At 39.3% G+C, this 508,059-nt stretch overlaps 8 protein-coding genes across 12 annotated transcripts; 1 reads left to right on the top strand and 7 right to left on the bottom strand.

Moving 5' to 3' along the window:
- Positions 1 to 34,086: 34,086 nt before the first annotated feature.
- Positions 34,087 to 38,303, bottom strand: myf5 (myogenic factor 5). Its single transcript, XM_052030221.1, has 3 exons — positions 37,800 to 38,303; positions 35,799 to 35,874; positions 34,087 to 34,271 (listed from the first exon to the last, which is right to left on the bottom strand). Exons 1-3 carry the CDS (start codon positions 38,301 to 38,303, stop codon positions 34,087 to 34,089), a joined length of 765 nt encoding a protein of 254 aa, XP_051886181.1.
- A 14,241-nt stretch (positions 38,304 to 52,544) lies between these two features.
- Positions 52,545 to 53,732, bottom strand: myf6 (myogenic factor 6). The gene is made up of 3 exons (XM_052030709.1): positions 53,208 to 53,732; positions 53,016 to 53,112; positions 52,545 to 52,660 (listed from the first exon to the last, which is right to left on the bottom strand). The coding sequence occupies exons 1-3, from the start codon at positions 53,730 to 53,732 to the stop codon at positions 52,545 to 52,547; spliced, it is 738 nt and encodes a 245-aa protein (XP_051886669.1).
- Positions 53,733 to 71,002: 17,270 nt separating this feature from the next.
- On the bottom strand, positions 71,003 to 195,967 carry ptprq (protein tyrosine phosphatase receptor type Q). Its single transcript, XM_052030707.1, has 61 exons — positions 195,832 to 195,967; positions 194,108 to 194,241; positions 191,141 to 191,287; positions 190,574 to 190,691; positions 190,010 to 190,267; positions 187,468 to 187,685; positions 185,353 to 185,533; positions 183,571 to 183,861; positions 182,540 to 182,824; positions 181,984 to 182,256; positions 179,001 to 179,261; positions 175,838 to 175,968; positions 175,443 to 175,572; positions 174,041 to 174,194; positions 171,685 to 171,791; positions 169,712 to 169,809; positions 168,626 to 168,791; positions 167,102 to 167,262; positions 166,325 to 166,433; positions 163,149 to 163,375; positions 156,141 to 156,210; positions 153,867 to 154,117; positions 151,167 to 151,401; positions 149,265 to 149,393; positions 147,184 to 147,330; positions 143,519 to 143,694; positions 140,461 to 141,025; positions 139,819 to 139,980; positions 139,543 to 139,722; positions 138,663 to 138,770; positions 137,107 to 137,388; positions 134,610 to 134,792; positions 132,423 to 132,524; positions 132,121 to 132,241; positions 129,614 to 129,771; positions 128,911 to 129,050; positions 125,527 to 125,695; positions 125,224 to 125,375; positions 124,604 to 124,745; positions 121,928 to 122,197; positions 119,361 to 119,693; positions 116,090 to 116,202; positions 112,597 to 112,783; positions 110,546 to 110,787; positions 109,667 to 109,736; positions 106,234 to 106,392; positions 104,278 to 104,497; positions 100,645 to 100,718; positions 98,449 to 98,548; positions 97,924 to 98,052; positions 95,958 to 96,002; positions 89,010 to 89,036; positions 88,398 to 88,479; positions 84,328 to 84,418; positions 80,793 to 80,869; positions 79,372 to 79,506; positions 78,009 to 78,134; positions 75,332 to 75,480; positions 74,643 to 74,778; positions 72,933 to 73,056; positions 71,003 to 71,224 (listed from the first exon to the last, which is right to left on the bottom strand). Exons 2-61 carry the CDS (start codon positions 194,189 to 194,191, stop codon positions 71,187 to 71,189), a joined length of 9,798 nt encoding a protein of 3,265 aa, XP_051886667.1. The 5' UTR covers positions 194,192 to 194,241; positions 195,832 to 195,967; the 3' UTR covers positions 71,003 to 71,186.
- Positions 195,968 to 202,953: 6,986 nt separating this feature from the next.
- Positions 202,954 to 320,019, bottom strand: otogl (otogelin-like). The gene is made up of 57 exons (XM_052030706.1): positions 319,944 to 320,019; positions 317,859 to 317,926; positions 313,546 to 313,606; positions 307,243 to 307,341; positions 306,742 to 306,896; positions 306,535 to 306,656; positions 304,300 to 304,505; positions 302,290 to 302,417; positions 301,307 to 301,413; positions 301,084 to 301,190; positions 299,649 to 299,774; positions 298,057 to 298,165; positions 297,747 to 297,793; positions 296,994 to 297,139; positions 292,168 to 292,300; positions 290,492 to 290,669; positions 289,032 to 289,156; positions 288,693 to 288,905; positions 285,993 to 286,158; positions 284,585 to 284,659; positions 284,250 to 284,293; positions 282,720 to 282,891; positions 279,769 to 279,876; positions 278,630 to 278,768; positions 269,281 to 269,415; positions 267,397 to 267,543; positions 262,283 to 262,402; positions 259,842 to 259,958; positions 258,070 to 258,226; positions 257,216 to 257,242; positions 255,999 to 256,166; positions 252,323 to 252,601; positions 246,350 to 246,467; positions 242,142 to 242,221; positions 240,178 to 241,013; positions 236,587 to 236,688; positions 235,930 to 236,023; positions 234,405 to 234,547; positions 233,164 to 233,187; positions 232,955 to 233,044; positions 231,198 to 231,387; positions 228,696 to 228,916; positions 227,768 to 227,906; positions 226,486 to 226,677; positions 225,879 to 226,091; positions 225,152 to 225,256; positions 224,551 to 224,658; positions 223,420 to 223,521; positions 217,338 to 217,442; positions 217,219 to 217,259; positions 215,915 to 215,957; positions 214,241 to 214,419; positions 212,884 to 212,985; positions 211,941 to 212,060; positions 209,126 to 209,168; positions 203,602 to 203,681; positions 202,954 to 203,232 (listed from the first exon to the last, which is right to left on the bottom strand). The coding sequence occupies exons 1-57, from the start codon at positions 320,017 to 320,019 to the stop codon at positions 203,032 to 203,034; spliced, it is 7,731 nt and encodes a 2,576-aa protein (XP_051886666.1). The 3' UTR covers positions 202,954 to 203,031.
- A 9,522-nt stretch (positions 320,020 to 329,541) lies between these two features.
- On the bottom strand, positions 329,542 to 336,547 carry rps16 (ribosomal protein S16). The gene is made up of 5 exons (XM_052030637.1): positions 336,395 to 336,547; positions 334,447 to 334,548; positions 330,739 to 330,835; positions 329,819 to 329,866; positions 329,542 to 329,728 (listed from the first exon to the last, which is right to left on the bottom strand). The coding sequence occupies exons 1-5, from the start codon at positions 336,440 to 336,442 to the stop codon at positions 329,583 to 329,585; spliced, it is 441 nt and encodes a 146-aa protein (XP_051886597.1). The 5' UTR covers positions 336,443 to 336,547; the 3' UTR covers positions 329,542 to 329,582.
- An 18,997-nt stretch (positions 336,548 to 355,544) lies between these two features.
- gnsa (glucosamine (N-acetyl)-6-sulfatase a) lies at positions 355,545 to 371,318 on the bottom strand. The gene is made up of 14 exons (XM_052029945.1): positions 371,110 to 371,318; positions 370,513 to 370,572; positions 369,975 to 370,181; positions 368,884 to 368,949; positions 368,420 to 368,518; positions 367,321 to 367,488; positions 366,824 to 366,906; positions 366,605 to 366,723; positions 365,684 to 365,787; positions 362,950 to 363,051; positions 362,525 to 362,635; positions 360,379 to 360,489; positions 358,824 to 358,984; positions 355,545 to 357,788 (listed from the first exon to the last, which is right to left on the bottom strand). The coding sequence occupies exons 1-14, from the start codon at positions 371,239 to 371,241 to the stop codon at positions 357,716 to 357,718; spliced, it is 1,596 nt and encodes a 531-aa protein (XP_051885905.1). The 5' UTR covers positions 371,242 to 371,318; the 3' UTR covers positions 355,545 to 357,715.
- A 61-nt stretch (positions 371,319 to 371,379) lies between these two features.
- On the top strand, positions 371,380 to 454,798 carry tbc1d30 (TBC1 domain family, member 30). 4 transcript variants are annotated; one of them, XM_052029940.1, is made up of 15 exons: positions 371,380 to 371,694; positions 385,264 to 386,168; positions 388,069 to 388,233; positions 403,542 to 403,603; positions 408,623 to 408,688; positions 411,561 to 411,686; positions 416,681 to 416,866; positions 419,300 to 419,468; positions 423,410 to 423,578; positions 429,030 to 429,135; positions 444,296 to 444,408; positions 444,961 to 445,097; positions 446,713 to 446,922; positions 450,113 to 450,184; positions 453,471 to 454,798. In XM_052029940.1, exons 2-15 carry the CDS (start codon positions 385,631 to 385,633, stop codon positions 454,232 to 454,234), a joined length of 2,883 nt encoding a protein of 960 aa, XP_051885900.1. In that variant the 5' UTR covers positions 371,380 to 371,694; positions 385,264 to 385,630; the 3' UTR covers positions 454,235 to 454,798. The 4 variants fall into 4 exon arrangements, with proteins under 4 accessions (XP_051885900.1, XP_051885904.1, XP_051885901.1 ...); XM_052029944.1 differs by lacking the exons at positions 371,380 to 371,694; positions 385,264 to 386,168 and adding an exon at positions 372,338 to 372,392; XM_052029941.1 differs by lacking the exons at positions 371,380 to 371,694; positions 385,264 to 386,168; positions 388,069 to 388,233 and adding an exon at positions 401,619 to 402,366.
- Positions 454,799 to 459,874: 5,076 nt separating this feature from the next.
- On the bottom strand, positions 459,875 to 467,996 carry vhll (von Hippel-Lindau tumor suppressor like). Of its 2 annotated transcripts, XM_052029947.1 has the most exons (4): positions 467,845 to 467,996; positions 467,449 to 467,699; positions 463,377 to 463,511; positions 459,875 to 461,931 (listed from the first exon to the last, which is right to left on the bottom strand). In XM_052029947.1, exons 2-4 carry the CDS (start codon positions 467,633 to 467,635, stop codon positions 461,768 to 461,770), a joined length of 486 nt encoding a protein of 161 aa, XP_051885907.1. In that variant the 5' UTR covers positions 467,636 to 467,699; positions 467,845 to 467,996; the 3' UTR covers positions 459,875 to 461,767. The 2 variants fall into 2 exon arrangements, with proteins under 2 accessions (XP_051885907.1, XP_051885906.1); XM_052029946.1 differs by having other exon boundaries at positions 467,449 to 467,996.
- Positions 467,997 to 508,059: the final 40,063 nt, after the last annotated feature.

Below are 508,059 nucleotides of genomic sequence, written 5' to 3'. Positions count from 1 at the left end.
TGGAGTAACTTTAGATTGCGTTCTGCAGCGTTGGAGTACAATTTCTGAAGCAATTCTCACCAGTGTGCAGATACTATGGCTTTAACATTTTAAGAATATTGTGTGAAACAGTGTGCAGCCAATCATACTCAAATTGAAAAATAATGTGCTTTAAAAGTATTAAATAGCTTACACTTCTAAGCTGCTTGATTCTCAGAATAGCTACCACTTACACCGAACTGACACCTGTAGCAAGACTTTTGAGCTGAAAAATTCCACAGTGTGCAACTTTTTAAAGTTGGCAGAATTGATGTCCAAAGGAGCACTTTAAATATTCTAGATTCCTCATAGAAAATAATAATTGACTGCTAATGATCAAAATCATTTACAACTTCTAGAATCAAGGGATATATGCAGTCCAACTTAAATGAAGGAAGGTGTCCAATGTGTAGAACAGAAGCAAAATATCACACATGCTAGAAATGTGAAATAAAGCACAAAATGCTAGAAACACTTACAAGGTAGGCAGCATCTGTGGAAAGGGAAGCAAAGTTAATGATTCAGGTCAATGACATTTCATCAGAACTTAATTCGATGTTAAAAACTTGTATTCTGATGAACGGTTACCTGAAAGTTTAACTCTGTTTCTTTCTCCACAGGCATTGCTTGACTTGCTGAGTATTTCCGGGTTTTATTTTTTGCATAGCAAATAGAAAATGTGTGGCACTAACTGTTCAGGGAGGCATTGCTAAATTAAGGGAGATTCAGAAAGGTATTTGTGGGTACAGTTGATTGGGAATGATTTTTATTTTAAGCTTAGCTAAATGGACTGCAATCTTTTTTTGTGTACATGATATGTACTTTCTGATGTCTTTAGTGAATAGAATACTAGGTGTTAAGTTAAAGATAACTGAAAGCAGGCTTCTGTTCAGAGTTGTAATAGTATAGGTTGACACCAAATTCTGATTGTATATTTTTGATCTTTGTACATATTCCTATTAAATTGTATTTGGAGATTCTTTGCAGTTGATTTTGGGTCTGATGCAAATGAAATTATATAGTCATGCATTTCATACCATGAAAAATTATCTGAATATGTAGAGATTAAGGAACACAAGCGAATGAGGAATGCAAATCTGATGTTATGTCACATGATTTGAAGGAGGACACTCCTGGAGGTATGCCTATGTGATGTTTGATCATGTGGCATTGCCTGCATTACCTTTTAAACATTGGGTCCCTATGCCTTTGTGTAGAGCCACACCCTGCCAGAGTTAAGGGTACTCAAGAAGGGAGGGAATAGGGAAATCGTCCTATCGTCATGAACAGAATCAAATGCCTGTATCTGTGACATCATCATACACAGTTCTTGAGCTATATTTGTCCAATAAAAGGATTTCTTTTATACCAATTGTTTCTTTGTTAGATACTCCCATTGCTTGTGGCATAATCTGCAGAGTGACAAAAAGTTTATAACCCTGTTATATCTTGTTCCTGATCCTTTTAGGGATTTGTTTTGAGATACTTAAGACATTTTAGACCCCAATAAGCTTTGAGGTGTACGAAGGTTATGGGATCCTACTTGAAGCCTTGACTGCATTATCGTGTCCTTGCTCCAGTTCAGGTTTGGCAAAATTGTATTGGAAGGGTTGTTCTGAATGGCCATGTTCCCATCCTGATGCAGCATATGATCTGTTGCTTCTTATCACCAGGAGACAGAACTCATTGCCAACCAAGCTGAACCAAAGCATATGACAGCCATTTCTCTGCATCCTGCTGCTACTTCTGTCGAATTGCCCACAGGGTGACTTTCAACACAGGACTTTCATAATGACTTTCATAGCCTTGGCATCCCAAAGCACTTTACAGCTATTCGTGTGAGGACTTTGTGAAGGATAGTCACACTTGTAATGTGGGAGGAATTGAATTTGGTCCTAGGATTTAAGAGAGCCTTTAAATATTTCTTCACTATTACCACCCTCACCCAAAACAATTCTGGTCCCAACAAATCTATCAACTCAGATCACATATGGAGAAAAAAAAAGAAAAGTTGGCAAATTAGGCAATTCTATTTTATACGCTGTAGCTTTAGCCAGTGGTGTACTTAGACAATGGAGTAATGGAACATGGGGTTAAACTGCAGTGTCTTCAAGAATAAAGTTTTGATCAGCATGCATCCTGAAACTCAATGAATTAATCTGAAGAGACATTACATTTCCTAGAATGTAACAAAGATTCTGAACTCTGACTCCACTGTGACAGTGAGCATATGACAGATGCTTCGTTGTTGACAAAAGTGAGAACTAGGATAATTACAGAAAGTTCAGAGGGTAAGAAAAAAGGAATGAGAGCATGAGCAGAGATTGGCATCAAATATAAAGAGAATCTAAAAATATTCTACAGACTTTGAGTAGGAAAATGTTAATGAGAGGAGAGGTCAGACTGAGATCAAAAAGGAAATGTACCCATGGAGCTAGAGCATGGCTGAAGAACTAAATGAACACCTTGCATCAGTCTCCATCAAGGAGGAAGGTGCTGTTAGAGGCTTGTCAAAGAGAGATGTAATTGAGATTCTGGATGGGCCAAAAATTGATAAAGAGAAAGTAGATGTACTTAAAATGGATGTTATCTCTTACACATAGGATGCATCCTAAATTATTGAAGGATACAGGCGAGTCAATTTGCACCATAATTAGCCTTAAGCTTCAAAACATCGACAGATTCAAGGGTGACGACTGAGGACAGAAAAAATATGCAAGTTACACATTTATTCAAAGAATATGTAGAGATAAACCAAGTAACTACAGATCAACCTCACTGCTGGGCATAGTTCTAGAAACTATAATCAGGGACTGAATTATAAGTCATTTGGATTCATTAGAGAAAACCAGCAGAGATGTAGTAAAGGCAGATTGCATCTAATTAATGTCTTTTGATGACGGAAACAAAGAAAGTTGGTGAGGGAAATTCAATGCTGTAGTAAATATGGACTTTAAAAAGACAGTTGATAAGGTGACACATAAAAGAGTTGTCATCCAGATTAAAGCCATTGAATAAATGAGGCAGAAACAAAGTAACAGTTAAAGATTTTCTTTCTGGATTAGAGCGAAGTGTACAGTGGAGTTCCCAGTGATGGTTACTAGGAACAGGATTTTCCTAATATAGATTGATAGTTGGACTTGGATGTAGTTTCCAAATTTTCAGATGCCACAAAACTAGGAGGTTTAATGAAGTCTCAGGAGTTCAGTAGGCTTAAAGGTCATATATGTATAGCCTTATGGAGAGATGAGTGAAGTTTATTGCTGAGAAATATGAAGTGTTACGTTCTGGTAGGAAGAATAGGAAGAGACAGTATAAAGTAGAAGGCACAAATCTAAAAGGTGTTCAAGAGCAAAGAGGTCTAGAGTATATTTGCACAGTTCATTGAAAGTGGCAGTGCAGGTTGACAATGTGGATAAAAAAGCACATGGGATGCCAAGCTTTATAAGCAGATATCAAACATAAGATTAAGAAAGTCACACAACCCTTCATGAGACACTGGTTTGGCCATGATTGGAGTTTTGTACTCCGTTCTGCCTGCCAGACTTTAGGAAAGAGGTAAAGACTTTGGATAATGTATAGAAGAGCTTTTCCAATGTGATTCCAAGGAAGAGAGACTTTAGGTATGCAGATAGACTGGAGAAGGTGGAATAAAGGAGGTTGTGAGATCTCAGAGATATTTGAAATCATGAAGGTTATAGCCAGATTAGATAGAGAGAAATTCTTCTCAGTGGTGGAGGGATTAAGAACTAGGGAAAATAGAATGAAACTGACAAAGAACAGAAAGTGAAATGAAGAATTTTCTTTTAAACAATGAACGTCTAAAGTCCAGAATACACTTCCAGGGTAGATTCAATTATAGCATTCAGGAGGGAGCAGGTTCAGTATCTGACAGGAAAGAATTTGCAGGGCAGTTGGGAGAGGGTGGGGGAGTTGGCCTCACTAGACTGTTCTTGTATAGAGCTGGTATGGATTTGATGGGCCTAATGTTTGTGACCATTCTGTAATTCTGTCTCTTTAACTTGAAATAAACCAGACAAAACTTTTTTTTGTTTAATTCACTCATGGGTTGTGGGCATCACCAGACTTTATTGCCCATCTGTAATTGCTTCCAAAACTGAGGAATTTGCTTGTCCACTTCAGAGAGCAGTTAAGAGTCAATCATATAATGTGGGCTTGGAGTTGCAAACAGGGCAGACTGTACATCAATGCCAGATTTCCTTTACTGAAGAACTTTGGTGAACAGATGGAATTTTAAAATAATCTTGTCTATTAGCTTTTTGTTGTAGATTTACATAACTATTTATATTTAAATTCCAAGCCATGTTGGAATTTGACCTTGTGTCTCCAGATCAGAATTCCAGGCCTCTGGATATTGGTCCATTAACTTAATCCCAACAATGTATTCACAAAGCTACTGGTAAGTTCATATTTGTATTCCATATCCTCTGTGCTATATTGACTAATAAATCAAAGGAAAATAATTGTATCAGAGGACTAACTATACAACCATTAATTATATTTACTGTTTCAGTAATACAAACAAGGAATTCTGGAAGTACTCACTGATAGGCAGCCCTTGTACAGTGAGAAATAGATTTAACATTTCATCAGAATTCAACACAAATGCTGCCTGACCTGAGTATTTCCAACATACTCCATTTCAAGCACCTACGTTGTTATTTGCTTGGTATTTACTGATCCAGTTTTGCTCCAGCTTTAATCTTTCCAAACATTAAATGTTGTATTTCACTTCTTATGTACCTTAAGACATATTGGCTCTTGAACAGGTTATAAAGGCAAAGGTAGGTGATTTGGAGTGTAACTCCACTTCACTTAAAATTCCCTGCACTGATTGTTAATTTAATAGGGACCTGGGAGTAAAACAAGCAGAAACTCTGCCCTATGTGGAAATTCAAAAGATTAGAGAAAAAAGGAGTGTGAAGCAGTGTAACACTGTCTGTACTCAGGGCAAACAAAGCTAGATCCCCATTTATAAATTGAGAGTGACCCTCTTCTACGTTTTACATGGAGGGCAGAGCAGTACCTCATGGAATGGGCAAAGCAAGGCAGTCTGAGTGGGAAAGTTCACATGCACAACAGTGAAAGGTAAAATATAAATTTCCAGTGTATAATTTCCCATGGGTGGTATCAGAATGTTGCAACCAATGTTTCCCCATTTTTGACCTTATTTTTCAATTATTTACACCCACATTTCCTGCCAACCTTGTCAGTGTAGATTGCAAAATAAAAATCTCTGCAAATGATCAGGACCCTGAGAAAAGAACCAAATTCATACCATATATTTCAAGTGTGAAAATTAAAATTTCATCCATTGTTCATTCCCACACATTAGGCACAGCATGTTTAATAATGTGCAATTATTTAAGCTTTTCAATATTTACAGAGCATAATATAGCATTAAAAATACATTCAATGAAACAAAATACCATGTCGGTCTCTGGAGTTCCTTAATCAGAAACACTGAGTGTGGCTGACATTCCAACGGCGAATGGACCCCTTGGTGAAACCGTAATCCATTGTTCGTGTTATCAACATTCCTACTGCAAGGTTCCAGAAAATCTAACATTAAAATAGTTGCACAGCTCATCATTTTCTTCAATTATCAATGATTAAAAATATCCTCAATTTCAACGTTTTTCTTTTCATTATTTTCTTTCTAGAACCTTGCCTCAACATCCCATCTATTTAAATTTATTTTTGATGTCTAAGTTTTTACTTCATATCATATGCAATCCATCAATTTCGAAACAAGAGACGCCAACTGTTTTCACTCAATGTTCGTCTTCTTCCATTATTTATATCAAACTCTCTAACTAAGCACTCCACCCATTTAGACTAATGTGATACAATAAATCTGGGTGGAGGTCCCTGTTTATAATCCCAAGCATCCTAAGAATGAACAACTTTTAACCCCTTCATTAAATAAAAAGAAAACAAAAATAGTCATAATAAATGCAACCTTATCCGTGTATATGCATACTGTATATGATACCACCATTGTATTTTACATCTCAAGGATAAATTAGAAAATAGCAACTGAATTATTTTGTTTCCTGCTGTGTTTAACATTCTAGATTTAATTTTACACCTTTTCGGAACTAATATAATTACAAGGATAAAAACTGACCCATGTGGCATTCTGATACAGAGAGTGAGAGGTGGTAATTAAACGAAACAAAAATTCAGATCTATATTTCTCTTCCCTTTCACAGAAGATATTTAATTCACTCCCTGAATGTTACAGCATAAGTATACAGAAAATTCTTCCCTCCCATGATTTTCTGACCCAGCAATTTGCTCACAAATATGTCGAGGAGATGAATCTTTCACTTCAGTAAACTCACAAGACAACTGAGAATTGGCTGGATCATGAACCAATCAGAACTTTATTTTGAATGTTTGGACAATCATACTTGGTGGACTGTGATCAGCTGAGGAGCAGCAGTAACAAATGGATTTATACAGCTACTTTACTTAAATACTCTCAAAAGCTATGCTGGAGTATTACCGAACAAAATTTGACACCAAGGCACATCGAGATTTAAGGGCAGATGATCTAAAAAGTTAAATTTTTAAGGAGCAGTTTAAAGGAAGAAAGTAAAGCAAAGAGATTTGCCAAGGGAATTAAAAGGCCAGAATATATTGTTCATCACTGGTTAGCATCAATTCTCTCTAAGTAATCATTCTTCTCATCTCCTTTCAGCTCCTGACTTATACAGTTCTTTGGAATCTTTTCTCACCAATACACAAATGCTTAGAAATTGGTCCCAATAGTGCCCATTTTACATGTGTCCTTTGCAAATTGGACCAGGCACTTCCAAGCAATATTAACCCATGTACAGAAAAGAATTTCTGGTTGTTATTCTTTACAAATAACTCAAAGAGCAGCAATCAAATATGCTCGGCAACAGAAACCAATTTTGTTTTATTTATTTATGATTTTCTAGATGTGGACATTGCCGGCAAGACCAGCATTTATTGTCCATCCCTAATTGACCTTGAGAAGGTAGAACCACTGGAATCCCAGCAGTCCTTCTGGTATAGGTGCTCCCAAAATACTAAAGGGTAGGGAGTTCTCGGATTTAGACCCAACAGGGATGAAGGAGAAACAACCTATTTCCAGGTTGGTCAGGATGGTGCACAACTTGGAGGGGAACGTGGGGCTGTTGGTGATCCCATGCACTTGAAGCCCATGTCCTTCATGATGGAGGAAGTTGTGGGTTTGGGAGGTGCTGTCAGACTGGCCTACGCAAGTAAATAGTACACATCAACGCCGTTGTGTCGAAGTGGTAGAGGGAATGAATGCTTTGGATGGTAGACGGGTTCCAATAAGCGAGCCATTTTGTCCTGCATGGTGTTGAGCTTCTTGAGTATAGAAGCTGCCCTCTTCCAGACAAGTGAACATATTCCATCACACTTCTTGTAGATAGAGGAAAGGCTTTGGGTATCAGCACATGAGGCACTTACTGCAAGGTACCCAGTCTCTGACCTGTCCTTGTAGCCAAATATTGGTCCACTTGACTTTCTGTTCAATGGTAATGGTAATACCATTGAAAACCAAGGGATGTGGCTATATTCAGTCTTGATGGAGAAGATCATCCTCTGGCACAAATGTTACCTGCCAATTATCAGCCCATACTGGAATATTACTAAGGCCTATCTGCATGCAGCAAACATCCCTACTTCTGACATGAGGGAATGAAGGTCACTGATGAAACAGCTGAAGATGGTTGGGTCTGGGACATTGCCCTGAGGAACCCCTGCAATGATATCCCAAGGCAGGGATTGCTGACTTCAAATGTAAACGCTATTTCTGTCTGTGCTAAACATGACTTCAACAATTGGGGCAGGCATGGTAGTATAACGGTTAGCACAATGCTATTACAGCGCCAGTGACCCGGGTTCAATTCCGGCCGCTGTCTGTAAGGAGTTTGTGCATTCTCTCCATGTTTGCATGGGTTTCCTCTGGGTGCTCTGGTTTCCTCCCACATTCCAAAGACATACTGGTTAGGAAGTTGTGGGCATGCTATGTTGGCACCAGACGTGTGGCAACACTTGCGGGCTGCCCCCAGAACACTCAACACAAAAGATGCATTTCAATGTGTGTTTTGATGTACATGTGACTAACAAAGGTATCTTCCACTGAAGCCCACAGATTTTATTAGGTCTCCTCAAATCCACACTCAGATAAATGCCGCCTTGACCTCAAGGGCAGTCATTCTCACCTCAGCTCTGGAATTCATCTCTGTGGTCCATGTGATAAGATGTGGAGCCAAGTGGTCATGCTGAAACCCAAACTGAGCATCAGTGGGCAGCTTATCGATAAGTTAGTGCCGACAACACTGACAGCACTTTCAACAATACCTTCCATTACTTAGTTGATGATTGAAAGAAGACTAATTGGAGAGTAGCTGGTCAGACTGGATTTGTCCAGACATCGATCGATGATGGGTGCAAAACCATCAAGAAATTAACACCAAATGAAAATATCCCACAAAAACAAGAAGGGGGCATTGCAAATAAAAGTAAATATCCACAGCATCGAGTAATTTAAGGTATGATATTCTGGCCTAGAAATTGTAGTGCACTCATGATAATGACTCATGCACCAACCGGCATTGCACCTTTTCCTTCACACTCTGCAGAACATCCCAAACCAAGGCCAGGTCTGGAGGGTCAAGCGTAAAGCACCATAAGCTGTGGAGGCCTCATTAGAGGAGGGTCAATTCAGCCATTCAAACATTCAGATCAATTTGAGCATGATTTTCCTCCATGTAACTAATATGAAGTCTAAAGCCTTGTTTTCTATCCCTGCTCTGGACTTTATTCCCCAGTTGAACCCCACATTGCTCCATTAAAAAATTCTGAAACCAAACCAGATGATTTGGAAATGTTGTCATCATATTGTCACCAAGTTGACTCCAAATAACAAATCCATGTCATTAATAAGATTGCTTGCCCCTACTTTTATAACAGTATTTAACTTGCCCAAAGCTTTGCCTTCTCTACTTCTGAATTCTCTCCCATGCTTCCAGGTAATCTCGATGATTATTCCAATGGTCTTGGTCAGCCTACCTCATTCTATTGTTGGTAAGTATGAGATTGTTCAAAATCCTGTTGTCTATGTCCTAATTGCACCACCCATTCATTCTGTGCTTGCTGTCCTACAGTGGTCCTTGGCCATACATTAGCTTAAATTCAAAATTCTCATATTTTATTCAAACCCCTCATTCCTCATTCTTTGTAATGTCCATTATGTCCTCCATCCTCACAAGTCTGCAAGGTATCTGTACCCCTCCAAATCTCCAAATTTTTCCACCACAGGAGTCGAAGCTGTGAAATTCTCTCCCTTAATCCCTCTGTCTTTCTGCCTCTCTTTCATCTTTTGAGACATTTCTTAAAACTTTTCTTTTTGACCTTTTGGTCATCTGGCCAAGTGAATTGTTAAACATAGGCCCCCGTTATTTTTACAGATGGATGAAAAAGAACCCATGACATTATTTCAAAGAAGCATGCTGGCCAATCTTCTTCTCTGACTCAGTCACAAATAAATCTTGAGTTTATCACATTGCTATTGTGGGAAATTGCTTTGCCAAAAACTGCTGGCATACTTCCGATATTACAAGGTGACCACTCTCCAAACCAGTCTATCGGTTTAAAGTGCTTTGGCATGCCTGGAGACCATGAAAAATGCTAGACTAATGCACATCTTTCCTTAATATCTCCTTTGTGGTACAGTACCCAATTTTGTTTTATAATTTCTCTTAAGATATTTTACTACATTTAAATGGTGCTACATGCTAGTTTTGTTACAATTGGAAACAAATGAATTGGCTGAGCTTTACATTTAATTCAGATGTTTTAAGGTTATTGTGACATACTTGATTGAAAAGCTGTTAATATCTTGTAAAATATGAGCTTATGTGTTTGAATAAGTGCTTGAATTTTGTAGGAATGTATTTATTGCAGGCATAAACAATAATTTTGTTTGTGTCAATGCATTTTACTTCCCACTTGTTTTATGGGAAAATGAGTAGACCAATGAAGATATTGTTATACGTGATACAACACTGAATTAAGTGAAATCTCTGCAAAAGTAGGACAGCCATTTAGTATTTAGTGTTGTGCACCAGATTGCTATGGAAACATTTGTTTGGAATTACTCAACAGTAAGATAAATATCCCAGTGAATTCATATTTTATTCTGAGGCTCATTTAAAAATACATATTGATAATTTTCAATCACACACCAAGCAGGGGCTTATTTTTTTCTGTTTACTTAAGACCCTGGAAAATTCTGAGCATACTTTATATAATACAAGAAGTTAATTATGGGCAGCAGCACATGTAAACCAAAATACTGGAGCAGATTTTATAGTTAAAATGACAAGACTTGTTAGAATTTGCCTTCATTACTCTGAAACTTCCAACATCCAAGCATGTGCAGTTAAATGTCAAAATGGAGAAGCTGCTGTCAATATATCCTAGTCCTCCAGAGGAGTTTCTATTGTAATCCTTGCAAAAGAAATAATTTGGAAGTTTTCACACACTTCAACTTTTTAGGCACTATTCTTTCCATAAATTCTACTGTCTTGAGTTGGTTGCAATCTTTTAACAATATAGCAAGCCATAATTACTAGTTAACCTCTTTTCCAGACCTGTAAAGCTAATTTTATTTATGTAGTATCTAATAACCTCAGAATAATTATTCTAAAATTATATGTTTTAAAATAATAAGAAAATGCTTTTGAACTTTATGATCTTTCAGCTCCTACCTTAGTATGTCCCAAACTTTACTTCATGCCCAGTAAAATGGTTAATCTAAAATTTAGAATTTCCCACTACCTGGTTTGCTTTATGTCAGATTACTTCAATCTAATTGGCTAGTCGATGTGACATGGCCTGTGGCTAGACCCCACAAATCTTCTGTGGAAGGTGATTAACAATAACTCATGTCAGGTTAGAGGAAATCCATGATGCAGAGCCCACTGAAGATTGGTAGTTAATCTTTTTCAAGGTCAAGAGCAAGCAACATTCCAAAAATCTGGGCTATTGAAGTCAGAATGGGTGTTAAGTGGAATGTTTGAGCAATATACACTGCTAAACATGCTATGGTGAAACAGGAGTGCATTTTATGAGACCAATTAGGATTAAGAGGAGATCTGATAAAACTGTTCAAAATTTAGAAGAGATTTAATAGGATAAATGGGATAAAAACAAATTCGAGCACTGATGGTTAGACACTAGTGGATATATATTTGAAAGGAATGAATTAAGGAAATCTATTTAATGAGAGGATGTAAGAAAGCGACATGTCCTTCTAGAGATAATGGTGGACACAAGATTAATAATATCTCTTAAAAGGTTATTTGATAAATAGCAGGTTTTGAGACCAAGTGAAAAGTTCTTTTGGAGTCAGTCAACCAAACATAATAAGCCCAACAAACTCCTGTGCTGTAACTAAATGTAGCTCTAATCTGGCCTCCAAAAGGTGTATTACAGTGACTATAAATGACTATCTTACTGAATTTATCTGTTGAAGAATTGTTTGCCACATCCAGTATTTCTTAAAATGGAGTTATTGAATCTACTTTCTTCCATATGTGTTGCTATATATTGGTGCTCTATTGTGAGGCAACAATTTCACATCATTATTAAGAGTTTTCATTGAATATTTTTAAGGTTATACTCTCAATAACAGATTCTAATTTTAGCTTGACTTAGTGATGGAATTTTTGGGTTAATGATTTGACAGAAGATTCTGGGTTCAAGCCTCATTCCCAGTACTTCAGTATGTTATATGGAGCTTTAGAGCATGGAAACAGGCCCTGCCACCCAGCTTATCCATGCCAACCAAAGTTAGCCTACCTAAGCTGGTCCTATTTGCCTGCATTTGGCCCATATCCCCCTAAACCTTTCCTACCCATTACATGTCCAAGTGTCTTTTAAATGTTGTAAATGTACTTGACTCTACCACTGCCTCTGGCAGCTTATCTCTTAAAGAGTAATAGAATCATATAGCATGGAAACAGGCCATTCAGCCCACTACATCCATGCTGACCAGTCAGCACCCATCTGTATTAGTCCCATCTTCACACACTTGGCCCCTAGCCTCCTATGCCCAGGCAATTCAAGTGCTCATCTTGAATGCTCTTTGCAACTCTGCTTCCATCACCCTCTGGCAGTGCATTCCAGGTACTCACCAGGCTCTGGGTGAAAAATGAAGATCTCCGAACCTCTCTAAATCTCCTTGAGTCCTCCAACACCACATGCTTCACCTTTCAGATGAGGCTTAGGCAACTACATTTTCAGGTGAAAGTAAAAGTTCTAAAGGTATTATTCAAAGAAGAATAGTGATGGTCAACTTTTGGCCAAGATTTTGTCATATGTTTGTCTTCCTTCTTCTTACCTTCAGTTTTTGTCTGATTGGTCCTGTAAAACTCTTTGAGATATTTTGAGATAAATACAAATTGTTCTGGTTGTTATCCTGGTCAATATTCATCCTTCAGTCAAGCTCATCAAAAGTAGATTGGCCAGAAGTTTATGGATTATGGTAACCGCAAATTACATGGTCAAATTTCCCATGTAACAGCACCTCAAAAGTACTTAATTGAAGGTGGAAAACTTGGAATGCCTTAAGGATCTAATATATATGAACTTATATATTTCAGTTTTTAGATTAACTTTCTTATTACATTTCAGATTTCAGACCGTCCTGTTTGAAAATAAATATGATGATCAGGCATAGGAGGCCATGTTGCACATTCACATCTTTTATTTCTTTTGACTGGATTATGTTTCAGTCTTGAACTTTCATCATAATGCTTTAATGCCAGACCAAATAGACAATTAAATGAGTAAATGAAAGTCAATGCATGGATGAAAGTAATCTCACATGAAGGACAATACCCAACCAATGGAACCCAAGTAAACAGCCTTTCACGCAAAACACACATTTACCTGCACCTCATTGAATGTGGGTAGATTCAGTGATTATTTTGTGTTATTTCCTTTGTTTCAAAGTGGAACCGCAAATAGGAGGAGTAACAATGATGATGCTATACACTCCCCAGAAACACTGGCATCTCTTTGAGTTTGACCCAGATTTCCATCAGTCACCCTCTCCATTACCATAAGACACTTCCTCCATCACCATCAGGGACTCCCTTCAACCTCATCAGGGACCTCCCCCATCACCATCAGACACCTCCCCCCATCACCATCAGACACCCCTCCATCACCATCAGACACCTCCCCCATCACCATCAGACACCCCTCCATCACCATCCGACACTTCCCCATCACCAACAGACACCTTTCCATCACCATCGGACACCTCCATCCATCACCATCAGACACCCCTTCATCACCAACAGACACCTCTTACCTCATACCTCCCCATCACCAACAGACACCTCCCCACCACCATCAGACACCTCCGCATCAACATCAGACACGTCCCCATCACCAACAGACACCTCCCCATCACCATCAGGCACTTCTTCCATCATTAGAGTCCCCCTCCTCCGCCATCAGATTTTCCTTCCATCAGCCACAGACAACATCACCATCAGGGACCTTTCCATCACCATCAGACACTCCTTCCATTAGCATCAGACAATCCCTCTATCACCATCAGTCAGCACCTTCATCATCATGAGGAAGCCCTTCCCTCACTATCAGGTAGTCTTTCCATCACCATCAGACATCCCATCACCATCAGGCCCCTACTCCATCACCTTCTGGTCCCCTTCCATTATTATTGGTCACCCCCTCTATCAGAGGCCCCCTCCCTCAGCATTGGACATGCCCTCCCTCACCATCAGTCGCTCTCTGTATCAACATCAGGCACCCGTTACCACAAGGCATTCCACTCTCAAGGGAAAGTGGAATGAAGTAAGCCAGCAATACTGACTTGTATTGCTAAATCTGGACAGCGAAACAGTGCATTTTGTAAAGAAAATTGCATGCTTATGTAGTGTCCAAACAATGGTGGGTGTCTTCATTATGACAAATTGTTGGAAAGAAAAGAGGTTCTCTTACTGATCAAAAAACATTTAACACGAAGTATAAATAATCTTCCTATGAATTGCACCTCTGCTGAGGTAGGGAGAGGTTGAAGCTAATGCCTCAGGATATTGTCAATTGCTTCCATTCTACAAAATAACATTTCTTCTGATATCATGGGCATTCCATATCCACCAAATAGTTTTTAGGCTGAATTGCCAAAAAGAATGTTTTTAAAATTTATATTATGCAAATCACTGCCACGGAAAAGTGGGAAGGGCAGAGGGCTGTGAGGTTTACTTAAATGTGACATTGGAAATATCTCTAATGGCCTTCTGCCCCCACTGGAGTGTGAAGGAGCAGAAATGTCAATGTAAAGAAGGATTATGCCCCATAGCTTTTACCTAAGGGGAAGTACAGCACCTCCTCACTTCAAACATAATAAATCACAAAAAATCGTGTGAAAGACATTGAGGAAGGGTCAAGTAATTTCCAGTCACAAGAATTTGGAGATGAGTGATATGTTGTTGGGGCAGTTGCTTGCTTCATTTGCTTGTGAAATATTTCACTTCATATTTCACTTGTGTGAAGCTCTATTTGCATATATGGACACCCACGTATATAGAAAACTGCAGGTCAGATGCTGGGGATGCAATCATTCTTTGCAGTGACATATGCTGTTTATGTTGTTTCACACTCCTGTTGGAACAGATGGTGATCGTGGGTGGCTGGGGGCTTATTTTAGTGAACACAATGTGGAACTAGAGCTGTATCATTCTTTTCTACATTTATTCTATTTTCATGGTGTGAACATTCTCAACTAAAGATTTATCAGCTTTTCCTGAGATTTTTCCCCATAACTTATTTTCTGCTTGAGTTCACACACTAATTTTTCTATCTCTTCAAATGTGATGAGAAATTCTATTTGAAGGCAATTTATCAGAGGACAGCTTATCATTGTGTAAAAATTATCCTTTCATTTTCCTTCCATTGTTGCTCCATGATTACCTTGTTCCAACTATATACTTCTCTTTATCCCGTATCCACTTTGTATGTGCAGTATGTGTAGCTTCAGCTCAGTGCTTATACTCTGGGTTGATTAACATTGAAGTGTCACAGATTTTGTGTCTGTGCTCATGAATCACGAGCCTTAACTTTGTACTCTCAAGAGAATTAGGTCATTGCAGGCCAACAATAAAACTATGTCCCTAGTACATGTCATTATCACCAGGATGAGTGGTACTAATAATAATTAACGATAATGAGCTATATTTTAATCCTTTCCCCTGCCATTAACACTGCAGGATTTCCATGGTGGAGAGGTGATGGGAATAGGAAATTTATCATTAACATCTCAGAGCAGACATGGGGCTGTACCTTAACCTTCAAAATCTGTTGTCATGTTATAGGTTAAAGTTCAAGTAATTGGAAATTGGAACCCATCCTATCTTAAATCCACCTAATCCTGGTTTTGATTCATGCAGGTGACCAATCTCCTTGTGGGAGTTGGGTTGTTAACTTAAATGTGTTACACCGAGGCTGTTTTAATTTTTAACAGTTTTAACTCATGTTAGCCTGTTTTCTCAAGCCTCAGGAAAGCATAATAGGCTCTGCTTAGAGGTCAGGAAGAACAGGAGTATTTCATCCCTGTCCAACAAATAATTCGTCGAGGGACCCCCAACCACCATTACCACCTTCTCCAGCATCTTTATTCCACCTCCTTCCCCACCCCCACCAGATCAGACACCTCTTCCATCACCATTTGGCAAACCAGCACAAAAGAAATTGTAGGTATTGGAGTGAACTCATTCCAGTCAAATTGGCCTGCCCATCCCCTCCTCAGCCTCAGCCCCAATGTCTCAAGAACATGATCAGAGTTGGTGGCTTTCAGCCTACAAGGTCTCAGAGTCAGCCAAGCATCTGGGTATGCCATCCATTATCAAGATTTTTAACAGTATTGGATACCTCAATCACCATTGAACACGATTCACTTACTGCTCTCATATCTCTCCACCTCTCCTCAGTTGGTACCCAACTGCTAGGCTGCTTTGCTTGGCTGTGGCCTTGTGCTCCAGACACCTACATTCAACAAGCCTTCAGCCAGTCAATCAGGCTGCCTGTGAGTGTGTGAAACTGATAAAAAAAACAAGCTTAAAGAAGCCCTGCAGTTCAAAATTGCTGGTCATTCAATAAACACATTCTTCTAGATTTTCTGATCTTACAACATAAGTCCCTATGTAGAACTCTCAACTGGGTTAATACTCTGGCCTGAGTTTCAGTGAAATGGATAATAATGTTTGGCTCTAATTCGTCATTGAAATAATTTAGTGATCTCTGATAATCTTACCCACCATAACACTGAAGGAGGCCATTCAGCTCAATGGGCCTATGCCAGCTTCTAACAAAGCAACTTCTTCAATCCCATTCACTTTCTCCTTATTTCCTTGCAGCCCTACAATTTATTCCCTCTCATATACCCATCAACTCCCTTTGCCACTTACCTACACTATCAAGTAATTTACAGGAGGCAATTAACCTACCTCTACTAGCACATCTCTGGGACGTGGGAAGAAGCTGGAGCACCCGTGGTCATGAGGAGGACACACAAACTCCACACAGCCAGCACCCAAGACCAGAATTAAACCCGGGTCCCTGGTGCTATAAGGCAGCAGCATTAACTGCTGTGCTACTATGCTGCACTACCATACTGCTTATTATCATTTTTCTGTAAGATTCAACTGATTTAATGAAGCTGTAATAAATTAGTAGCAATCAATAATAAGTTGAAAAGTATTTTAAAAATTTAGTGATAATTGCATTGGTATAGTCTAAGCATTTGTTAGCATGGATAACACAGTCACTTTGTGACTATATATGCTGCTATTTGACTTTGAAAGATTTTGGTTCACTCTATTGAAAATAAATGATATCTTATGAAGGTTCCAGTAGTGTATTATTGAGAATCTAGTGCCACCTGCAGGTGAAAACTTTGCATGGTTTTGAAGACTTCTCACCTCAGTCAAGCCAAGAATTGAGCACACAATTCAGGTTACCACTTCAGTGCCTGAGGGAATGCTGCATTGATGAAGTGGAAATATTAATATTCCATCTTTTGGGTAGGATTTTAAACTGAGACCTGGTGGACAAAAGCGACCCATGGACAGGAGAGAAATGCTCTGTTCTACATTAATGGCTCATTGTTTTTGGGACCAGCCTGACAATCTAACTCACACTGAGGGCCATTCATATGTAACATCTCTTATAACCAGATACTGATAGCTTAAGTCATGGAAATGAAAACGTTAATAGTAAAGTTTATCTGCAGCCTAGATTCTCTTGAGATTACTAACAACTGTCAAGAGTTGATTACATTTTCCTTATTTAAAATGAAGGGAATCACAACCCATGGTTTTCTGTGTTTGACAGCACAATTTGCCTGAAATCCCCTTTAGCATTTTCAGTCCTGGAAACTTAATATCAGTGCGAGACCAAATCCAAAAAGCAACTCATTCTTGATTTTAAAATATTTACTGTTATAAATGAAATAAAATATTAGTTAACACAGCAAAAATTTCTCCCTCCCTCCTCCTTCAAACTCCAAACTTGATGTTTTTTTTCTTTTTGGTCACTTGATTCTGACCATTAAAAAACATCTTCAGTTGCTTCCAAACCAAAGTATGGATAAGTCTGAAATTTCATTTGCTCTGACATGGTGCAGATATCTCCTCTCCTTACTCCCCATTCCCACTTCAATTACAGTTGGCATTTTCAGCATGTAATTCAGCGAATTTACAAATACGTTGACAGTAGAGTTATGGTCCACCTAAGTTATAAAGATTACATGGGCTGCTACCAGAGGAACTATCTTACATCTTATCTCGGCAGTGCACTATGAAACTTGCAGGCTGAAATGGCATTTACTTTAGAAGCTGGTGGATATCTGTTTCTTAGAAACAGACCACGAATTTCTCCTGGGGACTTTCTGGGCACTGCATAATTGTATTTCTTCAGACACTGCAGAAGGCAAAAGAAAGAACTCTACCAGCTCCTCACAGTTCCCCTCGCTTTGATGGAAATTGCCAGCATCAACAGCACAGAATAACAGAGAGGGTCCTCTCAAGCTACCCAGTGCCCAAATCTAATTGGCGAAGTTTAATATTGCGGGAAGTGAGTTTAAAGTGAATTTTTAATCTATCTTAATGTTGCTTTCTGTAACTCTCCTTACATTTGCAAATGTACAATGCCCTGTTCATCTGCTGAGACTCCAGCCAATGTCACTGACTTAGAAACAGCACTCATTTATCTTCTACATACTGGCAAATGGGTGAGAAATCTTCTGCTAACCTTCACCTGTCCCACTCTGGAAACAGCTCTGAAGGGCCCTAACTTGTCTTATTCTTTGCTGGGATAACATGCTGGACATCTGCTGGACAGAAAATAATGATTAGTGTACTGCTACTGATTTCAGATGCTATTTTTGGAAAATCAAAAAAGCTACAGACTTTATGTGATCACTGAATCATTGAAAGATGCAAAGGTGAATGGTCTGGAATGTCTTTATTGCTTCCGACCAGTAATGTCACAACGATGATTGCAAGCTGTCATCGATGTGTTTACTTAATTATAAGATGTCCCATGCATCTACAGTGTAGATGGCTGTAAAATTTCATAGAACAGTTGCAACTGAGGGAGTTAGCTTCAAGTTCTAAAAAATTAGCAGCCACATGGAAGGAGGTGACCAGTGGGACCACTTGGGCTATTGGCCTCTTCACATGCATCTCCCCCATTTCCCACAGTTCTGTTCTCACCTTGCCTCCCCCCAGACAGAACAGAGTTCCTTTGGTCCTTACCTTTTATCCCACCAGCTTCTGCAGCCAGCACGTCATTCTTTGCCAGCTGCAGTGCAATCCCACCACCAGTCACATCTTCCCCTCTCCACCCCATTCTGCTTTCAGCAGGGACTGCTCTCCCCATGAGTCTCTAGTTCACTCATCCTTCCCCATCTATAGCTCCCTGTTCCCGGGCACATCCCTCTGCAACTGTAGGAGGTGTAACACCTCCTTCCTTACCACCATCCAGGGTCCTAAAGAGCCCTTCCAGGTGAGGCAGAGATTCACGTGCACCTCCTCCAGCCTGGTCTATTGCATTCAGTGCTCTCGATGAGGCTCCTTTCAGGCAAGACCAAGTGCTGGCTACACAACAGCTTTTCTGAGCACTTGCGCTCTGTCCACAGTGGCCATCTCGTGCTTCCGGTTGCATGTTATTTTAACTCCCCTCCCCACTCCCACACCGACCTGTTTGTCCTCCGCCTTCTCCGCTGCTGGAGTGAGGCCAAACACAAACTGGAGAAACAGCACCTCATTTTCTGCTGGGGTAGTCTACAACCCAAAGGCATGAACATTGAATTCTCTGACTTCAGGTAACCTGCTCCCCCTCTGTTCCTTTCTCTCTCCTTCCGATCCACCAAGGTCCTCTCACACACACCATTTTTCCAACCCCAGACCCCCAGTTACCCAGTTTCCTTCCCCTCTCCCACTTCATTCCATCTCCCTATCACCCATATCCCCAACTTACACTGTCCCCTATCCCCTCCCCCTACTGTTCCCATCTGCCCACTGTACCTCCCTTATCTGGTTCCAGCCATCACCTTGCTTTCTTATCGCAGCCCATAATCTGCAGCCCTTTGTTGACTCCACTTATCACCTCCCAGCCTCTGTCTCTATCTCCACCCCTCCCTCCCCCACCTGGCTTCATCTGCCCATCAACCCCTCCTCACTTAGATCCATCTATCGCCAGCTCCTGCCTCACCCCTCCCCCTCACCTCCTCATGCTGACTATCTCCCCTTTACAATCTTAGTCCTGATGCGTGGTCTCAACCCGAAACATCAACTATCCATTTGCCCCCACAGATGCTGCCTGACCACTGAGTTGCTCCAGAAACTTGTCTTTTTGCTCCAGATTGCAGCATCTGCAGTCTCTTGTGTCTCCAACTGGCCTTTGCTGCTGTGTCAGAGGCTCCTGGGCAGAAAGATCTCACTGGTCAGATGTTATAGACCAAACCGAAAGTACCAAAAATGTACCCTTCATCTTATTGTTTGCAAGACTTTACTGTGTCTAGAATTGGCTGCTATGTTTGCCTCTTTTGCAGCACTGATTAAACTTCCTCATTAGCCACAAAATGCTTTGAATTATTGAGGACATGATAAGTGTTTGAATACTTTCTTCCCTGTGTCGTTCAGCCCACAAGAAACTAAATTAATTTAGGCATCGTCACACTACATCATACCACTGTTCATAAACTAGGTGCTGTCCTGTGCTGTATTTTTAACATGATTCCTGAGGATTAGTGGGTGAGAGTTCAAACAGGAAAAGAGAGAATGAGAGGGAAAGGTAAAAGGTTCTGACCAACACAAGCAAATAGTGAAGAAAAGATTTTCATACAGTCATCAACATGGAAATAATAGATAGGTGGACAAAAATAACAACTAGATAAAGAGAACAAAACCATAAATACACACTAGAATTAAAAGGGAATAAATCAGTGACACACAATGAAATTTACACATATAAACAATCAAAGGATGTAAATAGTAAAACATACATTGTGCGATGAGGGATATATCATATACACGATAGCAATGATTGAATGCTAAATACTAAAGTGTTCTCTCATGCAGGCAATAAGCAGTCATATTCTAAAAATGAGCATTTTACTCTATAACTTCAAATACACGTTAATTATTGTCTTCACTTTTTGTTTTTATGTCACCTTATCCTTGCTATATTTCTATGCTTTGTAACTCTATGACTATTTAATTTCTTCTTCATTTTTAGCACACTGCGGGTCCAGTTTCTGCATTCTGGGCCCTGATTTCCATGCTCCTTTTAACACATTGGGACCCTAGTTCCCACCCTCCTTTTAGTATACTGGGGTCCCGGTCCCTGCACTCCATTTAACCTCAGAGCCCTGGTTCCCACTCTCCCTTGAAGCACATCTGGTTCTATAACCCATGCTCCCTTGAAACTTACAGGTTTCTGTTTCCTGTGTTCCCTTTAAATTCACTACGACCTCTTTTTCCTGAACTTTCATTAAAGTTACTGGGTTTGGTGGAATATTTATTATGCTACTGTGTAAAGTGAAAAGTGAATTGAAAGTGTTTTGGAATATTAATTGGAATAGCATCAATAGTCCAGAAAATCTGTCAGTCCAGGCATTTACTGGATTAAAGGAGTTTTATCATATTAGGAAGTTAAGAGTGAAATGTGAAGCTCATGAAACATTTTCACTTAAAAGTTAGCAAGTTGTCATGCAAGGTATTGTGAAAGTTGACTTTTATAAATTACTTAAGTATCAGCTTATACATTTGATCAAAATGTTTATTTTGCTTCCTCAAGATTTGGTCCAGTGATTGAAACAATCCAACTTATTTGATAGTGAAGATCTGCATGCTTTTGCAGTCACACTGCTGCAGGTATCTGTCTTATCCTCCACTGTCACTGTGAGTCATGATAGAACCTGCTTTAATTTAATTTCAGCTTGTAACTTTCTGTTCAATGTGACAATATTCATAATTCCAAAGGAAATATTACCATGATGCAAGAATTAAACCTATTAATAGATTACTATGAACAAAAAATAAATTGAAAAACTGCAGATGCTGGAAATCTGAGTAAAGACAGAAAATGCTTGAAACATTCAGCAGGTTAGGCAGTATCTGTGGGAAGAGAAATAGAGTTTATGTGTCATGTTGAAGGGTTTTTGACCTGAATGCTGCTATTTACTATAAACAAAAAAAAATGGTGGTCTCTGTGAAGACAAATGCAGTAAAGTAGGTTTTAGATCCACAATATACATTTAATTGCCAAGGGTAATAGAGGGGACTGCCAATATGAATAATACCAAAACATAATAAAATACAAAGGAACCCAGTAAGGCCCATCCATGGTTACCATGGGGTACACTTCTGTGTCCAGTATCACCAACACCTGGCACCAAGCAAGTTTTCAGCAGCCTGGTCGCATTGTAAATCCACTTTCAGACCACGCACCTGGACAAACTTAAACAATGCAGACTGGCAGCTCTGCCTCAAGGTCTTGCCATCTCTTTACAACTGTAGTGAGGTGCTGGGTCAGGTGGGTGAGTGGGCTCAGCAGCTGATGATGAAGCTCTCTCCAACCTCTGTTCTGAGGTAGCCTGATCTCAGTGGCCTTCAGGCACATATCCAATGTTACCCACAGCAACAGAAAAAAAATCATCGGATTTTTAGTGCTAAATGTGCTATAGAGCCATGACAGCACATTATACTCTGCCTTAGAAATTCATTTGGTTGTTCCCTACCTGAAGAGACTTTGGAGGTAGAAACACTCACCACATGAACAACAACTTGCAAAGTTATGTGCCATGAGCTGGGAAATTGGATTTACACAAAATCCATTATTGGCTGGAATTGCCATCATGAGTTTAATGTACTGTGAATTTCCATCATTCTATAAAGTCAGAACAATGCGTGGATCTGCACAGAGTAATATTTTCCGTGGTAAAAAGAATAAACAGCCAATAATTCATTTTGCTTATCTGATGAGGTCTTTGAACATGTTCTGGTGTTTCACTCATTTGTTTCATTTAACTGACAATGTAGTCAAAAATTAGATATGAAGAAAGTTAATATCATTCCATTAGAATGTTGTTCTGTGCTTGTATATTCTTCTTGGCAAGTTTGCATAGGTTATAATATTTCTTATCCTGCTCCCCGGATTGTGCTGTGTGCTAGACTATACTAACAGACTCTATGGGCCACTATTCAGTGTTGACCTCCGACAGTAAAACAATCCCTGAGTCTTATATGTGGTTATTTTTCTCATATCCATTTTATTACACAGAGTGACGGTATTGGTCAACTTTAACAGCTGCAGAATATTTCCAACAATTTGTGTCAAACCTTGGGTGCATTCTCAAAATATTTAAATAATTTGCCTTTGGAGTGATTCCAGTGCATTATTTTATCTAAATCCTCAGTCAATCTCAACTTCAAGGAATACTAAAATGCTTCAGTGCCACTACAACTGCCACTATAACTTTTTCTTGTGGAACCTGTGTGGTTTTACGTATCCTTATACTATTCTGTTCAAAATTGAAATTTGAACTGTGATCCTTGTGACATGGATGATATTGTCCAGATGATGTCTCTGTTAGCCAGTTCACAAATCTTTTCACACTGTGGAACAAATCCACTTATTTAGCACAATGCAACCTCATTTTGCATTATTAGGCTAAATGCCACCAGTGCATCAGTAGAAGCAATGATTGTCTAATGTACATGGTGAAAATATTAATTGTGACACTCAAGTGGATTCTACTTTCAGTGATATCTATGCTATAATGTGTGTAAATGATGATCCATGTCTTTATTTTTATAATATGATATATCAACCTCTGCCATTGGTCCAATCATATTGTACTTTTTCAGTTTGTGTTAGCAATGTTGAGTAATTATTGCTTAGATATAATAGCCATCTAACCACGAAACAATTAAAGATGAAATTATTGATGCCTTGACTTCTCTTTAACAAAGTCAGAACAATCAGATTTATAACCCTTTATCTCTAAGTTGCATTGTATTGTTAAAAATAATAATATGTTAGGAATAACTTGCTGTTCCAACACATAGATAGGATTGCAATTTTGATTACTACTTGCAATTCAAAACAGACTGATCGTTCTACTTTATGATTTCTTTCATCCTAGGGGTAACATATATGTTTCCAAGTCCATTGAGATATGCCCTTATTATGATATCCACCTTTTAACTGGCAATTGCCTGGTTCCTTTAAGTTAAAATCTAAAATATGAGGCCTAAAAACATGACCTGTGAGTTGGCTCCTTATCTGGTTTTAGTCTTCAGTTGATGCCATTGCTATAGGATAATGGCAATGGAGAACTACTTTTAACATCACCAACTACCACTAACATCACCAATCCAAATATTTCTATTTTCTGACATATGCAAGACAATAAATGTTGATAAACTTAGTTAAGTTTTCCTTTCAAATTAAAAAAAACATTTTAATGAATAAAAATTAGAAAAAAAACAGCTTACCTGACAATTATATGATGGAAAATATCTGAATAGTTGGGCCACATTGGATTTGCCACCAGCCCACACTTATCTGGGCCTATCTAGCTGGCATGCACTCTCAGGTCCAGCAGTATAATCTGGAAGCTGGCAAAATGATGAGAACATGGCCCTGAATATGCCTCCAGCCATTGTCAAACAACAGAGCTGACATTTAGAGCTTTGTTTTCTGTCAAAACCATCAATTATTTTATTAGAGACATCCAAAGACTATTAGAATTGAAGTAATTAAACAAATATATTGACATAGTTTTGAAATACTTAATCAAAATATAGGGAAAAAAACTTAGAAAAATCAATAACATTAAACAAAATTAAAGATAAGGTAATACGTCTTTCCCTTTGCCTCCTCTGCCACAGGCCCAGAATCTCCATTAGTATCAATGGAGTTTCAGGTCATAGTGGGATTTCTCCAGTGTAATACGGGAAATCCCAACAGGACTGGTCCTCACCATCAGAGGCCGCGTGCAGTTTAGTGATGGGGAGAGCTGACAGATTCACCCCCAGTAGTTGTTGGTAAATCCTGGACTCATACAGTGTCACTGTACATCTGGGACTTTGGTTTTAAAGGGTGAATGTCTGTGGTTCCATTCATTAGGATTCAAAATTATTTCTTGCAGTGATCAAGCAGTAAGTATTCTTGTAGAAAATGCTGATTCAGGACAACTGAGAGGCTGTGAACCTCAAAAAAGCAAAAGATTTTATTTGCTATAGTCTTCAAAGGGATAATGAAAATTAATTTACTATTTCATCTTAGGAAAGTTTTGGCAGCGTTTCTGCTCAGAATTACTTGTAGTTCATTTTTATTAGTGAACCTTTGCCTATACAAGCTCCTGTAAGTACTGTACTATGTACATTTATTAGAGTTTCATTTGTTCTCAGCAACTTTAATAGCAGTAATTTCCATGATCTGTTAAAGCATCAGGTGATTAAATTGAAATGTAGATTTATAAATGATGTTACAGTACAGTAGGTAGACAGTGGCCTTAAGGTTTCTTACAAGGTTGGAAGCATTCGTTGGTACTGACTTGCAGAAATACAGAGAAAATGCTATATATTTATCCATATATGGATGAAGAGAATTTGGAAAAACCAGCCTTCCTTATAGTTAAACTAATTTTAAAGTTAGTTTAACTTAGTCCACCTTCTTACAAATAATCTCTGCCATTGGTTTAACTGACACATCAGAGGACAAAGTGCTGCCTGTTTCACTACAGATGATTTATATGTTGGAAGTGCCAGATTTATTTTTCTGTCTCCTGTAGAGTAACATTCCAGCCATGCAATCTCATAGATTCCAATCCAAACACTAGCTTTGGAGCTGTACTCTCAGCGCAAAATCTTTGCCTTCTCATTTGTAAACAAATGTGTGACTTAAAAACAAAGGCCACATTTCAACAAGAAACTTTATTTTCTTGAGTGCCTTGCGTGCCATCACTCTTGTTTTAAATGCTAAGGAGGTTGATGATTGCTTTTGCGTAGTTGAGCATATTGTGCTGCTATTTTTGCTTTATAGCTGTGCAGTGTCAGATGATACCTAATGCTGATGATAATCTGACAGTTATAATGAGGACTCTGGTGAATCATATTCTCCTTCCACAACAATTTACACTGCTAAGCAGCACTAAATCTCAAAATAACTCACTGGAACAAATTATAGATATAAAAAGACCTTTGCATAGAATGTTTTAAAGAAACGATGGCAACCATAATAGGACAATTCCCACTTAAACTATGAACAGTTATATCTTAAAATTTCTGGTTGGTAGAATCGTTCACTAAAAACTCAATTTAAAAAGCAATTTAAAACATACTTTTACAGTTAATTTCCTGTGCTTTCTCATTTTGTAAGATACATCTACTGATAAGCTAACAGGTTGAATCATAACTATGTTTTTTCATGAATTATCTGAACAGTTCAGGTCAGAAGTAAAATTGAACAATTTGTACAGACTGATGACAAGATATTTATTTTGGTTTTTAGTTTGTCCATTTTAGCACTTTTTTTCTCTGTTAAATACATTCAGGTAAACTACAGTTTTAATTGGTCAATTAGGAAGTTAAATTATTCATTCAGGCTCATTTATATCTCCCCTGCTACTGGGATTCCTGCAGAAACTTCAAGATTCTCCTGGAATGTTCTTGAAGTTTCTTAAGTTGCCGAGGATGGTTTCCTTGGGTTTCATCACCCATGTTCTGCAGCTGAACTTGAACTCAGCCGTCAGGTCAGCTGAATGCTTCCCACCGTTTCAGCTGGAGAAGCTGACTGGTAACACACAGACGAATCAGGAATTTATATCTACGCGCCACATACGGCCAAGGTTAAGTCCCGCCTCAATCTAAACCCTGCTTGCCACCTCAATCTAAACCCACACAATATCATCTTGGAAGTAGAACATAGAACACAGCACAGTACAGGTCCTTCGGCCCACAATGTTGTGCCGACATCTTATCCTGCTCTAAGATCTACCTAACTCTTCCCTCCCACGTAGCCACCTATTTGAATGGTGTTCGATCAAAATAGCCCACCATCAAATACAAAGACAAGAAAAGATTGTGCAAACTATAAGCCTGTTTTATTTTCTGTGATGTTGATTGATTTAGTGTATACATTCTGTTTTTAGTCTAGCAATGATTTTTTGCAATATCTCTGATATATTAAAGCCATTCCAAAGCACTGGATGAAGGTTAATGTGCATATTGAGGAAGAGAAGGAGTCGTTAGAGGATGTGACCATTGACATATTTCAAGCTTCTGATTTTGAAAAGCCTTTTGACGAAGGATAAAGAAGTAATGGAGCTTCGGTGGTAGATGGGACTTGGACAATTTTCTGCTGAGGATGAAAGACTGACAATTCTCACGGGATCAGAATCAAATGAAAAGGGGAATATTGCTGGCCCACAGGGTGGTAAGGTGTGCAAAAGTAGAGACGTGTTGCTCCTCCAGAAATTGTGTGATAGCTGTTCCCCAATTAAATGTACTGAATAATTGCCTTTAGAAGATGTCTCATGCCAATTTAAATTTATATACCTTGTTATTCACTTATGGTGTAAGTGCATCACTGGCAAAGCCACAATATATTGCTTTAGGTGAGCTGCCTTCTTGAACTACTGCACTTCTTCCAGTGAAAGTAATAAGTGATGCTGTTGGTCAGGGTGTTCCAGCATTTGGATACAATGATGTTGAAGGAACAAAATATTTCCAAATCCGAATGGTCCATGAGTTGGAGGGAAACAGGTGCCCCCATTTGCCCACTGCTCCTGTCTTTTTTTATAGTGGAGGTTTAGGCTTTAAGAGGTGCTTTTGAAATTGCATTGGTTAGTTACTCAAATACATTGTGTAAGATGTACACGTTGCAGCCATCTTGCACTAGTAATGTAAAGAGACAATTTTTTGAGATGCTAGAAAATGTGCCAATCAAGTGGAGTGTCATTTCTGTGTGGTGTTGAACTTGTTGAGTGTTGTTGGATGGCATTCATCCAGAAGGGTAGACGTTATTTCATTAAACACATAACTTATGTCTTGTAGATGGAGAGGCTTTGAGAAGTCAGCAGGTAATAAGTCACTCCATGACACCCAGCCACTAATTGACTCTTGTAGCCACAATGTTTATGCTGTTGGGCCGATTATGGTCAATGTAACCCCCAGGATGTTGATGGTGGGGCATTCATTAGAACATAAGAGATAGTAGCAGGAGTAAACCCCTGGAGGCTGCTCTGCCATTCAGTAAAATCATGGGTGATCTAATCTTAGTCTCGTGCCTGTTCCCCAAAGCCCTGCATCCCCATAAGCACCAAACATCTGTTGACCTCAGTTATATATTCAATGACTCAGCCATAGTTTCACAATATCTGATAGAAGAAATTCCTTCACATCATCATTGTAAATTTAAGCTCTCTATATTCCTTCAATGATTCATGTCCTCCTCAGAATTTACTTTCCTGCATGTTTATATCATCAGCAAACATGGCTACAATACGCTTAATCCTTTCACCACAATCGTTAATATAAATCATAAATCATTGTGATCCCAGCAATTATCCCTATAACACTCTCTGTTTACAATTTGCCAACCTGCAAATGACCTGTTTATTCAGATTCTTCATCTTCTTTTGGTTAGCTCATTCACTGCACCTTCTGACATTTAAATATGAATGTCATGAGCTCCTGGAATTGATTTACTGTTGTCACGTGTACCGTGAAAAACTTGTCTTGCATACTGTTCATACAGAGCAATTCATTACACAGTGCATTGAGGTAGCACAAGGAAAAACAATACAGAATGCAGAGTAAAGTGTTACAACTACACAGAAAGTGTCATGCAGGTAGACAATAAGGTGCAAGGTCATAACCAGGTAGATTCTGAGGTCAAGAGTCCAGTTTATCATACTAGGGAACCATTCAATAGTCTTATAACAGCGGGATAGAAGCTGTCCTTGAGCCTGGTGGTCCATGCTTTCAGGCTTTTGTATCTTCTGCCCGATGGGAGAGGGGAGGAGAGAGAATGTCCTGGGTGGGTGGGGTCTTTGATTATGCTGGCTGCTTTACTGAGGCAGCGAGAAGTATAGATAGTAAGAGAACATTATTAGTAATTCTTAAAGAGATAGAATTTAGGTTTAAAAGAGTGGAATGGTAATAGTAGAAGTAATGAGTAGATCTGCAGAGAGCAGCTTGAAACGAGTTGCCACACTCTGGCACCATCTTGCATGGCAGCACCAGCAGGAAGGGGGGTGAAAGAGATGATTGGTTCTGAAGTCTGATGGCTTGTTCTTCCTGTGGGATCTTTATCCCCCCTGCACGTAATATTTACTGCAACACACAAAGTGCTGGAGGAACTCAACAGGTCAGGCAGCATCTATATCTGGAAATGGACAGTCAACGTTTGGGATCGAATCCCTTTATCAGGACTCAGTAATCTTTTCTGTGGTAATTTATTGAACATTCTTTGGGAATCCAAATAAATTGTGTCTACTTTCCCCATGCTCAAAGAACATTAATACATTTTCAGATATATTTACCCTCTGATAAACCCTGCTGATTCTGATTGATTGTATTGAAAAGTGTAATGAATTCTGGAGCCAAGTCATCCCAGCAAAATGCAAATGGAGCATCAGCGAGCAGATTACTGTGAGTAGGTGCAACACACAAAAAGTGGGAGGAACTCGGCAGGTCAGGCAGCACCTGCAGAGGAAAATAGACAGTCAACATTTTGGGACAAAACCCTTTATCTGGACCAAAAATGTAGAGGGGAGATAGCCAGTTTAAGGAGGTGAGGGGGAGAATGGAGCAAGAGGTGGATCCAGGTGTGGAAGTGCTGTTTGGCAGATAGTTTTAGGTGGGGGAGGGAAAGGTGGAACTAGTGACAGGGGCTGGGAGGTGATAGGTAGAGGTAACAAAGGACTGCAGGTGATGGAAAGGAAGGCGGAGAATGGAACCAAATAAGGAAGGTAGGGTGGGCAGATGGGAACAGTGGGGGAGGGGATCCAATGGGAGGAGTGTGGGGGTGATGGGTGGATGGAATAGGTGAGGGAGGGGAAAGAAACTGGGTGATAGGGGCTGGGTCATGGGGTGGTGTTGGAGAGAAGTGTGTGTTAACCTGCAATGCAAGAATTCAATGTCTACGCTGTCAGGTGGTAGACTATGTAGGTGGAATATGAGGTGCTGATCCTCTAGTTTTATGCTCCAAATTCCAGTATCTGCAGTCTCTTGTGTCTTCAGCTGAGAGCAGGCTGATGGAGTGTTAATTGCCAGATTAGATTTGTCCTAATTTTTGTAAACAAGGCATACTTGAGAAATCTTATACATTGTTGGGTAGGTTGCACAGTTATAATTGTAATGTAACAGTTTAGCAAGAGATGTAGATAATTCTGGAACACAAGTCTTCAGCATCACAACTAAGATGTTGCCTGGTCCCAGTGCTCTCAGCCATCTCTTAGTATCACTCAGAATTGAACTGACTGAAGATTAAGAAATGGCAGGAACCTTGGGAGAAAATTATAACAGATCATCCGCTCAGCACTTCTGGTTGAAAATGTTTCAGGTTTGTCTTTGGCACTCGTATACGGGACTGTGTCATCTTTAAGGATGGGGATGTTTTTGAAGTATCCATCTCTTTGTTATCTGATCAATTGAATGCTACTTTTCCCAACTGGGTGTTTTATTATTGCTTAATTCTGCCCATTAATTCCTGCCTTTGCTGTTCAGCTTCTAGAGGACAGAATATACCCAGGGAGTACCCAGAGGAGACTAGCACCTTGAGACTGTAAGGTGACATTGTGTGAGTATGAATATGTCTTGCTGGACAGTTCTCCCAATTTAGCATCAGTTACTAAACGTTAATGAGAGGACTTTGGCAAGTTGACTGGGTTGGCAATTGCCATGTCCAAATCTGGTGCCAAAGTCAATGCCAGCTTGCCAGTCCAGTTTTAATGCAGCCATTTGGTACAACTGATTAATTTGCTGGACCATTTCGGGAAGCAGTTAACCATACTGCAGTGGGTTTGAGGAAACTTATTGGCCAAACCAATTAAAAATGTCCATCTTCCTTATCTGATTGATATTAGAACCAGGTGGATTTTTTTTTTGCAAATTTCATGAACATCACTACTGAGACACAATTTATTGTTTAATTAACAATTTATCATCCTGATGTTCCATGATTTGAACATATCTCTAAGTTCTTAGTCCAGGCCATCCTTTCTTCTACCACAACTGCATCCATTATCTTTCAGTTCCATTTAGTCAGGAAAAAATGTTGGCAATTGACTGTAAAGTATCATTGATAATTAATATTCTTGATCAGTAAAACTACTGCCACTTCAGGAGAGAACTTCTGTTTGCCCACAAGCTTCACTGTGCATGCAGTACCTTAAAACAATCTCCATCACATGAAAAAAAGTACCAGGCAAACCAATGGGTTCAAAGATGACACGTTCCCTGGGCCTGCTGACCTGCATCCTAGGGTCATAATGGAAATGCCTGCAGAGAAAGTGAATGCATTGCCTGTAATCTTCCAAAATTCCCTGGATCCTGGGGAGATCCCAAAGGATTGGGAAACCACAAATGTAACACCAGCCTTCAAGAAATCAGGGAACTATACAACATTCAGTCCAACATCTGTCATTGGGAAAGTGCAGGAATCCATGATTAAAGAGGTATTAGCAGGACATTTAGAAGATCATAAGACAATCAAGCAGAATCAACATGATTTTATTAAACAGAAATCTTGTTTGAAAAATTTGTTCTTTATCAACCTGGATGTAGTATATTTGGATTTTCAGAAACACTTGATGTAGTGCCACATACAATGTTACAAGGTAAGAGCACATGGGAATCCTGTAATATATTAACATGGATAGGGCAGTGGCTAGCTAACATAAAACAGAAGGATGGGATAAATTGGCTAATTTCAGATTAGCAATCAGTGACTGGTGAGGTGCCACAGGGATCAGCGTTGGAACCTCAATTAGTTATGATATATAATAATGACTTGGATGAAGGAGCTGAGTGTACTGCAGCCAAATTTTCTGATGTTACAAGAATAGGTAGGTTCCAAAGTTGTGAGGAAGACACAAAGAGCCAGCCAAGAGGTATAGAAAGGTTAAATAAGTGGACAAGAAGATTGCAAATGAAGAATAATGTGGGAAAATGTGAGGTTATCCAAATTGGAAAATGAAAAACACATTATTTAAACAGAATGAAAAAACAAATTATTATTTAAACAGAATGACAAAACAAATCTTTATTTAAACAGAGTGAAACTATAAAAATGTTGCAGTATAAGGGAATCTGGGGTTCCAGTACACAAAAATGTTAACTTGCAATTATGGTGTGTAATTAGGAGGACAAGTTGATGTTGACCATTATTGCAAATGATATGGACTACAAAAGTAAGGAAATTTTGACACAACTTTACAGGAAGCTGATGAGACCACACCTGGAGCACTGCATTTAGTTTTGGACTCCATGTTTAAGGAATGATTGACCTGCATTGAAGGCAGTCCAGAGAAGGTTCACTGGGCTGATTTCTGGAAAGAAGAGTTGATGAACAATGAAAGGTTAAGTAGAATGGGCCTACACTCATTGAGAGGTGATTGTATTGAAACCTATATGTTTCTGAGGGTGATTGATAAGGTAGCTGCTGACAAGATGTTTCCCCAAATGGGGTCTCTAGAACTAGGGGGCATAGTTTCAGGATAAAGGGTGACCCAGTTCAGATGGGTTAAGGAACTATTTATTCTCTCAGAGGGTGGTGAATCTTTGGAATTCTATATCAAAGGCGGACACTATCACACAATTAAACTACAAGGCATATGGGGAGAGAGCTGGAAAGTGGTGTTGAGGCCAAGATTAGATCAGCTGAGATCTTGCTGAATCATAGAACTAGCTTGAAGGACCAATTCACCTTCTCCAATAGTTGTGACCAAGGGTCCCCAGTAAAATCACCGTTAACTTGATGATGGTGATGTTTTGGGACCATGAGTATAGGATGTGCAGGTATATTTGTTCAATTGTTGTCAGTAGTATTTCAAAACAGTTTGGGGTCAACAAGTTGCACAGCCCCACTTGTATCGTCACGGGACTAAACACAATTAAACAGTTGCTCGGCAGCATTCAAACGTGGGTGAGCACTTTAATGTAAATAAATTCCGAAATTTAAAAATGTGAAGGCGATTCAGCTCACCACCTGCATTCTTTTAATTGAAGCCTGAAACGGTTGGTTTACACCAGTTGCACTTCTATGACCCGTGAAAAGACAGAACAATGTGTGGTTACCTCCTCCGGGAGGTCTTGCACTTAGTATAAAGATGCCAAACTGCCAAGCTGGTTATGTCCCTATGGCTCAGAAACTGCTTCATTGGGATACCATGTGCGGTAATGTATTACCGTCAGCTGCTTCTGAATCATTTTTATTTTACCATTCTGATTTCGCGAGCGACCCTTTCCTTCATTTCCTCTACCATCTGCTACTGTTCTTCAAACACTGCGTAAAAGGGCAGCTGATGAATATTATTCCTGTTCCCAAGGCGCACAAAAATGGATATGAACCGCAGCTGGATTAGGGCAAACTGACATTTCGTGTTTACATTTCTAAGTGCAAAGCATAATGTTTGAATGAGGTATTTCAGTTTTATAGAGGAAGCATAAGTGCAGAACAAGTGTGTGGGCCAAATCCTTGATGTGAGATGCGCTCTGATAAATGTTGATCAACATTAACCTCAGTCCTGAATCAATATGGAAACCACAATAAACTCTTCTAGGGCAAAATACGATGCAACGCACGTCCTGATGAATTCGAATTAATTTTATAAGTGTCATGAGCTGTATTGTTGAAAGATACTTCCTTAAAATGCACTCAAGAAACTGAAATTCAAAAAGTTCAGACATCGACCTCTGGCAAGAAGCTGCGCACTCGACAATTGTTTATTCCACAGTCCAAGGGAAAGCTCCAGAAATTCAATCGTTCTGCGAAATCGTGTTTGGAATGAAAACTCTCATGGGACCAGGCAGCTTCTGAAGAGAAGGGGGAAAGAATTGACGTTTGGGGGACGGAGATCTTTCATGAGAAAATTTGCGGTCGTTTTCTGTGATAAAGTAAATGTTCGCCAACTCGGAAATCATTTGTGTTTTCCCCTTCAAGGTACAAGGGATACACTTCTCGGAATGGTTTCACAGCTAGAAAGCAACGCGCTCAAATAAACCAAAAATCCAAAGAATGGGATTTATAAAAAATCTTTCGTGATTTTATTTAATTCTTAAATACAATTATTTTAATGATGACTAATGAATATAACGTTATTTACAAATATACAGTAGAACGTGTTTCTGTTTATGGCACAGGGTATGTTTGATTGAACTTTATATCTTATATGAGTTGTACTTTGCGGTGGAATTGATTGAGGATCTAAAGCACATGATAGACTGGTTGGCTGGGAGTGGTAGGCTGCGAGGAATCGCTGACAAGCGGGGATGTGGTCCTTCCGTCCGGTCCTGAAATGAGACAACGCTCGGGGGACGGTGAAATCCGCTCCACTATATTGGACAGATAGTCCAAGCTGGAAACAGCAAGGCCTCGGCTGCTGGAACAAACTTGGGGGAAAGAAAAGAAATAGTCAAATATACCACGTGTAAAGGGCGGATATAAGCAATCCTCAAGTTAGTATTCGAGTAGATGCTTTTATTTCTCTAACATTTTAAAACCATTCTGGAGGAAGAGAAGTTCATCTGTCTGAAGGCTTTTCATAGACCTGAACTGCTCCACAGACCCTATTGTCCTATATGATACTCTCCTATAAACACGTCTGCAACATTTCCATTGGATACAGTGATCTTTGTTCCAAGTCTTCCCAATGATAAAACGCCCCATATTGTATGCAAAGACATAATTTCTGATCTTTGTTCATTCTGTCATGTTAAATTGATGCTTGTTCAACCATATATTTCATCAAAGTACATTTAAAAATGCTTCATTAAACCTTCTCCTGATGTTCCATACTGCAAAGACAATAGTCGGTATCTTACATGGATATGATACAGAACCTTTAATTCTCTTCAATGTTAGGTTTCCATCCTGGGGACAATGTTGGGGACTGCATTTTGTCGGCATTTGTGGTTTTTATTTTCTTTAATGCATCAATTGTGGTTCTGCATTGGAGCCCCGGTTCAGAAGGACCATTCCAAAGTGATGTATAAAACTTAAACTGATACGCCATTACAGCACTTAGAGCATGCACTATTGGAGAGGATATCTCTGTGAGGTACTGAAGCAAGGCTCCATCTGCGTTTACGCGACGTTAAAAGCTCTATAAATTCATTTTGAAGAGAAGTAGGAGAGTTCTCCCTGGTCTCCTGACCAATACTGATTATTCAACTAACAAATTTAACTTGTCATTATATTATTAACAGTGGAAGATTGGGTGTGCGTAAATTAACTTTTCCTCCTTTTGGGACAAAGCAACTTGAAATGTATTTTGTTCACTATAAGGTATTTGGGAATATTTTTTGGACACTGAAATACACCAGAATTTCAAAATCGTCTGATTTCTTCAATGGTTTATAAAAAGGATACGTTATCTATCCAACCTTCGTCTAATCAGTATATCCATAATTTGCCTTTATTGATTTATTCCTGCTCTGTCCCTATTGTTACCATTAAAACGAGTACATCGTGTTTAGAGTTAATAAGGTATTTCTAAAGGATTTCAACTGAAATGTATCCGATACCTTAGCCGCTTCTGAAAAATAGATTTGTTTTAACTGAACAACGTGTTCCTCAACTTTATCTTAAACTCAGGATTCAAGGGTTCATGGCACTGGTTGAATTTTGTTTGGCAATGTTCCACTAATTCACTAATCACCGAGAATGGTTTATTACTTTAAAAGGTGGTGGATGGGGTGGTGGTGGGGGCAGATGGGCGGGAGGTCAAACAAAACGACACTTCCCCATCGCTTAGGAAGCTGTTTGCAGTTAGTCTGTTTACCCCTCTTCTTAACCGTAGGGTCTCTGATTTGTCGTTTTCACAAGCTTCGACTCACAAGCTTCGGTATAATTTCGTCACTTTCAAGGCAGATTTATGAAGAGGTGTAAACTGAATTCATGAGAACTATAGGACGTACCATTCTGTAATTCCGAACAGTAAATGCGGTCAAAGTTGATGTTCCTTCTCGACCAAACGGGACTGTTACATCCCATCTGCAAAAAAAGAGAAACACACAAGGAAATCAAAATAAAGCAACCCCCAGGTTTCACTTAAGCCTTTATAAAGTTCGACGTTAGAACCTCACTTTAAACTTTAAATGTCAAGAGTTTTGATTACTCTTGGACGGAAGCAAGCCTATCTGTTAATTAGACATAGTAAGTTCCTTCGCAACACCATGGTTTTCTCACAGAGCATTAGGTATGTCAATACCCCTGTACAGAAATGTGCATTGCGTTATCCATGGAAAATGGATTGCATGTCTATGCAGTTAACCGAGTAACTTTAATTACACCGGGTCAGATTTTCCCATATTAACTTCATATTGAAGCCTTGGCTCCAATTGTAAAAACTTAGTGCTGTAAGCATGCTTCACTGGTTGTTGTCTAAGATAACACTGCTGTTTCTGACTCCCGTGGATAACAATAGGCGCAGAGGTGGGAATGTCATCATCCCTGCATCCAAAGAGATCAATGTGTGTGGCAGCAACTGTTAGTGAAGTGGAAAGAAGAAACACTCGGTCACACATAATGAGACCCAGACATCATTGACATTAAGCCCTGAACTACAGCGAACATTTCGCCTAATTTCCAATGTGCCAGTGAAGATGTTTAACTAGAGCGTCTCTCTCTCTCTCTCTCTCTCTCTCTCTCTCTCTCGAGTTAGTTAAGGAAATATTTCGTTGGAAAGAATGTCCGACAGCTGTGAATGCAACGTTTGACGATTCTCACAGCTGTCCTCTTGATTTTCAACACTCCTCCTTTGAATAGTGTCAAAGGGAAAGCTCGGTGGTTACTGTAGTTAAAACACGGAAAAGGATCAATGATTTTCGGGAGTGGTTTACAGCGGAATTATGTTCAATTTACTTGCGAAAGCTACGAAAAATCAGAATACTCATAAATGAACTGAAATATTGGAAGCATTGCGACTGAATACACAGCGATATGGCTAATTGATTGAAGCTTGATTAAATTCTCTTTTGGGAAAACATAAGAAACAAGCCTGTTTTTTTCGAAAGACTGCATATTTACAGGTATTTTAATAATGAATCTTTAAGCTTACTAAATATGCAGTTGTTTAAGATTGATAACTGTTTGATCAGACCAATCCTCTTGGTTTTAATCCGTGGATGTTGTTACATCGAGATCAGTTTTATGACTTCTATGATCCATTATTGACACAATTCCATTTGGGAAGGTGGTGTATCAGGTTGGATAGTACTCAGTTCTCTAAGGAGGGAAATGGCATGGTGTAAAAACGAGGCAGTCTTACAGATCAAAACTGAGAAGTCTTTCTTTTCACGCGCGAATGTGTATTTCCCACTGTTTATAATCCACTAATTTTTCTATAGGAACAGAAAATGCAACTGGTTGTAAATTTCAGGCTTCGTTAGAAGAACAGATGAAACAGCTTTGCAATTAAGCTTGTAATCGATATTTACGAACTCATGAATATCAGGTTTTCTTTCAAGGCACGAAGAAGAAAGTCTTATGGACAAATGTTTTAAGTAAGGATTGATTACCAGAAGTTTTCGTTTTGCATTAGGTGTACAAAGAACACACGGACCCAACTAATAGATGGGCACGCTGCTTGTTAACCGACAGAATGATGCCTGTATTCCTAATAGGAAGGAGTGCGTTCCAAATAGAGTGGATCATAGAATAGAAACGTTACGACGCAGGAGGCTATTCGGCCCATCCTCTCTGTACTGATATGCACAAAGCGTTCCTATTGAGATTTCCACATGCCACTGCTATAGACAGCTTATATTTGTCGATTTGCATTTTTCCAACAATATTATAGTACTGTGTGTGTGTGTGTGTGTGTGTGTGTGTGTGTGTGTGTGTGTGTGTGTGTGTGTGTGTGTAGAATTGTAGAGGAGAGTTGGCGGGGGGGGGGGGGTCAGTAAATTGGTGCTTACCATTCCGTCTGAACAATTGGATATGGGGCTTCCCGGCTCCGAATTGCCATTGCCCGGGAGGCTATAATAGTTCGCCACCTGTTCCCTGAGAAGCTCCTGCAGGCTCTCGATGTAGCTGATGGCGTTTCTCAGAATCTCCACTTTAGGCAGTCGCTGGTTCGGGTTGGCGCTTGTGCATCTCTTCAGAGTCTCGAAAGCCTGGTTAACTTTCTTAAGTCTCCTCCTCTCCCTCATGGTAGCTGCCTTCCTCCTGTCGGTGTTGGAGCTTTTGCGTTTGCAAGCTTTGCAAGCCCACACCAGGCAGTGGCCAGCTTGATGATGGCCATTTGGTGCTTTGATATGTTCCTCTTCATCAGTTCCACGGGACTGCAGCTTGTGGTCCCCAAACACTACCGCGCCTTGCTCGGAATCATCTGCAAAATCTGCTTCCTCGGGCGATGACAGACAAGAATGATCGTAGAACAGATCGGATGGAGAAAAGTGGCAGTCGACCATGATATCCATTTAATAATAGCAAGACAAAAGGTTGAAGTGAAACTCGAGACTTGCACAACGTTTTCGTTGAACTACACTCGCCGATGGAGTTCAGACAAACATCGGTTCGAGTCAGAGTAAAGTGCCTCCGGCTCGACACTGAAGAGCTCTTTATATACACACGATGAGGTCGGTCATACCGGCGAACATGCAGTCCTTCCCATATGTCATTAACCCTGGATCCGTCCCATGGGTTTCTCATTAACTTTTGCTGGGTCGGGAAGGTCTCCTCCCACAATTCAAACAGAACATTGTGCAAGGAAAAGGGAAGTTCTCCAGAACTATTCCAATGAGAGGAGAGATTCCAACTAGTGGGAACTAATAGTTTGCATGAATCAGAAAAATTATGGTATTCCCTTATATTATTTTTTAAAAAGAACTTTACACAGAAAATGTAAATAATCTCCGTCCAGTTTCCAGAATATCTCTTTGTGAGGTTCTGTAAATGCCAATACTGTTGGCGATCCCTGATCATCTCTGTCCTCTGCTGTAGTGCGCCACCTTAGTTACAAAGTAATTTGTTACGTGAATTACCTGATGTTTTATTCACGTTGGTTTCCTCCTGGTTCCTGTTAACTTTTACTGCACACTGGTTATTATGTTTTCAAACAAAAATAACGGGAAAGTGACTGGGTTAGTAAATAATGTGCAATGTGTGGCGTGTTTAGTACGAAATGACAGTTCGTAACTAGTGAAAGGACGGAATAGTAAGCGGATAGGTTGGAGACGATGGTTTTAGCAACCTTGCTGGCAGATGTAATTCCCTGTTTTCATTTCTCTTTGTCAGACTATTATAAATACACTGGGAGGGAAACTTCCTCACAGAAACCTTTGAAACTGTATGTAATTGAATCAAATAATTTTGCGAGTTAATTTCAAATGTTAGGAAGACCAAATTTTAGGCAGTGTCTTTCTATGTCAGAATGTGTTTCACCAGCAGTGTAGCAATCTTCAAAACCGTGGGTCAGATCAAACTTGTCGAAAGTCCTGACATGTTGCTTCTCAGGCCGCAGACTGTAAAACGGCATTTTTACTGCTCTTTCGGGTTTGCTGATTTTATGGTTGAAACGAATTCGCACCGTTACAGATGCGTCCCAGCTGCGACTTCGCCAGATCTTTAAAAGGTGCAAGATTCTTCTGCAAAAATGTGTCGGGAAAATTCACACACCGAGGCGACACGTCTTTCCCAAAAGTTTGAATAGATGGGTCAGAGAATCTCTCAAATGGTCATCAAATCGGTAATATAGCGTATTAGTGAGTATTTGTTGGATGAGCAGCAGGTGAAGGGACATTGAACAGCTATTGGTCCCAAAAGGGATAGATCTCCCTTTGCGTGTAATATAGTTTTATTTGTATAACCTTTTGGGGGGTTTACTGCTTTTCTTTATATTTTCCCTTACTAATTTTAAACACTTATGAAAACGAACTCGTTCTCGACACCACAATTTTGAAAGAGACATTGGAAACTCAAAAGGAATCAAATGAACAAAGTACAAATCAATAAATATCACAGAAGAAAAATAATATTAAAATACAACGGAGGTTGTTTACTGGAACTGACATTATTCTGTCGAGAACAAATTAGCTTATTTTACGAAATAAATATACACTGAATGCCTAAAACACACTTTAAACTCCATTGGGACACGTTGCTTTCGTTTTGAAGGAAGCACCTCTTGACTGCAGCTACTTGGTATGTTGTTCGAAAGTGCTTATCAAAACAACTGCCAAAAAAAGCAGGCAACTGCGATAGAAGTGCGAGGGTGAAGCTGGAGGGTGGAAGGCGAAGAAGGCATTGAGGAATCCGACTCCTGTTCTCTGCTGGGCTAGGGACTGAGGTGTTAAAACTCCAGCTAAGGCAACAAACACATTTCTTTGCTTTTATCGGGTAACAACAAACTTTCCCAAGGACAATCCGCTTTATTATTAAAATTAACAAGCTACTCTTTCTAGCTGATATATTTTTGTAATCATATGTTACTCTATATATTTGGCGTGCATTAAAGAACCACAATTCTAAAATTGATATTTTCTTCACACGTTTAATGTTCAAATTCTAATTTGACCAACCGATATTAAATTAATAACAATCCTTTGTATTATAAAATAGATTCTGCACAGAACCCATAAAACTTCGAGTCTCACGTAGTACATTCACTCCGGGTCTAAATCGGCACCCACTTGAAACCTTCTCTTCTAGTTCGCTAACTATGTAAACGTGTGGTAGCTGTTGCAGTGTTAGTTCCAACGTGCGCGGGGAACATACAGCGAAGTCGTATTACATCTGTCAAAACATTTGAATGCTTGTCTTTGCGACCCTTTTTCATGTTTTTTCCGAGGTATACACTTGCCTGCCACTTCCCGATCAGTGTGGACTATACCAGTAGAAAGACAGCTGAAGAAGACATTGAGCTTTGCTATTCTAATCGTCTTCCAAGAGAGATCAAAGTGAGCTAATTTTCTATGACCCCCATAAGGGTAAGTTTTGCTGTATTTTCCATTTGAAGTGCTAGCAGGGACATGCAGCTGGTCTCTGTACAAGTAAGACATTTAGCCAAAGTTACATGACTACTGAAAAGTTCGCAGAAAGTGGTGTGTATGTTTTTAAGTGCGAGCAAACCAGTAAAAGTATATTGCACCTAAACCATGCAATCAATATATTTAATCCGAGCTGTCTTCTCAATATACAAGTAGAATTGTACAGTGCTCTATCTTGACTTTGGCGCTACCCATATTCGGATCCAATGTGCAATCTCTGAATGTTATCCGACTTGTGTAGACACTGTTGGTATGGCCGGAGAACTCCTGGATCTGGCAAAGTGCATCAGCCAATTAAAATGTAACCAACTCAGGTCGACTTTTACCTGACTTGAGGAAATATTACTAGATTAAACATTATTGCTCATTGATAAGATGTGAAGTCTAACTTCTGCTTCCAGTTAAACGCTTCCACATGCCACAAAATAGTGCCCTTGTCCCTCTTGGAGTGGACTCAAACAAATCACTGTCTGAAAATCTAGCACATGGGTTTTGTGGTAGTAATGGCGTTGATTCATACCATGGACTTGCAAATTTATGCAGTAAACGCTAACAAAATATCCGACCAATCGGTGCCTGTCCGCCACAATTGAAAATACCGTTGAAAAACTTAAAATCCGCGAGTTGTTATATTTTGTGTTACTGTTACTGCTCAAGTACTTTTTTGAATCATTAAGGCTTGAGGTTTGCAATAGATTGCCTTTGATTATTTAACATGAAATAATTATAACTAAGCCGTGTTTCAAAAGACAAATAAATACTCATTTTTGAGTTAAGCATTAAAGGTTGGACCGTGTAAACGAAACCACCATTTCTTTAAACACTATGTACATATCAGATAAGATCTCCAATTCCCTTTCATTAGTTCTTAAACTGATAGTTTTGCAACAAATCCCTCTGGAAATAGCATTGGTTAAATCCCAACCTCTGATCTCCAGAACGTTATTGGTAATCTTAGCATACCTGATATATATTTATTTCCATATAAAGTAAGGTTCTAATTGTCATAATTATTTTCAGACGCAAACAATGCTATTGCTCTCACGTTAGAGAAAAGTAGCCTTAAAATAGTGCTCTCAAGAGATTATGTTATATAAACGTGTATACAGAATCAATTAGTGGTGGTATTCATTCGTTTTTTAGTGATATGCCCCTTATCCAATATTACTGCATTCGAGACTAACTTCAGTCAGATGATACTATTTTATTGTGTTATTATTTTAAGGCAACATACGAAGGAGAATAGCCATTATTAGCTTTAAACATAATTAAGAAATATCAGCTTGAGTTTTCTATTAAGGGTAAACAGCGTTATTGTGACAAACGATCAGTTTAGCAGAGTTAATAATAATTTATTGCACTCAACTAAATTTCGATAAATCTACGTTGCTAATAACGGTAACCTGAAGTTCCAATGTATTGTTAAATAAAGTAATGGGAACAGGTTTTGATGATTTCGGCAGACAACCTCTTTCTTACCCCGTCATCTTCTGACCTTTTATTGAAAGGATGGATAACAGTTAAGGCACTTTCACTTTGCAATGTAAGTATTTATAGAGGAATCTCTGAACCAATAGTTAAAAACCGACTTCGCAATTATGGTTATGTTAATGTCGTGAACTTCTTCAAAATATTCTGATACACAACGACAAGTATGCATGCCCCATGCCAAAACATATGTAATTATCGCGAACGTCTGCAGACAAAGTGAAACGCTTTGCAAATACCTGACTGCGCTGCTGCCAGCTTAACACGGCATTTAGCTCCCAATCGGAAGCATGACTAGGAGATAAGTATGCGTTACAATGATATTTATATCCATTCCGCAACAAGTTTTATAAAACTAGGGTGAATATTCCATTACCGATTGCATTGCTCCTATTCCAAGCGCGAGCTCTGTCAGTAACTCTAATTAAATTCTGACACACTGAATAGTGCTTCTACAATGAATTCATCTTGTCATAGAGAGAAAAAGAAGAATCTTACAATACCGAAGGAGACCGTTCGGCCCATCATGCCCGTGCAAGCACTCCGATAGGGACAATCAGTCGTACTCACCAACCTTTTCCACGTTGCCGTGGAAAAGTTTTCATTTCAAACGTTTGTCCAAATAGTTCCCCTTTAAAGCTCCCTATTAAACCTGCCTCTATCATTGTTTCAACCAATGCATTTCAGATCACAACAACTAGCCAACTAAATATAACCTCAGCTCTCTTCTGTTGTCGATCTTGACCCTCTGGTTACTGACCTTCTGACAATATCAGTAAGCTTAGTTAATTAATCGAAACCTTCAGAATTTTGAACACACGTATTAAATACTTACTTAATCTTCTCTCCTCTGGGGATATCAATTCCAGCATCCAGGGAGCTTTTCTGTAATCGAAGGATTTTGTCTGTGGTACGGTTCTAATGCATTTTATCTGTTCCTTTGACATCACTTCTAATGTGCGTTGTGCACAATTGGCCACCGGACTCCAACTGAGATTTAATCAGTTTCTGAAGGTTTATAAAGGTTTAGCTTAACTTCTTTGTACCCTACCCACCTGTTTTAACACCGAAGTTCGAGACATTTTTTTAAGCAATCTTATGTTTCCAGCTCCATCTTCTGTCCCTTCCTACCTGTTTCACCAGTTCGTGTTCTCCTGATGTCCTATGCCATCTTGCTGATTGCTCACCCCAATTCTAAGTTAAACATTATTGATAATGTTGAAGTAATGTCCTAACACCGATCCCTACCGACAGCACCACATACGAACGACCCGTTTGAAAAACAATTGTTCACCATTATTGTCTGCCTTCCCTCCCACAACCAATTTCGATTACTTACATCAATTGTTCCTTTTAATTTCATGGCTTCGTTGTTGCCAATAAGCCTATTATGTGATGCATTATACCACTTAGTCAAGTGGTTTAACATTTTATGTACGCCATTGTGTTGTTATAATTCCAGAACGATTTCTTTATACCTTTGTATTTGTAAACTGCCCAGGCATATAAAGAACGTTACTGCTATTACTACGTTCCTGGGTTCTAATACTTATTAATCCAGTGTTATGACATTCTAAATCCAAATTAAATGCGGTGGCTACCCATCATATATATATCTATATATATAGAGAGAGATATATAGATATATATATACATTGCCAAAGGACTGTTGGATCAGATCTACAGAAAGGAAAGGTATATGACTGTCTGAATTTAGTAACACTACGTATAATTACCAACAGCGTCCTTGATTAAATGTCAAGGTTTCTAATTTGACTCTACTGAGCCAGCAGCACAAAATAGAATGGACACATTCAATTCAAGATGATGAAACATAAACCGACTGTTTTCAGCTGGAATCTAGGGAAGCGTTTTGTTCCTAATCAGTAAAAGAAATAGCAAAATGTAACTTGGGGGAATGCGTTAAATTTTGCTGAAACTTGCGGCTGAGAACAAACATCTGGATTTAATAATACTCTTATTCTTCATTTTCACCAGTATACAACTATATTGCCACCTATTTGAAATGGTATAATTTAAAATCCTGTATCTGTAGGTTCAACAGCAACAGTTTCACCCAATCCCCATCTGTACTGAAATCTCTGATTGGTAAAGGTTTCTTTCAGATGAATTAGTGAAATTGGCCTGTGAAGGCCGGAAGTTTGGTGTAACTGGGGCTAATTGAAAGGTTCAGAGGTTAGCAGCTCCTCTCGAACGGCAGGAAAGTTAGGACCGCTGCTTTGCGACGCAAACTTGAACCAAAGGCGGACTCCGAAGACAGCGTCGACAGCTAATCCTGCTCTGATTCAATTAATACAAGAATCGGGAGCTGTGGTGTATAAATCCTGTGATGTTAGATCATTCTGTACTTGGTTTTGACGCACGGTTGAGACAAAATATCTTGCGACACAGACGCAAATTTCGCATATTTGCAATTTGAACAGCATAATTTGGATACAAAAATTGAAAGTGGAAATTGTTTACTTAACGATTTAAACTCAAAATGCAAACTCGGTATCTTACTGTAACTCTTTAACTGATTAACATTTTTTAAAAAGTTATAATTTTTACCTCAAATATTACTTTACTGTTGGTCACGGACATGTTCTCTAGGTTTCACTAGGTTCAGGATTATTTTCACGTGAATCTTTGGCGCGTTTTATCCCTGTTTCGGTAGATTCATTTAGGCAGTGCATTCTCGCAGTTATTGTGAGATGAGTTGCTTAGCATTCCATTTAGGAAAATATTTGTTCCTGAATTAAAGCTACAATCTTTCAGTGGTTCAATATTCAAAAGTTGATTATCCTTGTCGTAGAGGGAGACGAGGTTGAAGAGAATTATGATTTGCCGGATCGTGTTTCAGTATTTTGACCATGTGTATTTAGGACACTTCAGAATGATGCTGACGATTGTCCTGCTATTCAGATCAATCAAGATGGATCTGTCATTGTGAGTTAGAATTCTTCCCTTTTGTATCAGGTAAGCCAAAATAAAATCAATGACAATATGTAAACCTGCCTGGAGAAGTTCCAGCCTGCCAGAAAATTTGTGAAATTAGAGTCAATCAAACCTTTCAAAAGGAAACTTGAAAAATCTTATGAAAGGAGGAACTTGCACGGCTGTGGGCAAAAGGGCAGGGAAGTGGGAATAATAATAGTTCTTTTGAAAGGCTGGTATTTACATTGTCGGCAAATGGTCTCCTTCTGACGAACTTTATGGTTGTACTGGGTAAACTCTGGTGTTTCCTCTGTGCAATCATAAAACCATAATCTCATAGAAAATTATGTGATCAATGGCAGCCATTCAGCCCATTGTATCGATGCCAGCAGAAAGGAGCTATGCTGTGCAGTCCCACTTTCCCATCTTGCTTTATAGTCTTGCAAAAAAAATCATTGGGCAGCATAAGAAGAACACTAGAGTGTAACACATACAGACAAAAAAAGCAGCAATCATTCAGCAGGTCAGGCAGCATCTGTGGAAAGAGAGACTGAGTTAGCATTAGCTCTTGTTTCTCGTTCTACACATGCTGCCTGACCTGCTGAGTGTTTTCAGCATTTTCTGTTTCAGATTCAGAGCACTTGGAGTGTTTTTTTCCTATTCTTTTTTTTTCTTAGCACTGCAGTGGTTGCCTTTATATTCCCTGCTGCAGAATACTGCTCTGCACCATGACCCTGTGTCTACCACACATTCATAGGTGTGTAGCTGACTGTCACCAAGCTGATGATGAAAAAGACCTAGAAGTCTACTTCAATGCTGACTTACAATGACCTGTCTGCATTACACTAACACTTTAATGCCCTCTGCAAGATCGTGGGGCTTCAACTACATTCACAAAACTACCCTGCATACATTTAAAATCATTCTGATCATTCTGGAATAATAGTCAACATGTGTGCCCTGGACACAGATCCATTATCCTGATGAAAGGAGTTCTGGGAGAGACTTACTACTGGCCCTGGCCCTAGAACATAGGTCCCTGACACCAACCTTGGACTGATTTGAAAAGAATATTCTCTGACCATGGACAATGTGGTTATCAGGTCCACATATAGAAGGTATCTGATCACCTCAAATCCAATCACGGACATAAGTTCCAAACCTGCCCCTTCAGAGCTGTTGTGGAAGACATCTCATTTCTCCACTTGGGATCTCACGATGCCAGTGAGTAGATTGACTAGCTGGACATTAGAACGTGAGGAGTTTCAAGTCATCAGGAAGGAAAATAGTCAGGTTAATAATGAATCAATTCTGCTTCCATCATCTTATTAGGAAGTGAGTCCCATACCTACATCTCTTTCTGGGTGATAAAAATTCTTCGCAAACTCCTCTTTAAATCTTTTATTGATTAGATTAGGTATTTCTAATTCACTTTATCTAGTTCTCTAATAATTTTTTACACCTTATTGCGTCTCTCCTCAGCTTTCTTTGTTCTAAAGAAAACAACCCCGTTTTAGCTGACCTTTCCTCATTAAAATTCTCAAGTTCTGGCTATGCAAGTCTCCTGTGTATTCCCTCCAAGTGTATCACATCTCTGCAGTATGGTGGCAACAACTGTGCACAGGATTGTAGTCTTCTAGATCCCATAATCCTGTTTCCAGCCTATCCAGTCTGTGTCAGAACTGAGTAGATGAGATGAAAGGTCAACAGCCAAAATATTAACAGTTTATCGCTCTCCACAGATGCTGCCTGACCTGTTAAATATTTGAAGCATTCTCTTTCACTTCAGATTTTCAGCAACCGCACTATTTTGTGTCCCATGCTTTCAGAATTGCTGCTTTTATCGTCTCTTTTTATCCTTATTCATCTCCTTCTACTTACATCTCCTCCAGACAGGTAAATTGCAATACAAAAGAAACACTCAGCACTCTCTCTTATCTGGCACTCCATCTCTCTTGGTCTCCCTATGCTCTCTTTATGCTTCTCCAATCCCTGGAATTAAAACATGTTTGATATTTAGCTTTTCTTTCTTCTGATGAAAGGTTATTGAACTGGAACATTAACTCTCTTTCTGTCTTCACAGACTCTGTCCAACCTGCTGAGTATCACATGAGAGCATGAGAAATTGAGAAACAGAAGCAGGAGTAAGCCATTCAGCACCTTGTGCATGCTCTACTATTCAATGAGATCATGGCTGAGCTTTTATCTCAGTGTCAACCACCTGCACTAACCTCATATCCTTTGATTCCCCTCAACATTTATCAGTCTCTGTCTTCAATATGCTCAGCAACATCCTCTACAGTCTCTTTGAGGAGTGAATTCCTTCTCTGTCCTGAATGGTAAACCCCTGTGACCCCTGGTTCTAGACACCCCAGCCATGGGATAGATCATTCCTCTATCTACCCTGTCAAACCCTGTAAGAATTTAACACATTTCAATGAGACCAAGTTCCTCTAAATTCAGAGAATATATGCTCAGTCTACTTAGCATTTCCTCATACAATAAACCTTTCATTCCAGGATCTGCTGCAATCCCTCCATCATAAGTACATCCTTCCCTAGATATGGAGACCAGAACTATACACAATATTTCAACTCAAATGCAGTCTTGCCAGAGTTATATATAATTTTAGCAAGAAGTCTCCACCCATGTACTCAAATTCTCTTGGCCAACAATTTTTGCCTTCCTAATTCTTTGCTGTACCTGCATGTCAGTTTTCAGTGATTCATATACAAACATACCCAGGTTGCTCTGAATACCAACATCTTTCAAAATCACGATTAAAAAATGCTTATTGTTTACTACCAGAGTGAATGACTTTACAGTTTTCCACATCATATCTCATCTGCCATCTTCTCGCTCAATCACCTAGCCCCTCTATTTCCCTGCTTGAAGCCTCTAGGCATCCTCTCCACAGCCCACACTGCCACCCAATTTGGTATTATCAACAAACTTAGATATATTGTGCTTGATTCCCAGCACCATTCTCTGCACTCCACTTGTTATAGCCTCCGACCCCCAAAATAACATTTATTCCCTCTCTCTGTTTTCTGCTCAGTACCAAATCATCAATCCATGCCAATATATAACCCCAATACCATTAATTTTGTTCAATAATATCACCTTAATGGAGGCCTTTTTCGACCAAATACACCAGATCATCTGGTTCTCCTTTATCTGTTCTCCTCATTATAACCTTAACAATTTCCAATAGATTTCTCAAAAGTGATTTCCCTTTCAAAAATCCAAGCTAATTCTGTTCAGTCTTACTATTATTTTCCAAGTGCTCTGTTACCTCCTGAATTATAGTTTCCAGCAATTTCCCTATTACTGATATCAGACTAACAAGCCTAATGTTTTGTCCTTTCTTAAATAATAGGATTACATTCACTCCCCTCCAATCTGTGGGAACTCTTCAAGAATCCATGGAAGTTGATAACAACTTTTGCTACTTTTGTCAATACCCTAGGATCCAGTCCAAAGGATTTATCGCCTTTCATTCCTATCAATTTGTTCAATACTAATTTTTCACTAATGCTAATTTTTTGAGCTCCTCATTCACACCAGACTGTAATTCTTCACTATTTCCAGCACTTTCCAATTATATTTCAGTGCTCTATTGTTCACCACTAACCTTTCCTTCATGTAAATTATTAAACAAGTTTGGAACCAAGTTGCTACTTTTCTTAAATCTTATTTGGCTGAAAAGTTGGATCTTTTCAGACATCTATGTAATATCTATGAAGGTTAGGTCACATTAGTTCTCCTTGTTGGCACTTCAAAAAATTACTATCAACTTTCCCTTAACAAATCCATGGTGGCTGCTTGATAAATTCTTGCTTAACTGACAAATAATACTATCCCTCAGAATTTTCCCCAATAATTTGTGTACCATTGCAGTTAAGCTGACTGGCCATTAATTTTGTTCAATAATATCACCTTAATGGAGGCCTTTTTCCTCTTTTCCTGGCTTTACCTCTTTTTAAACAACAATATACTTTGATGACCCACCTCCCCATAAACATATTGGACAATGGTTGGAAAAAGATGGCCAGAGCCTCTGCTATTTCACCTCTTGTTTCTCTTAATAGCCCAGGATGCATTTCATAAAAGACTGAGGATTTATGTACTTTCAAATGTACTAAATCCCTTATTATTTCCCCTGCCCCTGTTTATGACACCAGGATTGACACTCCTCCTCAAATGGAAAGTTTACTTCACTTTTCTGTCTTATAAAGACATCCATGAATATTCATTAAGAACAATGAACAATGCTTATGACATGTAGGTCATACTTTTGATATCTAATTGACCCTACTCGTCCCAGGGTTATCCTTTTGCTCTTTATCTATTTGAAAATCAGTAAGCACCAGATCTAGGCAACTGGCACCAAGTTGTAACTCTTGTTGTATCTAAAGGGCTGTGACTTTATGGGAAAACTATTTATGCTCCACATCAAACCAAAAAAATATTTAATTTATGTGTAACTTCAGCAACAGTTATGTGGTTAGCAGAATTAATGACCATGGCTTTAAAAGGGCAGTGACTGCATGGATACAAAACATACAAGGGAGATTCCTGGCTTTATATCTGGTTGCTAAGGGAACAAAAGCAAAAAAAAGTTAAGTTAAAATTTTATAAGACGGTGGTTTGTCCATCAGGAAGTATTATGCTAGTTCATTGTACCACACTTTAGGAAGAAAAACAAGACCATATGATAGGCACAGATGACTTTTCATAAACTGTTAAAAAAACAGGTTAAGAAAGAATTGATAGAAATGTAGAAAATTATAAAGGGTTTGTATGAATAAAGAAGGAGAAGATGTTTCAATGGCAGAAATGTTGCTAACCAGAGGGCCTAGCTTCAAAAGAGTGGTTACACTGAGAGGAAATGGGATATTTTTTATATAGTGAGTTGTTTAGATTTTTAATATATTGCCTCAACAGATGGAAGGTTCAATTAAAACTTACAATGCACAGTATGGCGTCACTCTGTTCTGTAAGTTTCTGTGATTCAAGGAAATATGTGGACTCTATGTGTTTCAGCTGTCCACATTATCAAACAAATGAGAGCATTTATTCTGTTAACCACATGAGAAAATTACAGAAGTTTTGCTCATGTTTTCCCATGTACCAATGAGAATGGACCAAAAATTGCAGGAAATGCAGTCCAGGTTTTCTCTTACTTGCTGCCAAGTTTTGGCAGTAGTGGGGCCATTAGAATTTTTTCAGCACAAACCCAAGCCTGGCACTTCTAGTTTCCAATAGTTGACAATCTGCATTGCTAATGTAAACTTGGTGCTAAATGAAACTGGTAACAATGCTGTGCTAAACTGATGATGTGAACCAAGAAACTGTACACAGTTTTGGTCCCCTTATTTAAGGATATTCTTTCATTGGAGGCTGTCCCAAAAAGGCTCACTGGGCTAATTCCTGGGGTGAAAAGATTGTTCTATCACTAAAGAAATTAGAACTATATATTTTGGAATTTAGAAAAATGAGGGGCAATCTTATTGATCCCGAGGGGACACGGAAGGGTGGTTGTAGTAATGTTTCCACTAGTGGGAGAAACTCAAACTGGGGACACGGTTACAAGATTACAGGGTGGTCATTTAATACTGAGGTATACAGGATCTTCCTTTCATAGATGTTGATGAATCTCTGGAATTCTCTATCCCAGAGGGTTGTGGAGGCTGGATCATTGGGGATATTTAAAGAAGTAGATACACTTTTGAAAGTTCAGGGAATGAAGTACTACGGTGGACTAGCACAGAAGAGGAGAGGAGACCTGGAGGTGATCAGCCATGGTTCTATTGAATGGTGGGGTAGACTTGAGGGACAGATTAGTCTACTCCTGGTCCTATTTTCTTATGTTCTTGTGTAAACAGGACCTCACCTGGTTCCCGAGCAAAGGGGAGTAAACCTTCTTGGCGGGTACCATCACCTGCCTTACTTCACAGTGCATAAAATATACGTCCATTGAGGTGTCAAATCGGAACTACAAAAGTATCTCTCACCCCTTATATCAAATGCATCTCCCTCTTAATTGTTTAGTGTTTGGAGATCCTTCCAAATGGTGGCCGGCTTTGCCCGTGCGTAAATCTCTGTTTCTCGACGATTGTTGGCGTGATTCAAACCAGAAGGGTGGCAGACAAGCCAAATGTAATCCTACCCTGCTGGGATCGGAACTGCTGCACTGGAATAGTTACTGAAATGGACACGCCATGGAGCTGCAGAAAAGTAGTGCAATTCTAATGCAAAGCTGCGGGGATATTGCTGAGTGGACGAATTTAATTTGTGGACGAAATGGACGAATTTAATTTGACTCCAGTCATGTTTTAAACGAGAAATATCAATATAATTTAGAAGTATGGATACAATATAACAAAACAAATTACCCATTATAAAATAAGGTAAGCCATCAATGGCATTGGGATAAACTTCTTCAAGTGAATTCGCCCGTTTAGATGTGTAACCCTTTCTGGATTTACCTTTTCGTTTTCAGCTTCCTCAAGCTACTAATGCATCGGAAATGCATAGCAACCAGCGTCTGCTGACGGTGAACGGAAATTCAGTAAACTAAGTAACAGCAGCAGTTTTGGGAAAGTGCACAGTCTACTTCCTACAGTAGTGAATTCGGTGATTTGGTAGCTAAAATGTTAAATATTTGAATCTATGCAGGTACATTAACTGTGAATAGATTAACTATATGAGAACTATTGTCCATTAAGCTTTGGAACTCTGTCCTGGGGCCTTCAAGGAGACGGTTCCAGACCTCGTCGACTGGAGCGCATTTCACATGGAATTTGCATTTGCAAAGCTGAATCGTTCTGCACTCCCCGTGACACAACTTCACCAAACACGGCACCCAGATATTTTGAAAACATCAAATAAAGGATTTTATTCCATTTTTACAATAAAAGATCAATACATATCGCTTAAAACAAACATATCTTATAAAATTATGAAACGTCACTGGATATATGCACGCGGATTTTTTTTACAAACATATTTACAACGTATTATGTCACTTAAACCGTTGCTTTAGAATTAGTCTTGGTCGAATAAATCGTTTTTGGCCTTTTCCTTTTACTAAAGGGAATGATTGTTTTTCTAAAGATCGACATTTTCAAACAGTGTTACAGTATTTTGTCCTGGTACAACACAGCAAAACGTTATCGGGCAAGCAAGTACAGTATAACAAACCATCACTATTTAATTCTAGTTCGAATTTATCATTTGTAATGATTACTTTGCAGTTGAGTCTTGGTTGTATAGTGTAGTCGATTCGTCCGTTGAAATACTGTCTACTATTGAGGTTAGGTAACGAAGACTGCTGCTTCCGGATGATTCCAAGTTATTTCCTGATGAAAAGAAAACAGTCATCATCACAGAAGAAATTAGTGCCGGTTGTCAGAACATACTTTTTCCCGATACTACGGGGTTCTCCCACGTACAAAGTTCCCGATCGCTGGCAGCCCCAACCTCCTGGAAAACTCAAACCGTGACTGCAGCTCAAGACTAAAGCATCGTTGAAACTTTTTTTTCCCTCAAGAACTTGATTCGGTTTTTGTTAACGTTTTATGGTAAATGTTTTTTTTATAATTCATTAATACTGCGCTTCCTGGCAAATTTTCTAGCAGGTATCATTAATGAGTAACTGCAGCCCCATTGAATATATAATCTCTACAGATGGATTACTTGGCGACTGATATTTACCTTCTTTGTGCAGTTTATTTGAGGTGTTGGAATGATCAGACAAGTTTCCCCATCCAGAAGGACAGGTGTTTGTTCCCCAGCGATCCGCAGTGTCTACCTGTGAATGGAAACGCAGCATGTCAGACAATGAAGCCCCGAACGAGCCGGTGTGTCAGAATGCGGCCGGTGACCGGCATGGCTCTGTCCGCTTACCATTGAATGCGAGCCGTTGCAAGCGTTGATCGACTCCACGTTCTCGGGCAGCTTCTCCTGCTGGTCAAGGCTTTGCAACAGATCTTGTAGTTTTTCGATGTAGTGAATGGCGCTGCGGAGAATCTCCACTTTGGGAAGCCTCTGGTTAGGGTTTGGCACCGTCCTGCGCTTTAACGCCTCGAAAGCCTCGTTGATTTTCTTGAGCCTCCTCCTCTCCCTGAGAGTCGCCGCCTTCCTTCTGTCGGTAGTGGCCGATTTCCTCTTGCACGCTTTGCACGCCCAGATCAGACACTGTCCGGGACAGTGGGACTTCAGGCCCGGCGGTGCATACACGTGTTCCTCGCCGCCGCTGTCACAGCTGGGCTCAGCTTGGCCAGCCTCTCCGACGGGAGACAGACCGTCCTCGCTTCCCGGGTACAGAGGGGATACGGCAGTCCCATCCAAATGTGTAAAGACCATACTCTCACCAACCAGATATCGCTGATCGTGACAGTAAAAGGGATTGGTTTCAAACATCTCCATCATTATCGATCCTGCGTCTTTATGAATGTATTGGCCTATGAATGTGTTTGAGAAATAGAGAGAGAGAGAGTGGATCAAAAGCTGTTGAGGGGTTTGGATGGCATTTAAACAGTTGGATGACAAGTCCCTGTGCTATATATACATACATACATATATATATAGAAGCAGGTGTAATTCTATCCAACTATTAGCTGTCGCAGTGCATCAAACTCCCAAGACCTGTCTTGCCGAGCTGTCTGAGTACTGTCATTATTACGGCGATTCTATTTTAGAAGCCCAACGTGTCCAGGGCTGGAGAAACTCACTTAGTTACTTTTGCGATAACTATGTTCTCAGTCCTCCTTCCGGAGAACTCTTCTCTGTTGAACATTTCCTTTGAATGCTCCGTTGACTTGGTTCTGTTTACTTTTTCTTGTTGATTTGTTACTCTTTGAAAGACAACAAACTTAGCTTAAAAGGTGTTTTTTTAAAATTCTTGTTCATATTTAGTTTTTTTGCTCTGGAAATATACAGCCTACCAATACTTTTTAACGTTGAGCATGTGTTAAACATTGAGTAACTTCCTACCCCGTGGAAGACTGCAGGACGAAGCCAGAATCAGGTACTCAAGTCATAACTTAGTGAAATCACACAAACAAGCAGGCAGTTTCATCCATCTCCTGTCAATAATAGTCGGATTCTTATCATAAATATACTTCATGACGCGCATTTCAATAACAAATTATTTATTCCTTATTTATGTATTAAAATCAAATTGTTAAAAGCTTTTGTGATTTGAACAAAACTACCCTAAAAAGTATGACTACATTCCAGTTTGTTATCTTCACATTTTCTTTTTAATGATGCAGTCTTACATGTTGTGTGATATATGTTCATCCTGTTTTTTTTTTGAATAGCATGCCATGGCGAATGAATAAAACTAAGTTAATTTACAGTTTACAAATCGAGGTGTCCCAGGGCACTTAAGCAGTTTATTGGTCCTACTTAACAAAGAAACTCCAAATTGTTTGGCTGAGGCAAAAAGTAGAGAATTAGATTTGGATGAACTTCAATATTTAGGGTGGCTTAGGGACACACTTCTGACTGGCAGGTGTTCTAAACCTACTGTCAAGTTTTCACTGATAAACAGTTATGACTGGAAAAAAACACCCAAGGGTTCCTGAGAGATTTCATTGGGCATTACTGGGGGCAGCTCATCACTGATTGGGCAGACAACACTCTGTTGCTGAGTGCCAAGTGTTCTGTCCTGACATTGCACTGAGTATTAATTGGGTAACAACCAGTCGTAAATTGTATATATAAACCTCGCGGTCCTCTGCTAATGGTCTTTCCATCTCTTTTCAATGAAACAAATTGGAACTGCACAGTTAAAGAAAAATAGTCCAAACAAAATCCTACAAATGCAGTAATTCTGAAGTTTTAAACTATGAATTGTTACATGATTTGATTCATTTTTGGTAGGGCATTTATTTGGGATGCAAGTAATATTCAGTTTCTTCACTGTGATATAGTTGCAGAGAATAGATACTGCCGTGTGTATAATTTTATGTCTATTTTTGTTTAACATGATTCAGGTGCCTGTTGGGAACAAGGCAAAACCTTCAGTGGACCATGGAGAAGGGCTATCACTTCCTGTGCAGGCTGATTAAAGACAAGCTACCAGCCTCGCCAGAATCGTCGTCATCAGGGATCTCATAAAAAACATGTAAATATTAAGGGAAGACTGCAGAAATGATTGAAAAGGATTCCAGGGACAAAGGGCTTTAGCTTTGTGAATAGACGGAAGAAACTAGGGTTGGTTTCTTTGGAACAGAGGAGATTGAGTGCGGATCTGATAAAGGTATGAAGGGTGTAGACACAGTTGATGAATTTAAACTATCCCTCTTGATGGAAAGGTCAAGAATCATGGGAAATCAAATGAAGAAAAAGTGTAAGAACCAAAAGTGAGTTGAGGAAAAAACTATTTGATGCAGCAAGTGGTTAGGGTTTGGAATAGTCTGCCAGGATAGCGGTGGAGGTAGATTCAATTGTAGCATTTAAAGGGGAGCTTGATGAGTATCTTAAAGGGAACAAATTGCAGGCTTTGGAGAGAGGATGAGGGAGTGGAATGAGCTTGATTGTTTTTGTATACTGCCAGTATGGAGACAATGGGCCAAATGGCCTTCTTTTGTGCTATTACTATTCTGTAATTCAGAGAGGAGCAGAAATTGAGTGAGGTAGGGAAGAAGAAACGTTTTTTCAATATGATTTTGGTGGACTATCTTTATATAAAATTAATTTCAGGAAAAAAATGCAGAAAAATACAATAAAACAGAAAAGCTACCTTGATATCTGTTTTGAATCACAGACAACATTGATTGATATGCATGCAAATGCCTTGATGACTTTTATTAATATGAATGTATTGTGAAGGAATTATCTTTTTACTATTTTTGAATTAAATTTAGTTCAATTCTTCATTAATGTGAATCCAATTGTTATTAGAGGTTTTTGACATGATATTTCATTTTATTTTTGGAGACAGTTTAATCATTCTAAAAGAATGATGAAAGTTTTTTGCTACCAGTGAAAATATAATAAAGAATCAGTTGAAGCATTCTGATGGCACGAAGCATGTTGATGCCATCTCCCTGGCCCTACACTCAGCTCTGGAGCATCTGGACAGTAAAGACACAATCGTTAGACTATTGTTTATTGACAACAGCTCTGCCTTCAATACAATAATTCCAAGCAAGCTTGTCACCAAACTCCGAGACCTAGGACTCAACACCTCCCTCTGTAACTGGATCCTTGACTTTCTAACCAACAGACCACAATCAGTGGGGATAGGCAGCAATACCTCCCACACGATTATTCTCAACACTGGTGCCCCACAAGGCTGCGTCCTCAGCCCTCTACTCTACTCCCTATACACTCACGACTGTGTGGCCAGATTCTGCTCTAACTCCATCTACAAGTTTGTAGATGATACCACCGTTGTAGGTTGTATCTCAAACAGCGATGATTCGGAGTACAGGAAGGAGATAGAGAGCTTAGTGGAATGGTGTCATGACAACAACCTTTCCCTCAATGTCAACAAAACAAAAGAGCTGGTCATTGACTTCAGGAAAGGGGGCAGTGTACATGCACCTGTTTACATCAATGGTGCTGAGGTCGAGAGGGTTGAGAGCTTCAAGTTCCTGGGTGTGAACATCACCAACAGCCTGTCCTGGTCAAATCACGTAGGTGCCATGGCCAAGAAAGCTCACCAGCGCCTCTACTTCCTCAGGAGGCTAAAGAAATTTGGTTTGTTCCCTTTGACTCTCACCAACTTTTACCGATGCACCATAGAAAGCATCCTATCTGGATGTATCACGGCTTGGTACGGCAACTGCTCTGCCCTGGACCGCAAGAAGCTGCAGAGAGTTGTGGACACAGCCCAGCGCATCACGGACACCAGCCTCCCCTCCTTGGACTCTGTCTTTACCTCTCGTTGTCTTGGTGTAGCAGCCAGCATAATCAAAGACCCCACCCACCCAGGACATTTTCTCTTCTCCCTTCTTCCATCGGGTAGAAGATACAGGTGCCTGAGGGCACCTACCACCAGACTTGAGGACAGCTTCTACCCCACTGTGATAAGACTATTGAATGGTTCCCTTATACAATGAGATGGACTATGACCTCACGATCTACCTTGTTGTGACCTTGCACCTTATTGCACTGCACTTTCTCTGTAGCTGTGACACTTTACTTTGTACTGTTACTGTTTTTACCTGTACTACATCAATGCACTCTGTACTAATTCAATGTAACTGCACTGTGTAATGAATTGACCAGTACGATCGGTTTGTAAGACAAGCTTTTCACTGTACCTCGGTACAAGTGACAATAATAAACCAATACCAATACCAATATTAGTCTTGGGATATCTGGCTGTAGATAGATAACAATTTATCCATAGTGTGGGTAATCACATTGCAGAAAATGATATGTTTCTGAAATATGAAAGCAATGTGACAGATAGAGCTAGTTCTTCAGGAACATAAGAACATTAGAAATAGGACCAGAAGGCTATTTAGCTCCTTGAGTCTGTTTCTCCATTCCATAAGATCTTGGCTGATCTGATCTTGGCCTCATCCCTACTTTCCTGATGGTTCCCCGGAAACTCTGAATTCCCTTTTGACTAAAGATCTCAGCATGCATATATTTGGTGATTCAGAATCCACAGCCCTCTGGGGTCGAGAATTCCAACAGCTTGTAGTTATCTGACAGAACATCGGAGAAAAGAGATTCTTCTTCTCCTCCTCACATGAGGATCTACTTACGCAAAAAACTATGCCCCCAGTTCTTGATGAAAAACAAAACCATATGTGGTACTTCAGTTGTGCTCTCACCAGCACCTAGGACAGTTGTAGCGAGGAATAGGATATTAAAAAGAAAAAAAGGACTGAATACTACTGGTGTATGATATAGAAGTTCCTAAGTTATACAAAGTCTATGGTCACCATTAATACATTGACCAATGTCACCAACAACGGAATAGCTAGATAGTTTGCTCATTGTTAAAGAATGCATTATGACATCTTACAGCACTGAAGAAGACAAGAGTTGTCTTCTATTGTCCCACGTTCCAGCTTTTAACCACAAACTTACCAATTACCTTTAAGCAAATGTGGAATCACCATTTGAAGGATACAATTAAATCTGAAGCATTCTATCCTACAATGAAAACAGTTCAATTTCTTCTAATTTCTTGATATAACTCAATTCACTCATCCCTACTACCATTCTGCAAGCTTCCACTCTACCCTATCCAAGCATATCACTTTGTGCAGTATTTAGAATGGTGCAGCCTATTCCAGCTTGAAGCACACACAGTGTTTTATAAAGGTTGACAATTCTTCTTGAGCAACACACACAAAATATTGGAAAAACTCAGCAGGTCAGGCAGCATCTATGGAGGGAAATAAACAGTTGACATTTTGGGCCAAGACCCTTCATCAGGACTGGAAAGAAAGAGGGCAGGTCAGAATAAAAGGGTGGGGAGAGGGAGAAACAGACCCCCTTATCGATTTCTCTAATCCAACCTGACAGCATCAGCATCGATTTCTCTAACTTCCAGTAACCACTATGCTCTGTCCCCACCCCACCCCCCTTTGCTTTCCCTTATCCTTCTGGCCCCACTACCCCTTCTCTTTCCCCTCCCCCATCCTCATGACCTGCCCATCATCCACACATTCCTCCCTCTGGTTCCCCACCTCCTTCCCTTTATTCCATGGTCTACAGTCCTCTCCTATCAGATTCCATCCTCTTCAGCCCTTCGCCTCTTCCACCTCCCAGCTTCTCACATCATTCCCACTTCCCCCCTCCACCACCTACCTACCTACCCCCCTCACCTGCACTCACCTTTCACCTGTCAGCTTGTGCTCCTCCCGCACTCCACACCCTTTTATTCTGGCTTCTGCCCTCTTTCTTTCTAGTTTTGATGAAGGGTCTCGGCCCAAAACATCGACTGTTCATTTCCCTCCATAGATGCTGCCTGACCCGCTGAGTCCCAGCAATTTGTGTGTGTTGCTCCAGGTTTCCAGCATCTGCAGAATCTCTTGTGTGACAATTCTTCTTTGCATTTATATTCAATGTGTCTATTAACAAAGTTAAGTATCCTTTACACATGTTGCTCAATTTGCCCTGCACTTTAAAGGATCGGTATGTATGCCAGGCCCCTCTGGTTTGCAGCCCCACAAAGTAACTCCATTCTGATCCACAAACATTAACTTACACCTTTTGCCTCTACAGATGCTGCTTGCCCCACTGAGTTCTTCCAGTGTTCCTAGTTCCAGATTCCAGCATCTGCTGTCTCTTTTGTCTCCATTTATATTACAATGCTTTTCCTGGTTGTATCTCCTGAAGTCTGTCACCTCACACCTAGTCATATTAAGTTGCACCTGATGTTTGTCTACCCCTTTCACTAGCCTGCCTATGTCCTCCCGAAATCTGCAACTATCTTGTTCACTTTTTATTATGTTGATGTTTTATATCATTCACAAACTTCATACTGTAACTGCATGCATACCAAGGTTAGTAATATATAATAAGGAAAGCAATAGACCTAATACTGATAACTTAGTCCATAATTTTAATAATATAGTCTAAAATAATATAGTCCATAATTCTCCATCACTTATCCTGTGTTCAATTCTATTTGTTGTGCATTAATACCATTGCTTTTATTTCTTAAATGTGTTTGCAATGTGGTACTACAACAAATTCCATTCAAAGATCCATATATACATTCCTGTTACACCATCATCAACCTATTCTGTTACTTCCCCAGATAACTCACATAGATTAGTTTGGCAGTGACTTACTTTTTTCCCCAGTAATAATATTAATCTAATTGGCTTGTAGCTGCCAGTTTTACCTTTCTCCCCTTTTTGAATAGGGATGTGAAGTTTTGGAAGTGGACAGAGATAGAGTTCCCCTGTTCTTCACCACTAGCCTCCACATCAGGCATATCATCCTCTGCCACTCCCACTAACTCCAACAGGATTCGACCACCAGCCACGACTTCCCCTCTCAATAATCTATCCTTTCCACAGGACCACTCTCTATGTGACTCCCTGGTCCGCTCATCCCTTCTCTCTCATCCCTCCCCATCTCTGGGCATTTTCCCCCTGCAACCGTAGGAGGTGCAACACTTATCCCTTCACCTCCTTCCTCACCACCTCCAGGGACCTAAACAGCCCTTACAGGTGAGGCAGAGATTCATGTCCACCTCCACCTACTTGGTCTATTGCAATTGGTACTCGCACGCAAAACAGAAGAACAGAACCTCGTATTCTGCTTGGGTAGCCTACAACTCAATGGTATGAACATTGAATTTTTCAATTTAAGGTAACCCACTTCCACTGTGTTTCTTTTCCACTCCCACCAGTCCAACCAGGGTCTCTCTTCCTTTGTTTACCTTTTCCATCCCTTTCCCTCCTTGTTACAAAGGCATTACCCTCCCCCTCTGGTTCCATGTGTCCTTCACCCACATACTTATCTACCTCTGGGTTTCTTCTCTCTTGGTTCACCTTCCCTCTCCCCTTCTCCACCTGGTTGCATCTGCCCATCATCCCTCCCTTATCTGGTTCCACCTATCACCTGTCATCCTCTGTCTCACCCCTCCCTCTCACTTCTACATACAGGTCCTCTCCAGGCTCTGACAGGATTATGAACAGTTCGCAAGTCGCAAATGTGGCTGCAAACCATGTTCCCAGACGGCAGACGATGCCTGCAGACCCACAGCAGCTGGCAAATCAGCCCCACTGGTCTCCCAGACACTCATTCATATATGCTGGCTGTACATAGGTCAGGTGCGCACAAGCGGGAAAGACTTCTACTGACTATCTTCCCTCTACACTCCGTATGGATGCAAGGTCTCAACCTGAAATGTTGACCATCCCTTTGTATCCACAGATGCTGCTTGACCTGGTGTTTTTTGCTCCATGTTCCAACATCTGCAGTCACTTGCATCTCCATTTTATACATTGTTGTTTGTAGCATCTCATTTTGCCCAAATTGGCTCCCATGGTTGCTATGCAAAACATAGGAGTGTTCTTCAAAAGTAATTTATTAGCTATGAAATGTTTCAGTCATGTTGGATCCTTTCTTATGCTGTCATTGTTTTATAGATTTAAAGTGTGGTTATCAAAATGGGGAGAAAATATTGCCAACTGAATACACATTCCGGTTTAAATTGATCTTGGTTGGTAATGCACGATGGGTGAAAGTAAATCAGCTGTTTTTTTTACAGACTACCACATTTTCATTTCTGTTGTCATAGCCATAGAGTCAGGCAGTTATACAGTATGGAAACAGGCCTTTGGCTCAACTCGTCCATGCTGACTAAGGTGCCTACTTGAGCTAGTCCCATTTGACTGCATTTGGCTCATATCCCTCTAAACCTTTCCAATCCTGTCCAAGTGTCTTTATAAACATTGTAATTGTACCTGCCTCTACCATTTCCTCAGGGCAGCTCATTCTATATACCCACCACCATCTATGCGAAAAAGTTGCCCCTCACCTCTCACCTTAAATCTATGCCCTCTAGTTTTAGACTTCCCTACTTGGGAAAACAACTGTGACCATCTTATCGATGTCCCTCCTGATTTTATAAACCTCCATAAGGTCACCCCTCAGTCTCTTCCGCTCCAGGGAAAACACTGCCAGCCTATCCAGTCTCTCCTTATAACTCAAGCCTCCTGTCCCAGCAACATCCTTGTGACTCTTCCCTGCACCCTCTCCAGCTTAATCACATCCTTCCTGTAGTATGGTGACCAGAACTGCACATCAATGAAGGTAAGCATGCCATAGGCCTTCTTCACCACCCTGTCCACTGTGTCACCACTTTCAGGGAACTATGTACTTGTACCCTTAGGTCTCTCTTTTCTACAACACTCCTCAGGGCCCTGCCATTCACTGTGTATGCCCTGCCCTGGTTTAACTTCCCAAAATGCACCACTTTGCACTTGTCTGTGTTAAATTCCGTCTGCTATTCCTTTGCCCATACTCAGTTGATTTTAAATTAAATTATATTTTATTTACAGCGTGGTAACAGGCCCTTCTGGCCCAACGGGTCCCCGCTGCCCATTTTCTAAACCCAAATTAACCTACCAGTACGTCTTTGGAATGTGGGAAGAAACCGGAGCACCCGGAGGAAACCCACGCAGACACGGGAGAACGTACAAACTCCTTACAGGCGGTGATGGGAATCGAACCCTGATCGCTGGTGCTGTAATAGCGTCGCGCTAACCGTTACGCTACGCTATCCTGTTGTAACCTTAGACAACCTTCTTCACTGACCACCAATTTTGCTGCCACCCGCAAACTTAGTAATCATGCCACCTACATTCTCATCCAAATCATTAATATTTATGACAAACAATAGGGACCCAGCACTGATCCCTGCAGCACACCACTGGTCACAGGCCTCCAATCTGAAAAAAACAACCCTCCATTCCCACCCTCTGACCCTTACCACCAAGCCAATATTGTAGCCGCTTGGCTAGCTAACCCTGGATCTAACCTTCCGGAACAGCAGGACCTTGTCAAAGACTTTGCTGAAGTCCATGTAGACAATGCCTACCACCCTGACTTTGAATTTCCTTTGGTTCTGGATATGCAGTTGTACATCAAACTAAGAAACGAATTCCAAATTAATTTTATCAAAGCTACGTTAAGCTGTCGAAGTCCATTACTGAAACCTGAGGCAATTCCTCAAATGGGAGCCTCCTTCATATCTCTTTTCCCCTTCACTTCTTGTTTTTCCAGGTCCCGTTTATTGCTTGCAGTTAATTGCATTTACACAGCCTTTTAAGCATAGCCTTAGTTTCACCACTGGTATCAAAGAGTAATCAGATCCATTTGTGTGACAGGATATGGGTAAAGGAGAGGGCACTCAAGTTTCAAATCATTGAAATTTAGAAAAAAGAAATACACTTCCTGCATGGAGAAAAGATGCTGATGAATATTCTTTAAAAATATAAGATTAAAAATGTGTAGGGGAATTCTAAACACGTGAAGAATAACAGGTGAGCACAAAGACAAGGTGAAGTAATTTGGAGTAAAATAAGTAAGATGGTGATCACTTGCACTACTTTATCTTTTGCAACAAACAATCTGCTGGAAGAACTCAGTGGGTCACGCAGTATCTATGGCATGAAAGGAATTGTCAACGTATCTGGTCGTAACCCTGCATCAGGATACTTCATCTTTTGGTTTTTTAGACTCACAATGGATAATAGACTAGTAAAATGATTTTCGTGTTATCAAGCAATGTGGGATGCCCTTCCTTTTTCTGCTGATGCCGACAGTACTTCACTTTTTCATCGTTGGAGGTTGAACCGGAGAAGTGTAATTCACGCAGATGCAAGATTTAACACGAGATTGTCCTCGGTAGAAGTTGCTCCAACTGTGTATAAGATGTAGCAGAAACACACCTGATAATATTATTTTGTTCTTTGGGATTTCATTTAGCCATAAATAATCTTATTTCAGGAAAACTCCTCACACGCATTTGCAAGGTCTCAACTGAACGTTGCTTTCTGGAAAGTATTTTGTTAAGTGTTACTCCGAGGAAGGAAGTTGCTTTCCTCCAAAATGACGCCCTCTCAGTAGTTGGGAGTGGAGGTTCAAACTGTAGTCTGTGTGCAACATGGACCACATGCATCAGGAAACCTCTTCTCAATTTGTTCTGATATACCTTGATTCCCATTTAGGTTTCTTGGGCGCTTCAGATAGCATCCAGGACTTATTCCACTCCATTGTTTCAGCAGGGAAAGAACAGTTATATTTCTTATACGACGAGTACTATAAATAAAATCAAAGAAAATCAGCCTGGGAGTTCTGGGGATGTGTAGTTATCTAATGTAGTTAAAAATACACGTGGAACTGTGCAAGTGTTCGCGATCAATCTTTGTCCAAAACTCTGCGTTATTACGCACATTGCACGTGATGATATAAAAGCTGTAGTTTCAAACCAAACTTGGTTTTGTTTGTAAATGATCTAAGTATGAGTTCAGTTACTCCTCCTCTCCAGAGATTCTCGTCAAAATCTTAAGTGATTCTCTATTCGCACTTCCATGTGTATCTATTTATTGGAGACCTCACGATTCGACCGTTGTTCTCGTCAATTTTAGTGACAGAGAATTCTCCATGGATATTATGTTCACCTAAATTTGAGTCGTTGTAAAATATTGGTTTGGTAAACATTGTTTTTAGACTTTTTTTTCTAACACTTCCTGGTGATAGCACGTATTCTTAACAACATTGCTGACCAAGTTTTAACATCAATTATTTGTGCAAACTAGTTGTCCCCAAAAGTCGATTCTAATCTTACCACATGGTCAAAGTTTAGGAAAGTTGTCCAGGATGCTACTCCCACGCACTCAAGTGAATCACTTTTTGTTTCAGTGAAAGTCGCCACATATTGAACGCGATTTACGATAAAAATATAATGCAAGATGGCAAGACTGAATAGACGCAATTCCCGCTGCTGCAATGTTTAATATGGACCGTTTTATTTGTTAGCTGCCCTCGATAGGCTTTGATTTTAACAAGGTGCTTGTCTCTTCTATCGATAATCTATCCTTATCCTGTGCGGTGCCTTGAGCGCTGTAATCGCTGTCCGGGTATATGTGGAGATGGCAGTGCCGGGAACTAGCTACGGGAATTTGGATTTACGGTTATGAACCGTTCCAGTTAGCAGGAAGGGCCAGATTCATCAAAATATTTAGCAGAGCTACTGTGCTTTTTAAATCTCTGGGGGTCGACACCAACTGTGCAGCCGCTTAGACGCAGCGATTGTTCTTCAGTCAATAGTGCCATTGTGCTAAAAGATCAGCTGTTCGAGTGAGATGATTTGCAGAGGCATGTTCTGCTAAATTCAAAATGAGAACTATAAAGGAATCCAAAAGGTTATTAACACATATATGTTGATGAAGCCTTATGTAATACTCGAGTCCATTGTGAAAGTAACAGTAAGAAAACACATTTTCGTGATTTAATACCTTTCAATACATGTTGCAAGTCAAATATTTTGGTTTATGTCTGGTGCAAAATATAAAATGGATAGCAAAGGATTTAAGCGACAACCAAGATGCTGGAGGGACGGTGGGTCAGGCTGCCTCTATGGAGGGAAATGGCAGTACAGATGAAGGGTCTCGACCCGAAACGTTGAATGTCCATTTCCCTCCATAGATGCTGTTCGACCTGCTGAGTTCCTCCAGCCTCTTATGTGTTGCTCCAGATTCCAGCATCTGCAGTGTCTTGTGTCTCCAGCAAGGGATTTAGTGCTGCGCACTCAAATGAAGGCTTGTGCATCAGGTACACAGGGAGGGAACGACAGAAGCAATTCCTACCGGATACCATGGCCGCAAGGCAGAACTTTACTCGGATTTTCAGTGCAATAAAATTACTCACATCCGACGTCATTTACTTGTGCATCGCTAGCTGACGTGTCATTGTAATGATGGGTTTAAGCACTGTATTCTATTGTAATTTTCAATGTTTGAGATACAAAAGAAACATTATTAGTGGGTAGATGGGTGGAAGGGCATAGAGGGGTTCTTGATGGTCAGCATGGACATGGTGGGACAAAGGGCCTGTTTCTGTTCCTGTATGACTCTAGAAGTGTACGAATTGATACACATCTTACTTTACTGTATTCTTTTCTAATTTGTACAATTTGTTATTCAAGAGTTCCAGTAGTTATTAGTTTAAAATACCCTTTAAAATATTTCCAAGAAACATTTACTAAAATTTCTTGATTAAAGTATTTAAATGTGTTCGAAGGTGTGTTTGTAACTATTTTATTCAGATTTAGTTCTTTTGCATTTTAAAAGTTCCCGTTCTTAGGATTTCTGAAGTTTAAATTCATGGCATCAATTTCTTCATATATTGTGACACATCAGCATTTCTTTCCTGCTAATGCTTGGACTATTTTCTTGATATCAGGATAAATATTCCCTGGAAATGTGCTAATAATGGTAGTAAAAATGCTCACAGCTAGATCTCTGCACTGAAATGCTTCTAAAGCACTAAACTAAATTCAGCCAATACAATTAATATTGAACTGAACAAATTAGAATAAAGCCCAAATGAACATCAAAGCAATTTCCTCAGTATAACAGCCTCAGGTGTTAATTATAACAAGGAGAACTTAAGTAGTAAGCATATTCAAAGAAAAAATACAGAAATGGTTTGGAACTGAAAACAAAAATGCTCTGACGTGCATTGTAACAGAGTTCATTCAATATAAGTGCATAATTGTATGAGTAACTCTGATCTAAACTGAGCCAAATAGCAAAGCATGTACCCTGACATTTTACTGAGGGATCATTTCAATTGTGACAACAAATTATATTCAATTCTGATGTAGTAAAACTTATGATTTCTCCCACCTAATTATATTCCCATTACATAGATTAAAAATAGGCAATGTATGGTTTGACTAGAGCTTAAGACTGCAGCTCATACTACATGTAAATTTCAGGAGTCCTGAAGAAGGGTCCTGACCCAAAATGTTGACCGCCTGCTTTTCTCCACAGATGCTGCCTGGCTTGCTGAGTTCCTCCAGCATCATAGTGTTTTTCATCTAGATTTCGCATCTGCAGTCCTTTGTTTCTCTTGAGTATCCTGCTTTCTCCCTTCCAATTTGGCTCATACAAGGGTCTCCACAGATCATGAGATGTAAATAAGAGCACCTTTTTCTGATCTTTGACTATATAAACTTAGTCAACACAAACTACTTGTGAATAGCTTTGGATGTCTCCATTCTTTACAGCATTGCCTGCGTAATCTTCCAGGGTCTCATTGCCACAATTAATCTCCTGCAGTTAGAAATTGTAAGCAAATTTTGTTACAGGTGAGCACAAGTTATTTAATCTGCTAACTTTTGAGAACTCTAATCACATATTATAGAGATAGGAGAATGAGACTTAACCTGGCCACCTGATGACATGTTGAATTGAACTTAAATTTTCCATGTGTTGGTGTCACTAAGGTACATTTACTGGTCAGGGTAATATTCAGATTCAAGAAACCATCCTTAGGGTAAGTATTGACAACAATCTACGACAGTAATTCCAGTCTTCAGCATCACACACTTTGTGAGCTCATTAAACATCATCAAGTGATATGGCAAGGTTAAGCAAGTACTCTTCACTACTTATGTTACTTCCTTTAATACGATTTTGTCTGCTGCATGTTTTATGCCATCCTATTCCATATGGGATCCTATCCACTAATTCTAATAGCTAAAGTTTTATTTCAGACACTGAAAATGCTGCTGCTGCTTTTTCCTCTTAGTCAGGTCTCCACCTTCCTGAATACAGATTATCCTTCAACAGCATTTCACCTTTTACTGGTACAGAACCATCTTCTAAAGTAATTCTTCCATCTTCCATGCTTTATACTTTTCAAGTTTTCAGGGCTTGGTGATCTGATTCCTGTGAGAGCTTACACATTCACTGTTTTATTGAAGTGGTCACACAGTTTCTGGCAGGGGCAGCAGTGGATGAATAGGCTGGTGTAAGTCCAGCTCTCCTGTGTTCTGCTAACAGACCATAACACCTAGAGTTATGGGATCCAAATGTCAAATTTTTGTGTTAATGCAAAAAAAAAATTCCCTGTAGAACAGTTTTCCACTGATATATTTCTGGTTTTATATGATGAACAACAAATATGAAGCAGCATCTAGTTCTTAAAACCCTTGTGTTATTGTATAATAGATTACTTAGAATAATGCTTATGCAGCTGTTAAAGAAGGATTATTAAGAAATAATGAAAAATGCAATTTGATTAGAGAGACTAAAGTTTAGGGATTAACTATTAAATCTTTTCCTGGCTGATATGTTTTCATTTGCTCTAACTTTGCCTGCATTTGACCTTGGCACAAGTTTCGCCTTTGTTGGATATGTTGTAGGAAACTTTTGCCTCCTATGGAGCTTTAGAGACTATTGTACTTACACAGTTTACAGCACATGTCACCTGTTGAAGTTACTAGACATCACTTGACTTAAAGCTGCAAAGGCATTGTTGCTTGGACAATAAATACAGCCATGGCTTGTAAAACAGCAGTTTATACTTCACTACTGACTTCTGTAGTTTAATATCTTGCATCTTTTATTTTGTGTGGTGCTTATCTACTACTTGACTGCAGAACAATCTCAAGATGAATGGAATACTATTGAAGTATTTTAAAATATTGAAGTACTTTAATTGTCATTTGAAAGAGCTCCAAATTAGGCAAGTGTAGTATATTTTGAGAATTTTATTTGCATTTTAATTTCAATCCAGGACAATGCAAAATTAATTTACTTATCTAGCAGAATTATAATGTACAACCCACCTATAGGCTTTCTGTTTATTTACAGAGACAATGCAACGCACCTGATTAAAACACATTTCATATCCTGTTTAAATTAAATTTTACATTTTTAATATTTCTGTTGAAGTTTTGCTTATGTTTTAAGACCAAAAAATATTGCTTGTGAAATAACAAATTTAGTTCTCATGCATTAACTATTATTCATGGGATAGCAGTCTCATTATCATGGCAGCACTAATAGCCAAGTCAGTTGTGAGATGTTGGGCTGTTATGGTTTACGACAATTGTTAACCTGACAATCACATTATGATTTTTAGTCTTGTATGCAAAGTTAAAAAAAAACTCCACAAGATGCAATATGAGAACAAAAGAATGAAATAAATGCAATATTTTATTGAACAGCAGATACAAAGTAGGACAGAGTGAGATTTTGCCGTAGGACTAAGAGACATAATATACTTTTTGGTTCATGAGATAAACCATGAGAGCACAAGTATAGTAGGCCTTTAAATTACACAATAGGTTGCTCATGTGGCAATGCTTGCTGTGGTCATCTAAAATTCATTAATGATTCTAAATCCATTTCAGAACAGTGTACATTAGCACACCATTAAGTAATCTCTGAACTGTTGTATAAATTCTAAATTAAAAAATGGCCTAGATATTGTATAATGCAATGCAACATTCTAATACACTATTCCATTGAATCATTCATAATGATGTATTTTATGCATGCACAACACACTTCTGTAAATCGTAGTTCAGTTCTCTGTCAAGTGCAATCAGCATTTAATCAATTACAGCTATCAATTGTGCTTCTCAACTAACACTTCTACTCTGTGCATGCAGTTGAAGAATGGTGTAAATCCCAGCCACAAATGCAAGTCTCATTTTGGGTTGGATAAAGACCTGCTCCTACAATATTTAAAGGGCCTGTCCCTACCTGGACTGCTACTGGTGAGCCCAGTTGTGAAGATTCTTCTGGAATTGACATTCTTCCTTCAGGTAAGTTCCCGTTTCATGTGATATCCTCAGTTCCACATCCATGACTGGGCTTCACTCTTTTCTACTGTCATTTTAATGTTTTCCATGGCTCCTTGGATCTCTTTCCTCATCCTCTTTCCCTTGTCATCCACAAACAATCTTCCATCTGACACCATCCCATCCATCATCTCCTTGCCACAATCTCCTTGAGGTCCTGTTACCTTCTCCAACGTCCTCTCCAAAGTCCTTCTCGGGTTTCTCTGATCTCCACCCTCATCATCCCCTACCCCATATGCAATCTTATCTGTCTGTACAATAATCTTGTCTCACTGCCTAATCTTCTCATTTCTCCTATCACATTATCTTTTTTTACAATCACATGCACATTCTGCCTGTTCCTATTACGATCTTCTCTCTCTGGATCAATGCCCCTTGCCAGGCAATCTTCTCATCACTGGTATCCACAGCTCCCTATTGCTCCCGGTCCCCCAATCCTACCCTGCCTTTGCATATCCAACCATGCCTAAAAACCCAGCATTGTTGGTTCTAGCATGCACAAAGCATTGGATATAGGACCTTGGCAGCCTCAATCCAAAGTGGCACAGGTCTTCTTCACTGTGTTGCTTCAAAGCTTGAAAACACTTGTTGAGGAATTTCTAGCCCATTTTGTTTCGTTCAGATGCAATGCAGTTACAGGCACTTTCCAGCTGAAAGTATTATATAAAGGTATACCATTGTTCAGCTAGTACGCTTTTTTGGTCAGTCTTGAAGTTTATAATTTATTTATGCTGCGATAAATTTGTTTGACAATGCAGAAGAATTGTGAAATGGATTGGTTTCCTCAATACATGAGTCTTTTCAATGTTTAGTAATAAGAGTCCTTGGAACTAAAGAATGGAACTTCATCAAGATAAAAACAAGGCCCAATCTGATAACTTTGTTTGAGCTGGTGCAGAGCAGTGAGTATAAACAGCAGAGTGTCCCTGAAGAGCTACTGTCTGAACTGCAGTAAGAGATTAATCTCTGTGGTGTCAGAGGGGTGAGTGTTCAGCTGTTCAGGATCATAGATTGTTCTGCCAGTGAAGACTGAGTTCAACGACTGACTCCAAAAGCCAACATTATAGTGCAGAGCATTGGATCAGAAGCAGAGATAATACAGAAGGAATAATAAAACTTCGCAAATTGCAATAATGTGCACACTTTAAATATATATTTACTTCAAAACCAGAACATTATTTGCAAGACAAAAGCACACTACAATCTAACATATGTGCACTTAAGCAAATAGTGCCATGAAAAACTAAAATTTACATCCTATTTGGCTCACTTTACATTAAATATTGCAAAGCTACAAAGTATGCAGTACAATAAAATAAAATCTAGCAATGTGATATACTAAGTGAGGAAAATAAATACATAGAACTTATTATCCATCCAAGCCAAACACAGAAGTGTAAAGAAGTATTTGATAATGACAGTGGTGATTAAGGATTCTGTCATGCTTGTAATTTAACATTGCCTATTTACAGATTAATTTTGGCCTTTACTTGTAGAAGCTCTCATGCTAATTTTTCAAAGCAAGTTTAATGAAATCTCTAATTTTCTTCAGCAGTGTCTGAGAATTACATGGTTGTTTCCTCCCATTCCAATTCCACATCACCTAAAAGAAATTAACAGGATTAACAATGTAGTAATTTTAACCCGATACTAGAGCTACTTATTCTTAAATAGCCAACAATGTGTTTTGTGGTCAATGACAAAGGGGTTTTGCACATAAAACTCTAGGGGAACAGTTTCAACCTGGGCTTGCAAAGGTCAAAGCAAGCAAGGACTATGTATAGTTATTCAGAGTAAGAGGGCTGGGACATTTTAACCCACTGGGCTCATATGTGGCCTCAACTGATTTGTGCTTGAAGACAGTGGGAATGAATGTGATATTGAGTTGGAATCGGAACTGGTGTGTGTCAGGCCATTGTTGATTAGGACTGAAAGGTCATCACAGAGTCTACAACTGAGGGCGTGGGGGCAAGCCCAGCCAAATGGATGGCTAAAATACCTTTGCACTAGTGATATGTCTAACTTACATAGAATTTTTTAACATTTTGATAAAAACTTACCTGGACCTGGATCCTTGTTTTTTGTTAACCTTTGCATGTGGACATTGTCAGGTCCAATGTTAAATTTGTGCATGGATTTTAATAATGTAATCAAGTCACAACACTATCATTTGAGGTAGGCTGGCTCTTTTGGGGGTGAGAGTCCTTCCCATGACTTAAGTTAGTTAAGTAGAACTGGTTGGGGGCATGTCTGCAGTGCAACTCACTCACACCCTCACTCCTTAACAAAACCATTTTTGCCATGCAAAAACAACTCAGTAATAACTGCATGAACCTGCATCGCTTGTGACTTTTGAGTCTGACAGACTCGTTTATTAATTGACAATTAAAACTGAGATGACGGATGGATAAATTCAGATTATGACACGTTAACCACAGTATACTTTCATGTGGCTCCTTTGCAAAAAAATCCTCAACTGAGAAGGTTGTTATTTGTTTTTCCCAGTTGCCATCAGAATCTTCACTTGCTATTTTCCATTCAGCAAAGATGCTAGGAAAAATGAGGAGCATGTTGATTTTAGTAAACCATTGTGATTTTTGGTCCAAGAATCCATACGAAATAAAGCACATTTCTTGATATTTTCTTTTTTTCGTGTTTTCTTCCTTCACCTGGGAAGGAGGAATGGTCTTAGTTTTAAACAATTCATGGCTGCTGCCAGTTTCATTATGAATGGGCAAGAGTAGGTGTTCTGCAGTTGAAAAGACTTGTACTATTCGATTTTCTGCCCATTTGATTGATGGTGAAGACTGTGATTTTAACTCTGTCTCGATGATTAGGAGTCCGGCAGTCATCCTCGAGTTCTTAACCACAAGAAACCTATTATTAAGCTCAAGAAGGCACCATGCTATGTTAGCTCTGCAAAGACTATACTATAGTTAGCATTTTATATATAGAAATTATTTGTATAGAGTGAGAAGCAAGAAACTGAGTATCATGGGGTCATTATAAGTGTGTACATCTTGATGTTTCATGTTTACAGCATAAGGAAAAATGCACTTAATGCATGAGTGCCTGGTTTCCCTTTCTGCTTTTAAAATGGCAGCTTAAAACTGTATTAAATGCTTAATGTCTGTTTAAAATAATGGAGAGTGGTATGAATGTGGTTTAAATATAGTTATTTTCATTATATGTTTCAATATATTAGATCCCAACAGTTTTTTTAGCTCTAGAAATTTACAAAAAGGGTCCATTTCCATAGCAAATTCACATTTACAGATAATGAAATATATCGCAAAAATTTGTCCTATTACCTTCCATTGTATCTAGAGAGTCCATCTTTTGTAAAGCAGCGTAATTTACAAACCACAGCGAACGACTGTTTCCTTTGTTATTCAATAGATCCAAAGCACACTGATGTAAGAACATATATTGAGCCTGTATCCAATTAAATGTTGACACATTAATATTGAAAAATTCAAACAAAATACAACTGATATTAGAAACTCAAAAGAAATACTTTATTAATAGAAATCATTTGGCACCATATAAATTCTTAAATAAATTCAGTATGTATAGATCATCTTAATTTCAACAGAAATAATCAAACAGTGGATTGTTTGATCTCTTTATAACATGTCGTGCAATGGTAACAATAACAAAAGAATGTTAATCACCAATGTCTTCTTACTGTGGCAGTACAATAACACTGTCACAATTAAGGCTGAATGTTTGAGATGCAGTTGATGAGGGATTTAAAAATGGTCACCTGCTGGCTAACATTATTTTCATTCTTCAAACAGTACTGAGGAATTATGCAGCATACAGGCTAGTACAACTGAAGCAATGTTTCAAATTTCTTTTAGACTCTTAAAAGTCTGAAAAGATCCATGGGACTTACCAACACCTATTGGAAGGAGCTGAAATAAAAAAACTGGCATTTGATAAAATTCGCAAAAACAAGTCCACAACATTTGACTGCAGTGATGGTGGATTTATATTATGTAGATTTCCTTGGTGTGTATTTACCTACATGGTACCACAATGAATATAACACACAGTAAAACAAAACATTTAGAATGAGATGCATAAAGGGGAAATATTTTCTGTGTTTCTAAAGCAACTTAATGGATTGCTGCTGGAATTTAAAGGGAAATGTTTCTTTAAGTTGCTACTGAGGAAGGAAAACATTTATTATACATAAAAACAAGATTTAAGCAGTTGATGAATTGATGCAAAAATATAAACTGTATCTGCATGACCACCCCATTTTGCACTACTAATAGAACAGTGGTAGGAAAAACCATCTACCTAATCCATTGGATTTAGCAACAAGTGTTTAAGAAAACTGTGAACCCTTCAAAAGTTGTCAAATTAAGGCCTTGTATCACTTTGAGATATAGTAAATAGATTAGTTAAGCATGTTTGTCATCCTGTTATGCATATACATGTGCTGTTTCATAAAAGTATTTACAAAACTATGCATCTATTATTTATTAAAGTGCATTCTGCAATGCAGCAGGAACTGTATCCAAGCTGCAACTAACAATTGGACCACAGCCCAGACTGACATTTTTAAGTGCTTCATTTTAAAAGTTGTTAAGTCACAACTTCATTGATTGATGCTCATTCATGTAATTGCACATGTGCTGGATTGTAGAATAGGTCCTTCAATTTCATTTTACAGGTACTTTTAGTTGGCATATTTCCACCCTATCTTTTTGCAGACAAGACAAATTGGCTCATTACAGCTATCTGCAACTTCTTCATTGGGTCCAAATCCAACATCAACATTACAGAATCTATTCTGATGCATAACAGAATGCAGCACAGAAGGACACCCAACGCAGCGGCAGTACTGCTGAGTTACATGAAGAGTCTGCAGACAATGTCAATAAAATTAACATGTTGCGATGCCTTGAATTTCAAACAAGATTAAGATGAAACAGAAACAAATTTTTCTCTCAATTATCAACAGGAACCCAGAATCCAAACGCCTTCATATTAATTTTCCACACTCTTACCAAGTTCTGAACCATGCACATTCGTTCACTTCGTAAATCTGCCACAAATCCAAAGATATCCACAAAGTCATGGTGGTTCACATGTTGTATCAGGTGATCAAGCGCAATAAAGACACCTGTCCTCCCTACACCGGCACTGAGGGGTAGAAATAGAGAAAAACAAGTCTTGTTCAGCTCTGTACAATATTCTTCCACTGGCTCATTTAGTTTCACATGTTCATCCAATGATACATTGATATTTCAGTCTGTAATTCTGAATGCAAGTTGCAATGTGAATCTTTCTATCGAGAATAGAGATAATTTTCTTATTGTCTAACCTCTTTAAAAAACCTCTAAAATACCTAAATTTGATTCGAATTTTTATTACTTTCAGTACTTATGTATATGTGTTTCTTTCCTTATTATCCAAGGAAAATACATAAAATAGGACAGGGACTGCAAATTTTATAAAATGTTTCTTAAACTATGAGCTAGACTTTGCAATATTCTAACAGCATTGGATTCTAATTTCACAGTTTATAGATATTACTGGAACAAAATATTCAAGCATTGCTCTGTAATTTTCAAAGCGATACACACAATGGCAATAAACCTGAAGCACAGTTGGCCAAGGAAACATTCCTTTTATTTATAGATCCTACAGCAGCACTTTTATGGATTATAAATAAATCTATTGAACAACTACTTACCTGCAATGGACAACAATAGGAGTGTTATCATTGGCTCTGTTTGCTCGAATTAGCTTCACAAAATGAATCAAAGCTGCACTGGTCTCTGGGACACCATGCTCAGGCCAAGAAGTAAAGTTGAAATGTGTCACCATCATAAAATCACCATACTGCTCAAATAGTTATTGAATTAAAAGAATGTTAAGATCATAAGAACATTCAAGGACAAAATATCATGTAATGTTAAGGATATCTAAATGGATTTTTAAAGTAGGTTAGAAAAAAAATATAGTACCTAAATTTTGGAAGCAGACTAGAGAGCAGAGACACCAAGATACAGTGTGTTTAGCACCAGACTGGAGATGAGTTTCTAGCCAAAGGTTTGTAGCTGAGATTGAGTAGATTAAAATATATTTTGTTTCAATGGAATGAGAAAGGATCATTTCCTAGCTCGGACATCCATTATCTTGATAAGTACAAATTCAAGCTATAAAAGGCTATCTATATCTATTAGGTGGACAGTGAAATTCTAGAGCATGTTGTAATTAAAAAGAAGCTATTAGATGTTTCAATTGGCTTAAAGACAGATAAATCCCCAGGGTCTGATGAGATGTATTTCAGGCTGTGATGGGAGGCAAGGGAGGAGATGACTGAGGCCCTACAAAGATTTTTAAATCTTCACTGGCCACTGCTGAGGTGCAAGATGACTGGAGGACAGCAGGGATAAGCAGGTATGTACAGGCCTGTGAATCTAACGTTAGTGGAAGGGAAGTTATTGGAAAACTTCTGAGGGTCACGATTAACGAAGAGGTAGGGGTTACTCAAAGATAGTCAGTGTGGTTTTGTTTGCGTGAAATCCTGTCTGACCAATTTGATTGAGTTATTTGAAGAGGTAACAAAATATATTGGCAAGTGCAGTGTGGTTTATGTAGACTGCTTGGAATTCAGTAAGGTTTTGTCAAGGTCCCACATGGGAGACTAGTCCAAAATGTTAGAGCCCATGGATACAGGCCAAGTTGGTAAATTGGATCCAAAACTGGTTTGATAATAGGAGGCAGAGAGTGATGGTGAAGGGTGTGTTTGAGGTTGGAAGCCTGTGATCAGTGGTGTACCACAGGGTCAGGATCAGTGCTGGGACCCTCACTGTTCGCTATATATACATTAATGATTTGGATATGAATCTAGGATAATTAGTAAGTTTCTAGATGACATGAAAATTGGTGGTGGTGTTGAGTTTTATAGGATAGCGTAGGCTACATGATATTGATCAATTGGTAAGATATGTAGAGTACTTGCAGATGGATTTTAAACCAAGCTGATATACTTTGGGAGACTAATAAGAGTAGGATAGTCACAGGGAATGTTCGGGCTCTATGAAGTACTGAGGAACAGAGGGACCTTGGTGTATAAGTTCAAGGATCCCTGAAGGTAGCAGCATAGGTAAATAAGATGGTGAAGAAGGTACATGGGATACTTGCCTTCATTAGCAGGGAGGTCATGGTACAACTTTATAAAACATTGGACAGGCCACATCTGGAGTGTTGTGTATAGTTCTTGTAGTCCACTATAGGAAGGATGGATTGGCACTGGAGATGGTGTAGAGGGGATTCGCTAGGATGTTGTTTGGAATGGAGCATTTCAGTTATGAGGAGAGATGGGATAGGTTGGGTTTGTTTTCCTTGGAGCTAAGGAGATTGAGGAAGATCCTGATAGAGGTATGCAAAATTATGAGGGACATAGATACGGTAGAGTAGGAAACTCTTCCCCATTGCAGAGGTATCTAAAACTAGAGGGCAAAGGTTTAGGATAAGGGGTAAGAGGTTTGGAAAGGATGAAGAGGAATCTTTTTCATCCCAGTGGGTAGGTGCAATTTGGAGCACGCTGCCCAAGTGAGTGGTAGAGGCAGAAACTCCCATATTTAAGAAGCATGTAGTTAAGCAGTTGAATTTCCAAGGCACAGAAAGTCTTTGGACCGTGTTGGGAAATGGGTTTGGTATAGAGTTACTTGATGATTGGCATGGAAATGGTTGGCCAAAAAGCATGTTTCTCTGTCTCTATAATTCTAAATTAGCTCAACTTTGGAGCTGTTCAATGTGCAGCAATTGGCTCTAAACATTCCTTTGATAGGGAAGGGAAAGTTGATTAACATTTGCATTTCTAATCACTGCCAACAACCAAAGATGGATATACACATGTTAAAATCCATTGATGTGAAGACTATGCATAGCTGTAATGCCTGATGGTCATGTATTGCTGACATCAGTGCTGCCTACACAGAATCTATCTGGGGAGGGAGCTGTAATTAATGATATAATGCTGAACTTGTCAGTTTATACTTTGGGGTTGACAGTTTCTATTCTTAATCCAACAGTGCAATGAAAAGACAGAGTAAAGGAAAATGAAGAGTTGTTTGCAATATTAGTGAAAGCTTGATCATTTGTGATCCTCTTAGGTTGTTTTTGGTTTTGTTAATGTCTATTTGAATTTCGTGGGCAGATTCTACTGAAAGCCACTGACAGTGAGCTTGGATAATTTAATGAAAAATGTTATGGTTTTTCCATTCATTTACTATATGGCTAAGTGGAATAATGATCTGAAATCCATTTTGGTAATGTCTGTTTTATAAGGTTATTTCACTATCAAAAATTAACCTACTAAAACTTTTGTCATCTGCTTTCATATAAAACCAGTGAAGTACCTTTTCAATTTTCAGTTCTCGGATGGTCCAATCTGCCTGAATGTTTTCCGCTAGTTTAGTGATCACAATATCTCCAAATACTGTAACTGGCTTGTTGTCCTCTGGCCAATACTGGTGGCACCTTATCTGAATAAAAATAAATATTGTGATTACACATTGTTGTGAAGTGTTCAGTAGGTCTAGTTACCATTATGAAATATTGTATACAATGCAATCTGAACCATTTGGGCAGGACTGGCTATTAAATTGCTCAAAATTCCTTGTCTTCTTGTAGCTGTGGGCCTACACTGTAAATTCTTGCTTGGCCTTCTGAGAACCAGAGCTGGGGTCCACCTCCGACCAAAACTCCAAAGGAAGAATGGGGAGATTCCATTTCCCTTGGCTCTGCAAGACCAAGTGTATGCTTAGAAACTACTGTGTCTCATAAGGTGAAACATATCGGCTTCACCTTATTGGGCAAATTTGTAACATTTTTAAAATTGCAAATATTTTTAGAAGTTTATAGAGTTTATATATAAAATTATGTATGAAGGACTCATTTCCTTTAGCAGGGAGGTCAATCACATGGATGCAGTGATATAAGCTCATTGGTAGAAGAATTAAAAGATAGTTGAGGAAACATTTTTTCCACCCAAAGGATGGCAAGTCTCTGAACTTACTGTCTGGCATGATGCTGGAGTGAGAAATCCTCATTATATTTTAAATATATTTGGATGTGCATCAATGTGACATAACATAACAAAAGCTCCATTGAGAGCTGAGAATTGCAAGTAGTCAGGATAGCTCTTTTTGGGCTAACCTGGACAAAATGGACGGAATGGTCCTCAGTGCTATAATTTCTATAAGTCCATGAAATAGGAAGCCAGGAGGTGGGGTAGGCAGGCCAGGAGAACAGCCGACAAAAAAGATTTTAAAACATATTTTTAGTATTGACCTTGTCAGACAGCAGGCTCAGGAATGGTGTTTGGGAGGTAGGGAAGAGACAAGACTCGAAAAAGATGCCAGTTTCCAGCAACAGACTGATACGCCTGTGACGCAGCCACAGTGTTACATGTGTTTGCTGGCCCACTGGAAGTGATCCAGCAGTCTGTGATGGGGTAGTGTTAGAAGGCATGGGTAAATGCAACCTTGACATCATTGTTGGGATTACACTTGAATAAATTCAAATATATGATTATTCTATGCAATCATCATTCGTTAACTACACTAAATAACTAATAATTTAGCACACAATATTATATACATTTTCATTAAACAATTATACACGTGATAAATCTTGCCAGTCAAGGTTAACCAATCTGCTCAGATAAATAATGTTTAGATAATGTATGACACAGTATGACATCTTCCAACAGTGACTTACTCTGCCCTTTTCAAAACAGTGTGTTAACATAACAATGGATTGGGATCTTGTCTCCCAAATCATTCTCCAAAAGTCTGCCACTGTTCCTGGTAAAGGACCTTGAGTAGCAATGAATTCATTTGGACAGAGGTAACCCTACAAAAACAATTTTAAAAATTAATTAAATACATTAAAATATAATGACTAGTTTTAAAATCTTTCAGATATTCTAAATCTTATGTTCTATTGCATGGTTCTGTTGGATTTTGGCAGCAGAATGATTACAGGATCAGGAAAGGTCCTTGTCTAAAGGGAATCACCATGCCATTTTATTGCTTTGTAGTGAGAGACTTGGATACAAAAGTCATAAAATGAAACCTCACTGCCGTGGGTGAAGTATGTAAAACTATGTTGACTTTCCAGTACTGCACTGCACTGTCACGACCGCCATGTCAGATGGACATGAAAGAACCAAGGGTATTACCTGAAGAAAAGCAGGGACTTCTCCCAAAGTCCTGGCAAACGACATGGAAAAGCATTACCTACTCATTTACCTCAATGCTGTTTATGGGACATTTCTAAGAGCAAATTGGATGCCTTACTTACCTACTTGATACAGAATACAGAGCACAAAAACAGCTCTACTGGTTCACGGTTTATATGGATGACTCTATTTCATTGACTGTAAAGTAGCTTGCGACATGTTGAGGAGATGTTTGGTGCTATATAAATGCAAGCTCTTTCTATTCTTTAAAGGAAACTAAATCAAAAGTGCATTAAGGGTGTTTACAGTTTTGTTAGAAATAATTGGCAGGGGGACATTTCCTTCTCAGTGTAAATCATTTGTCTCACAATGTGGCTACCTTTCCTATCATTATGAAGTAACCTTTACTTTTGCACCAGGAGAACAGATATTGAGAGACATTCAGTGAAAAATTAAGGTAGAATTTAATTGATATGACCATCATTCCCTACAAATTCATACTGATGAGTATTTGATAAGTGGGATAATATGCAAAGAGAGAATTTCTCATAATTTTTAAGTGTTAAGGCTACTAAGATGATACCCAGATGCAAATGAGTATTTGATGCAAGTAAATAATACCTGAGTAAAATAGTTAATCAATTACTCAATCAACCTGAATGAAATAGGTAATTCATTAATTAATCAATCAAATTACTTAGACTGGGAAGTGTAACTGATGACATTCAAATAGCGAAGCTGACCTATATTTAAAATTGAGAATCTTATATAAAGGCCAACCTTTGGGCAGTTGTTCTGAGAAAGGAAACACATGTACATTTTTCTAAGAGGGCAACAATGGGAAAGAATAGGAAGTCCAGAACACTTTCTGCAGTGTGTTTGAGCATGCTTCTCTGTGGGCACCAGTTCCCAATAGAATGGACCTTGGTTGATGAGAATGCTGTAGAATTGAACTTACCGACACATAGCTAGCATTGATGAAATCAGACCCTGGGACACCAGCCTCAAGCATAAGTTTCACTCGGTTGTTATTGTCTACAGAAAAGTCAAATAATAATGTTCATATTTGTTGCACAATTTTTCTAATAATCTTTCACAAATCATGAAGTTAGTCTCGATATAGGGAGCACACCAACTTAGAACACCTGTTTCAAATATTTTAGTTTGCAATACAAAGTTACATTAGACAAGGAACGTTATGCTGTCTATCTTGCATGCAGTTAATGCTTAAAATAATAAGAGCATTTCTTCTTTATTAAGTTAAAAATGAAGTAGCGACGACGATGGAGACACAGGTCCAGTCTCTGCTCTGATAAGATCTTAGTCTTAGTTCGTAGGTCATGACAAACACCATTCTGATCTTTGATCTACCGCAGCACACTCACAATTACCCCTTAAAACGCTTTGTAATTCTTCAAGGGAGCACTAGTATGCAAGCAACCAGATTCTGCATATCTTGCTTTTCACTTGGGGGGAAGGAACATTAGTAAAGAATGTTAAATTTGGATGAACAGTTGGATTAGATTACAAATCTTAAAAGCTATTAAGTATTATGTTTCATGCACCTGTAGGTTAATGTTTGTGTAAGTGACATTAAAGTCAGATTTTACAGTACTAAATATTTTGCAGCAACAGATCTGGAAAAATCAAAATTGGTAACTATTGTTTCCTGATGCTTTACCAGCCAAATAAAATGTAATTATTTAAAACACAGATCATGCAGTAGCAATATTGGAAGGACTATATTAATAAGATTGAGTAATACTCACAAGACTTATAACAATGCAATGAATAAGACATAAATATTCTAGGAATATTGACAGGATAGATGCAGGTGGGCTGCTTTCTAGCAAAGTCCATGATAAGGATTTGACCATTTTGGACATAGATGAGGAGAAATTTCTTTACCTAGGGTGTTGCAAATCTGAAATTCTTTACCATAGATGGCTGTGATGTTAATGAGATTAATAGGTTCTTGGACATAAAGGGAAAGACACAGGCAGGAAAGTGGATGAGGTATGGCATCAGCTATGGTCTTGTTGGATGGTGCAGCAGGTTCAAGGGAGTGTTTAGCTTTTTCTTATTTCTATTCCTTTTCTGAAGGAAGTCATCAACCTGAAATTTTACCTATTTTTCTCTCTTCACAGATGCTGCCTAATCTTCTGAGTATCTCCAGCATTTTTTATCATTATTTCTATTCCTTATGTTTTTACCACATCAAATTCAGCTTAACAAGTTCTTCTGGTAGTTCCTGAAACGTTCCATGCATTTTCTATTCAATAAAAATGCACCAATAGTATGCTAATTTGTTGTACTTCACACTGAGGTATCCAGAAAATGTTTGGGTAACACTGCTGATTTTCCATGGTTTACTTTTGCTGTCACAAGAAATGTTGTTTTGTTGCTTTTTACTCATCCAGCACAGAACAATTGTGAAAAAACTTGTGAAACATCATGTACATGATTATTAATATTAGCTATTAACATCAATATTCCTAGAATACTTATTTCTTATTCCTTGCATTATTATAAGTCTTGTGAGTATTGCTCAAACTTATTAATATAGTTCTTACAATATTGCTAATGCATGATCTGTGTTTAATTACATTTTATTTGGCTGGTAAAACATCAGGAAACATATTAATCTTGAATTTGAAATAATCTGGAGTAACTATAGAACATTATATATGGTAACAGGGTAATTTATCTAATACGATTTACCAGAGATGAAATTGTCATCAAGTCTAGATAACAAATGTGCTAACTTCTCTCCTTTTCAACCCTAAAGGATGAGGCTAATTCTAACCTTGAACACAGACCTAAAATCAGAATAGTCAAATTGTTATGCACCATGTAACAACTACTGCTTAGAAATTGGATTTCATCCTTATCTGGTGGGCTAATGTGTATGCATAAAGATCTAATGATAACCTAGGGATCATTCAAAAAAAAGGTGCACTCTTACTTTAAGAAATCATTACAGTAGAATGTGACCTTTACATTAACAGATAGCAGATGCTTCATCAATTGCATGCTGCCCAGTGGAAACAGGTCACCTCAGTTAAAGCATTTATGGCAGTTCATGGCAGTTACTGCACTGTGTCAGATATGATCTTATTGAATGAAGAGCAGGTTCAATGCAATGGGTGGAAAGTAGTGACATGGTGTTATGATGATGGCAGTAAATGGGAGAAGTAGTGTTCCAGTCCCTTCATGGAGATCTCCATACTATAGGGTGGCATAATCACTCTGAGTGGCATATACAGCCCCTGGTCACCGTGACGAACAGGATTATCAGGGTCACGGCATCTTATGTTGAGGCACAGAGACGCTGTGATCTGTATCTGTGCCGAAATAGTCAGCAAATAAAAATTAATTTGTGAGAGTCAGTGCCCAGGATGGACCCTTTAGTTCAAGTAAAGTTCTGTTGTGTGGCTTACTCCTTACTTTACTTTAAGTGAAGAACAATGACGTTAGTCATGATCTGTTGATCCAATTTCTGTCTGAGTAAAGGAAGTAATGAGCCTGATACATATTGGTTAATGTCATTGTGTGAACAAATAATGAGGGGAAATAACACCCACACTCAATTGAATCATACCTGGAACTGCACGGTCCAATTTCCCGATGGACAGGACTTCATTAGGAAACAATTCAAAACTTGGGTAAATGATTTTTATGCATGATTAAGTATAAAAAATAGGGAGAATGGGTCCAGTTTCTCAGCATACATTTTACCAGCTGTTTATTTGTAACCAACAAATTTTGATTTAATACATTTGTAACTGGTGATTCCCTACATGGTGAGTTACTAAGTAATGAGTAAAAATCAGGTGCTTCATATAAGGAGGTGGAAAACCAGAGTGAATTATTTCCTGTGGCTCCTGTGCACCTCCTAGTGGTTATTTTAACAGCAGCACTGGCAAAAAAAAGTGTGTAACTTTCCCACTAGACCTCTCAACTGGGGAATAGCATGTGGTCCATGTGTAGGAAAGAAATTAAAAACAACTTGCAAAAATAGAGGGAATGGATAAAATAACTGCAAGCTAATTCATGAGCATTTCCAGATGTGGAAACTTTTGATTTGGAAAATGGCATGTGAAAGTGGAGATGTAACTGATTTTTGGCATAACTCTGCTGGACGGGCTGTGACAATTATGGTTATTCTGGCTTCAACTCCAACTAAACAAATGTTATGCAAGAATTTACTCCAGTGAAACTTCCAAATATTTTTGTGAATATTGGCCCATGTTCTTAGCATAACAGAATTCTCCAAATCAACATTACTTGACATTATTTAGCATTAAGGTATAGTGATCTATAACATGACTGAATAAAAAGTATTGTTAGCTGATCTTATAAGTGCATTATTTAAAACAAACACATTATAATTTTTGTTCAGTCAGTTCAAAATGAAACTCTGAACATTTTCTTGAAAATATATGTAAATAGTTCTACAAAATCCTCTAACTATATAATTTTACATAACTTACATGGTTTTATATTTGCAAAGCGATTCTTGGTTCGGTTCCAAGGCAAGTCAGCATCAGATGATGTGAGTTCTTGGCCTAACTTGGGGAGTTCCTGTAAAGCACAGACTTATAAATAAGACACATAAGAAATGGGAGCAGGATTAGGCCATCCTGCCCTTTGAGCTTGCTGATGCTTCATAAACTTCCACCACATCTGGAATAATTAAACTCCTGCATGGGAGATCTATTTTCAAAATAAATTATTTATGCCCCTTTAAGCTTTGTAACATATTAGACTATGTTTTAAAGCATATTCTGTTTTGGCATATTATTTTAGCATTCATAAGGTATTGTCAAAATGCAAAGAGCTTGAAGGTCATTCTGTAGGATAGTAAATGGATATGAGTCAAGAGTGTGGGGCATGGTTTCCCAATTATCAGTAAGGTATGGAAGGGGTCATCAACAATACAATTAGGTTACACTCATCAACAAGCTACTCATTCTGAGAATCATAATGCAGCCTTATCCAAATATGGATAAGATGAAGCCCAGGGGTGAGCTGAGGGTGACTGCCTCCAATATCAGGGAAGCTTTTGACTGAGCATGGTACTAAGGAGCCCCCATGAAACTGAATTCACAGGGAATCAGGGTGACACATTTCTCTGGCTGCAGTCATACCTAACATTTCCCAGTAAGTTCTAGCCCAGCAGAATCTAATCCAAAGTTTAAGAAAAATGAAAGGTTAATGTAAGTTCAATTTAATGTAATTAAATTTAATGTATTTTGTTTGTAATCAATTATTACAATGAACTGATCATGTAAAGGTGCCAATGGAGTAGTCAGCCATTTTGGAGATTGGAGAGCAATTATTTTTCCAAAAGAAAAGTGCACACACAAAAAGAAAACAAGTTGACAAATTGAATTTATTTTTAACAATGAAACAGCCCAAACTAATTGGTACATGCATGGAATGCTGAGGATGCTTCCCATTTTAATGAGCTGGATCATGGGCTCAGCCCAACGTGGAAGTCCAAGATAAGCTGGAGTTCATATTCCAGTGCACCTTACCTCCTGCTGTCACTCGTCTTACCATTGAGCCTAGAAGCAGAGCACTGACATGCTGAGGTCAGGGGTTGAATGCTATTTACATATGACCCCACACCTTTCTGCCAGGGACTGCTGGTGACCTCAATTAAATCGGATAATCAATCCAATAGAAAAAGGTAAATGTGGATAAGTGTTTGAAATACTTTATTTTAATGTATTTAATTATTTTTTTAATGTTTTAAGGTGTTTTTGAGTTTGCTTTTTGTGAAATCTCTATTAAGCATTTAAAACCAGTGCAAAAGCCTTTTGCAGGAGCAAGCTGTCAAAGGGTGCCAGGATATTCCATAGGCATGGCCTCAGCACTAAGTTGCTTGGGGTCTGGCTTGATAGCAATAATCTATGATTTAATTATGAAAATACGTCCAGAATCATTGGACAAAATTAAGAATGAATGTGAAAGCGAACTCCAGACATCTATACCTCCAGAGACTTGGAAGAAAATTCTTCATTTAGTTAGTACATCTTCAATGTGCGCCAGACACTCGTTGATACAGTTTAAGGTAGTTCACAGGACCCATATGTCCAAAGATAAGCTAGCTTGTTTTTATAACCATATAAATCCTATATGTGATAGATGTTAATCGAATGTGGCTTCTTTGACACATATGTTTTGGTCCCATCCTCTTTTGGGAAAATATTGGAAAGACATTTTGAACATTATTTCAAATGTACTGAAGATTGATTTACAACCTCACCCTATCACTGCAATTTTTGGATTACCAAGGATAGAGTCTGGCCATTTATCTGCTTCCACTAACCGTATGATTGCTTTTGTTACATTAATGGCCAAACGGTCCATTTTGCTTAAATGGAAGGATCCAATACCCCCTACTACTTTTCAATGGTTTTCTCAAACTATATCATGTTTAAACTTGGAAAAAAATTAGGAGTGGTACTGTTGATCCTTCGCTTAAATTTGAAGGTATTTGGAGTCCATTTATTCAATATTTTCACATGATGTAGATTCCCTTTCAATAACTTTCCAACTTAGAGGAACGGAGTTGACGACATAATATTGCTCTGTTTCTACTGAGAAATTTTAGCCCATTTTTTTTCTTTTTTTTTGTTGTTCGTTTTTTTTGAAAGTTTTCTGTTTAGTTTAGTTTATATTGTTTATAATTTTTCTTATTGATTTGGGTTTTTTTCTTTCTTTTCTTTAATTTATATAATAAATCTTTTTCTTTCTTTTCTTTTATATTATATTCATTTACTAAGAGATCATTGGATCTACAGATTTTTTATATTTTATTGTTCTTTATGATTATCTATGCCATGATTGTTATCCTGATCTCTTTGTATTACATGTATAAACATTGATGCTATATATCAATCTGTACTAATTCAAAAACTAATAAAAAGATTGAAAAAGAAAGTTGCTTGGGGTCTACTTGCCGATTGGAGCTCACTGCATTTTGCAGGACCCCTCGATCCCTTGCAGTGGGCTGTCTCGCTCCACTCTCCACATATGGGGAAAATAAGTCTGGATGGTGGGGGAGGTCCAGTGTGACTCAAGTAAAGAGTTAATTAAGCTATCTCATTCAGAACTCTCCTCGGGGAGTGCTAGCAGCAACATAACTCTTTTCTCCATCAGGGATGTTGACAAAGAAACATATATGAGTTTGAGAAGGATACACTTTTACATTCTATGAAAGTTAGAAAGAAAATGAACCAGAGGGCATGGATTCAAAGGACTATTTTCTCTGGACAAAGTTCCTATGATTTAAACCAAATCTAATTCTCTACATAGAATGAATCCAATGTGCCACTGATGTTTTTAGTCCTGATACTTCCCCCAGATAAAAATAAACATTATGTTTTTTTAATTTCTCTTCAATGTCTTGTTTAGTGAAACAGGTAAGTGAGATGGCTCACTTTTAATCTCTCCCTCTTGAAATGTAAATATGCCTTCTTGTGAGAGGTCACAATCAAACACTTCACCATGTCCGATGCTGTGGTGATTGGCTGGCCCTGTCTGCTTTGTTGCAAACCGACTGACATTTCAGTGAGAGGATGGTGAGCTGAAAGTTGCATTTTTCTTATGAAATCACAACCTCATGCACTGCATTCCAGTTGTCCCTCTGCTACTGGGCACACACACAGCATGTACTCTGATCTTCATGGGAAAAGAACTGAGGGCAGCAGTAAGTTCAAAGATGTCTTGGTTAACAGTTTTTTACATTTGAAACCCCATTATGTTACAGCTGAACAAGGAAGCCCTATGCAGCTAAAACCCAAAGCATCTGAAACAGTACTCTGAACATACATAGGAGCCACTCCAATTAGGATGCCTTTTTTCTGGGGGATTCCAATGCAGACAGCCCTGGAAGTACCCTAGAGATAGAAAATGACATAAAGCCCTAAAAATAAAACAGGGAATGCATTTTTACCCACTACTCTTTTTAAATAATATGAAACAAAAATTAACTGTACTATCTTAGACTAAGTACATTTCTTTCATCTAATTCCTTTTATCCATTATCTATCCTTCGTTGGCTGCACTATCCCTTTTTGATTAAGGTCATGAGGGACCTGAATTTATCCATTGCCAAAATTGCTTACTGCTCCAGGAACTGAATTTCTAATATTGTATAATTTAAAGCTAGATTACAAACACAGACTGCACTGAACAGCAGTCTGGTGTGTTGAAATGATCTTGATGCTTTGCAGAAGAACAGAATGTTTAAAAACTATCTACAACCTCTCTCTAATAATGACACCACAGCAAGAAAAATGTCATTATGGGGTGGTCTGCAAGGGATAAGCCTACACTGACACGGTTGGTAAATGACTCTGATCAGGTTGCCACATATAGTGAAGAATCTAAATCAGTGTAACATTACTAAATAAACATCAGACCTGGTAACTAGGTATTGATTATCAAGGCCAGTGTTCTTACCAGTCTCACATGCACTAAACTAGACATGAATTGTGACATGCAAAGCTGCTAAATTCTTTGTGTGTTGTGACAACTGTTAGAGACATACCGCAAATTCTTCTTGAAATTTTAGGTTGTTGTTAACACAAAGGTCTTCCACATGTTGCAGGAACAATTTCTTGTTAATGGGCCTGGGGGGCAGATTGAAGTAAAAAATGACAAATTTAGGTCAGTTTTGTTTGAAATTTGCCACCTATATGTAGGTCATTCTGCTGTAGATTATACTCCAAGAATTCCTTGTACAATTAAAGTCTTTCTGATAAAGCATTTTCAAATAATAGTTGACCTATTTGGAAAGATGTTCATCAATACAGCAAAAGGATCCAACATTCTTTGAAGATAATTTGTAAAACCATACATTATTTCCTGTAATTTGGAATAAATGTATGTAATCAAAGTGTTCTGATTCTAATAGTTACATGTTTCTTGCACTCCAAAGGATTTAAAAAAGCCAGAATTGCTTCCAAAGCTGAAATACAGACATGTGAGTTCACTCCAGAGGGAAACAAAAAGCCCTTCTCCAGTTACCATGCAATTGGTCATGCTTTTATGATTTACACTCTGTTGGGAAGTTTGGCTTTTAATCTGACAGAAAATGGAAAAGAAATCACAGATCAGATTTTATCAGACCATGAACAAAAAACAAGTTGGAACTACTTACTTGAGAGATTTCCTATAACTGAGTAGCCTGCAATGCAAAGATTTTGTGAAGTATTATAAGTACATTTTGTAATTGTTTTCAACTCTTTAGGATATAGAAGGAAGTAACATTAAGGGTAGTATTTGCAATAAATATGCATCATGAAAATAGAAGATAGATCATATTCACTTTTAGATAATTAATTTCAAAGTCAGTATGATATAACCAGAGCATATCTTAAATAATGTAGTTTTTATAAGTAAGATGCAGATTTTTTAGCTGATTATTGGTGTCTAACATCCATTTTGTCACTGAGTTTTATAACATAGCAATTAATATATTTGCAATACAGTTTGATGTTGCCATTTTGTTTACACTGTGGTCTGAATTGCAGTTTATAGTTTACTTAAATTATTTAATCTGTAGATAAAAGCACATCAGTGAATTCAGATTAAATTTCACTATTTTCTTCCAGTGATATACACATTGCACTGAAATGGATTAGACAACTAAGTGAATTTACCTTGCAAAGAGCTGAATAAATTTTATTTATTCATTCATTGGATCTGGATGTCACTGAAAATACCAACACTTACTTTTGCCCCTCATTGCCTGTACTGAGGAGGCAGTTAAGAATCTACCACATTGGGTCTGAAGTCAAATATAGGCTAGATAAAGTAAGATAGCAGATTTCATCCCCTGAAGAACATTGGCAAATCTGATGGGCATTTATATCACTCCAGAAATTTCAGGGTTACACTTACCAAGATTAGCTTTAATTCCAGATTCATTTAGTTTCTCGAACTTAAATTGTTGACCTGCCATAATTGGATTCAAACACGTATCTTTGAATCAATTTAAAATTCTGACTGCTGTTCTGGTAAATTAACTGCGAGACTACCATAGGCCAGTGAAGGTCCCGGGCTGTCTATGGACTGTGCTCAATCAGGTCATCTTGTCTAAGCGGTCGAAGTTTAGAGAAGGGGTAAGTCATCTTTGCATCTCACCACTGAGTGAATCAGAATAATTAGTAGTTAAGGACAGACTTAAGCTTCACAGTAATGTCAAAAAGTTTAAACTTAGTCGGGACGGTACCAAAAATTAAAGGCACAATGTCAAGCCTGTGTAATTATATTCCAGTGTGAATCACTGCTAGAATCTAGTGAAATGCCTATAAATGGATATTCACATACCCAAATGACATTTCTATGTTGCTGAATAACAAAGCCTGATCCTGAAATTCCTTGAGTGTTTTGCTGGTCTCCACCATGACCCTGACTAGATTGCAGCAGAATCCACAGGTAAACAGTGATCTAGTAAAGGTGCTTATTTGCTTTCTTCTCAGATGTCTTTTTGTAAAATATAAATGGTCTAACCTTTGCCTACCCTTATATGGTACACAATAAGCAGTGGGTAATTTGTGAGGAGGCATATTAGCCTCTGGAATGTTATAAGTGAACTCTAGTGTCCTGGGCCCCTAAACACCTCCCAGACTCAAAGACACATTCTAAAGATTATCTGTCCAGCTCAAGTGGACCAAATATATAATGGTTGGATGTGAGTGGGTTTTCCTTGGAAACAACCTGCAAGTGAATGAATACTGAAGCTTGTGGCAAGCATGGGCAACTGGATTGAGCAGTTGCAACCTAAGTGGTACTTGCACCCATTTGCCCTAACAAATGAGGTGTTCTCCCATTGAACTGAAAAGCTCCTACAGAGTGAATGCTGAATGGCACTACAGGAAATGTAAACCGTGGGAACTTTGGGACCACTATATTTACGCCGTACTTACAAAAAAAAGAAATTGTATTGCATTCTTGTAACTGGAACACTAACTTCAATTACTATAGAATTTTATGCACTTTTTTACTTGAGAATTTTTGTATAGTTCTACCCTTTAAAACCCATATAAATTACTGTACTATCCATTTTCACAGATGTTCTCATGATATATTTTAAAGTTTTTTCTAAATATGCATTTCACATTTAGAGTATTAATTTTACTTCAAGGAAATTTATGGCTGAATCTTGCAGCTGGGCACATAATGACTTTTTATTAAATTTATTATGGCCATAAACATTATCCATGTTTCCCATAACTACAATACTGATGGGTTTGTCAATAGAAACTGCACATCCACCAGATTTGTTTCATTGGCAGCAATAAGAAAATCTGAAATATAGAAGTTTAATAATACAGATAAATTGCATCATAACATCTATATGCTAGCATCACTGGATGTCATCATTATTAGAAATGAAAGAAACCCGCATATTGAACTCTGCAATGTCCATCTAGTCATAAAATAACTCCATACGGTTAAAAATTACTCAGACCACTATGTAAAGCAGCACGGTACATAGAATCAAAGAGATTATATTTATGATTTTACTTCATACACTTACCAGAGTGATTCTTCACTTAAAAAATCTTATACTTCATGAAATGTAATTGTTCACGTCCTATTTACTTTATTCAAATCCTGTGCAGTACAGCAATTCATAGTCATAGAATCATACAGCACAGAAATGGGCCCTTTGGCCCACCACATCCATGCCAATTGTTTTGCCCATCTACACTAATCCCATTTGCCTCCATTAGGGCTCTATTTTTCTATGCCTGGCCTATTTGAGTATCTGTCTAAATGCCTCTTAAATGCAGTAATTGTATCTGATTCCACCCCCTCCTCTGGCAGTGCATTCCATAAGTCAACCACTCTCTGTGTAAAAGATGCATCCTTCAGATCCCCTTTAAAACTCCTTCTCAACTGAAACCTATGCCCTCTTGTCTTTGATACCCCCACCTTGGGAAAAAGATTTTGACTATCTACCCTAACTATGCCTTCCATAATCTTATATACCTCTATCAGGTCATCTCTCAGCCTCCTTCACTCCAGGGAAAACAAGCCTAGCCTAACCAAACTCTCCTCAATAACTAACGTCCTCCAATCCAGACAATTTTCTGGTGAATCTCCTCTGCACTCTCTCCAGCGCAATCACTTCCTTCTTCTTGTGTGCTGACTAGAAGTGCACACAATACTCCAAGTCCTTAAGCTTAAAAAATTTATGACCTTATAATTTTATTTCATCAAGGTACAGAACTTGCAGATTAGTGCATACACCTAGTATCCAATATCCATTCTTGTAATCTATAACGCTCTACCTAAATAGCAGGATGAAATTTTTTTTTAAAAGCTGCTGGGTTAACAGATAAGACTGCAGAAAATTATTGCTTTTATAAATTGCACTTATTTGCAAAAGTCAGTGGGCGTATTTGTTTCTGAGGAGAAAGCAGCTTATAAGAAAAAATGCCTTTTATACTTTTTTGAAACATTCAAATGATACCTTTAAATCATGTCTGAGGAATCATTTACCCATCCTTTTATCAGTACCCATTTTTGGTGCATTGCAGGTCAATGCTGCAATCTAGGGATGTGACTGGTTTGGTTTGAGGGTCTGCTGCAGAAACTAGTGAGTCTGGGGTCTGGACTGGGTGAATCAACAACAAGCCATGGGCATTAACGAAAAGGAGCCCAGAGACCCTGGGAGCAGCCAAGATCAAGGCCAAAGACCTCAGGAGCAGTTGAAACAAGAGGCCTGAGCCTGGAAGTGGGAGCGAGTCAGATCCACCCAAATGCTGTAGAGAACCTGCAATTCCCACAATATTGAAATTTAGGTACAGCCTTGGTCACGTGTATATTATGCCATATAGTTAAACAAATATGATTGTCTTATCTTTGTGCACTCAGCATACTCTTAAGAGATATTACACAGTATGATTCAACAGTAAAAAAAATCATGTATGTTTCAATTCATTTAAGCCTTGTACACATAGGACTGATTTCATCTATCAAGATTAACCACCTGGAGTAAATTCTGGGTATCTGTACTTCTTTAGAGAACAACCAGTGTTTTCACTTAAATACTTAGTTAAATTTTATTTCTAACATTAAATAGCTGGTTGCATTTCATTAACCAGGTATTTGAAAAATTATTAAAACCTATTAAGAATTTAATCATTAATCACTTTTTATTCTTCATTTAATTAAAATGTTCTTTTCCATTCTTTTTAAATTCTCATTCTATTGGAATATGAGGTACTGCTTTCAAAATACGTTTCAAATATTTCATATTTGGATCTATTCTGAACTTTCAAATATTATGGGGACCTTTTCTGAACTACTTTCAAAACCATTGATTTGGTGCTTAAAGTACAGATATTGGCCAATACTATTATGTCTTTAGGGTGTTTTTTTTTTGCCTTTTTTTTAACCAAACAGCTTCGGTTTTGGTAGTGGGGTTAGATTTTTTTAATAATAAAATTATTCCAATTTATTAAAATTAATTAGTTATCATTTTTGTTTATTAATATGAAGTATTGTGATTTCAAGTGTGATTCAATACAATCTATTTTGTAATGTGTTTTTCCCTTTGTTTCATATACTTTGTATTTTTTATTTATTTGGAATTAATAAAAATATTGAAATAAAAAATCATATTTGACAATATGACAATGAATATCAAGAAGACATGGCAGGAAGATATCACCAGAAGCAACTCTCTAGATCCAAGAACCTGTAGGTCAGGGGCTGCAACCTAATAATGATCATAAGGATCTTGCCATAGCAAAAAATAAACTGCTGGAAGAACTGAGTGGGTCAAGCAGCATCTGTGGAGGCAAAGGGATGGTTGATGTTTCAGGTCAAGACCCTGCATCAGTTCTTCCAGCAGTTTATTTTTTTGCTTCAGATTCCAACATCTACAGTCTCTGTGTCTCTGGATCTTCCCACAGTCTTGGTTCTGCTGCAAGATTGTTGCAAACTGCTGAAAGTGGACTTGTTACCTACCTCTATTAATTCACCTCCACCCTCAGCTTTTGCCCACTTCCTTCCAGATTGGTAAATTTGTAATTAATTTACCACAATCAAATATAATTAGCATCCACCTGTTGCATTGTTGAGCAAAGGCAGTACTTCTAATGTCATTTGAATAGTACCAGAAGCATTACAATTATTGAATGATTTTACGATCTGATATATTTCCTATAGGCTTCTATAAATTCTTACAGTAATAAGATGGTGCTATAAAAGAGCCAAAATATATTGTATGTTTGTTTAAAACATAGTATTCAAGGTAATTTTCAAGACACAAAATAATATTGGAAATTAAGTGATTACATACGACTTTAAATAAAAGAACAAAATTTCTAGAAAAAGTTTCCAAAGTATAGAAAGGGTCATTCCTTAAATTCATACAAGATGCTAGAGGAACTCAGAAGGTCATGCAGCATCTATGGGGGGAAATAAACAGTTGACACTTCAGGCCGAGACCCTTCATCAGGACTTGGCCTGAAAGGGTCTCAGCCTGAAACATTGACTGTTCATTTCCCTCCACAGATGCTGCCTGACCTGCTGAGCTCCTCCAGCACCTTGTGTGTGTTGCTCCAGATTTCCAGCATCTGCAGTCTCTTTTGTGTCTTGTGTTTCCTTAAATCCATATCCAAAGAAGGTCCCTGTTCCTCCTTCTGCACATAGTCCCTACCCAAGAGCTAAAACCCCTTTAGTATTACCTTTTCAAATGCACTGCCTGGATCCTTCTGAATGTGTGGTGCTTAGAACCATGGGTGGGAATTACTTTAGTATGTTGGCTTTTGCTAATGGTTGCTTGAGTAGAACATTGTCAATTCATACAAATTTCATTTTATGTTCAAGACTTCATAGCTTTGAGTCAAGGGCAAAATGCCCCATTGTAATCAATTACCATCAACAGGGAAACTTCTCATTCAATGCATCCAGCAGACAGTTGTATTCCTGAGGCTCAGGTAACAAATGGGAGGCATTTTAATCAGTTATGTAGAACTCCACACTTTTCAGCTCTCAGCAAAACACACTTCACAAACTTAAAAATAAGTGAACAATTAGAATTGACCAGTGATACTTGTAAACAAAGATAAAGAACCACGTGGCTTGGGGTTAGCTTGCTGAATAATGTATCAACACTCCATCAACACGCTGGTAGCTTGGTCTTATTTGATTCTCAATGAAACATGGGATGATAAGGAACTAATGGGGCTCATTGCAAAAGTATTATGCACTTTTTCAATTCACGTACATCACGTAAAACAAGCCTGTTTTTTAGTTTGCAATTGTATTTCATGGTGTCAGACTGTTTTTCTTTTCCCTAAGGCAGTATAGGTGCAATTACAATATTTAGAATATGCATAAGATGCGTTATATGTGTTATACCCCAAGATCTTGCTATTGTTGGGAAAAATGTAGGGCAGTAAAGATAACTGTAGATGGTGAGTGATGCAAAATCTGCTGAAGGAATGATTAGTGATCCTGAACTTGGACAACCCGAAGAGCAATGACCAAAAATATGTTGCAGCAATGCAGCATTCTATCCTGCTCCAGCCAACCGACAAAGTGACCAGCTAATGTTCCAAGTCTGCTGCAATCCATGAGATTACTCACTCCAAAGGTCACTTTTAAGAAACATTTGAGCTAGAAACCACTGAAGTTTATGCCTGAATGCATGTGGAAAGTGAAACAATATATAACAAGAAAATGGTGACACTACCCCTGAGTGTGGAAAAGGGACTTCTAGGACAAAACTTCCCACTTCCCTTTTGATCCAGTAGAGATTTTCCACATCCTTATAGGGATCAGTGACAAGATAGAATCTGGTAAAATTCAACATTGGCAGGGGCACAAAATGGGCGGTAGATGACTCTCTGCCTGCCTTACACCTCACCTGATTATCCTCCCCACTTTCTCCTTATTCTGAAATTTCATCCAACAAGCTGTATTGATAGTGTTTAGGTTTAGAGATTAACAAAATATCTCAAAACTTAGGTTCAGTGGTGTATTTTGCTAATTCCACAGTTTGTGTTCACATTAACTTTTGCATGAAATTGAACCATAATATGTCAGGATAACAACACTTTGACAGACTGAATACTTCACTTACTGGATGACATAAATTTCCTTGCGTCTAAAGAATAACGAGGAATAACTGGAAGAAAGGAGCCATTAGAATGTTAGTTTGGATGTAACCAGAGCTTTGAACCTGAAAGCATGCTTGAATATTTTGACAAGGACAGTTAGAACATTTGTTGGTAACATGCAGATGCTGTTGCCAGCAAGCCAACCAATTAAATGCTGCTTCCACACAAGCAAATCTTCAACACTGCACCAGCACTGACATACACATTACCACACCAGATATTTGACACTTACTAAGTAATTCATGCTGCAAAACAGGGTCACTCTTATAGTGATATGGTAATAAGCGACTTGCAGAGTATATGTAGATGCAAATATTCACATAAACATTTAAAGGAAATGGAAGTTAGTATTTAAAGTTTAAACTATTCAAAGTTGTAGGTAACAGGACTCTTTTATCCTGGGAAAACTCTAGGTACATAACCTTAATAATATTGAATAACTCATTTATTTTAATTCTGCTGCTTCAGCTTTTCTCCTGCATTATCCTGAACTAAATTGTAGAACCATACAGTACATGATATCATTAATTCTAAAATATGCATTTTAAAACTGATATTTACAACTTCTGTTCACTGGAAGATGAATGGCACTTGCATACACGGATAGTTTGTGTTTGATGCATAAAATGCAGTAATGCACAGGGAAACTCTACTTGTGCCTCATTTACAAATAGACCTCCACCTAGGTGAAGCAGGCTCCTTCACTTCCTCACTGGTGATTGGACTCATCATTGATGGGGACTCAGTGGGGCATGAGAGTTCAATCCACCATGGAGATGAATCAGTGACTCAAGTTGACCAACTGTTACCTGGGTTATCTAAAAGCATGAGAGATCCCAGGCTATATAGGGGAGTCTAATTAAAACAGGGATAGAATTTTAATAATGGCAAACTTTCAATGCATCTAAGGGGCTGAAAAGATTATTTGAACTGATAATTCCATGTTCTAGTTTTCGAAGGGCATGTAGCCATGCACTTTCAGTGCTATGGGTGCAGATGTCAACAAAAATGACCATCAGGAGACCAATAGACCTCCTGGGCTTAATCAGATGTTCCATGTGTAAAACAATCAGAGGACATAAATCACTAGAAAAAAAAATTAGGGAACATATGCTGCAGTCTGGGCACCAGGTATTTGGCAAGGTGCCAAGTACACTTCCACCCCAACTGGGTCTTGGTCTTCCAAAAAAAATATTCGGTTTGGAAGCAGTGGTTAAATGCTTAGGCCAATGTATTTAATGATTGCCATTCAGTGTAAACATAGATTACCCTCCCCATCAAGAATGCCAATATTTTTTTAAATGTAACATTCTCAAACATAATCCCTTTAGTATTGCAATTCTAATTGTTTCACAATAATTTTGATCACTGTTTTCAATGAAAAAATATATTTTCTTAAACATTACAAACTGTATGTTTAATTTTAATTTTGTTTGATTTATCTGAATACTTCATTGCAGAATTTATAAAGAAAATCACATTTAAGGAACCAAATTATAAACTCAATGTTAGGCCAGATGCACAGGCAGGAAGCTGATTACACAAGTTGTGACACACTGAAGTACAACCAGCTGTTATTCCTGTACACAGACTAAGCTTAAGTACATTTAATTTTTCCACCAACTAAGGCTCAGATCAATTCAAGAACGAAGCTTAAACATCGTGTTAAATTAATATTTAAAACAATTGCTATTCATTCAAATATATTGACATCCTATTTTAAAGCAGAAACAATATTTTGCTGTATTTCTTCATGCTCAAGAAAGCTGTTTTAATCTGTTTTGGTGTGAAGTGGCTGAAAGATGAGATTTAGCCTTTTGAAAAGGAGTTGAGTGACCTCAGTAAATAACAGCACTGCAAACACTTCCAAACAAGTACTGGTCAGAGTAGGGTCAGGACCCTTTGGTTACTTGGATATCTGAAGCTCACCGTGTCAGCTTCTCCTCCTTTAGTTCCAGGTCTGTCACTGCAATCATCTGGTCCAGTTTGAACTTAGTGTCAATAATTTCAGCATCCCTTGGAGAGTACGTGCCACCTTCCTTCTGCTTTTGTCTTATTCTATATATGGATTACCAACACCAGCAATATTCAGTATAAGAACACAGATACTGGAGATTATTAAATACAGCAAACAATTCTTTTGACTTCAAGGAGATACAAACTGTAAGAAATGTGTATTGTGATACAATTTAAATTCTGACAAAACAATATAAAAATACTTACTTGCGTGAAAGAAATTTGTAGCAGAATTGAAGTATTTTCAAGCTTCTTACATACTTTGATGCAATGATACAAATACACAGAGAAATTTTGCGACCAATTAAATATTATTATTCCTAATTAAATAGCAGTATTTTGATTACCTATACATTGAAATTGTCAGAATATTTGCTGGGTAAGTTAATTTTATTAAATTAAGTAAGTTTTAGCATCTATAAGATTTATCCTTCCTACCTTGCAATCACATAGCCAACAATCACAAGGAGAACGATAGAAAGCACACACAAAGTCACTGCAAGGATTATTTCAATAGTTCTTCCTGACAAACCTTCAGCTGCAAAATCAAGAACATAAACACATTAGAAAAGAACACCTTGATGTTTCTAATTACAATTATCCATTCTGAGAATAGATGGATTAGCAATAGTATTGCTTCTTTATACAACAATGGCACTAACAGTCGTATTCATGAATAAAGAGCTATACTTTTAAGTCCAGTATCATGTACAAAATTTTAGAAACTGCAAATGTATTTAGTCTTTAAAAGACAATAAACTGCCAAAGTATGTTTCAGTCATGTTCCTGAAGCAGATGAGCAACATTCCAAATTAGAAACTTACTTGCTTGTCTCAAAATAAGGCTTGGATTTTATAAATCCCACTGAATTCATAGGAACATTGTTGGGTTGGTATCCTTGCCATGCAGCTGGTAGGATGGAGACCATCAGCTCTCAGGTTCTCCAAGGAAGAGCAGTAAGCTGAAGGGCCTGAAGTGCTCACTTGCCAGGCATCTGCCCAGCAGGCAAAGTGTAAATTACAGTACATACTTTCACAGATCTCAGTATCTGCTTAAAGTACATGGTAGATATAAGTACAGTGAATTCCGCATTAATGAAGTGATAAAGATTGCATTTGCTTAGATAGGAATCATTATCTTGTAAATTTAAACCATAGTTTAAAAAGTGAAATGTAATCCTAATTCAGGAGAAAGTCCCGGTGAAAGACTTATGGAAAGTGTACACTATTATAGCATGAAGATATATAATGTGACTTAGCTGCTAAAATCAGCTGTCTTTTTCCAAATCATTAAAGTCTTTGAACAGCAAAACCAATGAACACACAAAATCAAAGAACTGCAGAAAATAATTTGAAGTATAATTGGGAAAACACAGAACTCTTGTTTCACCATGGTTAGTTGCTTTGAACTGCATGAAGCAACAAAGCCTTGTTTATACAGGTTCATTAAACTCAGTGAAATCAGTGCCCTGTATAAACAATTTAACCATTTCATATCCTGATTCCTGTGACACAACATATCTTTCTAGTGAATAAAATTAAAAACTCATAATAAATGCTTGGTTAACACTCTCGGACAAAATTCAGTAGCCATAATTAATAGCTTTATACATTAAAATTTACACTGAAGAAGAATACTGAAACCAATATAGAATTAATTCTGTAATAGATATTACATTACAAGCTAAGCAAATAGGACAATGACATTTTACTCTAGCAATTATGCTGACTTATTAATATGTTTTACAGTACTAATGAAATATTTGTTGTGTTATAAGTTCTCCAATGTATGCAGAATTAAAATTAAAGTGCTTTCTTTGGGGTGCTGCAGGATTTTGGCTCTCGGAACCCAGAATATCACGTAGATTGGTATGTACTAACAAAACCAGTGGATTTCCATTTAATTTTATAATCTCTGATAAAATATATAATTTTGTCCTAATGCAGGGGTTCGACCCGAAACGTCAACAATTCCTTTTGTCCCACAGATGCTGCTCAACCTGCTGAGTTCCTCCACCAGATTGTTTGTTCATGCAATTTTTAGTTCCTGGGTCTAGCGCTGAATCTTAATTTTACCATTTTCACATAGCTTATAAGTTCCAACGTTGATCTCATAAACAGAATAGTGGATATTCCCCTTGGCGTCAACAAATTTATAGATAGATTATAAACAGTTTGTAAATCTCCCTGGCCAACACTGAAAGTTCGACCAATATTATTATCAGTACCATAAATGAAGGTTAATAGCAGTTTTCAGTAGTGCATGGCCAATAGTAGATTTTACTTGGTAGCAGATTTTCATTAACTCTTTAAAGGGGAGGGATACCTTACACAAGGCATCCCTCCCCTTGCACAAAAACCTTGCACAAGTATCTCACAAAGGATACCTTGCACAAACATCTCTCACTCTAGTAGTGATGGAGAGAACAGGCACAAATCTTTGATGCAGCACCATTTTAGCACAAGCGTTTATCCACTATAATTTTTGTTCTGTCAGCTGAATTTGAGAGTAACATCTTTCATCATCTCCATGTACCAATACAAAATACTTGCACCATCATAAATGAAGAATTCAAATATACAAGACAATATAATATTACTGCCAGAAAAGAGAAAACTATTTTGCATGAATTACCTAGGGTTTTGACTGGATCGGAGTAATCAGAATCAGTAAACTGCTTTTGAAAGTTTGTTGCTCGAAATTTGAACCTAAGAAAAATGACAAATTTATTACAGAGTGTAAAATAACAATACTTTACTCATTTCCTCACACATCTGTAAAAAACCTGAATACCTTAGATACTCTCAGAGATTCAGTGATGTCAGTCTGCCCCATAAGCAAAGTTGAATGTCTTTTTTTAAGGGTGGTGACTCACATTGCCCTGTATTTGTTTGTATAATAACAGAATCCTGCTGTAAGAACATAAGACTCTTGTGATCTGAACCAACTAGTCATGTCAGTTTTGGCTCAATAGCACCATCCAACCCTAAGACTCTAGATTCAACCATCACTCTTGAGACAAGATCATGTAATCAAGATTATCTTCATTGCAGCTGCTAAGAGAGGGCTGCATTGTCAAAAATTCTGTCCATTAGATAAGATGTTAAATGAAGGCCCTTTCTGCTTTTTTAAATTAACCCTAACCCATGACATGATTGGTACATGAGCAGGAAGTTCTGACTAATATTTATTGTTCACATAATATCACCAAAACAGACTATCTGATCATTCTTATAGCTTCTGCTACCTTAGTTTCTGCAAAAGTGACACTACTTCAAAATACCAGAGTGTTTGGGATGTGCTTTGGTATGAAAGTACTATATAAATGCAAGTTTTTCCTTTCACATGCATACTTTCTTCAATCCCTCTGAAATGAGACTGAACAAATTTTTGTCAGATGAGATTGGTTAAAAATTACGAAGCTGCTTTATTTATTGGTTTGGCAGAATTTGATTTTATTTTTGAATTATTTCAACAGATAATAGCTATGTTTATTTTTAGATATTTATTTGATTTTTATTGATTTTAGTTTTCAGGATGGCAACAAGAACAATATTAGTATTAGTGCAGTTGTAAACAGTCGTTGCAGCAAATATTAATGAATAGGACAAACTTGCCCAACTTTAACCCCAGAACACTAAAACACTATAACCTTGAATGATGCAGAGAACAAATTATTCAGTTTCACCTCAGATTAGGTAGGTCCAGCTAGCAATGTGTGCTTTACACACATTAATGAACTCTGATGATTAGCAATTAATTTTTTTTTCTTGTTGATCTGTGGGTGAAATGAACTCGATATTTATCAAAATGTACTGATATAAAAACTGTCAAGCCTATTTAATAAAAACAGTTGTGATCAGATTTACTTGATTTGAACAATCTTCAAATAATAGTAACAAATTAAAGTCAATGCTGTATTTCCCCCTCAGTGGGTACTATGAATTAGCCTAAACTAGACTGCTACTTTCAACTAGCAGTTCTAACTTCCTTGCAACTTCCTTTGGCAAACTTAACTGCCCTCACAGCCATTGATTCAAAGTTTTTTTCTTGGTAACACTGCCCTCTTTTAAACTTCCTCTTATCAAAAATATTTCCAAGACACTGCTGTAAAGCATTCTTTGATCAACCAGACAAATTCTTGTTTAATCTCTGAAGATAACACTTTTCATAAAGTGTAACTTGAACTTGCAATCCTCTGACTTGGAGATAAGGATACTGCCACCTAAGTCATAACTGACATGAAAGCAAGTGATTCATCAGCGGCTAGTCTTCTACAGTCTATTCCCAGACTATAAAGTTTTATTGGGAACTAAACTGGGTATTTTTTTATAATCACTCATATCTGCCTTGTTATGAAAGGTGATTTTCACTTCATGAAATGGAGTTTGTTGTGCTGTGATCAGAGTCACCGGAGAGACACTGAAGCTGGTGATATAGAAGTCTTTATTCATCACGACAAGCAGGCATTCTCTTGGAGACCCTCTCAGTAGAGTCTCCTAAACTCAAAGTACATCACATTTTTATACCCTTTAGATCAAAGGTAACCACAGGTGATTCAATACAATTTCAATAGTTACAATGACATTGTTTACTTCAATATTTTGAGTCTGACAATGCTTCCTTTGAGTTACATATCTACAATGGGAGACACCCTGAATGTTCAAACACATTTGGTGGGACAGAGTAATTCACACGGATGGTCTGAAACCTTCTGAGGACAGAGAACCCAGACACCCAACATTAATGTTGTGAAGGCTGACTACACAAATATCTCAACTATTGATAGACCAAATAGGCCTGTGACCATGTTTGATGTGCTAAGTGACAATATCAGTCTGATCTGGAAGCTTCCTTGAACTTGGTCACAATGGTGCAAAATAACTTAGTTACCTGGTTTGATGTAGGCCAATTAACATAACCCCATTGTTTTATGTTTGGCTGATGCAGACGAGAATGTCTCATGGTCACTTCACTTTGCAAACCAAATCTCTTGAGCAGCCAGCCACCTGCTGTAGGCCAGCAGCCTGTGCTCTGTGGACAGTGCTGTTTGTTTGCAAAGCTGCCATTTTAACTTCAAACTGATTACTGCTTGCAATTTACATTAAGAACTGAAGACTGGTTCTTGTCTGAATTAGTATCTTGCTATATTCACATAATTCCATAACTCCTGAATCTCTAACAGAGTTGTTGGTATCAAAATATTAAGTTTATTATCTTTGATGCATCATGCTATAGATTTCATTCATTCACTTTCTCATGGTTTGCAGAAGGTTAGTACTTAGGTAAACTTATGGAATGTGGTCCACCTTGCCTTCGTACACTATTGCTTGAGACTAGATGTTACAGCTGTAATGTCCATCAGAGATACTGAAAGAATTTCCAACAATGTTATTTCCAATATGTCTTCCTTTATGCTCAGCCATGGAATCCCCTGGTACATAGGTGACAATGTTGGAGGGGATTCCATGGTTGAGAATAAAGGAAGACGTACCTTGACCATGTCCATTCTATTTCCTGTCTTCTGCTCGCTCCACTTCTCTGCCTTCGCAGAACCCGAGTAGGATTCTCTTTGTCCTTATTTTATTCACCATTGACTTTTCTGTTCCCTCAGTTATGCTCTCTGATTTCTGACACTTCCAAATTGATGCCACTGCCAGATGTCTCCACACTCTCTCACATCTTTCAGCAGCCCAAAGGGTCCATTCACTCCAGATTTCATTTCACTCTTCCATTTCCACCAACTCCTTCCCACGAAACCTTCCAATGCAACTGCTGGACATGCAATACTTGCCTTTTTACACTTTCCTCCCGAATGTCCAGGGCCCAAATACTCTTTCTGATATGAAGCAGTGATTTAACTGTACTTCCTTTCAGCTTAGTATTTTGTATTCACTGCTCACAATGTGATCTTCAATACAATAAGGAGTTCTATTGCAGATTGGGTGACCACTTTCTTAAACATCTCTATTCAGTCCACAAGAGTGTGCAAGGTCAGTTTTATTATTCATGGCACCTTGCTTCTTGGATAGTGGTGCTGGGGTACTTTGCAGAAAAGTGGAATGCCTGCTGCCCCCATACCCACACATACATTTCCTCCCTCCCTCACCACACGCACCCTCCCTATCCCCCAAAATGACACATATTTTCCCCCAATGAATGGACATACTTTCATGTGGTAATTCCTAAATTCTACTAGTTTCTAAATGAATAATGCTTTTATTCTGTTGAATAGTATGTTGCAATATAAATCAAAATTTTACTTACAAGTATTCTTTATCATTCTTTAGAGGGCCATTGCAAATTTGCTCTGCATTGTGTTGACATGAATTTTCAGCTCCAATGGTGTATGTTTCTTCATTAGCATTTTCTCTGACTGTGTTTGTTCTGCTGCATGGAGGGTTTGTAAAGCCTTCATTTGCAAAGTATGGCTTTGGCTTCCTTACATAAGCATCATACCAAGTAGAAATATTTTTATCATTCATAGCTGTTAAGAAATTAACCAACATTAACGTAAAATAAAAACACCATGAAAAGAGAAAAAGATTCAAAAACTATACACCAAAAATTCGACCTCTGGTTATAGTGTGATTTTGGTTATTGTGACAATGATTTAACTCTTTAAATGGTGTTGAAAGTTTGATATTCTTCTGCCTGCTCCCAAGTTTAAACTAATGGTTCACATATTCCTTGTGAATGACTCAGTAGCCTAGATTACTGCTCCTTTTCTTTCTTGATTTTTCCCTCCTTTCTCAGGTTGCACAGTGGAGACAGATTGATAGAGGACCTTTGTCTTTCAGATGTTTAGTGGAAGGCCCAACCTCTTGAATGTTTCATTGAAGCATCAACAGTGACTCAGAGCTTGGCTTTCAGTGTACATACATATATGCAAGTGTTAGCTGAGGATTGTAAGTCAATGACTATGTCTGGTGGTGATCCATTACACTTTACTACAGCAGAGGGCCTATTGGAGGGGAGATGCAACATTGCACACAGGAAGATTGAGAAGAGATTGGGCTGATGAAAAAAGCCTTCCTTGACGCCTGTCTGCAATGGGATTGGATCTGTAGTGGACCTGATTTTTCTCTAGTCTTTTACAGGGGGAAGCCATGCTCCTAATCAAGAATTCCATGCAACAGGATTCTGATACCTTCATGATTTTTATATCATTAAGCCTCACATTTGCATTCCATCTCAAAAACACGGGGAAATTGAGAAGAGGATTCAGGTGATGAAAACGCCTTGCTTGACACCAGTCTGCACTGGGATTGGATCTATTGTGGATCCACTAGTTAGGGTCATAGATTGTATGTCATGATGCTGCAGATGTAGAAAGGTAATGAATTTCTGAGAAAGCCAAATTTGAGAAGGCTACTCCATGACCCTTCTTGTTTGACAAAGTTGAAGGCTTTAGTTGAACGACTATGTACAGTGTTCCTTACAGATGTCTTGAATTTTTTGCACAGTGAAGATCATATTCATTGTACTTCCTGATGGATGGAATGTGCATTCAGATTCCGGAAAGATTTCTTTGGCCATTGGTAGGAGACAATTGAGGAAGATCATTATAATGATTTTCCCTGTGGCAGACAGGAGAGAGACCGACTGTAATTATTACATTTGATTTATATCCTCCTTGAAGATGGTCACAATTATCAGCTATGTAGATTAATGTGGCCTATCAGGTTCCCTGGTATGCTTTCCTCTTCTCAGAAGAGGGAGGTGAGGTCAGAAGGTCTTAGTATCACATCGACTATCACATTCATGTACAAATGCAGAAAGGAATAAAGATTTAGTTCTTATATGAATGCATGTGTCTGAGAAGAGTATTGCTGCCAAATCCATCTTGGAAGAAGAGAGCAGTGTCAATTGTACAGGTTTGCTAACATTCTGCAGATATTGGCTTTTCCAACAAATTATTTAAGCTGTTAATTCTAAATACAATCAGAATGCAACTTTACCTTGCATTGGTTCTCTTTCCTGTAGCTTATTAAGCTGAAGGAATGACAGGAAAAGGGAATGTTTTGAGTATTCAATTTCAATGCTCCATTGTGCATAATTTTTCACTGGGAGTTTTTGATCAGGGAATCAACTATTTATACTGGTTATGAAAATATTACTATTGAGGCACTTTCATAGATTTGATCAAACAACATCATGGCAATCTAATACATTTCATCAATGTACTTATATTTAATTTCTTGGGCAAAAATAATAAATTACCTCTTATTTCAGTCACTATTATTTGAATTTTCTTGATAGACCCATGTTCGTCTGTGAAGTAACACACAGGCATTCTGATTGTAATAGTTGTGGAAGTGACTTGCAATAATCCATTTTTATCTAAAGCTGGAATTGGCTTGAGCTTAGGTTTAGGTGGTGCTGTGGAGGGAAAAAGGCATAATTAAATGGAGGCAATGAACATTATTCCTCTGTACTAAATTCGAAGACTATTAATATCACATTAAGTTCAGTAATACAGCCCAATAAGTGCATAAAAATATCATCTGTACCATATATATGTAATGTATTGTATGTGTACTGAGTACAACTGCTGCATAAGACTTTTTACTTCCTAACACCACTCGAGTAACATCGTAGCAAAATCCCCCATTTCCATGGACCACATCGTGAGATGTTTTCCCTGGAGCAAGGCCTGAAATGAATACTTCCATCTGTATCCACCAAGGGGAAGAACGTTGCAGATGGTGAGTACATGGAGGGGTATGTTAATTGTTTGGAACAGGTTAGTATTAAGAAGGTGGATGTGTTGATATCATGGGACACATAAGGGTTGATATCGCAGGGTATTATGGGAAACAAGGGAGGAAATAGTTGTCGCTCTGATGGAGATTTTTGCATCTTCGTTAGCCACAGGTGAAGTACCATAGGACTGGATGATAGCTAATGTTGTTCCTTTATTTAAGAAGGGCATCAGGGTAAGCCAAGTAACTATAGGCTAGTGAGCCTTATATCAGTGCTAGGGAAATTCTTGGAGAAAATTTTAAGGCGCAGGATCTACGTACATTTGGAAAGGCAAAGGGTAGATAGTCAGCATAGCTTTGTGTGGATGAAATCATGTCTCAATAATTCGATTTTTGAGGTGATAACTAAGAAGATTGGTAAAGGCAGGGTGGTAAAAGTTGTTAGTAAGGCACTTGACAAGGTCCGGCATGGTAGGCTGGTAAAGAAAGTTAAGGCACATGGGATCCAAAGTGAATTCACTAAGTGGATCAAAAATTGGTTTGGTGATAGGAGGCAGAGGTTGGTGGTGGAAGGCTGGTTTTATGGTTGGAAGTTTGGAATCATTTATGTACTGCAGGGATCAGTGCTGGGACCATTATTGTTTCTGATATATATTAACAACTTGGATGTGAATGTAGGCAGTATGATTGTCTAAGGCTACAGCAGGATATAGATCAGAGGGAAAGCTGGGTGGAGAAATAAATGCATCACCTCACCCTTCTCAGGAAGGGTGCGGTGATGCATTTGGGAAGTCCAATACGGGTAGGACATTTTTAGTAACTTTTAGGGTGCTATGGAATGTTGATGAACAGAGGAACCAAGGGGCTTAAGGCCATAGTTCCCTGAAAGCGGCAACACAGGTGAATAGGGTGGTGAAGGAAGTATGTGGCAAGCTTGCTTTCATAGGTCAGAGCATAGAATATAGAAGTTGGGAAGTTATGTTGCAACTTTATAAAACACTGGTTAGACCCGTACTTGAAGTATTCTGTGCAATTTTTGTTGCCATGCCATGTGAGCTGACGGCCCAATTCTGTGCTGATCTCACAACCAACAAATCAGATCAAAGCTATGAAGCCTGCCACTTCTAATCACGAAGAGAGATGGACAGCCAAACAATTAAAGGGAGGATATGGCTCCAGGAACATTCCTATCTTCAACAATGGCAAAGCTCACTATATGAGTGACGAAGGAAAGCTTTAAGCATTTTCAAATATGTGCTGAGTGGATGATCCAATTTAGCTTGCTGCTGAGACTCCCAGCAACAAAGATTTTCAGTCAATTTGATTCACTTCACATGGGATCAACAAACAACTGACAGCACTGGATAAAGCAAAGGCAAAGGGAGCATTTAAAACTCAGCTGTAGTAAGACCTATGCTCCACAACTAGCTATGCCTCCAGCCCAACTATTCCAGTACAATTATAGACTGGTATCTACCTGATGATGTGGAAAGTTGACCAGGTACATATTGTTCACAAAAAAAGGTTGATTCAATCTGGCTATCTCCCAATCAGACTCAATTAGAAGCAAAGTGATGGAAGGTATCATTGATCGTGCCATTAAATGTCACTTACCCACGAATAACCCATTCACTAATGCCCAGTTTAGGTTTTGCCAGGACCACTTGCTTCTAGGCCTTATCAAGGCCATCAAGGTAGCTTTTACCAAGGATGGCATCAAGGAACTTTGGTAAAACTGATGTCAATGGGCAGCAAGGGAAGAACACTCCAGTGGCTGGAGTCATACACTGCACAAAGGTAGATGTTTGTGACTGTCGGATGTTCGTGATTCTAGTACCAGAATATCACTGCAGGAGTTCCTCAGTTGGCTCATCAATGACCTCTCCTGCATCAGAAATGGGGGTGTTTCCTAATGATTATACAATGTTCAATTCTATTCTCAACTCCTCCGTGAATTAAGTAATCCAAGTCTGCATGCAGCAAGAGTTAGACAACATTCAAGCAAGGGCTGATAACTTACAAGCACTATTTATACCACCATAGTAGCAGACAACGACCTTCTCTAAGGAGAGAGAGTTGAACCATGTACCCTTGGCATTCAATGACATTACCACAACTCAGTCCCCCAGCATCAACATTCTGGGTGGGAGTCACCACTGGTCAAAACCTCAACCACATAAATACTCTAGCTTCAAAGGTAGGTCAGTGGGAGCAGCAAGAACTCAACTTCTTATACACACAAAATTGTTTCATCATCTGCAAGGGAACAGTCAGGAAGGTAATAATAATACTACCCATCTGTCTGGATGAATGAAGCTCCAATGACACTCAAGAAGCATGACACTATCCAAGACCAAGCTGCATAGCATTACAGCACCACAGTGGCTGTGATGGGTACCACCAATGAAATGTGCCACGCTTACTTGCTTAGGCTAACTCAGAAGTACCTTCCAAACCCGAGACCTCTGCTGCCAAGGAGGACGAGGACTTCAGGCATTGAGTACACAACACCTGCATGTTCCCCTCTAAATCACACACCTTGACTTGGAAATATATTACCATTCCCTTAAAAGGTGTTCAGCTATGTTAAGAACTAATACCAACTTCCAAATGACAACACAGGGTTAAATTAGTGTTGCATGACGATTCTTATCATGATTCGCCTTGTCTTCCTATTTCACTTGACATTCATGCATGCAGATAAATGCCCTCATGTGAATGGCACATAAAAATACAGCCAACACCTTTTTGGTCTGAGAACACCTATAGTGTCCAAAAATTCCACTGATGATCCCAATTTCTCTCCTCATGTGTTTGGATATGTTTTGATGAAGCAAGTAGCTTCTCATCGTTCTCACTTCTGTTCTCTTACTACTTTCTGAGTCATTTATATAGCTGTTATAATTAAGTTCTCTGCAAAGTAAACCCATCAAAAATATTAGAAAGGCTACCTTTTACATCCATAGTTACTGTCTGTTCTGATGTCTGGGGCCCAATACCAGCTCCATTAACAGCACGAACCTTGGAAAATAAGGATTGGCATTTAAATAAACAGAAAAAGGAAGTTCACTTAAGGCAGATAAACCTTAACTAATATCAAACACATTCTACTTCTGGAATATGATCTCATTCAATGTCATAGTCCTCTTCTAAGGATTACTTCACAATACTGTATGGGAGCTTACCAATGCTCACTAAAACAATGTGATATCGTAAAATACACTGTTCAAGTAATCATATCCATCATTCCCAAAAATGAATCAGAGATTTCAAAAGTATCAAATGACTGAAGCATTTCAAAATTGTTGTCAATTACATTTTATCTTCATAAAACAATATTAAAAAGAACCTTTTTTTGAAATACTAAATATCTCTCCTGTTATAAGAAGGAGAAAAATCATCAACCTTTAAAAACTTATTTTACTCAAATGTTGGTTCATAATGAGTGTAGCTTTATACACAGAGAAATATATCTCTATGTTTTTCTGCAGAGACCGGTTCTCTGTTGGAAGACATGTTCACAACTCTCCAAGAGTGGTCTAACTAAAGTTCTAACCAAGTTTAACAAAATTTCTCTCCTGCTCTTTTCTATCCCTTTAGAAATAAATTTCAATGGGTTGTTATCTTTTTATGACCTTATTAATGATCAATACATTTATTGATTTCCTCATATCCTTCCATGCCTCTATAAGACAATTGAGACAATTTTCTAATGAGAATGTGGCCTCTTAATTACCCCTTCAAAAATTAATAATAATATATATGCTTCTTATAATATTCTGGGTGCCTTTAACATTTTATTCAAACTGAAATGATAAACTGATTCTTACCCATATGGTGTATGTGTTTCCACCTTTTAACCCTTCTATGACAGCAATGAGTGATCGGTTGTTGTCCACAACTTTCAGATTGTTGACTCTGAGTTCAGAAGTTTCTCCTTCTTTGTGAATGATAGCCTGGTATCCGTGAATATTACCATTTGGCATAGAAGGTGGCAGGAAAGATGCATAGACTTTTGTCACCTCATCTGGTATTTTCTGAAGGGTAAAATTCTTTGGTGCATCTTTAGGCACTAAAAAGAAAAGGATTTGGTGAGTTATTTTGACATATCAAGAATAACCTTTGAAAAGATCTGGGCAAAGGGCATAATTTCCTGACTTTATAGTTCTGGTGGGAAGCATGGCCCACATAATGGGAACGTGAGCATATGCAGTGCATGATCTTATGGCAAGTATTTTAAATGACTGGAAAACCATGCGCAGATAGCACCTGTACTTCACGTATCCATATAGGTTACATAAGGCTCCTTGATGGGAAGCACACGGAATTTACCCTTTATGGTAAATTCACTGATACTGCAGTACCACTGTGAAGGTACGTTCAAAGCCATGACCACAGTGTAGTGGTACTGATACTCCAATCCACACTTCCATTGCATGTGATTGGTAAATATATCTTGCGCAGAATTAGTAAATAGATAAAAATGTAAAGAAGGTTAAAGACAACTCTAGCAGCTTAAAAGAGAGATGTACCTTTTGTTGAGAACAGTAAGGAATAATGCCACAGATGGGCAAACAGCAAGAAAACGACACCTACATATGTCTTCTCCATTATAATAGAAATTCCAGAAGCAAGTGTCACCAAAGTGTCTCCAAAAGCTCCAGCTACCTTGCCTGTCAGAAGTGCAGATTCTTTCAAGTAAGATTGGAAATGGCCAACTTCTGGCCTGTACTGCCCAAAATTGGTGATCAAGCATGGAGTAAAGGCAAAATTAGGGTTGGGGTCTGAATGATGCCATTTGAACCTTCTTTGCACATATACATAAAGCTGCTGCCTGCTTCAGGTTAAACTTCCATCCAACCAGGATTTAATACCACCCAAAAATCATAATATTCATCAAAACAGTATTACATTAACAGGACTAGGATCTGTTCTATTTAGACTTATTACTGGCCTATAATGGACTGGCATCTGGACAAAGTTAACCCACTCCAAAAATCTGAAATAAAAAAAGAACTTGTAAAAGCCAGTGACCAGCAAAAGCTTTGCATGCAGAGGTGTTATTTACTGGCCTCTACTGCTCTCTACTAAATAGTTCCACCACCATCTTGTCATCCATTGCCTCCTGGCCTCTGCCTGTTACAGACATTCCTTTTTGTCATCTCCATTCTATCCCATTTTCTCTTTTTATTTTATTTTTAACTTTTTACCACTCCTGATGAATGTTCATTGCTCTGAAACATCAATTCTCTTTCTCTGTCCAAAGATATCACCTGACCTGTTTTCAACATGTTCTGCTTTTATTTCAGATTTCCAGCATCTGCAATATTCTGATTATGGCCACACTTTAAAATGTACATCACTTTCAACCATGTAAATAAGAACTAAAAATAAACTGTACATGGTAGAAATCTGAAGAAAATAAAATTCTAGAATCAGACAGCCTTTTCAGGTGTACACCTTCACCACAACCCAAAATATAATGATGAATAATATCATAACAATGGAAATTGAAACAATGAAAAGAAAGAAGAAAAAAATACAAAATAATTACAAACATCAATGATAAACTAGCATGACACCTAATGGAAAATTAAATAACTAAAATAATATTTGCATGAAATGCTGGAGAAAAGGTAAAAAGATACAGATTTTTGATTACTCAAAAACCCCATGTTTCTCATTTATTTCTACTGACCAAAATACACTCTCATCAGAACCACTCCAGATTTTAACTCAGCTATGCCCATCCAATGTTCTAGATATGTAACAAGACTTACAACAAAACCAAAACTGTACATGGAAATACAATAAAAATCCTCATTCACAAATCGTGAAAATACCTTAAAGTACAACTTATGTTTTATGTAGGAAAACGTACGAGTTTCAAGGGTCCGAACAATGATTGGCTCACTGGCTTTGCCATGAATTCGGGCTTCTTCTTCTCTGCCTGTAAATGCTATGACGATTATAGTGTATCTTGTAAATGGCTGTAAACCAGCGATCTCACAGGTTTTGTTCTGTTTCCCTGTTCTAACAATGGTCATATTGGTATCCCCACTATCTGTCTGCAAGGAATTAAAAATATATTTTTGAGATATGATATTAACTTAAAGATGCTGTACAGATCTCAAAACTGACATACATCCAAGATTAAATATGTATATACATGTGCTACATTTTGTTTCTGTGTTTTATCCATTTTCACTATAATGGTGGACTTACAAACATTGTGACTCTCCTGTCACTTGGTTGGTGGAGAAGGAGGAGGAGGGACTGTTAACCAAAATATGCACCACCTTTAAAAGTGATGGAAGAATAGCCTATAAAAATGGCAGCCCACTGTCAAAGTTGTGAAAACACATTCAAAAATACTTAAAACCATTCCAAAGAAATAATCAAACTGTTAAAAATATTAAACAAATTAACAGCATTTAAAACATACAAAAATGCTCAAACAAAAATTAAGCAAAATTCAAAAATACTATTACTTATGTTGATACCTTGGAATTTCCTTCTTCCATTGAAATCAAATAAGAATTCCCTGTTCCAGATCTAACCTGGTGCAGTAATAAAAGCAGAAAATGCAGAAACACTCAGCAGGTCAGGCAGCATCTGTGAAAAGAGAAAGAGAGTTAATTTTTCGGGTCGAAGACCCATGATCAGAACTGGAAAATTGAGAAAACAAATGAGTTTTACATTGCAAAGTAGATGAGGAGGGATGGATAAAAGAATGGGAATTTTCCTGATAGACTGAGGCCAGGTTTGCCAAGATGATCCCATTTGGTTGCAAGATTATTGAGAGTAGTTAGAGTGGAAAAACAATGGGATGTATTAAAGCTATGAAACGCCGGTCAGAGCTTTTGCTGAGTCCTGAAACCAAAAGCAGAAAGTTAGAAATGCTCATCAGATCAGGCAGTGACTGCGGAGAGAGAAAAACTGTTATTATTGCAGGTGGATAACCTTACTGCAGTTCTGGTACAGACTGAGAAAGAAAGTTATCTGAAATTGTTGAATTAGATATTGAGTACAAAGGCTACAAATATGTTCAGATGGATGATGAGTTGCTGTTCCTCAAGGTTACAAATGGCCTCATCGGAACAGTACAGGAGGCCACAGACAGATAGGTCAGATTAGGCGTGGGATGGAGAATTAAAATGATAGGCAAGTGGAAGCTCAGGTCACGCCTATGGACTGAATGGTAGTGTTCCACAAAGAGGCATCCAATCTGCTTTTGTTTCTCTCATGCAGAGAAGACCACATAGTGAGGCTTTAAGTAGTTCAATTGAATCATAACCTCGCCTCTGTTCAGATCGCAGGGCCAACCCTGAGCTTCCACTTGCCTGCTTACTTTAGTTCTCCATCCCACTTCTACTCTGACCTATCTGGCTGTGACATCTCGCACTGTTCTGATGAGGCCCAGCATAAGCTTGAGGAACAGGACTTCATCTTCCTTCTGGGCACATTGCAGCCTTCAGGGCTTGATGTAAAATACAACCATTTTAAATAACTTGCTTCTTCTGTTTGTATCAGAACTGTCCATTCTTTCTGTAAGATTATTCATCTGAAATATTAACTTAGTTTTTCTCTCTCCACGGACACTCATTGATCTGATGGGCTGTTCCAGCATTCACCTTTCAGTTTCAGATCTCAGCATAGCTCTGACCTGGATTTCACAGCTTTATCAAGTACCTCTCATTGTTTTCTCTCTCTCCAACTACCCTTATTAATCTATCAACCAGATAGTTCTGTAATCAGCAGGATCACCTGGGCAACCCTGGTCTTACTCTAACAGAAATATTTCCTTTGCACTATCCATCCTACCGCTACCCTCTCTGCAATTTGAAACCAACTTGTTTTGTCACTTTCCCAGTTTTGATGAAGGGTCTTCAATCTGAATCAATTACTCTTTCCCTTTCCACAGATGCTGCCTGACCTGCTGAGTGTTTCCAAAGTTTTCCATTTCTATTTCAGATTTACAATTTCTACAGTATTTATTTTATTTTCTGATGCAGTGGAGGTTGTTCCAGTGGATTCATAAATGCAATGCTGGAAATGTGCCATACTGCTTACTCCATTGTCTGAGTGCTATCAGGACATTACACAAGAGCAGCTGTCAGAAAGAGGTGGACTTCTACATTCCCAAGTTTGTTGGCACTTGCACAGTAAAATGCTGGCAGTTACGTGTGGAACTGTCAGCTATTTCTGCCGAAATCTGGCCTATGCTTCTCTCTCAATCTTCTTCATTGACTAAAGTTATGCTTAAAACTACTTACTTTTTTATTAGTAATCTTGCTAATCTAATATGGTGCATCTCTTTGCTACAAATTATTAAAGAATTTGAGCTGATAAACATTTTGAATTGCAAGTGATTTTCTATCTCAGCACTACAAGTTATTCTTCAATATTTACTTTATTTAGATCCTTGTTTGATCAGATTAGCTATTTACTAGATTCTGCTTGAGCTCAAATGCAGCTGCTGAAATGTTTGGGCAGCTAAAGCCATTTAATGGTGTTAAATGGTACACTTTGGCGGATATACAACTAACCCCACAGAGATCTAACCATGACTGAAATTAATGATACACTAATCAGTCTCTTGTTTCTTCCATTGATAATCACAATATTTTTCTGAAAAAGTTGTTAAAACCGATCATAGCAGTGTAACAACTGCTGCATAAAGTTTAAATAACAACATTTAGGCTAAAATTTGCAAATGTTGCACTAATTTAAAATAAATTATTTGTCAGTTTGATTCTTTAAATGAATAATTCAATACAGGTATTAGGAATGATTTTCCAAATTTTTTGCAGCTGGTTGGAGAGGCTCCCAGCCAGTGATACAAATTCAGATAATTATCACCTTTAGCTTCCACAAAATAGATGAAAAAATCTGTTTAAAAATTAGTTTTCTATTACTTGTTTGCAATTTACTGGGACTGCAGGTAAAGGATATATCAATTAGTTCCTTTAAACACTTTCCAAAACTTGACAATTAGTGGAGAGGAAATGAAAATTAAAGCCCAGATGCCTCTCCTTCTGAAAGGCTGGATAGTGGTGGGGAGAAGGTTCCTGGACTACATGCCCTGATGACTACCTCAAAACCGAGATGAACGGAAGTCCCATAACGGGCATCCTTAGCCTAAGTGCTAAAAAAAAGGGAAGAAAGTAACCTACAAATTAAAGGGTGTGTTCATTTGAAGTTAAAAGTATAGTTTCCAGGACAAAACAAGGTACTTACCATATAACAATAGGAATATTGTCAATTACATATGGCAGTTTATTTGAAAAAGTTCCCAACTTTTTTGTAACCCATCATAGCACAGAACTCAAATGGATTTCATTTTTTTTTGCTAGCCAAAGCAAATCCCTTACCAGAATTACATCAATAAGATAGGAAGGTGGATCTGTAGGTATTTCCCAGGCAACCTCAATAACATCATGGGATTTTACTGTAACGGTTACATTTTCTGGAGGGTCAGCCGGATCTGCAGAATAAAATTATTTCTTCTCAAATAGTTCGATATACAATGTTGTGCAGTGCAATGACAATACATTATCCACATATACCAATCATGATTTGATTTAAAATTGCACTCTTGATTGGATTTGAACACATATTAGATGTTTAAAATTGGGATTAGAGCAATGTATAAGCTAGAGTATTTCAAACCAATGATGTAGTACTAAACAGAATTTTAATTCATTAGAATATTATTTAGAAGTATAAAGAAAGGATTTGATTTGTTAACATTTCACCAGACACATTGCTCACTAAACACGCCTGACTTTCTCACTTGATTCCCCTCCCCCTAACAGCAGCTCTGGGAGTTTCACCCAATGACTATGATTGTCTTAGTGAGGAATTGGCATTAGGTAAACAGAATTGATCTAGCTGAATGGATAAAAGGAGATGACTCCTAGCGAACAGAGGTTTGGGATAAGGCTGCTTATGGGAGCCAGAATGCACTTCCACCAGCCTAAAAGGGATAGGTTGAGGGAAATTGTACCTACTGACAGGCCCTGAGGATGTGCACCAAATGTGGGCTGTGTCAATTGAGCCTGCAGCTTTCATTTGCAGCAACATCATGGAAAATTAGTCTTCCTTGCAGACAACAATGTATTCAGAGATTTGTGTTTAAAGGAGATGCATTTGGTTCTTTGCCATTCAAATGGAGCACCAGTCTATGGCTCTACAGATTAGTGTGGTACCTTTTCTAATGATAGCTGTTAATTCAGCATGCTCAGAACTTTGGTGGTGCTGGACTATCAGGTTATCTGGACCATCAGATGTTATTCTATCAATGCTCCAGATCACTTATAGTTCACTTTTTTTTAGATGTTGCACAGTTGAATAATACATTTTCCAGTGAACCTGGTACATTTAATGGGAGCATGGGAAACTGAATCAGATAAGTTTAAAAGAGATCCAGTCAACGGAACCCAGTGAGTTTAAAGAGAGTTGGGAATCAGAGCCCCAGTGATCAAAAGGAGAGTGTGGGAACCAGGGACCCAGTGAGTGAATGGGGAACAAGGGAACCAAGGATCCAGTAGGTGGAGAGGGAGTGCTGCAAACATCACCTGATGAGCCAGATGCCAAACCATCAGGACTTCGAATAGCTGGATAGCGGCTAGTTGGAGTCTTACTTTGGCTAACAGTGTTGAAAACTATAGCACAGTTCCAACTAACAAACAGTCAGTAATCACTTGTTAGCATTACCTCCTTAAAGCAAATAGGGGTCTGACCAGAACACAACGTGAATGATGACTTCTAACTGCTACCACTAGCCAAGATATCACATTGATCTGGAGAAACAAAGATCGGTAGTCCAGTTGAATGGCAAAGAAGCAAATGCAATTCCTTTAAACACATACCTCAGGTCAACACTACATGTCACAACCCACTGCCCTGGAGCTCCTTCCAGAAATAAAGCCAACTCTGGCATTAAACCAGCAGCCAGCTGCCACGGGATGAGGCAGATTCAGTGGAATGAGCTTATTGTACAGCAGGCGGAATCAACCATCTCCTGCATTTTGACCCCTCAGTTAGCTATATGAAATATGCCAGAACATGTGAATGGAATGGCAAGTGCAAGAGTCAAGGATCAACATGGTGTAAGGAAATGAAATTACTCCACTTTAATTCACTTTCTAATGACTGTATGAAAATAGTCTTATGGATTTAAATTATGCTTTGTTATAACAAAGAGGAACAGCAATGTTAGGAAGAGAACTTCCATGAAGATGGCTTTCAAATTGTGATGACTTGCAACTAAACCATTACAGGGTAAAAGGGACTGCTCCATTGTCCTGTGATAAAATGGGTATTTGTTTGAGAGAGCATCTCTTTACTTGCTGGTTGAGGGAAAGGAAGCAGGGTAACTCTCCTTTAAAGAATTTTAGTGAACTGGCACATGCATGCCCATACTGCACAGATGTTTCACTGATTCCTGAAAATTTCTAAAATGTGTGCAAGTTTTCAGAAAATTCCAGTTGAGGATATGTTAATCAGTGACAACGGTTTAAGTAGAGATCTCAGAAACACTGCAAGAGATCAAGGAAATTCGAGCATGATATTAATTTCATATTTTGGTACCAGAAGGAAGTTTTTTTTATTGTTACATCAATTTTCAGGAAATTCCAGGCATCTACAACAGGGGTGTCAGTTAATAAAATGTATATGCACCAAAAATGCCTCATTATTTCAGAAAAAACATCTTAAATGAATAACTGAAAATTTGTCTAGTATGACACCTTTTATAATAATTTTGATGAACTTTGGTTGGGACCCCAGGGGCTGTCACTGTCTTATTTAAAGTAGTTTTAAATCAAGCTCCGTAAGTACTGCTGGATATGGACACTTCTATGTCTCCTCCTTATAAATCATAGTAATTTGCTGTGTAGGAATTATCTGTTCTCATTCTCTCATTCCTAGATAAACTGTCCACTTCCTGTTCTGAACACTGTTTCTCCGCTTTCCACAATAATGCATTTTCTGTAACTAATACCCATAATTTCCTGATTATCACGCTTCTATTGCTGCATTGGAATTTGGGTTGTAACAGAGGTCACAGGCTGACTTTATTGCTAGGCTGCAGAAGCTGGAGCTAGAACAGATTTTTTGGAAGGTAAATCTGGATATTATATCATTTGTGACTCATCCTCAGCATAGCTTAAGCAGTCCCTTTAAAGGACAGGCTATGATCACTTAATGGAAATATTTGAACTTGTGTCAATAAGTGCATTGTATATTTCTTATATCAGCATTACATACTTTTCTATGTATGTAGCATTTATAATAAATCTGATTCAAATATTTTCAAATAAAAAGGTTTTTTTATACAGGAGTACAGTATTCATAAAAACAAGTATGGAGTGCCACTTTATATATAGCATTATTCTATATATAGTATTTGTGTTCTGGCTGTGTAATTCACATTCATTTCTGTGTACATCAAACATTTTACAAAGTCATCACAAAAATTTTCACAAGAAATGGATATTCAATGTAATGATTTTGTAAGCAGTGATCAAGGGAGAGATTATATATTCGAAGAGAAACATTCAATCTTATTGCAAAACAAATAAACTATCATCAATGTACACTTATTTACATATTTTGACAATCAATTCAATCTATACTTACAGCCAACAGTTGTCTTTGCTGAAATCCAATCTGAATAGTTGCTAAAACCAGCATTTGTACCAGCAGAAACCCTAAATCTGTACCATCGAAATTTCTTTAATCTAGATACAATTATCTCCATGGTATTATTATCATTATCAATCTCATGATCTTCAATTTTCTCAGCTTCAATGCATTCTCGATTTTCCCAGTCCATGCAAGATGCAGAACGTAGTTGTAGATTGATCTTGAAAAACCGTAAATGACCAGGTATAATATCCGGCCATATCCACCTCAAAATAACAAAGGTTGATTGAATACCAACTACTTCGAGATTCTCAGGAGCACTTGGGACTGAAAGATATAATTACATTAATCATTGCTCCTGCTTTACAAGCGTGTAAAAAAAAATCAATATCAGTCAAACTGAAATAAAGGTAATTTTACAGTGTATCTGCATAGTTTAGTTGATGGTACATTCATCTGATTCAGATCATAGCTTTAAGGCATATGAAACTTGGTTGACATTATCACTCAACACAGCCTGCTTGTTTATCCTGACATCAACCAAATTAAGATTATGTTGAATAAATATAAAGATCATTTGGATATTACACTCAAGTGTTCTTCAATAAATCAAGAATCAAGAAACAACTTTTGTTTACAACTTCTACAATTTTCAACTTCAAAGGCCACAAAACCTATATCCTGCACAGTAAATCTTCTTGTATCATGTTATTTTTATTCATTTATAGGCTGGGGGCATCACTGTCAAGGCTAGCTTGTAATTCTCATTCCTAATTGCCTTTGAGAAGGTCGGCCTTTTTGACCCACCGCAGTCCATCTGGTAAAGGTACTCTAATAGTCCTGTTGGATAGGGAATTCCAGGATTTTGGCTTAGCAATGATGAAGCAATGGGGATAAATTTCCAAGTCATGATGGTGTGCAACTTTAAGGGGAAATTGCAGCTGGTGATGTTCTCATGTGCTTCATGCCCTTATCTTTCAATGAGGCTGAGGTCACTAGTTTGTGAGGTGCTGTCAAAGAAACTTCAGTGAGTTACTGCAGTGTATTTTTTGGATGGTACACACTGTAGCCACTGTATACTGGTGGTGGAGGGAATTAATGTTTATAGTAGTGGTTGGATGCTAATTATGTAGGTTGAAGAACACTACACAGTATAGTTGACTAAATGCAGATGGGACTACATTATAACTTGTATGACCATGTGGTATATAAGCTATTACAATCTCCTTTGTAAGATTCAAATTTTATTTTCAGGTACCAATGGGTACATGAACATGCGTTGCAGAAATGTGCACCATCCAACCTGTAGTCCAATTTCTTTAAAGAGATTACTTAAGGCTACTCCTGAAACTGGGAAGACAGCCATTTACATTTTTGTAGTATCAGGAAGACTAGTTTCTCGATCTTTTGCCACAGCATTTACTCATATGATTGTCCCTCCCATTTTAATACTGAATGTGAGGCCAGACTGTTTTATTTTCTGCAGTGCATCTCCCACTGTGTCCATTGGTTTGCTACTAACAGTCAGCAGTCAATATGCATGTAAAACCTAAGGATGGATATAACTTGGGCCTCCTAAAACAGGAATTGAGGATATGGAGAAATCACTCTGCCCATTATGTGCATAGTCTGTGCTTGTATACATGTAAAGTAATAATCTGGATATAGTAAGGAACAAGCAGCACAGTCAAAACTTACTTCCACATCAGTCACGGAGTACTGCATTTTTACTAGGCAATCAGCTTCATTACCATGGACTAGAACATTACGGTTACAAGACTGCTTCTGCATCCTTTAATTACAGTTGTACACAATATTACCATATGTATAATATAAGCTGACATCCTTGTATCCCTTCTCTTTTAAGCTGACCATGCCATCTCGAATTTCTCCAAGTATGAATCATAATGTAAGACCAATCCTAACCCCCTCATATACTGTTGCTCTCTATTCAATTTTTAGCAAGAATGAACTGGGCAGCGTTTGATGCTTCTGCTAACCGCTTTCACAATGCAACTTCTTTCCTGCCTAATTCCATGTCCCCATCTATCACGCAGGGGAATTTTTTCCTTTATTTTTTCAAAATCACAGGTCAAGTAATGAATTGTAACAGTTCATTTTTGGAAAATCATCTTGGATTTTATCTCATGTCAGTCAGAATTGGAAATGATGAAGAAGTTAGAACTAACCCAGAAATTAGACTAATAATCTGAGATGTGAGTTTGAATCCCAACAGAACTGTGAGGGAGTTTAAATTCAGTTAATTAACTGAGGTCCCCTCATGCCTTTAAGGGAAGGAAATCTGTTGCCCTTAATGCGTCTGTCAATATGCCAGACCAAATGTGAATGATTCCTAACTCCCTCCTCAGCTCAGGACTAATTAAAGATGGACAATAAATGGCAGCTTTGCTGATAACATCCACATGCTTTCAACAAATAAAACAAACACACTAACTTTAACAAAATTAAATCAAAATAATAAATGTAAACACAAATTTGTTATGCATCCTGGAGGTCTTCATGGTGTGAATACTGTAGATTAAATATGTTGAAATGCATACCTGCTTCTGCTAATGTAGTGATGGTACAGTTTTTGCTTTCTCCTTGGCCCAGAGAGTTAGCTGCTGTTATACTGAAGTGATAGGAAGTATTTGATTGCAGTTCCGTAAAAGTGTATGTTCGATTTCTGGACAAAATTTTTTGAACATTATTTCCAAATATAAGTATATAATAAGTGATAATTCCACCTGATTTTATGGGTGGATCCCACTCGACAATGATCGATTGCCAACTCGTTACATTGCATTGAAGATTTTGGATGGCATCTGGAACTGCAGAAGAAAATAAATCATTGCAGTCTCAATAAAGACAGGAATGTATTAACAAATTTTATCCAAACAATATTTTCCCTTTCTTTGCAAGTTGATCACTTCATTACATTCATTTACAAGAAAAGATATTGAAAGGATTTACCAGCAGTGTGATTGCAATGTGGGATTAGCAACATTCCCTTTTCATTATGAGTTACAGGTGACAGACAAGGAAAGTGCATAAACTGTGATCTTATTGACTGGGTAGGAGACTTGAGGGGCCAAATGGCCTATTCCTGTTTCTATTTCTTAAATCCTTATTCAAAGTGAAGACATGAAACTGGACTGGAGACAGAGGGTAATGAACTATCAGCTTAATATGTAGTTGGTGAATGAACTTTCCTGAACCACTGAGTTCCTCCATTTGTTTTTTGCTCCAGATTCTAGCATCTACAAACTCTTGTGTCTCTACTTAAATCCTATCACTGGGTTAAATAATGCAAGATGGCCCAACAAGGTTCCCATAGGAGATCAAGGTCCGCAAGGGAGTATGGCAGGATTGGTCTCAACTTTATTAAAGTGCTTAAAGTTAGGAAGGGTTATTATAAGTAAAACCTCTACACTCAGTTTATTTTGAACTATGTCTTCTAAGAGCAGCTTGTTGACCACTGTAACATTCAAGTTTTATACACAGAAAATAGAAGCATGCTATATTGGGCAGAAGAAGCCCCAGCAATAAAGGTAAAAGATAAGCCCCTGAGGAAGGAAATGCTAGTTGGCATCAGGGATAACACTAACAGTGGGGTCATGCTTGTAGAAGCTCCTATCCATCTAATCCATTGTACAAAACAGTCTCTTTTTTGACTCCTCTGAGTAGGTATACTTTTAGAGCTTGCTCAGAAAGTCCCTAATGCCAACTGGTCCCAGTGATTATGCCATGTCATGCCACTGGCTGCGAAAGACTAAATTTTTATTTCTGTTTTTCTAGGCAGGGACAGGAAAATGGTAACATGGTAATTGTTATTGGCCATATACATGTATCAGAAAACAAATTGATTAATTGTCCAGATGAGCAGTTCGGTAACCACATTCAGTGACGACAGAGCAACCACTCAGGTTGCACGTCCAGTGGGATTCCCACATCTTCAGGACACTGTTGTCTGAACACACGATCAGAGTGCACTCTAACCTCTCAATAGCATTTGTGAACTGCAAGGGATTCCACTCTTTCAATGATCACACAGCTTGTCAGTAGTCACAAGAAAGGTCAATGAGGGACTGCATAATTTCCAAGAAGCTGCCATGATGCATTTACATCTTATCAGTCAAACCTTCAAACAGGTTTTGACCAAGGAGCAACAATAAATGATGTAGGATAAGGGATAACCCCTTGCACCCCAGCTCATGACAAGCTCTCAGTGCCCTCACCAATATACAACTGGAAAGGTATAACACTAGTCACACAAAAACAAGCTGTGGTACTGAATAAATCACTGGAATATTTAATTTGTGTTATGGATGATTTGGAGGGTTAAGACACTCTCCACAGTACTTATCAGCAAGGGTCCCAAGGATTACTGTGACACATTGCTCAGCAGATAAAGCAATCTGCTGAGAGGGACAGGAGTGGGAAGAAGAATGATATAATCAATACAAAGCTAATAGATGAGTTTGTTGCTCAAGATACAAAACATGGTCTTACAGTATATGTCATGGATTCAGATGGGCAGATATCAACTGGGCCACTCAAATTCATCATCTGCACCTTACAAGTAAACAATTCATTAAACTATGAATGCTTTGCTTCTACATCCTCCAAGCTGTGACCATCAAGATATATCCTTACTTTCCAAGGTGATGAAATAAAAACTAGGCTTCCATGGCAATATTCAATCGTGTGTCCTATGGGAATGGTTTGAATGCCAAATGTTTTACTGTGTTCCAAAATCAAATCAAATAATCGAAACCAAAATAATAAAACTCCCATTTACAATGTGAAATATTTCGCCTTGCTATTGCTACCTTTATTGCTCCTAACCACCTGGCTCAGCAGAGGTGGCAGCAGTTCCTGTGTACTTTTCTCATTCTCACTTTGACAGAACACTACATTCCTCCAAGTAAGTAATTCTTACATGGGTAACTTGAGATCTAAACCTTACATATCTAAATTGCACTTCTAGTGGAAATGTTGCTATAGGAACAGCCAGAACAGCAGAAAAGTTTGTTGAAATAATGCAAATATTCTGATTGTTTTTGTTAAAATCATATAAATTAAAAGGCAAAATGTGACTATTAGTTGCTTATGATTGACAACCTGGGAATAAAAATCCAATAACTACCAAGCTCTAAAATACCAGCATTATTTTATAATGAAGTAAATTTATATACTTAAAACAGCCTTTATTAAACATCAAGAGTGCAACAAACCTGATTCGTTTATTGAGAAAATTACAGTATTACTAAATTGATCTCCATTTCCCACTCTGGTAAAAGCTGATACACTGATGTAATATTTACGCAATGATTCAAAGTCAGAGAGACGTGCTTCATGAAATGACCCCGATACATTCTTAAAACATAAAAGAAAAGTGTGAGTTTTTTTTACATCAATAGTTATTGCTAGTTTTTCAGTATTTTCAGCTATAATGTATCCTTAAGTAGATTCTGGTTCACGATGTGGGCATTAATTATATTTTTGGTGGACTGAGCAAATCATTTGAGTAGAATATAAAAATAACAACTTATATTAGTTGTTAATTAATTACCCTCATGGAATTGCATAACTTAGCATGTATTATGGTATTTCTTTTAGTCAAATCAAGAAGTCCTCACATTTTGTTAATCTAGAACTGTAAATGTTGTTATGTAAAACAGAGTACATGCTAACATTCAAACTTCTTTTGATATCATCATAGAAATGCTCATCATTTTCTTTGAGAATGGAGTAAACATTTTACATATCTTAATCTATATATATCAATTAAAGCTTTTAGTGCCTTAACCGGTATCGAGGAATAAAATGCTCAAATCAAAATTTCAAGTAGTACCTTAAAATATATATTTTCATTTGTGTTGTCAATTATTTTTAAACTGTAGAACATCACAATACCATTTGGCATAGGGCTAGGTTTCCAGCGAACCAAAACAGAATCTGCTGTATGATTTATAATCATCAAGTCTTGTGGAGGAGCTGATGGCACTGAAAAAAAAGAGTTCAAATCAGTCATAAAACTATACAAAACAAACTGATCACCTTTTAGTTGTTAGATTGATTGGCCAGATACAATTTAAATTAATATTTCAGTCACCATACACTACTGACTCCCAGAACTCCTGCAGTACAAACTTACCATCTTCATCAGTATATATATCAATCAGTTCACTTGTCTGAATTTCATCCGTAAGGGTAGAGCAGGCTATCATCCACAGTTTATAGTGACTGAATTTGGTCAAATTGACCAAAATTACTGACACATTAACATTGTCATCATTAATGTCTTGTTCAAAGTCTGTGATATTCTGAAAAACAATACCAAGTAGCTTATTGTTTGTTCATTTTCAAGCATTTAACACAACTGATGTATTGAAATAAATTTAAAATATATGTGGATATTTGTATTATAACATCTAATAATATTATATTCTATCAGCATTTTCATTTTCCTGATGTTATACATTTAAGATTAGCATTTAAATCATAGTTTTGAACTTTGGTTGTGAACTCTAGCAGATCAATATAATCATCAGATTTTTCTATTTCTCTTATTTATTGTCTTGCCAGTTGTATGCACTCTCCTCTCTCAATTCTCCTCTGTATTCTGCCCAGATGATACGCTACACATAGGAAGGGGAAATGAAAATCCATACCTTTTTAGTAAAACTCAAACATGCAAAATTCAAGGAAAGTCCCGGAAGATGGATAAGAAAGTTGACTGAACAGAGTATACTAGATAACGACTGAAGGAATAATGTCAAGCTGAAGTAGAGAGTGATGGTGTGTGGGTGCACAAGATACCAAATGAGTTACTCTAGAGACTGACGTGAAGATTGCTACTCTTTCTATTATATCAGTGATGTAGATTCAGAAACTCACTCCCAGCTGGTTACATTTGGAAGGTGTCAGTGGAATTGGAGAAAGCAACTTACAAATTACAAAATGAATTGGAGACAAGAGAAAATAAAGATCATACACTCCTTAAATTGTTCTGAAATAACTGAAGATTAATTTGAAATAGGCCTAGAAACCCTACTATATTTAGTGTTCAATTGATGCTGAGGAGCACTCAATAAAATTACGGTCCAGAAGTTCCATTCTCTAGCTTGATATTCTTGCACACTTTGCAGTAGAATTTTTATCAAAAAACTACTTGTAATCTTGAGCATTAGTATGCAATTTCTGATATTATATATGCAGACAGGCAGCTGGGCATGTACAGTATTCTCAACTGACATAAAGCACTCACCAAAATTCCACCATGTAGCTAAGATTTGCAAATTGCACAGGCATCATACACTGAAACAGGTCTGAATTGGAAGTTTAAGGCCTACTTTGGAGTCATTTAAAGACCCTGTACCTGCCTGCGAATTTCCTGCTTTAATTGTTTGTCATTTAATGATCGTACCAACTCACTTCTTGCCAAAGTCCTCAATTCCCCACCTATCATTTCCATAGCCCTTCCAATGGTCATCTCCCTCACCACAGAAATCACTAGCACCATGAGACCTAGGACTCAACACCTCCCTCTGTAACTGGATCCTTGACTTTCTAACCAACAGACCGCAATCAGTGAGGATAGGCAGCAATACCTCCGGCACGATTATTCTCAACACTGGTGCCCCACAAGGCTGCGTCCTCAGCCCTCTACTCTACTCCCTATACACTCATGACTGTGTGGCCAGATTCTGCTCTAACTCCATCTACAAGTTTGCAGATGATACCACCGTTGTAGACCATATCTCAAACAGCGATGAGTCGGAGTACAGCAAGGAGATACAGAGCTTAGTGGAATGGTGTCATGACAACAACCTTTCCTTCAATGTCAACAAAAGAGTTGGTCATTGACTTCAGGAAAGGGGGTGGTGTACATGCACCCGTCTACATCAATGGTGCTGAGGTCGAGAGGGTTGAGAGCTTCAAGTTCCTGGGAGTGAACATCACCAACAGCCTGTCCTGGTCAAATCACGCAGATGCCATGGCCAAGAAAGCTCACCAGCGCCTCTACTTCCTCAGGAGGCTAAAGAAATTTGGTTTGTCCCCTTTGACTCTCATCAACTTTTACCGATTCACCATAGAAAGCATCCCATCTGGATGTATCACGGCTTGGTATGGCAACTGCTCTGCCCAGGACTGCAAGAAACTGCAGAGAGTTGTGGACACAACCCAGTGAATCACGGACACCAGCCTCCCCTCCTTGGACTCTGTCTTTACCTCTCACTGTCTTGGTGAAGCAGCCAGCATAATCAAAGACCCCACCCGGGTCATTCTCTCTTCTCCCCTCTTCCATCAGGTAGAAGATACAAGAGCCTGAGGGCACGTACCACCAGACTTAAGGACAGCTTCTACCCTACTGTGATAAGACTATTGAATGGTTCCCTTATACGATGAGATCGACTATGACTTCACGATCTACCTTGTTGTGACCTTGCACCTTATTGCACTGCACTTTCTCTGTAGCTGTGACACTTTACTCTGTACTGTTATTGTTTTTACCTGTACTACATCAATGCACTCTGTACTAACCCAATGTAACTGCACTGTGTAATGAATTGACTTGTACGATCGGTATGCAAGACAGGTTTTTCACTGTACTTCAGTACAAGTGACAATAATAAACTAATACCAATACCAATCTGATCCACTATTCCCCAATAACCATCCCTGCCAAACTCTGTCTATCTGAATTAGTGTGTGGTCTACATGAACTCTGTGATGATGTATCTCCTGCAAGATGATTAAGGCCCTGTACAAGATCATAACCATGAACCGTTAAGGTACTTTTAGCAATCATGTTTATAATCTTACTTCAACTGTTGTTGACATTATCAAAATGAGTAATTATTTTGTGTCATATGGCTGGCTTATACTTAATTCTTTATTAGGTAGTTGGGTGGTCCCCTTCACCAAAGCCAAGCATAGCATGACTGTCATTTCGTCCACTGCCTCTTCCTCTGCCCCTGTTAAATGGCTGGAGGCTGCCTCCAGTTCCTTGTCCTACTCTCATGTTTTATGCGTTCTTCTCATGTAGGGAGGGAAATAAGAGACCCATGAGTGGAAGTATTTTGAATGAGTGGATGAAGAGCTTCTTAAGCTACCTTTAGCTGGAATCATTATGCTTGGCACTATCATCCTTCTGTTGATCTCATGCAAGCATTCAGTCATGCCTTCTTTGCTTCACCAGGGAGATTTTCCCTTCCATCCAGAGTGTTATCATTTTAACAGGTCTCCATGTCATTACCCTAATGTTCTCCATGCCATCCCCAACTTGCAATACCCCTATAAATACTAGAGATGAAGTCAACTTACTCAGGTCATCATCCCAATAGCTGACTTAAAAAGCACTGACAAGCATCTTGCATTTACTTCTGCTTTTCCTGCATGCTACTGGCCTCCCTGTACCTCTACCCTGCTCCCATTACACTGGGGTATATAAATCCAGACTGTTGTTATCGGTTTATTTCTTACTCGTTCAAAAATAATAAAACACTGTTACAGCTAAAGCCAGAAAACACCATACCTGTGTAAAATCACCTGAAATATTTCGGTAGTGAACTATGTAGAACTGAACGTTTCCAGCTGGTTTAAATGGATGATTCCAAAAGACCTGAATGGATGTAGAACTTCTGTTGACATAGGAGATAGTGCCTTCAGGGTTTACTGCAGGAAAATGTGTGCATTAGATTCATAGTTTCTTTTGAAAAAAGATACTATACTTAGTCTTCACCAAACCAGGCAAGATCCCATCTGGAGTATTGAGGCCAATTGTCCATATTCAGATGCAGGATCAATCTGATAGATCTTTCATAGACAGACACAAGGGACAATGGTCTCTTGTGCTAAATCATTCCATAATTTAACGAACAAGGAGAATATATTATTTTATGTCTGCATCAATTACTCACTAATAATGTAAATTTTAAAAGATAATAGTGTAAGAAATAGGATCAGCTTAGGTTGCATGGGCCTCAAGTATGTTCTGCATTTAGAGAAAATCATGCCTGATCTTCTACTCAACTCCACTACCTGCCTGATCTCCATTTTTCAATTCACCTGGATGACAAGAATCCATTGATCTCAGCCTTAAATGTACTCACCAACTGAGTATCTGCAGCCCTCTGGAACAAATAATCTACTTGATTCACAAACCTATGAGTGAAGAAATTCCTTCTGACTCAGTCACCTATTACTCAAAAGTTTTAAGAGTCAGTAAGAATACTTACAACTTTCGGAAGTTCGAAATGTGATGTTGTTACTTTTCATTCCACCATTACCAAACTTAGTACTTGCAGTTACAAAAGCATGGTATTCAACATTAACCAAGTCCTTCAGCAATACAGATGTTCCTGTCTCATTTAAAATGAGTTGTGTCATTGCACTCCTTTAACAAGAAAATTCAAGAAAGGAAATTACATTATTCCAGTTCATAAGATCACAGGATAATTAAGGGCAATGAGTTCACCTGAACCTGTCCATGCACTAATAATCCCTCCACTATAGGATCCAATTATTTCTGATAGAATTCTATTTTTTCACTCTGCTCTCAGAAGTCTAATCAAAGAACAATTTATCTGGCAGTATTTGAAAGAGGCAGCTGGTACAGACATTAAGAAGGTGGAATGTGAAATGTTGGAAATGGCACAAAATAAAATTGAAGAGAACATATTAAGAGGTCTGACATCTTTACAAGTTATTGAACCACTTGGCCCACATAAAATATACCTTAAAAGGAACAAGGTGAGGGGTGGGGAGAAACAGGTGATATGGGGCTGGTGGATGGAAGGGTTGGGGGGGGGTAAGTGAAGTGGCAATAACTTTATTATTTTCTAATCCTTTACTCTGCAAGCAATTTCATTACATCCTTGTGTATATGACAATACACTAATCTGAGATCTGAAATCCAAATGGTGCTGGAGGAATTGAGTGTGTAATGTGGCATCCTTGTTTACAAAGAGAAGGAGGGATAGGTAATTACAGGCCAGTCAACCTAATATTGGTGGTGGGAAATTTATTGGGGGGAAAAACACTGAGGAAATAGCTCCATGGAACCTACAAGTATGTGAAGAGGCATTTACTTTCTCATTTCAGTGGTATTCAGCTCCATTTAGGTGCTGGGTTTCCAGAAACATGGAAAATTTGGTCAACAAGGGTTAAAATCAAAAATTATCATTATATAAATGACATGCAGATTCATTGTCCTGAATTCTGCACAGAATCGCTGGCAATTCAGCATGGGATGGCTGCCATTTCTCCGTAAGGGTTGCAAAGTTTAGTTTCCCATATATGTGTGCATGAACACAGAAATTGTGACCCTGTTGGCCATTCTTTGCTGATATTTTCCTTAATGTTCTCCAGTGGCAAAGTGCAATGTTGGGGCAATCATCCAGAACTTGTGATGGATAATCCTCCCAAAACACCAACATCAGGTTTGAGCAGGCACAGGAAAAGGTCCTGCATTCATTTGAATGAAGTGGAATGGCTGCAAGGTAAGATTCATACATACAGCACAGAAACAAGCCCTTTAAAATTATTAGATGATTTATATTTCTATGAAGTATTTGAGTTTATTAGATGTTTATACTTATGATGCAAAATCACTTATACTAATATATATACTAACACTTATACTGAGTGATTTTGCATTATAGCTTTTGTTAATTTTTAACATTTTCACTAACGTATGCATTTTTAACTGAAAGATTTTTAGCAGGTGGAGAATATGCAAACTCCACATGGACGGCATTACATCAGGATCGATTTCAAACAAGTACATAGTTTGTGCAAATCTGATCAACAGCTAAGGCAAGGGTATGTTTAATCTGGTGGTTAAAGCTATTTTCAGCTGCTTGTGGGAGGAACTTGGTTAAGATGCCCTATCCCATGTTTTATTTAGCTCTCTGTGTCTTTTCCCACTCAGGTCCATATTGCTAAACATCTGGACTTCTCTATCCAGTAAGTTGAAGCTGCTGGATCCAAGCTATATAAATGTGATCTTAATTCATAGATCAGCAGTGAGCATGCACGACCAACCCAAAAGTTCAGGCTACTATAGGTATTAAATTACCAACATATTTCCTGTGAACAGAGTGGTTGCTTGCGCCCTCCCACCCCCCACCACCACCCCAATGCCAGTCCCCACCCCAATCCCCGACCCATTAGGGTCAGAAAGGCATATTAATGCCACTATGTGTGGAGTGCCCATGCAAGTTTCCCAGATTGTGAAATTACATTGCATTCAAGTCTTAAGGAATTGCACATATCAGACAGGCCCTGCACACTTTGAGCCATTAGGTTGCAGACTGCCTTGTGGAGGTGGTAGAGAGAGGATCAGGTTGTAGAGGAGGAGTGGTATTTGGAAATTGGATCTGAGGAAATTGGAGCTGGGGAGGTCAATACTGCAGGGAGTCAAGGCAGGGGGTGTCAGTAGCATCAGGAGCCTGTGGAATTACATTGCATGATGAGAACAGGATTTTGGTGGAGAGGGTGATCTAACAGGGTAGTGTTGAACAACAGTAATATTAGTCAAGTATAAATTATTCTACAGTCTTGTCTGTCTGTTAGTGGATGTTTAGGGCTGCATAGTACATAGGAAAAAAATAGGCTAAAAAATCCACTTCAATCAAGTACATTTTTGATAGAATTATTTTGTAATAAATGTTTTAAAATTTACGGTTAAAGTTAACAAGTTTAACTTTTAAATCTTACCATATATAGATGTTTTAAATCTTACCATATATGGACTGTGTAGTACAGAATCACTCCATTTGGTTCCAAAGGAGGCTTCCATGACAAACGTACAGTGGTAGAAGACAATTGCTTTGATGTTAATGATCGAGGGGGGGAGCCAGGAACTATGGATTGTGGATAAAAAGATAAGAGTTCTCTATGTGAATCATCATGTGAGTGGAATATGAACAATATGCATTTTTGATGTAATTCTCTCCTTTGTAAGTTAAAAGTTGAGTACTGTCAAATCATAAACCTTGGAGTAGCTGCTGAGCAATAACATTTAAGTTTTTCCATAATGCTTACCACCTTCCCCTGTCAAAATATACACTGGTTGACTTTTAATTCCTTCACCCTTGCTTGTACTTGCTGATATTGTTAAGGTGTAATTTTCATTAGCACTTAAGCCTGCAAAACGGGAATGCAGAAAATATATTTATTAGAAACTTATGTGCATAGAATAATTATTCCAAAACAATCTTTTGTGTCATGAAATACACTTAGTTTCCAATAAAAGTTAGTTACATATGTTCTTGTAATTTATCAGTGGATTAAGATCAGTGTCAAAGAAATGCAGTAACACTTATACCATTGTGGAAAATAATTGAACAGTTATTGTAAACAGTATCACATAGGCTAGATTTGAAGTGAGGATTTCTTTGATTGCTTATATTCAATCACATTACAAATTAAGTTTGCAAAGATTTCTTATATTCAGTATTTATAAAGAAATTGTTAACAAACTCCGACAGAGAAGATTTAGAATTTCACTGGAAAGATCAAATATTGAAAGTTTCAGAAATATATTGATAATATCACAACTGGTAGTTCTGCTACCCCACAGCTTCAGGACCTTGGTTTGATCCTGACCTAATGCTGTGCATGTAGAGTTTGTGTATTCTCCATGTCACCGGGTGGATTTTTCCTGGGTGCTTTGGTTTCCCACCATGTCTTAAAAACATTCTAGTAGGCTGTGTAAATTACCCTTGATGTTGGTGAGTGACAAGAGAATTGGGGGGTGTTAATGCTTGTGTGAGGAAAGCTGAGAAATGGAACTGATGGGACTGCCCTGAGAGAAAGTACGAATCTCAGAGCTGTGTGGACTCCTGTGTAATAAGGGAATGTAATGTAACTGTGATCGGAGGAGTTCTTGTTCCATGGTGTTTCTGAGCTTTTACAAAGTCAGAGGTTAATTGTGTTAATGCAGAACTTTATGTTACCTATAAGCCACTTGCGCTCAAAATGGTTGGCCCACACCTAAGTCAAGTATTAACAGTGAAAAAGTAAAACCTGTGATAGAAAAGACATCTCTTTTTGTGTGTATACTCTGTGGTACATCATACCTCCATTAAAATTTACCAAGATGCTTTTAAGGTTTAACATGTTAGGCATGCAGTCCCATAAATAATTCTATAAATATAAGTTAAGAACATTTAATATTAATATCAGTTCTGAGGAAGGATCCCAGATCTGAAACATTAACCAGTTCCTCTTTCCACAGATGCTGCTTCACTGACTGAGTTCTTCCAACATTTCTGTTTTTACTTAATATTACTACCTGGCATTAAAAGTTATAAAGTCTGCCAGACAGCAATCTATGTTGTATTTTAAAACAACATCTCATACTGATTTATTATGTTACGATAATAAGGAAACAAGTTTTCAAAATTCACTTGGAAATTCATTCCCTCAACAATGCATTGCACTCTTCCTCTGAAATTCATTCCAAATTCAATCACAAACATTCAAAGGCCCCAATTACATTGACAGGTGAATGTATGGTGGGGTCTGCGAGTCCAGATGGATGCCAGTGACAAGATAGCCCCTATGCCATGCTGGGCCATGCCAAAGTACAGGGAGCCAAGGCTGTGCTGAAGCTGTGCTGGAAGAAACAATATGACTAGGTGGTGGACAGACACAGGAGATCCATCCTAATTTGATGACTCTAATCATAATAAAACCTCAAGATGCATTGCATTAAAATACTTGCATCAGAAAGGGTTTCCACACAAATGAGAAAGTCATGCGATTTACTAATTCTGTAAAATTGTATATCATGGATGCTCCTTTCAACATATGTCCTCATTAAACAAGGACTGAAAGAGACAGCTGAGGTACACAATTCAAATCAAAATCTCACATACACAATATTACCATTACAAAAAGGACCTATGGATTTTCTAGCAATGTGCATTTTTAAAGAACATCAGCAAAAGAAATCCTGCACATTTTTCATGAGATGTGATGTCCCTTTAAAAGATCACTTATTCCCTTAAATAGAATTACGTGAACTTCACCCCAAGTGCACTATTACTTCCCATTTAATATAAGTTCACTAGTATATAATTCTGAAATCTTAGTTCTTTGTAAACAATGAAGTTTGAAAAATAAATCATCTGTATCTGTTCATCCAAGATCATTTTAAACATTTAAGCTTAAACCTATAATCAATCAGAGGTAGCAATAAATCTCAATGATTTTCTTTTAACTTACCTGTTATAGTGATGGACAGATTTGTACTGTGTGCAGTGAACTGTTCACTGTTATTTTTGGCTGCAAGGTACAGTGTATAATACTGTATAATTCCATTGGGTGTTGATGGTGGAAGAAAGGATACTATAATATCCAGTGGAGCAATAAATATATATGTGATATTTTCTGGTGCACTGTCAGGAACTGTAAATAAATAATCAATAAAAAAAACAGATTTATAACATTATTCAGCCATGCAAGGCTAAGATACATGAGTTTTATATTAAAGCATAAAATGCTGGAAATAGTCAATAGAGAAAGTGTTGAAGTTTCAACTCTAAAGAATACAAAGTTGCAACTTCACCTTCAGGATCTAAAGCTTTAATTGTCTCTGTCTCTTGCCTGACCCGCTGAATATTTCCAGCATTTTCTGTTTTATTCTAGTTTCTTGGTTTGATTATCAGCCCCTGGGGTATTTTATATTCACAGCATAATATTATACTTGCTGTATACACATCCATAAGTGCAAAATAGCATTGTAAAGATAGTAGAATATACATTTATTGATACTGCAGGAATTCCACTGGATTGATAGCAGGGTACGCTTTGTATCTACTGTCACCCGTGAGTGCTTGCCATACTGAGATTCTGGGGTTGGCTTCTTTCAGTTTTTTTTAATCCAAATTAGGGAAGATAAACCTGCAGGATTTCCTCTTCCTAATGGTTACTATGGCTTCTGCCTGGAAATGCCTGCAGCAGTCAATCAACCTAGAAAATGATCAATCCAAGTTGTTACGAAAATTTAGTTGCTGTTTTCCTTCCGCCCACCAGAAGACCCATTTGGGTCTGTTAACTGTCTCTGTTACATGTGAAGCACCTCAGAAAAAGAACTGCATCTTCACCTTCAGGGGTTAAGGCCTGATTCTGGACAGGATCCTCGGGTGATGCCTCTACTCACCATGTTTGGCTGATTTCTTTCCAAATCCTGACCAGGAGCTTAGAAGTGACCACTTCTGACTCCATTCTCCTTACATCAATGGCTTTATGGGAAGAAGAAGTTGCTTCCTCTTAATGTCATAAAACAAATTTTAGAAATTGTGATTATGTTAATCATGATGTGGTATTCCTCTGACAATACTGAAAATTATAATTGAAAGTCATTGTCACAAGAAAAAAGACCTGTAAGCAGTATTACTGCTACAAGTAAAGGGAAAACAAGAAATCCGAAGGCTAATTAGGGGCTGAATTCTAACAACTAAAGAGTCTTTATTGCAGATTTAGATAAATTCTATTTGAACACAAAGTTAAAATCCCTTCCCCATTGAAGTCAGGTCAATTCCACTGAACAATGGTAACCCAATTAAATAATACTCATGAGCAGGCAACTCCTGTTGACACTGGCCAATATCTGAAAAACCCAGAAGTAAACAGTAATCCTATTGCATTAATTCTTCAGTGGGTCAATGTTAATACCACACAAAAAAAAACAATTGGAAAAGATATTTCACTTTGCTGTTGTTATTACTAACCAGAAATCAATCCAAAATATATTAGCACTGTTATGTCCATCAGTGATATCCACTACCAAGACTTAAGATGAAAGACTGAATGCAGAGTTGAATGAACCATCAAGGCCAGTGAATAAGCACAGAATGAGTCGATTGTATGTGATGAATGCAGTTTCAGAATGAATGAAACAGAGAATTATGCAAGGCATTTTTTTCTTATATCAAATAAGAGCTCTCACATCCTGCAATAAGATTCTTTGAAGTGAACATTTTAAACCCTAGAATGCAACAAATTTAATTAACAGAACATATGTAAATTTACTCATCCTTTGTGAAATATACAGAAAGCTGTATATTATTTTATCTTATGCACATCAATGAGCCACCTTCTGAAGTCTGCTCAGACTATTAGTTGCTGCATTTCCATTTTAATATACTGTACTGTGCAATCAGCAACAGTAACCAAGTACTGGAAAAATTTATGAAGATTTCATTTATGTTTGGACATCTTATTGCTGATGATTTGAATGGAGTGGGAGACATTCCAGAAGTTTACTGTGTAGAATAATATAATGCCATTGGTATTCAGTGGTGGGTTCCATGAAACTGCTACTTCAGTGGAACTAATGCACTTGCAGATCACATTAAAGCACAGACTACTAGAAGCTGTAAGGAAATTGAGAAAAGAGTCGGAACATTTTCAACCGGAAAGATTATGGAAGGAGTATTTTGCTAGTTTATTGTTAACCCTTTGCCCTCACTGTAAATGAAAAGGCAGGCCCCATTAAAATGAATAACTCTTGAGTGAAAGTTTCCTGGTTGAGCAAACAGTTAAAGGCATATCAACTTCCACCACAGATGGCTTTTTACTGGATCAAAATTGTAACCCAGCTGCAAAAAACATGTTTGATGTATTTTCCTGATAACAGCAGTGGGCTTCCACTTTTTTTGGCAAAAATCTAAACTCTTAAAAGCCTAGTGCCATCTTAGTAGTACAGAACAGTACTTACTGCCTTGTTCCGTCAACAAAAGCGCAGTTAATGATGTTTGATTCCCATGGCCATACTTGGTATATGCTTTCACAGAGATGTTATAAGGGGAAAATGACTTTAAATTTTCTAGATAAATGTTAGTTGCTGTACTGTTCAGTACAAAGGAATCAGTATAATTGGCATACATAATTTCGTAGTATATAATAATTCCATTAGGTCTCTCTGGAGTTGACCAGCTCAAGTGAACAGATGTTGCTGTTATATTATTGAAGGTTAAGTTTTCAGGAGGTGTCTCTGGTTCTGCGTGGCACAACAACAAACATAAATGTGCTTTTTAAAGATCGTTTTGGAAGTATTTATAATACTTAATCACTGGACTGAATATTTAAATTGAATTAACATAAAAAAGAGAAATCCACAGATTAGACTAAAAGTGAATCCATAACTTAAATTTTAAATAGCCGCACAGTAAGTTTGGAATATTTGTCATGAACTTTCAATCTGAACCTCTCAAAATAGTAGCAATATCACATAGTGTGCTGGAAGAGGATAATCTCCATTGGTAGATTGTGTTCCTTTTTTATTATTTTTCTTTATTGTCGCATTGGTTTATTAGAATGAAAGATGTCATTGTTAAATGGATTTTACCATTTTTGACAAAAAAGATGTATTGAAATCCCCCTTTTTGAGTTTGGGTCAAAACATTTCACAGGCATAGCTAACTTACTTCAATCCACTTGTTCTACCTTTAAGGGAGGAAGGATTGGGGGAGAGTCCAGAAATTACAGCAAAATGTCCAGAAAAATGTCTGCAATACCATATGGAGCCGCCATAATTCTCAGGAAATTCCAATCTATAACTCTTACTAGGGAAAATATCCTATGGCAAGCAGATAAACATAAATGTAAAGGATTACCCAGATTTATGCCACTGAATGTAAGTTATCTAACAATGGAAATTTTTTTGCAAGCAAGAATTTCATTAACTTCAAAACTTTTCATAGTATCATAGACTTTTTATCCCACAAAAGGCCATTTAGCCCATGTCCATACCAGCTTGTTATAGAGCAATTGCATTCTCATACTCTCTCCCCATAGCCCTAAAAGTCAGTCACCTCAAGTGCTCATCCAATTCTCTTTTAAAAACCTTGAATAATCCTTTACTATCATTACTGATCACTACTATTCTGCCTGACAAAGTTTTACATCACATCTCCATTTTACCCTTAGCCCAAATTTTAAACCTGTGCCCTCTGATCCTTAAACCATCTGTTAATGAGAACAGCTTCCCTTTGTTTCCTCTATTTAAACATGACCTTGTTCAGTTCTATCAAATCTCGTCTCAGCCTTCTCTACTCCAAGAAGAACAACCCCAAGCTCTTCAGTCTAACCTTACAGCTGAAATCCTTCATCTCTGAAATCATACTCATAAATCTTTTCTGCATCATCTTGTACTGAATTAAGAGAATCGGATGCAGTATTCTGGTGTTTTATACAGATCCTTTGCTTTTCTGCTCTACATTTCTATTTACAGATCCTAGGATCCCATATACTTTATCAACCATCCTTTCTTACCATCTTCGAGAGTCTGCACAAAAACATCATCTTCTCCAGAAACGGCACTTTCCCCTACAGAGGTAGATGCTGTCACTCTCATTTTATATTTTGTGAATTTTTTCAAACCTACAAATTTATAAGGAAAAAAAACTTAGACTTCATTGCAACAATCTGTATAAATTCTGAGATGAATACAGTGAAATTATCCCTATACAGTGTACATGTGAGATTGGTTGTAAAGGGTCAGGTACAGCAGTCAAGGCTAGAATCATACAGTGAACTAAGCTGCATACTCTCATATGTGAACTCTCACACATTACGTAGAGATTTACAACACTAATAGCTGTCTTTAAAATGCCTGGAGACAGCAAGCAGCAGCATTTCCTTTCTATTAAAAATACCCTTATTTTCCATGCTAATTGCAGGATCTTGGAAACTCCCATTGATAACCACAAACTGACTATCAGTATCAGTTATATGATGCTCTCAAATGCAATGAAAATCACTCCATCAGCAAGGAATCACCTAGCAACTTTATTTAAATGAGAGCTGAATGAAACAATGCCACTGAGTTGTGCTACCACCATCCAATGATCTGCATCTAGTTTATGAATGTCAATTTATGAAGTGGCTCTAGGCACAGACCTCCATTCCTGTAGCTGTCTATTATTGAAAGGTGAATTGCAGCTCAAGCTCAAGGCCATTTTTCTGTGATAAACTTCAAATTTTGTTTTTCCAACATTTAGATCTTACACTTTTAACGACAGTATTTTATGATGTGCATTGCAACTCGATAATTTGTCTTTGTAATCATCCTGATTAATAACTTCCCGAAGATTTAGTTAGTCCCCAAAAAATGTCACCTTTACGTTTAAACTTATTTACTTTTTTGAAATACCTGTTAGAGTAATGTTGTTGCTCATCACAATTCTTTGGAATGCCTCAGTTGTGCCTTCCTCCACAGCATAGAGTGTGTAATGAGTTATTATGCCATTAGGTATAGCAGGCGGATCCCATAATATTAGTATCGATGTGGAAGTGAGATTTTTATAAGTTATATTCCGCACTGAACTTGGTACTATAATACCAAAAAGAAAGGCTTAGTCAACTTTAAAGAATCCAAAACATTATTTTAACTTCCAGAACAAACATCATGGTTTCCTTAGTAACATACCATATTGTTGTGTCTTTAAAGAAATACTGCTTGGTGGTCCTTCTCCAACAATAGTGAATGCTGACACTCTGATAATGTAATCAGTATAGGGTACAAGTTCTCTTACAACATATGACAGCTGCTCAGATGAAGGGTCAATGACCTGCAGGCTGATTTCACTCTCTGCATTATGTAGAAAAAGAACAACTTCACCACCTCAATTTCTCATATTTAGCAAAATTCAGAAAAGTTAGTTCTTGAAAACAAAATAAACAGGGAAGAACATGGAAAGAATAATGAGCCAAGAGAAAGAAATGCAGTAATAAATGTCATTCACAGAAACAAACACAGTTTAAGTAACTTTTAAGATCCCCTCACAGATATTTAACAATAGCAATTGGTTTGAAATGAAATACAATTTAGGGATTATTACAGAAAATAAAATTAGTTAAATGCTTTTTTTTAAAATCCAGAAACCTACAATTATTTCTTAAATCTCTTTTACTTTAGAAAAGATAAAATTTTACTTATGCTGTTAAATAAAAATTCAATAGAAAATATTTTGTTGACTTTGAAGAGCAAGTGTATAGAGTAATTACATCACCATGTCACTGCGTTATCCCCACCTGTTATAGCCACATACTGGAGCTGTGACCTATTTACCTTTGGTGATATTTTGAAGGCCATTAGGCAGAAGCCTCCACAGAGGAAGAAATGGTGAAGAACTTGGAGGCAGGGAAATTCCACCTGCCTTGACAACTGGAATAACTGATCTTCTATGCAACATTGATCTCAGCTTGAAATTCATGCTGACTGTAGAAAGAGAGTCAAGGGGCCCCATGGGGCTGACTGTTGTTTGTTTAGTAAAGGATGTAGTGGAGCCAGCAGCAGGCATTGAGTTCATTGTACTAGAGAGTGCTGTTTTAGTATAAGTTAGTGGGGAAGAAAATATCTGCTTGTGTGATGTTAGTTGATCAGGCAGAGATGCAGCCAAGCTTTTCTCATGGATAGTGGATGTCCCAGATAGATCTGAACTAACAGTGATTAATTTCTCAATTGGTGAAGTAGATGAAGTCACTGCAGGTTCTAAAGATGGGGATTCAGAAAGCAGTTCAGCGGAGCCTTCATCAACGTCTGTAATAATGATTGCATCATTTTCTGATGTCAACGTATAGGGATCTGTTACCAACGTACCAGGATATATTGATTCGGTCGAGTTTTTAATTTCCTAGATCAAAAAAAAACTCCATTAATTTACCTTGTAAATGATTTATATATTTAATTAGAATTAAATTAAATAGTGTGAAGTACACACAGTAATCAAAATAATATTAATTGTACTGCTGTCAGAATTAAGTTTAGCTCATTCAACTTCTAGTCTTCATTTGATTACCAAAGTGTCACCTTCAACTATGATTTGATTTCTGCTGAGAATCAATTTTAAAAACAGAGGAAGCAGTACCCTGCAAAGTTAATGGTAGGAGGAGTTGAATCCAGAACATTCACAAAGTGGTGAGGACTGCCTCCCAATTATAATCAATCACAGCCTTTGTCTTGATTAGGCACAGTATTGTTAGAATTTGGGATTCTTTTTCTGTTGTCATAGCTGATTTTCTTTCCTTGGTCATTATCTTGCATTTGTTAACACTCATTGCTAATTGCTACATCTCAATCTAAGTTCTCAATCTACCCAACATCACTACTACCCTTATTTGTTATGTTGCCTACAATGTACAAAAAATAAGTCTCAAAAAGGATGCCAAGCCAAGGAATGAGAAATTGAATGAGGTAATGTTGAACCTGCTTTATAAGATGGGTTTTTAAGAAAGGAGAACTTAAAAGTGGAGGGGTGAGGGGGAAGCAGAGAGCTTTGTCACAGAGTTTCATAAATAGTTGAAGACGTGGTTGACAGTGGCTAGGCAGAGAGCAATGGGGGTGCAAGGGAGACAGGAGCTTGTGATGCATACTTTCATCAGTGGGGAAGAGAGCATCCTGCATTGTAGAGGTAAAGCAATGAGAGTTAGACTTGTCCATTTCATTGCTCTCCTGGCTGCTTCTCCACTGTAAAGGCTCGATTTGACTTAAACATGAGTACTGGGGCACTGAGAGACAAAGCAGTTTAGGAGAGCATGGTAATGGAAAACAGGGCTTGATAGGAACAAAATAGAGGAGAGGTTGGAATTTCAATGTTCAGAAGATTACACTGAAGAATGAAGGAATTAATGAGATTGAGGCAGTGATGGAGGTGGTCAATGTTATGGATGTGGAAGTAGGGACTCATTGTAGTTCATCTAAAACTGAATTTTGGATAAGCAGTGTGCACCTGTACAATCAGTATGCAAGACAAGTTTTTCACTGTACCTCGGTAAAAGTGACAATAATAAACCAATATCAATACCAAAAGACAGGAAATGGTGGCTTAAGTGAAGTGGACTAATATGTAGAAGTCTAGACTATTGATGTTGAAACATGTATTTGAATCCTACGATGGCAGATGAGTGGCAATTAAAGAAATTCAAGCAATTAAAGAAATGTGGAATCAAAGGTAAATATCAGTAATTGTGATCATGAAACTACCAGATTGCCATTAAAATAAAATCTAATTCATTTATGTCCTTCATGTAAGGAAATCTGCCAATCTTACCAGTCTGGTCTATATGTAGTTCCAGACTTTGTTGTTGACCCTTAACTGAATTCTGAAATATCACACAGTTCAGAAAGCAAAACAAAATTGTATGGATTAAATTCTTTTATTGAACAATGGCATACTGTATTATATGCACATGCCTGGAAATAAAACAGCTTAATGTTGATATCTGCTCTCATTTCAGGAAATGTTTGCTTTACCTTCTTTTAGAGATCTTGAAGGCATACACACATGCAAAGGACATAAATGTCCAATACAGATGACAAGAGGTTATTGTTTTTACACCACCCCCTACCCCAGGTCAGGCTGTCACGTATGCAGAGCATAAGTCAAGTCACACAGAAATCAGACATTCGAGCAGCTAGATATATTAATGGATTAACTGAAGAAGATAGCTACAGGTGACTAAATTTCTATAACATTCATCTGTTTTTCCTTCAGTTATTTCTGTTCACAATTTTTATCCTATGTATTATGTTTCAAAATAAGACATTTCTGTGTTGCTTCCCCTGCAAACAGTGCAATCAAAACCAGCTTCCTCAGCTTACCACTGGTAATTTTCTTTCTAAATATGGTTTTCCTACTACTGTCATTATTTTTCCTTTCACAAGTCTAATCTTAAATTCTGATTATAGATCATTGTTGCCAAAATATTTTCTGACTGTGCTCCTTTCCATCATCTTTTCACTTTTATTTATTACCTGGCCTAATAACAAGAGTCTCTGAGCTGAAATATTATCTTGTTTCTCTTTCCACAGATGCTGCCTAATCTGCTGAGTGTTTCCAGCAGTTTTCTGTTTTAACTTCAGTTTTCTAGCCTTTGAAGCTTTTGTGATTTTCGATAACGACCCTGCCCACGTAGGTCCTACAACTAATGTGACAATTAATTCTCTACATGCAAATGTAAATAATAGGATACATGACAAAATATCAATAACTTTTGTAGAGATTTGGAAGTTTTGCAACCTCTGCTTTCAGAAGTGTTTGGTTTATAAAATCAGAACATTAACTGGGATATTACTAAAAGAGAATGAAAGTTTGTAATATCTAACTGAAATAAAATGAAATAAATACCTGGAGATTTTCTGGGGTCAAGGTTATATTTTGTACAGATAGTTGAGACTCCAATAGAAGGACAATGATTTGATACTGGATGATTTTTCCATTTGGTTGACGAGGCTTTCCCCATTCTATTTTTGCTGATTTGCTTTCAACTTCTGTTGCCTTTAAATCAAACACTTCTCCTGGAACTAAAAAGCAGGGTGATTATTGCTGAGAAAACATAGGGTGAAACTTGAGCCATAATACCTATTGCAAAGGTAATTTTAAAAGTATACACAATATGTTATCAGACTCCCGGTCCATGCTATGGCAGTTCATTTTGATTTTGTAAACCACATTTGATTAAAGGATGGGGCATGGTGCTTTGATAGGGTGGAAGAATATGGTTCCAAAGCCCAGATTCCCAATTCTTAGATCTTGTAAGAATTGTAGGAAGATCGAATACATAAATATCACATGTGTCTCCATCGAGAAGAAGGTAAAACAAATGTCAATCACCCATGAACCCTCACAAGTGGATCAAAGCCTCAAGGGCACAATAGAAACAGCTCAGATCTCCCACTCTTTGAAGGACACAAGACGCATCATGTAGAGATATTTAAAATTGAGAAGTAAGCAAATAAAATGGTATAATTCCTCAATGATAAAATGGATAAAAGCACTTGTTTCATTCAGATAAATAAACCAAGCTGCTTGAGGATTAATAACCATCCTGGAATCTATCAACTGATTTCCAGGAGACACCAGATGCTGCAGATGCTGGGATCTGAAGCAAAAAATGAGCAGCATCTATGGAGGCAAAGGAATAGGCGACATTTCAGATCAAGACGCTACATTGGGACTGATTTCCAGGATTCTGTAGTTCAGTCCAGCATGATTAGGCTAGGAAGAGGATAGAATGTTTACAAAGGTTCTGGTTCTCTGTTGGTAATTTGGGTTAAAAAAATCTGCTATGCTGTAATTTTCATTTGAATATCTCCTGACAATCACTGTACCAGGTCAGCCTCTAAGAAGTACGACTGTGGTGAAGCAACAACAGCTGCCAGTAACTATGAAACTGCATCCAGTAACAATCAGCCCCTTTAGGAGCTGGACATGATACAGGAGAACATTTAGAACATAAAAAGATTACTATTGTGGTTTTAGCTGATTTTGCATACTTCTGCTGAAATAGCAGCTGACACATTGGAAATGTGCCACTGACTCCATGGAAATTTCGTGTTTCAGTTCCCCAGCTTCACAGATGCCTGAAATTAATGATTCCCATCAGCTAATCAACCATCTTCTGATAAAATATTTAAAGCCGGTTTCCTGTAATAATTAGAAAACAGTGTATACTTTTGTTTTATTAATTAGTACTCAGATATTCTTTTACATGAGAACAGGATTTTTGTGTTACCCTTTCTCTTTAAATTTTATCAATTACTGCCATCTAATGGTGGCAGATTAGTCTTCTTGTATTTTTACTCCCAGGAAAATTTCAAAAACAATTTCACAACAGAAAATTGGGCAATATTTTCTGCTTTATAATTTTACAAATTACATGAAAGAGCATGAAACAAAAAAAGCAGAGGAAAATTATTGCTGCCATCATCATCTACTTACAACATATCAGGATTTTGTGCTGTTTCCAAGCAAGAATTCTTAGACATGGAAGGCAGTCTGGATGAACAGCACATTAGGTGGATCAGAACACAGGAAAGGAAGAGTGAAAACCTCCACAGGCCAATAATAGAGTGACCTGTCAAGTGGTTGCACACTTTATGCTCAAGAAATAGTACGTTATCCAGAATCTGTAAAGCCCTATAAATTTTAACTTTGATTATAACATTTTGTCTGTTATAACTTCCATCTTAGCTCTTTTTTCAGGAGGCTGCGGGTAAGAAATGAATTTATGCTTGGCACAAGGACTTCCCATTAATACACTGTGATGACAGGGTGGTGTATATTCCTTGTGTCAAACTGCTTTCGTCTTCTACCTGGCTCCTGGGCCATAGGAACCTTCTGCATTTTATCTGTTCCCCTCCACGGCACTATTCAAACACAGCATCATTTGTTCAAACATTCCATGCTTCATATATGTCTTCCATCTCATTGACCCAGTCAGCATGCCTAAGGTTGTGGTGTTATTTAATCTACTTACAGATTTTCATTCAATTTAATGTTCTGCAGTATGTGCTTTATTTTCAACATTTTCTTCTTTATAAGTATAATTAATCTGTAACATCTTCTGACTTCAAGGAGACCACACCTGAAACCTTAACTCGTCTCTTCATTCCACAAATAATGCCTGACTTGATGATTGCTTCAACAGTTCCCAAGATCTGCCATGTTTTTACTTTCTGTTACCTTTTTAGCTTTAACAATACAGTGATTTATCCAACAAACTCTGTAAATTTCAGAATCACATAAATATCATCCCCACATCTACCCTGTTAAGTCATGTAAGAATTTTGTACATTTCAGTGAAACACCTCTCACTCTTCTAAGCTCAATAGAGTGTATGTCCAATATCTTTCAAGTCGCTTTGGGTAACAAATCCACCATCCCAGGAAACAATCTGGTTGACTTTTGTTGTACTCCTTCTATTGCAAGTATATCCTTCATTGGGTAGGGAAAACCAGATATGTATACAATATTTCAAACCAGAGTCACCAGGGCCCTAAATATTCGGAGCAAGATGCCTCTCCTTTTGTGCTCAAATCTTCTTGTAATAAAGACGAACATACCAGTTGCCTTTCTAATTGCTTGCTGAACAAACATTTTAACACCAGTGATTCATGTACAAAGTCACTTAGGTCACTCTGAATTCCAATACTTTTCAATCCCTCATCATTTAAGAATGCTCTCTTTGTATTTTTTCTGCCAAAATGGATGACCTAAGATTTTTTTCACATAATTTCCCATTTGCCATGTCCTGCTCATTCAGTTAACCTACTTACATCTTCCTGAAGCCTCTGTAAATTCTCCTTACAGCACACATCATTAGCAGAAATTATAGCATGTAAAAAGTTTGAATTTTTTCAGGTTTAAGTAGTAATAATAATAAAAACAGACCTTAAGGCCTATTTAAACATTCACTTTGATATTATTACACACAGCTCAGCACATCACGAAAACTAGTCTCCCCTCCATAGACTCCAGCTACACTTCTCGTGCCTCGCTAAAGCAGCCAACATAAAGACCCCTCCTACCCTAGACATTCTATTCTTCCCCCTCCCATCGGGCAGAAAATACAAAAGCCTGAAAGCATGTACCACCAGGCTCAAGGACAGCTTCCATCCCACTGTTAAAAGACTATCGAACAGACCTCGTGTATAAGATAGACTCTTTACCTCACAATTTACCTTGCCATGGCCTTGCACCTTATTGTCTGCCTGCACTGCACTTGCTCTGTAACTGTGGCACTTTATTCTGTTATTGCTTTTCCCTTGTACTACCGCGAGGTACTGATGTGATGAAATGATCTGTATGGATGGCATGCAAAACAAAGTTTTTCACCATACCTTAGTACGTGTGACAATAATAAACCAATTTGCCAATACTCAGTTTGACAAGAGAAAAGCTTATGTTTGCTTCAACACTTGACTTGAGCTCCAACACCTAATCTAAAAAAAATATACCAGCTGCAAGATGAATATTGTTTTTGTGATTTGAAGTAATTTTCCACCAGTTACCTTCAGATGAGGTTGTAACTTTCACACTGGCCTTTGGTCCAGGTCCCACCACTGTCTCAGCAATTGCAAACACTTCATATTTTGTAAATGGCAGCAGATTAGTAAAAATGTATGTCATTTCTCTGGTGCTGTTCTGAGATATTTGCCCTAAATGCAAAAAAAATCATTTACGTTTAGTAGAGCAACTTCTTTCTAACCAATTATGCCAAAAATAAAGCTTCCTGTTCATGTTACTTTCAATATATTTAGAGTATACAAATAATATCTTTCATCTTTAATCAAATACAATTCAATACATTCAATGTGTCTTTTCTCCTTAAATAGGATCAATGCTCTTAACAACCACTTTATTGTGACATAAGTGATTGATCGAGTACCTATTTTTTGCCCACTAAAGATGTTAAGTTATAGCAGGGCAACAATTTCCATTTCATTGAAGATAGTTTGCAAAAGCATTTTGGATTTTTTTGGATGCAGGATTCATGAAAAGAGAAAAAAAACTGATTCTAGAAACTGAATGGTGCCTATAAAGGTGTGTTAATAGAAATGGCCCATTGAACATTTAGCTTGAGCGCCTGCCACCACAAAATCCAATACTGTACAAGGCTCAAACAATCATGCACTTGAGAATAAGCCTAACACATTAAAAAGATCTTCCTTCCTGACAGAGCACACTAATGAGATCAGTTAGCTGGGTCCAGATTGCACCGATCGTTGCAGGCAAGAGAATCATTCCTTACCATGAATTGTGTGGGAGGAGGAGAGGAACATCAGTTGGAGAGGGCAGGGAAGAAGAAGGAATTGGGAGGTGTTGCTGGGGTGTGTAAGTATGTTACTTAAGGATCTACCTGAGGTTGGATGCCGGCCCCTGCCTCCACAAGATTTATGTAATGACAAGTGGTGTTGTGGCAGCCAACCATGCTCAGCATGCTCTTGGATGCCAGTGTACATGTCCAGGGTCCTCTATGTGTAAGTGCATCAGATGTATGAATGACCCAGAAGTAACAGACATCGTGGAACAAGCAATAAATCCCCTAATTTATTTGCAATTGATTTTTTCAGAAATTGTAATTGAACAAAAGTGTTGCAATACATAATCCAATTTCTAGGCTCTAATTCCTCATTTCTTGCACCATTATTAGTCTCTTAGTTAATAATAAAGTTGTGATGATTCCAATTGATATTCTCAAACCTCACAATTCATGGTTAGGAGGCTGCTAATCTTAACAAAATAGAAGATAAGATGCTGCAAATTATGGAAATCAGAAATAAAGCTGTAAACTGCTAGAAGCAGAGATGTTGTCAATTAGTACTAGCAAAGAGAGCAGACATATCTAGAAAAGGGAATGTTGCTCTTCATGAGGACCACAGACCTTAATTAACTAAGAAGCACCTGAATGAGGCTGAAAAAAAATTGAGGGGGCAAGAATTCCTGATACATTAATCATAGGTGGGAAATAATAAATAGGATTCAAACTTCTTAACAGAAAGTCATTAAATGCTGAAAGCATGAAATGAAGCAAAATAAATTAAACTAAATCATGCACTTATCTACATTTAGCTTTTTTTTATAGGATCAGTGATTCTATTCAAAGAAATGGGGACACCATTCATAAACCAACCATCCCTGATATATAGCTGAGGGTCCAACCCAAAGTACATGCTCACTGCACCATCTCTGGGCTCAATGATGAGCCTAGCAGTGGAATGAATGGCCAGAAGAACCAGCACCTGATCTCCAGCTTATCTTGGACATCTGCCTTTGACCATGCATGTGCTGAGCTGTGAAGGGCTGATAGCTAGCAGTCCTGAAGCACACATCAGCCCAATGAAACAACAAAAGAGCTTAGAAACAGATAATGGGGGTGGTCCAGAGGAAAAATGGGAAATATTTTTAAAAAATAGAAAAAAGGGGGAGATTGGTTGGTTGCAGAGCAACAGAGTTGAAATGTATTTTAAAAAAAGCTCTGTAGCCTAGATGTAACATTCCAAAGAGAAAAAATTGTTTCCACAGAAAATGTTATGTGCATCCATTCAGATTTTGTAAGCTGAACACTTCCAGTAAAATTCACACCACTTACCTAATGGGTTGATTAGTCCAACTCTATAAAAGAGTCTTCCAGTTATTGTTGGTGGTGGATCCCAGCTAATCACAAATGACCTTGAGGTAATCTTACTGACAATTAGGTTTTGAGGTGGTTCTTCTGGAACTGTAAGTACACATGCAACACCTTTACCTCCAGCTTTTTTGTATTGATTATTCAATGCAGAATTAGACTAAAAGATATGGCCTAGAAATTCCTTGGTGTCTGCAAAGGCACATTAAATGTGTTTTATTGAGGCCTGCAGCAGTAAAATTCTATTGGACATGAAGTCCGAGGCATTTGAGCCCAGCAGAACAGGCCTTGCACAATTTACATGGTCAAAGGCCTCTTCTCAGCAAGCAAATGCCTGGAAGCTCGAGAGAGAACTTCATGGTAAGACTTTTACTTAAATTTTGGTCTGCTGAGCACTGAAAAACATAACTTGCAAATAAAAAAATGGTGAATAAAAAAACATGTATTTTCTGATTTACATGAATTTAATATATTTAATTGTTTTTTTTAAATGATAGAGACATCAAGAAATATTCATAGTATTTTTGACAGAGCCAGATAACCTAGGGCCATCATTTAAATGCCTGTTAATATTTTTGTTTGGAGTATTGTCAGAGATATTAATCACTCCCAGGATGATTAGGTCTTGTACTCGTAGCATAGTCCTGAACTAGGGCTCACAAGGTAAGACCCATACTTATGTTTTAGCCTTTAGACTCCCATCTGTAGCAATCATAACCCTGCACCCCCAATCTTCTCGCCAACCCATGGATCAGCCCAGGCACATCCCCATTCCCACACCAATCCAGCAATCCCCTAAAGGCCCTGGTTACCCAATGGCTGATTACACCCCCACCCTACCAGCCCTTACCAATTGCTTACTTGATCCAGCCAATCCAAATAAGCCCAAGCCTTGGCTGGACCCACAACCTTGGCCTCTCCAATTTTTGGAATGTAGCCACCGACCCAGGAAGCATATTTCTGTAGGTGAGAAGTCTAATGTCTGTTCAAGGTGCGACTGATGTTTGAAGCTACGGACTTGTGACTGTAACAGTCATTGCCAAGCCACTGCACAACCATATAGCACACCCATTTGAATACACCGGAATTTCTAGGCATAATGCAATCCAGTGAGCACAGCTTTGTGCAACAATCTCCAAAGCACAGCTGACATTGAAACTTTCATCTTCCCTCAACCAAGCAAACTTTATAACAGTATATTTCCAGTCTGTTATTTTATCTTTCTCCTCAGTCCTCTTTCATCTTGTTCCAATTGCATCTTGTTTGGACAAATCAAGATTTGATTAACAAGACTCCACAACCCCCTCTCAGCTGGTGCCACCACCACTTGTCTCCACCCTTTCACAGACATTTTCATTGTTCTCACCACCCCTCACCCTCCTCAGCATCTTAAAAGATGTTTGATTTCTAACGTTTCCTAGTTCTGGTCATCAACCGAGACCATCTCTTCCTCCACAGATGCAGCCTGACCTCTTGGGCATTTTCTGTTTTCATTTCATAATTAGAGAATCATGCACGTAAATGGCGCATTAAATTATATACATTACTCCAGACAGAGGCAAACAAATGGCTTGTCCAAGTTATATGTTGTGTCCTTATTTTTGTGTCTATGATTACATATATTAAATATTAATGTTTTTATGGTCTTACCTATCACTGCCTGCTGACTTACATTCCCAGAAATATTTTTGGTCCCCCTTCTCTTTTCTACATCTACAATTTAACAGTAATATAACTGGCTTAAAATAGTTCATTGGATATATAAAGTGTTCAGACTTTACCAACTGGTTCTAAAAAAAGCTGTCGTGAATATACAAAGAAATGCACATTGAAAATATGAACACGAATTATTCATTAAAGACTTACTCCACTCAGGGGTTCTAAATAGAGCACTTGCTGCCTGGCCTTCTCCTTCTTTTGTGAATGCAGATACCTCACATAGGTAAGTGGTGTAGGGTTTCAGCTGATCCACCACAATGCTGGCAAACTCAGGTGATGGATCATCATGTATTAGATATCCTGATGTGGCTGCTAAAAATACATTACTAGGAGGAGAAGATGAAATCAAAGCTCCAGGGGTAGTACTTGTTGGACTGTCATCCTACATAACGGAAAGTAGTAATTAATTATATTGAAATACACCTTAGTATTTAGAGTAATTGAAAAATAAAAAAAAACCTGCAGATGCTGGGAAGTGAAAACAGAAAATGCTAGAAATACATTAAGAAAGTCCTGGTGAAAGATCATCAACCAGAAATGTTAATTCTGTTTTATTCTCCACAGATGCTACCTGACCTGCTGAGTGTTCCAAGCTTTTTCTGTTTTTTATCTTAATATTTAGAACAGTGATGTTATGGGTTGTTTAATAAAAGAGTAGGACAGGAACTATGTGGTACAGTTGGGTTATTGTCATCAGATCAAAAGTGGCAGATGCCCATCTACATGTAAATTCTTATCCACCCAAAAAAGGACCTTGTTTATTTTACTTACCAACAGGATGAACCAAGAACATTTACTTTTTTAAGCCTGTTGGTTCAAAATCCTGATATTAATGGCTTGAGGTAGAAATTCATCATCCATGTCCACACTAAACACACAATGTATTCTCTGCACCTTGTACTCTGCTTCTGCAAACTATACTAATATGACTAATTCCTTTGACTTAAATCATGCATCAAACAAGCCTCAAGGTGGATAAGCTTGCATTCAATCCCTGGCACCATTTGTCCAACAGCCCACTCAGAATAAAATGAGAATGCAAACTTCAGAGTAAGATTAAATGTATACACATTCAAGTATGTTAGCTTGGAAAAATAAACAATCCTTTTAGAATACAGGCTAATAAAATTTATTCATTACACATTAACCCAGGAGGATTTTGATGGTAATCTGTTCTGTAAACTGGTATATAAGGGAAAATTCAGCAATATTCCATATTTCCTTAAGATATAGAGAGGCCATTTTGATCCATTGAGTCTATGTCAGCTCACAGAACAATCTCATTCCCATGCTGGTTGTCCCTGCTAACTGTTCTCCCTACATTCCCATCAACTCACTCCTAGATTCTATCTCTCACCTACGCATCAGGGATAATTTACAGTGGCCAATTAAGCTTCCAACCTGCATGTTTTTTTGGGATATGAGAAGAAACCAGAGCACCCAGGTTAAACCCATGTGGTCACAGGTAAAGCATGTAAACTCAATGCACACAGCATTGGAAGCTAGGATTCAACCTGGGTCGCCGGAACTGCGAGGCAGCAGCTTAATAAGTTGTGCCACTGTGCCAACAATGCAAGCACCGAATCATGGTATAGATGGATGAATAATTAGAGTAAAAGGCTGGTAAAGTTATAACCTCTGACCTGGGCCCATCAAAAATCATCAGGAAAATTGTGATTAAATCCATTGAAAACATAACTTCGAAGGAACAGGTGGGGCTCAGAGCCATGAACTACATCTTAGAAGCATCCCCTGTCACTGCCATCCTTTAGTGGCAGTTAAGGAAGATTGTAATCTGGAACAAAGTGAACTTATGTTCACTGTAAGTTTATGATTAAAGTGCCTCAATAAAAAAAGATACTGGGTAAAGACAGAAACATGCAACCATGTGCACCATGGAGAAAAATGGAACTGATGCACTTGAAAGACTCAGTAGAAAGCAGAGATTAGGCAGAGAGGGTAAAATACTAAATACATAGAGTTCATTCAAAACAGTGATCAATGGATATCAAATTAATAAGTGAATAAAGGGATATGGGAATACTGCAGGAAAATGGCATTGAGGAAAAAGATCAGCCAAGGTCTTGAAAAGCTGAGCAAACTCTGAAGGCCAAATAGCTTACTCCTGCTCTTATTTCTTATATTCTTACAAAGCAAAGGATGGAGTCATTTGAAGTTATTTCTTCCACATTATTAACCTGCAGTGTAAGTGGTTATGACATACAGACGTTAGCAACTGATGACAGATTGTCAGGCTACATCATCTATATTATCAAATTCCTGAAACAAGCAGTCCGCTCCAAGCTGTCTCAGGAACAGATTTCTAGGAAAACAGAAATTACTTCAAGATCATTCTCAAAGACTCCTTGAAAATCCTTACTGATATGGAAATTCTTGGTCCTCTGTCACTCAAAATGGAGAAACATAATTGGGAGGGCACTGAATTTCTCAAATCTCTATGACAGTAGCATGGAAGGCCATGTTCATACAGTGGTAGCAGCACACCACAACTCAATGACCCCACCCACCTGCCCCACTCTTCACCAATCGCCCCACCAACGGATTCCAAAGAAGACTCTTCAGTCACTTCAGAACTCACAGAATTGGAGGGAAAGCAAGTCATCTTTGTTCCCAAGACTAAGTGGACCTAGGTACAATGTCAAAGTCAAAGTCGAGTTTACTCCTACTTACAATCATTATTTTAAGACAAAAGATGTTTCAAAATATAAATTGGTACTCAAAGTAATTATTTCAAAATGTTGTGTAAAATACAAAATATATTTTAATAATAATTTAATTGACAGTGATATTCATATACAATGACATACATTATTGAAGTAAGCACACAACTTTCGCCCTAAGGATATGAAAAAATCTCTTCAGACTCTTTTCACTTACCTCACATTGTAATAATGTGCTTGGGAAAAGTGCTTCTGCATTCACTGATATATTTTTTGATAAGTGTCCACTTCTTACAGACTTTATAATTATGCTGAAATGTGTAATTTTCCCATTTGGCCGTTTAGGTAGAAACCACGTCACATTGGCAGCTGTGTGGTTGACTGCTGTTGCAGTAAGAGATAAAACTGGGCCAGGAGCTAGAAAACACGAGTTTGAAAGTAAAAAGTGAATGGTCTGCAAATAGTTATCTCCAACCTGTAGATTTATGAAAAATGTTTTAATTTATACATCCAGATGAAACATAGAAAATATTATACCAAACATTCATACATCATAGTTAAAACATTACATTTTAAAACATATGTAATGTGAAATTATAACATAATGGTGCTTCTATTTTAAATTTGAACACCACCCTACATATTCCCGGCAAGTAAAGAACAGGCTGCCTCCTTGAGCTACTGAGTGGCTTTTAGCAAGGCTCACAATCATCGACCAATAATGAGTAAGTGGTTTTGGCTGCAGGCAGCTAATCTGGCAATTAACAAATGAGGCTGGCAATGGGGAACCACCTTAGCTACTCTTCCCTCCTCAGCAAGGGCTCAAAAATTTCACTTAAGACTCATTATATGAGATAACATGAACGAAAATTGTTCTCCAAAAAGATACATTCCATTTTACATTGTTCCTTAAGTCACGAAAAATATAAAGACCATTATTCCACATGTAAATGGACTGAACTCATTAGCAATCCTTGAACCTTTTATAGATGTTACTTCGCCATTACTCCATCTAGCTGTTCTTACACTCTTCCTATGGCTAGGGAGAAGTAAAGACATCTACCTTGCAAATTCTTACATAAACTCTATCAGTATTGGCAGTTTCTCAAATAGCATTAAATAATAAACAAGTATCCTCTCCAACTCCACTCTGGCTTTCTGACAAGAAGTAGGTCATCAAATTGCAATCAAATCAAATTCCTCCTCCTACTCCCTACACCTTGCTCAGCATAAATGCCATATGTCTTTAATTGTCTGCATTGCCCTGCCTCAGGAAATGAAATCAATCCAGCAGCACATGATGGAAAAATGTGAAATGCGCAAGCAACTTTTCCCTTTGCCTGAGACGGAATGTCCAGAGTTCTGTTAAATATCTCATCAGGTATTTCAGCAAATGAACTGAATCTACATCACAAATATCCTTGTACATTGCCAAAAGGTATTCCCAACCATATTTATTCATAGCAACATAACATAAATGAATCTAATATAATTTCAATGGAAACAGAGAGCTCCAGGGGTCCACAAACAGGAATCTTTGAAGGTAAATGTTCAAAAAAGTTGTCAAAATGTATATATGATCTTTGTAAGTATGCAGGAAGGAGCAACTCAGAGATCTCCTCAATTGAGATTCCATATTTGAGGGAAATGTTCTTGACTCCATTCTACAGCACACTATCCTCCTCAATCACCACACTGTGATAGCCAAGTGGGAGGATGAAAAGGCAATCTTACAGCTGAAAAACAATGTATTTGAGGCAGACAATATCCCTGCTGCACTATTAAGACAAGATAGAAAAGTAGTTTTGATCTCACCTTCAAATGAAGGATGAACAGTTGGGAAGGCACTGAGCATCTCAGGAGCACCTGGAAGCCAGCAACACATACCAGTCCCACCTGTGGCAGAATTTGTGGATCCCCATTGTATGCTTCAGTCACCTTAGAACCTCAGAACTAGGCAGGAAACCAATTATGCTGTAGTCTGAGGGACAGAAGAAGAAGGAAGAGAAGAATAGAAGAGCAAGAGAACTACAGTGAAGTTTTATAGATCACAGTTGGCATATTTTATCTTTTTCTGGGAACCACACTTTAGAAGGATAAAGATAAAATAAACCTTGAAGATAAAATAGAGAAGACTTACTGGAATTATATAAGAGAAGAATGTTAGTTACTTAGAGAGACCAGAGAAGCTTCCCTTTAAAGTAGAAAAGGTGAAGAGATGTGTTCAAGATTAGTGAAAGGTTTTGAAAAAGTAAATACGATCCATTGGCAGCAGGATCAGAAGTTCAAGGGCATAAATCTAAGATGTACAATGTTTTGATTTATTTCTTCTGTTACTGACTTCATTGTCCAGTAATCAGTAGCATTTTATACTGACAACTTGAAGCAGTGGTGAACTGAGGGTGGACTTACAACATTAACTTTATTTGAATGAACTTACCGCTTTCTGCAGTTACCACCTGGCGAAAAGTACTAAAAGCTCCAATGCCTGCACTGTTCTCAGCTGCCACCTAATGGGTGAAAAATGTGCGTTTTATATATTTAATTCAATTCAAATCTCTAAATTGGCAGCATTCATTATAACAGAATCAGCTTCCAGAAAAGTACTACTATAAATACGTTCAGAATCTAAATCAGAGCTTGAAGAAAATTTTAAAAAACACAATACAATTATAGCACAGTCCAAAGGGTAATATAAGTAATTTTTACATTGTTTATAGTTGGACAGTTTGGCAGCTATGGACTTTGCTACAAAACTGTGTGAGGAAAAGTCAGGTTTATTACTGGACTTTATTTGTAAGTAAACGTTATATAACAAGCAAACAGCATACAGAAATAGATGATGTCCGTACAGATAATAATATTTTTTTGACAAGGCATTTTTATTGAGGTGGACCATGCAGTTCAGTGACGTAGAACATGATGGAGTGGTAGGCTTTATGCACACACAAACAGAACACAGCCACTGCACAAATTGTAAACATTCTATATCACTGGGCTTCATTATAAAGCAAAGCAATTAAATAAATGGAACATAAAAACGATCTTAGGACAAAATAATGTAACTGGATTAGATAAAGTATTTCCCTGGGGCAAGATTAGTGGACCTGGTGATGCAGAAACAACAGAACCTGCAGCCAAAAATATTTCAATGTATGTTCTTTTAAAAAGACAATTTTTCAAGCGCAAAGCATTTTTGATTCTTTACATTCATTATGAATGGAGAGGCACTGTGGTTTTGTTCAAATGAATGGGATTTCACATCAATACATTATATTTAACTAGTTAAAATTAACTAATACATTGTTAATAAATATTGTGTGGTATAGATGCAATATGCACTAATCAAAAGCTCAACTCTAAGTTCATACAATGGAAAATGGAGTCAGGGAATTTGATCCATGCTAGAATTCCTGTTTCTATATTTATTTGGCTTGTTTTGACCAAGTGGTTTACCTTATTGTTCTAAATATTGATTAGAATTTTGAGACTCGATGCACGATATGTACTGTTGTTCTTACTGCTTGTGATGTGTGCTAAATTCTTGCAAGCCATGAAGAAGGACTAGCGAACTTGTAAGTAAAAAGAAGTGATGCTATTCTACTGGAACACTCAAGATACTACAAGATAAGCATAGTACAAACTTGGATCTGTTGGCAGGACATTAAGGAAAAGCAGCTCTGCTGAACATCCATAAAGTTATCTCCATACTTAAAAGGAGAATAGCCGCAAGGTAAAAGGACACACTTCTATTTTTAGATACTGCATACTGTTAAAATCCCAGCGAAGAGCACCACTAGAACAGCCTGAATAACAACCACTGAAATAGTCACAAGGTAAAAAGACATACTTCTATTTTTCGATATTGGTAAAATCCAGTGAAGAGCACCACTGCAGCAGCCAGAATAATAACCACTGAAACAGATACTGTGATTCATTGATCCCTATATGTTCATGAATTGGCATTCAGCTGGTCACAAACATGGTAATTTACTATTGCTATGTAAAGTTATTGATCCATTCAACCTAGTTCTGATGAAAGATCATTGTCCTGAAATGTTAACGCTCTTCCTCTCTCTATTTATGCTGCCAGACCTGATGACTATTTCCAGCATTTTCTGTTTCTATATACAAGATACATCATTGGATTCTCAATTATGCATATCTTGTATGGACTTCAACAAGAGAAAGCAAGCTTTCTCCTTCTAGATTATTTAATGGGCCTTTTACTACATGGGTCATTGTAAGTGATCAAGTAGTGAAGAATCTTTCAGTATAGGTCATTCCTTCTGAAGATATGTTCCTATTTTCTCTTTATACCTTTATTGATTATCATCTACTCCGTAACTGGATTCTACTCCCTTCCATCATGGAACCTCAGCTCTTCTCTTCCCACTGATCTTTCACCTGCCCTCTCCCTGAATTTTATTCCTTGTACATTCAACCCTCAATTTGTCTTTTACACCACTTTCCAACCTTTCCTTCGTACTCTCTTCCAATCCAGTCCCAGTCCATTATAACCTTCTAATCAGAATTTTCCACCCCCAATCCTCTTAATGTCCCATGTAATCTTCTCCAGCAGACACTTCTGTTCCAGTTACCTCAGCCATCCTGTAATCTACCCCCATTCTTCTCATCTTCTCCTTGCCCCTCCAAATCATCTGGTCATTCCCACAATCTTTACACTGCTATTTTCCTTACCAATTTTTCCCATTCTCCATTACGGAATTCAGGGAGGAAATCCTTACTCCATTGTTTGTGTGATTATACACTTGCAGGACCATGAATTGTTGCTTATAATACAAGATCACAAGACAAGGGAGCAGAAGCAGGCCATTCGGCCCATCGAGTCTGCTCCAAGGAAAGGGAAATAGAAATGAGAAATGGGGAATGGGGGAAGAAGAAGAAGAAAAATAAAACTATTCTAATTCCAATTACCGGCCTTATCCCCATATCCCTTGATATCCTGACTATTTAGATATCTATCTATCTCCTCCTTGAACGCCCCCACTGATCTGGCTTCCACTGCTGTACGTGGCAAGGAGTTCCACAAATTCACCACCCTCTGGCTAAAGAAATTTTTCCTCATCTCTGTTTTGAAACTATACCCTCTAATTCTAAGATTGTGCCCTCTGGTCCTGGACTCACCCACCAAGGGAAACAGCCTAGCCACATTTACTCTGTCCTTTCCTATCAATATTTTAAATGTTGCTATGAGGTCCCCTCTCATTCTTCTGTACTCCAGCGAGTACAGTCCAAGAGCCGACAAACGCTCCTCATACTTAAGCCCTTTCATTCCTGGAATCATCCTCGTAAATCTCCTCTGAACCCTCTCCAACGTCGACACATCCCTCCTAAGATGTGGGGCCCAAAACGGCGCACAATATTCCAAATGAGGCCTCACTAGTGCCCCGTAGAGCCTCATCAACACTTCCTTACTTTTATACGCTATATCTCTCGAAATGAATGCCAACATAGCATTCGCTTTCTTTACCACCGATCCGACCTGGTGGTTAACCTTTAAGGTATCCTGCACGAGTACCCCCAAGTCCCTTTGTACTTCCGTGCTTTGGATTTTCTCTCCTCCTAGATAATAATCTGCCCACTTATTTCTGCTTCCAAAGTGTACAACTGCACATTTCCCTACATTGAATCTCATCTGCCATTTCCTTGCCCATTCTCCTAAACTGTCTAGGTCCCTCTGCAACCTTCCTATCTCTTCAATACTCCCTACTCCTCCCCTTATCTTGGTGTCATCCGCAAACTTAGCCACAAAACCATTTATTCCATCATCCAAATCGTTAATGTACAAGGTAAAAAGGAGCGGTCCCAACACCAACCCCTGCGGCACACCACTAGTAACCGGTAACCAGCCAGAACGAGATCCTTTTATTTCCACTCTTTGCTTCCTGTCAACCAGCCAATGCTCCACCCATTCTGTTATCCTACCCGTAATTCCATGACCTCTCATCTTATTAATCAGTCTCTTGTGAGGCACCTTATCAAAGGCCTTTTGAAAGTCTAAATACACAACATCTACCGCCTCTCCCTTATCCACCTTGCCTGTGATTTCTTCAAAAAACTCCAATAGGTTGGTCAGGCAGGATCTTCCCTTCACAAAACCATGTTGGCTAGGACCTATCCTGCCCTGCGCCTCTAGGTATTCCGTAACCCCGTCTTTGAGGATAGATTCCAATAACTTTCCCACCACTGACGTCAGACTAATAGGTCTGTAATTTCCTTTATGCTGCCTCCCTCCTTTCTTATACAACGGAACTACATTTGCGACCCTCCAGTCCTCTGGAACCACGCCTGAATCTATCGATTTCTGGAAAATAATCGCCAATGCCTCCGCTATCTCTAAAGCCACCTCCTTCAGAACCCGGGGATGCACCTCATCCGGTCCAGGAGACTTATCAGTCTTTAGTCCATTTAGTTTTCCTAGCACCTTCTCCCTAGTAATCTTAACTGAATTCAATTCCATTTCGTGAGACTCCTGACTAACCGGCACATTGCTGATGTCCTCCACGGTGAAGACCGATGCAAAATATTCATTCAATTCTTCTGCCATCTCTCTATCGTCCATTATAATAGCTCCTGCACCGTTATCAATTGGTCCTATATCAACCCATGTCTCTCTTTTACACCTTATGTATTTAAAAAAACTCTTAGTATCCTTTCGAATGTTATCCGCCAACTTCCTTTCATAATTCCTCTTTTCTTTCCTAATGACCTTCTTAGTTTCTCTCTGCAGGTTTTTAAAAGCTTCCCAGTCCTCTGTTTTGCCACTAATTTTTGCTTCTTTGTACGCCGCCCCTTTTGCTTTTATTTTAGCCTTCACCTCTCTCGTTATCCACATTTGTGCCTTTTTTCCATTAAAAACCTTCTTTTTTCTTGGAATATATCTATCCTGCAATTTCCTTATTTCCTGTAGAAATTCCTTCCATTTCTCCCCTGCCATCCCTCCAGCCAGCTTACTCTTCCAATCAATTAGGGCCAACTCCTCTCTCATACCATTGTAATTTCCTTTGTTCCACTGAAATATCGATACACCAATTACCAGTTTCTCCTTCTCAAACTTGAAACTGAACTCAATCATATTGTGATCACTGGTTCCCAGTGGTTCCTTTACCTTTAGTTCCCTAATCACCTCCGGTTCATTACACAGCACCCAATCCAAAACAGCCGATCCCCTGGTGGGCTCTTCAACAAGTTGCTCTAGAAAAACATCCCTTAGACATTCCACAAACTCCCTCTCCTGAGTACTACCGCCATTCTGGATTTCCCAGTCCACCTTCATGTTAAAATCCCCCATAATTACCTTCACATTGTCACTCTGGCATGCTTTTTCTATCTCAAACTGCAACTTATCGTCCACTTGCTGACTGCTATTAGGGGGCCTATATATGACTGCTACCATTGTCCTTTTACCCTTGCTATTCCTTAGCTCCACCCACAAGGATTCCACCTCCTCTGACCCAATATCCTTCCTTTCTATCGATTTTATATCACTACTAACCATCATGGCCACACCTCCCCCTCTGCCTACCCGCCTATCCTTCCTATACACTGTGTACCCCTGGACATTCAGTTCCCAATCACATCCGTCATAAAGCCATGACTCGGTGATTGCCACAATGTCGTATTTATTAACCTGTAGTTGTGCCACTAGGTCATCTACCTTATTCCTAATGCTACGTGCATTTAAATACAGTACGTTTAGTCCGGTATCTGCTATTAATTTTGTTGTACTTCTATTGTTCAGCAGATTATCCTGGCTTTCCACCTGTCTATCCTTCTTACCATCTTCACTACATACTACTTTAGACATGTTCCTACATACCTCATCCCCTATCCTAACATTCTGTATCCTAACATCCTGACTTGTTGTACTTCTATTATTCAGCAAATTATCCTGACTTCTCACCTGCCTGTCCTTCTTGCCATCCTCATTGGACTTGTTTCTATAAACTCCCTCCTTTACCTTAGCATCTTGTAACCTAACATCCTGGTTTCCATCCCCCTGCCGGATCAGTTTAAACCCTCCCCTACAACTAAATCAAACATTCCCGCCAAGATATTGGAACCTCTGGAGTTTAGGTGCAACCCATCCTTAGCGAATAGGTCATGCCTCCCCCAAAAGAGGTCCCAATTATCCAAAAATCTGAAGCCCTGCCCCCTGCACCAGTCACTCAGCCACGCATTCATCTGCCAGAGCTTTCTATTCTTCCTATCATTGACACGTGGCACAGGTAGTAATCCTGAGATTACTACCCTTGAGGTCCTACTTCTCAACCTTCTCCCCAATGCCTTGTATTCCTCTTTCAGGACCTCTTCTCTTTTTCTACCTATGTCATTGGTACCTACATGTACCAAGACTTCTGGCTGCTCACCCTCTCCCCTCAGAATATTCTGGACCCGGTCCGTGATATCCCGTACCCTGGCACCAGGGAGGCAACACACCATCCGAGACTCATTGTCGCTATCACAGAATCTGCTATCCGTACCCCTTACTATACAATCCCCAATAACCACTGCATTTTGCTTCCTCCGCTGGACCACAGTACCAGGCACGGTGCCAAGGTCCCGGTTGCTGAGGTCTTCCTCTATCAGGTCATCCTCTCCAACCGAATCTAAAATGAGATATCGGTTTTTGAGGGGGACCGCCACAGAGGTGCTGTCTACAAACTCTTTATAACTCCTATCTATTTCCTGCTCGCTCTCCCTAACCAACCGAAGGTCATCGAGCTGCAGCTCCAGACTCTCAATCCGTTCCTTGAGGAGCCGCATCTCGGTGCACTTTGCGCAGATGTAGTTATCGAGGAGTCTGGTAGTCTCCCAGGGTCCCCACATCTGACACTCCAAACATATGACCAACCCCAGATGCATCTTGCTGAATACTGAGTTCAACAAATAAACTAATAACTTACCCCCTCTCTATTAGTCTCGCCTCTTTCCCGCTCTCGCCGAAGCCCGTTGAGCCAAAGCCTAACCCACTCTGCTCCCTCTCACTCAGCTGCCCGCTCCGACGCTGCCCACTAGATATGTTGGTCTGCTATTTAAATCGCCCGCGCGCTGCCGAGTGACGTCATGCGCCTGCGCAGTCACTCGCCGCTATCACAATGCTCTGGCATTGAAAAAATTCCAGCTCATTATATTTTTTGGTGAATCTGGCCAGAATGAAAAGTTGCAGTGCTGGTGGACAAGAATGGGCAAGGAATTCAGCTGACCTACTCCAGGAAGTAATACCTCTTTCACTTAAGGATGCAACAGTGTACAAGTTAGTGTCCTCTGTTACCCCTACAGGCTGCTTCTAGATTAAGAACATTGTGGTGACCTTCACTGCCACTGGTAATGCAGACTTTGCGGTAAAGATAGATTGCAGGTAAGATTTGCAATAACTCACGAGTGACTCCCTTTACAAATGCAGCAAAAGAAATGGCCTTACCCGAATTTTATAAGCTGCGCCTGGTTTTAGATTGTTGAGAAGAAACTCAGTAGTTTCTGCATGTGTTGAAACTTGAATGAAGTCGGCTTGCTGAACAGGACAAACCTCTTTGTACTCTACCATATAGGATAAAATTCTTCCATTTGGATGTGAAGGGACATTCCATGCCAACATTATAGCAGTTGCACCAATGAGGCCTACTGCAAGACCATCAGGAGAGACTGCATCTGTTAAAAAGAACATGTTTCTTATCAAATAAAGATATTGCAGTGCTATATATTCCTGAATGATGAAGCATTACAATCCACAAGCTTACTACATACATTGTAAAGAAGAACAGAATAACATTAAGGTTAAGTATGGCATTATATATAATGCTTCCACATTATTGGGGCATTCTGTCTACCACAGCATCCCAGTGGCAAGACAACCCACAAAATAAAAAAAACAGCAGTCAGAAATTCTTGTGTTTTTGTATAATAACAGGTCCACTTCGATGGAATGTTTTATAAAGCAGTAACAAATTATCACATTGGAAGAACATTAATAAAGCTTTGATCTTACAGTTCATGATCCTTTTATGTCTCCTCGGTATTTTACTGCTATAAGGCGAGCCAAAACAGCTCTGCTGTAAGCTACTAATAGTATCCTATGTGATGTGAAGGAAGGAAATCTTTTCTTCCTTGTCCTTCTCAACCTGCCTGCAGCCTTTGACACAGTCGACCACACTATTTTCTCCAATTTTTCTCCGTTGTCATCAACTGGTTCCATTCCGATTTATCCAGTCATCATTGGCAATTACTTCTCCTACTGCATATGCAGTGTTTGGGGCTGTTCCTCAAAAGTCCATACTTGACCTCTTCCAACAACATACAGTATTTGTGTGCTGCTCATCTGGAAATTCAGTTAAAGACTTTGACATCAACTTCTACAAGTAAGGACAGAAGAAATAATTGGCCCCTCATGCCTCTTCCGTCAATCAGTAAGATCTTTTACCTCAGCATCACTTCCCTGCACTAACCCCACATCTCTTGATTCCCTTAATATCTGAAAATCTATCAATCTCTGTCTTGAGCATACACAGTGACTGAGTCTCCATTGCTCTCTTGGACAGAGAATACCAAAGATGCATTACCTTCCGGGTGAAACACTTCTCTCTCGTGAATGACTGGTCCCTTACTTGAGACTGCAATAATGATTCTGGACAGCAAGCCAGGACAAAGATCAATTCCTTATCTACCTTGTCAAGCTTCATAAACATTTTGAATATTTCAAGGGAACATCTTTCATTCCTCTCAACTCAATGTTTGGTAACTAAATTCTCTTTGACCTCAGTAACTCCTCTCTTAACTCCTGCATTGTCTCTAAATTGTGAGGCTATTTGTCCAAAACCTAATATTGGAGAGGTAGGCATTTTCAGAAATAAACATTTTGACAAAATATTGACAAAGTATGCTTCCTATTTACTGTCTCCATTCTCCTTTTAGTGACTGTGTGTAACTGATTCAGAACTGGTGTCATTTCTGAACTTGAACTGAGTTTTGGTGTACATGTCCACACCATTACTATGACAGTCGAATACCCAGCCAGGAGGTTCTCTGAGAAGCAATGCAATGTTCATGATGTACAATAGCCAAGAAACCACTGGTCTATAGTCCTGACTTTCTGCTTATTTACAATAAAGAAGTCAGGAAATATGGGTCATGATAACTTGGCCATCATGTCGTAGTGATAGTGTGGACAGGTGCACCAAAACAAGATCAAAAATGACACCAGTTCTAAATCAGTTGGACACAATCGCTGAAAGAAGGATGGAGGCAGCAAATAGGAAGTGCAAATTAAAAACCGCAAGTACGTATTAAAAAAACAATCGTATGTTCCCCTCTTCAGTCGAGTTTATCTTCCCTTCTCTCTTCTTCTTTCATACATTATCACTAACTTTCTGTTTTTGTCCTCCTGTGGCAGCCTGCACAGAGGGATGGTTGCCAGGAGCACATTAGTGTACTGGCGGTGGAGAACAGCATATCTGTAGTGTAATCTGAGTAATTCTCCACCCTTTTAAGATATTGGACAGAAAATGGTAATCTCTTGTCCTAATGGAGCTTGGAATAGACTGTCTGGTTTAGGAGATTGGTGTCAGGTATGTAAAAAGTATGGCCTATCAGAGGTAACTGAATATAATTAGGATCCCAATGCAGGGGCTGTGACATGGGAGAGGACACTGGCACTGGTTTGCTTATCCTGCCAGTGGATTTGGAGGATTTTGAAGAAATAACATTGATTTTATTTCTCCATTGTTCTGAGGTGTCTTCCGCAGGCAGTCCATGTCTCAAAATCATGAAGGTGGGCAGGATCACCGTTGCCCAGTGACTGTGAGCTTTGTGTTGGGTTTAAGATCTTGACCTTCAAACACTCTTTTCCTCAGATGGCTATAGGCTGCGTTGGCACAACAAAGCGATGGTGAATTTCATCATTTATGTCTGCCTTTTGTCGAGAGGTAGCTTCTGAAAAAATGGGAAGTGGTTCATGTTTTTCAGGTCTCACCATGTTGGGGGTGGTGCGGTACAGCAGGGATAGGCTGGTATGTGACCTTTGTTTTGTGTATGCTTCAGTGAACAAGTCAGCAATGGTTTGGAGTTCGACCCTCAAATGCATGCATACCTAAGCAGACCTTTACCCTCCAGCTGAGGTCTACTTTATTGTGCGATGCCTGTGACCTACTCAGACTTCAGCTGCACAGAGCAACTTTGCAAAAGTGATGGTAAAACAAGCCCTGCATGGTGTTTGACGTCAGCACACGTGCCCAGTGGCCTCCATGCACATGTTCATCACATTATGGGAGGACCAGAATCTAATTTAAAGAAATAAGTTACTGGCAACCAGGTACCTGGTTGTACTTCACGATTAGGTTTATGATAAATTTCTATCATGTGGCAAACAAGAAGTTCCGTGCTATGTAACAAAATATCTGGCTCACTAACTTTCACAAACGGAACATACTAAGACTGCTTGAAAACCAATTGTTCTGCAGAAATTATAACCACCTCTACAATACTTAAAACCTTTACACAGCTGTTGCTTCTCAAATCTTTGCAAAAGTACTTTTAGTTTCACTTAAAGTCAGCTGAAGCATGTAGCAGTTGGCTTGAGTTATTGAACATCACAAGTTCACTTACAAGTTTCATTTGTTGTAAATGATCTGCTGACAGACTTGCTAAATGATGAAGAGACTGAGGAGACGGTGATGGTGTACTTTATACCTGGGGTAGCATCGAAAACATCAGCCTAGAATAGTACAAATACAAAAAAGGAGATTCAATTGATATGAAATTCCATTAAATAAAAATCTCATTAAGCTTACATTCTTAACCATTTCCATCCAATTTCATAAGATCAATTTTAATTCACTCAGTTGCGACTGCTTTCTCCTTAGGGTAGCTCTCAGTTTCGATAGACACTTAACAACTTGTGAAAAGCACAAAAAATTACAGACTATGAAACAGAATTTTTTTATAACAAAAGGAGTACCTTTGTCCTTGCAGATCCAAATATGAATGCAGTGAAAGATAAAATAAACAGTATCATCATTATTGAATTTTACATATCACCTCAGTCAGACAAATTCGGCTGTGCTCTGTCGATCGGATTGTGATATGAGTCATGTCATTAAATATTTAAGGTATTTGCTAGCCAGGTACGTAATTAATCTCATTGCGCTGAATATCACCACACTACTGTGTTGCACTATTCATGAATGGCTAGGTGTTTAGAACAAAGTAAATCTTAGGCATTATCCTGCTCACTTTGCCAAAATCAATAAAACTAAGTAAAGCAAAAATATTCTTATTTTCAGTGGAGCTGGTGCAATTCTACCTCAGTACATGGATAACACTTCTGCTTTATAGAAGAAATTTAAGATGCACCAATTGTGAAAGGCATCATGAAAGTCATACCTTGAAGCTGCCATCCCCCAGGTTTGTGATATTAACAAAGCCTTGGTCAGGAATGAGATCCACTTTGTAATTACCATCATTTCCAACAGGTGCCCTCCAGTGTAAAGTAAATCCTGTGGCTAAAATGTTTGAAACTTCCAACATTTGGGGATTTTCAGGTTCTTGAAATAAATGGAGATTTTTATTAGAAACTTTAATCAATATGAAGCAATAGTATTGTAGCAGAAAAATTATTAGTCAATTTCTTGTGCTGTTACTCAGAGAGTCAAGATTAATTGGACTGATCAGATGTAGCAGCGTTAGATGGCAGATGAAAATCAGACCACAGTATGGAAATGTATTTTAACTCCCATTTTAAAGTCATAGAATGTCATAGAGCTATCAACACAGAAAACGGGCCCTTTGGTCCAACTTGTACATACTGACCAAGATGTCTGTCCTAGTTAGTCCCATTTGTCTGTAACTGGCCCATGACCCTCTGAACATTTTCTAACGATATACCTGTCTAAGTGTCTTTTAAACATTATAATTGCACCCGCCTCTACAGCTTCCTCTGGCAGCTTGTTCCACATACCTACCACCCTGTGTGAAAAAGTTTCCCCTCAGGTCCCTTTTAAATCTTTCCCCTCTCACCTTAAATCCATGTCCTTACCCTACCTTGGAAAAAAGACTGATCATCCATCTTATCTATGCCCCTCATGATTTTATATACCTTTACAAGGTCACCCCTCAGCCTCCTATGCTTCAAGGAAAAAAGTCCCAGCCGATCTAGCCTCTCCTTATAACTCAAGTTCCAGTCCCAGTAACATCCTTATGAATCTTTTCTGCACCCTTTCCAGCTTAATGACGTTCTTCCTATAGGTGAGCAACCAGAACTGTGCACAATACTCCAAGTGTGGTCTCACTAATGACTTGCACAGTTGTAACATGACATCCCAACTCCTGTATTCAATGTCCTGACCAAGGAAGGCAAGCATGCTAAACACCTTCTTCACCAAGCACAAGTCAAGCACATTGATATTTTTAATAAGGTTTTGATTTCAAATTACTTATAGTTAATTGAAAAACATTGCAATTGGGAAGCAATTGGAAAGCCCTTTATAAAATGAAATATATTTAGGATTTTTCTTCAAGGAGCAAAGCCTCAATATGGCCTCTGAAGAAAGGATAAAAAGAATAACATTGAGGAATGGATATAAAATATATGGTAAAAAAAATGATATGAAGAAGGACCTGGCAGAAGTTGTGGGGACAGATACATTAGGGACACTTAAGAGACTCTTAGATGGACACATGAATGATAGAGAAATGGGGAGCTACGTGGGAGGGAAGGGTTAGCTAGATCTTCGAGCAGGATAAAATGTTGGCACAACATTGTGGGCCGAAGGGCCTGTACTGTGCTGTAGTGTTCAATGTTCTATGTTATGAGAGACAGGTATGAACAATTTAATAGAAACACCATAGAAATATTCTTTGATAACTGCTTTGAAAATAGAATAGAAAAATAATATTCAAAACTCTTACTTGTTTTTAGCCTCTTCTCGATCACTTCACTCACATCCACGCCTTTAACTGTTTTTATTTGGAAAACATATTCTACTCCTGGAATTAGATCTTTGACCCTGAAATTATTGCCACATAAAGTTGTTCTATATGTTGTTTCATTGATCCCTGGTAAATTATACCTTAACTGTGAATAAAAACAGAAGCACAATTTTGATCGACAATACTTTGTTTTACCTGCTGTACTGCAGTTGATAAGTTTGCCTCATTTCTGAAAATTCTGGGAAGTTGATTTGTCAATTGAAAGTAGATGGTATTTCCAAAAAATGTAAATATATTAATTTTTCTGCATTGTTACTTGAGAAACTACCACATAATACATTTAGCATACAGCCTGAAAGCAAGTCTACAAATAATGTTTATAGTGTAGTCCTTACAAATTTATTTACCACATAAGCAAGAGATTAAAATTAGAGATACTGGAGACTCAAGATTCTCTTTCTTTCTTACTGTGAGGTCAACTGAACTACCCTACAGCTGATGGTACATAAATATCCCACTCACATCAGGTTATCATGATAATCAACTGTTATGATAAGTTACTAGATTAAAAGAGATTCAACTATGAAACAAAGTCTGATTACTGCAAGATTAAAGCAAAATGAAAACAATTTGTGAATATTTTATAAATATAATGATAAGTTAAATATTGTATTTGAAATATAAGCCACAATTATTCATTTTAGTTTTTATTCTACAAATACATCTGCAGAACACCTATTCAATTATTACAACATTCCAATATGACTATAGAAACATATTGTTCGATAATTAATTTTGAATGATAAGGAACTCAATCTAGCTGGTGTAAGCCCACATTGTTAGATGAGCCACATAATGACGCTTGTTCATTAAATATTAAAATATGGCTTCATTTCCACTGAAAGACCATCATTTGTTTCTCAGAGTCAAGCAACATTAAGTTTCCAGAGTCAAACATAAAAATGAAGACCCTACTTAGTAATCAGCTTTCCTTATAAATAGTTGAACTCCAAATATAAAAATGTAGCTGAAGTTAACAGAAATTAAAATAGAAGCTTCATTTACCTCAAAAATATCAAAATCACCCCTTGGAGCCTTCCAAAACAAGTATACAGAGTTCTCATCCTGTTCAACAAACTGCAGGTCCACTGGAGGTTCAGGAACTATGAAATACATACAATGGTTTATTTTAAAAATTTTCTATCCTTATAGGATATTACACAATACTTGCCTGTATGAATATTTGTCCATAAGAAAGTTCAAATAAGCACGAGGTACACAAATCAAATATTTGACTGTACAGCACCCATTTCTTGACACTGATCCAGGGTCCTCATTGAAACAGGCAGTGGGCCAGATCGCGCTTAATCTGGCCCACTGCTTGCACCCTGCTCATGGCTGCACCACCATTTGCTGCCATGCAGCTCCCAATGACCAGAGTCCCAATGCAAGCAAAGTGGGCAGTGCATGACCACCCTGATGGCCTGTGACAATTTCTGCTAACAGAGGCCTGCTTCACCATTTTTTAATGTATCTGAAGGGCACCGTTGAAATTGATTCAAACAATTAAAAAAACAAAACTTACTTAAAACATAAAAAGAATTATTTCAAAATATTAAGCTACTGTTAATTAACTAAAACATAGTGAAATAAAAAAAATCAAAAACCTAGCTAAACTTATCTTATTAATGAAGGCATGTGACCCCATTCAGATGAAGGGGGCTGTTCAAGATGTGCCAGCTATGGCTAGGGTAAACTTGAGTGGCTAGGTATGAAGTGTATCAAGCCGTTGGCTCAGTAAGTTATGAAATGCTCCAACCCCATATTTTTCTTCACATCTTTTGGGTGTTTTGTTTCTCCTTTCATTCTTTGCTGGTGGAAATGCTTTAAAAATGTATCCAGTAGTGAATTCACTTCACTGACCACCACAATTTTCCTGCTTCTCTTTTCTGTTGTTACCAGGTACCTGTGGTCACTAGCTCAAATGTATGACCACAGGATTAGTGGTGAAAGCTCACTCAATCGATGATAATTAACAATGAGCACCCAAACTGATCGGTGACCCGCACCACAGACCACAACTGTCTACATTATTGTGGAATTATAGAAATTTATTGCACAAATGGTGCACAAATTGCACAAATTAATGCCTACAAGCTATTTACCACTCTGCTACGAAAAATAGGTGCTTCCTCTCCCCTGTATCTTCTATTATCATCCCTGTTTGTAAGCTCTTTAAAAAAATAACCAAGTTATTAAGACTCTCCCCCCATAATTTCATTCTGACAAAACCTAATTAATCTGTGTCTTTCTGAATAACAATTCATATTGTCTCTCAGAATTAATCCACCATCAATGTTCGGTGGACTGGCCTGTAATTACCCATCTATCCCTTCCTCTCCTTTAAAACAATGATCAAACACTGGCAGACCTCCAGGTCTCCTGCACTAGTGCTTCAGCCTGAGAGATGGAGGAAGAACAAAAAAAAAGTTTCTGCAATGATTAAAATGATGCAGGGACATAAATTCTGAGTTACACCTCATCCTGCACATCGTTCTAACTTTGGAAATTGGAAGATTAACCAGATTATAATCTTAGTTGATTGCCTTGGCTCTCTAGAAAATTAAAGGCAGCAAAATTATAGTTTAAGGAGTTCAGATGGTTCACTTGGGATTTCACATTTAGCGGTTAATCATGTTACTGGCATAGTGTTTATGTGCATAACAGCTCAATGTATAAGTTCCAACAGGCATGGTATTGTAGTGGTTAGCGTAATGCTATTACAGCACCAGCGACCCGGGTTCAATTCCGGCCAGTGTCTGTAAGGAGTTTATATGTTCTCCCCGTGTCTGCCTGGGTTTCCTCTGGGTGCTCTGGTTTCCTCCCACATTCCAAAGATGTACAGGTTAGGAAGTTGTGGGCATGCTATGTTGGCGCCAGAAACGTGGCGACACTTGTGGGCTGCCCCCTGCACACTCTAAGCAAAAGATGCATTTCACTTTGTGTTTCGATGTACATATGACTAATAAAAAACTCACATGTTGTTATAATAATTGTCGTGGGATGGCTCTTCTTTGTTGCACTTGTTGTTTCAATAGTTATAGAGTACGTGGTACCTGGCATTAGCTTGTCATAGTGATATGTTCTGTACAATATGCAAACATACAAAACAAAATTATTACATTCTTTTAGTTATAACCTTACAGAATCTTTTTTGTAACTCGTTATCTTACTCATCTTGCTGCAAGCACTGTATTGCAACGTAAAGCAAAATGTTCCACAAGCAGATCAGTATTAGTAAAGGTAATTGAACAAAGCAATTTTGTAAGACTGATTTGCTCTTGTACTATATTCATATGCCTAGTGAAGATGGAGACAGTTTAAGTGCTAATTATTCTTCTGATGCATATATCAAATCCCCAGAATAATCCATTTCAAGACCAAGGAATTACTTTTGAATGCAAACACAGGTATATGTTATGGCTTTATTGCCAAGTTTTCTGATGATGTCAAGTTAGGTTGCACAGTAAATACTTTGCATGAAGCAAATGGCTACAAAGTTAATAGATGGACAACATTGATAAATTCAAAGAGTGGCCAGAACTGTGAAAAAAGGACAGTTAATACGTCTATATCTGAGGTCATTTGCTTCTCATCTGAAGAAAAATGAAGTATTTTCTAACATGAGAAATAGAAAGTTGTGTTTTGTCTCAAGGGGTTGGAATACAATGGGGTGGAAGTCATGGCACAGTTATCTCAACTTTGTCTGAAGCCTGTTTAGACAACAACAATTAGTTCTGTGCACTGCATGTCAGAAGGGATGTACCAGCTTTGGAGGAGGGGCACCACAGATTCAAAGTCAAAGTCGAGTTTATTGTCACGTGCACAAGTACATGTATGCACAGGTGCAATGAAAAACTTATTTGCCGCAGCATCACAGGTACATAGCATCATATAAGCAGCATTCACAAGAAAATCATAAATTAAACATAAACTATGCACAATTTTTACAATAAAACACAATTAGAACAATAAAAAGTCTATTTTAGTGCGAAGTGGTCATTGTGTTGCTAAACTGTAGTGATTAGGGTTTTGCCGGTTGGTTCAAGGACTAAATGGTTGAAGGGAAATAGCTGTTCTTGAAGCTGGTGGTGTGGGACTTCAGGCTTCTGTACCTCCTGCCTGGTGGTAGCTGTGAAAGGATGGCATGGCCTAGATGGTGGGAATCTTTGATGATGGATGTCGCCTTCTTGAGGCAGATACTATTAATGGTGTATCCCTCCTGTAGATACTACCAGAGGTGGGGAGGGATGTGCCCATGATATATTGAGCAGAGTCCACTACTCACCGCAGCTTCTTAAATTCATGCGCATTCGAATTGCTGTACCAGACGATGATGCAACTAGTCAGCGTACTTTCAACAGTACATCTGTAGAAGTTTGTTAGAGTGTTCGGTGACAAACCGAACCTCCTTAATCCCCTAAGGAGGTAAAGATGCTGGCGTGCTTTTGATATGGTTGCAGCTATGTGCAGGGCCCATCAGAATGATACTGGTTCAGAAGAGTTATTAGATTTGGTTGCACAGACTAGGTTTGTCTTACACTTGACTGCAGGAGATTACCAAGTGATCTATTAAGTTTCAAATATTTAAAATAGCTTATGGGATAAATGGGGAGAAATTGTTTCCTCTGGAGTCCAGAACAAGAGGCTGTAGTCTTAAAATCAGCACTGAGTCATTGAGGGATGATGTCAGGAAGTATATCTTCACACAGGCAGAAGTGGAAGTCAACTTCCACCCTCAGACGTATTGAGAAAGCTTCAAAGCTAAGATTGATGGATTTTTGTTAGCAAGATTATTATATGTTATGGAGTCATGACAGACAGACAAGTGTTAAGGTAGGAATCAGCCATGATGGAAGTGAATGGCAAATTAAACTCAAAAGATCTAGACAATCCTGCTCTTATATTGTGGACAAATACAGCAGCTAATTTCTGCAAACAGCAAATGTTAAATGGCATTGATCAAGTTTGGTGGTGTTGATAGGAAGATGAACTTTGATATTCACTCCAACAGACCATGTTACTTATCATGTCTTGGGATCTTTAGTGCCCACCTGGGTAGGCAGAGTGACCCTCAGCTTTAACTTCTCATCACAAATACACCAGTTTGTTGATGCAGTGCCATGGTTAGGCACAGAGTTCCTGCATCAATTTACAAAGAAGTGTAATTTCATTAATCACATTGTAGTACTATGTTATAATTTCCATAAAATATTTAAAAAAGGAAATGGCTCTATATTTTTTATCTGATCAATTTAATTTCAATCTTAGAAAGCAACTCACTTACATTATGTATCTTAGGAAATCATAGCTTTCAAAATTGCTCTATCTTACCGTGACTGAGTAAAAGGAACTTCAACAACCTGATGCATAACTTTGCTAGAGAGTGTTAGATTATAGCCATCAAATATACAAGCAGGTTCTGGCCAGCTGAGTGTTATTGAATCAGAAGTCTTGTTATAATCCAGATACTCCACAGGACTTGGCACTAAAACAGCAAAGATGAACAATGACTGTTGGCTAATGAGAATTCACCGAAATTGAAAATAAAATTTCTATCAATTTTCAAAATTATTATCCAATTGTTAAGGAAGATAATTCCTTTTCTAATGATAGGACTGTAGGTGATATATCTGTTCAGAAACAGCCAAGACAAATCCAGATTTAATAGGCAGAATGGATCTACTAGCACGTTTCTGAAAAAGGAATTATTTTGTATAAGTTCTGAAAATGCTTATTAGGATGGGTTTGCTTGTTAAGCTAAATCATATCTTCTCACTCCAGCTTTGTTACACAGGCTGCCTGAATGATATCCCAAATGACATTTATGTAGTGATATGTGAATACAGCTATTTTATTCAAAAGGAACCAGGCTGCTGATTGCCTTTGAGTTACTGGTGTAATAAACCAACATCACCACAATGTATTGGATACGATTAATATGAAGTGGGTGGCCATTAAAAAAATGCTTTTATTGACATTAATACAAAAATAAGAACAGTTCTCACTTCTTCTTTATATGGTTAACTGTGGCAGATTCTTTTTAGCTTTGTTTTTATACATCGAGTATCTCAGAGGCTGTAGTCAAACTAAAACAAATTGTTGGATCAGAATTGCTATCCACCACACTCCAAACCTACCCCAAGGTAAATTTCTATTCTGAACATTATGTTTCAACTGAAATTTCATTCATTAATGTCATTTTCTGCAGCCAATCGGGGTGAACATGATTATCCACAACATTGATGCCTTGTTTAATCCTCAGATCTGCTTTAAGCCCCAAATTCTGTCCAAATGTACTAAATTTAAAATCCTCATCCTTAGGTTCTACCATATTGTTACCTTGTTTAATTTTCAAATTCTCGCAGCCTAAGAGCTATGCACAATCTTTATACCTCAGGCATTGAGCTTTTTATTCCTCGTCCCCAAATGAATCCATCTGCCTTCGTTATTACTAAAGCTTTTAGCTGCCTATATTTCACTATCGCAAAGTCCATCCTTAAACACCTTACTCCACACACTTCTTCTTAAATCTTCAAGATCCATAAAGTAACACTTACCTCAATACATTTTAAGTTTGGAAAGAAAACCATAGACGTCAAGTAAGAATGAAGGAAAGGTCTATCAGCTAGGGGCTCCTCGGCAGTTAACATTTTCATCTACTTTATTGAAGTTAACTCAGAGGCAAAACATAGAATGCAATGTATTTAAAATAAAGCTTAAAATGAAACATTACATGTACGTATTAATTGTTTAACTGGAACACTATCTTGATAGTTTTCCTTTTCTGTTCGTAGTGAAATATTATACAGTTTTCCTGGAGTCAGCTTTGTAAATACTGCATACTCTTGTTTGACCTTTTGAACCTGAAATTAATCACAAATAACACAATAAATTTGCTGGATTTTAAAGATTTGGAATTCAGTATATTTGGCATTAACAAACAAAGCTGGAAGATCTATTAATAAAATCATGTTTGTCAAAAAGGCACTATTAGTTTAACTGCACAATGTTATGTTAGTCATTTCCAAACTGAAATTGACAATCTGCAGAGTTAAGTGTTAAATTTATGCTATATTACATGCAATATATGCTGTTTGCATTAATGCACCAAGATCAAAGTGAAGTTACCACAAGTTGGTTGTCGCAATTTAGACATAGCACTTCATATTGGTTGAAATGCCCTTCCGCTTTATCCCACAGTAACTCCAGTGATGTTTCTGTGACTTTCCCTTCACGTAGATTAGTGGGTGGTACCAAATCTCGAATAAGAAGAGAATCAGTAACACCAAAAGGAATTGTTTCAGCTTATTGAAGAAAACTTTTTTAACATTATAGGTGCAATACAAATGCAAGATTTCATGGCGGATAAGATTTAGAAAAAAATCTTCTTTCCCATTCTAATTAATTTTAGTCACATTTATTTTGAAAGAGTTATCAATAGAAATTAATGAACAGCAAGTTCCGGAATGACTACATAAAGTTCTCACTGTGGACAGTCCTCGGCTGATGAAATTTAGTGCTAACATACTAGACCTGTTAATGTCTCTTTTTGCCAACACAGAAGGCATCAACTACTGCAACAGATCAGAAGCACCCACTAAGTGTTCTTTTATTAAGTTCCCTTTCATTTTTAACCACAGCACACACAGGTCCAATTCCAACCCTCGTCTCCAGACTTTTTTTTCTTTTCTCCTATTTGAAAATTATATTTAAACACAGAGTAGCACCTACTATTACTGCAAAATTACGGGGCAGGAAGTTTAAAATTCTGGAAGTCTGAAACCATCAATTATAAGTGAATCTATTTGTCATCAAATATGAAGATATCTGAACATAAATTATTTCTCTGCATGCTGTAACTGCAGGCTGCATGTCATCGTATTAAGTGATTATTTAGAATCAAGAACGACAGAGCTGCAAATGTCTGTCATTGTCATAATAATGAAATTGAGTGGTGACCCCTTTAAGAAGTGAAGCTTTTACAAAATATTAATAAATTATAATGAACTATTTTCAATTGCAGAAACTTGAGAACACAGACTTAAGGTTCTCAGTAAAAGAACTAACAACCATAATTTTCAAAGAACAGATGCTGAAGGAAGTATAAAGAAGCCAAAGAAGCCTCTGTAACACTTGAAAGTCCAGAGATCAAAATTGTAATTACAAAAAATGTTACATGGGTAAATATTTGGTATAGGTAGACTCTGGCCTGTGTGTTTCTCATTTTTGCTTCTGGTGGACCTAGTGGAAATGAAGAGAATTTCCGTCCTTCTTTTGATTTGAAATTAGGAGGACCATATAATTCCACAAAGGAAAGAAAATTAACAAACTATCATGTTCTAGGGGATAACTGTAAAGCACCAATCTGAGTAATGTTTCCTATGTGTGACCTTGTAACAGACAAACCAATATATCATATTAGTCATCTTGGTATGACGCAGCATCAGATTTGCTCAAACATTTTGTTTCTTTTCATTGATGGTTTGTGGCTGCCAGAGAACATATTTCTATATTACAGAGCTGTTTCTGAGTGTGATACGACTTTAATTTGCTTGGCAACATTGGTGAGCTGAATTTAAACTGCCAGTAAACAATCTGTAATCTAAGCTGATTGACTGGATCCATTTTGTCATTTAACACACTTATGTGAAGTTATCACGACAGCTTCAACAACCCAACTCCACTACTGAAACTGACACCTTAACCTTGTAACTTCTGGCCTCTACACACAAACATATCATTTTGCAGATTAAAGTCTGTCATCAGAAGAATTTTGGATGCAGTATTTCATAGCTTAAAAAGTGAAATAATGTTTTCATTAAGAGCAGCACAGTAATTTATCCAAACTTGAGGACTGGTATTAGCCCATAAAAATTCTGTTCCTGGTATAAGCAGCAGGAAAAAAGATTAAAAATATTTTGAGGAAGATATCCTTACATTGTTGTTGGAATTACTAAAAGCAAAATCTGTAGTAATATTGGCATAGACTTTACAGTGAGAAAGAAAGATGAGGTTATGAAAGCACACAGGGCTAATGGACAATGTACGTGCAGCTGAACACAGTTATCCTGAAGCTGCTGTCAGTGATTCCCTGCTCCCAACTACAGGGAGCACTGTTTTGCATCCTTCTTTAATGAAATCTATAGAAAACAATGACTTGCTGACAACTCAGGAAAAATGTAAACCATTTTCTTTGTAAGTAATCTGAAAATGTTGTGGTTCGTTACATGAAGTGCAACTGAGCTTTTAATAGTTCAAGAAATCATAATTAGTACCTAACCTCACCAGCTTAAAAAAAAATTTTCTGTGGATATTCATTCACCTGGAAAAGTAAATCAAAACTCCATTCTATAATAATATTTGGGTCAATGATCCTTTGCCTTGCACAGGAGCATTTCAAGCAGCTATTTAATGGAAGTGACATTTTTTTTTTAACAAGAAAGACAATGGCAAGAGAGGCATGAAAAGTAAGACACGAGTATTCATATTTAACTAAATACTTGTAAACTAATTGGAGGGCAATTATAACTACATTCTCATGGTATCACCTATCAGTATCTATAAAGTGAAATTAAAGGTCACAACCAAGGCAATCTGCATTCTTGTACAGATACACTAACTACAAGGTGAGCCAAATCAATCTCCCTTTTCAGTGAGGGGAAAGTTTGACCATTCTCCACCTTAATGCTGAGCAACCATTACTGGAACACAGCATCAGGGAAATAAATTGATTTTATAATTAGATGTCTCTCCAATATTTGACAATAACAAATTTCTGTGCTATTAAATGTGTTTGATTCATTTACAAGATTACTAAATTTCTAAGTCAAAGCTAAAGAAGTCCCAGTAGATAAGGCCAAGTAATAATCGCTAAGATTTTTAATTAATGGTAGAGATTTCTATTTTAAGTGTCAACTATACCTCTGACTTTACTTTTATCATCTTCTGTTCATAGCAAGATGAAAAGGCCTGTTCAACTTTTTATTCCTTATTCCTATTGTCTGAGGTTTTCCAAGACAATGGATGTGAGATGTTTGTAGATTACCAAAACAGCTAATAAGCTGTTAAAGCTACACATTTTAAGGAGGCAGCATCAAAGTCATTTTGTTAGTGTTTTACCAGTTTTCAATTTAGTCAAATAAAACTGTGTGAATATTCTTCTCATTAAACACAACTCTTTCAAATACTGAAAATTGATCAAAAACTGGTTAATAAAAATTACAATTTGGTGCAAGATATTTAACTTCATGCTTGTTATGAATGTGTGCAAATTGTAATCTTCAATACTTACATGTTTTCACAATGGGAACTCTATATACTTTGCTCTTCATGTTGCCACTGTTCGAATATACTGCAAAGCTATATTCTTCACCGGGTACCAAATTTTCTATAGTTATATTAAAATCTCTCTTAGATGTAGATATTATTTTATTTCCATCTCCATAGGTAACAATGACTCCATCAAATAAGCCGATTTTTGGCATTCCAACATACAGCACTGTTGAGTGGGTCTGAACATCAATGGGAAAGACAATCTCAACTGGTTGTGGCTCTGAAAAAAATGACAATTTTGTTATTTTAAAAAATGAATTAGCTGAAGGAGGAAGGGATTAAACAGTTGAGACTGCACTTAAGATATTTATTTATTAGTCACATGTACATCGAAACACACAGTGAAATGCATCTTTTTGCATTACTGAGAATGTTCTGGGGCAGCCCGCAAGTGTCGCCACTCTTCCGGTGCAAACATAGCATGCCCACAGCTCCTAATCTGTATGTCTTTTTTGGAATGTGGGAGGAAACCGGAGCACCCGGAGGAAACCCATGCAGGCACACGGGGAGAACGTACAAACTCCTTACAGACAGTGGCGGGAATTGAACTCAGGTCACTAGCGCTGTAAAAGCGTTACGCTAATCACCACACTACCGTGCCGTGGTAGTACTGTACCATAACATGAATGGGATAAGCCAAGGGAGGAGATGTGCAATATTACAGAAGTAAAAAGAGCCATCTTTGTATTGGAGAGGATATGGGGCTAGGAGGTCGGTAAAGATCAAATAGAAGTGTACAGCAACGGGCATTCGGGGTCAGCCTGAGAGAAAAGTGGAATCAACGACCAACGAGCAGAGTTTATGAGCAGAACCAAATGCAGTGTTATATATGGCAAACCAATGTGCATTCTCAAGGGCAAAAATCAAACTGCTGGAAGAACTCAGAGCGTCAGGCAGCATCTGTGGAGGCAGAGGGGTGATTGACTTTTCGGGTTGAGACCCTGCACCAGGACTGGGAGTGTAGAGGGAAGGTAGCCAGTATAAAGAGGTCAGAGGGAGGGGTGAGGCAGGGGCTGGCAGGCCATTGGTGGAACCAGGTGAGGAGAGAGCATGATGGGCAGAAGGAACCAGTTAGGGGAGGGAGAGGTGTGGAGTTGGTAGACAGTGGCTGGTGGGTAATAGACCAAAACAGATGAGGAGAGAGAAAAAAAGGAGCAGATGGAGCCAGATGGGGGGAATGGACGGCGAGGTAGAGACAGAGGCTGGAATCTGATAAGTACAGAAGGTGACAAGTGGAAGTAGCTAAGGGAGGGATGATGAGCATATGGAACCAGTTGGCGGAGGGGATAGGAGATCCAGCAGGTAAAAGTGTGTGCGTAATGAACAGATGGAACCAGGTGGGGGAGGGGAATGAGTTGGTGACAAGGTGGGGAGCAGAGAAAAAGGGGGTGAGAGAACCTGGGTGGATCCGAAGGAGACAGAAAGGAGCACAGGGGGTGAGGATTACTTGAAATTGGAAAATTCAATGTTCATACCATTGGGTTGTAGACTACCCAGGCAGAATATTGAGGTGATGTTCCTCTAGTTTGTGTTTGGCCTCACCCTGCCAGTGCAGAAGGCCGGGCAGGTCAGTGTTGGATTAGCAAGGGGAGTTGAAATGGCTTGCTCAGGTTTCCCTTAATTTTTAACAAGTTACTTCTGCTCTGTTATACCCTGCCAATTAATTCCAACTGCTTTGATCCGATAGAATATTTTTAAATTTTCTTCTTTCTACATTTGCAAGTAGTGCAATGCCATACAATGTTCTTAAGTACACACTGAACATTTATATTGCTAAATCATCCAATTTCAGGCTTATAATCTTCGATAGTCGATGTCTGACATGTATGGAATGCTAAAAACACAATAGCAAGAAGAATTTGGATGCCCTCGTCATGCCCATCTTATTCACTAGATCCATGTCCTGCTCTCCCAATCTTATTCCCCTAAACTACTGATTGTCTATCCTCCTTTTTTGGCTCCCATGTCAGCTGATATTGACAATGCTTCTATCTCTTCAGTACTGTACCTTTTTCCTTCATCATGCTTCTCCTCAAAAATATGCTCCCTTGTCACAGACTATCTCCAGCGTCTTTACCTCTCTAAAATCTTCTAATATGCTGTTGTTTCCAAAATGTTTCCCAGAACTCCTGGTATGAATTCCTACAGTTTACTTCTCCTGCCACAACACCAAAGCAACACTTATCCGTCATTAATAACATCCAATGTGCTTGTGGCAAAAGGAATCTACCCACATCATTCTTCTCAATCTTCCTGCAACTTTGGACAAGACTGAACAAATTATCATCCTCCAATGCTTTTCACCATTACCTTGCATTATTATTAAGTGGGACCATTTTTACCTGTTTGTGAGCTTGTTCTAAATAAAAGCAGCTGTTCTTTTATAAAATAAAAAATATGGATCCCAGTTCTCCATGATGATCTCAGTGGCTGTTCCGACCAGAGCTCTCCTAATTGATCCCAACAAAGGCTTGCTGGGTGAGTGAACATCCACATTTTCATGAATATGTGGTAACATGGCACTTGGCACTACTTCCTTGGAAATTTGAACAATCAGGCAAGTCTAACCCTGAAGCTGTTCCAGATGTTCTGCAAGCAATGGATCAATCCAGGATAAATAATTTATTTTTCTTCCTATGTCACCAGGCCATCTGTTCTACCCAGGTTCCACCTTCAGAGCCACAGTGTATCCTTGTTTAAATCAGCATACTCATCTTTCACAGTACGCAGTGACCCTCAGCAGTTAGAACTCTGAAAGCCTCACCACCAGGAAATTCACAGAAACAGGACCTGAGTTCTCCCATTTTCTTGAGAATTCTGTCAGTTTCTTACCACAGTGGCAGCAGGAGACAAGGAGTTTACATGAGTAACTTCAGAACATACAGAATTAATAATGTCAGAAAATCCTCCCAAATAAACTATAGCTAGATTCTCTTACTTACTTGTAGTTTGTGTGATAAATTTTGGCTTGCTTCTCTTCCCACTCTTTACTGCCATCACCTCAATGTCATATGTGGCTCCAGGTATCATGAAATCAAATTGAAATAGTGTTGTATTTATTACTGAATACTCTTTTACTTCACTACTTTTATTGCTCATCTGTATTCGAAGGTGGTATTCATTACATCCTTCCAATGGAGGCTCCCAATGTACAATGATTGTGTTCTCCCAAACATCTGCATTATCAATGTAAATACTGACCGGAGGGCTGGGATCTAAAGTCACAATGTACAGTAAATAGTTAGTGGAATATAAATGCCAGAATAGCTCCAATGTTCAGATTTTAAAGACTTCATTTTATTCAGTTTGATTTATTTGATCTCAATACTAGTGTCAAACACAATCATTTCAATTCTTTTGTTACATTATTTTAAATTACAAAGAGAAGTAAATTACATGCCGCATGTGAAAAAGATTTAGATGCATAACTGAATATATCACAGAATGAAACTATTTTAACCTAAGTTAAGATCATTTTGAAAATAGTTCTCTTTCTACCTGTACTTGCAAACAATGGTCCTTCAGCACAACTCAGTGATCCTCCCTCCGTCACTGCTTGGACATAGATTTCATATGATTGGAATGGCTTAAGGTTCCTAAGTACCACAGATGTTTTATCTCTTTCAACATCTTCAGTTACTAGACCTCTTGATTTAACTGGCATAAAGCTGACAAGATAGTGATGAAAGGATCGAGGCAGTGATTTCTCTGGAGGAACCCAAAGCAACTGTAGTGAAGAGGATGTTACTTCTCCTGCTGTAATATTTCGTGGTGGATTTGGCCCTAATTAAGACCAAATGTATACATTTGGAAATTAATTAAATTTGCAAGTATAGATGTAACATCAAGAGTAAAAACTGAGCATGTTTTTGCACCAGAAAGCATTTTAAAAAATCTCAAACCTATACAATATCATTTACAACTTAAATACAAGGAACATAAAAGCTTTATTCTACTTCTACTCTATAAAGCACATTTTGCTTTAATATCTTTGCTTATTGTTATTCCAAAAGAATAACTAGTTAAAATAAACTCTGGGCTAGACTACACTTATCCTGACCCATGCCTCACAGTCACCACCAGCACCAGCTGCAGTGCAGGACTAAATATTTGCAGCTATATAGCTTCTAAGGCATTATTGGTACCACCTCCAAGACCCTTCTATAAGGCACCACAGGTGATGAGTGCCAACTAGGCTGCAAGTTGTGGGAACTAAGGCCCTGTACAGAGACCACCCTAATGGAGCTCTGTCAGAAGAACTTTTCACTTCTTTCACACTTCTCTGATTTCCAAAGCCGAAATATTAAATTACAATAATGTTAAAAAAGGCATTATTTAAGATTTGTGTTGAAAGGTATTTCACTTGTCATCACTTGAAAGTAACAGCATACTTGTAGTGTTGAGAATCAGAGCTGTTTTAATATTATAATGTGTTGTAATTAATACTAAGCATTATCTGCTATTGTCACTGTAACAAATGATACTACTGATGATATTACATTATGCAGTGTAACGCCAAAAAAACTTACTTGTTTTCACATTCAAAACAGGACTAACTGTTCTCTGGATACCCATGTTATCTCTCATCATTAATGCAAAGTAGTAGTGGTGACCAGGTTTCAGACCAGATATGACTACCTGAGTCTCATTTAGTAATATTTTATTGGAATGTTGATTTTCTTCATCAGAATTTGGTTGGTACCAAATAAATAACTCGGACATTGAAGAGAACAAATCCTGTAAATCATCCCAGAGAATAGTAGCCTCATTTTCTTTAACATCTTCTGACTTTAGTTTAATTGTCTTGGGAAGAACTAAGACTGAAAAACAACACATTTAAAAGTAGTTACCTTCTTTTTTTATAATCAGTGTAATCTAACATAAATTCATAATTACAGAACACCTGTGATTGACCTGATGTAGATTTTCATTTTTGCCTCAATATTCGGCATCAGCTAAGGAAAGTGCAAAAAATCTGGCAATGGGTGGAATTATGAAAGATGATTGGGGTATGGTGCAGGATTCCAGACTACTTAGAAGACCCACTGATTTAGCAAGTTCTGTGAGGGAGTAACAATAACATGTACCCCAATACAAATCAGCTAATTTTGGACAAAATAATGCAATCCAGACCACACATCTGAATGATACAATGAACTGCAGCATTACATCACCTTATCTGCAGTAAAGCAGATTACTTCCACATTATAGTCTAATGTTTGCAAAGAAATCACCAAATACAAATACAGCAGGTTGGTGCAACAGCAATGAAGCGCTTTTAAAATCAATGTTAAAAAGAATTTAATTAGCAATTCAAGTTACCCAGACAAACTTCAAAATACACTGTTAATCTTTGTATATGGTTTCCCAAGTGATATATTTGGAAGGAGTTCAGCAAGAGCCAGAAGTAAAAGGTAAGGTTGGTTAGAACAATACTTTCAACCACTACTTATGGCTCTAAGCTCAACAAATTTTGCAGAAATTTCAAAATCGTGAATTAATAGAGAAACCATTGCTGAGCCAATTCAAGTATCAATGACTTTTAATCCCTCCAACACCATTGCAAAAGAAAGTACTGAAGTGTCACTTTGATTTTTTTTTCATTTACTAAGTACAAACTTGAGTCTTCACTCTACAAAGGATAAAATACAAAAAGCTTTGCTCCATGTAAAATTAACAAACTTGGAATTTGAAAGGACAAACAGCTGGTCTATAGTAAAGATGAAAAAGCCTGGCAAAAAGGTAAGAGGTGGTTTGTGGGTTTGCTGGACTTGAACAAGATTAGGGTAAGGATTTGCAGTTATACTTCTAATGATTAAATTTATTTGAAAATATAATTTAACCACGTTTTCTAGGTTACAGTTATTTGCTATATTATTCCTATCCTGAAAATCCCTGATTATGGAGAAAATGGTAGTGAAAAGTTTGATTGATATTTTCTACTGTATATAATCTACATGAGCCATCTCTGTATCAAAAAATTCAGTATCATGACGCCTTCTGCCCTCCAGAATAATCCATGATGTCATTTTAGACCAAAGCAACAAATTAGATAATTTTGTAAAGTCAATGATGATCATGAAAAAATATCATACACTAGTTTGAAATAATCTTTGAAAAAGTAGAACTTCGAATTTGCTGAATCTGCATAATTGCTTCAATTTGACAATGTTTTTTTTGCATGACCACTAAATCACATGAGGTGGTCTCTATAATAGTCCAAGCAAACGAAATACTAGATTTGCTTTAGTCATTCAACATACATAGTGCAGATGCTCTGGTATTGAAGCAGACATCCAAAGGTAAATTACCTTCATATTCACAAACATATGGCAGAGCCAGGAAGCAGAAAAGCTCAGTAAGTACATAGTCTGGACCCAATGGGTTCAGTTGTAATGCATAGCAATCACTCTCATTTGATGGCAGAGTTTGCAGCAAGATAGTGCTTAAATTAAAGGCTGTCCTGTCGGTCCACTGAAGCTCATTTTCTGTCTGAGAAAAGGAAACTATTTATTATACTATAAATGTCCATATCTGAAGGCTTTCCAATGTCAACATTTTAAAGGAAAAAACACTATGTAGGAGTACTTCCATAAAATCTTGTCAATCTCTCATTTTGAAAAATTATCTAAGGAGACATTCAGTTGTTGAAAAGTATTGAAGATACTTAGAAAATGGCACTGTATCAATAAGCCACCCATCACCAATATCCTGGGGTCACCATGGTTCTGAAGTTGAATTACACTAACCATACTGAACATTTGCCTGGATGGGAACACTCATAAGGGCAGACCAGTTGATTGAATCAGTGTTTCTGCTGCTGAAGGCAACATTCTTTCCTCCAACATCAGCTCAACATGGATTATGTTCAATATGCAGGATGCACTCGTGCAATTCACCAGGGTTACTTAACAACACCTATCTCCAATGCAATCCCCACCATCAAGAAAGGCTAGAATAGTCCTTCTGTAGGAATACTCATCAACTATCCCTTTAAATGACACACCATTCCTTTATTGGAGACATATTGATGATTCTTCATTATTACTGGGTTGATATCTATAAAATGCCTCATTTACATTATCATGGGGGTACCATAAGCAGAAGGAATGAATATTTCATGGAGACCTACCATTAATTTGTTAGGGTAACTATAGGTAAATAATAAATATATCATCCACATCTCAAAGATTTTCAAAATAAAGCATTGTCAACATTTATTCATAATGGTGCAGCAGTTTTATAAAGCTAACATTCAAACTGGCATTCATTCTGTAAATGACTTAAATTTTTCCTTCTAGCAATAACTGAAAATAATTAAAGAGTTTGAGTTTATATTCAATTAAAATTACAAGTATCTGAACAATTTTCAGGTAGTCCCATGGATTATTAATAAAGCAATGATTTACACAAAAAAGGGTAGCACCAGATTACATTTTTGATGGATTATTTAAACTTGAAAATTAAGAAATGATGAAGCAGTGTAGATCAAAACAAATGTTTACTAGTGGTTGGGGAGCACAAAATAAAATGAAGCTTAAAAAATTTGAAGACAAGAATAGGAGAGGGCTGAAATGCCAAGAAATGTACTACTGGAACTGGACAGTAATAAAAACAATAATAATTTACAGCATTTAGAAATAATGTTCTATGTGGTAAAGCAGATAAAGGCATATTGTACACATGGCATTACACTGCATCTCATGGGAAGGATAAATGCATACTAGTTGGACAAACTCTCTATTTTCACTTTATCATTTTTATGTTTAGTTATTGCCATTGTAATAATTTATAAAAATAATATTTATTTTTCCAAATCAAATGTTTATGTACTTGGAATATTGATGGTAAAGGTTAAAAATGTGATGATCTGGTCAGAAAGTATGTTTATCATAATTAGCACCCATTAATTCTTCATGATGATCTCAAAATAGGCAGGAAGCACTCCCTTGGCTAATTAACTTTGTCTATCTCCCACAGAAAGGGAGGGACATAAAACAGCTGCCTAGAATAGTCATTAGCTTCATGTCAGGAAAACAAACATAGATTCATGGAACATTACAGCGTGAAATAAAACATACAACAATAAAATCTACAATAGTGCTTTTCACATATGAACTACCTAATTTAGTGCAAAATCTACTTATTCCTCTTACTGTTTCAAAATCATTTTTTCAATGAACTAGCTACCACACTTTCTAAGAAAAATGTGAAAACTGCTGGAATATTTGTTTGTGACAGGGAATCCTACATTCAAATTAATAACCACATAAGGAAATTGTTCTCTCCTTTCATGAAGGCAGACCATAGCTGGCTCCACAATTTTCAACAAACCTCTGGTGCTTTACTCCAACGGACATTCTTTATGCATAATCCATACACTGACAGCTTCAAAATATCTATGAAACAGAAGACTTCCTACTTACATCAATGTCATTTAGACCAGTCCACAACATGCTGAAGTCATTCAGTGACCTCAGGTGAGAAGATATAAACTTATATTCTTCTTCGGTATTGATGTCAATAAGGTGGACAGTATTAGCGGCTAACTCACAGAGATGTGATGCATCTTTCCATTTCTTGTAGTCTTTTCTGATCCAGTAACAGCTATAAAATGATCCTATCCAACCAGGAGGACATGGTGCTACAAGTATAATAACTGTATTATTCATTAGTTAATCTCTAAGAGCTCCATAAATAGAATTATAGATATTTGATCGATGTAATACAATCACTGCTGGATGACAGAAAAAAATTGTTTTTATATTTTTATTGTTCACTATTGAGCTTTTGAGCAATCCTCCAGAATTCCTGCCCACCTAGCAAGGGCTCCAGAATTATCTACTGTACAATGGCTAATTACTGATCATTCTCATGAGGCCAAAGGAGCAGAAAAGCAAATGTAAAATGAATATATCTTGGCTCCAAAACCAACATAATTGGCATCAATCCTTTGTGGCAGATTCAGCAATCTGATATCTGAACTAGGCAAGTCCACAAGTACTCCACAATGATGACCAACCAGCATACCTCCTTCAACATCCAACATTACTGGGAATATTTCCATCGAACTGCAGGTAATTCTGTAAGCCAGAGCCTTAACTTGTCGAATGGTCCTTGAATCTTATCTCTGCATTGGTATAGCAAGCTGAATAGTTTTAGCTGAATTAGGTACTTCAGATGGAAAGCTGTATGGAGCATTGACAAATCGGATTTAATCCTGACAAGTGCAAGGTGATGCTTTTAGGAACTCAAATAGGGACAGGACATATAAGGGAAATTGACAGGGCATTAAGGAATGTTGCTGAATGGAAAGACCCAGGGATCTAAGTCCATAGTTCCTTAAAAATGGCAACACAGGTCAATAGGGTGGTTAAAAAGGCATATGGCATGCTTGCCTTCACTTGTCGGGTCACAGAAAATAAAAGGTTGGACATTATGTTGCAAATATACAAAACACTGGGTAGGCTGTACTTGGAATACTGTGTGCAGTTCTGGTCACCACACAATAGGAAGGATATGATAGCACTGGAGAGAGTGCACAGGAGAATCACCTGAATGTTTTGTGGATTGGAGTTTAGACTGGGCTTATTTTCTCTAGAGCTTAGGAGACTTGAGGGGTGACCTGTTAAAAGTATATAAGAGGCATATGTAGGGTATATTGTCAAAATCTTTTTCTTATGTAGGGGTATTAAAACTAAGAGGGCATTGGCTTAAAGTGAGAGGAAGGAGTTTTAAAGGGTATCCAAAGGGTAAGTATTTTACACAGAGTGTGGTTGATATCTGGAACATGCTGCCAGAGGAGGTGGTGAAATCAAATACAACGACTACGTTTAAGAGGCCTTTAGATGGACATTTAAATAAGCAAGGATACGATCCTAATGCAGGCAAATGGAATTATTATAGATGGGCAAAAAGGTCGGCATAGACATGGTGGGCCAAATGGCCCATTTCTGTGCTGTAAGGCTCTGTGACTCTAAGACTCTAAAAGCTGCAGACACTTGTAAATTTGTAAATTCTACAGTTGGAAATTATAAACATGTTGTTGGATATGTGCATGTCAGAAGATTGTTTGAGCAAAAAAAATTGTAATGTGCAATACTAGCTTATACATTCAAACCAAACAAGTCCAATGAAAATGCGTCACTGACATGCCTAATCATTTAGATTAAACCATAGAACCATAGAACCATACAGCACAAAACAGGCCCTTCGGCCCACCATGTTGTGCCGTCCATCAAACCACCCTCACACTATCTAAACCTTTCCTCCCGCATATCCCTCTATCTCACATTCCTCCATATGCCTATCCAACAAACTCTTGAACCTGTCCAATGTATCGACCTCCACCACCACCCCAGGTAGTGCATTCCATGCACCAACCACTCTCTAGGTGAAAAACCTCCCCCTGACATCTCCTCTGAACCTCCCACCCATAACCTTATATTTTGATTTTTGTCAAAAGGGCATTCATTATGCAAGCCTTCTTATTAACACAGCACAACTAAACTTACCAATACTTATTCTAAATAATGCTCTGAGGGCACAACAGTAAAATTATTAACCTATTTCCTTTTACTATTAAAGGATAAAAGAATACCTTTTTTAGTTTAATTTTCCATCAACACCAGATTTTTGTATAATCATTTATTGATTGGGATGACTCTTATGCACCTTCTCTTATAAACAAGTATATCAACAATCATTAATATGAACATCCACATAAAAATTCTCTTTAATATATCATTTTGAGAAGCAAAGCACGCTTTATCTTTTCTTGTGTAAAGAGGCATGCTTGCTTTCAAAATCCTCTCATTTGAAACTCATCTGTTAATTGACTGAATTCTAATAATTCAACTTTAGTTTGTATAGCAAAAACATTTCCCACAAACCAATCTGTTTTCAAAATACTCAGAAAGATTATCTCTTTATTAATTCAAAATGACCGACCATTTTTGATTTTCATACCTGTTTCAATAATCATATAAAATACTTGTGTCAAAGTGAGTCCTGCATGATGTGATTGCTTGAATTCCAAAGAGAAATTATACAATGTTCCAGGCTTTAAATGATTCCAAATGTAATTATTTGTAGTTGGTGGTACAATGTATGAAGTGGAATTTAGGCTTATTGTAGTTAAAAACCTTCCAATCCCAAAGTCACTCCAATCGAATGTTACAGTAGTTGTTGAAACATTTGTTTTTATGCCAACTTCTCCCAGCAAACCTGAAAAGACAGAAAATATTCCTCCCACCAGGTTAATGACTATCATTTTTTGGAAAAGTCTAATTTGAAATGCTTTTCTTCTAACTTATTCAACACGTTGACATCACACTATCAAATAATGTTGAATCTATTGCCATAAATTGGATTGTATAAAACCTAACAAATAGCTTCATTAAAAATGCAAATGTTCCATTACTACTTCAGGAAAAATTGGTTAAAGGCAAAAAATGCCACGTTAAGTATTTTTTTCTTATTTCACACAATGGTAAATCAAAAGCATGCAGTACACAGTAAACAAGTACTTACAAGTAGTAAATGATTTGCTGTCTGAGATTTTCCCATTGGTTACCGATTTTATAGTAAAATAATAGCTCAAATTTTCCAGAAGGTCATCCAAGATGATATTTAATCCATGAACAGATCTCTGAACAACAGAAGGAAAATTAACTGTTAACTAAGGGAAATAATTAAACAGTTGGGACACTATCCTTAATGAAAAGATTTTGTTTGAATATTTGATGTGCATGAAATCATAAATTCACTCATTATAGTTACAATGTATCCACAGTTGTGCAACATTATTTGATGTTACTTGTCATTCTGATCTATACAAATTCTTCACTTAACATAAATTATGGTAAATTAGTGCACCTTTTAAATATGCATTTATGTTTTAGTGACTGAATTTACTAGATGTGCCGTAATCACTACTTTTGTTCTAATTTGATCTTCATAAACTCAGCTTAATCCAGTATAACATTACTCTCCAAATCTATAGTGACCTTCTTCATTGAATATACTGTAAATGCACCCTTCCATAAACATCTCATAATCTCAAAACAAAGTAAGATTTAGTTATGCTACTGAACTCACCACAGTACTGGAAAAACGTGGAGATAATGTTCCATATGTGATCAAGTAACTATCTGCATGTATTCTGTCAGAAAAATGATTCCATTCAACCAAAGCACTCAGTGTTGATTTATTCGTAGCAAACTGGCAAGCTGAGCAATCTGTCAGCTGGAAAATATATGCTGCTTAGATTTCTATCAAAAGTTACACAGTAGTACACTGAAATATGATTTACTTTTTTTAACTGTCTCTGATTTTATAGGAAACTTTCGTATCACAACAGTTAAGTAATTGAACACCATCACAAAAAGAAATAGTAACGTAAGCTCAAGTTGTCCCCAAGTACTTACAGCCACTCTGGCACCTTTGCAGTTCAGTCGCTATTATAATATAGGGAAACGTACAACCAAATTTACATCAGGGAAGATCCAACAAATATAAATAAATTAAACGGTAGATTGTAATGTGTATTCTCCTGAGGGATTTCAGTGTGCAGTGAAGAACATGCAGAACAAAGTACAAGAAACAGAAAGCTCTTGAAGGTAGGTCTGGTTTGTTCAAGCTTCTTCTGAGACTATGTACACGTGCACAAGACACACCTTATTCAATACACCATAACTGATATTACATTCATTTAAATGATCTACATTGATTTCCCCTTTAAAAGAAACAAAAGAATTATGTATTTTAACCAATTAACTGGGTGTCAGCTTATACCGCCATTACTTCCTGCAGACTTAACATAGTGTTGATGTAACATCCATCTCTGAACTCTTCAGTCATATTCTAAGTCAACTCTTCTTTAATAACTATAGTAATGTACTTACATTGGGAGTATGTTCTAACTAATATTCTTCCTCACTACTTCCTTGGGTATATTGTACTGAGACCAAGTGATCTACATGAACATTTATTAAATCCTCAATGACTCCAACAAGATAATTCCTGAAACCATGTATCTCCACAATTTCTCCAATATCACACTTCCTCATCTTTGACTTACCTGGAAGTGTCAGCACACAAACCTCATCATTTACTCTGATCCTTGATGCTTGTTTTGCTTCAACTGCCTTTCCCTTAACTTTCTTTCTCTATTTCAGTGAACCACACTCAGATCGACTGAGTATCAGCACTTGGGAAGGAATGTGGTGTCAAACTATAGCTCAGGAAGAAATATGTCAGCCAATGGTTCATAGTAAGACCTGATCTACTCCTTTAGTGCCCCCTACAATGTATATACTGATCTCTCAGCTTCTCCCTTTGAAGCTGGGTGATAAGAAGACATAAAATGGTGCTTGATCCCATTTCATTCCTTAAGCCGTTCAAATTGAAATGAATAAAATTGCGGAATATTATCCAACACAATCTGCTTAGGAAGACCATAGCTCTCAAAAATAGATTTAAGTTCTAAGTGGTGGCAGTTTAGCTCAAACTATTTTGAATGGCTCTTCACCAGCACCAGGAAGCTGTCCACACCTTTCTTGCAGTAGTTTACATGTACACACTTGAATGGCCTCAAGAACCATTTCCACATTAGGAGTAGTGCTCCTGGTGTCTGTGATCTTCCAGATCCTTGTCTATGCAAGGCCAACAGACAAAGCTGCACGCTTCTGGTTCTATGTCAACAATGCCCTAATGGTCTAAAAGAAGTTCCTCCATTAGTCCATTTCACAGCTCCTTAGGTAGTTATTTGGGAATACCTATGCTGCAGTGTCCTTTTGTACAGCCCTAATTTGAGGACAGGTCATAAAATCTGTCACTGAAAGACTTTATATTCAAATATGTATTCAAATCAGTCCAGATACTCAAGGTACAGTCATACACATGATTGAAAACTGTATCTTCTTCATCAATTTTAATAAGAAAATGGTTCTTAAAGTTCAGTTCCACAAGCCATAAGGTGAAACATGAGCAAAGGTTTCTTCAACAACCACCGTTGTCTGAAGATAAGACGTAGATGTAGGGAGAACATAGAGAGTAATTACGAAATCCAAATGTTCCACGATGGAACCCAAACGAAATCTCAGTGTTTACTCGGTAGTGACTTCCTCACCCCAAAAAGCATCCGTATCGTGGCTGTCCACACAAATACCTGTTTCCTTCTACAGGTCAGCAACAAAGTGAACTCTACTGGATTACTTCCAATTTCCATACATGGATTTCAATGTTTCACCTTATAGCATCATCCTCAATGCTATTCTCAGCGCCTTTGTAGAGCAATCCTATTAATTCATCTGCTGTAGCATTGCATTTAATGTTTAATATTCAATTTTGTAATGATATTGGGACCAGCCCAGCAATGCTTTTCTGAAACCTCCATCATGGGAAATGCAAACTTGGATCAATGAAGATGTGTCAGGTATTATTAAGAAGCTTTTCATGGCTGTAATTTTTCAATCTTTTTCCTATTATTTTTGATAAATCTCAACTAATCTGCTGTCCCATTCTTTGGAAATCCTAACGGTTCATCTGGCCCACTAGGTGCTGACTCCCATACTCCCTTTGACACACCAGTGCCTGGTTTCCATTTTCCCTTTCCATGCTCCGGAGCCCTGGTTCTCGCACTGGCTTTGACATACTGGGGCCCCATTTTCTGAGTTCACTTGAAACTCACCAAGTTCCTGGTTCCCACTCTCCCTTGAAAGTCCCTAGGGCTCTGGTTCCTGCACTCCTTTGAAACACACTGGGGCTCTGATTCCCACACTCCCAAAAACAGGTTCACTGTAAAGTTTATTATATATCAATGTATGTGTTAAAAATGTGTTGGAGTAGTAAAAGAAATAACATCCAATAGTCTGGAAGATCTGCCAGTCTGGCACTACTGAAGTCCTGAGCTGGATTAACAGAGTTTTGCTTATCTTAAGCATTGTTCACAAGCAATAAAGATCTTAATTTATAGAAACAATTCAGTCTACATTGCATATTACAATCGTTTTAATATTCAGTAAAAACAATTATAATTAAAAAGTGCATACTGTATGATCTTACCTGAAATGCACACTTTAGAATATTTAAGAATATATAAAAATAAATAGCTCTATCCAATTTGGTACTTCTTTCATTCTGCTCCATGTCATATTTAACTTCACTGCTGAATGTGCACTTTGTACTCCAGAGGCATGCTGTAAAAAATTAAGCATTGCTAAACAATAAGAGGATAACCTATTGTAAAGGCCATTATCTGCCTGTCTGAAATTCAGAGCAAAGGCAGAATCTGCGTAGGCTAAAATGCTTTGGGATGTACAAACCTAAATATGTATTTAATTAACACCTAATGAACATACATCAAGCAAACCTTTGAACTCTCACCTTGATATGCATTTTATAGTATGATGTGGACTAGCCTCAGAAAGTCATGTCCATATCAATCTGATATTATATCTGTTACTTGCACTGTACTGCTGCCGCAAATCAACAAATTTCACTAGATGTGTCAGTGATAATAAACCTGATTCTGACACTGAGAATGAACAACATATTTGTGATAGTCTCATTCCCACAGTTTGTATTGTTGTTGGAGCTTATAAAATATTTCTCAAAAATATGCATATTCTCTTTTATTTTATGTATCTTTTTGCACTCTATTAGCCTGCTTGTCTCCTCCCACTGTCCAATCCCCAAGCCTCTCACCCTGCCAATTCTTTTATTTTGTATCTGATTTGGCATTGAATTTTTATTATAGCTTTTTTGATGATTGCTTAAATGTTGGGTGTATTACCTTATACTTTATACTACATTTAAGGCTTGCATGATAATTGTTGCATATCCTCAGTGGAAGGATAGTTATGTAAGATTACATGAATTATGAGGGATGACAGCCATCAAAAATCATGTCGTATTTCTGAAATATGCAATTTTATATTCTTACCCAATTCTATAACTATCCGTTCAAACATATAATATAAATCTATTCCTTTTACTGGAATTTTTTTAAAAAACTGCTAGAGGTATTCAGCGACTCAATCCTGATGCAGGGTCTCGACCCAAAACTTTGACTATCCTTTCGCCTCCACAGATGCTGCCTGACCCACTGAGTTCTTCCAGCAGTTAGTGTTCTCCTCCAGATTATAGCATCTGCAATCTCCTGTCTCTTCCCTTTACTGGGATGTTTGGACAAATCTTTGGCATGATAAATAATAAAATTAACAGTCAGGTTCAAATTAACACCAGGTCATGCTCAAGTACAGCAATATTTACATTTTCGTAATTTCCAAATTACTTAAGGCAATGTGAAGCAATGTAACTGCAGGTTTGACGCCGCACTTTGGAATTGCGCCCGGGAAGAGCGCACATGTTGCAAAGTCCATATTCTCCCAACAAATACATTAACTTGACGAAGATTTAAAATGTATCCAGGTGGTAAACGAGGCATCGCGAACACTCTAAAACCAAGTTTAATGCCACACTTAAGTCATACAATGAGGAGTGAAACTGCACTGCCTGTGAATTTAAAGACAATGCCAACTGCATTTAATAATAAACGCACACTGGAGAGTAACTAAACATGCGGACCTTGATACCTAAATCTATCAATTAAGACAGAAGACTGGAGAATACAGTTTAGTGCAAGGCCATGTTATTACAGAGTATAGGAAAAGATGCATGTTGCACAGTTGTTAGCAAGTTGCATCCGTAAGTATTTTGTTTCTTATTAATCCCGAGGCGTTTGAGCGCGAAAATTCCAACGGGCGGAATAAATGAAAATGAATTACCTGCAAGTGGGAGAAGAGTTTGCTATCTTGAATAGACCGCGCTTTACCACACACTGCTTCAGCGCTCCGGGTTCTCTTTATCAACCTGGGCTGTCTCCTTCTGCTCTCTGACCCACCAAACACGTCGACAGCACAGCCTCTCTCGCTCGCTCTGGATGACTTCTGGTCATTGCTGCCCCTCCGTTTCCTTTGTTCCGCAAGGATGATGTTGCCATGGGGACAGCGGCCTGCCGCTCGAGTGGGGCTTGATTGACACGTCCCGGGCGTCGTGAAGCTGCTGCGCCCGCGATATTGGCTGGAGCCACTCGCTGTGCAGCTGTGCAAAATCTTGCAACGACTCCACGTCTTTGTTACCCAGTACTGAATGAAAACGGTGCTGCCAAAACTGTGCTTGTGCAGTGTTGCCACATTCCGATCAATGCTTCTCATTCTCTGCATGTCAACTATCACAGTGACTAGCTTTCAAGTTAGGAATAAAATAGAAAATAGTGGAAAGTCTCTGAAGGTCAGGGCCAGCCTTGGCCACGACTGTACTCAAGGTTGGATCCAAAATGTGAAAGGTGGAATTTCAATTGGAATCTACTTGGCACCTGTACTACCTCAGTGCACTCTGTACTAACTCAATGTTACTGCACTGTGTAATGAATTGACCTGTACGATCGGTTTGCAAGACAAGTTTTTCACTGTACCTCGGTACCAGTGACAATAATAAACCAATACAAATAAGTTGGAGTCAGAGATATTCCCAGATGAAAGAGATGTGGCTGTGAAAACAAGTTTTGGTCTACAGCTTACCAAAATAAAGAAGGGAAACAAAGTCCACTGAAGATGAACAAGGTAAAAAAGACAATTAGGACTTGCACGGGAGAGAGGAGAAGAATTCCATTAAGCCGAGTTAAGGAACAGGCACTAAATTCAACGGTTACGTAAAAAGAAAACAAAAACTCTGGGTACTGGAAATCTAACATAAGAACAGAAAAGGCTGGAAATAATCAGCAGGTCATACCTGACCTTGTGAAAAATTCCAGCATATTCTGCATTTTATTTCAGTTTTCAGCATCTGCAGCTTTTTGTCTTTCCAATTAGGAATTTCAGCTCAGTGATGTACAGCAATTAAACAGGTCCAAAACTGCAGGTCACCAGCTTGCTGAAATGGGATGTGCCAAGTTTGCTACAACTTTTTCCACAAGCTTCATATGGGACAACTTTCTACTATAAATTGTTAGAAATGTATGTTGATAATAACATGGGAGATCACCAGTGTAAAGTAAGTGCACTCAGGTCTCTTATGTACTGCAGAATGCACAGGCTAATATACCAGACACATTAAGAGCTCAAAGCATGAGTTGTTTGTTCAAGGGCTCGGCAGAATGCTTCTGGAACTTTTTATAAACATTGTTGCAGTTCAGAGGGCAGTCAGTTGCATGTTGTAAACCATAAAGTGGTGACAACCACATTGTTCACAACCACGATTACTTACAGTCATAGAGAGTCATGGAGTCATACTGCATGGAAATGGGCCCTTGAGCCCACTAAGTCCTCATCAACCATTAAGCAGCCAGGATTGAACCTGGGTCACTGGAGCTGTAAGACTGCCATTTATATTTCCACTGGGGTACTGGCAGCCTTGGTCTAGGACAGGATTAAAAGGCTGCCACAGAGTTAATGAACACAGGGGGAGGTCATATGGGCCACCAAAGCTGGCTCAGCTCTAGAATTGGCCTCTCTCATCTGCTTCTTCCCAAAGCCCAGCAAATGTTGCCATTTCAAGCATTTATCTAACTTCCTTGTGAAGATTACAAATGAATCAGCATCCATCAGTGCATTCAAAAGATATTAAGAAAATTATTAAAAAGATTTGCAGAATCCTTGGCTTCATAGATAGAGGAATAGAATGCATTACGAAGGAAACAATACTAAACCTTTATAATAACAGGTCAAGCCTCAATTGTGTTCAGTCAAGAAATATGTTAATACCCTGGGGGGAAAAATGCCAGAGAGATTCACTAAAATCCTCAATTTATGAAAGTCTTTTAGAAAATGTTTCATTAAACAAAATTTTGATAATCAAAAATGCTGGGTGAAATACATTCTAGGTATTAAGGTACAGTCTTTCCCCATGAGCTCCAAGGACACATTATTTACTTTGGTGAAAAATATACTTCTAAATGGAAGATGCCTACTGCTCTCACTTTGATTCTTTTGTCAATTACCTTTAATCTTTGTTCTCTGATTTCACAATAGCTAGAAGATGAGCAAAAAAGTAGGTTGCGACAGAAGGGAAGGTCTCTGAACCTTTGTGAGGCAAGTTCAACATTGGATCCAGCAATAATGTTAAATGGAACACTCCTACAAAGTCTGCATCAGAACAATTCTGCAGGAACACCACAGATATTAATAACATTGAGGTCCATGGGCTATGAATTGACACCCATGAAGTTTGAGATACAGTTGGACAGAAGCTAGAAAAATCTTTGCCAGAAGGTTTCCTCAGGTGGTTACGGTATTGCAAAGATGCCAAAAGCTTTGACTTATGCCCATGTAACTTGGCAGCATCACCATTTGCAGCAATAAGCATGTTGGGAACATCTGTGTCCATTCAAGAGTCTATTTTGCTGGACCTCTGTATCACAAACCCTACTTGATTATTCTGCTGGGGATGAGTGCCCATCATTACAGTCAGTCTTTCAAACAAAACTAGCTTAGTGCTGTGAAAGAATTGTTCACTTTAAATCCAGCAAGCAGCTCTTGCTTGGAAAAATTATGAGATGACAGTCCTTAATAAGAGAAAGGTGTAGGAGGGTAATCCTTGGTTACTTACAACATTTATAACTATCCCTCCATACACAAGCCCGAGTCTGCCTCTGTCATATCAGCAAGATCTCCCTGAATATTCTCCCAGTCAATGATGGCACTTCAAAGGACATTTCATGTTGCAATATTACAGCTGTGTTTAGTATACCTGAGCAAGGATATTTTACGTTTTAAAATTTCCTTGAAATTTGTTTTAAATGAATTTACATTTATCACAAAGTGACTTTAGCTGAAGTAACTACATTATTTTAGAAAAGTGACAAGGCAGTTCAGTGAACTTGGGATTCACACTTTTGTCAAAAGTTCTCATTTGATGAAAAATATTGACAAGTCAGAATGTTTTGTGTGGTCTGCATGGCATGCTGTAAAAAATTAAGCATTGCTAAACAATAAGAGGATAACCTATTGTAAAGGCCATTATTTGCCTGTCTGAAATTCAGAGCAAAGGCAGAATCTGCGTAGGCTAAAATGCTTTGGGATGTACAAACCTAAATATGTATTTAATTAACATCTAATGAACATACATCAAGCAAACCTTTGAACTCTCACCTTGATATGCATTTTATAATATGATTTACCGCCAGGAAACTCAGAAGGCATTCATCCAAAAGGTCAACTTCTGTTGATATTTATGTTATATTTTGGTTATATTTAATAATTTTAGGTTGATATAAAATGTATAACTTCCCTCCCAATGCATTAAATTGTCAAATTGGTAAATTATTTTGTTTGACATTGTCACAAATTTGCACTTAAGTATAATTCAGTAACAGTGTGGTTACATCAGTAATTGCATTTAAATGTATATTCTAAATATAGCACCCCAGATTGAAACAATCCGTTAGTCTTTTTGTTCATATTATTTTTGCCTAGAACGTTAATTGCATAGAGCTTTTTTAAAAGCAACATCATGTTCTGGGCAACTCCCTCTGAAACTGGATCTTTGACTTCCTTATCAGGAGACCACAGTCAGTGCGGATTGGTAGTAACATCTCCTCCTCGCCGACAATCACTCTCCTCGCCGACAATCAACACAGGCGCACCTCAACATTAAGTGCTTAGCCCATCGCTGTACTCTGTCTGCACTCACGACTGTGTGGCTAGGCACAGCTCAAACGGCATCTATAACTTTGCCAATGACACCATTGTTGTTGGTAGAATCTCAGATGGCAATGAGGAGGCGTACAGGAGTGAGATAGATTGACTGGTTGAGTAGTGTTGCAACATCAACCTCACACTCAATGTCAGCAAGACCAAGGAATTGATTGTGGACTTAAGTAAGGGGAAGTCAGGAGAACACACACCAGTCTTCATTGAGGGGTCAGTGTTGGAAAGAGTGAGCAGCTTCAAGTTCCTGGGCATCAACATCTCAAAGGATCTATCCTGGACCCAACACATTGATGCAATCATGAAGAAGGCATGCCAGCGGCTCTACTTCATTAGGAGTTTGAGGAGATTTGGTATGTCACCAAAGACTCTTGCAAATTTCTACAGATGTATGATGGAGAGCATTCTGACTGGTTGTATCACCGCCTGGTATGGAGGCTCCAATGTATAGGATGGAGAGAGGCTGTAGAGGGTTGTAAACTTAGCCAGCTCCATCACAGGCACAACCCTCCCCGCCATCAAGGACATCTTCAAAAGGCAGTGCCTCAGGAAGGCGGCATCCATCATTAAGGACCCTCACCACCCAGGACATGCCCTCTTCACATTACTACTATTGGGGAGGAGGTAGAGGAGCCTGGAGACCCACTTCAATATTTCAAGAACAGCTTATTCCCCTCCGCCATCAGATTTCTGAATGGTCCATGAACACTACCTCGTTATTCCTCTTTTACACTATTTATTTTTAACATAGCAATTTTTATGTCTTTATGTCTTGCACTGTACTGCTGCCACAAAACAACAAAGTTCACAACATATGTCAGTGATATCAAACCTGATTTTGATTCTGTATGGAAGTTGCTTTATTTCTGATTGGAATGCCAATAAAATGTTTTCTGGATTGAACTGCAACACTTGGGAAATTCAATCGGGCACTCTAAAAATTTGACTAAACACTTCTTGCCACATACTATAATACTAAATACTATATTTGCTGCATTGGATGCAAACAAAATGATATAATTCCCTGTGTGATGCTTGCTTAGGGCATTGCCATGAGAAGTTAGTCCATGTGGATATGAAGCTTGTCTCCTGTGGGGCAATCAGTAAGTACTTCCAAAAGTAATGATATTTATAAAAATATGAATTTCAGTACAATTTGTGATGTATCAATAACCCCACGGAACTGACAGTCGAGATATATTTCATGTGACTTTTCGTGGAGAATTTAAATGCAGGAATGACTTCTTTCCCTTGTATGATCATTCAATAAGCTTGTTTTTCCAATTAGTATGCACCTTGTACCTGCTGACAGTGCTTTCCTTTAATGTTCATGTTATATGAAATCGTGCATTTAGTAATTGTAATGAGAGGGTTAAAAGCAGATCTTTTTACTCAAAAGGGAGTTGTCAGCCCACTGTCTCCACAATGAGTAGGTATGTTAATCAGGAAGATAAGTAAAACAAAAGGTCTTAATTCATAGGGTCCTTAAGGCCTTGTAGCATGCAGACATGAGACATTAAGGAATGTGAAACGACAAGATAACTTGTTTTTTCTTGGAGATGAGCGAGACTGGTTCAGTTGACAATGTAAAATTCATTCAGAAATAATTAGTTTTAGAATTAAAGCTGACTGAAATGCACAGATTAGAAAAGAAGCACAGGCTTTCTTGATTATATAATTGTGAGTAGTGAACAAGCTAATTGGACTTCTCCTTGGACTGGAATCATAATCAGGGCCAAGGACCTCTGAGATTCTCCAGACCAGTCATCGTCACTCAGAGTCCCCGACAAGCAGAAGGGCGTGAGACTTGTTCTTTCATCAATTATTATACACTGTTCTAGACTTAGTGTTTTGTACACCGTATATACAGTATATATCTTTCGTATCTCTTGATATACTTGGGACCTGCCAATTCAGTACTGACAAAAATTTTGCCAAGAATAAATGGTTGTTAGAACCAATTCATTCTAGTTTATCCCTTTAAATACAGTGCTTATCCGCAGTCTTCCTTGTTTCATTTTTCAAATGCTTGTTGATACAAGATGCCATGACCTCATAATCTACCTCGTTATGACATTGAAACTTATTGTCTACCTGCACTGCACATCCTCTGTAGCTGTGACACTTTACTTTGTATTCTATTATTGTTTTTTTACCCCTTATTACCTCAATGCACTGTGTAATGAATTGATTTGTAAAAATGGTATGCAAGACAAATTTTTCACTTTATCTCAGTACAATTGACAATAATAAACCAATACCAAGTTTGATTTTTTCTCTTTCATACTCATATGATAAACCAATTTCAACATTGGAATGCAATATACAGTATATTAATTCAACTAAGCCTTCTGATGATGTTGATGTCTGTGTGATGTCATTTTTCAAAAATTATTGTTAATTCTTTTACATCTTGGTTTCAATCCAAGAAATGCTGAAAATAAATTCAGTTAATAATGGATGCTTTGAAGCCACAATCATTTATTGCCATTTTCCATTTTATTATTTGTTGCTTAAATATGAGCTTACCAAGCAAGTTATACTGCACTATAATTTACAATTTGTAATGCCAGCAATTCACAAACATACAATTTTGTAGACAGTCTATAAAAAGTAAACTACCTGGCATGAACAATCAGAAGGTAAAGCATCTATTTATGAAATCAATGTCATATACTCAAAGCAAAGAAAGAAATACATGTGTAACTATTTTTTTAACCTCCATTTGTAGTACAAAACAATTTTATCACAGACTCAAAGCATTATTAGGTATAAAGTATCATTCATGAAATATCTAAAATAGGTGAATACAAAGTTTATTTGATTATCCTTACATCACTGTCACTGCTGAAAAATTACCATAAAATAATTACTTCATGCTATCGTTAATTTACAAAAGTTAATTGTAAAGCATTTAACAAAACAATTGTAAATTTGTACTTAATGTTTTGAAATGTGGATTTGAATGTTGATTGGCCTAGGAATTGATTAGCTTTGGAATACTCCTTCCAGCAGAACTAGTAGCCCCAATGCACCCCAACAGTGGGCATTGGGCCTTGTTTAGAAAATGAGAGCTGCACATATCTGCTGCTGGGGCCCTGGCAGGTCATTGGTGAAAGCATCTTTTGGTTGCAGGTGCTATGATGCCTCTTTTTCTGCTTTCACTAATATGATAGGTAGTGCAGTTCTGGTACATCATGTTGAGCATATTTCTAGTAAGACAACAACCAATTCCTAGGCCATTCTCCAATCATATGTTTGACGCATACTATAAGCAGTTTAATTCCATCGACAGGAACAATCTGTTGGCTCTTGAAATGTAAAGTTAATCCAAGTGGCATTTCCCACACAATAAAGTGGCACAGTCTGATCTGTGAGGTCAACTTCTCGGCAGCATTTGCAGAATTTTGCATAGCTGTTGATATTAGTGTTGAATATCATGGCTGATGGACACTTACCATCACAAGAAGCCACAATGACCTGGAAAGAATTAAGAACCATCAAGAATTATGATATCTAATTCTCAGGAGAGATTCTTCATGCAATAAGCTAAATGGTGTACTGCTTTCTTCCATTATTCTACATTATATCCCTGACAACAAGATAATGTTTATTATGCTTAAATGCTTATCAGTTGCATTCTCTGATGCATGAATGAGTTAAACAATCAATCTTATCTTAGTCAGAGTTAGGTTAGTTGGCATCTATCAAACAAAACACTGCTTCAGAACCTTTGGCAAGGAAGCTCGTATGCTAAGCCTCTGCATTATGATTTTTTTATTGAAAGCAGTAATTGGCAAAATGTGGGTTTATGGTATAGAATAAAAATAAAACTAGGATTTTACGTACAGCGCCAGTGGTACGGCAGTCATCTTTTCTTATGATCATTTTGACATCTAATTTCCGGCAAGGCCTTACATCTTCTTTGCCTAGTAGCAAATGGGCACATTAAACCATTTGAAATATCAGCACAAATTATTTATACAAACATTTATTCCTATTTGCTTTATGAATATTCATGGTATTGACCAATTAAAATATATAGAATTAAAATAGTTAAGTCAGATTTCAGTTGACTGCTTTAAAATATTTGTGTAAGAGGTGTGTATATTCCCCAGAAGTATAACTGCTCCAATATTATATTACATTATTAATTTATGATACTTTTATTAATTTACTGTACTTTAATTCTTAGAGTATTTAAATTATTAAAAAACATAACTCCCCAGTCAGCCCAATTAGCAAATGGAATGAAAGCTGCATATTCAAAAATCATTATGTAACATTATAAGATTTTGAAAACATCTGACTGTACAACAAGTCACAGACTTTATAAGTAATCAATTGCATACAAATGTATTTGACAGCAAAAGATGCAGCAAGGTGCTCTGTAAATACAAATATTTGTTGACATGCTTTGGAAGGGGATTACAAAATCCAACAGATAAAAACAAAATGCTGGGGATAATCAGCAGGCCAGGCAGCATCTGTGAAGAGAGCAGCAGATTTAACATTTTAGACCATTGACCCACCATCAGTTCTGACGCAGGGTTATTGACCCGAAATTTTAACTTGGGTTTTCTCTCTGCAGATGTGGTCTGACCTGCACTGCATCCCAACCATTCTATTTTATTTCAGATTTCTAATATCTGTAGCATATTAATTTACAATTCATAAAATCTAAGCAAGCATTCAATACAATTCACAGCTTATTTCATTCTTTAATTCTGATTCACATGTTTTAGAACGGGAGTAAACCATACAACTCCTCATGCTGATACAGCATTCAATTAGATTATGGCTGATCTGCCTCTTAACACCATGTACCTTACAGTGGTTCCATAACAGTTACTGCCTTTACTTAATAAAAATCAATCAATTTTAGTTTTGAATTTCTCTATTGATTATCATCAGCTTTTTGGAGAAGTAAGTTCCAGATTTACTATTTCATTTGTAAGATGTGTTTCCAAACATAACTCCTCTTAACATCCCACTCTGACTTTATGCCCAAGCCCCATTTATCTGGTCTCCTTCAAATGAGTAAATAGTTTCCTTCTACTCTAAATGTTTCTTTTTTATCTTCTACCCTGACAATTTCCTTAAGATCTCAATCAGTTTACCCTTAATGCTCTCTGCTAAAGCAAACATAATACTGGTCTATGCAGTCAGCTCTGATAATTAAGCCCTTTCAGCCACAATATTTTTCTATTGAATCTATACTGTCCTCCTCTGAAAACTATATCTTTCCTGAGGTATGATTCCTTGGGGTCAATACAATGCTTTAAATAGCATCCAGTCAGTTTAATTTCACTGCAGCTCAACTTCTATCTATTTGTATTTCAGTCCCTTTGGGAAAACGACCAACATTACAGTAAACTTACTGATCATCTGTACCTGTGTGCCGGAGTTCAGTAGTCTGCACGCAAGTGCAGCCAAATCATTTTGCTCCTTCAGTGTTCCTAAACTCTTGCTGTTCAGAAAATATTTTAATTTGCCCATCTGGGATCCACATTTGTTAAACTTATGGTAAACACCCTCAGACACAGTCCTAGCATCACACAAAATATATCTATATGGCTACGAATGTTTCCCCATCCATCTTCTGACATACTGGTAGTCACATGGTACAACATTAACAGAGTTGTTGACTAATCATGTCAATCAAATCCTGTCAGTCATTTCACACAACAGACCAGTTCAGGAGGTTAATAAAATGCCTGTGATGGAAAACTTTAGAAACCATGGGTTAAATATCACCTGTTTCTTCCATGCATCCAAAGCTCATCACTTGCCTTGTCTCTGGTTACTCATGTACTGCCTTGTATTTTCTGAAAATTCATCAGCACTTGCATCTCTGGTTAGCCTGTTATACAGACTCACCTAATTAGTGGCCTAGAAATTTGGGGCTGCCATATTGTCTTAAATTTCCTTAAAAAATATAATGCTGACAAAGATAAGAAGATGGGGGGAGGGGGGATTCAAAACTTTTGCAGTTGTTTTATTTGTGTGATGGAGTGATGATGTAAAGATTCACTTCAGTGTTTCCCCAGCTACAGCTAGCAGCACATGCACACATGGGCCATGGAAGAAGAAACGAGGGAGCATTGTTCTTATTTGGAAAAGGGAGGATTAAAGAATAAGGAATGATAAGTTCGACAATGAAAATGATGATAGTACAGATTTTATTCTTAATGTGCTCAGCTGTAAACATTTCAGGGACAGAAAAAAAAATTGGGAGGAGTGCATGCCTATAATAATGTTTGCCTCATTTTCCACCCATCAATTTAAATGCATTGAAAGTCATTAAGCGGCATTACAGGAATGCATTGGCCTCCATCCACTTCTGTGTTCTGTCTATGTAGAAAAGTATTGGTTGCAAATATTGTGAGAACAATTCTGTTTTAATAGCAATCCATAAAACTCCCACACACAAACACAGTTATGATAAAATGCCACACAACTGATTCATGACAAAGGCATGTGGAACCAGGCTTCAGGAAACAGAGAACAGGAGGAGTTAACTTTCTCAGACCGAAGGGATTTGGTAACAAGGTAAAAGGAGATCATGAGAGTTGGAGGAGCCTTAAGCAGATTGTAAAAGCTGGTCTGTTATTTGGGATGAATAGTTTAGTCTGCATTGTTCACAGTATATGCATATGGATCAGTACTGGATGAATTTTTGTTCACCAAATACTTAAAAGATTTGGTCTCAGAATTGAGAAACATGCTCTTGAAATTTTGGCATGGTACCAAACTGTACCAAGGTACAGGTGCACAATGTGAGTTGATTAACAGTCAATATGATTTGATATATCGAGGTGTGAAATGGTTTATTCTGGTAAGCTGTATAAAATACAAAAGAAGTGGAGGTAATGTTAAGTTAATTTCTATAAGTCTACACTATGTGCAGGAGAGGTAGGTTCTATTTTGGCCTTCAAGAGGGAATTAGATAAAGATGCAGTAAGATCAATTTGTAAGACGACAGAGAAAGGGATGGTGGGTGGAATTAGAGAATTGTCCTTGTAGAGAGCCAGCGTGGATATAATGAGCTGAATGGTCCTCTTCTGTGGTACAACCATTCCCTGATTCTATGAAATAGAATCCTGTTAGACATTACTTGGGATGCAGTCAGCATTTCCTGTCTAATTTACAAAACATTAGTTGAAATACTAGAGAATGTATGAATATAATCTACAAGAGATAATTAGAGAAATCTATCGGGATTGTAAACACTAGTAGAGGCAAGTTGGGATGTATGATTTCTTCTGTAAAGTAGCTTCCATGTAGTTCCATACAACACAAAACTCATTCTGTGATTATTGAAAAAGCACCCAAACCATGCATCTCACATGTAATAAATTTATAGAACATTTTGTTATTGATAAAATACTGAAACTATAAAGAAAGTACATAATGGGAATAGTACCTGTGTCACAGTTAGTACTACCAGTTGGGACTACTGGACTAATGGTAAAAGGTAATAAACCCAATCCAGAACCTGGCAGAATTATCAATATCAGTTTAATATAAAATGACAGCATAAATTACAATTAAATCTTATATATCTGGCATGCATTAACTCAAGCTGGTATAAAAAAATTGTTGCTGCCAAAAAGGAATGCATATGAACAGAAGCTGGTGATGAACTTGAAAGGCCATTCAACTGCACATGCTTTTAGTCTGTGATGGCATGTTTATAAATCAAAATACCACTAAAGAATCACATGTAAGCAGGTGATTTGGATTTAGGTGCATTCCCTGCAGCCACATCAGTTTAAACAATATATATAATTCTGAAGTATAACAGTTTTTGTATTCTCACGAACTAGATCCTTTGCAAAGGATTTCAGTTAGGATGTATATTTTACGAAGTATATTGAAGTTTCAAAATAAATTGGTGAGTACACTGCAACCCTTTGCTAGCATGGTCAGTTTACCCTAAATTTCCCAAAAGCCTACGAGGAAATGTTCAGCTCTCATAGGTTTATGACTTTCTTTGAGCAATATAGCACTAACTAATATTACCACTAGCAATTGTTTAATGTAGTTTAATGTAATGTGGCACAATAACAACAGGATCAACAGGATATACAAACTGACCACTTAAATTTTAGTACCCCACGCCTACCCCCGAGGTCACTAACAGTACCTAATGCGAAGGAACTCATGGATTATGGATCAGTTCCACTAAAACTTGTCAAGATCCTGATAGAACAAAAAGCCTCAGGAAAACTGGGTATCTATTCAAATTCCACCTCTTCCTTCCCAGAGCTCTAGGATACTGATTCCAAAATAATTTGACAGGTTATTTAACATGTTCACAGCATATCTACCAACTTGTAATCATTCCAGCTATTAGAATTCAGACAAATATTTAATTGTAGAACTGATAAATGTGCTAATATCACTAGTTTGCAAGGCCTTCCTTTTATCATTAGTTCTTTTAACGTTGGATTTCACAATTAAAATGGTGTAGCAGAGAGGTAGGTGTATTACCACATGGAAATGAAAGTGATACTACCCACTATATTAAAAGATAAAGCCATTAAGAAAAGTTGAAAGAAAAGAGTTAAACAAAAATTGTACCAAGCAAAGGATCAACTAAAAAATTAAAACAAACAGAGAATACAATAACAAAATTAAAGACGGACACATGTAAAATAAGGAACCAAATATTAGGAGGAGAAAGATTCAAGAATATCATCATTCTACTTCCCATCTATCAAAGTTACAGATAATTGAAATCCAAAAACTCTATACTACATTTATTATCCAGTACATCATCAAAACCTTTAAGTCTATAGGTAAAATACAAATACTTGAAAGTTTAACATTATCTTTCAGAATTCTGCCAAGAGTTTGGGGGAGACATTTATCTTTGATCACTAGCAATAAACACAGAGTCTTAACTGCTACATACTCGATGAAGGTGAGGGTTGAAACACAAGTAGAACTGGCTATAAGTATCCTTGCAAGCATTTGGTGCTGGCATCCAAAGATGAATTTCTCTTCCTCCTTTTCAAATGGAATTAATTCAAAGTTACTCCCTTCCTTATCAACAATGAATAGTATTCCCAAACTGCCCTTTGAAAGATTAGAATAAATAATTCCATTTTTCTTTATATAACAGTTATACTCCAGAATAAATTTGAGATTAACCATATCAGCAGCCTGCATTTATGAAACAGCAGCCCCAATAAGCAGTGCAACAAGTAGTTCACGACTGTTGTTTACAATTTTAACAAACTGGCATTCAAACTGATTTAAATTACCACATGCTTTTTTCACTCCATTTTCCCAGCAATTCAGGATTGAACCACAGCTATCCAAAATCAAAGCCAAACAAGCATAATATGCAGCCTTATTCACTTACAAGTCCTGCAGCAACCGTCCATGTACTTTACAACTCCCCCTTTCTGTATAAAAGGAAAGAAATGCAAATAATCAGAAGAAACAGATCTCAGTACCAGAGGATATTGTATTAAATTTTCGTCATAGGACAATGGATCATGAGAACACTGGTCTAAACTTCTCATGTGTGTTCCTTTGACATGTATTCAGTGCCCAAACCCCGATTCTGTAAATAAAATAATGTCATAAACTAAGTGTTACTTAATTTAGCAGAGAATTTAGAAATTCTTCAAAAAACAACTTTAATTGACAAGTCTTTATTATAGTATTAGGTTATATACATTCTTGGAATGGGACTAAATGGCTTTTCAAAAAACTATAAATAATAATCAGGAGAGATGCAAAATGAGCTGCTGATTCAGACAATCTAGTTACACATTTGGTTTGAGTGTAAATATCCTCCTCCATGGGAAGGATGTGGTGGAGGAAAGAGTGTGCTGATTAAAGATGGACACAAGGAATACTATAATCAGTGATAAAGACACAGAAAAATTGTTAAATAGTGAAATAATTCTGAAAAATTAATGTCAGCCTGAAGCATTAACTCTTTTTCTCTCTACACAGATCCTGCCTGACTGTTGAGTGTGTTCTATGTCTATCAGCTGCTTGAGAGAGTGACACATTAAGATTAATGGGTTGCTACTAACATAATAGATTGTGTCACATTGTTATATCTTGAAATACTGTCTGGACCATGCTTGCTGCTCAGTTAAAGACTGACTGCCACATATAAGGTCTGTGTTTACTTGAAGCTCCGTGTCCAAGTTAGTGATCGTCATGATAGACGAAGGTCAAACATACCACTGCTACAAGGCAAACTAAAATATTATGCCCAAATGAGGAACTGATTGGATTTAAGAAGAGTATGAAAGAGAAATCATGCAACTGCAAATCTGTCAGTCTCACGTCAATTAAGGTTAATGCAAGTTGATCATGTAATCTAAATTCTGCCATCCAGAGGCAGGGTGACTGAGCACTTGGACAACTTTAAGCTGATCAGAAATGTGAAACATTAGTCATGTCTAAATAACTTAATTCAATTTATTAAGGCAATTTAAATGGTGGATAAGAGAAAGTTTCTACATGGAATTCCAGAGGCAATTGACAAGCTTCCACACAAGAAATGATTAGGAAAAGTAAAACTATGGGGAATTGGAGGCAACCTTGTAATGCGAGATGGTTGGATGGAAACAATCAGTCAGAATAAGTAGTATGTATTCTGACTGGTCAGATCCACAGGGAAGTCTACTGAGGTCTCAGCTTCTTAATAATGACTCAGATGAATGAAAAATAAAGTGTATGTCCAAGTTTGCAGATAGTAGATTTGGAGACATGGTCAGCAATGCTGATGAAAGCCACAGCTTAAGAAACATGGGCAGATGAAATGAGTGGAGAAAATTTTGATGGATGAAGTTCTATGTGAGTGGATTTGAGATTATCACTTTAAAGAAAGTCAAATCAGAGTATTTTCAAAATGACTAATAACCAGGGACAATGAAGGACCAATCACAATGTCTATCTATATAAATCAATAAAAGCCAGTGAATAGATTTAAAAATAATCAACAAGACTAATGTATACAGAGCCTTTATTTTGGGGGCCTGGGATACAAGGGAAAATGATGGGCTGCAGATGTTTTTTTGGCAAGACCCACCTGCAGTGCTGTGTTTCATCTTGAAAACACCTTTCAGGATAGTTATGTCAGTCTTGGAGAATATCCAGAATTATGTGGACTGGTTGCACAAAACTTGCCCTGTATTTGTTGAGTAGAGATGATTGAGGGATGATCTAGTCAAAGGTTTTAAGACTGTTTGCTCTGGTGTGAAAATCCAGAATAAGAGGGCATAGTTCTAAAATGAAAGCCAGGCATGTTCAAGGTTGAAATCAAGAAGCAGGAAAAAGCAGATAAGAGATATTTGTCTCCATACACATGGTTTGTACTTCAGGTCACTTGATAATAAACCATACTTTGCTGTAAAATCCTCCAAAGCCTTTCAAAACAGTAACTAAAATTTAGAAATCTCAAAATCACAAAATAGTCACAGAATGGAAGGAACCCTTTCAGTCCAACTTGCATCAGTAAGCAAGAAATAAGAGATCTGCATTAATTTTATAAACAATTTTCATATATTGATTTTATATTTATTAAGCAAAGTAAGTAACAACTTTTTAAATTATTTGTACATTGCTGATCAACCAGAGTACAAGTCCCCTAACATTGCCAAATAGGTTAAGCGATCGAATGCCAATTTTAGCTCTCCAAATTCTGAGCCTGGAGATAAAAAAGTGTGCCTTTAACAGTTTTAGATGGTTCAGGGACAGTAGTTTTGTACTGCTAGTGGTTACTAAACATCTAATGTTTAAAGAACTGAGGATCTCTCTTCAAGATTGGGAGCAGAGGCACAGGAAGAAGAATACACACAACTACAAAAGACCATGAAACACAACACTTTGTTGTAAACAAGAGCTGACACCAAAAGGTGAAAAGCAATAATAATTTGTGTGCAGCAGCCAGCGAGCTTTTGCAGGGGATGTTTAAATGTGTGTGCATATGTGAGTGTATACATGTAGGCATTCATGAGTGTTGGTATCTATGGCAGGCTTTGCTTTTTCAACTGGAAGTCTATAATTTTTTGTTTTATGATTGTCTGTATATGGAACTCTTTCTCTGTTGGGCAATGATATGAGGCTTCCATTCCAAAAGTTGGATAGCTCTCTCAAGGTTATCTAACTCTGCAGAATGGACATGGTATTATTATGATGACAAATGTACAGACCTGTATGCATTCAGTCTCATTAAATGGTGGGCAGACAATTCCAGAGCCAAGCATAATGACTCCAACAGTTGTCTCCAGACATTCATATCTGATACAGTCAGCAATCCAGGAGGTTCCTGCCTGAAGTGAAAAAAAATTAATATAAATCAATTTAAACATTTTCAAAAGTCAACACATAATTTTCCCAATTCATTTTAACTTATTATTAATTAAGCATTTCAAGAAATAATGCAGTGCACTGAATATTTATAAAATAAATGTCTAAACCAATAGGGAACAAAATATATCCAAACAAATTTCCCTTCTGAAGCCTGCCTGAGGAAATAAATTTTATGTAGAATGTTACAAAATTGTGTATTTTAATTGCTTAATAGCATTTTACAAGTATTGATTTGCATACTTTTAATCTATAATCTAAAAGTAATTAATCCAGAACACAATTTCATCCCACTCCTTGTGATATAACTCAATATTACTTTCTCTGCAAACAAGTCTTGGAAACTTAAGTTGCCTTTTGTGTTCAAAAACAGAAAATGTCAGGAATACTCAACAGGTTAGGCTTTCTACATTTTGTATTACTAACCAAGATCTTTTTTGATTAATCAACTATCTTCAAGCCCCCACAGTTAGGTCTAGCAGATGGCCGCTTGTGAGATATGTGCAATGGACAACGTGTGATGTTTTAGAGGGTGGAAGGTATAATGCTAATTTAACCCTTTTGCATTCTAATAGAATACCCAATCTTCTTTGGGTAAAGACCACAGTGCAAATTCAGGCCCTAAAAATAGCTTCACATTTTCACCTGATATTAGTGATTTCAAACTCACAATTTCATAGATTTACAAATGTTCCCACATATATCTGAACATATCAATTTCAGGGCAAAATGACTTGCACATTATTGGTATTAAATGAATAGGAACATGCTGATCAGATAACTTACCTTATGCAAAACTATGCTCCCTTCTTCCTCAAAAGGGCATGACATATTCTTACAGGTTCCACAGCAAACATGGGGATCATTTGAAGGAATATAGACTTGGTGCTGTTGATTAATACAATCATTATCTTAATGGCAAGAAAACTCAGAGTTGGTTTATCAAGAAAGCTACCAAGAAAATTGCTATCACCTCAATGTCAAAGTTTTAATAAATAACAATGTACTTGTAGACCTGTACATACCAGCTCAACAAAACTCATCACAGGTGATGATACTTGCATAAAAATATCATTTGATGTACACACAACAGTAAAGTCTTCAAAGTGGTGCTTTCTGTAACAGCTTTTTAAAATATTGCTGACATATTTGGAGGAAATGTTGTTAAGAGTCACAGCTTTACATTTGTTTAGTACTAAGTATCACAAGTTGGCACAATTTACTGTGATAACGTTATAAATACAGTTGCACACAAGCAAATTTGTAACCAAAGCAAAGAGGTAATTTTGCAAGTTAGTAAATTCATCTCTGCCTGTAAGTGTATTAACAATGTACAGGGACATGAAATAGTTATCAGTGGAGGGAACGGATATAGGTTGGAAATTCAGTTCAGGGTTAAACAGAACATTAAAGCTGCAAACATCCTGGTTCTGCCCAAGTCTGAATGTAAGGGACCAGGCAAAATCAATGGCATGAGAAAAGGGTTTGTAGTTGTGAATGAAAACAATTACTTCTGTCTTCTGAGTAGAGATTAGGAGTCATCTCATGCTGAATGTTGGATACCTGTACAGAGGCAGTGGAAGTTGGGTTGGAGTGGGCAGTAGTGAAGGGATTTGGTGGAGACATTGAGTGGTGCATCATTGGCAGCCATATGGAAGCTCACAGGACTCAGCATACAGATGAGAGGTCCAAGAATGAAAACACAGGGATTCCAGAGGATGGTGTAGGGTTGGGAAGGGAAGTGAAGTGATCACTGAAGGTGCTTTTGCCATAGATTGGTAACAATTGAACTAAGAGAAAGCCACTCCATACACAATTGAACAACTAAAAAGCTGTGGAGAACAGAGGTATTTGGCCAATACAAAGGCTGTAAAGTGTTCAGATGAAAGGGGCGGGGGGTGGGGTGGGGGGGAGTGAGGGATGACCCAGTGTGTTCACAGTTGCGGGGAATGTAATTTTAATATCTGTGTTAAGGCCACTTTGGCACTCAGAGAGTCAGTAAGCTAAACTGAAGTGATTCTGGTATACAAGAATTCTTTTTAACAGAAAAATTTAGCTACTGACAGAAAACCTTATGTGACCCCTTTTCTAATGGCATATTTTGAAACTTTCAAAAACCAAATGATTATATTTATAAACTCACGGGTTCGCATTTTGCTGAACAGTTAACTATTGACACTTCCATTGAAGGAGATTCTGTGGCTGGATCTGCCTGCTGGAAACAACTTGCTATGTAACATTGATCACCTTCAAGGTGCTGAAATAGTGACTGGCCAGGTTTTAGTGCAGTGACGCCTTGGAAGAGACAGACATCAGCTTTTCCTGAAACAATTAAATGCATAATCTAATTAATAATTACAGATGCATTATTGTTAGAATTATTCAGTGAAAATAATGTGAATTATTGGTACTTTTTTCCAAAATTAAGGTTTTAAGCAAAGTACTGTTTAATTTAATAAAGAACTGTGAATGAAGATAAATATAAATGAAATGCCAATGAAATATAAACTTTGTAAAGAGGGAGATGTTTGTCTTTGTTCAGTAGTGCTAAATAGACACTAATGGTGCTCAGCCCTTGATATTCAGTCCAGTGTCACTGGAACCACCTGTCTAGAGGTGTATAATAAGTACCAGTGCAAATGACCCAGGGCAAATTTCTCCCCTACATGTTCCTTGTTCGTACACAATATAATTGAAACTGCTTCAAAGCAGTATATTTTATCTACTTGTGTGCAAAATGATTTAATTTATACCATGAACCTATTCAATAATGGTGTATTGGCTATAATATAATTCATTTTTATGGGGATGGTATCTCATAACAATTTCATGGAAATAGTTCCAAAAGTTCAGTTAAAGGAAAACAGGAATCTTTAGTGGCACTCCATTCTCCTCTGGAATCTGGGTTCAAATCTGGACTAAGCAGATGGAATGAAATATATTTTCTAAATATGCAGCAAGAGTCATAAAAAAATGAGTTTGTGACATTTCAGAGTCATCCACAAGTCAACAACACAAGAAAACCCAGAATATAAAATACAACATAAGCACCAGTTTAAAATCTATATTGAAAGGTAGTGAAAGAAAATAGGTCTGCTCTTAGATGAAATATTGAGACTAGAATCTTTTGGGCTTTCCAGCAGACTACCATGGTAACTTTAATGAGAGTTGGCCAGAGTGGTCACAAGCTATATCTCAGGTACCAGTCTTGCACTGCAGTGCTGGAGTGACCTTGCAGGGCAAGGGCCTCCACCTGCATTTACATGGCATCCATCTGTCCCTACAAAGCTAAAAGAAAAAGGAATACAGGCCCTCCCCAAATTACAAATGCCTGACTTATGGACTCCCACAAATACGAACGAGCTCCCATAAATATTATTAAATTCAAACAAGAAGTAGCCTTGAAAAAAATGTTTACATTCATCTTTCCTGCAGTAATTGGACACTATTGTCTCTTAAGAGCACAGGCTGCCAGTTTCACTACAGGAGGTCATTTAAGAGCGTTCCTTTGGAAACTGACAAGCAATTGCCTCTTTTGACGCTTGTGCAACGATACTCTATTAAACATTGTAACATCCACTGATACTTCAAGCCCATTGAAACCATCCACTGAGCATGGGACATCCTATTTCTGTACTATTGTAATTGGGGAGCGCAAAAAAAGAATTAAATGTTCATGAGAATTGGCAACACATATTTGCCAGGATATTGTAAGTTCAGTGCAGCAACCAAGGATATATTTCTCCTCGATCATATGTAAAATCAACCAAAGAGAACACAGGTAACATATTTAGGAAGTTATGACTGGATGCCGTACCTTGATGAACAGAAAACTGCTTCAATTTTGATGAACCAACAAACTTCAAAAATAAGAGCAAATTATGATAAAAACCAAAAGCAGGTTTGCAATTCATGTTACAATGAATATAGAATAGGTTGGCCCATTCAATAAATATTCACAAACAGATGTACAGGCTTGCTGTATGAATACTTGTTATCCAGCAAGAGCTCACAATGCTTGAAAGTTATCTACAGGGAAAGTTCAGGTAATCTACAGGGGACTTACTGCAGATGGAACGAGTACAGCCACAGACATCTTGAAAGCCTAGGTCCTCTGTTAGAACTTCCCCCTGATATTTCAACAAGACAGTAAGTTACTCAAGAGTCACAAGCAAGGGGACATAGCACCAAAATAAGGAGCCAGTCATTTAAAACTGAGGTGCGTTAAAATTTCCTTTCTCATAAGGGCAGTGAATCTCTGCAATTTTCTGTCCCCGAGGGTGGTGGAGGCCAGAGCATTGGAAATAGATAAATATTTGAAAGATCAAGGTGATGAACATCATGAGGAACTAGTACAAAAGAGGAGCTAAGGCCAACATAGATCAGCTATGATCGTATTGAATGGAAAGGCAGGCTTGAGGGACCTGGTGGTCGACTCCTGCTCTTATTTTCTTGTGTTCACATATTCATTAAAAGGAAAAACAACTTTTCTCTTTTGCAAGAGGAGAAATAGTGAAAACAAACACAGATAGATTACAGAACTCTCATGATATTTTTGGTTGCATAAATTATCATAAAAATAAAGTCAAACATACACCCCGAGCCCGTTACAATACTAATGTTGCTTTCAAGCATTTAATGGTCATGCTAAATATTTACTGCCCAAAAGTAGTTGAAGCACAATAGCTTTTAATAGCTAATGAAAATTTTAAAAAAATTTAAGGTGCTGGAAATCTAAAATAAAAACAGTAAATGCTGGGAACACTCAGCAGGTCAGGTAGCATCTGTAGAAAGAGACACAGAGCTAATGTTCCAGGTCAAATGAAGGGTCTATGACACCAGACATTAACTCTTGCTTCTCCTTCCAGAGTCATTATCTCCTGTGCTATAAATATCTGTGATTCTATGAACTAAACTTGCATTGACAACAAAAGCAAGTGTATTAATTTATTCTGGGAGCTAATCAGGGATTCAGTATTTCTGCATATGTCATCCTTTTAAAATCTAAATATAGTCATATTAAAAGGATACTTTGGAGTCAATCTTTTACATTCTTAACTGGTTTGTTCTAATGACAGACTAGATTGCAATACGCTAATTCACCTTGCATAATTAACTTACCACTTTACATGTCTTAATAGTTGTGTTTTCACAGCTGCAATCTGCAAGACAAGAGAATAATTAACAGAGAGATTTGACCTAAAAATAATTAAGTTATAAATAATTCATCTCATAGTTACCACACTGCCAATCAGGACAGCAGGCCCCTGAAACATGTCTCTTCACTAGTTTCATTCCAACTGCACAGGTCTTGTCAGGAGGGGGACACATATTTTCATCGCAGACTGCAGTTAAGAAGAAAATAAGAAATACAAAAATTATTAAATTATTTGAATTGAATAGGGTAGATATACCAGATTGTTGCTCAATTCAAGTGGTGTGTACTATTTTCTCTTAAAACTGCAGGATAAAATAAATTAAGACAAAAAAAACAGGAGCCAAAACTGTTATAGTATTTATCTACATGCCATTAAAACTCTAATTTCTTTTGTTGACAATCCTATAGATGGAGTACCTAGTAATTTCATTTTACTCTTTCAATGGGCATTGCTGTCAAGGTGAATATTTAATGTCTATCCCTTGTGACTCTTGAGGAAATGATGGTGAACCATCAGCCTAAAACATACTGCTCCATGTGCTGCAGCCAGGTCCAGAATTGTGAGGTTTAGAGAGATCCAGGATGTTGACCCAGGGACAATGAAGCAACAGCAATATTCTTCCAAGTCAGAATGCTGTGCGTCTTGAGGAGGATTTGAAGGTTGTGGAGTATCCATTTCAGAGACTGTGAAGTGCCATTATGACTTGGATGGGTGCATATTGAAGCCATGAGCAGAGGCAAAAGGATCGGTAGCAGAAATGAAGAAGCATCAGGAAAGAATCTCACAATGGGGAAAGATCATTCATAAACACGGCTGAAGAAAGGGAATTTCAGAAATACAGTCACAGATACCAGATGTTAGCTGTCAATCACACCCCTCCATTGATTCCTAATACTTACCATCATCCTTGTCTTTTTTCCCTTTATTTTGCATATAATTAACAAAGTACATACATTAACTCACTCCACTGAGTATCTCTAGAACTGAAAGGTCATGCATTTCAGGAAAGATTGAGCACAGGTTACAGCTCATTTCTCTGGAAATGTTCTGAGAGAGGTCAAAAAGCTTGTGAAAGGACAGAGAAGAGGTAGAGATAGAGAAAAGGTAGAAAAGATGTTTCCATTGAACAGTACAGCACAGTATGGGCCCTTTGGCCCATGATGTTATGCCAACCTATATAAACATTATCCACATTCAATCTATCCCCCTCTCTACTTCACCTCCCATAACCCATTTTTCTTTCATCCATGTGCCTATCTAATAGTCTCTTAAATGACCCTATCGTATCAGCCCCTACCACCCCCCCCCCAAACCCCGGCAGTGCATTCCAGGCACCCACCACTCTGTGTAAAAAACCTACCTCTGACATCTCCCCTGAACTCTCCTCCATGTACCTTAAATGGGTATTGGCCATGGCCACCCTGAAGAAAAGATGCTGGCTGTCCACTCTGTCTATGCCTCTCATAATCTTAGATACCTCTACCAAGTCTCTTCTCATCCTCCGTCACTCCAAAGAGAAAAGCCCTAACTTGCTCAACCTCTCATCATAAAACTAGCCTTCCAACCACCCTCTCCAAAGCTTCTGGTCACCACGTTATAGGATCTGTCCTATAACGTGGTGACCAGAACTGAACACAGTATTCCAAGTGTGGTCTAACCAGAGTCTTAGAGCTGCAACATTACCTCTCGGCTCTTGAACTCAATCCCCCAGCTAATGAAGGCCAGCATATGCCTTCTTAACTGCCCTACCCACTTGTGAGGCAACATTGAGGGATGTACTTGGACCCCAAGATCTCTCTGTTCCTCCACACTACTAAGAATCCTGCCATTAACCATGTACCCTGCCTTCAAGTTAGATCTTCCAAAGTGTATCACTTCTCACTTCTCCGGGATTGAACTCCATCTGCCACTTCTCTGCATCCTGTCTAGATCCCACCTCAACCTGCAACAACCTTCCTTACTATCTACTACACCACCAACCTCTGTGTCATCTGCAAGCTCACCAACCCATCCTTCCACTTCCTCATCCAAATCATTTATAAAAATCACAAAGAGCAGGGGTCCCAGAACAGATCGCTGCAGAACACCACTGGTCACCAACCCCCAGGTCGGATACTCCCCTTCTACAACCACCCTCTGCCTTCTGTGGGCAAGCCAATTCCGAATCCACACAGCCAATTTTCCATGGATCCCATACCTCATGACTCTCTGGATGAGTCAACCGGGGGAACCTAGTCAAACGCCTTGCTAAGATCCATATATACCACATCCACTGCACTACCTTCATCAATTTGTCTTGTCACTTCCTCAAAAAACTCTATTAGGCTCGTGAGGCATGACCTGCCTTTCACAAAGCCATGTTGACTATCCCTAATAAGACTATACTTCTCCAAATGCTCATAAATCCTGTCCCGAAGAATCCTCTCCAATAGTTTGCCCACCACTGATGCAAGACTCACTGGTCTATAATTCCCGGGATTATCCCTTTTACCCTTCTTGAACAATGGAACAACGTTTGCCATCCTCCAATCCTCCGGTACCACTCCTGTGGCCAGTGAGGACTCAATGATCATCGTTAACACTCCAGCAATCACTTCCCTCACTTCCTATTGTAACCTGGGGTATATCCTGTCTGACCCCGGGGACTTATCTATCCTAATGCTTTTTAGTAGCTCCAGCACTGCTTTTTTCTTAACCTTGATGTGCTCCAACACATTTGCCTGTTCTATGCTAACCTCACATTCATCTAAGTCCATCTCCCTGGTGAACACTGAAGCAAAATATTCATTTAGGGCCTCCCCTACTTCCTTCGCCTCCAGACACATTTTCCCCCCTAGACACATTCCACCCCCCCCCCCCATCCCTGAGCGTTCTACCCTCACCCTCGTCATCCTCTTGTTCCTCACCAATGTGTAGAATGCCTTGTGGTTTTCCTTAATCTTACTTGCCAAGGCCTTCTCATGTCTCCTTCTAGCTCTCTTAAGTCCCTTCTTAAGCTTCTTCCTGGCTACTCTACAACTCTCAAGAGCCCTACATGATTTTTGCTTCCTAAACCTTAAATATGCTTCCTTCTTCCTCTTGACTAAACCTTCGACCTCTCTTGTTAACCATGGTTCCTTCACCCTACCATCCTTTCCTTGTCCCAGAGGGACAAACCTATCTATAGCCCCATGTAAATAGTCCCTGAACAACCTCCACATTTTGCAGTCCATTTACCAGGGAACATATGTTCCCAGTTTACACTCTCAGGTTCCTGCCTAATACCATCATAAATTGACCTACCCCAATAAAGTACTTTCCCATAATGTCTGCTCCTATATTTGTCCATGGCTATACTAAAGGTCAGGGAGTTGTGGTCACTATCCCTGAAATGCTCACCCACCAAGAGGTCTTTCACCTAATACCATTGCCTAATACCAGATTCAGCATGACCTCTCCTCTAGTTCACCTGTCTACATACTGTGTATCCTTCCTGTACACACCTAACAAATTCTGCCCCATCCAAACCTTTTGCGCTAAGGAGGTGCCAATCAATATGAGGGAAGTTGAAGTCACCCATGACAACAACCGTGTTATTTTTGCACCTTTCCAAAATCTACCTACTTATCTGCTCCTCGGTGTCCCGATGGCTATTTGGGGGCCTATAGAATACTCCCAATAGAGTGATCACTTCCTTCCTATTTCTGACTTCCACCCACACCGACTCAGTAGACAATCCTTCTATGATGTCCTCCCTTCCTACAGCTGTGATATTATCTCTGATGAGCAATGCCACCCCTCTACACCTTCTACCTCCTCCCCTATCCCTTTTGAAACATCTAGACCCCAGAACCTCAAGCAGCCACTCCTGCCCTTGCAACGGCCAAGTCTCTGTAATGGCCGCAACATCATAATTCCATGTACTGATCCACACTCTAAGTTCATCACCCTTATTCTAACATTTTTTGCATGAAGGTAAACACATTTCAAGCCATTTAACTGATTGCATTTATTCCCTGTCCCTTGCCTATCCTCCTCACCATCTCTGTACGCATGACATCTACTTCTATACCAACTGATCCATCTTCTAATCTAACACTCTGGCTCCCATCCCCTGTCAAGCTGGTTTAAACCCTTCCCAACAGCTCTAGCAAACCTGCCCGCAAGGATATTGGTCCCTCTCCAGTTCAGGTGTAACCCGTCCCTTTTGTACAGGTCATACCTACCCCAGAAGCGATCCCAATGATCCACAAATCTGAACACCTTGCCCCAACTCTTCAGCCACTCATTAGTCTGCAGTATCTTCCTATTCTTTCCCTCCCTGGTACATGGCACAGGCAGCAATCCAGAGATTACTACCCTTGAGGTCCTGCATTTTAGCTTCCTTCCTAACTCCCAATACTCGCTCTTCAGGACCCCATCCCTCATCTTACCTTTGTTGTTGGTGCCAATGTACACCACGACTTCTGGCTCCTCCCCCCCCCTTAAGAATACTGTGCACTGGATTTGAGACGTCCCTGACCCTGGCACCTGGGAGGCAGCATACTGTACCATCCAGGAGTCTTGTTCTTGTCCACAGAATCTCCTGTCTGTCCCCCTAACTAATGAATCTCCTATCACCATTGCACTCCTCTTCTTCCCCCCACCCCCCCACCACTTTCCCTTCTGAGCAACAGAGCCAGACTCTGTGCCAGAGACCCGGCTGCTGTGGCTCTCCATCGGTGACTCATCCCCCCCAACAGTATCCAAAATGATATAGTTGCTATCCAGAGAAACGGTCACTGTACCGACTGCCTATTCCTTTTCCCTCCTCTAACGGTCACCCAACTACCTACATCCCACACCGTAGATGTAACTGCCTCCTGCTAACTCCTATCTGTCATCTCCTCAGCTTCTCGAAATGATCCGGAGTTCATCCAGCTGCAGCTCCAGCTCCCTAACATAGTCTGTGAGAAGCTGTAGTTGGCTGCACTTCCTGCAGGTGTAGTCATCGGTGACACTGGAAGTCTCCCTGATTTCCCACATCCTACAGGAGGATCAGACTTCTGCCCTGACTGCCATTCCCACTGTTCTATACAAGGAAAATTACAAATAACAGTGAAAGAAAGAGAACCTACCAGAAGCCTCCACTCACCTGCTCCGTCTTTTCACGCTGAAGCCTCCTTAGCCGAAGCATCAGCGCCCCACTCCAACACCGTCCACTCCAACACCGTCCACTCCAACAATGGCCGCTCTGCTTGACCTCAACTTCTTTTTATTGGCTAATTAGCTAATCAACAGGCCTATCGACTCACCTCAGTAACAAGAACAACAATAATGGACCTACCTTTTCAAACTGCTTCCTGCTCTCGTTCCCTCTCTTGTCTTTGCTCTCGTTCTTACGGTACTTACCACAGCAACGAGACTTCTGCTCCCGTACGCTTACTACTCACCACAGCAACCCACTCACAGAAGAGAGTAGAACTGGGGCCTTAAATACAAGTAGTACTAATAAATCTATCAGGGTATTCAGGAGAAACTTCATTTTCAGATAGTACCTTAATGAAGGTTCATTATCCATGGAGTGGCTGAGACAGAAGGTATAGACTCATTAAAGGCTAATTAGAGAAGCTCATGGAGGAGGAGGAAATAAAAGAATATGTTGATAGAGTTCAGTGAAGGAGGATGGAAGGAGATTCACACAGAGCACAAACACCTCGTGGACATGATGGGCTGAAATTTTATAATCCTTTGTAATCATTCAGTCTCTGGCATCAACACACTTCATTCCTTCTCAATATACACATTATAAAAAACATCCCACAGCTTCAGATAAAATAATTGCTTCCCCCATGTACGTTTGGAAACTTTTGTGAATGGATTACCTTTACAATCTGACCTTCTTCCACCAATGCTTGGTATTGAAACATAGAAAATCAGAAACCAAGAGAAGACTTCATTCTATTAATAATTATTCTATCTTGTAAAGGCAAAAGCTGATAGCTTAATTCAATTCCAAATAATGGTAATGTTAAGAAAGAAATGTGGCAGAAAAAGTCTTTAAAATTTTTAGTACATATCAAGGAAGATTCTTCCCAAAGATGGCAAGTTATTTTATTTATCATCCTGTGTGTCCAAAAATACCCATAGAACGTTACATGAATTGCTCAGCAAACAGAAATAGCAAAGTTGATATTTCACTCACCGCAATGGTAGAGTGGACAGCAACGATCAACAGTGTTGAGATCTACTGCAAGAACATCTCCTTCATTGCATGTAGGAATTGGGTCAATGCATGACTCGCACACTACAAAATCGGAAAGATAATTTTGAAATTTACAGTAAATACCTCACTAACCGCCTTAAAATAAAGCAGGGTATTGTGCTAACCACTATAGCCAACCATAACCATACAGAAGACGTGATTTTAAAAACTATCTGATGAAAGAAATCATTTCTTATCAAAGCTATAATATATAAATCTGTAGCTATAATATGTAACTACTTGTGTCATGTCCCCCCCAATATGAATTAACATTTTCTATGAAGTTCAGAATAATTCCCACAGAAAACTGTTAATTGCACTGATCAATTAAGGCACTTTAAAAAATTATGTCATTAGACTGCCTTTCCAGTCTGATCTCCTTCACATCATGCTTGGTAATATGAAAATCAATTCCTATAGAAGTGCTTCTTATGAAGGATCCTGGGCCTGAAATATTAACTGTTTCCCTTTCCACAGATGCTGTCTGACCTGCTGAGTTTTTCCAGCACTTTGTTTTTATTTATGCTTGCTATTGTGAAAGGCAAAATCATAACTGGTGGAGGATTTTACTCTGATTTGCAAATGGAAAGATTTTCAATATGCAAGCCACATAATTCTATAGTTGGAAGAGAACTGCATCGAGCCTATAATAAAAACATATTTTGTGGTATATCAGCTTAGTCAGATAGAATAATGTGAAATTAAAAATTCTTCTCTTGGTTGGAATCACAAGAGAAAAGAATTTTTCTACAACTATCTACAATTCCAGCAGACATAGCTCAAGGAGGGATAAAATACTAGATGTAACACTCCCCCTGCACCTTGCCAGTAGCAGCAATATAAGAGAGGTTCAAAGTATTTTTTGACTTTCAAAGTGGACAATAAAATATGATAGGTTTCTAATACACAATCCATCATGCTATACAGTATAAATGGGTAATAGTCCCATGACAAGCTATCTGATTCACATAATGTGGCATACCTTAATTCTCAACATACATGGAGACTATCTTTCTGTTATAAAACATGCTTCCAGTGCAAAAACAACAAACTGGGATAACATTAACTCACCGCACTGAAATGAGAAACAGCAAGAATCGCCTATTCGCACTTCAACAAGAAACTGGTCCTCCCTGCATACTGGTGGTGAACTGGTTGGACATGCCAGAGGATCACATTCTGTGTTTTAACATCAAAATTAACAACACTATAGTACATTTAAAAACATGGCAAAAAATACTTATTTAAATATATTATAGCAACGTAAAGTATATTCAATTAAGAAAATGAAGAAAACAATGGCAGATTTGCAAAGTTAAATTTGATGCAAGTGGCTATATCATTCTTGTTTAACCCATTACTTTATGCAATAATAGGTATACACTCTGGAAATGTGTCTAGAAAAAATACTGCTCGTATTTATTCAATATTTTTAAACATATGAAACCTTCATCAGGGAATGCTTCCTGTCAAATGTTGCTTATGATTATGCATTGATCAACAAATGTTTAGCTGACTTTTGTTTTATTTCATTGGATTGAAAAGAAAAATCAGGCAAGGCATTCAAAAAGCACTGATTCACAACTGTTAGACGTCTGTCAACTTACAAAGTGGAAATGATTTCCTATATTTCTTAAACATCAATCTGTGTTGTAAGTTTCTGTAAACTTACCACATCGGTACTCAGGACAACAGGAGATGGCACTATAGCCTATCATCAATTTATCTCCATTTTCACATGTCAGCACATCACTTCCACATATAGTCAAATTGCATTCTGAAGAAAATGCAAGTAGTTAAAAATCTTTCAATCTTTCATATTCAATATTTTTTCAAAAATATTTACAAGTAATAAATATAGTACACAATCAGATATTTACTAAAAGCCAAATTACAAAATCATTTATTAACATTTAATTTATTTAATTCTGAGATATGGCATAGTAGAAATTTTAGGAAGTTATTGAAGGGAGCAGAAGGGGGATTTATTCCCCAAGAGAAAAATTAAAACACAGATGCTATCAATTCTTTCTCGGAGCTGGGCCTCAGGGAAGGCCCAGCCAATGTTTTGACTCAATTGACAGGATTATCAGAATAATAAGGGGAATTGCCTTCAGTTTGTAGTAGTATAAGAGACATTCCTCTCTTTATATTTTCTCCCAACCTGTAAGTTCTAGCACCTAGGACAAGGAAAACATGGAAGCAATGGTACCTGTATGTTCTCCTGCAAGTCATACAACATCCTATCTTGGAAATATGTTGCTGATGCTGTGGCTGCAAGTTTCTATTTAACTACACGATACCTTCAATATATGGACTGCAGTGGTTCATGAAAAACAGACAATTTAACACTTATTTCTAAAAACAGAACTATGCTATTTGATACTAATTACACATACCACAAATCTTCTTTGGACAGCATGCTCCCTCTTCAATTACATCAATAATTAACTCTCCTTCTCTTTCACAGATTGGTGATGGTACTTCACTACATTCAGGTTCTATGGCGATGATGGTTCCATTATCCAAGCACTTGTACATACAGCACCCTTTATGAGATCCATTCCAGGTCTCACCTGCTGAACGTGGTCGGCCTTCATTGTCTGTGCAAGCTGGAAAAAAATAGGGACTTAAATAGTTAAAGTCAACACTCAAGCTCAGATCACATGATCTTCCATGCTTTAAACTAATGTCAAATTTAATTCATGCATTCATTTATGAGTTTAATTTTCTCTTTGGTACATTTATGTGCACTGGTTTGTTCAAAATATATCAGTCATCTTAACAGAAACTAAGGCATTCACTTTCCTGTAATTTACCTTTATTACAGATAAAGGATCTGTGAAATATGTCATGATGCACACTAAATTCACTTTTGTATTAAAATTAAACTAAGTCAGATACAATTGCCAGTTTGGTGATTAGCCCAAGTCCTGAATAATAATCTTAGGTTACAGATGGATCATTTTTATTTTTTAATGAATGTAAACTGCTACGATCACTAACCACATTTTTCTTCTGTAACACAGTAGTTGGAATCTGGTTGGTGAAGTACAGTCCCTCGTGGACAGACACAACTCTCACTGATGAATGAACAAGTGGGGTCATGTTCCAAATAGAAGTCCTTATTCTGACACATTTTGCTTTCACAAGCTGGCACACAAGGTTGGTATTCCATGCCAACAGGGCAGCTAAGTGCTGTCGGTACAACAATGGAATAAATTAATGCAAAAATATAAGTTTAAAAATGTAGATGAAGCAATCACATTAAAATCTGACATTTTACCTAAGAATATATCATAAAGCAAAATTCTATTCATTGCTGCTCATCAAATCCAATTGCAAATGTATACCATTAAGATGATTCCTGTTAAAAATATCTCTAAAAATTGTATGCATTTCAAATTCATTCACAATTGTACTTAAGTTTAATTAAGTACTTAATTAAGTACTTAATTGACAAAAGTTTTAGCTAAATGTCCTGTGCTATAATGATGGATTTAATGATGTACTTACTAATGCCCTTGTGTCATATTTCTGCTTACACCACCACAACAAGAGCCATGGCTTCACTTACAGTGACAATGAGTTCAAGTAACTCTTGAATGGTTCAATCCAATGGAACAGTAAGGCAGGGAAGAGTATTTTGATACTCAAAAGTCTGAACAGGAATAATTTATACAATGAAAGCTTGCTTGGAAATTGCAATAAACATTCATGCTTAATCTGAGTGCAGTTATCTGCAGAGAACATATTCTTAGGAGATATGGTAGTGGGTTTGGTTGAAAGGCTTGGCAGCATTTCTTTCAATGGAGAAATCAATCTTCCACTTCCAGAGTATAGAAAAATGTAAATACATTTCTAATCAGTTTGGAGAGAAAGCCTACCCTAGATTTGGGGTAAAAGTGCTACCAGGCAAACAGAATCAGGTTAGAAAAGGTAAAGCAAGGCTGCTGATTGGAGTAATTTGGTATCACTTAATTACTTTTCTTAAGATTATTGGATCAAGAGGAGGCTTAATTTCAACCTTCATTAAATACATTTACTTGGTTTCAGTAAAACTACATAAAATCCTTACTATTATAAGAACATTGATAAAATAATATGAAATAGCTGGAATTAACTCTGCTCTAACATTTTCTTCATTTCATTTTGTATGCAAATCTAGGAAAGTTTGTTAAAAACTAATTCTTTCCAAACAGAACAAAAGGATTAGGCACTGTAGTTTCATGACGATTATTTTATAATAATTAATGATAATAGTAAGTCAGTAGATATAAATACTTACGACAAAATTCTGGAGTTCTCCATGGAATACAAACATTGTATTTATTACAAGCAGCTGCATATAAAGCCAAAGCATCACACTGATGTGTCACATAGTGAAAATCTCTAATCCAGAGCTCACAAAATATTTCTGGAGTGACCTTAATATGAACAAAACAGTTATGAACAAGAACGTGAGCAAATAATGGAACCTTTATATCCATCACCTAATGAATGCTCCTCCAAATAATTATTTTATCACAATTTAGTTTATAGATCTAAAATAAATCACAAAATCAATTTTCATGGAAATCAAAATAAAATTCCAGATGTTGGAAATCTGCAATAAAAGCAGAATACACTGGAAGCACTCAGCAGGTCAAGTAGAATTTGTGGAAAAAGAGTTAACGTTTCAGGATGTTGATGAAGAGTGAATGGTCTTCAACCTGAAATGTTAACACTATTTCCCTTTCTGACAGATGCTGCCTGACCTGCTGAGTGTTTCTAGCATTTTCTGTTTTTATTTCAATTGCTTTGCCATTGTTTAGTAACATCTGAAGGTAGAATTGCTTGAAAATAAATCATTTTAGAAAGTAAATACCTACCCAAGCAATTTCAGACTGAAAATTTATATTGTAAAGTGTTCATGAATGCAAAGATGACTGATAGCTACTTAATCCCCTGGGGGTTTATATAACTGGTTTCCTGGTGCATTTTCCATGATTATTGCATAAGTCTTTTAATTTGCTCTCCTACATTAAAACATGTTGTACTATTGAATCTTACCACTTGAATGCACTTCACAAAATTAAATAAGGTCAAACTACAAAAGGGGCAGTGAAAAAACAATTATCATTTCATCGGTACATGACTACAGTTCCATATATTTCTATTATACAAGTTTTAACAATACATAATTCAAAAATGGGATGGGGATTTTCTCTACTTACATGCTGATGACATAGGATCCAAGGATTCTGATTCAACATTTCAAAACAAGCAGTACAGTTACCAGTGGTGCAATTCTGTTTTCGGCATCGAAAACAATCTCTCTCTAGTCCAGATGTTTCAACCATCCAGCTTTCAAGAAAAAGTCCGATGTTTTCCACTTCTGTAACAATGGTCCCATTCGGCAGCTTGAGGTCGTCAGCAGGGCTACCATTGCAGCATCCTGGAGCAAACAGACATTGATCGGCTCAGAGTATTTGCAATAGCATTATTCATTTTACAGCTACTTTCTTATAGCCAGTTAATTGAAGATGGTATCCCGCCTGTGTGCATTGCCCAGGACTTAATTTGAACAAACCAATATCTTCCAATGAATGTTAAAAAAAATATGGTTTCAGTGTTGGAATTATAAACTACTGAATAGAATTGAATTATTATTTATAACATTATATATTTGTGTAATTTTGTGTGTGGCAATTCATTAACCAACCAAGTTAGAATACCAATATTGTGTGTATTCTATATATTAAGACCAGAAGGTCACAGGTTATAATTTTTAACCTGTGCTGAGTTAACCAAATGCAGCCAGTGTGTCAACTGTGAATGCTTCATTTGACTTTGCAAAGCTCAGCTCAGACAAAATCTACCAAAGGTTGCTCTTTGTCAAAACTTAGGGAATTTCACTGGATGTCACATGCATCAAAAAATTATTATTGGACGGCAACACTCTGACTGAGATTCACTCTGAGAGAAAATATTCTCATCACATGTGAAGTATGAACCTTTCCATAAAGTATTAGAGAGTTGTCAGTTTGTATACAATCATAACTCCCAAATTGTCAAAGACTTCAAGAGAAAGGGAAGAGACAATGGTGTATGAGGGTGGGGTGAGTAGAAATAGACATGCTCCTCTGTCATAATCAGGACTTGCGCATATGCTGATATATTTATGTTCCACACACCCTTCCAAAAGCAGTTAGAATTAAATTATTATGTCCTCTACATGGGAGAATATATCACTATTTTAAATTTGTAATTGTTCCTCGATAATTTCTAGCTGTACCCTGCATCAAAGCAGAAGAATTGCTTTTATTACTGCGGGGTACTGTGCACAATTTTGGTCCCCTTATTTAAGAATGAATATCCTAGCACCGGAGTTAATCCAGAAGAGATTCTCTGGGATAATTCCTAGAATGAGAGGGTTGTCCTATCATGAGTGGCTAAAGAAATTGGCTATATCATTTGGGAAAATGAGATGTGATCATATTGAAACGTCCAAGATCCTGAGAGGGCAGAGTAGATGTTGAGATGTTTCCACTAATGGGAGAATCTCGAACGCGAGGACATAGTTACAAGATTAGGAAGTGACCATCTAAAACTGAGGTGCGTAGGAACTTCTCACAGATGGTGGTGAATCTCTGGAAATCTCTACCCTAGCAGGTTGTGGAGGCTGGATCATTGGGGATATTTAAAGACGAAGTAGGTAATGTTCTGAAAGATCAGGGAAGTGGAGTATATGGGAACTTGTACAAAAGAGATGAGGCCTGGGGCAAATTATCCATGATCATATTGAATGGCAAGTCAGGCTTGAGGGGTCAAGTGTCCTGCTCCTATTTTCTTGTGTTCTTCTATTTAATTTGTTAACTTGAACATTGTACAATGAACACAGCAATAATAATTTCAATATCAACAGTTAAATTCATCCAAACACAGGTTATTTTCTTCAGTACAAGAACAAATTACGGCTTTGCTTACTCTGCTATTTTATTCCAAACTGCCACCCATTTTACTAAATGTGACATTATTACTGTAACGTGTTTTTTTTTCTGGAAAATGCAGCAAGCCCTTAATCCCTTCTTCACAATTGTGCTAAAAGTGCAAATTTAAAAGCACTAATTTAAATCAAAAGCTTTTACATTCATTTAAATTGGCTAGAATACTATTGCATAGTGCAATGCTTTTAGTTCACTATGTGGTAGACTTCTATCTGAAACTAATTCATATGTGCTCAAAACATGTTTCTGAAAGTTTGCATGATGTATGCTGTGTGGATAATGCACTTATATATACACTGACAAAACTGAAAATACGAAATACAAACACGCTAAACTGGGAGTCGAATTTAGTATTTTCTAACCCAAATATCATGGCACAGGTTTTGACTGCAACAGCTACCAAGGACATTGCCAGGGAGACCTGCAGGACATGTTCATTCCTTTGGGATGCTCCCAAAGGCATCTTTCTTCCAGGCAAGTTCTTTGTTTATCATGAGGTAAGCCCCAACCAGGTCTCTTTGTGCCCACCTACTATGGCATAATGTCCCATGAGATAGCCAACCCCTAACCTCCTGCCACACAAGAACAAGTCTAGTTTCACCCCCCACCCCTATCTCCCACCTCCCCAAGGTCTCCCTTAAAATCAGTGCTGGTCTCCTGCATTGTACCACTTCAATGACTTTTCATCTCTTGAAGAATCTTTAGGCCTTGTATTCATGGTATGCTCACCGCATAAGCCTTTAGTTCCTATGGTTCTGTTGGAAGGCAAACCAAATTCCAACACAATGATGCCCGTGCTACGATACCACTGAATAGTAACACCAGCTGGGGTTCCAATCAGGTACATTGCTCCAGTGTCCTGTATGTGGAAGCCTAATTTTGTGAAGGGGAGTCGAGCAGGTCGAGAGTTTACAGTTGTCTGTAAATAAAATAAATACAACTATAAACTTTTCAAACAATGTACAACCCATTGAATAATTATACATTTTTATTAACCAATATAAATATGTATTTACAGTATTTAAGCTGCAATGCCATCTAGACCTTGCCTTTTAGTCTGTGTTCAGACAAGCTAACTGGAGTCAAAATACTTAATTTTCAAAATTAAGTAGCAAATTATGAACACACTTCTTGCCGAGGCTCACCAGGAATCAGTATGAGGCTCTTCAAACCTAATTCACATAGTACTCAAAAACAGGCAGAGACTGCAGACTTTCATACCTTTGATTGGGTTATAGTTAAATTCAAATCTTAAAGGTGTTTAATTCGCTGTGTCAAACTTTTCCCAGCTCAAGCGCAGTCCTGCAGACCCTGTCCACCCCTAGTTGTCCCCTCTGCTCACCTTCCTTCCAGATTCACTTTCAACTTGATCACCCTTCTCCTAATTCCTTTGGTTCTTGCTCTCGGTCACCTTCCATGTCACAACCTCCAAATTGTCTAATTACTCTGCTCCTTGTTACCTTCTTTTCCAGTCAGCCCCTGTCCTGATCAGTTTCTATTCCATTCCAATCTCCTGAACACCACCTTTTCCCAGACATTCCCCTCCCAATTACTTCCTCTCCCATTTGCTAACCTCCCACTTGACATCTCCAGTCACCACCCTTCACCATTGCCATCTTTTGCAGTTATCCCTGTCCTATTTAACCTCTTTTCCCAGCTAAGCTGTACTTCAAACACCTCCTTTCTCAGTACCTCCCATCAATTGCCTTCCTTCTCTCCAGTTGTTTGCTTTCTTAGTTGCATACTACCCCACGTGTCTTTCTCAGTCAACCATGACTAATTACATTCTCTCCTGTTTGCTCCTTTTTAATCATCTTCCTTCCTCAGTTCCAAGGAGAATAACTCCAATTTCTCCAGTTGATCCATATAAATAAAGTTCTCCATGTCCAGATTCCTTTTCGTAAATTTCTTCTATACTCTTTGCAAACCCTTTACATCTTTCCTAAAGTGCAGCACCCAGAACTGTCCATAATACTTCAGTATCAACCCAACCAATGTTTTGTAAAGATTCACTATGATTTCCCTCAATCTTCTTCCTTCCCAGCCACCTTCCTCAAGAATTTCAAAGCCACTGCTCTAGAAAACAGTCCGGGACTGCCCAATGAATCCACCCATTCAGGACTGGGAATTGTTCCCTCTACCCAATTGTTCTGGAATGCCAATATTGGCCCAGCTTTTGAGGCAAAAGGAACATACAAGTGCTTCTGTTTTATCAAGAGCATCGTAATTTATGATTGCTTAACTCTAAGAATCATATTCCTGAGAGCTGGGAGAGTAAATGTTGTGAAATAAATAAAAAGAAAATCATGAAATGATCAAACATCACAAGAAAGGCAAAGACAATTTATTATTTATATGGGTGATTTTGTCTAGATAATATATTCATTTTGCGTCTGTAACTTATTAGTAATAGCAGTAGTAAATTAATAAAATGAATGCAAAAGTGATTAGCAATTGTACTTAAATTTTGTCAGTCTCACACTCACCAGTCTTTCAAGTCGATCGATGAGAACTCTGTGGTTATGTGAGGTTATGTTCAGCTTTTTAAAGCATAATCCAGAGTTTCCTCCAGGCACCTTAATGGCAAAAGCAATGAGACTGGGTGAACAAAATTACAAAAACAAATACCCTACGTTGATAATAACTTGAAATGAGCAATATCAAAATTTGGTTAAAATAATTGTCATTTACTTACAGGACGCCTTATAGAATTGGCACTCTGCAATTAATAAAAGTATTTTTCAGAAACACTTCAATGAATACGTTCCACCAATCAGTGAATAGCTTTCATTAGATAATAAAACATAGTTTAAAATACTATTTCTTAATAATTAATTTAAAACAAGAATATATAAATTACAAGCAGCAGTAGACCATATGGCATCATAAGCCTGTTCTAACATTGAATAGGACCATGGCTGATCCAATCTTTGCCTCAGCTCTACTTTCTTGCCTGCCCAACCCAATAGGTTAACTGGTTTCTCTTTCCACAGATGCTGCTTTGCTGCTTGACTGGTTGAGTTCTTCTAGCATTTTCTGCTTTGTTAACCCACAACTCCCCTGTTGATCAGAACTCTGTGTCTTATTGCATATACTCAATGATTCAGCCTCCACAGCTCTCTGGGGTTAAGAACTGCAAAGATTCATGACATTTAGTGAGAAGAAATTCCTCCTCACCATCTTTAATGACTGACTTCTTATTTTGAAACAAGGGCCTCTAATTCTGGATTCCCCCACGAGGAAAAACATCCTCTCAGCATCTATACTATCTACCACCTTGATTGTTCAGTAAGGAACCTCTCCTTGTTCTGAACTCCAATGAGTATAGGTCTTTCTAAACTCTAATGAGTAAAGGCCCAACTTGGTCAATTTTTCTTCATACGACAATGTCTTTATCTCGGGAATCAATCTAGTGAACTTTCCATGATCTGCCGCCAATGTAAGTGTATCCCTTCTTAAATAAGGAAACCAAAATTATTTGCAGTACTCCAGCTGCGGTTATACCAACACCTTGACCAGTTGTAGCAAGACTTCCCTGAGGGGTTTTAAACTCCATCCCCATCCAATAATGGCCAATTTTCCATTTGCCTCGTACATGATTTGTTGTGTCTGCAAATATTCTGTATTTCAAGTACAAGGACAGGCAGATTCCTTTGTACAGCAGCATTCTGTAGTCTCTTTCCATTTAAACAACATTCTGTTTTTCTATTTCTTGGTGAAAACCTCATATTTCCTCACTTTATACTCCAACTGCCAAATTTTTGCCCACTCACTTAACAGCTACAAAGATACTCTTAATAACACTAATGATGAATAACATATCATTTTGGAAACACTGGTGGCAGTTGCTAAAATAACTTAATGCACTGTTTTTTAATGAAAGTTCTAAATTTTCTTTCAGTGTTAGATTCTAGCTTTAGAAAAGTGATTAGTTACCTCACGGGTTGGACACTGTTCAATGTGAGCAACAATAGTTTCCTGTGGTAACAGAGTCAGTACATAGGCTGCAGCATCATAAACTCCTACATCATTGCCATCGAATGTAATGATGTGTAGGTCAGAGAACATTGAGCAGCGACCTGACAAAGTAAATTTTTTAAAAATAATTATTTTAGTTAAAAAATTGTAAAATATAGAATTTTATTTTTATTGGACTATTGTAAACTTAATGGGGGACCTGTGGTGCAGTTTCCAAGCTAGGAAAAGAGTAAATAGGAGCAAAGATTTATTACATTAGGTCTCTAGCCACACTGAGTTACCCCAGACTGAGTTTTCCTGTGGCTTGCCAAAATGGCATAGTACAGAGGCTCCACCTCACCTCACCTCACCTATGAAGTGGCACAGCAGTTACTACCTCACAGCTCCAGTGACCTGGGTTCAATCCTAACTTTGCTGTCTGTGTGGAGTTTGCATGCTCTGTGACTGTATAGGTTTCTGCTGGGTGCTCCCACATCTCAAATGAGGGGCTGAAAGGTTAATTGGCTATGTAAATTATCACTTAGTGTGAGCAAGTGGCAAAGAATCAAAAGTGAGTTGATGGGAATGTGAGAGAGAAAATGTTAGAGATGAAAAGGGAAATGAGGAAAGTGGAGTGGCCCTGCTTCTGTAGGAGCCAGCATGGAATTGATGGGCTAAATATACTCCTTTATTTGTAATACCCAAGGGAAAAAGAAAGGGTCTGACCGAGGGCAAGGCTGGAGATAAAGTTTTGGGTTCTATCAAAGGTATCATTGATTTTAATGTCGTTAAATGTCTCTGAAATTCAGGCATTAAAATACTATTAAAATCCAAGGAAATAATTTATAATTAAAAGTTACTATTCCTTATAAAACTAAGAGTTAACTAAAAAAACAACTCATTGATTAAACACATTAAACCAGAGTTAAATAACTGTTTTTATCTCCTGATAACCAGGGCTATAATCCCCAATGAAAAGCAATATTGTATTGGATCCCTGTGCCGGCTCTGACCTGGTGTAGGATTCAAAAGGCAACCCCATAATGTAATGCTGGGAATCTCAGCAAGACTGGCCTCCGCTGATGGACCCCATGTACTGTGCAGTGGCAAACCAAGTGACAGATTTCGTGCTCAGTGACTCCTACACCTTTACATTTAGAATCAGTGACGCTACAATCAAATAAACTGAAATATTTAAAATTGGAACAGATGAGCAAACAAACACACAATAACAGGGAAAAAATGTTGTAATGATCTGATGAAAGGTCATTGACCTGAAACATCAATTCCATTTCTCTCTCCACAGATGCTGCTCCAGCATTTTGTCTTTTTTTATTTCAGATTTCCAGCATCTGTGGATTTTTGGCTTTTCAATTTCAGGAATGAATGTACTTGTTCTATGTTATATTTGTGCATTTTCTGTTGCATCTTGTTATCTGTGATAAGGTTTTCTGTAAGTATATTGCCTAATATGGTGCAGCACAAATCCAAAACCAGCACTCACATGGACACTCCCATTGTGGACAGCACCTGTCACTGTTGATTTGGACAGGCATTCCCAGAAAACCACAACTTGGCTGTGTCACATTAAAAGGGCACTGGAAGAAATAACACAGAATTGAAAAGAATATCAGAAGATATATATAGGGCATTCACTAAGCAAAATTAAGTAATGCTTGGTAAGACAGTTACTGAGTTGTGACAAATCTGTTGCAATGTTTTGTTTCAAATACAAATCAGCATTTGACGAATAATCATGGCACTTTGGTTCAAAAGATGGAATTATCGTAAATATTAGAGAGCTATGCCCCTATAATTAATGGCATCTTTTGCTCACTGCATTTGTTTCATCAAACCTAAACTCACAGTTAAAGACCAAATCACTTTAGGGTGGAGAGAAGAGTATAAAGCAAAAACTCCAGGTCCTATATATTCTAATGTGTACCTCAACTATTTTATGCACTACACAATAGAATTATGTTGAAAACCAAATTCTGTGCATGGATTGCCCCATCTGGAAACTGTGGCCAACTCCTGCAAACATATGATGATTGGAAGTGCTAAGAGCCCTCGACCAATACACAATGCATGATTGACATCACTCATATGATTTTCTACTGCAAAAATGCAACCTGTGAGTGACTGCAGGAGCAGGACTTACCCGGAGTGTGGTAGCTTGTTCCTGCATTGATTGAAAGGGTTTGGCTAGAGTTGGGACACCACTGATAAATTTGCCAGTGAAGGCCATTCCTCCATGATGCCTCTGTGGTCACAAGATCACAAGATAAAGGAGCAGAAGTAGGCCATTTGGCCCATCGAGTCTGCTCCGCCACTTCACCTTCTTCAAGGTTAGTGGAACAATGTCCTATTGGGCATAGGAGATGTGTGGTGAATGCTCCCGCCCTCACCCAACCCATGGCCATCGCCATCACACACTCCACCATTTGAGGACAAACCTGCATGAAAAGAGACTTCACTATTTAAAGTGTGGGTTCTGCCTTAAGAGCAGATATTTGCAGAGGCAAGGCGACACTTGAGCTTATTGTGTGACTTGAATGTAACCTCACATGCATGACCCAGGAATTACAATTCTAACATCTACATGGCACTACATGTAGTATGTATTAGAAAATTGCTCCCCCACTCAATCAAAACTAAGGCTATTGCCTTGTATATTATTTTTACATGTTGAACAATTTCTATTCACAGGAGTTTAGTCTTGGAATAGCCATAGAAAATGGTGAATGAGGTTGAATCTAGAAATGCAAGACCATGCCTGCCATCACAGAGTTAAAAACTGCAATAATTAAAACAATACAAGACTGTGGGGAATATTATTAACCTCAGCTTAAATCATACATCTATATTCATGTCACTGCATATGAAGTTGGTGAAAGACCAAGGTTGGATCTTCAATTTATCATCCCAGAATAAAACTTGCATTACCTGTTTTTAAACTATCCAATTTTCAGGTCAATTGACTACAAGGCAAATAAAATTCAGATGCTTTCTCTATTAGGCAGCTGATTCTTATGCCAGTTATTTTAATTGGACTTTAATTGAGAATCAACTCTTTGGCAGACTTTAAATCCAAGCAACCCAAAGACAAACTGAATCCATCAGAGGCTTATAGATGGTAAAGACTGAGAGGCCAAGAATGTTCATAAACAAAGGAAGGAGTATAATAAGTGGTAGTGGAAACTGGACAGACTTAAAGAAGATGAAGTATCTATACTCTTTAATGTATTAGCAACGTCACAAAGGTTTTGCATGTTAGTATGCACTAAGGTATACAATGGAATTATTGACTAAAGATTGGGTAAGTGATCAGGCATACACGTTCTGATGCTAAATGGCCTCCTTCTATGTTGTGAGAAAAATATGAAAAATGTTATGAAATATGAGGCATTCAAATAGCAAAGTCTATCCTGTTTAACTCTCAAATCATTATTTTTTCTAATATCATGGTGAGAGATCTGTAGATATTCAAGTTTTTCCCTTTAGGACATTAATTGAATCTCTATGCATTGAATAAATGCTTTCTCTTCCGGACTGGGTAGAAAAAACTGTTTTATGATGAACTTAATGATATATTTTGAGCCAAATCCTAAATAAATGAATAAGGACCTTACAAAAACAAAGCTCCCCTTCTTGAAGAAATGTATGGTCAGGGTTAATATGTAGCAATTTCTTGGATTATTCAAACTATTCAAGCATTATGCAATCACTTACTTCACTTAGTACATCTATCTCATTGAAAAGAAAGTGTGACTTTTAGTCTTCCCACTAAAGGCCTTGGACATTGGTTTCCAGCCAAGATAACTCTGCAAAATCCTTCTCACTAACATTTGGGAATGTGCCAAAACCTTCTATCGATTAGTCGTGCAAAACCCTTGCAAATTCATGCTTGCAGAATCAGCAACATCCCACATTACTCCCTCACCATCTCTGGGTATGTCCTGCTCCACTGAGAGCACAATCCACCAGTGGGAGTAACACAGTCATGAGGATGAGAACCAGAAAGTCCACATGATCAACTCTCCATCCACTGAAAGACTCAAGACATCTGGTCAAAGTGGGGTAAAGGAATCTGCTCTTGAAACTATCCACTAGTTCCTCCCATTGATGAGTCAGTGCTCCTCCATGTTGACCACTATTTCAAGAGAGACCCAAGGTCGTGAGGACATAGGATATAGTCTGTGTTGGAGACTTCAATGACCATCACTTAGATCATCTCAGTAGCGTCTCTAGTAACCAAGATGACTGACCTAAAGGACATGGCTGTCAGAGCGGGGCTGTGATAGCTGGTTAAAATTCTGGAGCACCCTACCTCACCAGACTACTTTCACCACACAGACTGCAGCTCACCACCACCTTCTCATGGGATGGGCAAAACATGCTGATCTTGTGTGTGATGCCCACAGCTCAGTAATTAACAAAAAAATCAGAGTTTTCTAATGTAAATTTGCCTGCCTAAGTATACGACTTGCATCTGTCCAAGTTACTCTATACATTGGTTGGGCACTTCTTTTAAGGAAGCATAAAACTGGCAGGAAAATATCCTCCTGAGAAGAAGCTTCAGTGATGTTGAATGATAGTAATATATCCTGGCATGATGATACTCATGTGAAAAAAGACTAAAGGCTAAATACCAGATAACTGGTTGGGGGGAGCAATTATCATTGGGAGGGATAATGAGGGGAGCAATGTCAAGTACCTAGGTGCACAAGTTCAAAGATCTATGACTCTATGTTTGAAAGTAGCAGCACAGGTAAATAACATGCAAAGGCGGCATATGGGATACCGGCCTTCATCAGTCAGGTGTTGAATACAAGAGCAGGGAGGGGATGCTCCAACTTTATAAAACATTGGTCAGGCCTCGGCTGGAGTATTGTGCACTTCTGGTCACCGCACTACAGGAAAGATAGCCTGAAGAGGGTGCAGAGGGGGTAGACTGCAGGAAACTTTGCTCCATATCAGAGGTAGATAAAACTAAAGAACATAGATTCAAAGTAAGGATAAGAGATTTAGAGGGAATCTAAGGGGACCTCTTTCATCCAAAGAGTGAAATGGAATGCACTGCCTGAGAGAGTGGTGGAGGAAGAGTCACTAATAGTATTTGAGTGTCTAGATGAGCTCTTGAATCACCTAGGCATAGAGGTAATGGGCCTAGTGCTGGAAGAGGAGATTAATTATGGATGGCTGCCCACTGGTGGGTGAGGATGTGGTGGGCAGAACATCCTGTTTGCATGCTGTATGACTCTATGATGGAGAAAGAAATATCTATTTTTCTTCTGAAGGGAACATATCAAACGATAAATGCCTACTAATACAGGTCTTCCCCAGGTTAAGAACCTTTGACTTATGCATAGCCCCTACATACAAAGGAGCATTTCGGAGACTGGCTTGATGGATTTGTTGGCAGCTGCAGACATCTTCTGCCGTGTGGGAACACAGCTTGTGGCAATATCTGAATGGCTGAGTTAACTGCCCTGGTTTAACTACACCCCGCCTATTTTTTTATTTCAATATATTGCCAGGTGGCAGATCTTCCAATTTACAAACTCTCGGGTTATGAACAGTTCTCAGGAACGGAACCCTGATGTAACCTGGGGAGGACCTGTATGAGCTAATATTAAAAAATTACAAGTTTATTCAAATTTCCAACAAGCACTTAAAGAATCCTAGCAATTTTTTAGTTTTTAATTTTATAGGTTTTGTTCAAGGAAAAGAAAGTTAAATATGCTCCTACTGTGCACAGTGTTGGAGTCACTGATGGTGGTTCGGTTTGAGAATAAGAGGGTATCGTTGAGATACCAAATGTAACTGTTGCTTCTGGCTGAGGACTAGTTGAAGCTGCAGAAATAGATGCTGTCAGAGTAGAAGGAGGAGTCAGTGATGCAGTGGACAGTTCTGATGTGGCTTTCTCCTGAACACTCGTAGATGAAGCTGAAACTGGGGAAGCTGGTGTTGTTTCAAGGGTGACGTGCATTTCTGGAGTGAGGGTGGTTGTCCTGCTCATGGTGACTGGTGCTACAGACTGGCTGGTAATCTCCTCTGTTGTGATTTCAGACTTCTCTGCTGTTGACTGTTGACTCAATGTAGCTGTTGTGCTTTCAATGGATGTACTATACTGAGTCTTCATAACTTCTGGCAGAACAGTAGTTTCTGCAACATGTGTTGAGGAAGTAATCACTTCAGATCTGTTGCTAGCAGATATGGTTCGAAAAGCTGTACTTGTGGAAGGTGGCATCTTTTCAGTAGTGTAAATGGAAGTTCTAAGCTGGGCTGGAACCGCTGTTATCCCATTTGTTGTTCTGGTACTCCTGACAGAAGTTAGCGTGGTCTTTGTAGAACTTAAAATTGAAAGCTCCGTGGATGTAAAAGATGTTGTGTGAGCTGATGTAGGGGTAGTTACCAGGGGTTTTGAGGTAACTGTTCTCATTGTTGAAAGAGCTGGCAATGGGCCAGTAATGGAAGTTGTTAACTCTCTTACTATTGGAGTCATTGGTGTGGTGGGTGATCTGTATGCTGCTTCTGTTGTTGTAGGTGTTAGATAAGGTAAATCTGTTGCGGTTACATTGATACCTGTTAGAAAATAAACAATGAATATATCATTAATTGTTACAAGTACTACAGTCAAACCCATAATCTTTATTGCTTTCACTGAAGTTGCCATTATTTCCCTACTTTCATTGTTAGAAAAGGAATCTTATATTCTTGTGGTTTTTTTCCCCTTTATGCATTATGGATCTAGTGACATCTTTAGATCTAAACTATTTTAACATGTTAGGCATTAATTTAAATATAAGTATTATTAGTTATAAGAACTGTATAGTTTGAATTAGTTTTAGTTTTGCTTCATCATGGTTAATATTTCTATGACAATATCAAGCCAATGACCTGAATCACTAAGACTTAATAAATTAAAAATAAGGAAGACTTGCATTTATATAGCAATTTTCACATTCTGTTCAGACATCCTAAAGCAGTTCACAGCCAGTAAAGTACTTTGGTGCTGTAGTTGTAAAATGGGAAATGTGATAGCCTATTTACATATAGTGTTCACACAAACAGCAATGCAATGATGCTCAGATTATCTATTCCAGTAATGCAGATTGAGTGATAAACATTGGCAAGGACACAAGGATACATCTCTTCTGCTTTTCATTGAAGTAGCGACATCTTACAGACCAGACAATGTTTCATCAGAAAGGTGACACTTCTGATGACAAAGCATTACCTAAGTACTGTATGGATGAAGGGTCTTGACCCAAAACGTCGACTATCCATTCCCCTCTAGAGATGCTGCTTGACCCATTGGGTTCCTTCTGCATCTTGTGTGTTGCATCCAGATTCCCGCATCTGCATCTCTTGTGCCTCCCTAACTACTGTACATAATCTCAGTCCCCAGGAGTGGAACTTGAAGCCACAAACTTCTAACTCAGAGGCAAGAGTACTACCAATCAAACCACAGCTGAAGAAAAATAAGTTTCTTGCTTTGTATCTACGTTCTGAGTGAATTGACATTGAGAAAGTGGAGCATTCAGTGGAAATAGGAGGAACAATTCAAAGCATTAACATTAAGGGATAATATAAATGGCCTAGAAATATTAAATACTTATTAGTGAAGATTTTCATTGTGTCTTTCATCCCTCACCTTAATAAATAATAACCAAGGAAATGGAAATGATTTCAATAAACCGAGACACTCACAGTCCTCTGGATGAACACATCGGAGTGTGACTTCATCAAATAGCATGTCCTTTGGGCAATGTGCCATACATCCCTCTACCCTGCGTGATAAAAAAATATAATGGTTTATTTCTTCTTTGAGAACAAGAACAGAAGAAAGTAGAAGCCGGAGTAGCCCAGTCAGCCCCATGAGCCTGCTCTGCCATTCAATATGATCACAATGATCAGCACCAGGCTTCAGACCCTCTTCTGTGACAGTCCCTATAACCTTAAATTCCCTGATCTTTCAAAAACCATTCTACTTCCTCTTTAAATACCTCCATTGATCTAGCCTCCACAGCCCTCCGGGGTCTAAAAAAAAATTCCCACACCCTTCAGTTTTAAATGACCATCTCCTTATCCTGTAACCATGCCCCCTCATTCAAGACTTTCCTACTAGTAGAACCACTCAACATCTACCCTGTCCTGCCCCTTTAGTATCTCATATTTCAAAAAATCTCCTCTCATTCATCTAAACCTTGACCAATGGGTCCACTATCTCTGCGGCCACTTCCTTTAAAACCCTTGGGTGTAAGGGATTGGACAAGATCCTTGTACTTTCTCTGCTTTTCTCCTTGATCTCTCCAGACCTTCCAACTGCAGAGGAGAGAGAGCAGGTGGTTAAGCTGCTTATATGCCTCAATCATTTGGCAACTACTGCGAGGGGAAAAAGTCTCATGGACATTTTCTTCTTCCACTTTTCTTCAGGGGAAGTTTGGCTCTGCTCAACTTTTCCCTGCAACAACAACATTGACATTCAGAACTCCCAAAGACTGCAATAACCCACACATCACCGAACCATGCATTCCAGGGTGCTCCGATAAGCCAACCAATCTACCACCTTCAGAATCAAGATCGGTTAATGATTACTCCTCCATAATGTGAAACAGCAAGGTTTATGTAAATAGATGTAAGAAAATACAGTTATTAATCAAAAATAAAAGCAGACTATAAACAAGATACTTGGCGGCATTTGTGGACAGAGAAACCGAGTTAACAGATTGCATTGACCTGAATTTTGCATCTCTTTCCACAATTCTTCCCCAGAGTTGCTGATTATTTCTGGCATTATCTGTTATAATTTGTGATTTTATTACATTACAATATTTTCCCCATAGATATATAATTTGTTCTTTTACCCTTCCCATAGGCAGTTATAACTAGGAATGTATTTCAATGTATTACATTAAATCTTAGCTATTTCTTGAATATAAAACTTCATCTGACATCTGAGAAATAGCAATATGAATCACAGCACAGCAGCAAAATGTGCCATCTGGTGGTGAGGTAACAAATTGCATGACTTATTTGATAGTCCCTCAGGATTGAAGATAGCTTGTTTCTATTCCAATTCTGTTGGTTCTGAGGAGGGTGCAGAGTCTTATGTGGGATCCATAGGCTCTACTCCAGGTTGGGCAAGTGATATTTGATGAAGAGGATGGGTGGTTTTTTTTGGGATATCATGCACTCCTCCTGCTGTGTGCAGATGCCCTCTAAGTGCTTCCACCCTAGACACTCGAGGTTCTCAGCACCTTCCTGGATTCTCCCCCATTTTGAGCGGTCACAGACTAGGGATTCCAAAGAAATGGAAAGGATGTTATATTTTTTCAAGCAGACTTTGAGGATATCTTTTATCCTCTGTCTTCCTGAAAATCTCTCTCCATAATGGAGCTCAAGTAGAGTGTTGGGAGTCTGGTGTCAGGTATAGGGGTGATATGGTTGAGCATGGTCAAAGCCTCAGTGTTGAGTACAATAACTTGGGGGAGGACACTGAAATCAATTTGCCTATCCTGATAATTATTTTGGAGGACTTTGTGGAGACAGGGATATAATACTACTTCAGTGGTTCGAGGTGCTTACTGTAGGTTGTCGATGTGTCTGAAGCATATAGGATGGCAGGGATCACTGCTACCCACTAACCATGAGCTTGCTGCTAGGTTTGACGTCTTGGTCTTTGAATATCCTTTTCCTCACTCAACTGAGCACTGTCCTGGCACACTGGAGGCAGTGGAGCATTTTCCCATCAGCGTCTGCCTACTAAGGGTAGATTAGTAGAGGATCTATATCCATTGGATGCTGAGTCTCAGGGGTCACTGCTGATCATAGCCCATGAGTTTTCTGCCAAGTCTGAGGTCTTGATCTTCAAATATCCTTTTTTCCAATTGACCAGAGGCCGTGCTGGTACATTGATGATTATATTCGCCAATACCTTTAATGTCTGCCCTGGCCAAGAGTGGTTACCAAAATATACAAGTAAATAGTTCCCTGAAAGTGATGGAGGCAGACAGGGTGGTGAAGAAGGTGTTTGGTGTGCTTGCCCTCATTAGTCAGGGCACTGAGTAGAAGAGTTGGGGTGTCATGTTACAGCTGTACAGGACATTAGTGAGACTGCACCTAGAATATTGAGTACAGTTCTGGTCACCTAGTATAGAAAGGCTATCCTTAAGTTGGAAAGGGTGCTGAAAAGAATCACATGGATGTTGCCGGGACTGGACAGCTTGAGCTGCAAGGAGAGACTGGATATGCTGGGGCTGTTTACCCTAGAGCATAGGAGGCTGAGGGGTGAAATTTGAGGTTTATAAAATCATGGGGGGCATAGACAAGGTGAATGATCACAGTCCTTTATCCCTTGGTAGGGGAGTCTAAAACTACAGGGCATAGGCTTAAGGTGAGAGGGGAAAGATTTATAGGGGAACCGAGGGGAAACTTTATCACACAATGGATGGTAGGTATTTGGAACATGCTGCCAGAGGAAGTGGTAGAGGTGGGTACAATTACAATGTTTAATAGACATTTGGACAAGTACATGGATAGGAAAGGCTTAGAGGTATATGGACCAAATGCATGCAAATGGGACTAACTCAGGAAGGCACCTTGACTGGTATGGACAAGTTGGGCTGAAGGGCTCATTTCCATGCTGTATAACTCCATGGCTCTTCACAATTTGCAGACTCTTGCCATGAACCTTTACTGTTGGTGGGCGATGTGATGAGGGGCAAACTGTTCGAGGACCTCTATCTTGCACACATTGAGGGCAAGGCCTATCCTCTTGACAACAAGTCAATGACGGCTTGGAATTCTGTCTCTAAGCATACACAAACCCAGGCACCACTGCATTGTTCAGCTTCAACTGGAATGACTCATCGAAAACGCTTGTGCAAGTTTCAGGATGGGCATTCAAAAGGAAAAGCCAATTTTACACAACTTCAGGACAGAGCACAGGAGGACAGTTAATTAGTTCTCTCTGTCAAAGAGCTGCAGAAGTCCTAATAGCTTGAATGGTCTCGTCCTGCTAAAATCCTATTATTATTTAATTTTCAGATATATCCTCTGCACTGCAAAACAAGGAAATTGCAGGAAAGATAAAGACAGGTTGAGGAATTCAAGGACTCAAGGAGATGAAGAGATGGTTTTCAAGATTGTAACAACTGTGGCCAGGAGGTCTGAGGACTGCCAATGGTTAGAACAGATTATCAAGGAAGCCAGGCAGTATAAGATATGATGCAGTTATTTAAAATGTCAGCGAGGATGGGGTGCAAGCTTAAGCTGTCAGCAGATTTAGTTAGAATACTGTCTAGGGACCAGGAGACAGATCTCAGTGATTAAATGGACTCAACAAGAACTGGTGGGAGATAGCTAAAAAGCGCATGGTATGAGTCCCAGATAACACTGAGTTGTAGCGAAGGAAAGCGGATGTGACGGTGGAAATACAGACACGAAAACAGGAACAGAGCGATGTAAAGTTGGGAGGAGGGATGGAAGGGGACAGGGTAGATGTGGTTGTGGAGAGAAACAAGTGCTGGCATATCTATTGAGTTGGATCCAGAAAATGATGAATGTGAGAGGGGCTTGAAGGGACATATGGTGGGTCAGGGTTTTCTGAATTGGGCAAATGGGAAGTGTTTGATTTCAGGAATGTCTCTGTACCCTAATAATGAGATAAGTGAGGTTTAGGATTTTGAGGTGGTTTTGTACATCAACATCATGAATAATAATTATAGATGAATTAAATATGTCAGTAAGTAGGAGAATATGGGTTAAACTTTCAACCTGTTACAGAAATTTGTATTTTTACCAAGCATGCAGTAACCATGAAAATGTGATAAATATTCTATATTACATACAATATAGTAAATGTAGAAAAACAGTAAATCCTGTGCTCTCCAAGTTAACAAAATACATACACTTACGGTGATAAAAACTTGCAGGCTATTGCATGAGGGTCACTACATGTTTTGATGCAAGGATTGATGCAGGCTTCATATCGATATTCACACATTGTTCTGTATGGTATAACCTTGCTGCTTTCTGAAAGAAAATTCTTTGTATTAATAGAGGCTTCTTTCTGATGTTTAAAACCCACAAGAAACAGCAAAATAACCCACTAATTCCTATACAAAGTAAATCAATTGTTGTGCCCTGGGAGAAAAGGTCCTTTCCTCCCATGTTGTTTTGCTAGCTGCCACTTTGCAAAGCCGTCATTAGAAAGAATCACTAAGAATTTCCCAGGAACCGAAGCAGGAATCTGCCTAAAGCTAACAAGGTAATAGATGGAGTGAAAAAAATTGCTCAGTACACAGTATTAACAATTCTGTGCTGAAAAAGCATCAAACAGTATCTGCAGGGAAAGCTGGCCTGGCTTAAATGCAAAGGAGCCAGTATAATTACGTCATTCATTACATTTCTCATAACTCAGTCTTGATGCAACCACCAACCCAGAGTCCAGGTAGATAAAAATGCCCACATTAATGGCAGGGCAAAAGTGGAGTCCACAAAGGTGATCTGTCCCTAGATGAAGCCTCAAACACTTTAGCGGATTCAATGCAAAAGACACATTATAAAGAGGACTAATTATTACAAATTCTTAATTTTACAGCCAACATACCAACTTCTGCCCTAACCCTGCATAACACCTTGAGCTCCTCCCCTAGCAGATACCCCAAATGTCCCTGTTCTAATGTTAGTTTCCATCAAATTTATATCATTTTTACAACCTGTTCTAATTGTCACTACTTTAACAATGGAAGTAAGCTGGACAATTTCAGCCAATAGAGAGTTTAATTAAAGCCAAGGCATGCAGTTGATTTATCCCAGTGTAACTTCCTAAAGATTGCCACTGTAGATATTCTGGGAATAGACTAGAAAGTTCAATGTATATTTTTTAAATATGTACAAACATGAAACATTTGTGAACTGACTGAATGTGCACTCAAAATCCAGAATCAAAGTAAGAAAATAATGAGTTGAGACATTAAAAAGGCAGATACTAAAAAATTTTCTAAGGAAATAAGAGGCTGTCTGGAAGTCTCAGCACAGAAAAAAATTATATTTTCATAACAAATTAAAATATATAAAAAGTTCTTCATAAGAGGTTAGATTACATCTTGTACGTGTTTCATTCATTCTGACTCTTTAAGGAATTATATTAAGGGATGTTTGTTGTAATTATGAAGTCATTTAGATAAGTTGTTCTTTTATAAGTTATGCAATATATTACTTTTGATTAGAAACTAACCAAACCATTTTTGGTGCATTAAAACATGGCTGCTTATAGAGCTATAGGCAAATCAAGTCCTCCAAAAAGAAATTGATGCAAACAATTTGTGTAAGAGCTTGTGTGGTTTCCCAAAAAGATGTGTTAAATCCTGACCTGTGTGGGTTCAGGCAGGAGTTCTCTGAACTTATCACAGATGCTGCCACTTTCCTATACAACAATTAGAGGTGGCTTTCCCACCACTGCACACTGAGGGGTGGAACCCATATAAAAATCACTTGGACTGTCTGGTCATGAAATGTATGTAGAGGAATATTGATGTCATGCTGATATAATGTTGATCTTGTAAATAAATAGAATGATATTTTGTATTGAGAATTTTAATATTATTATATTCAAATTTTATGATTAAAATTGACTGTTAGGGAAAGAATATTGGAAAGGAATGTAGAAAAAGTTTCTATGTCAGTTCCTAGGTGAAAGGTGTCATGCAAGGACCAAGGAATAAAGAGGAAGAGAAAAATCAAACGTCCAGAATATTTCTTGGTATGATAATCTCTTTCATGTTATGCCGTCTGGCCTCTCAATGATGAAGCATTGCATATGTGCACAGAAGAGGATGTTTACAGAGAACAAGAACACAGGCTTCCCCCAGCACATTCTACGCAAAGGTGCATTTCACTGTGTGTTTCGATGTACATGTGACGAATAAAGAAATCTTATCTTATAACTTAGTGTCATTAAATGAATATGTTACTGTGTCCAGAGAATATATTCTCTGGCTGTAAGATACTTTTAATTCATTTTTCAGGATCTGAGCATCACTGGCAAGCAGGCTTTTATTGTCCATCCCTAATTGCCTTCAAGAAGATGGTGAGCCACCTTCTTGAAATGCTGCAGTCCTTCTGGTGAAGGTCCTCCCACAGTGCTGCTGGGGAGAGAGTTTGAGTGCATTTACAGCCAGTGACAATGAAGGGCCAGCTATAATCAGGATAGTTTATGACTTGGAGGCAAATATGCAGGCAGTGGTGTACCCCTGTACCTGCTGACCTTCACATTTTTAGTGGTGGAGATTGCGGGTTATGGTGATGCAGACAAGTAGTTGAGATGAGTAACTACAGCACATTATGTGGATGATGCATGTTGCAGCCACTGGTAGGACCCTGGTAGTGTTGGGAATGAATATCTATGGTGCTGGATGGGGGGTGGGAGGGGGAGCATTCAAATAGGCTTGATGTTGTCAACCTTCTTCAGAGTTGTTGGATCTGCACTCTTACTGGCAAGTGGAAAATATTCCATCAGACTCCTGCTGTGTGCCTTGTAAATGGAAGGGAAGCTTTGGGGCGTCAGGAGGTGAGAGTCACTCACTGCAGGACACCCAGCCTCTAACCTGCTCATGTAGCCCTGGGTTTTCACTTACAATCTTAACCCATTTTCAACTTACAGTTGGCGAGAGTGGATTCAAAGAGCATTTGGCACATTTTTGCTACTTTTGCAAACTTTCTCTACTTTGGCAAGCGTGTGGGTTTAGACTCTGCTGTTGCTAATACTTATTTCCAATACCACATGTGCTTGGATAGTAGCAGGTCCCAACAATATGTCAGTAATATGTTAATGTTGCCCAGATAATTCACTGAATCTTTAAAACACTTTCAAAATGCAGCTCTCCACCATGCTGGAGTTGTAGGGCAGGAAGTCATACTTAAACAAATTTAACACTTGACTGCAGAGCACTCAATATCATTTTGGAAGGTGATACCCATGTTATTTTGCCATCCTGAGGATCGATGTGCTCTTAAGCTCTTACATAAAATCTTTCGCTTTAATCTTATTTTCATTACATTCTTTCATTTTTAATTTTCATATACATGATTAGGAATAGAAAAAAAATGTATTTCTGTATAAATGTATAATTTTTTTATTTTATATTTGTATCTCTGTTTTTATTTATCTTTTTTGGTGTGACTACAACCTTATTCTCTCATTTTTCTTGTTTGACTTGAAAATAGTGGTCAACAGAGGCTGTAGATTTCTCCACTGTCCTCAGCAGAGTTGCTCTATGCCCAGCTCATATGTGTATTCCTGCTCCTACCTGTGCCTTAGCCCTCTCATTTGTAATATTATCACCATACAATGTGGTGACTTCTATAAGATTCAGAATCTATAAGAATGAAAACAAAAAGGAAAATTTCCACTTACAGTGTTTGATAATGTGTTGCAACACATGTGTTTCTAAAAAGATTAGTGAGGCACAAACAAAAGAAGGCTGATGAATCTAAATGTGTTCATGTTCATGTCCTGGACTTGAAACTGACTGCAAATGGCCTCAGGAACGTTTTTTTGTCATTAATACAAAGACAAGTGAAAGGGCAAGAGCAGAGGTAACATGATAACATGGAACCTGTCATTAGGTTTCCTATCACCATATACTGTAGTTGTTATAACACACAAGAATTCATGTGGAATCTATGAAACTAGCAAATGATTTGTATTAACTAAAAGCTAAAGTTTGTAAACAATATATTATTTTAGGATAACCGTGCAAGCCAAAACCATACAAGATCACATTCAAAAAATATTCTTCCTTTTAAAAATGCTTTTTAAAAGTTTAAATATTGAAACCTAATGAAATTGTACATCACCAACTTACTGGATAGTTACAATTCTGTTTGGATAATGCATTTTATAAAAGTGTACTTATCACTTAAATAGGAAACATAACATTGTACAGCCGAAGTAAAAACCATTGCACAAAGCATCCACAAAATATGATTGCTCAGCAATTTTACAGTAATTTTATCACTATAAAAATATGAACTTTCAGAAACAGACGCACTGAAATATTTTCCTTATCCTACTATGTAGACAGCTGTGCCAGTTAGAAGATATGGTTACAGGCTACTTCCGTGAACAGAACAACCTTTTCCCCTTTAGAGTATTAACTGACTCTTTATATGCAGAGGGTCATGGGTAAAAATCAAGGGCTAAATCTATGCTGCAAAACAGCCTTGAAGAGAGCATTGTTCTGATAGCTTTTGGTTGGCTCTCTTTGAGTAGTTTTAGTTTCAGCACAATATCCCTGACTTGCAAGGCATCTCCTTTTACATTCCAGTGCGTCAGGATTATTTAGTTGCTTTTGTACCATAGAAAATACATGGTCTAATGAAAGCTCCACAGTAAGAAAGCAAAGGGGCCCAGTCTTGTACTTTATGTGGCAATATCTATTTGCCATATGTGAATCCAGTAGTTATTTTATAACCTCTATTATGCAGTGTGGAACTAAATGTTATTTATAAAAGGTTGGAAAAGAAGAATGTTGGTAACAATGTCTGCACCTACTTGTTTCCCACAGAGATGGAATGTAAAAATAATTTGAAGAGATCAAAACTGACAAGAACACTCAAAATACATATTGACTGAAATGTCTTGTGTACTATTTTGTGTTTCTTGTGATAAATGGCAATTAAAATAGATATATTGTTTCTACTCACCCATCAGAGGCTATTTCCATTGACCAGAATGTTAGGTATGTCTAAGGCATCCAACGCCAAGGGAGATATCATGATCTGGAATTCTAACCTTAGCTAGAAGTTAAAGTCTAACAAAGACTAGATCATATATATTTCTGTTTCTCACCTCACTCTTCAATTTTGTGAAGATTGGTTTCCATGTAACATGGCTACTTACAAACAAGCAAAAAATATTTATATAAGGAAATTAAATTGAAGATCACTTGGGCATTGATACAAGCCAAAATTTGATAAAAACATTTAAAATGGGAATTTTGCTGGTTGCTCTGAAAGTGCAGGTCAAAATAATAAGTTGCTAACATTCCAACCTTAACGATACTAAGCTCCAACCCACATGCAGATTTGGAATGAAGTAATCTGTACGTTATATCTTCAAGTAAAAATTTAGGTGAATTGCATTAAAGAGGGATGTTAGTACAATATAGGTTTGTGATTCACTCCAGGTTGTATGGTTTTGTATTTCCACTTCATAAAGCACCATAGATACAGTATATGATTTTCTTTTTCATAAGTGGTTTCCCAGATGCAATTCACGCTTTTTATTTGTAAAATGAGAAACCACTAAAGATAAATTTGATGTGATTGCTTCATTACATTATTGTTCAGTGCACTGAATGCAATTATTAGCTGCATGCACCAAAATTAACTGTAGCATGTGATATGATAAACATTGATTCAATATATAGTATATTATCTTTTAGAAGCTTCAATGGTTGATTCATGTATTAAAGTTGAGGTTTTGTAACATACAAGAGTTGACCTGGTAGCTCAAAGTACTGTGTGATATGACACCTGGTTGAATAGATTAGCGTAGCCTATAAATTAACATAAATGTAATGAGTGAAATATTACTGGGAATTATGATACTGGCAAGGAGGACAAATATTAGACATACTTTCAGGGCATTCACGGAGGAAACTCCAAAGACCAATTTTATTTATGGCAAAGAGACAAAACAACAGTGTCCTAGTGTTCCCTGAAAACATTTAACACAAGATATGATAACTCTATTCCAAAAAAAAAGATATCTTTAAACGTTAGAACATTTTCTACAGACAAGGTTATCCCATCAGACTAGTGAGGCCTGTCAAGCACATTCATTTAGTTTTAGGAAGCTGTATGGGCCTTTGGTCACTTACCTTCAATTCTAAAGCTGCTTGAGAGTTTAAATGATTCGGAGTACTCATATTGAACTACTTTAACAGCTGATGGTGTGAGTGAAATGAAATATCCCTTCCTGCTGTATAATTCAAAGGTACTATAGCCTGAGATCCAGTTGTTCTGGTGATGAATGAATGAAGCAGCTTTATGGAAATGTTGGTTGTCTTCCCACTGCTTTAAGCGTAGATCATCACTTTCACCAATGTGTAGGAAGTAATTTGGTCTTTCAGCAGACTCAAGGGAAACAACAGGCAATGCTGTAAGATTACAACAATATCTAAATCAATTTTTGGCTTCTCAACCATAAAATTAGGTTAAAGGTGTTCAAAATACCGTGCAAAAATAGTTTATGTTCTGAATAGAAATGTAAATATCCTACAGCTAAGATACCATTATATATTTAACATTAATATAAAAATTGACAATAGCCTTTGTTTTCCCTGGAGCTCCATGCAAGTACAGTCATACAAAATATGTATGATAACCAAGTGCATACATATCACTTACATAGAAGGAAACCTTTCAAAACTGTTTTATCAATTTAGTTCAGTGATGCAACAAAGCATTCAAAAACCTTTCTTCGATCCAATCTTCTTTCCTGTTTCTCATTCTGTGTACACCATCTGATATAGATAAATTACCAACAGCTGCCAAATGAGCATTTACGAACGGTCCTGGGATCATCATTACATTAGAGAAATTAAGTTCACAACTCTGAGCCACAAATGATGAGAAGCAAAACTTCTCTATTTGGACAATCTTACTTGATCTTATTAATGCTTACTCCAGTCAAGCGCTGAGCCATTCAAATTTTAGAATTTAATTCTTTTTAACAAAACTGTTTATCTTCATTTTGCTGTTGATTGACAATGTAAAAGCTAACCTATTTAAGACTGACCTTTACAGTTTCCCACAGAAATGTTTCTCATTAACAAAATAAATATAAAATTATATCAATATTACAGTTGATACAATATTTTTACATTTGACTCCCCAGTATGATGGGAATTATTTTTTTTAGATGGGACATAATAATAAAGTCCTGTAAAAAATGTGAAAAAGAAAAGTTTATTTCAATACTATGTTCTCAGGCTGTCATTTTCCTGACATCATAAGCCAACTAAAAGCCTGTCAGCCACAAAATTTAACTAAATTAAAAATGTAAAGCAAGTGGATATATGGCCTTTTTTTTAAGTATGTTCTTAGCTCCACTTAATCCTATGAATTTTCTCCCATCTGTTGATAATGATATTATAGAAATAATGTAACAAAACTGCTTTGGAATCAATGGTTTGTCCTATCTGCGCAACACAAGAATACCCAGATTTCATTCTTTATGGTAGAAACCATTCCTGTTGTTTCTCTCGCCTTAGGAGGATCTTCCATCCCTTTGTCTGCATCTATGGTGCATCACTTCGGGTTTCTTCAATTGATGCAGAAAGAGTTAACTTCACCTGGTCAACATCCAATGACTCAACTGCAAAGTGCACACACTTATACGAGGATCAAGTTCAACAGTAAAAAGCCTGTCAACATAAGGCTAATATACAAGGTATATCCTTTGGATAAACTTTCACATCAGGTGTGAAACAATAGCAAAACCCATTCTTTTCAAGTCAGAAGGTAAGGAAATCACCTCTGATTGAAAGTTGCCATTACATCAATTCTGAGTAAAGATGAGTTCTTGGAGGAGAGAAATTTTGAGGTGAAAGGGGTGCTACGACACTTGACCATTTGAATCGTTTCTCTCAGGTTCTAAACAATTTCAATTGCAATCCAGAAAATTCTAGAACATCCAAAGTTCCTATTTTCAGGGTCACAGTAAGTTTAGAGAAATGAACCTCACCATTTTGTTTGGATTTTTAATCTCTATATTTGTGTTCTCCACTTTGCTTTTTCAAGCTGAGGGCAAAGCTATGAGGAGATTGGCAACTTTACTCTGAATGGGATAGAGGAATCTTGTTCATGGAGAGCACTCCTCTGAACTCTTGCAACGCAGACACAAAGAGGGAGGATGCCTGATGGGAGTGAGTTGTACTACCTTCTGATTACATCTGGCCAGACAAGCAGAGGTCTGCATACAAGTGCTTTCATTAATGAGCTGCACTTTATTTTATGATATCCAACTACCAGTTAAATCTTTACCAAGAGCTGAGGAGCAGTCAGCTCTGAAGTCATGCAAGAAGATTGAATTTAAATCATTTTCAGTCTACCGTTTTTAGTCTTTTATAAGGCCTCTAGAAGGATAAGGTTAGAAGGGATTCAAGGTGGAAGATATCAGTTTCCATGACCTGTATGGATTTAACGGGGAAATCATTTTCTATGTCATGATTCCTGAAAAGAAACCTTCGCATTCCCCTACTACCACATAAATTGGATTCCATAGTAAATAGTGTCCTTCATTGGTCTGGGCAAAGTATGTAACTGAGGTGAGAGTATGTAACTGAGGCTAAGTAACACTCAGCAAGATCTAGAAAGTGCTAATGAGAATTCTACAGCACACTTCAGAGACTGTGGATGCCACAAAGCACCTGACATACAATTAATTACTTTTGTTTTTTAAGTTGCCAAGTTGCACGTGAGGAAATGGTTAGTGGTTAATCTGCTTTTGGTGGTGTGAATTGATGGATAAACATTGACAGGCCTCTGTGAGAACTTACTGCTGTTTTTCAGCATGCACGTTGGGACATTTTACATCTTGCTCAACATTCAGATCAGTTCTTGGTTCAATATCTATTGAAAAGATGGTACTTCTGAAAAAGTACCACTCCTTAGAATGAGACAAGAGGCTGCTTCACAAAAGAGGTGCATCTAAAAATGCTTTCATTACATGGAAGATTATTGTAATCAATAATACAACAACTGCCAAGTTATCAACTCTCTTTTTAACCATCACCTTTAAAAATAAAAACTGTAGAGTAATTCTTTGCTAAGAGGATATACTAGAGTCTGCATGATTCACTTATAGCGTGATACAAGTCCGAAAGAATTAGTTTAAGGTGACACAACATGCCCAGAACAGACCAAGATGCATTTGTCTTTTCTGTGTTGTCCAAACCAGCAGTGATGGACTGTTTATATTTGAATTAAAGAATTATAATTCTTAAATATTGGCAGTTGATTGTGAATACAACAAACTCTTATGGGAAGGAAATCCTTTGAGGCTGATAGCCCACATACTGTATCTTAAGCTATTGCTGAAAATCAAAAGAACTGCAGATGCTGGACATTGGAAATAAAAACAGAAAATACTGGAAACACTGAACAAAGTTGGGCTGTGAATATGGAAGTGAGCATGACTGAGCAAAAATGCCTGACTTACTGAGATTTTCCAGTATTTTATTTTTTATTTATTAAAGCTATTGCTGACAGGACAAAAACAGGAAATGGACAACACCATCTAGAACAAACTGAAGAAGAACATGGATGAATTGTGGCCATTGATGCCTAGTGATCCAATATAATGAACCACAAATGGACTTCCCAAACACTTTTATTCATAGGGACTGAAAATAAAGACTATTCTGCCTTGTAGAATACCTATACAGAAACAAAGGCAATATATTTCATTGTCATGCGTTATTACAGGAAGTGTGCAAAATCCCACGACCATCCATTGTACTTTTACAGATTGAATTCAAAAAAATTTCTCACTTGAGTGTTTTGCCTTGTACAGTCCAGGTGTAATCATGAAATTCATTAAATTGTTCTCTCCAGCATTGTTTATTTGCAAGGGTATAATGTCCCCATTTATCCTGTTGCTTGCAATAACTGTATCATTCCACAAGTAGTTGATAAGCAAATATGGTCCTTCTCCAAGATCTGAAATGATTTCAAGAATAACTTGAAATATTACACCACAATATTTTTGGTGAAACTAAGTGCAAGAAAATAGTGAATTCAGAATATTATTTTCCTCTGCTCTCCCACCCAAGGTAACAAGACTAGCTTCTTTCTATGCTCCCTCTTTAAGCTGTTCCATTCTTGGACAGAGTAATTCATAAAGGCATGACAGGATCGCCCCAAAATCTCTCGGGACAGAAAAGGCCTATGCTCAGTGCCCCCAGCTTTCATCTCACCCTAGTCTGTCACCTGTTCAGTAAAAGCAGAGGAATTAAACACGTTGACAGGGATTGTAATGGTCCTTGGTTTGGGAAAATGGGTCACCATTAGCAAGAGATGACAGTGAAAAGAAAAAGAAGAATTCATTTTCCAAGTGTCCGTGACAAGTACACCACATAAAATACCACTGATATAAAGTAAAAATGGTGTTTAATGTTTAAAAGGGAGAATTACTGTATCCACTTACAAAACTGGCATATATCAGAATGTTACTACTTATCAAAAAGGACACAATGAGATGATTTTCCCTCCTCAATGTCTGTCTGTAAAACATTGCGTGGATGGAGTAGAAAATTAAAACAAAACAGAACCAGCCTGATTTTCTTTCCACCAGTTTAAAATTTACTTTAAGAGCTCTCCACATTTAAGCACAGGGATCACTGAGTTATTCAACTCTGAAAACCCACACTTTGATATCTGGCATGTTCTGAATTTTACACAGGTATCGGACTAGATGCTGAAAGACCCATGTGTTTCTACATGTAGAGGTGTTTTTCATTTACAGCAAGATATCACAACCTGTGTTACACTGAGGAGAAATGCCTTATGCACTAAGGAGGAGCAAAAGCAAAAGTGGAGAGGATTGGAAGAGCCAAGAGACAGGCAGAGTTGGGCTTTAAGGTGGATGCTGAAAACAAGCAATGTGGAATCAACAAAGGAAATTCAGTAAGTCATTAAAAAAAACTTACTTTTCATTGAAATTTGAAAGATTCCTAAATGTATTTACATAGGCATAAAAATATACATACCTTGATTGTAATATTCACAGTCAAAAGCTGAAAGATGTCAAGAATATAGAATAAGTAAAAATCACTCTAAACACTGATGCTGCAATTAAATATTTGTTTCCTTCTAAGCAGGTTTGTCTCTTTTGTGTCCATGTTCAAGTTAAAGGTCAATATGTCTTATTAACACAAGAATTCCAATAAATATTATCATTACTCCAATCTACATACAAACTTCTTTGATTAAACTATAGGCCATGCAACAAATTCTAGCCACAAGTTCACTGATTTATATTCAGTTTTATGGTGCGTGACTTTAGAGATAGCACACAACTGACATCATGAAAATGTGCTGTAAGTAGAAACAGATCTATCTAAATAATTTCTATAAGCTAACTTGAAGGTCATATGGTATTTATATTTTTGATTAAAGTTACTATCCCCATAGGTCAAGTTGGCTGAAATCCCATGCTTCTGATCTTTTGATTTTTGCACTTCCTACAAGTCAAATCAAGAGAGATTTTTCACTTATTCTCCTGTTTCCGGGAATTAAAAACACAGATAATCTGCATTAGCTCCCAAAAATAACAAATTATAGCATTACCGGATTGCTATCATTTCAATAAGCCTTACTCTATTGATTGAGATGAGAGTAATCAATGTTTTTCTAGTGTTTGCAATGCCCAAAAAATGACTGCATGCTGGTTAAAACGATACTTACCATTCATCCACTAAATATATTTTAAAGTCAGTACTATCATCAACTTACAATATGCTGTGAGTCCTTTATCTTTTATATTGTTGCACATTCTGAAGCACTTTTTTCCTGTGTGCCATTACTCATGTGCCATATCTAACATATATCTGATAATACTCACGGCAAACATTAGGTGACCTCCAATTGATTGCCACTCCTTTTTGACAGCACTTGTGTGCATAAGCTGCAACACTGGTACAAAAGCATTCACAGTCCCCGCCACGGTTACAGTTACACGTGTCGGTGAGACAATTCTTGTAAAACCAGGTGACATCAACCTGGAAAAAACCCAAAACCTTTATTACTTACACAGATTATCAAAACAAAGTCAACCTTAAGTCAAAGTGAATTCTGAATAAAATATTTTAAAATTTAAAAAAATATGCACAAGATTTTTAAGAGCACAAATAGTTGTATGGCACAGGACTGCCATCTAGGGGATGTTGGATAACTATGTAATTTACTGAATCAAATAATACAAATCATTTCAATGTCCTATTTAAATAGCAGTTATGAAAAAAATGCTCTGAATAGAAAGAAGATTAGAGAGTCAGCAGTGGGGAACCCTTTGTTTACATTACAATATCTTACAGCCCTGAAATGCTCATCCCAGTGCTGTTATTGAGAGTCCACAGAGTACAGGAAACAATGTGCAAGATGGCTTCCAAGAAAGAGCAACAGTGAAGCCTCAACCATTCATTCAAGGGTATTAGCAGATTACCATTTAGTTGATTTCTTATTTTTTTATGCACTGTGCAGCTAACTTTTATTTAATCTTGACCAAGATAGCAAGGATGCCTGTACAGCCACAGGAATAACCAATGGGAAAAGCTGGGAAATGTTGCAGGTCAGCTTGTCTAATTTCAAAATTAGATAAGTGACAATTCAGGTGCAATGTGGTGAGATCCATAGAAACCTTAAACATTTATACCAGACCCCTCAGGTAACGCATCATTGGCCTCGTAACAGTGGTTGTGAGCATTGAACCTTGGCAGATCATACTGGCATTGAGTGCTGGCATCATTTACAAGAATGATACCTACACTCCACAGATTAAATTAGGAAAGATTTCACAACCTAAGAAAGAAGGAAAAGGAGTTGTTAGTGAAGTTTTCATAATATGAAGAGAAGCTAATAGAATAGGTGGAGGGAAACTATTTCAGTGGATTGGGGAGTCAAGGACTAGGAGAACAGGCATTTTAGGATATAGAAACTTGGAGCTCTCTCTGCCAACAGAAACTGATGCTAGGTCCATCGTTCATTTTAAATCTGTAACTGATATATTTTTGTCAACTAAAGATATTAAAGGATATTTGGAAAGGAGGAATATGTGGATCTAGGTCACACATCAACCATGATCTTATTGAATGGTGGTAAAGGTTTGAGTGGATAAATGCCCTATTCATGTGTTCCAATGTATTCCTCTGAAGTAATGAGATTTCCAACCATACCTAGCATAAACACACACACAGCAGAGGAGGTGCCAGATTTCCCTGCCTCCCCCATTCAAAATCCAGTCCCTCCACCCCCACCATTCCAGGACTGGGGAACCCATTGAGCAAAACCACAAAACTGGCTCAGACCTTCCCCGATACAATCTAAAGTATGAATTGCAAAAAAGAATAAGGAGATAACAAAAACAGTAAATACTGGAACCACACAGCTTTTTGTGGACAGAGAAACAGAGCTAACATTTCGGATTGATGACATTTCATCATAGATGCTGCCTGACCTATTAGGTACTTTAAACATTGTCAGGTTTCCAGCATCTGTGGGATTGTTTTTGCATTTTTTTTTGATAGGGAGATAGTACTTATCTGCAAAGTAATGCAGAAGTCAAGGCAAAAATGCCAAGAGTGAGGTGGGTAAAAGAAATAAAACTCTCACACTTACCACATTATGACAAGGAGCAAAAACTTCACTGTACAGAATAGCACATTCTCTCTTTGCAAATGGCTGCCTGATTAAGTCTGCTTCACATGGCCGGGTGATACCATTTCTACTCACACACTTGAATAAAATAAGAGAGTGAAATATTAATATTTGAATTATTAACCTTGAATAGTGATTGATTAATTAGCTATTATAAATAATATGATTGATACAATTTCAAAGGGAAATTGGGAGGTTCATAACTCGTAGTCAATTGGATATCATTTGTCTCTAACTTGTTTACTGATTGTGATGAACAAATTTGCCAGCGCATGTCAGCTCACTCAAAATCAATGGCAATAATGAAGCTCTGGATAACGAGGCTTGCTCAGATTAAATCATACCAGCTCTTTCAGCCTTGTAAAACAACATAATGCAAAAATGGGAAAGTCTCTGTTATCCTTGGCACACTGAACATAAAGGTGTCTATCCACAGCAGCTCTCTCCCCAACCACCCCCCCCCCCCCCACCTTTCTGTGAGAGCAGGATCCTGTATTCCAAACAGTGGCAGAGATTGAGACATTATTGTCATCTCAAATTTTTTGGAATCACTGGGGATCAATTCATCACCAACAGTGAGATCCCTAGACAAACTGCCTTGTCTATGCAGACCTGGTTGACCATTGGCAGGCTTTGTTTTCTGGATCACATGAAGCTCATGCCAAAGTATGTGCTTTGTGATAAGCTCAAGGACCATCTACGCAGCAGAAGGCCAAAGTTCTGATATACCAACAAGATCAAGCAAGGTCTCAAGAAATTCAATATTCCCAGAAACAACTGGGTGGACATGCCCACAATTGCTCAACCTGGAGAAGCTGAGTCAATGCTGATGCAGATACCATGGTGAGACACCAGAGTACCCAGGTTAAGGCCCATCAGTAGACTAGAAACAGATGCCATGGTGGGAAGGGATGTCATTCAAGCCTTAGGATCTTCACCTGCAGCGCTGACTGACTAAGTCACGTTGCCCTTCATCTTTTGAGATGCTGGATGACTTCCAACCCTCTGTCAATCTGCTTTCTGAAACTACTGAGTTTTTTTTCAGGCTAACAAGGATAAGAATAAACCTGAACTACTGCTCAAATGCTCTAGCCAATTTTCTGAGATCAATCCAATCTATCCTGCTCAAGTTAAATTTCCAGTCAAATTAACTAACAATTCAAATTACCTCTATCACCTTAGGATGTTAATAGTGCCTACGAGTACCAACTTGCAGCTAATTAGTAAATCCTTATATTCACCAAGTAGATTTCTCACCAGCATTAAACATGTATCCATTAAATCCAGAGTGGGCTCATTGGGACTGGATGCTGCTGTAAAAATCAAAACAATTTACAGCCCATTCACTGTCTTCCATTCAATTCCGTCCAGGCAGAAGCCACAGTTGGACTGCTCTCCAATTAATTTCACCATGAACAACACGAGTGGCAAGCTCCCATGTCAGTGTAAGAAAATCACAACAGGACCCTCCAATTACTTGAATTACCCCAATTCAAAGATTGCCTGTTTCAAAATAGAGGACACTGGCCTGCCATTTTGAGATCACTTCCAAAATTCTGTTGGATGGCTTCAAGGTGTCAAGTGAGCCATGATTTTTTTCGCCTTATTTCCAACTGCTGGCCATCCTGTTATTCAGCATAAAATGGGCAAGAGTTGGAAGAAAAATTCCCCAGGTTTTTTTTAATAGACTGTATTAACTCAATACTACAGGCACGGTACATGGTAGGCACAGTAGTGTAGTGGTTAGCACAACGCTATTACAGCACCAGCGACCCGTGTCTGCATGGGTTTCCTCCGGGTGCTCCAGTTTCCTCCCACATTCCAAAGACATATGGGTTAGGAATTGTGGACATGCTATGTTGGCGCCGGAAGCATGGCAACACTTGCGGGTTGCCCCCAGAACACACTACGCGAAAGATGCATTTCACTGTGTGTTTCAATGTACATGAGATAGATAGACATAGAGATATCTTATATTTGAAACAGAGTGAATACATTTGGCCACACTTTTTTTTAAAAAAGTAATGATGCATGAAGAGGGTTTGAGCCGGAAAACAATTCATCTGCTTATAAATGTAAAGTAACAGAGGCCTCAGTTTAGACAGATCAAGATTATAATGCTGAGCAAATAGAAACAGTTGGTTTAACTCCATTGAAAAGCATTTTTTTTTCACCTTGAGGTATGGAAATATTACTTATCTAAAAGCAACAGAATTGAATAGTACATTATAAAGTCAGACTAAGAGCACATAGCAGTTCCACATTTTACCAGTTTGAGAGGTTTGCCTGCCGATTTCAATAAGACCGAAAAGATTAAAACAACTGTGATTAACTGAAAAATAATAAATTATAGACTGCCTCAAAATTTCAATCTTTTTATTTTATGTCCTTCTCATTTATACCTGTCCAAGAGCCCAGCTATCTCCAAAAGCTTGGGCGTTGCTTACTTCCATGTTATTTGATGTTGTCATGTCATTTGCCGTACTTTTGTCAAAATTTCCACACAATCCTGTTAGCTTACCCTGTCAACAGTTGAAATAACAATGATTAGTATAACAAACTGTCTAGAATTCATCATATCTCTAATGGCACGTTAGTTGGCCACTGTATGTCGATCCAACGACTGTTTTGATTGTGGGCTTCCACTGAGGCCCAAGTGCTGCTAATTGATCTTCCTCCACAGTCTTTCCTGCACAAGACTACGCAAAGGTTATCAGGTAAGTTTGGTGCTCCAGCCACGGTTGTGTCTATTAGGATGAGGAGTAAGGGGAAGGTCCTAGATTAAATGGGAGAGCAGGGGTGAATGTCAGATATCAGGAATCTGAGAACCTGAGGCTTACAATCAGTGGAAGAGAGGGAGGGTCGCCAGGGGTGATACTTTTTTGCAGGATGATCAATGACTGGAGAGTGAAGGGTGTGGTTGATGGGTGACTGATGGATGGGGATGGGATTGGGTGATTGCTATATGGTGATCAAGGTTGGTTGATCAGTGTCTAGTCAGGATTAGGTGAATAGTGGGTGGGGATTGAGAACTGGGTCAGATGATCGGTGAGTGGCGATCTGGTCAGGTGACTGATGCCTGGATTGGAGTGTTGGATCCAAGTTGGATGGTCTGTGCCTAGGGTTCCGAATATTCAGTGAGGGGGATGGGTTCAATGATCGATGTCTTGTAAAAGGTGATTGATAGGTGGTTGGTAGTCTCAAGGAAACTGGAGCAGGCATGGCAGTGTGGGTTGAGAAGTTCAAATGAGAGCCAATAAATAAATAAAGTTAAGGTAAGTAATTTAAAGGGGACTTGCTAAGTCAAGCTCCTGGCACTAGGTTGGGACCTGTTCATTCAGGACCCCCTTTTAAATCTTGCATCTGCAGACTAAGAAGCACTATGAAAACCTGAGTGGATTGTGAGCATTGAGTCATGGGTGTACTGCAGGACAGCATGATCCAATTTCTAGAGAAACAAAAGGACTACAGATGCTGGAATCTGGATGAAAAACACAATGATGCTGGAGGAACACAGCAGGCCAAGCAGCATCCGTGGAGAAAAGCAGGCAGCCAACATTTCGGCTCAAGACCCTTCTTCAGAACTGGTCCTGATAGAAGGGTCCTGACCTAAAACGTTGACCACCTGCTTTTCTCCACGGATGCTGCCTGGCCTCCTGAGTTCCTACGGCATCATCGTGTTTTGCTTCATGATCCAATTTCTCCTGCCTACATGCTAAACAAGCATTGAACTATGTATAATGTCATGATAGGCACAGTTGACACAGAAAACCACTCTTCTACACAAGTGCATATCATAACAGGAAACATCTTGTTGAACATCCAGAGCAGCATGCCTACAGCTCAAAAAACAGTGCAACTGCTTTCCAATCCAATAAAGATCTGTTTTTATATGCTTAACACTAAAAAAGGCTTTGGTATATGACTGAAGTTCTAGCAAAATATTTCCATGTCAAATTTTATTGGTTCCCAGTTATTTGCTCATAAGACTCAAGGTATTTATGTAAAAAATTGAATCCAATTTCCTCACTGTTGAATATGCAATATTTTAATAAAATCTATTCTGAGTTTTTTGATCATGTCAGAGAAAGAGTTGAGTGGGATAATGCAGCAGTTGTTGTATGTATGGATTTTCAGTTGGCATTTCATAAATTTACACTTAGAACCCTGACTAGCAAAATATAAGCCAATAGGGAAAGCAGAGCGGTGGAAATGTTTGTTTTACAAAAAAAAAGAGGGAGACATGGTGGTGTTTCCCAGGGTTGAGGGGTTAATGGTGGTACCAGTATTATTCTTGATCTATGTAAATAACTTAGGCATGGGGTTGCGAGCTAAATTTTCTAAAATTTGTGAATGACATAACACTTGCAAGTGCGGTAAACAGAAGTAATAGACTTCCAAAGGACACATATATAATGCTGGTGGAATGGACAGGTACATAACAGACGACATTTAATGCTGAGAAGTGTAAAGTGATATATTTTGGCAGGATACATGTAAATAATTAAAAGATAAATTCTAGAGGAAGCACAGGAACAGAAAGACTTTTAATGTAGACGTGCACAAATCTGTAAAGGGAGCAAGGTGGATGTGAGAGCATTTAATAAAGCATATAGGATTCTGGTCCTCAAGAATAGAGTACAAAATCAAGGAGGTTACATTGAACCTTCATAAGAGGTGGGTTAGACCACAAGCAGAATATTGTATCCAATTTGCTCACTTTAGAAAACTTGTTAAGGCCCTGGAGTGTGGTAATGATTTATTGGAATTATTCCAGGGATGAAGGATTTTAGTTAGGACAATAGACCAGAAAAATTAGAGTTGTTCTCCTTGGAGCAGAAAATGTTGAGAGGGGATTTGCTAGAGGTATTCAAAATCCTGATGGGCTTAGATAAGGTAAGTAAAGGGAATCTGATCCCGTTAGCATCAAGGTCAAGATGGGCAGCACTGTGGAGCAACTAGGAGAGCTTCTGCCTCGCAGCTCCAGCAACCCTGGTTTGATCTTAACCTCTGGTGGTTTCTATGTGGAGTTTGCATGTTGTCTCTGTGGCTCCATAGGTTTCCTCCCTGTGCTCCTGTTTCCTCCCACATCCCAAAGACATGCAGGTTAGTAGGTTAATTGGCCAGTATAAATTGCCCCTTGTGTGTAGGGGTAGAATCTAGGGCAAGTTCATGGAAAGGTGGGGAGAATAAAATGGGATCAATTCAGGATTAATGTAAATGGTGCTTGATGGTCAGCATAGACTCGATGGACCAAACTGCCTGCTTCCATGTTTTACAGCTTTCAGGCTAAGCGCAAAGAAACAGACAGAAGGTGACTGACAAAAGGTAGAGGGGTAACACAAGGAAAATCCTCAATGTAACAAAGCTTTGCAATCAGGAGTGCACCATCTGAAAGTCTGGTGGATGGAGGCTCAGGTGTGGCTTTCAAAAGGTAATTGGATACATGCTGGGAGGAAAAATATTTGCAGAGAAGAACTTAGGGAAAGAAGGGGGAGTGAGACTCACCCGATTACTCAATGTGCCAAGTTACCTCCACTGGTATTTGTAAAGATGCTATCATTTTATGAAACCATTTTATAGACTTCTTCAGATTAAACAGATACAAGCTAATGAACAACAGGCTGTTTTTCAGGTTCACCTCCCTCTTGGAAAAGCACAGTTAATGTTTCATTAAAATGCGAAGGAATTAATTTTGGAAACAACAGTATGGAAGGAAACTAATTTCATTGACCTTTTGTTTAAAACAGGGAAAAGCAACAGCTTAGAGTGCTGCAAGAAAGATTTTCATAATAAGTTTATTTTAATTTTTGTGTCATTTTACTTGGATGCATTGAGGTTTTTTTCCCAGTGAACGATTGGAAGTTTAACTGTCTGTGCCAAAATTTATCTCAAGGTATTGCACAAAATTCCTCAGTGTACTGTGGATGGTTCCAAGTGGCAATTATTGGCATAAAGTACTCCTCATACAACACCTCAGTTATGCAATGTTCCTTGATGAGATAGACAATTCGATGATAGATTAACTGCAACTGCTTGTTATTAAATTAGCTGCTCGGTTTTGTGTTAGTAATAATACAAAGAAAGATATTGAGCAAAACTACATGTCATGGGTTGTATGCCAGAGCCCACAAACAACAGAAGCAACACATGGTTACAACACACTGAGGGATTTACTCCCAGATTTAATTTCACAGGTAAAGATATGGTGTATCACAGTAAAACAACAGCCAGCTACATAAGGCTGCAACATTAATACTGTTTTGGGCGAGTTACAAGGTGAATTTTGTTGGCATGTTTGAAAATTACCATAAGACCAAAGACATAGGAGCAGAATTAGGCCATTCAGCCCTTCGACTCTGCTCTGCCATTCGATCACGGCTGATTTATTTTTCCCTCTCAACCCCATTCTCCTGCCTTCTCCCCGTGACCTTTGACATCCTTACTAATCAAGAACCTATCAACCTCCGCTTTAAATACACCCAATGACTTGGCCTCCACAGCCATTTGAGGCAATGAATTCCACAGATTCACCACTCTCTGGCTAAAGAAATCCCTCCTCATCTCAGGTCTAAAGGGACGTCCTTCTATTCTGAGGCTGTGCCCTGTGACCACTGATTACTGACCACTTCATTAATAAGGATACAAATAGAACACTGGAGCCATACAGCATGGAAACAGGCCATTCAGTCCACTGAGTCCATACCAAGCATCAAGTATCCATTTGCCCATTTTATTCTTCCCACATTACCATCAACTTCCCTCAGATTCTAGCATTCACCTACACATTAGGGGCAACTTACAGTGGCTAATTAACCTACCAACCTGCATGGCTTTGGGATGTGAGAGAAACTAAGTGACCCAGAGGCAACCCACATAGCCACAGGGAGAATATGCAAGCTCCACAGTACCAGGATTGAACCTGGGTTGCTAGAGCTATGGGGCAGCAGTGTTATTAGATGCATGACTGTTATTCATTAAATCTTTCATCTCCTCAAAAGGTGAATTAAACCAAAGCATAGGGGACTTGGTGGAGCATAAGGGATTTGTGTCAATTTTGTTTCTGACTTTCAGGCAACAGTATTCTACTGCATAAGAGACTCAAGGCATTGTGCACAATAGTAAGGCCATGCATGGTCCAATGTACGCAAAGGCCTTTCCACTGTTAAGTAAGTAGGCTGCAGGTTGCATTGCTGTAGGATAGAGTATTGTTGGGAATCCTATGTTTGAAAGAGAGCCAGGAAAAGTTGGGATCCTTCAACCTGAAGTCCAGGGCCAGACTAGGATATTGAGGGCCAAGACAGGAATTCAAAGTCTAGGCCAAGTCAGATTGGGATTTTGTCCTGCATACTTTCAAAACTTACTCTTGCAGATGACGGTATATATCTACAGGTTGCAAAGATGCATGCCAACTTTAGCTATCCTTACCTTTGATATTTTCCATTTGATATAGTCACTGATTCCTGCTCTTTGGTAAGATAATACACTTTAGCTGGGTGAGGTTAAATCTACCTACCTGCCACTGTGGTCCAACCTGAATGTGAATGGTTGTCTTTTTATCCCAAAACACTGTAATCTCCTGTTGTGGATAGTGTACCACTGAGTAGTAACCTGCCTTCCACAGCTGAAAATCATTAGCTTCCCTCCTCACTCCAGACAAAGTCTAGGAGGAACAACAAGCACATGGAAGAATTAACATTGGCTGCCTGTTTGCAAGTTTCTTAAGAACATTCTCACTGAAAGTCAAAATTTGTAACCTGTATAATTTAAGCATTTATTGGTAGACCAATTGTTCAGTTCTCCAGTATATTGTTAGCCTTATTTTTTTGAAGAACTAATTGGCTTCTAAAAAATAACTGTAGCAACTAACATGTGTCAAATAAGTACAATACTCTGTTTATTATAATAATTTTTCATTGTCATGTAGTACTGGGAAAGCAAATAGTAAAAATGTGCTTGATCCTTCCCATTGCACTATTCACAGTACCGAAATCAGATAATTTTCAGTATCATGTATTCGCTTCAGATTCAGGTTACAGATCACCAAAAGCATTGTTCTCAATAACTGCTTTCAAAGGTCAGAAGTATTATATAATTAAACACCAAATCTAATATTCTTCTTGTAAAGTGAATCTGTGGAGTATGACTAATTTTGGAAAAATGAGAGAGAGGTTTAAGTATAATGGGATTCTGATAGAACAAGAATTGGTGAAGAATACGGCATGTAGCAGGTTTTCACGGTGGACACTCTGCTGGCTTCCTTCCTGGTTTTGAGTGATATGGTTAACTACTGTAACTTCATTACAACCTTTGGTGAGAGCTGCCTGTACAACACACAAGATGAACCAGATTGTCTCCTAGAAATTAGCTCCATAACTGAGTGCGTAGTTTGCGACTTCTGCATTAATTTTTTCTATGGGACTTGTTACTTAAACCCAGAATAACCTGTGCTGGGCTTCACTAATCAGATAGGAGCTGGCTCCCTGAAGAAAGTTCACATCATGTGACTCACTCAAAGCAAGAGGTTCATGAGCAAACACCCTGCAAGCATGAGCAGCTGCCATTCTGCTAGCAAACTGAACTGCAGTCTTCTGGTCTACAGGATCAAAATATGGGCTGCATTAGCACTGAGCAAATTAAGTTAATCATATTTTATTGATTTATTCATTCGTGGGATGTGGACATTGTTATCATTTAAATATGCATGTATTGTTCATCCCAAATTGCATATGAACCGAAGGGCAGTTAAGAGTCTAGAGTCACATATAGGTTAGAATGGATAAAGATGACAGATTTTCTTACTTGGGGACAAGATTTCCTTCCAGATTTTTTGTTTACAACAATTAGATAGTATTATTACCATTACTGAGAGTTGATTTTTTTTTAATTCCAAATTTACTTAATTACTTGAATTTAAAATCCTGTGTTGCCATGGTGAATGTGAACTCTATTGGTGTGTGAACTGTTTGCACTTTAATCTTTTTTTAAAAACTTAATTGCTCCAAAGGTACCAAAGCATTCATATGCCAAGGCTTGAAGCTCTAAGATTCCCTTCCCAAACCTTTCCCATATTTCTTTAAAACCTACCCCTTTGACAAAGCATTTGGTCGTTTGCCCACATATTTCCTTTGGTGCTGGTTCAGTATCAATTTTTTGCTTTGATAATACCTTGATGCATTGTGAGACAATCCACTGTGTTAAAGGTGTTATTAATTGCTGTTGTTTACAAACCTGAGCAAACTGATTCCCACCTATAAACCAAATGCATATGTTCACATAGTCGGGGTGAGATGAGATTAGAAATTTAGAAGAGGAATATGATCACTTTTTGCATATTTACAAGGCAAAAAAAAAGAAAAAAAATCAGATCAATTTATGTTTAACTAAAATGGACACTTACTGGTTTCCCAGAGTTGTCATTAAAATGAAGATGGGTGCTTCCAACAGAAATAACGAGGGACTTCATGCAAATGATTCCACTATCATAACAATCCACATTTTGAGTTGTTATGGAAACATTCAAATTGGTGGTGCTCTGGAAAACAGATAATTTGTTATATTCTTTACGATGACACATTTTGTTTCAATATATAACAGGATATATAATTTATTAACCTGATCATGAACTGTATGCCTTGTGATATCACTCCACCATCACTGATGCATGCTCCAATTTCTGGCCATGCCACAAAGAAACCCAATCTCCAGCTATCCTTCCCCTCAAGACTTGAATCTCCAGACATCAACCAGCCACAGGTACTGCCCTGGACTATTGTGCCTCTCTTCCTTCCATGACTTCCCAGATCCATCCCCAGTCTCAGAGTTGCTGTACTTTCCTTCATGCTCCTCACAGTGCACAAAGAAAAGTGTGCAACAGGCAGTCAGTAGTGCCTGATGCCATGGAACTTGGAACTGTGCTACAGTGGACCTACTGTGAAACATTTATTACACACTACTTCCAATCCACGTTCTTTAAGTACATTATTGGAGGGTCTAGAGCAGAGCTCTGCTGTATAACAAAACCACTGATCCAGCAAATTTTTTTTATTTGAAAGGAAAGTAATACTACCTCCTGGTTCACTGATGTCCTTCAAGAAAGGAAATCTGTCATGCTTATGCATTTTGGTCTATATGGTTTCTGACATTTGTGAAGCAATTGTTACTACATGTCAGCTTAATTCTGGCCATTGTCCAACTGCTATTATAGTCTTGCATGGCATGCTTTATTATCAGATAGATTGTCAGAGTTGAACACTGAAATTGTCCAGCCTGGTCTCAGGACAGAGAAAAGGTATTTAATCAAGTTGTTGAAGATGGCTGGGCCAAGGATATTGCCCTGTGCAATTCAGCCATCTGAAGCAGAATTCGCAAGCTTTTACTCCCTCCAGCTTGTTTTACCATTGAATGAAATCATAGATGATCTGTGACCAATTTTGCTCTGTTCCTTAATATTAATAAAGAAACATTTTCAGACTCTCAAGCAGATTTAAATGTTATGGTTAAACCTTGAAAAGATATAGATCTAGTGAAAGAAATACAAAAACTTTAACAGAAAAAGACACTAAATAGAAACCTCCACAATGAGTTTAGCTCTGGGAAACAGAAAGCATAAAATTACTGAAACAAGTTGCCCTTTGTTGTCTTTTCTTAACTTTGACCTGTTTATCCATTGGATTTGACATTTCATGGGGTTACATTACCACAATCCTGTTCTAATTAAAAATGCCTCTGATTTTCCCAAGATTAAAGCTTTGAAAATGTGCAGGTATCTATTTCTGAATGATACAATTTATCCTAGACTGTGGCAAGATCGGAAAAGTTTTCTGCTTTTTATTGCTTTTTCCTCATAATTTGTGTTCCAAAATTACAAATTTTATGAAAATTCTACAATTCTGCCAAACAATCATTAACATTCAAATAAAATAACAGATCAAGAAATTGTAAGAGCATCTGTATTGCTGTATGCTAATCTGCCAGTTAACTATATGACAAAATTCCATCACTGAATCTCATTCACACCCAGGTTATCGGAAGGTGAAGGGCAAAGTCTAACAGTCCAACAGATGAGGGAGATAAGAAATCATGGAGATAATGTGTCTGACCCACTTTTGTTCCAGTCCTACTTAATAGGCAGTAGAACAGTCCTGGCAGAGAACTGAGAGCATGATTCATGCTCTCCCTGTTTCTGGTGCTAAGGACTTTGAAGTGGGAGAGGAGCAACAAAAAAAGGGAATAAGAGCTAAGTACTTTGACATGCTCTTGGGGTTTCTGTAGATATTTTATGCTGCCTGCTTTCACTAGTTAATCCCATAAACTGTCCTTAATCCGCCAATGACTAGAATGTCACAGGATCACAACAGAAAAGCTTAACACTGTACACCAGCTGCTAGAATATACTATGTGTTGTTACACTGAGGCGAACCTTGCTGGCTGGAGTTGATGGTTCCTATTGGAACTGCTGGCTTTCAGCCATTGAAATTTCAGTAAGACTTAGACTTCCCTTGCCTGCACTGTGGAATTCTGGGATTTACAGAGTCTTGCTAGGATTCACCAGCATTACCCTGGAAAATCACCACTCAGCTCTTGGGCTGGGTCAGACTTTTTGTCATGATCTGAGGTCTTGTTGATTGGTATTTACTCTGCTTCAGTTTCATTGTTTAAAAATAAGGCATTGCTCAGTCAAAACAGATCGCGCATTTTTTTTCTCTCAGAGTCCTGTAAGTCTTTAGAGTTTTCTTCCTCAAAGGGTGGTGGAAGCAAAGTCTGAATATTCTTAAAGCAGAGAGATTCTTGATAAGCAAGGGGTGACAGGGTAGTCAGGAATGTGAAGACAAGGTTGCAGGCAAATCAGCCATGATTTTATTAAACAACTGAGCAAGTTTGAGAGGCTGAGTGACCTACTCCTGCTCCTAATTCATATGTATGTCAATTATTTCTAATTGAGTTAATGTTTTAGTTAACTTCATCCTTTGTGCTTTTAAATGTTTTAACAATTATTATTTTTTAAATCATTTAATTCAATAGGTTTTGTATGTCACTATCAGAGACATACAAAAACTTAATATCCTTAACAACAGTGACAATGACAAAGTTCTACCTTAAGCTTTGCATCCTGTCAAAGTGTTTCAGGGCTGTTGTAGGGTGGGGCATCTGCACTTCACTACCTGCAGCCTAGTCATCTCTGGGCCTTACCTCGCAACTGAAAGGGCACAGGCTCCGCTCAACAACCTCGGGTAAGTGAGCATGAGAGAGCACCATAGGTCAGGTGCTGGACTTGTCCTGCAAGCTTCAGCACAATACCTTCATGTCTCTTTAGTGAAGTTAGGCTCAACAGTGTCAGGCAAAGGAAAGACACTGCAGATGGTGGAAATCTGAACTAAAACTGGAAATGCCCGGCAGGTCAGGCAGCATCAGTGAAGAGAGAAGCACTGTTTCAAGTTCATCAGAATTTGAGTTCAATGACAAATCCGGGATTGGTCCTTAGTGAGCAGACTGCTGCATGTCTAGACAGAGGCAGGTTAGAGTGAGTAAGGGATGTGCAAAAAATTGAGGTGATTAGTGTCAAGCAGGCAGTTTGTAATGAAGTTTTGAGAGCCAGTTCTGATGAAGCATCATCAATTTGAACTATTATTTGCTTCTTTCATTCCACAGATGTCTCCTGACCTGCTGACTATTTCCTATATCCTGTTTTATGTTTTTGATCAGGCATAGGCTTTGGAACAAATAGTTTACATTGAAAGTATGAATAAAAGGTATTTCCATACTCAGGTTATATACTGGTCTTTGAGATGAAGTCTCTATCTACTGTCATTCACAGAGTGTTCCAGCCAATAATAACTTGCCTCCCCTTTTCATTCACAGAATTCAGAAGTACTGAAAGATCAGAGACACGTTTTATATGGCAACACCATTAATGCTCCTGTCAATCTCACCACTGCTCATGACTGGGATTGATTCTGCCTGCATAATTTGCATAACCCTCTACTCTCTGCAGAAATCACCACACTTGTTTCAGTATAAACTCTTGTGTTCATGCATGAGTTCTGATTTTAAAATAGATACTGTGTAAAGATGTAGTTACCTGTTACGGACTCAGTGAAAGTCCCTTTAAGATAGAGAGTGTGTGTGTATTTGTGTGTGTGGCGTGCTTATGTCAATAGAAGATAAAGGACATAATGATGTTGTAGAAGAAGAAGAGAGAGAGAAGGGAGAGAGACACCAGCCTGCTAGTTTTCTCTATCAATGGATGAGAAACAATAACTGTGTCTGCCACTGAAATCCATGTATGGAAGTTGGAAGTAATCCGGTGGAGTTCACTTTGTTGCTGACCTGTAGAAGGAAACAGGTATTTGTGTGTGGACGACCACGATTCGGATGCTTTTCGGGGTAAGGAAGTCACTACCGAGTAAACACTGGAGTGTCATTTGGGTTCCATCGTGGAACATTTGGATTTTGGATTTACTCTCTCTATGTTTCTCTACGTCTACGTCTTATCTTCAGACAATGGTGGTTGTTGAAGAAGCCCTTGCTCATGTTTCACCTTATGGCTTGCGGAACTGAACTTTAAGAACCATTCCTGAACTGGGAGTTTTGGACTTTGCCACACACACACACACACGAAGAGTTTAGTTTTAGGGGTTAACGTTCAAGGCTTAACATTTTGTTTGAATTCTAACATACTAACATTTTTACTTTTATTTTACGTATTATCATAAGTAGTAATAAATAAAATAGTTTTTAACACTGAATCATGCTCAGTGTGTTTCTTTTGTTGCTGGTTCGTGACATACCTTCCAAGTAAATCAACTACTGGTTTTAGTACTTCCTTAAAAATCTGTAAAGTATACTTGTTTGTTGCAAGTTCACACCCAATATACATTTTCTCGATGGTTTTTGTTCTTTGATTTGTTACTGTGAGTTCCTTTGCATCTGGCTTTCATTTCTCCTAAGCCTCAAACAGTAGGCAAGTAGATATCAATGATAGGTTTGACAATCATGTATTGGAAAAGTAATCCTGTGGGTCAAGGGATCCTACTCTGGTCATACCACGGGATGTCAGGAATCTAAATAATTGCCCATCATATTTTTAACTAATTAATTCCTCAAATTATCATTATAAAAACCTAAACTAATAAAGATCTTGAGAAACTCCATTGGACAAAGATAACTTCAATAGAGCAAAACTCCACAGAGTTTCAGTTCTGAATAATTAACTTATCATATTCCAGTGAATGCAAAATCCCAAACACATACTGGTAAGATATTAGCTACTGTAAATTTCTATTAATGTAGGTAGATGGCAGGAGAACTAGGAAGAGGGGGCAAGGTTGATGAGCATGAGAGAGAGAACAGGTTGAGAGGAGATAAGAGTAGGAGTGCTGACATGGACTCAGTGGACCAGACATACTCCTGTTTGTAAGAAAACTTCAAAAATATGAGAATATATGATATAAATGTGTAATCTGGTGGCAATGTGCATTTTATGTACGCAACATTGCTCTATATGAGCACAATGTAAAAGAATGTTGCTACCAACTCCAAACATAAACCTGCATTGATGGAGCAGATTCACTGGCAGATTACTCAATGCGATGGAAAATTTTGCAAGACCCCATATTATGGTCAGTCTCAAATGCAGCCAGCTTATACCTGAAAATTCTAGATGCACTACTCCCAAGTTCCATTGAGTCATTTCAATCTATTTGAATATACAAGCATGACACCTGCAATTTTTACAATATGAGCTGATCAAATGCTATGGTTTAAATCTATGATCTTTTATTATAATAGAAATTATTTTGCAACACAATACATTATGTGAGTAATTTTAACGGTTATTGCTGGTTGATTTGTAACCATCCACATTTTACCTGGCAAATAACATTAAAGTTACCTTCAGTATATTACACTGTTGAGATAGAAATGACTGAGGATAATGGTCATTTTTGTTGCAGATTTTATTTGGTTTTCTGTATTTTCTGTCATGGATTTTCAGTTAAAAAACGACAAATACAACTTAAGCCCAGGAATATATAGATTTACCTGTGCCTACCACCTGAACTTTTTTTTAAAATTCAATTGCTCTCAAATGCTATTGGTCTCTGATGCAATTGTGCTTGTTCACCAAATTTGCACCAACTTTTTAGGCAGCTCTTATATTTTTTTCCAGTTTTCATTGCAAATATTTAAACATTTTTCTTTATTTATCTTTATTCAGAGCAACTGCAGATTGTCTGCCTCTGATTTGACTTTTTTGGGGGCAAGTATTAAAATTGACAGTTTTCCCCATTGCATCTCCTAAATGTTTTGTTAATGAATGACAGTCAACCTGACTTTAGCAAAATGGGTCCAACATTGGAAGCATCTTCTAGTCTAACTTTTCCTCATTAGTAACATACATATATAATTAAATTCAATGAGAAATGTATTGGCTATAAGTCCAGGTCTATAGCAACTTGCACAGAATAATTGTTCTCTCTAGATGTTCGTGCATGCATATTTTGAAATGAAATTTTTCACCATTATGAGTAAGTTGAGGCAATTTTTGCTTATTTTGAATTTCAAAATAAACTATGGATTGTAACATAAAGCATTAAAATGTAGCTTATATTTGCATCACAGTTCTTCTCATAGTCATAACTTTTGAAACAACTGCCAGTAATGTTCTTAATGCTGTTTCTCAATGATCTTTGCTGTTACGGGAATATTCTAGCAACTGAAGAAGTTCAATAATGTTAGGTTTACAGACCACTTAGCAAGACCACATTGCACACATGGCTAAAAACAAAGCACTCTTTCAGTGAAAATTAATGAATGCAATGGGGTTTCCTGACTTTCATCAATGGCTGTACAAGCAACACAAACTATGGAATAGTTTAGTTGTTTTATCCCAAACATTCTTCCCAATTTTCCTTGTTAATAATGTTAATTTACTCTGAAAATAAACCAATAGAAAGTACAACCAAAAAATAGGCTGATTGCTATATTGTTAAATTAATTCACAAACTTGCAATTCCATTTCTCAGGTTAGAATTCACTGACTTTACCATGCACCCTTGGGTAATATTCCAACTTATTTTATAAAATTACTCACAAAAGTAAATACTTCAAATTGTTGAAATTAACAAGTGCAATGACAGACTTGATTGCATGATGAAATTTAATCTGCCATGCTGTTGAAAGACAAATTTCAACTTTAATTCCAGTTTATTTCTGCTAATTCAAGATAAATGACAGACAGCATGATTTTATTAAAGTTTCATGGCTAATTTAACCTCTAGTGAACTAAAACAGACAAAGATTATTTCAAATATGAACTTTCTCGTGATCTAAAAGTTTAAGTCTTCAGGAAACCTTCAGAAGCATTAGAAACAGCGGCATTTCATTAAGAGATCTGCTGTGATACAATATCATGCACAAATACTTTCTGTCAATCCCATCTACTTTCCTGATGAGTAACCGAAGGTATTAAAAGGGGCTTAAGTAACTCCACTAATTTGAACTGCCTCCCAGTGACTCAGCTAATGTCCTATACACCTGCAGTCATACTGTACATGATTACAGCTGCAGCCAGTCATAGCACAGAAACAGGCCCTTCAGCCCACCATATCCATGCAGGTCATCAAGTACCTATCTATACTAATCCCATCTATGAGCACTTGATCTCCAGTCTTCCATACTTTGACAATTCAAGTGCTCATCCACCTACTTTTTAAAATGCTGAGAGAGGAACCACCTCCACCACCTTCTCAAGCAATGTATCCCAGACTGCAATCACCCACTAGGTGAATTTTTTTCCTCTAACCCTCTTACTCCTCACTTTAAACCCATGCCTTCTTGTTTTAGATGTCTTTGTTACGGATGCAGGGTCTCAACCCAAAATGTCGACAATTCCTTCCCCCCACCCCAACAGGTACTGTTCAACCTCCTGAGTTTGTCCAGCAGTTTGTTTTTGCTCCAGCCTCTCCCGTCTCTCCTCATAACTGAAACATTCCATCCCAGGCAACATCCTGGTGAATCCCTTCTGCATTCACATCCTTCCAATAGCATGGTGACCAGAAGCAGACATGTTCCAGGTGTGGCCTAATCAAAGTTTTATAAAGTTGTACCATGACCTTCATGCTCTTATTGTGTATGCCCTGGTTAATGAAGGCAGGCAACCTGTATGCCTTCTTCACCACCTTTTCTACCTGTGCTGTCAGCTTTAGGGATCTAAGGACTTGTACTCCAAAGTTCCTATTCATGGTGTATGTCCAGCACCTCAGACTTCCCAAAACGCATCACTTCACACTTATCAGGATTAAAAATTCTGTCCATCACTGCTTTGCCAAATTTATCTGCTGAACATTATCATTCTGTGTTAAGACAATCCTTCTTACCATCAACATCAATTTCTGTGTCATCTGCAAACTTACTGATCATATCTCCTATATTTATATCCAAATCATTTATGTATATGACAAACAGTAATGGTCCCAGCACCAGTTTCTGTGGTACACCACTAGTTTCGGGCTTCCAATTACCAAAGCAAATCTCCACCATAACACTCCGTATCCTATTGCCAAACCAACTTTGCATCCATTTTGGCAACTTGCCTTGGATCCCATGGGCTCTAACTTTTTGGAACATCCTTCCATGTGGGATCTTGTCAAAGGCCTTACTGAACTCCATGTAGACTACATCAACTGCACTGTCCTCATCAATATATTTTGTGCTCTTACAGTACATTTGTAAAATTAATAACTTGATAATTGACAGTTACTAATTTGTATTTGACTTCTGTCACAAAGCTTACACTTCTGTCTCTCCAATCATCTTTTTTTGAACATTTTGAATTTAATTTTCTATATTCTTCCTGTTAATCTTATTTTTCTTTATTTAGTTTACTTTGTACTTTGTTGTTCTGTTTAGAATTCTTGTGTTAAGTCTACGTCATACTTGCTTTGCCTCAGAGCATCCATCCTCAATTTGGATTTTGAGTGCAACTTCACCAGTTGAGTTGATCAAGCTCTTCTCCCTTGAGAGCAACATTATTTTCACTGTACAAAGCACCAATTGTTTAGAATTTCACTAACAGTGCTTCAAATCTTATTATTTTCCATCAAATTCCTGTGCTTTTTTTTCCCACAATAAAAGTGTTTTAATCCATAATATGAAGCAAGATTGAAAAATATTTAAGGTAGTTGGGATTTTTGAAATTATTGGAATAAAGTGGCATTCATGGGAAGCATAAATCCAGTAAAGTAATTTCACTATCAAACCAAAATCCCAAAATTCCAGGGAACATGCCTAAGTCCCATTCATCACACTCTTTCATTTAGTTTTTAATATTTTCTTGGCAAAACTGCAACTCAGACATTGTAATTTTATCTCTTAAATTAAGATTTGCATCAGAATCTGGCCAAGAAAAGAAATATTGATTCACCGGTGGCTTATGAGAATACTACAATTGGTGTTTAACTGATATAATGGACTCAGAAAAAAAATCAACCTTAAAAGAATCATTTACAACGGAAACATCTCTAAGATTACTTCATTAATTGGATTAATCTTATCTGCCCTTACAAGAATTTCTCTCATTATCCTCCTCTCAATGCAAAAAACATTAATTATTTCCATTCTTTTCCTACAGATTAAACCTCTCCGTCCAGCGATCTCCATCAGCTCCAGAGCTTGAACATCCCCCCCAACCAGACATTGTATTTCAGGTACAAGGTGACTAGAGCACCTAATATTGAAAAACTCCTTACCTTTACTAAGTATACTTGGCAGTCACTGACATAATCATACTCCAGGCCATCAAAGCTACGATAATGCCGATCACTGTAGATGGTGCACACTGAAGGACATGGGTGGTACGAGCAGTTAAAAACTCCTCGCTGACATATACTAAGGAAGGAAAGTATCATTAAAGTTAGACTAAATGGTAACTTTCTTTTTCAATTAATGGAAGAACTATTAGAATTAATAGAACCAGTAAATTTTGAATGAGCATTGTAAATGAATTCAGAGCCATGCAGGTTACCAGAACAAATCATCACCAATTAAACTGGTCAATGGACCACAAACAGAATTTGCAGGACAAGACTCACAATTACACAACCTGTGAAATAAGAAGTAGACGACTCCCTATCTCTGTTTTCAAGAGTATGCAGACAGCTCTATTTACCAGCCAGACCTTTGCTGAGAAAACCTTTCGCAAAAGAAAATGACAAGAGTCATAGAAAGGCAGAAACCATTCAACCACTTGTAACTGATTACAGTAGAACTCCAGTGATCCAGTATCAGATTGTTCATAAATCCCAATGGCTCAGTATCTAGCTCACTCCTTAATACTCTAAGTCCTTGTTATCTGCAGACCCTTCATCCACAGATTCTTGTGAGGTTGATCATGTATTAAGCCAAGGTGTGCAGCTGGAGTCGAGTTAGGGAACACCAGGAGTCAGGAACTTGTGTGTGGTGGGTGCCAGTGTCCAAAGTGTAGGTCAGGTGAGTGGCTAGAGTCAGGATCTGGAGTGCAAGCTGAAGAGCTGAAACTCACCAGGTTCTGTCACCCTCACCGGGGCTTGGTTTCTCACTCCCTTTAAACTCACCTGGTTCACTGGAAAATGTATTATACTGCTGTGAAGCACGCAAGGAAAAAGTAAAGTAAGAGTATACTGGGAAATAAAAGTAACTTCTAATAGTCTGGAAAAACTGCTAGTCCAGCAGCACTAAAGTCTTGAGGGTGCGGGATTGTCAGAGTTTTACTGCAAATAGAATAAGGAAATTGTATTTCAAATTGGTGGTTTGTATGTTGGTGAAAAAGTTTCAAAAAGATAATACCACCACAAATAAATGTTTGAGGAAAATGCACCAGTTTAATTTCATAAAACAGATTTTCACATACCAAGTGTAACAGAGTGTGGAAACTACTTCTCCAGGTAAATATTCCTGCCCTTTCCAGCTGCATGGGCAACTTTCAGGCAGAAAGCAGTCTCCACCATGTTTAATCAATCTAAAACATGATAGAAGAAAGAAAAAAATCAAAACTTTTAATTCTACACATAAAGAAGAAATAATATTATTCTAAAATACAAGCAAAAAATTTGAATTTGAGAAAGTTAATCAGAAAAGAAAAAGAGGTGAAGGAGCTCTTCAGATAATGCGTGAGATCACTGCGGTGGTGAGGCATGATTACGGCTCAGAAAGACAACATGTAGAATTGCTTTGGGCGGAGATAAGAATTACTAAGGGTAAGTAGTACCCTGGTGGGATTTGTGTATAGACTCCAAATATCAGCTAAACTTCTGTATAAATCAAGAAATTATGGAGACTTGCAAGAAAGTTACTACAATGATTATGGTTGATTTAATTCATCACATAGATTGGACAAAAAAGATTACTGCACGAGATATGAGCACACAAGATTGGGTAGAGTATATTGGCATGGATAGGGGATTGGCTAATGAACAGAAAGCAGAGAGTTGGGATAAATGGGTCATTTTTGGATTGACGTTCAGCAACTAATGGGGTGTCATGGGAACAGCACTGGGGCCTCAATTAATTACAATCTATTTTAATGATTTGGATGAAGGAACCAATGTACTGTAACCAAATTTGATGATGATGCAAAAATAGGTAGGTTAGCAGACTGTGAGGAGGACACAAGGAGCATACGAAGGGATTGGATAGATTAAGTGAGCAGGCAAGAAGCTGACGGTTGGAGTATTTGCACATTGGAATGAAGAATGATAAAGCAAATGAAACGAGGTCACAAAATGTTACAGTACAAAGTGATCTGAGGGTGTTAGTGCATGAAACACAAAGGTTGGCAAGCAATTAGGAAGAAAAGTTGGTCTTTATTGGAAGGGGTACCAAGTGTAAAAGTAGGGAATTTTTGATGCAAATGCGGCACTGGTGTGATCGCATGGAACATACTGGTCTCCATGTTTAGGGAATGATGGCTTGCATTTAAGGCAATGCCGATTGATTCCTGGGATGAAGAGGTTGATATATAAAAAGAGGTTGAGCATTTGGAGCCAGTACTCATTGGATTACAGAGGAATGAAAGGTGATTTATTGAAATATATAAGAATCTGAGCAGGTTGACAGGGTGGATGGTCAGTGGATATTTCCACTAGTGCGGTACCTAGAATTAAGCAACACGGTTTCTCAATAAGGGGTTGTCGATTTAAGACAGAGATGATGAGGAATTTCTTCTCTCAAAAGCTCATGATTCATTGGAATTGCCGTGGATGCAGAGGCATTGATTATTTTCATCGCAAAGGATAACAGACATTGAATTACGAAGAATTCAAGAGGTATGGGAGAGGATAGGACATTGAGGTCAAGATTGGATCAGCCATGATCTTACTGAATGATGGATCACACTTGAGGGTCATGTACTTCTGTCTAAAATATTAAGTCTTATACATGAAGCAAGTTTGCTTGCATGTCTCACTCAACTATTGTAATCTTGTTAGAAACTCCTTTTACACATGCAGGATGTAGGTAGTATTACTGCAAGGTTAACATTCAAGTTTTGGCAACAAAAAGGAATTATTTTTTGTATGTTTGCCCAATTACTATGGCATGCAAAACCTTTTTTAGATGATTACTAATGGATATTGTTTTCTATATATGAAATTCCGTTATCAGTCAGATTTCTTGACTATTCACACTTGCAACCTAAGAAAATTTAATTTATGCTTTTAAACTATTTCCATGGTCCTTTTTGCTGGTAACACTATTTTCCATGCTGTATGACTATATGACTTTATGACTCTAGTTAGGTGTTGCCATCCTATTACCATTTTCATTAACCCACCCACCGAGGATGCTTAATACTAAATGCATTTGTTTTCTTCTAGATTGAACTTATTTCATACATATGTTATTTGTGTGGGAGCATAGTTGAAAGGAACACTTTTGGATCTTCAGAGATTTAGCGTTTCTTTTTTTAAAAATATAATACAATACAACTATTCCAACACCTCTCTAGTTCACAATAATCTCTTGGTTCTCCACACCTCTTGTTTTTGTAAATGACTAACTGCACCTGCATTTATATCATACATTTACCATTGAGCAACACCCCAAAGCATTCCACAGAGTTGCTCCTGGCAAAAGGTCATTGAGCTGAAGGAAGACTGATGGAGATTGGTTCCTACCAAAATTCCCACTAAAATCATACCTGGATCCCTTATTGTTTCCCTGCAATAAAGCAATTCATTGTTCAGCAAGCAGTTTCCAAAGAAAAAGGTTGCTTTGAGGATCTTCACCACCTGTTCTGGTGCCTCAGACAGCAACAATACAGTGGTCTGTGACAAGTGGACATTCCTAAACTAATCCATTACAAAAGTAAGTATATTTCATGACTTCAGGACACCTTAAAGTTCTTTCCACTGAACAGAGTATTCTTGAAGTGTGGCCATTATTGTAATGTAGAAATAGCAGCAGGCAATTTGCACTCGACAAACTCCCACAAACTGCAATATGAAAATATGAAAACTTATCTTAATGTTGACTGAGGGATGAGCATTGATCAGGAGAACCATGATAACTTCCGTGCTCTTCTTCGAACTAGTACCACAGGATGAATGAGGTGGGAGAACAAACAAGGCCTCAGTTTAAAATTTCATCCAAAGTACCTCAGAGTACAGCTATCCTGCAGTACTGTAGTGGAATGCCAGGCTAAAGTTCTGTGTGTAAACCTTTGGAGTTAAATCACAAGCTTCTGCCACTGAAGCAGGAGAGCTAGCAAATATGTCATAATGATGCTATACAAATTATTGACATCTGAAAATAGCGGTAAGCATTCAGATTTATGTGTCTATGTTGGTATTTCAAAGCACTTACCCAGGAGGACAAACACAACCTGAAATGCATGGTGTCATGGGTGAACAGGTAATGTTCATCATTAAGTTTTCACACGTGACCTCACATGCTGCTCCTGTCCAAGGCAGGCCAGGCTGAGGATCTCTACAGTCAAAATATCTCTTATTGTTCGGGCACACCCCTGGTTCAGGTTCTGTATAAAATCGAAATGATGCTTGTTTTAACATAGTTCACAAATCAAAGGGATAGTTATTAAAACAAATTACCTTATCAAGTGGGTCAACATATTAAGACTAGGGATACATTTCTAATTCTTATGCTTAGAATTAAATATATAAATAATCTCTGTTATATGTACCATTTAGAAGTGATCTGAAAGAAATTGAACACATGCAAGCTGGTTTTCTTCCGCTCTCCCCTTGGATGCAAATCAGATTGAGTGGATTTCATCCTGGTTTGTTAGTTATATATACCTGTAGTCCCAGTCATAGGCATATCCCATGGACAAGCCAGACTTAAAAATGAGGACATCCTCTAAAACTTTATTTTATTTATACAGCATGGTAACAGGCCCTTCCAGCCCAACAAGTCTGTACCACCCAACTACACCCATGTTAACCTACTAACCTGTACGTCTTTGGAATGTGGGAGGAAACTGGAGCACCTGGAGGAAACCCATGCAGTCACGGGGAGAATATACAAGTTCCTTACAGACGGCGGCCAGAATCGAACCCCAATTGCTGGCCCTGCAATTGCGTTACACTAACCACTACGCTACCGTGCCGTGATTTTAAACCAGAAAGCCTGATAACACAGTGATAGAATTCAGCTCAGGGCCTTTTGCTTGCTTTCAGTAACTGAAGACTGCTATGTCGAAGGATCTTCCTGCCAACACCTAATAAACAACCTTGTGTTTAGGCACTCATCCATCCCAACCAGCAGCAACTGAGGAGGCAGGTTCTTGTAAAGGCCTGTCTCATCTGCATTACTGATCTTTGATTTTTCCTCAGCCAAATCCAAAAACTCTGCCCTCTCCCTTTCTATTCTACCCACCCAGACAATATTAAAAGGCTGAAGGCTGTAAACCCTGAACAGACCTTCTTTGTCTCATCTGTATCCAAGGACAAAGTGTTTCCCAGAAGCAAGGAAAACGAAACATGAAAAATTGGCCTCTGTGGGTAGTGGTGATCTTCCCTTATGGAATCTCAAACAAAATAAGGACATGGTTCTAAAACTAATTGTTTGATTGTCACTGTTTGCAATTTTTTTTATTCAACAGTGAAATAGTAATTTTAATGGAAGCTGCATTTGGACCAGGATTTCTAAGATCTAGTTACATGGATTTCATATTAATGTTGTGTTTTAGTTCTCAAAACTATAACCCTGAATGACAAATACTTATGCATAAACATCTCCTTGAAGATTCTAGACATATTTGCTCAAAATGAGTTTAAGAATGATAGCAGGAGAACATTTCCTGTAAACATGATTCACCTTACAAATGTAAAATCTCATGTATTTTAATGAAAATGATGGCTAATTCTAATATACCTGGTTCTGTGGGAGCACATCCTACCCTTCCATTCCTGCACAAACTGGAAAATAAGGAAAATCCCATTAGCTCTTCTGGAAAACATTCACCTTTCCTTTATGATTATCTTAGAATTACTATAGCCAACCTAGAGTGTTAGAAATTATGTTCACTACAAACTGAACAAATCTAATAATTACACCTCACAAATCTAAAAGTAATCTAAACAAATATTGTAGCCCATTTTGAAAAAGTCGTTTAAGCAATTTCATATCAAACTACATCAAGTGCACAAGTGAACTGAATAGCAGAATTTGAATAGCAATCTTCAACAAACAAAGAACAGCTGTAATACCATGGTCCCGAGTTACTGAATGTGACCTCTCCTGCCTGAAATATTCCTCCCATAAAGTGACAGGAGCACTGCGATCTGAAAGAAGCACAAAGGAGACATTGAACCATTTTATTATTTATAGAAGACATAAAAATTTGAAGATTGTAATATATAAACTTCTAAAAAAAAACAAATTACAATGGAACTGAATTTTTGGAGTGGAATTCACTTGCATGTGGACATATAGTACTAAGTCAAACATTATAATGGGGAACATGTTTCCATCCCGTAGACTTTTATGCTTGGTGCATTGCACAATGTGTCAGTTCCATGTTGCAGTCCAGCTAAAAGGCAATAGTTGTGTTCTGAAGAGACAGTCAATGAGGGATATTTACACAGAAACAACACAACTGTTTAGACTGGTTCTAATTCCTCAAATGTGTGTTCAGCATTCTCAGTAAAACAGCAACTCTTGATTCCCTTTGTTCTCATTATAAAAGACATCTTCCCCTTCATTCTGACTAAAGAATATTCAGTACTTGAGTGCAGTTAAGAGTAAATAAGTGAGCAGACCCTTTATGTGTCTCCTTTCTCATTATACGCCACCAAATTGGACAGGATTGGACCAAGACTGTGTGACAGGCAGAGGCATATAAAAGCACTGAAACTTGTGGCTGGGCCTTCCATAAACTAAATAGTCTGTGATAATCCCAATCTGAAGATCAAAGACTGCTTGTTCCTTTCTCTTCTCAACGTTTGGTCATAAGTGGCTTCTGGGTTTCCTTCCCAACACAGCCAGTAGACCTCAAACTATGGCCATGCAGGAGATCTCGAATCTACAGTTATTCCCCCATTTCCATCTTGTCCCATTTAGCATAAAACATCAGTGAGACCAGGATCTTGGGCTGGATCTCAGCCAAAGGGTGGTGGGTCATGGAAATGGATCAAGGCTGAAAGTTCTAGCAGACTCTTCCCTTACTGATGAGGAGTCGCTGAGTTTGGCGAACATGAATAATATGTTCAGGACTTATTGTGATGTAATAAGACAATGATATAGGGCTGATGTAACTTTGTAGTGGATCGAGCAGGTACTGCAGTAAATGTACCCAATAATCTCTGGCTTTGTATTTAGTGTTTGAATGAAACTGCTCCAGAATAGTGCACTGAAGCTAGTATTAAGAGCTTCCAAGGTAAGTGAAACATAAAATGCAGGAAGTACTGATGGAACACCTGAAACGTTAACATCGTTTATTCCTCCACAGATTCTGCCCAACCTCCTGAGTATTTCCAGCATTTTATTTTCAGTTTTCAGCATCTGCAGTATTTTGCTCCAGGGTAAATGAATTACCTGACACAGCAAAGTGATAAAGAGCTTTAGTTTAACATTGAACACTAATGATGCACTGAGACAGATTAGAACAAAACTTACTCTGTTACACAGCGTCGTACTACTTCGTCATAAAATGTTCCATTGGGGCAGTTGCAGCCTTCGGCACAATCATCACCACAAACTTCATATAAAGAAAGTGATTGGCAGGTCCGACCACAAGAGGAAGAACAAGTGTGATACAGCATGGTAGCCGGACACATGACACCTGTACAGAAGAAATACAAGCAGAGTTTTATTTAAAATGTCAAAAACAAACTTTTCCAGTGCACATCTCAACAAAAAAAAACTTCATGATATGCATTATTACGTTAACCACACTGTTTCCACTTGGGAGCCAGAAATAATCTAAACAAGTGCGGGTTACAGGGAAAGTAAGCAGGTCGATGGGATTGCTTTGAGAGCTGGCATAGACTTGATAGGTCATATGACCTATTTCATAATAAAATTATGAAGAAAGAAATATAAATACGAGTACCAATTTTACATTATTCAAACTCTGAAATAAAGCAACTATTTAAAGAAAGGCAGAAAACAAACATGAACTGGAGGGCAGTAATTCATCCGCAGCCCCAAGTACAAAATATATAATAAGGAAATGGCCCTTTTGTAGTACTCAGCTTCCAAATCCAGTTTCACACACTTCAACTTTGATTCTGCATTTCTACTGAACTTTTGGTCTCGGCTATATTGTAACTGGTAAGGAGGGAGCACGGATGCTTGCCAATAGCTTAGAAAGAAATGAGAAAGAAATCATCTTTAGGCCATCCTCGTGGATCTTACAAAAGGAGCCCAGCTCAGAGAGGGAAACAGCTAGGCCTTTCAAGGAGGTATACTGCCCAAATAAACCAGCAGAAATGGAGAGAAAACACAAAATAAACAAAAGAAAGGAAGTTGTACATTTTAGTTACAAATAATTATAATCGACTTTAAAGCCCTTGTGCTTATTGTTGACTTTTCGTTTGTATCATAGGAGGTTAGCAAACTGTGAGGAGGACAGTCGCTACACATGTGCGCAAGCAACACCTACTGTTTGTGCTCACCTCAATAAAACCACATGTGCAGAGCTGAGTGCAACTACCAGACAATACTTCTGCAGGCATTTAACACTAAACACCAAAGGCGAATTTCTTACTGTTGAAAGGGTAAAAGCTAAAAAAACTCCCAGGGCAATTGACTCAGCCTCAGAGTATATGAAAGCTAAAACCATGGCTAAGGTGATAAAGTCAATCATCTAATTCCATTGTGTATTCAAGTTCAAATGTGTTCATGTTTTCTAAAAGAAAAAATAATCGAATTTTATATTCTGAAATATTATTACAATGAGGATGAAATTTATCCTGCATTCTATTTTCTACTTTCTCCTCACTTTAACTTCTAATAGTAGGAATTAGATAAAACAAAAAATGTATAAATTACTAGTAATTATTTGTGACATATTTTATGAACTACCAAAACTGTCAATTAACTTTCATGGCAAGTTACAGCCTGAGGGAGAAGGTCACTCAGCTGTGCAGACACACACCAGAAAATCCATCCTGGGGATGAATCGCCAGGTAACGATCTTTATTAGATCTGAAACACCCTTCTGAGAAAGTCTAATCAATTGCAAGAAGATGTGCATTTTATGTATTTTGATGGAGCCATCAAGCAAAATCTTACATAGTCCTCTTGTCACAATTCAAATATTTCCCTCAGTAACTTATCTAGAGACAACTTACCTGTTTGATAGCCATCAAATAGGTAGTTACAAAAGAGAAAAATATTGTCAACAATTTCTTTTACTGATTTCCATTCTAACAGACAGCTGATTTCCATTCTGGTGTACAGTTGCAGCAGTCCGTACTGTCTACAGGACGCACTGCAGCAACTCACCAAGACTCCTTAGACAGCACCTTCCAAACCCACAACCTCTACCAGACAGAGGGACAAGGGCAGCAAAAGCATGGCGACACCATCATCTGGAAGTTACCCTCCAAGCCACACATCACCCTGACTTGGAAATATATTGCCATTCCTTCACCTCTGCTGGGTCATAATCCTGGAACTTTCTCCCTAACAACATTGTGGGTACAAGCACAGCTCAAGCACTACAGCAGTTCAAAAAGGCAGCTCACCACCCCCTTCTCAAGGGCAACTAGGAACGGGCAATCAAATTTTTTGAATGCATATTAAAAAATTAAATAATATTTGCATATTTCAATAACTTAAAGCAGTGCTATGGAAACAAAAGCTACAGTTTTATTACAGATGTTTTCATTTATCATAACTTGTTTAAAATAATGTGAAGTATCTTATAATTTGGCACAGCCTTTTAGATCTATAACCGAGCACATCTGTAACGTCTCCCCTTATTTTTGCTTTTTCTCCTCAGTTTTGTCTCATCTTCTCCCTTTTTAAGTCACATTCAATTGTTTGTGCCAAATGCTTTCATACGCTAGCCTCAATCCCTTCAAAATTAAACCAATTCACAAAGCAGTTGAATTAAGGTAGACAGCATTATCATTTTCCTTCTCCCTACTCTGGAACACATATAACAACAGCGTGATGATCATTGAGGAGCTGAGTAAACAATGATTTTTCAAATGACCCAAGTGAATTAAGTGAAAAATTTGTGCTTATAATGTTCCAGTTCAGCACCAAAGGCATCCATCAGGATATCAAAACTAAAGAAAGCAAAGGGCAGCATTACCTTACTCACTTTGCTGTTTTATTATTATAAAATTGCTCTTTAAGACTTACCACAGTCTGACACCTCTGATCTGAAATCAATGAAAACTTTGTGTTTGGCACAAAGATAGGCATAGTGTGCAAGGGCAGTGCACATGCACAAACTTCCACATTTGCAAGCATCATAGCGACACTGTTGATAATAGACACTGGGATTCACGAAGGTATGGCATGGTGCAAAGAGTTCTTGATTGAGAATATCACACATTGTGGATGAATATAAAGCTGGATGCATAATAATACAAAAGGAGATTTAAATAATGGATTTTTAGAAGCTTAGGGTCATATATTTACAGATAGAATTGAGTAAATGAAGCAAATATACTACTTCGCAGCAATTAAAATAGGTACCATTTTGTTGGTTGGTATCACAGGGATCAACTAAAGGAATATTTACTGGAGTTATACAAGCTGATGAAATCTTCCATGCGTTGGCATGTAACTGTGGCGTACCTTCAATCATACCTACAGGGGAACTAGAAGTGAGAGGGAATGGTTAGGACATACCCTCATCAATAAATAAACTGATAATCCAAGAAATCTTAAACAACCAAATGGACAAATCTCACATACTGGGAGATTAATTGCACTAACAGTTCTGTGTGTAATTTGAACAAGTCTGCAGTGGATATGCATTGGATTGCTTAATCATTCAAATGTTTAACGCCAATATCAATGAGCAAAATTTCCATTAATACTATTTTCAAGCATAACACTTTCTTGTTTAGCTTTGGACCAAAGCATACTCACCTCCGCAATGAACTGCCAGTAACATCCTCCTCACGAGTCAGTTCGTCTCTGACTTCTGCACCTGCGTAGTGAAATGCAGCAGTCAGAGATGAACTAGACCCGCAACACTGAGTCCAGGGACCATGCACAATCATAGCGAGCTGAGGGGCCAGATGCGATTCACATCGGCCCTCAGCTTTATCCAGGGATGACTGGAGTTGCTGACCTTGATTAAGAAGATAAGATTCTGTTTTTTTTCTTAATCTTACATTAGCTTGATGTTCTGAATTGAGTTATAATAGCTTAAGCTATCTGTAAGTAATTTTAAATTATTTTATAATTAAATTTATTTAAGCTATTCTCAAATGTTTCATTTAATCATCATTTTATTAATTTAAATTATTTAAAACAATGAAAAGTACCATTCAATGTTTTAGGCCAATAAGCAAACCACATCTGTAAAGTTTAGCCCTATTTTAACTTTTGCAAGCCATCAGGATCCTGCTGCTGAGGCTCATTCATCACTTCACTCCATGGAATGACTGTGGCAGCCAGGCCTTGACTCAGCTGAAACCATGGCCCTGGGAAATGAAAAGATTCAAGGATGTGCTCATAGCCTTCTTAAAGAAATACAACTTCATCATTGAATCTTGGGAATTCCTTGCCTATGACTGCTGAAAGTGGAGGAAGAACGTTTGGAATGGCATTGAGAATTTCCATATCATTGTATCAGCAGCACATGGTGTCCTGCATAACCAGTGGAAAGAGCAAACAACCTCACCAACAACCCACTGTTTGCCCTGTCAGCTACCTCCTGCTCCATCTGTGGAAGTGTCTGTGGTTCCCACAAGGGCCTCATTAGTCACCTCAAAGTCCAAGCTGAGCTCAGTCTGGCCTTTCATTACCTGGGTCTATATACCATTCCATTGTTAGTATGCAATTGTTCATACCCACCCCACACATACAAAGTGCGTTTAGCACAACAGACTTCCAGGGATGAATTTCTAGGCACATTTTATATTATTTAAACTTTGTATTTAGGGTAAAACATGAATAATTTTGAATCAGCAATATGAACTCACTGAAAGTCATCCCGTAAGTTTCCATTATATGTTCCACACAGACCCATAGTGTTCCTCTTCCATCTGCTGTCAACCTGGAGATACAGCCTTCCACCTTCATTATCAAACTTCATTGAGAGACCAAAGGTTGTCTTCACTTGTACAAATAAAGATGACAACCTAAGGATTTCAATTATTCCTGTAAGTAACAAGATATAAATTTTACAAAATGCATTTTATTTTGAGTGCTGACGTTTTATCCAGAGCCAAACTTAACAAGATATATTAAGGTGTAACATTGCAATAGGTATGGAATTACTTTAAACAGTCCAAGCTCAATTAACATAATAGTCAGATCTCTGCTAGGAATTCATCCCTGAGTTGGCAGAACTAAATGTGCTCCATGAAATGCATTACACAGTAGAAGTTTGCTGTGTATAATGCACTGCTGCTAATATAGCACACTTAGCACTACTAACTGGAATGAATTTCTCACCTTTAACTGTTGTAGACTATTTCTATCAGAATTTTCAATTGTCAGCTAGCACAATCATTTTAGAACAATCCAACTAGTTGGATGCCAACCAAAAAGCAAAAGGTTTCGTTATAGTAAAATCTTCCATCAAGTCATGAATCACAGAGCCAATTGGGGTTACCTTTGCCCAAATGGACCAAAAAAAGCCAAATAATATTATCTTTTATAGCTAAATTATTAACATAGGTTTTCTATGCAGGTTTGCCTCAGTTACATGTACTTTGTGCATTGCAACCATTTGATGTCACAGGGAAATATCAGCATAAAAGAGACAGGAGCAATACTTAAATATTATTGTGGGTATGAAGACATATTCCATCTATTCCTCAGCAATGTGCTACATCCAGTCATAATTATGCTCCAGTTGCACTACATGACAAAGACATCCCTGGATAACCAACACTTGCTTTACCTCAACTGGGCACAATTGCCAAAATTCAGTAATCATGGACATTCTCATGATACTTAACAAGCACTAGGCAAGTACTTGAATCAGCAAAGCATAGAAGGCTACAGACCCAATGCAGGTAAATGGGATTAGTTTGGATAAGTAAAACAGGCGGCATTCACACTGTGGGCCGAAGGGCCTGTTTCTGTGCTGTACGACTCTGACTCATGTTGGTAGTCTTTGCACAGCTAATTTGCAACGCTAAGAGGGGCTGTGTCATCTGCCGCTATGAAACTTAGATTAATGATGCAACGTATGGGGGATAAGTATCAGGATAAAACATTTAAGAGGAGAGATAATGTTTATAAAACACTGGAAAACATGTAAAGCACCAGGGTAGAGAATAGTTCATAAAAAGGAGGGATCAGTGAAAAAATGCCAGGTGGTTTAAGGTGCATTTGAAGTACATGATGTGAATGCACACAGGCAGTAAATAAGATTGATGAGCTATAGGTGTAAGTCACTCTCTGGCTATAGTGGCAATAAAGGTTAACTCAACTAGACAAGGGGAGAGTTAGATGTGATACATGTTCTTTTGCACTGCGTTCATTCAAAGCAAAATTATTTTTCCTTCTGGTACATTTGCACTATTAATATTAATTCTGTCTATTTGAGATGCTATAAACATAACAAGTTATTTTGACAAATAAGGTACAGCTCTCTTGCCTGAAATGCTGATATTTCCCCTTTTACAGGCTTCTATAATAATAATACCATTGTTATATGGCAGGCTAATCGCCTGGTGGATGCCAAGGTGGATTTCTCCCGCTCTGGTTAAGGTTACTTGGTTACTTGTATCACCTTCTATCACCAAGGTTACTGATTGAATGCAACTGTGATCCAGATTCTGCAAACATAAAATATTATTTGAGATGCACAGTAATCTTGAAGTTGGCTTTTATGTTGTTTTACTTCACGTTAAGAGCTTATGAAATTCATCTGTGGCCAGGAGCATTTACCTGCACAATGTGCTGCAGTTCTGAAATTTGATTCCACTGTCTTTGGAAGGAGGGCACAACACACAGCCATTCTGTATAACGCGTTTAGTGTTTCTGATTGGAAACGGATTTCTAGGCAGCACTACCAAACAGATTTCAGCAACTACTTTGTTTAAATATACAGAAGCATGTTTCATTTTAGAATATCCTGCAATTCATTTATTTGTGGTAATTTTATTAAACCCATGATTAAATATTATTCTTGGACACAATATTCTTGGACCCTTTTAAATCTATGAAGAAAATTGAATGTAGGCTAGAAATTGATTGCAGATAATTAAGTTGCTTGAAAAGAAATACACATTTTGGGTGAAAGTGTTTCATCAGAATAGCTTCAGAGAGAAAGAGAAACATTTTCTTGTGCAGCATGTTGAATTCCGCCTCCCAAATTCATTCCATCAACTTCAGTAAAATGAAGTTCAGAGACATTGAGGCAGATTCCATATTGTGCTGATATGCATGACTATGAGCTTATGCCAGATAGCTTTGGACTGGAGACAGAGGTGTACACTTGAAACTTTAACTTGTTTTTTTTCTTTCTCAGATGATGGATACCTTATACTTCTATTATTCCTGTTTGAATTTCAAATTTCTAGTGTCAAGTTAAAAGTAAAAAATTGGCAATAAAATTTTAAGTGGATATTTATCTTCAGTTGCTAAGATTGTGTGGGGGGAAAAGAATCAGCCACTGTTTGCACTCACTGAAAGTGCGAAGGTTGGATTCAGCATGGAGAAATGAGAGGTAATGCATTTGGGAAGGGCAAACAAGGGAAGGGAATGCATGGCGAATGATAAAATATTAAAAAGTGTGGAGGAATAGAGGTTTGGAGTGGCAGGTGAGAAAGCAGCAGGTCAGTAGATAAGACAGAAGCGAAACTGCAGATGCAGGAACCTGGGGCAAAAATGAACTGCCGGAGGAACTCGGCTGGTCAGGCAGAATCTGTGGAGGCAGAGGGACTTTTCGGGTCAAGACCCTGTGTCAGGACTGATAAATCAGTAGATAACCTGGATTAGAAAGCATGGTGGACATATGCCTTTATTGATCGAGGCAGAGACCATGAGAGCAGGAAGATCACACTGGAACAGTATAAAAGATTTGTTAGGCCACAGCTACAGAAAGGATCTGATAATTCTAGAAAGTGTGCGAAGGAGATTTACTGGGGTGTTTCCAGGGATTAGAGAATAATATTTATGGGGCAAGACTGACAAGGCTGGGATTGCTCTTTTTGGAACAAAGACGACTGCGGGTAGATTTAATTGAGTTGTATATAATTAAGAGAGGCCTAGAGTGAGTAAGCAGGAAGGATCTACATCACCTATCAGGGAGGCCAATAATAAGAGGATATGGATTCAAGTCATTAATTGGTAGAGGGTTTAGAGGAAAGTTGAGCAACTTTCTTTTCACCCCAAGAGTACTGTGGATGCGGAATTTACTGCTTAAAAGGGTGGTGGAAGCGGAGACCCTCTTCATAATTAGAAGATCTCTGGAAGAGCACTCAAAAGGCCATAACTTATAAAGGCTGCAGGCTGAGCAAACTTGGAGTAAAACTAAATAGCTGATTTTTTGGCTGGCATGGAAACCATGGGCCAAATGGTCTCCTTCTCTGCCACAAGCTTTTGTGATTCAATGAAAATGAGTGGCCTATATTTTCACATATGCTCTCAACTGTGGAACAAAGACAAAATCAGACTTAGATTTATTATCACTGACATGTGTCAAGAAATTTGTTGTTTTGCAGCAGCAGTACAGTGCAAAGATATAAAATTACTATAAATTACAAAAAAATAAATAAATAGTGCAAAGAAAAGCAATAACGAGGTAGCGTTCATGAGAACTTTTAAGGTAACCACTATTGTACAGAACACTGTTGTGATTCCTACAATGTTAACTTCATAGTACACACATGCAATTTTGAAGAATTCCCTTACATTATTTAAACTGTAAGTAAATCTAGCCGAGTAATAGGATTTCTCATTGTGGAAATTAGAAACTGATCATTCGTGCTGTGGGTAATCTTATCATTCCATTGATCTGGTTTAAGTTACTTTAGAATCAGCTAAGGACAAGGGGCATCAAGTTATCCAACTGTTAAGTACTCAGTCTTTAATTCCAAGGTATAAAATATAATTTAAGAATAAATGAACTATAGTTAATTCGTGCAATTCCAATGATCAATATCATCTCTGAAAAAAATGGACAACAAGGAGGATTTGTACCATGATAATATTAACATACAACTTTTTAAACTAATCTTTAATAAGCCATCATTTGAGGAAATACTTGGGATCTGAACATAAATAAATGAATAAAGACCAGAGATGTACCAGAAGGTGAAGCTTATCTGATCCAGGTGCTAGAACCCTCTGTATATGGATGAGAGAACTAAAGGAATGAAAATTAACTCTTGACACTTTCATCAGATCAGGGGAAGCAATGAGCTTTGTAGACTATGTGAATTTTGCAGTTGATATTAGTGACTTCAATTTATCAGGTATAAACTGGGAAGTAGAAAGAAATGAGTGCAATAGAAGGGCAAACATGACCATAGACACAATACTGTATTGTTGCAGGAAGCAATGAGTCAAAGAACCTATGTGAAAGGCGGGGTATTAGGTCTCATATTAAGTAACAAGTAGGAGATGATGGAGCAGGTCAAAGGCACAGCAGTTTTGGCACCATCACAGTTTAAGGTTCATCTTGTCATGGGAAAGGCAATGAGGACAATAGAATCATTCAACTGCAGAAAGTCAAATTTTGAGGCTTTAGCCAAGAAAACCCACAGCTTAAAGGGAAAATGACTAAAATCAAATCACAGTTTCGAGCTTTCAATTGGTTTAGCCTCAATAGCTTTTTGGGAGAGATCGTTCCAGATTTCAATTAAACAATGAGTGCCAAGGAGTCCTTGTGTTAGAAAAATATACTATCTGTCCTGTTGTTCACCAACTGATCACCACAAAAGTACAGTGGCCACAAAGGTAGGTTAGAAGCTGGGTATCCTGGAGTGAGTAACTCACTTCCTGATACCTCAACGCTTTTCCACTATTTATAAAGCATGTCAGGTATCCACTTGCCTTAATGAGTCCAAAGCCAACCAGAGAAGCTCAACAGGACAAAGCTGTCCACTTCACTAGTACCTCAACAGCCACTCTAAATACTCATCTAGACTACTCCAACAGCACCTCCCAAATCCTCAACCTCTACTACTTAGCACATGGGTAGCAGGTGCATGGAACACTGCCACCTGCTGGTTCCACTCCAAGTGGCACACCATGCTCTCCTGGAAATATAATGCAGTTCCCTCATCATCCTGGAACTTCCCATCCTACCTCAGTGTGGGAGTCTCTTCACCAGAAGGACCATAGAGGTTTGTCATCTCTTTCTCAAGGAGTGGGCAATAAATGCTGATCTTGCCAGTGACACCTATCTCTTGACAAATGAATATTTGAAAACAACTTCCCAAATATCCTGTGTGCTTTGCCCTCCTGTTTCCAGCTTGCACTTCCACCAACTCACAGGGGAAAGAAAGTATTTGAGCTGATAGGTACTAACAGACCAGATTCTCTTGTCTGCTATCTTTCTTGAGCTTTCTTTTCTTCAGGAACCATCACAGGTTGTTCAACTGACCTTATACTTCTACAAACCTTTTGCTGGATGTCAGTAGACACCAATAATTGTGTGGCCATACCATTGTTCTCTCATACCCAAGGAATTAGGCTGTACCCTTTTAGCTGCACATCTCAAGAAATGATTAGCTGCTGCCCACAAGTTTCATTTCAGCAAGCTATCCTCAATCTGAATCCCATGCAACATACCGTAGCCTGCCTTCTCTTGGTTTGTGCTTTAGCTGTTTATTTTCCTGTTGGTGAATTTGTCAAAAGGACTGCCCAAAGCCAGTGCAGGCAGAAGATATGGAAAATCTCCAGAGAAAACTGAACAGGCATTTGAGGGATTGGCCAGTGCAGACAAAGCACACGGATTTGTTATTTGCTTCTGCTCCCTTGCTTTTGAATGTTGTCATGCCTACGTAGAACAAAGGGTGTTCACAGCATTAAGGGAGCTCAGAAATGCATTCCACCTTACTCCTGTATTTCAATAAACCAAATGTTATGTCTTTCAACACATCAAAGGATACATTCTTAATTTGTTTGGAATGTTTGAATTTCCTACCCAAAGGTTTCAAACATATTCATGGCAACATAAGTATATTTAGAAATATGGTTATCATGAGTCATCAGCTCAGAGTAATTTAATTACAAAATTAACTAATTCAGTTTAAAATTATTTGAAATAGATGACAACTTTGGTGTCTTGGAAATTACCAACTGACCAGAATACAAAGTGCTTCTGTGAACTGGAGACTCTATTGCAAAATCTACAATAACTAGCTGGCTTGATAGTGTTCATTTTACATGCCAACATTTTACTCTCTTATTTCCAACAGTCAAATTATAAAAGTACACACATGCAGTTTAACTATTGATAGAATTTTTAATGCTACATTTATAACTTTTCAATCACAAAAATAATGTTTGTTCTGTTACCTGACCACAAGGCATATTTTGTAATGTCACAGTGAACTTGTTACTTCTGTGGCTCTTTGCAAAGATGTACTGGCACGTGCCAAGAAATGTAAAAATCCGACCATCAAAGGTGGTAAAATGCATGTCTCCTGTGACTGAGCATTCAGCTAAAAGAAAGGAGTGTTTGTTACATTGTCATATTGGAATTTCAAGTCTATCATATCCTCAGGTATTCCAAAGCACTTCACAGCTTATGAATAATTTGGAATAATCATATTCTGCTAAGTAGATGAGAATCCAATTTTCTCACAGGAAGACCACCAAAAATCAAATTAGATTAATGACCATTTGTAAAACTCTGTCTTCATGTGAAATAAAACTTGCCTGGGAAATGGGACGATGTCAGCTCTTAGTTTTCCTACTGCTATTGCATATTACGCCTTTCCTTCAACTGTTTCACTGAGCTTTGATTTAATGTTCAATCGAAAAGAAGCAATTCCTTAGTATTGCTCTGGACTGTTAGCATAGATCAGATGATCAAATTCTGGAGTGAGAAATTTCAGTCCTCTGACCTCTGAGTTAAAGTGGGAGTGCTACTAAAGCACCAACTTAAGAAAAATCAGTTTGCTTCATTACCAAATTTGATAGGATAGTTTAAACTTATTGTTCCTTATTAATCTACCTGATCAGGCAATTAGGTACCTTATGCTGATTTGGAGTATGTTATCAACATGTTAATAGATAATTAAAAATCGTACATAGGAAGCGTATTACCTGGGCAATCACTGTCTGTACAATTCCAAACACCACCTCTGCAAATGCTGCAAGTATTAAACAAATTAGTTTTATTAATATTTAATGACTATATATGATTTAAAATATATCAATGTATCTAAAAATTTCCATGAATTAGTTAAATAAAAAATGGAGAAAAATATTTAATGTCTGTAAAATCATTTAAGCATTCATCAATTAAAAAGCTGATACACAACTAAAAGGCAAAGCTGTGCTGCTGTTTTTCATTTTTACCATTTCTCAAAATATATTTGGCATCAGTATGTTAACCTTCTATACAGAAACGTACCACATATTGCAGCCCTCCTGTAAATGAGATCCTATAGGATAGACTGTGCCATGGTATATACATGGACAATTAGACACTGATATACAAGTTCCATTCTCCATGACAAGTCCTAAACAAAATTAGAAGAGAGCACACAAAATAATTACTTATTTTCTTAAGTTGACACAGAGGATACTATTGGAAAATCTGCAGAAACTTCCATGTGCTCATGTTTAGTGACTATACATTATCCCCCATGCACAATGGGTGCGGTTGCATGCATGAACTATTTTATACTCCTTCTTTACACTGAAGTAAATTTGGTGAAGGTAGTAAAAATATTTTTGATATGCTTATATTCCAAGCAAAGTTAGATTCAACTTTCACCTTAACCAAAAGCTATTAACTTCATCCTTATAATTAGTTCACATGATCATTTCTTACTGTGAAGTAAAACAGTGTACATCTCATCAAAATATGAAATGCTAAAATTCACACCAGTTCCACTAATATCCAGAAGTAATTTTCTTTGTGGATGTAAAGAATGAAAAGAGTATAAGTTGCACTCAAATTTATTGATATATTGCTGAACATAATATGCCAAAGGTCCAATATGATCAGCCAGTATCTTAAAAGATATATTTTTAAAAGAATGTTTCAATAAAAAAAATCCTTAATATATTTAAGCATTGAAATCTGACAGAGTTTGATTAGAACAGCTGAAGGTGTGTTCATCAAAAGAAAATTCATTGTGTCAATCTACCATGATTGAGAGGAAGGATTTTTAATACATGAATAAAATTTCTAACAAAGATATAGAACACGTTGTGGTTCCTCGTTACATTGGCATATACAAGTAAGTTTCTGAGAATATTAATAATATTCAAAAGCTTTTATAACATTCCCTTATGCCCAAAAGAACTAGCTTAATTTCTGAACCTTTTCAAAGGCCAGTGCAAAGGGTAGAAAATGCCAATAGTGGATAGATCATTCTGATGACAATCAGTTCTGAGGGCAATTTAAATTCCAAGTTGAACATGGCTTGGACATAGTGTGCTGATTTTGACCAACTATCACAAAAAAGCTCAAACCAATTTAGTGAAAACTCTAGACCCCACTGTGTATTTTTATCACTTTAAGTTTTCATGCTTGGTTTAATACCATATTTGAAAGTGTAGAGAGGTGTTAATAGCATAAAGTGGCATTCAAAGTGTAGAGAGGTGTTAATAGTAAAATAGAATTTCATCCAAAACTGCAGCTTCTTTCTGCTAGTGGTGAGGAAATAAAATTATTGACACTAAATAACTGATGCTACCTTTTCAGAGAGATACAAAAACTAAAAGAAATCCTACTATATATTGCTAATGTGAATTCAATCTCATAACTTCCCTTATGGTAAGTTCATCTAGGCTGTTGAATTAATTTAGAGAGCAGCAAAAGTATACAGAGGGAAAATACAAAATCAAGCTACATCACTCAGTGTCTTTCTCCCACTTTCACTATCAGACACATGTAAGTAACCTGCCTGTCACTCTTGGTCAGAGATTGCTCATGGTATTGAAAGACAGAAACTTTCTATTTAAATTGACATTAAAAAAAGTAAATGTTCTTACCATCAGGGCAATAACAACCATCTAGGCAGTACAAGCTACTCCCCAAGCACTCCTTTTCAAATGTGCAAGTAGGTGGGCAGCAACTAATACAGTCACGATGAACAAAACTATCTTCACATTGATCAACTGAAATATAGTAAAGATTCAACACAAAAAGTTTTGATGCAGAACAATTTAAAGAAAATAAGAACTAGTAAAATGAAGAGCATGGTGCAATGCCTTACATCTCTCACCACAGTGCAAAAAATGGCATTCCGTCATCTATGAGTGACACTATTGCAATTAAAATGGTGCACATTGTTTCTAATTGTTCTCTTCATTATAGAAAGACATTCTCCCTTTGATCTTTACCATAGAAAACATTAGTTTAGTGTTACCTTGGGAATCTGTTTCCCACTATTCAAATAACGGGGCTACAGATGTGCTCCAAGTTGGAATGAAATGGATTTCTAGAACTATTACAATGGTAAATCAATTTCATAATGCATTCAAAAACACACTGAGGTGAAGCGGGCATACATCTGAAGAGGTTAGTTCTTAAAGCTCTTGCTATGGACTGAGTGATCCAGTCATTATGATGTTGTTACAAAGCAGGCACATCACCTGATGCTCCTGTCCTACTGTGTCCATACACAGATTCAGAGACGACAGTATGTCCATGGATATGGATACACTGCAACATTAAAGCTGCAAATCAAATCTTCACCATTACTTAGCAAATTATTAAAGATGTGAGGAAACGGCTACTCATGAAACTTCTGATTAACAAATTAACCTTTCAAAACAGTGCACACAGTTCTGCCCCATAATAAATTATCCTCAAAGCTAGATCTTTCCGATTTTAGAGAAAATAATATTTCTCATAATTAGATCCATATATTAGCCTGGGCCCATTCTCAGGCTGAGATTCCATGTTGGTCAATCCAAGAGGTCAGAGGTGTGATGGATGTTGGTCCTCAAACCACATAGGCATGGTCCATCTGAGCCAAGACATTAGTGCTTGCCTGTTACAAGATCCTGGAGGGTCATTAGTACAGACTGCATGGTGAGACCTGACTACAACTTCAAATGGAGAATTCAGACCTTATGCCTGCCCAGATCATCATTAATGGTTACTGATATATTCTTTCTTGGCGTGCCCCAAAGCTCCACAAATTTGTCTGGCCAATCACCACAGATTGACAATAGGCTCCCTCGCAACTAAAACATGCCCAAAAAAGTCTTGCAATTTATCTCAAATTATACCTCTCTACACTGCGTTAAAGGATCAAGCAAAATCTACTCCTTTTACAAATGATGCCAAAAAACCTTGCTCTATATTTTTTCTGGAATATTCACTTCGTTCAATGGTTTATGAAACTGTGAGAGGTCATATTGTGTAAGTGTGTTTAAAAAGTCAAAAGCAATTAAATGTAAAACAATAAAATTAACTTACTGCAAGCAGGAAAATCATCTCTCCAGTCTGTTATGGGGTAGCCTGCATGAGAACATGCCCTGGCATACTCCTTTAATGCACGACAATGAGTTTCTGTATCATCCATCCTGTTCAATGGAACAGTAAGTTTACTTATCATGCAACAACTTAGCATATTAACTTGCATATGTAACATTTTACTCCAATTAACAGCAATAAATTTGGTTACAAATTGATTACTTACTCGCACAGATCATTAATACAACTGGCGACATATGAATTAGGCTGAACATTTTCACGACAAGTAAAAAAAGGGAAACCCACTAGAACTTCACATTTTGCAATGATATCCTGAATTAAATTGAAAAGAACCACACTGAATAAATATTCTTCAATATTCTTCAAAAACAATTGTACAGAAATTGTTATAAACTTTATACCACCTAGTTGTCAAGTCAAATATTGTGATCAGACTATAACTGTCAGTTGTAAAATGTAAGGCAAATCAGCATGCAGTGCTAATTTCTTTCTTACATGTTTAACATTATTTTATTTTAATAAGATTAAAGCATTCCATTTGCTAATTCAATTATATACTAATAACATGTAGAGCCTTACTTTGTCAATTTGTGCCTGGTTGGCTTGGTAGGCAGGGGTCATGCTGTAGGTGCATAATCTTAAAATCAGAACCAAGGTCAATTGGGTCAATTGAAATTTCAAGACAAAAATCAATATATCTTTGTCAAACAATGATATGAGTGAATTTCAGATAAAGCAGACTGGATGTGATCTAATTCAATGGTGGTACATGTTCAAAGAGCTGAATAGTTTCATCCATTTTCCACGTCGGAAGGTTTGATCCTCACAAGCCAAAAATCACAATGTCCATTAAGTTAACTCTGAGCCTTTCTGTTACAATGGATCTAATACAGTACTTAAGTCTCTTCAATACTCTAGCTTTCTATATTGGAGTTGTCCCAGTAAATCTACATTAGTCTCATAAAGAACATACAATGTTCTTTCCGCAGTAGAAACTCCACAATATTATCTAAGCTCAATGCTGGAATTGAACTATAAACTACAGAATCATGGATATTTACAGTACATAAGACAAACAAGCATTTAGATACAATATTGCAATGCAGTATTAATATGCAATTAATTCTTATTCAGGATTGCAGAGGTCCTGGGCCTTTATAATGGTGAAGTAATTCAGAAGGCACTAACATTAATTGCTGCTCCTTTGTACCGACATGGACTAGGGAAATCAAATGGAACAGATTCACATGGGGAATCAAAAGGAGATTGTGACATCCAACTGTTTCCAAAGATGGCAACATCCTCAGTCAGCATACCTGCAGAAATAATAGGTGTATTATCATGAGGTTAATACAATGTATTACATTTTACTGTGAGAAAAGTCACTGCAGATATTGGTACACTCTCGCTTCCACAACCCAAGTCCTAACTTCTGCAAGAAAATTTCATGCACACAAAATAAACCAGTTCTATTAAATCAGAAAGCAAAGTACAAACCATCGCAAGCAAAATATGAATAAGCAGAAAAATACTGAACATAAAGATGACCATTTCTCAGCATTAAGCTCACGGTACCCGAGCTTTTGATAAAATCTGATGACTCTGTGGACGCTCATGGATCTGTGGACCCTAGTTTGCATATGTCAAGGTTATTTACTTTGCTGCCAGCACCTTTCTAGTCTCTGAGCTTGTAAAGCACTGCAATTACACAAACAACAACTAAATCAAATATCTAGGTCTTCAAATTAATCTATAATGTAAAAATAAAATTTATATTTATACAAGACAGATTGGTCCACAGCTATACTTTTCTACAATGCCACACCAGAACTGTCTTTATGTTTGTTTCATTTTTGTGTGCATTTACAATCAAGAAGACACATGTTAGATCTTCAGGCCATTATCCTAGACCTTATCCACCCTCTCAGGCAGGCACAAAAAATCCCTGGCATAACTCAAAGACAAGCAGGACCTTTCCTCTGTTATCTATGCCAACATTTACTGTATTCTTCAACCAACTTAGCTAAAATAGATAACCTGGACATGTATCTCATTATCCTTTAGGGAATACTTCTATACAGAAAATTTGCACTCACATTTCTCTGTATTATGACATGCATGACATCCTAAATTCTTCAATTCCTATGATGGTTTTGAGATGGTCTGAGGTTGTGAATGTCCCATGTAAATGGAAGTTCTTCTTTCCTTCCAGATTTCTGTTGATTGGTTGTAATTGTTCTTTTGCGAAGCACAGACCTAAGAACATGGTTCTTATCCACCTATCAGGTGATCCACTTAATATTACACATTTTCCACATCTAAATTCAAACAGCATGTTGCATGGTACTTGTATGAGATTTTTATTTCCACACTGCCTGTGATCATTTCTGGACTACTGATATTAGACCAGTTACCAGAATTCTGTGGGCTTTCGTCCAGTAAGAACTGGCCACTGTCTGTAATGAGTCTGTATGTTCTCCCCGCATCTGCGTGGGTTTCCTTCGGGTGCTCCAGTTTCCTCCCACATTCCAAAGACGTACGGGTTAGGAAGTTGTGGGTGTGCTATGTTGGCGCCGGAAGCGTGGCGACACTTGAGGGCTGCCCCCAGAACACTCTACACAAAAGATGCATTTCACTGTGTGCTTCGATGTACATGTGACTAAAAAAGATAACTTATCTTAAGATTTTAAAATTCTTCATTTTGCACTCAGAGTCAGCATGTTTTATGAACATTCAAATTTCTCAGTGTTCTGATTTAGCTATACCATGATTCAAACTATTTTTAATGGGTTTATACAACCATATAGTAGAACAACTTGAAAAAATAGCCTTTCTATTAATGTTGAATGAAATGTCACCTTGATGCCTGATCTTCAACCATCCCTGAGCTTGAGAATGCAGGCTTTCTCCTGCACTTTCCCCATATGCTGAGATCAAAACCTTAGTCAGTCCATTAGGGTATGCTCTGCTTCAGTGCAAAAAAAACCTACTAGTTGTCCTAATGATAGTTTTTTTGGCAAAAAACAAAATGAATGGAGTGTAAAGATTTGTTAAGAGTGCAAGAATTCTGCTATCACAGATTTCCTTGCAGCTAACTCAAAAGCAATCACACATTTAATGTTAATCTTCTGTGAAGGGAGTGTGGATGGAGGCATGGACATTAAGAAAGGGAGAGCATAACTAGCAAGGATTACTTACTATAACTTGCATTGAGATCATCAGACATATCTCCATTGTAATTACCACACAGACCACAGGGTTTGCCTTTGTGTTCCTCTGTAAGCTTGATATAAACACCAGAGAGCCCATCCCATGCCAAGGAAAATCCAAATGTTGTCTTCACTAGTATGTAATCAGCCAGACGCTCAAAGAATGCATGCCCAATAGTCTGAGGCAAGGGCAATCTAAAAGAAAGATATTTAAAAGTTTACAATAAAAGAATAATTATGCTAATTATGTTTAATGGATTAACAGGCACAAGTCCCTTTGAAATGAGAAAATACTCAATTTGTCTAAACTCGCATTTAATAAAATCTACATCTTTTCATTTGTACTATAAAATTTACTTAATAATCCAGTCAATAACATTCACTGATCCCTATACCACCTGATATCAACCTACTAATGTGATTTAACAGTAGCAGATATATATTAAATCCAATTATTGCGCAAATAATGTCCCTGTGTCCAGGTGAACCATCCAGAAATGATAACTAAGGTCTACTAATGGCCTGTCATAAATAATAGATGTCCAATGTTACTCATGCATAGTATGGAGTACACTTGGATCCTGAGAATCTAGAAGTCATTCAGGATACTTGCTGCGATAAAATCCTTAAGGTTATACTGTATGAGATCCACAAATTGTGGTGGGAACCAAAACTGTTAAGTCCTGGACTGACATATTTACTCCTTAATGAGATACAATTTCTGTAGGCTCAATCCTTTTTCTTTGGAACAGGATCAATGATAGTTGAATTTTTGGATTAAATTTCCTGCCTTCCTGAAACTCAGTATGCATTGAGGGGACAAAGTGCAATATTAAATGGATCAGTCAGCATAGTGGATCAGAACCACAACCTTATGGTCTGTTGGAACTTCTGCCTAATCCAGACATGGTCCCCCAGATAAAAGAGGCCACAGCAAAAACATGAGAGTTTCCAACACAGATTCTCCTAATTTCTTTTTCCACTGTTGGGTTCCATTGGGCAGTTAATGCATTGAATAAAAGCAGAGCCATCAACACCTTCCCTGTCCTCTAGGATGTGATGATCACAGAGGAAATGTAACAAGATTGGGGTTGGGAGGAGAGGGGCTAAATGTTTGGGAGGGAAGACCAGGAAGAAGGGTGTTATAGGAGACGGCTCACAGAGTAGGGGATTGGAGGAAAGGGAGAGGGCGACTAAGGTCCCATGATAGAATTTCTAGGCAAATATATTACAATGTTTTCAAGTGTCAAATAATACTATAGCTACTCTATCTGTACTGAAGAAATTAAACAAACATTTTAAAAATAAATTGAATCAACAAAACAAGTATCATATAGTGAAATGAAGTTCAAATAACCTGTCCCGCCTGAACATAATACTTATTGTGACAACATTACTCCTGAAATATTTACCTTGATAGCCTTTCTATCAATCCATTGTCCTGTAACACAAGTGGGTATCACTGAGATTTTCCATGTGAAATAGAGGAAATTCTGTAAATGTTGGGCTTTGTCTCTCTCACCAGAACGAAGACAAAAATTGTTCCAAAACTGCAAATATCAGTGGAAGGCCAAGTGATATTTACTTCCATCACTTTTGGCAGATCACAATGGACCTCTGTCTGTTGGATGGGACTGCAAACCCTCCAGAGACTCCAAGAAATCAGAGATAAATGTACTTGTAAACAGAAGAACATCAGAAGAACATAGCAAACAGAACCAGAAGCTCCTAAATGCTCCTCAAGCTTCCTCTGCCATTCCATGGAGTATGGAATGGGAGATAGTGACATAAGCGATTTAGTTATGTAAACAGAAAATGCTGACAAAACTCAATGGGCCTGAAAGCATCCCTGGAAAGAGAAACATTCCCTCAGATCTTGGTTCTGATGAAGGGTGCCAGATCTGAAATGTTAACTGTTTTTCTTTCCACAAATGCTAATGGACCTGTGGTTATGTTAATGTTCCCAGCATTTTCTGCTTTTATTTTAGATTTCCAGCATCTGAAGTTTCTTTGTTTTTCATTAAGTGGTTAAGATATCGGACTAATATTCAGAAACCTAGCTACTGATCATTGGCCAATGTCTTTCAGGAGGAGGAAATTTTCCTCCCTTACCAACTTATAGGCATGCAAGATAGTGATGTTGAGTGTGTTGCAATTTTATCGCATATTTGTACAGTAGGAATTTGTTTGTTTCAGAAGAGATTTTTTTTGGTACGAAGAGTACCTGATTCTTCCTTTTTTAACTGAATGACCAAGAATAGTTATTTCCTCTTCATTTGGAAAAAATAAGCTTAAAGTCCTTGAGCAAGAGTAATGTGAAGATGTGCACTCTGCGTTGTTGTGGACCTAAATAAACAGAAACAAAACAATGAGATAAAAGCACCTGTGTGGCAAGATAAGTAATAGCTCAGTGGACTCAGTTACATCATACCTCCACCATATACTGAGGCTCTGTTGTCCTACAATCTTTTGCAAGAATATAAGAGCATTTCCCAGGAAAATAAAAATAGAGACCATCGAAAGTTTCAAAATGGTATTGGCCCCATGACTTGCATATTCCTTCTCTGTCCTCTCCAAGATTTGGAACTAAAGAAATACAAAGTGAAATAATTGATTATAAGCAGTTTTGCTGGGGCTGAAAAGTGGTCTCTGCCCCTTTTGTCTGACTTATGCAACCTATTATTTTATGGAGTGAACAGCTTCCCTGAGTTCAAATAGTTAATGCAGATAACCTATTAAATACACAACTATCAATAAGTAAATAACGTGAATCTGTTTTTTTATGTGTAACAAAATTACATTATTATAACTGGCAAGAAGAATAAATTAATTTTTCTGAATTTAGAAGAAAAAGATAGTTAAAGGTGCCTTTCTTTTGTTTCAGGGAATTGTAAAAGTTCTGACATTTCTCCAAAACATACTCTGCACTGACCTGTCTGACAACGACTTCCATTAGCCTGGCGCTCACTGCAGTCACATGTATCATCCCCACTGCAAAAGCCACCATTGAGACAATCACGTGAACAAACACCTGGAAGTCCAAAGAATTGTTCATTTTGCAGAAATGGTCAAGAATACCATAAAATTAAGATAAATAGCAACATCCCAAGTTACTTCTAAATTGTTTCTAGAAAGTGCTTAAAGTGTTCGGCAAATCAGAAAGCAACTATGTAAGGAGAAACCGAGTAAGGTTTCAGGTCAATGATCTTTCATCCCATTAAACTTGAGACAATGGCTCAGTTTCTCCTCCACAGATGCTGCTCGACCAGTTTAGTGTTTCCAACATTCATTGTTTCTATTTCACTCCTAAAGGATTTGCCACTCTTTCTAAAATGATACCCTGAGATTTAGAATCCTCAACTGGCAGAAATAGTCTCTCATTGCCCACTCCATCAACTCCTTTTAATACCTTGAAAACATCAAACAAATCAAAATATAATCGTCTAAATTCCAGGGAATATAAACCTAATTTGCACAATCCCCCTTCATAATTTAACCTTCAGATTCTAGCACACCTACTCCCTCCAAAGAGAATATATTCACAATCCTAAAGTGTGGTGCTCAGAACTGCCCATAGATATTCAGGTGTGGTTTAACCAGATCTTTGCAAGGCATGAGAATAACTGCAACTCCATGAATTATATTCAACCTATTTAATACATATATAATTAAATAAATGCCAGACTCAGAAGGTGAAGAACTAAGAGATCTATTTCTGTCTAACATGTACATAAGGGATTGAACAGCCTTCTTCTGTGCTATTTGTTTCAATGATTCTATGTCTCTATCATAATATTGTTTCGTAGATTCAGAACACCCAAATTGAAAAAGATTTATAACATGAAAAATAATTTGTTTGACATTATTTTCTTTCATATGTGCAACTTGTACATCAGCAATATAACTGCTATTTCTTATTCAACACATTTAGTTTCTTCCAAATATCCAAGAGTACATAATGTTGGAGTCATGTAATTGGTTCCACCAAGGCAGCTGCACCATCAAAGTGGGAACCTGGGGGGAGGAGCTACTTCACTCAGAGGGTGGTGAGAGTGTGGAATGAGCTGCTAGCGGAAGTGGTGGATGCGGGTTCAATTGTAACATTTAAGAGAAGTTTGGATAGGTTCATGAATGAGAGAGGTATGAACAGCTATGGTCCGGGTGCAGGTAGATGGGACTAGGCAGAAAACCAGGCTGGCATGGAGTAGGTGGGCCGAAGGGCCTGTTTCTGTGCTGTAGTGCTCTATGACTCTAAACTGGACTTCCTCTGCAGGTACTTTACAACAAGCAGGTTTGGGATTTTTTTTGTGTGTGTTCTGAAGGAAACTAATGCTGGATGATAGGAGGCCAAACAGTGTAACAATAGTATTTTTAGTTACTCAGTGTTTTCTCTAGGCCAGTGGAATAATTTAATTTCTGACAAGTCCCTTTGGGTCTATTTCCTTGTCATGGCTGCATCATGTGGGAGCTCCTGTATGCCAGTGTGATCCAGAGCAAGTATATCTGCCTTGTTTGCAGCTCGAGGAGTTTTGGCTCAATATTTGAACTGGAGGCCAAGCGTCAGAACTGCAACACATCAGGAAAGGGTAAGGTTACATGGATGCTTTACACCTCAAAAATATAGGGTCTTATGAGGATAGGTTGAGTGAGCTAGGGCTTTTCTCTTTGGAGGGAAGGAGGATGAGAGGTGACTTGATAGAGGTGTACAAGGTGATGAGGCATAGATCGAGTGGACAGTCAAACTTTTTTCCAGGGTGGCAATGGCTAACACGAGGGGACATAATTTTAAGGTGATTGGAGGAAGGTATAAGGGGAGATGTCAGGGGTAAGTTTTTTTTTACACAGAGAGGTGGGTGCGTGGAACACACTGACTGCAGAGGTTGTGGGGGCAGATACATTAGGGACATTTAAGAGACGCTTAGACAGACACATGAATGATAGAGAAATGGGAGTCTGTGTGGGAGGGAAGATAGATCTTAGAGAAGGATAAAATGTCGGCACAACATTGTAGGCCAAATGACCTGTACTGTGCTCTAATTTTCTATGTTCTATTTTCTTATGATTTGCTCAGTGGTCATGGAGAGGGGAATGTGACTGTAACTGAGGCAGGTAAGGGGAACTAGAGGGCAGGAGTGCCGAAGCCTCAAGACTTGTAACTGTCTGGAGTGTTTGAGGTTCTGTCAGCCTGTTTGGATGAGAATGAGGGATGTAAGGTTCTAACTGACCATGATGCCATGGTGCATGAAGCCATTCAGGGGAGGGGGGGCAAACAAAAATGCAGAGTTGACACAAGAGACTGCAGATGCTGGAATCTGGAGCAACAAACAATCTGCTGGAGAAACTCAGTGCGTCAGGCACCATCTCTGGAGGGAAATGGACAGTCAGCATTTCAGGTCATAGAGCCATAGGGTCACAGAGCAATACAACGTGGATACAGGCCCTTCAGCCCAACGAGTCCATGCAGACCACAATGCCCTCCCAGCTAGTCCCAATTGCCTGCATTTGGCCCATATCCCTCCAAGCTCCACCCCTCCATGTATCTATCCAAGTGCCTCTTAAATGATACTATTGTACCTGCCTCAACTGCTTCCTACAGCAGCTCATTCATTGTACTCACCACCCTCTGTGTGGAAAACTTGCCCCTCAGTTCCTTTTTAAATCTTTTCCCCTCACTCTAAACCTATGCCCCTTGTTTTGGACTTCCTTACTCTGGGAAAAAGACTGTTACCACCCACCCATCTCCTGCGGCTTGAGACATAGGCAGCCCTGCTGATCTCTAGGAGGACCTATTCTCTCCCTAGCCACCCTTTTACTCTTAATATAGCTATAGAACCTCTTGGGATTTTCCCTAACCTTACCTGTTAAGATCCATCTCATACCCTCTCTTTGCCCCGATTTCCCTCTTAAGAATATTCTTAATCTTTTTATAGTCATCAAGGGATTCACTCGACCCCAACCCCATGGATGCTTCCTTTTTTTCTCTTGACGAGAACCTCAATATTTCTCATCAGCCAAGGTTCCCTAAAGGAACATGCTGCTCCTGCACTCTTGATATCTCACTCTTAAAAGCCTCCCACTTGCCATTTGTTCCCTTCCCTTCAGACAGACTCACCCAATCAACCTCTGCTAGTTCCTGCCTCATTTCCCCCAAAATTAGCCCTGCTCCAGTTTAGGACCCTAACTTTGTCCTATCCTTTCCTATCACTATCTTAAAACTAATCGAATTATGGTCACTAGAGCCAAAGTACTCACTGACTACCACTTCAGTTATTTGCCTTGACCTGTTCCCCAAGAGGAGGTCCAGTATTGCACCTTCCTGAGTAGGGAGTTCTATATATTGAATCAAGAAACTTTCGTGGAAGTATTTCACAGATTCCACCCGATCCATGCCCTTAACATTCTGGGTGGGCCAGTCAATACCGGGGAAATTAAAATCTCCCACTAATACAACCCTATTATTCTTACAACTATGAACAATTTCTCTACACACTTGCTCCTCAAGTTCCTGCTGACTATTTGAGGGTCTATAACACAGCCCCACTAGAGTGACCCTCCCCTTCTTCTTCCTAAGTCCTGCCCATGTGGCCTCACTGGACACTCCTCCAAGAATGTCATCTCTAGGTTCTGCTGTTATCAAAAAAGCAATATCCCCTCCTTGCTTACCTGTACCTCTGTACGCCTGAAGCATCTGTATCGTGGAACATTGAGCTGCCAGTCTTGCCCTTCTCTCAGCCATGGTCCTGTTATGGCTATAACATCCCAGTCTTCAGAGCCAATCCATGCTCTGAGTTGTTCCCCCTTACCTGTTAATCCTTGTGCATTGAAATAAATGCAGTTTAACTGAATATTCCATTCCCTCCCTTTACTGTGCCCCTGGCTACCCTGATTACTGAATTTGCTGTTCTCTGGCTGCTGCTTTATCCCATGACTTTCTCCTGCTCAGAATCCCACAGCCCTCCCCCCCCCCCCCCCCCCCCCCACCACCGCCAATCTATTTACACCTTCCCATGTAACATTAGCAAATTTCCCTGCAAGGATATTGGTTCCTCTCTGGTTCAAGTGCAACCCATCCCTGTTGTACAGGTTGCCTCTACCTCAGAAGAGATCCCAATGCTCCGAAAACCTAGGTTTCAGGTTCTTGGAGCACCAGCTCCTCAGCCATGAATTCATCTGGCATATCTTTCTGTTTCTGACCTCACTAGCACATGGCACTGGGACTAATCCAGAGATCACTACCCTCGAGGTCCTGCTTCTTACCTAACTCCCTATACTCATTCTGCAGGACCTCATCACTTTTTCAACCTATGTTGTTTGTACCAACATGTACAACGACCTCTGGCTGTTCGCCCTCCTGCTCTAGAATTTTCTGCAGCTGCTCAGAGACATCCTGACCCTGGTACCCAGGAGGGAACACATCACCCTGGTGTCTCTTCTGCAGCCACAGAATCTCCTATCTGTCCCCCTTGGTATCGAGTCTCTCATCACTATTGCCCTGTCTGACTGCACCCTTTCCCTCTGAGACAGTCACAGTGCTAGAGACTTGACTACTGCTGCTAGCCCCTGAAAGAACATCCCCTCAACAGTATCCAAAGGGGTATACCTGTTCAAAAGGTCGAGACCCTTCATTTGGACTCATAGTAGGGGACGGTATAGTGAAGGACTTGATACTGTTTCCTGCAACATAGAGCAAAAGTCTAGAAGGCTGTATTGCATGCCTTGTTCTAAGATTTGGGATATCTCCTCTGGATTAAAGGAACTTTCAGTGGGAGGTAGGGAGGATCCAGTCATCATGGTACATGCTAATCAGTGGGAGCTATTCCATTGAGACAATCTACAGCTAAACCATTCTGGTACCAGAGTTCTAGTGAGCTTTATAGCTCACTATAGAAGTGGAGAGGATTTTAGACTAAATAGTGGGGATAATAAATCAAAGTTGTAGAGTAGTGGTAAATCAAAAAGTGGAGGCAAGGCTAAAGGTTAAGGTATTGATATTGCAAATGATAAAGAAACAGTGATAAGAAGGGATAGTGAGTTCATATTTAAGAGTAAATCAGGATACAAGGCTGGATGTTAAAAAAATAATAAAAGGGCAAAACTAAAAGGTTCTGTAACCGAAGGCACAGAATTCAAAACATAAGAGATGAACTAACAGTGCAAATAGAAAAGAGTAAGTTTAATCTGATGGCTTTACAAAGACAATGCTACAAAATGACATAGATTGGGACCTGAATATTGTAGGGTATATGACATTAAGGAAGGGCAGGAAGTTCAGTAAACATGGAAGATTGGCTTTGTTAATTATGGTCTTACCTGTGTTAGAGAGAGGTAACCTAAATTCAAGAAACTAGGATCTAGAAGTGGTTTGGGGGGAAATGAGAAATATTAAAGACAAGTCACTTGTAGGAATGATTCAGGCTTCCTAACGATAATCATATGGCAGGACTAAATTTTCCTTTGGCTTGAGGTAGGGAAGAATAGGTTCAGAACAAGTATTTAATTTTTAAAGAAGAATAATTATGAAGGCATGAAAACAGAGCTAGCTAAAGTGAACTGGCAGTTTAGGTTAATGGATCATTTAGTCAAGATGTACCTGCAGACATTTGAGGAGATCTTTCAGAATACACAAATTAGATACATTCCAATGGCGAAGCAGGTTTGAGCAATCATGTGGCTTACTCCTGTTCCTAATTCACATGTTCATATAAAACATCGGTAAATCTCAAACTGAATTCATGCCTTTTGCATGCACATTTGATCATATAAACAGAATTATATTTGATGCAGATTATATTAAAAAATGACAACGCTTGGAAGCAAAATGAAGTGTTACCTCTTCACCGCTGAACAATTAAACTTGCAGGTATCTGATTAACTCAATGGGTTTCAGCAAGTCAGTCAGCTATGGCTGCTGCCCACAAACTTCCTAACTAATTGGCATCACTAGTGTTTTGAATGTTAACCTTGGATCAGTCACATTTAAAAGTGTTAGGTCTTGGACTGACATTATCAATATTTTTGAAAAAAACTACTTGGGTGATAACTTGCCTCAATCAATAAAGAACTGTACAAATATGTCAGTACTTGAAGACGAAAGAACATGACAACCCTATGTTAGGTTTGCATTCATTATGAGTTAACAATAATGGTTAAAATTATCACTTCCTGTTGCAAATCATCAATCAGTGTGCCAACAGGTGAGAAACAACAGGAAAACAATTACTGCTTTCTGTCATACCTTCAGAGTATGTGGAATTGTAGGTTAAACTCGTCTGTTGCACAACAGATGCACTGTAATCCTGTAAAGGATATAAAACATGTTGTCAATTGAAGATTAATAGAAGCAATTTTCACTGTGTAACTTCTGGAGCAATGACTTTCACCTAACAATATAACCTGGTTCAACTCATTATGAAAGGCCTACATTTCCAAATGTTTAAACAGATGTGCAAAATGTTTGACTTTTGGCAGTTACATATTTTAAATCCAACATTGCTCAGCGTTTATTAAATATAAACAGTTTATTCCAATTGGTACAATAACCAAGTTAAAATAAAAGCTCCTGATGAAGGAAGATGGATTTTGTTTGTACTAAAATGTTCTGAAGTTGTAAAACCATATATACTGGAGAGCTCCATTAGTAAATTTGCTGTAGCAGCTTAGAAGAAGTCACCTCCAATGTGCTGCCTCTGATGGCCAAATCAAATATTATTCAAATAATAATATTGTCATTGCAGGAAAACTAAATATAAAATGAAAATCTAAGCCAGATCAGTAGTAGATCAGAACATGAAGGAATTAAGACAGATTAACAATTCAGGTACAATTACTTGTACGAAACAACTTTACATCCCATATCATGGACTCTTTTTTTCTCATTCAGACTGTTGGGTAATTACAGAATTTTCAGTTTTCTTTCTGACATCCTTCACACATTTTTAACAACATCTATATAAACCTTGGGACCTCATGCCTCAACAGTTGAAAGAAGAAAAAAATATTTTCTTTCAGATTTCTCTCATTCAATTTCAGACCCATTGCAAGAAGAGCCAAGTTACAACCAGCTCCTCTAACTGTATTTGAAGGATGCTTGAACAAAAAGGGCTATGAGCCAACATCATTTGTTTCTCCTTCCACCTAGTTTTGTCTCCCTCCTATTCTTCAAAATGCTCAGAGTGTAGACAAGGCACCAGCTGTAGTGCAATATTGAACACTCAGAGCTGCCTTCCCTATAATACATGTCAGATCTGCTTCGTAAGCCACAACTGACAAACTTGCAAAAACAAGATTTGCTGCCCAAGGTTGAGAGGAACAAAGAGAAAAATATGGGGAAACCAGAAGATTAACTAACACAAGCAGAGTAATAGACTCAGACACTTCTAATAGCCCTCTAAAATAAGATTAGAATTCAGATGGCAATCAATATGAATGACCTGAGTAACATACTGAAATGTTCTGAAACAAAATATATCAACTAAAAGTTGAAATAGTCAAATGTACCAATTATGGCCAGGTCTATTTTCTTGCCTCTTGATCCTAAAGCAATTATTATTCCCTTACACAGTTGTATAAACAGCAAACAGATCCATGGTTGAAAAAAAATCTTTTCTGTCTTCTGATAATTGTAGGTGTGCAAAGCAAGAAGAGTTCCCTTCTATATTCACAGGTACTGTCTGTTTGCACACCTTTCAGAGCCAGAAGGTCACAATCTTAGAGATACAAGTTCACCTCATTCCTTCACTCCTTCTGACAGGTGAAAAGCCTATGCTAGATATAATCCAGATGGCATGGGGCAGGAAATGTTGATATATCTGGTCTTAGGTAAGAATAGCACACATCACCTGAAGGTCAAATCAAAGGAAAAGACAACCTATTCGGAAAATAATACTGGGAAGGCATGAGTCAAAATCCCTTGAACAATTGACTTCTTCTGTGTATGCTACTGTACTTCAAGAACAATTTACATTTATATGGGGCCTTTATTATTCCAAGATGCTTCACATGTCAAATGCAGACAACATAATTAATTGCAAGCCAAAGAAGACTTAAGTCATTAAAAGCTTCATTCTGAGGAATATCATAGAGAGACGGAGGCAGTAACAGAAATTTTGGGGGCAGTAGGGAGGAGGGGTGCTGGGGAAAGGAATTCCAGAGTTTCTCACTGCAAATGGTGGATCAAATGATGGAAAGATGCATAGGACGCTGGAACTGCAGAATGCAAAATACTCAGACGATTTTACTGCTATAGGAAGTTACAGAGCAAGGGAGGGGTAAAGCCATGGAGGATTTTGAATAGGAAAATGAATGCTTAAAACTATGATTTTAGGGGAATGGTTGCTATTGTAGGTCAAAAAGTGCACATATGATGGGTGAATGGTATCTCAAATTGGTTTGGATATGGGCTACTGATTTTTAAATGAACTCAAGTTTATAGACTATGGAAGATGTCAGGCCATCTGCGAGAGCACTGGAATAGTCAGGTCTGTAGAATGTTTCAGCAGCCGATGGGCTGAGGCAGGGACACTGATAATGTAGAGATTAAAGTAGGCAGTTGATGGTGCACAACAAGGTTTTTGGGCCAGGACTATTGCTAGCCGCAAACAATCAAAGCTCCTGGCACGAATCTATTACCCTGAGGGCCATGTGTGGGTATATAATTGTATGCATTGCATGATATATGATGTTACTGTGTGCAACAGTTTGAAGCTATTGTGCTCAGTCCAGTGGATATACTGAAACTAACATATCACAACATCAACTTCATACTTAAGTAACCTGCTGAATGCAATCTTTCAAAGGCTAGGTTCTGCACTATTAATTTAGCGCTGGCATGGCACTCAGAGCGAAAGTAACTTAAATTTCTTATTCATAACAGTCATATCATTAACATTGTAGATTAACTCCATTTGTACTGATTGCACCTGCCACTTTCTTATTGGTACACTATATCATCCCATTCAAATTTACCATAACTTCTGATGCCACATGTACTGTTTATGTCTGTCACATAAATGTTTCATTCCACTATTTCATCCCTGATATTCTATCATATCATACCCAAGACAGACATTTTTCTGTTTCTTCACATTGTTTTCAAATACATATGAGACATTTAGATGAAATCAATAAATTGCTTAAAAGTGCCAGCAATGGAAGGCATCCTGTAGAGTTTGATTTCTGTAAAACAATTAAACATTTTCATGTTCAATGTGACAAAATCATTCTGACAATTATCTAAATCAGTAATATTTATATTTGCAATGTGTTGCAATTAAAAAATTAAGTTCTAAGAATTAGTACAATAAGGGCAACTTCATTTTTATTTTCATTGATGTTTATCTTCATTTTGAACTTTCCATACCCCATGCCCTTTTTTTCACAGAACCTTTAATTCTCCTCTTACAATCATCAAACCCTTTGGGTCAATTAATGTACTGTAACTTATATCAGTTTATAAATTAGCTTTAAAGCTGGCATTTTATCAAATGGAGATGATATATGATTTCAGATGGTATTTCCAAAATTGCAGAAAACTAGTAACTAAACATTATTAAAAAGGTCTGCACTAAGCAGAAGTACTGAAACTTCATCTTTTAAAGCTTTTATTGCTGCATGCAACACAAAGAGTTCATTGTATCGGCAGAATTGTTTTAGAGTTCACTTTCTATTACATTTTAGCATACCTCTACCGCTAGGAGATTCCGTTTCTGGAGAACTGCATCAAATCTGCTCCTGTGAGAAAAGAATAGCATCAATACGTCAAATTCTTCTCCAAAAATACATGATACTCGACTTGGCAAACAGAGTGTTAGAATTGAACAATATCACATTCCGCTTTTTGATTCTACTTCAACTTCTCTTAAAATTAAAGTTAACAGCTTTGTTACTTGCCTTCTTGATTGGTTTTGCCCACGAACTGAGGTTTCACAATGAGATCCTGTTAAAACGATACGAAATACTTGGTTAAGTCCCTTCTGGGCGTGTAAAGTATATCAGGTTCAATATCTGTTGAACTACAAAATCTTAGGCACTAAACCTTCACCAAGGCACAAGAGTTTTATTTTAAATAGACCTAGAACATAACAGTTTTACATAGGAAAAGCTTTGCACTGCAATGCCACCATTAGTTGTTGATATAATGTCTGATATTTACAAGTTTTCAGACGTATATTGCAAGTAGGCGCATTTGCTTCACAGGTCATTATTTTCCTCTGCGCCACAAAAGTGACCGTGACCTTGAAGATATCTCTAAATGTCCATTAACATCGCTTATATACTTTCAAATTAAATCAAATGCTTTGTGATTGGCATTTAATAAAAGCAAGCAAACAGAAAATGAAATAAAAAATACGTCGTAACTTAGCTTCCAAATAATTAAATTCATTTCCTTCACACTTCTATATCAATAACTGCTCTAACGCATCTTCCTGTTAAATAAAGCAATTCTTCTAGATTTAAAAAAAATGGCTGGCTTTCCAAGATCTTGTAGCACACGCACTTACCTTGAAATAACTGAAAAAGTGAGTAAAACACCAACACACTCCACGGTACCATTAATTTAAGTTTCCGAGCAATGTTCATCTCAATAGATCTCCGCTGTGAACGAGGAAAGATTCGTTCTAATCAAACGGAATTACAATGTCATGTTAGACCAATTGGTTTACAAAATGTTACGTTTTTCTTGTTTACCCAAAAAAAAAGGCAAGGTATCAGTTACAATTAAATGCTCAACTCCGTGTGGCGACGTTCCGCTAGCCTGAAGGTTCATTAGCAGGATGGAACAAAGTAGGTTTGTTCCCGGAGGCAGCCGGCAGAGTGACCTTCTGGATTTGCTGTAACTCAACTCAATTCCTTTGGTTTACTACATTACGCAAGCTGTACAAAAAAAAAACTTGCTTGGTCACAGCAGATGTAAACCAAAGTAATGCGCGAAATGATTTATTGGGGACTCGTGGTTGACATTATTCCCTCTGTATTCTTATATCGAGATAGTGAGTTCAAAATTCCCAAACTCTTGTACGTGAACAGAGAGCAAATTACCCCGATGGAGCAGTTCTAATATCGGAAACCTACGGATACTGCAGCACTTTTGGGCCGATGGTGTGAGCTTCTATGGCCTTGTCTAATCGGGGAGAATAGAGCTCGCCATGTGACATTTTCACCATCCTGAACAACTAATTGCAAAAGCAAATCGCCAAGTATGGCCAAAATACATTTTGTAGCATCACTCCGTGTACTTTTGATTTGGGTTGGGAGGGGTGATATGGTAAATTCTGGAACAGAGGCACGTTTCTCAGTTTTATCCGAGCAGCATTTTATTATTGGAAAGTTCCTAAAATGTGTTAATAGCACGCAAGTAGCAATAATTAATGGAATCAATCAAGAGGGGACTGAGTAGCAATTAAACTGTGCTACTTTAGACAGTACGTTTTCTTGGAGGAATAATACATTACATTGTTATAGCATAAATGTCCTGTACTTATTTAACACGTTGGATCATTTGATTTTGTGGAGTCATTGATTGATGTAGAAAACAAGATTCCACTGGTCTAGCACTGTCTCTGAAGTTAACCAATGAATCATACCCACTGTTCTTTCCTGGAGTCCCTGTACATGCCCTTTGGTGGCAAAAATTTAATAGGATCGGGGGGACTTTAGAGTGTGTGTACACTGATCCTTGGGAATGGCAAGACTGGTTAACAAGGTTGCCAAAAAAAATGGTTTGTTTCACTTTACGAATACAATGAAAGAGCAAGGAGGTTCTCCTAAGCCTTTTGAAGCATGTTCATAGAGTTATAGAGTCATACAACACAAAACAGATTATTTGGCCCATCGTGTCTGTGCTAGCCTGCAAGTATCTATATATGCTAATCCCATTTTCCAGCTCTTGCCCCATAGCTTGAATACAATGGGGTTTCAAATGCTCATCCAAATACTTCTTAAATATTGTGAGAGTACCTGCCTCCACACTCACCCCCTGCCCTCTGCCTCAGGCAGCATGTTCCACATTTTAACCACACCTCAGAATAAAAAAGATTCTTCTTCAAGTCATCTCTAAATCTCCTATCCCCTACAATAAACCTATGGCTTTTGGTTATAGACAGCTCTGTTAAATTGAAAAATTTCTCACTATCCACCCTTTCAATGCCCCTCATAATTTTATATACCTCAATCAGATCTTCCCCCAACCTTCTACACTCCAAGGAAAACAACCCCAGTCTATCCAGTCTCTCTTATAGTTGAAGCACTCCATCCCAGACAACATTCTGGGAAATGCCAACTGCACCCTCTCCAATCAGATCCTTCCTGTGGTGTGACAAACAGAACTGCACACAGTTCTTCAGCTATAGCCGAAACAATGTTTTAAAAAGTTGTACCATAACCTTCATGTTCTTACATTCAACATCACAGCTTAAAGGCGGATATTGAATATCCCATTTTAGCAGCTTACCTACCTTCCAGTGAGGTCATTCCTGTGGTCTGCACCACTGGTCTGCACCACAGACTTTCAATCACAACAATAACTGTTGTCTATCATCCTCTGGCTCCTCGGCTTTTACCTGTTGGACCTGTCTCCCATGTGGCATCTTGTCAAAGGCCTCACTGAAGTTAAGTGGAATACAACAACTGTATTACCCTCCACTAGACACTTAGAATCTTCTTCAAACTCAAATTGCTTCTGCATGTATTCTCCATCTGTTATCCCAACCATATGTAACAATATTTCTTTCGCTAGAAATCGTTTAATGCCATTATGACTATTCTCATTTAAATAAGAGAACATAAGAACATAAGGAATATGTGCAGGAAAAGGTCACTCTATCCCACACACCTGCTGCCCCCCATTCAATTTGATTATGGTTGGTCTGCCCCTGGACTCAGCTCCTCTTCTGTTGCAGTTTGCCATAGTCCTCAATACCCTGATCTTTCAAAAATGTGTTTATTTCCTCTTTAAATACCCCCTGCAGGTGGTCTAACTCCCAAGACCCTCTGTGGTGAAGAATTTCAGATATTCAGCAAACTCTGCAAGAAGTTGCTACCCATCTCAGTTTTAAATGACCGCCCCTAACCTTGTAACTGTGATCCCCTCATTCAAGATTCTTTCACTAGTGGGAACAGCTCCACATCTACCTTGTCATGCCCCATCAAAATCTTATTATAAATGTTATACAAGTTCACCCCTCATTATAAATGACTTGGATGAGGATGTGGAAGGGTGAGTTAGTAAGTTTGCAGATGACACAAAGGTTGGTGGTGTTGTGGATAGTGTAGAAGGTTGCTGTAGGTTACAACAAGACATTGATAGGATGCAGAGCTGGGCTGAGAAGTGCCAGATGGAGTTCAACCTGGAAAAACGTGAAGTGATACACTCTGGAAGATTGAATTTGGAGGCAGAATACAAGGTTAATGGCAGGACTCTTAGCAGTGTGGAGGAACAGGGGGATCTTGGGGTCCACGTCCATAGATCCCTCAAGGTTGCCATGCAGGTTTATAGGGTTGTTAAGAAGGTGTATGATGTGTTGGGCTTCATTAGTCAGGGTATTGAGTTCAAGAGCCGTGAGGTAATGTTGCAGGTCTATAAAACTCTGGTTAGACCACACTTGGAGTGTTGCGTTCAGTTCTGCTTGCCTCTTTATAGGAAGGACGTGGAAGATTTAGAGAGGGTGCAGAGGAGATTTACCAGGATGCTGCCTAGATTGGAGAGCATGCCTTATGAGGATAGGTTGAGCGAGCTAAGGCTCTTCTCTTTGGAGCGAAGGAGGATAAGAGTTGACTTGATAGAGGTGTACAAGATGATAAGAGGCATAGATCGAGTGGACAGTCAGACACTTTATCCCAGACGAAAATGGCTAACACAATGGGGCATAATTTTAAGGTGATTGGAGGAAAGTATAAGGGGGATGTCAGGGGTAAGATTTTTTACACAGAGAGTGGTGGGTGTGTGGAATGAATTGCCAGCAGAGGTGGTGGAGGCAAATACATTCAGGACATTTAAGAGACCCTTAGATAGACACATGAATGATAGAAAAATGGAGGGCTATGTGGGAGGGACGTGTTAGATAGATCTTATAGCAGGATAAAATGTCAGCACAACATAGTGGGCCGAAGGACCTGTACTGTGCTGAAATGTTCTATGTTCTTCTAAACTCCAAAGGATATAGATCTAATGTCTTTAGCTACCTGTGGTAGGAAAAACCTCTTATCCCAGGAATTAGCGCAAGGGACCTCTTTTGGACTGCCTTTCAATGCCAGTACATCCTTTCTTGAATAAGAGAACCAAAGCTGTGCTCCAGCTGTGGCCTCATCAGTACCCTACTCAACTGTAACAATACTTACCTAATTTGAAACTCCTATCCTCTTATAATATCGGTCTATATGCCATTTACCTTCCAAACCACTTGCTGCTTTCTGCCTTCTAATTTTTTGCAATTCATGTGCAAGAACATCTAGATCCCTCTATACTTCATTCATTTGCAATCTTCATTTAGATAATAATCTGCTTTTAGATTCCTTTTACCAAAATGTATGACCTCACACTTTCCCACATTAAACTCCATTTGCCAAATTTCATCCCCTCAGTCAATTTATCGCTGTTCTGTTGCAGAGTCATGATGTCCTCATCGCAATATGCTCTCTGACCTATTTTCCTGTCATTGGCAAATCCCTGCCCCTTCCTCCAGTCATTAATATAAATCATATATATTTGACAGCCAACTCCTAATTCTTGGGGCACTCCATTTGTTACATTCAACCAGCCTGAAAAATACCAGTTTATTCTGACTCTGTTTTTTCTGTGATAACCAACCGTCAATTCACAGTAACACAGTTCTCCCAATTCATGAGCTCTTATTTTGTGCACCAGCCTTTTATGCGGCATCATGTTCACACTGTTCACTGCCCATTATCAATTGCCCTTCAGAAAAAGGTAGTGAGCTGCCTTCTGAAACTGCTGTGGCCCTTTTGTAAGGTACTCTCAAGGATTCGTAGTTTATTTGTGGAACAGACTCTCAGTCAACAAAGAGCCCTTTAAAAACAGGTATATATCTGAAAGGAAAAATAAACGCAATCACATAGTGCTTTTCATGTCCCAATACACTCAACAAGGCACGTTTATGGTGTTGTCATTGTTTTAATTCTATAAACATGGCAACTTGCTCACAGAAGACTCTCACAAACAGCAATGTGACGGTGAGCGAGTGACTCATTCTTTGAGTCATCTTGAATGGAGAATTAAATTGACGAATAAGTCCTCAAAATGGGGAGGCTGAAAACCTTCACATTCACACAGACCGGCAGGAATTGGGAGCCGTGGTGCAAAGTCCCATTTAAAAAAGTGACCCCTTCGATTTAGCAGCACTCCCGCTTTAGGATGTTGTGCTAAAGGCACAAACTGACGATTTATAAGTGAGGGTACTGTCCCACCAACTGAACCAGAGCTAACTAACACCCAAGGATGTCTCTTGAACAGGTGAACTGCGCTCGGAAAAGACATGGGTTTTGTTTAATCGAATGGGGTGGCCTGGGGATCTCGGTCTTAGTTCTTGGTTGGGTGAATTTCTCGCCATCATTAGATTCTGCTTATTCCAAGTTCAAGCTCTTGTGCTTTAGACCGCTCCACTATTTCGATTAGAAACTGAAATGAAGGGAAACTAATTCAGAGCTAGTTCTTGAGGGGTCGCATTCCTTAATTCTGCGAGAAAAAAAACCTTCCTTCGCGTTATCGCTGGATCGATTTCCCGTTTTGAATTAAAGCATTGTTTCAGTCCTGTCTTCGGTAAAAACCCATTTGCTTGCGCAGCATAGAGGCTAGTTCGGAATCGGGTTTCTTTCTTAATTTTATTACTACCAAATCTTAGATTAGAGATTTTTTTTATTATTCGAATAATTTTCAAAAGGACGAAAGGAAAAACTAGACAACCAGATGCTACATGGAGCAAGCAAAGTTAAACCACTGGTCTGTGGAAAACTCCCTGCCCTCTTCCCATCAACATGGACAGGAATGGCAAACGTAAACCATACTTCCTACTAACATGGAAATTCTGAGATTGAAAACTATTCTTCTTATGTCTCATTGGAATAGAACTGCGCATGAAAATCAAGAAGTTGACTATATTAAACACAAACTTGAAGGTGAAAGTGATACATGCATCGCAAAATCTATTTTGAGAAAATTATTTTTAATTAATAATCATGTACCGGGATGCAGTCGAGAATTTTTATCCAATTCAGTGAGACGTTTTGGATTATTTTATCTGATAAAAGTTTACGTCCATCATGAGACTAAGTGTGGCCTTATCTGTACGAACTATCTCGCTTTTATTTGAAGGTTGAATTCTGGTCACTTTCTCTGCCCGCGTCAAAATAAACAAAAAATTACCCTTTTCATTCAGATGATTATTTTATTTTTATTATATATTTTCTTTCTGTCGCTGTCATTAATTGTTCGATAATTGTGTTCCTAATTTAGCCCGACTCTAAACATGTTTGCAATTTTATTGGCAGACTGTCAAGACCGCTCGAGAAGTATTGCGGAAATTATGGCGCCCTATCAGTTACAATTGCTGCAGGTTGCACAATGCACAAGAACGAATATGTAGGATTAAATTGGCAGACTTCAACCAAATAAATAAAAAATCCGATCAGAATTTTGTTTCTATGTTGTTTAGGTGCAACTACATTAATTAAATGCATTGGAACCCACAACTAGAATCAGGGTAGTTACAATTTACTTGAATATAATTCTATTGCCGTTGCGCGTTATACAAACATTAATCACTAATAGTCTTGTGACTAATTAATTTTGTCAGTGGGAGTGAAAAAAAGTGATGTATTTTTGTGTTTTAGGTATATTTTCCGTGTGGAGTTGCTTAACTGAAATTAGTTCTTGTCACTTCTTTCCAACCCACTCTGATACAATGATAATCAGAAGATAGAGCATGCTTGTAAAACATCCCATCCCCGCCCTCCCAAAATATGTCTAACTCTCCCTTGTGCTTTTACGCTTACTGAAGAAAGGATCTGAATATATCTCGGATCTTATTTTCTGAATACTGTGATTGTTCCGTCTCTTTCATTGCAGTTGGATTACAGTCTTGGAGCGAGAAGTACAGCTGGCAACACCTGAGCTCCATTGTCTGCCTGTAAGTTGCATACACTTCTCGTGTTCGTTCAACACGAGAACCGTGTGTGCAGCCGTGTAACTGCCCTCTTCCAATGCTATATGTTAATAGGAGATAAAGCGGCTATCAACTTCTCAATATTTAAAAGAACTCAAAACTGGATTTATAACGTGACTCAAGTCCCGATGAACTATTGTTATACCCGGTTTCCATTTGATTAGTAAAGTACGTGAGTGGATGCAAAACCTAGTCAATATGCGATTTCAAATGACCTAATCGTTCAATACCTGACGCTAAAGTTACTTTGCCATTTAATCCCTCTGTGTGCTTAAAATTATTTTAGCATTCAAAATTGAAACCATTTTAATAATAATAATGTAAGGTTTTTTTTATATTTGACCTCCTAAAACGATCCAGGCTTGTTAGGAGATTTCTATCAACATCTCTAGTTGCCCTGACATTGGGCCTTCTCTTTGAACTACACCAATGTTGGTGGCTCCCACCGTGGTATTGCGCAGGAATTGTGCCAGAATGTATAAGATATTGACCCAGCAACTATAAAGGAACTGAGATTTATCCACTACAGGTTGGCGTTTATGTGGATGTGGGATGAGTTCAAGCAACATAGTAAGGAAGACTTGCATGCATTTTGTTCCTTGTCGATGTCTGGGACCCCCTAGGTGTTTTACAGTCAATTAATTAATTTTGAATCATATACATTATTGTAAGAAACGCAGCCTCTAACGCGTGCACTACAAACTAAATATACCTCGAATAACTCAAATCCTTCTGAGCCAACAGAAGAACATTGTTTTAAAAGTTGTCTCTAAAAGACGGCACCTCAAATACTGCAGCACTCAGTCAACTACAACTCTGGAGTGCCAACCTGGATTATTGTGGTCTTGAATAAAACACGCTTTGAAAATGAATGTCCTAGAATATAACAAGTTCATTTTACGTGTTTATGTCTTCGCCTGCTAACTTCCATATTTTGTTATACTTAAAGACAAATAACGACCAAATTACCAGCACTCTCTTGCGGAAAAGTATAAGAACCCACAAGGTGTGATTGGAATAGTTTTCCGAAGCACAAAGTTATTTCGTTTAATTTAGATAAGTCCGAAGAAAAATCACGATCTTCTGACTCAGAGACTAGACTGCTTCCAACGGGTCCATTGGTGCTATATCAGCCAATTTCACTAATAAATCACTCCCAGCACATGAAGTAATAGATTAAAATAGAGAATTACCTGAAAGCGCCTGATATGTCTCGGTTCCACGCTGACGCGTTTGGGATCCTTGTAAATGCAGGAAGCCTTTATATGGACATAAAGTAATCTCATTAGAATGAACTTCTGAAGTGTGCCAGCACTACAGTGAAAAAATACTTTTAACCTATATTTTTATGCTTAATATATTGTGGCATTTTCTTCACTCAAGCTGCAGTCGTGTCTTGTGTAGTGTGTTACGGCAGTAGGGACAATACTGCACGTGTTTTTCGTTTTACACTTCAGATCTGTTACTGTAACAATTATTTATGAACGTTAGTTCCACCTACAGATATTCAAAATGGTATAGCATAAAATAGTCCATATTTTTTAAGATTGCAGCGAAACTTTAAATAACTTAATTGTGGTTTATCTTGGTGTTTCTACGTTTTGTCGATTGAGAGAACGCTCCATAGCTCGGCGAAAGCCTTGTGTTTTGCTGTTTTCGTCTAAAATCAACGTGGATTGCAAAATGCAGTGGATGCTAGAACGCTGAATTGCAACGAGAAAATGTTGGAAATAACATCGGTAATAGTATGCAAAACCTTAAAGATTTGGGGTCCAGATATTTGTGTCGGCTAGTTATGGATTCCACATATTTTTAAGGTACTAATCTATAAAGCTAATTGTGCTGTACACAACTTTTCCCCCCAGTTTTGGCGCTAACGTTGATAAATGATCCTTCACACAATCAGTTTTGGTCCATTTTCCGAAAGTCACGAACTATTCAGAAGGTGCAAGTGACAGTTAGAAAACGGAAACCTGGAGCACAATCCAAATTAATCACAAATTTAAAAACTTTACGTCCCCGTACACACTCACATAAATGTCACACTTCATCCACTCTACTTGCTAATTTCTCTAATTACTATGCATTTGAATTAAATAGCGACCATATTACCAGCATCCTCATGCGGAAAAATATATAACCTACAATTTGTGACGAAAATTAGTTTTCTGAAGCAGGACACTATTTCGATTAAGCGATTTCAAGGTGCAAACGTATCTTCATAAACCATCAATCACTGAAATACATCGAAGTGTTCTGTCATTGATCGCATTCTTAAAGGCTAGAGCTCATAGCGACCTAGAAATTGGATTTTAATCTCTTCATATACGCCAAAAAAAATGCTGTCTTTCATGCTAACACTCGATCGGAAATTGAAGGGTGCGTGGGGTAGACCCAATAGAAATGACACCATGGCGCTTTGCAGAGAAACATCTGCTAAAACAAGACCCGTGTGGTTCTCAAAAGGAGCTGCTTGAAAAGCTGGCAGCTGCTATGTCATTGCTGTTGCAGTCACCCGGAGGAGTGTCAGATCTTAAAGATACTTTCCTCAAGGCAACCATACAAGAATTAATGTGGAAGTCGGGGGGGGGGGGGGGGGGAGGGGGGAATGTGGGAGAAGGTGGGAGAGCGATCTTTTGTGCGTGGGAGCAACTTCTATACTACGGTCTTCCCCAGACCACTATCAGGCACGGGATAATCATGGGAACAGAACTCGCAGCATGTAACCAAGCATTGAAAAATTAAATTGAGGGGCGCTGTGTGCAAGTGCTCCAAATCAGACCTACTGATGTTTCGTTGCTGATCTCAACACAATGGCAGGGCCCCAGGTTTGATCCTGACCTTACCTGTTATCCATGCAGTTTGCAAAATCTCTCTGTGACCGCTTGGGTGCTCTAGTTTACTGTTACATCTCAATAACATGCTATTACCTTTTGGCGCCTGTAAATTAGGTTAATGATACACAGAATTAAAGGGGCGACGATGGACATGTTTGAGGGAATAAATTGCAGAGGTATAGGGAAATAAGAGAGGAAAATGGGACTAATGGGATCGTGCTTCTGGGGGAACCGCATGGACGTAATGAGCTAAATGACCTATTTCATTATCTAAAACTTCCCATTCTCCTTCATTGTTAAAAAGAGCAAGGAGAGATTCCCTTGTTACGCAGGAGATGCTGGAGGGCCTCAGCGGGTCGGGTAGCATCTATGGAGGAAAATGGACAGTCGACGTTTCGGGTCGAGACCCTTATCTGGACCAGTGTCCTCTGTAGATGCTCCTCTGGCATTTCGTGTGTGGCTCCAGATTCCAGTATCTACAGTCTCTTGTCTCCAGAGTTTCGCTGGTCTGCATCGTCCACCTCACCCCCTACCACATGCAGTGAATCATCCTCCATAATTCTTTCTCCCTTCAACAAGATGTCACTACCAAAGGGAAGTCTCTGGACCACTCTTACATCTGCACGACCCCCTTCTCGCGTAGCTGCAGAAAGTGCAGTATCTTATCAGTTTTCCCCGATTCCCTTCACTCAGACACCCCCTGCTGGGAAGCAGTGATTCTGTCGCACACATCCCAATTTAATGTACTACATTTGTACGCACGATGCAGTTTCCTCTACATTGGAGAAATCCAGCGATTGCTTTGCAGAGCACCTCTGTTCACCTACAAGGGTCAATTTTAATTCTCTTCCCACACCCTCTCAACCCAAATCTCTCCATCTTTGACCTTTTCCAGTGCTTCACAGTAGCTCACCAACGCACCTTACTACCCTCGGGACTCGATTTGAATTTCATAATTTCAGATAACCTTTTCCAGTTTCAGAACTGTCTAGTTCTGATGCAACAGCAATTTCTCTCCACAGATGTTTGTTGAAACTCAACTTCCAAGAATTCTACGTCCTGCATCTCTGCCTCTATTATTAGCAAGCCTTCACCATCGTCTCTGGAACATAGGTATTGGGATTCCCTTGGTCTTTGTCCTATCACCCACATTCTTTGCTCCTCTCCCTTCTTTGCTCCTCTCCCTTCTTGACAACCCAGGGCAATTGGTTTCACAGCTTACCCCAATTCTTTTGAAAGGGCACCAACCCAGAAAATGTATTTTTCTCCACCGATGCTACCTGGCCTTTTCCCAGCATTTAATATTTCATTTTTCACTTCTAGCATCAGCAGAATACGTTTTTGCTCATTTAATGGAATGGTTCTCATGAAAGCAAAACTTCCAAGTACCCAGGATCATTGACAAACTTGACCTCCTTAGATTGGTCCCATTCGCACCCATCTATAGGTCATTTGCACGGAGAATTATGGAACACCAAGTACCAGAACTTAACATTTTAAAACAGACATATTCTTGTTTAATGTATCATAAAAAAGTGACACAGGTTTCAAACCTGTTTTTCCTTTTGTGCCCCCAATAACCAGTTAGCAAGTACTCATCTACATATTCATTGCTTTTGTCAGGGACACAGACATTCAATGACAGGCACATGCCCCAAGTCACACCCTCCACGTGATTTAATGTAGTCTTTCCCCTCCCCCATTATTTTACTTAACTGCACCTCTTTGATATGGTCACCATTTAAAATCACATTTCCTTCAGCTTACCCAATTTGTACAGCCGTCACACTGATTTATACCAGTTCCAGTGCTGAGCCCCAAAGAAAACTCAACTGTAATATAAAGCTAGTAGTTCCCACCCCTCAGAGAGCAAATCTTGGACCATATTTTAATGGTAAATTTTCAGGATAAGTCATTCTCATTGATCAGTAGGACAGCAACTTAATAAATTTAGATCATCACCTCAAGAAGAGTTTAGAATTACTGTCTGATTATGTAGAGAGCTGTTAAGGTGCACAACACCCTCGCAGATTTTTGAAATCTCTTTTGAAAAGGAATAAATATTTGGAAGAAAATTTTAAGCAGGCAAGAGAGTGGAAAGGCAACCCAGAGACTAGAACAGAACTGCGTAATAAAAATCCTACAATGACATATTAACCAATATGGTGAAACAGACCGCCAGTTTATAGGAGCATTTTAAAGATACAGAACAGTCAGTGCGACACTTAGATATTTATTTGCCACAAATCAAAATAAAACATTTAACGGTAAGATTTCTGGTAACGTGCACGGGCACCAGGTCCACCAAATTTCTTGGCCTCACAACGACGAGGATCAGCAACCAGCAGAGTCCTGTCATACTGTATGAGGATGTCCTTGATCTCCTTCTTGGAGGCTTCATCTACATCTGCAGAGCAACAACAGAAGTAACTTTAAAACTGCCCAACAGAAAACAAAAGAGAAAATATTCTGGACTAAGAAGCTGACAAGAACATACATTTCTGGTAGTAAGCCACCAATGCTTTAGAAATGGATTGACGGATAGCTGTTAAGAAAGAAAAAAACATGTTAACTACCTTCAAAGGAGATACACAGGGATCAATTACTGCAAACATTTGACCTACCTAACTTAAAGAGCATTTTTTCTGCAGCGCACTGAACAAAAGTCTCTATTCAATGGACATCCCCTTCTAATTTTACAACACCAGAGCCATCCCTCTCCTGCCCACCAGTTGGAAATCCTCAGGCTTATTTTACTCACTCACTTATGGGACTCAGTCACTCCGGGCACTTATTCCTATAACTATTTGCCCCAGAACTGAGGCAGTAATGAATCAACTGCACAGATGCATCTGAATCACAGGTACAATGGCAGATTTCCTTCCCTGAAGGACATTAGATAACCAGGTGGGACTTTATGAGAAATCATAAGTTTTCCAGTTACTCTTAGTTATATTAGTTCCCCCCCAAATTTACATCATGAGTTGAATTTGAATTCCCCAGCTACCAGAGTACAATTCAAACTCTTCTCTCCAGATCAATAGTTCAGGGCTCCGAATGTTAGTCCAGTAACTTAACCATTATTTGTACAACAAGTAGTTCAGTTAGGGAGCTGAAACCTGGAATCAATGTCATGGGTAGAATCACTAACTTATTCAAGTGACACAGGAAAATGCCATTCACTTAGTCCCATCTCCCTTCTGAAGCTCCCAGATCCCCTGCCTCCACACTGTGCACAGTGGTGGTATATAAACAGTAAAACAGCCAGTAAAAATCTTCTTTATGGGCAGGCAGTAATTGATAAGAGGCAAATCCAGATGGTTTTATACTTGGGACACTATCTTTTTCCAGGCAACATGACTATGAAGTAGAATTTCTGAAAAGGAACACAAAATACAAATACAGCGATTATAATACCATAGATTTGAGCTACGTGACCACCACCCTTCACACGAACTCTGATGTCGACACCAGCAAATCTTTCTTTGCCCAACAGCAGAACTGGTTCCAACAGCTGTAAAGAAAGAAAATTATGCTCTTTTTAAATCTATTTATACTTTTTACAGTGTAAAATACATAATAAATTATCTCAAAAGGAGTATTAATAACTCTCTCCACAGTCCAGAAAGATGATAATTATTCTGGCTCTTCCAACGAATCAATACCTCCCTGTTTCAACAATTGTTTTCTACTTTTTGAAGGGTAAAATAGAGTGGATACATGTGCTACTGTGAAACATGAAGGTAGAACAGTGTTTCATTTACGATAAATGACACTCAGTAGTAACTAAAACCAAGAAACACTGCAAAATGGAATACACATTATAAATGAAGACAAATTTTCTAATTCAAAGTTGAACAGTATCACTATACTGTATCTGCAGCATTCAAAGTCTATCCAGTCTTGAATTAGCAGCTCTGATGGAAGGTCATTGACTTGAAACATTGATTGTTTCTCCCACAGGTACTATCAGCCCTGCTGAGGATTTCCAAAAGTTTACTATTTTTATTTCAGATTATCAGGGTCTGTCATATTTAGTATTTAATTATTAAAACTTCCCCATTCCTGCCTGGCATAAGACACAAACTCAAACAATGATCAAGCAACACTTTTGAGAACTAATAAACTCTAGAGGAAAGATTCCAGCAAACAAACAAGGAATTGAAAACACTGAGAAGCATGTTACAGCCCAGGTGCCCATCAGTGCAACTTCTTATTCCTAGGATGCAAGTTGCATTGGATGGTTTCTGCTTTGTTACAAATCACATCCAGTTTGATTTATAGGAATGACAGACTCCAAGTTAACTAGTCAACTGCCCTAGATTCCAGTGCAGACCATTTCCAAATCAAAACACAATTAAACATGATGGTATGGAATTCTGTGTCATTAGCGAGCTGCCTGCATTTGCCATTGATCTCCAAATTCACTACAGGTCAACCATGTATGTCCCCACAGTCAATAAAGCAAGGCCCTGCACAACAGCAGTGCCTTCACAGTGATTTGGCATCACATGCAGTTGGACGGGGATGAAGGCTAAATGGAACAAACCCCAATGGCAATGCAGCTTAACAATGGACAGTCAGCTCAGCCACAGCCCCAGCGCTGAATACCTGGAAAAACTAAAAACAATTCATAACACTCCAAACTATTTGAAAAATGAAAGATTTAAAAAGGCGAATAAACCCACAACTTGGGCCTCATCCTACACAGAAATCCCAACACTGCTTGCAGCAAAACATTAATCGTTACACAGGGAACTGCCAATAATTCCCTGAAAAATTCAGGCCAAAATCCTCCCCCCCCCCCCCCAAGTAAATTATGAAGGGTAGAAGCTATCTCAGAACAGGTTTTCACACAAGGAATAAAGCCAAAAAAATTAGTGAAGTGACTAATGTCAGCTCCAATTATCAAGTGTTCTTTATCAACACCATACAACTGATCTCCAACAGAAAATGCACATTACATGTTATAACTTTTAGCGAAAACTAATTCCTGTAAAACTGAAGCTTACTCTGCCTGTGATCATGCAAATGCAGTTTGCAAGGTGAAGAATTACCATAAACCCTTGTTAAATTTGAGTCACTATTGCTCTTCACAGTATCTGAGAAAATGTACCCAACAATCATTTTAAGTAAAATAGGCAAGCACTGAAACAAAATAAGATGCACCTGAACAATTCTACCAGATGCAGGCAGAAAACTGCATAGGAGACCAACAGATCAAAATATCAAACTAAATTATTTTTCTGGAATACAATTTCAGAACATTACAGCACATTACAGGCCCTTCAGCCCACGATGTTGTGCTGACATTTTATCCTGTTCTAATATCTAACCCTTCCCTCCCACATAGCCCTCCATTTCTCTACCATTCATGTGACTATCTAAGAGTCTCTTAAATGTCCCTAAGGTACCTGCCCCTACAACCTCTGCCAGCAGTGCATTCCACGCACCCACCACTCTGTAAAAAAATGTACCTCTGACATCCCCCCTATACTTTCCTCCAATCACCTTACAATTATGCCCCCTCATGTTAGTCATTTTTATCCTAGGAAAAGTTTCTGACTGTCCACTCGATCTTTGCCTCTTGTACACCTCTATCAAGTCACTTCTCATCCTCCTTCTCTCCAAAGAGAAAAGCCCTAGCTCACTCAACCTACCCTCATAAGACATGCCCTCCAATTCAGGCAGCATCCTGGTAAATCTCTACATCCTCTCTAAAGCTTACATATCCTTCCAGTAATGAGGTGACCAGACCTGAACACAATACTCCAAGTGTGTCCTCACTTCACACACAAGATGCAACTTTTTATATATAACATGATGATGCTAGAGGAACTTAACATTGAATTCTCCCACTTTAAGTAACCACCCCCCCCCCACCATGCTTCTCTTCTTCCCATTCCTAGCCTTTTATTCTACCTTCCCTCCCCTTTACCTTTGACCCATCCCCCAGTGGATCTGCTCGCCCCTCCTCCCCCGCACCTGCCTATCACTATCTCTTACCCACATCTACCTATCACCACCTTGTGCCCACCCCGCCTCCCCTCTTTTGTCCACCTAACACTGCTCTGCTTTTCCCTCCTATATTGGGCTTCCCCTTTTCCTATCTTCAGTCCTGAAGAAGGGTCCTGACCCGAAACATTGACCGCCTGCTTTTCTCCATGGATGCTGCCTGGCCTGCTGAGTTCCTCCAGCATCATAGTGTTTTTCATCTAGATTCCACAATCTGCAGTCCTTTGTTCCTCAAATACATAGACAAACACACACCAAAGCAGAAGTTCTATGGTCTATTCAAGCTGGTTACTCAGTGCCACCTTCAGCTCTGTAATAACTTGGTAAACTGTATAAAGATTCACCACAATCGGGGCTAAGGAACTATACTGCTGCAAAAACATTCTTTGCATGAGTCATTAGACTGAATCATGATCTTCTGGCCTGAGATGTTAGAACTATAATGTATGAAAGAGAGCTCTCCAAATGTTTGGCTACTATTTATCCCTACCAACAACATTACTGCTGTTTAGGGGACAATGTTATGAATAATTTGACGTTAGTGTTTTGCCACACACCAACACTTCCAAAAAAAATTTAATGGCAAATCACTATGAGACACAATATCTAAAGACATGCAAGATCATTCTTTGAATGATTCATTCTAGGTATGCACTGGCTCATTATGTCAATTCAAAGACCGGGGAATCATCTGCGTCACAGAGAGAAAGTCCAAGTGCTTTGCAATACATCTCTGCTGACTCCAAGATTCCAACATAAACTTTAGCAATTCTACTTATTTGAATTATAAAGTAGCGGCAACAATGTGGGGCACCATCAAATGTTCTGCTCTGGAACTTAGAGGAACAGTTGGATCAACCATCCAAAAGATGACAGTTCACTCAAAGTTTGTGGGCTCAAATTCTCATTTCAAAGTAGCATGGACAGAACCTAGGATCATCTCAATTTGTTGGCTTATTACTGCATCAAAGAAAATTAGACCTTGGTTAACATCATCTTCCAAAGCACACAACCCACAAAAGGAAAAGCTTGCATACATTTCAGAATGCTCCAACACAATCAACAGGCATAAACAGGTACAGATCCTTTCACACGAATCCCTTCACTTACCTTGTACTGCAAGGTCTTGGGCTCAATCTGTTCCAGAGGCCTGCCATTCACTTTGATAAGGCCATTTCCCCTTTTGCAATGGGCAACAGCAGTTGCTGTTTTCTGTAAAGCAGAAAGTTTTCAAGTTGACTTTTCATCTACAAGTGAAAAGCAGCATTATGGGCAAAAACAATCTTTAACATTCTAGTTAGGCTGAAGGAGTTGAAGTATAAGAGGCAGCATCCTAGGTTACTGGGGGAGAAAACTGTGACTGGCCAAGACATTTTACTTCACATTTCTGCAGAGCATGCCACTGGAGCGGAGAACAGCCTTTGGAAATCTATGTTTAAAAAGGAAGAGATTTAATTTGGATGCATACAAAAAACAATTACTGTTTCCCTGAGTCTTTGATTAAACTTCCGGACATCTAAAAAGAACAGGTAGAAGCAGCCTGGACAGGTTTCAGAAGGAGCAATAATCTCCAATAAACTTTAATTAAAGCATTAGAACACATCACAAAGGATATAAATGCACTTAGTATGCATTAGGTCAAAGACCCAATGCTTTTCCTACAGTGGATGTATACTACATATTGTGATGACCTTATTATCCTCACCCGAGAGATCTGGAGATTAAGGAGTGTAGAAAACCAAATAAAGAGTTATGAAGGTATAAACAGAATTAATAGCAGGTTGTCCATGTTAGAAAGTGACTATTGTCAGATGTTTTTCTGTAATGATTTCTGTTCATTGTATATTGATGACTTGATGCAGTGAGGCCAAGATTTTGATATAGGCTCATCACTGCCCGTTTGCAGTACTTGTGTCCATTCAAGGATGTGAACCTTCAGAGGGTGTGATGTGGATTAACTATCAAATACAAGAACAGTTAAAATGTATTATGGAAGAATTATGGTTGAAGAGTTGGAATTACAAAAAGATTGGGCTGATCATTGAGGGTTGGAGATCAAATCAAATGCATGATTTTTTGATGCGGGAGAGACCTTCCCCCCCTCCACAAGGAGTTATGGCACTGTTGAATTCACTTCTGGGGTTAAAATGCAAGATTCAAGACTGAACTGGTTGGATGAAATAAAATTTTTGAAATAAAGGAACTATGCAAGTCGGTTTGATTTCAACTATTTACTGAGATTAACTTAAAATACTAGCGCTGGAGAATTAATTGCCTAAATAATAACCTCAAGTCCATGTTAAAACTACACAATTTTCATCCCCTGTTCAATAGCTATATGTATATCATTTCAAACAATTCAAATATAATCCAGTGGATTCACATCTCAAGATGAGTCATTTATGCCAAAAGAGAACATGATATTAGAGGCTTTCAGTCACAGGAAATGTGTATATAAAGAATGGATCTTTACACCATTCATTTCCTGTGACTGAAAGCCTCTAATATCATGTTCCCTTCTCACATAAATGACTCGTCTTGAGACGTGAATCCACTGGATTATATTTGAATTGCTTAAAATGATATACATTTAGCTATTTAACAGATAGGGGATGAAAACTGTGTATTTTTAACATGGACTTGAGGTTATTATTCAGACAATCTTCACACCAAAGGCGGACAGTTACAAGGGAAACAATCAGCAGCGCAGGCCGCTGCCTCCATCAGACTTGCCCCGACCGCCCGGCAGAATCCGGGCTCGGGTTCGAATTTCGAACGCCGGCGGGGGAGAACAAAGAGAAACACAGGCGCGGCGTTCTAGAACCGCCCGGGTCTGCGCCTCAACGTTCCATCGGTGGCTCTGCAAGAATTTAGAATTCGAATTTAGAATGCCGGCGGTGGAGAACAAAGAGGAACACAGGCGCGGCGTTCTAGAACAGCCCGGGTCTGCGCCTCAACGTTCCATCGGTGGCTCTGCAAGCACGCGGCCCAGGCGCGGGAGAAGCCGCGATCACTGCGCCGAGCACACGCCGGGGGAAGTCCGCCTCGAACAGCTCACCTTTCGCCCAAAAACCTGCACAGATTGCAAGGGTCCTTTCGCAGGCATGTTCCTAAAATTAAAATGAGAGGGAAACACGCAGTCAGAACGGTCATAGACGCTGTGAACAAACCCTAAAGGCCCCGCATCCCACAGCTCGCCCCATTCACCTGATTCAGCAGCAGCTAGAAAAGACCGTACGGGGTTTCCGACCCACCAAATCAAGAGCTGTTTTTACGACACCCATCCGGTTTTGCGACCGCTATAACGCGTCAGCCTGGAGGAAATAACGGCCGTCCTGCTATTGGCTGTAGGTTTGGATGACGCGCAGGGCGCTCCGGCTGTCAATCAGCCGGTGTAGCGCCCGGAACCGGGCGAGAGGTTTGCATCGCGTGGGACAAATCTCCTGTTATTTTTAAGACTTTTTCCTTCAAAAATAGGGTACATTTTTTAAAAAATTGATTTATGGATAAACATCTGAAAGGGCAGGCTATGGAGATAGGATGGGGGAGCGGTGTTAGTTGGATTGCTTTTTGCCTTGGAGCCAGTACGGATTCGACGGGCCGAATGCCTCCCTTCTGTGCTGCACCTATTGTAACGAAAATATTTTAAAATTCCTTCCTAGTTCTTCTGATTCGACAGCAAGAGGTATTCGCAAAGGAGGCAATTATACGCGCACTAAAGGTTACAAAAACTATTAGAATTATATAAGAACTACTTATTAACCACTTCAAAAAACTACAGAACGATAGAATACAGAGAATACTTATCAACCACTCAGTGAATTGATCTACACAGTGCTGAAGGGAACCCCAGGTGTCCGACAGCCGCTTTCACTGATCTCTGTCTCTCTTTTCTGTAAGTCTGCCCCTCAAGTCTGGTCAGGACTCCAGCCTTAAAGTAAGGGTACCCCTGCCCCTTTAATACCCTTAAAAAAAACTCTGTCCTAGTAGTTTTACATGGTTCCAGGTGGTACCTTCTTATCTCTATGCCCTTTCTGCCTGGACACAATTTAAAAACATAGACAGCATGTTTTGGAGTAAAAGACGTTTTCCACCGTTATCAGGCAGCCAATTTGTCCTCACAGCTTGTAAATTTCTTAAGCAAGCACACAGAAGGGAGAGGGAAGGAAAATGCCACAACGCATATGGCGCAGTACAAGACTGACCAATTATTTAACACCCAGCAGATATAACAATCTATTTCAGAAGCTACTTTTCTATCTACACTTCTGCACATACCAAGGAGGAATCAAGTATCACTTAAAATTTTCTCCTTACACTCCTTACTGATTCCTCACTATGTTATAACAAAAAGAAAAGAATAAAACACTACATTAAATGCAAATCAATTATGTTTAAACAACAGAATTATAATGAAAGTTCGATATAGGTAACACAGAACATAGAACAGTACAGTACAATACAGGCCCTTCAGCCTACAATGTTGTGCCAACCTTTAAACCTCACCTAAAACTATCTAACCCCTTCCTCCCACACATCTGTCTATTTTAAATTCCTCCATATGCCTATCTAGTAATCTCTTGAATTTGACCAAAGTACCTGCCTCCACCACCGCCCCAGGTAGCACATTCCATGCCCCAACCACTCTCTGGGTAAAAAACCTTCCTCTGATATCTCCCTTGAACTTCCCACCCATTACTTTAAAGCCATGCCCTCTTGTATTGACTATTGGTGCCCTGGGAAAGAGGCGCTGGCTGTCCACTCTATCTATCCCTTTTAATTTTGTATACCTCTACCATGTCTCCTCTCATCCTCCTTCTCTCCAATGAGTAAAGCCCTAGCTCCCTTAGTCTCTCCTCATAATCCATACTCTCTAAACCAGGCAGCATCCTGGTAAATCTCCTCTGCACCCTTTCCAACACTTCCACATCCTTCCTACAATGAGGCGACCAGAACTGGACACAGTACTCCAAGTGTGGTCTAACCAGAGTTTTATAGAGCTGCATCATTACCTCATGGCTCTTAAACTCAATCCCTCAACATATGAAAGCTAACACCCCATAAGCTTTCTTAACTACCCTATCCACCTGTGAGGCAACTTTCAGGGATCTGTGCATATGGACCCCCAGATCCCTCTGCTCCTCCACACTACCAAGAATCTTGCCATTAACCTTGTACTCCGCCTTGGAGTTTGTCCTTCCAAAGTGTACCACCTCACACTTTTTCAGATTGATCTCCATCTGCCACTTCTCAGCCCAGCTCTGCATCCTATCAATGTCCCTCTGCAATCTTCGACAATCCTCCACACTATCCACAACACCACCAACCTTTGTGTCATCTGCAAATTTGCCAGCTCACCCTTCTACCCCCTCATCCAAGTCATTAATAAAAATCACAAACCAAGGCAATAAAAATCACAAAACAAAGGCAGTAAACGAAAATAAACTGCACTACGAGCACAACTAATATGATGATTTCAGTAAGATGTGTGCTGGATGGTTATCGCATCAGAGGATGTCTCCTCTTTCATGTTGGGTTGAGATCCCTGCATCAGGCAGGTTCAGCTGCATCAGGCAGTGTGCAGGACCCTAGGGGAGTGATCATTTTGTTTCTGCCACAAACTCCATACAGCGGTGTTCTGATGTACAGATACTTGTAACTCAAATGGCAGCTGGGGTAAACAAGGGGCAAGGCCTGAGCCACTGCTTCCATGGCAGCCTCAAACATTTGGTGTTGCTCTGGACCCCATTCAAAAGCTGCCTTTTTCCTAGTTTATATAAAGTAACTAGAGGTTGGAGCAGGACAGTTAGGTGTGGTACGTGTCGCCTCCAAAAACCCAATAGTATTGGTATTGGTTTATTACTATCACTTAGGAAAAGCTTGTGAAAAGGTACAGTGAAAAACTTGTCTTGCATACTGTTTGTACAGATCAATTTATTACACAGTGCATTGAGGTAGTACAGGGTAAAAACAATAACAGAAAACAAAATGTCACAGCTACAGGGAAGTGCATTGCAGGTAGACAGTAAGGTGCAAGGTCAAATAAGGTAGATTGTGAGGTCAGGAGTCCATCTCATCATATAAGGGAACCGTTCAATAGTCTTATCATCGTGGGGTAGAAGCTGTCCTTGAGCCTGGCAGTATGTGCCCTCAGGCTCCTGTACCTTCTGCCTGATGGGAGAGGAGAGAAGAGAGAAGAGAGAATGACCCGGGTGGCTGAGGTCTTTGATTATGCTGGCTGCTTCACCAAGGCAGCGAGAGGTATAGACAGAGTCCATGGAGGGGAGGCTGGTTTCCGTGATGCGCTGGGCTGTGTCCATAACTCTCTGCAGTTTCTTGTGGTCCTGGGAAGAGCAGTTGCCATATCAAGCCGTGATGCATCCAGATGGGATGCTTTCTATGGTGCATTGATAAAAGTTGGTGAGTGTCGAAGGGGACATGCTAAATTTCTTTAGCCTCCTGAGGAAGTAGAGACACTGGTGAGCTTTCATGGCCGTGGCATCTAGGTGGTTGGACCAAGACAGGCTATTGGTGATGTACACTCCCAGGAACTTGAAGCTCTCAACCCTCTCGACCGCAGCACTGTTGATGTGGACAGGTGGATGTACACCGCCCCCTTTCCTGAAGTCAATGACCAGCTCTTTTGTTTTGCTGACATTGAGGGAAAGGTTGTTGTCATGATACCATGTCACTAAGCTCTCTATCTCCTTCCTGTACTCCAACTCACTTGAGATACGGCCTACTATGGTGGTATCATCTGCAAACTTGGAGATGGAGTTAGAGCAGAATCTGGCCACACAGTCATGAGTATATAGGGAGTAGAGTAGAGGGCTGAGTACACAGCCTTGTGGGGCACCAGTGTTGAGAATAATCGTGCTGGAGATGTAGCTGTCTATCCTCACTGATTCGGTCTGTTGGTCAGAAAGTCAAGGATCCACTTGCAGAGGGAGGTGTTGAGTCCCCAGGTCTTGGAGTTAGGTTTGGAGCTTGGAATTATAGTATTGAAGGCGGAGCTGTAGTCAATAAACAATAATCTAACGTAGGTGTCTTTACTGTCCAGATGTTCCAGAAATGGGTATAGGGCCAGGGAGATAACGTCCACTGTAGACCTGTTTCGGCGGTAGGCGAATTGCAGTGGGACGAGGTTTTCTGGGAGGCTGGAGTTAATGTGTGCCATGACCAGCCTCTCGAAGCACTTCATGATGCTGCATGTCAGAGCCATTGGTCGGCAGTCATTAAGGCATGTTACCTCGTTTTTTCTTAGGTACCAGGATGATGGTGGTCTTCTTAAAACAGGTGGGAACCTCAGATTGAAGCAGGGAGAGGTTAAATATGTCTGCAAATACCCCCGCCAGCTGATCAGCACAAGATCTGAGCACATGGCCAGGGACACCATTTGGGCCAGATGCTTTCCTCAGGTTCAGTCTCCGGAAGACTGATCTTACGTCCTCAATGGTCACCATGGGTTCATTACATTGGAGACTGTCAGGGTGGCTGGTGACAATCCACTTCCCTTCTGTTCAAAACGCACATAGAATGTGTTAAGCTCATCAGGAAGGGATGCGCTGTTGTTAACTATGCTGCCCAATAGGCCCACAAACCTTTGTGTTTCCTGCTTTTTGGTGAGGGTAGCCATTTCAGCTATCTTGTTTTGTACTTTATCCAGGATCACTTGATGTCCCGAGACCTGCTGGATTCCCAAGAACTGGATTGTCTGACTCAGCCTCTGAACCTTCTGTGGGTTAACCACCCATCCTCTGTTCTTCATGTGGCTCACCAGCACGTCTAGGGCTTCAGCTACCCCCTCTTCAGTGGGTCCTCTTAGTAAGATGTCATCGATATAGTGGGCTACCTGTATATCAGGAGAAAGTGTACATCCATCAAGGTCCCGCACTATCAGTCCATGGCACAAGGCAGGGCTATGCATTTCTTATTAATTTCTTAAGCAAACACAAAGCAGGGTAAGGGGAGGGAGAGGGAAGGAAAATGCCACAATGGACACAGCACAGTACAAGACTGACGAATTATTTAACATCCGGCCAGGACAAGCAGATATTTCAGAAGTTACTTTTCTATCCACACTTTTGCGCGTACTAAGGAGGAATCAAATATCACTTTTAGAAAATTTAATTCTCTCCTTACACCTATTCTGAGAGTTATTGACAGCAGCCATTCTAATTGGTGCTGAAAAAAGAAACTTTGGATCAGCAGTAAAGGAAATCATGCATTTATTCAAGTCCTTGCACAACCTCAGGGAATCCCGAAGTATATTCTTGTTACATTGTGGCAATGTGCCAACCAATCTGCACATGGAAAGATCCCACAAACAGAAGTGAGATATTGATCCATTCCCAGTACTTAACTCCATTTACTTGCTTTGATTCTCATCCGTAATTCTTCACCTGTAAAAAATATGCCTAAAGCTAACATGCAACAAAACCTTTCTGCCCCACCCTTCAATCCTATCCTGTTTTATTTTCCTCAATGTGCCCTCATTTGGACTGATGACTGAGTCCAGATGAAGGGTCTCAACCCAGAACGTTGACTGCTCAGTTCCCGCCACAGATGCTGCCTGATCTACTGAGTTCCTCCAGCATTTTGTTTTTTGCTCCAGATCCCAGCATCTGTAGTCTCTTGTGTCTCCATGAAAATCATTAAAATTTTTCTGACACAGATGCAGACTGTTCAATCCACGAAGTCCATACTAGCTCCCTGTAAATAATCTGTTCAGTACAGAATCAGAATCAGGTTTATTATCACTGACTTACATGATGTGAAATTTGTTTTGCGGCAGCAGTACAGTGCACAGACATAAAATTTCTATAAATTATAAAATAAATAATTAGTGCAAAAAAAGGAATAACGAGGTAGTGTTCATGGGTTCATGGACTGTTCAGAAATCTGATGAAAGAGGGGAAGAAGTTGTTGCTAAATCATCGAGTGTGGGTCTTCAGGTTCCTGTACCTCCTACCAAATGGTAGTAGTGAGAAGAGGGCATGTCCTGGATGGGGAGGGTCCTTAGTGATGAATGCCGCCTTCTTGAGGCAACATCTCTTGAAGATGTCCTCAATGATGGGGAGGGTTTTGCCCGTGATGGAGCTTGCTGGGTCTACAACCCTGTGCAGCCTCTTACGATCCTGTGCATTGGAGCCTCCATACCAGGCTGTGATGCAACCAGTCAGAATGCTCTCCACCATACATCTATAGAAATTTGCAATCATCTTTGGTGACATACCAAATCTCCTCAAACTCCCAACGAAGTAGAGCAGCTAGTGTGCCTTCTTTGTGATTGCATCAATATGTTGGACCCAGGATAGATCTTCTGAGATGTTGACGCCCAGGAATGCCCAGTCTCATTCCCCAGCTCTTTCCCCACATCCCTGCAAATTATTTTCCCTCAACGATGTATCAAATTCCTTTTGAAAGCCCTGATTGACTCTGCTTTCACCTGCTTTACAGCCATCTGGATAAAAATTATTTCCCTACATTCCTTTGTATTTTGTTGGTCTTCACTTTAAGTCTATGTTCCCTGGTCTTTGAGACATCAGCTACTGTGAATAGTTTCTTTCTATTTACTCCATCCAAACCCATCAGGATGTGCTATACCTTTTACCAGATCTTTCAGCCTTCTTTGCTCCATGGAGGAAAACCCTAACCTCTACAGCCTATTCTCGTAGTCGTGATCTCTCATCTAAGAAACCATTCTAGTAAATCTAATCTTCATTTCATGTCACTTCTAAAGTATGTTCACCACAATTGGGCACAGTATTCCAGTGCCCACAAGGACAGCACAGTGGTACAGCTAATAGAGCTGTTGCCTCATAGCTCCAGTGATCTGAGTTGAGTCCTGACCTCTGATGCTGTCAGAGTGGAGTTTGCACGTTCTCCCTATGATAATGTGGATTTCTCCCAGGGACTTCAGTTGCTTCCCACTTCTCGAAAACCTGCAGGTTGGTGGGCTAATTAGCCACTTCATTTGCCCCTAATATACAGATGAGCAGTAGAATCTGGGGAGAGTTGATGGGAATGTGGAGAGAACAAAAGGAGTTTAATGTAGGATTAGTGGAAATGGGTGCCTTGTAGCGATGGGCTACCCACTGAGCTAGGAATAACGACATGTAGTCAGTGGGTTGAACTCGAGACTGGTTTATTCGAATCTTGCCGCGCTGGCTTTTAAGCAGTTAAGTTCCCGCACTCGACGCATGGCGATGACGTCAGACGTGCGCCAACCGAACCTCTTCCCGCGCGCAGGCTTTCTCCCCTCGCTGTTGAAGAAGAAGGCACAGCGCCATTTTGTGGCTGGCCTGTCTGCCGACGCACGCGCTGACTTCGGAGCCGGTTTGCTTACGTCGAAGGTGGGTCGCCACATAACCCCCCCTCCCCCCGCCCCAGAACCAGTGATAAACCCCCAATGTCCACAGCCTGGATCAGTTGCTGTTTGGGCAGTCTGCCTCTGCGCCGCGGAGCCTGAACCTCGACCAGCTGCGCTAAGTCCACATGGGCCGGTTTGAGCTGGTCCACCGTGAAAACGTCCTCTTTCCCCCCCAATGTCTAAAACGTACGTGGACCCGTTGTTTCTGAGTACCTTGAACGGCCCCTCGTATGGCCACTGTAGCGGTGTCCGGTGTGCGCCCCTCTGTACAAATACAAACTTACAGTCCTGCAGGCCTTTGGGTATGCAGGTGGGGATCTGTCCATGCCGTGAAGTCAGTACAGGAGCCAGGTTGCCGAGGCCTCTCACGTAGTCGGTCCAGGACTGCAGCAGGTTCTTCCTCTTGCCCCCCTTGGGGCTGGTAGGAACTCTCCTAGGATGACCAGGGGTGCGCCGTACACCAGCTCGGCCGACGAGGTGTGCAGGTCCTCTTTGGGTGCTGTGCAGATTCTGAGCAGGACCCAGGGGAGCTCGTCCACCCAGTTAGGCCCTTTCAGGCGGCCCACGAGAGCCGATTTCAAGTGGCAGTGGAAACGTTCCACTAGTCCGTTCGACTGTGGGTGGTAGGCAGTAGTGTGTGTAACCGCGCTCCCAACAAGCTGGCCGCGACCAACCACAGGCTGGAGGTGAACTGGGCGCCTCTGTCAGAGGTAATGTGGGCCGGTACCCCGAAGCATGTTACCCTGATTGTGATCAGCGCTCAGGCGCAGGAATCGGCGGAGGTGTCAGTGAGCGGGGCCGCCTCTGGCCATCTCATGAACAGGTCTACCATAGTTAGGAGGTACCGCACTCCTCTTGACACTGGCAGGGGCCCCACGATATCCACATGAATGTGGTCGAACCAACGGTGGGTGGGTTCGAACTGCTGTGGTGGGGCTTTGGTGTGCCGCTGCACCTTGGCTGCTTGACACTGCATGCACGTTTTGGCCCATTCACTGACCTGTCTGCAAAGGCTGTGCCACATGAACCTGTTGGAGACCATCCAGACAGTTGTCCTGATGGATGGGTGCGCCAAACCGTGTATGGAATCGAAAAGTCACCGCCGCCAGGCTGTTGGGACAATGGGGTGAGGTTGGCCGGTAGCCACGTCACACAGGAGGGTCCTCCCACCTGGGCCTACTAGGAAGTCCTGAAGCTGCAAACCCGAGACTGCGGTCCTGTAGCTGGGCAACTCATTGTCTGCCTGCTGCGTCTCCGCTAGCGCTGCATAGTCCACCCCCTGGGACAGGGCCTGGATAGCTGGTCTGGAGAGTGTGTCCGCCACGACGTTGTCCTTTCCCAAGACATGGATGTCCGTCATGTACTCGGAGATGTAGGACAGATGTCACCGCCGGCGGGCCGACCAGGGATCGGACAACTTCGTGAACACGAAGGTCAACAGTTTGTCGTCCGTGAACGCGGTGAACGGCCTGCCCTCTAAGAAATACCTGAAATGTCGGATGGCCAGATATAGTGCTAACAGCTCCCGGTTGAAAACACTGTACTTGAGTTTGGGTTGCTGCAGGTGCCTGCTGAAGAATGCCAGGGGTTGCCAGCGCCCCTCAATGATTTCCTCCAGCACCCCACCGACTGCCGTGTTGGATGCGTCCACTGTGAGGGCGGTTGGAATGTCCATTCTGGGGCGCACCAACATCGCGGTGTCTGCCAAGGCTTCCTTGGCTTTGACGAAAGCGGCCGCGGCCTCTTCGTCCCAAGTAATGTCCTTGCCTTTACCCGACATCAGGGTGAACAAAGGGAGCATGACACGGGCTACTGAGGGGAGGAAACGGCGGTAGAAATAGACCATACCCACGAACTCCTGCAAGCCTTTGTGTTTGGCCGGGCGAAGTGGCGGATCGCATCTACCTTGGCGGGCAGGGGCATTGCCCCGTCTTTGGTAATCCTGTGGCCCAGGAAGTCGATGGTGTCGAGTCCAAACTGGCATTTGGCCGGGTTAATCGTGAGGCCAAAATCACTCAGGCGGGAGTAGAGCTGGCGGAGGTGGGACAGATGCTCCTGACAATTTCTGCTGGCTATGAGGGCGTCGTCCAAGTAGATGAACGCGGTCCAGATCGCGTCCCACCGCATCCATTAGCCGCTGGAACGTCTGTGCAGCATTCTTCAGGCCGAGCGGCATTCAAAGGAACTCGAACAGGCCGAATGGGGTAATGAGTGCTGTCTTGGGATGTCTTCAGGGTGTACCAGGATTTGATGGTGTCTCTGGACTAGGTCCACACCTTGGAAAAGATGCTTGCCCCGTGCAGGTTTGCTGCAAAGTCGTGTATGTGCGGCATGGGGTAGCGGTCTGGGGTTGTAGCCTCGTTCAGTTGACAGTAGTCGCTGCATGGTCTCCAGCCCCCGGCTGCTTTGGGCACCATGTGTAGGGGGAAGCCTATGGGCTGTCCTGACCTCCGTATGATCCCCAATTCCTCCATCCTCTTGAACTCCTCTTTCACCAGGCGGAGCTTGTCTGGGGGAAGCCGTTGTGCGCGGGCGTGGAGGGGTGGTCCCTTGGTCGGAATGTGGTGCTGTACTCCGTGTCTGGGTATGGCTGCCGTGAACTGCAGTGCCAGAACCGATGGGAAGTCCGCCATGATTCTGGTGACTTCGTTGTCTGACAGCGTGACGGAGTCCAGGTGTGGGGCCGGCAACTTGGCTTCGCCCAAAGAGAACATCTGGAAAGTCTTGGCATGGACCAGCCTTCTCCCATGCAAGTCAACCAGTAGGCTGTGAGCTCGCAAGAAGTCTGCCCCCAGGAGTGGTTGGGCCACAGCGGCCAGTGTGAAGTCCCACGTGAACTGGCTGGCGCCGAACTGCAGCTGCACTGTGCGGGTGCCGTAGGTGTGTATCGTGCTGTGATTTGCAGCCTTCAGGGTGGGTCCCAGCTCCCCGTTGCGGGTGTCATACCCCGTCGGGGGTAAGACGCTGATTTCCGCTCCAGTGTCGACCAAGAAGCGGCGTCCCGACTGTTTGTCCCAGATGTGCAAGAGGCTGTCCTGGTGGCCAGCCGCCGTAGCCATTAGCGGTGGCTGGCCTTGGCGTTTCCCGAGAACTCGCAGGGTGGGCGACATCGGCGCGCTTCTGCGCCCCACCGCTGGTGGTAGAAACACCACTGTACAGTGGCCTCCTCGCTCCTGCCTCTGGGTCCTGTGCACTCCGTTGCCGGGCCTTGTCTGTCCTGGCATTGGGCACGTGGCTTGGTAATCTGGCCGACGGACGCCCCACCTTCCTTCTTGGCCTTCCACAGAACGTCTGCCCGGGCCGCTACCTTCCGGGGGTCACTGAAATCTGCGTCAGCCAGTAGCAGATGTATGTCCTCGGGCAGCTGCTCTAGGAACGCCTGCTCGAACATGAGGCAGGGCTTGTGTCTGTCAGCCAGGGCCAGTATCTCGTTCATTAATGCTGACGGCGGCCGGTCCCCCAAACCGTCCAGGTGCAGCAAGCGGACACCGCGCTCCCGTCATGAGAGGCCGAAGGTCCGTATGAGCAGTGCTTTGCCTTCCTCCAGGGGTGACTGTATGAAATCCTCAACCTGGGTGGCTGTCTCCTGGTCAAGGGAGCTCACCACGTAATAGTAACGCGTGGAATCAGAAGATGTCTGCCAAATCTGGAACTGGGCCTCTGCTTGGTCAAACCACAGGCATGGTTGCAGTGTCCAGAAGGGTGGCAGTTTCAGCGAAACTGCGTGAACGGATGAAGAGTTGATCATCTTTGGTCCAAATCCCGTTTGGACCGTCGGGGTCACCAGTGTAGCGATGGGCTACGCACTGAGCTAGGAATAGTGACACGTAGTCGGTGGGTTGAATTCGAGACTGGTTTATTCGAATCTTGCCGCACTGGCTTTTAAGCAGTTAAGTTCCCGCGCTCGACGCGTGGCGATGACATCAGACGTGCACCAACCGAACCTCTTCCTGTGTGCGGGCTTTCTCCCCTCACTGTTGAAGAAGAAGGCCCAGCGCCATTTTGTGGCTGGCCTGTCTGCCGACGCACGCGCTAACTTCGGAGCCGGTTCGCTTGCGTGGAAGGTGGGTCACCACAGCCTGATGGTCATCACGATTCGATGGGCCCAGGGGCTTGTTTCCATGCTGTATATCTCTATGATTCTAAGATAGTATTACATTAAAAAAGTACTGCAATAATTATGGGTGATTTCAATCATCAAATAGATTGGACAAATTAAATTAGCAAGTGTACCTTTGAGGACAAGTTCATAGAATGTATTTAGGATGGTTTCTTGGAGCAGTACCATGAGGAAACAATCAGGGAGCAGATGACTTTAGATCTGGTATTAAGCATTAAAACAAGGATTAACTGGTGATCGCATAGTGAGGAATCCCCTAAGAGAGAGGTATCATGCTATCATGGAATTTAAAATTCAGTTTGAGGGTGAGAAACTTGGAGCTGAAACCAGTGTCCTAAACTTAACCAATGGTATGAGAATGGTTGGATAAAGTGGACCGAGAAAATAGGTTGAAGAAGGTAGATAAGCAGTGGCAGACACTTGACATATTTCATAAATCTCAGGAAGGGTAAATTCCAGTAAGAAGCAAGTCTTCTATGAGAAAACATAGAGGAAGACAAAACATTTGGAAGTTACAATGCTATCAATTATTTTAAAGAAAAGCAGTCATTGTGGCAAAGGTTTGTGGTGGGCCAGAAGACTGGGAAATTTTAGAAATCAACGAAGGATGGCAGAAAAATTCTAAAGGGGGAGAAGATAAAGTATGAGAGTAAACTCGCAAATTTTGAATTTATTTTCAGTGCAGGGATCAGTGCTGGGACGTTTCTGGTATATATTAGTGATTTGAACAGAAACATGGGTGGTCTAATTAGTAAGTTTGCAAATGACACAAAAATTGGCAGAGCTGTGGATAGTGAGGAAGGCTGTCAAAGGATACAGCAGGATATAAATCAGTTCGAAGTATGAGTGGAGAAATGGCAGGTGGAGTTTAATCGTGACAAATATGAGATGTTGCAGATTGGGAGGTCAAATTTAAGAGGAAAGTTTACAGTAAATGGCAGGACCCTTGGGATGCAAGCCCATAGCTTCCAGAAAGTCACAAGACAAATAGCTGAAGTGGTAAAGAAGGCATATGGCATGCTTGCCTTCATCAGTTGAATACAAAAGTAGGGGAAGTCATGGTGCAGCTGTATAAAACTTTGGTTAATCCACATTTGGAGTATTGTGTGCAGTTTTGTTTACCGTATTACATGAAGGATTTGGATCCTTTGGTGAGGGCACAGAAGAGGTTCACCGGGATGTTGCCCAGATCGGAGAGTATTAGCTATAAGCAGAGGTTGGGCATACTTGGATTGTTTTCTCTGGGGCATCAGAGGCTAAGGGGCAACTTGATATAGAATATAAAATTATGAGAGCATAGATAGGGTGGATAGTTAGAGTCTTTACTCGCAGGATGGAAATGTCAAAAATCCAGAGGGCATAGTTTTAAGGTGAGAGGGGAAAAGTTAAAAAGGCATTTACAAGGCAAGTTTTTTTACACAGAGAGTGGTTGGTGCCTGGAATGCACTGTCAGGGAGATGGTGGAAGCAGATATGATAGCAATATTTAAGAGGCATTTAGACAGGCATATAAACAGGTGGAGAATGGAGGGATAGAGACCATGTGCAGACAGATAGGACTAGTTTAATTTGGCATAATGGTCGGTACAGACATTCATTTTCTGTGTTGCACTGTTCTATGTTCTATATTTTCTAGATTTGGGCATTATTGCCCATCCCAAGTAGCCCTTAAGAAGAAGAAAGGTGGTGGTGAGCCACCTTCTTGAACTGCTGCCCTGCTGTTAGAGGGAGAGTTCCAGGATTAAAATTAGACCCAGTGACAAAGGAGGTCCAGCAATATATTTCCAAGTCAGATTGTTGAATGTGGTGGTGTTTCTATGCACCTGCTGTCCTGCCCCTTTTGATGGTAGAAATTTTGGGTTTGGGAGGTGCTGTCGGAGTGATCTAAGCATGTAACGGCAATGCATTGTGCAGATGGTAGACACTATGCATCATTGATAGATTGAATGAATATTGACAGGGTGCCAACCAAGTGGGCTGTCTGTCCTAGATGTTATGGAGAAACTTGAGAGCTTTTTGCACTATACACATCCATGCTCTTGATTTGTGCCTTGTAGGTGGTGGAAAGGCCTTGTGGTGTCAGAAAGTGTGTCACTCACCACAGGAATCTAAGCTTCTGACCTCCTCTTGCAATCACAGTATTTATGTGGCTGGCCTAGTTATGTTTATGGTCAGTGGTGACCCATAAGATATTGATGGTAATGCTATTGAATGTGTGAAGGGTACATCGTTAGATTCTGTCTTGCCCAAGATAGGACTTTTGGAGTATGAATGTTACTTACCACCTATCAGCTCAATGTTGTCTGGGTCCTGCTACATGCAGTCATGAACTGCTTCATTTGCTGAGGAGTTGCAAATGGAATTGAATATCGTGCAAATCAGTGAACATCCATATTTCTGACCTTATGATGAAAGGATGCTTCATTATGAAGCAGCTAAACGTTGGACCTTGGACGCTGCCCTGAGGAATTCCTCCAGTAATGTCCTGGGGTTGAGATGATTGACCTCCCGCAACTTCCACCACCTTTGGGACAGCACAGGGGCTCAGCTGGTAGAGCTGCCTCACAGCTCCAGTGATCCAGTTAAAATCCTGACCATGGGTGTTGGCTATGTGGAATTTGCATGTTATCCCTGTGACTGGTTGGGGTGCATCTGGGTGGGCTAGTTTCCTCCCACATCCCAGAAACATGCATGTTGGTTGGTTAACTGGCCAATGTATAGATAAGTGGTAGAAATATTCCTAGTGAGTAGATGAGTGGTAGAATCCACTGTGATTTGGCCGGAATGTGGGGAGAACAAAATGGGTTAGGGGAGGATTAGTGTAAAAATGGATGCTTGATGATCTTTGCACACTTGGTTGGCTGAGGGCCTGCTTCCATGTTGTATTGCTCTATCTGCAAGCACTGGAGTGTTTTGCCTTTGATATACATCGACCAGTTTTATCGGGGTGTCCAAAGGCCCATTGATATCCCTGGTTGGTCCCTCATTAAATTGCTTTAAGAAACCATTCCAAATATACACTACGAACTGATGAAAGGCACAGATACGCCAATCCATTTCTTTTCCGGTAGAAGTTTGTGTCTATCCCTAATAGGACTCTTCATTTTCACCAATCTACCTTTCATAATATTTATGAAATTCTTTGTTAGCTTTACTATGCCATACAATTACTTACATGTTTCTTTTCACACCTCATTACATTCTTTGTATCTCTGTTGCTTTATATATCATAAACTCTACTTCCATTATCCTTTATATTTATCAAAGCCTTTTTTATTAACAGGATAACCCTTCATTCATTTGCTTAGCTATTCAGGAAGAGCATTTACTTTTAAGGATATGGTTAGGCTATATTTTGAGGGCATTGAAAGTTACAATTAGTGTCGAGGAATCTATGAAGTTAGTTCAGAACAAAAGCACAAGCAGAACATACAATCACACTGAAAATCCAAAAGCATTTATTGAAATTGTTTCCCTCATCAGAAGTATGCTGGAAGGTCTAAATCTTGTATTTGATGAAGAAAATAGTGGAAATACTCAGCAGGACCAGCTGATTACTTCCAGCATTTTCTGTTTTTATTTCAGATTTCCAGTGTCCATAATATCTTACTTCAATTTATCTTGCGCATTTCGGTCGGAGAGACTGATGTCATCACAGGTGGCAATTATTATACCTTATGCAGAACACACAATTTCCATGGCTCCATTCCAATATTAAAGAAAAGCCATTGGCTGGAGAATTGGAAAGAAATCAATGTTGATTTCACAGAGATAATAGAGGCCTTGGGGCAAAACAGTTGTGACTGGTTTGAATAGGAAGTCATAAGGAGGGACAGGAAAGGAGAAATGAAATGTAAGGTGCTATAGCCCAGTTCAATTAGCATCTGCTGTTTTCCCAGATATACTCCTTTTACACAGGATATCTCAGCCGAAATTGAACCTAGTTTACAATAGGAAATTTCACAAGGGCAGCTAAGAGACACAGCATATTACCCAAGACGAAACAGTTGCAAGATTAATCTACTTGTACACGCTTTAGGACATCTAATCTTATAGTTTGAGAAAACTGTTTTAATGGTTAGAAAAGTTTTGAATGCAACTGTGATGAATGTCATTACTGAACTGGGGGGGGGGGGGGGGGTTGGATTTAGATTGAATGAGTTCTACACCTGCCTTCTTGAATGGTGAAATTATACAGTGCATAGCTTGTTGTAACAGTTGAAAATTTAATGCATCTTCTACTGTCTGTCGTCATATCATCATGGTTGTCAGACACAGCCTCAGGGTATAGGAATTGTGCCCCAGGCTCCAGCAGCCCTATTACTCACCCCTGGCTAGATGGGAGAATGACCAGCAGAGCTTTGCAATACCAGAGTTTATGTTCTTTATTTGGTATTGTGATTGGCATATTCAGAAAGGAAAAAAATCTTATGTTAATTAAGATCCTTCAGTCCAACTGAGATGAGAGATATCTTTATTAGTCACACATACATCAAAACACACAGTGAAATACATCTTTTGTGTAGAGTGTTCTGTGGGCAGCCCGCAAGTGTTGCCACACTTCTGGCGCCAACACAGCATGCCCACAACTTCCTAACCCGTACATCTTTGGAATGTAGGAGGAAACTGTAGCACCTGGAGGAAACCCATGCAGACACAGGGAGAACGTACTAAACTCCTTACAGTGGCCGGAATTGAACCCAGGTCGCTGGCGCTATAATAGCATTGTGCTGCTACGCTACTGTGGTACATGCTAGTCACATTAGCCTCCTCCATCCTCTCATGTATCCCACTCTCTGTCTACCTCATGTCTGATGGCCCTCTCTCTTTATTCTGCAGGAGTCACATGAGGAAATAATATGCCTTGGAAAAGGATAGCATTTCCACATCAATTTAAGTTGCTCATCGTTTCTTAATGGATCACTGAAAATAAATGAAACTGTAGGAAATCAAGGGCTCTGATTATTTAGACTGACAAGAACCTACAAGAAGAAATTTTCCTCTAGCATTTCAAAGATAGTGCAATCTGTGCACACATAGTTCCCTTGAACTTCCTGGTAGGACCGTTGTTCACTATACATTCATAGATTTGATGTAGTCTCCAGCTACAGTGCCTCACCTGCTCTCTTCCCTTATATAGGATATTGCAGAATATGCAACATCCATCCCAGTAGGCATTTCCATTCTTTTGATCTAAGGATTTTCCCACATTGGAACTTACCTTCTGCACTTTTATTAAAATGACCCACGTGGACTGGTCTCTGTAATTGCAAACTCTGGTTACCAGATGGTGCTATAACATCTCACAAAATGCTCCCATTGTACAGTACACTCTTTATTCTGAGATTGAAATCTAATCCAAAAGTGGGGTTTAAGGTTAAAATACATGTTTCTTAGTGAATTATCCATTGAATTTTCTTTCAATTGCTTTATTTGGGTTTAACTGTTGTAACTGTAATCAGTCTCAAGTGCACATTCCATATACTTTGTTGCAGCTGCAGAATCAAGGAACTGAGCAGACAGTTGGTTAAAGTGAATGTACACATGTAGTCAAGTGAGCAGATTTTCATATATCAGACCATGTATAGCTGTGGGGTACATAGACTTAAAAAAAAAACTATGATCTTGCCAAGTTAGTTCAGAACTATTGTAAAATAAATTCAGGAGCCTTAGCATGGACTGCAAGACATCTGACTGCAAAAACAATTTACTTTTAATAACCAACAGGATGTTTTAGTGTGTCATTTTCAGGATCTGGGTGTTGCTAGCAAGACCATACTTTGCATACTGCCATGTTATAAAATGATATAGAAACAGTGGAGATGGTGCAGAGAAGAGGATGTGGGATGATACCAGAAATGTGAGAGGTTGTGTATCAGGAAAACAGAGTAGGTCTCTCTTTGAGAAAAGAAGGCTAACAGCTAACTGAATGGAGACATTTTAGGACAATGAACGATTTTGGTAAATCAAACCATTCTTTCTGCATGTACTTCAAGGAAGAGCCTATCTAGGAGCCATTGAGGAAAGATGGTCATCAAAAAATCCAGAGAATTTGAAAGAAGCTTCTTTACTTGTGTAGAGCAGCTGTAGTGTGCACCACCTACAAAATGCACTTCATTTACTCACCTGGCTACTCAAACAGCATCTACCAAACCTCTACCCCTAAGCACAATAGCACCAATCACATGGGAACACCACTGCCCACAGGCTCCCGTCCAACATATTGCCATCCAGTCTTCATCACACTGAGTCTAAATCATGGAACTCCGTGTACCTTCACTAGAAGAACTGAAGCAATTCCAGAGGACAGCTCACCACTACTTTTTGGACAATTAGGAATGGGCATTAAATTGAGTGCTCAAAGTATGGTTCAATGTAGGCTTTGTGCAAATTGGAAAAACAAGATGCTGGAGGAACTCAGCAGGTCAGGCAGCATCCGTGGAGAAAAGCAGTCAGTCAACTTTTCAGGTCAGGACCCTTCTTCAGAACTGAAGATAAGAAAAGGGGAAGCTCAATATATGTAGAAAAAGAGGGGAGGCAGGGTGGGCACAAGGTGGTGATAGGTTTGTGCAAATTCCTTTCTTTTCAATTCTATTGCTCTATAAATAAATCTTAATATGTGCTTTTTCCTTTGGTCCAAATTTTAATGAATGGTCCATTTGTATTCACTGATCCCTTTGTTCCTTGATCCCATCTGGACTTAGTCCAAAAAAAAAGTGACTTCCATATTCTTCCCATCAATTTATCTGTGCTAAGACTTTATACAGAAGCACTTCTTATGGTGGGCAGAAGATTCGCATTGCAGTAGTGGATGGAATACTATTTTCCTTAACACGTACTTGAATTACAGACAGATTAGCAGTCATCTGTTTCATTTGCTGTACCATTCATTAGAAATGGATTCGATATTTCTGGTAAAGAATAAATTATAGCTCTAAAAACACTCAGGCATACTGAACATCTGTATAGATAAACTTCTATTTTTCTTAATTAGTGGGTGGTCCTACCATCCACTTACACAATCAAGTAGTTAGTAATCTAGCAAGAGTTTTTAATATGCCAGATGCTTTTAGTCTACTATACTACGTAATGTGACCATACCATGCACATTTGAAAAACCAAGAGTAGAAAGTATTGGGAAAGCTCTATAGATCTGAGCATGTCCAACATTTTTTGTGTAAGGGAAACTTTCAAAGTTGCTTTAACTGAAGAAAATTGTTTAACAAAATGTTTCCCTCAAGTAACACTAGATATTCTAAAAAAAAGTGTAGAACTTGAAACTTCTTGAATGTGAAAATAGCTACGCCAAATTTCTGTGGAAAAGTAGTACATTCCCAATGTAAATGAACAAAGCTTTTTAAAAAAAATTGTAAAGTAGGCTTCTAGCCTTACAGTTTATCACTTTCCAGCAGGAAGGTAACCAAAGGTACAACTGACACAAAAAGACGAGTACAATCTTTAAGCTATTGGAAAGAGTAAAATACAGATCAGAACATCATAATTAATAACATTTCATGCATGGCTGCCTTATTTGGTATCCATATCATTTTCTTTTATACTGGGAGCTACTTTGTTTTCTAAAAAGAAATGCAGAGGTGTCATGCAGAACTAATAACCTTATTAGGGGCATGATCTTTCTCTGGGTGGCATTAACTTTAAGACTCTACCTTTACAATTAGTGGTGATGGGATGGGAGGAATGAAAGAAAATCAAAAACTTCAAATTGTAAAGTAGTTTATTAAATAAGTGCAAGGTTTGAATTAAGCCATCATATACACACACACAATCTCAAAAAATACGATCAAGGGCACTTAAATCATCTTTGGAAAAAAGCATGAAATCTCAATTCAAATCAGCATTACAAGTGCCTCGAGTCTGAACCTCCTTAATAATATTGTTTATACAAATGGTTATCCAAACTGCTTTAAAAAAAAGTGAAAACTTTGTTTGGGACTGAAAATACAAGATTTGTGATCAGCAACGCAATAATGATATGCAGAATGTTTTCTGAGCCCCTGTATTAGAGGGCAAATCAAGTGCTTGCTCTCAAGTACATGATTACTTGCTGTAGATTTAACAGGTATACCAAGCAAAAGGTACACCTTAGTCTGCAAGCATTGCTAGTTAAACTCATTCACTAATGCACATCAAAACTTAGATTTCTATCCTAGATGCATTGCGTCAACTATACACTAAACATTTATGCCAGTGAAAAGATAGCTTAGTTGTAGTTTTGTTTGTCCTTCAGACAATTTACATTGCTTCAGCATTCCACCCAGAATTATTTTAGTTTGCACTGACAATACAACTATTAAGCATCACATTTGGAGAAATCAACAAGTGTAAAACATTATAAAGAAACAATTTCACCCTTGAATATAAAGATATTCTGATAGTTTATACAACAGTGCAGGATACAATAGGAAGTGGTTAGGTTTAGTGTACAATTGATCAATAAGCCAACACTTGATAGACAAAAAATGGAGGTATCTTGATAGCCAGAGGGCAGATAACATGGATGGTGGATACTGCTGCCATTCTAGCCATACTTTGTAAGCAATGAATAGCCACTTTGAGTCACACATCTTCCTCATGTTCAGCTGGGAAGGAAAATGCATAAGAGCACAAATCCAGCAAGTTTGAAAATCATCCAAAAGTGGGGACCCTAAATCCTTCAGTGCAATTATCTAAATTATACTTCATTTGAAAGTAATCTTCATTTCATTCTACTGAAATCAGGTTTTATAGACAAATTTCTGAACATTATACTGAAGTACTTCAAGCTTAGAAACAAGATATTTCACCACCTTTTTTTGTTAAAGTATTGAATGATGCACATCAGAAATAAACTTGACAAGTAAATTGCTTATCCACAATCCCCAACACAATAAAAAAAATCAGAGACTAGGCGAGCTAGCCAATTGATGGCAATGCAACCTAGAACACAAAATTCCTTCCATTTTCAAGGATGCAAGAGAAATAGTCACAACCAAGAAATTAAGAAATCTTGTAGCCCTGGAAACAGTGAAGGTCATGTTAATGACCTCCAGTTGGTAATGAAATCAAAAATCAGCTGGGGTAGAACAGAAATAGTACTATTGTGCCCAAGATGAGATCACGCTACAGTATTTAACACTGGGAAATGTTTAAACTTAAAAAGATATGTTCATTCAGAATCAGATGAATTTCCTCCATTCACACCAGTCTGACCCCCAAAAAAATGCAAGGAGGAAATCCTATATCACTGTTCATGGTGAAATATTTTGTTCCATTCCAAGACAGGGATTGACAAATGCAACAAATCTCACTTTGAACAGAATTTCTTACCAGTGTTTGATCAGTTTATCTGCCTCCCAGGCATAAAAGTGAAAATTCTACCACAGTGGAACTGAATGCACCTCTTCAATTTTCTGCTTGTTCTATTACCTTTACAGTGAAGTTTGTTCAGGAGTTGCATGCAAACTGAACTATTAGCACAAGATAATGCTATGGTGTTCAAAAGCAGGGACTTCACTGGAAATATCATGCAGTACCCATCAAAGGAGAGGCTATGGATGCTGGTCGGCAGATAACTATTCGTGCAAGGAAATCAGAAGCCTAAACTGTCTGATTTGGGTCATATCTCACTCAAGCAGTTATGTGCACACATTCCTTTAAATTAAAAGGCAATAGTTCTTGCAAATAAATAGTGCTGCTGTAACAGAACTAAAAGTATTAAAAATTCCCAAATTACATTTCCATTTTTCTTTTTTTAAGAAGACATGAAAAGTACATTTTTGGTGGGGTGGGGGAGGAGGCTGTGATAGGAAGAAAAATATTCCTCAATTTAGATCTGTCCACACAGGTAAGGAAGATGGCACATCACAAATGACAACTGACAAACAGATCTCATAAGACTTTATGGAATAGCTTGGGTGCAGTAGGTCCATGATGAAACATTAGTCTAGGGTCAAATCTGTACCTAAAATATAGAAAAAACACTTGTTAAATTGAATAATGATTTCAACATATAAAGTACCATTTAAATTACCACAACAGGCACCACAAATACTACCAATTTGCATACATGGAGCGAGCAGAATTGCAAGGCCCTGTACCTCTCAGCTTAGCCAAAGGTAGCAGCCAAGTCAAGATGCACAACAAATTTGTGCACACGTGGCAATACCAGCTATTTTGGTCCATCAAAATTGTCATATTTCAAATAGCTGGGAACTGCCAAATGCACTGAAAAAAATTTAGCAGAGCAAGACTGGAGTAGAATTTTATGAAGAACTTTTACTTCCATGTACTGTAGCTGAGGCACATGTACAAGTGTAAATCCATAATGCAAGGGAGGAGAGAATCTATAACATTTACAATACAGGCCACATTGGAACCATAACAGGATAGTTTCATGGAGTACTACTACAAAGACCATTGAATAAAATAAAACATCAAAGCAGTTAGAAAATGGCAAAAATCTGAAGAGTTTCTCTTGGAACCTATACCCATTTATCATCAAAGCATGGCAAGGCATCTTGTAGATACCTAGAGAAACTTCATGACTGCTGTCAACTGCACTCTTAGGAAAACAGTTATGTTCTGCAGTAGATTCGTTGATAGGTCAAAGATGCATATACAGTGAGAAATTGAATTTACTAGAATAACTAGGATAATTAGACAAAAATTAACAACCCATTGATCATTTTTTCCTATAAAGCCTGAAATAAAGTCCTCTTCCAAGTTAAGATGCAAGTGCCAAAATAACTTCTACTCTCTTGCATCCTGACACCTGTGTCTGTCCAAGACCTGGATCTAGACTGATAACAGGCAAGACCAGCTATTCACATACATTGGCTACTTACATTAGTTGCTATTATACTAATATAGAGCAAGGGACTAAAGGAAGCCACTATTAACTTTCACTTGTTATTGTTCAGGCAGAACGTAGTTACCAATGGAAATACTGCATTAGCAATTGTGTACTTACTAGTGATGCACAAACATTCTTTCTTACCTTGGATCATATACCCCAGGCGTATGGCATGTTGATCCAGAACAAGACTGTAACATCATTAGACGATGGTTCATCTTCTCAAGAATTTCTTGATCTATAGTCTTTGCTATATTTATGATCTGGTGTGGGTCAGAGGTTAGATTATAGACTTCCACAAAGACCTTAAATAAAAAAGGAAAAAAATCCTTGGGTCATGGAAATTTGTTTGCTTTTCTTTGCAAAGACAATAATTGTTTGGAGTATCAATAACAATACTGCACCTACTAATGGACACCACCACCTCTTCTTCTTCACTTTATCCATATTCATTATTAACTAGCTATTGGAGACTTCTCCTCCCTCCCCCCCCCCCCCCCCCAAGTCAAATTTTTAACATTCAGATGGCGGCACATGAAACTTCACATGCCACTGATAGCAAATCATAACTCAAAAAAAATCAAAATCATTGCATAAAGCAATCCCAGAATCTACTCAGTTATGATTGTAGAAGTTTTCCTAATGTACATAGTGTCCACATCAGCCACCCACCATCCCCTCCCCCAACCACCCAGAATCTGGTTTTGACAAAGGTAATTCCTGTGGATTAATCAAAGACAGGACAGAGATCCAACAAATGCATATTCTTTTAAAAGGCAAACCAAGCCAGGTTTATCTGATTTAGCATATAGAATTGACTTTACTGGGACTACAAAAGTTGCCGTTATGCTAATTCCACCTCCAAAATCATTGCTGTTCAATCATTACAAGACCTGCTACATTAAAAGGTTAGATTATATTTCACGGCACCTTATCCTTTCACTTCTACCACACTTCCTGTTACTGCAAGTAGAACTGAGGCCAAAAATTCTGTATAATTGAGAACTTAACAAAGAACAATGGCTCTTTCATTACAGGATGTCCAAGCACACCAAGACTGCCCATGTTACAAATCAGATACAAACATTCCAATTAGGCATAAAAGGTAGGCCAGTCAGCCCCTTAAGCCTGTGGTTAATCAATAAGAAAAGGGTTGATCCCATTACAACCTCAATTCCACATTCCTACCTATCCCAATAACCTTTAAACCCCTTGCTTATTAAAAACATCAACTTCTGCATTAAAAGCATTCAGACTCTGGTTTTACTGTTCTTTGAGAAAGAAAGTTCCAAAGACTTGTGACCTACAGGACCACATAAAAATTCAAACTACAACATGTAATTTCATGCATGTACAGTTACAATTCTAATTCATTTCTTGCTATAAACTTTCCTAGAAAGAAAAGGTTCATCAGAACTAGCAACTTGAAGTTAGCCTACAACCACAAATACCCAGAGTAGAGCCTTTATCTTCAGAAGTTGGTCTTATCCTCCAGTGAAACTGCCCCAATTACATTAACTTTTTTTGTAATTGTGGTTGAAGTGTAAAGCAGTTATTAGTACCACTGTTGCATGACAAAAGTAACCCCAACCAGGCTCAAATAGTTTAACGGACAAAACAGTGAAAGGAGAAAGCATCATTTAAAAATTAGACAACACCCCAAAAAAGGACAATGGAATTGCACCTTAACTGCACTCACCTCACTATCATCAAATTCACAGTACTGTAGGTCAGCTGGAGTGGCAATAGTTCTCACACATGCGTAGGTGTTGTTATATGCATCTTCACACACACAGTCAGGGAAACAGTTCTGCAGGAAAACGTTTGATACAATAAGTGGAGATTACACATTTATTATCACACAGAATACAGCCATTTAACCCATTGGCTCTGTGCTAGCCCCTAGAGAAATCCCACTAATGCCATTCCCCTTTCCTTATTTTCAAGTGGCCCTGCAATTTATTCCTCTCATCCTCTAACTTTTTTGCCACCCACCTACACAAAGGAACATTTTATTGCAGCCAATGAAAGTGCATGAACAAGTGAACTTTGCTTTCTTCATGACCTCCCTACTACCATCAACCAATCCCAAATAAGTACTTAATGTGCCACAGATTCCACCTTTTAAAGGATCCTAGGGTTACTAACAATCCCCAGGACAGCCAACTGGGGCAGCTGAAGTTTCACGCACATACCGCAAACTTCCTTGAGGAGTTTCCTCAATGTTGTTAAAGACTCAAGGACCTCTTGCAATCACTGGTGCTCCCAATATTCCCTGCTGAGACGGGTCCCACATTCCAAGTTGGGAATCAAATCCTTGAAAACATTTTAGAGAACGTACCCAAACTTAATGCTGACAACTAGTCAGCAACTTTCAAGAAATCCCAGCTAGCTCCAGTGTCCACATTAATACACAACTTATTTCCATGCCTGTGCACTGCAGTGCAGAAGTGCAGGTCATTCGAGGTCAGGTGCAGCTGCAACTGAACTCAGCACCAAATCTAGGGACAGTTCCAGGTGTATGTAGCTAAGGAGAGGGGTCTGTTACACTTCATATCTGGCCCCTCAGTCTTATACTAGCCATAGGTGGCACATCTACTGTGACCCCATTTACTTGCATGGGGGTGCCAAACTGCCTAGAAAAAAGGTAAGTGAAGCCAAGTATACAAGTACACTTTTAAATCATTACTCATTTTAATGCATTATATTGAGAATTCAAATAAATACTGATAAAAATAGTTTTAAGAGAATAAATACATTTCCACCATTTTTAAATATTTCTGATGATCAAAGACATTTAGAAACAGTGAAAAAGGCCTTTGATAGCCAGAAGACTTTGGGAGCTTTGCAGCCAGAAAAGACAAGCATGATCGTGGAAATCCTGCAAGAGACACAAGGGAGCCAAGTCAATACTGTAAAAGTCACTCCATACGAGAAATATTTCCCAATAGGTGACATGACAGAACAGAAGCACATAGGCTGATAATGAACTTAACAACAAATCTCATCTCCTGAGATCAGTAAGATGTAGGGTTCAGTTTGTAAACTGAGAGTATGTGACATAGTCATTATTTTTGCCATGAGATCAAAGCAGCCTACATATATGCACAGTATCAAATTCTTTCTCATTTGGAGTGTCATAACAGTGCAGTAAGTCCAATGGACCTACAGGGTACAAGGTTCCATTTTCAACAGGGCTAAAATTTTAGTGTACTGAGCTTAATTTTGGCATGACTGACAGTGCAGATTACAACCAGATCCCAATTTATTCCCACCGAGGACCACCAGGACATTACCCCCCGCACCATTCTAATTGTCGGCACCACATCAGCTGTCTTGACTTTACTGCTCCCCTCACCTACTCTAACTTCACCCCTTCTGAACGTTCTGCTCTCCACGCCTTCTACACCAACCCTGACGTAGTTTTAAAACCAGCCAACAAAGGTGGTGCCATGGTACTCTAGCACACTGACCTCTACCTTGCAGAGGCCAGACGCCAACTCTCAGACACTTCCTCCCATCCACCCCTGGACCATGACCCCACTGAGGACCACCAGGACATTATCTCCCGCACCATCACTGACCTCATCACCTTGGGAGATCTCCCTCTCTCCCCCAACAACTACCAACTGCTCCACTAATTTATTCATTCATTTTCCAACAAACACCCAAAAGCACTCTGTGCAAAAACAAAGGTGGGAGCGTCATGTAAATACACAAGAGCACAAACCAAAAAATTCTGAATAGTGTACAGTTTAGAATTTGTAATTGAATTCAAGCCATTTATATTGCAATTCCCTACAAATAACATGCAAGTTTTACAGTATCAGAAAAACAAAACTCACTGTCACCCCAGGCCCTAATGAAGGGCAGGTAGGATCACTTGTATTATGTCCCTCTCCTTGATATTCTACAAGGAGGTCAGTCCTCCACATCACATTTTTTGCCACATCATTCTGCCGAAAGAAGCAAAATTAGTCAAAGCGAGAGTTTCAGATATACTGCAAAGTACACCCATTAACCCCCAGATGTTTAATGATTATCTAGTTTTATTACCATCTTAGCATCCAACTTCTTTGTCACTGATTTGCAGCCAAAATAAAATTCGCAGTTAATCTGTGCTAACTGACAGCCAACGATGAAATTAGTTATTTTACAGGAGTTGTTTCTATATCATGATTAAAATACTGAAAAACAGATTCTCCATGGAAGTACAAATAATCCATCAAAAACAAAACAGCTACACACAGATAGTCATTCACAAATTTACCAGCAGCGGCAAGAGAGACATGCCATCCATCCTTGTCTTGTTAATATCATAGCCAGCAAGGTCCAATATTGTGGGAGCCAAATCAATATTTGCTACAAGCATCTGGAGAAGGAAGAAAAGTTCTCAATTTAGACTTTTGCCAGAGTCTTCCCAATTATTTTAAAAATTGAAGATGGTGCCAAAAATGAGAACTGGTTGCTAAATTTAGAGATTATCAGTAGCACATAAATCAGAAAAAGATTCATTTCAATCTAATTGCAATAGATTTCACTCCCCTCCTCACAATATATTAACAGAATTTGATTTATCGAGTGACTGATCTTGGGAGAGAATAATTGTTATACAATTTTAAAGATAAGATTATTATCCAAGTCAATATGTACGGGGAATAGGCTCCATTTATGAAAGAACTGCAATTCATAGAATGATAAAGTCTGAATTTTGAGAACCATGAAAAAAAGTGATTAAACATGGAACATAATAATGTTGCTACATTATCCAAAATAAAAAATTAGCTCCATGTATTTAAGTGGGTTTTTTGGTTTCACTGAACACAGGACCTCATTATAATATCTTCAGTGTTCTCAGGTGTTCGCAATACTGAACAGGTTGCTAGGTTCAAAAGAGAAATCAGATTGTTGAAAATATAGTGGGCCAGAATGTCTGAATCACTGCTGTAACTGCTCCCATTTACTTTCCTGCACAAAGTAAGTTGGATTGGAGTTGGTCACCAATTTTTCAGCACACTTAGACCACCAAATGGAAACCTCTGTTTAAATGAGACCCTGGGAAAGAATGAGGTCTCGGGTCCAGCAGGGTACTCGGTGAGTGGAGACACAAGACTATTCTACAATGCCTGGTGTATTAAATTACATGGTAGGAAATCCCACAATAAAGTGTCCAAATCCTAAAAGATAAGGAAAAGAAACCAGTGCTTTCTGCTGTTTTGTTCTAACATTCATAATCCAATCTTGCTTTCCAAGGCAAAGAGATTACTTTCATGGTTATGCTATTATGCTAAAGCAGAGATGCCATTCCCTCAAAAGCAAAAGGATATCAGTTTGTATCAAATTATAGCACCTCGAACAAGAGAGATGGGCAAGCAGAAAAATCAGATTTTGGCACTGGTTTATTTCATGGACTGATGACTTCAAACAGAACTTCCCTTTAGCAACAGCTGACTTTCTGTACTTCATTTTGGAGTTGTACATAATAAAATTTCATGATCCACGTAACAATGGTAAATAGTTTGTGTCAATTCCTTTCTAGCCAATGAGCTTCCCACATTTTTTGTCTGTCTGTTGGATGGAAGGTCACTTTTGAGATTCAATATATGTCATGTGAAATGTTTCCACATTTACATGAGCATTGTCCCAGTAGCTGTTCATTTTACAAGGGGGAGAAATGATTTGTTTTATTGTAGGATGTAGTGTGCGAGTGGGAAGGGGATCATAAACTGAGGTGGGGCAAGGGTTTCACAGACAGAGAATCAGCAGCATTGGTTGGGTAGATGATCCAGGAAAAATGTATTTTTTTTGGGCTGGATCATTTGAGGCACTGATCAGACAAATGGGAGATGTGCAGAGAGATGCAGCTCAAGAAACCCATTATTTGATTGCAAAATAATGATGGCTGTGAAGAAAGTTCTTGAAACCAGTAACAAATCCACTTATTTATTCACCATACAAAAAGGCTTCAAATAATAGCTTTAAACTATTGAAGCCAGATACTTGCACCTGATAAGCAGATGACGCCAAAGGAAGTGATAATGGTGGTGGGGGGGGGGGGGGGGGGGCACGCGCGGAGGGGGAGAAATAACAATGTTTGCTTCAGGTTATTCTATTCTATCCCCATCAGCACACTCTAACACCACCAACATCTCACATAAAGTGCAGATGGTGCACAGGAGCCATCTCACACTTTATTGCCCAAAAAGGATGTGGTTGCTCACTACCTTTCATCATCACCAAACTGGCTGTATTTTTGTCTGTCAAATTAGTTATCACTGTTGCAATTTTAAAATTATCCAACCAGCAGCAACGTACATAGAAAAATACTTTCGTTATGTTCTATGATTTTAAATGAGGCAATATGTTGCTTCCTTGCCATAAATTGCCTAAAGATTGAATTCCTGAAACTAAGAAATGGAAACTGAACAATTATAAGATTGCAATTAATGTAAAACTCCATGCCCTGTTTAACTCTAGCATCTATTTTTATTCCTGTGTTCTTGAATAATAAAGGGAATCTGGATGTTAAGCATTGCTTATGAGGTCAGAGTAGGTTTTGGGAAGCAGTCTTTCATGCTGGCATCACCAGCACAGGAGGGGCAGTTAAGTGACCTCCTGCATGCAATGAGACCAGCACGATGTGTTATTTGCCAGGGATGTACTATGGAACAACAGAGTTCAAACAAAAACAAAAATCAGCCAGTGTTTGCCAAGCAGCTCACATTAAATCAGGTTAAAAAAAAGTGATGAATGGTGGGTTAGACTGTCTTGCCCTAGAAGTTAAGGAGGTGGCTCCAAAGACTACACACAGATTCAGATGAACATAAAAACAGATACAAAATAATTGCTAGCCTTGAATTCATAAAATCACTTTGGTTTCTAAAGCACCTTTAGATACTGTATAACCAGACTAAAATATATACTTGCCTGCATTCTACTTTAGATCATTTTGAACATAGAACATTCCATTCAGTCAAGTTAAAAAATCAGTCTGCAGCACATACCTTATTACTAGTGTTAGATTTGATTCCAGGTCCTCGCACAAGCAATGGCACTTTTATATCAAATTCATACAGCTGTCGTTTGTCAATTGGCAAAGAAAATTGACCTAAAATACATTTAAAACATGATGATACTGTAGCAGAAAACTCCATTAAATCCAGATTTACAGCTTCACTTCAGATATATAGTTTTATTTTCTGCCAGTAAATGAAATAAAACTGATCTGATGCAAAAATCAACCACCCAAAAGATTGTGTCTTTCATGTAGATATTGTCCAACTTCAGTATTTACAGCATTTTTGCTTTTATTTTAATACTTCTGTTATCCACTGTAGTTCCTTTGGAAAGGAGTAAAGAGATGCTGCCCCAGTCTTGTATGATTTACATAAAGCAGTTTTGTGATTCGTGCATTGATAACTGACGTTACAGGATTTTAGTTGTAATTCTAAGAAATACAGCAGAAGATTACTGAAGATATGGCCGAGAAGCTTGTTTGAACAATTTAAACCCCAGCTATAATGCAGAATTCCTACCACTTCAGATAGGAATTGTACATAATGGAATTGCATGATCCATGACAACCTTGTACAAGTGTTGTGTCATTTCCCTTCTACCCTTTTACTTGTATGAAGAGAACTTTATAAACTGTAATTGTACAAAAATGTAATTCCTTATAGTTGACATCAACCCAAATCTAAGCTTTAACTGTAAAGAAAGTATACACTGAAGAGTATGGCACATACATTCCATCCTAAAACACATTGACAGACCTTTGCATCAGTCTTTCATTCAACCATCCAAGGTATAAGGAGGTACATGTTCAGTTTATAATCCCACCATGCAAGAGGACTCCAAAGTGAACATATCTGACCACATCAAATAAAGTTCAAAACCTAAAATAGAACCAAGATCCTGCCGTTTACCTGTATGGTAGCCATTATCAGATGTAAAGAAAATATAGGTGTTTTCTAGCTCTTTGACTGCATCTAGCTTCTTTACTACTTTTTCCACAAGGTCATCCACTGACAATAACGTTTGCCATCTGAGGAGTAAAAAACAAACAACTTAGAATTAGGAATTCATCATTTGCAAATCTACAAAGAGATAAAGAAATAAAAGTAAGAGAAGGAACTACAGTATACCTTTTCCGAAAAGCATTATCCAGAAAATTAATTGAAGAGTTGGTCATGGGGGTCTTTGCTTGCCTGATTAGCCAATGTTTATCCTTTGAAGAGTTCAAAAGGACAGTTAAGGACATGACCATGATTTTTTAAAAAAATTACACAGTTAAATTACTAGTCTATTCTGTATTTATATACAAACAGTTAACCATGAATTGAAAAAATGTACTTTCTTTATCTGCCTTAATACTGCATAATACTTTTACAGGAGCTTTCAAAGATAATGTTTTAGCCAACACCATGGAAACACATCCAAAGCTAACAAGGCCTTCTCTTTAGGCCATCCTACACTCACACTGCAGAAACAATATCAATTTAAGTGATAATTACAGCCCAAGCCAGGAACTAGTCAACTGGCTTAGTTGTTAATATTATGCAAAATATTGAAGTTAGTCAAATCTGGAACTAAAAAAAAATGACAATTTTATGACACAAAAGCATTGTTCAGTATTTATTACCTTTCCATGTATATTAAAGTTATTGTTCCTTGGTGCTTTAACATTCATAAAACTCTTTTCATATTGTGGGGCAGGAGTCCAAGGGGAATGCGGTGCTGGAGTTGAGATCATCATGAAGAAAGGCACATACTTGGGTCTGTATTCCAAAAACTCCAAAGAAACATTTGACTACCAAATGAAAAAGTGCAGAAATTAAAATGTGCCAGCTGAAGTTCCAATAATTGTAAGAAAAAAAATGGTAATAGTATGTAAATAGAGGACAATGCGCAATAAAAACACTACGTACACTCACTCCATTGGACCAAGAACAAAAGTATATCAATAGATTAATTTAGTCCCTGCTCACCGTCAAGGAGGTCTTCAAAAGGCAGTGCCTCAAGAAGACGGCAGCTATCATTAAGGACCCTCACCATCCGGGACACACCCTCTTCTCGTTACTACCATCAGGGAGGTGGTACAGGAGCCTAAAGACCTAAACTCAACAATTCAGGAACAGCTTCTTCCTCTCTGCCATCAGATTTCTGAACAGTCCATGAACACTACCTTATTATTCCTTTTTATTTGCACTACACTTATTTTTCTAATTTATAGATTTTAAGTCTTTGCACTGCACTGCTTCAAAACAACAAATTTCACATCATAGATCAGTGATAATGATTCTGATCACTCCATGGCTCACATGAGGGGGCATAGTTTTAAGGTAATTGGAGGAAAGTATGGGGGGGGGGGGGGGAGAAATGTCAGAGGTAAGTTTTTCTTTTACACAGAGTGGTGGATGCATGGAACGTACTGCCGGCAGAGGCAGCTATTAGGGACATTTAAGCGACTCTTAGATAGCCACATGAATGATAGAAAAATGGAGGGCTATGACGGAAGGAAGGGTTAAATAGATCTTGGAGCAGGATAAAATGTCGGCACAACATCGCAGGCCGAGGGGCCTGTACTGTGCTGTACTGTTCTATGTTCATATCACAGCAGTTCACTCACTGTGGATGTATGGGATTTGACGTCATCAGGAAACTTGTGTACTCTGCTTAAATTTCTATTCAAATTCATGTACTTCATTGTCTGTAAACTAATAAAAACAGAAATTACTTACTAGCAAATCAGTTAGATAATCTAGACTATAGTTCTGGCCATGATACTGTGGTTTTCCATTGACAGAAAGTGTGTAGTTGTAATATTTGGAATTCTTCACCTGTCGACAGAAAGGAGAAAACAGTTAGCTCTGGGATTATACGAGCTCACACAAATGCCAAAATTATATATTAATAGTACACTAAAATATCCAGCTGAGATTTTTCATCAAATGTAATACATCACATTTTCATTTCTTGTGAAATTTGTTAAAGACATCTCTTCCAATTCTACATTCTTTTTGACACAATAGTCACACATTTGTTGTAACATCCAACCCTCTGTTACAAGGCTAAACATTATTTGGAATGCAATCTCTACAGTAATCCATTGGAGTTACCCCTATGATTAGTCTACAGACTAATGAAAATTACACATTTAGGCAATCATTTTGTAGACAAATACAAACTCCTTATAAACACCTACCAGAGCATGCCAGTAATTCCAACCTGGCGGAACATGTTCAACCCCACCTGCAGGCTCTGATCCATACTGTGGAAGAAGCAATTCACAATGCATAACCAGAGGTACAATTCCATTTACAGTTCAATTAATACTTTAGTCTGAAACAAACTATTTATAGCTGAAAATGACAGGATCCTGAAGACATCATCTTCAAAATATACAAATGAAGATACCTCAAGTCTCAGCAACCAAATCTGCTGCTGTCCAGCACATGTATTGGATGTTATTTCTATCCATCTCCTCTACCAGAGGAGAACTGAAACTTGCAGTGGCATAGAAAAATAATAGCATTATGGTGGGAGGTGTAGACAAGGAGCTACAGTTTGAGAATAATCTGCAGTTAGTTGTTCATTGCAAAAGAAAACATTTAGATTCTTTCCAGACTTGCCACGCAGCTACTTGATAAAAGTTAACATTAACTTTTCAATGTAATTGCTCTATTTTTGGAGTTTCATCATATCTCATCAAAACAAACGGAGACATGGCAAGGACAGCAAAAGAAACAAACTGTCCTACACGATTAAGTGTCCTGAAAAAAAAACAGAAACATCAGGGAATCATAATTTCTATTGCTCCATTTTAAAGACTCCAATTCTACCATATTATTTGGTATGAACACCCCTGTAAATTCAAGTGCAATCTCAATGCGCATTCACACGAATGAAAAAAAACACAGAACATAAAATGCTGGAAAAACTCACAAGTACCAATCAATATCATAAAAATAGAAACATTCCCTTTCATTTTAAAATCTAACTTTTCCAGATCACTGACTTAAATTTTTGTGCACCCAAGTATTTTACTACTTCACTTTCTACTTTGTAGTTGTCCCAAATACTACACCATAGGAGGAATGAATATTTAGAAAATTGCTAGTTTTGTTTTGAAAAGCATGTTTTGAAACTTGCAAATGGCATTCAAAGTAATCCACAAAGTCTCAAACTGAATATGATAACACATACAACACAAGTACAAAATGACAAGCAAAGACAATGATGTTTTGTCAATCACAGAACCAATAAAATTGCAACCACATAAAAATAGAACTTTACCTCATTCAAATATTTTCCTGCAAAAAATGTTTGATATCCACAATGATTACGGAGGATAGCTGGGAAGGTGTTAGGCTCTTGTGTTTTTTGCCATGCTTTACTACTGCAGTTTCCTTCCAGTGTATTATTAAATACACGATGATTGTGTGGATACTTCCCAGTCAGGATACTGGATCTACTGGGGCAGCACAGTGGGCTGGCCACATACTGCACAAATACAAACAAAATATTTAAAACAAGGAAATAGACTGAAATTATATACATGTCACCATTTTCAAGTCTTTGGTAATATCTATTCCTAAGGTTATATAAAATGAGCATTTAAACAGAATTGTTTCATTTAGGAGATACAAATATTTGTAAAATAAACACTTCATACAACAGTGAACTTAGCAATTTTTAAACACCATTTAATCTCCTGATTAAGCAGAAATAAAGTAAATACAATGATAATAATCAAACATAAGCATAGAAAGCAGATGAAGCTCTCAGATTAGTACTCAAATTACACATTATTCCTATAAAAAAGACAACTCACCACATTATTGAAGGTTACTCCAAGATCTCCAATAAGTTTCCTGGTTTTCTTCAGTGGTGTCTATAGGGGGGAAATATTCACGCTGAAGTATACTCCATTATACTTTATGCATCGCGCATTCTACAATTAACATGGAGTAAATGTAAAGTGGTAGAACCTCAAACTGGGCCATTGAAGTCAAAAGCGAAAGATGCAAAGGACTTAAATATGTGGTTGGCTGGTTAACTACATCTTTAAAGAAAACAGAAAATGCTGCAAACGCTCAGCAGGTCCCGCAGCATCAGTGAAAAGAGAAACAGAGTTAATGTTTCTGATTGAAGACCCTTCATGGAAAACTGCTGTGTGCTGCCATTATTTTTCCCCTAGATTTCCAGCATCTACAATTTTTATTTTTAATGGCATCTTTAATCCAGGCCTAACACTGCCAGCAGGCCTGTACATTATGATAACACCAACAGGCCCGGTGATACGGACGCCAGCTTTGTTTAAAAGAGATCTCTGCTACTTTAAAGCAACCCACAGCCACTCTCTTCCCTCAGCCGTGCCCTAACCCACTTTGCCCCCAGCCCCAAACCGCAGCCCCTACCCTGCACTCACCATTCCGCCCAGGAGAACATCCTGATCGTCAGTCAGGATCAAAACTACGTTCGGTTTCTTCGAACTGACCAGTGTAAAGGCAACATAGAAAAAAAGAGTGGCAGCCGAGTATACTGTGGACAGTGCAGCCATCGCGCAGTAACCAACCACTCCACACCGCTTTCCTCCCACTGTAGATTCAGAGCTGCGCACTCTCTGCTTTTCTCAATGATTCACCAGTCACATGCGCCGACAAAACAGGAAAGAGCCATCAGCTGATCGCAGCACCTGGCGAGACCTTTCAAAGGGCAACAACAATAATGTGAAAGCCCAGAGGGGAATGGTTATTTTCCTCAAGGGTTCTACTTTAACCAAACACCAGTGACTGCAATAGTTGAACGCTGATGCATTTAGTTGATAATTTTACTTACAATCTGTCGTTGGGGCCCGGCATAATTGCACTAATAGCAACTTGTGAGAAAGCGAAACAATTGTTTCAATCCTTTGTTACAGAGAGATGTGAAGCAACGTTACATAGCAGCTCCAAGATAAGGAAACATTTCCAATAAGCATATGCACCAACGGTTTGTCACAGGCTCGTCTTTTGTAAGTATACAATGTAATTATTTGTTTTCAATTGTTGCTGACTGAGCAAATCGCTTAGTTGATTGAGGAAAGTAAGAGGGGTTATGAATAATAATCCTCTCAAGAGTAGGGGAGGGAAGTCGTTAACAGTAATAAATAAAATTCTCAGATATCCCACTGATGAATATATCAGAAACGGATTCCATTGCTCCCGAGTTTACAGTTGACCTTATAGAGATCTATACCTCCTCTGGGTAGCCAATAATGCTCAGGTACTGGAGCTGGGAGATATCCAATAAGGGGTTTCCGAGTCTATAGACTCTGCCCTTTGGCTCTCTTGAAGTTGTTCCTCTGCCCTTGCATAATGGCAGATTCATTTTTAAAAGAAGTAAACAGGGAAAAAAGCTTGAAAGCAAGGAGTTCTGCTCTTCAAGGAAAAGTAATACCAGGGATGAACTGTATAACATGTCTGCAAACAGTGTTGCAAAGCCTTGAAAGGGTAAGTATGTTGAACTTTAAATGTTTACAGTGCTAAAGGACACGTGGGTTCTTTTCTGAAACAATCTAAATCTGTCCTGATCATCCCTCATGACCCTGAATATTCATTTGTTTCCATTGGTGATCTATTTCCACTATAGAAACAAGGGACTGCAGATTCTGGAATCTAGATGAAAAACACTATGATGCTGGAGGAACTCAGCAGACAGTCAACGTTTCAGGTCAGGACCCTTCCTCGGGACTGAAGATAGGAAAAGGGGAAGGCCAATATATAGGAGGGAAAAGCAGAGCAGTGATAGGTGGACAAAAGAGGGGAGGCGGGGTAGGCACAAGGTGGTGATAGGTAGATGCAGGTAAGGAACAGTGATAGGCAGGTGCGGGGGAGAGCAGATCCACCGGGGATGGGTCAAAGGAAAGGGGGGGGGGGGGGTGCATAGAAAAAAAAGAGAGAGGAAAGAAGAGGCATGGTTGGGGGGGGAGGGGTGTGGGGATTACTTAAAGTGGGAGAATTCAACAATTGTATTAATTGTATTTCCACTATATTCCTGAAAAGAGGAAACGATTGCTCCCTGTTTACCCAATCAAGAGTTTTAACAATTTTAAAAGCTACAAACTGACCCCTGTTATCCATAAACCTTTCTGCAGAAATCATCTCTGGTTTGTCATCAAACTTTCCTATCTCTGGCATCATCCTGATAACAATAATGTTATGATTTCTCCATGATTTGATGCACTTTCCATAATTGCGCTAACTGTGATATAATCATTACTTGCTGCAGGTTTTTAATTGCCTCTTTGCTAATGTACTCTGCACCATCATTTATGAAAGCCAAAAATCTTTTGGACGCTTTCTATGCCTTTTTCTTCCTGCCTTCACCCTTGCATTTAACTATATAATTGATCCAGTAGGTCTTGCTCTACGTTCACATCCTTAAGAATGTGTTGAATGTGTAAGCCCCATTTTTTGTGCTTTTACTCCCAAAGTGTAAGATCTTGCACTTCTTGGCATTAAACTGTATTAGTTGTAGTTTTCCTATTCAACCAATACGTGTCTTTTTGGTTATTTTATGGTTCATCTTGATTGTTCCAAAATCCCTTATGTCATTGGCAAATAGAGATATTGTGTTCTTTTATATTCAACTTTTATAGACCCCTGAGGCATATTACTTCTGAGTTGAATGATCTTAGACCAGCCTTGTGTTGTTTGTCTGGTCAATCAATATTCTCTCCATGTCACTATATTTCTGTTGTACAATATGTCAGAATTTTTACAAAAACCTTCCTTGTGCAAGCCTGATAAGAGCGGGAGTGCATGTTAACTCTTGCATATGTTATTTTTTGAAATATTTTTTGAAGAATTGGAAGGTAAAGAAAATGCTGAAACTCTGAACATTAAATTTTGAAAAATATGCACCAGGTCAATTAGCATTTAAAAAGAATAAAGTTAGGTTACAATGTTTTTGGTCCATGCCATTCATTAGTTTGCCTCTGTGGTATCACAGGAACCTAACCTACACTATCTGTTGCAAACCAAATCAGAGTCTTGACTTGCCTGTGACATCATAGCTATTTCTAGCTTTTATTTAGGTCATTCTAACTATGGGTAAAAAATATTAATTTTTAATTAAACAGTCAATAATTGATGTGAAATTTCAGAGAACGTGCTTTGCCTTTGGCTTGCAGGAGGTAGTTTGTCAACGACTACTTGAATTTAAAGCACCTTTAATGTACTAAAACTCTTAAACTATAACGATGGTAACGGAGGTGTTAGAGATGTGGAGCAATATATAATCAGCATGGGAGTTGCCCATAGATGAGAAACAATATTAGGTGTAACCTCAGACCACTCCTGAAGTGATATGGTACAGGGTTAAAGGTCACATTTTTAAATATGAGCTCTGGGTGTGGTTTTAACCAAAAGTTAAGACTGGAACTAATTAAGAGCAAAACTATGCAGATGATCCTTGGGGGATGTATAAAGTGAAAAAGGATGGAAATATTGACCACAACCCACAAAATGGCCACACTGCCTAAGAATGTTATTAACTCCTTGTACTGAGATGGTTTTGGAATTGTGAGAAATACACAATAGATGTGAAATATTTAAAAAAGAATGATTGGACAGATCAGGGAAGAGCTGGTGGTGGCAACATGCTCATAAACTTTGTCCAGAAAAGGAGATTCAGTGATATTTCGAGCATAAATGAGTGAAATACTGAGTTTTTATGAACAGAGTGGTGGACGCCTGGAATGTGTTCCCTGGTAGGGCGATGGAGGCAAATTCATTGGGGGCTTTTAAGAGGGGCTTGGATGGGCACATGAATAAGAGGAAAATGGAGGGATATGGGCATTCTGTAGGTAGAAGGGAATAGTTATGTCGGCACAACATTGTGGGCCGAAGGGCCCATTCTGTGCTGTACTGTTCTATGTTCTATAAGGAGTTTCTGTAACATGAGAAAACAATTTCTAAAGAAAGGAAGCAATTGATAATTCTATGCAGTATACACAATATACAGATTTAAGGATTATTAGCTGCAATAGTAATATGTTTTCAATTAAAACTCTAGGTGGCAATAAAGACCAATCTTCCATTTGTAATGGTAAATCTTGAAGCAATTGTACATCGTCCTTTCATTTTTATCTAAATAGCAGGAACATGCTTGATCCCCGGCCAGTCATTGACAATGTTCACTTATGTAGTGTATCAGCCTTGGTTTGGTAGCTGCACTCATGTACTTAAATCAGGAAGCTGCGGGTTCAAGAGGTACTCTGGAGTGTTGAGCACATGACCTCGGCTGGCACTTGCTTGCATTACTGAGAAACTGCTGCACTGTCAGAGATGCCACCTTTCAAATCAAACATTAAACTGAAGCCCCATTTACCACCTTGGATAAATGTGAAAGGTTCAGAGCCATTACTTGAGCAAGGGTAATGGAGTTTTCTTGTTGTCTAGGGCATTGTTTATCACTTAGTTATGATCACCAATATATCATGTATCTCATTATTGTTTATGGTATGCGGTTGTGTCTATATTTCAAAACTTTCACTCTGGAGACGTGTGTACAGGAATTTTAATAATGAAGGAGCGCTGCAGAATCAGGGGTATAATGCTTTGATTGATGGCATTTATATGTAGCTCCATCCGCTTTGTCAGATGGTCATAAAAGATTCTATGGCCATTATTATGAAAGAAAAGATTTAGCCATTATCCAACACTGCTGAAATAGTTTATCCAGACATTATCACATTGCTGTGTGCAGGGAAAGCTATGCACAGATTGGGTCCCAGACTTTCTGCTTTTCAAAAGTAATGTCATTAGCTGTAACATGTTTTGGGATATCCTAAAAGGGGTGTGATTGCTACACCATATGCAATTCTAGCTTTCATTCTGAGGAAACAATCCTGGCACGGTTCTGGGCTCACTGTCAGATGTGATGCTGGAGAACCAGTTACCATGCTAGGGAATGAGTGCTGCACCATTTACAGACTTATTAGAGGGAATCAGAATAACAGTCAACATACATGGCTATACAAAATGAGCTACATTTCCTGAGTTCAGCACCAGCATTTTAGCCAACTCTTGAACTGCTTATCTTACTTGACAAGTGTGCTCTCAACTAAAGGCTACTTTACAACTGCTCTCTTGTGATCTTGATCCTGGGTTTACATTAGGTACCATTACTAATCATTCCACAGATATGGTATCAGTCAGTGAAAGTTCCAGAATAGGTTTCAAGACATAACAAAAATCAGTCTAGACTCCTCATGTGTACAGAAATGTTAAACAATTATTTATCAAAAGGATACACCTACCTATTATATTTCATAAATACAATAGAACTCAGTGTATATTATATGATGACAGCCAGTGGTAGCTGCATAGAGAAGTTCTGGAAATTTGAGTCATGTTATTGACATTTTCAAATATTTATTTCTTTATCTCTTCACAGGTGCTGCTGAACTTGTTAAGCATTAAACTAATTTTCTGTTTAGATTTCTTCAAACCCTGATCACTTCTTCTAATTTCTAGATGAATTCTCCTCTGACCACAGAACAGAATCCAAACACACTTTCACGTAGAAGCTTCTATAACATTCACCTCTTTCACAGTTATTCCTTAATTGAATTCAACTTCCTCCTCCTCCCTGACCATTTGCACATCTGGTATTTGCAGTGGCTTCATTCTGCTTCTCCCCTCTCTGTCATCAGGGACCTTTCCATAGTTTCACATTTGCTGTCGCAGTGCAAGTTTCCTTCTGTGGTTTCTCCCAATCCTGAGTGGTCTCTTGTACAGGACCCCAAGGTTCTGTTCTTGGACTCTTCCCTTTACGTATTTGGATGTTTTCCCTTGTACTATAATCTGTAAACACAGGATCATTTTTCACATGTTAACTTGCAGTTAAATTACAGGGGGATCTTGACCAGCTGATTAAGTGGGCCAAAGAATGGCAAATGGAGTTTAATTAAAATAAGTGCGAGGTGTTGCACTTTGGAAAGTCAAATCAAGGTAAGACTTTCACAGTGAATGGCAGGGCCCTGGGGAGTGTTGTCGAACAGAGGGAGCTTGGATTTCAAGTACATGGTTCCCCGAAAGTGAAGTCACGGGTAGACAGAGTAGTGAAGAAGGCTTTTGGCATGCTGGCCTTCAGTCAGGGCGTTGAGTATAAAAGTTAAGAGGTCATGGTGCAGTTGGATAAGACGCTGGTGAAGCTGCACTTGGAGTATTTTGTTCAGTTTGGTCACCCTGCTATAGGAAAGATGTTATTAAACTTGAAAGAATGCAGAAAAGATCTACATTGCCAGGACTTGAAGGACTGAGTTATAGGGAGAGGTTGGACAGGCTAGGACTTTATTCCTTGGAACATAGGAGGCTGAGGGGTGATCTTATAGAGGTGTATGAAGGGCATAGATAGGGTGAATGTACTCAGTCTTTTTCCCAAGGTTGGGGAATCAAGAACTAGAGGGCATCAGTTTACGGTCAGAGGGGAAAGATTTAATAAGAGCTTTAAGGGCAACTTTTTTTTTACACAAAGGGTGGTATCTATGTGGAATGAGCTGCCAGAGGAAGTGGTTGAGGCAGTTACAATAACAACTTTTAAAAGACAGTTGGACAGGTACATGGATATCAAAGGTTTAGAAGGTTATGGGCCAAACGCTATCAAATGGGACTAGTTTGGATGGGTATCTTGGTCGGCATGGACTACTTGGGCTGAAGGGCCTGTTTCCATGGTTATGACTATGACTCCATAACTTCTAACAAACAGCTCTATTTTGTCACAATTGCCCTCAACACCACAATCCCTTCCCTATTCCGAAACAGTCTTTTTGATGTCAATTTGGGTAAACCACGACTTTCTCCATATGACTTTGGGAAGGCTACCTTGTGTTGCTGTTGGCATATTTATAGTCTACATGGACTACAGCAGGGGTTTTGGCAAAGTCCTGCCTGACAGATTGATCAGAAAAGATCAACCCCATGAGATCCAAGGGAAAGTGGCTGGTTGGATGCAAAATGCCTCAGTGACATAATGAAGTTATTATAGTTAATGGGAGTTTAGATGTCCATAAAACCACTTACTCTGCTGTTCAGTGGAGAAACGCTGCAGCTATAAAATTAACAGAAACACATTTTTACATCATAACATCTATTATGTTCATCTCTCCCACAAATATTCCTTATTGAATACAATTTCCTTCTTGTAAATCCTGACCATTTACAGCATTTGATAAGGTCAATGGCTTTGTTCTGTTTCATCCCTCTCTGTCGTGGGACACCCTTCATAGTTTCATATTTGCTTGTCTACATGCAGCCAAAACATCATAGAGACCCTTGCTTTTCAAGTTAGGTTCAAATGGAATTCATTTGGGATAAGTGCATTGGGGAAAGGAAAACAAAGCAAGAAAATGCACAATAAATGGCAGGCAACTAAGAAGAGTACAGTAACAAAGAGAGCTTGAAGTGCGGATGCACCAATCAATGAAGGTAGCAGGACGGATAGGTAAGATTAAGTCCTTCTCATGTACACAGGTAAACTGGTGTCTACATTGGAAAAGCTGTCCCACAGACTAATCAAGCAACAGCCTGACATTGTCATATTCACAGAATGGTACCTCATAGATAACATGCAGCAGTCTCCTCCATCACAAACCCCAAGAACATCCTGTCCAACTAGCAGGACAAACCCACTACCGTTTGTGGGACAGTGGTAAACAGGAAGGAGGAGGTAGTCATGGGAGTCCCCAACATTGATTCCAGACCCTATGACGTCTCATGGCATCAGGTTAAACATGGGCAAATCCTTTCTCAGCTAATTAGTCAAGGCTTCTCCACATTGAGCAACACTTGGAAGAAGCATTGAGAATATGTAGGCTACTGAATGTACTTTGGGTTAGGGACATTAACATCAATCGCCAAGAGTGGCTTGATAGCAAAATCACTCACTGCATTGGCTGAGTCCTGATGGACGTAGCTGCCAGATTGGATCTGTGGCAGGTAGTGAATCTGTAGCAGAAGACATAAAGATAACCCAATCTTGTGTTCACCAATCTATCTGTAGCAATTGCATCTGTCCTTCATAGCATTGATGGAGTTCACCACCATATAATCTTTGTGGAAACCAAGTCCCATCTTAATGCTAAGTATATCCTCCAATGTGTTGTATTGCACCAAAATCATGCTAGCGGAATAGGCTTGGAGCACATCTAGCAGATCAGAACTGGGCATCGTGAGGTGTGGTGGACTATTAGCAGCCTCAAAAATTTACGTGACCACAATCTGTAATCTTATGGCCAGCACATTCCTCATTCTATGATTACAATTAAGTTATGGATGTAGAATAAGGAGGGCAGAAGGGCATGCCAGAAGCAGCACCAGGCACACCTAAAAATGAGATGCCAACCTGGTGAAGCTGCAAACAGTACATGCAAGCTAAACAACATGCAGTAAAGAGAGCTGTGACCTTATTCAATGGATTAAGTCAAAGCTCTGCAGCCTTGCCTCATCTAGTCATGAATAGTGTTGGACAGCTAATGGAAGGAGAAGGCTCCAAGAACATCCCTATTCTCCATGATTTTGGAGCACAGCATGTGAATGCTAAAGACAAGGGTGAAACATTTGCAACCATGAATAACCAGAAGTTGCAAGTGGTTTCTGTATTCACCTAGTTCCTTTCGAATGCTACAGTTGAATTTGTCTCTGCTCCATTCCGAGCAGAGTACTCCTAGCTTTCATCATTGCTGTGCTTCAAGCAAAAAAGTTTCCTTGAGTCAGTTTTGATTCTTTTGCCAATCACCTTCATTCTATGTCCACTTTTACTTGACATTTCTGCCAACGGTTCTCTCTTTCTATTCTCTATACCCTTCATGATTTTACGTACTTCCATCAGATCTTCTCCGAACTTTCTCTGTTCCAAGATAAACCACTCCACCACTCTATCCACACTCCATGTACAAATTTGCAGGTGACACCACTGTAGTGGGCCGGATCTCAAACAAGACAGAGTACAGGAAAGAGATAGAGAGCCTAGTGGTATGGTGTCAAGACAACAACCTTTCCCTCAATGTCAGCAAAACAAAAGATCTGGTCATTGGCATCTGGAAGCAGAGCAGAGTACACGCCACTGTCTCTATCAGTGGTGCTGAGGTGGAGATGGTTAAGAGCTTCAAGTTCCTAGGTGTAAGTATCATCAACAATTTGTCCTGGTCCAGCCACGTGGACACTACGGCCAAGAAAGCAAACCATTGCCTATACTTCCTCAGAAGTCCTAGCTGCAAACCCTAGGGAACACCATTCTCTTTCAGTCTGAAAAATAAACTTTCACCACTAGCTAAGTATGCCCATGTCAATATCTTCCCAAATAAGTTTTAAAAAGAATTAATAAGAAAAGCAACACAAGTAGAAAGGTTGGTAAAGTAAGCTTACTGTATACTTGCCTTCATTGGTTGAGCCATTGAGTATAAAAGTTGGCAAGTCATGTTGCAACTGTATAAAACTTTGGTTCAGCCATATCTGGAGTACTATGTGCAGTTTTGGTCACTGCTATTAGCTATAAGGAGAGGTTGGATAAACTTGTATTGTTTTCTCTAGCGTATTGAAGACTGAGGGGTGACCTGATAGAAGTATATAAAATTATGGGAGGTGAAAACAGGGTAGATAGTCAAAGTCAAATATTAGCGAGCATAGATTTAAGGTGAGAGCAGGAAAGTTTAAAAGAGATTTATGCGACAAGAATTTTACGCAGGAGGTGGTACGAACTTGGAATGCACTGCCAAGGGAGGTGGTGCAATGCTTAAGGGGCATTTAGACAGTCAAATGAACAGACAGGGAATGGAGGGATATAGACAATGTGCAGGCAGATGGGATTAGTTCAAATTGGCATCATGGTCAGCACAGACATGGTGGGCCGAAGGGCCTGTTCTGGTGTTGCACTGTTCTATGTTCTCTCTACTCTCAGTTTCCTGTTATTGAGCCAATTTTCTGCCTTTGTATAACTGTCCCTTGATGATAAGCCTATTAGGTGGCACCTTATCAAATGCCTTTTGTATGTCCATATATTCTACATCAACTTCATTTCTCTCATGGACTTTATGTAGTATGTGATCAAACAATTCCATTAAGTTGATTAGACATGACTTATCTTTAACAAATCCATGCTGACTTTCTCTAATCAATCCATACTTGTCCGAATAACTGCTAATTCTGTCCCTGATTATTGTTTCTAGAACTTTCCCCCAAAAAACTAAATACTGAAAATAAAGGGAAAATTCATTGCAGCACTACATGCCTGTCATCTTACACCCCTCCTCAGTCCACTAATTGCCTCGAAATCCTTTCTCATCATTCCCTTTCTCCTCTTTATACTGGCCATCTCTCCTCCCCACTTTCAGTTCTGCAGTGTTTTGACCCAACACGTTAACAATTCCTTTCCAGCCACAGATACTGCTTGACCTGCTGAGTTCTTCCAGCAGATTGTTTGTTGCTGTTGAAGATTCAGGGCACTCCAGTTTATTACAGACAAAATAAATGGAGCATGGGGAGATGGTAGACTATAGACTTCTTCATTCACTGTCAAGTAAAACTGCTTTTGTTAGGCCCTAGGAGTTTGTGCTGACAGAGGTTAAATGAATTAAATGAATCACACTGTCATGGGAGTGAATGTACAGAAACAATCAGCTCGAATCTGAGTCTGTGACCACTCAGTGTAGTGGTTTCAAATATATATGTGTACTATAAGTCTGACATTGTATCTGATGAGGTAATAAAGAATGCCAAATATTTACAATCCTGTGAGGTTCATGTGCCATTAGAGCTTTTAAACATTATTTGTGAAGTAACGTAACCAAACATTTTCAAGCTGCAATGAAAACTAAATTGATAATGTTTTCAGAAGCAATTGTGCACTTTTTCTTTTTAGATTATTTTTCTCCCCCATCAATTCCCTTGTTACTTCCTTCCTCAGAGATGTTCAATATGTTGATAACTTGGTGAGGAATGACTTCACTGGAGTATAAGTCATTTTCAGTACCTCCACAGGTGAGCATTGTTCATTTTTCTGCCTTGACCATTGGCTCAATCAATACTTCTTGATTATGCCAGTGTGAAGTGCCCTAGCTTTATATGAAGGCAAGTTGTTTTGTTTACAAGAGTATCATAGTTGCGTTTTTCCGTCATGAGTACTAGAGGTTGTTGGATAATAGTCAGTAAACCCTATATAATATTTTCATCCCAAATCCGGAGATATGGAGGACAATGTCAGTACCACAAGATCAACTAACTGTGTTCCCCATTTTAGTGTCTGTCAAGATCTCATTTCACTGCTTTTTTATGTAAGTAATGACTAACGCACATGACTCAGTAAGTTAACATTGCACACTAGTAGCAGATTGAATCTGTGCATATAATTACTCTGGTGTCTTGACACCAAGGAACAATGTGTGACTCAAAGGATGAGGTGTTGTTGCCTTTCTTTTGTCCAGTTTATCTAGAGATTTGTACAATTTGTCCTTACAGACACACTGTACTTTGAATTTCCAAATATGGAAGATGGTTCAGATGACTGCCATGTCACAGGTACCTGGTGTGGCCCAGCCTTGTACCAGGTACCTGTGACATGGCAGTCATCTGAACCTTGTATCTAGAGATTTGTACAATTTGTCCTTACAGACACACTGTACTTTGAATTTCCAAATATGGAAGATGGTTCAGATGACTGCCATGTCACAGGTACCTGGTGTGGCCCAGCCTTGTACCAGGTGGAACACCTTGCACCTGATGGTCAGATCCTTACACAAAGTACCAACTTTCAGATGCTACTCATGAATTCTTGCTTCTAGTTCTTGCTGCAAATCCCCACCTATCCAGATAAGATGCACAGCATCTTCAACTGGTCAGGGATGACTATGAAATGGAGAAAAGATTAGCCAGCCCAGTTTCTAAAGGATAGACTGCATTTTCTTCAGCCCGTAAACGTCATCTTAAATTCAATCTGGATGTCTATGTGTTTCAATGTGAATAATTATAGATCTGAGCAGAAGATGCCTAATCTTCCAGAACAGGGACATTTTGACTTCAGTGCTTTCTTTGATCGTCACTCTTTTTACCTTCATGACAGACTAGTTAAGAAAATGAAAGCATCACATGGAGTTGGCAGTGAAAAAAAGGACAATCTTGCTTAACTCCAGGTCAAATCAATCAAGTGTCTGATTCCTATCTGTTGCTTAAAACTGTGCTGTGGATATTGAATTAAAAGCAACTTGACCCAATTGTAAATTATTTTTCTGCACCCCATCTTAGACAACTCCTCCATTATGTGCATGTGTGAGTTTCCATTTAAAGTTCTTTCCTGGTTAAAACTTAACTTTTTGTTCTGAGTATCAGCGATTGTGTCTCTGAATAAACTTAGACTGCAGCAGATGCTTCCACCAAAGGCACATTTACTTTATCACCAGATCCACAGCAGACTTGGCTCAAATGGCCATCACATGGATACGAGCTTGTTCAACAATATGTATCAACAACATCTGACTCCTTTTGTTTTTGGTAATTTATATTTGGCAACATCTTCTGGGCATTGCACATGGTTCCAGGGGCATACTTCCAGTGGGTAAGAGGCAATCAATCCATGGCAACAGAGCCAAGCACTGGCAAACCACCACTTCACTAACATGTATTGGTCTGGGGCATCCCAAAAGCCCATGTCATTTCCTGCAACGTGATAGGGCCTTCCAATCTCTCCCAATTTCTGTCAAGGAGAATCACCAAAGAAGGATAGGAATGCCTTGGACTAAGTTCAAGGTGGATATGTCACTTTATCCACCTGCAGAAAAATAAAGAGACACAAGAGACTGCAGATGCTGGAATCTGGAGCAACAAATAATCTGCTGGAGGAATTCAGGGGGTCAAGCAGCAAAAAGGAATTGTCAAAGTTCATGTCTAAACCCTGCATCAGGTCTAAGAGTGGAGAGGGGAGATAGCCAGTATAAAGAGTCAAGTCAAGTTTATTGTCATATGCACAATTACGGTGAGGTACGGGCACAATGAAAAACATGCTTGCAGCAGCATCACAGGCACATAGATTCAGACAAAATAAATTATACAAGATAGTGAAGAAAAAAACTTTTTTGAATGAATGTCTTGTTTTGCACAATCTGAAACAAATCCCTGATAGCGCAGGAGGTGGTCCATAGTGTTCTGTTGCTGAAGTAGGATTAAGGTTGTGCAGGTCGGTTCAAGACCTGTTGGTTGTAGGAAAATAGCTGTTCCTGAAGCTGGTGGTATGGGACTTCAGGAGGTATTTCTGGACCTCCTGCCCAATGGTAGCAGCGAGAAGAAGGCACAACCCAGATGGTGGGCATCCTAGATAAATGCTGCCTTCTTGAGGCAGTGCCTTGTCGATGCTCTCAGTGATGGGGAGGGCTGTGCCCATGATATATTGGACTGTGTCCACTACTCTCTACAGCCTCTGGCATTACTGTACATTGGAATTACCATACAAGACCATGCTGCAACCAGTCAGGATACTTTCCACAGTGCATCCGCAGTAGTTTGTTAGAATATTTGGAGACATGCCAAATCTTCTTAAGCTTCTAAGTATAGGCGCTGGCACGCCTTCTTCATGATTGCATCAATATGCTGGGCCCAGGACAGGTCATCCAAGATGTTAATGCACAGGAAGAGGGAAGTGGTGAGACTGGGGCCAGGGGTAATAGGTGGACCGAGGATGGGTGAGCCGGGTAGGGGAGGGGGCAGTTGAGATGGAAAAGACAGGTGGATGAAAGGTGGAGGATTTATTCACCCTTAAAGTTTTAACAAATTAACTTTAAGTGTAAGTAAAGGCCCCAACCATTTTCTCCTGGCCACGATATTTGCCAGTTTTAGCCAGGCAGGAACGACCTCCAAACGTAAGACGTAATGGCATTCGATTTCCTGGATAAAACTCAAACCAAACATCCAATGCTCAGCAGCAAGGAAGCGATAGCATCTGACTCCGTACTGAAGTGAAACACGCCCAAGTGGCAGAGCATTTCCTACAAGTCACGGACGGAAAGTTAACGCGCATTTCTATCTCTTACAGCAGAGAAAAAATATTGTCCGGATTTGATGCCGATTCCATCCGCCGGCGCAGTATCACGCGAAATATACTGAGTAGTTTTATTATGCTAACGCCAATTGCTTGCATCAACCACAACTTCCCTTAATTCCAAATTGATATATATTTGACAAATGTTCAATGAATCTCCAATAAGAGCTGGGTGAAATGGCTCTTTGTTGAAATTCCTTGTCGTAATTGTCATCTTAATTCGGTTTTCCAGTCAAATCATATTATGTTCTTTTTAAATCCGAATACTGACCGGCAATCTCACGATTTAATGATTTATCTAATCTGAGTGTGTACCGTGTAATTGATATTAATTACAAATGGATCACACATTCACATACGTGTCATTTAGAAGACCGTTTACAAGCAATTGCTAAAAATGACGGGATGTGACACATTTCGAGGGAGGTTTCCTGAAAACTCTCTCTAAATCGTTCACAGAAAGTATGTTGCTTTTGAATTAACTTGATAATCTCCGTGCATTTTGTTAATGCAGTCTCCTGCTCTCGGTGAGTTGGACCAACCTGCGCTGCGGATCTTGACGTGAAATTTACCTGCAGCAACACTATCGCTGGCGGAATGTGCCATGACACTTGCGGGGGAAACGTGGATATTCTGGTTTCGTCGAGGGGTGTATCAGCGCCTTCGACTTTACCCAAGAAAGCCGTGCTAAAACGAAGTGTTTCTGTTGAGGTCTCAAACATGCGGTTTGGGTCGGGAGAGGGGTGTGGGGGAGATAAATGGGACGTGCCCAGAGGCTGCCTCCCCACTGACAGATTGGAGAGGACCCGGAATTAGCGCCCGTCCTACCTGCGCCCCGCACTTGGGGAAGTTGCGGGAAATCCGCCTGCGAGAGCCCGGGGATGGCTGCTCTCGGCGGGGTCCCGCAGCACGAACTTCCCGAGTTCGACGTCTTCAATGGGAACTGCTTAGAAGGAGAGGGGGACGCCTTCGTGAACTCCCTTGGCAGTAACTCAGACGGGCTGTCCGGTTTGCAGGGATGGACGCTGAGTGCAGGCTGCCCGGCAGCAGTCCGAGGCCCTTTGCCTCCAAAGGCCGGCGAGAACATCCACCCACCGTCTGCTGGAGCCCCGGGCCAGCACCGGGCGAGAGCCGTGGCCCCCGCGGAGAAAACGCCGAGATCTCACATTGATCAAGAGGGCAGAGACGGTCAGTCAGGAATCGCTTGCAGGAGAACTTCTTCCATTGTGGACGGTCTGCTGACGGAACTCTATGACTCCTACACCTATAGCGGCTGGAGCATCGACAGTGTGGACAGTTCAACGGAGGCCTCCAGCTCCGATGCTTTCCTGGGAAGGAGTAATTCTGGATCTGCATTCCTGCAGGAATTTCAGGAGCAGTACACGACTAAACATCAGATGCAATACCTGGCACAAAAAGGTATGTTTCTAAACCTTTCTGATATCAGTCTACACCGCCCGAACAACACAACTATGATTGTCCTTTAACTCAACCATTTGAGTTTGGTGCGTATTCATTCGAATCTTGTATGCACGCCCACCTGGAGTTGCTGAGGAGTGGAGCGTACTTTACTGTTGATCTAATAATAGTGTCTGCGGATAAATTAGTGTAAGAAAAACAGAAAATGCTAGAAATACTCAGCAGGTCAGGCAGCATCCGTGGAAAGAGAATCAGGGTTGAATATTTCCAGAAACTTTTGCTTCGTTGTAATGGAAGTTGATAACCTGCAAAAAATCGTGGGGTAACCTGCATAACTGTGGTTGAAAAACGTAGGTGGCAATTAATGGTCTACCGAGCCTTGGCAACCTGTCCCACTGATATACGGCGGAAAGAGGTCATTGGCGCTTTGAAGCGTTTGTTTGCTTTTTTTTGTCTGATTAGTAGGTTGATGATGCAAGGAAGCGCCAGGATCACCAAAGCTCATTGTAGTGGAAAACAAGTAAATACAAGCGTTTGCATTAACTTCATTGTCATAACAAGAGACAAAGCTAAACGCGGATCTTCTCCGGTAGTGTGCACATGCGCGACTAATCGAATCTGCTGTGTCAGGAAATGAACTGAAAGTAATTTTCCCATCTTGGAACATTACGGATCAACATTGAACTCGATATACAGCGCCTTCAATCTTGTTGTCAAATCTTGCTCATTGTTCGATAAATGACCCCAAGTTGAAGAGGAAATAGACTTGTGGAAGTGGTGGGAGCATTAAACCCTGGCTGTGAACCGTGATAGCCCTTTAAGGGCAAAACATCTGTCACTTAATTTGAAAGTTATACTTTAGACTATAAATCCCATTTCTTGAACGACAACAATCAGATAATGTAAGAAATGCAAATCAAAAAATCTGCAGATGCTGGGAATCTGAAACCAAAATAGAAAATGCTGGTAAAACTCAGCAGGTCGGGCAGCATCTGTGGACAGAGATAATGCAGCATTAATGCTGATATTTAACACCCAGACAAACAGTGGCATAAATTGTTAAATCACCGATTCCCGTCCAGAGCTCACAGAGGATATTTATGCAATTAATTATTATGACATGGAAGGAGATTATTCAATCTATCAAGTCCATTCTGGCTCCCAGCAAGGCAACACAATAGTCCCATTCCCCTCTCCTTAGTTCTGTGTACTACTGCAACTTGTTCTCTCACATACCTACCGACTTCCCTTTGATTCTTTTACCTACAGTAAGGGGGCAATTTACACCAACCAGTTGACCTATCAGCATGTCTTTGAGATGTGGGTGAAAGCCCATGAAATCATGAAGAGAATGAGAAAACTCCACACAGACAGCACCCAGGGTCAGGGTCAACCCCAGGTCCCTGGAGCAGGGAAGCAGCTGTCCTAAACTAGAACTCTATCTTGCTGCATATTGCTACTTTCTAAAATAACATAATATTACATGACAGATTATATCTGTTTTGTGCTCTCCTGAGCCCCAAGAATCCATTTCATCCATTAATCTAGATCAATTTCCCTGTTGCCTGGCAAATGTGTTGGGTCTCCTGAAAGCGATATGGAAGTTGCTATTTAAATGCAACTCATTTTCTTTCATCATTCCATCATCAGGTGGAAGGGGCCCACCACAACGAAGTGAGTAACTTTTGATGATTTGAAGAAAGATTTGCAAAAGATCTATTTTACCAGATGTAACAGCGTTGAAATGAAGCATTCACAACAACACTAGCAGAGTCAAAGATCCAAGTGCTAGTATTTTTTTAACCAGAATTCTGTATTATTTATCATGATTTCATGCTTAGCAGCACTCAAAGTTAGTGCCATTGCTGTTTCATATTATAATACCTATTTCTGTCAACAGATTTAGACGAGCTGAAGCGGATTGTAGAGGAGCTAAAGTACAGAATTGCTGTACAGTCTGCCAAGCTGGTTCGTCAACTAAGGAGAAAGGACAGCCTTTCACATAAACTGCAGAAAAACAGTGATATTGTGACGGCATGTCTGCAAGCAGTTTCACAGAAAAGGCGTAAGTACATTTGAACTAAGGAGCATTTTATTGCCTCTTTTTCTACGTTATAGTATTTGCATTTATGAAGCACCTTATCATGCTGTGTCTTAAACTCTGAACGTGGTGCAATGTTCTTGGAGTGTAATCATTTGCGAGATAGGCAAATATATGCTTGGTTTGACATTTGCTTTTCATTTTACTGTTGCACTTAGGGTCAGGACATTACCTCAACAGTATATGTTTTGGCTTCATATAATCCATATACAGACTGGATACTGATTCAATAAATAGGTCAAAAGTGCTTTTAATGAATGTTTAAAGTGGGGAAAAAAGGATCATGTTTGTCTTTAGATCATTTAAAAACCTAGGCACATTTATGTTGTGTACTTGTTTGAGGTATAACCTTTATTAAATGAGCTGGCAAATGAAGTGGTAGTGCATTGGTACCAGCAATTATGTGGAAGGTGGTGGTAGTGGGGAATCAGCTGATTGATCATGGATTATGCTCCAACAAGCATTTTCACTGCAATAAATGAAAGTGTCACAAATGGGAAGAGTGGTTTGGCAGTTGTACTTCTGAGCAGTGTTCTATGCTTTAACTTCAAACAGTCTTAAGTATTTGTGCTTTCTGAACTCATTTTAAATGAGTACCTTTCAACGTATTACTTTCAACATGTTTTTATTTTGGATCCTCCCTTATTTTGCTTACATTAGCAACATTATAACTTTTGAAAGCATAATAATTTGTAGCAACAGATAGTTAAAGATCAAACAAGTGTTAAGAGCACTGATGACTTCCTTCAGCAGCAGAATTGCTAAAAGGCTTTAAACCTGCTCCTTTCCCTCTACAGAAATATCCAGTAAAAGTTGGTGTTCAGTCCTTAATTTGATTAAATTTGTCATTTAATTGCAAAGTTAAGTTAACTCTTCTAACTGTGACACTCTACCACCATGCTAATTGCTTGCCTAAAACATTAGCCAATAGAAGCAGAAGCACACCACTCAGCTCCAGATAAGAATAGACAATTACCATCCCTAAAGTATATTCATAATATCTTACTTTCAATTCTTTCATGAGCCACATTTCTATCTTTTTATGCAGTCAATAATTTGAAAAATTGTCTGCAGCCTAAATTCTGAGGACTGAAAAAAATCTTGAAATTGTTATCAGTATCAAATATGCAATACTTCTTTTGTGTTAGATTTTCTGAATAGCAGTTCAATTAAATATCTTCCTGCACTTCAGTCACTATTTCAAAAATACTCTTAAATTCAACCTGCTAAGAACTGGCATCCTAACACATTCAACTGTTTATGGCAATGAAGCAGGTTAGTTTTAAAAAATTGGAGCAAGCTGAAATGATACTAAATTGCCAATTAGTAATTAAGACTAGATGATTAAATACTGATACTCTTATTAAGAAGAAATTAAAATAGGCTTTTGATAATGGTACTTAAGAATTTATGGTTTAAAATAAATATCAGTTGTATCGTACCAAAGTAGACAACATTTCATATTCATTCATTATAAACAACAAAGGGTCAGCTGCTTCATGCTGGTTTCAAGATTATGCTTGGTAGAAACAGTGATTTAAAGTAATGCAAAATGTACATTTTACATTTTAGTTTGGGAAATATATTAAGTATTTCCTAAGTTAATATTTAATTGTCTGTTTTGTTAACACGCAGCGTGGCTGTGCTCTGTGATAAGGTAAATATGATAGGTTTGTATTACATTCACACTAAAAGCATGTTGGTTTGATATTTTTATGATCAACTATTAGTTGACCACTTTAGTCTTTGTACTAAATAGGTTTTTAACTATTTTATGTGCATGTATTAATATGCCTGCTTGTTAATTTTACATGCTATCATGCTGAATATACTGTAGAATAATTCCTTTCAAGTACTTATAAATACATAAAAAAACAAGCACTGATTTAATAGATTGTTTGTACATTTCAGCATACAAATACCACTGAAAAGCTCTGATTAAATGAAACTTACTTCATATCTTTCTAAATCAATTCCTTTTGCACCTTACATATGGATTTGAGATCTTTGACTGCTTTATACCTTCCTTCTGTAACATTGAATACAAAATTTGTTATTTTCTACTTCTGTGATTTTTCTTTAATTATGATAAGAAATGTAGGCCTTTTGATGTTGGTTTCTGTGTCCCATGATATTTCACGGCCTGTTCCTCATTATGACACACATTCTAAATGGATCCACCTGTTCAAAATATACAAAGCATATTGCATAAATCATGCTTTGGAGCACAAGATTGTTTATTTAATGTATTTATTGCATGAGGACAAATGCTTCTATGATGTACATTGGATTAAAAATACAGTAGTATTTGCAATAAGGTTTTTTTCACAGATTCCATTGCCTATCTTTGTAGGAAAGAAATGTTCAGTTATTCATTGTTTAAAAAGTAGAAAGCCAGCTGGCATCAGAAAATTCCTATTTAGTACTCAACCATAGTCACCAGACTGGAATAGGTGGAGCCAACCTAATGAGATTTTGTAGTGTCACTGTTGTCTGCTGATGAACATAAACTACACTTTGTTCTATATTGACAAGGAGATATTACCTGATTAATATAAATAAAAGTAGTTAGAAAATGAGTATTTAGAAAATATAAACATATTTTCTAACTACTCATCTGATACTTTTTTACTCAGTTTGAGTAGGTTAATTTTGTCCAAATAAACACATACAATTGGTGTAGCAGAAACTAATTGTTTTTATTTCAAGGCCTGAGGAATATCAAAGTATAACAACAGTAGTACAAAGGAGACTTTGGAATGAAATTGCTCAGATGTGTTTGCATCAATAAAAGCCATTTAGTATCCAATTAATAACGTTGCAAGTAAGGGCAGCAGGGTAGCATAGCGGTTAGCGTGACGCTATTACAGCGCCAGCGATCAGGGTTCGATTCCCGTCGCTGTCTGTAAGGAGTTTGTGCATTCTCCCGTGTCTGCGTGGGTTTCCTCCGGGTGCTCCGGTTTCCTCCCACATTGTAAAGACGTACGGGTAGGTTAATTGGGTTTAAAATGGGCAGCACGGACTCATCGGGCCGGAAGGGCCTGTTACCACGCTGTAAATAAAATTTAAAATTTAAATTTAAGCTAAATTTTCATATTTTCAGTGCATCAAGTATCAACTTAAACATTTTAAACATTTGTTTTCGATGAAGTCTTTGGTTTGAAACAGGATATTGCAAATGACTATTGATGCTTAACTTACAATAATCATTGGCAGCTTCTGTTCAAACTAAGTGTACTGTTCTAACTGTCCTTGCACAGTTGCAGGTGCTGTTAAGGGATAGTGTATTACAGTTGATTTGAATGAGAAGATTCTTGATAAAATTCCTCGCAGCAAGTCATGGGATAAAGAAAAAAATTGGAATTGAGCAGATGGCAGGAGGAGTCTTTGAAAATCTAATAGCTGCATTTGGAAAATTATGAAAAATACTGGCCCTCAAAACTTTGCATTTGCAATTATATGTAAATCAAACATCAAGATTTTCAGATGTGAAGAAAAGAAAGGGATAAAATGTATTTTTCCTATTATTCCCAGCGAGATTTGTCAAATCATAGTTGCTGAATATAATGTGATAAATTCTGTTGCTAAAGTAACAAATTATTATTATGGACTAGAGTATAATTAAATTGGAGTAGGGAAACTAATAAAATTCAAGCATGAACCCAAACATTTTATGGGGAAAAAGTATATGCATTCATTTCAATCCTGATGACATCAATACATTTTGAAATATGTCACCTTGAGGGGTAATTTTGACTTTGTGAAATAAGTGATAACAAAGTAACAACCCACTTTACATCCATCCAGATTTTTTGCAATGTAAGCAATTCACCGAAGTTAAAATTGCATTCAGTGACTTTTTGATTGCAGTAATGTATCAGTTTATTATTGTCACTTGTACCGAGGTACAGTGGAAAAACTTGTGGAAGTTTTTCTTCATTAACTGTTTTCTATAAAGAGTGATAAATTGGGTGAATAGGTAATTCATCTATTCATTTACATTAATAGTAGGGAAATTTTGGAAAAATTCAAAGGGACAGGATTTATGTTCACTTGGAAACTAAGGGACTGATTAGGAGGAGTCAACATGAGTTTGTGTATAGGAAATTCTGTCTAATAAATCTGATTTGAGTTTTTTGAGGAGGTAACTAAGAAAGCAGGGTGGTAGATGTGGTTTACATGGACCTTAGCAAGTCTTTTGGCAAAGTCTCAGGTGGTAGGTTGGTCCAGAAGGTTACAGCATATGGGGTCCAAGGTGTGTTGGCAAACTGGATCCAAAATTAGCTTGATGATAGAAGGCAGAAGGTAGTGGTCGAGGGATGATTTTCAGGTTGGAAGTCTGTAATATGTGGTGTCAGGCGTCAGTGCTGGGTCCATTGTTGTTTGTTGAGAATGTAGGTGGATTGATTAGTATGTTTGCTGATGACACAAAAATTGGTGGAGTAGTAGACAGCGAAAAAGGTTGTGGAAGGATACAGAGGAACATAGATCAGGTAGAAAGTTGTGCAGAGTGGTCATAGATGGAATTCAGTCCAGATAAGTGTGAGGTCATGCATTTTAGGATGTCAAACACTAACAGGACATATAAGATATCTTTATTAGTCACATGTACATTGAAACACAGTGAAATGCATCTTTTGCGTAGAGCGTTCTGGGGGCAGCCCACAAGTGTCGCCACGCTTCCGGCGCCAACATAGCATGCCCACAACTTCCCAACCTGTACGTCTTTGGAATGTGGGAGGAAACCAGAGCACCTGGAGGAAACCCAAGCAGACACGGGGAGAACATGCAAACTCCTCACAGACAGTGGCTGGTACGTATGCAGTAAATGGCAGGGATCTCAGGAGTGTTGATGTACAGAGGGACTTTGCAAGTTCATAGCTCCCTATGAAGGTTTATAAAATTATATAGGCAGCACAGATAGGGCAGATAATCCGAGTCTTTTTCCTAGGGTGGGGAGTCTAAAAGTAGAGGGCATGGATTGAAGGTGAGAGGAGACAAATCTAAAGGAGATCTGAGGGGCAGGTTTTTCACACAGGGTGGTAGTTGTATGAAATGAACTGCCAGAGGAAGTGGTCAAGGCAGATACAATGGCAACATTTAAAAGGCATTTGGACGGGTGCTTGGATAGGAAATGGGCCTAATGCAGGCAATTTGGATTGTCATTGATAGGCATCACGGTTGGCACGGACTAGTTGGGCCGAAGGGCCTATTTCTGTGCTGTACAACTCTGATTCTATAATCCAACAGCATTAGTTATGGGGACAAGGGTGTGTGCAGGAATGGGGGAGTGTTTTTATTTCTCAGGAAGCTAACCTTTCAGGGAACCAATTAACATTATAAAGGTCTGTTAGTTGCTGCATCTGATTACAATAGGAGTAAAGAGACTTGTGAGAAGTGTTGATAGACTATCAAAAATCATTTGATGGAGGTACTCAGGGCTAGGGTCTGGGGATGTTCAGGAAGACTGCACCCTGTATGGAAGAGAAAGGCGGCAGTTAACAGGCCTCCTGTACATTGGTGAGAGCCAAATGCAGACTTGGTGACCGTTTCACAGAACACCTGAGCTCCGTCCTTAGCCGCGATCTGCATCTCCCCATTGCCAGTCACTTCAACTCCCCCTCCCACTCCATCAAAGATATGTCAGTCCTCGGCCTCCTCCACTGCCAGGAGAATTCCAAGCACAAACTGGAGGAACAGCACCTCATTTCCCGTCTTGGAACCTTGCAACCTAACGGCAACCTAATATTGAATTCTCCCACTTTAAGTAATCCCTACAAAACCCAACACCCCCCCCCCCCCAACCATGCGTCTTCTTTTCTTCCCTTTCCTAGCCTCTTTTTTTTCTACCCCTCTTTTTTTTCCTCCTTACCTTTGACCCATCCCCTGGTGGATCTGCTCTCCCCTCCTCCCCACACCTGCCTATTACTATCTCTTACCTGCATCTATCTATCAGCACCTTGTGCCCACCCCAGCACCCTCCACCTATCACTGCTCTGCTTTTCCATCCTATACTGTATATTGGGCTTTTCCTATCTTCAGCCCTGAAGAAGGGCCCTGACCCGAAACATTGACCGCCTGCTTTTCTCCACGGATGCTGCCTGGCCTGCTGAGTTCCTCCAGCATCATTGTGTTTTTCAACTGATAAATAAAGTTGAACAGTGGAAAGAGGAATTCTACAAGATGATCTACTCTATATGAAATTAGGAACATTATTTTTACAGGAAATAAATCAAACTGTGAAAACCCAATTGCTCTGTGGTCAAAGTAAATATGGGTTCTTCAGATTTGGTGCATTAAGGACACCATGAGAAGCTCATTTTGATCTGTAGTCCGTTAGCACCCAGCTAATGTAACAAAATAAAAATCATTTCATATCGAGAACTCATGATTAATCTATTTTAGGATCAAAATATATTTAAGATCAGGACTGAGGTATAAACTTTAGGTTTTTTTTGCTAACTTCAAAACAAACATACAGATTTTTTTCATGTTATTTCATATTGTCTTACAATATAGAAGGCCATTTGGTGAGTGGTTCTTGAAGCAAACCCATCAGTCCTTTCCTCTACTCTTTCCTGGCTATTCTCTCTCACCTGCCCCTCAACTCTCCCTTGATTCTCGTACCTCCCACTTTGGAGGTGGGGAGTGGGAGGAGGGGGGTGGAATCACACATGCAAAATGTGCGAACTTCACACAAGCAGCTCCCAGAGTCAGGATCGAGCCCGGGTCACTGGAGCTGTGCAATTGTATTATTAACTGCTGCACCATGTGCTCAAATGGATTGCTGGAGTTTAGTCAACAACATTTTAAAGAGGGCAGTTTAAATGCCATTATATATAGAATGATAAGTATGAAATGTATATACACAAAGCACTTCATTCTGACAAGGGGGCTTTGACCTGAAAAATGAACCCAGTTTCTGTTCCCTCAAGTGTGGCCTGACCTGCTGAGCATTTCCAGTGCTTTCTGTTTTTATTTTGATTTTCAAAGTAAACACATGCTGTAAAAGGATTACCCATCAAATTAAAAATGAATTATTGACAGGAAGATATCTATGCAAGTCCTGCTGGGAGAAATGGAATTTCTGGGAAATAGTGTTTCACTAAGATGAATGTAGGGATGTGAAAGTATTGCCTGCATAGATATGGCCAATTGTGGCTTGGTTTATTGTTCCCTTGCCTTTTGATTTATAAGGTATCGGGTTCTAATCTCCTTCCTGAGACTGAAAACAAAAATCTAGACCTACTCTCCAGTACTGAGGCAATACAACACCACTGGAAGTACTACCCTTTGGATGAGATGTTGAGATGTTAAGTAACTGTCAGGTGAATGCAAAAATCCTATGATACTATTCTGAACAAAAGCAAGGCTTCCTACTGTTCTAGCTAATATTTTTCTGAAATCAACATCACTTAAAAAATAGATTATCCACTCGTTATCACATTGATATTTGTGGGAGCTTTCTATGTGAAATCGTCTTCACTGTTTCTCCCATTACAACAGCTTTATTTCAAAAGATTTTTTGTTCATTATAAATCATTTTGGGATGTTCTGAAAGGGACTTGAAGGATGTTATATAAATGCAGATCTGTCTTTATGTTTGTATGTCCTCCCCATGTCTGCGTGGGTTTCCTCCGGGTGCTCTGGTTTCTTCCCACATTCCAAAGACATACAGGAAAGGAAGTTATGGGCATGCTATGTTGGCGTCGGAAGTGTGGCAACACTTGCGGGCTGCCCCCAGAACACTCTATGCAAAAGCTGCATTTCACTGTGTGTTTTGATGTACATGTGACTAATAAAGATTTTATCTGAAATGCATTAAAAGGGTGATTGGAGAAATCAACAATAATTAGTAGAAAGATAACTGCAGAGATGAATTTCAGCAGTAAAATGTTCTTTCTGCACTGCAACTGTGGGAAGGCAGTCTGAGAAAACTATAAAAAATATAAATTACTGGAGTATTAGCTAACAATTAAACTTTAATCAACATCACTGAAGAACATATCAGAACATGTTTCCCATTGCTGTTTATAAAAGTGTGGTGTATACATATTAGAGTCGGACAGCACAGAAGCAGGCCCTTCAGCCCACTGTGTCTGGGCAGGCCATCGAGTATTTATCTATACTAAATCTCAGTTTTCAGCACTGAGCCCATAGACCTCAGTGCCACGGTGTTACAAGTGCTCATTTAAATACTTCTTAGATGTTGTGAGAGTACCCTCAGGAAGTGTTCTAGATTTTGCCCACCCACTAGGTGAAAAAATTCTTCAAGTGTCCTCTAAATCTCCTACTCCTTACTTTAAATCAATTCTGTTTTGTTATGGACACCTCTGCTAAGAGAAATAAATTCTCACTATCTACTATATCTATCCTTGTCATCATTTTGTATACCTCAATCAGGTCCCCATTCAGCCTTTTCTACCCCATCCCCTAAGATTAAGTCCAGTACTGTCCCTTCTCAAATAGGACTATCTACATACTGGCTCGAAACTTCTCCTGGATGCACTTTATAGATTCTACCCCCTTCTAAATCCTTCACACCAAGGCAATCCCAATTAATATTGGGGAAGTTGAAATCCCCTACCATTTTAACACTCCTCTTCACTTTTATAAATCTATTCCTCTATTTCTCACTGACTCTTTGGAGAATGCTACCACAGGCCCAGCAAAATGATTGCCCCCTTTTTGTTTCCCAGCTCCACTCATATAGCCCTCATTTGAAGGAGTTTTGATTACTAGCCTGCCAGGCAAGTCCCACCATTCATAACTCATTACATGGGCCTGGTAGCTTAATGTGCTGATAACACTCCCATTAGGCCATCTCAACCCATCCTATAACAGACATTCCCTTTGTTCTACACATCCCTCCCTACCTTCCCTCTTACTGTAAACCTCCTCGTATCTCTTTCTTTCCCAGTCCTGACAAAGTGTCTAGACCTGAAATATTGAATATTTCTCTTTCCACAGATGGTGCCTGATTTGCTTTGCTTTTCTAGCATTTTCTGTTTTTGTGACAGATTTCCAGCATCTTCAGGTTTTATTTTGATTTTCATTTACCCTGTCAAGCCCCATAAGAATTTTATAATTTGTACAATTTCATCTCCTTCTTCTAAATTCAGCAGTACAGGTCTAGTCTGCTTTATATTTGCTTCTATGATAAACCTGCCATCCCAAGAATCAAACTGGTGAACCTTTGCTGCACCCCCTCTCTGACAAGGGTATCTTTTGTTGGATAGAGGGACAAGATCTTGACATAATATTCCAGATGCAGTTTCACTAGGGCTTTATACAATTTGAGCAAGATGTCTGTTCTCCAATCCATTTGTAACAAAGGTCAACATAACATTTACCTTCCTAATTTTGTGCTGAACCTGCACAGTGATTTTACAGTGATTCATGTGATAGGACACTTGGGTCTCTCTGAACACCAATAGTTTTTAACCTTCCATTAGTAAAATCAATGTAAATCAGGCATTAATGAGGAGGAGTTTTCAATGTCATCTCGGCTCCTTTGACACTTCCCTTTCTAAGTCTAGCACTTGGATAAAAGCTGGATGGTCCATGTAGTTTTATTCTTATTATAGATTCTTGTAGCAGTTCTTATACAATTAAGTGGTTTGCTGTTTAATTTCAGAAGGTAGTTAGGAGTTGATCATTTGATGTGGGTGTAGAATCACATAAAAGACACCAGACAGCAAAGTTCCATCATTCGAGGACATTACTAAGCTAGATGAGGTTTTGTCACAATCCAGTAGTTTTGTGGTTAATAGTAATCGTGTCAACTTTTTACTGCAGATTTGATTTTAATTTAAGTTCTCCTGTTGCTGTGGAGAGATTTGGATTAAAATCTGTTCCTTCAGAGGATATGGATGCAATTTTTGTGAGAATGTGGATGAAAGAAGCAAATGTATTTAGATCAGTGAAATGCACAATCTGACCTTTGTTATAACTAGTAACAATTTTAATATGGTCAGCTTTTAATTGAGAAGGGTTTTTATATAAAGATTTATGATGGCAACAGACAATATCTAGTATGCCAAATTGAGCAAATAGCAATTAATTTACATTGTCTTTAGTTAGTGTTTGTAGAAATTTTATTGTAATTTGTAATTATAAAAGAAAACTTTTCAACAAAAACAAATGCATGCTTTCCAAGAATGTGTCAAATGATTTAAGTACAGTATTGTTTCTCGTGTCAATAATTGGAAAATACAATATGCTTTGACCTGAAATCTGAAGATTTCTATAATTTGTGCTAGTTTTGGAATGCATTTCAAATGACATTCAGTATTTACTGTAATATGCGTATCATCTGTTTTACCACACTGAATTATAGTCTATATTTCACTATGATTTAAAAAGTCTATGAAGTTGTAAAATGTTAATTATTTTTAAAATGTTAATTATTTTTAAAGAGTTCAATTTTATAAGAATATTAGTTCACAAATTCCAAAATATTTTTTGCTGTATGCATTTGTTAAATATTCAGTACTTATTAAGGGAGAGCCATCACAATTTTCAAAACATTGGAACAAGATCTAGAGGAAGTTGTGCTTGTTGTAAAATGAGAGGTTGGTCTGTTTACAGAACTGGGATTGGCCACATCATTTCGAGCAGTGAAGGTAAAGAGAGGGAAAAGGGTTGAGCAGATACCAGCCCTGAAATTGTCAGGCAGATTAATGTTTACTGTACATGCGCTATGCAATAAAATTAGAAAACCTTTGCTGAATATAATTTGCTTACTTCCTGCTTGGTTCACAGAATTGTTTCTGGGCCCTCTGTGTATAAGGTCATAAGATATAGGAGCAAAAATTAGGCCATTTGGCCCATTGAGTTTGCTCTGCCATTCAATCATGGCCATTTTTTTTCCAACCCCAATCCCCTGCCTGCTCCCCATAACCCTTAACCCTCTTACCAATCAAGAACCTATTAATCTCTACCTTAAACGCACCCAATGACTTGGCCTCCGCAGCCCTCTGTGGCAACAGGTTCGCCACCCTCTGTCTGAAGAAATTCCTCCTCATCTCAGTTCTAAAAGGACATCCCTTTTATTCTGAGGCTGTGCCCTTGGATCCTAGAATCTCCTACTAATGGAAATGTTCTCTCCATGTCCACTCTCTCCATGTCCACTCTATCTAGGCCTTTCAGTATCTGGTAGGTTTCAATGAGATCCCCCCTGCCCCAATATGAGACATTAATGCATAGAGGTGGCCTAACATGTGCATTGACATCCATTAGGAAGCAACATATGCAACAACCCAGAAAAAATGAGGAAGGATTTTGATTTGTGTTCCCAAATAAAATAATTAATTATTGATCTAAATTTTAATTATATCAGTTTGTCTTTAAGGAAAATTCATGTGGAAGACCTGTATTGAATTACTTTCCCAATCGTTGATACGCTACCACTGATTATCGAATTGAATTGTAATCCAGTAGTAATTTGCTGGGATTGGAGAGGCTTGAATTATAAGGAGAGACTAGATAGGCTGAGACTGTTTTCCTCAGAGTGAAGGAGGCTGAGGGTGACCTTATAGAGATTTATAAAATCACAAGAGGTGTAGATAAGGTTGATGGTCACAGTCTTTTTCCCAGAGTAAGGGAGTTTAAAACTAGAGGGCATAGGTTTAAGGTGAGAGGGGAAAGTTTTAAAGGGGCTCTGAGGGGCAAGTTTTTCAACGGAGTGCAGTTGGTATATGGACCAAGCTGTCAGTGGAAATGGTAGAGGCAGGAACAGTTACAATATTTTAAAGAAAAAGCATTCAGACAGATACATGGAATTCAGAGGGAAATGGGCCAAATGCAAGCAAATGGGATTGGCTCAAGTAGGCACTTAGTCAGCATGGACAAGTTGGGCCAAAGGGCCTGTTTCCATGCTGTATAATTCTGTGGCTATATGATTCTATCTGTTGAATCCACCTGGAAGTGGGTACTCCTTAAGTTAAGAATGGAGGAAATACCTTTGTGCACGTTCTATATTCAAGATCTGTTCTATTGCACCAAAACCCCTTAGTTCTCAGGCAATAGAATTCTGCAGCACCGAGTCATCATGCTGTCAATTTAACACAGCTTTGTGCCAAAGAGTTTCCAAGCGACTGTGCTTTTTTTTACAGTGGGTGAAGGTAAAACCTTGAGTATTTTAAAAGAGCCATTGAAACTTGAGAAGAAGCCAGTGGCTTATCTCCTTTTTGAAGCAGGGAATTATGATTGTGTTGGGGTTAGCCATCCCAAAAATATATATATTCTGCTTTTTTGATTGAAGAGAATCTCGATTCAAATCTGTCTGTTTTTTCGTCAGGCATTGAGCAATATTGTCACGAGGGAAGCCTTGGATTTGCTTGGATTGATAAATAGAATGTGCCACTAGGTGAAGAACCACCCAGGAAAAATTAGGAAGGATTTTGATTTGTGTTCCCAAATAAAATAATTAATTATTGATCTAAATTTTAATTATATCAGTTTGTCTTTAAGGAAAATTCATATGGAAGACCTGTATTGAATTACTTTCCCAATCATTGATATGCTACCACTGATTATCAAACTGAATTGTAATCCAGTACTAATTTGCTTTTGAACCTTCAGTACAGGTAGCAGGTTGCCAGTTCAAGTTTGCTTCTGCTACCAGCAGATTAGGTATAAATCAAATTTGAGGGAACATGGATGGTTAATAGAGTGTGTCACCATGGAGACAGGAAGGAAGAAGAAGTATTCAGAAATGTCTAGAGAACCTTAACAAATCTCCTTAATCTATTGTTTCATCCAACTTCATTATCACAGAACAGTACAGCACAGAACAGGCCCTTCGGCCCACAATGATTTTCAGCTTTATCCTATATATTATCCTATATCTACCAAATTAATATTTTTGTATTTAGGAAATTGCCAGTAGTATGCTTTGTAATATAATCACTACTCTGCATCTCTCAGTACAAACATTTCTATTAAAAACTGTGAGAAAATTTGATTTTTAAAAACCCTTCACACTGTGCTGCAAGGTTTTGAAGTGAGTTTTCCAGCACCTGAATAATCCTCCAATGGATTGCCTTGTGTGCATGTGCGTTCTCCTTTAACTGGGGCATCTTATGAAATGCTGCAGAAACTGCAGTCTCAAGATAATTTCACGGTGGTCCATTACTTAATGTTTTCAGTTAAATAGTGATAATTTTTTTTCAATTTCCCATTAGAATATTTTCAAAACAAGAAATGTGTGTGAGGGAGAGTGTGTGTGGTGGGGGCGGCGTCCCCTCTTTGGGGAGGGCTGATGGTGATATTACATGGACCATTCGTTTGGAAACTACGTCCGAGCGTCCTGCGCATCGCGCAAATCTCACCCAACATTACGGAAGGGAGGAAAAGAAACCCTGTGAATTTGCTGCTGGGGGAGATTAGGTTGGATTGCCTTTTTTTAATTTCCTGAGCTGCATCTTCAGAATTTGACGCCTTCCCCGTTATGTTTCTTGTAAACATTCCCAAGCCGGCCTACATGACAGCGTTTATAATTGGCGATGTTCACTCAAATCTATCCATACTGACATGAGGAGAAGGTCGCTGTTTTGGGAAGTTTATTTGAATGGCACCGGGATATGCCCACCCTCCGTTCACCGAGAGCCGCCAGGAAGGTGCAGTGGGTCTATGAGTTGCGATACTCTGGTAGTGATGCTGTTTAAAGGTGGGCGGTCACACTGATTGCAGTGAAACGACCGTGTTACTACTGCTGCACTGCAGATATCCCCCGACAAAGGCGTTAAGAAAAGCCATCGTCCCTTTTGGTGCCTGTGCTATCGCCGGCTCTGCTAGTTTTGTCCACATATACAAGAAGCAGAGTAGTCCGACATGACGGACGGGATTGGGCGCCCACCTGAACGATCTGTATAAACCAAGGTCTGTTTCCAGGGAATAGGGTTTCAGGGCTGTGGTTTGAACCAGGATACGGAATGAAAAAGGGTAAACAGTCCCCGTCTTCAGGTAAACGTACTGGGAAGTGCTTGAAAAGGCAAAACACGGCGACTATGACTAACATCATCAGCAATGTCCTTAAAAAGAGGAGCTGCATTGCCCGGACCGCTCCACGGCTACTGTGCACTTTGGAACCAGGTGAAGCCTCTTCCTTGTTGAAAAGAAACCACAGTAAAAGCGCGATCCATAAGGGACATCTTGTAAATCGTGTGCATGTCCTATTGTCTAATGTGTACAGCCTAACAGCAGAATGCCAGCATTTCAATCTCAAAATGGTACCGCAGCAAAATCCATTTGCCCAAGTTTAAACATCGCCCTTGCTTCTGTTTTTGACGCCGAGATGAGTGGGTTTATGAGGGGCGCGGGGTCGGTAGGGATCGGTGTATTTGCCGACCCTGACAGCCATGGCTCGATGGGCGAAAGCCGGAGATGGGCTTATTGTGTGCTTTAACAATGCAAAGCCCCGCGAGTGGGTGTATGTGCATTAGCCGATTAGGTTTCAGCAGCGAGGTGTTTGCGGAGCTGCCGGTGTCCGGAGAAACCTTCCGTAGGCAGGGCCGTGGGGTCGGAGTGGAAGGGAAGCGAGGTGTGATGGCAGCAGGTATGGCGGAGAGAGCAGTGAGCCGGGAGGTCGGTGTGTGCACCAACCGAGCTGCGTCTCCCTTGTTTAGACAGGGTGGGGGGCAGGTGGCTGGTTGGTGCTTTGCTTAAAGGTGGCCACGCTCAATCACCGATGCCCAGGGCCTGGGTTACAACAGAAAGCAGCAGGAAACCCACAGCTGTCATTAGCAGCCATGTACAATGCTGAACGTGAACCTCTGGAGAACATAGCTGTCGAAACGCAACTCGGCCTAGCATTATGACGGGCGCTTTATTCATCTGCGCATGCATTCACCAGACTGGGACACGGCCGGTCCAACAGTGCCTGTGTCCGGGACACTCAGCACCTGCTGTTGTGTGGACAGTTCAAAATGGGTCCCGAGTTACCCCACCCATCCTGGAAAACCATCATGTAGAAATCATCCATCTTCCAGACCCCACAAAGTGGCTGACAAGCTGGCTGCTGGCGTCCTCCTGTAGCGAGGAAAATACAGATCAGTTATCTGCCAGGTAGCGCAATGCTTCCCGAGAGTGCAGCTAACTGACGGTAGCTGGTGGGGAATGCAGTTGTTGTTTTGATAGACAATTACTGCAGAACAAACAGTTCCAATGGTGCGAAGTGAGTCTGCTCGTTATCCCTATATAAGCACTACACTTATTTTTGAGACTGCAGGTTTCTCTTTGGCACTAATATTTCTTCTGTCCTCACGTAGGCGTCGATACAAAGTTGAAATTCACAATCGAACCATCTCTGAGCAAGCACGGGTTTCAGCAGGTAACTGAACTCACTTTGGCACTCTGCCACAGATGGAGTCATAACTGGGATATGGGAAAGTGGTTCTGGGCGTAAGGTGGGAAGGGGCTGTTAATCATTTCGAGCCCCCAGGCCTTGCTGCTGACTGTCCTCCTGGTAATATCCTAGCTTCAATTGTGCATCAGTAACTTTGCCTCCATCATAAAATCCAAAGTGGGGAAATTGATAATTAAAAAGGGTTTAGCTCCTTTGGCATTCCTTCAGATAATGAAACAGTCGGCACTTTAAGACCAATGCAACCCCAGGTTTTTGTGAATGAGTGGCAAGCAACACTCACACAATGACCATCTTCAACAGAAGAGAGAATCCAAGGCAAAGCAACATATCACAGATGCTGAAAAGCTGGAAGAAGTACTCCGATAATATAACAGAGGGACTCCCTTTGACATTCAGTGGCAATCGGCAAAAACTGACTGAACCAGCCCATAACTAGCGAGGCTTTTAGACAAGGTCCTTGGCCGCACATTCTGTAGTAAGTGGTTGACCTCCTAACATTCTAAAAGGGTGTGTTGCCACCAGTTACATTGGCCTCTTCAGCGGCATTTTCCAAACCTGCAACGTCCATGACTTTTAAAGGCAGAAAGAAGGGCAGCAGGTGCCTGGGACCAATATCACATTCTTTTCCAAGTCCAGGTCTAACTTAGATGGGTATCAAAATTCCTTAATTGTCACTCTCAATCCATGCATATTGTAAGGGCACATTCAACAAGGGGCAAAAGCAAAAAGGCAGTCAATACCACATGCTAAAAAGGCAATAAAGAATGAACAATTTAAAAAAAAATGAGTGACCAGGTCAGGGAATGAAAACTTAGAGTTTGAACTATCAATTGCTTGAAGTCAAAGTCTATTTACCAGTTAATGTTTTCAGACTACAGTAATGCTGTGGCAACTGATGTAAGGCCCAGCATAAGGATAACAGATTCTGCGAAACTGACAATGAATCTCGGATGGTGTGTTGCCTCCCTGGTGCCAGGGTACGGGATGTCACAGACCGGGCCCAGAATATTCTGAGGGGAGAGGGTGAGCAGCCAGACGTCTTGGTACATGTAGGTACCAATGACATAGGTAGAAAAAGAGAAGAGGTCCTGCAGGAGGAATACAGGGAGTTAGGGAGAAAGTTGAGAAGTTGCACCTCAAGGGTGGTAATTTCAGGATTACTACCTGTGCCACGTGCTAATGGTAGAAAGAATAGACAGCTCTGGCAGATGAATGCGTGGCTGAGTGACTGGTGCAGGGGGCAGGTCTTCAGATTTCTGGATCATTGGGACCTTTTCTGGGGAAGGCATGACCTATTCGCTAAGGATGGGTTGCACCTAAACTCCAAAGGGTCCAATATCCTGGTGGGAATGTTTAATTTAGCTGTTGGGGAGGGTTTAAACTAATCTGGCAGGGGGATGGAAACCAGGATGTTAGGATACAAGATGTTAGGGTGAGGGAGGAAGTTTATAGAAACAAGTCCAAGACAGTGTGCAGTGAGGATGGCAAGAAGGACAGGCAGGTGAGAAGTCAGGATAATTTGCTGAACAATAGAAGTACAACAAATCAGGATGTTAGAATATAGGATGTTAGAATAGAGGATGAGGTATATAGAAACATGTCTAAGATAGTGTGTAGTGAGGATGGTAAGAAGGACAGGCAGGTGAAAAGTCAGGATAATTTGCTGAACAATAGAAGTACAACAAAATCAATAGCAGATACTGGACTAAATGTATTATATTTAAATGCACGTAGCATTAGGAATAAAGTAGATGACCTAGTGGCACAACTACAGGTTAATAAATACAACATTGTGGCAATCACCGAGTCATGGCTTTATGATGAATTTGATCGGGAACTGAATGTCCAGGGGTACACAGTGTATAGGAAGGATAGGCGGGTAGGCAGAGGGGGAGGTGTGGTCATGATGGTTAGCATTGATATAAAATCAATGGAAAGGAAGGACGTTGGGTCAGAAGAGGCGGAATCCTTATGGGTGGAGCTAAGAAATAGCAAGGGTAAAAGGACAATAGTAGCAGTTATATATAGGCCGCCTAATAGCAGTCAGGAAGTGGACGATAAGTTGCAGTTTGAAATAGAAAAAGCATGCCGGAGTACAATGTGAAGATAATTATGGGGGATTTTAACATGAAGGTGGACTGGGAAATCCAGCAAGGCAGTAGAACTCAGGAGAGTGAGTTTGTGGAATGTCTACGGGACGGTTTTTTTGGAGCAACTTGTTGATGAACCTACCAGGGGATCAGCTGATTTGGATTGGGTGCTGTGTAATGAACTGGAGGTGATTAGGGAACTAAAGGTAAAGGAACCTTTGGGAACTAGTGATCACAATATGATTGAGTTCAGTTTCAAATTTGAGAAGGAGAAGCTGATAACTGGTGTATCGATATTTCAGTGGAACAAAGGAAATTACAATGGTATGAGAGAGTTGGCCCAAATTGATTGGAAGAGTAAGCTAGCTGGAGGGACGGCGGAGCAGAAATGGAAGGAATTTCTACAAGAAATAAGGAAAATACAGGATAGATATATTCCAAGAAAAAAAGGTTTTGAATGGAAAAAAGGCACAAATATGGATAACAAGAGAGGTTAAGGCTAAAATAAAAGCAAAAGGGAGGGCATACAAAGAAGCAAAAATTAGTGGGAAAACAGAAGAGTGGGAAACTTTTTAAAAACCTGCAGAAAGAAACTAAGAAGGGCATTAGGAAAGAAAAGATGAATTATGAAAGGAAGTTGGCAGATAACATTCGAAAGGATACTAAGAGTTTTTTTAAATATATAGGGAGTAAAAGACAGACATGGGTTGATATAGGACCAATCGATAACGGTGCGGGAGAGATTATAATGGATGATAAAGAGATAGCAGAAGAACTAAATGAGTATTTTGCATCAGTCTTCACTGTGGAGGACATCAGCAATATACTGGTTAGTCGGGTCTCATGGAATGGAACTGAGTTCAGTTAAGATTACTAGAGAGAAGGTGCTAGGAAAACTAAATGGGCTAAGGACTGATAAGTCTCCCGGACCGGATGAGGTGCATCCCCGGGTTCTGAAGGAGGTGGCTTTAGAGATAGCGGAGGCATTGGTGATAATTTTACAGGAATCGATAGACTCCGGCATGGTTCCGGAGGACTGGAGGGTCGCAAATGTAGTTCCGCTGTATAAGAAAGGTGGGAGGCAGCATAAAGGAAATTACAGACCTATTAGTCTGACATCAGTGGTGGGAAAGTTATTGGAATTGATCCTCAAGGATGAGGTTATGGAATACCTAAAGGTGCAAGGCAAGATAGGTCCTAGCCAACATGGTTTTGTGAAGGGAAGATCCTGCCTGACCAACCTATCGGAGTTTTTTGAAGAAATCACAGGTAGGGTGGATAAGGGAGAGGCGATAGATGTTGTGTATTTAGACTTTCAAAAGGCCTTCGACAAGGTGCCGCATAAGAGACTGATTTAATAAGATGAGAGGTCATGGAATTACAGGTAGGATAACAGAATGGGTGGAGCATTGGCTAGTTGGCAGGAAACAAAGGATGGGAATAAAAGGATCTTGTTCTGGTTGGTTACTGGTTACTAGTGGTGTTCCACAGGGGTCGGTGTTGGGGCCGCTTCTTTTTACCTTGTACGTTAACGATTTGGATGATGGAGTAAATGGTTTTGTGGCTAAGTTTGCAGATGACACCAAGATAGGTGGAGGAGTAGGGAGTATTAAGGAGACAGGAAGGTTGCAGAGAGACCTAGATAGTTTAGGAGAATGGGCAAGGAAATGGCAGATGAGATTCAATGTTGAGAAATGTGCAGTTGTACTCTTTGGAAACAAACGGGCAGATTATTATCTAGAAGGAGAGAAAATTCAAAGTACAGAAGTACAAAAGAACTTGGGGGTACTCGTGCAGGATACCTTAAAGGTTAACCACCAGGTTGGATCGGTGGTAAAGAAAGCGAATGCTATGTTGGCACTCATTTCGAGAGGTATAGTGTATAAAAGTAAGGAAGTGTTGATGAGGCTCTACGGGGCACTAGTGAGGCCTCATTTGGAATACTGTGCACAGTTTTGGGCCCCATATCTTAGGAAAGATGTACTGATGTTGGAGAAGGTTCAGAGGAGATTTACGAGGATGATTCCCGGAATGAAAGGGCTTACGTATGATGAGTGGTTGTCGGCTCTTGGACTGTACTCACTGGAGTACAGAAGAATGAGAGGGGACCTCATAGAGACATTTAAAATGTTGAAAGGACTGGACAGAGTAGATGTGGCTAGGCTGTTTCCCTTGGTGGGTGAGTCCAGGACCAGAGGGCACAATCTTAGAATTAGAGGGTACAGGTTTAAAACAGATGAGGAGAAATTTCTTTAGCCAGAGGGTGATGAATTTGTGGAATTCCTTGCCAGGTACAGCACTGGAGGCCAGATCATTGGAGGCGTTTAAGGAAGAGATAGAAATATATATCTAAATAGTCGGGGTATCAAGGGATATGGGGATAAGGCTGGAAATTGGGGTTAGAATAGTGTGTTCTCCCCCCCACCCCCAAATTTCTCATTTCTTTTTCTTTTTTCCCTTTTCCTTGGAGCAGACTCGATGGGCCGAATGGCCTACTTCTGCTCCCTTGTCTTGTGATCTTGTGATACCAGTGGAAATGTTGGATAGAATATCAACTGAGTCTGAGCACTGGCAATTTACTTCCTGATAGAAAAAGCCACTCTCATTGTTCCATATTGTGCATGACTATAATGTTTTGATATGCCCATTACTTTTTAAGAACACAATGGCTTCATAATCATGGGAAATGGACAATTGCAGAAATCCCCACAGGGCGACCAAGGCGACCTTCACCAGCATAAATCGTTGCCTTCTGAAGTACAGAGAGAGAACATTAGGAAAAGGATTTTACCTCAAGCTGAGCAGTGTTTGCAGTGATAGCTACAGAAATTTAAGATAATTTTTTTCTGAAACTAGTTTGCAGAATTAATTGATAGCTGTACCTTCTTTTCAGTGGTATGATGCTCTGAAAGCTGTTGCTAGATTGCCAACAGGAATTCCAAAGGATTGGAGGAAAAGAGTAAGTGGTTCCCATTTGTATGGACTCTTTCTATGTAACTTTTTTTAATGTCTTTATCAATTATAATGTTCACAGTTATTTTCATCTTCACAGTGGGCATATTACACAGTAAATGACATAAACAATTTAAAGGACTATTATGATTACTTATCACAGATGTTGTAGATACAGTTATAACATCTTCAAGTTTGCTGAAATTTTCTTTGTGCTTTACAACTTGTGACAACACAGAGATGGTATTTAATTCAGATCTGTAGGGTGCTGTATTATTTCACAAGAGCTTATAAAGATGAATGACTCATTTAAAATATTCATTGCCAGGTGTATTTTGCTTTTGTAGGGGAGACCAGATCACTAACAATGAATACAGCATGAAAATTGGAAGGAACGAGTTAGGTTGTTATTTCACATGGGAGGAGTTCTTGGGGCACTGAATGGTGGGAAGAAAATAATAAGAGCAGCAGTTACATCTCCTACAGTTTCATGGACAGGTAATGTAGGGGAGTGAAATGTTATTGAGTGAGCTGTGGAAGTGCCCTTGCAGTAGAAAATAGTCAATAGCCTATCTATGGAAATGTAGGAAGAGGAATTGAGGAGGGGAAGGGAAAATGGACCATGCGAGGACAACAGTGGAATAGAACTTGGAAGTAATGTTGATGATTTATAGAGTATGGTGAGAGCAGAAAATCATTCACCAGTCTAGCAGAAAGAGAGGTAAGTGGAGTGGAGTTGGAGGCTGGTGGTGATAGGGAGAGAAGAGGCGATGGGTTCATGGAAATTTGGGCAAGACTAGAACAACAATATGTCCCATATATCCCACAGCAAAGATTTATAACCAAGATGGACAAGGGAATGATGGGCGGGTTTAGACCTTTGTTTAAGGAAAGTCTTCCAGCCATCGTTTTGAGGCTCCCGTTTCAAAAGGACTGAGCATCTCTCTTACAGGTGCTGGCTTAAAAATTCTGTCATGTAGCTCAATGTTTCTGTGCAATGTGAAATAGAACTTTAACAAAAGAATTGATTACTTTGTGGGCATTCTCTCTGAAATTACATTGGGGGCCCTCTGAGCATGAGCTGTAATGTCAAGTGGCATTCAAGCTTCATTTTGACATTACTTGTGCAATATTGTCATGCACTGATAAGGCCCATGAGTGACAGAGCATAACCTTGTACAATGAAGCAAGAAGACCTTAAATGAAGGGTTAGAAGACCTTAACTGAAGGGTTAAGGTCTGCTGCAGTGTTACTTATAGGCCTTAGCTCCCTGATGTTATGAAGTCATATAATACGGAAACAGGCCTTTCAGCTCATTGAGTCTGTACTGAACATTAACCACCTATTTACACAGATCCTACATTAATCCCATTTTTTTTTTAATTCACCCTGCATTCTCATCAACTGCCCCCAGAGGCTACCGCTCACTTATACAGTAGGGGAAATTTACAGTGGGCACTTAGTCTACCAATCTGCACGTCTTTGAGAGTTGGGAGGAAACTGGAGCACCTGGAGGAAACCCACACGTCATAGAGAGAATGTGCAAACTCCACACAAACAGCACTCGAGGTCAGGATTCAAACTATGTCTCTAGCACTGTGAGGCGGTGGCTCAACTAACTGTATCACTGTGCTGCCCACTGAAGTAGAGTCCAAGGCATCAGGCATCTGTTGCCTTCCATGTAGGGGCCACGATGTTTCATTATAGTTGCCAATTGCCCCGACCACTGCTCTCCTCTCACTACCAATGTTCTCAGGCTCCTTTGATCATCTCCCCAGACTAATGGCATCCACTATGTTCTCTGCAGCTGGTACTCCAATGCAGTGACTCACCCCTCATTCTTCCCATCACCTCCCTCATCCTCTGCCTGAACCTCAATCCTGTTCCTAGTCTTTCCCTAATTATCTGTTATTCCCACTCCAATCCAATCCTAACTAACTTTCTTTATGATATTGACTGTCTGCAGTCAGGAGATCTTGGAAGAAAACTTTTTTTTTGCACAGTTTGTCAGATAAAACCTATTTTATCCCAGATGATACCTTGAACCTCATGCAATGAATAGCCCAGTCTGGGAACTCGCACAAATCTGGAACATAGATGCCTTCTTGATTTTTTTATATAGTTACTAAGTTAAAGGGCATTTATTAGCATTTTACAATGTCCTGGTTGCTGTTTCAGCAAATCATTTAGAATTTGAAAATGCAAAACATTTTAACATTCATCCCACCTAAAAATCTTTTTCTTTGGCTTGGAGTCAATTCTTTCCCGTTATGTCTCTGTGAAAAGCATGGGATGTTTTACTATAAGTGCTGTGCATATGCATCTTGTTTAATCTTTAAATAAACAACATATGCCTTATGTTGTAGCAATGGGCAATTTCAATGTTGTTCTAATAATTCCTTAAATCTATGCAGTTTAAGTGCAAGGCACCATTACACATAATCAGACATTTCATATTAGACCTTTATTTTAATTCATGTATGGTTGTAAACCCACTGTAAAATGATGGTGTATACAATTTATAATTTTAGTGTGAATTATTAATAGTGACTTATGGAGAAAATAATTTAGAATGATAGATGTACTTAGAATTTTGCTGATTAACATTTTTTTAATTAACTGATACTAAACATTTAAAGTAAGAGAGCTCTTTGGTAACCCTAATTCCCTAATCCAAATCTTTGTTTCATTTTTGAAAATGTACAGATTTTTTGAAATACTTTGATCTGGAAGTTTCCAGTATATCAGCCAAAACTGCTTCAGTTTTAATAGACCGTGTGTCTTTTAGATAGCCTTCCTCAGTGTACTTATTAATGTTTATTATAATCTACTCTTCCTTGTGGAATTCAGAGTTTTCTTGTACTGTCAATGCCTTTCAGGTTTGGCTGACTCTTGCAGACCACTATTTGCACAGTATCTCAATTGACTGGGAGAAGACAATGCGTTTTGCTTTTAATGATAGGAGCAATCCTGATGATGATTCCATGGGCATTCAAATAGTGAAGGTATATCCCAAATATAGTTACTTCCAAATTAAATATCTTTTGATGTTCCCACTCTGTTACTGCAGAGGTGCATGCAGGATATTTGTGTGCAAAAATGTTTTACAAGTACAGATGTAATGAATCTATAGTAGTAGAAAGTTTTGTTTTGAAACATAATGTATTTTACAGTAAATTTTTTTAAATTTAAATTTTTAAATTTTACTTACAGCGTGGTAACAGGCCCTTCCGGCCCAACGAGTCCGCGCCACCCATTTTTTAAACCCAAATTAACCTACCCGTACGTCTTTGGAATGTGGGAGGAAAATCCCGGAGGAAACCCATGCAGATACAGGAGAACGTACAAACTCCTTACAGACAGCGACGGGAATCGAACCCCAATCGCTGGCGCTGTAATAGCGTCGTGCTAACCACTACGCTACATTTTTCATACAAGATAATGAAACAGAACATGCTGGGAAATGCCAGCAGTTCCATAACAAATTTATGAGTATGGGGAGGTTTGGCACTTCTGCACAGAAGTATAAGACTCAGATTTGCTGGCTATTGTACATTGTGTCTTTTCCATTGTGTCCTGGTGTTGGGCTACAGTGAGATATGAATTTCCTGCAATTCTCCAGCAGTTATGCTAGGGAATCTGCCTGGTGAACCTGCACCATGCAGTGAATTCATTCATTTGAACAGAAAGGAGTGCTGTGAAGATGAAGAAAAAGTAAGAGTTAATTCTTATCTTTTGAATTAACAAAGTTTAATGTTTTTGTGCTTTGAAGTGTTTTATTTTAAACATGTATTAATTTCTAATTGTTTCAATGATTTTTAAAATTTTATCACAATGCAGCAGAAGGCCATTCAGCCAATCAGGTCCATGCCAGCATCTGTGGGAGTAATCCCGTTAGTCCCATTCCCCCTCTCCTTACTTCTTAATACCTCTGCAGTTTACTCCCTCTTGCATGTGCCCATCTTTCATTCTCTTTGCCATTAACCTACAATAAAGGGCAATTTACAGTGGTCTGGTCAGGTGCCTTTGTAAGATATAAATTATACAAATTTCAGATTACCCAAAGTGCTGAGAAATAATATGTGGTTTACTTGACAAGTGACAAGAACATTTGAAACACATGTTTCACTCAGCTTGCCTCTAATCTCTTGATCTTTATTTAGAACCTCCTCTCTACTCACAATCCTACTAAGTTTTGCATCATCAAACTTGGAAATATGATATTTGGTCTCCTTTGCCAAATCATTGATATGGATTGTGAATAACTGTGGCCCAAGTACTGTTCCTGAGGTACCCCCTAAGTCTGTTGCCTCTTACACTGTTCCAATGAAGCCCAACATAAGCTTAAGGAACAACACCTCATCTTCTGTCTCAGCATGTTACAGCCCTCAGGGTTCAATATCGAATTCGACAATAACTTGGGCCATAGACTGTTGATCTCTCGATGGAGCAGAAACACAATTGCTCTCCACTGATATCTTTCCCTCTCCCTCTCCCTCATCATGTAAGTATACTTTTCAATCAATGTGCCAGGCCCTTGCATCAATTATTAGCTTAATACACCAACAGTCTTGTAATCCAGTTGTCACATTCCTTGTAATCCACTTCTTTTGCTTCAGTCAGATCGGCCCTTCATTGAACATATATATTAACATTAAATCCAAAACAAAGAATACAAATTTGTATTCCAACTATATCAAACTGTTAACAGAAATAATGGAGAATTGTGAAAGTACATGGTACTTGTTTACCTATCCTGGAACTGCCTTGAAGCACACAGCCAATGAATGGCACCAAAATCAGTTTAGTGAGCTCCCAGCTGTATGGACAGACATGTGCTTCACATTCCCCACTCTGCTTGTGCTCATTGCCAGGTGCAATCAAATTTCTAAGCAGTTACCTTTCCATTACACAAAAACGTAACTAACATGTAACATTTCCGACAGCTGTTTATTCTTATGAAAACAAATCATTTCATGGTCAATTCATTTCCCTGGTATTCAGATTTAAACCTCTCTGCTTACCTTTCCTTATTTTTATTCATCTGTCAAAACATAATGGCTGTACATGCTTGTTCACTGTAATCTGTTAATGCCCTTGATCTCTTCAGAATCCATAACTGGCAAGAAAAACATTTAAAGGACGTCGAAGTATCCTAACAGCACACCCCTGATAAGACACGTTACCATGGCTACCGCCCTGAATTGCATACCACTAAATCCAAAAATAACATAGATGTTGATGGGACACTTCAGCTGTATTGATTTGACATTTAGAATTGTTATTGTATTGGATGAAGGCTGAAACACAGAGTGCTTGTGAAAACACTGACATTAATAAATAAATATAGACAGACAGACACCATTTTACTTTTTAAGTTTTCTTCAGGGTTCTAAATTTACTGTTTTAGCATTGTATCTGACATTGTGAGGGCACCATTTATTATTTGTGCCTCCTTGCTATATGGACATTTGCATCAACCAGGGTAATTTGGACTTCAACCCACCTAGCAGGAAGTTAAAGAGGTTCGATCTCCACCCATCTTGCACAACACCTGATTTGTATTGTCAACAGGACAGATGGAGTGCATTTATAGCATTGATATGGTACAGAAGGAGCCATTTGGCTCAACGTCTGCTCTGACTCCTAGTAGAGCAATCTGCTCAGTCTCATTTCCCCATTCTTTCTTCATTGCCTTATAAACCTTCAAGTACTTATCAAATATCCTTTTGTCTGTGAAGAGAGGGAAAAAAGTTAAAATTACGGACAGATAACCTTATTATCCCACTGTTATCAGACTCTTGAACAGACCTCTCATACGCTAAAAGATGAACTCTTGATCTCCCAATCTACGTAGCCCGTGCCCTTCCACTGCACTTTCTCTGTAACTGCAAGCAGATATTCTGCATTTTTTTTTCTTTTTATTACCTTAATGTAATTATATGTGGCATGATCTATCTGGATGGCGCTCAAAACAAAAGCTTTTCATTGTCAGTGCACGTGACAATAATAAACCAATACCACTAACAACCGGCTAGTCCTGGTACAAACAGGAAAAGCAAGTTATCTTAAACTGTCAAGTTTCATATTGAACCCTGAGGGCTGTAACATGCCGAGACAGAAGATGAGGTGTTGTTCCTCAAGCTTATGTTGGGCTTCATTGGAACAGTGACACCTCAGGAACAGTACCTGGGCCACAGTTATTCACAATCCATATCCATGATTTGGCAAAGGAGACCAAATATCATATTTCCAAGTTTGATGATGCAAAACTTAATAGGATTGTGAGTAGAGAGGAGGTTCTAAATAAAGATCAAGGGATTAGAGGCAAGCTAAGTGAGTCAACAAAACATGGCAGATGGAATAAGGAAAAATATGAGATCGTCACTTTGCTGAATAAAACAGAAAAGCAGAATAGTCTTTACATAGGGATTGATTGGGGAATGTTGGTGTTCAAAGGGATCCAGGAGTTCTTGCACACAAGATCTAGGATGGTGCAGCAAGCAATTCGGAAGGTAAATAGTATGTTGACCTTTACTTCAAGCGCATTTGAGCAGAGTAGTAGGGATGTCTTACTGCAATTATATAGGGCCTTGTCGAAATCACACCTGAACTATTTTGTGCAGTTGTCATCTTCTTGCCCCAAAGAAGGATATACTTATCTTAATAAGAGTGCAACAAAACTTCCCCACATGAGTTCTTGTGTGGTGTTTTGCCATGTGGGGAGAGGTTGATTAGACTGGGTCAATATGCTCTAGGGTAGAGGGGTGATCCCATTAACATTTGCAGAATTCCTACAGGACTCGACAGAACGGATGCAGAGAGGATTTTTTCCTGGCTGAGGTCACAGTCTCAGAGTAAGGTGTATGCCATTTGGGACTGAGATGTTCATTCATTTAGATGGTGGTGATCGAGAAAGTTGTGGAGGCTCAGTCATTGGGATGGCATGGTGGCACAGCAGTTAGTGCTGCTACCTTACAGCTCCAGGGATGTAAGTTCAATCCTGATCTCGAATGTTGATATCCTGGTATGGAATTTGTATGTTCTTCTCGTGCGAGTTTCTGTGGGGTGCTCCAATGTCCTTCCCCATCTCAGTGTGTTGGTAGATTAGTCGGTAACAGTAAATTAGTCGTTAGTGTAAATAAGGATCAAAAGAATAAAAATGGAAAGAAATGTAATGTTGAAAAGGTGTAGGGAAAATAGGAGGAATGGGCCTGATGGGATTCCTCTGATAGGAGGCAGCAGAAACCTGATGGACTGAATGGTATTCTGTGTTACACAAACTCATTCAAAACAGATTGATAGATTTCTGGATACTAAGGGATATGGGGATAGTGCAGTTGGAAGTGAGGAAGAAGATCAGACTACTCCTGCTATTGATTCTTATGTACTTACCTCCATTGTTGCCCACTTAATCAGCCTCTGACTCAATTGCTCCACATTGTGAGTGCTGTCAGGGCCCTAAGCTCTGGAACTGCCTCTCTCAGCTTCACTGCCTCTCTGCTTTCTTTGTTCCCCTCCTTTAAGATGCTTATTAAAATTGATTACTTTGACTGAGTGTTTAGCCATCTACCCTAATATCTATCTCAATAGCTCGGTATCTCCCCTCTACACCCTCTGTCCTGATGCAGGGTCTCAACCCGAACTATTGACCATCCCTCTGCCTCCACAGATGCTGCCTGACCCAATGAATTCTTCCAGCAGTTTGTTTTCTGGTATCCATTTTTGTTTCATCTTCCTCTGAAGTACCTTGGGATATTGTTACACTTTGATAATATGTGCACTGGCTCATATGTATCATGATAATATTTGAAAATCCGTAAATGCCAATACTGCTATTTTTTCTCAATCAACCCTTGCATCCAAGTCTTCATACAATTATTAAAACTGCTGTACACAAAAAACCATAGGGCTCGTGATTATTGCCTTAAAACATTCAAAAATGATGTTCCAGAATGTGAATAAAGAGTTACTTAAGCATGTAATTGTCTGTTCCAAGGATCTTCACAGAACAGGTTGTAGTTCTTACTGTGGGCAGGAGGCTGAACAGGATCGTGTGGTGCTGAAGCGAGTCCTTCTTGCCTATGCTCGTTGGAACAAATTTGTTGGTTACTGTCAAGGTTTCAATGTACTTGCGGCGCTCATATTGGAAGTGATGGAAGTAAATGAAGGAGATGCACTGAAGGTAAGTGCAATGGCAGAGAATAAGTTTGCTGATGCAGTTAAAGATGAAAAATTGCATCTATACAGTGTGTTATAACATTCATGGGAATTGTGATAAATATTTGCTCTTAAGAGCCTCCTAATTGGAGTTCCATCATAGGAACAAGATAGAGTTCTAATTGGAACCTTGTCTTATTTTCAAGGCACAAGATGAAAAAGGAAAGAAGAGTTTGCATTTACACAGTGCCTTTCACATCCCATGCAGGGTTGCCCAAAGTTCTTTACTCCTTACTGTCTGAATGTAGGAACCTGATTAATTTGTCTGTTGCAAGTTCCCTTAAAGAACAATGTGATAATAACCAGATTATCTATTTTTAGTAATTATGAGTGAGGAATAAATATTGCCCAGACTCAGGAAGTAACTCCTTTGTTTATCTTCAAAATAATGCAAAGAGATCTTTTACGCTCATTTGAGAGGTTAGATTATACCTCAATATACCTGTCATCTGAAAAACATCACCTTTGATTAACAGTGTAACCTTTCCTCAAAGTCAGGAGAGTCAGCCTGGAGTTTTGGGCTTAAGCCTCTGGAGTGGGACTTGAATCCACGAACTTCAGACTGGAGAAATAGTGCTACAAACTAAGCCACAGCTGGTACTTCAAGGTACACATCAGTGATTACATACAACACACACAATATGCTGGATGAACTCAGTAGGTCAGGCAGCATCTATGGAGGGAAATGAACAATCGACATTTCGAGCCAACATAAAGGGTCTCAGTCCGAAGCGTTAGCTGTTCATTTCCCTCCATAGATGCCGCCTGACCTGCTGAATTCCTCCAGCATTTTGTGTACGTTTCTCCAGATTTCCAGCATCTGCAGTCTCTCTTGTGTCTCAATGATTGCATATGTGTACTGGAAGGATAGTTGGACAGCACTGGAACTCAGACTGATTATTCTCCCCATATCCTACATTTTACTTGGTGCAACACCACTGTAGAGTGCTTACTGGCACCTTGGTCAGGGATGTGATGACCATGCACTGCCTCATCTGAGGTCCACTATTTTCCTGGTCATCACAGCTCAATGTTGCACTAAGTGGTAGTTGGAGCTGTCAGCATTAGGCAGCCCTTCGTCTGAGATTTTCAGTCATATGTTTAGTACCACCTCACACTAAAGGCAAATCTTGGTTAAAAGCAAGAAACTGCATCTATCACCAGTACCACACGTTAAAGCTTTAACTGCTTTCATTATAAAATAATAGAATGATACAACATGAAAATTCAGTTCTTCAAAGTTGTGTGTTGATCTTTTGGAAGTACCATCTAATTACTTACTGTCTTTAGAAACATGAAGTAAATTTTCAGCCCTATTACAATTTTTTTTTATTTTTGTTCTTAAAAGTGACTGAGTTAGATCCACCAGTAATTTCCCAGAAAAACTCATCTCTCCAAGGAAATATATGCACAATCACAAAAGCATCCAATCAAAAAAAATATTTTTTAAAAAGTTAAGTAGACCTTCAGGCACTACATCACTGCTTTGTTATTTATCATATGTACCAGATCTGGAAACTTCCTTGATTACTTGGAAATAACAGCTCCTATTAATATATGGCTGACACCTCAAGCTCTATTCATTAAGGAAAAACACTGTTGACCAGAGAACAATGTGTCTTGAATGCAGTTGAATACCATGCATGGAATTGTGTTTCCCAACTTCATACAATTGGAATCAAACAATAAAAGCAGGACTGTCATTTGTTTGAATGTGAAATTAGAGTGAAAATTGTATCTTTCTGTGCACCATAAATGTGGCATCAATAGAAATTCCAACTTACTTTTTTTAATCATATCCTTTTTGCCTATCTTTTTCCCATCTCCATTCTCTTCTCTTTCCTCTTGTCTCTTTCCATGAAGTAGACTATTTTATTAGTCTACTTCATTTTGCATATTTTCAAAACCACAGCAGTCTGAACTAAATTATATATTTGAATCCTGCAGCAGGGTCTTGACCCAAAATACTGACTGACCTTTTGCCTCCATAGATGCTGCTTGATCTACTGAGTTCCTTCAACAATTTGTTTTTTGCTCCAATTTCCAGCACCTGCAGTCTCTTGTGTCTATATATTTGCCTTCTCGACATTTTAGTTTGTATAAATAACTCTGGGGCATTAATTCACTGCATTATGTTATAACATTGTTGAAAGATTCAAATTTGGGATTTTACATGGGTAGCCATACAATATACTAAACTTCACTACAGCATTTGCAGAAACATTTTTATGATTCTAATACAAACCCACAATGGTAAGCTTATTTAATTAAATTCCAGTTCAAACCTTTTTTAATTATGTATTTTGCTTGTGCTATAGAATGAATTTTACTTAAGGAGGAAAATTTAGATGTGTTATATAGCTTTCCCATTGTTCTCTTTTTATTTTTTAATGTGCAGATAATGATTTATTTGATTGACAAAGTGCTTCCTGAGAGTTATTTTGCCAATAATCTACGTGCATTATCAGTGGATATGGCTGTTTTTCGAGATCTTCTCCGGATAAAGCTACCAGAGCTTTCTCAGTACCTTGATGATCTCCAGAAGGTTGCCAACAAGGAAAGTGCAGGTAATTTCCTACATTTTATTTTGAAGATTCCCCTTTTAGGCAGTTTTTCTCCCCTTCTGTTCTAGATTTTTATTGTTAGTTGTTTCCAAGGTTTCAAAGGAGGATTTTGTGCTGAGAAAGGGATGCTTTTGTGATGGTTAGAAATCTGACATGGGATGTATAAAATACAGAGACCATTAAGCTGAGCTTGTCCGTACCATTGTATGTCTATTCTCATCCTACTTTAGCGAGAGCGTGCAGTATTTCTTCTGATTCCTTTCATTGTTGTCCACCTTCTCCTTAAATACATCTATTATTTGCTGCTGTAATGGTAATGAGTGTGCTAATTTAATAATTTTCTGGCAAAATATTTCTCCTGACTGTTCCAATGGATTTATTAGTGGCCAGCTTTTATTTATGACTCCAAGATTTAGTCAGCCCCACTTGTGGAAACAGCCTCTGTTCATCCAATCTTTAAATTTTTTTCTGCATCATAAAGACTATTCTTTAGTCACCTCTCTTCCAGAGTAAGACCCTCTACTCAGCCCTAATAGCATACTTTGAACTTCAGTATCAGAGAAGCATCATCTATTGTGCACTACTATTTACTTTGCATCTGGGACATCATAATAACTAACTAGATTTTGCCATTGGAATCTTCCACACGAATCACATAACATTGCTGTCACCAAAGTCACGGTACAATTGCAATTTAATTATAATTACACAGGATTTTTATTGTAGTTCAGTACTTAGTATTTACACTAAACTGAATGAGCTCAATACTTCCCAAACTTGTTTCACCAGGGATCCTACAGAGTAAAGAATAAGGCCTTCATTCCAACTTCAAGACAGTTAAAGTGAAGTTACAGAAGTGACAGAGTGGGGTCCTAACCTAATGCATGCCACCCGTTTTTATACAGTGCCACTTTTACACTTTGATTGAACAGATAAATTTTCTGGGTGTTGTTACAAATTGAAAGATCATTTATTTAATGCATGAATAATTTATCTTTATTATTTTCCTTGTGGTAAATATGATTTCTGATTTACTTTGGTAACCATTCTTCAGCCAAATATTTTGCCCCAGCTCAATGGTATGCTGCTTTAATACAATAGCCTGAGCAAAAATCCCATCTAAGTACAGTCAGTTGGAATTGCCTGGTGACTCTGGCGAATCAGTGGAAGATTCTCAATTAAAATGAAGATCTTTTTTATTATAACTATTGATTCTCCACATCCTGTGTGTTTGCTCTCTCTGCTGTATAAACGCAAGTGTGTGTTTAACAATCCATTCGTAGATAATAGTTAAGGTTTTAATGGAAGAAAGCTCATTTCATTTATATTTAACATAATATCTTAATAATATGTAGCTTCACCATTGCAACATAATAATTTTGAGAGAGAATCCAAATCGCATGTTTCACGTTTTCTGCCTTCAGGGAAAATGTTATCAGAGATAATTGTTTTGGTATTGTATCTGAAATCATCCATTGTCCCCCTGACTCTACTCCAGTAGTACAGGTCTTCTGTACTTGAGTACTCTTAGTGTGTTATCCAACACTCCCTGCAATAATGCTCATTCTTCTCTCTAATGGTTTCAACTCATTTGTAAATATATTTTATTTAGTTCAAGTAAGTTAAGTATAATTTTCCCCACAGCTCCTTGTCATTGAGGAAATGGCTTTTTGGTTCCTTAAATAAATAAAACACAAAATTATCACTTAATGAAATAATCGTTCGGATGACTGATTCCACTCATAAAGCCAATCTTCATTGCTTGGTAATAACAGTTTTCCTCGTGTGTGAGATCTGAAATCCATCCATTGCACCAAGTTCTATCATACGCCTTCAAGCTCTGCATTTCACCCCTATTAGCTTCTCCACCATAAAAATGCTCCAGTGCAACACTGAAGCAGACAACTGCAGATACTGGAAACCTGAAAAAAAAATGAGTGCCCAAAATACTCATCAGGTCAGGCAACATGTGTGAAGCAAGAAACAGAGTCAATGTTTCAGGTCAATAGCCATCATAGCCAGAAACATGAGAGAACAAACCTGTTTCAATTTCCAGAGACGAGGAAGGTGTGTGCAGGCTGAATGGGTGGACAGGGTAAGGGCAGAGGTATGGAGAAGACCAAAGGAATGTGTGTGATAGACTGGTGACCAAACTTGTCCAGGAAACATAATTACTTTTGATGCCTCCTAGTTATTGGGTGAACGAGGAGAGTTAGAGAGAGGGGAATAATAACAAAAGAACCCATTGGAATGCTAAGGTGCCCAGCAGTTGCTGGAAGTCTGGGGAAAAAAAAGAGAATGCTGGAAATACTCTGCAGATCAGGCAGTATCTGTGGACAGAGTTAAGGTTAAAAGTGGATAATCTTGCATCAGAACTGTTACAAACAGGAAAGGTGAATTACCTGAAATTGTTGAATTCCCGAGGACTGCAACGTGCCAAGACAGAAGATGAGGTGCTGCTCCTTGACCTTATAATAGGCATCTTTGGAACAGTGTAGGAAACCAAAGATAGAGTGGAATGGACAATTAAAGTAAGCTCAGAGTCTCCCTTATGGACTGAACAGTGGTGTTCTACAAAGCAGAGGAGACAACAACATGAGAACCAATGCAATATGCAAACTAGATGCAGCACGAGTGATTTATTGCTTCACTTGAATAGTGCTTGGGTCCCTGGATGGTGAAAGGGCAGATGTTGCATCTCCTGCAGTTGTACAGGAAAATACTGTGAGGAGTGGAGAGGATGGTGGAGGGAATACTGAAAGGGGAGGAGAGGGGAAGAAGCATGTGGTGGTAGAAAATTATGGACAATGTGTTGAGTGTGGAGGCTGATGCAGTGGAAGCTGAGAACAAGGGGAAACCTATCCTTGTGGTGTCTGCATGGAGAGGGGCAAGAGTGGAGTGGGAAACAGAGACGCAGTTGAGAGTCCCATCAGTTGTGGAAGGGGAAGCAACAGTTAATGGAAAAGGAAGACCTCTCAGAGGCACTCGTGCTGAACATTGCAACATTGCTTCAATATGTTTTGTGGTTTTTGAGTCTAATTTGTTCTTACTCCAGTTCTCTGTGCTGTATTTTGTCACCAATCTGTAAAATAATCAGTTATTGGCAAGATCTGGGGCAGTATTTTAGTGAAAAAGTAGACACAAATAAAAGAGGGAAAGCTTGTTTATACTCAACTCTGTATTTTCACCACAGTGAGTGAATGAGAGAATGCATCCACTTTTCACTCCATTTCTCAGATGATGATACTATATGATCAAATATCTTTACCACTGCATAAAACAGAAAGCTGCCATGCTTTTGGCATATTAGATGGACCTAGAATACACCATGTTTTTAATGTAAACTCAGTTTATTCAGTGGTTAACTGTCCTTAATAAACACATTTTAGAATTGTGTATCACACACAATTGTTAACTTCAACAATGATTTTCAAGTTTATTTTTGCTGTTTTACTGTGTTGAAATGAGTATTGATGCTATCAGAAGGACAGAGCTGAAGCGGAAACTAAACCAACAATGTGAGGAAGTTGGAACAGACTCTGATTAATGGGAGCTTTTCTATTTGATGTTCCACTTTTCAACTCAAAACCAATCTCTATAAACTCTAAATACAAGCCCACAGCTGGGAATGAACAAGCATGTCACAGTAAAAAAAAATATTGATTGAAGTTAAAGAGGAGTTTCATTCAGGCAAAGTCATATAGCCAAAGTGCTTTAATATTTAAAAGTTAATTGACAGTGTTTATTACCAGGTAAGCTGGTTCTGGACTTTTGTTTCTCCATACTTCTACAGTTAAATTTAATAAAGAGTTACAGGATGATGCTGTATCAAGTGGAAAATTAATTGGGGATTGGGGTGGGAGCAGTGCAGAATATAAATCTTTGCTTTAACTGTGATTACATGTTTTTCTGATCAAGCTCAATTTTATTTTATTATTTGACAGGTAGTTATGAGCCTCCCCTGACAAATGTTTTCACCATGCAGTGGTTCCTCACTTTATTTGCAACATGTCTTCCAAATCACACTGTCCTCCGAATCTGGGATTCTGTGTTCTTTGAAGGGTCAGAAGTGATCCTAAGAGTGGCCTTGGCAATCTGGGCTAAACTTGGAGAGTAAGTTGTGGATTTTAATCAATTCTGTGATATTTATTTTGGTCAATATTATCAGCCTGATTTGAGTAGAAAGAATATGGAAAATATTTGTGGAAAAAATCCATTTCTTTAGTGTCAGAGAAAATCATGCAGCACCTAAACAGGCCCTTCAGCCCACTGAGCTTGTGCTGACAGTCAAGCAACCATTTTTTATACTAATCCTACTGTAACTAAATTTATTCTCCCCACTTAGTGCCAGATTCTACCAATCATCTCATACTAGAGGCAATTTACAGTGGCCAATTAACCCACAAAGCCACACATTTTTGGGATGTGGAAGCAAACCGGAGCACACAGGGGAAATCCAGATGGTAACGGGGAGAATGCACAAACTCCACATTCAGCCCAATACATCATGGGCATATCTCTCCCCACCATCGGTAGTATCTACATGAGGCGCTGCCTCAAGAAGGCGACATCTATCATCAAAGATCCCCACCATCCGGGCCATGCAATCTTCATGCAGCTACCATCAGGCAGGAGGTATAGAAGCCTGAAGTGCCACACCACCAGGTTCAAGAGAGCTACTTCCCTTCAGCCATTCAGTTCTTGAACCAACCTTAACAACCCTAGTCACAACCCCAATATAGCAACACTATGACCACTTTGCACTACAATGGACTTTTTTTTTGTTCTAATTGTGTTCTTCCTTGTATAATTTTGTATAATTTATGTTTACAATGTTTTTCTTGTGGATGTTTTTTTTTCTAATGCTATGTGCCTGTGATGCTACTGCAAGTAAACTTTTCATTGCACCTGTGCATACAGGTACTTGTGCACGTGACTACAAACTCAACTTTGACTTGACTTTGACTTAGACAGCACTGGAGGTCGGGATTGAATCTTGGTTGCTGGAGCAGTGAGGCAGCATCTCAAGTAGCTGTGCCAATGTGCCGCCCCTTTCTCTGGCCTTGCTCCTCTTTGTGAAATGTCCATTTGCTCTCTGTCCTCCTCAACCCAGCAACCTTGCATTGAAAGATCCATTTCCCCTCCATGTGGTGGAAGCATCAAGTTCCCTCCTTGCTCTCCCCTCCTCCACCACATCTCTGTCATAGAGGCGATCATTGTCCATCCCTGTATGCCTCATGGAAACATCTACCTTCCTCAGTCCTTTCCCACCTTTTTTCAAATACTTGGCTGAGAAATCAATGTGAAATACAGGTACAGTGGTGGTGCGACAGCTAAGCTACTGGATTTAGAAACCCAAGTTCAAAGCCCACCATGGCAGCCATGGAATTTAATTCAGTTAGTAATGTAAAATTTAAGCGGAAAAAATAAAGTTAAAAGCAAGGTAACCATGAAACTACTTGATTATTGAAGAAACCTACTGGTTTCACCAATTCTTTCAGGGAATGAAACCTACTATCCTTACCCAGTCTTATGAGACTCCAAAAATGGTTTAGCAATCCAGTCCCTGCAATAATTATTACAATGGGCAATAAACATTGACTTGGCCAGCAATCCCCACACTAAGTGAATCAATGAAAGAAAATTCTTAGTCTTTTCATCATTCATCTCTTTTGGAATCATTGAATGGTGAACTGCTGCAGCCAGAAGATAAACTAGGAGGCAAAGGATGAGTACTTCTGGTGACGACTTCTCTTAATCCACTTTAATCTAGGTTGAGACAATTTATTCCCCTCAGAATAAAACTCGTCTACCTGTTACCAATTATAAATTTGTGGTGTTTTTGTTTTGGATGAGTTTTTTTCAATTAACCTTAGCAATAACAGTTAAAGAATCATTTTCATCCTTTTTGGTATGAAGGTAATTAAAACAGCAGCTGGGATAAAAACAAGTGCAAGCTCATTATTAGCTGCAGTTGAAATCTATCAGTTGTATTTGTTTAAAATGAATCAAAATAAAATCTTTCTTGAACAATTCTGGTTCCCTATAAAATATTTTGCTTAAAAAATTCCTGCAGATATAGGAAATATTGACATCTCTAAATGAATTCTGCACTAGCTTTCTCACAGGAAAATTTGTGGACACTTTATCTGGAATTTTAGACAATTGGCTAGAATTCTGACCAGTCATCATCCTCTAGATGTCATGTTTCAGATAAGCTTATAGCACAAGAGCTTGATTGCATATTCCAGCAACTCTTCATTGCAGTGACCTAGTTTCAAGCTACATGAAGCTTGGCGAATATAAAAGAACATCATTTAAATTAACTTTATCACCACATTAGGTGGATTTCCACACTAATTTAATTTTTATTTACTGAAATTTAACAGTTACTACTCGAGACTTGCAAAAAATTTGTTAAAATACTTGAACATGTTTATAATTTACATTTAGGAACATAGAACATTACAGCACAGTACAGGCCCTTCGGCCCACGATGTTGTGCCAACATTTTATCCTGCTCTCGGATCTATCTAACCCTTCCCTCCCACATAGCCCTCCATTTTTCTATCATTCATGTGCCTATCCAAGAGTCTCTTAAATGTCCCCAAAATATCTGCCTCCACCACCTCTGCCGCCAGTGCGTTCCATGCACCCACCACTCTCTGTGTAAAGAAAAAAACTTAACCCCATACCTTCCTCCAATCACCTTAAAATTATGCCCCCTCATGTCAGCCATTTTCAACCTCAGAAAAAGTTGCTGACTGTCCACTTAATCTATCATCTTGTACACCTCTATCTAGTCACCTCTCATCCTCCTTTGCTCCAAACAGAAAAGCCCGAGCTCACTCAACCTAGCCTCATAAGACATGCTCTCCAATCCAGGCGGCATCCTGGTAAATCTCCTCTGCACCCTCTCTAAAGCTTCCACATCCTTCCTATAATGAGGCAAAACAGAGATGTCTAAATCCAAAGGGCATAGGTTTAAAATGACACGGAAGAGTTTTTTTTCACCCAGAGGGTGGTTGCAATCTACGTGAGAAGGTGGTAGAGCCATGGACTCTCATAACAGTTTTTAAAAAAAAAACAAGCATCTACTTCACCAGGACGTTGATGACTCCAGGCTAATTGCTGGCAAATAGGATTAGTACAGATGGGTTCTTAATGCTTGGCATGGACATGGGTGCAAAGGTCTTGTTTCTGTGTTGTATGAGTGTATGTGTAATCCATTCATTATTAGAGTCTTAGAGCACTACAGCACAGGAGCAGGCCATTCAGCCGTCCATGCCAGCCTAGTTTTCTGCCGAGTTCCATCTACCTGCACCCGGACCATAGCCCTCCATATATCTATCCAAACTTCTCTTAAGTATTACAATTGAACCCGCATCCACCACTTCCACTGGCAGCTCATTCCACACTCGCACCACCCTCTGAGTGAAGTAGTTCCCCCTCAGATTCCCCTTAAATATTTCACCTTTCACCCTAAACCTATGACCTCTAGCTCTAGTCTCACCCAACCTGAGGAGAAAATGCCTGCACACATTCACCCTATCTAGATCCTTCATAATTTTATATATTTCTATAAGATCTCCCCTCATTCTCCTGCGCTCCAGTGAATAAAGTCCTAACCTAGTCAATCTATCCCTGTAATTCAGGTCCTCAAGTCCCAGTAACATCTGTGTAAATTTTCTCTGCGCTCTGTCAAGTTTATTGATGTCTTTCCTGTAGGTAGGTGACCAGAGCTGCGCACAGTACTCTAAATTTAGCCTCACCAATGTATTATACAACTTCAACATAACATCCCAACTCCTGTACTCCATGCCCTGATTTATGAAGGTCAAAGTGCCATAAGCTTTCTTTACGACCCTATCTACCTGTGATGCCACATTCAAGGAATTACGGATCTGTATTCCCAGGTCCCTTTGTTCTACCGCACACCTCAGAGCCCTATCATTCACTGTGTAAGTCTTACCCTGGTTTGTCCTCCCAAAGTGCAACACCTCACATCTGCCATTTTTCAGCCTATTTTCCTAGCTGGTCCAGATCACTTTGCAAGCTTTGATAGCCTTCCTCACAGTCCATTATGCCCCCAATCTTGGTGTCATCTGTAAATTTGCTGATCCAGTTTACCACATTATCATCTAAATCATTATTATAGATGATAAACAACAACGGACCCAGCACCGAACCGTGCGGCACACCACTAGTCACAGGCCTCCAATCAGAGAGACAACCATCTACTACCACTCTCTGGCTTCTCCCACTAAGCCAATGTTGAATCCAATTGACTACTTCATCCTGAATGCCAAGTGACTTAACCTTCTGGAGCAGCCTCCCATGCGGGACTTTGTCAAAGGCCTTGCTAACGTCCATGTAGCCAATGTTCACCACCTTCCCTTCATTAACCTTCCTGGTAACCTCCTCAAAAAAACTCTATTAGGCCCTACCTATCCAAATACTTATATATCCTGTCCCTCAGAAAACCTTCCAATAACTTCCCCACAACTGATGTCAGGCTCACCGGCCTATAATTTCCTGCCTTATTCTTAGAGCCTTTCTTGACAACAGAACAACATTATCTATCCTCCAATCCTCCAGCACCTCACCTGTGGCTAAGGGCATTTTAAATATTTCTGCCAGGGCCCCTGCAATTTCTGCACTAGCCTCCCACAAGGTCCGAGGGGTCACCTCATCGGGCCCTGGGGATTTATCCACCCTAATTTGCCTCATGACAGCAAGCACCTCCTCTTCCATAATCCGGATACGGTCCATGATCTCACTACTCTTTTTCCTCAGTTCTATAGACTCTGTCTGTCTCCCGAGTAAGCACAGATGCAAAAACTCCATTTAAAATCTCCCCCATCTCTTTCAGCTCCACGCTGATCTTCAAGAGGACAAATTTTGTCCCTTGCTACCTTCTTGCTCTTAATATAGCTATAGAAACCCTTTGGATTCTCTTTCACCTTGTCTGCCAGAGCAACCTCATGTCCCCTTTTAGCCCTCCTAATTTCTCTCTTAACTGTTGTCTTGCATTTCTTATACTCCTCAAGCGCCTCATTTGATCCTAACTGCCTATACCTGATATGCACCTCCTTCTTTTTCTTTACCAGGGCCTCAATATCTCTCTATAACCAAAGCTCCCTAAACCTGTTAGCCTTGCCTTTTATCCTGACAGGAACATACAGATTCTGTACACTCAATATTTCTCTCTTGAAGGCCTCCCAATTACCAAGAATCTCTTTGCCGGAAAACAACATACAGTATCCCAATTATTATTGTTAGTTGCCTTTTCATAGTACATGAGCTTGCTCTTTGACTAAGTGTATAAGTGGGTGAATCCTTTATCAGATTTGTGCAAATTCCACTCTCTGCCTACTGTGATTTCCTCAGTCTCCATCAGTAACTCAGCAAGCTTCAGTTAATGCTATTTGTAGTAAGTCATCTGGGGCTGGCAGTACATAATTCATGTGAAGACAGATTGAATATCTGCTGTGCAACACAATCAATAGACTTTTTTGCTTAGAGTAAATGCAATGTCTCTTGTCATTTTCATTATTTTAACAGAAGAATCAAAAGCTGCCAAAGTGCAGATGAATTTTACAGCACTATGGGCAGACTGACTCAAGAGATGCTGGAGGATCGTCTGATTGACTGTAATGAGCTGATGCAGGTCAGTGACTTGGAGCCTTTCAGTGGGTGTGAATTTATTTAGAAATGTTTATCATAACATTATCAAGTCTTCATGAAGGTTTCATCTTCTTGCTATTTTTATGGAAGTTGTAAAGACTTTCCAAAGGAGGATGTTGACCATTTCACTGAAAGTACCATCCAGGGAAAATTTTAATGAATATATTTGAATACACTTAGTAACCTGGTCATTTTAACTACAGGTGTTGGTTTAGAGGTCTCTTTCTCAGGATGTGTAAATTTTTGGGTGTCCTACAGAATGTCAGAAAGAAAATATTTTTATGGATCTAGCACCCATTTGACAATTTCTGAAGAGGATCTGCTAGAAACGTTATCTTAAATTTGCTGGGGTAGAAATTATTTGCTGGTACAATTTTTAAAGAAGTCTAAAACCCAATAACTAACTGTATTTATGTCTTTGTGCACAACTGCAGAGAGTACATCCTCAGTAATGTCACATGGCATGCAACACAAATTTTAATTCCATTTACATGTACATAACACATGAACAATGTGAGGCTCTCACACAGAAGGAAGATTATTGACCAGCTTCTGCATTACTTAAAATGGAACCAGCCATACTTACTCCATGAATTCTGTGGTATCAATCGTCTACTTTTCAAGGGCCTGCTTTAGAGGTTTATTTAGTGTTTACTCCCATCTATTCAACTCACTACTTGTTTCTGATGTCATTTTGGCCCTCCCAAGTTGTGTCTCCAACACCTCCACCCCATCCACAATGCACCACCCTCAACTCCCTCCCTCCAACTCTAGTCTGGCCCAGCTCGCATACGTTTTTGTCACATGTAAGGCCTTGGGTCTCATGTTCATAAGATAATTATTATTACAAGGGGTTGTGCATAACAAAATACCAGCCTACCTCTACCCACAGTACATGTTTAAGATGCCCTTTTCATCTCTAAGGTATTTGTATAGGCCACTATCAGTTGTGCAATATTTAAACTGACAATATTTGCAAAATTGAATTAATGTTAAAACTCCCCACCTATTCATCAAGTTGATAATATGGATTTAGATTTAGCTCTTAAGTTATCTATGGCATCACAGTCTAAATCTTGTGGGATTGACATAAGACATCTTTATACATAGATGTAGACTTAATTGAGAAATGCTAAATGTTTATACTACCATGATGAATTCATTGATTCTCATCCAGCATTGATGAAGAAACAATTATTTATGTCCAAGTGAGGATGGCATTTGATTTGGTTGGTGTTCTCAAGTTATTGTTGCTCTTGTACAAATTGTTGATAGAGTTCTTGGGTAAGGAGTTGCATTCAAAGTAACCATGATGAGTTTCTGGAAGTGTGTTCTGTAGACTGTATGTGTTATGGCCATAGTCTGCTGCTGGTGGCGGTAGTGGAAACTGTTCTCTGATAAAGCACCAGCTGAGCACATTGTTCTGTTCTGAATGGTGTTGTGTTTGTTGTGTATTGTTTTGCTGCATCATCGAGAATTCCACCTCTCTTCTGAACCTAGTGGATAATAAAAAGACATTTAAGAGTCTAGGCAGAGCACAAAACTTCTTGTGGTCACAGGTTGATGTGCTGATTCAATTCAACCTTCAGTCAGTGATGACCCTAGCAGGGTGATGGTGAAGCTACTGAAGGTTGAGGGAATGTGACAGGACTTTTCATGTCTGAGATTGCCATTAATTGGCTGTGCAAGTAGTGCAATGTTACCTGATGCTTGCCAACCCAAGTCTTTGTTGAGTAATGTAGTCCATTTCATTATTGCATGAGCTGTGACTCACTTGGGTGATGCTGCTTATATTGGACACCCACCCAGTTTCTTCGCTTCTACGTCAAAGCAAGAAGTGATTTCTAATCAGCATTAAAGTGCAATTAACTTTTGAACCAGAAATTTCCTCCATCCTTCCTGAATCAGACCCTCAAATGAAGGATATTGCTTCCCATTGGTTGGCCTTGGTTTACAAGATGGGGTGAAGTTGCAGGAAGAGTTATTGAAATTGAAATTGCAGCACTCATGGCCAATGGAGCAGGCTGTCCAAATATCCTCTGGGTCACAGGCGGATGTGTTCTTACAAAGATAGGATGAGAAACGTGTCGCAAAAGCAGGGGCATTACCTTTTCTTTATATATTATATATAATACACACACACACACACACACACACACACACACACACACACACACACACACACACACACACACACACACACACACACACACACACACATATAAAATATACACCAGGAGAGTGGGAGCAATGACAAACTAGGCCAGATCTGCTCTTTAACATTTTAAGACCTGGGTTGAAGACAATCTAGACTAATTCGATAAAAATGTTTCTTTCAGTTTGATCTGAATCACTTGTATATGAGAGCATTATCAGAGATTTCAGTCCAGTTTTCATTAAGTCTAACTCCACAACAGAAAACAACCTCTAAATTCAAGTTCCTGGAAATTTACCTGCAGTCAGTAGAACTAAATTTGTTTTGTTGTTGCATGATTCTGTTGTACATGCCTCAGAAATTCATTATTGTTCTCACAAAGCTACAGACAGTGTGACAGTTGCAAGGACTGGAAAATGACATACTAGTGCCAAGGTTGGATCTTAGAATGATTGACATTTATGACACAGAAGGAATCTATTTATCACATCCTGTCCATTCAGGCATAACAGAGAGCTGGGACCTAAAATGCTTGGATGGAATAAGACAAGGCTTAGCTTAGCTTTGTGAAGGAACAGAGGGATCTTGAGGTCTACGTCCATAGATCCCTGAAGGTTTGCCGCACAGGTTTATAGGGTTGTTAAGAAGGCGTATGGTATGTTGGCCTTCATTAGTCGGGGTATTGAGTTCAAGAGCCACGAGTAACGTTGCAGCTCTATAGAACTCTGGTTAGACCACACTTGGAGTATTGTGTTCAGTTCTGGTCGCCTCATTATAGGAAGGATGTGAAGCTTTAGAGACGGCGCAGAAGAGATTTACCAGGATGCTGCCTGGATTGGAGAGAATGTTTTATGAGGATAGGTTGAATGAGCTAGGGCTTTTCTCTTTGGAGAGAAGGAGGATGAGAGGCGACTTGATAGAGGTGTACAAGATGATAAGAGGCATAGATTGAGTGGACAGTCAGAGACTTTTTCCCAGGGCAACAATGGCTAACACGAAGGGGCATAATTTTGAGGTGATTGGAGGAAGCTATAGGGGGGACGTCAGGGGTAAGTTTTTTACACAGAGAGTGGTGGGTGCGTGGAATGCACTGCCGGCGAGGTTGTGGGGTCAGATACATTAGGGACATTTAAGAGACTCTTAGATAGAGACATGAATGATAGAGAAATGGAGGACTATGTGGAAGGGAGGGGTTAGATAGATCTTAGAGCAGGATAAAATGTTGACACAGCATTATGGGCCGAAGGGGCTGTACTGTGTGTTCTATGTTCTATGTTTAATCTGCAACTAGATGTTCATGGAATCTCTTATGGGACATTGGGTGCCTGAAATGGGAAGTGTTCCATTCTTGAGTTAATAAGCATCAAAAATAAACAAAATACTTATAACAATTTTAAAAAGGCTTGGCTTAAAAAAAATGATGCAAGTGATTGTGCAGATGCTGGAATCTGGAGCAACACACAAAATGCTGGAGGAACTCAGCGGGTCAGGCAGCATCTATGGAGAGAAATAAACAGTCGACGTTTTGGGTTGAGACCCTTCCAGTCCTGATAATTCTGCCCTCCTCCTTTCTAGTCCTGATAAGATGCACCTATTACCCGAACTCACCTATCACTTGCCTGCATGTACTCCTCCCCTTCCCCTGACCTTCTTATTCCAGCTTCTGCCCTCTTCCTTTCCAGTCCTGATAACTCTCTGTTACACTGACGACTGCATTGGTGCTGCTTCCTGCACCCATGCTGAGCTCGGCAATTTCATCAACTTTGCCTCCAACTTCCACCCTGCCCTCAAATTTACATGGTCCATCTCCGGCACCTCTCTCCCCTTTCAGGATCTCTCTGTATCCATCTCCGGAGACAGATTCACCACAGACATCTTTTACAAACCCACTGACTCTCACAGTTACCTTGACTACACCTCTTCCCACCCTGTCACTTGCAAGGATGCTATCCCCTTCTCCCAGTTCCTCCTCCTCCATCCCATGCTGAGGCTTTCTACTCCAGGTCATCCGAGATGTTCTCCTTTTTCAGTAAAGGGGGTTTCCCTTCCATCACCATCAATGCAACCCTCACCCGCATCTCCTCCATTTCCCGCACATCTGCCCTCACCCCCTCTCCCCCAACATAACAGGGACAGGGTTCCCCTTGTCCTCACCTACCACCCCACGAGTCTCTGCATCCAACACATCATTCTCTGCAACTTCCGCCACCTGCAATGGGATCCCACCACTAAGCACATCTTCCCCTTCCCCTCTCTCCCTGCTTTCCATAGGGATCACTCTCTCCACGACTCCCATGTCCACTCATCCCTCCCCACAGATGACCCTCCCGGCACTTATCCCTGCAACCGCACTAAGTGCTACATCTGCCCCTACACCTCCTCGCTCACCACCGTTTAGGGCCCTAGACAGTCCTTCCAGGTGAGGCACCGTTTCATCTGTGAGTCCAAGGGAGTCATTTATTGCATCCAGCGCTCCCGGTGCGGCCTCCTCTACATCGGTGAGACCTGATGCAGATTGGGCGACTGTTTCATCGAGCACCTTCGCTCCATCTGCCACAAAAGCCAGGATCTCCCGGTGGCCAGCCACTTCAATTCCACATCCCACTCCCATACCGACATGTGTATCCACAGCCTCCTCTACTGCCACGTTGAGGCCAGACGTAGGTTGGAGGAACAACACCTCATATTTCACTTTGGTAGTCTCCGAACTGACAGCCTCAACATCGATTTCTCTAACTTCTGGTAACCCCTCCCCTCTTCTCGCCACTTTTCTTCTTGTTTTGTCTTCCCTCATTCCTGTGGCCCCCTCACCCTTCTCTTTCCCCTTCCCCCACCCTCATGACCTGCCTATCTATTCCCCACCTCCTTCCCTTTATTCCATGGCTCCTCTCCTACCAGATCCCTTCTTCTTCAGCCCTTTGCCTCTTCTACCTATCACCTCGCAGCTTCTTACTTCTCCCCCCCCTCCCCCACCCACCTGCCTTCCCCCTCTCGCCTGGACTCACCTATTACCTGAACTCACCTATCACCTGCCTGTGTGTGCTCCTCCCCCTCCCCTGACCTTCTTATTCCGGCTCTGCCCTCTCCCTTTCCAGTCCTGATGAAGGGTCTCGACCCGAAATGTCAACTGTTTATTTCTCTCCATAGATGCTGCCTGACCTGCTGAGTTCCTCCAGCATTTTGTGTGTGTTGTTAAAAAATAATGTTTTCCCTCAACACCTCAGGGGACAATTGCATTCTGTGGTGTGTAACTGAGCCACCTTTGATTTCTACTGAAATGGCTTGTATATCGGTTCAGTACCCCACGCTGGAAGGAAAAGACCAGATGTGATTTTTGCTACTGATAAGTTTATGGTGACATTTGGCAGAAAGTCATATGAGTGAATATCCAGTAGGGAATGATCTGATTTACTTTGGACGTCAAGGTTATCTGATCAACCCATCAACACTTAAGTGTGTAGGTACAGATGCACATAATAAATGCTGGCGAACTCCTACACCAATGCAATCATATCTTTGTATAAGTAATGACCTTATCAAAGGCAGAAGAAAAAGCAATGAAGAAACAAAATCTGTTCATAAAATCTAATTTTATCACAGTAAAAATTTTGGCTCTGATTAAAAAAAACGTGCAAAAGTGAAACAAATGTTATTTTTTTTTCTAAATTATTATTATCTGGTAATTTCTGTCCCTGGAGTTTTTCAGCAATGATGCCAACTATATCACCAGTCTAAAGCAAACCATTCAGGGCTTGAAAGGAAGCACAACTTCCTGAGTAGTAAATGGTAATGTTTTCACAGAAAACAGATGTCCGCCTGTTGGGCTTTTAGAACAACTAACTACTTATCAGCTTCTGATTGTTCTGAAAAACGTGAAAAGCTACCATCATGTATCAGTGTGTAACTCAAGTTATAAAAAGGTCAAATTTAATTCTTTAATTGAAGGATTTCTTGTTTATGCTATCTTTCTGCATTTGGGTAAACAATGATGGTACTTGAGAGTGTGGGATAGTGCACAATGGTAGAAAATTAGATCCATTTGAAAACATGTTTAGTGTAAGTACAGAAAAAACAAGTAAGAGTGTGTTAATTTGGTGAGTCAGTCATAAATGCTATTAATTCTGAATTTGTTTGCCAATCTCCAATAGAAGATGACATCATCTAATAAAATTTTTGTTGGTTTTTATTTAGTAGTCACCTAGTGACAAGGCCATGCTCATTGCCTGGATGAAGTAGAGTTATCCAAGTTGTTCCTTCCTTACGAATACAATGTTAGGAATGGACAGAAAGTTATACTTACTGTCTTAGTGTGCCCATCTGCAAGTAAAACATTAATTCCTTAGCACACATTGAGTGTGAAGAAACAATAGGCAGTGAATAGCAAAAAAAACCAAACTTCTGGAGGAACTCAGTGGATCAGGCAGCATTTGTGGAGGCAAAGAGATGGACAATGTTTCAGATCAAGACTCTGCATCAGGACTGAGAGTGTAAAGGGGGGATAGCTGGTAGAGAGGTGATAGGGAGGGGTGAGACAGAGGTGACACTCTCGTGATAAGGGGATGATAGGCAAATGGAGCCAGATGGGCAAGGGGCAGGGAGGAGCTTAGAGACTGGTTGCGAGAGGTGGAAACAGATGAGGGGAAAATGTAGGCAGATGGAGTCAGGTGGGGGATGAGAGGGGGAAGTTAGAGACAGAGGTTGGAAGGTGATAAGTGGAACCAGGTTAGGAAGGGGTGGGATTGGGTAAGTGATAGGAAGGGTCGGTCAAGGGAGAAGAAATCCAGGAAGATGGGTGCGTGGGTGATGGGCTCATAGAACCAGGTGGGGGAGATAACAGATCTAGGTAATTTTTGGGGGAGGGCATAAGGCAAAAGTGAACAAAGGGAGAGGGAACCTAGGTGGACCAGAAGGAGTGGGATAGGGACACGGTGGGGGTCACCTGAAACTGGAAAAGTTCAATGTTTTTGCCTTTGGGTTGTAGGCTACCCAAGTGGAATCTGAGATGTTGTTCTTCTAGTTTGCGTTTGGCCTCTCCGTGGCAGTGGAGAAGACTGAGGACAGCCAGTTGGTGGGGGAATGGGAAGGGGAGTTAAAATGGCCAACAACTGGAAGTTCAAGATGGCCATCATGGACAGAGCACAGGTGCTCCACAAGTGGCTGCTTAGTCTCCACTTGTTCTCACTGATGTAGAGGAGGCCACATTGAGAGCACTGAATGCAATAGATGAGGTCGGAGGAGGTGTACTTGCCCACCGTCTGCAATGGGATCCCACCACCTGTCACAGCGAGTGTGAAGAAACAATAAGCAGGGAATCACAAAGACCAAACTTCGGCGGGAAAAGCATCTGTGGAGGCAAAGGGATGGCTGACATTTCAGATTGAGAGCCCGCATCAGGAATCCCCCTCCTCCCCACTTACCCTGCCCTTTCTGCTTTCCACAGGGACGACTCTCTCTGTGACTCCCTACTCCACTCATTCCTCTCCATCCACCCCCCCTCCCTGTCCCCTAGTACTTTCCCCTGCAACCGTAAGGGGTGCAAAACTTGCCCCTACGCCTCCTCCCTCACCAACATCCAGAGACCTAAAGAGCCTTTCCAGGTGAGGCAGAGACTCACACACATTTCACTGTTTTTCACAACTCTAGAGTTCCAAGCAATTGTTTGGTTTTGAATCCCTTTTTTCCGAAAAAGGTTATTTACTCTCTGAAAAAGAAATCAATTAAATTACAGAACTGAAGTGTGCCCTGAATTCTCATTATTATGGAGTGGTATGATTAGAACATAGGGAATAGGAGCAAGAGTGGGCCATACACAATTTGATCCTGCCCTACCTTTCAGTAACATTATGACTAATTTGATACTGGCCTCAACTTCACTTTCCTGCTTGGTCCCCATTTACCCCTTATTCACCTCATGTCTAAAAATGAATTTGTTTGTAAGGTTAAAGAAGAAAGGTCTAAATAGCTTCTGTGTCCATCTCAGCCAGTCAGGAGCCAATATAGTGAGACGGGGCCATGCCACCGTACCTGAGGCTGGCAATTGTAGTGAGACGCAAACCACGCAATACCCTTCCATCCACCCACTGCCCAAGTACAGACCTTGAATGGTTCAGTAGACACAAGAGACTGCAGATGCTGGAATCTAGAGCAACAAACAATCTGCTGGAGGAACTCAACGGGTTAAGCAGCATCTGTGGGAGAACTGATGATCAGGACTGACACAGAGTTTCAACCCGAAATGTTGACAATTCCTTTCCTCCCACAGATGCTGCTCAACCCTCTGAGTTCCTCCAGCAGATTGTTTGTTGAATGGTTTGGGATCTTGGCAAAATCAACATGTGAACCTTGCAGTATATATGTAACTTGAAAGATCCATGACTTTGAACGGTGGATACAACAAGATGAAGATTTAACACGTACTAAGTCAACTTTTATTGTGTCTTATTCCCATTGATATAGCCAGTAGGGCACAGGATGTACATCAGGTATATAATCCAGATTAACTGATGCTGCAGTCATGCAGATAAAATAAATTCAGTGTGCAGCATTTAATCATTGAGCATCTTGTTTATACAGTATATCTGGTATGCAGTAATAATCAGTGAGACTGCAACATTTTATTACTGTAACAAATTGGTTTTCAGCCAGTACTCCTGAGCTCATCAGACTTCACTTGGTCACCATCAGGCTTCCATATTTTACTTTAAACATGTTTGTTTACTGCAGCAATAATTTTTTTCCCACAGTGATTAGACAGTTATCCTTTTGGTTATTGACAGAACAGGGAGGTTATGCTTGGGTGATACAGTGGCATGCAAAAGTTTGGGCACCCCTGGTCAAAATTTCTGTTACTGTGAATAGCTAAGCGAGTAAAAGATGACCTGATTTCCAAAAGGCATAAAGTTAAAGATGACACATTTCTTTAATATTTTAAACAAGGTTACTTTTTTATTTCCATCTTTTACCGTTTCAAAATAACAAAAAAGGGAAAGGGCCCAAAGCAAAAGTTTGGGCACCCTGCATGGTCAGTACTTAGTAACACCCCCTTTGGCAAGTATCACAGCTTGTAAACGCTTTCTGCAACTAGCTAAGAGTCTTTCAATTCTTGTCTGGGGGATTTTTGCCCATTCTTCCTTGCAAAAAGCTTCTAGTTCTGTGAGATTCTTGGGCCGTCTTGCATGCACTGCTCTTTTGAGGTCTATCCACAGATTTTCGATGATGTTTAGGTCAGGGGACTGTGAGAGCCATGGCAAAACCTCCAGCTTGTGCCTCTTGAGGTAGTCCATTGTGGATTTTGAGGTGTGTTTGGGATCATTATCCTGTTGTAGAAGCCATCCTCTTTTCATCTTCAGTTTTTTTACAGGACGGTGTGATGTTTGCTTCCAGAATTTGCTGGTATTTAATTGAATTCATTCTTCCCTCTACCAGTGAAATGTTCCCTGTGCCACTGGCTGCAACACAAGCCCAAAGCGTGATCGATCCACCCCCGTGCTTAACAGTTGGAGAGGTGCTCTTTTCATGAAATTCTGCACCCTTTTTTCTCCAAACTTTCCTGCGTCCTCACCACAAAATTCAGTGTCAGAAGTTTGCAAAGGAACATCTAAACAAGCCTGATGCATTTTGGAAACAAGTCCTGTGGACTGATGAAGTTAAAATAGAACTTTTTGGCCGCAATGAGCAAAGGTATGTTTGGAGAAAAAAGGGTGCAGAATTTCATGAAAAGAACACCTCTCCAATTGTTAAGCACGGGGGTGGATCGATCACGCTTTGGGCTTGCGTTGCAGCCAGTGGCACGGGGAACATTTCACTGGTAGAGGGAAGAATGAATTCAATTAAACAGCAGCAAATTCTGGAAACAAACATCACACCGTCTGTAAAAAAGCTGAAGGTGAAAAGAGGATGGCTTCTACAACAGGATAATGATCCTAAACGCACCTCAAAATCCAAAATGGACTACCTCAAGAGGCACAAGCTGAAGGTTTTGCCATGGCCCACACAGTCCCCTGACCTAAACATCATCGAAAATCAGTGGATAGACCTCAAAAGAGCAGTGCATGCAAGACGGCCCAAGAATCTCACAGAACTAGAAGCCTTTTGCAAGGAAGAATGGGCAAAAATCCCCCAAACAAGAATTGAAAGACTCTTAGCTGGCTGCAGAAAGTGTTTACAAGCTGTGATACTTGCCAAAGGGGGTGTTACTAAGTACTGACCATGCAGGGTGCCTGAACTTTTGCATCGGGCCCTTTTCCTTTTTTTGTTATTTTGAAACTGTAAAAGATGGAAATAAAAAAGTAATCTTGCTTAAAATATTAAAGAAATGTATCATCTTTAACTTTATGCCTTTTGGAAATCAGGTCATCTTTTACTCGCTTAGCTATTCACAGTAACAGAAATTTTGACCAGGGGTGCCCAAACCTTTGCATGCCACTGTAAAATCTGGTTAGGTCATGACTAGAGCACTGGGTGCAGTCCTAGCCACCACATTACAGGAAGAATGTAACAGTTCTGAAGAGGGTACAGAGGAGATTTAACAGGCTGTAGCCAGGGTGAAGAATCTTAGCAGTGGACTGACGGGTTTGTTTTCTTTTGAACTGTGCAATCGCAGCATAGTGTCAGACAGTGAACCCATCAAAGTAAGTCCCACATTTGCCCTCAATCCTTTGGTTCAATCCACATCCATTGTTCCAAATCGCCACTGATTATCTATTTTTGCACACCCACAGATTTGATGGAGGCCCCAATATACTCCCACCCCACCAATTCCTAACCCAATCTGAACCCAACCCCTGTCCAATACTCTGCACATCCCTGATAGCCACTGATTATCTATTTTTGCACATCCAAGGATTTGATGGAGGCCCCAATATACTCCCACCCCACCAATTCCTAACCTAATCTGAACCCAACCCCTGCCCAACACCCTGCACCTACCGCATCCTCACCCTACCTCTGGATTGAGTCTCAGTCCCATACAGCAGTTCCCTTTCAGTAGTGCCTGAAGGATTGGGTACCATTGATCTCTGCATCATTTGGCGCATAGCCAAAATGGTCGTTGGCACAACACACAACAAACACAAGGCGCATCTATACTTGGCAATTTTTAGCCTGGTTCGTTTCAGTTTGGCTCACTGTAGCCATTGTGAAATAATGGGTGTTTACCTGTCCTTACTTTTCATAACCTTCAGATCATAAATGAAACGCATTATCACTCACCTCTTGATTGTACTTATACTTTGGATGATTGCAATGCTAAAGCTGCCTCAGAATATGAAATAAAAGTGGAATAAAAGTTGGAATAAGGACTGTAAAACTTTAAATAATATTACCTATATACAGAGGTTCATTTAAGGAATAATCATATCCTGTTTGTAATAATAAAGTTGCTATTGTACAAGTATCAACATAGTGATTTCCAATATTTGCTAACCTTCCAATGATAGTGTAAATTAAAAATGATGACCACATAACATCAAACAATCAAAATAGACAATGTTGTATTTTAAGACTTTGGCAATTATTCATTCACCAGCCAGGCAAGCCATTATTGCCTTGCCCCAATAATCCTTCAACTGAGTGGTTTGCTAAGCAATTTCTGAAGCTAGTGGAAGTCAATAGCATTCACGTATAGGCCAAGCTGGGCAAGGACAACAGATTTCCTTGCCTGAAGGACACTTGCAGACCTGATGGGTTTTCACAATCCAGTTGTTTCATGCTCAACATTACTGAGAGTCACCTTTTAATTCCTGAACTAACTGAATTTAAATTCCCCAGCAACAGCAGACTAGATTTCTGGATTGCTGGTCCAATAGCAAAACTTGTGGGTTTGCTATTAGTGCACAAAATGGAGCAATGAAAAATATGTTACTTATGTGGCTTTTATTGAGTATGTTTAAGTCAGTCCTGAAATACAGGCAAGCTGCAATGTGAGACTTACCCATGGCATGATTTAAGCATGTCCATGCAGCAGTTCCTATGCCCTAGGAGTGAGAGGTACATGGTCCACGCCACATTTACTTAGTCATGCCTCACTGCAAGTTCTCCAAGCTCAGAGATTTATTGAGTAAGTTAGAGCAAGATGGAGAGAAGTTAGACTTTGGTTGCTTATACTGAAAAGGAGCTGTGGTATCAGTCACCGTTGTACTCCTCTCCCAAATCAAGTAATCTCCTTCTGTCAATGAGAGAAAAACTAGCAAGATTGTAATAACAAGAATGGTTATTACATCACCCTTTTCTGTTAAGTCAACATTTATTAAAACTTGGCCCTCCAAGGTAGCAAACCAAGCTACTCAGTTGTGCCAAACCAACCTTCTTGGGACATACACAGCCTAGAAGTAAATGAAAAATAAGATTAAATACAAGCCAATTTATTTATTAGCAGTGTGAAGTTTGAAACTCATAAAATAGGAGGATATTTCAAAACAACTCTTTGCTTGTCAGAATCAGATTTATTGTCACTGAGTTGTATGTCATGAAATTTGTTTTTCTGCGGCAGCAATACAGTGCAAAGACGTAAAAATTACTATAAATTACAAAATAAATAATTAAATAGTGTTCATGGGTTCATGGGCCGTTCAGAAATCTGATGGTGGAGGGGAAGAAGCTGTTCCTAAGTCATTGGGTTTGAGTAGTAACAAGAAGAGGGCATACCCTGGAGGGTGAGGGTTCTTAGTGATGGATGCTGCCTTCTTGAGGCACCGCCTCTTGAAGATGTCCTCGATGGTGGGGAGGATTGTGCCTGTGATGGAGCTGGCTGACTGTATAACACTTTGCAGCCTCTTATGATCCTGTGCATTGGAGCCTCCATACCAGGCTGTGATGCAACCAGTCAGAATGCTCTCCACCGTACATCTATAGAAACTTGCAAGAGTCTTTTTATAAGCTTTACCTGCCTAAAAGGTGCAAAGAACTCTTGCCAGATGTATTGATGAAATTATTACTCTGTAATTCCTGATGAATCATTCTTGTACTATATTCAAAACACTTGCATATCTCCTTTTGGAAGGTTATACTGTGTATTTTCCTTGCTGTACTTCATGTAGGAATGTTGAACATTCTTTGGTTCAAATATTCTTTTTAAACTAGGAATGTAAAAGAAAATCAAAAAATGCCAGATTTTGCTCATTCCTCATCCAGCGTTTAATGTTTTAATAGCTATCAGAACCACTTTAAATAAAGATCATTATTTTTCAATTAGCTATAATCATTACAAAGGATAGAAATAAAGTCCATCAATAATTATCATTCACATATCAATGGCACAGACTTCCACATTACAGAGGATAAAATACCATAAGGGAATCCTTTCACTCGAGAGATTTCTGGTATCTTGCTAAAGAAATGCTGTCAGCTCACAAAATACTATTACCTCAGCAGCTGAACAATGACAGTGAGACTCAACTCCTTAAAAGACTGTTGTACGGTTTTCAGGTTATGCCATTTCATTATCCCTAAATACATTGTGAGACTGATCCATCCAATACTCCTGACCTGAGACTGGCATCTATGTTGATGCCAACATGCCTTGGTATTGTTACAACTTTCTTCTCTTCTCAAACACAAGTGGATTCCCATCAGAGATTAGGTGTTGGTGATACCGGCTTGCTATAAGTTTCCAGTCATAAGTTCCCCTTGACAAAAACTACCAGTTTTAATGAAGCCGAAATATTTTTTGTTGGATGTGACTTTAAGTCCACTGACTAGGAGTTTTGTTGGGGACAGTGTGGAGGTATGTGTGAAAATTCAAATTTACTGATTTTTGAAGGAGCACATGTGTGTGTCCTTATAGGGGTGAATGTGTACTTGTGCATCCATAACAACATTTTATTTTAATGATTTTGGAGAGGCCTATCCCCAGCTTCCCTCTCTTTCCATATACCCTGGGACTGTGGAATACTCTTTGAAAATGCCACAATGGGAGGTGAATTGTTGATGTTATTTTTAGCAGCAGAGGAGATAACCACAAATTAGATGCCTAAAATGCTTTGCTGGACCAATGTGATTTTGATAAAAGCTTTATCAGATGCTTGTGCTGTCTCACACAGAGTGACAGAAAACATTGGCCCTAAAATTTGGGACTCCTCAGTTGCAAAGATTGTGTGCACCTAGGATTCAAGGATACTTAAAATATTCTAAAGTTGGGCAATACTTATTCGGTTCCAAGACATTGCTTTGTAAGTTTAGCAACACAACATCTAGGTTCTGCATGGACTCATTTGGTAGACTCTGAAATCTGTATTATTAACATTCGGTACTTTCAAAATCCACAATGATGATAAATACCCAAAGGATTAATGAGACTTCAACTATTTTAGTAGTTCAGGAGATTCCAGATTGCTATGAACCTTTGTGTTGAAGAAGTGAATCCCAACATTGCCCTTAAAAACTCTAGCTCTAATTCGAGCATCTTTTCTGGGGTCCTCAGAAAAGGGAAAATAATTTCCATCGCCACCCCCCCCCATCAAACCCTTAAATCTTCTTTAAACTTGTCAGTAAAACTACCTCTTATTCAATATGCAAGGGAGTACAATTCTGGTCTATGTATCATAATTTATCCCTTTACATCTTTAAATGTTACACACGAGTGATGTTCATGATTGGAACCGAGGTCTCCAAAGTCAAATCAAGATTTTGAATTCCATAACTCTAAAATAATGGGTAAACCTGTCTCAAGGCATTTTGGCTGATGTAATCCATCCTTACTTGATACTATTTTAAAAGGCAGAAATCCACCTTGACATTATAAGACTGGGTGATAGGTCACTCCAACAGTAAAGAGGGTTGCTATGTTAGTGGACTTCTCTGGAAGAAGGCAATCTCCTTACTTTTCATCCTTCCACTGAGTCTCCCAAACATTTGAGTCAAGCATTCAAACAATGAACAAATATTTGAGCTTCTAAAACAAAAGAAAACATTTCTGATCTGATAAGTCAGTGTGTTAAATTGCATATTATATGTACTTAAGGTCACCCGGGTTTCACTCCTTCTGTTACAGACACTTTATTCAATGGCACCATTCCCCTTCCCACAACTGGCTGAACTGAGAGAAAAATACACTTATAATATCAATCCATTCCCAATCCCTGTGAAGCTGTCCGAATCACAACGGTAAGAAAAGCTTTTATTAAACAAATAATCATAAAAGCATTTGTGTGCACTACATTTAGATGATCAACATGTTCTGTACATACTGTAGGTGTTATGGTTCACCAGGTTTATCATTGAAAATTGGAAATATTTCAAAGTGTAAAAAGTCTGTTCTTGGGGCTTGCTGACAATATTTCTGCTGCCAGTGCACTAGCTCTTTAAATGTTGGTTTATATCACCTGTGGCTTCCAGTTATCATTTGTATCTGCAGTTAACTTTGTTCTTAATGTTATAGCAGTGAGGTATATTCCATTTCCTGATCTCTTGCATAGTTTTGTTTCTCCAGTGTAACTTTGAACAATCACTTATTAATCTTATAATTTAAAAGTAGATCAAAAATGAGAGCAGTTTTGAAATATATCATTACTAGGAGCTCTTCAGTCAATATAACTTGTGATGTAATATGTTCTAATCTATCTCTTTTTGTACTATTTGAGAGTGTGGTATAATTTGTGAATAATACTTGTTTATGTAAAACTGAACTTTCCTTCACTCCTATAATCCTCACTACAGGAATTTCAGTAGAACCAAAGACAGTGATGAAGAGATTGATTTGGACGATGAAGATGCAATAGCTTCTGCAGTTGGTTGTCTGGGACCATTCAGTCTTCTTGTACCAGAATTGCAGAAGTATCAGAAACAAATCAAAGGTAATCTTTAATGTAGCATTATTGTTTCTTTTAACAATTGAAAGCATTTTGTTAGAACGACATTGCTCAGGAAGGATCCTGTTATTGGTAAATGTGACTCTATTCTCTTAAACTTGTAAGTTTTGCTGTTATGCTTTGTGGTTGGTGGCATGAGCTGTAATTATCCACCACCTGATGGCTCCTACCAAATGTAATATTATTTTTAACTAAACTGCTTGCAAGAAAACAGAATGCATTTGCCACACTTCTGATTGGCTTGCCAAGAATACAGGCCATCCCCTGGTAATGAACGGGTTTTGTTTTTTACAGTCAGTTTTCTCCATAAGCCAGAAAATACACAGAAGTCACTCAATATGGTAATCATATCTCCACACTATTGTAATTAATGGCATCAAAAGCACATAAGATTAATAAGAAAGAACATAGTAAAAGTGAAGAGAGAGAGGAAACTAGTTCTTCCATTCGTAGGAACAAACATGTACATAAATTGGACTTTTGAACTTAATAATATTATGGGAGCTAGTTTGTATGTACAGGTGTCCATAAGTCGAGTGTTCTTAACCCAGGGGTAGCCTGTAACTGCAACAAGATCTGTTACTGCGGTAAGTATCATCTGGCTGACTGACTCCAGTAAAGCTATGAGTCTGGATCACGTTGGACCCATCCCACAGTCTACCCACCCTGCACTGACCTGGGTTAGACATGGAGGGCTGTTTTACATTGCTCTCTGCACCCTTGAATTCACACAATAAGTTTCAAAACAAAACTTTACTGGAAATTGGGCAGAACTTTGTTGATGTGTGTGGCAGGATTTCCACAATACTTGAAGTGGAGAGGCAAATCAACTCTGAGAAAGCTCTTGGCCTAAGGCTTGGCAGATCTAAACAGTGTAGAAGTCATTTCCAACAGTTATTGTCAAATAAACTTGCTAAGGCTGATGTGAAAGAGACCTGATGAATTATGACCAAGTTACCGCACTGGAGCAGTGAAGCAACAAAAGGCAGTTACCAGTGGATGGGCCTTTTTATTCTTTCTTCGGGATGCAGGCACCACTGACAAGGCTAGCATTTATTGCATATTCCTAATTCCTTATTTCCCTCAACAAAGTGGTGGTGAGTCAGCTTCTTGAATTGCTGCAATCCTTCTAGTGATGGCGTTCCTACAGTGCAATTTGGTAGGGAGGTCCAAGGTATTCTGTTCAGTTGAGCTGCTAATTATAATCCAATGTGTCAGCAAAAATATGATGCTACTATTTTTTCAGATTTAAAAAAACTGTATTGAGAGTGAAATTTCCAAATATCCTGTTAATTTCTAATAGGTGAAGTGCCTAAACATGCCTTCATAAAGCTACTTGTTATTTTATGTAGAAAATTTGTTTTCAATCTTGTTAATCCAGTTTTGTCACTAGTTCCAACTTGTGCACATGTGCAACTTGCCAGATACGGTGCATTTATTAACCCTATCTGTCATATCAATGGAACATTTCCACATTCCATAAATATGGTATATTGTTGGTTTGTCCTTCCATTTAGCTTGCAGGCATATATAATATGAGAACTAGCATTTAACATGAAACATTTAAAGCCCTTCCATTTTCTGATTATGATTTCTCTAGACCAGCAGGATGAGCAGATCCTGAAATCAAGTAACATTGCTGAGCTCAGCCCTGGGGCAATCGATGCCAGCCGCAGTGAGCACCATTCTGTTTTTAACAGCATGATGATGGAGCGTATGACAACTGACATCAATGCACTGAAGCAACAATATATTAGGATAAAGAAGAAGCAGCAGCAGCAACAAGCCCATTTCATCTTCATCAAAGCAGGTATCGTATCATTCAGAATCACAGCTGCATTTCCAGATTCATATTCCATTCCTTTTTATCTTCCCTTGGAGTTAAGAAAGACTTGCTTCCACTCTGGTAGTGTAGGGTTCTGAGGTGGCTGTTGAGACCAATGTGGGACTGGCAGACTGCCACAAATGGGGCAGGAGTTGCTTGGTGGGATGGGTAAATTGAGAGGTGATGTGCTCTTCCCAACATTCAACTGTGCTCCCAGTGCCATCCTAAATGCTGCCTCTGCAATTTGAATGGTTATGGGCCAGGGTTTCCCCTGAGTCAGTGGGGAAATTACACTTCTTAAGTCAGGCTGTGAGAAATCTTCAAATTGTTTCCTCTGTCTATCTGGGAATCTCTTGCCCCTTTGGAGCTGAGAGTGGAGTGTCTTTAAAGAGAGTCTGGCGTCAAACATGCAAACAACATGTCAAACATCAGAAACAAACATCAGTTTGACAACATGTCAAACATCAGAAATGACTGAGCATAATTAGAGCCAAGATGCCTGGGATAGGACTATGATATCAGTTAATTTATCCTGCCAATAGATTTGGAGAATTTTGCAGAAACAGCATTAGTGCTACCTGTACAATGCTTTGTGGTGCCTGCTGTAAGAGTCCATGCCTCTGATGTGTCCAAAAGGATAAGATCATTGTTACCCAGTAGACCATAAACTTTGTGCCAGATCTAAGGTCCTGATCTTCAACCCATTTATCATTTGACAGACATTCACTTTCTTATGGGATACCCAATGTTATATCAGTAAATTATTCAATTACAAGTTTTTAATTTGTTAAAAAGAAATTTCCACAAAAACTACTGTGTTTCGTATGTCAAAGTTGTTTTTTGCCTTTCATTTAACATGTTGGAAAACTCTGCATGCAAGAAGTGCACTAGTTGACATCAATCTATACTGAGACCCGTTGTTTATTGTGATGCAGAGACCAATTTTCTTTTATGTTTGGTTGCAATCACTAATAGGTTCTGACACAGTTGGACATGGCATGCCTCTTTTTCCCTGTGTCTGATTCTAATTACCTGCCACTTTGCAAAGTGCTGTTTGTGACATTAACGTTGGGACTGAACCAAAGATGATGTTTACATAAGATAGCTAGCTTTCAGCAGATTTTAGTCACAACATAACTCAAGTTTATAACTGCTTTGAACTGTGATTGTGACTGAGAGTGAAGACTACAGAAAGTGTAGTTCATATCTGACTTTGTCATGGAGAATACTGACAGTTAGCCAGCAACTTTTGCTAATTATAAAAACCAGCTCAATTATGATCAGCTCCCCAAAGTCCTTTTACCTGAGTGCACTGAATTATTCCATTTACTCTGAATGCCACAGATTATGCTAATAACTAGGATTTCAGCCTCTGCATTTTGTGGGTGGGAACTCTCACAACAAGAAGAGCAGTGGAATGAAGAGAGAAATTAGATAATTATGAAGGTGGGAAAATGTTCCGAGACTGGATTGCATTGAAGCTAAAGGGGATTGGATGGGAATGAAAGGGATCCTGAGAGCAATGCAATTTGAATAACTGGTGAGAAACCAGATGCATTACCTTGCTGAGTTGATGGGGAAAAAAATTAAATCAAAATAAAAATGCTAACATATTTCTAGGAACCCAGAAGAGAAAAAAAGTCTCTTTTTAGTGGGGTGCGAGTAAAATGGAACGCATAGTTGTAAGCTGGGATCTTTCACTAAAAATTGATTTTTAGGTATGTGTTCATGACCTTTTAATGTCTTTAAATTTAAAAACTCAAATTATTTAAAAATATTGAGATGTTGAAAATGAACCAGAATGTCTGATTTAAAACGTAAAATTCTAAAAATTTTGATATCCCTTTCAGGTCTTGGATAACACTTTAAAAATCAGATCTAATTTTGTTTTAGCATGAAGGACATTTGATTTGTCTGCTTTTTGAAGCTGTCAGTCAGTGTTTTACTGGATTTCTAGAACCTATATGACAGTGTCAGTAACTAATAGGAACTACCTTTATCTGTAGAACACAATAGAACTTGTGGAAGACAGTAAGATTTCAAACTCTCAGATAACCACAGGAAATAGTGTCGATTTCATGTACCACAGAGAATCAAAGGTTACCAAAGAAGACCATTCCGTTTCATTGCCATCATGCCATTGTATGGAATATTAAGTTTCTGACCTAAGACCACCTGAACAAAGGTTTTAAATTAATTGTGTTGCTGTTTTACTGGTTTCACATATAAGGATTAAAATGCCTTCATTTGTTTTGGTAACTTTGATGACTGAGGCAAACAGTTATAAGACTACTTGACGGTTCCCTAGTATGATAAGATAGATTCTTGACCTCACAATCTACCTTGTTGTGACCTTGCACCTTACTGTTTACCTGCACTGCATTTCCTCTGTACTGTAACACTTTATTCTGCACTTTGTTTTGCTTTACTTTGTACTACCTCAATGCACTGTTGTAATGAATTCATCTGTAAGGACAGTATGCAAAACAAGTTTTTCGCTGTGCCTTGGTACATGTGACAATAATAAACCAATTTACCAACTTTGATGACTGAGGCAAACAGTGTTAAAATAAGCAGTGTAACGTTGCCAGTGACCTAGTGCATAGAAGCAGTATTTATTGTGGTTTCAAGCCATGTCGATCAGGCTCCAAGTTCAACCTTCAGCTTGTGATCTCCATGAGTATTCCTGCAATTCTGTGATTGGCCATAATGCCAATTAAAGTAGAAGCTGGAAAGAAAGGTCAATCAGGCTTTCCTCTTTTGACTGCTATTGATGGTCCTATATGTTGGAAAATGCATAATTGTGGGCATTGGATGAAACAAAACTGAAGTTAAACAATAATGCCTTTCATTACCTAATAGTTTGCTCTGTGGGCTCACACATGAAGGCTAGTCATTTGTATTTGTACTAGACAGATACAGTGTAGAACTCGCTTCATTAAAGGTGGGTGATTCCTATGGAAGAGGAAGAATGACAATTGACAACAAAATAAAATCTAACTGCTTAACACACAAATTATCAGTTAACAAAGAGAGAGGCAGTTAAAACAAGGTAATCGAAAACTATAAAACCAATCTAATATATTAATGATTTTGGATCAACTCACCAGCAATGTAAATTCTGTGAAGACTAACTCATTTTTCCAGTTTTTAAATGTTGTGTTTCTTTTATTAGGAACAGAAAATGAAATGAATCCTGGGATCATCCCAGATCCTAGGGACCAGATGAATAATGCTATTGGAAGAAGTTAGTGTCTTACGATTTTATTTTTCCATCATTGTTTCTCCATATCACACTAATGTATTGAGGCCCTAAATATACTAACACCTTTGTGTAAACTAATGTTTTTCTTTCACTATAATGCATCTGTCTACTATCTCCACCTCCTTCCATCTCTCAACAACATGGCATCTTTTTATAGAGCAAGTTGTAGCAGCACAAGGAATCTTTAAGCCGATTTAAATCACATTATTAGTGTTTGCAAATATCTCTTCACCTTTTCCAAGACAGTGGCCACATATAGACACATAAAGATCCAAGGGGAGATAATTAAGAAAATGGAAACTGGTTCCCTCTATTGTTATTGCCAACTCTGCTGTTATGCACATAGCTTAATGGCAATACAAAGTTAGTCCAAGTAATAGAACCCACTGCATGTTCCATTGATAAACTGGCAAACTATGTCACCTCTTCACAATTACCTCTTAACATATTTAAATTGTTTGAATTTTCATGAAAAAAATGGTACCCTTTGCACTCCTTCTTCATCTGGAATTCTCATTCACATCCTTAGTGTATTTTGTGCGTAAATAGCCTCTCTTATAACTCAGCTGCATGTTTTATGCACTCATCGTTTAACTGAATCTTCTGTTATAGAAGAATATTAATATGCAATCATTTCTTCACCTTCTTTCTGTTCCCATGGGAACTTGGGTGTTACCTATTGACCCCTCGTCTATCTTGGCCTGGCCAGAAGAGATGTTGATCAAACCTATTAGCTTGTCACTTTTGTTTGAAACCAAAGTTATGCAAACTACAACAGAAAGAAACATTCTGCATCTGTGCAATATAAAGCATTTATTGATAGCCTCTTAAATGCTTAACACCACCATTATTCCCACTTTTCCTGATGAAGAGTATAAATGGCAGTTCTCATCAAATATCATCTTTTTAAACAGTCAATCCACTTTGTTTTAAGTATCGCAAGTTAAACAAAAATCCCCTCCTCAATCCTATCTATTGAGGAATGGTCAAAGATCCTGAAACACAACAATTATAGGAAAGCACAGTGTGTTAACCCCCATCCTGGTTAATGGAGCTTAGTTACTGTTCCTACAGCATTCAAACTAAAATAATACTTATGAAAGAGATAAGTATTTAATGAGACTAATTTTATTTTGTTTGTTCCTTCATAGCATAATATACTTAGGGGCTAAATATTTTGGAGTAATATAACGTTGTTTCACAGTGGTGTGCTTAACTACCTTTGCCTCTCTTTTGCTTGTAACTTCTTATTTATAATTAAATTAGGATTTATTTATTCATGAGCAGCATATGAAGACTTGGGATTTTAGCTGGATCACAATATTTAAATGCAAATTTGTTTATATATTTGTTTATTCCTTGAGTAAAACAATAAATAAAAATAGAAAATGCTGGAAATACTCAGCAGGTCAGAGCACAGCTGTGGGAAGAGAAACTGAATCAAAGTTTCAGGTCAGAAACTCACAAAGGATCTCTGACCTGAAACATTGACTCTGCTTAACTTCCCACAGATGCGATCTGACCTGCTGAGTACCTTCAGCATTTCCTGTTCTTGTTTTAGATTTCCAGCATCTGCAGTTTTTTGATTTTCAAATAAAATGATCTTCTGTTTGATCTTCTCTAGTTGATGGTTGCCAAAGTTGGAAAATGCATTTCACTTTTTGTTTTTCTGTCTGCTGTTAGGATTAAGCAAACTCAGCATAGATATTCCATGAGCTAGACATAGAGTCATAGAGTATTACAGCACAGAAACAGGCCCTTCGGCCCACTTAATCCATGCTGACCTGATCTTCTGCCTCATCCCATCTACCTGCACTGGACCATATCCCTCCAAACCCCTCTCATCCATGCACCTATCCAAACTTCTCTTAAATGTTACAATTGAAACTGCATTTTCTACTTCCGCTGGCAGCTCATTCCACACTCGCACCACCCTGAGTGAAGAATTTTCCCTTCAGATTCCCCTTAAATATTTCACCTTTCACCCTAAACCAATGTCCTCTATTTCTGGTCTCACCCAACCTTAGGGGGAAAAAGCCTGCAAGCATTCACCCTATCTAGACCCCTCATAATTTTGTATACCTCAATAAGATCTCCCCTCATTCTCCTGTGCTCCAGGGAATAAAGTTCTAATCTATTCAACCTTTCCCTATAATTCAGGTCCTCAAGTCCCAGCAACATCCTTGTAAATTTTCTCTGCACTCGTCCAAGCTTATTGATATCTTTCCTGTAGGTAGGTGACCAGAGCTGCACACAATACTCTAAATTTGGCCTCATCAATGTATTATACAACTTCAACATAACATCCCAACTCCTGTACTCCATGCCCTGATTTATGAAGGTCAAAGTGCCAAAATCTCTCTTTATGACCCTATCTACCTGTGACGCCATTTTCAAGGAAGTTTGGATCTGTATTCCCAGGTTCCTCTGTTCTACCGCACACCTCAGAGCCCTACCATTCACTATGCAAGTCTCACCCTGGTTTCTCCTCCCAAAGTGCAACACCTCACGCTTGTCTGCATTAAATTCCATCTGCCATGTTTCAGCCCTTTTTCCTAGCTGGTCAAGATCAAGCTTGCAAGCTTCTATAGCCTTCCTCGCTATCCACTACGCCCCCAATCTTGGTGTCATCCACAAATTTGCTGATCCAGTTTACCACATTATCATCTAAATCATTAATATAGATGATAAACAACAATGGACCCAGCACTAATCCCTGCGGCACACCACTAATCACAGGCCTCCAGTCAGAGACAACCATCTACTTGCACTCTCTGGCTTCTCCCGCTAAGCTAATGTTGAATCCAATTGGCTAGTTCATCCTGAATGCCAAGCAACTTAACCTTCCGGACCAGCCTCCCATGCGGTATTCCAATATAGTTGTTTCACCTCTGCCCCAAACTCAAAACTGCATCACGGAAAATGTGAATTTTCTTTGCTGTGTGAGTGACCTCTCAAGTGTGACTGCCAAGTTGTGCTGGGTTGAACATTGTATTATGCAGTGGACTTGTGCCCACCAGGATCTAAGTTAAAGTGCTCACCCTTTGAAACAAAATGCAGTCAAAGTCCAGCCAAAGCTTAAGTTACACCAAAGTAATACAGTAAATAAGTAATTTATTGCCACGATCTTTTTATTGTTCAGTGTGAACGTTGTGTGCCAGCTCTGATTTATTCTGAATGTTTTGGGGAAAATGTGGTCCATAGAAAAAGGCTGTGACTGTCTCTGTCATTTAATAACCAGCTTTTCTCTTTATTGTGTGTTTCATAGGTGAAGGATCTGCCAGCACCATTCTGCCTTCACCAACCAATGAAACTCCAATGATGAATCACTTGCTTCTCGGGAAGAAACTGCAAGTCACTAACCGGATCACAAGGAATGCTGTTCTTCATGTGGCCGGACCAAAGGCCCCACACGAAGACACAAAGTCAAAGCTAAACTCACCATGGCGCACACACATCCGTGTTCACCGAAAAAACCTCGCACGGACCAGGAACCAGCTGAGCTACAGTGATACCATAGGGCTAATGGAGGAACAGGGCCAAGTCACAAAAGAAAGAAATACAAAATCAGTTGAAGAGTCATCCCTTAGTTCTGCAGAAAGTGCAGACACTGACATTAAAAGTGTTGAAGACCGAGTATTGGCACAAGGAGATGGGGAGTCTTCCACACCAGTTTACAAGGATGCTAATGACAATGTGACTGAGATTCAGCACCAGCTAAAATTGCTGGATTTAAGCCAAACTGACACAAATGCAGCTGAGCCACCCAGTCCGTCACCAAGCCAAAGGCGTTCTTCTGATTCTTCAGATTCTGACAAAGGAATTTCAGATCTAACTCACAGGATTAGCACTGTGAAATCTCAGGCATTTAGCCCATTTCCTAGTGTTAAACCGCCCAGAAAATCAGCAGCGGCAAGAAATTTAGGTTTATACGGCCCAACTGAGAGGACCCCAACTGTCCATTTTCCCCACATGAGCAAAAGTGCTCACAGTTCTGGAAATGACAAACTAAACAGGACCAGGAAGGAGTGAATAAGTCAGAGACATTTGGTGATGACCATTTTGTTATAATTTATTCTTAAATTAAGATGTTTAACAACACTTTATACCATGTGCAACACACACAAAATGTTGGAGGAACTCAGCAGGTCAGGCAGTATTTATGGAGAGAAATAAACAGTCGACATTTTGGGTCGAGTCCCTGAAGGGTCTCGACCCGAAATGTCGACTGTTTATTACTCTCCATAGGTGGTGCCTGACCTGCTGAGTTCCTCCAGCATTTTGTGTGTTGCTCCAGATTCCAGCATCTGCAGAATCTCTTGTGTCTCTACTTTCTATCATGTGCAATGTTGTAAAACCTACTTTATGTAAATAAAATTTTAAGAAGAAACCAAGGTCAAATTCTAAAGTATTGTTGGATTAAATCCATTTTCTGGAAATTAAAGACCAATATTAATAGGACCGTCATACAATACTAACGGACAATTTATGGCAAACCAAAAATTATTAATGGAAATTCTTAAATTTGTCACTATTATTGTCTTATCTATTCTTGCTGTATGATGTGACAATAAACACTGCTGTTTACAATTTTAACATGAGATTCTTTTTCACTATTTAGACTTGAGAGAAAGATTAAAATCTCAGAATAATTGTGGTTTCATACCTGTTACCAAACTTGCCCAATTTCTGTTCTACTGCACATTCAGCTTTTCAATGTGACTTCATAAGAAAATTTGGGACTATTTGAAGAACCCAGTACAGTCTAAAAATTTTTACATCTTTGCCAGTCTCCATAGGCATTGCTTTGACAATATGTTATTCCTGGCCAGACTCTCTTAAGCTCTCTCCCTGACTGTTGCAACACTGGACTCATCTTTAAACCATATTTCTGCACCACCTCTAGCAGTGTTTGACTCCACCCTGAGCCAGTTCATTTGCTGTTGAAACCCTCATCCATGTCTTGTTACCTCTAGATTTGACAGTTCTTAGGGACTCCTGCCCAGTCTACTGACCCCTTTCTAATTGTTCTGAGTCAGGTTTTGGGGTTCACATTCCACCTCAGGTGAAGACTACAATTTGGACTGAAATTTCTAGGCCCTGCTGAGGAAATTCTCCATTGTTAGAAGTGCTGGAAATTTTATTTTGGAGGGTGAGCTGTTACAGTAAATCAAATTTCTGCCTGCACTTCCACTGGATGAATGTGAAAGGTGTGGCAATATTTTAGGGAGGTACCTCAGTGATCCAGGCCAATACTTGTGTCTCAATAAATATTACTATAACAAGTTGTCTGGTTGTTATCATCTTGCGGTTTATGAGAGCTTGCAATATCCAAGTTGGCCACTGCATTCCCAATATCATATTAAATGCTTCATTTGTTTTTACCCTCCAAAATTTTATTGCCCAAAACCCTGCTGATCTTACACTGACTTGCACAAAGTCCTCTTTCCTCCTCCTCCCACCCCCACCCCCATTTCTCGACTTAAATAACCTCCCAATTAGACAATGGATTGATTCTTCTCATAAATTCTCATTCTTGCTTATTCTCCAGCCTCTTGAGATATTCCTGCTTTTCCCTACTATATATTAGGCTTCCCCTTTTCCTATCTTCAATCCTGAAGATGGGTCCTGATCCAAAATGTTGACCACCTGCTTTTCTCCACAGATGCTGCCTGGTCTGCTGAGTTCCTCCAGCATCATCGTGTTTTTCATTCTTCCTGATTTAAATCTGGCCTTTTGAACATTCCTGATTTTGGCTATTCTATTTTAAGATGCCGAGGTCCATTGCTTTGGAATTCCTTTCCTAAACCTCTCCACTTCCTCACCTATCATTTGTCCTTTAAATATTCCTTAAAGCCTTCCTCTCGGGGCAAGATTATGATCATCATTTTTATATGCAACTCTCTGTCAAAGTTTGTTTGCTAACTCTTCTGTGAATCACCTCTGATAATGATGTGTTCAAGTACAAATTGTTGGATGTATTTACTTAGTGTGTAGGAATAAGGCTCCCGTTTGAAAGTTTACTGGGTAAATGCATTATCTAATGAGGTATTCAAAGAGAAATTCGTGTTTGTTCACTATTGTTAAATGTGCAATATAGTACTGATTGTGCAATATTTTCCAACTCTGAAATTTGTTGCAATTGACTTCAATATAATGACAGCCACAACTTTATGGCACATTTTGTGATCATGAGCAAGAATAATTTCCCAACAACTGAGCAGGAAGGTTTCAGGTCAAATCTCTTCTCTCCAGAATTGAGTAGACCCAATACTGAATTGGTACATCAGTGATGATAAAGCAGGACTCAAACACTATAAATGCAGTGAATCCCATTTAATTGTTCTTGTTTATTTTACTGCAATACGCTGCAATATTCACAGATATTCATCTGCAGATTCTAGACAATAAGAATTGCTCCTTTTATTACTTAAACACATTTTATTTGAAAAACGAGCAACATTTTCTGCTTGAACACAATTTTGATCTCAGGGTCACGTCATGTTTCATGTTCTGTAGGTGAAAGAGAAAATGTTAGTTTGCTGCATTTAAAAATGTAAATTTCCTCAACACAACTTCATTTTGATATCCCACATATTGATTGAAAGTGTGAAGCCAGCACCCATTGTACATCAACATAAGGTATTCCAGAGTCAGTAGCACTGTGTCAGTCATGTCAGATGGCAAAGAAACAACATTATCCCAAGTATGTCTGGGACATCCATGTTTGACAGCACATATGCAGTTCCCATACTTCTTGTCTCTTAAAGGCTAAACAACAGCAGTTCTCTTCGGAACCACTGACATTATTCAACAAAATCTAGCCTAACATGCATTGAAGTTTGTAATTGTTTTGTTGTTATGCTGTATTGATATGTGCTTCAAATTTCATCATTGCCTTGCTCATCCCTACCTTGGTAATCAACCCATAATTTTCCGATCTTTGCACTTCTGCATTTCTGGGATTCCCTCCCTAAATCTCTCAGTCCCTCTACCTTTAGGATGCATCTTAAAATCTATCTCTTCACCTGGCTTTTGGTCATTTGTCCTTGTGCAATGCTGGGTCATTTTTTAAGATTCTTATGTTGCACCTTTTACAGCATTAAGTATGCTTTATTAATATGTTATTATTGTTTGGGGTGGGAGAGAACTTCATACACGTAATTTGGCTTTGTGTCAAGTGTGCTTGGAATTCAGATTAAAGCGATCACATGAAGAATGCAGATATGTGAAAATCCAAAATCTATATTTTGTTAAGTGTCCAGGAGGGATTCCTGACACAGTATGTTGACAGGCCGACTAGAGGGAATGCCATGTTAGATCTAGTTTTAGGAAATGAACCGGGACAGGTGAAGGATCTATTGGTGGGTGAGCATTTGGGGGACAGTGACCATTACTCCATAACCTTTAAAATTGTCATGGACAGGGACAGGTGCAGATGCAAAGAGGACAAGAGGTTTTTCAATTGGGGAAGGGCGAACTACGAGGCTATAAGGAGAGAACTTGGGAGTGTAAATTGGGATGTCCTTTTTGAAGGAAAATGTACCATGGAGATGTGGTTGATGTTCAGGGAGCTTATGCAGGATGTTAGGGATAAATATGTCACGGTGAGGCAGAGAAGGAATGGCAGGGTGAAGGAACCGTGGGTGACAAGAGAGGTGGAACGACTTGTTAGGGAGAAGAAGGTAGCATATGTGAGGTATAAGCAGCAAGGTTCAGACAGGGCCCGTGAGGAATATAGGGTAGCGAGGAAGGAACTTAAGAAAGGGCTGAGGAGAGCTAGAAGGGGACATGAAAAGGCTTTGGCTAGTAGGGTTAAGGAAAATCCCAAGGCCTTTTTCAAGTACGTGAAGGGTAGGAGGATGGCTAGGGTGAAGGTAGGTCCGATTAAGGACAAAGGTGGGAGAATTTGCCTGGAGGCGGCGGAAGTGGGAGAAGTTCTCAATGAGTACTTCTCTTCGGTATTCACCAGGGAGAGGGGTCTTGATGATACGGAAGGGAGTGCTGGTAGGGGTAATGTTCTCAAGGTTGTTGATATCAAGAGAGAGGATGTGTTGAAGTTGTTAAATAATATTAAGACAGATAAATCTCCGGGGCCTGATGGGATTTTCCCCAGGCTGCTTCGAGAGGCTAGGGAGGAGATTGCTGAACCGCTGGTAAGGATCTTTGCGTCCTCGTTGTCTACGGGGGTGGTGCCGGAGGATTGGAGGGTTGCAAATGTTGTCCCCTTGTTCAAAAAAGGTAATAGGAATAGGCCAGGGAATTATAGACCGGTGAGTCTCACGTCTGTGGTCGGTAAGCTGTTAGAAAGGATTCTAAGGGATAGGATTTACAAACACCTTGAGAATCATGGACTGATTCGGGACAGCCAGCATGGCTTTGTGAAGGGAAGATCTTGCCTCACAAGCCTGATAGAGTTCTTTGAGGGGGTGACCAGGAAGATTGATGAGGGCAGTGTAGTGGATGTGGTTTACATGGATTTTAGTAAGGCATTTGATAAGGTTCCTCATGGTAGGCTTCTTCAGAAGGTCAGAGGCCAAGGGATCCAAGGAAGCTTGGCTGTGTGGATTAGGAATTGGCTTGCATGTAGAAAGCAGAGGGTTGTGGTGGAAGGAGTGCCCTCGGATTGGAAGGCAGTGACTAGTGGTGTCCCGCAGGGATCGGTTCTGGGATCTCTACTTTTTGTGATATTTATAGATGACTTAGATGAGGGAATGGAGGGCTGGGTTAGTAAGTTTGCGGACGACACTAAGATAGGCGGTGTTGTGGATAGTGTGGAGGGCTGTCAGAGCTTACAGAGGGATATTGATAGGATGCAGAGCTGGGCTGACAAGTGGCAGATGGAGTTCAATCCGGAGAAGTGTGAGGTGGTACACTTTGGAAGGACAAACTCCAGGGCAGAGTACTGGGTGAATGGCAAGGTACTTGGCAGTGTGGAGGAGCAGAGGGATCTGGGGGTTCATATTCACAGTTCATTGAAAGTTGCCTCACAGGTGGAAAGAGCAGTTAAGAAGGCCAATGGGCTGTTGGCTTTCATAAGTCGCGGGATTGAGTTTAAGAGCCGCGAGGTGATGATGCAGCTTTACAAAACTCTAGTTAGGCCACACTTAGAGTACTGTGTTCAGTTCTGGTCACCTCATTATAGGAAGGATGTGGAGGCATTGGAGAGGGTGCAGAGGAGATCTACCAGGATGCTGCCTGGATTGGAGAGTATTGAATATGAGGAGAGGCTTAAGGTGCTAGGGCTCTATTCACTGGAAAGGAGGAGGATGAGAGGAGACATGACAGAGGTATATAAAATATTGAGAGGAATAGATAGAGTAGACAGTCAGCGCCTCCTTCCCAAGGCACCAATGCTCAAGACGAGAGGTCATGGCTTTAAGGTTATGGGTGGGAGGTTCAGGGGAGATGTCAGAGGGAGGTTCTTCACCCAGAGAGTGGTTGGTGCATGGAATGCACTGCCTGGGGTGGTGGTGGAGGCAGATACATTGAACAGGTTCAAGAGCTTGTTGGTTAGGCATATGGAGGAGTGTGGGACGGGGGCATACGAGGGAGGAAGGGGTTAGGTAGTGTGAGGGTGGTCTGATGGACGGCACAACATGGTGGGCCAAAGGGCCTGTTTTGTGCTGTATGGTTCTATGGTTCTATAACATTCAAATATAGAATGTCAGAATGCCCTATTCCCATGCTGTTCCACATGCCAGTGCACCTATTCATGTAGCGAACATAATAATGAGATAATAGATCATTTATATTGAGCTTATTTAATGATGAATAACATTTTTCTAGAGTCCAAGATTGAACAATCCCAAAATCAATAGGAAATGAAAATCAGAAAACTGCAGATGCTGGAAGTCTGAAATGAAAACAGGAAAAACTGAAAACACTCAACAGGTCAGGCAGCATTTGAGGGAAGAGAAAAAGAGGTAACATATACAGCCCTGACCTGCATTTCATAGTTCTTACATGTCACTTTGTTTATTTTCTCCCTCTCTCTCTAATTGCCCTCATTAATCTTTCAGCCAGATGCATCATCAACCACTTATCACTACTGCAACCTTGGCCTCACTCTTTGTCCTATCCACCCCTCACTCAGCCACTTAAGCCAAACTTGTTTTCTCATTTTCCCAGTTCCATCGGAAGATGTCCGACCTAAAATGTTCTCTCTTACCACCTCCATTAATCTATCAGATAACCCTCCACCACCTTTACTGCAACGTAAAGCTAACTTGCTTACTCCCTATCCCACATCTGAAACAGTAACTCTATTTTTCTTTCCACTGATGCTGCCTGAGCTGCTGAGTGTTCAAAAACCGAGTAGTGTAAATTCTCAGAAATAACAAACCATGCAGAGACAACAAAGACGTTCAAACTTACATATAACAACTGATTCTGATGACAAACTGAAGAGTGAGTCAAGAACAATCAATAAAACAATTGCTTTATGTGTTCACTATCTTATGAGATAAAGGTCAATTATTATTGTCAGAGTAATATTTATCCCCCAAAATATCTTATCATATTTTCCCCTTTGTATCCAGGAAATTCTTATTTCTTTAGTTGTACGGAAAGGAAAATGGGGCAACACATGTTCTGTTAGTCCTATAGCTCACTTGCAATGTCCACAATTCCTGAGACATCTAGGTCAGTGCAAGGACAGGCAACGTAGCTGTAGAAATGCATTCCTGGACCTCTCACTTCATTTTCATCTGTCTGAATCAGAAAGGTCTCTTTCAGGAGAGTCCAAAGAAATTGACAATGGGGCTTGTGCACGAGACTGCCTCAGATCAGCCCAAGGAAGACAGGGACAATAAAGGTGACACCATAAATCAAACAGCATCATTCACAAGGCCTCCCGTTTGTCCTTTGGTTCTTAAACCTTCCAAGCTGCTATTCTTCAATAGCAGTCAGGATGCTCTAATGACCTGGCCTACTATATTTTGGGTGCACTTTATTAATCACCATTTAGTAGGAACACAGGGGCAGAGGGATGGAAAATATCCAGACCTATAATTGTGAGGTGGCTCTTAACTCTTTGTTTTAAAGATTAGAATTATTTGACTTGCTGGTCAGTGTATTGATTTTTAAACTGCACATTAATAACTTATTGGCTATGAAGCAGAGCATGAGATTTTTCATTGTTATTGCATTCCATTCTTAACCATTACTTATGGAAGGGGGCAATTAATTTCATCCTGATTTGAAAGACAAATACAATTATGTCCTGTTTTACAAACTAACTATTTTTATGCTCATAATTAATGCATAAGATCTTCCATCAATTTTATAGTGGCAGAATAAAATTAGCATCTCCTCCACTAATAAATCCCTAATTTTGTAACTATATATTGGAAAATAATTCTTTAAGTGTCCCATTAAATATTGAATAATTCTTCAAACTGGTAAAAACATAGAAATTCAAGAGAAAGGGAAGAAGTCAAGCCGTACTTTAACGAAGGAATAATAATGAATAGCTGTACAGGTTTACAAAGCTAACGCAAGGTAGAAATGCAGGCAAATGGAAATGGAAATAGCACACAAGCAATACTAGCAATGTTTAAGTTGTTAGCTGTTTCTGTAGCGAGTGCTCAAGTTTTTAATCTCCCTTAGCAGATGTGGAGAATTTTTAAGATCAGTTTGCAATGACTGTGGAATTTCCAACTTTATGTAGTCTTCCAACTTCACATGTTTGCGAATACATTGCAAGCAACAATCCTTCAGTGAATACACTGTAAAGAAAAAGTTCATTATTCACACCGGAATGAAAGTAACTTATTTGCAATGTTTTAGCAACTAACTTCTGACACGATGTATAGCAAATTAAAAATATGGATCCTGTCAAAACCCTAGACCCAACAGCTATATTAACTGCAAATAACAAATGCACTGCTGAGCTAAAAAGAGAAAATAGTGGACATTCGCAACAAGTGCTTGAAAGAGATAAATATAACAATGTTTTAGGTCTAGACTCAAATTGTGATTTACATCGAGTTAGGACACAGCAATAAAGTTACTATTTGGAGGATTGTTGTATTCTATCCAATTACTTTGGACTAGAGAGATAACAAATCTTGCTGATTTTACAATGTTTCTGGTCATTATTTGTTGGTGATTAGATTCCAGTGATGAGCACAGATTCTTTCCAGATAAGTGGACAGGTTGAGTGAAAAGAATTTTCCTCTTGACAGGATTTTTTTGCACATTCTGCAATTTGTGCTGTTTCTCTTGCACTCCTGGTAATCTTCCCCCATAATTAGAGTTGGGAATAGCTCCATGGAAATTCTATCCCTAGTTAATACATTTGAGTCAAATGAGATTACCAATGACATTGAGCTAACTATGAACCTACACCTGATAGAAAGACTTCATGGGATGTCAATCGCTCCTGTCAGTGGTCTGAATGTTTCTCTTTTATGGGAAATCTTTTACTGTCTGAAATCTGCCTGAATGGTGCTGTTATCCAAAAGATTAATAATAAAACTCCCTTGCGATGTCACCTGAATATTGATGTTTTTGGGATGAATTGCAGCTGATAGATCTGGGAAATAAAGTAGGATTGGTCACATTTTTTCAGCTGGTAGTAAGCGATCCTGGTCCAGACTGTGGAGACAGAATGGACTATGTTAAAATTATTTTTGTTCTGAATCTACGAACGTGACTGGACAATTTTCCAGTATTGGGATTTTTAATGATATAATGCTCATCTATCCTATTGAACAGTAACTAGGTGCAGAATCTGGCTGCCTGTCCTTCCCTAGACAGGAGCATTGAGGTCACTCTCAGTCCCCAGACTGACTTTGGTGTGAGACCAGCTAACAGATTACAGTCTGTGATATTACATTCTGTATAGTTAAATTGTACACATGCTCAATCAGCTTGATCATCAGTGAACAGCAATGAGATATTTGTAACATGATGGAGAAATGTGGCAAACCAATCTTCAAAAAAAAGTTAATTAATGAATTTCCCTCAAGACTGTTAATAGTTTGAGAAAATCCTATTTGCAAATAAGAAATAATAGTAGGGTTTAGCAATCAAGCAAGGCATCCTGATAATTCAGAAGCTTCTGTAGTTAAACGAAGGGAGTAAGATCTAATTACAGATCTGATGCCAGAGACATTATGATTTGTGTATGTGAGTTCAACAAGTCCGAAGCCATGTGTGCTGTACTTGCCTGGAAATGTGATGTAAATAGGAAGATAAATGGGTTTGTTTCCATCGTATAATGCAGATGTTGGAAAATAAATCTCATCGTTATTTATAAGCAATTTATCCCCAGTGTTTGCATCTCGAAAAACCCAAGGATGAGCTGAAAAAAAAACAGGTATCAACTAATGGAATGTGTTGACAGCATCCAACAGTTCACATGATACCTACCATTATTTTCATGGATACCGGCTATAAGTACACCATAATTTTGTTTCATTAGTGATGCTGCAGTGTTGTCCAAGGCTCCTGGTGCTGTGCAGTTTGTTACAGACCAGCAGTTACATGCTTGTTGAATAAAAACAGAAAACGCTGGTAATGCTCGGCCACATATCTGGGAAGTGAAACAGAGTTAGAACTTTTTCTAAAAAACGAAAAAGTTCATTAGAATTTTTTTGTTTTTTAGAAGCAGATTTTGGTTAAAAAAATATTTTCAGATTGTGCAATTTTTTTTTGATTTTCAGCTACATGTTTGTACTTGTCCATTATGGAACTGCTCTCTGTACGAACTGGGCATCAAAAGCAAAATCACTGACATGGACAACCACTGGTGCTCAAATAAATTGCTCTCTCTGCATCCAACAGTAACCTTTATAAAAGTGAAAACATCCAAGTACAAAAACTCATCTGTCAGATCAGTGCAAGTCAATGCTTTGCATGGTTGCCCTATCAAAATCTGAGCTTTTATCACAGTCTTGTCACATTTATTCATTAATATTCTCAGGATCAGGTCTTAAATTAGCAGGTTTCAATTATCATTTCAAAACAGCTGTAAAGTGACTGCTTCCATTCAATGTAGGAAAGACAATGAGCTATAATGTGCTTTAGAAGGACATCCAATGATGCTGGAGTAGAATGAGAACCAAAGACTGGAAGCTGTGCATTGCCATTTTATCTCAGTAGAAATTTGATCTTGTCCATGACCCAGTTTCACTTTATTCTGCATTGTGTTCCACCAGCCTTTCTGGGGCGAGTTCCAACATTAACACAATGAAGTACCCTTCTCCACTACTGTTGCATAATCCACATGACTTGCATGGCAATTTTTCATGTGTGGACCCAGATTGTCAGTGACTCTTCTCCAGTAGGCATCACTATCAACTTCACCGTCATCTATATACATGTATTTTCTAGCACTTGCTAGTGTTAAATGGAATCATTGTACTTTAACAAATTAATTCTCAATTCAAGCTGGCAAAAGGAGGGAAGTGTCCACTTTATTTATGTGGCACTTCTATTACAGCACCTGTGATAATGTGGTGCTAATGTGGTAGCTGAAACAAGGCCGTGCTGACTCTCTTGTGTCTCCGTAAGGCAGTGTTGATGCTTTTGGAAGTTACAAGACCCACCTCAGATGTATTTCCACAAACTCGCCATAAGTACAGCACAGCAGAGGCAAATGTGTTGAGGCTGAATATTGTTAACATAATTCTCTCCTAATCAGATAGGCTGTGTTAGCCATAGACATAAACCAATAACAACATGCACAATTTTGATCATCTCCATTGGATTCAAGTTGAATGTCAGTGCTTTGAATTCATTCTAGAACGATAGAGTACCAGAGTTAGAGAAACAGGCCTGTCAGTCCACCATGATCTTGCTGACCGTCAAGTTCCCACCTACGATAATCCCATTTACCAGCAATTGGCCTGTAGTCTTCTAAGGCTTGTCAATTCAAGTGGTTGTCTAGTTACTTCTCAAATGTTGTGAGTGTACCTGTTCCCACCATTCACTCAGGCAGTTTGTTCCACATTTAACCACGCTCTGGGTAAAACATTCTTCCTCAGATCCCTCCTAAACCTCTCCCTCACCCTTAGTCTTAACCTATACACTCTAGTTTTTGATATCTCTGTTATGGGGAGAAGTTTCCTACCATCCACCCTGTCTATGACCCTCATAGTTATTTATACTTCAGTCAAATCCCCCATCAGCCACCTCTGCTCCAAGGAAAACAAATGCAGCCCAGCCAGTCTCTGATTCAAAGTGACTCCGCCATCAGAGTCCTGAACAGTCCATGAACCCATGAACACTACCTCATTATTCCTTTATTTTGCACTATTTATTTATTTTTGTAATTATTAGTAATTTTATGTCTTTGCACTGTACTGCTGCCGCAAAACAACACATTTCATGTCATCTAAGTCAGTGATAATAAATCTGATTCTGATTCAGAAATGCTCCATCCCAATCAACATCCTCTCCGTCCTATAGTGAGGTGACCAGCACTGTGCACATATTCCAGCAGTGACCCAACCAATGTTCTGTAAAGTTGTTCCATAACCTCCCTGTTCTTATTGGTAATTGGTTTATTGTTGTCACATGTACCAAGGTACAGTGAAGAAACTTTGTTTTGCATGGCATCCATACAGATCATTTCAAAACATCCAGGTGGTACAAGAGAAAAGCAACAACAGAATGTAGAATATAGTGTTACAGTTACAGAGAAAGTGCAGTGCAGGCAGACAATGTGCAAGGCCATGGCGAGGTAGATTGTGAGGTCAAAAGACTGTCTTATTGTACTAGTGGACCATTCAATAGTCTTATAACCATGGGGTAGAAGCTGTCCTTGAGCCTTATAGTCTATACCCTGGATAATTAAGGCTGTTATCCCACATGCCTTCTTCACCACCCTATCTGTGCTGTCACCTTCAGAGATCTTTGGACTCTTATACCAAGGTCCCTCCGTTCCTCTGCTTTGTGGAGCACCTGCATTCAGCCCATAGGAGTTGAGGTTCTGGTTGCCTACTACATTAATCCCACATCCATTCTGACCACCCTATGGCCACCTGCACTTTTATAATGAGGCCTCACACAAACTTGAGGAACAGCACTTCACCTTCGATTTGGGCACCTTGCAGCCTTCTGGGCTTCTCCAAATTTAGGTAACTTACTCTTTCCTCAACATTGATTTCTCTAACTTCTGGTAACCCCACCCCTTCTCTTTCTTCCCCCTCCCCTCCTCTCCCCTCCCCTCCTCTCCCTAGTCTTCCCTCATTCCTGTGGCTCCCTTCCCCCACCTTGATGACCTGCCCATCTCCTCCCCTCCCCCATCCTTCACTTCATGGGCCACTGCCCTCTCCTACCAGATTCCTTCTTCTTCAGCCCTTTGCCTCTTCTACCTATCACCTCTCAGTTTAATACATCTTCCCCCTTCCCATCCACCTACCTTCCCCCCTCTCACCTGGACTTGCCCATCACCTGAACTCACCTATCCCCTGCCTGCGTGTGCTCCTCCCCCTCCCCCCACCTTCTTATTCTGGCTTCTGCCCTCTTCCTTTCCAGTCCTGACGAAGGGTCTCAACCCAAAACATCGACTGTTTATTTCCCTCCCTAGATGCTGCCTGACCTGCTGAGTTCCTCCTGTGCTTTTTGTGTATTACTCTTTCCTTTGTTTCCTGTATCAGAACTGGCCAGTTCTGTCAGTCATCTCTCTGTGATTTAGGCTCACTTTTTCTCTTTCCATTGATACACTCTAGCCTGCTGGGCATGTCCCACAGCCTTGCTATTAATAACATAAAAAAATGCAAAGCATTATCTTATTCTAATTGCCACATTAACTCAATTAGTCTTACTCTATCAGAGATATTCCCATTTGTTCTACCCATCCACCTTCTCTGCTGCTAAAAACGTGTTTTCTCTCTCTCTCTGTCCTGATAAAGGGTCTCAGACCTGAAACGTATTTCCACAGATGCTGCCCGATCTGCTGACAGTTTCCATCATTTTCTCGTTTCATTATGGCTAAAATCGGCCTTTTCTCAAATCAAAAATTCAAATAAATATCTCATACCCTCAGGTATTGCCCGTAAATATGCAAAATTCGAATGAAAATCATGACTGGCCTGCCCCTTTAAGGAGTGTCCTGCGGGAAGCAAGTGGTTTCAGAGCTGGAGGGGAGGAGGAGGGGAGGAGAGGAATATCAGGGAGTTCAGCAGTTCACCTCTGCGGTTCCGGGAAGGTCTGTCAGCCTCACACGAGCACAGAGCACCGTCACATAATTCTCATTAAGGTCAACTGCTTTAAAGATCTTTGCTTGTACTTACTGCGATAGGTGCACATGTGCAGAGTGCCTCCCGGTGCAATGTCATCATAATTCTGAGGACGTGCATTAAAATCGATCCACCAGGGTCTTGCGGTGCGCTGGGTCAGATTAACAAATCTAACAAAACTAACTTCTTCTGAATGCAGAGATCTCAGCGCGTATGCAGGCTGCTCGTCTGCGTGAGCCATGAATTCGAGTGTTCAAACTCTGGCTTTGTTGTCGCTATTGATCGCTTTCACTTTGGTTCTGAATCTATTGCAAGCAAACAGGAAGCGGCAAACTCAAACGACAATATCCTCACAGTGAGCCGTGGAGTGGGGTGTGGGTGCGAATAGTCAGGCAGAGCCCGGGTGTAGAGAATGCACGTTAGGGTAAGGATGTAAAACAAATAACCTACGTTTGAATGATAATTCTGCCATCAGCTTTCAACATTCTCCTCACAGACTATTCCCAGAAACATTCTGCAGGCCTGTTGGTGAAGATTCCCCCTCTTGCATTAGCACAAATGTGCAGTCCTCTGCATAGTGCCTGTGAGCAGTGAGAAGTAGCAGGAAGGTTATTTTAACCCATTAAACTGAAGATTCCTCACTGAGGTTAGGAGACTGTGAAACAGGAAGTAAAAAAAGATATAAATTGCATCCAAGTCATTGTACAGGAAACAAAATAAAGATTGAAATTTACAGATTAGATGAAGTGAAAGATTTATACAGATAACAAAACTAAAAATAAATAATTTTAACAAACATCCACATTAGAAACTTGAGGGAATGAGATACTATGCAAATTAATCTTTCACTACAGAGAGGTTGAAAAACAAATGTTGTTACTACTCTATTAAAGACCCACATTCACTAGCCCTGGCCTTTTTCGGCTGTTCTTAGATGGCAATGAGGAGGCGTACAGGAGTGAGATAGATCGGCTGGTTGAGTGGTGTTGCAACAAAAACCTCACACTCAACATCAGCAAGACCAAGGAATTGATTGTGGACTTCAGGAAGGGGAATTTGGGAGAACACACACCAGTCGGGCCAACACATTGATGCAATCATGAAGAAGGCATGCCAGCAGCTCTACTTCATTAGCAGTTTGAGGAGATTTGGTCTGTTACCAAAGACTCTTGCAAATTTGTACAGATGTACGGTGGAGAGCATTCTGACTGTTCGCATCACCGCCTGGTATGGAGGTTCCAATGTGCAGGATCGAAAGAAGCTGCAGAGGGTTGTAGACTCAGCCAGCTCCATCACGGGCACAACCCTCCCTGCCGTCGAGGACATCTTCAAGAGGCGGTGCTTCAAGATGGTGGCATCCATTGTTAAGGACCCTCACCATCTGGGACATGCCCTCTTCACATTACTACCATCGGGGAGGAGGTACAGGAACCTGAAGACCCACACTCAACATTTCAGGAACAGCTTCTTCCCCTCTTTCATCAGATTTCTGAACAGTCCATGAACCCACGAACACTACCTCATTATTCCTCTTTTGTACTATTTATTTATTTTTGTAACTTATAGTAATTTTGGTCTTGCACTGTACTGCTGCCACAAAACAACAGATTTCACAACAAATGTCAGTGATAATAAACCTGATTCTGATTCTAATTCTAATGTGATTTCAGTGTCAAGTCTAGTGACAAAGTCAGATTAAGAATGCACTGTGGAGTTGAGTAAAAGCAACTTGTAGACTTTTTTGTTGAATGACAATGCTATCAGATTTATCCTTTATTAATGCTGTTAGCTTTGACATTTTAACAACAAAATACAATCTGTTAAGACTATGTACATCTGTGTACCTACTAAACCCCACTCCAGTTGTCCAGATTTCAAAGTAAAGCTCTTCTGCTTTCAGGAGCTGATGCCATCAACAAGTCTACCTTATACCCAGAAGAAATGGAAGCAGTAATCATGGATTCAAGACAACCTCATAATGAGTTTACTGTAACGCAGACGTGCAGACAATCAGAAAACTCCATAGCTGACTGGAAGTGGTCTTGCCGCTATAGCAGAGGGGTAGCTTGGTCCAACCTCACCCTGATGCTGAAGAAATTGCTAAAGAAATTCAGAGCTAAGACATTCATAAATTGTTCACCCAATTGTCATTTGGTAGTAGGCTCTGGATAGGCCAGAAAATTGATAAAGAGGAGGTACAAAGAAGGCTAGCTGCATATACAGTGGATAGATCACCTGGACCAGGTGGGTTGCAAACCAGGTAGGTGAGGAAATTGCAGCAGCTCTGGCCATAGTCTTCCAAACATCTTCAGATCCAGATGTGTTGCCTGAGGAGTGGAAAATTGCAAATTTTATATATTTGTTCAAAAATGTAGGGATAAGCGCAGCAACTACAGGTTGGCCTAGTGGTGGGAAAAATTGTCAAAACAATAGGGACAGAATTGACAGTCATTAGAACAAATGTGGATTGATTAGAGAAAGCTGGCACAGATTGTTAAAGGCAAAGGATATTTAACTATATGTAGTTGTTTTTTGATGAAAGAATAAAAAGGATCGCTGAGGGACATGCAGTTAATCTGGTATTTGTGGAGTTCCAAAAGATATTTGATAAGGTACCACATAACAGACTTCTTGTCAAGGTTGGAAACCTTGGAACTAAAGGGGCTACAGCAGCATCAATAGGAAATTAGCTAAGTAGTAAGAAACAAAACAGGAAAAGTGAAAGAAAATCAGAAAATACTGGACATACTCAGCAGGTCAGGCTGCATCGGTGAGAAGCGAAACTGAGTGTATGTTTCAGGTCAGAGAGACTTCATCAGAACTCAGGAAAAGTGAAAGGTTTTTTTCAGACTAGAGGCTAGTGCAAGTGGAGTTCCTCAGGAGTTGGTATTTGAACTACTGCATTTCATAATATATACTGATGATTTGGATTGGGTGCACAGGGCACAATTTCCAGATTTGCAGCTGGCAAAATATTTGGCATGGTGGTGGACTCTAAGGAGCTCAGTAGACTTCAAGAAGATGTATACTCAGGCTGTTGGAATAGGTGGATTGTGGCAGATGGAATATAATGTGTTACATTTTGTAGGAAGAGTGAGAATAAACTAAGACAATATAAACTAGGTGGACAATTCTGAGAGGGGTGATAAAACAGCCTGATATGGGTTCTATGTGCATTTGTAAGTAGCAGCGCTGCTTAAGAAAGTGGTTAAAAAGCATGCAAGATCCTGGACTTTGTATTAGAGGAAAAGAGCAAGGAAGTCATGATGATCCTTTATAAAGCACTCATTGTCACAACTTGAGGATTGTGCTTGGTTCTAATGGCCACACTTTAGGAGAGATTTGAAGACATTGGAGAAGGTGCAAAAACGATTTACCAAACTGATCCAGGGACTGGAGTCTTTTGTTTTTTGGATAGACTGGACAAGCTGAATTTGTTCTTCTTTGTAGCAGAGAAGGTTGTGGGGAGATCCAACAGAGGCATTTAAAATCATAAAGGCTATTAACAGGCTAGATGGAGAGAAACTGCTCCCATTGGTGGTGGGGGTCACAAACTAGGGTACATAAAATGAAAATTTTAAAAAATCAAAACAAAAATTGAAAAAAATCTTGATTTTTGCTTACTGGTTGAAATCACTGTCACTTCTTTTCCAGGAATGCCTAACCCGAAGAAGCTTTACTTTACTCTCCGGTAGGATTTTCGTCTGTCTGTCTTGCCTTGATTTCTGACAAAGGGTCTTCGACCTGAGACATTAGCTCTGTTTCTCTTTCCACAGATGTGGCCTGACCTGCTGAGTGTTTCCAGCATTTTCTGTTTTTATTTTACATAAAACAAAGTTGCTGGGCAAAAGAACCAGAAGTGACTTGAGGAAAATTGCTTTTGCACCAGATCTCCCAGGGGTAGAAGTGGAAGCAGATTCAATTATCACATTCAAAAGGGGAGCTGAAGAAGTATCCAAAAGAAAAATTTGTAGGGCTGTGAGAAAAGGATGGGGAAGTAGGGCTGGCTAGATTGTTGTTACATTAAGCCAGTGTGGAATTAATGGGCCAAGTGGCCTTCTACCATGCTGGAACCATTTTGTGATTTTCTGTGCAATACATTTCCGTACACTACACAGTTTTGCAACAAGGAGAAGGTTCCTCCTTCTTAAAATTTGAAAATTCACAGAAATCTCAATTCCAATGCCAATGTTGAAATCTATTCAATTCATAAACAACTGCTGATCCTGGCTGGCTGGAAGTTCAGATCCTTGTAGAGAGCGAGAGCATTTGTGCTTGCTTGAGAAAGAGTTGGTTCTGTTTGTGTGATGGGTGGAAGGCAATTTTCTAAAAACTACAAGTCACATTAATTATCTTGGAATTAATTATCTTGGCAAGAACTTCCTTGGCTTTTGATATTTTCCAGAGATGTGTCCCAACTCTGAGAGGATAAATGTGATCAGTGCGATGGATGTGAAAGGAAAAAGTTCAGCTTCAGGGTTCAGTTTTACATTTCAGGAAATGGAAATGACAGGTGTCCTGAACCCTAATAAAAATTACACTAAAAGCAGTTGACACATTTATTTCTCTTGATATCACCAGACATACAAAGATTATGTTGTAAATTGTAAATACAGATATTAACTTTTCTTTATACTATTTTGCGTAAGGTATTATTTAAACAATTAAGGATAATTCTGTGTTGTGCAAATTCAAATTTGAATCTTTCATTTACTTTCATCTGTTTCTTACACTTTACTTTTAACCTCCCTGTTCCTTCCATTTTATCTGATGTTGCAGATTGGAATCTCCAAACTCAGTGGAATTTTCATTTATGAAAATTTCCCCTGGAATTTCCTTTCTAGTTCCTGCCTGGAGGGTACAGCTTTAATGAAAGATTGATGAATGTCATGTATCTGGGTCGTCCAGTGAGCATATCTAATGGTCCATCTAATGAATTCCCCAAGCAAACTCAAACAGAATTATCATGTCAACAGTGTCAACTCAGTTGGCAGCACTCCCTCCTCTGTGTTAAGAGTTAGGAAACTGGAACAAACAACTTTAGGTTATTTACTTATTTATTCATTTTATAAGCCTCCTGGCAAGGCTTGAATTTGTTTCCCTTCCCTATTTTTCTTCGAACTGAGTGGTTTGCTGGGCCATTTCAGAGGGTGTTTAAGATTCAACTACATGGTGAGTGTTCAAGTTCAAGTTACTTTATTGTCATTCACCCATATCCACATGGAGGAACGAAATGTCATTTCTCCCAGACTCACACAACAGAGGACATACAGTACATAAAACAGAAGACATAGAATAAACACAGACAAAAAAATCGTGCAAGTACAAATAATGCAAAAAACGGTATATACAGAATACAAATTTAGTGCAGAGTTAGTGCAAAACCGAGTTAGACGAAGAAAATACAGAACTCAGTGTATTGCACTAAGTGTATAAACATGTTCAGCAGCAGCCAAAGTTCTTATACGTTGTTGTGCAAACCAGGGCTTTTGACGCGGCATTTGTCTGAAACTCTCTCCAGGGTATTCAGGAACCTGGGCGATAAAACTGTTGTACAGTCTAGTAGTTCTGGCCTGGATGCTCTGGTACCACTTGCCAGACGGCAATGGGACAAATAGGTCGTGGGAGGGATGAGAAGAGTCATCTATGATTCTGCAGACCATGTGTGTGCATCGTGTGTTGTAGATATCCAGGATGGAGGGAAGAGGTGGTCATCCATGCCAGACTAGTTAAGAATGGCTGATTTTCTCTCCTGAGGACTTTAGTGAACCATGGGTTACAAATGCCTGACTTATGGACACCCATACATAAGAACGAACGTTTGGGAGACCGGCAGGATGGATTTGCCGGCTGCTGTGGGGCTGCAGGCATCTTCTGCTGGGTAGGAATGGGGCATTTCTGTGTGACTTCTCTCCCCACCCCTCCCCCTGAGCCACAACAATCGGGACCTGGGTCGGGGCGAGCAGAGCTGGGAGCACTGAGCAGACTCACTCACTCCCTGAGCCAGTGGGACCGGCTGGCAGCCGTTCTTCCTTCACCTGCTCACTCTGTCCTTGGTAGTCTCCAACCTGACGGCATCAACATCGATCTCTCTAACTTCCAGTAAGCCATCCCCTCTATTTTCCCCCATTTTACCACCTCCTTTTCCCCTTTTGTTTTCCCTCATTCTGGTGGCCCCCTCACTTCTTCTCTGTCCCCTGCCCTGCCCTCATGACCTGCCCACTACCTCCCTCATATTCCCCACCCCCTTCCCTTTATTCCTTGGTCTACTGCCCTCTCCTACCGGATTCCTTCTTCAGCCCTTTGCCTCTTCTACCTGTCACCCCTCAATTTCTTGCATCATTCCCTTTCATCCCCCCTCCCCCACCCACTTCCTTCCCCCTCTCACCTGGACTCACCTCTCACCTGCCAGCTCGTGCTCCTCCCCCTCCCCCTTCCCTGACCACCTTATTCTGGCTTCTGCCCTCTTCCTTTCCAGTCCTGATGAAGGGTCTCAACCCAAAAAGTCGACTGTTTATTTCCCTCCGTAGATGCTGCCTGACCTGCTGAGTTCCTCCAGCATTTTGTGTGTGTTGCTCCAGATTCCAGCATCTGCAGAATCTCTTCTGTGTCCACGCTTCCTTCACGGATGTTTCTGTCGTCCTCTCCCATGCACTGGTTTTTGTTCATTTCTGACTTATGAACAGCTCTCAGGAATGGAATCCTGACCTAACCTGCAGACTGTCTTTACGTTTTTTACAACAATCCCAGTAGTTTTGTGGTCATTATTACTAACGATTGTTGTGATGAAGGATCTCAGACATGGAACATTAACTCTGTTTCTCTTTCCATCGATGCTTCCTGACCAGCTGACTGCTTCCAGCGTTTTCTGTTTTTATTTCAGATTTCCAACATCTGCAGCATCTTTTTGAATTTAATTTACTAATGTGCAAATACAACATTTAATAGAAATTTAGATAGATACATGGGTATGAAAGGTTTAGAGAGACATGGGCCAAATGCAGGCAAATGGAATTAGCTCAGGTAGGCAACTTGGTCGGCATGGGCAAGTTGGGCCGAAGGGCCTGTTACTGTGCTCTATGACCCACTGACTCTATGATTAGATTTTTTTTAATTTCCAGACTATCGACTGAATCCAAATCCACAGTTGCCATAGTGGGATTTGAACTCTGGGTTACTAGTAGAGCGCCAACCACTGCATCACTGCCTGATACTCCATTGCTGGACTGAGGACTTCTTTCCACTGTCAGATTTGGGCTGTTTAACCAAGGCTCTGTCTGCTTCTCTTCGGTAAAGATAAAAGCTGTTCAGCCATTGTTTTTAAGAAAAGCAGGGGAGGTCTGATGTTCAGGCCAATATTTATCCCTCATTCAACATCAGAAGTAAACAACTATCAGTTCATTATCGCAGTGCCCTTCATGGGACTTTGCCATCTGTAAGGTGGCTGTGACCACCTTTTAATGTAGTTAGAGTCATAGAGAGATACAGTACAGAAACTGGCCCTTTGGCCCACCGAGACCATGCTGACCGAGGTATGCTTTATCAATACAGCTTTATGAATACAAACATTTTATTCTTTTTTAGCTGATGTAGCTAAGGTGGAGAGTGACAGACGGAAGTGAAGGGAAAGGAATAAGAGGCCATGCTATGTAAATGATGGAAACTGCACAATTCAATCTTCACAGCTCTTGTTCAGCTTTTTCATTGAAGCAGTCAATCAGATGTTGATCATATTTTGCTGGTTTTCCTGATGAGCAGGTTGACTTGAATGTTTCTGATACAATCACTCGATGAACAATGTTTACCAAAAAAGCAATGAGACCTTAGCACTGATGTTGCTCACAATAACCGGGCAAAATATAGATTGCGGACATCAGATGTTTTCATTAAAAACTGAGCTGATGATCATTTAATAAACTTAGTGGGTAAACACCAATTCTTTGGATAAAAATGACCAAAACAAAAAGTGCAGGGTTAAGTCGCTTCAGGTTAGATAGTCAGGGACAGAGTAAAGAGAGTTATTGTGAAGAATGACATAAAAGAATAGATGGAGGTGCTTTCAGTCTTTCACAATGTTGCTTTTGGGTTTATATTTTATCTTCTCCAAGTTGTTTGGTCCATTGTTCTCCAGTGGAATTAAACCCCACCCCTTTTGAGGATTGTCATAGCTCAGCAGAGAAGTTATAACTGCAAAAGAAATTGTACGCCTCCAATAATAATGGGCAGCTGGGAGAAGACTGTAAGGGGGTGCGGGGTTGTGAGGGTGGTGGTCAGGCACGGTAGAGTAGCGGTTAGCATAATGCTATTACAGTGCCAGCGACCCAGGTTCAATTCCGGCCACTGTCCGTAAGGAGTTTGTACATTCTCCCCGTATCTGCATGGGTTTCCTCTGGGTGCTCCAGTCTCCTCCCACATTCCAAAGACATATGAGTTAGGAAGTTGTGGGCATGCTACATTGGCTCCGGAAGCACGGAGACATTTGCAGGCTGCCCCCAGAATACTCTACACAAAAAGATGCATTTCACTGTGTGTTTCAATGTACATGTGACTAATAAATATATCTTATCTTATTTACAATGGGCTGGAGTAGGAAAGGCTACAGTTTATAAGCAAGGAATTTCATTTCAAGAGGTATAGTGTATAAAAGTAGGGAAGTGTTGATGAGGCTCTATGGGGCACTGGTGAGGCCTCATTTGGAATACTGTGTGCAGTTTTGGGCCCCATATCTTAGGAAGGATGTACTGATGTTGGAGAGGGTTCAGAGGAGATTTACAAGGATGATTCCTGGAATGAAAGGGCTTACATACGATGAGCATTTGTCAGCTCTTGGACTGTACTCACTAGAGTACAGAAGAATGAGAGGGGACCTCATAGAAATATTTTGAATGTTGAAAGGACTGGACAGAGTAGATGTGGCTAAGCTGTTTCCCTTGGTGGGTGAGTCCAGGACCAGAGGGCACAATCTTAGAATTAGAGGGTACTGGTTTAAAACAGAGATGAGGAGAAATTTCTTTAGCCAGAGGGTAGTGAAATTATGGAATTCTTTGCCACATACAGCTGTGGAGGACCAATCATTGGAGGCGTTTCAGGAGGAGGTAGATAGGTATCTAATTAGTCAAGGTTTCAAGGGATATGGGGATAAGGCCGGAAATTGGGGCTGGATAGGAATAGTTTTAGTTTAGCTCATGGAGCAGACTCGATGGGCCAAATAGCCTACTTCTGCTCCTTTGTCTTGTGATCTTGTGAGGAAATCTGGAAGCATGAATTTACCACTACCACTTTATTTTGTAGAACATTCTCCATTTCTTGGCAGCATCCCACCAGACTGAAGGCAGTGTGAGTCTGTTGGGAGGTAGGCCTGTGGTTCCAGGCTGCAGCCAGTGATCTGGGAATGGCAGGGGGGCAAGCTCCAGAAGAAGAGCCATTGCCGGAGACAGGGTGTGTATCAGGTTGTGTGCAATTGAGGCAGGGAGCTTAACAGGTCAGGTTATGGGGGAGAGCAGAGGGGATGGTGAGGAAGAGGAAGGATGGGACACATTGCAGAGGTGTTCACAAGTAAGAAATACATTCTTTCTCTTCCTAGTCCACAAGCAGTACTGAAAAGGCATTTAATTATGAATGCCTAATACTGATGTATGACTCCCTCATACTCACTTATATATGAGGGAGTCATATATACTCACTTATATATGAGGGAGTATGACTCCCTCATACTCAGTTCCAGCCTCCAGCTGTTAAAATGGGGAAACAGAGTCTGTTTCAAATATTTTAAAGATCACCCTATCTTCTGAAAGTGAGTTGGTTTTCCATATCTGACCCAGAAGTAGAAGGGGAAAATGCTGGAAAAATTCTCAGTCGAGCAGCATTTATGGAGAGGAATACACAACAAATAGAACAGGTCTGTGACCTTTCATTTCCGGGCATTTTCTATTTTTATTGTTGTGCAATGGGTTGGGATTGGTTCACCCATTTTCTTTAAATGTTACAATCCTACCATCATCTATTGTGAGGGGTTAAAATGCTTTCCATGTCCTTTCTCTGAATTTTGCTTTCTTGAAGCTTACTATTGTAGCACAGTGCCACCTGTGGGTTGGATGATGTTGACTGCATTGAAATTAATTGGCTTTCAAGGAAATTTCTCCCAAGTCCTATCCATGGCTTTTCTCTCCTCACTTGATGAATGCTCATTCTGGGAGTGCATTTGCACAATGATTTCCAGTTTTGTGTACGTTATCGATGTAGCAATTAGCCTCACACGTAACCAGGTGCTTTGTGTCTTTCCCATGTGCCTTGGCTGAGAATGCCAGCAGGTAAGTGAACAGAGATGCATCAAAATGAGCTCAATTCTGCTTTAATCTAATGTTCACACATCTGATAAGCAGCAACCCAAGGAGATCTTGTTCCTTTCCATGCCTGTAATCATTAGTCAAATTATAATTTTCCAATCTTAATTTCAGTTGCATCTGTGAAATGAAGGGGATGGCAACAAATGCAAGGGTTACTGTGATTGGAAGCCTGTGACTAGTGATGTACCACAGGAATCAGTGCTGTGACCCTTACTGTTTGTTATATAAATTAACGATTTGAATGTGAATGTAAGAGGTATGATTAGTAAGTTTGCACATGACATGAAAATCGGTAGTGTTGTTGATATTGAGAAGGATATGGATTGTGGTCCAATTGATAAGGGTAAGATATAAGGATGAACAGTCGGCTCTTCGAGAATATTGAGCAACAGAGGGAACTCTGTGTACAAGTCCAAAGATACCTGTAGGTGGCAGCACAGGTAGATAAAGTGGTGGAGAGGGCATATGGGACATTTGCCTTAATTATCCAGGACGTAGAATATAAGAGCAGGAAGGTTATGGGACAACTTTATAAAACATTGGTTTGGTCACCACCGGGTACTGTTCTGGTCATCACTTCATAGGAAGGACATGATTGCATGGGAGACTCACCGGGATTTGCCTGGGATGGAGTATTTCACTTATAAGGAGAAACTGGATAGGCTGAGTTTATTTTCCTTGGAGGCTGAGGGGGTTGATAGCCTACAAAATTATGAGGGGCACAGATAGAGTAGATAGTAGGAAACTTTTCCCCATAGCAGAGGTATCTAAAATTGGTAAATTGGTTTATTGTCATGTGTGCCGAGGTACAGTGAAAAACTTGTCTTGAGTGTCTAAATGGGTCACTTCATTACAACAGCACTTTGAGATAGTACAAGGTAAAACAATAACAGAATGCAGAATAATGTGTTACAGATACAGAGGAATGGATCCTTGACTTCCTCATCAGGAGACCATAGAACCAACCATAGAACAGTACAGCACAATACAGGCCCTTTGGCCCACCATGTTGTGCCGCCCTGTCAGTGCGAATCAGTGATAACATCTCCTCCTCACTGACAATCAACACAGGTGCACCTCAAGGATGCTTGCTTAGCCCACTGCTCTACTCTCTCTACACTCATGGCTGTGTGGCCAAGCACAGCTCAAATGCCATTTATAAATTCACAGTTGACACCACTGTTGTTGGTAAAATGAAGAGGCGTGCAGGAGTGAGATAGATCAGCTGGTTGAGTGGTGTTACAACAACAACTTCACACTCAACATCAGCAAGACCAAGGAATTGATTGTGGACTTCAGGAAGGGGAGGTCGAGAGAACAGACACCAGTCCTCATTGAGGGGTCAGCAGTAGAAAGGGTGAGCAGCTTTAAGTTCCTGGGTGTCAACACCTCCAAGGATCTGTCCTGGGCCCAACACATTGATGCAATCACGAAGAAGGCACATCAGTGGCTCGACTTTGTTAGGAGTTTGAGGAGATTTGGTACGTCACCAAAGACTCTTGCAAATTTCTATAGATATACGGTGGAGAGCATTCTGACTGGTTGCATCACAGCCTGGTACGGAGGCTCCAACGTACAGGATCGATAGAGGCTGCAGAGGGTTGTAGACTCAGCCAGCTCCATCACAGCACAACTCTCCCCACCGTCAAGGACATCTTCAAGACACAGTGACTCAAGATGGTGGCATCCATCATTAAGGACTCTCACCATCTGGGACATGCCCTCTTCTCGTTACTATCATCGGGGAGGAGGTACAGGAGGCTGAAGACCCACACTCAATGATTCAGGAGCAGCTTCTTCCCCTCTTTCATCAGATTTCTGAACAGTCCATGAACCCATGAACACTACCTCTTTATTCTTTTTTTTTGCACTATTTATTTATTTTGTAATTTATAGATTTTTACTTCTTTGCACTTTACTTCTGCCGCAAAACAGCAAATTTCATGTTATATAGGACAGTGACAATAAACTTGATTCTGATTCTGAGAAAGTGCTGTGCAGAGAGAGAAAAAAGTGTAGACTGAATTAGACCGCATAGGTTTTGGGTAAAGGCTAAGAGGCTTAGAGCGGATCTGTGGGAGAACTTCATCATCCAGAGAATGGCTGGAATCTGGAACGCACAGCCTGACTGGGTGGTGGCAATAGATACTCCCACAAATTCATAAATATCTAGATGAGTACTTGAATCATCAAGGCATAGAAGGCTACGGACCAAATGCTGATAAATGAGATTGTTATAGATAGGTACTTGATGGTCAGTATGGAGATTCTTGGCCCAAGGGCTTGTTTCTGTCCTGTGTGACTCTATGAGTGTAGTCATTCTCAAACTGGGGTTGTGATCCAATTTGTGGTTGCAGAGATTTTAAAAAATGGTGTATGATCACTTTATGGTGCAATTTTGCTTTGATATTCTTCCATTTACCATTGGCATTATCTGAGGTTGCAAAAAATTTACAGTCATGCTGTAAAAATTGAGGTCATGCTGAAGGAAGTGTTGAGAAGGACTGGAATAGTAAGCAAGCAAAGCTGCAGATATGTGACTGGGGTTAGTTCTTTAATAATTTCTACCTGTAGATGGTGCTGCTTTAGCTATACATTCACTATAGATTGTACAACGAGCAATATCATCCAGAACCCTGCAGTGAAGGATTATCACAATGTCTGAATTTACCAACAAACTAAAGCTTCATGGCACTTTCTGTTATTAACGTGAGTCATTCAGCAACATGTTGGGGAGGAGATATCCTAATTATTATACATGCCTATGAGTGAAGGAGTGAATGAATATGTGAGTAAGAAGATAAAACATGAAATGCAATAGGATGGAGTACCTTGAAATTAGGAGAGTGTTCCTTCAGAATCAGCAACTCAAGTGTGCTCTACTCAAAGTGACTTTAAGATTCATGGGTGAAGAGACACCACTCCATCTTGTACACATTGCCTTTTACTGGGTCAGCCACCTGCAAACAAGTGGAAAAGAGGCATCTAAAAAAGCAGTCTGAGTTTCGTGTAACTAATTTTTTTCATATTTCACGTGTTATTTTATATTTTCTTTATGATATAGAAAGAAACCATTTGGCCCACTGAGTCTATGTAATCCCATCAATTCCATTCCCCCATTAATTCCCAAGATGCTATTCTTTCACATAATTTCCCCAACCACCCACACACTTTCAATGATAGCTAATTAACCAATCAGCACATCTGTGGGATGTGGGAGGAAAATGGAGAATCTGGGAAGAACATGCACGGTTGTGGGGAGAACATGCAAACTCCACACAGCCAGCAATGGAGGTCAGGATTGAACTCAGGTCACTGGAACTGCTGTGCCACTGTTGCATCAGCCACTGTGGATCTATATCATTGCAGTACCTTGCATCAAAAGTTCTTGGCAAAGCAAATACATGACTGTTAAACATAGTGTTTTACCCAAACACAGGAATGCCTGCGTCCTTGCAAAGGGTACAACCATTTACCAGGGTGTTTACAAGAGCTTAAAGCTATGGTGGAGTTAAGGTGTTTTAATATTATAAAACTAAAAATAATAATGGGTGGCACATACCTTGGGAATCTCTTGAAGTCAGCAAATTTCTCTTGCACTCGTGCATGGGTGGGACAAAACTTTTCATCTGGTCTGTTTCCTCTCACATGTTTTGCTCTTCATAGGGACATGCCAGACAGCACCATAAAACTCTCCATTGTTTTCACTACTTTTTTGGGCCGTATTTTCAAAGCTGTTTAAAAGCCATTTCTGCCCTTCTGCAGGAGTGGGATAGTATTAACGGAACATTATGGGCCTTTACCTTTCACTGTACACCTGCAAGACACAAATTTCATGCAAATGAGATGAACTAGCATTAGATAAATAATTTGAATGTCTTGAGAATATTACTTAAACTCTGTTGAACCCTGATTTTGACCCATTCCCCATGCTCTGTCTTCCAGATGTGAGCCACTTGACAATCTGTATCTGTATTTAAAAACAAAATATTGTGATGCTGGAAATCAGGAATAAAAAAAACCAGAAAACACTGGAAATTCTCAGCTTCCCTGGCAGCATCTATTGAGAGAGAAACAGAAAAGTTCTGACTAATTCAGCCTGATATACTCAGTATTTCTAGAATTTTTGGTGCCTTTAAAACCATGGCAGACATCCAGCTCAATTTTAAGAGTTTATCAACATAAAGGAGTTTATTCTGCATATTTCCAAAATGGAGAAACAAAAACCTTAAGCCTTTAATTCACTTGTGGTCAATTTTGTAATCATATTCTGTGATTAGAGTTCAAGATAAGGCAAGGAAAAATAATCTTGCATGCATGGTATCTTTTCCTTTCAACACTTAAAAGGCCGGCATCCTGCTCTGTCTGAATCCTATTTAATCCTCAGAAAAAACTGTAATTACGTCAGTTTATCTTCATGCAACCTTGTTTGGATTCGGGAATCATATTTTCCTTCTGCTATTTGAAATCTTTCCAACACAGCAATGATCATTTGAAGATAATAGCCTAAGATTTCGATTACATTGCAATCACTTTCCAGGTGAAATGGAGGGTGCCAGGCATCCACTTTGGTATCTGAGGGAAGGCTCAATACATGCCAACCACGTATTGTCCATTACATTGGATTGGACATCCAGGCTACATGGAAAACTCAATTTAAGTAAGATTCTATGTTTGTGATAAGATACTTTCCAATATTAGGCAATTCCACATGATAAAACGAACCAGCACGTGTTATGCCAACAGGCAGGAAGAACTTTCAACAATAAAAGATCCCAGGCTGATTATGGTAACCACTTATGGTGGTACGGGATCAGTGAATAACAGCTTAAACCTTGAGAGATGTGGGTGAATCTTGGTGCTCTCTTATTTTGTTCATTCTGTCACTGGGGAATGAAATGTAGCTGTTCCACTTGGTTTGGAGAGCCACCAGGACTTTCTGATGGACAGTGACATCTTCTCAACATTTACCACCGGATTAACTATTTTTTTAGATGATTCAATAAACAAGGACACAAACCAATTGTGTGAAAGTCAAAGTTATTTTCTTTCTTCCAAAGCAGCGTCGCTGAATGTGGTAGAGTGCAGTCAACTCTCGATTATCCAGGTTAACGGAGGAGAGCACCTCCACGGATAATGCAAAAAAAAGCAGATAATACAAAACACATTAAAAGACACCAAATGTGTTGCGTAGAACTTACTTCATAGTTTATTGTTTTTTTTAACAGCAGCATCTTTTTTCAATCTCTCAAGCACTCCAAGTTTCTGTTCAACGGTCAAAACCACACATTTCCATTTACAGGTGCTTGCAGACATAATTGCACTACAGTACAAGTCTCTTGCTTGCAGTACTGCTGTGTAAGTAATGATCCATAACATTGAAAGATTTAATCAATTTTACTGTAATCTTACCGTACACTTACTGTAGATAATGTACTCCTCCTGTTCCAGTTGTGGTTAATTCACTGTAACTGTAGTTAATGCACTTACTATACTCTTACTGTAATTATTGTACTGTTACAATATTCTGACTGTAGCTAATTTGGCGGCAGAGTTGGTGGGGGCAGATACGTTAGGGGCATTTAATAGACTCTCAGATAGGTACGTGAATGATAGAAAAATGGAGGGTTATGTGGGAGGGAAGGGTTAGATAGATCTTAGAGCAGGATAAAATGTCAGCACAACGTGGTGGGCCGAAGGGCCAGTACTGTGCTGTAATGTTCTTATGTTCTATTGTGACATTATGTGCATGGCCAAGGGGCTGAATATTTGTTTCATGAATGCATCCAAGGAAGGTCATATAGGACCTTTCACCAATATGGGAGGCAGCCCACTTCTGGCATAAAATAAGCATCAACACACCACCCTTCATGTTGTTGCCTCAAAAAGAGATGGATTAATGCAGAGGCCTGTCGGGCTTGGGCCCAGTGCTCCTGTCAATCAGATGCCCAATGGGAAGTCAGCAGAGCAGCCCAAGGAGCTGCTGGGGGTGTGGCCATACTCCCAGGTGTGACCAATAGGAAAGTAATATTGCTTGACCCATGTTACTTCAATCCAGAACCAATTTTCCGATATCAGTGACAAAGACTTAAGGGGAAGGGGCTGGGAACCCCAAGATACTCAGAGTTCCAGACAAGGAGTGACCGATGATGTCTTTATACATTTACACATGTGCGGAGAGTGCAGGTGAATTCCAGAGGTAGAGGCGATTACAGCGCTCCCACCCCTTCCACTGCAGCTGACTGTCCTGGTCCAGGGCCCACCCGATGGAAGCGTTCATTCCTAGGATTCACTGGATGTCATCCTAGATCAGGACACCAGGGAACAGAGACACGGTACACAGGGCACAGTACTGGTGGGTACAGGTTTGTCACAGTAAGGCAAATACAGCACTGATGGACACACATCTGCTAATGTATAACAGGGTACAGTCCCAATGGGCACGTGGCTCGAACTGGCACTTCCTGCACTTCAAAGAATTCTTTTAAACATTGAATGGAGAATGAACCGAATGATTCTCCCTGCTCCAGTCTCCCTCCCAGATCTCACTCTTGTCAGGGACAGGCTTGTATATGTGAACAATAATTAATGAGGGAGGGGTGAGGTGGGGGAGATGGGAAGTGTGTCTGACTTCCTGACTTGGGGGAATGGGAAATGTTTCCCCTCTTGAGAGGAAATAGGAAGGTGTGAACACTAACTTGTAAAAATCTCCTAGCTTTTACGCATTTGTTTTTGAATGTCCAGGAGGGTTACCTTTAGATTTGCTATCCGATGTAATTTCTCACTTTGGGAACTATGGGGCTTTCAGTGAGTGGTAAGGTTTCAGGAATGGGCAACCGACAGATTCTGTATTCTGATTCTGTCTTCTTTTCCCTCTTTCACTTGGTCCCATTTCATTACAATATCCACTGTTGCAAGAAATAGTTTTCACCATAGAGCCTCAGATGCTCTAGTATATGGTGTCACTGGTTATTGCCCCACCCACAAGTCCTACCCAGAACTAGCTCCACCTACAAATTCCTCCTTGTACAAGCACCAATCACAATGGGGTGTGAGGGGTGTCCAATTTTCTATTCTGTCCAGGGTCCCAAGAAGTCTTAAAATACCACTGACCTTAGGCATCTGTTATTTGCCTATGAAACAGCCATTGTGACATTGAATTTTGAGACACAAAATTCTATAATCATCTAAATTGCATTTATTTTACAACTCATCTTCTTAGGCAATCCCTTATGATTGGGCATGACTTGTTTTCTCTCTGATGTGTGGCATCGAGGTTTTCAATACCATCCTGAATGCTGCTTTTTTTTTGTACAAAACGTTTATTCGGTAAAAACACTACAAAAAACAACCAACAGCAAATACACTACACCTAGTACAGGAAGAAACAACCCGGCCAAAACCAATACCCGCGCAATACTACGCCCGCTACCGCAACACACAACACTTCATACCAAAATTGCATCGGTCTCGTCCACGACACACGCGATCCCCTGAGGGGCCCACCGAGCGCGGAACTCGGCTAGGGCGCCTGAGGAGACCGCGTGCTCCCGTTCCAAAGACACCCGCGCGCGCACGTAAGCATGGAAGACGGGCAGGCAGGCCGACCTGCCGGAACCCTCGGCCGCCCACCGCTGCATCCCGTGGATGGCCAGCTTGGCCAGGCCCAGCAGGAGACCCACTAGGAGATCCACCACGCGCCCCACCCCGCGCCGCACCGGGAGCCCGTAAACCAACAGCGCTGGGCTGAAGTGTAAGCAGAACTTAAGCAGCAGCCGCCGCAGATACACAAAGAGGGGCTGCAACCTCTCGCACTCCACATACACGTGGTACACCATTGGCCGGTCCTGAATGCTGCTTCTCCACTTTAACAGGTCAAGGGCCAGCAATTTTCTGGAGCCAGTAGGAATGTTGTATTTCTTCAGAGAAACTTTGAACACATCCTTGAATCTTTTCCTCTGTCTGTCTGATAATTTCTTCCCACGACAGAGTTGGGAAAAGACTATCTGTTTTGGGAATCTGTTATTGGGCACTTGAATGATGTGGCCTGCCCAACACAGCTGACTGTAATTAGGGCTTGAATGCTAGGGATGTTGGCCTGGGAGAGGACACTTAGATTGGTTTACCTATCCATCCAGTGACTTCAGAGGATTTTGTGGAGCCAGGGTTGTTTTTTTTCCCAGTGCCTTGAAATGCCTTCTGTAGGTAGTTGAGGTCTATAGCAATAACATAAACACATAGGCTATTATATAAATAAGAAGTTAGATCAAACACAGTCTGCAGATTTAGACTACTACATTTTAGTGTGAAGCAAAACAACTCTGCACTACCACTGCAGTTATGGTGTAAGTAAAGCCTCAGGGAATCATTTGTTTGTGCAGAATCTGATTTATTGCCCTGCTACATATTGAGGTTCAGATATACAACTTTACTCGAAAGAACAGGTAACTCACTCTTGTGTTAATTTGATGCAGCTTTAGAGTTAATTTTCCAGTTTAACTGTATCACCCACCCAGAGAATATATTGAGAATTTAGGAGAATAACCATGGGATTTCAATCAGTATTTTAAATGGGAAACCATGAACTGTGGTCTGTTGTATGCTTTGGCAACTGAGACTCCTTGCCAAGGGCAAAATTGGTAACTGATTCATTAAAATGCCACCAATCTATCTGCTGTTTAAGGCCATTATAGGTAAGATGAAAATTGTTTTCATCTGATATGATCACACATTTGGACTGTGGTCACAACAAGCCAAAGGAGCTAAGAGTCTTCAGGGTCATTTTTCTCTCAGTTACCGAGGAAACAGAAGGAATTCTTCTGTCCCATTTTCTGCCCTGACTGAGATCATCCATCTGAGTGCAATCTAAGATTACGGTGGGGATTTCCTGGACAAGACTTTGTGCTAAGACCCATATAAGATAAAAAAAAGTAATAAGGAGCCATATGATGGTTACTGTGCCTCAGAAGACAACGGTTATCCAGCATACTCCCAATCAGGGCTCCCAAGCAGTGATCAGCTCCTGCCCCGATAACAACTTGCCCCTGAAACACCAACAATGACTTTGGATAATTTTTGCAATCGATTAAAGCCCAGCAGTTCCCAAGTTTCAAGAGGATCTTGCAACCAAACTCGGTATTGAATCCATTCATAAAAGCATGGATTTGAACCTACAAAAGGAATAGTGACTGCTGATTTCATTTTAACAATTTATGCATAAACAGGGAAAATGAATGGATGCCAAAAAAAAATAGATCACAAGGGTCCAAGTTACTTGTATTTCTAGAATGCTGTGATTAGCATCTTTCAATTAATGTATGAAATTAACTCCAGCCACTGTTGTTCCAGTTCATCAGTAACTATAAAAGACATTAATTGTTTTCTGTTGGCAAAGTTTTAATCAGCTTTTCCATGAAACATAAATTGCGTGGGATAATATAATACATTCACTTGATGGAGCACAGGTCCTAATTAGTCAAACACAACTTGCATGCTCATAGATTTGGAGACCTTGTTTACCCAATCTCTTCAGAAAAACAGATAAAATTGCCAAAATTTCTCACAAATTCAGAATTGATCAAGGAGAAGATTTCAAGATTTCTTGTCAGGACCTATATTATTCAGACCTGGGCAATTGCCTTTCAGTACTGGTACTCAGTGGCGCAAGAGTAATCTTATTCAACAGGCTGAACCTTTTGAGTTCTTTTTAGTATGCACTGTGTTGATAGTCTACAGCCCTGATCCAAACCACATTATTTTTCCGTTTAATTTAATTGCCACACCATTAACTATTTTTCCCAACTGTTTGTGTTAGAAATATGGTTCACATATCTATCTTCTTGTAAGGAAAATTTCTACAATGCAGCGTTACTGAAGGTTTGCCAGTGTACTTTTGTGCTCCAGCACACTTCAAAAACATTTCGACTGCAAGCCAGATGAGGGCGAGCATACGAATCAGCTCTGTTACACAACGGACAGCTGGAAACAAAGCAACAAAGAGGATAAGAATGTCCAGATGCTGATTTTTTTTCATACTAATTGTTTGGTTTTGAACAGAAAATGTGACTGGGGCCCATGTCCCTGATTCACACACAAATGGAACTCCTGGTGCATTTTAGCAAAGTGTATAATGTTGCCCCATCATTTCTGGAGATGATTGTATTTCATTCACATGCTTGGAATACAAAATATCAGATGAACTGATGATGAAGAAGTTAAAAAAGGCCAAATATGATTCTTTCTTTTAATAGCAGAGTGGAAATTTTCCTTTGTAATGGAAATCATTGGGAAAAAATTGGCTAAATATCAATCACCAAGTTTTAAACCTATTACTTAGTCCAACACAGATTACTTTGGCATAGCTTAATCCTGTCTAATGATATTCTTTATACTAATATGAATAATAATACACTTTAATAGAATTGAAGATCAGAAATGCTTCCACAAAAGATGCCCTTTTCTAATGGGACACAAACCCATTTTAAATTGATTTTTTACTTGATTCCATCAATTTAATTAAACCAGTCAGTAATGAGACCAATAGTTATTGTTTGGAGACACAAGAGACTACAGAGGCTGGAAATCTGGAGCAACACACAAAGCGCTGGAGGAACTCAGCAGGTCAGGCAGCATCTATAGAGGGAAATGGACTGTTGATATTTCGGGTTGACACCCTTCATCTGGACTGGGTTAAGTAGTGACAATAGTTATTGTTTACTATTTTATCCAGTCCATTGAGGTAAAGAGTTGCACATCCTGAGAACAGCCAAGCGCTGGTAGTTTAGGGCGAGACCTTTAAGAAACAGGAAGGAATTTGAGATGCAATGCTTCAACTATTGCACTGTAAGAAAATAATGATTGTGTGGCTTGGCAATATGCAGAATTTAATGAAATGTTGAGTGAACTCATAAGGAAAGAAGGAAAGGTAGGATTTGGTAACGAATGGAGCTTTAGAGAATTCCTGCACTGATTACACAACCACTTGCAGTTACTTATGATATACAAAATGTTCTGAGGTATGTTTAGAAATATATCAGGTATCAATAAGCACTAAGCTAAAGAAGAGTACCTTCGTATAGTTGGTTGCAAGCTTTGCAAAGTGTTTATGAAATACAAGAGGGAAAAAATGGTGAAGAAGGTTATGGATAGAATTCCAGAACTTAGGGCCAAGGCAAATGAAGCCAGAGCTATTGTGGCGACTCACCGTCTAGTCGGGCGAACCGGCTCGGCAGTCGGGTCGCACGGCGTTGGAGCGACAAGGCCCAAGATGGCGGCGGGCCTTGTCTTTCCGAGCGACGGGGAGAACCCGCGCGCGGGGAAGTCCTGATGACGGTTTTTTTTGGGCGGGAGTTTTCTCCCTTAAAGGGCCCACGCAAGGCGGGAAAATAAACCAGTTCTGTTTGGCAATCCTCCGAGTAGAGTCTTGTTTTATTCCGCGGTAGCAACCGCTACATTGGTGACTCCGACGGTCCAAACGGCTTTTGGACCCGCGAAATGGACGACAGCACAGCAGCCAACGCAGTGGCCCTCAAGCTGCCCACCTTTTGGACACTTCGGCCCAGCGTCTGGTTTGACCAGGCCGAAGCGCAATTCCACCTTCGGCAGATCACCTCCGACTCCACGAAGTACTACCATGTGGTTAGCTCTCTGGACCAGGAGACAGCCGCCCAGGTTGGAGACTTCATCCAGTTGCCTCCGGAGGAAGATAAGTACCCGGCTTTCAAAGACCTTTTGATCCGGACCTTCGGCCTCTCCCGTCGTGAGCGCGCCGCCCGCCTGCTTCATCTGGATGGCCTGGGGGACAGATCCCCATCTGCCCTAATGAATGAGATGCTGGCATTGGCCGAAGGACACAAGCCATGCCTAATGTTCGAACAGGCCTTCCTCGAACAGCTCCCCGATGACATCCACTTGTTGTTAGCTGATGCCGACTTCAGCAACCCCCGTGAGGTGGCCGCCCGGGCAGATGTCCTGTGGAGGGCCAAGCGCGAGAGCGGTTCGTCCGTCAGTCAAATCACCAGGCCGCGAGCCCAACGCCCGCCTCGCCCGGCCCCAGCAACCGAGCAGCCATGCCCCAGGAACACAGACGACGACACGGGTGACCAGCTGTGCTTCTACCATCAGAGGTGGGGTGCGGAGGCTCGTCGATGCTGCCCACCCTGCAAGTTTCAGGGAAACGCCAGGGCCAGCCGCCGCTGATGGCTACGGCGGCTGGCCGCCGACAGAGCCTCCTCTTCGTTCAGGACAAGAAATCTGGACGGCGTTTCCTCGTTGATACTTTGCGGAGGTCAGTATTTTGCCCCCGACAGGCCGCGACACTCGTGACAGGCCACCAGGTCCTCTACTCAATGCCGCCAACGGTACAACGATACGGTCTTTCGGCACCCGTACGCTTCAATTACACTTTGGCGGCAGCTGTTTTACCTGGACCTTTACCCTTGCCACCGTCGCCTGACCACTCCTAGGAGCCGATTTCCTTCGAGCCCACAACCTGTTAGTCGACCTGCGAAGGAAGCGGTTAGTTCACTCTAGCACTCTCCGGACCTATCCCCTGGGAGAAATCAGCCCACCAGCCCCGCGCCTGGACTCCATTTCCCTTTCTGGCGACGATTTCGCCAAGCTCCTAGCCGAATTCCCATCGATTTTGGCACCTTCGTTTACAAATTCTAGGCCCACACATGGGGTACGACACCACATCATTACCACAGGGCCACCCCTTCATGCCCGAGCACGGCGATTACCTCCAGACAAGCTCCGCCTGGCAAAGGAAGAGTTCCGTCACATGGAGGAGCTGGGGATTGTTCGCAGGTCAGACAGCCCCTGGGCCTCCCCCCTGCACATGGTCCCCAAAGCCACCGGAGGGTGGAGGCCCTGCGGCGACTACCGCAGGCTGAATGACGCCACCACCCCCGACCGCTATCCCATCCCTCACATCCAGGACTTCGCAGCGAACTTACACGGGGCCCGCATCTTTTCCAAAGTGGACCTCGTTAGGGGATACCACCAAATCCCGGTCCATCCGGATGACATCCCCAAAACTGCGATTATCACCCCATTCGGCCTGTTCGAATTCCTTCGGATGCCGTTCGGCCTTAAGAACGCCGCGCAGACCTTCCAGCGGCTGATGGACGCGGTAGGCCGAGACCTGGACTTTGTGTTCATTTACTTGGACGACATACTGATCGCCAGCCGTAACCGCCAGGAACACCTTTCCCACCTCCGCCAGCTGTATTCCCGCCTCCGCGATTTCGGCCTCACGATTAACCCATCCAAGTGCCAATTCGGACTTGACTCTATCGATTTCCTCGGCCACAAAATCACCAGTGACGGGGCAACACCCCTACCCGCCAAGGTGGATGCTATCCGCCATTTTGCCCGCCCCGACACAGTCAAAGGCCTACAGGAATTCCTTGGGATGGTCAACTTTTACCATCGTTTCATCCCTGCAGCAGCCCGTATCATGCGCCCTCTGTTCTCGCTGCTGGCTGGTAAGGGCAAGGACATCACCTGGACTGAGGAGGCTGCGGCTGCTTTCGTTAAGGCCAAAGACGCCCTGGCAGACGCCACGATGCTGGTACACCCCAGGACTGACGTCCCAACTGCCCTCACGGTAGACGCGTCCAACACCGCGGTGGGTGGGGTACTGGAACAGCTACTCGAAGGCCGCTGGCAACCCTTGGCATTTTTCAGCAAACACCTTAGACCGCCCGAACTGAAGTACAGCGCTTTTGATCGGGAACTTCTAGCGCTGTATCTGGCGGTCCGGCATTTCCGATACTTTCTAGAAGGCAGGCCTTTCACCACTTTCACCGATCATAAGCCTCTGTCCTTTGCCTTCTCCAAAGTCTCCGATCCCTGGTCAGCTCGTCAGCAGAGACAATTATCCTACATTTCCGAGTTCACAACTGACATCCAACATGTCTCCGGAAAGGATAATGTTGTTGCTGATGCACTTTCCAGACCAACCATCCACAACCTATCCTTGGGTGTCGACTACACGGCCCTGGCTGACGCACAGCAAGCCGACGACGAACTGCCCAGCTACAGAACCGCAGTCTCGGGTCTGCAGCTCCGAGATTTCTTGGTTGGTCCAGGTCAGCGGACCCTACTTTGCGACATTGCGACTGGTCAGCCCCGCCCTATAGTCCCTGCAGCCTGGCGGAGACGCGTTTTTGACTCGGTACATGGGTTGGCGCACCCGTCCATCAGATCTACTGTCCAACTGGTCGCCAGCAAGTTTGTCTGGCATGGCCTGCGCAAACAGGTCAGTGAGTGGGCCAGGACTCGTCCACACTGCCAGACGTCAAAAATCCAGCGACACACCAAGGTCCCACCACAGCAGTTCGAGCCTACCCGTAGGAGGTTCGACCACATACACGTCGACCTCATGGGCCCTCTGCCGGTTTCAAGAGGAGCCCGGTACCTCCTTACCATCGTGGACTGGTTCACGAGGTGGCCTGAGGCAACCCCCCTGACTGACATCACAACTGATTCCTGCGCCCGAGCGCTGCTCACAACTTGGGTCTCACATTTTGGCGTTCCGGCCCACATCACTTCAGACAGAGGCACCCAAATCACTTCCAGTCTCTGGGCTGCATTAGCGAACCTGCTAGGGACGCAGCTGCACACCACCACGGCCTACCATCCTCAATCAAACGGGTTGGTGGAATGTTTTCACCGCCATCTAAAATCGGCCTTGATGGCCCGCCTGAGGGGTCCTAACTGGGTTGACGAGCTGCCTTGGGTCCTGCTCGGCATACGCACTGCCCCCAAAGAAGACCTCCGCACTTCGTCAGCTGAGCTTGTGTACGGGGCGCCACTAGTTGTCCCCGGGGATTTCATACCTGCCCTTTGGGACCAAGGGGAACAACCCCCAGCAGTCCTACAAAGACTGCGCGAGAAGCTTGGCGCCTTGGCCCTGATTCCCACCTCACGGCACGGTCAAGCCCCATCCTGCCAGCCCAAGGAACTACGGGACTGTAAGTTTGTTTTCGTTCGCAGGGGCACACCTCGGGCGCCATTGCAACGACCATATGAGGGACCGTTCTGAGTCATACGGAATAACGGATCCACTTTTCTTTTGGACATTGGAGGCAGGGAACAGGTTTTCACGGCGGACCGCCTCAAACCGGCCCATTTGGATCTGCAACAGCCTGTCGAGGTTGCCACGCCGCGACGCAGAGGCCGCCCCCCTAAGCGGCAGCTGGCACAGCCCACGGACCTTGGGGACTGTCTCGCCGGTTCTGGGGGGGGTTGTGTGGCGACTCACCGTCTAGTCGGGCGAACCGGCTCGGCAGTCGGGTCGTGCGGCGTCGGAGCGACGAGGCCCAAGATGGCGGCGGGCCTCGTCTTTCCGAGCGACGGGGAGAACCCGCACGCGGGAAAGTCCTGATGACGTAGGACTTACGTCATTGCCGGGTTTTTTTGGGCGGGAGTTTTCTCCCTTAAAGGGCCCGAGCAAGGCGGGAAAATAAACCAATTCTGTTTGGCAATCCTCCGAGTAGAGTCTTGTTTTATTCCGTGGTAGCAACCGCTACACTATCTATAATACACCTAAGAGAAGTGGGAGGAAGGGTGGACAATAGTTAAAAAGGTAAAGGGCCTAAAGATCATTACAGAGGAGAAAGGACATGAAGAGATAGTGACACAACTTGCAAATGTTTAACTTGAGGTGTTGGTGGATCAGGACCAAGGGGCCTGATTTTGTGGGGAAATGTCAGCAGTTCCCCACGTAAGTGCCACCTCATTCAGGATTCCCATGCAAATACAGAAGTTCCAAGTCTGGCCAGTCTTCGTTGCCTTTTTCCTGCTTGTATTGCACTGTTGAACACCTAGGGGAGCAAGAGTTTGCTGTAATTCCCATTTTCAGTGCTGAGGAATCTGCCTATTGAATCTGTGCCAGGTCGATCTGACGCAGGGACACCATCTTCATCCACTTTACAGCGAGCAACACTGACAGACAGCCAGAGTATTTCATAATTTACACCTTTTTAAATTAATGAAGCTTTCTTCCATGTTTTTATTGGTTTAAAAGAGCTCTTAATCATTTTAAATGTTGGTGTTCTTGCTTAATTTTACATTTTTTAGTACTTATTAATTGTTTGATTTCAATATGTTTTGAAGGTTTCTGAAAGCCGGAGACTTGTTCTGACACTCCTCTGATCATGATGACATTATATCACACAAGGCCCTGCTGCCTGGGGGGCCCTAATTTTAACGATTGCAAGTGGAAAATAGTATGGCCATGTAGGTAAATGCAAGAGTGGGCAGCTCACTGTTGGTAAGAAATTCTGTGCCACTATATATGCCACCATATATATCAGCAAGCACAGTTTAAGTTCCCCTTTATGTACATTAGGGCAAGCATAGCATAGCTTTGCATGGCCTGAAGTTTCTGGTGGGTGGAGAACCCAAGGCTGGCCGGAGGCCTAGTACTGATGGTGCGACCCATCAACTACATTACAGATTGTGTTAAATACTTAAAAATAAACTTCATAACATAGTTTACTTTTTAAATACTTAGTATTTAACCAAGTTAATCCTCTCCATTATTCTTTGATATGGAGATATCGATCATTACAAGCAGCATTGCTCTTGGTTTTAGTTGCTCTGCTCTTTGTTTTCTTTGTAGTGTGTTGGTGACTTGCCCTGTCCACAGCAGCGGGGGATTGTGATGGAACCTCAGGTTATTGCTGCACGATACCATTGTGGCACCCCTCTGACTGACACCCTACTCTGTGTAACTGTATGTGGCCTGCAACAGAGAAGAAATGAAAAGGGGAGAGAAATGAGGAAATGATATGAAGAATGACTGATCAGCAGAGGGGTTCTGGGAGGCAGGATACTTTTCATTGCTACAATATTTATTGCATTTATTTATTTATGACTCCACAGATTCATGGAACTATTGGAAGGGGGTGATTTCATAACATAGTTTATTTTTTAATTTTCTGTCATTACTGTTCCATTATTCTTCATCTGGAATCTTATTGTCCCATCTCGTTAGGCTTCTCCTGTAACACATAACAAGAGAAAGGGAAGGTAGGAGTGTGAGTGACATACACCAGAGTGACTCAGTGTGACACTTGAAGCACATTTAAGCATGTCAGAGGTCTAGGTTAAATACTATTCCCATAATCCAATGCCTTCCCTTGCACAGGATTTCCTTTCAGTTTGAGCTTTCTCCTATTCCCTAGCCAGCAGTCTTCCAGCAGCAGCTCTTCCCTTATATCTGCTGCATATATTTGGATTTCCTATGTGTTTCTGTCAAACCAGGGAGGTTTTGAGATAAACTGTTTTCAGTTCTGGTACATTTGTATACTAGAACAATTATCGATCAAAGTTTAATGCAGAACATGTTTGAATTGTTGATTAGGTGCATTATCTCCGCATCAGTTTGGCCCTTTTCTGAGCTTCTCCAGTTTATATGTTTTTGTTTCTTTCTCCCTTTGTCCTTTCTGCTTCTGACTCCTCTTTCTCCTTCTCCTTTTGAAGTACTTCTGCTCTCTGATGTTGTTTATTTCCATGGTGCTTCCTTCTTCCCCTTGGTGCCCACAAAATCTCTTGGTTTCTTTTTCCCCCGTTTCTATCTGTAATGTTCAGCTCACTCTCCCTTTGATACCTCTTGTTCATTTGCCAAGGCCTGGATCTGCCTTATGCATGAAGCTCTCAGTTCATGTGGAGGAATTCTGTTTAATGCATTCCACGCCTTTGGCTGTCCTGTCACTAGTTTGAAGCAAAATGAATGCTGCTGCCACTTGTTTTTAATGTTTTACTCATTACTCCCTGCACACCCTACAACATGCTTTGCAGAACATACATTTGAAGGGTCATTGTGGCGAGAAACTCAGGAAATATGGGAATGCACATTATAGATGGGAGCTCAGCATTCAGCGCCTCCCCCGCTGTGATCATTTCCCTCCTGCTGTGCATGAAGCGGAAGTATTTACTTGTTCAAATTGCCATGTGTTTGTCTTAATAAACTGCTGGGTTTCAGCTACAAAGGTCTCCTGCAATCTAACTGCAGTTTGGGGAGGGAAAGTTGTGGTAAGCAGTAGAACTGAGGTTGTGAGAAAGGCGTTTCATTTAGGGGAAAAACTTAAGTTAAATTACTTTCTTCTTCTTTAGTTTCCTGCTTTCTTTCTTATTACCAATCTCACACAGTAATATCCAATCTGTAATGGTGTCCGAGTAGTTTTATTATTAAAACTTGATGAAGAAGCAGCTCTGATGGAAATTCATGACCTTTTCTCCCTCATCTGGGAAGAGGAGAGCATGCCAGGGGATCTCAGAGACAGTGTAATTGTGACCATCTTCACGAAAGGAGACGGTTTCAATTACAGTATTTACAGAGTGGTTTCTTTGCTGTTGGCCGCAGGGAAGTCAATGCAAGAATCTTCTGCAATCATCCCCTTCCAGTGTACAGAGATCCTCCCAGTGTCACAATGCATATACAGTTTGTTAAGATGCACAATGGCTATGAGGTTCACTATGTAACAAATCCAAGAAAAATGAAGAGAGCAGCATCAACTGCTTTTTGTTTATCAAACTCTTTGAATTATAATGAACATCTCTCAACTCTTAGGCAGAACCCTGACGACAAGGATGACTTTCTTTCACTCCAGTTCTGCTGCCCGTTTCAACATCACAAAAGCCTTCAACTCCTTCAAATGAGGATTGCAGAAAACCTCACTCAAATTTGTCTGTTCTCAGAGTTCATTACCATACTACATTGCAAAGACATTGCATAGCCGTGATTGTAACCAAGGGGTAAACCATAGAGCCAACCCCAGTGCAAACTGGTATCAAATAAGGCTGTGTCATTGTACCAACCCTTTTCTATTAATTTTTTGTCATCTCCAATCCAGTAACAAGATTGCCCCAACCTCAGCTGTTGATTTACCATATGCAGACTGTATTGGGGTCGGTGTTGGGGCCGCTTCTTTTTACTTTGTACATTAATGATTTGGATGATGGAGTAAATGGTTTTGTGGCTAAGTTTGCAGACGACACCAAGATAGGTGGAGGATTAGGGAGTATTGAAGAAACAGGAAGGTTGCAGAGAGACTTAGATAGTTTAGGAGAATGGGCAAAGAAATGGCAGATGAGATTCAATGTTGAGAAATGTGCCATTGTACACTTTGGAAAAAGAAAGAAACGGGCAGATTATTATCCAGATGGGGAGAAAATTCAAAGTACAGAAGTACAAAGGGACTTGGGGGTACTCATGCAGGATACCCTAAAGGTTAACCACTAGGTCAGATCGGCGGTAAAGAAAGCGAATGCTATGTTGACATTCATTTCGAGAGGTATAGTGTATAAAAGTAAGGAAGTGTTAATGAGACTCTACGGGGCACTTGTGAGGTCTCATTTGGAATACTGTGTGCAGTTTTGGACCCCATATCTTAGGAAGGATGTACTGATGTTGGAGAAGGTTCAGAGGAGATTTACGAGGATGATTCCTGGAATGAAAGGGCTTACATACGATGAGCATTTGTCAGCTCTTGGACTGTACTCACTGGAGTACAGGAGAATGAGAGGGGACCTCATAGAAACATTTTGAATGTTGAAAGGACAGGATAGAGTAGATGTGGCTAAGCTGTTTCCCTTGGTGGGTGAGTCCAGGACCAGAGGGCACAATCTTAGAATTAGAGGGTACCGGTTTAAAACAGAGATGAGGAGAAATTTCTTTAGCCAGAGCATAGTGAGTTTATGGAATTCTTTGCCACGTACAGCTGTGGAGGACCAATCATTGGAGGCGTTTAAGGAGGAGATAGATAGGTATCTAATTAGTCAAGGTTTCAAGGGATATGGGGATAAGGCCGGAAACTGGGGCTAGATAGGAATAGTTTTAGTTTAGATCATGGAGCAGACTTCATGGGCTGAATAGCCTACTTCTGTTCCTTTGTCTTGTGATCTTGTGATGTATTTGTACTTCTGAAGTGTACAAGAGGGTGGCCTTGACACTAAATATCCAGAAATCAAAGGTCCTCTAGCCACCTGCCCCATGATGCACAACATCACCCTCTACCAATCAAGATCCACGAGGACACCCTGGAAATTCTGGACACAGAAGAGATTCTGCAGATGCTGGAATCTGGAGCAACACGCACAAAATGCTGGAGGAACTCAGCAGGTCAGGCAGCATCTATGGAGGGAAATAAACAGTCGACGTTTCAGGTCGAGACCTTTCATCAGGACCGGACGGGAAGAGGGCTGAAGCTGGAACAGGAAGGTTGGGGCAGGGGGAGAAGTACATGCAGGCAGGTGATTGGGGAGTTCAGGTGATAGGTGAGTCACATACTGGATCAATTCCCGTTTCCAGGGAGCCATCTCTCAGGCGGACAAAAGTGATGAAGTCCACCATCACCTCCAATGCACCAGAGCAGCTTGGGCCAACTGAGGAAAAGGATATTCAAAGTCCAATCTTAAACTGACACCAAGGTCATGGTCTACCAAGCAGCAAAATCCTCATCCTACTGTATGCTTCAGAGACACGGACAAGCTATTGTAGATACCTCAAAACACTAGAGATATACTACCACTGCTGTCTCCACAATATCCACTAACTTATTTGTCTGTATATGCAAATCAGTGTCCTCTCCTAGGCTAACATCCACAGCATCAAAGCTCTGATCATGCTCAACTTCCTCAGTGGTCTGGCCACATCGTCTGCATGTCTGACACCACACTATAGAGACCCAGCAAGAGATTTGCAGAAACTGCTTCAAGTATATTCTCAAGATCTCCTGGGAAATATTTAACATTCTCTCTGACTCTCGGGAATCCCTGCTCTGTGGCCACTCAGAATAGTGAGAGAACATCTGAGCACCTCAAATCTCCATAATAGGAGCAATGAGGAGGCTATGAGTGAACAGCGGAAGGAGGACACAACACCAATCCACCTGCCCTATCAAGCAGCTCTATAGCACAGCCTGTGGATCCCATAGGGTACTCTACAGGCACCTCAGAACCCACAGAACTGGAATGGAGGAAGGTCATCGTTGTCCTCCAGGTTCTGCTGAAGAGTGGTGTTCATTATAATTCGTTACTACACAAAACAGAAATCTGACATAAGACAACTTTTTTTTGGTGCCACTTTTTAAGCAATTGGATCAGAAACGCTATAACATGTTTCCAAGTGGCATTAAACCTTTCTGTGGATAACTTTGGGGTTGTTAGGAAAACTTGAATGACAGAGGGTGAAAGGTTATAGCGGAAGGTGAGAATATGGAGATGAGGTTACAGAGCCGTGAACCTTTTGAATTGCAAGGGCTGAGTGGTCTACTCCTGCTCCTAATTCATGTGTTTAATACTAATGGTAGTGAAAATTTCGCCTTGCGAGTTACCATCAACACCATATTTTCATGACATCGCTCAGAGAAACAAATTCTTGTCGGTGTAACAACTCTGCAAATACTATAAGGGTTATATTTTAATGAAGTCGTTAATTGTTTATTGAGAGGTAAAGCAACATAATTTTAGTGAGGGAAGTACAATTGAGGTACCAAAATTAAAGTTATGAATTATGTTTCATTGCTTTCCAGAAGTACACCACACAGAAGGAAAAGAAATCAATTGAGTTCTCTTTTCAGTGTCTAGCCTTGCATTAGTGTTTGAAGTTCTCCTTCTGAGCGATAAGCTCACACTCAATAAAAGTACCAACCGTGAATAAAAAGCTCTACTAGAACCTATCTCAGCTGGAAGAGAAGAGACCTAAAATTCCTTTTAAAATTCCAGCAGAGTTTTAGAAATCTTTGCCAGCTTTGAGAAATTCCAGATGGATTATCCAAGGCTTTGATCTTTGTGAAATTCTCTCCTCAGATCTTCTTACTTGTTTATACAGTAGATGGAGACAAGGGCAGGTGGCTTTAGTCACCTGCTATGTGGCAACTCTTGATAGCAGAAATCCCTCTTAACAAACATATTGCAAGAAATTGTCACTGACTGGAAATGTTTGACATCATCTTGTGCTTTTTAGAAAAAAAGAAATCACCTTTTTTTTGAAACTGTTGCCCTGACTGGTTGCAGGCCAGTTTAAATTCTATGGCCTCCACAGGAAATGACCTTCACCTGCTGATTGAAACCTCTCCAAAGTCACTCGAGCTTTTCCGAGAGTGCTTGTAAACACATTCCTTCAATCAAATGAATGGATGAACAGTTTTGTCTTCTTGACACTGAAAGCAACAGATGGAAAAGCTGCAACAAGAAAGTGCATCAAATAGTTGTCTTGAACAATGTGGGGGGAAATCTCCATTCAGCCTTTCAACAAATTCAGCTGCTTTTATAAGTTTTATATCATGAATTAAACAAAGCATTAGATGTATATCACTTTGCTTGAAGTATGCAGTTTTGAAACAAATATTTAAGATGGACAACAGCAGGCAGCTGTGTTATTTGAAATATATTAACAAATACCTTGCCGAAGCCATTCAAGTCACATCAGTAAAATTCTTTTAATCTAAAATCCGTGTCTCTGAAATGCTTATACAATTACAAATAAATTTGATAATCAAAACCAGAGATGTTGCAGTTTCTGTTTTAAATACTAAAAGGTATAGTACAGATGCTTGTCAAAACATATAAATATCATTTCATTTTCATATATTTTTGAAGTATATTTAAACAAGATGGGCATGTGATGGGCTGACTTAAGGCAATGGCTTCTGTGATCATGTTTTATATTTTCCTTCCTCTCTCCAGCTTTCTCTCCTCCTGTCCTGAAAACATGATGGGGTACAATCCCATAGATCTCAGCTGCTAATGATACCTCACCCGAGTGAATGTTCTGCATGCATTAGCTTGAACAACCATGTTTAGCAGGTTATTCCATTGTGACCATAAGTGCTTTTACAGCTGAGTCCAGCACCCCTCACACACAGAGGAAGTGAGAATGTGGGTTGATTTATTTTTTTCTCTCTTCCCTTGCCCCAGTAAACTGTGGTCAAATGCAGGGTCCCCACTGTTACCCCAGCTGGAACCAGTTAACTCTTACAGATCAAAATTGGACCCAAAAATGCTCGGAGCCTGTAATGTTCCCATATTTATCAACTCAGCTATCAGAGAGAAATCTTTAATCACTTTAAAATAAAACATGAAAATATAATTAGGTTCTGCTGTTTTGTTGCTGAGCAGAGTTTATAGGACAATGTGCCAAGCTTCAAGAAAGAGAACTTACAAAGTAGTTATGCTTTAGATGTTATTGGTATTGGTTTATTATTGTCAGTGAAAAGCTTGTCTTACAAACCGATCATACAGGTCAATTCATTACACAGTGCAGTTACATTGAGTTAGTACAGAGTGCATTGAAGTAGTATAGGTAAAAACAATAACAGTACAGAGTAAAGTGTCACAGCTACACTTATAATGTTGCAGGAAATATCAATGTACTTATTACATTGCAACTACATTAGATTTGCATTGAAAATGGGTTCAATTAGTATGGGTTTTCACTCCTCCCGATTGTAGCTGTCCTGCTAAAATTATTCTATACAATCTCAATCAAATGCCTGTTGGAAATAATTGCTCGGCATTAAATTGCTAATTTGGCATGAGATTGGCAGTAGTTGGCAACACCACGCAGACCACAGAAAGATTAGTGCAGAAAGTGGCGCAGTGTCACACTGACGCACCACAGGATGGGGCAGAACAGGGGGAAACTTACTTTGTATCAGATATGGCATTCTTAACCAGGGATGTTTGATGTTCTGCTGGATGCTTGAAAGAAAAACATATTTTTCCACAGCACCACCACCTATAACTTTGTTTAGTATAAGGATTAACAAAACAAACTGAGAACAAGTCTAAGTGATTTACTGGACTGCCTTAATAGATGGAAAATAGCTGACCGTTGTGTTCATTGCCCAGAATTGGAAATGTCATTGGCAATTGAACACCAGGAAGCCAAATTAAAATCTGTATTCAACAGGACAGTATGGCTTCAATTTTAATAACACTTTGAGATAGATTGGACAAAAAATTTATCAGGAAACTGCTTAATCCAAAAACAAACAATTGCTTAATGACAACTCATATACCTGAAAATACAGGGCACAATTAATTTTAGAAGCTATAGGTTTTGTGGAATTGAAAAGGTGTTCTATTGTATTCAGCTCATCTTAGCAAAACATTGCTATCTACTTAACATCATCTTTTTGTTTCTCACCATGTTTCCACAGATAGAACTAGATTTTAAAAAGGAATGCATCACACTTGCACCCCCAGAAGTGATATGATAGCACCTGTACATTGTTACTGTGCACTTGCCAGGTGTATATGCAGTTTTGGCATTAGCTGGCCATCATGTCTCTGCAACAGTGGCAGTGTATGAAGCATTCTGACAAAGAAAGAGTAGATAAATATCTGGAATTAATAATGCAGGAGTCAACAAAAATACTTTAGGTCTTTGCCTGAAATTAAATTGCTCGATATGAGAAATAATGAAAGAAAGTGATATGGTGATGAGTGTTCAACAGAAAAGTTGCAAGGAAGAGAAAAGCAAAGTACCTTGTAAATAATTGGTTCTTTAAACATTACTATGAAAAAGAACAACAGGGAAAGGATGTGGAAAAGAGAACAAATCTGATATTGCAAAATGTTCAATATTCACTGTTGTATGATAAAAGTAGGATATGTAGCCAAGTCCGTGTCATTTTTGCAGCAACTGCCAACACCCAATGCCCAGGCTGCTGTGAGAGGGCTGTTATACCTGGATGTCTGAACTAACCACTGTTTCATTCAGTTCTTTCTAGTAAAATTCGTGCGATTTGTGCTTATTTACATTAGGAAGTGTATTTTTTTCTTAACCTCCGTGGGATTTCTTTTTCTGTGGCAGGTATGTTTTCAGTCCTGCTCATCATGGCATTCTCTAAATGAAGGATAATTTATAACAATCCCTTCTTCACTGAAAATTAATGAATCTTTTCCTAAATTTAATCCTCAAATACTATCTAGGCAATTTCCATATGAGCTGTATACTAGAATGCTAAATAACAAAGTTAATATCCAGAAGTAATTACAAGGCAGTGGGTGCTCAGTCATGCAGCTGGTAGTGCTGCTGCCTCACAGCTCCAGCAGCCCAGGTTCAATCCCGACCTCCAGCACCATCCATGTAGTTTGCATATTCTCTCTGTTGACCAAGTGTGTTTTCTCCGGCTGCTCCAGATTCTTCCCAGATCCCAAAGATATGCAGGTTGGTTGGTTAATTGCCCATCATAAATTATCCCTGGTGTGTAGATGAGTGGTAAAAGCTGGGGGGAGTTGATGGGAATGTGGGGAGAATAAAATGGGTTAGTGTAAATGGGTGCTTGATGGTTGGCACAGACTTGATGGGTTGAAGGGCCTGTATGACTCCATGATATAGTTCAGGGCTTAGATCATCTCAGGAACTGAGGTGGTTTTGGCTATTTCAATCTCAGATATAGATTACAGCCTCGAACTAATTCACAGGCAGATGCTCTTTCCAATATATACCGGAGGAAGTTTGAATTCTCCCTGATGGGCAGGAACAGAGCAGGCAAGAAGCTAAACTTGATCAGTTCCATTTCCAGCCAGTCTCTAATATTTATGCTGCTGATTTTGACAGATTCAAATGGGAGCATCAGTTATAAAAGGTGATCAGATTTCTCTGGTATCAAAAGCCTTCCCAGGGCTTTATTAACTGGGGCCTGTGTGGAGGAAGTAATTGATGTTTTGTCATCAGGCTAAATCTTGTGAGAAGGATAAAAAGACACTCCAGGAAAGGAAGTTAATTTCTTTGAGAGACCAGGAGGAACACCAATGGTTCTCCAAGCCTGAAGGAGTGTCGTCACTGGTGCTCTGAACTCATTTCCGAATCCTCTTCAAATTTTTGAAGAGAATTTAAACATAGGGAAAGAGTTAAAATAGTCAAGGCCGATCACTGCATTCCACACTTAGGTACCTTCCATCCACCCAAACGGTACTCAGGTTTAACATTGGCCAACTGCCTGAACACAAAAGTTCAGGCACACACTTTAGTGCAGGGCTGAGGGTGTGCTGCAGTGTCACCGATTTCAAGAGACATGAAACCAAAGCTCTTCTTCACCCTCAGGTGGAGATAGAAGATCCAAGGACACTATTCCAAAGTGAAACATGGGAAGTTTGCCTTGGTGTCTCCCCAAAACAATCCCCCATATTAACCCCCCAAACAAAATCATAAAACCTATTTAATCTGGTCATTATCACATTGTTGCTCATGGCAATCACATTGCACAAATCATTTGTCACTCCTCTCAGACTGTTACAATGTCTGGACTTTAAAATAAAAACCCACTTATTTGTATGTAAAGCATATGGGCACCCTAAAGTTGTGAAAGGAGTTATATAAATTCAAGTCTTCCATTTCATACAGCAAAGTTATTCTGTTTTGTTTGCATTTGTGCTGGCAACTACCTCCAATGTGGAGGCCAACTGTCAGTAGGCTCCATGTCTTTGATGTTCAAACACATTCAAGCTGATTGGGAAATAATCTGAAGTTTATTATTAGGATTGATATCCACCATGCATACTTTGAAACCTATAATTTTTGGATCATAAATGTAAGACTTAGTCCAGAAGGCATCATTTTAATTCGGTACAATCAGATTTTTTTCCATATTGGAATAATTCCATTTATTATAAAGTGCGCATTCGAAAGTTACAACTATTTTGTCTCGTTAATTTAAGAGTACTGTTCCTTTAATTAAAATTGTGGGATGCTGCTAAGAAGCATGTACAACACTTTAATTAGTGTCTGACCTATCCTTCCCTGTATGTTATTTATTTCTCAATTAAAAGTTATATATACATTTCATTGCAAAAATTCTAAATGTTGCATGACGTGGTTTAGCCACATTATAAGAAATAATGCATGTTACTGGTAACTAAAGAATTCTAGAATAATATTAACAGATCATAGAAATTTATGGTGCAGAAGGAGGCCATTCAGCCCATTGTGTGGAACTGCATCTCTTCCTTCCTGTTAGATTATAGTCTAAGAAAAACCTTCCAAATAAAATAGTAGGGGTGAAACTTGACAGCAGTACAGTTGTAAGCTATTTGAATGCATTGTTGCTTCTCTCTAGGACTTCACTCACATATAACTCATTTCTGTGCTTAAGATGGCAATAGGTGAAGATTATCATTTATGAACTCAGTGCTCATATTAGAGAACTGGCCTGTACCTTGATTCTTTGATGTCCACCTGTATACAGTAACCAATCTTTCAGCCTTGACTCTGTATATGTGGTGATTTACATTTGAAATGAAACTTGTTTGCAGTCATGACCATTAACATAATGTGGCAATTTTATCTGTTCACGAAGTAGAACCTGAGCTGTTGATCTGAAGTGTTGTGGGAAATCAGATTGTGGGTCACTCTGGATAGTCAGGAATCTAACTAACCACTCTAGAATCTAAACATTCAAGAACTAGACTCTATACTGACAGGAAGCTTGGGAGAAAAAGAACATTTTTTTAAAATGGGAGACTTTTATTAAAATGTGGTAAATCTGCTATAAAATGGCAAGTACAACTTATGTTTATTTTGAATATTTATTTCTGAATCAGATTGAGACCTATGTCTATAGTCAACTGGAATTACTATAGAGTGGTATCAATTGCAGGCAATTGGTTTCTCTTTGTCAAACAAGTGGTGATGCCTCCACATCTTTCTTTTTACTTGGTTAAAAGTTAATGGATTTCTCAACCCCTCATCTCTTGTATCTGATTTTCACTTCATATTTTTATTACGCCACTGTCAACATTTCAGCCTCCTTTTAAGCTTGGTGGAAGACTGATGTATTATTAATATTTGAACTGTCCAGCTGACAACAAAAGCATTCCAAATACTTTTTTCCCCCATTTGCAGGCTTTTGATCATTGAACCACTTTGTTATCTGCTGGAAGATAAATCATAACTTCTAAATCATAGAACTGGTTGTTCTACCCAAAGAACTGCAGCTGTGGAAAGCAATCACAATGTCTTATTTTACTGCATGAATTGTCATGCGTTTGATTTACTTTACCTCTCTTCAGTAAGCAAAGATGAATTGCACTAGAAACTAATGTAAAGTTAGTTTTGCAAATATCTTCACAACAGGGTACTACTGTAGTCACTCAATTAACATGGGTCATCCAACATTACATTTCCATAAATGCAGATAAATCCCATATCATGCTGCCTAGTACAAATATCAGAGTCTGTCACATTTAACCAGCCAGCATCAGTGTATGGTCATTCACTCCCATAAGCATGTCCCACATCTCTTCCATTCAGGAGAGGACTCTGGGTCCCAGTGTCTTCTTGTATGTGAATGGAATCAAAGAAATGGAACAGTGCATCATGTAGGTGTCTTTTGTTGCATTCACTTAGAAGGAAGGAAGAGAACGTCCTTGGAGAACTATGCCACACAGCTGCAGGGATCTGTCTTGTGGCTCCAGGGTCTCGGGTTCAATCCTGATCTTGTCTGTGCTGTCTATGTGGAATTTTCACATTCTCCCCACGATGGCAAGAGTGCTGTTGTCTCCTCCCACTTCCCAAAGGTGTGCTAGTAGATTAATTAACTGTAAATTACCTTACAGTTGGTGGGTGTCAGGAGAATTGGGTGGGCGCGGGATAGAGGGGACTTGATGGGGATGTGAGGCGGAACTGGCTGCAGTGAGATGTGAGGGAAGGAACTAATGGGCATGCTCTGAGACATGGTTTGTAGTTCAGGGGCTGAATAGCCTCCTTCTGTGAAGAAACATGAGCAACTGAGGCAGTTACAAATTGTTATGTTGCTGTTATATCACATATGGAGAATGAACACAGTGGCAGAGACGGGTTGGTGTGATCATCTTATCTTCAGGGAGTAGTGCACAGGAGGTGTTACTGAACTGGCTACCCATTGGACATGTTTTCCACATTTCCTTTCTATTGATCAGACTCTTGGACCTAGTAAACTTATTTCATTTTGTTAATCCTCTGACAATTGTAATACATGGACTCCACAAAATACAGACTTCTGAAAAAAAATTCTTCCAGACTTTTTCTAAAAAAAGATGTTCGACAAAACATATGGCAACATGGGGAAAAACAGTCTTAAATCTATTCCACGTTAGTATGAAACATAACTGACTAATTTAAAATCTCCTGATCTACTTTCATCCTACCCATCGAGGAATAAAACTTAAAAACAGTGAGAACGCAAAAAACTCTTAAGCTCAAAACAGATGATGTGAAAGGGCACCTGTCTGGAGTGGTGTTGATTACTTTGAAATGGGGTGTACTACCCAATTTGCATTAGAAAGTAAGTGAGCATCCCACTACACAATTATATCCAACCAACAGCTGTGAGGCTTAATGTCCCTTTGGCTGTTTTGTTGATTGATGGTTATTACCACCTGTTCTTAATTTCCCACATTTCATTTTGGAGTAGTATTTGAAGCCAATTAGTGGATATTACTTTGACTTTAAAATCCCTTTGCAAATGGTTTGGATTCCAGCTAAGCACTTCTCTCTGATGAGGGACAGGACCTGGTTTTGAAAAAATAAATCTTCCAACCCTGAGCAGTACAACTGTGGCCACCTTCACCCACTCTAGGAGTCTGGGTTGTGGCAAACAACAGTTTACTCCTGCTAATCAGATCTCTTAAATAAACAACTTACAAGCTAGCAAGGGAAAGTCCAATAGGACAAATTCAGAGATGCTGCACATTTCGTGTCAAATATTTTCCACATCTACCATTCTGGTCTCTCAAATCTCATATCTAGTATGGAGATTGAACTCCTTTCCAGTTTGGGCACCCTCTGTTAGCAGCCAACATGTAGCTCAGGAATTGACCGCAGCTCAGGAAACCCTATCATCACAGCAGTTTATTGGGTGTGAAGCACTTTGGGACAACATATGCTCATGAAAGGTGTTATAAAGAATCAAATGTCCTTCTGTGTTATCTTTCTAACTAGATGCAGAATAAAGTTCTGACTACTCCTCCCCAAAAACACAGTCAACTCCAGCCTTAGTAGGGCACAATAGCTTCTGTTTGGAGTAAACTCTCTACCGATTCACCAATAAATTTCATAGGAGGAAGCATCACCATTTTACAACCTGAATGTGACTAGTTCTATGCTACATTTTGACATCTCATGATCCATAAATGTTAGAAACCTTATCATCACAGTATGTCTTGCCAGTGTTGTACACATGCTGGGAATAAATTCTTTTCAAAATAAACACATATCAAGTCACCAGACCTTGCTAGAAGTAGGTAGCCCAGAAATTCTACCAGCTGGTGCAGAAGTTTTTATTCCCAATGTGCTGGAATTTAAAATCAAATCCATATA

Source organism: Pristis pectinata, chromosome 15 (genome assembly GCF_009764475.1).
Source record: "Pristis pectinata isolate sPriPec2 chromosome 15, sPriPec2.1.pri, whole genome shotgun sequence".
NCBI classification, from domain to species: Eukaryota; Metazoa; Chordata; class Chondrichthyes; order Rhinopristiformes; family Pristidae; genus Pristis; species Pristis pectinata.
This window is presented reverse-complemented; position numbering and strand designations above follow the sequence as displayed.

Coding starts and splice junctions, on each gene's coding strand:
- otogl (XM_052030706.1), bottom strand. CDS start 320,019: ATGGTTGGGATAACAGATGGAGAATACATGCAGAAGCAATTTGAGTTT. Junction 317,927..319,943: donor TTCTAAGTGTCTAGTGGAGG/GTAATACAGTTG, acceptor CCGTTTGATTAG/AACGAATCTTTCCTCGTTCA. Junction 227,907..228,695: donor GGATCCTATGTCATCAGCAT/GTAAGTAGAGAA, acceptor GTTCATATTAAG/GTCACTCCAGAAATATTTTG.
- gnsa (XM_052029945.1), bottom strand. CDS start 371,241: ATGGCTGCACTGTCCACAGTATACTCGGCTGCCACTCTTTTTTTCTAT. Junction 370,182..370,512: donor GAGTAACCTTCAATAATGTG/GTGAGTTGTCTT, acceptor GTATTTGTGCAG/TATGTGGCCAGCCCACTGTG. Junction 366,724..366,823: donor GATAATGCTTTTCGGAAAAG/GTATACTGTAGT, acceptor TTTACTCCTCAG/ATGGCAAACGTTATTGTCAG.
- rps16 (XM_052030637.1), bottom strand. CDS start 336,442: ATGCCTGCGAAAGGACCCTTGCAATCTGTGCAGGTTTTTGGGCGAAAG. Junction 334,549..336,394: donor TGCAGGTTTTTGGGCGAAAG/GTGAGCTGTTCG, acceptor TCTGCTTTACAG/AAAACAGCAACTGCTGTTGC. Junction 329,729..329,818: donor GGTGGCTTACTACCAGAAAT/GTATGTTCTTGT, acceptor GTTGCTCTGCAG/ATGTAGATGAAGCCTCCAAG.
- ptprq (XM_052030707.1), bottom strand. CDS start 194,191: ATGGAGCAGAATGAAAGAAGTACCAAATTGGATAGAGCTATTTATTTT. Junction 174,195..175,442: donor TAAACAATTAATACGTACAT/GTAATGTTTCAT, acceptor TTGCTGTTTTAG/TGCCAAGTCCTGTGGAGTAT. Junction 100,719..104,277: donor AAGAATGATAAAGAATACTT/GTAAGTAAAATT, acceptor CATTTTTCTTAG/GTTCAAATTTCGAGCAACAA.
- vhll (XM_052029946.1), bottom strand. CDS start 467,635: ATGGCTCACGCAGACGAGCAGCCTGCATACGCGCTGAGATCTCTGCAT. Junction 463,512..467,448: donor GCACATGTGCACCTATCGCA/GTAAGTACAAGC, acceptor TTTTTTTTTCAG/CTCATCCTTGGGTTTTTCGA. Junction 461,932..463,376: donor TATTTACATCACATTTCCAG/GCAAGTACAGCA, acceptor TTTTCTTTACAG/TGTATTCACTGAAGGATTGT.
- tbc1d30 (XM_052029940.1), top strand. CDS start 385,631: ATGGCTGCTCTCGGCGGGGTCCCGCAGCACGAACTTCCCGAGTTCGAC. Junction 403,604..408,622: donor GCAAGCACGGGTTTCAGCAG/GTAACTGAACTC, acceptor CCTTCTTTTCAG/TGGTATGATGCTCTGAAAGC. Junction 450,185..453,470: donor GAATAATGCTATTGGAAGAA/GTTAGTGTCTTA, acceptor TGTGTTTCATAG/GTGAAGGATCTGCCAGCACC.
- myf6 (XM_052030709.1), bottom strand. CDS start 53,732: ATGATGGAGATGTTTGAAACCAATCCCTTTTACTGTCACGATCAGCGA. Junction 53,113..53,207: donor GCAACGGCTCGCATTCAATG/GTAAGCGGACAG, acceptor TTCCATTCACAG/GTAGACACTGCGGATCGCTG. Junction 52,661..53,015: donor AAATAAACTGCACAAAGAAG/GTAAATATCAGT, acceptor TCTTTTCATCAG/GAAATAACTTGGAATCATCC.
- myf5 (XM_052030221.1), bottom strand. CDS start 38,303: ATGGATATCATGGTCGACTGCCACTTTTCTCCATCCGATCTGTTCTAC. Junction 35,875..37,799: donor CCAATTGTTCAGACGGAATG/GTAAGCACCAAT, acceptor CTTTTTTTGCAG/ATGGGATGTAACAGTCCCGT. Junction 34,272..35,798: donor CTGTTCGGAATTACAGAATG/GTACGTCCTATA, acceptor CTTTCCCCCAAG/TTTGTTCCAGCAGCCGAGGC.